The sequence below is a fragment of the Rhyacophila brunnea genome, unplaced genomic scaffold (genome assembly GCF_057557595.1).
Source record: "Rhyacophila brunnea isolate RB1 unplaced genomic scaffold, BYU_Rbru_1.0 scaffold_15, whole genome shotgun sequence".
Classification (NCBI taxonomy): Eukaryota; Metazoa; Arthropoda; class Insecta; order Trichoptera; family Rhyacophilidae; genus Rhyacophila; species Rhyacophila brunnea.
This window is the reverse complement of record NW_028232806.1, coordinates 39281720-39818212: the sequence shown is the minus strand read 5'-3', so window position 1 is coordinate 39818212 and position 536493 is coordinate 39281720. Positions and strand designations below refer to the sequence as shown.

At 34.0% G+C, this 536493-nt stretch overlaps 4 protein-coding genes and 1 long non-coding RNA gene across 5 annotated transcripts; 4 read left to right on the top strand and 1 right to left on the bottom strand.

Annotated features, from left to right (window-relative positions):
- Positions 1–59029: 59029 nt before the first annotated feature.
- Positions 59030–80358, bottom strand: LOC147075319 (uncharacterized). Its single transcript, XM_085942921.1, has 15 exons — positions 80340–80358; positions 79489–79665; positions 78110–78237; positions 75979–76158; positions 74298–74457; positions 73918–74122; positions 73143–73345; positions 69856–69907; positions 69397–69596; positions 67997–68212; positions 65791–65973; positions 65137–65252; positions 63984–64166; positions 62871–63021; positions 59030–59921 (listed from the first exon to the last, which is right to left on the bottom strand). The coding sequence occupies exons 1-15, from the start codon at positions 80356–80358 to the stop codon at positions 59701–59703; spliced, it is 2394 nt and encodes a 797-aa protein (XP_085799047.1). The 3' UTR covers positions 59030–59700.
- A 17398-nt stretch (positions 80359–97756) lies between these two features.
- Positions 97757–101473, top strand: LOC147075318 (uncharacterized). The gene is made up of 4 exons (XR_015070045.1): positions 97757–97907; positions 99992–100152; positions 100594–100645; positions 101408–101473. It is a non-coding gene; the product is annotated as an uncharacterized LOC147075318 (long non-coding RNA).
- A 1829-nt stretch (positions 101474–103302) lies between these two features.
- On the top strand, positions 103303–123729 carry LOC147075317 (uncharacterized). The gene is made up of 13 exons (XM_085942920.1): positions 103303–103383; positions 104981–105157; positions 106757–106893; positions 107419–107598; positions 108820–108979; positions 109143–109341; positions 112884–113086; positions 114308–114362; positions 114954–115150; positions 117389–117604; positions 120925–121107; positions 123542–123663; positions 123718–123729. The coding sequence occupies exons 1-13, from the start codon at positions 103365–103367 to the stop codon at positions 123727–123729; spliced, it is 1860 nt and encodes a 619-aa protein (XP_085799046.1). The 5' UTR covers positions 103303–103364.
- A 3743-nt stretch (positions 123730–127472) lies between these two features.
- On the top strand, positions 127473–131865 carry LOC147075316 (trypsin eta-like). The gene is made up of 3 exons (XM_085942804.1): positions 127473–127636; positions 129475–129634; positions 131533–131865. Exons 1-3 carry the CDS (start codon positions 127565–127567, stop codon positions 131745–131747), a joined length of 447 nt encoding a protein of 148 aa, XP_085798930.1. The 5' UTR covers positions 127473–127564; the 3' UTR covers positions 131748–131865.
- A 22740-nt stretch (positions 131866–154605) lies between these two features.
- On the top strand, positions 154606–535048 carry LOC147075315 (cell adhesion molecule Dscam2-like). Its single transcript, XM_085942919.1, is given in 29 exon segments — positions 154606–154651; positions 310456–310612; positions 437064–437209; positions 481426–481713; positions 483155–483245; positions 501168–501924; positions 502572–502707; positions 503309–503428; positions 503588–503764; positions 506074–506218; positions 507317–507465; positions 508683–508857; positions 509964–510103; positions 510244–510396; positions 511733–511918; positions 513277–513411; positions 514934–515086; positions 515170–515299; positions 515833–516074; positions 516827–517006; positions 517792–517995; positions 519201–519392; positions 520279–520439; positions 521577–521709; positions 524031–524148; positions 524623–524780; positions 525547–525634; positions 527181–527292; positions 534992–535048. Coding segments are annotated over 29 exon segments (4929 nt in total).
- The last annotated feature ends 1445 nt before the right edge of the window (positions 535049–536493 follow it).

Sequence of the window (536493 nt, the reverse complement as noted above, 5' to 3'; positions counted from 1 at the left end):
TAACCTAACCTAACCTAACCTAACCTAACCTAACCTAACCTAACCTAACCTAACCTAACCTAACCTAACCTAACCTAACCTAACCTAACCTAACCTAACCTAACCTAACCTAACCTAACCTAACCTAACCTAACCTAACCTAACCTAACCTAACCTAACCTAACCTAACCTAACCTAACCTAACCTAACCTAACCTAACCTAACCTAACCTATACCTAACCTAACCTAACCTAACCTAACCTAACCTAACCTAACCTAACCTAACCTAACCTAACCTAACCTAACCTAACCTAACCTAACCTAACCTAACCTAACCTAACCTAACCTAACCTAACCTAACCTAACCTAACCTAACCTAACCTAACCTAACCTAACCTAACCTAACCTAACCTAACCTAACCTAACCTAACCTAACCTAACCTAACCTAACCTAACCTAACCTAACCTAACCTAACCTAACCTAACCTAACCTAACCTAACCTAACCTAACCTAACCTAACCTAACCTAACCTAACCTAACCTAACCTAACCTAACCTAACCTAACCTAACCTAACCTAACCTAACCTAACCTAACCTAACCTAACCTAACCTAACCTAACCTAACCTAACCTAACCTAACCTAACCTAACCTAACCTAACCTAACCTAACCTAACCTAACCTAACCTAACCTAACCTAACCTAACCTAACCTAACCTAACCTAACCTAACCTAACCTAACCTAACCTAACCTAACCTAACCTAACCTAACCTAACCTAACCTAACCTAACCTAACCTAACCTAACCTAACCTAACCTAACCTAACCTAACCTAACCTAACCTAACCTAACCTAACCTAACCTAACCTAACCTAACCTAACCTAACCTAACCTAACCTAACCTAACCTAACCTAACCTAACCTAACCTAACCTAACCTAACCTAACCTAACCTAACCTAACCTAACCTAACCTAACCTAACCTAACCTAACCTAACCTAACCTAACCTAACCTAACCTAACCTAACCTAACCTAACCTAACCTAACCTAACCTAACCTAACCTAACCTAACCTAACCTAACCTAACCTAACCTAACCTAACCTAACCTAACCTAACCTAACCTAACCTAACCTAACCTAACCTAACCTAACCTAACCTAACCTAACCTAACCTAACCTAACCTAACCTAACCTAACCTAACCTAACCTAACCTAACCTAACCTAACCTAACCTAACCTAACCTAACCTAACCTAACCTAACCTAACCTAACCTAACCTAACCTAACCTAACCTAACCTAACCTAACCTAACCTAACCTAACCTAACCTAACCTAACCTAACCTAACCTAACCTAACCTAACCTAACCTAACCTAACCTAACCTAACCTAACCTAACCTAACCTAACCTAACCTAACCTAACCTAACCTAACCTAACCTAACCTAACCTAACCTAACCTAACCTAACCTAACCTAACCTAACCTAACCTAACCTAACCTAACCTAACCTAACCTAACCTAACCTAACCTAACCTAACCTAACCTAACCTAACCTAACCTAACCTAACCTAACCTAACCTAACCTAACCTAACCTAACCTAACCTAACCTAACCTAACCTAACCTAACCTAACCTAACCTAACCTAACCTAACCTAACCTAACCTAACCTAACCTAACCTAACCTAACCTAACCTAACCTAACCTAACCTAACCTAACCTAACCTAACCTAACCTAACCTAACCTAACCTAACCTAACCTAACCTAACCTAACCTAACCTAACCTAACCTAACCTAACCTAACCTAACCTAACCTAACCTAACCTAACCTAACCTAACCTAACCTAACCTAACCTAACCTAACCTAACCTAACCTAACCTAACCTAACCTAACCTAACCTAACCTAACCTAACCTAACCTAACCTAACCTAACCTAACCTAACCTAACCTAACCTAACCTAACCTAACCTAACCTAACCTAACCTAACCTAACCTAACCTAACCTAACCTAACCTAACCTAACCTAACCTAACCTAACCTAACCTAACCTAACCTAACCTAACCTAACCTAACCTAACCTAACCTAACCTAACCTAACCTAACCTAACCTAACCTAACCTAACCTAACCTAACCTAACCTAACCTAACCTAACCTAACCTAACCTAACCTAACCTAACCTAACCTAACCTAACCTAACCTAACCTAACCTAACCTAACCTAACCTAACCTAACCTAACCTAACCTAACCTAACCTAACCTAACCTAACCTAACCTAACCTAACCTAACCTAACCTAACCTAACCTAACCTAACCTAACCTAACCTAACCTAACCTAACCTAACCTAACCTAACCTAACCTAACCTAACCTAACCTAACCTAACCTAACCTAACCTAACCTAACCTAACCTAACCTAACCTAACCTAACCTAACCTAACCTAACCTAACCTAACCTAACCTAACCTAACCTAACCTAACCTAACCTAACCTAACCTAACCTAACCTAACCTAACCTAACCTAACCTAACCTAACCTAACCTAACCTAACCTAACCTAACCTAACCTAACCTAACCTAACCTAACCTAACCTAACCTAACCTAACCTAACCTAACCTAACCTAACCTAACCTAACCTAACCTAACCTAACCTAACCTAACCTAACCTAACCTAACCTAACCTAACCTAACCTAACCTAACCTAACCTAACCTAACCTAACCTAACCTAACCTAACCTAACCTAACCTAACCTAACCTAACCTAACCTAACCTAACCTAACCTAACCTAACCTAACCTAACCTAACCTAACCTAACCTAACCTAACCTAACCTAACCTAACCTAACCTAACCTAACCTAACCTAACCTAACCTAACCTAACCTAACCTAACCTAACCTAACCTAACCTAACCTAACCTAACCTAACCTAACCTAACCTAACCTAACCTAACCTAACCTAACCTAACCTAACCTAACCTAACCTAACCTAACCTAACCTAACCTAACCTAACCTAACCTAACCTAACCTAACCTAACCTAACCTAACCTAACCTAACCTAACCTAACCTAACCTAACCTAACCTAACCTAACCTAACCTAACCTAACCTAACCTAACCTAACCTAACCTAACCTAACCTAACCTAACCTAACCTAACCTAACCTAACCTAACCTAACCTAACCTAACCTAACCTAACCTAACCTAACCTAACCTAACCTAACCTAACCTAACCTAACCTAACCTAACCTAACCTAACCTAACCTAACCTAACCTAACCTAACCTAACCTAACCTAACCTAACCTAACCTAACCTAACCTAACCTAACCTAACCTAACCTAACCTAACCTAACCTAACCTAACCTAACCTAACCTAACCTAACCTAACCTAACCTAACCTAACCTAACCTAACCTAACCTAACCTAACCTAACCTAACCTAACCTAACCTAACCTAACCTAACCTAACCTAACCTAACCTAACCTAACCTAACCTAACCTAACCTAACCTAACCTAACCTAACCTAACCTAACCTAACCTAACCTAACCTAACCTAACCTAACCTAACCTAACCTAACCTAACCTAACCTAACCTAACCTAACCTAACCTAACCTAACCTAACCTAACCTAACCTAACCTAACCTAACCTAACCTAACCTAACCTAACCTAACCTAACCTAACCTAACCTAACCTAACCTAACCTAACCTAACCTAACCTAACCTAACCTAACCTAACCTAACCTAACCTAACCTAACCTAACCTAACCTAACCTAACCTAACCTAACCTAACCTAACCTAACCTAACCTAACCTAACCTAACCTAACCTAACCTAACCTAACCTAACCTAACCTAACCTAACCTAACCTAACCTAACCTAACCTAACCTAACCTAACCTAACCTAACCTAACCTAACCTAACCTAACCTAACCTAACCTAACCTAACCTAACCTAACCTAACCTAACCTAACCTAACCTAACCTAACCTAACCTAACCTAACCTAACCTAACCTAACCTAACCTAACCTAACCTAACCTAACCTAACCTAACCTAACCTAACCTAACCTAACCTAACCTAACCTAACCTAACCTAACCTAACCTAACCTAACCTAACCTAACCTAACCTAACCTAACCTAACCTAACCTAACCTAACCTAACCTAACCTAACCTAACCTAACCTAACCTAACCTAACCTAACCTAACCTAACCTAACCTAACCTAACCTAACCTAACCTAACCTAACCTAACCTAACCTAACCTAACCTAACCTAACCTAACCTAACCTAACCTAACCTAACCTAACCTAACCTAACCTAACCTAACCTAACCTAACCTAACCTAACCTAACCTAACCTAACCTAACCTAACCTAACCTAACCTAACCTAACCTAACCTAACCTAACCTAACCTAACCTAACCTAACCTAACCTAACCTAACCTAACCTAACCTAACCTAACCTAACCTAACCTAACCTAACCTAACCTAACCTAACCTAACCTAACCTAACCTAACCTAACCTAACCTAACCTAACCTAACCTAACCTAACCTAACCTAACCTAACCTAACCTAACCTAACCTAACCTAACCTAACCTAACCTAACCTAACCTAACCTAACCTAACCTAACCTAACCTAACCTAACCTAACCTAACCTAACCTAACCTAACCTAACCTAACCTAACCTAACCTAACCTAACCTAACCTAACCTAACCTAACCTAACCTAACCTAACCTAACCTAACCTAACCTAACCTAACCTAACCTAACCTAACCTAACCTAACCTAACCTAACCTAACCTAACCTAACCTAACCTAACCTAACCTAACCTAACCTAACCTAACCTAACCTAACCTAACCTAACCTAACCTAACCTAACCTAACCTAACCTAACCTAACCTAACCTAACCTAACCTAACCTAACCTAACCTAACCTAACCTAACCTAACCTAACCTAACCTAACCTAACCTAACCTAACCTAACCTAACCTAACCTAACCTAACCTAACCTAACCTAACCTAACCTAACCTAACCTAACCTAACCTAACCTAACCTAACCTAACCTAACCTAACCTAACCTAACCTAACCTAACCTAACCTAACCTAACCTAACCTAACCTAACCTAACCTAACCTAACCTAACCTAACCTAACCTAACCTAACCTAACCTAACCTAACCTAACCTAACCTAACCTAACCTAACCTAACCTAACCTAACCTAACCTAACCTAACCTAACCTAACCTAACCTAACCTAACCTAACCTAACCTAACCTAACCTAACCTAACCTAACCTAACCTAACCTAACCTAACCTAACCTAACCTAACCTAACCTAACCTAACCTAACCTAACCTAACCTAACCTAACCTAACCTAACCTAACCTAACCTAACCTAACCTAACCTAACCTAACCTAACCTAACCTAACCTAACCTAACCTAACCTAACCTAACCTAACCTAACCTAACCTAACCTAACCTAACCTAACCTAACCTAACCTAACCTAACCTAACCTAACCTAACCTAACCTAACCTAACCTAACCTAACCTAACCTAACCTAACCTAACCTAACCTAACCTAACCTAACCTAACCTAACCTAACCTAACCTAACCTAACCTAACCTAACCTAACCTAACCTAACCTAACCTAACCTAACCTAACCTAACCTAACCTAACCTAACCTAACCTAACCTAACCTAACCTAACCTAACCTAACCTAACCTAACCTAACCTAACCTAACCTAACCTAACCTAACCTAACCTAACCTAACCTAACCTAACCTAACCTAACCTAACCTAACCTAACCTAACCTAACCTAACCTAACCTAACCTAACCTAACCTAACCTAACCTAACCTAACCTAACCTAACCTAACCTAACCTAACCTAACCTAACCTAACCTAACCTAACCTAACCTAACCTAACCTAACCTAACCTAACCTAACCTAACCTAACCTAACCTAACCTAACCTAACCTAACCTAACCTAACCTAACCTAACCTAACCTAACCTAACCTAACCTAACCTAACCTAACCTAACCTAACCTAACCTAACCTAACCTAACCTAACCTAACCTAACCTAACCTAACCTAACCTAACCTAACCTAACCTAACCTAACCTAACCTAACCTAACCTAACCTAACCTAACCTAACCTAACCTAACCTAACCTAACCTAACCTAACCTAACCTAACCTAACCTAACCTAACCTAACCTAACCTAACCTAACCTAACCTAACCTAACCTAACCTAACCTAACCTAACCTAACCTAACCTAACCTAACCTAACCTAACCTAACCTAACCTAACCTAACCTAACCTAACCTAACCTAACCTAACCTAACCTAACCTAACCTAACCTAACCTAACCTAACCTAACCTAACCTAACCTAACCTAACCTAACCTAACCTAACCTAACCTAACCTAACCTAACCTAACCTAACCTAACCTAACCTAACCTAACCTAACCTAACCTAACCTAACCTAACCTAACCTAACCTAACCTAACCTAACCTAACCTAACCTAACCTAACCTAACCTAACCTAACCTAACCTAACCTAACCTAACCTAACCTAACCTAACCTAACCTAACCTAACCTAACCTAACCTAACCTAACCTAACCTAACCTAACCTAACCTAACCTAACCTAACCTAACCTAACCTAACCTAACCTAACCTAACCTAACCTAACCTAACCTAACCTAACCTAACCTAACCTAACCTAACCTAACCTAACCTAACCTAACCTAACCTAACCTAACCTAACCTAACCTAACCTAACCTAACCTAACCTAACCTAACCTAACCTAACCTAACCTAACCTAACCTAACCTAACCTAACCTAACCTAACCTAACCTAACCTAACCTAACCTAACCTAACCTAACCTAACCTAACCTAACCTAACCTAACCTAACCTAACCTAACCTAACCTAACCTAACCTAACCTAACCTAACCTAACCTAACCTAACCTAACCTAACCTAACCTAACCTAACCTAACCTAACCTAACCTAACCTAACCTAACCTAACCTAACCTAACCTAACCTAACCTAACCTAACCTAACCTAACCTAACCTAACCTAACCTAACCTAACCTAACCTAACCTAACCTAACCTAACCTAACCTAACCTAACCTAACCTAACCTAACCTAACCTAACCTAACCTAACCTAACCTAACCTAACCTAACCTAACCTAACCTAACCTAACCTAACCTAACCTAACCTAACCTAACCTAACCTAACCTAACCTAACCTAACCTAACCTAACCTAACCTAACCTAACCTAACCTAACCTAACCTAACCTAACCTAACCTAACCTAACCTAACCTAACCTAACCTAACCTAACCTAACCTAACCTAACCTAACCTAACCTAACCTAACCTAACCTAACCTAACCTAACCTAACCTAACCTAACCTAACCTAACCTAACCTAACCTAACCTAACCTAACCTAACCTAACCTAACCTAACCTAACCTAACCTAACCTAACCTAACCTAACCTAACCTAACCTAACCTAACCTAACCTAACCTAACCTAACCTAACCTAACCTAACCTAACCTAACCTAACCTAACCTAACCTAACCTAACCTAACCTAACCTAACCTAACCTAACCTAACCTAACCTAACCTAACCTAACCTAACCTAACCTAACCTAACCTAACCTAACCTAACCTAACCTAACCTAACCTAACCTAACCTAACCTAACCTAACCTAACCTAACCTAACCTAACCTAACCTAACCTAACCTAACCTAACCTAACCTAACCTAACCTAACCTAACCTAACCTAACCTAACCTAACCTAACCTAACCTAACCTAACCTAACCTAACCTAACCTAACCTAACCTAACCTAACCTAACCTAACCTAACCTAACCTAACCTAACCTAACCTAACCTAACCTAACCTAACCTAACCTAACCTAACCTAACCTAACCTAACCTAACCTAACCTAACCTAACCTAACCTAACCTAACCTAACCTAACCTAACCTAACCTAACCTAACCTAACCTAACCTAACCTAACCTAACCTAACCTAACCTAACCTAACCTAACCTAACCTAACCTAACCTAACCTAACCTAACCTAACCTAACCTAACCTAACCTAACCTAACCTAACCTAACCTAACCTAACCTAACCTAACCTAACCTAACCTAACCTAACCTAACCTAACCTAACCTAACCTAACCTAACCTAACCTAACCTAACCTAACCTAACCTAACCTAACCTAACCTAACCTAACCTAACCTAACCTAACCTAACCTAACCTAACCTAACCTAACCTAACCTAACCTAACCTAACCTAACCTAACCTAACCTAACCTAACCTAACCTAACCTAACCTAACCTAACCTAACCTAACCTAACCTAACCTAACCTAACCTAACCTAACCTAACCTAACCTAACCTAACCTAACCTAACCTAACCTAACCTAACCTAACCTAACCTAACCTAACCTAACCTAACCTAACCTAACCTAACCTAACCTAACCTAACCTAACCTAACCTAACCTAACCTAACCTAACCTAACCTAACCTAACCTAACCTAACCTAACCTAACCTAACCTAACCTAACCTAACCTAACCTAACCTAACCTAACCTAACCTAACCTAACCTAACCTAACCTAACCTAACCTAACCTAACCTAACCTAACCTAACCTAACCTAACCTAACCTAACCTAACCTAACCTAACCTAACCTAACCTAACCTAACCTAACCTAACCTAACCTAACCTAACCTAACCTAACCTAACCTAACCTAACCTAACCTAACCTAACCTAACCTAACCTAACCTAACCTAACCTAACCTAACCTAACCTAACCTAACCTAACCTAACCTAACCTAACCTAACCTAACCTAACCTAACCTAACCTAACCTAACCTAACCTAACCTAACCTAACCTAACCTAACCTAACCTAACCTAACCTAACCTAACCTAACCTAACCTAACCTAACCTAACCTAACCTAACCTAACCTAACCTAACCTAACCTAACCTAACCTAACCTAACCTAACCTAACCTAACCTAACCTAACCTAACCTAACCTAACCTAACCTAACCTAACCTAACCTAACCTAACCTAACCTAACCTAACCTAACCTAACCTAACCTAACCTAACCTAACCTAACCTAACCTAACCTAACCTAACCTAACCTAACCTAACCTAACCTAACCTAACCTAACCTAACCTAACCTAACCTAACCTAACCTAACCTAACCTAACCTAACCTAACCTAACCTAACCTAACCTAACCTAACCTAACCTAACCTAACCTAACCTAACCTAACCTAACCTAACCTAACCTAACCTAACCTAACCTAACCTAACCTAACCTAACCTAACCTAACCTAACCTAACCTAACCTAACCTAACCTAACCTAACCTAACCTAACCTAACCTAACCTAACCTAACCTAACCTAACCTAACCTAACCTAACCTAACCTAACCTAACCTAACCTAACCTAACCTAACCTAACCTAACCTAACCTAACCTAACCTAACCTAACCTAACCTAACCTAACCTAACCTAACCTAACCTAACCTAACCTAACCTAACCTAACCTAACCTAACCTAACCTAACCTAACCTAACCTAACCTAACCTAACCTAACCTAACCTAACCTAACCTAACCTAACCTAACCTAACCTAACCTAACCTAACCTAACCTAACCTAACCTAACCTAACCTAACCTAACCTAACCTAACCTAACCTAACCTAACCTAACCTAACCTAACCTAACCTAACCTAACCTAACCTAACCTAACCTAACCTAACCTAACCTAACCTAACCTAACCTAACCTAACCTAACCTAACCTAACCTAACCTAACCTAACCTAACCTAACCTAACCTAACCTAACCTAACCTAACCTAACCTAACCTAACCTAACCTAACCTAACCTAACCTAACCTAACCTAACCTAACCTAACCTAACCTAACCTAACCTAACCTAACCTAACCTAACCTAACCTAACCTAACCTAACCTAACCTAACCTAACCTAACCTAACCTAACCTAACCTAACCTAACCTAACCTAACCTAACCTAACCTAACCTAACCTAACCTAACCTAACCTAACCTAACCTAACCTAACCTAACCTAACCTAACCTAACCTAACCTAACCTAACCTAACCTAACCTAACCTAACCTAACCTAACCTAACCTAACCTAACCTAACCTAACCTAACCTAACCTAACCTAACCTAACCTAACCTAACCTAACCTAACCTAACCTAACCTAACCTAACCTAACCTAACCTAACCTAACCTAACCTAACCTAACCTAACCTAACCTAACCTAACCTAACCTAACCTAACCTAACCTAACCTAACCTAACCTAACCTAACCTAACCTAACCTAACCTAACCTAACCTAACCTAACCTAACCTAACCTAACCTAACCTAACCTAACCTAACCTAACCTAACCTAACCTAACCTAACCTAACCTAACCTAACCTAACCTAACCTAACCTAACCTAACCTAACCTAACCTAACCTAACCTAACCTAACCTAACCTAACCTAACCTAACCTAACCTAACCTAACCTAACCTAACCTAACCTAACCTAACCTAACCTAACCTAACCTAACCTAACCTAACCTAACCTAACCTAACCTAACCTAACCTAACCTAACCTAACCTAACCTAACCTAACCTAACCTAACCTAACCTAACCTAACCTAACCTAACCTAACCTAACCTAACCTAACCTAACCTAACCTAACCTAACCTAACCTAACCTAACCTAACCTAACCTAACCTAACCTAACCTAACCTAACCTAACCTAACCTAACCTAACCTAACCTAACCTAACCTAACCTAACCTAACCTAACCTAACCTAACCTAACCTAACCTAACCTAACCTAACCTAACCTAACCTAACCTAACCTAACCTAACCTAACCTAACCTAACCTAACCTAACCTAACCTAACCTAACCTAACCTAACCTAACCTAACCTAACCTAACCTAACCTAACCTAACCTAACCTAACCTAACCTAACCTAACCTAACCTAACCTAACCTAACCTAACCTAACCTAACCTAACCTAACCTAACCTAACCTAACCTAACCTAACCTAACCTAACCTAACCTAACCTAACCTAACCTAACCTAACCTAACCTAACCTAACCTAACCTAACCTAACCTAACCTAACCTAACCTAACCTAACCTAACCTAACCTAACCTAACCTAACCTAACCTAACCTAACCTAACCTAACCTAACCTAACCTAACCTAACCTAACCTAACCTAACCTAACCTAACCTAACCTAACCTAACCTAACCTAACCTAACCTAACCTAACCTAACCTAACCTAACCTAACCTAACCTAACCTAACCTAACCTAACCTAACCTAACCTAACCTAACCTAACCTAACCTAACCTAACCTAACCTAACCTAACCTAACCTAACCTAACCTAACCTAACCTAACCTAACCTAACCTAACCTAACCTAACCTAACCTAACCTAACCTAACCTAACCTAACCTAACCTAACCTAACCTAACCTAACCTAACCTAACCTAACCTAACCTAACCTAACCTAACCTAACCTAACCTAACCTAACCTAACCTAACCTAACCTAACCTAACCTAACCTAACCTAACCTAACCTAACCTAACCTAACCTAACCTAACCTAACCTAACCTAACCTAACCTAACCTAACCTAACCTAACCTAACCTAACCTAACCTAACCTAACCTAACCTAACCTAACCTAACCTAACCTAACCTAACCTAACCTAACCTAACCTAACCTAACCTAACCAGTGGGTGCAGCATTTGTACCTTACGATGGCGTGAGAGAGTTGCCGTCGAGAAAGATCAAACTCGACGACGTCTGCTCAGTGTTTCAGGCGGAACTCCTGGCGATCCGAGAAGCTTTGAGCTACGTTCTGAAGAAATCACCAAACAGATGGAAACAAATAACGATCTTGACAGACTGCAAATCAGGCGTCCATGCAATAACGGACCGAAATTCGGTCAATCCTATTGTCATGGACATTAAAACTGATATCCAGGAACTACGATGCAAAAAACAGAACGTACACATCGGCTGGATAAGGGGTCACTGCGGAATCCTAGGAAATGAAAAAGCGGACGAAAAGGCTCGAGAGGCTACTCTAAAAAAGACGGCCCCAGATTTTGCCAAATTTCCGCTCAGTTTTGCCAAGAGGAAAATAAAAAGCAGGACCCTTCAACTCTGGAATGATCGATATTTGAAAGAAACGACAGGAAATATTACTAAAATGTTTTTCCCAACAATTTTCCATGCCTTTGATTTCAGGAGAATGCAGGAAGTTGGCTTTGAACTCACACAATTCCTCACGGGTCACGGTGGGTTCATGAGCTACCTGCATCGATTTAAGCTCTCCGAGATCGACAGCTGCCCGTGTGATGATATGACCCCTCAAGATGTCCCTCATCTTTTTATGCATTGCCCCATTTTCAGCTTCCAAAGACAGCAGCTGGAGGCGCAATGCAGGAGTCTAGATGAGGACCTATGCGACATCGGATCCGTGATAGTTCACAAGGAACTATCACGAAAGGTAGTATCATACATGATTAAAATAGTGCAGGATATTGGCAAAATAAACGAAGCCAGGACACAAAATGCCGAACACTCTTCAAGTGAAACGGAAGGCCTGGTGATTTCTGTCAGCAGTCCGTCTTCTCCTGAAGAGTTTTCTGTGGTTTCCTCTTCACAAGAGCAAATGCGGAGAAGTTCCTGTTAAGACCCACAGTAGAATATCCCTCCTGATCCCAACACTATATAGTTAAAAAATAAAGGCTTATAAATAAAGATAACTCCAATTGAAGATCTACAAACCTTGTACATAATAAGCAAGGTCAATAATAAATGCAACTCCCATATAAAAAAAAAAAAAAAAACCTAACCTAACCTAACCTAACCTAACCTAACCTAACCTAACCTAACCTAACCTAACCGGCGACGATGCCAGGCCCTCAGAGAGATCACGATCGAGCCCGAACCTGACTGAGACTGGGAGAACTTTGCGCGCAGCGATCGTGGGAACGGAGAAGAAGACCGGAACTTTAGACGTCCAACCCAAGCCACCATCCAAACCCGTCACTATTCCCACCTCAACTGGAACAACAAAACCAGCCAAGTCTACAACAAAGATCACTACCAGGCAGACAAGGAAGGCGGTGGAGAAGGATCTCACTTCGGCATCTCCTGAGATGGCTGCTAAGAAGACCGCTCACACCCAGACGACACAACCGATCCAGGACGTTACCCCGACACAGCATGTTTCCCAGCCTGAATCCGCGTCCTTAAAAACTAACACTGTAGACTCTCTTTCTTTACAGGTAATAAATTTATCAACTAAAGGCCTGCGCATGGTAGACCCCTTAAAGGGGAATATCACGAAAGAGACCAGAGAAGGATTGATGTCCATATTCACGGACATCATCGACCTGGCCGCAGAGTTGACAAAAAAATGCCAGTCACAGGAAACCACGTTCCTGAAGGAGAAAATAGCGCTAATTCAAAAGAGCGCTATGATCAACCCTCCCTCAACAGCCGGACCTACGTCATTCAGCTATGCTTCGGTGGCAGCGTCGGGTTCTTCCCATGCTGTAATCGTCAGTGCAGCTGACAAAACCAAAACTACCTCCGACATTAAAGCAGCCTTAAGGCAAGATTTGAGGCCCTCTGAACTGAAAGTTGGAGTCAGCGGACTCATAGCCGCCAAGGACAACAAAGTAATCATCAAATGCCCGACCTCCAACGACGCCGACAGAATCAGAGCCGCTCTTCCAAGGCTGACCAAAGGAAACTTGGTCGCTAAGGAAGGCAAACGGCTAGCGCCAACTGTTGTTCTCAAAGGAATCGAAAAAGAAACCAAAGATGATGAGATTGTGGAATATATTCTCCAGCAGAATGACTCTATTTTTGAAGCCGTCGGCCAGGACAAAGAAGCCATTAAGCTACAAAGGACTTTCCGGAACAGAAACAGCGACCGCCTAAGAAATGCCGTATTAACCGTCAACAGCGACGTCCGAGAAGCCATGATCAGCCAGGGAAGGATAAGCATCGGATACCAGCGAGTGCAGGTAGAGGATAGCTGCCCCATCATGCAATGTTACAAGTGCATGGGATTTGGACATTCATTAGCCAGGTGCATGGAGAGCAAGGATCGTTGTTTACACTGCGCTGGCGAGCACAAATCCATGTCTTGCACGAAGAAGGAGCAAGAAGAGGAACACCACTGCTGGAATTGTATTAAAATGGCCAAAGGTAAGACCGAGGTGTCAAAACACAGAGCCAACGATAAGAATTGTCCTTATCGGATTTAAATGATGATGCGAACCATGGAAAGAGTCAACTATGGCTAACTCCATCGTTCCAAATACCACCGGGACCCAATTAAATACCACAGGCACCACAAAAGTAATTCAGTGGAATTTGGGCCGCTGCAAAGCGGCACAAGAAGAAGCACTGGCCAATAAGAGGGGCGCGGATATATTGCTGCTACAGGAACCTTACACTGGCAATACCGGCAGAATCAATGCTCCGGGGGTCACTGTTTATCAATCAGTGACTTCCAAGGAGCGGGTCTGCAAAGCGTCAATAATTATCTGCAACTCCACGATAAATGGCATAATGCTGAGCAAATTCAGTGACTCAAATACCACACTTGTAAGAATTACCACAGAAGCTGGACCTCTTGTTATTGGATCTATGTACGTGGAGCCAAACGCCGACATTGCCCCGACATTGGGAAAACTGACACTGCTTGGAGATGTTCCAATCCTCATAGGGAGTGACCTTAACGCAAAAAATGTGTGGTGGGGGAGCGCGAAGACCGATAGAAGGGGCGAAGAAGTCGCAGATTTTCTTTCAGAACTCAATCTGAACATTCTCAATGAAGGAAATCGACCCACCTTCGAAACCTATCGTGACAACCGTCACATCACAAGCGTTATAGACATGACATTCTGCTCTTCAAGTTTTCTGGACACTGTTCACAGGTGGAGAGTAGAATCAAATGATAACCAACTCAGCGACCATAATACTATTTTTTTTGAAATTTCCACAAAGATTTGGAATCCCACAGATCCGAAAACTGCCCTTTATAATACAAAAAAAGCGAACTGGGAAAAATTTTCGAAAGATAATAAAAACAAACTGACGGATATACACGCTTCTGAAAACTATTTTTCTGAAGTGAGCAACTCGCTTGTGTTGGAAAAGAAAATAAACACATTGATGGACATCTTGGGAGAATCGTGCAAATCAAGTATACCAATCAGGAAACCTTTCAAAAGACAGCCCTGTCCTTGGTGGAACGATGAACTCGATAAGCTCAAGAAAGACGCAATCAAATGTAAGCACAGACTTCAGAATTCAGGAAGACTCCGAAGAGAGACCAAAACGCTTCCGGAATATCTTGAAGCGAAACAAACTTATAAAGGTGCAATTGCGAAAACCAAAATCGAGTCTTGGAAAAATTACTGCGCATCACAGACGAAAGAAACTGCTTGGTCAGCAATTCACAGAGTTCTGGTAAACCGACAAAAGACCACTCCACCAGCGACGCTCAAAGATGGCGACAAGTATTTAGCTTCGGCTGAAGAATCCGCTCAGCGCCTATTGGATAAGTTTTTCCCGGACGACACCATACAAAATGAAACCAACGAACAGATTAACATCAGACGTATGGCGGAAATTCTACCCTACACCCCAAACGACCCGATATTCACTGAAGAAGAGATCGAGGATATAGTTTTAAACATAAGTCCACATAAGGCACCCGGAGAAGATCACTTCACCGCCGACATTTGCCTTCATTTCTTCAACGTGGATAGGTCATTAGTATTGGGTATGTATAACGCATGTCTCAGAGTGAGCCACTTTCCAGCTCAATGGAAAATAGCGAGGGTTGTTGTCATTCCCAAGCCGGGAAAAGACGGCCTTCAAGACATCAAGTCCTATAGACCGATCGGCCTCATTTCAGTATTTGGAAAAGTACTGGAAAAGCTGATGATAAATCGGATAAACTGGCATTTTCATCGAAAAGGTAAGTTGAGTCAAAAGAAATATGGTTTTACGCCCCAGAAATCAACAGAAAACGCTCTGAACGCTTCAGTCAACGAAATCAGGACTGCGCTGCAAGACAAGAAGATGATCATATCAATCTCGCTCGACATCAGAAGAGCCTTTGACAATGCTTGGTGGCCATTTCTAATGTGCCAGCTGAGAAGCAAGAAGTGCCCTCGGAACTTGTTTACGCTAGTGAAGAGCTATCATCAACAAAGGAAAATCATACTGTCACATTTTGATGCCACGCTCCAGAAGGTTACGACCAAAGGATGCGTTCAGGGATCATCTTGCGGACCGAGCTTTTGGAATTACATCTTAGATGATGTACTTCAGGAGGACTTGGGCCCTGGAGCTGAACTGAGAGCATTTGCGGATGACCTGCTATTGATTGCTACAGCCAACAATACGACAGAGCTTAAAAATATGACTGACAAGGCGTTGAAATTCATCACATCATGGGGCTCTAAAGCCAAACTACACTTTGCAGAAGACAAAACCAACGCGATGTATATTACCAGAAAAAAGGACCGACAGCCAAACATTTACATGAACGGAGTTCAACTTAAATACGTGGATCACTTTAAGGTTCTCGGTCTCACCATAAATCGCCACCTTAACTGGTCCAAACACGTCGACAACATTTGTAAAAAGGCCGCAAGCATCACGAACAAATTGATCAGAGCCGCCAAACCCACATGGGGTGCGTCGCCGGGGGTTATGCAGCAAATATATTTAGGTGCTGTCGAGCCTCTGATAACGTACGCTTCCAGCGTGTGGGCGGACGCGGTAAAGAAAAAAGTCAACCGTAAGAAACTGAACTCCATTCAAAGACAAATTGCCATTAGATCTTGCAAAGGATACAGAACGATCTCTCTAGTTTCTGCTCAGGTCTTGAGCGGCTTCATGCCACTTGACCTGAGGATCAAGCAGCTTGCAGAAGCATATGAGGTAAAGAAGACTCTCACCCTGCAGGACTTGCCGCAAGATAGAGTCTACCAGGGAACCGGAGACTTTTTCTCACTCCCTCATCCCTCGGAACGCAACCGCATTGACCATGGATACTATGATCAGACTCTGCCTGAGGCAACGCAGAATGAGCTGAGAATCTTCACTGATGGCAGTCTCTTGAACGGCAAAGTGGGTGCAGCATTTGTACCTTACGATGGCGTGAGAGAGTTGCCGTCGAGAAAGATCAAACTCGACGACGTCTGCTCAGTGTTTCAGGCGGAACTCCTGGCGATCCGAGAAGCTTTGAGCTACGTTCTGAAGAAATCACCAAACAGATGGAAACAAATAACGATCTTGACAGACTGCAAATCAGGCGTCCATGCAATAACGGACCGAAATTCGGTCAATCCTATTGTCATGGACATTAAAACTGATATCCAGGAACTACGATGCAAAAAACAGAACGTACACATCGGCTGGATAAGGGGTCACTGCGGAATCCTAGGAAATGAAAAAGCGGACGAAAAGGCTCGAGAGGCTACTCTAAAAAAGACGGCCCCAGATTTTGCCAAATTTCCGCTCAGTTTTGCCAAGAGGAAAATAAAAAGCAGGACCCTTCAACTCTGGAATGATCGATATTTGAAAGAAACGACAGGAAATATTACTAAAATGTTTTTCCCAACAATTTTCCATGCCTTTGATTTCAGGAGAATGCAGGAAGTTGGCTTTGAACTCACACAATTCCTCACGGGTCACGGTGGGTTCATGAGCTACCTGCATCGATTTAAGCTCTCCGAGATCGACAGCTGCCCGTGTGATGATATGACCCCTCAAGATGTCCCTCATCTTTTTATGCATTGCCCCATTTTCAGCTTCCAAAGACAGCAGCTGGAGGCGCAATGCAGGAGTCTAGATGAGGACCTATGCGACATCGGATCCGTGATAGTTCACAAGGAACTATCACGAAAGGTAGTATCATACATGATTAAAATAGTGCAGGATATTGGCAAAATAAACGAAGCCAGGACACAAAATGCCGAACACTCTTCAAGTGAAACGGAAGGCCTGGTGATTTCTGTCAGCAGTCCGTCTTCTCCTGAAGAGTTTTCTGTGGTTTCCTCTTCACAAGAGCAAATGCGGAGAAGTTCCTGTTAAGACCCACAGTAGAATATCCCTCCTGATCCCAACACTATATAGTTAAAAAACAAAGGCTTATAAATAAAGAAATCTCCAATTGAAGATCTACAAACCTTGTACATAATAAGCAATGTCAATAATAAATGCAACTCCCATATAAAAAAAAAAAAAAAAAAACCTAACCTAACCTAACCTAACCTTTTTTTTTTTTTTTTTTTTTTTTTTTCTTCGGCGGGGGGAAATCTTCTTAAGACACCACCAGCAGTCAGCGGCGACTGACTGATGGTAGTGTGGGATTCTTACCCACTAAAACCCCCCTCCTCTTCTCAGCTGCCCCCCCGGAATCCGCTTTTATGCTTTACTTCAGGGAGGCAGCTATGTCCTTGCCTTTTGTTAGGCCACTTCTACCTGTTCTCCTCGCCGAGATCTTTCGTCTTCTTCTTTGGTCTTGAGGACGCACGATGCGAATTCTGCCCATGTTGACCATGCAGCTGTGCTTTCCAGCATTGAGGAAACCATGTTCGTCAGCGACATTGCTTTCTCGCTGACAATCCCTTTCAGGGTGTTTCTGGCTTCCTCCCAAGCTTGGCAGTCAAACAGCGTGTGCGCAGGTTTATCGTCATGGCCTCCACAGTGATGGCATTTACGGGTCACTTCTTTCCCTATCCTGTGAAGGTAGTTGGAGAAGCATCCATGACCAGTGAGCATTTGGGTCAGGTGGTAGTTCAGCTCGCCGTGTTTCCTTTCGCACCACGCGTTTAGGTTTCTGACGAGCTGATGTGTCCACCTGCCCTTTGTGGAGGCATCCCACCTTTCTTTCCATTTTTGCATGGTCAGCTCCTTAGCGTCGACTTTTTTCTGACCGTTGTACACTGCTTGCCTTTCTTTGGCAAGCAGGTCTATGGGCGGGGTGGCAGTCAACACGAGGATGGCGTCCTCCGACGAAGCGACTCTGAGTGCACTTCTTCTTTGCACCCTTGCCAGAGTGAGCCTCGTGCTCTCTATTTTCGTGGCATCGGCCCATATTAGGGCGCCGTATAGGAGGATGGAGTGGACCACTTCGGAGTAGAGTTTCCGTCTCTTTTTTTTTGGTCCACCGATGTTGGGCATCAGCCTGGCAAGGTCTTCTGCAATTCTAGTTGCCTTGGACGCCGCCTTTTCTGCGTGCTTTGCAAATCGCAGCTTGTCGTCGATCTATACTCCGAGGTACCGTAATGATCTAGAGAACGGCACTTCGAAGCCGTCGACCTCAAGTTTTGGCGGCGCCAGCTTTCTGCGCCTTGTGAAAAAGACGGCTTCTGTTTTATGGACAGCGAGTTCGAGCCCTCTGCTGTCAAGCCATCTTCTGACTTTTCTTATAGTCTCCTCTGCAGCAAAGCGTAGTAGCTGGGTTGTTTTAGCTGTGACGAGGACGGCCACGTCATCGGCGAAGGCAACCAGAGTCGCTTCTTCGGGCAAGGGGATTTTAAGAAGGCCATCGTACATTACATTCCACAGAGCTGGCCCAAGGACTGAGCCCTGTGGAACACCCGCCGAAACGTTACGTTGGCACTTCTTGCCCGTGCACTCGTACTCGAGTACTCGCTCCGTGAAGTAGCTCTCGACGAGCCTGACGATGTGCACTGGTGCGCCGATTTCGACAAGCGCGTTGAGGGTTTGTTCCCAATTTGCCGTGTTGAAGGCGTTCTTGACGTCTTGTGCAATCAACACGACGTGCTTACTTGCCTTGACACTTCCTTGCCAGGCAAGTCGGATCGTCGCTACTACCTTCGCTATTGCATCGATAGTAGATCGACGAGGACGGAAACCGTGCTGGTTGTGTGACAGTCCTTTGTCTTCATCCTCCAATGACACCTGGAGTCGCTGAAGGATTAGTCTTTCTAGCAGCTTTCCGGCTCCATCGAGCATGCAGAGTGGTCGGTACGAAGATGGGCCAGGTGGCGTCACCTTGCCCTTTGGTATAAGAACTAGTTTTTGCCTCTTCCAGGGCGAAGCGAAAGTTCCTTCCCGCAGACATGTGTTAAAAACCGCCAGCAGCAGCTCAGGGTCAGTCAATGCGATTCGTTTGATAACCGCGTTTGGAATGCAGTCTGGTCTTGGTGCTTTTGCGGTTTTTATGTGCTTGGCAGCCATGAGCAGTTCTGCTTCGGAGAATGGGCTGATCACCTCGTCCATCGCAGCACAGGAACTTTCTCTGGGCTGGTGCTGTGGAAAAAGGGTGCTTATTACTGACTCCAAATTGCCCGGACCCTGGAAGTAGGGATCTACGACTGCAGTCCGGAGCCTCTTTCTTACAATTTTGTAGGGCATGCCCCAGGGATCTTCATTGACTGAACTGCACAGCTCGGCCCAGCATCTTGCCTTGCTCTCTTTGATGGCTCTCCGTAGCGCCTTCCTGTGGTCTTGGTGATTCCGTTGGAGGTCGTCGTTGCTAGGTCTCCGTTGAGCCCGGCATCTGGAGGAAAGGCATTTGCGGCGGAGCTCAGCAATGTCTTCGTTCCACCAGTAGACTGGCCGTCGCTGGTTTTGGCTGCTACGTCTGGGCATTGAAGCGTCACAACTGTGTTGCAGAAGGTCATTCAGAGCGCTGGTAATTTCCTCAGCACTAGCACTCTGTGATTTGCTTAGCACCGCACTCCTTCTTTCAGCAACGGCCTCATCAAGTGCCGTCAGGCTGAGCTTTCGGACCCCCCAACCGGTATTTGCGAGATTCGGTTGGAGTCTGGTGAAGCACGCTTCTAGATCAAAACTGATATAGCGGTGATCGCTGTGGGAGTATGCAACCTAACCTAACCTAACCTAACCTAACCCAGTTGTGCCTGCACTATTGTACCGATCGCACGCGTCTACGAAGTGTCTTATAAAACAATTTTTTTAAGTGGGAAAAAAGTCTTCACTGAGCACGCAAAGTTTAATAATTATAATAAACCTACACAAAACGTTCGTGGTAGTGAAATTTTTTGCCACCGGGGTGTAACAACACAATTACAGTGCTGTAAAGTTTCAAACGTTGACACTATATTTCTAAAATGGCACTTCAAAACGTCAAACGAGTATACGTACGCCCGATTGCCTAGTATTTTTATATTAGGCGCAAACCAAATATTAGGGGGAAAAACATATTATGACGTCCGCGAGCCCTTTCGATCGTTCACTGCGCACACAGGGTTCGCCAAATAAAAACGCAGGTAAAGAGACCTTGCCGATTTCGCCATTGAATTCAGAGGACAAAGATGATCATAATGAATCACGTGAGGAAAAAATAATACGAATATGTCAGTTTATATAATAAAAAAACTAAATCACCAGAAATCATAAAAGCGATCACTGAAATTTCGGAGGCAATTTTGAGTTCGGATACACAAACTGCTGGTGACAAACAAAAAATCAAACAAGACCCCGTCATCGTTGCTACGCTACAAATAATTGAAAGTCAAATTGCTAAAATAAACGAACGTATAGACAAAATAAATTCTGAACCTAAGTCTCTTCCTAAATACTCCGACATAATCAAAAAAGTACCGAACCACATTCCACCTACCACCAACAATCGCACGTTTGCTGTAATCGTCAAATCAGTAAATGGGAAGGACTGCTCTGAAACCATCAAAGGATCAATTAAGAAAAACATTAATCCATCCAATCTCAAAATCTCAGTAAGTAACATGTACGCAACCAAAAACAGTAGCGTTGTTATCAACTGCGAAACCAGGAAAGATGCAGAAAAACTACTCAAAACAATCCCAGACGCTACCAACGGATTACTCAAGGCAAGCGAGGGTCAAAAATTGTCTCCGGTCATCGTACTCAAGGGAGTAAATAAAGATATTGAAGACAGCGAAATAATCAAGACAATGCTTTTACAAAACGAAGCACTGTCCGAGGTTATAGGTGACAAGAAACCAGAAGACCAAATCAAACTGATAAAAACGACACGAAATTACAAAAATGACAATTTATTTAAAGAATGTTTTTCTCATGGTGGACCACACCGTCAGACGAGAGGCTCTAAATCAAGGCCGAATAAACATAGGTTTTCAAAGAGTACACGTCGAAGACAATTGCACGCCATTGCAGTGCAACAATTGCCAGGGATATGGCCACAAGGCAGAAAAGTGCTGCGAAAACAAATGCAGGTGCATGCACTGTGCCGGGGAACACAAGTCAAATGAATGCTCAAAGAAAGACGATCTGAACTCACAAAAATGTTGGAACTGCTTTACAAGCAACAAAAAGATCTTCAACCACAAAGCAACGAGCAAAAGCTGTCCACTCCACTATAAAATGACAGAACTTACAAAACAAAAAACCAACTATGGATGATAAGGATAGCCATAACAAGGATAGACATAACAGCAACACCCACCACACAATAGACATAACATTCTGTCAACAAAACCTCCAGAGATGTCGAAATGCCACAGACCATCTACTGAGCAACACATCAGAATATGACATATTACTACTACAAGAACCATATGTTGGTGCAACAGGCATTCTCACAGCTCCAAAAAATTTCAAAATATATCAAACTACAGGTAGCAGTGACAACCCATGCAAAGCTGTTATCGCCACTACCAATTCCAAGCTAAAAGTCATATTCCGAAACGACATCTCTGACACACATCATGCCTTCGTCACATTGGCTACTGAAAAATCCACACTCATTATCGGATCCATCTACATTTCTCCATCAGCCATACTTTCCCTAACGACAAACAAAATAGTCCAACATGCCAGCACTTGAACTGAGGTCATCATTGGAGGCGATGTGAATGCAAAAAGTCACTGGTGGGGCAGCCCAAAAAATAATAAAAGAGGAGAAGAGTTATCAACCTGTCTAGCCAGCTGCGGTTGGGATATAATAAATGAGGGACACACACCTACGTACAACACATGGCGGGGGCAAACCCACATCACTTGATTCATCGACATTACAGTTTCAACACCTAAAACAACCGATAAAATCATTAACTTGACAGTGCAACCACAACACAATCCCATATCTGACCACGAACCCATAATCTTCACTTACACGGAAACGTCCCAGCCATACACACACTCAGAATCAACATACAAATACATTATCAACGAAAACACAAACTGGACTGAAGTGGAAGAAGCATTTCGGTTCCACATGACAGAACTAAACATTAACTTACACTCAATTCACTCCGCCAATTACCCACACGAACTAGACATTATCACAGACAACATGACAGCTGCCATTAAAAACGCATGCAACCAATCACTCCCTCAAAGAACACAACACTCAACAAGGAAGAGACCAATCTGGTGGACCAACCAACTCACAGAGATCAAACGAGCAACACTAACAGCTAAGCGGAAACTACAAAATGCCAGCCACATCACACGTCCGGAAAAACTCAACACGTACATCACACAAAGAGACACATACAAAAGATCCATTGATGAAGCAAAGATCAAAAGCATAAAAACTTTCTACGGCAACCAAACTTCGCAAACAGCATGGTCATCACTACACAAAACCATCAAAATCACCAACCCAAGAGAACCACCTACTACTCTCAGCACAAACGGACACCAACACATCACAGCACGTGACTCGGCTGAAGCCCTCACAAAAAAGTTTTTCCCCGATGACGATCCCAATTCCGACACACAAACACAGAGCATGACTAGAAATTCTTCCGAGCACATCCTTCCTAACACTGAAGACGACCCCCAATTTACACTTCACGAAATCAAAACAATCGTTCACAACATGAGCTCGAAAAAGGCACCAGGACACGATCATTTGACAGCAGACATTTGCACACACTTCGTTAACACGTTTCCAGAAGAAATTCACGCACTCTACAACCAATGCCTCAACATCTCCCACTTTCCAACCACTTGGAAACACGCCATCATAAAGCCAATACCAAAACCTGCAAAAGACACTAAAGACACAAACAGCTACAGACCAATAAGACTACTACCAGTATTTGGAAAAGTTTTAGAAAAACTACTCATACAACGAACTTTTTGGCACCTTACACAAAACAAAGAAATCAGCGAACATCAATACGGCTTCACACCACAGACATCGACAGAACACGCGCTACACACGGCCATCAACACAATCAAAGGTCACTTAAATTCAAAAAAACTAATCGTGGCCATCTCCTTGGACATCCAAGGAGCGTTTGAAAACGCTTGGTGGCCCCACATCAAATACTCTCTCGCACAAAAATCCACACCACTCAACATTTACAAACTCATACAAAGCTACTTACAGGACAGACAAGTCACGCTCAGATACGCAGGAGAGGAGGTCGTTAGGAAACAGACAGCAGGCTGCATACAAGGCTCAACCTGCAAACCAACCCTCTGGAACATTGCCATAAACGATCTTCTCACAATAAACATTCCAAACAACGCACACATACAAGCATTCGCAGACGACGTACTAATCACGATCGCTGCTGATGACATACAAACACTTGAAACAACAACCAATGACATACTAAAAAGGACACTTGAATGGGGAAATAGCACTAAACTCACATTTTCTGACACAAAAACACACATTATGTTCATGTCCAAACGCACCATACAACCACCGAACATTACATGGAAAGGACAAAAGAAAGATCTTGTTGACTCATTCAGATTACTGGGAGTAGTTCTAGACAGACACCTTAACTGGTCAAAACACACCGAATACACATGTAAAAAAGCTACACAAATTGGCAAGCGATTCATGAGGGCTGCACGAGCAACGTGGGGAGCCTCCCCAGAGGTCCTAAGAAGCATATACATGGGAGCAATCGAACCCACAATCACTTACGCAGCATCCATCTGGAGCAACGCCACACACAAAAAATCCATACAAAAAAAACTAAACACAACTCAACGTCCCTTTGCAATTTCGATCTGCAAAGGGTACAGGACCATATCACTCACATCCGCCCAAGTACTGGCAAACACCACCCCTCTAGACCTAAAAATACAACAACTCGCCGAACTATACCGCATAAAAACGCAAGATACTTTACCCAAACATCTTCCAACTGACAGAACATATGAAAACAAAATACACTACACAGAACTACCCCACCCAGGCACCAGACACCTTGAAAACATAGAACACACAGAAACCACAGACCACAGCGCACTCACTGAACACAACGCAACGGGTTTGGAGATCTACACAGACGGCAGCCGCATCGATGAAAAAGTAGGGGCAGCCTTTGTCGTTTACAAAGGTGGAGCATTTATTACAAAACGAAAGTAAAGGCTTGAAAGCTACTGCTCTGTTTTTCAGGCAGAAATGCTAGCCATCAGAGAATCCCTCGATTAGACACTGGTTAATTCCAGCAAACATCACCCCACCGAGGTGATCATATACTCTGACAGCCAATCCAGTCTTGTAGCTCTCCAAAACCCTTCATCGACATACCCACTCGTAAGAGCCAGCCTGACATAATGCTCACTCCTGAGAAACATAAACATCACCCCCAGGTTCATCTGGATAAGGAGTCACATTGGCATAGCCGGAAACGAAGAGGCAGACAAATACGCAAAACAAGCCACCACAGACAAAAGACCCACCACTTACACGAAATTCCCTCTCACGTTCGCAAAGAGGAAATTAGAAGATGACACCACATATCTATGGAACAAAAGATACACTGAATCCACCACTGGATCGACAACAAAAATATTCATACCAGACATAAACTCAGGAAAACACTTCACACACAACACCACACTCAATCATGAACTCACACAAATGCTGACGAGCCACGGGGCAATGAGAGCCAACCTGAAAAGGTTTAAACTGAGAACCGACGATCACTGTCCATGCGATGGAGTCGTGTCTCAGACAGTCAAACACATATTGGCCGATTGTCCTATACTTGAGAAAGAAAGGTGGACTCTCGGGGTACAGTGCCACCAGCAAAACATCACAATAGACTTATCAAAACCAGACAAAATACTCAACAACAAAACAACACGAAAACTATTCACTGAATACCTAACAAAAGCGATCAAAAAATTAAAGACAGTAAACGGAGGGACATAAACACAAACACAACACAACACAGAAGGCACACACCCTCACAGTCTCATATCAATATAATGTATACTATTATTTTACTCTGTTATAATAACTAAAATTATTTCTGTGCTTTTTATATCATTAATTAACACACATCTTTATTATTATTAATATTTTATATATCTCTGTATTTTTATCTCATTACTTTAACACAAATTTTTATATATGCTTTTCTTTTCTTTTATATTTTATACTTTAATATGTTATATATCTCTGTACTTTTTTTCTTTAACTTTTTACTTTAACACATATTTTAATATTCTTTATATTTTATATTTTCTTTATGTTTACAATACTGTGCTTAACTGTAAATTATGTAAATGAAATATGAACAATGTAATACTTAAGTAATAACCCTTGTACGAAAAAGCAAGGAATTCAATAAACGAATTTTAAAAAAAAAAAAACCTAACCTAACCTAACCTAACCTAACATGTCCAAATCAAACATATTTTCAGTTCAATCAAACCTAAACCAATCAAATCATACGTAACATAATGAAATCAACCCTAACCTGACCAAATCAAACCTAACCCGATAAAATCGAACATAACATAACATAAACTAACCAAATCAAACCTAAACCAATCGAATCAAACGTAACATAATGAAATCAAACCTAACTTGACCAAATCAAATGAAACCTAACATATCCAAATCAAACATATTTTCAGTTCAGTTCAGAAATGTATAAAATAAATTGTGTTTCACCTCCTCCCTTCTACGCACGCATTATTACTGCGATACTATACGAATGCAAACGGGGACCGTGAAAAGGTCCGTTTGTATGTGAGTAGATAGTCAAAATCAAACATCACCTGACCAAATCACACCTACCCTGACAAAATCGAACATAACATAAACTAGTCAAATCAAACCTAAACCAATCAAATCAAACGTAACATAATGAAATCAAACCTATCCTGACCAAATCAAACCTAACCTGACAATATCGAACATAACATAAACTAGTCAAATCAAACCTAAACTAATCAAATCAAACGTAACATAATGAAATCAACCCTAACCTGACCAAATCAAACCTAACCCGATAAAATCGAACATTACATAACATAAACTAATCAAATCAAACCTAAAACAATCGAATCAAATGTAACTAAATGAAATGTAAATGTCATGTCCGGCTTTTTCCTATCTTTTTATATACTTATTATTAACTATTAGTTATTAAATCTATATTACAACGACAAGTATCGGAACTTTTACGCGTTGACATAATTTCTTAATCATAATTATAAACGGTTCTCTTGATAATTGATGAAGACCTAAATTTAGAGTAGGGGATTCTTGCATCCCCCTCTGGGAGGCCCTCTCTGAAGGGTATAAAAATCCGTGTTTTTCTATACAAATTCAGTCGTCGTACTCCAACATTAGAGATTTAAGTCTTCAGAGTTTGTGCAGCTCTCCGAGGAGAATTACAGATATTCGCGTTGTTTTGAAAATTCGTTCGAAAATTTTCCACGCGAGAAATAAGCATGTCATATTAAGGTGACGCATCAGTGAAACGCCAAATAATTTTCAACTGTACGCGCGACGAAATTTTGGCCTCGCTGCCATTCAGTGAGAGAATGTTGACCCAGGAACACGTCACTTTGCTGCGTGATGGCGACGGGTCAATTAATTCTAAGATGACTAAAAACGTTACCCATTTACTTTAAAAAGAAAACATGTCAATGAATATATTATTATTGTTACTAATAGAACAATAAACAGAACATAAAATGGACGTTTGTTGGATTTATATGACAAATAATATTTCGTTTGACAGGCGTCATTTTCACCCGCCACCCGCAATCCGCGCATCGCCTAGCAACGATCTTTTTAGACCGTGCCTCAACTAATGCATGGCCTTAAGTGACGTCATCGAAAATTGCGACGTAGATATAAAACGCGTCGACGGAAATCATTCGTACTGTTATGTCCTATCGATAAGTACTTTCAGGAAACAGGTGATCTGGGCTGGCAGGTATCCTGTATGATTTGATTGTTAAGTTTCTTACCAGAATTGGGAAGTTATAAACTTTTTTTTAGTGATTACCATCGTGTTTATCTCTAATTTTATAGCAATTAGCTGACACATGCCCTGGTCTTCCACAAAAATGACAATTAGGTTTACTGTGAATTGATAGTTTACTCGTCTTAGCAAGGAGTTTAACCAATTTTTCCTCTTCTAAAGCGATCGTAAAAGCTTCGCTTGGTGAAGGTGTTCAGATATTTTAGAATCTACTTCTATTATAAACTGTTGTAATGCCTGGTCTTTGGTACTAGCGAGTCTACATTCCAATTCACTGTTCTTAGTGGTAGAGTAATTTATTGCTGTTTTTAATTCTTAAACACTAGTTTCTAGTCTTAGCATGTATGAAGATATATACTCTGTTGTGAAAACTGTTTGCACTGTTGCAATTCTAAATATAAATACGTTTGTGTTTTGATATCTCCCAAATTTAATTTTAAATAAGATTAAAGCTATTCATAGTTATCAAAAAGTTTAATAGAGCAAGCGCTTTGGGCTTTATCAGAGAGTTGCAATAAAATATAAGATAACAAAAACCCTTTATGAGCTTTCTTTGTATATTGGAACGCTTTTTCGCAGTTTAAAAGAAATGGTACGAGTTTATCTCGATTTCCGTCAAAAGGATGAATGAATTTGATAGATTGACTAATAGGTATTTCCATTATATTATTATTTACGGCTATCTCAGTGGAACTAGAGGGTGTGTTGTCAAATTAAAAAAATTGGAAAGAGTGTAAAATGTAAATAGTATCGTTAGAATGATAATAGTAAAAGAAGTTTAATAATTGTAATGCACAATTGTTAAACATGGAGTGCCAACTAATTTAATCAATAAAACATGAAATATTTAGTACTATTAATCTCACAGCGTATGAGATTCGGCTTTCTGCCAACTTAACCTTCTGTAAAGAATGCTTTATAAATCATTTATCTACCTCAAATAAAATGTCATTTGTAAACTCGTTGAAATATTAAATTATAATTTTTGGGCGCCTTAAAAGTTGTGTATTTACAAATTAAATATAACAGTATAAAAATAAGAACACAGCTAATCGTTAAAAGTGTTATTTAATTACACACAACCAATTTACATTGAAATTTAAAATGATACGAAAATAAATACAAATTTGAGAAGCGTTCCTTGGTACTGTACATTAGAGTATTATTTCTTTTAAGATGGTAATAATTACTTAGCTTTATGTTTAAAGTGTGATGGCTGGAACTTCATCTTGGCTGGAATCTGCCGCCTTGTTTTCTACCTTCCCGTCCGAAAGGAAGTAACTACAAATGGCGTTGAAACTGTATCTAATTGTTAATCGAAGACGTCCGATCCGCACTGAAACTAAACCCGGAGTGAAATCTTTTGGGCGGAAATAAGTTATTTGTTGATATGACGCTTTCAAAAAGGCGGGAAGAAACCTCATTGGCCTATTTTTTTAACGATCATTGTTTTAGAAACAAAGTTGACACATACTTTTAACAAGGTTGTGCCAAATTTATTGTTAATTAAATTAACATTATTTATTTAAGTCTGCGTTTGAAATGTAGACATGTCACGTGAAATGTAACATGACAATACCCTCGTTCCGCAATAGATGAAAAAATCTGGAACTCCTCCCCAGGGTGTCCAATGTCAGTCGATAGTAGTCGCAGGCACCTCATGTGGAAGCAGTATCCAACAGATTGTTAGAATAATGTAGTGACTCAGCATAGTTTTGTCCATCAAAGGAAGGTAGTGTTGTCCTTCAAAAGAAGATCATTTTGTACATCGGAGAAGATTGTGTCGTACATCGGAGAAGATCGTGTCATCCTTCAGGTCTTCGCTTTTCATTCTTGTTTAGAACTAGCTAAGGTTTCACTTTCTTTCCTTCAATAGGAACTATCTACACTTGCACTGAACTTGAAATTATATTTATTCTTCTCGTCGTCGAAAAAGTTGTTTAAAAATTATATATTATACTCTATGTACCATACCAATCGAAGAAAACAGATATACAATTATAATAATAATCACATATAAATCAGGTAATAAAAATGTACATGCAAGTACACACAAAATTCTTAAAATAGGGTAAAATTTAGAGAAAATTGTAAATATAGTTAATTATGCAATTAATAATTGTTTATAAAGAAAAGGTTGTTCTCTATGAACGCCAAAAAATTTGAAAAAGAAACAATCTTAAACATTTTTCTTTTATAACAAAAGCGGAATACTTATTGTTAATCAGTCATTTTAGGTGATAACATATCATAGTAAACATAATATTATATTATAATAAAGAATTGTGGAAAGTTACGGTAGTACTTTTGGAAAGTACGCCAACAAATTTGAACAAGAAATCCACAATCTTTTACTTAAATTACAGAAATTTATTTATATATAAATAGTGATAACATTTTTTGGATAATTAAAATTACATTAACATTAATAATATTTAGTTGTTATAACAAAATTGTGGCGATTTACGGTAGTTCTATGAAAAGAACGCCTAAAAATTGAAAAAAGCGCCACAATCTTATCAAACAATACCTTTTTGAGTTATAATTATAATTACCACGATATTCCATTTAAATATCGGTAATAAAATCAAGAAATAATAGTTATTTAATACTATTTGTACATTGGTAATAAAATATAGAAATACTATTTAAAACCATTTGAATATCATCATTTAAATACTGGTAATAAAATTCAAAAGACAATAGTTGCTTCCATTTAGATCATTCAAATAATGGAAACAAATTAAGAGATATTTCCATACTATATCATCATAATAATGGAAATAAAGTTAAAAGATTTAGAGATTAAGTTGCTTCCATTTAAATATCATTCAAATAATGGTAACAAAATTAAGAGATATTTCCATACTATATCATCATAATAATGGAAATAAAGTTAAAAGATTTAGAGATTAAGTTGCTTCCATGATATACCATTATAATATATATTATTGACAATAAGAACAAAAAATTTACAATAACTTTATACAATCCAAGTTATATTGGACGAAAAGAAAATTTTAATTTATAGAATTATACTATAAATTATTTTTAAAGAGACATTTAAGTTTTACAATCATTCTTGTTGCATTGTAATTTAATTTATTAAGAAATAATTTTTACTGTTAACTATATTAATTTACTGGTTAAATGTCATCATATCACAATTTGTAAGAAGAAAAATTATACAATAATTAATTATTATGCACAATTAAGAGAAATCAATATGTTTATATTCATATTGATTAAGTATTTATTTGAAAACAACTGCGAATCAACGTGTAAAATATGACTATTCATTATGAATATACATTTATTAGAGAAAAAAGCACGATAAAATTCAACAGGGTTAATTCAATAGAAATTCTGAGAAAGGTACCAAACATATGGGTCTGAGAAGATTAAGCAAGTACTAAACTGATATTCCCCTCGCTCCAGGTCCCAGAAGGCAATTACAGGCTACAAAAAGAACACAATCCAGTACTAACTTGTAATTTATAAACATTTACGCTGTTACATTATTAACGCTGAAATTTCCTGAATATTTATTCGGGACAAAACATCAGGTACAATATTTAACTTACCGGGTCTATGTTTAATGTCAAAATCTAATTGTAAGAGCGTCGTAGACCATCTAGCCAATCTACCAGAAGCATTTTTTAATGAAATTAACCATTTTAAACTTGAATGGTCAGTATGAATAGTAAAGTGACAGCCATCTATGTATTGTCTGAAATGATGGACTGATTCTAAAATAGCCAAAAGCTCTCTCTCCGTCACTGTGTAATTACGCTGTGATTTGGATAGAGTTCTTGAGAAGAACGCAAATGGGTATTCGCCATCCTCAAACTCTTGAGTTAAGACCGCACCTATGCCGTAATTACTTGCATCAGTATGTAAAAAAAACTCCAATTCAAAATTTGGACAAGCAAGAACAGGTGCTGTTATAAGTGCCTGTTTTAGTGACTCAAATGCTAATTGTGTATCTGGTGACCATTTAAAATTAGAAATACCACCTTTTATACCAGTTAGTTTAGTTAAAGGTGCAGAAATAGTAGAAAAGTTATTTATAAATCTTCGATAATAACTACATAAACCAACAAATGATTTAATATCTTTCGAAGACTTGGGTATTGGAAAATTCTTAACACAATCTAATTTAATAGGATTGCACTGCAAACCTTTTTCATTTACAATATAATCCAAAAATTTTAATTCTGATTTACAAAATTCGGATTTCTTAAAATTAATTGTTAAGCCAGAATTTTTTAATTTAGTATACACTCGCTCAAGCAAAACCAAATGCTCCTTAAAATTATTAGGAATTATTAAAATATCATCCAAATAACAAAATACTCTGTTTTCGAATTCCGGACCAAATAATTGATCGGCTAAACGTTGCATTACGTTAGCAGAATTACGAAGGCCAAAAGGGGTGGTTATAAATTCGAATAAACCACGTCTTGGTACTACAAATGCTGTCTTCTCACATGAATCAGAAGAGAGCGGCAGTTGCCAAAACGCTTTTGATAAATCTATAGAAGAAATAAATTTAGCATCACGAAGGTGATCTAATATTTGAGATATATAAGGAAGTGGATAGTTATCAGATTTAGTTACACAGTTCAATTTTCTAGAATCTAAACAATGACGACCAGAACCATCTTTCTTTGAAACAATTAAAATAGGATTAGACCAACTAGACGAAGAATGTCTCACGACTCCCATCGCCAACATTTCATCTAATTGTTTTTCAACGAGTTGCTGTTTCACAGGTGATAAAGGATAATAACGTTGTTGAATTGGAGGACCAGTTGTAATAATTTCATGTGAAACAAGGTGAGTTCTACCCAATCCAATCCTTTCAAATGAAATAGAATGAAATTTGTTTTTAATAGCTTCTAATTCAAGTAGTTGTTCATTTGAAATTTTTATGTTATTTAAAGTACATACTGAATTTAATATATTTATTTTGGTTATTTGAAGAATATCAGGTCCAATGTTAAACGTGTGCCAAAAATCAATACCTAGAATTAATTCTGGATAAATATTTGGCATTACTATGAATTTAAAGTTATGAGTATTATTTTTATATGTAATAGGTAACGTGATTTCTCCTTTAGCACGCTGAGAACGGCCATTAACTGCTTTAATGTGCATTCGAGAAGGTAAAATCTTTTGCCGAAAAGCATCTAATTTTGACAAAATACTTTCACTAATACAACTTATGGTGGCACCGGAATCCAATAATCCAACCAAAGTTGCAATATTCAAGGTAATTTCTACAAAAGGTCGAGGATCAACCTCTTTTTCAGGAAAGAATGTTGCAATAAAATTTGTATCATAAAAATTAGTGACTTGTTTTAACCAAGACGTCCACTCTAATTTTTGTTGCGCTAAGGTTGGTTTGAACCTGTTGCACGCTGATCGTTTTTTGAATTAGTTTGAATTTTTGTTATACCCTTTGCTAAGCAATCTGGGCAATTTTTAGATGTTGTATGCGTTTTCCTGCATACAAAACAAATTGGATACTTAATTTTATTACAGCTAGTTAAATGGTGTCCTTCTTCAAGGCACTTTAAACATTTAATAATATAGTTAGCTCTGCCAGAACCATTCGCAACCTCTTGATTATTTACTACGGCAATATTGCTTTTGAATTCATTGCTGTTTTTAGATGTGTTTGGTGTCACTTTTGGACCAATTATCAAATCAACTTTTCTACAACTATCAATTAGCTGCGAATATTCTTGTACATTGCTTGTCATCACAAAGTTTTGATATCTAGGTAATAATCCCTGCTGAATTATTATCAGTGCCTCTTCAATTGTCATGCGATTACCTAAGCGACTTGCCATCGCTCTAATTTTTAGAATGTAATCAGAGACTAGCTCATCACTACCCTGTTTGGTTAATTGGATAGTATTCATTAGTTCACTAATAACGTGAACACTCTCAAATTGAAAATAAACCGCTTTCTTTAACTGAGCCTAATCTTTGAACTCGTCATTCGCTAACCTGAACCAGACGGAAGCGTTATCTTTCAAAAGGTCAGGAAAACAGGACACTAATATATGCTCCGGAGTTTTTCTACTTTAAAGTAGCTCCTCGACACATTGAATGAAATTATGTACGCTTGTTTTTCCATCATATGAAACGTTATAATTTTTAAGTAAATATTTTTCGTGATTAATGGAAGTTTCATTTTTCACTACTTTATTAGATAATAAAGAATTGTTCCAAGACTCAGCTTGTTCCTGCATTAAAGCTAATTTTTCATTTGGTACTAGACCTCTATTTATTAAAGCTAATTTTAAAATTGGAGCCTTCCAGGTTTGATTCATTGGAATGGCCAACTGTTGGTTCTCCATATTGATTTAAGATTAGTTTTATTTAAAAAAAAAAGATTTAAAAAATAATTATTTCAAATATTCTAAAGGCAAGAAAAAAGATTAAATTGGCAGCACTGAACAATAATCAACGTAATATAATATTAAATAATAATTGTCGATAATGAAAAATATAGACAATTATAATTTATGCTTAAAATTAAGACTTAGCATTGGTTAAGCGAGCGTATACAGTATTATTTATTGTACTGAATATATGTACAATATTATAAAATATAGCTCTGAAACACTTCGTTTCACAACAGCTTGGACAAACCTATTCAAAAATATTGAATAAAATTGGTTCGTACACAAAAATTTAAAATATTTCGCTGGTTGTCAATTATTAAGTAGGTATATACGCTGAAAATTACAATTTCTATACTAGATTAAAAAAATTTGTTGAAATTGTTTAAATGACCAAATGGACGATAAATGAATTTCAATATAGAATTAAAATCACAACGCTTAAAAATTTCAAATGTGAATTATAAGAAAAGATAGATTGTAAAACTATCAATAATTAAACAAACAAATATTGTTCTGCTTGGTAATTTTATTAATTTATTTTAAATATGAGTAAGTACTTTTAATGTTGAGAAGAAGAAGAAAAAAATTTATTATAGCATTACCAAAAGTTCAATAAAAACAATTCCAATCAATTCTATTTCAATTTACTTAGCTTTTTCAGTTATTTTTCATCCAGTTGTGCTGAGAAATGTAGATTTTCTCTTCAAGATCGAAGATCCAATCAGTGCAGAGAAGTGAAGAAGTGAAGTGAAGTAAAGAAGTAGTTGTAGTATCGATGTCGATGATCTCGTTGTCTCATCAATCACAATACGAACAGTTGAAAAACCCTGAAAACATTTTTTGGCATAGCTTTTTTTAGTGATTTGTAAAAAATAACGAGTTTTAAATCATTAATTTCAAAAACACTAAAAAAATATAAATTTACAAAAAAAAAATTATTAAGAAGTTAACTTTAAATAATTTGAATTTGTTTAGATAGGCATTTTTTTTTTTGCTTTAAAAAACACATAAATACTCCATTATCTTGAAACAAGATTATTAATCATTCCCATATCTTGAATGATATGAAAAGAAAACAATCCACAAAAATAAAAAATATTATTTCTCAAACACTCACTTATTTGTGTGTTTGGAATAGCAACAAGACATTCTATGTACTTGTTATATATCGATTCAGCCGGGTTTACTATTTACTATTTATTATATACTAGCTTACTAACCATATTATAAGCATACAGCTAAAAAAAGTACGTACAAATGCAAGATTCTAATTTCGAATTTAATTATCATAGGATAATTTAGAAGGAGACAACAAAATTTATGACTTCTCTTTCTAAAATGTTTTATAATTTATGTAGGTATATAGGTACTATGGAACAAAATTTGGCAACATTGTAAATTGGTAATTTTCCATTAAAATAACGGCATTTTTAACAAATTTTTAAGGTTTGCAAATGGCGGAGTTAATTTCTCTTTTATGAAAATATTTTAACAAAATTAATAATGAATTTTTATATTTCGACTGATTTGAAATTGAAAAAAATATGACTCTAATTAACCGGATTACTATGAAATTATATCTGTTTGATCATTTCCCCAAAACACAAAGATAAGATTTAATGGTTTTTCTTCATTTATATCTTTTTCCAAACAAAAAACTTGGAAGACAAATCGAGTAGGTACAACATTTTAGCGGGAATTTATGTAAGTAGGTATACCTATAAATGCTTCTACAATTAACTCAACAATATCATTTGTATAAAATAATATTGTTTACAAGAAAGGATTATGTTTATGTATAATACACTCGCGTGATTTGAAAAGTCAATGCATTATTTTGACACGGGTATTGAAACAACAAAAAAAATACGTTTGAAACAATTTGAAACACAACGATTTTTATTGTGGCGCGTCAGACAAAAAATGCGTAAATATGAACGAAGCCGTCCGTCAACAAAATATTTATTACATTCAAGTTTAGTCTCGGCGTTTTTATCGCGTGAGAAGCAATGGCTAGATAATAATAAGAATACTTTTGTAACAGAAAGAACTATAGTCCATAAAATTATTGAATATTATGAAATACAATATAGATTTATTTAATTATAGTACTCACCGTGAAATTTCTTGAATAAAACAACAAAATTGACTATGCAAATTGACGTGTTTTGTAGGAAGGCACAAACTGAAATGGATTCATAACTAAAATGGCGTATCCTTTTATAATTATATTACTAATCATAGTAATTTTAGTTCAGAAAATGGCTACCTCTTTATTAATGGAAATAGCTTTAAAATTTTAATGGCAGCTATGAAATTTAGTAATTATATCATATTTAATAATAGTACTAAAATAGTTAAAAATTAACTAATTCTTATCGAATTTGACAAATTTGAATCAATTTAACAACCAGCTAAACATTTAAATCGATTTACTTCATACTTTTCATGTTTTAATGAAAAGTATGTAGCAAAATAAACTTTAGAATAAGTTTTTATAAAGTAGGTAGTATCACTTCCTTCCATTTTGGTAAGAGATTTTCTCAACTGTCACTTTGTGTTTTGGTTTCTTTTTTATCGTCTGTATTTGGGATGAAGGTGGATAATTAAGGCACCGGAATTGTGATGGAAAACGGCGAGTTTATTTACGTTTAATATACTATATGGTTACATTTTTTAATAATTGAATTCTACGGAGGGCAAAATGTACGCGTTCGCGATTTTGCTGCTTGTCGCGATCTGCGCGCCATCTTGTGATTTTTTCCAACGAAACCGTCGTCGAAAAAAAGCGACGTTGCAAATCGTCAACGGTTATATTATGGCATTGTTGCCATTCAACATATTATAATCTACTCTAAGGCATTGCCGGCTCGGCTCTGTTATTATTATTTATTTTCGTAATCAGCGCTTTATTATTTGTTGGCTTCGATACCGATTCGGGCCTCTTCAGATACACAAAGACATCCCCAAATGGGGACCATACGGGGGTGTCACAGTAGGTATGCATTGAATGTCAAAAAACGTAAAAGAAATACGAATCACATAAAATTCATGCAATAGGTAATATACAATAATAAGCAAATTGTCAACATAAATGAAATATAGCATGGAATATAATATAAAATATAATACAATATAATAGGTAATAATTAATTTAAAAGAATTGTACCAAGCAACACATCTCAAAGTTTAAAAGTCGAAACGATTTTACCGTGACATTTTATGAAATGAAAAAAACTTTCCCTATACAAGATTAAGTCAACAAAAACACAATATTTCTTAGTTAATTTTATTACATCATAAACTAAAAAAATTGCACCACGCATTGGTAGCGTCAATTGTCAAATTAAAAAAAAACGGGAAATAGTGTGTAGAATAGTAATAGTATCGTTAGAATGATAATAGTAAAAAAAGTTTAATAATTGTAATGCACAATTGTTAAACATGGAGTGCCAACTAATTCAATCAATAAAACATGAAATATTTAGTACTATTAATCTCACAGCGTATGAGATTCGGCTTTCTGCCAACTTAACCTTCTGTAAAGAATGCTTTATAAATCATTTATCTACCTCAAATAAAATGTCATTTGTAAACTCGTTGAAATATTAAATTATAATTTTTGGGCGCCTTAAAAGTTGTGTATTTACAAATAAAATATAACAGTATAAAAATAAGAACACAGCTAATCGTTAAAAGTGTTATTTAATTACACACAACCAATTTACATTGACATTTAAAATGATACGAAAATAAATACCAATTTGAGAAGCGTTCCTTGGTACTGTACATTAGAGTATTATTTCTTTTAAGATGGTAATAATTACTTAGCTTTATGATTAAAGTGTGATGGCTGGAACTTCATCTTGGCTGGAATCTGCCGCCTTGTCTTCTACCTTCCCGTCCGAAATGAAGTAACTACAAATGGCGTTGAAACTGTATCTAATTGTTAATCGAAGACGTCCGATCCGCACTGAAACTAAACCCGGAGTGAAATCTTCTGGGCGGAAATAAGTTATTTGTTGATATGACGCTTTCAAAAAGGCGGGAAGAACCTCATTGGCCTATTTTTTTAACGATCATTGTTTTAGAAACAAGGTTGACACATACTTTTAACAAGGTTGTGCCAAATTTATTGTTAATTAAATTAACATTATTTATTTAAGTCTGCGTTTGAAATGTAGACATGTCACGTGAAATGTAACATGACAGTGTCTCCAAATGAATTTGTATCCGTCATTTTTTTTTGTTTATTATGTTACACTCGGTAATCACACAAAAGATATTTATGGAAACAGGTGATCTGGGCTGGCAGGTATCCTGTATGGTTTGATGTTATTAACCTTCCTTAAGTTTCTTACAAGAATTGGGACACTCTGTGAGACTCCTTGATGTTATTCTTCACAGTTTTACGTTTATAGACCGTATTGTCTTGAAGGTAAATTTGTCAGGAGAATTACTTTCTAGGATGCTGGAGCGGTGGACGTTGATAATGGATTGTGAACACGGTGAAGGAATAGAGTTTTACGTAAAGTAAAACTATACTGTTTATTTCAGTTGTAATTTTAGTACAAAATATTTAACAGTCAGAGCTACGTATTAGGTGAATGGTTTCGAGGCAATAAACATCAGGGATGACATTTCCTGATATTATATACGATTCACTTTAATGGGTTTTTTGACTTGAACAAAGTCCATTTCATCTGCACGTGTTCATTATGATATCTGCTTTACAGTAACGAGAAATAACATTTACAACATTTAATGGGAACTTTGGCTCAGTCCAAAGTCCAATTTGACTATGCAAGTATCCATAAGTGTCTGTTTACAGTAACGAAAAATAACAGTGATAACGGTTAATGAGTTTTCTAGCTCGGATCAAAGGTTAAAAGAGGGTGAGAATGCAGGTGTCTAACCCAAAGATGTAGATAACAGATTGCATTTCTCGTAAATAATATTGATAATAACCAGTTAAGTGCATTTCTTGGCTCATGTCAATGTTTAAAAGAGGGTGGAAGTCTGTATAAGATTATGCACGTGTTCGAATCAACATAGATAAGAGATTGTTTTAGTTTAATTATTACTTGCATAACAAATACATATATCATATTTTATTACTGCACGTGTGCTTTGGTTTAAAAAAGTTATCTCAGTTAATTTACTGTTTTTAGATAAAGAACTGAATGTTGTGAGACTTTTTGAACATTTCTTAGATTGACACAGTCAGGTAGGTACATAAATGTTTATATTATATTGTTTATTTTAAACTTTTCCTTACCATGGCAAAAAAATTACGCGCGTTCCTATGCTTTCCACTCAGTGGACCGATATAAATTTGGCATTTTAATGCATTTTAAAAGCTAATTGATTGCTTCAAAAGGTAAAGTATGTTTTTAAATACTGTTTAGTCATCGTTTATCATTTAATTATAGGGTAAGAGGTACAATGATGGGCCAGTTAAGCGAATGGCTTGCTTTGATCGGTCAGAACAAGCTTATTAATGCGGTTTTATTGAAATGCATTTTTTTTTCGTGTTTACAAAGCATGTATATTGATATATATGTGTACATATTTTATAATACCAAACATGGTTATTACAAAAAATATAAATGAAAAAAAAATCGCAAAAAGTACAGTGATGGGCCACACTCAGATAGTGATCGGCCACTTTTCAGACAGTGATGGGCCACCCGTCTTTTTCTGAATAAATTAAACAACTAAGGCTTACTTTTCAATAAAATATTGAATCAACGTGTCTAATCTCATGATATAATCAACAAACATACTCCTTTATCTCACCGTTGATGTAATAAAAGAGGATAGAGTGACAGAGAGTGTATTCTAAGGTCTTAGAAAATTATCGACCTATCTGTTGAATACTTCATCACCTGAGTCACTAAATAAAACATCAATCTCAATTGAGACATGGACCTGCTGAGATTTCGGAACGCAATTTGAATGGAAGCTATCTTTATACACTGAACATTCTAATTAATTAAGATGTTTTATTATTATTTCACAAACCGCACAACGATTTTGGCCGCCGTTTTTTAAACTTTATTATTTTTGATTGCCTCTACTTTCAATTGCCTCATTAAAGTGTGTGGTTTTTGCCTTTATTCTTTTTATCTTCCTCCACACTTTTCTTGTTTTCCATTTTTTGATCTTAAATATCTCTATATTTTTGCGAAGTGATGGCGAATGGAACTCTTTGTAAAACATGTTTATCGTTTATTCTGAGGCCATGATAATGTTTGAATTAGAACTGTAGATATATTTACCATATGTTCATTTATTTCTTCCATGCGATCAGTATATTTTTCCATGTTGCATTCTCTGGCGGCACTGACACATTAGATACATTTAATTGGGTTATATTTTCTATGTTCTTGCTGTTGTCAGATAATGAATTAATTTGATTAAGTTTTTCCGCAATCGGTAGGTATGGCATAAAAATGTTTTATCTATTTACCTCAGCTAGTATTTTGAATATTTTTAAGCTTTTCTTCTGTTTAATTGCCCACTACATTCGTTAAATCTGTAAGGATGAAAACAGCATTTTGCGATATTTTGCAGCTTTAACTGGAGGGAAAACAGTTATATCTATAGGCTGAAGAATCCTAGATGCATTAGGATTATAGTGCTATAAGATGTATTTTAAATAAAATTTTAGACAAAGCTCACTAACTTGGTAGATAAGATGTGACTTATGCCTTTCGACAGCGCTCGAAATGGAAAATTTTACGAACCGGAGCGCTCGATAATTTTATGAAAATATTAACGTTGTTATCTAATTGTATACATGTATTTTATAAAAATAAGTCTGTTAGATTTTTTATTATATGACATACATAGCTCAGGTGGTCAAATTAATATTTCCACGAGACGGAGCGATAATTTTGGAGATTTTATGAACCGGAACGGCGCTCCGGTGCGTTCCGGTCCATTTCGAGCCCTGCCTTTCGATATATAAAATGGGAAACTCTATACCCACAGTAACCAGATTCGGATAGAAAATATTTCCAACGTATTGATATCGATCGTGGCACTCCGATCTTTTTTTTGCAACTTCACATAGTGATCCCCCATTTTTATTAAAGTATTCAATAGCATCATCTATAGTTTTAACATCATATTTCAAACTTAAATTATTCAGTATTTTGATATTCTGAAAGAAATGGGAAGTTAAATGTTTCTAAATACAGTGATCGGCTAGTACAAATTCAGTGATCGGCCACGTGGCCAACGACTGTCTAAAATTAAAATAACATAAAAATAAAAACGGCAGGTACCATAGTGCATTATAAATATTGTATTTAGCATAAAAAAGTTAACTAAAAGTAAAAAACCATTTTTTCAGTCATGGGCCAGCCCGGCCCATCATACAACTGCTACATATATTTAGTGCAGTAAATGGCCACCCAGCTAGATGTGTCATTTTAATTTAAAATAGTCGTAGACTTAACATAACTATATGTTTGAATATCCAGCATAACGATTATTAAATAAAAAGTATAATTAGTAATATAGTTAAAGAGATCTTACCTTCCAAAGTATGTTATTTCCTTAACAAAAAGTTAAGCAATTGTCAGACAAAATGCAAAACGTGTGACTTGGTTTACAAAATGGTCACTTATAGGGTCAGTCCTGCTACCTATACAGGAAATAATGTGCTAGAACCGAAGTATATGATGTTGTGAGTCACATATAGGAACAAATACCCATAACTTAGGTTTTTAAATACCTATTTTTTGTGTTTAACTGCTAAGTGGCCCATCACTGGAGGGTGGCCTACGATTGTACCTCTTACCCTATGTATATCACATGCAATTATCTTATAATCGTGTATAATAATCGGACATCGATAAATGTACGTCATAACCAAACCACGGTGTGTCTCGATCTATTTTAAATGGAACAACGAACACACGCTGTCATTTCACGGATAGTGGGGATGGCTAATTCATTCGAAGCGAACGAGGGTGTTGTAAGGTAGAATAACACGTGTGCAGGCGTTCGTTATTACGTTCGCCACATAAAATAATAGATACCTAGCATATTATGAAATAATATTGGCTTCGATATATTTTAATGAACACATAAAGTTTTATTGCTTACATAGTAGGTACCTAAAATATTAAGTAAACATATTATAAACGTGAAATAACAACTTAAATAATAAAAACTACCTACTTATATAAGAATCCCAATCAATCTCAGAAATGAAAAATATTAAGAAAAAATATGACATATTATTATAATAATAAATACATTAAAACATTTTATGCAGATTAAGGTTTTTTTGCTATTTACATTTAGTCAATACCATTATGTGCGGACGATGTCCATTTAAAATGGTAAACCTACATAACATGAACTAATTTTTCGGACATGGGTACAGAGAAATATTAGAATGGCGAAGGGTGGAGATAAGCTGTTGAGGTCCGAAATAAATAGTGCACACTAAACTTCGTCAGTCATGCATATTTGTTTTCATTGAACAAAACCACAATTATTTACAGATGGTAGGTACTGGTCAGTTGTAAAAATTCAATTATACACCGCGAAAAAAGCACTGCTCTATTTATATAATATCTAAAATACTCCATGAAATTATACATCATTTTTGATATTTTATAGATGGAATAATATTTTGTATCAGATTATTGTTTGGTTTAGGCAGGACTTGAAGCGTCTAGTTTCAAAAGCCCCTAAAACGATTTTTGACAGTTATGAGAAAAATGAGAAAAAGTCATATCTATTGAATGCGTGAACTTTATGTATTTATTATTTGAATTATACACTATAAAGAGTATAATATTTAGTATCCTTTACTCACTTTTTGCATATTTTACTGAGAGAATATATTAAAAATCAAATGATTTTCATTTTAGGGGACTTTGAAACTAAACTATCGTTTTAGGGGCTTTTGAAATTAACATGTATGATTTTAGGGGGTAATACATGGAGGAGCGCATGAGGAAATTGAAAAAGGTGTCATGTGGTTATATTTCCTGGAGAAAAAATAAATATGTTTTGTACAAATTAAAAAAATATTTATTTAAAGTAGGTAACTAAAATTAACAATATAAATTATGTTAACGATATAGAATTTACTATTGTATACATACATATTATAAAATTAAAAATATTACAAATAATAATGAAATATAACAGTAGTCTATACTTATATATAAAAATGAATGTTTGTTTGTCCCGCATACGTTCATATACTATTCATCCGATTGCAATAAAACTGTGGTGAGTTATTATGTGCATACCCGCAAAGGTTTTTGAATTGGAAAAACTATATTTTTCTTCTTATTCTTCTATTCCATCTTCTTCTATTCATATGCGTTGCTATACCATTCATCCGATTGCAATGAAACTTTCGTCAGTTGTTGTGCTTACACCTGCGAAGGTTTATGAATTAGTACAACCATTTTCTTCTTATTCTATTCTATCTTCTTCTATTCTTATGATTCCTATAACATTCATCTGATTGCGATGAAACTGTCGTCAGTTGTTGTGCGCACACCCGCAAAGGTTTCTAAATTAGAAAAATTATCATCATCTTCTTCTTCTTCATCATTCTATCTTCTTTTATTCGTATGGTTCCTATACCATTCATCCGATTGTGATGAAACTTTCGTCGGTTATTGTGCGCACACTCACAAAGGTGTTTCAATTAGAAAAACAATATTCTTCTTCTTCTATTCTATATTCTTCTATTCGTATGCGTTCTGATACCGTTCATCCGATTGCGATGAAACTTTCGTCAGTTGGTGTGGTAACACCCGTAAAGGTTTCTGAATTAGTGCAACCATTTTCTACTCCTTCTTCATTCTATCTTTATTTATTCATATAGTTCCTATACCATTCATCAGATTGCAATGAAACTTTCGTCAGTTGTTATTCCCACGCCCACAAAGGTTTCTGAATAAGTACAATCATCATCTTCTTCTTCGTTCTATCTTCTTTTACTCATATGGCTCCTATGAAATCCATCCGATTGCGATGATACTTTCGTCAGTTGCTGTGCGCACACCCGCAAAGGTTTCTGAATTAGTACAACTATCTTCTTTTTATTCTTCTTCTTTTATTATATCTTCTTCTATTAGTATGCGTTTCTAAACCATTCATCCGATTTCAGTGAAACTTTGGTAACTTGTTGTGCGGACGCCCGCAAAGGTTTCTAAATTAGTACAACCATCATTCAGAAACCTTTGCGGGTGTGAGCACAGCAACTGACGAAAGTTTCATCGCAATCGGATTAATGGTATAGCAATGCATACGAATAGAAGAAGAATAAGAAAAATATGGTTGTACTAATTTATAAACCTTTGTGGGTGTGAGCACAACAACTGACGAAAGTTTCATTGCAATTGAATGAGTGGTATAGGAACCATACGAATAAAAGAAAATAGAATGAAGAAGAAGAAGAAGATGATTTTTCTAATTCAGAAACCTTGGCAGATGTGCACACAATAACGCACTAAAGTTTTATCGTAATCGGATGAATGGTATAGGTATAGTGTAAATATAATTATTTATATTCTAGTTAGTGGCTGTCCCTACTTTATATTTTGTTATTATGCATTTTTAAATATTTGTATAGAAAATAATAAGTTGGTAAAACCGGTCCTGATAATTAATAAAATATGTGAAAAAAGTATCTAGTCAATAGGTACATATTTAAAGTTTTCAATGGTAAACTCTAATTATTTTAAATCAAGTAATTTTATAATCCACAATAGGGACAGTATGATGAGACACCACTGTATTTTTGGACAAAATAACACGCAGAAATTGTCAATATTCACTTGCCGTTTTTGGCGTTCGATATTGATTTCCCTTATTTATTTGCTTTATAAACGCTTCCTTGACTCATTGGGCTTACGTTTCAACACATTTATCAGTTCAACATTCATTATAAATATCGAAAAATACTATTAACCTACAGAGCGATTAACACGAAGTCACTTTAATTTTATTCAGGCAGACATATTGAAATCCGTATCACATGACCATCAGAGCAGCAGCTGATTGGCTTATTCATTTTAGGGGGATTTGAAATTCACACAAAAACTGTTTGAACTAAAAACACTTTGATAATAAATATTGAGGGTTTTAGGCCTTTTTTGAAACTATAACTTTGTCCAACATATAGTGGACAAAAACATATATCTAAATATATATCTAACTCAAAATTTTATGAAAACCGTTTTAGGGGCTTCTGAAACTAGGCGCTTCACTTGATATTCAACGAAAAGAAATAAGTATCAATGAAAAAGTGTGCACAAAATTGTCGGATTGCCCAAAGCGTACCAAAACTACTTATTATTGTTTTATTTTGGCTGGGTTTATCTGATTTTTAAAAACTTTCCAACACCATTATTATGTAAATTATTGTAGTACTCGTTCAAGAAAAACAAATAGGTACGTATGACTCACAATGCACTATTTATGTCGGATCTTAACAGCCTACCTCCACACTTCACCACTAAGAAATAATATGATAGTATATTATTATGTATATACCTACATCAGATTGAGTATGATAATATTTATTTATATAATAATATTATTTGGTAAGTACTTATGAAATTAGAATGATTCAGTAATCTTAAAATGAATTTCTTGTACCTACCTACAATCCACTGATCTTATGGACATATTATTATATATAGTTAATAATATATAATATTATAACACAATATCATGTAAACACAACAGGTTCACTATGATTATTTATTTACATATTAGGTATGTAAGTAGCTACCTACCTTATAATTTTATTATTGGTACTTATAAAATTAAAAGATAAAAATGTAAAAAAATAAAAGTAAATATTCATTGTACCTACTAAAAGATATTATACCGATTTGTCCAACGGGAAAGCTTGAACATAGGTAACTGCAAACACTATAAAATATTTTTTGCAACTGTGTGTCTACTTCATAAACAGAAGAAACTCTACGTGTACTACCTAGTTGCACTTGAATTGCACATTTATAATCTTTTATAATTAAAAAAAAACTAATATAGTGACATGACCCGGCTCGCGGCTAGCTCTTAAATGTGGCCGGGCTGTCACTAATGATGCAGAGGATGAACTGGGGAGGTGTGGATCTCCCTTGTAGTAATACAACTTTTGATTCCCCAAATAAAACTCTCAGTTGGTGTGGTACCGAATTTATTCAGGTTCTAGTTCACGGTTTCACAATTAAGTTATCTGTCATTGTTCTCGCAATTAAATCTCATTAAAGTGTCAGTAAACTATTTATTTGTTCGCTATAGAATCTCTGTGAAATCTTTCACGAGTTTCGAAAAGTCACACCTAACTCAGGGAATGTATACACTGATGTTCTTTGAATGTTTTTATTTCCTGAAATGTTTTCTCGTAAGAAAAATTATAATTTGTTCTTTAGTGACATAGTATTGGGTTTATAAAAAAATAGAATTTATTTTATTGTTGTTTACAAATTTGTTTACAAAATTTATTTATGTTTACGAACTTGTTTACAGAAGGTTTGTTTATATTTACAAACTTATTCACTATTGTCTATTTATGTTGACAAATTTATTTACTAAAATTTGTTTTTATGATTATTTTTTACTTAATAAAGTTTCAAAAATTTATTTTATAATCCCGAAATAATTTCTAAAATTTATTATTACAAACTGAATTTATTAATTTGTTTTTATTAAACACATTCGATCGCGTAATTTATTCCGATTGTGTCACCTCGTACGATGCGTAATGAAAGAACAATTACTCCGCGGCACACGTCACTAGTGACAGATACGTGGTATTCGCGTTACGTTTCGCCCGCCGATGGGGTCTTACTATACGTAGATTTCACGAATGCTAATGAGAACCATGTCTCGCAACTGCAGAAAGGACTGCTGCTCTGTTGAAGATCGCTGGTGAGTAATGTAAAAAAACTAATAATTATATGGGAAAAAGTGTCACCTTTTATACCCTCAGGATAGAGGTTTAATAGGAAACAGTCTGTAAAAGATGGCAGATCTGTCCCTTTCTCTCATGAGATAAATTTACGTATATCTCCCGTTCCTGACAACTTTCTAATAGAGATAACTTCCACTTTAGTCGGGTTGAATTTACTCTACGTTATTTTTGCAAAATTAGGTTTCAATAGGGGTGTTTTTAACACCCTCTAGAACATGTTTCTTAAATGCGCAGTTACGATGACGTAACCAAAATAGTCGATTTTGTATAATTTTACGTATTCAAACGAAGGGGAAAGTTTTTAGCTTTCCAACGAGGTATCAGAATAGGTATTTGCGTACTAGATAAGGGGATGGCAGTTTTTAATTTTAAAATGACAGAACGAAAGGGCTACACCCACGTCCTGGTCTTTTCCACCACTCTAGGTTATTTTAGGCCAATAGAATTTTACTAAGTTTTAATAAAACTGTTTGGTCCCGCAGAGACTTTCTCATTCGATAATTACCTTTCGGGCAAATATTATTACGTAAAAATACTATAATGTCACACTTAACATTTACACGTAAGTATATAAATGTTTGATTTTAACAAGATGTTAATTACTTTGTCGTGAGGTTGTCGCACGGCTATTGAGAAGTAGAATTGACTATAAGGCTAGATTTGTATAGTTATGTCGTTAAACCATACTCTGCCACAAACACTAACTGAAGGTCGGCGTTTTTATTCGTGTCAATAGGTAGGTATTAGTAATATCGTCAAAAAAAGGATATTTTAGAATATCGTATTAACCGCACCACACCGCAATTTACAAAGCTACAGTTAACGATAATTAATAGATACAAATATATTATTATTGATGCCAGTCATTAGAACATACCTACATTTTCTGTAGCTGTCTGATTTCAATGCAGGGTATTTATTTAAACGGGTTTAATATTTGGGTTTGAATACAACATTTTGAATGGGTAGGTACAACAATATTATGAAATTTATCGCATTGTATTATTTTCCTAAAATTCTAAAACAGAATGAAATAATATTACCCTTGCCAATATTTAACATAATGCATTGCCTAATATGATAATAGTATAAACGTGTAGAACATGTGAATACGCCACGCACACATGCTGTGCTGTTTTTATTTAGCCAGCTCGAGAATTTTTTTCAATTGCTTATGTCCCACAAACTGATGTAATCTTTACAAACCTTGTAGCAAGGGTCTGTATTCTAAATCAGGGGAAAAAGGTTTTATGACTTGACTAGACAATGGTCAATAGCATTGGATCCTTTTCGTCAATTGTTTATGAATAAACGCCACATGTAGCGAAGTTAACACGGTTAAATGAACACTAATTACATTGCGTTAAGGGTTGCTTTGGCGTTTATCGTCAGATGTATTTGAAAAATGTATACTTCAAGGTTCGATATATTATTATGGGAGGCTATAACTAAATGCATCCTTCACAGAATTATGTTGAACATAGATATACATTTCTATCTCTGACTAACAAATGACATTTTAAAATAGTGTCTCATGTTTACATTACTATTATGCGCGTTTCTCTAACGTATATTATCTTTCTAGATAGCCCTATCACTGTCTTATCAAAATATTGATTAGACTTTCGAAAAATGATTAATTTTATATATAAAACATTCAATTCAACCACCTATATATTTTTCTTTTTATGCCTAAATATTTTATCTACAAATAGCTAAAAGTAGACGTTTATATACATAATAATAAGTGGGGTATCTATGATTAAAGGTCATTTCTCTACTGCGAGACCATCGTGGCAACGGGAGTGTTAAAAGCTTAAAGTTTGTATGATGCAATAATCAAATGCTATTGTAAACTTGATAGGTGTAATGCCCTATTAGTGTACACAACAGTACGTAAACGAATACGTCACTAGGTACTACGTAATAAATACCTCGCGAATTATCTATAATTGAAACATGGTTTCCCAAACTTTATAGTCGGTACCTTGATAATATAATAAGTGTGCAGCCATATCTATAAAATAAAAATAAAAATAAATACGAATAGTTTTTGTATAATAAATTAATTAAAATAAGTTTATATAATAATTATAGTAATTGTTTAGAAATAAAATATAGTGTTAAATTGTTTATAAATATTAACTATGTATAATAAATTCGCCTATGAGAAAACAATTTAATAAATATATAAAGCAGTATTGTCTAAGATTTTTTATTTTTGAAATAATTCCTCGATCTATTTCACGGGGAAATAATCCGGTATAGAAACTGGGTGACAGCTGAACAGCTGTTCTTGACGTTTCGTGCATGTGGGTACGAAACAAAATTAAATTGAAGGTTAATAAAGTATTTGAAGGATCCTGACGTCATCCTATTACTAGGTGGCGATTCTTTTTGGACAATTAATATAATAATATTGTTACGGTGTGTTCGATAGTGTCGAAAAGAACTTTAGTTGACTACCCCCTTCGACTTAGAGCTGAACTAGCCCAAAGCGAGGGTTCTCAACCTGGTATAAGAGCAGGGCCGGTTGAGGGTATAACGCCCTTGTGGTTATACCTGGACCGGAGTAACTTCACTAAACTAGCCCAACCAAACCTAACCTAATGACACGAACAAAAACGCCGACCTTCAGTTAGTGTTTGTGGCAGAGTATGGTTTAACGACATAACTATACAAATCTAGCCTTATAGTAAATTCTACTTCTCAATAGCCGTGCGACAACCTCACGACGAAGTACAAACAGGATATATAAGTCCCATGGTTCTAAACTATGGAAGGAGCAGAAATGAAATTGGTCGAAAAAGACCATGAACAGGTAACAAGTAGCGTAATCATTTAGTAGTAGAAAGTAAATGTATATTGTTAACCTTTTTTTTTTGTAAATGTAATAAAAATTTTACGTAAAAGTTTCGCTTCAGAAAATCGAGACTGCTCGAGTGTAATTGTAACACTGTGATCACAGGCCTCAAAATATACGCGTCAAATATTTTGACCGCGATCTATTTGAAATATAGATTACCGGATAATGTTCATTAAACTTAGAAAATAAATTATGAGAAAAATTGTTTACGTAAAATTTGACAAGTACATGTTTGAATAATTTTTATATGAGTAATAGAAATGTATGGAAATTGAAAAAGAAAATTTAACATTTATAAATTTATGTACTGTATAATTATGAGCAACGAATTTTAACACTAATTTTATTGAAACAAGATAGAGGCGAGTGGTTATACCAGGACCTTGGTAACTTCACTAAACTAGCCCAACCAAACCTAACCTAATGACACGAACAAAAACGCCGACCTTCAGTTAGTGTTTATGGCAGAGTATGGTTTAACGACATAACTATACAAATCTAGCCTTATAGTCAATTCTACTTCTCAATAGCCGTGCGACAACCTCACGACGAAGTACAAACAGGATATATAAAACCCATGGTTCTAAACTATGGAAGGAGCAGAAATGAAATTGGTCGAAAAAGACCATGAACAGGTAACAAGTAGCGTAATCATTTAGTAGTAGAAAGTAAATGTATATTCTTAACCTTTTTTTTTGTAAATGTAATAAAAATTTTACGTAAAAGTTTCGCTTCAGAAAATCGAGACTGCTCGAGTGTAATTGTAACACTGTGATCACAGGCCTCGAAATATACGCGTCAAATATTTTGACCGCGATCTATTTGAAATATAGATTACCGGATAATGTTCATTAAACTTAGAAAATAAATTATGAGAAAAATTGTTTACCTAAAATTTGACAAGTACATGTTTGAATAATTTTTATATGAGGAATAGAAATGTATGGAAATTGAAAAAGAAAATTTAACATTTATAAATTTATGTACTGTATAATTATGAGCAACGAATTTTAACACTAAATTTATTGAAACAAGATAGAGGCGAGCTATCATAATAAAAGTATTGTAAACGCGTACCTATGTTATAGACGGGTAATTATTAATTATAGACATTAGTAATACTATAACTCGCTAACTATAATAAATATTATAAAAGTAACTATTAGAAAAACTTGAGACCATAGTATAAATGGGTTTCTGCCCATAAACAATAATAAATCTCAATTGCGTCCTAGGTAAATAAAAGGATAAAGTATCGCAGCGTAAAACACAAAACAACGCGCGACCTTGAACTTTGAAGAAAATCTATTCCGGTCATATGTTTGGCTCGGCTGTTTTACGTTGCGAGATAAAAATAGATTAAAGATTGCATTTAAATTACTATGTAAAAGCTACTATGAAAGATTGAATAAATTGGTAGTTGCTCATAATTAACATCTTGTTAAAATCAAACATTTATATACTTACGTGTAAATGTTAAGTGTGACATTATAGTATTTTTACGTAATAATATTTGCCCGAAAGGTAATTATCGAATGAGAAAGTCTCTGCGGGACCAAACAGTTTTATTAAAACTTAGTAAAATTCTATTGGCCTAAAATAACCTAGAGTGGTGGAAAAGACCAGGACGTGGGTGTAGCCCTTTCGTTCTGTCATTTTAAAATTAAAGACTGCCATTCCCTTATCTAGTACGCAAATACCTATTCCGATACCTCGTTAGAAAGCTAAAAACTTTCCCCTTCGTTTGGGCACGTAAAATTATACAAAATCAACTATTTTGGTTACGTCATCGTAACTGCGCAATTAAGAAACATGTTCTAGAGGGTGTTAAAAACAGCCCAATTGAAACCTGATTTTACAAAAATAAAGTAGAGTAAATTCAACCCGACTAAAGTGGAAGTTATCTCTATTAGAAAGTTGTCAGGAACGGGAGATATACGAGAATTTATCTCATGAGAGAAAGGGATAGATCTGCCATCCTTTACGGACTGTTTCCTATTAAACCTCTATCCTGAGGGTATAAAAGGTGACACTTTTTTCCGTATAATCATTAGTTTTCTACACTATTCACCAGCGATCTTCAACGGAGCAGCAGTCCTTTCTGCAGTTGCGAGACATGGTTCTCATTAGCATTCGTGAAATCTACGTATAGTAAGACCCCATCGGCGGGCGAAACGTAACGCGAATACCACGTATCTGTCGGTAGTGACGTGTGCCGCGGAGTAATTTTCTTTTTCATTACGCATCGTACGAGGTGACGCAATCGGAATAAATTACGCGATCGAATTTGTTTAATAAAAACAAATTAATAAATTCAGTTTGTAATAATAAATTTTAGAAATTATTTCGGGATTATAAAATAAATTTTTGAAACTTTATTAAGTAAACAATAATTATAAAAACAAATTTTAGTAAATAAATTGTCAATATAAATAAACAATTGTGAACAAGTTTGTAAACATAAACAAACCTTCTGTAAACAAGTTCGTAAACACAAATAAATATTTGTAAACAAGTTGTAAACATAAATAAATTTTGTAAACAAATTTGTAAACAACAATAAAATATTTTTTTTTTTTTTATAAACCCAATACTATGTGACTAAAGAACAAATTATAATTTTTCTTAGGAGAAAACATTTTATGAAATAAAAATATTCAAAGAACATCTATGTATACATTCCCTGAGTTAGGTGTGACTTTTCGAAACTCGTGAAAGATTTCACAGAGATTCTATAGCGAACAAATAAATAGTTTACTGACACTTTAATGAGATTTAATTGCGAGAACAATGACAGATAACTTAATTGTGAAACCATGAACTAGAACCTGAATAAATTCGGTACCACACCAACTGAGAGTTTTATTTGGGGAATCAAAAGTTGTATTACTACAAGGGAGGTCCACACCTCCCCAGTTCATCCTCTGCATCCTTAGTGACAACCCGGCCACATTTAAGAGCTAGCCGCGAGCCGGGTCATGTCACTAACCTCACCTACGTATATTTATGAGGTAACCTTGTAAATTTATTTATTTATTGCAGATAACCTCACCGAGGACTGTGTTTAATTTTTTTTTTGGTTGTGTTAGTGAGGCACCTCCAAATTCCTCAGCTAGCTCTGAGGTTTGGAAGTGGAGGTGCATCATTGTGGAGAAGCAGGCCATGGTCTCATGGATGGGAGTATCAATATAGGTCTTCAAATAAAACTCTTCGAAAATTTAATTAGGTCCATAATATATTGTTCACGTTTACACTTAGTTCACGAATTTAGTTTATTTATAGTCAGATAGGATGTTTATTGTTCACAAAATTGATTATTATTTAATTACACAAAGACAAGTCAAGTTCCCGAAATTCATAATAGTTCACAATTAATTAATATTCACGTAATTCAACTAAATTGTCATTGAAAATACACAATTATTCTTAAAGAGCGCACGGAGCCACCAAAGAGCTTTAGAAACCGATGATCGATAAAAATATAAGTTCGAAAAATTTCAGGGCCTCCGTTGAAGAACCGCTGTACAAAACTACACACTTTCACATCTCCCAAATGATTAAGTACTGAAGAGGTATTTATTAAGTCAAGTTTAGGTATTTATAATTATTTTTCGAGTGAAATTCTTCTAAGTCCCATTTAGGTATTTAACCAAAGGGGGTGGTTTGGGAGATGGGTATTCTACTCAGCCCGCCACAAGAATTAAAGAGCAATTTTGAATGGGAAAATTCTTACTTCGACAGTCGTGGATTCGACGTCGGATTACTTAAGAGAACTGATATAAAAATATAAAATTTTCAAGACTGACAAGCAGAAGAACCTTGATCAACACCGAAGACCAGGACTGAAACCAACGAGCGCCAACATGAAGAAAGAAGGAAGAATAAATAAATCTACCCTTTTTTCTAACCCAACACGCCAATTTTTAACCCTACACGCCAATATGAAGACAAAACAGAAAACCCGCAAGGGAGTAGACTTCCATCAGACGCCAACAATACAGATGAAAGGGATAAGGGGCTAAGCCCCGGTACCCTACACGCCAATTATATCAAAAATAAAGTAGTTTTTATTAATTTTTGATGATTTCCGACTATGGGATCAGCGTTAGGGGTCGTAAAAATCTCCATAACGGTTTTGCTATAATTTTAGCATTAATCAAACCGCCACGCAAAAATCACTGGTCGTAACACTATCAAAACTACAGTATACGGCGCGCAAAGGCGCGGCCTATGTATGGGACAATATTTCTCGTCTGTGCATATGAATTATTGGGTACTTGCTCAAGCGACAAGTGCGATTTGTAAATTGCTTATTATTTTGTATTTCGCAGAACCACGCGAAAACTCTGCATACGGAGGTGTATAAGGTATCAAACTCTTTTTCTCTAAGAGATCTTGTATATGAATTCACCCCTCGTATTGTAGGTCTTGTCATGGCTGAGCGGCACGAGTCCTAAGGTTGTACCTGTTCGAGGGCTGTATCCGCACACCATACTCCGCAGTGGTACGAAATAAAGTTATTAAATTACAGACTTACCCTAACTAAGCATGTGGATATACATTATATCTAATTGTCGTATAATTACGGAGTGAAAATTAATCCAAGCCCAAGGCCATGTATGGTTAAATATCTTGCAAACGTCTCTACTTACGAGACCAACAACCTAACTTCTTCATCCACGACCTGACTGCAATTAGTTCTTACTAAATTTCAGCTCGATCGAATGCGCGGTTCATGAATTATAGGTGTTGAATTGAATGTATGAAAATCCGCGGAAATCTGCGAGTGCCGTGAGCGTGATGGGGCAGTACGTGCGAGTGAGATAGCGTCCGCAATACCGATCTGGAAACGCTGTACGCGGAACGTCCCACCCCTTTTAACCGCCCACTTCTATGCAGATTTTGAGCTCTCCGGTGAGAGTCTTGATTTTTCAAACACTTTATTTTTTTGTATGGGGGAAAAAAAAAGAAGTTTAGATTTTACATGAAAATTTTGTATGGGGCCCGAACTTATCTAGTCTAATCTTAGTAATACAAAAATTACATAATCTATATCTAGGTCTCTCGGGAGATTTTCTTCGTACCCAGTACGAACGAATACGTCACCACGATAGACGTCATCATCACATACGTCATCGATATATAACGTCACCGATATTGTTCATCTGGTAAATGAATACGTCACCCGAGTACCTACGTAGTTACTACCCACCTAAGGGTACGTCTAAAAAAGGAACAGCGGTTCCCAATCTTTCATAGTCGGTGCCTCATTAATTTAATAATCACTTAGCCGTACAAATAAGATAAATACATATAAAAATAAATAGATATATAAAATAATATTAAGCGATGGAATAAGTTTTATACAAATAAATATCCTCGTATTATTTGTAAATAAAAAAATGTTCGTGATAATTTCCTAATAATAAAATTAATTGTAAAGATTGTTTTATTAAAGAAAGATTAAATAAATAATTAAATTATAATTAAAAAAGAGCTTTTGATTAAATACAGATCCCCGATTCGCATAACTAGTGTTACAATACGACACGTGAGCACGATTTAAATCACCAGCTGATTTTGGCATTTCACACAGTGGCCGTGAATCTATTTCAAATTAAAATAAATAATATACCTTTTGAATTCTGACGTCATCCTAATATCGGGTGGCGTCTTTAAGTTATTATAACACAGTGTTGCTATGCTGTGTTCATAGATATCGTTAAGAACTCTTATTAAATTTGACCACCCTCTCTACCCCTTTCCTGAGCTAGCCCAAAGCTCAAAGTAAGTAAAGTTCTCAATCTGGTTTAGGGACAGGGCCGGTTGAAAATTCAATGCCTTTGCATCTTTACCAGGACCGGGGTTACGTCACTAGCCTAGCCTAACTTTACCATATTCAATTCTAATTTTATTTTATTGTATTTTATTTTATATAATCATACGGTAAACCGTATAATAAGTACGTCCGGTTGCCTATATGTGATATACTAGCCGTTGTCCCATCAAATAATATGGAAAACCCATGTCTGACGTCCGCTCGCTCAACAATGTGCATAATCATGCGTCAAACTGTATAATAAGTACGACCGGTTGCCTATACCAGATACACTGGGCGCTGTCCTATCAAATAATATGGAAAAACCAACGCCGACGTCCGCTAGCTCAACAATGGGCATAATCAAAGAGTAAACCGTATAATAAGTACACTTGGTTGCCTATACAGCATAATATAGTAGTCGCTTTCTTATAAAATAATTTGGAAAAACAAGCTCCGACGTCCGCTAGCTCAACAATGGGCATAATCAAACTTCAAACCATATAATAAGTACGCCAGGTTTCCTATACCTGATATACTTGGCGCTGTCCAATCAAATAATATAGAAAAACGAACTTCGACGTCTGCTAGCTCAACAATGGGCATAATCAAACGGTATACCGTATAATAAGTACGCCCGGTTGCCTATACGAGATATACTATGCGCTGTCCTTTCAAATAATATGGGAAAATAAATTACTCCAATATCCGCTGGCTCAACAATGGGCATAATCAAACGTCCAATCTTATAATAAGTACGACTGGTTGCCTATACGGCATATACTAGGTTCTGTTCCATCAAATAATATGGAAATACCAACTCCGACGTCCTCTAGCTTAACAATGGGCATAATCAAACGGTAAACCGTATAATAAGTACACCCGGTTGTCTATACAGCATATACTAGGCACTGTCCCATAAAATAATATGGAAAAACCAACTCCGACGTCCGCTAGCTAAAATACAAAAACTCTGCAGAATCCAAATATCTAAAAACATGAAAATACCTAAATACGTCAGTTACGGCCTCTGTGCTTAGTACGGCACTGTACACTTGGCCAAAAAACAATATTGGTTTTTTATTTGTAGAATACTAAGCGGGATTGTTACAAAAATGTTTATAATAAAGTGGTCATTATTTGTAATGGATTAAACATTTTATCACTGTCTTATTTTGGTGCCGTCTTCCATCAAAGGTTGGTGACTTCCCTATTATGAGTCAGTCATATCAAAATCCTCAACTCCTTGAAAAATTACCAACTTATGAAGGTTGCGTAGCCAATATAATCTCCTTCTATTTACGCTTCTGCTGCCCTCTACTTTCTCCTACATTATACGCTCGAGTAAAGCATACGTAAGTATTATAAGCATACGTAAATCCTATATTAGCTTTAGAATAATGAAACACAATAATAATTTTTCTACAATAAATCATTATTTAATGAAGTCATCGAAATGACCAGAACGTTTTTTAAAACGTACGAATAATTCTTTTTAATGTTTTCCAAAACGTTCACTATTATTTTAAGCAACTACGACGATAATATAGAGTATGCACGTATAATTTAATTAATATCTGTTTTTAGAGCGTAATACAAATGGGGGACTTAAAAACAAAACGACAAAGTTCACAATATTTAAATCCTCTTTTAATAGATTTTTATTGATAAAAATGACAGGGCATTCTTATGACAAAATATTTGCTTAGTGGGTAAATGCTGAGTACCTCCGCTATATGGAAGTACATTGGAACGTGGATATGTGTCTTCAATCGCTCTCAGACATATACATGTTACAATATACTTCCGTATAGCGGAGGTACTCAGCATTAGGCATTGATGCATTTTAAAGTATTTGTTTTATGTGTTTATTGTTACAAGAGATGTTAAGGTTCTTCAGTTGAGGCATAAAGATCGTGGCTAGGTGATGCGCGGATTCTGCAAATGACGCGAGCCGAACGAAATATAATTTGTCATAAAAATCCAACATACGGCCATTTAATGTTATGTTTATTGTTATATTACTAATAATAATAGTATATTCATTGTCATATTTTTTTTAAGTACATACGTAAAGTTTTTTAGTAATCTTTACACGATACAAGAATATTTTCATCCGACGCCATGACAAAACAAATCGACGTGCGGACACCTCGACTGTCGGTCTACGATTGGCGACTAGTGAGAAATTTCGTCGCACCTACTGTTGAAAATTATTTGCCGTTTCACTGAAGTACGCTTTTAATGAAAAAAATAGTCGGTCTTAGTGTATTTTCGAGATTTGCAAGCGTTGGTACAAACTTTACATTTTCTCAAGAATAAACATGAGAAAGTGCATTTCACATTCTGCATGCAGCATTAATAGACTCTTCCAGTAAAAGAAAAACAAGAGTTGATTAAATACATACTAAAACAGAACACATTTTATACGAAAGAGAATAGTCCTATTGTGGAAATATTGCCGTGAATATAGAAAGGTAAAGTGGGAAAGTATAACATATAAATATCTCTTTACTGTAAGATAAAGGGCATGTTTAGACCTTTCTCAATTACCCAAAAGGTACTTCCGCTATAAGACCAGAAGTGTGGGGTGGTGTCAGTAGGTATTTTTTTTAAATCCGATAGAACTTGAAATTTAAAAAAACAGCTGAACAAAATATACTTTTAATTACTTATGTTTTTTTATTAGAAAGATCAATATTGTACATGGCGTTAACATTTGAAAATGATTTTGGACATAATTATAGCCACCGCAGTTGTTCTTGACGAAGCGCATTTTGGACGCCCAATTTTCCAATGTTCACTTTACATTTTCTCCTCGTCTGTAAGCCAACCGATAAAATCAAGTATTTTTAAACGAATTTTTTATTCCTCCCTATACTATATACCCACGATGGCCGCGTGGCTTAAGCGCCGATCTATAATGTTGAGGGTCCTAGGTTCAAATCCTGGGTCTGGCAAGTACACATATTGTTTATCAATTTGTGTATGAGTCAGAGTATGAATGGACCTAATAGGTTGAGCAAGTGGCTGACATCCATTTCTCGTAAAAATAAAATCTGTTAATACAAACCTCCACTCCGTGGAGGCCAATATGTTTATATTAGTATCGCACATGGTCGAAAGAAAAAGAAAAAGAATACTCCATTTTGGTTTTGAAAATGAGGTTGACAAAATTTGGTAAAACAAGAAAGCAATCATTTAGTGTTTACTTGACTGTATTGAATTATTTTGCGAATGGCTTAAAAATCATATTATGAATAATTTAAGTAAGTAGATAACAGATTTAAAAGTACTACAAATAGGCTAATTAGCGAATTAGCTAATCTAAAACAGGTGCGTTTAAAACACTCTCAATGAAATATTTATGTTGTAACGGTCCCGTAAACACAGTAAATGGCTTTAAATTACACATAGATTCTACTTTAAAATTTGATGCATCTAAAATGGCTACACCTATTAAATACCACACATTTGTGTTATTTTCGTTATTACTCCTGGCAAGACCACTTCCACTGTCACTGAAGCATAAATTAGTAGTTCCTGAAACAAACAAAATAAATTAAATCAGACTAGATTTTTTTTAACATAATGGATATTACAAATTGCCAACCGAAACGAATGCTGCAGCAGAGTATTCTATAATATACCCATAATAAATAGTAGGATCGCCCACGATGGTCGAGCGGCTAACCGTCCTATTTTAATGTCGTGATTTCCAGGTTCGAATCTTGGGTCTGGCTAAATACACACACCTACTATTTTACAATTTGTTTTTATAGTCAGAGTATGGACGTAATAAGTTAATAATTACAAGCTTTGTAGTTTCATTATTTTACCGCAGTTTTGAATATTTTTTACAATACAGCGTTGTGGTATATGTCTTCAACCACAATTTTAGTATTAATTAAACAGACATCGTATATTGGAAAAAAATATACGATTTGAGAAATTCCATTACGTTATGTTAATGTAGGCCTCTTTCTGTGGCTTCACTTGAAGTTTGCTGTTTGTTGTGACTAAACTTGAGTATTCTGAGTACATGTTCAACTGCAATTTTCAATTTTCAATAAAAAAAAATCGGTGTGTGTACCTATTTATGTACGCGCGTTAGAAGTAATACTTCTTAGGCGTAACAAAACAAAAACAAAACTTGTGATAAGCTAGATTCTTTGACTAGCTCTTAATTATCTTGTTAAATTACACACTCAAGAAAAAGGACCGCTTATTGGAACGCCGTTGGTTTATTTCTATACACTTAAACTTATATTACTAAATTTTATAATGGTTTCTCGTTGTTTTTGTTTGTAAAGTACCAAATGTCAATCTGAAGTTTGATCGTTGGTTTACGTAAGGAATTGCAAATGGCCGACAATGATAAATTTGCTGCCTAGGCAACGAAACAATGCTAAACTATAATATTATACTGTATAATCATCACGATTGCAGTATCATACTGTGGCGTAAAGGTAGGGCGTTTGACTGATAACCGAACAATCGGTGGTTCGAATCCAATCGAGTGCGTTTTTTTCGTGTGAAAAAATAAATTATGTGTTACATGTCACACGCCAAAAATACACTCTGATCTGATTTCCCAAACGCGCCAAAAGAAGTATAACTTTAAAAATAACCATTAATACCTACGGATAACGGCGGGTGTATGAAGTCCTTTGTTTCTGGTACTTTGGAGAGATGTGAGAGAGGCATTTCATGAATTGATATCACGTTATAACAGGCAAAAGTGTAAAATTAAAAATACAAAACTTAATTCGATAACTCCGCGCAGAAGAGTTAAATTGTATTACAAGTGTTTTCAAGGTCGAATGTTATTTGCTCCCTCGGGGCGAGCAGGTACCCGAAGATAGCTCTTCGCCAATACTGTTTTCGAAATATTATTTGTAAGGCAGGGCCGGTCAATTTTTACTGGATGGGGTTGTGCCTATTTTACATTATCTTTTTGATGTGCATTGGAGACATTCTTTCGGGAAGGGTTTATTTGGTATTACTATTCATTATAAAATTTTACACGGTTTTAATAACATTTAACGGAAAAAAACAAAAAAGTTACAAAACTCACGAAGCTGCCTTGTAAGGGTTAAGCAAGTGGCTTATAAATATTTCTTGGAAAAACAAAAAATCTGTTAAGTACCTAATAAAAACCTCTACTCTGTGGAGACCTATAATATAATCCTATTATGATCAGAGATGGTCAAAAGGAAATAGTAGGATTTAGTTCCATGAATATGCACCGATACAGTTTCTTCTAGTTCTTCTTCAGACATACACCCTGAGATCCAAACACCGGAAAAGAAAACGGCGATGAAGACATCAGTTCATCACCCAGAGGCTTGTCCTCTGGTGGCGCCCAGCAAACCTTCAATAGTTTAAGAAACCTCCAGCAGTAGAAAAGGGATGCTACCAAGCCAAAACAGCGAAGAAACGAGCAGAAACACCCGGATTGCGAAGTCAGAATTTATTATTTTGCAAAATGCTCCTATCATCATTTTATGGTTACCTAACAAATTCTGAAAAGAAAGAATTTCTTCGGCAATACTATTTTTAATTTAACTTTCGTAAGTAAATATGCATATTATTATGTTACATTGTACAACTCGGAAGAAAATTAGTGCAATCCTTATGCTTCGTGTGAGGTGCAAAGAGTTTTTATGTGAGGTACTAATTTGGTACAATTTTAATCATAAATGTTGTAAAAGCCACGCCATTGTATTTCTTTATATTAAATAGTGTTTTAAAAGATTCATCATTTTGCAATTCTAAGAGTTCTTCTTGATCCTGCATGGTTGAGTTATCCAAGGTGGGAAAGCAATTTCTTTTGAATCTGGAAATCTGTCATATAAGTCATTAGCCATTTTTAATGATTTGCGCAATGCCCCCCAAAACATTGAAATTGCCTCCCGATGGGGCGTACGCCCGACGTCGGGAATCACTGCTTTAATGGTAAACTTTAAAGGCAACGTTTTAGGCATTAATAAAACTAAAAAAATATTTTAAAACTAGAAAGAAACCAAAAAATATATACAGTCGAAAAAAATGGTAGGTAGGTACTTTTTTATTATTACTAAAAATACCAGATGTTTAGCTCTCGCATAGATATATAACACCTTCCCCAAAAAAAGTTTTTACTGTAATCGGTAGTAAAAATAAAATCTGGTTAGGTTAGGTTAGGTTAGGTTAGGTTAGGTACTTTTGATAAACGAAAAATATGTCACAAAAGATGTCGATATTTTAAATGCATATTATTATAATAGTATATTACATATTATATTATATTATATTATATAGAGCAAAATAAGTGAAATATATTATTAAAAGCCTTTGTTACGAAAGCATTATACTTGAGTTCTACCACGTAAACGCCAGTTAAATTAATAAGTAGATTATCATACTAAATTATTAATACCCGTTACATGTTATATATTATAAATAATAATACAATGATATAGTGAAATACATATTTTTATATAAACATACCAAATTTAGTTCCCGCGCAAACTTTATCGATCGACAGGATATCATTCAATGTATTGTTTTCGTCATTAATTGTGCACCAACGATGTTCTAGTATTGGCATGGTCATTGATTTCAGTCGTATTACGGCCCCACCATAACCAAGTACTGCAAGCTATAGCAATGTAGAAAGTAGACATTTATTCTGATAGGTATAGATAGATCTTCTTTTAAATTTCCTCTAAACTTTTCATCAATATACTCATACTCCTCATACAATTTCGTACTCATATAAAGAATATTAGACTAATAATTTTATTATCGGTGGCCGGCGGGTCGATACATTTATCTTTCAGGAAAAAAAAACACTCACTCGGACAATGAAATATAAGGATCCAAATCCTGGTCGGCTTAAAAAAACTAGGATTTTCTTAATATTATATTGAGAGGAATCCATCCCGACATCGTCCGAGTAAAAAATAAGGGAACTCGTAAGTGATTTTTTTTTATTGTTTTGATTGAATTTAACATATTTATTTAATTGAGAAAGAGTTCACATGGTAGAATTTTATTTTACTATAATACGTGTAGGTATTATTATTTTTTCCATTTCGTTTGTGACACCATTTTCAAATCATTCTCATAATAAAAAATAATAATAGAAACCGAATTAGATAATACATTTTTTTATAAGATATCCCATATCTCCATAATATTATGTACCTATCACAATAATTAGTCCGGCAGCATAGCTAAACAATAAATTAATTTCATGCTTTTATATAAATAAATTTATATAAAAGCATGAAATTTGGCATGACGAACAGCGACACCACCAAAAGAGTTATGGCTCAAAGAACGCCCCTTCTACATCTCAGATCGACCAAACCATCGCTATACAATGATTCTGCAAGTAGAATTAATCCAAACTACCATTAATAGTATTAATTGCATACAAAATATATTATACTTAAGAAGAAAACTATATAGAAGTAATAATTTTATAGTATATTGCTAAATCCAATAACATATTGTGAAAACAATAGAAAAGCGGCAAATATTATATTATTTATTTAACAGTTGAACGCTATTTTTTCAAACACTACTTTAATACATTATTTAACAATCGGTTCATACCTTTGCTGGAGTTCCATATTCTGAGTGCAACATTTCAATTTTTGATTTTTGAAGATTTAAACAAATTGGCATTACGTATTCAGAAAAATTTATCACCGTTTCTAAGACAAGAATCGCTAAGTCGGTCGAATGTAATTCTTCAGGCTTCCCACTAAAGACGGCTGGAATTTCACATTTTTTAATCTGCAATGATAAAATGATATTACAATAATTATTCTCTTCTACTCATTTAATCAACACATAATTGTACGCTGATCTGCATTGCACTCGGTTTCAAATAAGCTATGGGAACAATTCTGTTTCACTTGTAATTCTACTTTTTAGCGCCGAGTGTTTTAGATTACCTAGTTTAGATTGAATGTGAAAATGTTTAACATTTTGAACGTCAAATAATTTAAGAATTTGACATTGCCTTCTTTTTATAATAATAATATTGATTATAATACTAAAATGTGAAAAACAACTTATTATTATACATTTTTGCGAATATCTTTCGTTTATCTACAGAGTAGAGGTTTTGTATTAACAGATTTTTGTTTTTACGGGAAACGAATGTTAGTCAATTTCTCAAACGTTAGAGGTCCATACTTTGACACCAAATACACATTGACAAACAATATGTGTATTTGCCAGATCCAGAATTCGAACCTGGGACCTACGACACTATAAACCGACGCATTAGCCGCTCGGCAATCGTGGAGTATGTAGACCGTTTAAACGTCTTCATACTGCATTAAGGTTTGGAAAGTGATAATATGATAGTAAAAACAGATAAGTAAGTCTGATTAAAACAAAAATACAAAAACATGGGAACCGACGAGACAAAAAAATAACTTTTGGTCTTCTTCGTACTCGCCGTAAATCAGAAATAAAGACGTGCCACTCCAAGATCATACTTCAAATAGACAGCAATATAAAGCATAATCCTAAGCCTTTCTGGTCGTATGTCAAAAGCAAAAAAAATACTCATCTGCCCTACCAGCTCCCTCCCTAGCTCTTTTCTGATGTGGGTGTATGCACCCAGTAGCTCGAACATCTACTACCCCAGTGACAGTATCTACCATCGCCACCCTTCAGGTTAAAGTTAACGCATTCTAAAGTAGTAATCATTAAATTAAGTATTCATAAAATTAATTATTTGTGTACGTGTTACCTCAATTTTTTGAATGTATTGATTCTTTATTTCTTCTCTGTGGTAAAATTCGCTGAACATTTTCCCCGCTGCAACAACCATTTCACTGAGTTTATGAGTATTGCAACACTGTGCAGCTGAAAATGTTAACAAGAATGAAACAGTAATGCTCCGCAAGGGTAGGCAGGTCGGACACTGCTGGGGGCGACATATTCCACCTACAACTTTTGAGAGTAAGTTTCATGCAAATGAGAACTTTTTTGCCTGCAGTGCCACAGTATGCCAATTCTAACCGTCAGCAGATACCTATAAATTGTTAAATACAGCCGGCATACCATGCCCGCTTAGTAAAAGGATAGGTTCCGACTGACTTGTGATCTGTAATCCTAGGTGAGCGGCAAGTGATGGCTGTTTATGTATTTAGCACGCCTTCTCACTCATCGATGGCTTTGTCTTTACTTGAAGTCGTCGTCGACTCTGACGCCTATGTGACCTTCTCGGTAATGGATCACTGGCATAAAATTCAAGTAAAACTAAGGTACTATCTTACAACTAACCAATTTTTCACATAAACATAAAATACAACGAAAATCTTGGCATTTTCAATTTAAGCCAACATCTAGTTATAAGACGAGTGAAAGCGCCAAGCAGCCAAAAGCGTGGATAGGTACGTACCGGTAACAATATGCAGTCTGCTTATGATGCTTCCACCGCATACGTACTCGTAGTGGATTTCATTTTCCGATTCCGTTCGCATATTATAAATCGCCGCATGCCAAGGGAATTCCCCTTTCTTTGCATATTGATCATTCTGCTTCATCACATTAGGTGATGAATATAATACTGGTTTTCCACATGCTATAAACACGTAATCAGGTATAAAAATATCATCGTATTGTAATGTGGACAAAAATGTTTAATCTTATAAAATCATAATTTATTCTATAGCTGTTATATAACAGTTTTTAGCACAGAACAGATTAATAAGATAGAAATTTGAACAGCAGTCGCCATATTAGATCAAGACTTTGACAGCACTTTTGGTTATTGATGTATTGAGATACAATTCAATAAACGCAATACATACAAAGCCTTGGAATGTTTTTACATATCACCAATACTATTACGAGTTGCGTTTACGGGAGACGTCAATATTTCAAATAACATATTCTTTAACACGTATTTAAGTTTACCATAATATATTTCTACACACTCTACTCTCCTCCTTTCTTACAACTTCATTTAGAAGGTAACACACTTCACATTATTTATATGTCTCTTGGTTTTTAGGTATATTATACATATAAAAAAGATACTTTAAATAAAAATAATGAATACAGGTACCTAACAATTGATTCCACTTTCACCATCATTCAATTCACTGTTAATTATTTTGTATTGTAGCACAGACGGTAGCCAATGTGTGTTACGACGTAAAGACAAAGACGCCATTTTCCATTTCAAAAAAATAAACATTGGCTGGATTTAATCATAACTGAGAGCGGGAAAGACCTCCGTATCGCGCGAGTAATATTGGATTTGGCCCAACCAGTAGCGTAGAGTGGCCAATGGGGCATGGGATCACTAGCACTCGACCTAAAACAATCTTGATTCTTCTCGATGCCATCTCGTCCCATGACGATCTTTCTAATGATGATACGATCCTTTCCATCTCGCAGTGTGGCAGCGATCCCATACAAAGCCACCTCTTCGCCATTGTCATCTGAGCAGGAGATCTTTTTTACTTGCTGGCGCTTAAGATCATTCAGGTCCATGGCGACATGCACAGACGTCTTCCAGAAACCTCTATCCCGAGATCTTCTCTTCAATAGATCACACTCAGTCTCTCTGCGTCCCTCACGATTTTGGTCGCGGCCGGCTTTGTTATTACACTCATGGTTATTTTAGTCCATTTATAAGGTTTTAATTATGCATATGTTACGCCGAATGTGCGAAATTGACTATTACATGAAATGGGCAAAATTTTGCCTAATTCATGTATTAATCAAGCCCGTTGCCTTATTCATGAACTAGGTAAATTATCTGCCGAGTGCGTGAATTTACCAGGGTATGGAATTCTTCACCTGTCAACATGACAGTAGAAAAAGCAAATTTAATACGGATGGTTTTATTAGTTATAATTGGACATAATATGATATTATTATTATTAGGCTAGGTTAGGTTAGGTTGTGTAATTCTGAATTCAACTGAATGTCCATTTTGAGGTTAGCTAACAAGTGTCAACAAACTATCAAATCATACTATCATAAACAAACAATCGACCATTGAACGATTGATACCCAAGCACGAATCAAATCGCGAAAATACCTTTTAATAAAATTCTTCCTATAGTTCTAGATTTTTTTGGGCATAGTAAATGGATATGAACGTCATTGTAGTTATTGATTGGTACTTATATTTTTATAGGTATAATCAATGACATTTGACACATTTGGTTAGTTTGAAAAAACACTACCGGAGCGCGACCATCTATTTTGACCAATGCATGAGCATTTGACACATTTGGTTTAGTTGGAAAAAACACCACCGTAGCCCTACTATCTAATTTGCCCAATGCATGAACTAGGCAGAAAAATTACTGCCGAATTCACGCACTTGGCAGATATTTTGCCTAATTCATGAATAAGGCAACGGGCTTGCATTTTTCATGATTTAGGCAAAATTTTGCCCATTTCATGTAATAGTCAATTTCGTACATTCGGCGTAACACATATAAAAACACAGATTCAGAAATATATAAACACGTAGGAGTTATCATTCAACTATATATGCCGGGGCTCTACAAGTATAATACCTATATTTGTATGTATTTTTAATTGATTTTATACTTATTTTGTTAATTTAATTGACGTGTTCGTACTTGCATTGCACTTCGGAATACTTGGGTCCCAAGACCCATCTTTGCAAACCAAAGTTGGTAATCTTTCATTGGAGTAGTGTCCCGCTTCACACGTCACTGAGGCTAATGATCCAGAAGGAACAGGTGTATCGCAGCCAATTGCTTGATCATTTTGTTTGGAGAACCGGTAAGAACAATTGAACTTGACAGTTAAACTCCGTAGAGAGTCGCACAATTCTGAAACAAAATCACGAAAGTGAAGCTGCCTTCTTCAGATAATTAGATACCTTCTTAACATAAATTTTCAAAAAGATTGTTATTGTATTATTTATAATATAGGTATGCCTAGTATAAAATTTATGTCTTCCTAAGAGTAAACACTAGGTATAAAGAAAATTTATTGCACTTCAAGACAGTAAAACACATAAATGTGCATATTTCGCGATTTAGAGTCAGTAGAGCTATTAGATACCCCAATTGGTAAGATTAGTTTTCCGTGTCCAGTGCACTGTCAAATCAAAAATTGGAACCGCTATTCCGAGGCTTATGGGCCGTCGAATGCTGTTTATTACCGGTCATCGCTTTTATGAAATTTTGGGCGTTGTAGATTAGTTTCATCTACGAAAGCAACGTTTAGTATAATTAAATAAAGCAGCAATGATTGAATAAAATGTAACACCAATTATAGGATCAATTATAAAATAGATAATACCATTAGACGATAATCAAAAGACTTGACTCAATTATAATGAAACACGGAAGAAAATAGGTATGGCAATAATTAACATCAAACGTGGCCTGTCAGTTGTCAGTTATCAATCAAATCAAAGCAATTCAAATTTGGCAATCGGTTTGTTCAAATTACGTTAGAAAACAGGGCCATCTTTAAGAGTCGGCTATGTAGAGAGGCATTTGGTGCATGGTTAGGGCCAGATGCTTCATATTTACAAAATCTCGATGAACTAAAATCAAACGTTACGTATGCCGTTGGATGAAGAGGGTCTTATTTACGGTTTATTAAAGCCTAGCTAGCTAATTACAAGTGTATTTTAATTTCAAAATTTGTAAATTTATTGATACCAATATTAAATTAATAATTAATAATTAAATATTTTGCAAAAGTGTATTTTATTGATACCAATATTAAATTAATATCAATAAAAAACTTATGAGGGAAAAACAGCTGTTTCTACCATAACATCGTAATAAATAAGATATTTTCAAATGCCAATAATTAACATTCTCCAGTATCAGAAAACAAATATAGGTAATTTAAACATAAATCTAGACCTTTTTAGTTTATATATAGGTACAGCCATTTTGGAAGTGTGTCATATCTATAATAACATATTATTGGATACACAGGAAATAGCTAATATACGAGTATCATTCTCATTACATATTATGGCAAAATCACTTACTCAAACAAGTTCCGAGTTCCGACTTCCAGTTGTTTGTATCGCCATCGCAAGTGTTTATATCAGAACCAGAACTGTACCCGGATGAACATTCTAAAGAGATGGCTGATAAAGGTGGCACGACTTCTCCTGGCTTTTTATTGTCCATACTTAATACAGAAAATCTACCGTTTGGTGGATGATTCGGCATCACGCATCCCTCGCTAAAAATATTATTAAAATGTGCACAATTATGAATGTGTTCCATATATGCATATATTATCTACCACCATTTGGAGTGTGGTCACAACTTAAGTATGTAGTGAAGGGCCTAATATATCCCCTCACGGCCAAAACACACTGGAAGCGGCACGAGGGGTTTATTTTGGTCGTCCTCTGGGCACACCACTATACGCAAAGCAACTGACATAATGAACCCTTCGCACCGCCTGCGATGCCAATGTTACATGAATAGACACTTACGTTCTGGTTGGTGGCTGCGTATCGAAAGTGGGCGCTTGCGTCGTAGCACTTACTGAAGAAAGAAAATAAAGACATGTCATGGCAGAATATGATCATGTTGTTATAATTCAATCAGTGGCAAATAAGCCCCAGATATACATCATACGAGTGATGGATGCTCGATGGTCTGTATGCACACATTAGCTTTTTGCGTTCTTCTAGCCACAAATGAGGGGTATAGAAGCAAAGGTAGCTTTCTACCAAAACAGTGTTTTTGAGAAAAAGCTAAAAAACTAATGTAAGACAGATAACTTTAATGCAGAACTTTTTTTTTTTTAAATGTAGCAATAAGGTTAAAAAGATAATTCGTATAATAAAAATGAGTAATTTCGCTACACTTATTAAAATATTTAAATTATAAAAGTCAATATTGCTACATTTGCTTCCAAATTTATAAAATTGCTGGTTTTGCGACTAATTAATTGAAAGTTTGCTATGTTCGCTCCTAAATTGTACCGAGCGGCCATTTTGTTATGTGACTTTTTTGTATGGGAATAATATTGAATATAGAAGAATGCAGCCTTTGCTTCTAATGTGAATTTTTAAAGTAATTACGAAATAATGCAAGGTTTGCGCCTCGAATATTGTTTTACCATGTGCATAATGAGCAGCTCTATATTTCTGCATTCATAGGTTATTTTGCCAATTTTTCCAAGATTGCTGCCTTTGCTTCTATACCCCGTCTTTATATAGACTCGCGCCGCGCACGTGGAGCACCCCCACTATCTTCATTGACTCTTCTCTGTCTACATTCGGGCATTTTTTCGTTCGCTAGATGATCGCATCGCAGTGCGTGCGAAGCCTGCACATTGCCTGGCGTAACGTGACTAGTATGACACTTTTATATTCGACTAAGAAAAACAAAAAATAAATAAAAAGATTTGGGAGAGAAATAATTATTATATTATTAGACATCTAAACTAGGTAAAAGGTATGTAGAATCCAAATATTTATTTAAAAAACTGCGACAAGAAGATCCAAACGGCTTTAAAAATAATGTTTAAATGTAATTATTAAAATTACCTCATATTAAACCATACTCAGGTACTATTTCTGCCTACGCCTTAGCCCACGGTGGTCGAACGGTTACGCATCAAGTCTGTAATGTCGTGGGTCCCGGGTTCGAATCCCGGGTCTGGTAAATTTACATGTTATTTTTCAATGTATGTTTGGTCCCAGAAATGGACCTAATATGCCATGCGATTAGTTCGGGTTTGAACTGCTCGAATTTAAGCTGCTCGCAGGCCGCAGCGACATTATACACGTCATGCTTACCGGTCGGCTACTCGAATGTTTTTTGCGAGCTGGGTCTATATGGCCAGAACACATTACCATCACACCACGTGCTGTCACATGACGGTGATATGTTCTGGCTATATTACATACGTAGGAGATATCCCCCTGAATAAACTGGAAATAAATTCACCTAAAATTCTTAAATAAATATGAACTTGCGATAATCTGACGACACTAACAAGAATGGTAAGTGACTCATAGAACTTTCCAACAAGAATGAGCGCACTATCTTTCAGACACCCACAAAATACGTAGCCATCTTCTGATAGATGCACAAGGATGCAGATATGTCACTTTTTGTACAGTGCGAATCAAGGGAATGAACTTCTCGACGTTCGCGTCCGCGCATATTCTGTTGGAGCAACAGCATTACCTCCAGTATGCAAAAAAATGACGTTGCAAAGTTAGGAAACTCTAGTATATGGATACTTTTTGACACTGCTGTCAAGGCAGACTGGCGCCTCGTAATACTGACATCGCGTCGTCCGCTTGTGACCAGTGGCGGCCGGTGGTCTTCAGAATAGCATTTTCTGGTAATGCGCAATGGTTTACCTTATATACCCAGCATTGGAGCATAGGGCAAGCACAAGTTCACGCCACTTCCCTCGGTTCAACGCCAACTCTTGCGCCTCCCGCCATGTCAGACCTGCAGCACGTAGGTCGCTTTTGTAGCACCGCTGCAGGGTGAGGGAGGGCCGGCCATGGAAATGGAACCCTTGAGGCTGTGCCATAAGGGCACGCAGTGTCACACTCTTTGGCGGCATCAGGAACACTTATCCTAGCCACGTAAAGGTCGTAAAGCGTCTCTCCATGATTACCTTAATCACCGAAGGCTGCCGTGTCAATAAACTAAGATATATCTTAGTGTAAAAAAACCGAAACGTTGAACTTCTCAGAAGGTAAATTAAATATGACTTTGTTTATTTATTATATTTTTTAAAAAGAGTTTTTGAACAGTTCAAATGATTAAATATCAATAAAGAAAAATAAATGTCACTGTTTACGACTTTACACTCTGGGCAAACAATGCTTCAGCCAAATAAATAACCGCTGATGTGTTTTTTTGTTTATTGAATGTATTTGAGTGGTTTAGAAATAAATGCGGTAGTTTGTATTTTCGTAAAAGTTTGGCGATTCTTTAAATCTTTAATGTGAAATTGTTAAAAATTAACTCGCCAACATTGTTATAAAACAGAAACTGGCGTTTTTGTTTCTAGAGTCCTAATTTCGTGCGCTGATCTAAAAGTGTGTAAAAAAATCTACACAAACGTCATTACGGGAATATTCGACCACGGTTTAAGAAGTATATAATGACCTCATTGTAATCCTGTGCAAACTGAAAATCTGTTTGGATCGTAATCGCTTTGCGCACGAACGGAGTATTGTTCATAGTTCGCGAAGTGAGTGATACACGTATGAATAACAATGAAAAGTTGAGCGATGTCTTCAAAGATGCAGGCGGTGCGTAGCACTTGGATGGTATTAGAAGAGCCGCCGCTGCTTGTGATGTCGTCGAGTCCAGAATGATTGTGCATTCCGACGGTGTTGTTTTATGGCAGTGAGGCATGACATTTACACAGAAACCACAGGTATACTGAGCTTTGCAAAAAAAAATCTTGCGGCGTATTAATACTGGTTTATTACCAGGGGATAAGACAACGGACTATGCAGAAGTTAACGATGTCATATTGATCCTGGTTTAGATATTTCCTAAAGATTCGTAATAACGTATTTTTATAGCTATTTATACATAAAATGTATCCGTACACGATGAAAATCCCTTTGTTGAATAAAAAAATTGTGACCACTTTGTAAATTCAGTTTTTAAATACATTTAACCTCCCCAAAACATACACTCCTTCCCGTTCATCTGTCACGCTACAACGATAACTTAAAATATTATAGGTTATAATACGTATCCATTATACGAGTACTTATAATAAGGTCATTACCATTGCATATTGAAAATTCATTAATCCAGTCGTCGACAAATTCATCGCAGATATTATTCTCAACGGTTGAAGGAGTGAAACCTTTGTCACATCTCAAACTTAACTGTGAGTAGTGCGCCACATCTTCTCCTGGTGCCGCAGTCTGCAATCCTATGAGCATAAATTTTCCATTCCCGGGATTATTTGGCATCGTACAGCCTTGCCTAAAAATATCGATAATATTATTATGCTGAGAAAATTTTGCCTCAAATTCTTACGATGATTGCCAAGGAAGGAACGAATAATAAACGTCCGTCCACGCTAAAATTTGCCAGTTGACTTGAATTTGATTGTGCGCCGCTTTGAAGACGTAGAAGTCAACTACCATTGATTCCTATAAATTGTAGACATTTGAACTTTTCTGTGAGCCTAACGTCATCCAATTCATCAAAACCCTCAAGGTAGAAGATGGCAAAACTACGTGATGCGTATGTATGATATAGCATCGAGTGGAAACAAAACTTAAAACGTCATACTGGTAGACCACAACTTCGGTAGCTCTTCGTAGACGGTTTCCAGAGAGTCTGGAGCGATAGCTGGAAAACTGAGTGGAAGACCGAGCAGAAGGTAGCTGACTCTGCTCTATAGTAGGTTTCACGAAAGAAGAAAACCCTAATTTGTAGCAGAAGCAGATATCGGTTTACCTGACTTAAAAAAATAGAATAATTAACTCTATAATAACTCTGTATTTGTTAAGTAAAAAAAAACGATAAATATTTTACACGCGAATACATACTTGTTTATGATGTCTTCTATAAATTGTTTATATACAAAGGGCCTCGTAAAACTTGAATATGTATTTGTAGTGCATATACTGTCACTGTCACTGTCACTTACAGGAGCAGTGCTCACAATTCCCCTCAAATACCAAGTCAGAGCGGTTTTCTCAAAACTGCTGACAACCAGACCACCCCCATTATCGCCACTGCACAATCCAATGCCTGTAAAAACGTAATATTATTTGTTATTATAAAATGTATCGATTAAACTAGGGGTTTCGGAAAAATTAAACATAAAATGAAAAAATTGTTCTTAATAATTTTAATAAATTTAATACTGTACTTAACCAAACATTTTCATTAAAGTTATAATAATTAGTATTCTAAATGAATTTACCGTCGGTGGATCCTGCACAGAGTTTGTCGTAATCGACGTATTTAAAGAATTCCGGTGTGGACTCTGACTTGCACTGTTTTTTTGAGACGATAGGCATTAAAACTGTTTGTAAAATGTTGGGCACATCCCCATTTACCTGCACAAGTCCAAACCCTGCAACCTGAAACAGTTACGCAACAACAGACTGTCACTTCCAGGGAACACAGAAATAAGGGAAGCGGGTTACTTTTTGGGGGCGGATGTAAGAAGGTATAATTATCGAGCGTGGAGAAATATAAGATAAAGAATAATAATATGTAGTTATGTAAACACGGTTAACATGTAAATAATGCGGTTAATAATAATGTGTATTTTTTTGTCACATTAACGAAACGCACATTCGTTATTAGTGATAAGTACACGTATCGAGCTACGCATTCCCTTCGTTTTATGGCCTAACCATTATTGAGTAATAAACCAAATCTGGTGTCAAACCCTAGATCTATAGCAACTGATGTTTGTATTTCTACTTTTTTAATTTTGTTCTGTGGTCAATAAATACCTACTTTAACATTTATGGGGAAAAATACGTTTTCGATCAAAATGGTTGACACGACGCAGGGCCTTTACCAGCGGAAAACGCGTAGAATTCTTGATTTACTCCATATTCATTGAATGTGCATTTACGTGGTAGAACTTTATTAAGACGATTTAAAGGAAATTTTTATTTGCTAATTCCAGCGTCCCAGAAAGCCGCTAAATTATATCTATAGAGTGTATACAGTAGAGCTACGAGATGCTGGTTTCACCTGGAACGATTTAAGAAGACTGGCGAGCAACGGGGATTCTCGGAGGCGCCTTGTCGTATCCATATGCTCCAACTAAGGGGCGGATATGGCCGAGGAAGAGAAAATAATAATTTTGCTGTACAACTTAATTAAAGAAAAACTTTTTTTATAAAATCAACAAATTAAATGCCCTAAAACAAACATTTTTTTCAGAATTTCCTAATTTGCTCATATCAATGTTAATATTGAAAATTTCCACTCTCCCTTCTCAATTGCAATTAGAAAATTTATTAACTGTTTCCTATATTCTGCTCTTTTTCTATCCCTACTTTCTTGTAATTTTGTTCTGAAGTGAGTCATCCATGGCCCCCACACCCTGAAGCGGGCCCCCAGGCCACGATATTTGTCGCCCCCCCCCCCAACCTATCGCTAAGGTTAAGGGCAGTGTAATGTTTTGTAGTAGTGTTTCCCAAATGATATTCCACGGAATTCCGTGTATTTTTTTAATGTGAAAATATAGGATATTGCGTGTATTTTTTAGCGATTTTTGGTATTTTAAATAAATCAGCTTGAATATATTGTCGGCACTCAGCATCATATTATGAAGCAGTGATCGCGACCTTTTTTTGTGATAGCCAAGTTACATGTGACGTTTCGCCATGTTGGATAAATAATCATATTTATTAGTCAGGAAACGCACTAAAAGTAATTATAAAAAAAATCTATCAGTCTTATAGCGCCGTAGGTGACTTTTTTACTATTAGAGCTTATACATTTACGGTGTGTTTATCTCACTTAACTGGTTGAACTGCTACGCCAGGCCCCTTCTAAGCCCGGGCCCCCAGGCTAGAGCCCTGTCAGCCTCCCCTTTGTGGGGGCCATGGAGTCATCAATTTATATACATTAATACAGACCTTTGCTTTCACGTCGGGTTCAGACTGATCTTCATCGAATTCTTTATCGACCAAATCAAGACAAACTGGCATTATGATATCGGAATAATTTAGAGGAGTTTTCAATATTAGAATAGCCAAATCATGTCTGTAACTAGAATCCTCTCCCCCGTATTCGCCATGAATCTCAATTCGTTTTACCTAAAACAGTCACAAATATAAACTTCTTATTGAGTATAGTTATGAACACAATTGGTCGTCAGGCGAAAGTGGTTTGACAGAGGACGCTGGGTAACTTTCGACAACTAATCAGCGTTGCTGGTACCCAAAATTTTCAATTCAAAAGTTCAATTTTTACTAGCATTATTAATAGCAACACCTTTATTTAAACGTCAATTTTCCAAGCAAACATGAAAATCCTATCGAGAATTATTTGCTCGTCGTCGACAAATTCATATAAATTTAATTGTCCTATTCATTTATTATAAACGCATAAATAATGTTTCATAAATAGGTACCGATCTAGTTCATCTGCCAGATAAAAGTTTTTAGTTAATACCCTTTCCAAATCGCCCAATTTTTCTATAATTCTTACGACAATATAATATTAATGTGACTTAGAGGATAATCGAACATAAATTTCTTAAGGAAAATCGATAGGTCGTATTTAAACTTAGTTGGTTTCCGTTTCCGTTTCCTGATAAATGTAATGCAATACATAGTTGGACATGGTTATGCAGAAAGTAGCCAGTCCACAAAAAATGAAAAAAATTATATATGATATAGATCAGATGCTAGAAGGTTTTCTCTACGTTCTGCTGAAAATAGCCAACCCGCAAAAAAATTCTTGAAAAAAATACTATTTACAATTTAAAATTTTACGTTTTACATACATTTTTAATATCACGTTGTTGCTAAAGTGCCATTATCTCAGCTCGACAATATTGTGGACTAACTACATTATGCATAACTACGTTCAGCTTAGAATCCATTAAAAGATAATAAAATGAAAATGAGTTGTTGATCTTAAGCATGACATTATTATGAGATTACATCTAACTTTGCACATAGAGATTAAGGCTGGAATTATGGGATAGTAGGAACAAAAGCTGCATACGATTTCTAAGCAATACATAATTACCTAATTCAATTGAGTCGCTACTGTCTAGATATCTAGAATGCTTTTACGACCACCTCACAATTCATAAATTCCGAAGATTATGAATGAATCCTACAAAGTATAATAATTTTCATTTGGTAATGCAATATTTCGAAAAATTGTCTTCGGTAATTTATAGTTTTAGATGGTTAACCATGTTATAGACGAAGTCTCATATTAAATAAAGAATTAGTTTGTATTACAATTACAAAATAAATGGCATCTTGCATTGTTAAATATCGAATGAGGCTTAGTAAGTATATTCAAACATATTGATAATGATACAAAGAATCAAATAGGATCGTTTGCTTTATTTTAGAAATGTATTATAGAAGTCGAAAAAACTAGAGAATATCTAAATAATGCTAACATTAATTTCTCAAATTGTGCTAACTAACACCGCTTACCAAAAACATATGTTACAAACTTTTTGTTTAGGATTTAACTATGTTTATTTTATAATAGAATAAAAGTTCTGTAGAGATAACAATGGTTGATGAAAAATTATCCAAAAACTGTTTTGGCCGCCATTTTATCTAAATGGCGTCGTTTGCCTAGGGGTACCAGAGTGGCAACTGGAAGATTTGTAATCAATGGTAAAACTAAGTCATAATCACTCATAAACCTTTTTTCCTCGACAATAATTATTACCAGGTGCCCCCTCTGGCGACCAGACTATAAAGTCATTATTGGTATGATTGAGTCTAGTTTCCAACTCTTATTCATACACTTTTCTGGTATCACAAGAGCTGTTCCTGCTCTATTCTCATATTTTGTCATATCCATATACAGATGGAGCCATCCTATATACATGTCGCTTAGCATTATTTCTAATTTTTGTTGATATTGAACTTTTTCTAATTTGGTTCCCGGTTCGACACATCGATCGCATCACTCACCGGCTGCCAGTGTCTATAAAATCACAGATAGTAGATACGCAATTATATAAAGAAGGATTTCGATAATAATATAAAATAAAAAAAATATATTTACTCCGGTTTTTTGTGATGACTTAGTTTCCTCCGGATGAATGAAATCTCTGTAGACTTTCCCAACAGCGACCGTATATAAATCCGCATCTAACGCTTGTCTGGTCTGCGGGTTGTAAAAGCAATGCGCAGCTGAAAAGGGACCACCAGATTGGCATGAAATAAAAATCTTCTCCTTTCCGGTTTCTGACCGCCCACGGTTGAGCGGCTGCTGCTGTTGCTATGAATTCATATCTTAATAGCGTACCTACTGCGGTACTTTAAAAAAAAAATCGTCTCGCGGCACCTGTTTTCTAAAAGTTTTTTCACGGTAAGTACCCTATGAAATCAGTGAAATCAGTGGGATAAGTGATCCTGCGGTAGTCCATCAAACTAGACAGCTATCCAGTGACAGGAGTGACTAGGCGAAATGCCGCTATATATTATTTTTAGTGTCAAGTTTTATCTTAAGTCATAAAATGCCTACCTACTTTGACTACATTATTTAGCCCTTTTAAACGGGTTCACGCGCAAATTCAATATATATTTATATATTTATATATATATATATATTAATACATACATAAATAGCTCGTTAGTGCCGCAGGCATAAACATTGTCGACTCCATTAAATCTACTCTCAAATGTTCTATTTTTTACTTTCAGCTTCCAAGCAACACATGACCTCTTAGCCATGCACAACATGTCGATGAAGCTAGCTTCATTTAATTTCTCTTTGATCTTGAATTCATCTGTACCTTTCTATATTTTCATCCTGGAGATTATTTTTAAACCGGTTGCTAAGTTGAGATAGGTGGTGTTAAAATAAAAATGTATGTAGCTTATCATCTTAAGGCAGTATTGATGGTTACAAATGGATGCACCAATGTGATGTATCATTGTTATCACTATAACATCAGCATTCAGCGCATTGTACTCGTATCATAATAGGTATTGATATTGTTAAACCGCGTGCGGCGCACGAGTTAACTCAACTCCGTAGTACTTATATCAAAATGTGTGAAGATTTATTGTTCACACAACTTGTAGTTATTATTTGTTTGGACGCGCATCTTCACATGTTCTTTATCATTTCTCCTCCATAAATAATTACTTAAGCCGTAGAGATAACAATCTGTATTGGTAATCAACATTTCTCCTGACTCGCTGTAAAAGTGTTAATCGTTTTTACTACAAGGATCCAAAATACGTTTCCGCATTTAACGTTCACGTGGATTACACCTTCACTTTGTGTGGTCAATAAGCTGTTACTTCATGACGTTCCTATATAAAAAGGCTCGCCTATAAATAGCGCTAGTTAAAAAAAACTAGTATCAAATTAGTTTTAATACATGAGTCATATCACACTATCTGATAATATTATGGTTTAACATTATATCGTACCACTTATGACGAGAGACCTACTGATGATACTTCCTCCACACCAGTATACGGGGACGGGATTCTCTTCTTGTTGCCCATATGTAGAATATATTGCAACATGCCATGGGAATTCTCCTTTTTCCGCATTCATTCCACCGATGACATTCTTTGTTCCGCGGGGCGTTGTTTTCCCGCATTCTGTGGAATAAATAATTATATTTCAAATAAATACATTTTTTTAGGGGTAATATCCGGAAATTGTCGGTGATTAAAGAGCTGGATCGCCAGAAACTATATTTAATTTAAGATACGAGTAAAATAATAAAAAAAAATAGCTTGACGCGGAAGAGATGGGATCCGGCTTCCAAATTCCATGATGCTAATAGCTTGCGCATCGTGAGTTATTCCTTCTAACATTCCAGCCGGTCGATCCGGGTCTTAATTAATTCTGGAGATAAGCAGTCGATCTCATCAAGATATTTCGATACATAAATTTTTCCATGGTTGCATTGTGGGTATCGAACGACGTGTTCAATTTTAACTCCAGAAATCGTTGACAGGAGTAATCTTTTTTTTTCTTGTATCACAATATATTAAAATTTTGATTTTTCATACAAGGTTTGGCTGTGTGTTTAATTTTAATAAAAATGTTTAATTTGTAGTATTTAAATGTTTTCTTGCGTGCTACGATTATGAAATACGATCGAGTTCTTTGTCTCGTTTCTGTTAGCTGGCAAAACAGTACTGTATTGTGTTTTGTATTATCAAAAAGCGACCCTTCACATTGCCATGTGTACTGACATCTCTAACACTGCAAATTTTAATCGTCAGGTTAGGTCCCATGGAGTCAAAACTCTCGCACTAAGTATTACCTGCCTTACAAGTCGGCATACTGAGACCCCATCGACCGTCGTTGCAGAAGATTTTGGCGGTACTGGTAATCGAATGATGACCTGGGAGACAAATCGACGTAGCAGTTGTTCCAGAGGGCAAGATTGCATCACAACTCCCTCTGATGAAGTTTCCTTTTTTAGAAGGAATCGTACAAGTGAATTTAACCGTTGATGATTTCGGAGGCTTGCATATTTCTGGAAATAAAAATCAATATTAAAGCTGAGCCGAACGATGTCAATGATATCTACCAGAAAATCAATGCACCAGGCGATCCATCGCTTCTGCCGTTGCCGGACCCCTAAAATATAAACTGGAATATATTTTAGCAATTACTACAACTAGTTCAAACGGATTGTCAACTCTGATAATATTGTCGTCTGCGCATATAAAATCATAATTATATAGTATTATAATATTATATAATATCTCATCCTATAACGATGACTTAAGAGGATTGCTCTACGTTTTTTACCAAAAAAAAAATGAAACGCAATTCAAACAAATTAAATCTATGGGTGAAAGTGGGTGAAAAATAAAAATGGCACGTTGTTTTTTGATATTGTGCTTGATCCAAAACAAAAATCAAATGGCTTGAAGCTCAACTAATCATTACATGTGGACAAATTATATTAGTAGATACGATTATCACTCTGTGAATGCCTATAGGTCTTATGCGAAATCAAAAACTTTATAACTAAATCGACTTTTCCCAATGTACGGACAACAGTCGTAGCTATTTTCCGATTTGGGCATTTTTTTCAAAACTAAATTGTAGCTTTACATTCTGTAGGTATTTATGTTTTAAATTATATTATTACGGCGTTAGAATATTTTTTAGGTTTAGCAATTAAAGATTTTAATTTTATCAGTTTTGAAATTTAATTTCTTTGTTATTTCTACGATATTTTAGAAAATTATTGTTATTGTACATAATATATGCCAATTCAATAAAAACATAATATATTTTAGGTGTATTAACAAACCTTTTCAGGAGATTCAGCGTTTACTTGGTTAACGTAAGTTTATAATTCATTTTAATTTATAAAATACTTTACATGGTTACAGTAGTAGACTGTACAAAATTATCAAATACAGTTTAGTTAAGTGGCTCTAAACTTATTTATTTTAAAATATCTCATATTCAGTATATATTATTTATCAGACGTCTATTATTATACCAGTGTGATGTGTATGTATTTTTTTTATTTCACCTCTACCTAATACTTATGCAGTTGTGGAGTGGTGTAGTGAAGATACAATTTCTTTTATTATAATATCATATTAACGAAACAAAATATAATTTATTATAATATTTTGTCTTACGTGATGATTCTTCAATATGTAGATATATCCAAAGTGTGGGTTAACATACAATATTGACAGTCTTTGGCAATATAAAGTCCTCGGGCCAGGTTAGGTTAATGATAATGTTACTTGAGGTATAAGATAAGGTTAACATTACAACTTAATTAAAATATCTCTTTGAGTTAATACCATTTTGCAAAATATCTTAAATATTCACTAAATTACTCACTCTTACACGTTGCCAACTCTTCGGACCAATTGTTGATAGTATCATCACAAATAATAAATTCATTACTGGAAGCCATAAATCCCGGTTGACAGGTCAATGTTAGTATAGAATAAAAAGGCGCCAGTTGTCCTCCTTTGACCACGCGTGAGCCACGTAGGCTGTACGTGCCATTTTCCATACTGTGGGGCATAATACATCCAGCCCCACCTCTGTAAAATAACAATTATTATTTTTATTTAGCAGGTACTTTCATTACTCGATTTCTTCTCACGAGCAAAGTTATTTAAGATCTACTTTTACTAATTTTTTCGTGCGCATGCCAAATTCTAACCCATTTGTAAAATACGAGGGTGGGTCAATAAGTCCTTAGAAAAGCCGACAGGTGGCGCGACTAGTACTGTAAGCGGTTTGTTTTCATGCAGCGGCACTACCGATTCAGTATGCTGCGAAGTTTCAATCAGATTGGTCGGGTTGTTGTGTGTTTCTCGTACATTTAAAAAAAAAATTTGCTTGTGGAAAATGGAAAAATGGAAAATGGAGAAAATTGAGTTTAGAGCTGTTATTAAACATTTTAATATAAAAGGGTTAACAGCAAAGGAAATAAAAAATGAGTTGGATTTAGTTCACGGCATATCTGCTCCTTCACTTGCAACTATTTATAACTGGTTAAATGAATTTAAACGTGGTCGTACATCAACAAAGGATGAACCACGCTCAGGACGTCCTGTAGAGGTGACTACACCAGAAATGATCAATAAAATCCACGATATGGTGTTAAGTGACCGAAGATTAAAGTTGAGTGAGATAATTGAGGTTACAGGGATCTCAAAAGGTAGCGTCATTTCTATTTTACATGACAAATTGGGCATGAAAAAAATTTCTGCAAGATGGGTGCCGCGTTTGCTCACAGTCGACAATAAACGCAATAGGGTGGTGGCCTCTAAAGCCCTGTTGTCGCTCATGCAACGCAATCCGGATGAATTTTTTCGTCGCTTTGTGACTGTAGATGAAACATGGATACACCACTATACTCCCGAGACGAAAGAACAGTCAAAGCAGTGGATTGCGAAAGGCGAACCATGTCCAAAGAAGGCGAAAACCGTAAAATCAGCTGGTAAGGTTATGGCTACTGTATTTTGGGATGCACGTGGAATTATTTTCGTTGACTATTTGGAAAAAGGAAAAACAATAACAGGGGATTATTATGCATCTTTATTGGACCAGCTAAAAAACAAAATTGAAGAAAAACGGCCTCATTTAAACAGGAAAAAAATCCTCTTTCATCAGGACAATGCCCGTGTTCACACATGTTTACGATCAATGGCTAAAATTGAAGAATTGAAGTTCGAATTGGTCGACCACCCACCGTATTCGCCAGATTTAGCCCCCAGTGACTTTTTCCTTTTCCCAAACTTAAAACAATGGCTAAGTGGACAACGTTTTTTTTCAAATGAAGAAGTCATCGATCGGACAAATGCTTATTTTGAGGACCTTCCGAAAACTTATTTTTCTGACGGCTTAAAAAAAATTGAGAAACGTCTAACCAAGTGTATTGAGCTCCAAGGAGATTATGTTGAGAAATAAAAAAAAAATACAAAAATAAAAACTGTTTTAATGCTTTTTTCTAAGGAATTATTGACCCACCCTCGTACCACAGGAACAAGACAAGACAAGTATCCATCACTACTAAGTTTACTGTATGAAGTGTCACTTTGGCCGACATTTTAAGCTGGAAGCAGTTCAATATGTCAAACATGATCTGATCGTTTCGCAACCATTTTGAATTACGTTTGGCTTGAGGAACAGATTTCAAACCGGAAATGCGTACTGCACGCACTCTTCGTAGGCAATCCATCCTTACTGATTTTGGAAAAAACATTGTAATCCAACTTCTTATAAACGTGCTGCCAGACCAGAGTAAATATGATTAATTAAAATGAAAAAGTTTTTTTTGATGTGGGGCATATTTTCTACTAAAACAATTATTGTGAATATAATAAAATTTAAAAAACTCACTCGTCATTTTGTCTCCGAAGTCGTTCGACACTCTTAAGGTAATCATTCTGCAGAGATCTTGGTTCGTCAATCCTAAACAAGAATATTGATAAATTAGCCATAGTCTCTTCAATCTCAATTAAAATAATTACAATGGGCCTTTGTCGAGTTTACAAAGATAGATGTAATGAATTTAAAAAAATTGATGCAGTTCAGTTATAAGAAAACTTAGAAGCTCCGACATTAACATCTTTTGATTAATCACCTAACAAATCTCATATTACATTAGAAACCAGTCCATTAAAATATTGAGCGATGGGTGCGTGTATCAAAATAAGAACAATATTCTTGCAAATTTAATGCACTCCTCGAATTGACAGTAAAATATCAATTCGAGATTAGGTAGGCACCTTTTCAAAAATACTTGGTGTTGGGCACGCGTAAATGGAGGGAGATTCTGTACATGCTGCAATCGCAAGAAAATTGAAAAACAAGGAAACTCATCTGCCATCTGATTATGCAGTGGCTACATGAAAAGCCATAAATATGTCATTTCCTTACAGAGCACACTATGCAACTCATGATGTTTTACTTAACTATAATGTACTAGTGACTTCGGTATACGTTAGTAAGATCCAGAAACAAAAAAAGGGATCCAATTGTTAACGATGTGTGTCACTTGGCTTACCTTTTAAATGGGAAAATATAAGTACATAATTAATTATAGTCATGATCTTAAAGAGATACCGAGACGACCGAAGATCATAACAGTTCCAATTGTTTCTACTTGGGGGTCGTTCTGGACGAGAAGCATACCTTTTTGAAGCATGCTAAAGTAATTGTGGCTAAGACCAACTCAGCCTATTAGAAGGTTGCTCGCCTGGCGGGCAACAATTGGGGACCTAAAGCCTCGGGCCCTAAGAATCGCCTACGGGGCTATATTTATGGGCATCGCTAGCTATGCCTCCAGCGTGTGGCACACCAAAGCCTCGCTGACAATTGTGAAGAGGACTCTGCTTAGCGGACAGAGGGCTGCTCTGATTGGCCTTACTAATACCTATAGGACCACATCTACGTATGCCCTGGCGGTCCTTGCGGGGGTCTTTCCCCTCGACTTGCACGTTCAAATTAGAGGATCGATCACTCTCCTTATGATGAGGATCAATACAACTCTCGCCGGCGTCCTTCTGACACCGCCCATCGAGAGTGGAGGGCGTGAGCTACAGAAAGACTGTATCTACAAGACCGCATATGCGGCATGGCAGGCGAGGTGGGTGGCTTCCCCTAAGGGCCGCCAGACTTTTCTATACTTTCCAGATGCGTCAGTGAGACACATGACGAGGAAACTGATGCCAACCCACTGGACCAGTCAATTCATGACTGGCCATAGAAACTTTGCGGCCAAACTGCAGGAGTTTGGTTTGACAAGACATGGGTCGGGTTGCTCATGTGGACACGACCAGCAGGACGCAGAGCACGTCCTGTGGGACTGTCCACTTATGGGCCCCGAACGAGCGGAGTTGTTTGCCCGGGTCCGACCCCATTCGGGCCCAATATGACACGCGGACATGGTGACAACTGAGGCCAATTTTGCGGCCTTTACTAAATACGCCAGAGCGTACGGGGAGCGGGACACTCTCGACTCCCATTGCGACTCTTCAAATTAAAGTCACTCTGATAGTTGCCATATAAATTAACATCATGCATTCGCACTTCGGTGCAAGGTTGCATCACCAGTCCCGTGCGGCTCTGCTCGGGACAAAATGAGGGCTTAAATTCTTTGATCTGGCACACGTAAAGGTTATGTTAGCCGGCCGCGTATGACGTGGCTGCATATACATAACGGGTGCGGAGGTGGGAGTTTTACACACATTATAGTTACAATTGTTTATTCAAGATTGCACGGATCAAGAAAAAATAACGGCCAACAAGTTGAAACACTTTCAGGAACTAAAATGTGTTATTCCAAGTGACTGTCGCCATTTTTATGACTCTTTACCACATTTATAATTTAAATATGTTACAATTAAAAAAAAAAGCTTTCTACATATACATGTAAATATGTACATTAGTTAAATATACATTGATTGTTATTCATTAATTAATTACGCAGCCATTAAATATTTCACTCGTATGTCACGCAAACGGTTTAATTATTTTTTAAATAAAATTTATTTACTTTTTTCATAAAATGTAATGTAAAGGAAAACCTCATATGTCAAATATTTCAACAAATCTGAGTGCGCAATACTTATATGCCATGATAAATGTAATACAGTTTATATTGGTTACAAATAAAGTTACACAATCTTTAAAAAATACAAAAACGTTAGACTTTGGATTTTTTTTGTGATCTGCACCATCAATATGTATATTATTATGTAGGTATGTACTTATGAATCATAATTTAAAGCTTTAGTATTTACCTGTATATTACAGCTTCAGATGTATTTGCAGAGAATGCCTGCGAAATCAACCCTAAAAATATATAATATACTATATTAGGTATCACATTAGCTATAAACGTATTATTAGCACATACCAAATAAATAAAATAATTTATTGAATAATTTATCAACTCAGATGATAATGTCCCCTTGAAGAGGACGAAACCGGTACAAAAAATAATAATTAAAAAGTGGAATAAGTACTAAAAAAATGTGTTTTATTTAATTACAAATAATTAATCAAATAATACAATGCAGTTCCACCATGACTTATTGACAGTTAACACTATAAAAGAAAAAAAGTTATGCCATCTTCAACGTCAATTTTTCAAAATCTATAATACGAGGGTAGCCATTTATATTTCGGGAATAACAAACAAAAACGATTTTTTTATAAATGAAAACAGTTTTATTGTTTTTAAAAATATTCTTCACGATAATTTATACACTTTTCCATGCGTTTGAACCAATCTCGAAAGCATTTTTGACACTTTGCAGAAGGTAACTCCAAAGCATGGTTTTTGAATGCATCAACCGCCTCTTCTAGTGTAGAAAATTGTTGACCACGCAATTTATCTTTGACTGTCGGGAATAAAAAGAAATCATTCGGTGCCAAATCGGGGCTGTACGGCGGATGAACCATCAATTTAATGTTTTGAGTGCTCAAATATGCGCTTGTTTGAGCCGATGTGTGAGAGCTCGCATTGTCATGATGGAGAATAATTTGACGCCGACGGTTGCTTTTCCTTATTTCACCAAAAACTTCTGGCAAACAAATGGTTTTGTCCTATTAAAAATTGACTGTTCTACAATTTTTTAAAGGCACAGTTGCGATATGGCCCGTTTTTCCGAAAAAACAGGCGACCATTTGCTTCGAAGTGCTTCGAGCGCAAGCAACTTTTGTTGGTTTAAGCTCAATTTGGAAGACCCATATGGTCAACTGCTGTTTACTTTCGGGCTCATACGTATAGATCCAAGATTCGTCATATATAATAATCTTATAAACGTTTTTTGAAGCACCTCGATCGTATTTTTTGAGCATTTCCTTGCAGCAATCGACACGCGCCTTTTTTGTGCGATTGTCAAGTTATGCGGGATCCAAATCGAACATAGCTTCTTCACGTCTAAATGTTTATGCAAGATCGTATACACGCTAGTATTACTAATGCACAGGGATGCCTCAATCTCACTGTATATCACATGATGATCTTGCATTATCAGTTCACGCACAGCATCGATGTTTTCTGGAGAAACGACCAATTTTGGACGACCTTCACGCGGCTCGTCTGTGAGCAAACGACGGCCACGATAAAATTCGTTAAACCAGCAATATACCGTAGTTTTTGATGGTGCTTTATCGCCATATAAAGCACTTAGTTCAACAATGCACTGTTCTTGCGATAATTCACATCGAAAGTTGTGAAAAATAAGCACACGAAAACTGTCACGAGTTAATTCCATTTTTTGGTCGAGATAATTTTTTCAAATGAATTTAAAGAAAACAAAAAGCGTCCGTTTGTTAAAACTTTCTGAGTACTTTTGCCGTTAAAAATGTCAAACTTCAAAATACAGAAGTCAAATTGCACCTAGCAATACCAGTGTTGCCAATTCCCGAAATATAAACGGCTACCAATGTATAATAATTTATTTTGAGGAAGCTACAATGGAATAACCACCGTTTGCATATATCTATTTCGTACATAATTTTATTCAGTACTGTGAGTAGGAGAGTGAGCGACTTCATATAAATCGGATTAATCCTCAATGAATCCGATGGCTGCGTGAAAGAAGTTCTTTCTTTCGACCATGTCCGATCCTGATAGGATCATATTATGCGCCTCCACATAGTAGAGGTTTGTATTAAAAGATTTTGTTTTTTTACGAGAAATGGATGTCAGCCACTTGCTCAACCTATTAGGTCCATACCATGACAGACACACATTGAAAAACAATATGTGCACTTGCCAGACCCAGGGATTCGAACCTGGGACCCACTGCGTGATAGTCCAACGCTTAAGCCGCACGGCCACCGGCCCGGTGTAAGCTAGGCGGTGGAAAGAAGTTAGGCGAAGAATTTTTTTAAGAACGCTATGAGTCATCTAACCGAGATATGAAAAATATGTTTTATCTTCTTATAAAATAAATACGGTGTTGAAACCTGGACTTTCAGAGAATCTGATAGGGTCATAGACATAGACATGCCGTGTTGACGGAGGATGATCCGCATTCCATAACTGACAAGATAAACATTTATGTCTCGACACTGGAAGAGCTTGACATCACAGAACATCTCTTGGTTAACTAAAAGAGACGCCGTCTCCAAATCCGAGCAGCCAAGAGAGAAGAAAGATCTCCAAGAAGAACTAAGGAAAGGGGATATGGAAAAGTCACAACAATTCCGAAAAATCCGGTAAATGCCTAAAAAAACCAAGATATCCACTATTTCTGCCTAAAAAATTTGGCCACCATAAATATATAAACACAGAGGGTTGCATGTAAGTTGTACGTATGCAGTTCATCGTGGGACACTTAATCGTGCGCCGTAGTACGTGAAACATGAGTTCGTATAACATTTTATTAAATGACGAGTTCTCCGTTGAACATTTCACCGTGGAATACATTTGCACGTATCTTACAAAATGCGGCGATAGTAGTGTTCCAATTAGATTAACCCTAACCTAACCTAGTAAAGACATCTCCACATGTTGTAGCATACGTACAAATGTATTCCACGGTGAAACGTTCAACGAAGAACTCATTTGATTAAATGTTACACGAACTCATGTTTCACGTACTGCGGCGCACGAATATACAAATCTTGCGGTGAACTGTTTACGTAAAAATTTCCGGATACGAATACAGAGTTGGTGAACCTGTAATACTGGGCCCATAATAAATAATGGTTCAGTTCTAAGATATTGTTGAATTTTCAAGTAGACGCGATGGACCTAGAGGGCGCAGGGGCAATTAGGAAGAGGGAGGAATGGTTAATGGTGGGGGTACTGACTATTAATTCTTAAGACGGTACTTCAGTGAAACGGCAAATAATTTTCAACTATAGGTGCGACGAAATTTCGGATTGTCTGGCAGTCGGAGAGCGAAAGTCGAGCTGCAAACAAGTCAATTTGTTTTGTGATGGCGTCGGGGGAATTAATTCTTTAATCGTGTAAAGATGACTAAAAAACGTTACCCATTTACTTGAAAAAGAAAACATATCAATGAATATATTATTATTCTTAGTAATAGAACAATAAACATAACATTAAATGGACGCATGTTGACTTTTTATGACAAATTATGTTTTGTTTTGCACGCGTCATTTGCACAATCTTTGCGTCGCGTAGTCACGAGCGTTTTAGACCGTGCCCCAGCTGAAGTATGGCCTTAGGCGTAAAACCCACTTAACGGAGCGAGTGGGGCTCTCGCGCAAAATTTCACAAGTGGAGTGTAAATCATCGAAAATACAACGTAATCAAATACGCCAACGCACACTTTAATAACAGAGAACTCATTGTTTAGTTATTGCGTAATTACAAGCCCCGAGAAATAATATAATATTTTTATTGCTTTGTTATGAGAGACGCTGATAATAATAATTATTTTGTGCTTCTTGGGCCCCTTATTACATTGGTGAAGGGTAATGCGCGGGTGGGAGGGGGCCTACTCAGTAGTGAGCGCACCGAACGCTTTTTTGGTGGGCTTTATGCCTTAATGTTGTGTGCTGTAAACAGACGCAACCGGTTATTCATTGACATGCTAACTACATATTAATTATATTATGTTTAAAACGAAGGCACAATTACTTTAGTATCAGATTCTAAATTGGTTTCGCAAAATTTTACAAACGCAAATTACATACCTATTTATAGTATTGTTAATATTACTTAATCGTTTGTGAGTTTTGGTCACCAGGAATCGTCTAAATTCTCCTGAAACTCTATTCATAATTTACATAGATACTTGACAGGTATACGAGTTGGTTTTTAAATAGTCCGTCAAAATAAAAGAATAAAAAATTGATGAAGTTTATTGAGGGGGTAGGTTGTTGTATATAGTGTCAATTACCCCGCTAATATATTATGTTCAGGCAAGTTGCGTACGATGTGTAGATATGATATTTTACGGGTTTTTGTGAAAGGAAATACTCGTGGACATTTTAGAGAGTTTGCATTTTGTATATCGCAAATGTTACTTTACACTTCTGGTGATAATAAAATTACACGGGAGTAGATAAAGATTTTAATGGGTACATTCGTACATATTTTTTTTACTTTTCCACTTAAGAACGGGCGTCTGTCTCGTCAGTATATTATGTAAAAGTCGACAAATTTTCTACGTTTCAGTCTGGTTTTTATTCATGCCTATTTTTAGAGCATATACATGTAAGTTTTATGGAGTTAGCTAAAACCTCTATAAGTTGATGTGCTTATGTAGGTTAAATTTAATGCGAAACGCATGAATAATTTCAAAATAATTACATTACATTATACCTATTAGATAAAAAGAACTTTTTATATACCTAGTTTTTAAATTTTCTGTTGAATCATATAAACTTGGCAATTCTATGTATTAATAATTTAGGACAAATAAGGCAATTGTCAACAAATCATTTTTTTTGTTTTTTGCAACAAACAAACAAACAAATATAGAATACTGAAATGTCATTTTGATTTTCATAGTAACGCACGTATATATTAATAATTTAGTTGCTAGGACCACCCACTTAGCAACCAATAATATTGGATTGGATTACGGATTTCTTCCGAAATAACTTTTCATGCAAAACAGAATTAACTGAAAATGAATTCAATTCACTTAAAGATGGCTGAAAGTATTGAAAGAATGCATTGGCATCGTGTTCTGATATTATATTCTAGTCGGGAAGTTAGTTAAAAATCGATTGCAAGATTTATACTGGATAAACAACCACCGGACAAACAAGAATACGAGCTAAGAAAAACGTGGTAATAAAATACCATTTTATTTAATTTATTTTTATTATTTAAAGAATTAATAAATGAATCATTACCAATAAAGATAGTCGTAGAAATCAGCTGTGTCCAACCTCTAAGTGATGACGTCATCGTGGCCAATAGCCAATTTAAAATTTCAACTGAAACATAAGCAATCACAATAATCAGGCAACCATCACACACCAACTGCTTTCCAGGAAAATACATATCGAAGAGACACGGATTATCTATCTAGCATTAGGTATTGTGATCTCACTGGAAATCGAACCCGGAAACGTCTCGCCAAACACTATTTATCGGAAAGCAAGGCAAAATAAAAATTTTGCACCTACATATATGTAGCTTTCGGCGACCGCATTTAAGCACTGCCTGTACGAACTACACATCCAAACCCTACTTATCGGAAATCAGTAGCTCGCAGTAGCCTTTGGCGCAAACGTTCCTACCCGCCAAGAGTAGGTATTCATAAGTTAGTAAATTTTAATTATGTTATACTGTAACTACGTCAATGTTCTATCTTTAAATATGCCATCTGAAGATTATTTTAATAGGTAATGTATTTATAATTATAATGGAGTTAAATAATTATGACTATGACAAAAAATTAAAACTGTGTCGGTGATATAATTATATTCCTAAAATTATTATAATATTAATTAATATGAATAATGTAGTTTAAAATATCTCGAATTGAATGTTGTAAATATTAACAATATTAAAAATTTCGACCGATTAAACAAAAACCATTGAAAACCTAGAGGGTATAAAGAAAACCTTGTTTAATACAAAGAGACCCTAAAAACATGACCAATTTGTATTATAAACCGTTATACAAATTATACTAGGTGAGTCACTTATTTTTTAAGATAGAACATAGAAAATGGTGAAATGTGAAAATGCCTTTTATCAGGTTGGCTATCGACTTTTGTATTTTAAATCAAAGTGGGTATTACAAGCCGACGTCACATATTACTCCAAGATATTAATTACCTACTAATTTCAAATTTTTTTTTCAATCATATTATTTGAAGTAAAAATACATAATTATACGGAAATTAGCGAAGGTTTAATAATTTTATTAATGATACCATTATATATTTTTTTTATATAGAGTTTTAATCACCTGTACCTAGAATGTGGTATATTATTATTATATGTGAGACACTTAAAAATATTCAAACATCGCTGAACTTTTCTTACACATAACACGACACAACAGGCCAACTTACGTTGGAAATATAACAATAAAACAATTAAGTTGTCTATTCTAAATAAACTGGTTACAATGTCTCCACTCCACTTCACCTGTTGGCCTTACTGCTAGCATTGCATATTTTATGCCATACAAGGTACATTATTATAAAACGGCGTTGTCAATATTTTATTAAATGACCAGCGAATACTTTTACTTATTTGTCAGATGGTTTTTGATCTTCGTCACCATCCAGTATGCTTATATTATTAGTTTTATTCAATGTTATATTATATTATTTTAACATGTACGTATATTATGTTTTACCGCTTTCCACGATAATATGAATTATTGTGTGCACAAATTCAAGTGTAACATAAAAATGTTACTGTTACTATTTTATCACAATTTTTCACATCATCGCGACGAGCACGTTGGCGTTGCGGTCTACGGCCCGTTTTAGACGGGACACCGGTGTCGCGCCCGATATAATATAGGAGACCTTTGTATTCGAATAAAAGGGTCTTTGTGTTATGTTTATGGCCGCCCCAGAGCTAATGAGTCAACGCGTGGCCGGTACACTTTTCCGTCAGCCGCTACATTTTCAAGCCGCCAATAGACTTGTTTTTATTACCGCAGCCTGTTTTATGTTCTAATTTATAACGCAAAATTATGCGCTGATTCATTAGCTCTGGGGCATTCATAAACATAATACAAAGACCCCTTTATTCGAAATCAAAGGCCTCCTATATTATATACGAGCGCGACACCGGTGTCCCGTCTGAAACGGCTCTAAGACTGCAGTAATCGCATAAAAATTCTCTAGGCGTGGGTTCGAATCCAACTTTCGACAAATATTGTTTTATATTTTTTTTATTTTATTACTAATATGTATTTCTTAAATTATTAATTTATATTTTTAACCTTAGTAAGACAAATATACGTTAAAATGGGAAAGGTTGTACCTACAGAGGCACCTAGCGGAAAAATACGAAGCTTGCAATTTGAGATTTTTTTTTTTGATAATTTACAATTTCAACTGTATTAATTAATAAATATGTATCTGAAAACATTAAAAAGATTATTTTTTTTAAGTCAAAGATAAACTTACAACTGTAAAAAAATGCGAATTTGTCGCATATTTGGCACATAGGTTACGTTATTATTACATTATTTTTATGGATATATTTCATTTTAAAATTTAGTTTATAAAGTTTTCAAATTTTCAGCGCTTAGATTTTTGACTAATTTTTTTAAATATTTTTTTAATCTATATTCAAAAACATCAATTTTTATAAAAAAAATATAAATGTGTATAACATGAAATCATTTTTATTTAAATAAATAATACTTAAATAAATAATAATAATAATACTTCATATTATGACATTTCTTCTGCAACTCAAAACCTGAGACGAATAGGCATATTCCACTTCATCTAGAAAAATCAATTTTAACAAAACTGTCACACAAGACAGTGTCATTTTAATCAAGTCAATATTGTGGTAAAAAAGCCAATGTCCTCTATTGAAAATAATCAAAAACATCGCATCCAATAATAATATTATGCTAAGACCATTGATTACAATGTTCACCTTGTCGGTTACGAAGACGAAGATGCAACACGTGTCCCATCCGTGTGTACTGTACCTATTTTCATTTCCGTAATCGACGAGGATAAAATGATCGTCGTTAATTAGAAATAGTCAATAATCATACTGCAACCGGTTGTGGTAATATTTTTTTAACTTATTCTTGATTGCGGTCGAGCGCATTTGATTGGCTCACACCGTAATATTCAATTGACTATATAATTATAATTATGTAATATCTGAAGATTGTCGTTTTAATCGACTTTTTAATTTGAAGCAAAATAATGTCTATTCTAGATGAGTTGCAGAAGAAACAATATGACAAAAAAAGCTTGTAGTTAGTTGTAAACTTAATATGACAATATATTATTATGTTGAAGAAAACCTTCTATATATGTACTCAATAGGTAGGTGAATATTATACAAGTCAAGTTAAGTTCGCCTGCCATTGATTTCGCATTGGATGCTCATTATTTGTCGCATCTAGATATCTGGAATTTGTTTGGAATACGTGAGGAAGCAACCAAAGCAAGACGTCAAAAGCTGACAGCATTTTTTGTCCTTATTAATGAACTATTGATTTTCTGATTTCCATAGCCAATTACCTAATTTACTGGTTCCCAATCTTTTTTAATGTGTCGACCCCATTTCGTAATAGTCAAGAACCCTATACCCCCTCGCCATATCAGCATTAAAATAATCTGTAATATAGTGAGACAACACATATTAAAAACTTTTCGCATGGATGAGTATTTAATTATTGATCATCGTAAACAATCTTCTCTCACTTTGCCTTCGTTCGTTGAGTTCGTATGTCAATTTATTAACAATTACATTTTCTATCATTTGGCTTTTTCATCAATAATTATTGCTTAGAAACAAAGTTGTTAATAATTATACAATATTGACAAATTTACATTGATCGCTCTTAAGGACTATGAACCCATTATTACAGATAATTAAATGCTAGATAATGTGTAAAACATACTCGTATCATTTCAAATTCTCTATCAATGGTAAGATAGACGCAGATCGAGTCGTTAAATAATGAAGGCCTCTCAGTGACGTCCCTAGACAAAATACCGCCCCTAGGCAGCGTCAAAATGCCACCCCATTACACAGTATTTTTTATTATCCTTTCATGACTTCAATATCTAAGAAATACATTATTAACAAAATATATACCACAAAATTTAATTTAAATGTCATCTCTACTTCAATAGACAATATTGCGAGTCCACGGTTTCAGATACGTTTAAAAATACACCTGACACCTTTCAAAACTCGCGAATGACTTGCAAAAATATTTGCATAAATTAATTAGGTATCTAAGTATGTACCTACCTATAATTAAAATATAATTCGCAAATCTGCACGTGTCATTGCTGGTCACCAAGAAGTGATGTCCAAAGATAACGGAAGTAACCTAGACATCGCGAACCCGACGAAAAAAAATACAGTCCTCTTAAACCGTTTATGCTAATTAAAAGTACATTTTGTTTCCAACCAGTGAGCTGAATTTTTAAATGGAAAGATATTTCCGTTATTACTAAGTTTAGCTTTTAGTTTATACCGAATTTGTTACTATTCTTGAAACGAAATTAACGAATGGTAAAAAAATGTATTTTTTTTTTTAAATATTATTTCAATAGTTAGGAATGATGAATAAAAACAATAATTAGAATATTAAATGATGATAATAATCAAATACCATATTATATACACAATACTATGTGAAAAGGCGGCTTTCGTGGTGCAGTGGGTAAGGCGCTGGCCATCTACCCGAGAGTTCTGGATTCGTTTCCCGGTCATGACAAAAACATTTGTGTTTTTCTCAAAGGCTGGGTGTTTGTGATTGTTCAACATTACTAAGAACCAGCTTGTACGAAAAGGCAAGAACATGGTTATTAATATTCTTAATAATAATGATAATAATAATAATATGTGAACATTTTCCAATGCCAATTATTGACAATCGCTTTTATAGCAATGACGTAGGTATCTAGATACTACAATGCATTGACGTCCCCAGATATAATACCGCACATAATTAAGTAGGCTTAAAATGTCACCACAAAGCATAAAGTTTAAAATTATGGGTATGGGTATAAATTCAATTAACTCATCTGACAACGCGACTAGCGCGTTTGCATTACCTGGCCATTATATATAATTAACGTGATATTTAAATGTGGTAATAAAATATTAATTAACAGGGCAGCAGTGATTGTGTTTTTAAGTTAATATTTCTTCTCATTTATCATAAATATACAATGGCAATAAAAATATTTTAAATTTTAACATATTGGGTATTTATACATCTAGAGACAGCATATTATTATTTTATCAATGCGGTACAAAAAACATCATCTCCACGCAATCTGCTCTAATTTTTCCTATAAAAATGTTCAAATCTCCTTCTACAGAGAAGAAGCCCAAATACATGAATTTGAAGCAAAAAACATAACCACTGGTCCACTGATTAAGTTATTCACGACTAACTTTGCATTGCAGGTTCATTTGCAAATATCTTTATACTACATCATACTGCTATGACATTTATTTGGCAATTTGCAGGGCATATAAAAAGACAATCCGTCACGATGAGAAGTTAAACAACACAAACATTGACGGTCCAAACCAACCCGCCCCGCACCACCCTTAAACTTAATCGAGAGTATCACGAGGCCTTAGGTTTGAGTGTGAGGCATCAGCAGTTGTTTACGCCCGGGAATGTCTCAGGGGTAGATACCCAAGTCGCCAGGCCCTCAAGTGAGCTTTGACTGAGTTTATTGAAAAACGTAATTTAATAAAAAGTGCCATGGGAGAGAAAGGCATGGAGATTAAACAGATATAAATGAATGTATTGTTTTATGAGATACAAAAAACAAAACTACAATAATACGGACAAACACAACTATGTTAAGAGATCTTCACGTCCGCAATAAGACGCCGCATTTTTTTTTTAAATGCAATATTATTGGTTTTTGTGGCGGCCAGGTCGACAGCCCGTTGGTCCCAACAGCTGGTTGGACCAACCTAAGCATCTCTTCCCTCTCGGAGCACATTCTCGGGCATTTCCAGAGGATGCGATTTGCATCCTGTAGTTCTCCGCCACATGGACATGTTGGCCGGGTAACAAGCGAATCCACAGTGGACTGTCAAAAACTGACTGGTGTCAATTTGGTTATCTTCAATCCTGTATGTGCAGTTCAAGAGGAAGGATTCCGGCAAAGAGCGCATCCGTGGAAGTCACTTTCCTTATGGCGTCTTCCGTTGATTTACCCTTCTGAAATCAAATTGATTTTCCAAAAGATAAACAGCCTAATATTACACTTCGGCATTCGTATGTAGTTGAAAAAATATATTATTGGAGTAAGTGATCACAATGTCCGCCAAAATGGCCGCTATATTACGTGAATAAGAATATCGGAATAGCAACTGAGCGATGCTATTATTTATGAAGTTTACGAACTTAACCATACTTGACGCGTTTGGTAAAAAATTCAAATGTCTTGCGTCCACTTTGTCCCACTTGCATGCCCGTTTGTACAGGACGTCACTGATATAATGTGAGCAGTAAGGTCAACAAGTCTAAGTACTAAGAACTGAGATCTTATATACTCATTTTATTTATAATAAAATTGTTAAATTACCAACGTAAGTCAGGCGTGCAGTGTAGTGTAGTGTAGTGTAGTGAAATGTTATGCGCAAAAAAAAATCAATAAAATTTTGATTTATATGATATTTAATTGAAATTACCAACGGAAATTAATTATATTGTTCAATCAATAGGATGACTGGCACTTAGATGTAAGAAATAAAAACTTTGTAAAATTATTAACCCTTTCATAGTCAGTTGTCTTATTTATAGTCTTTTGTAACCCTATATATTGTATATTTTTACTGTGAGCAATATGGAAATTAACCGAACTTAACCGAATTTTTTTTAAACGTTACATGTTCAAACACGCGCGTTAACGTGATCTTTCTCCCTACTTCATTTATCGTTTGTCAATTTATGGCTACGGTCGTATGTTGTAGCTTAACCATTCTTGAAATGCCAATAGAAATGGCTTATTTCAATAAAATACTACATTATTCTTAGATCAATAATTATTATAATATGTGATTAATCGTAGGATGTTTATCACATTTGAATGGTCAAAGACATTGCTTATAATCATTATCTTTAGAATTAACTTCAAATCTGTTAATTGTGCCCATTTTTTGAATAATAAAATGCCTAATTATTGTCAAATTTGAGATCATAGAGATTATAAAATAGAATTTTTTGTCGTAAATATTTCACTATATAATGTTAACATTAATTTTATTAATGGTTTTATAAATGCGTTTAAAAATTAATAAATCTAAAAAATGTTAACACCACTGCACATGGATGTACTGAAATATTACTATATTCTAAAACATTAGACCTAGAGGTTTAAAATAATACTATTTTATGTAATAAAAATACTTTATGCAGTCATCAAATATTTTAAATAAATATAAAGAATAATAAGGCTTCAAAATTATATAAATAGATTATCTATGACGTTTAAGAAATGTCCAGGATTATGCTATGAAAATACCATAAAATGTCCATTTTGACCTACGTGTCCCACGTGGGCCCTTATATATTATTAAGGTTGAAGCTCCGAGGTGTTGCAATCCAGTCTCAGTGGTGCAAAACCCATTTGAAAGAAGGGCGATAATTTATCTATTTTCTAATTTTTCACGGGCGGCAGTGGATAAAAATATTGAAAAATAATGATATATTGTACTAGACGAGATATACATTTTACTATTTGAAATTTTATAGGATTGTTGATGAAGTTCTTTTTTTGCCCACGGACCCCGGTTTGTGCATCACTGTATTACACCGATTCGGTACCGTGCTCGCATATAATACAATAATTTTCATGCCGACTACCACTCGACCACTGACGTAGTCGGTTAGCATGGAAAATAACTAAATTGTTACTTTAGCACGGACGCAAACCGACATTTTCATGAAAACTATGCGTCGAAAGTGAAAACATTACGTGGGTCTATTCTATACTTATCGACCGCTAAAGTGATAAAGTGATAAATATTATCAAACTTAGGGTAGGTTTATATCAAAATATTAGCACTTATTGTAACAATTACACGAAGCTGGTTTTTATTGTTGCAATAAGTGCTATATTTTAACAGCACCTATCTTGCTGCTGTTAAAATATCGCACTTATTGCAACAATAAAAACCAAGTTCGTGTAATTGTTACAATAAATGCTAATATTTTGATACAAACCTACCCTAAGTTTGATACTATTTATCACTTTAGTGTTCGATAAGTATAGAATAGACCCAATGGTATCAGAAAATCGATTCGACAACAAAATCCTATTTAATAAGAAAAAAACATATTGCCATTTTCCTTCCTAAATGGAGTACTTATAATAATTATTAAGTCCAGTAAGTGAATGCTGACAGATGGAAAAAAATCCTTTATTCTCGGTACATATTATATAATTATTTACATGAAGTATTTTGACATCAGCTCGTAATATTATGAATTATATTGTAGTGTGTCGGAGTGCTATACATGCAATATTGCAAGTATGTAGTTAGCACTAGTAAGTGATGCACGATATTATGACGTGCTCTGGTATAATGTGACGCTAAAGACGAGACAATAATAGGAAAATGTTTTTCTCTCGACTGTTTCATTTGCTGTGCTGTTTAAAAGAACACAATATTGTAATAATTACATATTTTTTCGAATAGAGATGTAGTCGGCCAATATATTCTTTTTTGTTACTATTTAATACCAAGGTGAGGTACTGACAAAAGTAATCATTCCAATTTATAGCTTCTGTAATAGTTTCTCTTCAATTTCCATTTTCTTACAGCACGGTTGATGTTGATGTTGATTTGCGGCGAAGGGGCGACTGATCTTCGTGAATAATTTTATTTCAGTTGAAATATCAAATATTTGATTTGCTTAATTGGACCACGATGATGCCATCGATTAAAAGTTTGACACCGTTGATTGCTACAACTATCTATATCGGTAATAATTATTGATGTAATAACTATTTTACTATAAAAATATTAATCTTTGTCATTATAAGTATTACAATTATTCAATCACGTCGCACTTAAAGTAATCAGCCTTATCAAGTAGTTAAAATTTAACATTTTGATGCATATACCCATTTTTATAACTACTCGTATAAGTGGGTACCTAAAATCGTAAAAACAACTTTAAAGTTTGTAGTATTAAATGTCTATTGTAGATTGAACTATTTAAACAATATTATTGCATCCTGCATTATTTGATAATTTCACTATTATGTAGATAACTTATAAAACGAAGAAATATTTTAACTGGGCTTAGACAATATTTATTGTGCGAAACTAGAATCTTAGTTCTTTGCAAATTATCAATTATTTATTTGGTTTGTGCTATAATATTTATCTTGTGTGATTTAATATGCATTATATATTTTAGGGTTGATTTCGCAGGCATTCTCTACGACTGTGTCTGAATCAGCAATATATAGGTAAGTAGGTGCTTCAAAAATTTGATCAAAGTATTATTTTATTATCAATACTTGATTCATAAGTGCATATTATATACATAATAATATATTATACTTCCCCACGAAAGTAATATCGTGAATTTGTAGAGACTAATATTATAAGGTAGGACTCGATTTAAAATAAAGTTTGCCCTGACAAAAACGTATATACATACCTACCAACACAGATAATAATTTAATAGTTACAATACAACAGGCCATGTCAGTAGTGTAGTAAAACAGTGTTTTAGTAGTAGAAATGATACAATCAAACATCCAGATTTTGAGAAAATCGCTTAAATATATTGTGAGATCAAATAGAATTTAATCCGGGGCCCACGGATGTCAGCGCATTGTCTTACGCACTGGACTAAAGGAGCCACCAGGCTATGTGAAAGTCAATGAACTGAATGTTTGCGCTGGTGAATGGTGGTCAATATTCACAAATGGAGCACATGTTTTTGTTAAAATGATGTCAATTTAAATTACTTTGATACTCTGTTCCAGAATAATTTAAAACTAGCGATATCCAGCAACGATTTTTTTTTTTGAAACAATTGTGATTAATACTATTGTTGCCTGTACCCCAGCTCACCACTAACATGTATAAAAATATAATTCACAAATAATACTTGTCCAATAGCGGTACACGTGAATTAATTTTAATTGGGAATACATTTGAATATTGTAAAGTGTAAAAATATTGCTAAATAATCAATTATTGTTTCGTATTGACGATCCTAGAGGCGCAACTTCTCTGCAGAATGATTTCCCCACGAGTGTGTTACGAATTCGAAGACAAAATCTCGAGTGAGTTTGTATTTAATTTTATTTTACCTAACCTAACTGTCGATGTTTACTAAAATCGGCTAGCATAGTTCACTACTTATATGAGAGTTTCATATACTTTTGCATTTTAATAGGTAATCATATTACCGGGGTCTTATATCAACAATGTTAAACTGGATTACAGTTTTGTTCCGGAAAGCAGTCAGGATGGTTTACTGGCAATGGGCGCGTGTGAAGTGCACATTTATGGTTTAAATTCTGTTTCCACAAGCTAAACGTAAACTGAAATGAAGTGATCAGAAGCTCGCGGTTGACAGATTAAATATCTTCCTGCTTAGAATGTCGGCCAAAGTGACAGTTAATAAAGTAAATTTAATAGTCAAGTGTAGGCGCTATTCAGTCAAATAAACTCTTATTATATTATACATTTATTTATAATTAAAGAGTAGACATCCATAAATTACAAGTCATAGTGGCATTTTATAAACTGTACACGCAAGTAGTTGGAGATTAATTGCAAGTGGGAACATACATTATTTTTAAGTGAGTGACCTTCGGTGCTCTGTAAGAACGTACGATTATCGAGTATGGAGAAATATGTAGTTAACTTAAACATGTGTTAAATAATGTATCATTTTTTTAAATTTACGTCTGCATTAAAGTTTGTCACGTAAACGAAATAAATAGGTATGTAATATTGATAATATTTGAGAACATTCAACTTTGATTGTTTTATGGCCTGGCCGTCATTAACTCCCAAAACAAAACTGACTTCAAATGCTTGATCTACGGCTACTGGCTTGGTCTGTAATAATAATTATTATTATTTTCCAGGGGTGGGTGTGTCATGCCACAAAATACGAAAAATAGCATGTACAGTTTATATGGCGCACCTGTAGTCAAGGGAATGATGGCGCCTTTTGACTCTATCCTCAAATTGACCTGTTCACCAGGATTTATTGCTTCCAGTAGTGTACACAATATTTGTGATAGTACTACTAACGATTGGTCTGAAGATGTAGCAACATGTAAGAGTAAGTTGTTAAAACTATACGTAAACAGTAAACGTGTTCAAAAATGGTATTAACTCAAAAAAAACTAATAACGGAATCGTTTTTAATTTGTTTCTTACAACATTTGTTAGCAATATCAAGAACGTTTTTATTATGGATGGATTGGTAGCAATATACTATTCTTTGCGTTGGTAGGATTGAGTGCATTGGTTTAAAATGGCGGCCTGCTGTTGACGTATCAGTTTCAATTCGGATTTACATTATTGTTAATCCATATCATTTTATAAATACATATTTTAGATGTGTAGCACTAATTTCATTTATTTTTAGTTTACTTCGACATTGAAAAATAAACCACAAAGCACACGCATGAAATTTTCTGAAGTTACTCTTTTTCACATTCACGTCTATGGCATACAATAATCAATGCTGTACATATCTATAAGACAATGTCTTTCTTCATTAGCTTTTTATGATACCCAATCGAATACGATAATCATAGGTAGTTGATACAGTTATACTGTTCGAGAATATATTGTATATTTTAATATGTACGTCAAAATGGATTTTTCAGATAAGTAGACATAAAAGTAAAAATAGTAAAAATCGGAGTGGATCGCTTTCATCTTACCTATCTATTGATTTGTTGTTAAATATTATCGACATCATTTTACTCGGGTTTTTTATTGTTTTTATTTACAGAAGTATGCAAGCCGCCAAAATCATCAACGGTTAAATTCACTTGTACGATTCCTTCTAAAAAAGGAAAGTCCATCAGAGGTAGTTGCGACACAATATTGCCCTCTGGAACAACTGCTTCGTCAATTTGTCTCCCAGGTCATCATTCGATTACCAGTACCAATAAAATATTCTGCAACGACGGAGTATGGGGATTAAAGATGCCGAGCTGCATCGCAGGTGATAATAAATTAGTTCCGGAGGTCAAGCCTCCGTAATGTGATACTTCTGATAGAAATATCTGGAAATTTAATAAGTTTTAATTATTAATAATTTACTTTAATGTTGTGGATCATATCCTGATACAATATTGTATCGTCGTAGGTGTGTTATTTACATTTTTCATAATACATTTATAAATTTACTTGTTTTTTTGCTTGTATACATGCATCATTGAAGAAGCATTATATTCTCCGGACTGATGCAAATCAGCCATCGGTTTTAAAAAAAAGTCTAAATCTTGTCAGATTTGTGTTAGATTTAGCTCCACAGAGATTGCAAATATAATTTTCTACAGTAAATACTTTACTATATAATGTTAAACAATAGCAGTTTTATGTATGCGTTGAAAAAGTATTGAATAAAAAAGTGAAAAAACCATGGCACTGGTTGTACTGATACATGACTATTCTAAACTAATCTAAACCATTCGATCGAGAGGTTTAAAAGATTACTATTTTACGCAATAACAATACTTTATGCAATCATAGAATGTTTAATATAAATAATCTAAATAAATAATAGGGCTTCAAATAATATGCATAATATTATGTAAATAGCTTTTTCTACGACATTTAAGGAATGGCCAGGCTTATACTCTGAAACTACTATAAATTCTCTATTTTGATTCACGTAGCACATGTAGGCCCTTAAAAATAGTTACAGGTAAATGCCGGTTTGTCCAATTTTATTTAGATTATTTTTATTGAAATTATTGATTTATTCGCTAATAAAAATTGGCATATTATTCTTAATCGGAAATTCAATGGAGTGGAAATAATAAACTATCAAGAATAGGTACTAATCATTTAAGCACGCCATTTCGGCTTTTACTTTTAAACGCCTCAATAAGTGTTGTATTATCTACCCATGCATCTAGAAATGGTTATATGAACTGCATACGTACAACTTACCTATTATGTAAGTTGTACGTATGCAGTTCATCGTGGGACACTTATTCGTGCGGCGCAGTACGTGAAACATGAGTTCGTATAGCATTTAATAAAATGACGAGTTCTTCGTTGAACATTTCACCGTGGAATACATTTGTACGTATCTTACAAAATGCGGCGATAATTTGCAAGTAGTATTGTTCCAATTAAATTAGCTCCAACCTAACCTAACCTTACCTAATCTAGTAAAGACATCTCATAAAATTCGCCACATGTTGTAGCATACGTACAAATATACTCCACGGCGAAATGTTCAACGATGAACTCGTCATTTGATTAAATGATACACGAACTAGAACTAGGCACACTAATAAGTGTCTTGGCGTGAACTGTTTACGTAGAAATTTCCGGATACGTCTAGAAATGCATTCATGGAAAAAATATACCTAGATGCATACGAACAATTTAGCTCACTGTTATTATGTACTAAATATTGTGACGAAGCTCGAGGATTTTACGAGACAGCTCGCTGTCTTCGAGGATTCCACGAGAAAGAACGATATCCTGAACCGGAGCTGCACTTCAATATGTTCCGCTATACTCTGAATGCTGCAAACCGTGTAAAAGTAAAACATTTGAAATACAACTAGGTATTTATTCCACAGAATGCGGGAAAACAACACCCCACGGTACACCAAAAGTCATAAATGGAACCAATGCGAACAGAGGGGATTTCCCTTGGCATGTCGCAATATATACTACCAAAGGACAAGCGACAGAGGATCCCGTCCCATCATACCATTGTGGAGGAAGTATCATCAGTAGGTCTCTCGTCATTAGTGGTACGTTAAAATATTCAACCATAAAAACAATATAATGGAGAAAGACGACGTGTCTTTGAATTAAAATTAATTTCACAGTTAGTAGTTCATATTTGAAGTTATACTTCTTTAGGCGCGTTTAGGAAAACAGATCAGAGTGTATTTTTGGCGTGGGATGAAGTTGCGCGCGCAAATGTAACGTATTAATTTGCCATGGAACGGAAGTTTTGCCCGCCGATGCAACATAATTTATTTTGCGCGGCGACGTTCGGGTGTTCTAAATGCTGGAGTCTGTAATTTTCAGCTGTGATATTGAGGGTTGTGGCTTTGGCCGGTTGGGTAAAGAGTGAATGTTACAACTATTATTTATGAGTACAATTATATATCAATAAATAAATAAATTTTGTGAATGTTGACTTGGTAAATAATTCAAACAATGGTATATTGTAAATTTATAATATTTAGACACTTCATACACAAAAATATATATTTTTACAGTTTAGGATAATATTTATCGTATACCCCATGTCAATTTATTTGTTAGCGGTTTATGATAATTGAAGACAATAACAATTATTATGTTTCATCACAAAAACCAATATCACGATTCAGTTAAACTAATAAATAGGCTATGTTTTACTTTTGAATTGTAATAAATTATTATTGTTAACAAAAATAGTTGTACAGTCATCTGTTTTAGCAAAGATGGTGGAAATAGCGATTTTCTAAATTTTTCAAACACAGGTTTTGAAATTTTTTTCTTCTAAAGTAGGTACATTCTGCAATAATATTTTGTTTTGTTATTTTTTGTTATGTTACGCCAAAGTATAATTACTAAAGCGCGTACATAATTACACACACCGATTTTTTTATATATTATACTTACTCACCTGCTCTAAATGTCCCTGCAGGCGACTTTTTCTATATATTTTCCATATCCAGTGAAGGTTTTAAAATACTTGAGAGGCGTAAATTTAATGTAGTTAGGGTCATCATCATGGCCCCCACAAGGGGAGGCTGACATGGCTCTAGCGGTGAGTCGACCAGATAAATGAGATAAACATAGATCAGAACTTTGCTCTAATAGTAAAAAAAGTCGCCTACGGCGCTGTTTAACTTCAATGTTGTAATGATATTTGGTTGTACGATGCAATTTTAAGCTGTCTGCCAATACTCCAACTCCACAATTCAAATAGATATAAGGACATATTAAAAATACAAAAAAATCGCTAAAAATACAACTTAATTTTACCGCATACACCATTTTTGAAAACGCTACTGCAGCGATTCACACTGCATTCACCCTTAGCGATAGGTAGGGGGGCCGCCAAACATCCTAGCCTAGGGACCTGCTTCAGGATGTGGGAGCCATGGTCATCATAGTAAGAAATGATTCGATTCTTATGGGTATAATATGCTTGATGCGAATCATCCCGCAAGTAAACGGTAGATCTCAATCGACGCAATGAAATTTGAATCCGTGAGCTTCGCTAATAAATTTCTATTATTTTGCTTTTTGAAATGTGTCTTGCCGTAAAACACCGACAGCCATTTAACCATGGCCGGTCTATTATGAAGGAGAATTATTTTATTTTTTGTTAATCTTTGGAGCTTTTTCAGCTGCCCATTGTTTTTACGACGAGACGAAAGAACAAGCATTTGATGTGGATTTGTTTCGGATAGCTGTTGGGAAAGTGTACAGCGATTACAATCATTTAGAGGAAACCATGGATTCCTTCATCATACAAAAAACCGGAGTAATAATGTTTATTGATAATTATTATAACCTCAATCTCTTTAATTGTGTACCTTTTGTTATTTTATTGAATTTATCACGTAAGTACCTACCTATCGTTTAATTTTAAAATGTAATACAAGTGTCTACATATTGGATTCTGACAATTTTGAAAATTCTACAAAGTAGTTACATATTAGTAAAAAGTTGAACCGAATGGACTGAGTCTGACATATTTCACTTTCCGGATGACTTCCTTATCCTTTCAGTGTTTGACTCACCTATGATACTTGAAATTCCGTCGATTGAAGTCAAGCAGTTGTGTAAAATTAAGGTTTATACTAATTAAGCGATCTCTGGCGCTGGTCAATTTTTAATCTTAGCGTTCGTGTACTTGTGAATAATTAAATTATTATGTCTATATTGTGTATATTCGCTATTAATCGATAATTCTAACTCTTATTATATCGATACTGGTAAAAGTGTGAAAATGACAGAATGATATAAATAGATAAATGTAGGTATAGTTTGTATTTGACTGTTTCAGGTAAAACGAATTGAAATTCCTGCTGATTACAGAGGGGAGGCGTCTAGTTACGGTCATGATTTGGCGATTTTACTTTTGGAAACTCCTCTAAACTATTCTGATCTCATAATGCCAGTTTGCTTTAATTTGGATGACCTCGAATTTGATAACGATCAGACTTCACCTGATGTACAAGCAGTGGTTTGTATATATGTATTTTGATGATAGCCTAAAATAAAATTATTTTACTCTAGGCGTGTCCTTCGTATATTAAGCTTTATCAAGTATGAGCACCAACGGTGTGAATAAAGAGGCTACATAGGATGACAAATGGACAGCGGGTAAATTTCTTATTGAAACTAAGTTTAGGGAGATGAAGATTTTAAATGTAAAATCGATAAAAGTAGGCATTATTAGAATTTTAATCTATGCTGTTATTGCCATAAAAACATTAATGTGATTTCAAGGATGATTAGCCCAGTGCTGCCGAGACCTGAGCCAAGAGAGTTCTGAAGGTTGGCTCAACTAGGTTTTCTAACGGGGGTTTCCTTCCCTTAGCCAGGAGGACGTTCTCATTTACCGCTCACTCTCCCCTTGCCGTTAGCAACAGTTGCATGTTGCATTTCCCGGCAGTTGCCGCAGGGAGGCCAGAAGATGGCAATGTCTGATTTTTTTTTGCTATGGGCACATCAGTACTGGCATCAGTATGCCCACTCGGGCTCAACCAGCCATTGACCACCGATTCGTCCCCCGTCAGTTTAAAAATCAACGCGAAGAAGACCAACATTTTTTGAAATAATATCAATCGCAAACCAAGAGATAAGAATAAAATTTTGACCATACTGTCTCTTTTATCACTTTAAAAGTGAAGAAGTGACGTTGTATCTAGTTCGGTTTAAAGAGAATATCAAGATCTCGTTTCGGCATCCCGTAAGGCCGCTAAACACTATTCATATAATGTAATTTAGTATGTGGATGAGTTCTAAATGCTGGTATGACCTGGGAATACGCAAGATGACTGGCGAGAGACGAGGATTCCTATAGGCGCAGCATGGTCTCCATATGCTTCAATTAAGGCGTAAATATCATTCTAGATGAAAGAAGAAAAGCTGTTAATTAAATGTTTATTTATTTTTAGAGATTTTTAACATGCTATTATTAATCCAAAAATATAGAGCTTAGAGTTCATCTATTGGGTTGAGGATAATAGACACCAAGCCACACATTTAATAATCTACTCTTCTTGTGCCAGTCTTAAAGCGTTTTCCTAGGGCATACCATAATAATATTACTGACAGGTACTCTCAGTAATAACCGAATCGGATAGATATAAGATATAACGATAAACATCCAGTGAAAACAAATTGCCTGCCCACAGCTTTCTCGAAGCCATTACTGACGGTTGTTATGTAACTTTTTCAGGTTGCAGGGTTCGGACTCGTACAAGTAGATGGAGATGTATCCAAAGTATTGAAGACAGCTATTATGCCCATCATTTCAAAAACACGATGCAAATCAGAGTCACCATCGGGATTCTATAAATATATCGGTTGGGACAAACTTTGTGCAGGATCTACCACTGGTAAATGTTGATATTGATTTTTGAGGTTTGAAGCTTATGTATAAGTTTGATATAATAATAAAATAAATTATGGTAAAAAAATAATGACAATGTGTCGCCTAAGTATTGTGAATCCTAGTTGTATATACATTTTAGAATAAGTAATTAATGATCGTTTTACCAGGAATTGGTGTCTGTCAAGGAGATAGTGGAGGTGGTCTAGTTGTGAGCAGTCTCGAACGAAAGACTGACACATGGTATTTGAGAGGAATTGTCAGCACTGGCCCTGCCAGTGAGAAAGGTGATAAATGCAGTACGAACACATATTCGGCGTTCACGAAGCCTTTTTTACATAAAGACTTTATAGAAAATATAATAAGCAAGTAAGTGTCTTATGTTTCATTCACTTGAATAATATTATCAGTGAGTTGTTAAACAAAACTCGCATACGATAATTTTCAATCTTATTTTATTTATTTATTTAAAAAAGACACGTTGAGCACATAACAAATTATTAATTCAAGACGTTCACAACATGACATTTAGAATAAAAAGTACAAGTAAATCAACTAGAGAAAAATCAAATCAAAAAATAATTTTATAGAAATGAAATAATTTAATAATTCAAAAATCATTATGGTCTGAGTCTAAAATTAATTAGCCCAGTAGGTTTATAAGCAATTCTCAGACAGACAGATATCTAATGTCAAAATTAAGTTTGATTTTTCCTTTCGTTGCGTTGTAGCTTATTGTGTACCTATCGTTGCCAAGCTACTCAAAATATGGACAAAAATAAAATATGATTGATAAACTTTAATGTCCCATTGTGATTGACGTTTTTTAGTAGAGCCAGCTATCTCGCTAAGACTCGCAGACAACTTGGCATCCTAATAAAAATATGGTGATAGATTTTAATAAAATTGTGAAGTAAATCTCATAAAAAATACTTGCCTTGACGGCGCCGGAGTTTTTACTTGTTTCCATTGACAACTATTTCTTCAAAAAGGTTTTATGAAAACTTCCTGTGTGCTTCGAAATTCTCCGCTAAGGAGTGAAAATAATAATTTATTTGAATGTCTAATAGACCTACTGTTTCTTTAGTAGGCAAGGTAATGGAAATAGATAATTTTTTCACCACATTTATCAATTGTGGAAAGAGAACTGACGTTAGAAGTAATATGAAGAAGTAAATGATATTTATATTATATTATTACCAATTATTATTATTGAATGGCTTTTAAATATTTTTGGGTTATAATATTAGGTTATTAAATTTTAACATCTATATTTGGTTCCAATAAAAAAATACTTACAGTATTATTGTGAACAAAAAAATGGAACATTATTTATATAGATAGGTATGTCATAAATATTGTGGTGAAATGTTAGTTTGAATTTGGACACGTGAATGGGATGCGTAAAAATGTCGACATTAAAACAAAAAAAAATATATAAATGTTATTTCGTTTTATAATGTGTTCGATTTAACCGACATACATTTTTGAATTTATTGTATAAACAATAATGAAAGTGTTAAAAGTCAACAAAGTTAAGTTTAGATAGGTTTTAAATATTTGGTGTGCTATGCGTTTCTTAATGTGTTCGATTTAACCGGGATACGTTTTTAGAATATATAAACGATGTGAAAGTGTTAAAAGTCAACAAAGTTGGGTTTAGATGAGTTTTAAATTACTGTGATAACCAATATAGAAGCATTACCTTTTAATTTAAAGACCAATTAAAAATGACGACCAAAACTTTTGTTCAGTTAAAGGAGCATTAAAAATATAATATTCATTAAGTAAGTTATTAATGTAATAAACGTAAAAATGTACAAAACAATGAATAAAGATTGTCATATAAGTATAGTAAGCGCGCAGAGGGGCTTAAAGTTTGATACGCTATTGTCAATCAATTAGCGATTACAATCTCACAAGAACAATAATAAATAAAATAAAGTATGTGCCAGTTGATCGGGCTTAGAATAGTTTCTCAGAAATGTTTTTATATTAGTGAAAGTGCATTTTAAAATCTAAATATGGACGATTGCAGGGTCGCCATGTTGGAAATTATCAACCATGTCATAAAAAAAATATGTTCGCAAATAAATGCGTGGTAAAAAATAGTCGCGCGTCGAATGGTAAATTATTATGGATCAATCAAATACTCAGCAGTAATCGGGGTCGAGATTTCTCAAATTCACACTTTTGTTTTTCAATAAAGAAGATGAGAGGAAGATTTTTTTAATGATAAACAAGGCACACAATCGCTCGCCAAAATTGAAATAGCTCTAGAATAACTATATACCTAATAGGTATATTATATTATAGGTACATATTAATTATGTACACCAGCAGATCCAGCAACCTCGCTAGACTTGCAGATCGCTTGTGCCCTTATCAAATAGTCGACAATTTTCATTTTTCTGTCGAATTATTATGCTCAGTATGTTCAAACTTGTGCTTGTAAGTGATGAAGTAAAAAACTTGTATGAAGTAAATAAAAAAACAAACAAATATAGAATACTGAAATGTCATTTTGACATTTCATTTTGATTTCCATAGTAACGCACGTATATATCAATAATTCAGTTGCTAGGACCACCCCCTTAGCAACCAATAATAGTCTTTTACTTTTTACGGATTTTTCTTGAATAACATTCCATAAAAAACAGAATTAACTGAAATTGAATTCAATTCTGCTTAAAGATGGCTAAAAGTATTAAAAAAATGCATTGGCATCGTGTTCTGATATACCTATTCTAAAAGTTTCAAATGTCTAGCTAGTCGGGAAGTTAGTTAAAACTCGATTGCAAGATTTGTACTGGACAAACAACCACCGGACAAACAAGAATACGAGCTAATAAAAACGTTTTAATAATAGGTTTTGTTTATTAAACGGAGAAAGGTCATTGAAAAAAATGATTTCTCGCAAAAGGTCTTGTTAGTTACTCATTTAGGCTTTGATAAGCAAGGAACATAAAAGAAGAAGAAATATATTGTATAATATTAATACTAATAAAATAATATTTTATATGTAATGTATTAATTATTACGTATACAAAACGTCATAAATGAATTTCATTTACCTACCTACATACAATATGTTTACGTTATACATGAATTATTCTGACAGTTCAAATGATTCGATATTTGAAAGTGAAAATATTACGCCTGATAAACAAACGAAACCGATATAGTCTGTCAACTGATGCATTGCATCCTGTGAAGTATCATTTTATGGTGAAGGATTTGATTAATCAATGCATTTTGATGTGGAGTTTTAATCATTTTTACGATATAATAATCATTGAACTCCAATGTGGAGTGACCCTATTAGATTTAATTAAATTACATAATGTATGTATTGAAATAAGTCACGTGAAAGTAATCATATAATAAATGTTGACAGCGCAGATTTTAAATGTCGAGAAAATCAGCGAAATGTATAGGAAACGCGTTTTTAAAAGTAGTAGGTATATCTGTGATTATGTTAAGTTTTATAAGATTGTGCTGGATTTGAATTGAAGTATGTTGGGGACTCTAAAAATCTAAGTGAAATCGCTTAAAAATCAACAAAATGGCATTAAAATAATAAATTGGTGTGTTTTCCAATTTTTTTAGGATAATTACATAATAATAATAACTAGATAGATATTATGTAGATTATTAAATAATGTGAAATAAGTACTATATTATTATAGTCAGTGTGTTGTATTTTAATTATTAAATCTCTTGACATCAGAGTATCACCACATTTCTGAATTAACAGTTACAGAGTAGATGGTTCTTGACAAAGTTTTTTTACTGGTGGGCTGCCGCGTACACTGACAAACCTAGCGTAATGATTTGAGGTGCCTTCAAATTGTTTTGTTTTTATTAAGTACCTAGCCTAATATTAATAATAATATGGTCGATATTTGTAGGCAAGGCTGCACGATGCCAAATAATCCTCCGAACGGAAAATTCGAGCTTATTGGATCGCGCGAAGCGGCGCCGGGAGAAGATGTTCCACACAGGTCGCAGATGAATTTGAGATGTGAAAAAGGTTTTATTCCTTCAAACAGAGAGAACAATGTCTGCAACGAGTTTATCGATGATTGGATCAACGAATTTCCAACGTGCAATGGTAATTTACAACATGTAATTAGTACCCAACTTACTGTATTAGACCCAGCCTGTCCGCCTATTAACGTCATTATTTAGTGGTTACGTTTTTTTTCTCTATCCCCCAAGCAGTTATACCGCGCCCACTTGCTTCTATATTTACCCTACGTTCATGGTTATTTCTTGGCGGACAGCCCTATGTGTTGCGAGCCAAAATTGGATCGTCCAGCATATAAGTAAGTTGCGAAATGTTTTTAACAATAAGAAAAAATATCTGTTTTTGGAAGAAGAAAAAAACGCAAAAATGAGTCGTCAAAAACACAAATAAAAACCACTTATCTTCTTTTTCTTCTGTAAAAATATAAAAAAATATAAAATGACAATTACGAAATAATAGAAAAATAATATTTGTTCACAAGCAAAAGGCGTCATAAATAATTTTTTATGAATGAATTATAATATAATATATTATTTTATGTATTTGCCTCAAATAAACGACAAACGGCCATGCATGTGGTTGGATTTGGCTAAAAAGCCTGTTATGTAGAAAATATTTTAGATTTATGACTACTACACCTACTTATTTCACACGTATGCATGAAGAATTAATTAATATGAAAAACATACATTTATAATTGTATCTAATAACAATTTTTTTTTTCAATTTTGTAAAAAATGGAGATTTCATATGAACCTTTTACAGTCCTCTAATAATCGAATTCCCATTTTTATTCTTGTACGTTCGGACGGTTACGTTTGATTTGAAAGCGCTCTCTTACGCATCTACTCTTGCTTGACTACCAAGGCTAGAGTAGAGCCATCGATGTTTACATTGCAATTAATGGTCATAAAGACAATAATATTGTCAGAGACTTTCTAAATCTCATTGCGGAGTGTCCACTTTGTGATAACCCATATAAGAAAGCGGGTGCGGTAAGGAGTCGTCCATGTATTACGTTACACTTTATTAGGTTTTTTTTTTTTTTGTTTACCTATATTATATTATAATATTCACCAATTTTTTTAGACCAGTTTAGAAGGTACCTATCTAAAAATGTTACGTAATTTAGCCAGGGATTTGAAATATTTCGGGATGGTGGGATGACAAACGTAATCTATGGAGCCCTCTTTTTGGGTGATTTTTTTTCCGCTTCACTGCGGCTGACGCGTACTGCGCGTGTGGGAAACTTTACCTGAAATTATTATAAGATGACCTATTCATTTGTTTTGTATTCTCTTTCAGCAGTAATTACTGCGAAAGAATCTCCCACTTCAGGTGCGCAGCCGCCAGCCAGAGCGTAAGTGTTCAATCATGTAAAACATTACGGGGATCCCACCCACATAATTAATATCAAGTACATAGTTACAAAACTTTAAAATGCCGAAGGGTAAAATTTAATGTTCAGTAAAACTAATATTTTTTAATGAAAAATACAAATGTTTACATAAAACCACTTTTCATCAAGTAAATCTCTATCAAAACTTTAAATTGTTGTGATGTTCATTATTTCTGAAAAACTAAATTATAATGAACTTAATTTTCACAGTAATTACACATTATTTAATTATTTAATAAAAGTCATATAATTTTAATTTGTAAATTCATTCTCGAAGTAAGCTCAGATTAAAACAGAGTTTATTATCAATTTGTATTTTTTTAAATATACCTACATCTGTATACCATGTTCGATACTAAGAAGATCATCACAGAATGGAAGGTATATCAAAATATTTTTGTTTTTTTACGAGATTTTATTAGGTTCATACTATGGGTTCAATCACACAAAATGTGAATTTTTCCAGACCTGAGATTCGAACCCGAGACCTTCGACATTGGATCGACTCCGGATGATGATATGCGCATTATACCACAAACATTATTTTTTCAGTGATGGCTGCATATTACCGAATCATCCGTCAAACGGTATATTTTCTGTATTAAATATGGAAGACAAGAACCCAGGAGACGTTGTGCCGCCTTTGTCAGTTATCTCTTTAAATTGTTCAGATGGGTTCAGTCCTTCTTCTGAAATAAACGTTTGCAGTGACACTAACAACTGGAAGTCGGACCTCGGAACTTGTTTGAGTGAGTGATTTCGCCATAATATAATGTATACCTAGTCACTATAATGTGACTAGTTTATTAAATGATCTACGTGCATGAAAAATACGTCACTTGACTTTCTTTTGACCACCCATTTAACTCCTTTGTTTTATATCTAATATCATAATCTCATAACGCAACGTGGCATAGAAAGTTGCATGTTGGACATAATGCGGCCTATTACAAAAGGGTAACTGGACAAAACAGAACATGACAAAACCGAACAGCCAGGGGAAAAATGAAACATTAATTTTTGTGGAATCTATTTAGATTAGGTTAGGTTAGGTCATTATTATATTGATTAAGATGAGACATCCTAAGCTTGCCGGCAAAGTCCCGTTTAGTTGAGGCTTTCTAGCAATTCGGAATGCAGAAATTAGGTACATAGTTTGATTTATTATGGCGTATTGAAAATCTGTGCTATTAAAAATCTATCAACATAATAGAGATAGGACAATTTCAATATAAAATCCTTTTTTCAATATAAAATTTTCCTGAAAGGTCATAGTAATATTTATCATTGTTCTGTTTTATCACTGGTCTGTTTTGTCATAGAACCCACAAAAGAAAGCGATGAATATGGAACCAGACAAGAGTGCGCGATATGATAGAGGTCGCTAACCAGATAAAATGGCAACGGACCGGACATGTCACTCGGTGAGTCAAGTGGACAACCGCCAGACAGTGCTTATCAATGGGATATGCCCACAGTGACACTCTAAAACCCGCTGGATAGACGAACTCATAAATGCATATAGCAGCAAAACACTAGGGATCGAGAAGAGTGGTGATACCTATGGGGAGGCCTTCATCTAGCAGTGGATCATTATATCATCATCATCATCAGCTTGAATCTATCCACTGATGGATGAAGGCCTCTTCAAGCTGCTTCCACTTTTCTCGGTCCTGTGCATTGCGTTGCCACGTACTTCCGCAGAACTTTATCATTTAATCGATCCAGCGGCCTCTAGGTCTACCTTTTTTTTTTTTTTGAATTATTAATAACCATGTCCTTGCTTTTTCGTACAAGGTGGTTGTTAGTAATTTTGAACAATCACAAACACCCAGGCTTTGAGACAAACACATAAATATTGTGTGTCCTGACCGGGTATCGAACCCAGGAACTCTCGGGTGGAAGGCAAGCGCCTTACGCACTACGCCTTACTACCTTGCGGACGTTTTGTATTTCTTGGATACCACTAGATGACTAGATTTGTCCAATGATTGTCTCTTCTTCGAGCTATGTGTCCAGCCTATCTCCATTTAAGGATTTTAATAAACTCTATTACGTCGCAAACCCTTGTCTTCTTCCTTATCCACTCATTCCTCTTTTTGTCTTTTCACGTTATGCCCAGCATGCATCTCGCCATACCACGTTGTGCTACTCTAAGTTTCCGGATTTCTCTTTTACTTATGGTCCATGTTTCATACGCATATGTGATCACGGGAAGCACACACTGATTGAACACTTTGCGCTTTAGGCACAGTGGAAGGTCACTTTTGAAGACATTATTTAGGTGGCCAAAAGCACTCTAGCAATTTCATCAAATATACATCCATCTATAGACACTTGTTGTCCCAGATAGATGTAGCTTTTCACCTGTTCGAGCTGGGTGACATTGATGAGGATCTCTTTTTGGCCCGCATTAGATATCATTATATATCTGATAATAATATTATTGGATTTAAATCGTTATGTTAAGAGGTCTTTTGGTCCACAACAAAACGTAGCTTATTATTGAAAAATAATTTTATGTCCACATATATTTAAATACCTAACTAAAAACAAAAATTCATAATTAGATTTTATTCTTTGTTACTTACTTAATATTAAAATTTTGAGACTTTATTGAACTTTTGGTTGACCTCATATTCTTTTCTTTACTTATCTAAGCATGAGTTTGATTCATAAAACATTTTTTTGGATTTGATATACCTAATTTTGTTTATCTCTTGGTTACACTTTTGATTTACTATATAATATTAAGTTTCAAAAAAATATTCGTTTGACAATATGGTTATACATATAATTATTATATCTAACATGTCAAATGGAGAATATTGTAGAAAAAATAGAGGTGACAATTAATTGTCATGGGGTGGCATTTACTTTGAGGGTGATGTCTCATAATAGGAGGTTGCTGGTAATAAACAAATCGAACAATATGTGCATTAATGCAATAATCTGCTGATAGCTTAATGTTCTTGTTTTTATTTCAGAATTGTGCGACTCTCTCCAAAGTTTAACAGTCAAGTTCAATTGTTCCAACCGACTCTCCAAACAAAAGAATCAGACAATCGGCTGCGACGCACCTGTTCCCTCTGGGACATTAGCCATAGCATCGTGCGAAGTGGGTCACTACTCCGATGAACGATTACCGAACTTGGTTTGCCAAGATGGCTCTTGGGACCACACTATTCCAAAGTGCATTGCAAGTACGAAAATACTACATAATTAAATTGGAAAGCTATAGCATCAATACTAATAAACTAATAACAAATATAATAGTTTTAATATTATATTATAACAGTTATTAATGTCAAATTGACTAAATACTAAACACATTTCTATTGATCTGAACCCTTATTTTATCAATGCACTGTAATATTTTTTTTGTGCAATGCAACATTTCAGTAGGTAAATAATATATATATATATATATATATATATATAATATTATTTTAGGTTTTAAAATATAAATTCAATAACAATAATATGTATTATATTTATAATCCAGCCATATCATTGGCGGCTCTATGCTCGATGGTTTGGTAGGTCAGTTTTATATTATTTTAATTTGCATTTTCGTTGTACACTTAAAAGACGTATGGCAAATTGGCTTTTTATACATTATAAAAGAAGTGCTATAAATTGTTAGTTAAAAATATAGATACCTACTTAACCTTCAAAAAAAATGTCTATTTTAACATCAAACAATCAAAAATATTTAATAAAAACTCCGTAGCTTATTAGCTTAATTTTTCATTAAACTGTCACTACCAGAAAAAGTGTTGTGTACTATTATGAAATGGCGGGATCATGTATTTATATAAACACTTTTTATATTTCCACTGATGTTATTAGAAGGTAACTTTTACGATTAATATAGCAGATTACATTTTAAAGGGTAACTTTTATACAATGTTTTAACTGTTTAACACAATGAATGCAGTCGATGCGTTTTAGTCAAAGGTTGTATTTAAACTAAACTAAAAAGCTATTTTTGGTTGAGTACTATAATATTACAAAACAAACAATGACATTGCATAATATGAAACTTTCAGACAACAATAGGAAGTTTGAAATAATAAAAATATAAAAAATAATACGGTTGAAACCATGCTTGGTAGGTAATTTAATACATGCTCGATGAAATCGCGAGGCAATAATAAATAATAACGGAACTACGTTTTATACCTGTTTCCTTTAACACACTGAAAAATGTATTGTTATCTCTTTCTGGGACAATGAAGAAAATCTTGCCTATGCTGTCTCAAAACAAATTAAAAAAAAGACTGGCGAAATGTGTGTTTTCTCCGTTTCACATATGGAAAATGAGAGAGAAAGAGAAATATGTAGAAATATTTTATCCCGGCATATTCCCAAATGCCCAAGGTATAGCGACCGAGCGGATTCCTTTTGTTTGAATTTTATACACACAGTTCGTCCGTCCGTGTGCATCTCGCCTTGACGTCGTGTTAGCCGATAATTATTATAAAACATTGTACCTACATCTTAGATTATAACCTACATAGATTGTAAGATGTTTATTTTTGGAGGGTCATTGACCAATTGACCTAATGGACCAGCCGCTATTGAGCCATATTATCTAAACTACTTGGATGTTTCAAAATTGAATGTATAATATGTTTTTTTACGCTTTTCTCAGGATGTACTATATACATTTAATAATTTATATGCACTTACATAAACGATGACCAGCACCAGATGACAAGATCTTAATTACATAACCGGCTTTCTCATTATAATGTGATTTCATATTATATTAAATTTATAAAATAAAACGTTGTTTTGTTTAGCATTGAAATTTAAAAATAAAATTTGATTGCACGATAGGTACCTAAGGCGTATTTTTTTATTACGTTTTGATAGTTGACCACTTTCAATTACGTTAATTTTTTTATGCTGGAAAATGCCGTAATTCTTTGGGTAATTTTCAACTACCGTTTAAAAACAATCTAAACCTGAAATTTGAAGTCTTATCTGACAGAACTGGTTTGAAGACATATTATATTACATAATCTTTTTATAAACCTGTAGCATTTTTCATCGATTACTTATATGGTCAGGTCTTTCCACGTTATATTTACCACTTAAATTCACTGGATCATTAAACTCATTATGTTCACCAAAAATAATAAACAGCCTAGATACCAGTCAGCCAATGGATCCATCTCTGATGGATAATATATGAAATAATTTGACCAATAATTTACCGATGATAAATAATTGAAAGCAATACGAGTATGTCGTATTTCTTGTATTTTTTATTTTATCTTCTCGTAGTCTGAGGATGGGTTCATAACCCGAAATTTGGGACAATATTCATATCTCAAAGTTGTAGAATTTAAAAAAAATCTTTCCTGTCCATAGCCATACTACTATGACGTGAAAGAAAATATGATTCCTAATTTACATGCCAACAGATAAAAAGTGACTCGCTTAATTAAAAAATACCTTTTTATCCTATTTTGGCAGGATGGGAGCATGCGGGAAAATATATTTTGAAACATTATAATTTAAATTTTACGTCTCATTTGGGGAATATGACATATTAAGAGTTATTCAAATAACACCTGTTATCAATGTTGCATTGAACTTTTTTTTCCGCTGGACATCGAAAAAAACATGAAATTTGACCTATTTTATAGTTTAGTAAACTATTTCTTTTATTCAACGAATAAGACACAAGATTTCAGAATGTAAAATTCTATACATATAGGTACTGAATATACATAATTTGAAAACATCTCATGCATATACACACTAGAATTACCTAAGGCGTCCGTAGTTTAATTGGTAAAACAAAATAGCGCGAATCCAGCAGATACAGGTTCGAGCCCCGTCGGGTGTCATATTTTTTTTTCTACAAAACGATTTTTTCTAGTGTGTAGGTATATGCATGATATGTTTTCAAATTATGTATATTCATTATTGTTTAGTGTTAACATTTTTTGACACTCTTCTTGGGACCCAGGATTTCATTCAAGCATCAACCACTGAAATCAGTTCAACTGTTCATGCAAAAAAAATGTAGCGCGCGGAAATTGTTAAATTGCATAGATTATAATATCCGAAGTATTGATAACAATATATTTTGCTGTACGTCCCATTCCCATTTTCATTCCATTTCTTGCACAGCATTTCTTAACTTTAATATCTACTCGGTAAAATACAGTTGAAAATAAATATTTTGCTCTATCTCATCTCTATTATACTCGTACATTACAATACAACAATATTAATGGTGAAATAAACCTTAGTAGATATGTTGATGTTACTTTTTTAATTATCAGGTTTTGATGTATATTTAAACCTAAATTTTATGTGTAATGATCCTACAGAAAAAAAATGTTTTTTTAAGAGCTCTAAAACTGTTAATCAACAAATGGGTAATAATTAATTTTAGTTGAAAAAATCTATTTACTTTAAACCCAACGAACCCAACAATAAACAATTGTGTCCGGAATAATAATGATAGTTAAGTTTAATACTTATAAATGCGTTTTTATAGCATGCGGAAGAGCAGTACCGCACACATCTTCTAATGCGACAGAAAATATTGATAAATATGCAAAGAAAGGAGAATTCCCTTGGCACGCAGGCATTATAGAGATTACAGGCGTATATGACATTAATATTGGCTATCACTACTCCTGCGGTGGAAGTATCATTAGCAGACTGCATATTATTACGGGTGAGTAGATGCAAAATATACCTATTATATTATTATATAGATACTAGTGGCTTCATGAGATAATACACTCTATCTTATCTTGATACCTAACCTAACCTAACCCAATATGTATGTGAATTCTTATTTATTTTAATTTTTTACTATTTCATTTGAGTATTTTTCTGCAACCCGGGTTTCGCCTTTAGGCATTTTCAAGCACTATGCACACTCATCAATGCTAAATACATGTTGACAACGAATAGATACAGTTAATTCTTGCTTATATATAATAAATAATTACAACATAGAAGGTTAAAATCTAATAACCCACTAAATAAAGCTTCAGGTTGACACCTACGATGACCGAGCGGCTTACGCGTCGGCTTATAATATCGTGGGTCCTAGGTTCGAATCCTAGGTCTGGAAAATATATCTACATATCGTTTTTCAATTTGTGTTTGGAGTTAGAGTATGTACCAGATAGATTGAGCAAGTGGCTAACATCCATTTCTAGTTAAAAACCTGTTAATACAAACATCCACCTTGTGGAGGTCCATAATGATATGAATCTATTAGGATCGGACATGCTCAAAAGAAAAAAAAATAGGAAAGCATGAATTACTAAAAAAAAAAAAAATCTAATTGTTTAACACGAATATTCGATGCTTTCCTTACTCATTGGGAAATATGGGTTTTATCTTGTATTACTTTATTTCATTCTATATTATATGGGAATTAACTGTAGGTACCTGTAACCCGGGACGCAAAAAACGATTCAAATGGAATGGTACACAACCCAAAACTTAAATCAATTAGAATATAATAATATGCTTAATACGATCTTTAAACCGTTTTTTGAAAAACATTTTCATAATAACTTTGGGACCCAGAGAGCAGATACGCAATATTATACTTTTTGTCGTTTAAATTTGTATGTTCACTTTATGTACTTAAGGGGGGACATGCTCGTCGAAGGTCAAAATTGAGTTTTTATTGTATTTTCAAACCATGATCCTGGACACTCCTTAAATGTTGTAGATAATCTATTTATATAATTTTGAAGCCTTATTGTCCTTTATAGTTATTTTAAACATTTGATGACTGCATAAAGTATTTTTGTTACATAAAATAGTATTCTTTTAAACCTCTCGCTCTAATGTTTTAGAATATAGTCATATTTCGGTACATAACTATGCAATGGTGTTAAGATTTTTTACGTTTATTAATTTTTAAACGCATTTATGAAACCATTGGTATAATTTATTACGAGATAATTTTTGTAAAATATTCACGATAAAAAATTATATTGATAATCTCTGTGATCCCAAATTTGACAAGAATTACGCATTTTATTATTCAAAAAATCGGCAAAATTAACACATTTGAAGATGATTCTAAAGATATTTATTATAAGCTATGTCTTTGACCATTCAAGTATGATAAACATCTTATGAATAATGATTGCTTTATAATAATTATTGACATAAGAATAAGGTAGTGTTTTTTTGAAATACGCCATTTCTTTTGTCATTCCCCAGTAGTTAAGCTACAACATGCGGCCGTAGCCATAAATTGACAAACTATAATTGAAGTAGGGAGTAAAATGATATTGACGCGCGTGTTTGAACATGTACCGTTTAAAAAAAAATAAAAAAAAATTCGGTTAGGTACATGTTCAAACACGCGCATTAACATAATTTTACTCCCTACTTTAATTATAGTTTGTCAATTTATGGCTACGGCCGTATGTTGTAGCTTAACCACTGGGGAATGACAAAAGAAATGGCGTATTTCAAAAAAACACTACCTTATTCTTAGGTCAATAATTATTATAAAGCAATCATTATTCATAAGATGTTTATCACACTTAAATGGTCAAAGACATAGCTTATAATAAGTATCTTTAGAATCATCTTCAAATTTGTAAATCTTGCCGATTTTTTGAATAATAAAATGCCTAATTCTTGTCAAATTTGGGATCACAGAGATTATCAATTTAATTTTTTATCGTGAATATTTTACAAAAAATATTTCGTAATAAATTATACTAATGGTTTCATAAATGCGTTAAAAAATTAATAAACGTAAAAAATCTTAACACTACTGCACAGTTATGTACCGAAATATGACTATATTCTAAAACATTAGAGCGAGAGGTTTAAAAGAATACTATTTTATGTAACAAAAATACTTTATGCAGTCATCAAATGTTTAAAATAACTATAAAGGATAATAAGGCTTCAAAATTATATCAATAAATTATCTACAACGTTTAAGGAGTGTCCAGGATCGTGGTTTGAAAATACAATAAAAACTCAATTTTGACCTTCGACGAGCATGTCCCCCCTTGAATTATTGAAATTAACCTTTTATATTATATGTATCGTTTCCATACTAATAGGTATTACTATAACACATATTTATATATTATAATAATTATTGTGAATATTTTCAGCTGCACGTTGTTGCTATTTTAATAACGTTGACTTGAGTAGAGTACGCATATTAGTAGGGAAATTGTACAGTGATTTGGGACACCCGGAAGAATCACAGGATACATACATCCAAGCGTTTAAGGTACAAGCACCTACAACTAAATCTTATCATGAATCGTATTTTTTTTAATCCCAGATGTTTCTATAAGATATCTACATTATGAACATGATAATACTTACTGTAGAATGCACATTTTTATTTGCTTTTGCATCCAGAGTGGTTCTCTTTTTTTACATTTTGTGAGATAACACGTACATAATACATGTAGAGCGAAAAAATCTTGTTGGCAATATTCCGATTTGCTTTGATACAATCGTGAAGAAGAAATCAAATCAAAATGCTTTTAATTATAATAGATAAATTTAACAATAATTACCTAACCTAACTTTACAATAAACGTTTTTTGGATGACAAAACAACTTTTTCCGAGAAATTTAGGACGGCGGAGACATTTTTTTTTATTCGACATTCTATTAAAATAATTAATATATTTTTTATTATGTAATAGCTTAGTCATGTTATAGATCATTTTTTTTAAATTTAATTGTCTACAAATTAATGAAGCATTTATTGTTATATACTATGATGATTAAAATTCAAGCCAGAGAAGATTACGTAATCACCAAAATATGAAACAATAAAAATACATTTAGCATTTTTTTGTAATATAGGTGACTACAAACTACAGACGTACTAAATTTCAGCTTTATATCTCGAATATGATTTGTTATTGAACAATTACACCCAAACCTATAATATGCGGTAATGGCAAAGATGAAATACGTGACGTTACTGATAAACCGTTAAAAATATCGCTATTTTAATAAAATATAACATTTTAAAAAGTGCCTCCATTTGTCACAACCGGTCAGACAGGGTTGCGTCCCTATATTCCCTACTCTCTTCTCTGTTTCTCTTCATTTTTAATTTGACCATTTTCATACTATACAATTTAAAATCACCTCACCGAGGCATAGTTACCACCCCCACGGCAAACTTGTACGACCCATTCGCCCATGATGCTATCCTATTTGACAACAATTACTCAGTCGAGGACATTTCTTTGTCTACATCCGCGTCTCATGTAAGGTATACGCTTTTCACGCTACAGACTCCAGAAATCTCTATCGCTCTGTTATACGGCCTCCCAACTTTCAGAGTATGCTATACTTACCAAACTTTGCAAGTTAATAAACAATAGCCATGTAATATGATGCAATACCTACAGAGTTATTATAACTTGATAAAATCAAGTGTGGGGCATCAGACGGTCATAGCACTCTGGTCACACGACGGATATCACACACAAGACGCAATAAACTAATTAAAATGTTATCACCAAAAAATGCATAAAAAGGGATACGCAGTTGGCGCCTTTCGTCTATTTTTTTTTTGTAACACTTATACATTGTCCGCTGTATATGTACTTGCATTTCCGTTAATTAAAGTTTAATGTTTAAACTTACTTTCCTATAAGCTTATTGTTTCCCATCATCTTTTCGTCATCTAGTCTAAATACATCCTTGAAGGTAAATCACCTGAAAATTACCTTCAAGAAGATGGCCTCTAAACTTAACAGCTGTTAATACTACTCAGGAGTACAGTTGGGTATTTCCCGAGAATATCTCAATCTCAAGATTCGAAATTTTGAATTCTCGAGATTCGGGATTTCCAAAAAAAAATATCTCGAGATATCGAGAAAATTTAAAAAAAAAACCTATAAAAAATCCTAAAATCAGGGTAAAAATAGACAGATTCCAAAAAAATATGATTTTGTTTTATTTAAGTAAGAAGCCAAACAAATAGAACTATGAAAACAAAAATAATTAAAAACATTACATATTAAAATATGACACTGACAATACGACTATAGACTTAGATCTTCAGAGAAATGGAAAATCGGAAGATCATACTCCCGAAATCACATCCTAGGAAGTAACCCATGCTTTGAATTACATGAAAAGTGGGAAAGCCCCCGGGGAAGACGGTTCAACGATAGATATCCTCAAAAAAGCGGGAAAGGATGCAAATGAAGTACTTGCACAATTGTTCACAGCCTGCATATGCAAAGAGGATGTCCCAGAGCTATGGAAAAATTCCAGCATTGTCATTCTTCACAAAAAAGGTGACAGAGAAGACCTAGCAAATTATCGTACAATAAGTCTACTCCCTATTCTCTACAAGACGTTCACAAAAATTCTCTCAAACATTCTGCAAAATGTACTAGACAAGAACCAACCGAGAGAACGGAGGATACAGCACTATGGACCATATCCAAGTCGTCACAGAAATCATAGAGCGGTGCCAGGAATACAAACTGCCACTATGCATGGGTTTTATAGACTATGAGAAGGCGTTTGATTCGATAAAAAATGTTCAATACTCGACGCACTCAGAAAACAAGGAATCCCTGGGCGATATATAAATATTTTCAATAATATATACAGTAGCGCAACAGCATCTGTAAATCTCCATAAACCATCGCGCAGATTTCCTATCAGCAAAGGAGTCCGACAAGGTGATATAATCTCCCCTAAACTATTTACAGCTACCCTTGAAGACTTATTCAGGCAACTTGACTGGAATGACAAAGGGATCCCCATAAATGGAGAATACCTGAGTCATCTGTGCTTTGCCGATGACATAGTAATTTTCTTGCAAGACTCAGAAGACCTCCAAAGCAGAATGCAGGAACTCGCTGAAGTAAGCAACAAAGTAGGTTTGAAAATAAATGTAACAAAGACGAAAGTCATGTTCAACTGCTTTTCAGGCCAAAAAGAGATCCACATCAATGGCACTCAGCTCGAACAGGTGAAAAGCTACATCTATCTGGGACAACAATTGTCTATAGATGGATGTATATTTGATGAAATTGTTCGCAGAGTAAAGCTAGGCTGGAGTGTTTTTGGCCGCCTGAATAATATCTTTAAAAGTGACCTTCCACTGTGCCTAAAGCGCAAAGTGTTCAACCAGTGTGTGCTTTCCGTGATGACATGTGCGTGTAAAACATGGACCCTAAGTAAAAGAGAGATCCAGATACTCAGAGTAGCACAACGTGGTATGGAGAGGTGCATGCTGGGCATAACGCGAAAGGACAAAAAGAGGAATGAGTGGATAAGGAAGCAGACAAGGGTTTGCGATGTAATAGAGTTTATTAAAAGCCTTAAATGGAGATGGGCTGGACACATAGCTCGAAGAAGAGACAATCGTTGGACAAATCTAGTCATCCAGTGGTATCCAAGAAGTACAAAACGTCCACAAGGTAGACCTAGAGGCCGCTGGATCGATGAAATGATAAAGTTCTGCGGAAGTACGTGGCAACGCAATGCACAGGACCGAGAGAAGTGGAAGCGACTTGAAGAGGCCTTCATCCAGCAGTGGATAGATTCAGGCTGATGATGATGATGATGATGAATAAAGAAATCCCGAATCTCGAGAAAAGATTTTCGAGATCCGGGAATTCCGAAATGTTAAAAATTTAAATTCTCGAGATTTGCGATGGAAAATCTCGAACATTTCTCGAGAATTCCAGTCGGAAAATTCCCGAAACCGAACTCTACTCAGGAGTTGCATAGAAGTCCAGTCTTTGGTAAGGAGACGAACGAAGGATAACACTATCACATCACATGGGTGGCGGCAATTTTCGTGAAACCTCACCAATAACGAGAGACTCGTCAATACCTGGATGACTCTGGAGAACTCTCACCAGAACATAAGCTACCTTTTGATTTCTTATCGGTTATACAATTAAGTGAACCTACAAAAAAGGCGAATGAAAAGACCATATCCACTACAATGTTTTAAAGAGAAATAACATAATTCAGAATACAGTATGTAGTTAAGTAAGTATAATTTAATGAATTTATGATTTCAGCCCAAAACATGTGAAATTCCAGAAGTCTTTGGAATATTTGGCGAATATGCAGCAAATAATTTGGCGATTCTTGTCTTAGAAACGCCAATAATCTTTTCTGAATACGTTATGCCGATATGTTTAGATCTTCAAAAATCAGAAATTAGTGAAATGCACTCCAAAGAAGGAACTCCAGGAAGGGTATGTGCACACTGATAAAATAATCAAAGGATCATTATCATTATTTAAATAAGTGGAACTATATTTTATTTAGCTAAATAAGGGAGCCGCTTGTAAAAAAAATATTATACAGAAAAAAGAGTATCTTGTTGAATTATTTTATAACGCATCTGTCTTTAAAACTATACATATATCTACATACCAATGTGAACATGAGTATTTTGAAGCCGGGATATTGATAATACGATATAATTACTTCAAAATGGCCATCATCCAATCCAACATGGCCCCTGTAGGAGACGATTCATATCAAAATTGAAAACTAGCCCCTAAGTAGCATGTAAAAAAAAAATTTGGTGCTTTTGTCCGTTGTTGTCTCCACATTTTCATGGTAAGCTGCCCAGCTATTACAAGATAAATCTAATATTTTTGGAGTACATAATCCACATCTTTTATTTATAATTGTATTTTTAGACATGAGTAGTTTGTGCGCTATGATGATGAACATTTTCAGTGACGTTGCGTGGATGTAGGCAGGCTATGTGTTGCTTAGGGGCGGCAAATAATAAAGAACGGCAAATTAAGGAATAAATACTATCATTATCATTACAACTTTTAGCAGAGGTTTTTTTAAAATAAATGGACTTGTGACCATTGTGTTACAAAGTACCGACAACTTAGTTTAAATAAATCACAGTGGGCCTGCAAACTTGTCAGTGCCTCAGACCCCCACGATCCTAAAACCATCGCTTTTTGTGAGTAGGTTTCGTAGAAATGCTCTAATCCTCAGTAGATAATTTATGAACCTACTTATTTTCAGAATTTTGTTTCATTATTTGTCAGTTTAAGATATTTAAATAGGTAGGAATGCACGTTACAACTTTGCATATAATTTAAGAGTAAAAATAAAGAAGGATTTGCCTAAAGACGTCACTGAAAACTTTGATGGAAACTCAAGAGATTAAACGAGTGTCTAGCGGTGGCGCACCCAGGATTTATTATTGGGGGGGCCCACGGAGGAGAATGTAAATTAGTCCCATAGGCTCTTTTTCTTCTTCACAGCCTAATTTCTTGTTTATCGGTATTTTGTCTATTGCACTCGGTGTACCTACACCATGGTCCCCACATCCTTAAACGGGCCGTCAGGCTAGGATATTTGGCGGCTCCGCTACCTACCGCTAAGATTAAAGGCAGTGTGAAACACTACATTAATGTTTTTCAAATTGTGTTTTAGTTCAAATTAAGGGTACTTATACAGTGAATTGATGGCGATTTTTAATACATCCACTTTATTAATGGACCTGTCGAGTATCGACATATAATAATCAAAAAATATATTGCACAATTATATAAGTAATTGAAAATGTTCAAGGTCATGAAGTGTAATAGCGCCGCAGGCGACTTTTTTTACTATTGAAGCTAATTTATGATGTGTGTTTATCTCACTTATCTGGTCAACCCGACACGCCGGGCCCCACACAGCCCGGGCCCCCAGGCTAGAGCCCTGTCAGCCCTCCCTAGCCATGACCTACACCACTCCGGAATTCGGGTGGACACCGAGAAGACAGTTCCATTAGGGATTGGGTTTCTAAAAAAACCTGATATTAGTGTTTCGAAATTTTTGTGTTAGAAATTAAAATCTAAGAAATTGTTCTAAAAAGGGTGCTGGAGAATTACCAATCATTTTTTTGCCAGTGATTTTATTTGTCTAAGCCCAAAGGTATAGTTTATTGGCTTTCAATTTCAATGTTTAAAATCATTCTAATTTGGTGGCTCCAGGGCCCCTTGCCCCCCCCCCCCCCCCTAGGTGCGCCACTGGTGTCTAGTATGCCAGAATTAACACTTGCTAATTTCCACAGGTTGCAGGATTTGGCATTGAGAATAAAGAAGGCCAGGACTCACCGCTGCTGAAAGCATTGACCATGCCAATAATACCTATTCCAAAATGCAGAAAGTCTATACACAAAATATTTTCGAGTATTATATCGATCGATAAAGTTTGTGCTGGTGTTATCAATGGTATTATTAAATCAACATATTAATTTCCTTAACATTATGTATAGGTACCTAGAATATCTGTCTCATATCCAATTATATAATTAAAGTTTGCCTAACACTGTTATACTGGTAGGTACTGTTTCCTGATTAACCTGCAATTCTTCGGTTATCAACCTCATAATGAATCGTCTGCCTGACCGTATCGTATGCAGCGTTGCCAATTTAGCGTTTCTCTTACCGGATCTAGCAGGTTTCGACAGGCATCTAGCTTGCAAATACACATCTGGCTTGTGGCGTTTTAACTAGCGTTTTTTGGTGCCTTCAATAGTTCTAATGCTAATATGCTAAAAATAGGCTAGATACTTAGTTTATTTATTTTCATTCGCATCAAAATTTCTGACTATCAGATACTTAATGCAGGTAGGTCGGTGCCTATTTAGTAGCGTGATAAAACTGATAAATAAACAACTCGATGAAATAATAGGAGCATTCAAGGCCCTATAGTGAATGGTACTATATAATTTAATGTGTGCTTTGGTATGTGACATCAGTTGGACGATTCTACTCTTCTGATATTACCTACTTAATTATTATTATTGTGCGTTATAAAATACATAAATTATTTGTTTGATATTTCACACACATGTCTTCTTTTAGTTCTTATGACATGATTAGTTATTGTTATTACTTATAATTATTGTTGGTTCATAAAAATATTATGCAATTTTATGTATAAATATTTGAGGAGTATAGAAGCAAAGGCAGCTTTCTACCAAAACAGTGTTTTGGAGAAAAAGCTAAAAAACTAATTTAAATGTCAAAATGAAAAATGAAATGTCAAGGTATTCTATATTTGTTTGTTTGTTTGTTTTTTATTTACTTCATATCAAGTACAAGTTTGAGCATATTGAGCATAATAATTCAACAGAAAATTTAAAAACGTTGTATATAAAAAGTTCTTTTTATCTTGTAATTATTTACGCATTGTTTGATATTCGCCCATTTTTATTCATGCACATCATTTATTATATTATATGAGTATACATGCACCTTTCCAAATACCTAACAGTTTTGACATATTATTGAACGTGTTTAAACACATCATCTCGATACAAATTTCACGGAAACTACGTAAATATTTCAGTGAATAAATTGTAATTAATAATAAAATGTAAACAAGTGTACTATGACACCGTATGTAGGTACTCGTACCTACAGGGTTTTTTGTAACGGTATATTAAGAATTAAGAGTAACTTTCCACGTATCCCTGTTTCTTTCTTCTGCTTATTGATCAAGATAACATTTCAATTTTCGACAAAAAATGAATGCTGTTAATTTATAGTCAGCGACCATAGATAGGGATTTTTACTAGTAATTTGACATAATATTCGTGTTGTCTTAAAATGCAAATAATTGAAATTCACACATCAGAATCACTTCTTTCAAGCAAGTTACTAGGTTCCATCATGATTGAGACAATCTAATTCATTAAAGAATCCAAATATCTTACGTACACTCTACTTACGTATTCTTAAAAATGTGCCCATTAGCTGGAGTCCTTGCGGGACGGGACTGCCTATACGAAACGTGTATAAATTAATATGTACATAAGAAATTTCTTCGACATCATAATTAACTAATTTCCTTTAGATTATTTTCTGACTATCTATTATTCATAACATGGTCGTTTATCACTCTCGTAAAGTTCACAGATCACTGCTGCTCCTAAAGTATGGTCTTCAATCCTGATGTTCTGGAAAATTTGAGTGTACGCGCATGGTCACAGCCATGAACTTTTTTCAAACAAAACTATTTCCTCGTGTCAGACTATATTAAATTTAGTGATGCGCTGTATACCTATGTTGTGTACTCAATATGTTTATGTTTAATAAATAATCGAAAATATTACCTTTTTCAGGAACCACTAACTTATGCAGAGGTGACACTGGAGGGGGACTCGCCATGAGTAATATCGAAAACGGGACGATTGTGTGGTACTTAAGAGGCGTAGCCATTGCGACTCTGGCAGAAGGTTACGAGACATGTAATTTAAATACGTTTACGGTGTTTTCGAGACCATTCCAACAAAAGTATTTCATCGAGAGTGTATTAAATGCAACCTTTTCTAATTAGCGTATATGTGTGCACTGTTTATAGGTTACATGTAAGTCGTACATATATGCAGTTCATCGTGGGACACTTATTCGTGCGCCGCAGTACGTGAAACATGAGTTCGTATAACATTTTATCAAATGACGAGTTCTTCGTTGAAGATTTCATCGTGGAATTCATTTGTACGTATCTTACAAAATGCGGCGATAGTTTGCAAATAGTACTGTTCCAATTAGATTAATCATAACCTAGTCTAACCTAACCTAGTAAAGACATCTCATAAAACTCGCCACATGTTGTAGCATACGTACAAATATTCTCCACGGTGAAATGTTCAACGAAGAACTGGTCATTTGATTAAATGTTACACGAACTCATGTTTCACGTACTGCGGCGCACGAATAAGTGTCCTGCGGTAAACTGTTTACGTACAAATTTTAGGATACGCTGTTTATATTATAAAAACTACAGTATAAATGAAACTGAAAATCGATTGTATTTCTGATTTACCACACCGTTACAATCCTATGTTCAAAACTTAGGTATGGTTTTGATATTCTGTTTTTTGCCTTAATATAATAATACTTTATATTATTATAATGATAAATATAAAAATTAAATCATTGCTTTCTGCATAGCAATAAGAGAATAAATAAACTTATACGATAATAATCCGAATACAATATGTTAATTATTTAATCAGCTAATCTAATCCAATATAATATTAATAATCACCAAACTCTACAGAAAAAAATATTTTTCTCGATTTATAAAGCAAAACTAAACTATTTATGTCCAATCGCTGAACACATTCTTAGTAATTTGACAAATTTTGTCAATAGAATTAATAATTAAACACTACGTTTTACTTGTATTCCACTTGGCTGGACACCGGTTTCGTCCGCTTCAAAAAAACATCGTGAACCGGTACAGAAAATCTGTTTTCTATGTATATGGTAAGTATGATATTATGAGGTACCTACCAAGCCCAAACGAATTTTTATCCTCGTACCAGCAATAACCTAATAAAGAAGACGTCAAACCACTTCGTCGTTCGTCAGAGATTTGGTACCTAATAAGGTTTTACGGCGAATATACGTCAGATGTACCAATGAGAGTGGGTTGTGGAGAATCAGGTAGGTATACTGATAACTTATACTGTACCTACCAGAATTTGAAATATTTCACTTTCATAAAACGCTTGAGACTGAAATGGGCAAGTCATGTCCAGCGCACAACGGCGCGTCTATTCAAGATAGTCAGTCCTCACTAGGAACCTATTAAATAAATCAAGATTTTTTCTCAACATCAGACTGGAAATGGGCCACAGACGATCGCGCCAGCTCGGGAGGCCATCTTATAGATCGAGTTGATCTATAGCCTGGTAAAAAGAAGAAGAAGACGATATGCTTAATGTGACATAATCTCGGGCCAATGTATTTATTCAATTGACAGCATGGATATTTAATAATGTAATATAAATGTACTTTGTCTCTTTATGTAATGGACATGTCTGGTAGATAAGATACTATTATTATCTACCAGACATGTCCAACGCGTCGATTGCGATCAACCGGTCGTAATCAGTTGTAATATAATATGATTTCATTGAGATTTTGAAGGGAATCTATTAACCATCCCTATATGTTTCCTTAACCAGCTTACGTGAAAGTCGTTTCGTACGAAAGTACCGCATCACTCACAGTTTACTGCAGGAATGAGAGAAAAATAGGATGTAAATACTAACGCTATAAACTGAGATGTAATTTCCCTTCACCGTCGCGGAGTATGCTATTTGTATAGTTGTTAATAGTTTGACGGTGAGTGCAATGAGCGCCTAAGAGATGACCAACATTGGTACTTATCTAATTGAGTATTTCCTTGTGATGGTGAAAGACAATAATTGTTTAAAACGGCCTACGTGCGCCACGTAGGTGAAAATGAAGATTTTAAGGTATTTTCAGAGCATATTCCTGGACATTCCTTAAACGTTGTAATTAATCTATTTATATGATTTTTAAGCTTTATTATCCTTTATATTTATTTTAAACATTTGATGACTGCATAAAGTATTTTTATTATATAAAATAGTATTCTTTTAAACCTCTCGCTCTAACGTTTTAGAATATAGTCATATCTCGGTACATCCATGTGCAGTGGTGTTAATATTTTTTAGATTTATTAATTTTTAAACGCATTTACAAAACCATTAGTAAAATTAATGTTAGCATTATTTATAGTGACATATTTACGATAAAAAAATATATTTTATAATCTCTGAGATCCTAAATTTGACAAGAATTAGGCATTTCATTATTCAAAAAATGACCACAATTAACACATTTGAAGATAATTCTAAACATACTGATTATAAGCTATATTTTTGATCATTCAAATGTGATAAACATCCTACGAATAATGATTGGTTTATAATAATTATTGACCTGATAATAAGGTAGTAATTTTTTGAAATACGCCATTTCTATTGGCATTTCCCAGTGGTTAAGCTACAACATACGGCCGTAGCCATAAAACCAGAAAAAAATGTTTTTTTTCGGTTAGGTACATGATCAAACACGCGCGTTAACATGATCTTACTTCCTACTTCATTTGTCGTTTGTCAATGTATGGCTACGGCCGTATGTTGTAGCTTATCTATTTACTCTTTACTACATTACTTACTTATACTCTATTTTTTAGCGAAATAAAGCAATATTATATACCTACCTATTATCACTTTAAAACTTGTATGAAAACTTAGGTTTCAAGTAGCGTAACTTATAATAATATAATTATTCTATCTAAACACTTTCACATCAAAAATAATCGAGAATGATTTAGTTTTTTCTATTCCACGCGATCAGTAACCATCTGTGGATCTGGATACAAATAAATGTATAATGTAAGGAAAAATAATTTATGAAGAAAACTTTTACAAATGAATCACAGAGCTCACTAGTATACACAACCGTTTGTGGAACCGTTGCAATATTAATATAAATTACATTTCTTAGAAAAAAGGCTACATTAATTTAATGGCAAACCTAAATAATATTTAAATACTAGGTAGTATATACATAATATTATTAATATACCCTTCAATGAACGGACATTTTGTAACGTTTAAACACGCAAGAACATCAACGAGCTTCGGTATTATTATAGATAGCACTATACCTTAATTCGATATGAATATAAATGTTTCCAAATACCTAATACAAAAATTTATTTTCCAGAAAAATCGATCTTTTTTTTTAAATTAAAAAAATACATTAAAACTGTCAATACTTAAGATATCTTCCAGCAACGTTCAAAAGAACTTTGGTGCGACCAATCATTACAAATAAAAAAGGTTTTAATACACACAAATATATTATCTCGGAATGTTGTTTTTAAAATACATTTAAAGAACAAATTAATCGAAATCGTCCTACAGTATTCGCGAGAAACTACACTCAACATATAAAATAATAAATCTAATAAGACAAGATCATTCAACTAAAAAGATCTATTTTTATTTTAATTGTCTATATTTTTCGATGTTTTATAATACGCATTGACTATTAAAAATGAAAGTTATCTTAAAAGGATTATCCTAGAAGGATTGTATTACGTTCATCGTATTATTACATTTTTTTGATAATTTGTATCACTCGCATGTTATTTTAAGATGTCTCTTATGTATTGGAGACATTTTTGAATGATATCAATTCATATTAAAATTGTATTTCATATTTTAATAAAAATAAACATAAATTTATCAAGAGTATAATGTTTATGTAAAGATCGATTTGAAACTGATGTATTAAGTAGCTGTATCTATACCTAAGTTACTTTATTTTTCATGGTTTGGTTCTAGTGTAATTATGTCCTTTCATGTTCTTATTTTATTTTTTAATTCAATTGATACTCACTATATTATATTTTTATATTATTTATTACATACATTATACAGCATAAATAAAAGAAATATCACGCAGTAATTCTATGTTAGGTATGTAGTCAACTTAACATACTTGTCAAATGTAGTTTTGCACAATAGATTCTTCACGTCATCATCCCTGATCCCATATAAATATATAATAATATTTTCTGGTCAGCCGATTCGATATTCTCCCTTCACTCTCAAAAAAGACCTTCTTGGCCTTTATAAAGCATAAATTTATACTAGGAAAGTCAATACCACCTGACCAAGGCATATCTGTTACCCCCACGGTGAAGCTATGCGACCTGGAATACGCCCATGATGCTGTTTTATTCGACAACTCAATCGAGGTCATACAAGAGACAATCGACAGGTTGCTGGTTTGAAAATCAACGCGAAGAAAACCAACGTTTTGTGTAATAGCACCTGTCCTGATTCAGATTTCCCTCTGATTACCGACGGGCAAAACATCGAAAGCGTCGACAGCTTCAAGTACCCGGGGGTACCCATCCCGGGAGATGGCATTTTGCAGAGAGAGTATAGGAAGCTAGCCGAATGGGAATGGCTGGAGCAACATTCAACTATGTGTCTGGAACTCACGATTGTATTTGGTCAAAAACAAATAACGGTGCTGCTTAACGGTAGCGAATCATAGCATCTTACGCTTCGAAAACAGATGTTTGCGACGAATACTGGGTGTGCTGTGGTATGACTTTAGGAACAACGGGGAGATAAGGAAACTCACCAGGCAGCCTCTCATTACGCTGATAGTGAAGACGCGACGTCGGACCTGGCTCGGCCACGTGCTGCGGATGCCAGAAGAAAATCTCAACCTGGCTTGCCTGTTCTTCAAGCCGACCGGATTCCGACGTCCTGGAAGGTCGCTAAATACTATCTAAAGAGTGTATACAACGGAGCTACGGGATGCTGGTTTGACCTGGAACGAAGCAAAAAAACTGTGCGAGGGACAGGAATTCTTGGAGGCGCCGCGTGGTGCCCATATGCTCCGACTAAAGGGTGGATATGGCCGAAGAAGAAGAAGAAGAAACTGTAAATTGAATATAATATTAATTTAATAATATTAACATTTTAAAACTTCGTTGCTTAGCTTTTCTGAAGAGTGTCGGTTGGTGATTGACCATTTGGAAGTGAAATTATATCATACGTCGTATCTAAAGATATAATTTATGCAATAAGATAAGCAGTTTAAACTTTGTAATCGACTGAATAAAATAGCCACAGTGTTCCTAATCATATTTATATTTTTTCGAACACCTTACGGCAGCACTGGGAGTACGATACCCACAATTATTCAGGATACGAACCTGCATCTCACGGTTTCGTATTTATACAGAGAGTATATATTTATACGAGGTGTGGTTGCATGCCATGTAGAAATTTGGTATAATTAGAAAAGAATAATAGTTTTCTAAATTATGACTTTAAATTATAATTTTTTTTTTTAAAAAAGAAAACTTTAAATTGGCTACAAATGACTACCTACAAATAAGAGATTTTTTTCTTCCTTCTCTTTTGCTTTCCTTTAAAAAAGACATTTTTCCAAAAAAAATAATATATTTGTCGGTGCCCTTTTAAATCCCGGAATATTTTGTGTGGTACTTCTCAAGGTTCTACATTTTTTTTTCATACTAGCAGAATATTCACGCGTGCCAAAGATTTGCCACTGCTGCTATCTAAACTATATTTGGTATGGGAGCCTGGAAACAGTCATCTCAACAGCAGTTTATTTTTTTTTGCCCAGACAGTAGTTTAGAGTGTTTAAGGGCCCAAACGCCCCACATAGGTCAAAATCGACTGCATTATATAAAATAGTATTTTTATAATATAAAATAGTATTCTTTTAAACCTCTTGATCTAATGTTATAGAATATAGTCATATTTCAGTACTTCCATGTGAAGTGGTGTTAAGATTTTTTAATTTTTAAATGCATTTAAAATTAATTTTAACATTACACGGTGAAATATTTACGATAAAAAATTATATTGATAATCTCTGTGAACCCAAATTTGACAAGAATTAGGCATTTTATTATTCAAAAAATAAACACGATTAACACATTTGAAGATACTGATTATAAGCTATGTCTTTGACCATTCAAATGTCATAAAACATCCTACAAATAATGATTGTTTTATAATAATCATTGACCTAAGAGTAAGGTAGTATTTTTCTGAAATACGCCATTTCTATTGGCATTTCCCAGTGGTAAAGCTACAACATACGGCCGTAGCTATACATTGACAAACGATAAATGAAGTAAGGAGTAAGATCATGTTAACGCGCGTTAACATGATCTTACTCCTTAATTTATCTATTTAATTTGAACATATTGTACCTATCCGAAAAAAAAACGTTTTTTTAAACCTAACCTAACCTAACCAAGTAAACATATATGCCTAAAAAATTGGATCTAATCTGACCATCTAATCTGACCTGATCCACCTTGGAAGAAACCTTTTCATGTAGTCATATAATAGATAAAAGTTTGTAACTTCTGATTCTTCAATATGTGGCCAGGTAATTGTGTATAACTCGACACTTAATCTTTAGGCTCAAGACCATTTATATATCTAATTCTAATTCAAAAAAATGTTAAAAAATAGTTTAATAACTTAATATTAATATTAATACTATCGACTGAAGGTACTTGATGGAATTTGAATTCAAATTCTAATGGATTAAAGCTCTGTACTATTCCATTTAAGTCGTTTTTTGCGACCCGGGTTTCGCCTTTTGGCATCTTCAGGCGCCGTGTACACTCACCAAAGGTAAACAGACACTGACAAAAGTAAAAACACACACGTCAGTGTGTGTTTACATTTGGCGAGTGTACACGGCGCCTGAAGATGCCGAAAGGCGAAACCCGGGTCGCAAAAAACGACTTAAATAGAATAGTTTGAAGAGCTTAACAGAGCTTGAATCCATAAGAACTTAATATTATATTAAGTTGTGTATTATTCCTAATATAAAGTCCTCATTATGAACTATGAATTATTTACAATGAAAAAAAATGTTATATTTCAAGTTAAAATTAAAATAAATATAGAATACACATTAAATCTGGATAGAATTGATACTGTTGACAAAATGTTTCAATAAATATTCAAATTAAAATATTTGCAATTAATTATCAGTTACCTGTTTAATTTTTGATTTCGGCACAGAAACGTTTGCAAATTAATTAATCCAATAGTATTATTGAAGATAGCAAGCAGTCAAATTTAATGTGGTACGGAACGCCGGAATACATCGTTACGGGGTGAGAATTTTATCAGACAACAAAAATTTGCGAATTCGGTCGAGATAGATACGCGAATGCGGCGGCCGTTCAGTCGGAAAATTCAATTAACATAACGCGATAAGCGATAAGGTGTACCCGCCCAACGCCCCCTGCCACCCCCTGCCGCCGCGCACCACCCCCCCGACAGCCAGCCGAATATATTTGCGGCGTCAGCTCTGCTTCCGATCATAAACAAAGCACTGATATTCTGCGATGAGGTAGAATAGCCCTTCGGCAAAGTGGGAAAAGTTATCCTCGAATACTAGAAATTTGAGCAAAAATTATCAACATGGATTTAAAAGTGTGAAATATTCTGCTTCCGATGTAAGTATCAAAACAAATCACAGTTTACACTAAATGAAAGATAATATTATTATTAGGTATAGTGTATATCTAATAAAAATATAATGTGAGTTTCCTCCATACAGTAACGAATTCTAAGAGGATCCCATGAGATAAAATATATGAGTATGATTATTTTTCCCGATCGTATTTACTAATACCTACACATACAAGAGAGATTGATGACAATCACTCGACCATGTCCCCCACAAAGGGGGGCTGACATGGCTCTAGCCTGGGGGCCCGGGCTCACGAAGGGTCCAGCGAGTCGAGTCGACCAGATAAGTGATATAAACATACATCACAAATTCTCTGTAATAGTAAAAAAGAGGCGCTATTTTTCTTCAATAATGTTATTATTTAAAATTATGTGGTTATATAATACAATTTTTATTAGATACCTATGTATTAAAATATACAAAAAAAACAAAATATACACATTAATTTTAACGAGTACCTACACCATTTTTGGAAAACGTTACTGTAGAGCATCATACTGCCTTTATCTTTAGCAATACGTAGGGGGGCCCGCCAAAGATCCTAGCTTGGGGGCCCGCTTCAGGATGTGCGGGCCATGCACATGACAGTACAGGATCGCACAGCGCTGCAAAACACTTGGACTGAAAGAAGAAGGGTTCAGGTGTTGCCTCCATCTTCTTTCTTTCTTTTGACCATGTCCGATACTAATAAGATCATATGGAGGTTTGCCCCTTTCATGTATGGTTAATTAATTTTACATCACCCCTTTACCGCCTTTTTTCCGTTTGTGGAGGGTCATCGAAAATGAGCAAAGAGGGAGCACAAGATCACACCATACGCCATTCTTCTCGGTGAGAATATAGACCGAAGATGTTGAAAACCTCCGTCTGTAGAGGTGGAACCTAAATTAATAATGTATGAACTGGTCGTTGGTCAACTAATCATCTGATCATCTGATTAAGTTGGTTACAAGTAACTTCGCATTGGAGAGTCATTTACGGATAACTTCACACTACTCGTATAACATTTATTATGACACCAATTTTCAGGGTATATTAAAAGATAATCATCCATCACGATGATAAGCATCCAGTAATCGGCATTATTATTTAGTTAAGAAACCTGTAAAGTTTTTGCAAAACCATTTATAACTGCACTCGAGTAATTTACACAATGAACACAAAAATTGCCGCCATATCACGTGAATAATAAAATTGGAATGTCAACTGAGCGATGTTCATATTTGTGGAGTTTACCATCTTAACCATGTTTCACGCGCATGCTTAATATTTTTAATGCCATAACAGAATTAATAACGTTGGTTTAAGGTTCCTTCTACATAGAACAAATTCTTCAGCCTTGAACCCTTTATACTATTAATATATTTTCACGATCGTGACCAGGATTATTTGGAAATCTGACAGCCTTGTCCACGACTTGGCTCCATTCATCTCAACATTTGGCGGCACGTTAAATTTATATTAGTAGAAACTCCGTGGCATTCTTTGCCTCCACCGCCACACTTCAAATATTTCAGTGTACCTTTCTCTCACCTTTACCCGTAAACACAAATTGGGGAGACAAATGATTTTACTAGACGCATTTTCATCGCTTTGATATTGTTTGTATTCTATCAAATAGGTTTAAGTTTAGATATAGCTTTTTCGACTATATATAATAATATTTTGATATCTGCCTCGTATTCACGTCTGTCAGAGATGATTGACCGGGGATAAGCAATGTCGCTGACTACCTATCTGACTGATATGTGTCTATCTTTCAGCAACCGCCGAATAGTACAAAAAACTAAATTCGACTGAATAGTTAACATACGTGATAGATTATGTTGGGACAGTAAGTAGTGAGTAGTAAAGTTATCGTCTACGGCGTGTGATGTAGCAACGTAGCAAAGCTCCTCTGCAGTCCTCTACGGGGTCCGTCAATTTCACAGTGGAGCTTTCAATTCAGTTTGCCGGTCGCCTCTGCGCGGGGATGATGTGTTGCCGGCAGCGGGCTTGCGCAATCCCGAGCGAGAAAAGTTTTTCGCATTTTTGAACGGAAACTCAGAGAGTGACAACCGGAAGTTTACAGCCGTGCAGCGGAAGTGTTTGTAGCATTTTTGGGGATGTTTTTTGTGTTCACTCTGCCACATTTCACAATCAATTCTCAGTAAGTACTACTAATGCAACCAAATTTATTGCAGTTATATTTATTTTTATTATCCATGACGACAATATGTCAGATATATTTCCTATTCATCATAATATAGTCCTTATAATATCACTATAATAGGTATACAACATACGTAAGTATATAGTCATTAATTGAGTCCCGATTTACTCAGTTAATTACATTTTAAAATAAAACACACCATATTTGACCGACATAATTTAATTCATAACTCTACTCAAATGGAAATAATTGTCAACTAATGCAACAGTTAATTATAATAATATAAATTAATTATTTATGGAAAAATGATGCTGTTTAAAAGACTTACTCGCCCATAAATAACTGATTCACTATTTTGAAAAGAAAACATAATATTAGGTAGATTGTTTTTCAATAATAGATATCAAAAAAAAATACCATGTATAACAAGCATACATGTACCTATTACCTACCTATTGACTGTTATTATTTTGAATAATTGAATCAAACTCTTCATTAATTTAGTGCATGCAGTTACATATCTGAATAAGTTTATGACGTCATCAAGCATCATAGCCATTAATCGTGGTCGATCGATTACTTTATGAAGGTCTCCCCTATTTCTTTTTACTTTTATTAACCCTTATTTATTCGCTGTCACATCTCCATCGCACTTCTCAAACTGAATTCGTCGATCCGACGTATTTTATGGCGCCTATATTATTGTTAAACGCTTTTTGGGTACCACTGTATAACTTTAGGTATTATTCTAGTGGTTGTCCACTTACCGAGAAATCTGTCATGATTATTATCATTTCATCAGATCCGTAACTTATATTACATGCGTACTCTTGTATATTATTCATTGGTATCTTTTGTAGCCGCGTTATGCCCAATGTTCACCTGTCCGTGCCAAGCCCAACTACATTTCCTACGTGTAGTTTTCGGATTTCTCTTCCATCGAGGGTCCATGTTTCACATACGTACATGAGCTCTGGCAGTACACATCGGTTGAACACTATAAGCTTCTTGCACAATGGATGATCAGTTTCAAAGATATCGTTAGCGCTTAAATGCATTACACACCACTGCAAGCAATGTCATCACACACGCCCCCGTCAATTTGTTAATTGTTACCGAGGACCGAGATAAACGTAGATAGATATTGACCCACTCACTTAGAATGCAATAAATTGATGAAGTTTACTTTTGCATTAGCAAAGTATTGTACCGTATCGTATCTCTTATCGCCGGCTTGATCAGAATTATATTTTATTTATCAAAGATTAATTTATTGAGTCCGCATTTACTTTGTAGAATTTCATTTTCCAAACAATAATTTGAATTATTTTAAATTCTGCAGGGTGTTCTTAAGTCGATAGCTATTTCGGTAGAAACACCATTATCAGAGCTAGATTACTTGAAACTAACAAGGCCTCCGTGTAAGTGGTTATCATCCTTCACAGGGCAAGAGAGAGAGAGATCATTTCGTCTCATTCTATGAGATTTTTACTTAAGCGTAGATTTTTGTAATCTTGATAATGATGATATAACTGAAATATACATATATAGACCTAAAAACACCCTGTAGAATTCAATATAAGTAATTTATATTATCATTTTTTGTAATATCGAAAAAGTATTTACAAAAAATCGAAAACTTTTTCCTATTATGTTATGTACCTACTTAGGTATTTATTTTCTTATATAGTTACCCTTACCCATTCACCCATACTAAGAATAAATGTAATAAAAAAGTTTATAATATGAGGTAGGTACTTAGTATATGGTCTAAACGCGCAAAATAATATAGGTAAACTGATGGAAATGTAGATGTGATTTTCATACAATTTCATGAAAATCTCTGAAATAAGAAATCGGTATATATTACTGCCGCAATAAACTACGTTTTTTTTATTTTTCATATATTATGATTTATATTATTACTAATAGTCTTAGTTGTATATTATTTCAAAAAATGATTCATTTCTACCATTTATTTCCAAACTTTCACTTGATTGCGCAAAAATAGTTGAACGAGAGTTATAAAAAGTAAAAGTAAGTCTAGAATTTAGTGGCTTCACCGGAGCGCTGTGTATATTTGCTTCAACGACCTAAATCCTAGATAGGCTTTTGTTTGATGGCTGTTTCGGCTTATCATGTCATCTCTATAAACCACAAATAGCATGTTCATTTATATGAATCTACCAAAAATATATTTTAGTTCAACAAGATCATTAGTTTCCTGGAAAGTCGGTGAGAACTGTTCGTATGAAGAGAAACACAAGCTTATTATAAATAGCTATTATGTGCATTTTACTTAGGTATAATCTTTTTAACATTACAACAGGCAATGAGGCTAAATGACTGTTATAGTGCAGTGTATATTTTTGAAAACTTATATTTAACGGAGCGGGACGCCAACCTGCGTCCGTCGGATTCTAGTTTCTTTCTTCTTTCGACCATGTCCGATCCTAATAGGATCATATGGGCCTCCACAGAGTCAAGGTTTGTATTAACAGATTTTGTTTTTTATGAGAAATGGATGTCAGCCAATTGCTCAACCTATTAGGTCCATACCCTGACAGACACAAATTGAAAAACAATATGTGTACTTGCCAGACCCAGGATTCGAACCTGGAACCCACGGCGTGATAGTCCAACGCTTAAGCCGCGCGGCCACCGTAGGTGTTCAATAAATACGTCACAATATTTTAGAGTGATGCATTCAATAATGAATATTCATAATTTGGAATAGGTACATAATTATTATGTAAAGTGGATTGGGAAAAATAATTTTACATTTAAAAAAATTGTGTTTTCGATAAAAAAAATAATTTATTGCGAATTTAAATAATGTAATAATATTATTTCTATCGAAAAAGTATTTACTTACTTAAGGCTATACTTCAGCTGGGGCACGGTCTAAACTAAAATGATCGTGACTACGCGACGCGAAGATTGTGCAAACGACGCATGCAGAACAAAACATAATTTGTCATAAAAATTCATTATGCGTCCATTTAATGTTCTGTTTATTATTTTATTAGTAACAATAATAATATATTTATTGACATGTTTTCTTTTTCAAGTAAATGGGTAACGTCTTTTAGTCATCTTTACACGATTTAAGAATTAATACCCCAGTTGCCATCACGAAACAAATTGACGTGTTCACAGCTCGACTTTCGCTCTCCGATTGCCAGCCAGTCCAAAATTTCGTCGCGCCTATAGTTGAAAATTATTTTCCGTTTCACTTATGTACGCTCTTAAGCTTGTTAAGCAGGTACTTTACTTAAAAATTCAACAAACGATTTTCTGCATTATTTTTCAAAAGTCTACACTCTTAACGCAAAAGGGATGTTAACACTATTTTCATACCTCTAATGCTTTCTAATCTTAAAGACGAAGCGTTTAGAATTCTAGAGAAGATTGCGGGTGAAAGCGTAAGTTAGCAGAGTGGGTCGGTGGAGTTAGTTGATAAAGTTTTGTTATTGTGCAAGAAGTAGACGGGATTGTTTAAACTGGTTCGTTTGATTGAAACTGCGTACTTACTCATAACTAATATTGAGGAGAGATGAATCAAAATGGTTCGGGAGAAACAGCTCCGGGCTATCGTCAAACTACAACCTGAATTATTATTATGCTTACATATTATTATGAGAAACGTGCCCACAGTGGGCTAACCGCCTGTTTGGGACCGAAATTCAAAGGTGGTATGATGACTATAATCCTCATTTTTTAAAACCGTTGCTTCTAAACATATTCCTGCTAATATTATGAATCTATGTCGTTTTAACATTTTCCCATAAAAAGTAATAAGTAAAATAATATACTTAATGAAGTAGTGCACACAATTTTTCATCGAAAGGCCACTTGTCCTTATCAAGAGAATTTTTTATCTAAAACCGCACTCAGGGATGTTAGATTTATAATTAGGTACTCGTACCTATCTCATTAATGTGATAAAATATATTTTTTCGCGCAGAGATTTCACGTTTTTTCAAAATTATTACCTTAATTATTCCAACACTACCTACGACTTGGAAATAACTTAATCTTCAATATTTTTTTATATTTACTGTCATAATGTATCTAAATATCGTTATTTTCAACATATTATTATTGTTAGTACCTAAAAACAGACAAGACATAATATATCGGGTTCCCATTTTTTCCAAAAGTAAAATAAAAAAATCTTCATATTCAAAATTTACACTACGTTTCACAGTTTCACTCTAACGAAGTTTATTTTGAGTTAAACATTTTTGGTAAATTAGATTAGAAAAATCACAAAAAACCAATAGTTTTGACTAATTTATTTACACGATGCCCGGTCTGAAAGGCTCTCCAAGGTAGAACGAGGTCGATTTATCGCAGCGGTTTTGAAAGAAAATCTAACACTTAAGTTTTGTTTTTTAATGCAAAATGTCATATACATTGAATACACGGCAAAATGAATCAGCCATAATAAGTTAGAAGCGAATTTTGTTATGATTTTATTAAAATTCGAAGCTGTCAATGAATTTAAGTTGGAAAATTATTCCTTTTGCAATTCTTGAAAAGCCTATAGCCCCGCGGCCAACGGCCACTTGTGGCCCTAGGCCTAGGAGAACGCAGTGCATTATACATATTATTGGTGAAAACGTAACTGCACCGCGATTTCAGGTGATTTCATACCTATTATACATACAGGCACAATATGCGATAAAACTAACGCCATTTAAAATTGCTTTGCGATGGCAGTTCGGCGATTGCCAAAATTAATATGTCGTGTAAAATAGGTACATAATATGTTTAAAAAAAAATTAAAGAACATATAATTAAAAATAATGTACAGCACAAAGTCTAAATGCTATCAACCTATCATAGTTTTTAGTATTACATGTTTTCTTCATCGGTGCCGAACTTACAACTATCCATTTACCACTCACCAAGATGTCTTCGCCAGAACGGCAGCGTTAAATTATCTTTTCATTCCATAATATTATAAAAGCAGCATCAGCAGACCCACGGAAATACTGGCAACAAATAATTGCAAAGATAACCCAATCCTTGGGCGGCTTGCCGCATCACCGCATCACGTGGTCCATGGCTTAGGATTAGAATTTGCAATTTCCGGGTTAGCATAATATTCATTCGTTCGGCTCGTCAGCACCGTACAACAGCGAAGTTATTATTTCTATCCCGTGATCCGCACTCCGCACTCCGCACATCTAGCCTACCTACTTAACTGTCAACAAAGATAATATTCGGAGTCAAACTAATAGTGACATCTCGTTCGATGATTTGTAACCTTTCGTGTTATCTACAATTTTTATCAAAAGTTTATTGCAGAGCGTCGGAGAGGAGCTCGGAGCAGGAGCACAGTGCAGTGGAGCAATGGGATTTTACCCGGAGCAGGAGCGAAGCTGGAGTACCGAAAATTTTTAGAGCTTCACTGCACCGGATGTTTTTATTATTATTAAATTTTTGCCCTAAAATTAATTCCATGTGAGAAGAGGCAGATAATTATTAAAGACGATTTGCTTTCAGAAATTTTGTAAACAGGATTAACTTGGTTTGCGATGTAATAGAATTCGCTAAAAACCTCAAATAGAAATGGGCTGGGCACATATCCCGAAGAAGGGATAATCGCTGGACAAATCTAGTCATCCAGTGGTACCCAAAACGTCCGCAAGGTAGACCTAGGGGCCGCTAAAACGATGAAATGCTTAAGTCCTGCGGACGTATGTGGCAGCGCAAGGCACAGAACCGAGAGAAGTGGAATCAACTTGGAGAGGCCTTCATCCAGCAGTGGATAGATTCAGGCTGATGATGAATAATGAAAAGGACGAATAATAAAACTTTATTTTAAAACTACCTATTTTTATTTTTTTAGAACATTTACTTACATAATTACAAAACATAATAATGTAATAATAATTTTACAACTTTTTACCCGGAGTGGAGCAAGTTTTAGGTCCCGGAGCGGAGCTGGAGTGGAGCAACTCAAGAAAGGGTCCGCTCCAAAACTCTGGTTTAATAGGCTTGCCACCGTCAAAAATAGTCCATAAAGCTAAAGCATCAGAAAAGATGTACCTACTTTCAAATTGAATTCAATGTCATGTAAATAAATAAAACCGAGATTATATTTAACGTTTTGTTATTCTACTTAATTAGGTAATGTTTTATTAAACTGCCAAAATTATTATACAAATGCCATGTTGGAAGTCACCGAATTTCTTTACGAACCCTGAAACAGAAATAATTTCGAGCACATTCTTCTCTGCATGAGATGTTTTTAACATTTAGATTTTTTGATGCGATCGACGCGATAGATAATAAATGCCTGAATTCTATTGAATAGAAACGTAGGCATCACTAGTATTGATGTACCTATGTGAGATCTCCATGTATGTAAAGCAATTTACTTGTCACTAGTAAGGCCTGCTTCAGACGGGACACCGGTGTCAACGCGTACGGCATATATTCGCGTTATAAATTAGAACATAAAACTAGCTACGGTAATAAAAACAAGTATATCGGCGGCTTGAGAATGTAGCGGTCGACGGAAAAGTGTACCGGACACTCGTCGACTCATTAGCTCTGGGGTGTTCATAAATATAATACAAAGGCCCATTTATTCGAATACAAAGGCCTCCTTATTATATACAAGCGCGACACCGGTGTCCCGTCTGAAACGGCCCTAAGTGATGTAATGGCTGCCTAATTTTGTGGCTAATAATAAAAGCACGACACCCGAGCGCAATCTCAAGAATCTGCGTTAAAAATATGATAATTTCCCAACCAAAAAGAGGCATAAAGAATTTGTTTTTATTTTACTCTTCTCGCAAATGAAAAATTTATTATTCAGCAACACATTTGAAATAAAATTGCAAAGTTTGATTATTGCCGGAGGAGTGAGCTACTTTGTTAAAGATATTTATGGGCAGCTTCGCACTTGAAATATTTTACGACGCATTTTTACGATTCTCCCGCCATTTTATGAACGAGCATTAATTCAAAAAGCGGGACGCCATATTATTATTACTGTATCAAGTAATTTTGTCGCAATTTCAAAGATGAACTTTTGCGCCTACTAACTGGCTTCTGTAAAATAATACTATCATCATCACCCGGAGTCAATCAACTATTAGACGAATCCTTCACTTGGCTCCATCCACGTTTTCTCGATCCCTACTTTTTATTAGATCCCGAATTTTATGAGATGTCTTTACTAGGTTATGTTAGGTTAGGTTAGGGTTAATCTAATGGGAACAGTACTATTTGCAAACTATCGCCGCATTTTGTAAGATACGTTCAAATGTATTCCACGGTGAAATGTTCAACGAAGAACTCGTCATTTGATAAAATGATTTACAAACTCATGTTTCACGTACTTCGGCGCACGAATAAGTGTCCCACGATGAACTGCATACGTACAACGTACATGTAACCAGTTTTTAACTCCTCCTCTTTTCCTCCATCACTATTTTATCAGTTTGGGAAAATATATAATAATCTCATCTCATCGCGTATTTTTGTCTGCATCCTTATACGTTGGCTTCTTTTCTAGTCTTTCTACGGTATGGCCGAGATGCATGGTTCCTTGCAACATTGCGCCAAATCCTCGTTATCTCCCTCACACAAAGAGACTATGTTTTAAATGTTATGATATCACTCTTAAAAATACACTTCATACCGCTTAGTTCTGCAAGAAATCTAATCGTACACTTGGGTGTATAGACATATTATTATGTTTTCCAAGACAGATCTTGATTGCTTGTTGATCCGCTCGATTCGCATGCAATTGATGAGAATTGGTCATGGGTTGATTAGGCAGTCGTTAGCTGTTGTGTTAGTTATAGTTCTACATAAAACATAGTATTATGTAGTGTTGATTATTGTTTTTAATACTACCAAATATATAGGATATGAGTTTATCACGCAGTAATAATAATATACGCCCACGATGGCTGAGCAGCTTCTGCTTCGGCTTATAATGTCGCGGGCCCCTGGGTCGAGTCCCAGGTCTGGCAAATACACATATAGTTTTTCAATCTGTGTTTAGAGCCAGAGTAGGAATGGACCTATTAGGTTGAGCGAGTGGCTAACACCAAATTCTCGTAAAAACAAAAAAAAAACTACCTCGAGTGGAGGTTTGTATTAAGAGTTGGTCTTATTAGGATCGCACATACTAATTTTATAAATTACTAGCTGAAGTACCCGGCTTCACACAGGGTCGCTTCGTCGTTATATTTATCTTAGATATTTAAAAAATAATAAGAAGTAATTATTTTTTTAATATTAAAATATCTGTGTTATACAATATGGCAATATCAAAATAATTCTAATAGAAGTAAAGGTCAAACAAAAGACCACTAAATTGAAATCGAATCCAAAATATGCAAACGTTATTAATATTATTAATATGTAGTAAAAAAAATCAAAATTGCATGGAACAAACAAACAATAAACGTTGTATTTTATATAATACTAATTTAGAAACCTTTGCAGGTGTGCGCACAACAACTGACAAAAGTTTCATCGCAATCGGATGAATGTTATAGGAACGCATACGAATAGAAGAAAAAGATGATTTTCTAATTCAGAAATCTTCGTGGGCATGCTCACGACAACTCACCAAAGTTTCATAGCGAATAGAAGAAGAAGGAGATGATTATTCTAATTCAGAAACCTTTGCGGATTTTGGTACAATTATTGACGAAAGTTTTATTGCAATCGGATGAATGGAATAGAAACGCATACGAATAGAATAATATAAAATAAAAGAAGAAGATGGTTGTATTAATTCAGAAACCTTTGCGGGTGTTACCACAACAACTGACGAAGGTTTCATCGCAATCGGATGATTAGTGTAGGAACCATACGAATAAAAGATGATATAATGAAGAAGAAGAAGATGGTTGTACTAATTCAGAAACCTTCGCAGGTGTTGGCACAACCACTAACGAAAGTTTCATCGCAATCGGATGAATGGTATAGGGACCATACAAATAAAAGAAGATATAATGATGAAGAAGAAGAAGAAGGAGATGGTTGTACTCATTCAGAATACTGTGCGGGTGTTATAACAACAACTGACGAAGGTTTCATTGCAATCGGATGAATGGTATAGGAACCATACGAATAATGTATAAAGTATAAAGAATAATGTATAAATATAGGAACCATAAGATATAATGAAGAAGAAGAAGAAAAAGATTGTACTAATTCAGAAACCTTCACAGGTGTTGGCACAACCACTAACGAAAGTTTCATCGCAATCGGATGAATAGTATAGAGACCATACAAATAAAAGAAGATAGAATGATTAAGAAGAAGAAGAAGAAGAAGAAGAAGAAGAAGAAGATGGTTTTACTTATTTAGAAACCTTTGCGGGTGTTACCACAACAACTGACGAAGGTTTCATTGCAATCGGATGAATGGTATAGGAACCATACGAATAAAAGAAGATATAATTAAGAAGAAGAAGAAGATGGTTGTACTAATTCAGAAACCTTCGCAGGTGTTGGCACAACCACTAACGAAAGTTCCATTGCGATCGGATGAATGGTATAGGGACCATACAAATAAAAGAAGAAAGAATGATGAAGAAGAAGAAGATAGTTGTACTTATTCAGAAACCTTTGCGGGTGTGTGTACAATAACTGACGAAAGTTTCGTCGCAATCGGATGAATGGTATAGGAACCATACGAATAAAAGACAATAGAATGATGAAGAAGAAGAAGAAGATGATGATTTTTCAAATTCAGAAACCATTGCGGGTGTGCATACAACCACTTACCAAAATTTCATCGCAATCGGATGAATGGTATAGGAACGCATACGGGACAGACAGAAAGACAGACAGACAGACAGGCATACAGACAGATAGACATTCATTTTTATATATATAGGATATAGCCTATACTCTTCACGGAAGTGCAAGCAATATAAGTTAACAATTTTTTATCGCAATCGGATGAACGGTATGGCAGTGCATTCAATACGAACAAAAACAAACAAGCAAATATTAATTTTTATATATTAGATAATGAATTGTCAGGGAGGAACCGCTGAATCTCGAGAAAATATATAGATGGTCATTAATTCATTAATAACAAGTTGTCTATTTTTACATGGGATTTTTGTTTGATCTATCTGAAGGATACAATCTGAAGGATATATTACTTTTAGAACTACCCATGAATAGGCGTAAAAGATTGTTTTTCTTCTAAATAGTTCCTTCTCATTTTTATATCGAAGGTGTTTCCGAAATGTAGACACGATATCATGAAATTGATCACAAGCCTTTCTTAATATCATTTTTTAATAATATAAATTTACAACTTAAATTTGGTTTCAATCTACTGAATAAAACATTAACTAATATTTTTTAAATTTAAAAACTTTCGTTATCATTCCTCTTTTTTGCGAGACGATCATTTTGTCAAATTTAAGAAACATTCATAATAAAGATTTAACTACGTCATAATCAAATCGATATCAAATCCACGACGAAATAACAAGACACGTTTAACATAATGGAATGTAAAATGAATACGTCAATTATTATCAATTCATATATCATCTCTATATATATAAAAATCTCGTGTCACGATGTTTGTGGTCGAACTCCTCCGAAATGGCTCGACCGATTTTTATGAATTTTTTAATATATATTTGTTAGGTATGAGAATAGGTCAACAAGTATATTTCATACCGTTAGGTGATTAAGGTAACCAGAAAATTTTTTTGAAAATTTCTTTTTGTATTTTTTTTATTATTTTCCATAAAAAATTACCTATAACCCCAAATTTTCACCCTCTTACTCTTACCCTCCCATTTTTTAATCGCGATTTTATTATTTTTGTATGATCAAATTTAACCGTCGTTCGTATTTCAAACAGAACGAAATTATTTATGTTGTTGAATGACAGATGGCGCTACGTCCGAGAAGAATTCAAGAAAAGCGTCGCGTCATTTTGACATTTCATTCGGCATATCACAACGCAGTGCGTGCAAAATTTTGTACGATTTATTTTAATTTATCTATTTTTATGTGCGTGTATTACAGTGCATAATGCCATCAAGACGCAAGGGGGGCAATTTGGGCCGTCGAACGAATAAAGCAACGAGCAGAAAGAACAGACGAACAAATCCAACAAGATAACAAAAACGTGCGTGTAAGCATGTCGCAATTGCGTGCATCCTAATCACAAGCACGAGCTGAACGAAATCAACAACGACAATTGGAACGGAGCCAAGCGCGCCGGTTCGTAGTTAACACACGCAGAACAAATGACCAACAACGCCAACAAATACATCGAACGTTTATATCCGCTTCGTTCCTTCGTCTCGCATTCGAGTACGAGCCAGATATTGAATATTCCGCTCATCCGAAAGTGCTGATTGGTGCTATGGACAAAGAATGTCTCCATTGTCATGCGCTCTAATTCAAACATGAGTCAGCCGGGATGTGTTGCGCATCAGGAAAAGTGCAACTACCAGAAATTGAGATACCACCAGAATCATTGAACGGCTTGCTCATCGGCACGGTTCCAGATTCAAACCTGTTCCTGAAGTCCATTCGCACATTCAATTCATGCTTCCAAAAGACTTTGTTCTGAGCAACAGAAATAGTTCACAATACTGCGGAAAATGGTCAACCATTCCATTCTACGTTAAAAATCAAAAGCCAAGTATACCACAAAGTAGGCTCATTGCTGCCAATGCCAAACGAACCACATAAATTTTTACAAATCTACTTCATGGGCGGTGAGGACATCAATCATGTGGATGCACGTTGCGGCTACAATAGCCTCAATTCGCCTAATGCCAGGCGCATCGTCGGCGAACTGGACGCCCTGTTGAATGAGCACAATGAATTATTGAAATTCTTCAAAGCACAAATGCACGAATTGCAAAGTGACAATCACGCTATTGTCATCAATCCTGATAAAACACCAGCTGAAGAGCACGTGCTTCGATTCAATGCGCCTGTTGTTGACGACATTGCTGGAATCATGGTTGGCGACCGCACATCGACGCGAGAAATCGTGATTCGAAGAAGAAACAATAATCTGGAGTTCATCGCTGACACACACCGTTCATACGACGCTCTCCAATATCCGCTAATTTTCTGGAAGGGACAAGACGGATATTGCATAAACATTAAACAACGAGATCCTGTCACAGGTAATTCATTCGTTATGAACATCATTACTCATTTTGAATTGAGAAAATGAATGGTTGATGTTTTTTTGTTTTTATCGGCGGTCGTTGTCTACAGCGTTCTATTCCTCTTTCTGTCATATATCTCATCCACACACACTTACGATACATTCGTTATTTTTTATTCAACAACCAAAATATTCACTAGAAATAATTTATATGGCAGAACAACGTTTGCCGGGTCAGCTAGTAATTAATAATAATTTTTCAAAAAAGATTTTTTTCTATTGGTTATTATATATTCTCTCAGAAGCGTTTTTCAAAATTATGTATGTTCAATAATTTTAGAATGGTACATTCTTAAATCTTGTGAATTGTTCATCGAATAAAAGAAATAGTTAATTAAAAATTATTAGCAAGTTCAAGTAAGTTACACCATAAAAATATTGGTGAAAGTCGTGACGTCGGTTAGTAATTAAAGAATTAGGTACCTACTTTGATTTAATAAACAAAAACCGATTGCCAAAGTAGCTTGATTTCGAAGAGCGCTGATGAGCAGGTATTACAAAAAGGCCAATAGTTAAAAATTGTCGCTATTAGTACGTCGCCTTGTAGCATAGAGGATAATGCGCGGACGGGGCGTAAACCCAAAGATGCAGGGTTCGATTCCCTGCTGGGGTGGCTTACTTTTTTCAAAAAAGATTTTTTCTATTGGTTATAATATATTCTCTCAGAAGCGTTCTTCAAAATTATTGATGTTTAATAATACTCCGTCAAATTTGCAATGTTAATCTGATTAAAATTATTGTATCATTGACGATTTTGTAGGGGTAAAATATTTACGAAATCTACATTAGTAATAACAATCAAGTTGTATTTAATTGTGTGTCTTACAATTCCATCCTCTAAATACCTATTACGATACATCAATAGGTATTTTATATAAAATTTATTGCTACATTGGATACATTGCAAAAATTATTTCCTGATAACGTTTGTACCTATGTTGCAGGTGAAAAAATGGCGGGCTGTTTTCTCGTTTCGTGTTGGATGGGTGCGATCGCCGGTAAGTGAATGTTTATCTAAGAACTTACTTTTACTATATGTAGTTACTTATTGCCATAATAGAGTATTATGTAATATTAAAAAAATAATAAATTCTTAATCAACTCACAATTGTTTAAAATAAAATTCAGTGTTTCTGTGGAATATTATTAAATAACCGATAACCCTTATTTGGCAACGCTGTCTATTATAATTATTGTGATTAGTGATTACCGTATATGCTGCGCAATATTATGTTCGTTGAACAATTTCAAAAAAACATTAAACACAGCATATTAACATACGTACGTCATGAGTGTCATGACATTACGTCAAAACTTCTCAGAGATAACGATCATAGTAGCCATGTTTTAATAAGTCTACTTACAAAAATCTTGATTTGGTTATTGTATTAAGACCATACATAAGTGAAAAGGTAAATAATTTTCAACAGTAGGTAGGACGACATTTCGCACTCGTCGCCAATCGGAGACCGACAGTAGATGTGTGAGCACGTCAATTTGTTTTGTGATGGCGTCGGAGAAACGTATTCTTAAATCTAGTAAAGATGACTAAAAAACGTTACGCATGTACTTGAAAAAGAAAACATGCCAATGAATATACTAATATAGTAATAAACATGACATTAAATGGACGCATGTTGAATTTCTATGACAAATTATATTTCGTTCGGCTCGCGTCATTTGCACAATTCGCGCATCGCCTAGTCACGCTCTTTTTAGACCACGCCTCAGCTGAAGTTATAGCCTTAACGGCCCACATGCTCAGCGTACTGTTGTGTACACTAATAAGGCATCACATCTATTTAATTTACAATACTATTTGATTATAGCATCATACAAACTTTAAGCTTCTGAAGTAAACAATATAATATAATATAAATATTTATCTACCTACTTGACTGTGTCAATCTAAGAAATGTTCAAAAAGTCTCACAACATTCAGTTCCTTATCTAAACAATAAATTAACGCGATAACGTTTTTAAACTAAAGCACACGTGCCCAGTAATAAAATATGAAATATGTATTTATGCAGTCAAAGTAATATTTTATCACTGTTAATTTGAGCACGTGCATATTCTTATATCGACTTTTACTCTCTTTTAAACTTTGACCTCAGCTAAGAAATACACTTAACTGTTTATCATCAATATTATTTACGAGCTCATGCAATCTGTTATCTACGTTTTTGGGGTAGACACCTGCATTCGCACCCTCTTTTAAACTTTGACCTCAGCCAAGAAATGCATTTGACTATTCATTATCAATATTATTTACCAGCAAAGCAATCTGTTATTTACATTGATTGCACACGTGTGTACCTTTTTGGGTTAGATATTATCTGCATTCTACACCATCTTTAGACACTTATGGACACCTGCAGAGTCAAAACGGACTTTGGACTGAGCCAAAGATCCCATTAAACTTATCTATATTATTTATCGTTGATGTAAACAGTCACCATGTTGAACACCTGCAAAATGAACTTTGTTCAAGTCAAAGAACTCATTAAATTGAATCGTATATAACCCCAGGAAATCTCATCCCTGTATGTCTTTTGTTTCCAACCATTGTACAGTACGTAATCTCTGTCTGTCAAACACTTTGTACTAAAATTATTACTGAAATAAATAGTAATGTTTTACTTTACGTAAAACCCTATTATTTCCCCGTGTTCACAATCAATTATAAACTTCCACCGCTCAAGCATCCTAGAAGGTAAATCTCATGACAAACTACCTTCAAGACGTACAGTCTATAACCGTACAAGAAAACTGTGAAGAATTACATCAAGGAGTTTCACAGAGTGTCCCAATTCTGGTAAGAAACATAAGGAAGGTTAATACCATCAAACCATACAGAATACCTGCCAACCCAGATCATGCTGCTTTCTTAAAGTACTCATCACTAGGACATAACAGTACGTCAAAATGGAGCTTTTATGCTATTTTCAAAGCATGATCCTGGACATTCCTTAAACGTTGTAGATAATCGATTTACACAATTTTGAAGCCTTATTATCATTTATATTTATTTTAAACATTTGATGACTGCATAAAGTATTTTTATTACATAGAATAGTATTCTTTTAAACCTCTCGCTCTAATGTTTTAGAATATAGTCATATGTCCATGTGAAGTGGTGTTAAGATTTTTTATATTTATTAATTTTTAAAAGTATTTATAAAACCATTAGTAAAATTTATGTCAACATTATTATAGTGAAATATTTACAATAAAAAAATATATTGATAATCTCTGTGATCCCGAATTTGACAAGAATTAGGCATTTTATTATCCAAAAAATGGGCAAGATTTAGACATTTACAGATAATGTTAAAGATACTGATTATAAGCTATGTCTTTGACCATTCAAATGTGATAAACATTCTACGAATAATGTTGGCTTTATAATAATTATTGACCTAAGAATAAAGTAGTATTTTTTTGAAATACTACTACTTTGGTTAATTTCACTTTTGTACATACCTTGCGAATTATAGTTAGTATGAAATTGATTAATTTATGGATATGTGTACTGGTCTACACAATTAAGTCTAATTAAGTAATAAAGTAAAATTATTCCATATTACACGAGAAAAATATGCATTTATTGGTATAAAGAATGTAGGTAGCAGATATTCTATAATTTATTATCTTACATAAAATTTGACACGCTAGCGGAAAAACTCTAGAGCACAGAAAAATCGTGTATTAGCCAATTATTTTTTTCGCACGTTTATATTTGGCATATTAACTATTTATATACTATGCATATGAGCCCCTGTTGGAACAGAAGTGTTAAAAATTATCTCTAGCGGGCAGGCGTAATAAATATTTTTTTATAGTCGGTAGGTAGGACTTGTCCTGAACATCCATTCCGTTGAAGCCCACAAACTTTAGGAATGAAAATGGTTTACTTTTTTAATTCTAATTATATTAATGGTTTCTTATTCTGACTATGAGTGATATTATATGTCAATTTACTAATTATTTAACTATTTCTTATTCATCGACATCGATAATTGAACAATAATATGAACTAGAAAATAATATATTAGGTAGGTAAATGTAATATTAACAAATGGTAATAGCCAGCATCAAAGATTATACTTACAGTAGAGTTGTATTAGAGCACATCGTCTCTGACTCTGGGGATCTGAACTTGTATCCCGAATCTGGTAAAAATTACACGTGGTTTTTTCAAAGTTTTAATTTCGATCAATGATCCGAGGATTTGGTCGAACCTATTGGAGTGAAAATTCTATTTATTTAACTTCTAATCTGCAAACACCGGTCGAATATGCCCCGCTTAGGAGAGAGAATCGTAATATACCAAAGACCTTGAAGAATAAAATATCTATTAGTCGAAATCTCTGCAACTAAATACATAATATTATTATATTAAATTAATACAAGTGGAGCTGAAAAAAAATATAATTAACATTCATCTTACATGAAAGCTATCCTGCATTACAGTTTTATTTGCAGCTAACTTCAACGTAATAATATGTTTATGATTCACTCACACAGTTAATTATAGAAATAATTATTAAATATAATTATGATGAATAAATAACCCCTAAAACTCGCATTTGTCATGGATACATGGTATTGTTTTGTTATTTAATTCAAACTTCACCATTTCGGTCGTACCAGATTAAAGCATTCATATTACAATTCAAACTGTAGCTTAAAACTTCATAACCGCATCAATTGTTAGACATAATAAATATAGGAAATTAAATACACCGATAAATAGTTTAAATTTATATTTTTTATGGCGCTACAAATTCAATTAATTTTCGTTGTTTAGCTGTAAGAGGTCGTCACACCCTAATGTCATACATTGTGACGAATGGAATTATAATAAAAAATGTGACGTTACAGAACCAAAGAAATTCGTGAGAATATTCTACTGAAATCGATCATTTCGAACGAATTTGTTTTTTAATGAACGGGCCAATTTAAAAAAAAATGGTATGTGTACTTATGTACGCGCGTTAGAAGTTCTACTTCTTTTGCGTAACAAAACAAAAACAAAACTTATATGATAACCTAGATTCTTCGACTAGCTCTTAATTATCTTGTTAAATTACACACTCAAGAAAAAAGGCCGTTTATTGGAGCACCGTTTATTTATTTCTATACACTTTACTTATATTACTAAATGATATAAGTAATTATTTCTCGTTGTTTTTATTTTTAAAGTAACAACTGTCACTTTGACGTTTAATCGTTTGTTTACGTAAGGAATTGCAAATTACCGACAATAGTAAATTCGTTGCCTAGGCAACGGAATAATTAAACTTGCGTTTGTAGCTGATTCGCAGCTAACTTCGTACTGTCGCGCACTTTCGTAACGGTGTGCGCGCGCAGCTCTCAATTCCACTCTCTACCAAACGCCCCAAAAGAAGTATAACTTCAAAATGTTTAGTATTTAATTTTAGGGTTAAATATTTTATGACGAAGTGTGATTATGAGAGAGGGGGGCTAAAATAAGTAACGACAATCATGTGACGTTATTTATGAATGCTCCCCGAGGTCTTAAGTTTTCCTCGAGAGTTTCGTGATGAAGCGTCATAATAATGAGAGAGTGTGAACTCTTTTCAAGATTGAAAGTACTCGTAGGTAGTCTGTGCGCTGCGCTGCGTTCAGCTGTTTACATTTTTTGTGTCGAAGCGTCGCGGAGCTGACTTTGCCGCCCCTTCCACGCCGTTATGAATGCAAATTTTATTGTAATAACTTTATCGGTTTTTGTGATGGCTGCTTCTGCTCCACCCCCACCCCCTACCCCTTAACCCACTCCAAGCGTCCTTGCAAAAATGACATAATACTTGCGAAAAACACCGACAAAAATATCAACATCTTCCCGCGTAAACATCGTAATGACAATGTTTTCATTTTTTCACTTCGACCAGTTTATTTTTACAAATTTAGAATATATTTACATTAAATTATCTGCATCAAACCTTCGTAAAGCATATCGATCTGAATCCGATGGATGCGGGTTCGACTCCCGCCTGGCAATAATATATTTAAATATCTTTTATGATAATATTATGTATGTTCCTCTGCTGATTCGAAATATGTACGTCCATTGAACCATTGGCCCCACCAAGCCACATCAGGTCTTAATCAGGCGTATAACAGGACCTTACGTTTGATGAAGCATTTTTTAATTTTGAATGGTTATGCCTCAGATGCAGTTACCAAAGACGAAAGTCACCATGCCCTCGAGTGTGCTTTGACCGAATTTATATGCCTTCAAGTAAGGTTAGTGTCCATATAAAAGAGGAGGGTGTAAAGGCAAAGTTTAAAATAAAGCTGGTAACAAAACTTATTCAAAACTATGTACGTCAAATAAAAACATAGGTCTATAATTCTTAAACCTTGTATATTGTTCTTTGAAAAAGAAATAGTTTATCGGGTTAGATTTCTGCTTGACACTAATATTTATTTCTAATACGTGTGATATTGTATGCATGCATATTATGTATTCATCAAATCTACATAAACTAAGATATTTAGTTTTTTTTTTTTACTTTTTCTGTTGATGTCAGTATTTTCCAGTATTGGAGGTCAGCAACCAAGCTGCAGTGCATCATTCAGATCACCTATGCCTTGGACATTGAACTACTTACGAAGGGTACATACATAATAGAATCGCCTACTTCCCTATATCTATCACCGCATTAAGAGCCGGGTAAATTATAGGTTGATATTTTCCTTTACGAAATCAGTGGGTAACTAAGTATTATTTAAAAACAATGCCAGGCATCTGGATTAATACCCAACGATAGACCTACTCCTCACAAATATAATGTTAGTAGATTTATTCGAATCGTAATAGAGAACGGAGGGAACAACTTCAAAATATTAAACAAACACGTCAGTCACGCAATTTTAGGAGTAAAAATATTTTCAGCACAACTATAATATTACTATATTTTTAACACTGTATGCATATGGCACAAAGGCCGCCAAATTCATAATGAAAACGAATAAATTATTAATACGTTTGTTCACAAAATAGGTACGCCATCTAAATCTGTTTGAGCCTCTTTCCATTAACAGCCGCTGGCATGAATCCTCAGGCTGCGTGAGGATGGATAAATTTCAAAACACTGAGCAGACTATTGAAAGCTGTATCATAAGAAGCCTGCACGTATATTTAAATGAACACAAATAAAGAATTATGAGGTACGAAAAAAAAGATTCTACGCAAACATACCTAGTATAATATTTTGACTATGTCATCAAAAATAACGACTGTTCTTATTTACTTTGGTTAGTTCTGCATTTTGATTATTATTTTTCTAAGCTTTTAAAATAATTAATAAATAATGACAAGATATAAAGAACTTTTTATATACTTACCACGTTTTTAAATTTTCTGTTGAATCATATAAACTTGTCAATTCTATGTATTAATAAATATAGAATACTGAAATGTCATTTTGACATTTCATATTGATTTCGATAGTAACGCACGTAATAATTACTATATTAATAATTTAGTTGCTAGGACCCACTTAGCAACCAATAATACTGAGTAATAAATATTGCTTTTAATGAATTTTTCCCGAAACATACAAAACAGAATTAACTGAAAATGAATTCAATTCTGCTTAAAGAGAGCCAAAAGTATTAAAAAAATGCATTCCCGCCGTGTTCTGATATATTCTAAAAGTTTCAAATGTCGAGCTAGTCGGGAAGTTAGTTAAAAATCTTGGACAAACAAGAAAATATCTGTGCGGGACAAACAAGAATACGAGCTAATAAAAACATAGTAAAATACATGTGTTTATTGTTGATGCAGCATAATATCGAAAAATAGTTTGAGGTTGCGTTGTTTTAGTGGGTAAATAATTGTATAAGAGAGAAATTGTTCGGTCGGCCGCAGTCACAAGTCACAGCACTCGATTGATTAATGGCTCGACGCAGCTTTTGAATAAAGTCATTTTGGAAAAAATATGCCAATACCGCCCGCCGTCTACTACTCAAATTGCCAAGTAACTAAAAACTGTAATTCATTGACAAAATAACATTGACAGATTTACGATTAATAAAATATAGATCATATTGCTAAGCAAGAATCGACAACTTAATAATATAATGAAAATACCAGTTTAAATAATAAACAGTCAAAATAAATACCCGTGAAAGATGTATTTTCTTTTTCCAGGTGGATGTTTCCAATTGAAAATGTCCATTACGATGAGTAAAGATGAATCACGAAGTAGTCTTGGTATTTAAAATATAATTGTGGTATAAATACGAAAAATAAAATATTTATGGATTAAGATTAAATGGATACTTAGGTACATACTATACAAAATAGTAAATAAATATCCTCGCTCCTAAGCCGAGAATATATTATGCCTCCACAAAGTAGAGATTATAGTAACATTTTTTTACGAGGAATATCATTCGTCCAACTCAATCGGTCCTTTCGTATTGGATCTGGAGCGGACTTGATTCTACCAGTCCGTAACAGGTCTCGGTACTGTCAACAACACAGTCACAAAGGCGGCTCTCGTGGTGGAGTGTGTAAGGCGCTGGCCTTTCATCCAGGAGTACTGGGTTCGATCCGGTGAAGACGCAATATATTTGTGTGATTTTTTCAGATCCTGGGTTTTTGTGATTGTTCAAAAATTACTAACAACCACTTTGTATGAAAAAGCAAGGACATGATTATTTATAAATAAATTAAAAAAAAAAAACACACACACAGTCACAAGTTGTATCGTGTTGCAACCCGAACGTTCAAAAATAATTAACATATAAATAATAATCGACTCACATATCAGAAGTGTTCACACGTGTTTCATTAATCACCCACTTATGTACTAACAACGTTACAACCAATCCCATAATAAGACGTTTTTTTCACGAAAGTTTATGTTATTAAGTTGTAATCTTTGTTATTTATTTATCATGTCGGGGTCACCATTGTGGAAGACCTATGTAAATACTTTTCATATTAGATTTATTTTAGTCGTTTATTTACATGTTAAATAATGAACGCCCACGTTACAACACGGAATAGTTTGTGACTTATTGACAGCCTCAATGCCTGTTACGAACTTGTAGAATCATTGCCACTACAGATCAAATAATACACAATGAAGAAACAATCTGATTTTATGACTAGCCGTCAAACCGACTTGAACCCAGGAATAACCGTTTCGTATCTATACAAAAATGGCTGGTTTACTAACTAAGCCAACGTGGATGTAATATTAAATTTGTTACATTACATATACTATGTATCGCCACCAAGTATAAAATGTAAAAAACCATACAAATATTTTTCAGCTGATCGAATCGAAATATTATCATCGTCTTATTTAAAGAACAGCTGCACTAGGATATCCTCAAGGACAGTTTTTAGGAAAATTATTAAAATTGTAGTATGGGATGATTCCACATTCCACAGCCAACAACTAGCTTAATAATCGATATCTTAATTGCAATAGATATATTTATGAATTTGCGGACTACCTGATTAAGAATAAAATATACACCGTAGTACAGTGGTAGTGACCTATTATAATTCCCGAAATGATTATACAATATGGCACGCGAATGTTTTATTTTTAAGGTAAAAAATACCCAAAATAATAAATGACATATCGCATTGTATAAAATATAGCAAGAAAATACTCAAGAATAAGCATTACGTACAGGTCGATCCTTAAGCCTTGTTCGTCACACATAATATTATCACACTATCCTCATCAGGCGACGGGGGAAGCCGTGCTGCAAACCTCTAATTTTGATCGATTTATAATGCTTGAGACCACTGTCGCGAGAGAATGCCTTATCTGATCGGAGCAATTCTGGTGCCAATTTGAGCTTAACGAACTAAACTATGTAAGTAACAATTTCATTTATACCCTCAAAAATGGCTGTTCCAAATCAATATGAAACAAAAACTTAGTAGAGCTAGTAGTAGTAATTCCGTAAGACAGTTTCAAAATCGGTGGACCAAAATGTATGGCGTAATTTAAAAAAGTGATAAAGTTATTATGTTCTGTGAGTGGTATCTAGAACATCATCATTTTTAAATAGAATTTTATAGAACTACTTTTCTCTCCGTGAAAAATTACTCGGCACGCCGAACAGTTGAAAAATAATATTTGGGAAATTTTGACAAGCGTACGTAAAAGGTTTCGCCAACCCTGCCATAGTACTTACTGTACATACTGTGAACACGAATTGCCTACAAATGAATAGTATAAAGTATTTAAAGTAATATATTATTATAGTGTACATATTGTTAACAATTCGATGCAGTAGCCTTCTACTACTTATTTACTACGATTTTAGTATTTAATTTTCTCTTATGAATTAGTACATTTTTCGAAAAACATACGTACTAAAATCTTTCTTTTTCTAGTTATCTATCACCACAACGCCCAATCATACACAGCGAGAGTGCATGGAATTGAATTCCATGCCAACCCAAAAAAATTACGGGAGAGTATCTCCTATATATTATTATCCTAAGAGATTTTGGAAAATACACCAACAGCTCATTTAAGCGACATTTTATTGTTATTTTTACATCTTCATTTCGAAATGTGCGCTACCGAATTATCTACCGATTGAATTGACCAAATTTGAGAAATATCCGATGATTTGCCAGAAACGTGACGTTTATAACCGATATTTTCTCATATAGCGTATACAATTCGCCATACTTCTTTTAACGTACAACAGAATGACGTCTTCGTCACTTAAGACCTTCTAATCCTTTATTTGACAAACGAATTCGATTATTTTTATTCAAATATCGTAATGTAGGCATTGGCGCACTTTTTTCCGGTGAAAAAACCATAATATTGTTACAATTCACTACGTAAATAAAAATCTGACAGGTGTGTCCGCCACTGTCCGTCATATCATAGATAACGTGATATTCCAAATTTGATTTTTTTTAAATACTTCTTTGTGGCTGTTCACGAACTATTTTTTATATTGAATAATTACCTAGGCTACTAATTTCCACAGATCACAATATAGTTGTTATTGCAAACAATGAAAGAAATTAATACGAATTGTTATAGTTATCAAAATGAGTCATATTGTATAATATCTACCTATTTTTATCGTCCCTATCATCATCAATCTTGACCTATCCACTGCTGGATGAAGGCCTCCTCAGCCTTATTCGACTCCTTACTTACACATGAATTGTTATATTTATCAAAATCAGTGATATTATATTATTATCTACCTATCTATATATAATTCCATTATTATCACGAGCCTCAATAAATCCACTGCTGGATGAAGGCCTCTCTACGTTGATTGTATTCTTGACAGTATTGAATTTCTAATGTTATTTATCTACATATCATATCGTCATCATAATCATCATCATCATCAACCAGGATCAATCCACTGCTGGATGAAGATTCCGCAACTTGATTCTACTACCATTAGTTCAACGAATTTGTGATATTATACATATTTCAATCCATCTTATCATCATCGACTTGAACCAATCCACTGTTGGATAATGGCGTCCCTAGCCCGAATCTACTCCTTTCTGTCATATGAATTGCTGTATTTATCAAAATCGGTGATATTATATTTATCTACATATTCATAATGTCATCATCATCATCATCAACCAGGATCAATCCTCTGCTTAATAAAGACCTCCATAGACTGATTCTACTCCTTTTTGTCATATGAATTTCTGTATTTATCAAAATCGGTTATATTATATTTATCTACGTATTCATATCGTCATCATCATCATCATCAACCTGAACCAATCCACTACTTAAAGACCTCCTTAGCCGGATTCTTCTCCTTTCTGTCATATGAATTGCTGTATTTATCAAAATCGGTGATATTATATTTATTTACATATTCATATCGTCATCATCATCATCATCGACCTGAACCAATCCACTACTAAAAGACCTCCTTAGCCTGATTCTACTCCTTTCTGTCATAATATGAATTGCTGTATTTATCGAAATCGGTGATATTATATTTATCTACATATTTATATCGTCATTATCATTATCATAATCATCGACCTGAACCAATCCACTGCTTAATAAAGACCTCCCTAGCCTGATTCTACTCCTTTCTGTCATATGAATTGCTGTATTTATCAAAATCGGTGATATTATATTTATCTACATATTCATATCGTCATTATCATCATCATCAACCTGAACCAATCCACTACTTAAAGACCTCCTTAGCCGGATTCTTCTCCTTTCTGTCATATGAATTGCTGTATTTATCAAAATCGGTTATATTATATTTATCTACATATTCATAATGTCATCATCATCATCATCAACCAGGATCAATCCTCTGCCTAATAAAGACCTCCATAGACTGATTCTACTCCTTTTTGTCATATGAATTTCTGTATTTATCAAAATCGGTTATATTATATTTATCTACATATTCATATCCTCATTATCATCATCATCAACCTGAACCAATCCACTACTTAAAAACCTCCTTAGCCGGATTCTTCTCCTTTCTGTCATATGAATTGCTGTATTTATCAAAATCGGTGATATTATATTTATTTACATATTCATATCGTCATCATCATCATCATCGACCTGAACCAATCCACTACTAAAAGACCTCCTTAGCCTGATTCTACTCCTTTCTGTCATAATATGAATTGCTGTATTTATCGAAATCGGTGATATTATATTTATCTACATATTTATATCGTCATTATCATTATCATCATCATCGACCTGAACCAATCCACTGCTTAATAAAGACCTCCCTAGCCTGATTCTACTCCTTTCTGTCATATGAATTGCTGTATTTATCAAAATCGGTGATATTATGTTTATCTACATATTCATATCGTCATTATCATCATCATCAACCTGAACCAATCCACTACTTAAAGACCTCCTTAGCCGGATTCTTCTCCTTTCTGTCATATGAATTGCTGTATTTATCAAAATCGGTTATATTATATTTATCTACATATTCATAATGTCATCATCATCATCATCAACCAGGATCAATCCTCTGCCTAATAAAGACCTCCATAGACTGATTCTACTCCTTTTTGTCATATGAATTTCTGTATTTATCAAAATCGGTTATATTATATTTATCTACATATTCATATCCTCATTATCATCATCATCAACCTGAACCAATCCACTACTTAAAGACCTCCTTAGCCGGATTCTTCTCCTTTCTGTCATATGAATTGCTGTATTTATCAAAATCGGTGATATTATAATTATTTACATATTCATATCGTCATCATCATCATCATCGACCTGAACCAATCCACTACTAAAAGACCTCCTTAGCCTGATTCTACTCCTTTCTGTCATAATATGAATTGCTGTATTTATCGAAATCGGTGATATTATATTTATCTACATATTTATATCGTCATTATCATTATCATCATCATCGACCTGAACCAATCCACTGCTTAATAAAGACCTCCCTAGCCTGATTCTACTCCTTTCTGTCATATGAATTGCTGTATTTATCAAAATCGGTGATATTATATTTATCTACATATTCATATCGTCATTATCATCATCATCAACCTGAACCAATCCACTACTTAAAGACCTCCTTAGCCTGATTCTACTACTTTCTGTCATATGAATTGCCGTATTTATCAAAATCGGTGATATTATATTTATTTACATATTCATATCGTCATCATCATCATCATCATCGACCTGAACCAATCCACTGCTTAATAAAGACCTCCCTAGCCTGATTCTACTCCTTTCTGTGATATGAATTTCTGTATTTATCAAAGTCGGTGATATTACATTTATCTACATATTCATATCGTCATCATCATCAACCAGGATCAATTCACTGCTGGATGAAGAGTTCCGCAACCTGATTCTACTACTATATTATACCTATTTCTATCGTCCTTATCATCATTGAGCTGAACCCATCTACTGCTGGATAAAGGCCTCCCATGCCTGATTCTACTCCTTTCTGTCATTTGAATTGCTGTATTTATCAAAATCGGTGATAATATATTATATCTATTTATATTTCCGATATCATTATGAGCCTGAATCAATCCACCGGTGGATGAAGGCCTCTCTAAGTTGTTTGAATTTCTGTCGGTCATATGAATTGCTATATTTATCAAAATTGCTGATATTATATTTACCTATTCATAATATCGTCATTATCATCATCAACCAAGATTAATCCACTGCTGGATGAAGGTTATCCCAACCTAATTCTACTCTTCTTGGTCATATAAACTGCAATATTTTTTTAAATTTGTGATTTTATATACCTACCCATTTATATCGTCATTATCGTCATCAACCTGTATCAATCCATTGCTGGATGAAGACCTCTTTAAGCTGATTCCACATCTTTAGGTGTTATAAATTCCTATTCTTATCAGATATAATATGTATTGCTTCATTATTTATCAACATTTGTCTCGATATGAATGTCCCGCACCGGGAAACTATATTGTTTAAGGTTAATTTTTTAAATTTTAATTTTAAAATATTATTCTATGGCTCCAAGCAAGACAATGAAACAAAATATTGTTTAAATTTATTTTTTATGCTGCTAACCTTTTTCTATTATGTAAATGGGACCCGAAAGAGATTAAAATTCGCGTTATATTGGATCGCTATTTATGATAATCACGATTGAGATGTATAAATATTTATAATATTTAAATGCACATACATACACATATATTGTATTAAAATTAAAATGATAGTGGTAGTAATCGGCGATTGCCAGCTGTTCTGCTAGGCTTAGCAGCCAGAAATGGTGTCAGATGAAATTGAGAAGGCCAGACTCCAGAATAGACTACGCAGACTACGACTCCAAATTTGTATTGGCAGTGACGACATGCAGATCGTAAAACTGACAAATCAGATAAATTTTCAATTGTCTGACGTGAATGAAAATGCATCCCGAAGGGAACACTATGGCGCCGTCTATACACACTTTACAATTATTATATTAAAATCCAACACCAAGTCACTATGACGAAAAGCTGTCTGCAAGACCTAGCGAGACAGACTGGCGAGAGCCAGCTGGCTCAGCTAGTAATATATTATTATGATGGACTACACTTAAGAGCGTACTTCAGTGAAACGGCAAATAATTGTCAACAGTAGGTGCGACGAAATTTCGCACTGGTCGCCAATCGGAGACCGAGAGTCGATGTGTGCGCACGTCGATTTGTTTTCTCATGGCGTCGGATGAAAGTATTCTTAAATCATGTAAAGATAACTAAAAAACTTTACTTATGTACTTAAAAAAGAAAACATGTCAATGAATATACTAATATTATTAGTTTTTTTTATATCCGATCCTAATAGGATCATAATATGGGCCTCCACTGAGTAGAGGTTTGTATTAAGAGATTTTGTTTTTATGAGAAATGGATGTCAGCCACTTGCTCAACTTATTAGGTCCATACCCTGACTCACACACAAATTGAAAAACAATATGTGTACTTGCCAGTCCCAGGATTCGAACCTGGGACCCACGGCGTGATAGTCCAACGCTTAAGCCGCGCGGCCACCGTGGATGTTATTATCAGTAATATAACAATAAACATAACATTAAATGGACGCATGTTGGATTTTTATCACAGATTATATTTCGTTCGGCACGCGTCATTTGTACAATCCGCGCATCGCCTAGCCACGATCTTTTTAGACCATGCCTCAACTGAAGTATAGCCTTAAGGCGGTACTTCAGTGAAACGGCAAATAATTTACAACTATAGGTGCGACGAAATTTTGGACTGGCTGGCAATCGAAGAGCGAAAGTCGAGCTGTGAACACGTTTTGTGATGGCGAGGTGGAATTAATTCTGAAATCATGTAAAGATGACTAAAAAACGTTAGCCATTTACTTGAAAAAGAAAACATGTCAATGAATATATTATTATTATTAGCAATAGAACAATAAACATAGCATTAAATGGACGCATTTTGACTTTTTATGACAAATTATGTTTTTTTCTGCACGCGACATTTGCACAATCTTCGCGTCGCGTAGTCACGATCGTTTCTTGAACAAAACACTCGCTGTCAGGAGAGCAACTTGCTCGCGCGAAAATGATCTGAGAAGAATGATACGATACCATGTATGAATACTACGACTGCTTTGAATCTGTCTTTATGATTATTATAAAAATATGATTTATATAACAGAGTTATTATATTAGGTGCATTAAAAAACTTAATTATTAACCAAAATAACACACATTGATGCTATCACGCGCCTGCAAAGGCCGACAGATAATGTCCCGGCTTATAGGCAAGCGGATGTTGGATTCGAATCCTGGTAAATGTACGTGTTGTTTTTTCAATGTGTGCTTGGATCTAGAGCATGAACCTACTATGTTAAGCAAGTGGCTAAAATCAACTTCTCAAAAACAAATCTGATAAGAAACATCTTTTTGAGGCGGCCAAGATTCACGTCAAATCGTATGTACCTATTTCAGTATTTTGCATTTTTTATATATTTAAAAATATTAGTAAGTATATTATTTAATAATTTTTAATATATCTTCGAAAAGTGGTTCACATAGCCTATATCTTTTTAAAACATTCAAGTAGACAAATTCTTTTATGTTATCCGTCTGTAAATACCTACCTAATCATTAAAAATGAGAGTTTTATATCTGAAAAGTACCGTCAAAATTATTTATCTGCTAAAATGTTGAATGATAAATATTTGAAACTGTTCGTTTGTCAGTTGACATTAATTACATTAAATTGGATCATTTCCAATTTCATATTTCCGAAAAGTGTAGACGTGATCAAAAATAATCAGCCTAAAATGGACATAATTAAAAGTCTCCCTGTTTCCTTTATCCGCATGTTAATTAATCCAGAGGGAAAGAGAAGGTTCTACTTCGGGGAACTCTTGAGGGATGACACTCCATAATAATATTAATAAAACATTTTAAAATTAATTTATGATACACAGTGGATGTCGTGACTGCATTAGTACGCTAGTAGAGTACAATAATTAGTACTCTCGTTGTCATACCTATATAAACATCGACTGTGTGCGTGTGTTATGATTATACATGTATTGTAAAATTATTATCATATAAACATAATAAATTAATATGAAAATTCACAATGAATTTTCTAACACTTATTAGTATAGACAGCAACCTAGATATCACAACGTAGATACACTAAACGGATAAACTACATCATCTCGTTCCTAGCCTAGATAATGCGTGTACCGTATATCCGTTAGATTCCTCGTTACATTGTCCGAGTTTACTGCAGTACGAAGTTTTTGAGAATAATTAATAAATTTGGATGGTAACTAATGGGTGTAGTAAAATATTATAATATCCAATGTTATTATAATATTATAATACAGCCATCATCCATTCCGCTTCACACTAATTTGTTATCTTGATCAGGATCATCCTTATATGCCAAAATGATGACAAGCATAGACATTTGCAATTTTAAGTCTGAAGTCTGAGTCATCGACAGCAACCACTATAAACTTTGCCGTATAAATGGATATTCTGGATATATTTTTTGATTTGTGATAGCTGATGGGCATTACTCTGGACGATATAACGCCTCATCAATAACGCACTGAAGTTCACATTACAAATTACATAAGGAGACAAAAGAAAACTTTTGTGTTCTGAAAAAAAATTTATGCAATAAATAGAAATGTAATAAAATAGAAACCTACTACAAAAAATATTACATATGAGATATACGCAATACTACAGTTTTATCTAATTGAGTCAATTGTGTTCGGCACTGTTGATCATAGACAGAAGGCAATTGGAAGACCTTTTTTTATAAAAACTGAATCTTATCTAAAGAAACAAAATCTGCATGCCCAATTGGACCACAACAACTGGATCTGCAAGCGTCAAATAATGGTGAGCCTCTGTCGGTATCCAGTTTCACATGTGTGCTTCGAATCTTAATTATTATTATAATCGCAGGGTATATAATATAATACAAATACTATCCAACCTCATTAAAGACCAACTAACAAAAAAAAATAATTTACGATAAAATTATTTAAATTTGGGAAAATACCAAAAGCGAGCTACAACAAACAATACAGAAATACCATAGCCGTATGATGCCACATAGTTATTTAAATAACGTTACAACTTAGCTCCTACCTCTGAAGCCATTGGTTTCGCGTCCAATCCCCCATGGGGAAAAGTCAGTGTTATTTCCAATGGCTGCCTGTTATTCAGTGCAGGGCTTCAGGATTATTTGAATGGCTAACTACTATTTCTCGCAGAAAACTGTTAATATAAAACTTGCTTTGTTGACATTTATATTAGGTTCTGCTTAGGCTTTTGATTTTGTATAGTGTTTAATTAAATAAAATAGCCCAAACCACGCATTACACATTAATTATCATAGTTGTTTTTTAATTTATCTTGTTTGCATTCATCTTTCTGACCAACATAATATTATCAATATCAGGTTTGTTACTCTCCTATAAATGAAAGGAAACGATATCATTATACTATAAACACTAGATGATGAAATGCTTTCCCTCCATGATACATTAGGCCTCCATAATTTCTAAGTCTATTCAGTGTCGCAACTAACGATACATGCCCTTCAAAGAGCGTTTAAAGAATAATTTTAGGGATTATGAAAATCGTTCCTTGATTCTGTGTGTAAATGACATGCTTTAGAATCCGCAGAGAATCAAGTTTGATGTGTATTATTACTACTACGGTCTAGCCTAGATGTCAAGAAACCTTCTTATCCTCATGACTATAAATTTACTAATTGATAAACAGTTTTTATCGCAGAAACCAGGTCACAACATCAGATTGGAAAGCGCCATCTTTAGATTAATAAAGCTTGAGCATATCTTATTGCATGAACAACGAGTGTTCCACTGTTCAGCTGTCAACATCAGATCCCAGATTGCTTGACATATTGATTCGCCCTTTCTCGTTTCAAATTGAATTATAAAAAATTCTCAAATCAAATATATTATTAACTAAGTATCAGTGTTATTAATAAATAATATACATTCCTGTTATTAATTAGCTGTCAAAGTCAGACTAGTCCTTCACACGAAAACCGGTGGTAATATGGATTTCCAAAAAATATGTAGCATTGATCTATGCATTACATTTGTAGAAGGTGTGTTAATGCTACTGTATTATTTATCGTGTAACTAATCTATCCAAATCAAACCATTCCCTGTGTGAACATGACAGACGCGTCAGTATGAGCACTCTATAGAACAATGACAGGCAATGACAGTTCATACATAGACAACAACAAGAGGGGCGGAAAAAATAGGACCAGTTGTTGTGAATGTATCGGCTTTCTACTTGAGTCGGCAATGGATTGGCTATGATATGGTATGGTGATACTCTCATAGGATGTGATTCATCACGTAAGCGAGAATAGGATTATTTTTTGACCGGTTAAGATAATATGAGAATGATATCGAATGGTGAAACTGTAGCATTGTAACGTGTCATGTTTATTATATAAAAAGAAAATATTAATTAATGTATCTCCCTATCGAACGCCAGGTCGCTAGAGCCGGTATCGCAGCCTGGTGTTTGGGGTGGGTAGGGGGTTGCGACACGATTCTCACCCCCTGAACCTTTGACACTAATTTGCCCAATATCGCCGTTTTCATTAGAGAAAATTTACTTTAAGCCCTCCCTCTATTCGGATACTGTCAAAGAAGTGTGGAGAGTTTATTAAACAAAAATATTATAGGTACCTACAAATACATCTACTTAACAAATTAGTTTTTAAGCAATTTTCAAAAGCTGTCCATCACTGAAAAGTAGTCACTTTTATCGGATAATATTTAAAACTATAATATTATTAGCTATTTTACAAAGTAGGTATCTACTTTTCGTCTTATTGTTTTGTTTTGTTTTCTTTAGTCTTTGATATATTTGAATTTGGTAAATAATTAATAATTAAAATAATTACAAGATAAAAAGAACTTTTTATATACAACGTTTTTAAATTTTCTGTTGAATTATTATGCTCAATATTATACTTGATATGAAGTAAATAAAAAACAAACAAACAAACAAATACAGAATACTGAAATGTCATTTTGACATTTCATTTTGATTTCCATAGTAACGCACGTATATATTAATAATTAAGTTGCTAGGACCACCCCCTTAGCAACCAATAATAGTCTTTTACTTTTTACGGATTATTCTGAAATAACTTTCCATGTAAAACATAATTAACTGAAAATTAATTCAATTCTGCTTAAAGATGGCTAAAAGTATTAAAATAATGTATTGGCATCGTGTTCTGATATATTCTAAAGTTTCAAATGTCTAGCTAGCGGGAAGTTAGTTAAACATCGATTGCAAGATTTGTACTGGACAAACAACCACTAGACAAACAAGAATACGAGCTAATAAAAACGTTGTAAAATATAGTCTTAATATCACTGCCTCTCTGTATCTATTCTGAACAATAAAGAATCCGTTCGGTAGTATAAATTATAAATTAATTGCTCGCATCCCCTATGATATTGTAATAATAAAATATATTGTATAAAAACCAATTTTATTGTACATTGTAATATTGGTTATACAATCCGATTTAGATCTTAGTAGATCTCTCAACGAATATTTTTTTTTTACAAGAAATGGATATTAGCCTCCTGCTCAACCTTTGAGTCGAATCATAAATTGAAAAAAGACAAGTGAATTTTTCAGAACCGGGATTTGAACGAATGGTATGGTCTAAGAATAGCTCACTTTAGGTGGACGGACCAAATCAAGTGTGTCAAGAACAGTCAAATCATCCATGTGAACACCTCAATGAAAAAGAAAAAGATACCATAAAACCGTTTGATTTCATTCCTACTAACAAATACGTCGATACACTGTCGTGATTCCAACTATGTATAGGTACAGTATCATAGCGTCACAGAAACAAAAAATATGCGACATGAATCTTTTCGATGTCCGCTGACAGTATAAGTTGGGTTTTGTGGAAGATTTCATGAAAATAGGTTTGGTTTTAACGACCTGACGGAGTTAAGAGTAACATTAAATTTAGCGTTTACCCTTTTTTGCGAGCGCGCGCCCACCGAAATGGCACACAAGAAAAGTTGGACATTCTCTGCTAATGGCTTGCCCGCACAAAAGAACATCCACTTCAAGAATAAATTTGAATACTTATTTATGACAGGCATCCGCAACCTTTTTTCTGGCAAGCGTTCGAATCCTATTTGTAACACTTCATCTAATTCTACCCTTCTTTGTTAGCGATGAGACACGCCGGAAAGAAAGTTTTGTGAGGGCGCAGGCTGTCGATTTCAGGCAGGCTTTTTCACAATATATATGCTTTCGCATATATAACTACAATATTTGTTGTCGATTGTTTTGAATTATCAAATCGATTTTTTTTAAATAATTAATTAACGCCCACCTGCATGTGAATAATAATTGATGGCCATGCTGAACAAACCAGTGGCAGTTAACACTATTAACATTCAATAATTATTGCTTATGTGTGAAAAAAAAGCGCCTGAAGAAGTCGCCTTTTGAATATATAATATATTTATATTAATAATAATTTCTATTCTTCTTCTTCTTTCACTCTGTCACGACCCAGCATTGGGGCATAGGGCAAGCACAAGTTCACGCCACTTCCCTCGATCCATCGCCAACTCTTGCGCCTTCCGCCATTCCACACCTGCAGCGCATAGATCGCTTTTGTAGTAAAGGGAGGACGGCATCCGGAACACATGCCTAGCCACGTAAAACGTTTCTTCGTGATTACCTCAATCATCGACGGCTTCTGTGTCTGCTCACGAACTCGGGAGTTTGTAACGTGGTCGGACCAGTGTACCCCTAAAATTCGGCGGTGACATCGATTCTCAAAGCTCAAAGCCGAGACCTTTGTAGCTTAGTAAGATGGCATGTCTCACAGCCATACAGGAGCACAGATAGCACGCAGGCGTTGAACAAACGACATTTGGTCCTCACAGAATACAGCATTGACCTCCATGCGACTCCAAGTTGGCTGAATGGAACCCCGCCATACCCATGCGGATTCCATGCTATTTCAATTCATTATTCAATTATAAATTTTTATTAGTAAATTATTATCCGACTCATTCAAAAATTAAAACTGTAAAACGATTCGATGATTTAAAAAAATAGCTGTTAAGTCGTAACGTTAATAAATTATACCTACTCCTCGCTTAAAGAAAATCATCCATATATTTCTCTCTCTGGGAAATCCACGTGTTATTTTTTCAATGTGTATTCAGATCAAAGAGATTGAACTAATATAATACAGAAAAAGGTTTCTTTTTTTTATGTTACAACACTTTTGACGGTGATGTTAAAACTTTTGTACTCGTAGTGTATAAATCAGACTGTGATGTACTTTTCTTTGGTTACTTACTAACTTGCTTACAAATTAGTTGAGAATAATTCTTATTAGATTGTTTGATCGTCCAAATATTACAAACTGACAATGACGCATTGTACAAAAAATATTTAACACTGACATATTCTGTAAAGCGGTTTTATTCAATTTTAATGTAGGCCGCGAAAATAATCTTACTGCAGGCAATTGTGAATTACAGTATAATTTAATCTGACATGTGAAATAATTTGCTTTAGTTTTTTTATGATAGAAAATTACAGTTACTAAGCAGTGATAGCCACAGAAAATAAATTCTGAGTTCCCTGGTGATAGCTATTATTTTGTGTATTGAATGAATGAATGGTTTACAATGTAGGCTCAACTAATTTAGTCCCAACCGGTTGAGATCTTACGGAACTATCCTTAAAATGGCCGCCAGTACATATGATACTCCTACCCATTTCGCTGACCATCAGAATTCGACTGATTTTATTTACCGTTAGCGGACGCCTTTATATTAGTACCTATATGTTTTGTTTCGCTAGGTGTGTTTATTATTTTTTTACGTTTTAAGCAGGTAATTTTAATATGACAATGTTTTTGGGCATAATTAGCCAGCAGTTTGCGATCTACCTAACTGTCTTAGGCAGACATATTCATTTAAGCAGTCAATAAATGGGTACCTACTTCTAGTTTTTAAAAACGAAAACAAAAATCATTTTTTTCCATGAGATTTTTTTTCAGATAGAGGACATTTTTTGCGGTTTTTCAAATTATGAAAGTTCGATTTATAGACCATTAGGTCTATTAAGACTAAGAGGGGAGCTCAACCACGTACACTCAGGGTCTCATCCTTTGCACTATGCAACTCGGTGGCCGAGTAGGTGTGCCTGTCCGGTATGGCACAAGAGGAAATTGTGAAAGTGTGAAAATATATTTCCATGAACAGAAATCATAAGTTTAGAATGGCGTACGATTACGGCATACGGATTCAGTCTATGAATGGCCTCTAAGCAAATGGGAAGCAACCATTTACCGTGTAAAAAAATGTTACATAATCTGTTTATAGTGCAAATGATGATCTTGGTTACTAAGAACAAGCACCTACATAAAACTCTACAAGCAAACAATTCTTTGAAAACTATTCGAGCGTATTGTAAAAATTTACGTCATTTCGTTAACCATTTACAATACAGTTTTTTGTACACAATATAATATTTCGTAAATCCCTTAACAGTTCGGGGAAGAGTAAAACATATTATGTGTAGGTTAGTCTGCCTGACTGTATGACGAAGGTACACATATTGTGTAGAAGACGCTCATTTATGAGTTTTTTCTGAGAAAGAAAGTGAGAAGTGTCTTCATTCGCTGTCTGACTTTTACAAAATTGAAAATACTTTACGCTTTTTAAAAGATTCAATTTCATAGTATTTATTATAATATTTTTATAATAAATACTATTTATTATAAGTGTCAGAATTATGTAGTGGTGCCCACGATGTGGAAGTCGAATAATACACAATATAGAGACCACTAAATCGAAATAATAGTTATGTTCTACGGAAATACGTAGTAATGCAATGAAATAAATATAATCACCTTAGAGATGTAATCATCTACCAGTAGATCAAGGATCGAGCAATACTGGCGGTAATAATGATGCCATACCCACACATGGCCCCATAAGGGGGGGCTGACAGGGCTCTTGCCTGAAGGCCCGGGCTCGTGGGCGAAGGGCGGGCGTGGGGCGAATTGCATCACAAATTTGCTCTAATAATAAAAAAAAAAATGTCGCATTTCACTTGAAGATTAATAACATTTACAAATATGTGTCTATGTGATGCAATTCGTTGTGATAATAATGCTGATTGATATAATTAAATGATGTAGAAAATAATTTTAATTATATTTAGTGTTTCCAGATTTATAATAATTGCAAGATAAAAAGAACTTTTTATGTACCACGTTTTTAAATTTTCTGTTGAATCATATAAACTTGACAATTCGTTTTTTTCTTGACAATTTTTAGTGTAGAACATCACGCTGCCTTTAACTTTAGTGGTATGTATGGGGGCCTGCCTCAGGATGTGGACGCCATGCCCACGGTGGTCGAGTGGCTTAATATCCACATCCCGCGTCTGAAAAAAGCACTTGTTTTTTTATATTATGTAGATAAATAACACAATTTTTTTATTGAACAAATTGCTAATAATCGTGTTTTTTTACTATAGGTATATCCGTTATCAAACGTTGGTGTTGATTTTGCCTACTTTTCCCTGCCTGTCACTGCTTTAAATAAGTATGGAATGTTGATCTCAAGCCGGTCTTCCAGGTCTCGCTTGCCGGAGATTTTCCCTTGAATGATAAAAAACAGAAGTTTTTAATATTTTTCCTTAAAATAAGTAATCATGCGTAGGTAAATACTAACTTTCATATTGTATTTAGTAGGTACATTTGAATGGATGTAAACAATTGTGGAGTACTGAGTTCAAACATTTTCTTCTCTTAGTCTTTGAAATTCTTTTTTCTTCTCCCGGGGCCTCGCATGCCGTTGAACTATAAAAGTTGATATCTATTGGGATGCCGCGTGATGTTGTTAAAGTGTGCTATCTTACTGTTACTTCGATAATTATTATTGTTTGGTCTTTTTTTATCTTCGATATCAGATTGACATTCGAAACTTTGTCTTTTCAACTTGATACCTACATAACAAGTTTTCTGCTACTTCTTCCACACTCCTACTCCAATAAAAGAGACAACATATTACCATTGTCATTTTCAGTAACAAGTTTTTGTCGTGAATACATAGTGTTTTTTCAGATGTAATGAATGTCTTGAATTAATAATGCCAATAAATTTAATTGAATTGAATACTCCCAAACGGTAACTAAAGGATTATCAAATTAGTACTATGGATTTTTAAAACGACATAGCAGCCACTGATTCCCACCAAATTGAAATGTATGTTAATGTATACCTATATTCGACTTTGTTTTGATCATTTATGGCCGAAATAATCGACCTACACAGCTTACTATTCGTAATTTAATTAAAAAATTCGAGTCAAATTGTAATGTTTGTGGTGTTAAGAATCTAACCCGACAAAAATGTTAACGTACTGCTGAAAATTTCAATGTTGTGAATCAAAGTGTGGATGAAAATCTATAACAATCACACGTCATTCTTAAGAACTTGGACTTTCTTATGAATATTCTTCACAAATATTTGAATTCGAAGACGTATAAATAACTAAAATCTAATGACCATTTTATGTGTTGAAATTTTACTGATTGGGCTAAAGACTTTAGATCAACTTGAAACAGACCCATTATATCATGAAAAAATCACGTTCAGCGATGACTCTCATTTTTGGTTAAATGGCTTCGTAAATAAGCACAAATTGTCACATTGGGAGTAATCAAAATCCAGATGCTATACTTGAAATACCCTTAAATCTACATAGATTAAAAGTTTGATGTAGTTTATGATCTGGAAGTGTGATTGGACCGTTTTTTTTAACGAGAATGTTAATGCAGTTACTGTGAATGGACTACTCTACCGAAATATTATTACTGTTTTTATCTGGTACGAATTAGATGATTTTGATCTGGACGATATGTGGTTTCAACAAGATGGTGCAACATGCCATACAGCTCATGACACAATCAACTTATTGAGAGAAAAGTTCAGTATATATATCTCCTATTTGATAACCCTTTAGAAAATCAGAAATTATCCTAGTTGAAAAAGTTTTAGGTTATAAGCCTTGTTAATATGGTTACTAATTACCATAATATATACTTTCAGCTATCGATATATTCAATTTACTTGAGTGTATGTTAAATTGCATACAATAGCATAAAAATACATCAATGTAAAAATGAGAGTTCCGTTAATGGTTGAAAGAAAATAATAATAATAATTGTGGTTTGGCTGATTGAATAGATTTGTTAATCAGGTTGGAGCGCGGACGTCTGCATAAATATTCATGAAGAAGTGGGGGCGGGGGTGTCACGGTGGGGGTGGGGGCAGCGTTCATTAAAAAAAACTTTTCCGCCCTCAGCAGAAACGTGACAAATTTGCAATCGGCTTCTCAATCCTCGCGCTGCGTCAATTTTACGTGAGTGATAACATAGTATTGACAAGCTACATAGTGATGCATCAGTCAGAGATATCAACTGGTGTATTATTATAATTATTACATTTTAACTTGACAGCACTTTATCGATTTTTAAAACTTCATATTCCAAATATATAATTAAATAATTACAAGATAAAAATAACTTTTTATATTACAACGTTTTTAAATTTTCTGTTGAATTATTATGCTCAAATTTGTACTCGATAATATGAAGTAAATAAAAAACAAACAAATATAGAATACTGAAATGTCATTTTGACATTTCATTTTGATTTCCATAGTAATCCACGTATATATTAATAATTTAGTTGCTAGGACCACCCCCTTAGCAACTAATAATAGCCTTTTACTTTTTACGGATTATTCTGAAATCGCTTTCCATACAAAACAGAATTAACTGAAAATTAATTCAATTCTGCTTAAAGATGGCTAAAAGTATTGAAAGAATGCACTGGCATCGTGTTCTGATTAAGGAATCCAATCCCGAGCCAAAATTCTGATCCCGGGATTTCGGGATTACAATTTGACAATCCCGGGATCCCGGGACTGGTCCCGGGATTGGGATTTTTTTTCCATTGTTAATATAAAATTTATATATTTACAAATAACATTGATAAAATCGGTCAAAAATAAATCTAGTATAATTTACACTATTTAAGACATTTATTGTTAATATTGTATACGTTAAATCTTGGAAATACACAAGTTTAATGGAGTAAATAATATTTTTTATGAGAATTTAATATGAGATTGCTATTTCTGATAGTAAAGACATAATGAATAGATCAGCGAGATTTAAAATAGTAAAGCAAATAATCACGGCGTACTTATGGCCTTTCCGCTTCATAAATCTAATTAGTCAGCCAAATATGAAACTGCCGTAAAACGTATGATATCATGGTGGAATTACTTTGTTAAAAGTGCGAAGCATTGTTTTTTTACCAATCTTTCTCATTTTTAATAATCTATGTGAAAAAATAAAATAAATCGGCAACCTACACATCAAACTTCATTCAAACTCAGTTTATTTTTTATGTAGTTATTTTGTATTAAAAGTATTTTTTCTGTTATATTTTCCATAAAAATTGATAAAAAAATCAATCTCGAAATCCCGGGATTATGTTTATCAATCCCGGGATTCATAGGTATCGAAAATAGCTCGGGATCCCGGGATTGGATTCCCTAGTTCTGATATATTCTAAAAGTTTGAAATGTCTAACTAGTCGGGAAGTTAGTTAAAAATCGATTGCAAGGTTTGTACTGGACAAACAACCACCAGACAAACAATAATACGAGCTAATAAAAACGTTGTAAAAAATGATGGCTTGTTTAGATGATATTTTCTTTTTAATACTATAACAGGCTATAATACCTAATGAGAGTAATGTAGTATGAGCAGTGGTATATTTAGACTTTCATTGACACATTGACCTGATGCCGCAGGATGTGAAGCTAGTGGAGCATTGGACTACAAGTGACTACTACAATTAATATAGTAGGTACTCAGTAATAGCGAATACGAATAATTTGATTATTTAACTTGCAACTCATCGCTCGTGATAAAAGTTTGACAAGCACGATCCAAAGTGAGGGCAACTTGTTCGAATGGAAAGTAACAAGTAAGTAAGTACGTGAACCGGCTCGTGAAATAAAAAGGAACCGACTGAGTGGCCGAAGGGAGAGTAGTGCGAGGGAGAAAGAGGAAAATCAGGAGAACGAACAAATCGAAGTGAGCGCCGAAGAAACCCAGTGACAAAAAACACTCGCTTCGTTAACTATTCAAATTAAGAAACCGAGCACACTTTTCGTCACTTTCTTTCTAGTACGAATCGCAAAGAGTGCGAGCGCCACGGGGATACGATCGAATGGAAATGCTTACAGCAAACGGAACCTCAGTCGCTCTTCATCAGAATAAGAAATTAATTACAGTTAAACAAATTATCTGAAAAATAACTTTAACACAAAAAAAAAAAATCTTTCATTTATTCGTACTGTACTAATCACAAACACACAATCGCGTTATCAAGATACACTACTAGAGAGGTACCGATAAAACACCAAATCTTGCTAGCGTGTTTTCATCAGCTTGGTGGATATTAGAGAGTCCCCCAGTAGGTTAGGTTAGGTTTGTTTGCGTAGATATTCATTGAAATATTGAGTCGATTGAATTGTTGAAATCACAAACGGAAGTATGTTCAATATCACAGTAAGTTTTTGTGAATAATCTCCAATATTATTATTATTAAACTGGCGCTAGGGGCCGTTCAGGTCCATGGCCGACTGCACAACGTTTCTCCAGGCATCTCTGTCCAGCGCTCTCTCTTCCCAGTTGACTATCCCCAGCCTTTCCGCATCCCTTTGAATGTTGTCCGCCCATCTCCGTCGAGGGCGGCCAAGAGGTCGAGTGCCAGCTGGTGTGCCTTTGTAAATCCTATAGAGCGTTCTAGATCTTTCAGATCGTACAACGTGGCCCGCCCATCTGAGCGTTCTTGACCTCAGAATATTAGTGATTCTAGGTTGGTATCGGTCGAAGAGCTCAGCGTTTGTGCGGATGCGCCACCGGTGGTTCTCATTGACGGGTCCAAGTATTCTCCGGAGGATTCTGTTTTCAAACACTTGGAGCGCCTTTTCTTGTTTTTCTGTTAAACCCCACGTTTCACATCCATACATGACGATTGGCTTGATGACCACGTTATACACCCGGAATTTCGTTTTGATGGACAGCATTTTGGACCTGAACAGACGACTCAGCGCGAAGTACGCTGCATTTCCACTTCTCAGTCGGTCAGAGAGCTCTAGGGACATTTCATTTTTAGAGGTAATGTTGGAGCCCAAGTACTTGAAGAGAGAGGTTCTCTCGAACGAGGAGTTTCTTATTCCAATGTTTCCAGAGGGTTCAATGCCTCTTGTCATTTTCAAATACTTGGTCTTTCCCACATTTACTCGTAGGTTCAACCTTTTCGCTGTGTCCTCCAGAGGAGTGAAAATATCTCTGACTTCTTCTTCAGATTCTCCGAGCACCACCAAATCATCTGCGTAGCCCAATATTTTATGGGACCCATTCAGGGTAACTCCACCTTCTGCTTTCAGAGCTTCTCTAACGGCTTTCTCTAAAGCTAAGTTGAACAGCATGGGTGATCAATCTCCAATAGATTCTTTTAATTCCGCGACAATGTCGAGTGGAGGACGGGGATCGGTGACGCAGTCCCAAGGACGATCCTCGATTCGCCACACTCGACTCAGAGAGCTTGAGAAAACCATTCAGTGCCTTCCACAATATAATGGCATCCTCTTTTACCCACAAATCTACCTAATTGCATAAAATGATATTGTTCAAAAATTATTACCTACTTGAAAAAGGGTCACCTAAAGTTTTTTGTATTGATATTTAATTGATGCAATATAATAGTTTTTATTTGTTGACAATATTTTTCTTAGTTTCGTATTTTCTATTGAAATTTCGCCGTCGTTAGAATATAATATTACTTATATGAGATTTAGATAAAATATTTTACATTATGGTCACTTAACTTCTTTGTTATAACGACATATTCTTTCGTTTCTTACGATATGCCGGTTTTTTTACACTTTTTCAATTACTTACTGTTTTTTAAATAATTTATTGACATAAAACAAAAGCTTCGAATTATAAATTAAAGACCTAAACTTAGAAGCTACCTAAACTTAGGTAGTAATAAAGAAAATATCTTTCCATTAAAAAAATCAGCTCACTGGTTTTATCGGGTTCGCGATATCTAGTTTACTTCCGTTGCCCTTCGACGTCCTTGATGACCAGAAACGACACGTACAGATTTGCGAATAATTAATCCGATATTTTTGTTAGTAATGTATACACAGTGACGTCCCGTAGGGGTAGGCAGATTGAGTGTTGCTTGGGGGCGGCAGTTACTCGAAAGGCGGCAAATCGAGGAGAATCATTCGGTATAATATATATAGAAATAGCTACAAAACTTAGTAAAAATGAAAATATATCTCCATTTAAAAAATCAGCTCACTGGTTAGAAACAAAATGTAGGACTGTAATTTTTTTGTCGAGTTCGCGATGTCTAGTTCACTTCCGTTGCCCTTCGACGTCCATGGTGACCAGAAACGACACGTGCATGGATGATAAAAAATATTGTATAAAAATGGAGCGGCATTTTGGCGCTGCCCAGGGGCGTCATATTGTCTAGGGACGTCTCTGTCCATACTACACATTTCTTAGGTATTGGAGAAAGGATGATAAAAATACTGTGTAAAAAAAAATGAGGCGGCATTTTGGTGCTGGCTAGGGGCGGCATTTTATCTAGGGACGTCACTGCCTTGTTCACACATCTGTTGTTCAATGCGTGCATTGTACTTTGATCTACTATTACTCCCTGTCATATCATAAATTCTTAATGAATAATTTTAGTTCAGCGAAACCCCGATTCTACGATTTTCAAGGGACCCTAAAGAAAAAACGATAAATGCGGGAAACGATAAATGCATAAAAAACATTTTTTTTTTTTTAAATAAACTCGTTTTTCTCCTGGAATTTTTTCTACGACTTATTTTCAATTTCTCAGCTAGAGTTCTAGTTTTCTTCGTGGGGGGAATTTTAGTTGCGACTTATACAAATTTGTGATACGAGATGCGAGGCAAGCCTGTCATATGTATGTATCATAAACAATTCTACGAAAGCGAAATGAAAAATATTCAACAAAAACGGTCAAACGGGATAGTATTTGTGACGGGACCATAATATTTAGACGATAAATCGAGGAAAACGATAAATCGGGGAACGGTTATTGCGGGATTAATTAACATTGTTCTAATGAGTGTTTGGCGAGACTTTCAAAAATGGACGATCCGTGCGGAAAAACGATTTATGCGAGAACAATTGATCGGGGTTCCACTGTACTTGTATTTAGAGTACGTCCGAAGTATTTTGTTAAATTTGACTTTGACTGTGTTATATCCAAAATACGGCTGTTATTTAGTACCTGCTACCATAAAATAAAATTATGTTATGGACCTCTGCCAATCAATAACATATACCTACCCTTGCTCCCCTGGCATTTTTTCCGATGTTGAAAGCGCCCTTAATCACAAAAATGGTGTAGAAATGTCCCTCTGTAGCAATTTTATATCAGATTTAAACATCTGATTTATTATCTTACGAAAGAGAGTGGTACTTTCACTTTAGGTGGGTGACTAATAACTAATAATAAAAATATACTTCTCAATTCTTTTACTCCGTAGACACGCTATTAGGTTCATAAAAATATATATTTGAAGAATAATAAGGTAATTTAAGCGAGGCTTACATTGAATTTGTAAGTCTATAAACATATTATATAATACTAGCTGAAGTACCCGGCTTCACACAGGGTCGCTTCGTGGTTATATTTATCTTAGATATTTAAAAAATTATAAGAGGTAATTATTTTTTTAATAATAACATATCTGTGTTATACAATATGGCAATATGAAAATAATTCTAATAGGAGTAAAGGTCAAACAAAAGACCACTAAATTAAAATCGAATCCAAAATATGCAAACGTTATTAATGTTATTAATATGTAGTAAAAAAAATCAAAATTGCATGAAACAAACAAACAACAAACCTTGTATTTTATATAATACTAATTTAGAAACCTTCGCAGGTGTGCACACAGCAACTGACAAAAGTTTCATCGCAATCGGATGAATGTTATAGGAACGCATACGAATAGAAGAAGAAGATGATTTTCTAATTCAGAAATCTTCGTGGGCATGCGCACGACAACTCACCAAAGTTTCATCGCGAATAGAAGAAGATAAAATAGAAGAAGAAGGAGATGGTTATTCTAATTCAGAAACCTTTGCGGGTTTTGGCACAATTATTGACGAAAGTTTTATTGCAATCGGATGAATGGAATAGAAACGCATACGAATAGAAGAATATAAAATAAAAGAAGAAGATGGTAGTACTAATTCAGAAACCTTTGCAGGTGTTACCACAACAACTAACGAAGGTTTCATCGCAATCGGATGATTAGTGTAGGAACCATACGAATAAAAGAAGATATAACGAAGAAGACGAAGAAGATGGTTGTACTGATTCAGAAACCTTCGCAGGTGTTGGCACAACCTCTAACGAAAGTTTCATCGCAATCGGATGAATGGTATAGGCACCATACAAATAAAAGGAGATATAATGATGAAGAAGAAGAATAAGAAGATGATTGTACTTATTCAGAAACCTTTGCGGGTGTTACCACAACAACTGACGAAGGTTTCATCGCAATCGGATGAATGGTATAGGAACCATACGAATAAAAGAAGATATAATGAAGAAAAAGAAGAAGATGGTTGTACTAATTCAGAAACCTTCGCAGGTGTTGGCACAACCCCTAACGAAAGTTTCATCGCAATCGGATGAATGGTATAGGAATGCATACGGGACAGACAGAAAGACAGACAGACATTCATTTTTATATATAAGATATAACCTATACTCTTCACGGAAGTGCAAGCAATAAGTTAACAAAGTTTTATCGCAATCGGATGAACGGTATGGCAGTGCATACAATACGAACAAACAAACAAACAAATATTAATTTTTATATATTAGATTATGTTCTGATTTGTTTTTTTTTTGGTTATTATTATTATTTTCTATAATATTCTCTTCTTCTCTCTTGTGAGGGTAATATTTGTTATAATTTAAATCTCATGTCGTGTACGTCTTGAATATAGATTTGTTATGTCCATAATTTTTTGTTTTCTTAAATAAATAAAAATAAAATAAACAACGTTAATAATTTGTAAACAAGAATAAGAGACATAATGTTATAGAAATGAGTCACGTGTGTGCAGTTTTCATAAGACATAATGCGTGCAACATGATTCTATAATGTTATTATTTTGTACATAAAGAAGTAGGTATTGATTTCCCAATAGGTATTTTTTTAAAGAATTATTAATAACCTTGTCCTCGCTTTTTCGTACAATGTGGATGTTAGTAATTTTCAACGACCACAAACACCCAGGCTTTGAGAAAAACCAGAGCGTTGGAGCGGAGCTCGGAGCAGGAGCACGTAGCAGGAGCACGGAGCAGGAGCACGGAGCAGAAGCACGGAGCACTGGAGCAATGGGATTTTACCCGGAGCAGGTGCGGAGCCAAAGCACCGAAAATTTTTAGTCTTCCACTGCTCCGGATGTTTTTTTATTATTAAATTTTCGTCCTAAAATCCAATGAAAATAGTATATCTTGACACTTTGCAATACTGGAATTATTTGAAATATGGCACTATGAAACACTGCTGAGTGATAAAAATAACCTCACTTTTTTGACAGAAGAGGTAAATAATGAGAGACGATTTGCTGCCAGAATTTTGGTTAGTGGAATTAATAATGAAAATGACGATTATTTTAAAACTACTTATTTTTTTACATTTCTATACATATACTTATTATTTTTTTGTACAGTTCGGTTATGAGGAATACAGCGGAAAACACAGTTTGAAAATAGCCGATATACTGTACTCCGGATATACTATGATATACTACGGAGCGGATTCGGAGCAAGTATTAGGTCCCGGGGCGGAGCTGGAGCGGAGCAACTCAAAAAAGGGTCCGCTCCAACGCTCTGAGAAAAACACATAAATATTGTGTCCTGACCGGGAATAGAACCGAGAACTCTCGGGTGGAAGGCAAGCGCCTTACGCACTGCACCACGATAGTCGCCTCCCAATAGGTATTGTAATATATTCCATGAAAATGGTCTATAAAATATCGTTATTATGCTTATAACAACTAATCTCTTTGTAAGTTGAATGTTTTTGATTGTCCTTCAAAAACTAAAAACATTGAAAAAATATAAATAAGTATCAAGTTCTTTCTAAGTATAAGTCAATAGTAATAATAATGAATTGTTTAAGAAGTGGGCCTCATGTATAGAATGTTGAATACGGTTATGAAGAATTTACAATCATTTAACTTTAAAATATATTATTGTTCAACTTATTCACCGGTGCACTTATATTCGTTATATTCTTATCATCTCAATTTCTCTCCTCTTTCTTGTTACAATTTAATTCAAAGATTTGAAATAGCTTTAATGTGATTAAATACACTACGGTATAGTCATATGAAATTATAAATTATGATAAAAAATCCTTTTTGTCTATATCTATTTTGACAATTATTCGATTACAATAACTAATGTTGACTAAATGGTGTAGTTATTAATTTTATGTATTGATAATAATTGGAATTCACATAAAGGTGTTTTTGATTCGATTTTCATTGAGGTACATAATATCAAAAATGACATATATGTGATTTTCTCAAGCCCGGGACTTTCTGTTTTTGAATTACAACTAAAATGATTGATGCCATCGTGACCTATTGTAGAAATTTACTAGAGAGGTAGTTTAAAAAAATCGTTACAGGATGAACGCCTACCTTTGCTTCTTCTAATAGTCTTCTAAAGGTCCCATTCATTGTTGGTTTATCAAATACTATTTTGTGTACACAAATCCACGTTAATATTAAAATTAAATGAACAAAAACTATACTACCATTGCAACATTTTAACGGATGCTGCATCCAAAGGAAGTAGGTACATATTGCACAGATGTGCAAAGTTGATTAGGAAACCCTTTGCGAGATGTTATCAGAAATGGACATTCTGATTATGTTTTATAACTTTTTATATTACAGTACCTAATACCACGAATATTGTAAATATAATATTTTTATACTAATTTTTAACGATTTGTTTAGTAGGTACGTTAAATTATATTTTTGAGTTAATTTATTTTGCGCGGCGACGTTCGGTGTTCTAAATGCTGGAGGTTTGTAATTTTCAGCTGTGTTATTGAGGGCTGTGGCTTGGGCCGGTTGGGTAAAGACTGAATGTTGCAACTTTTATTTACGACTTATGAGTAAAATTATATTTATCAATAAATAAATTAATTTTGTGAATGTTGAGTTGCTAAATAATTCAAACAATGGTATGTTGTAAATTCACAATATTTAAACACTTCATACACAAAAATAGATATTTTTACAGTTTAAGATAATATTTTACGTATATCCCATGTCAATTTATTTATTAGCGGTTTATAATAATTGAAGACAATAATAATTATTATGTTTCATCAGAAAAACCAATATCACGTTTCAGTTAAATCATTAAATAGCCTATGTTTTACTTTTGATTTGTAAGTTTTGTTACGTCAAAGAAGTATAACTTCTAACGCGCGTACATAAGTATACACACCCATTTTTTTAAAATTTATTTATATTATATATGTAAGTATTTTGATTCTTTTGTGATATTGAAAATTAAAATATTAAGTATTTTGAGGTATTGAATAATAAAATGTTTAAACCCAATTTATTATCTTATTAATATTAGGTATACCAGTAACCCAACCATGAGGAATCTTTCGGCAAAGGTGTAATATTAGAAGTATAATTTAACAAATAAGTAAGTTTTTTTAGAACCCACCTTGTGAGCTGAGTTTTTTAGAATATTATAATCGATCAAACAGTGATGGAAAGATAGACGGACAATCCGATAATTGTAATATTTATAGTAACGATAGTTAAGGCAATATAAAAATAGATATTATAGATAGAAAGAGAAGAATACTATTATTATTATTTTTATTTTTCTCTATAATCCGCTTGGCCGTCTCACGGAGAGGTTTCGTTACATTTTTTTTACGAGAAATGAATGTTAGCCACTTGCTCAACCTATAAATTCCATGCTCTGGATTCAAACACATTTTAAAACAATATGTGAATTTTGCCAGACCTGCAATCAATTACTTTGTGCAAATATATATTGATATATTGTGTAGTTTAAATATTAAATAAAAATAGCAAAAAAATAAATAGTCGAAGATTTCGTATTGGAAAAGAACGCTGGAAAGATTACCAGAAGATGAAAATGTGCCATTTGTTTTGTTTTATATTTTTATGGCCGAAAACTTCCTTATTGTTTTGAGGTTCTCAGAAATCGCTTTGCTCGGCTGACGTGAGTCGTAACGTTTTATATCGCTGAGATTTGCTGACGGTCGCAAACCTTTGCATCGCGTGCCGTTTTTTAATAATGCTAACATATAAAATCTAACGCCGATCAATCGATTCGCTTCCGTGTCACGTCTTTATTTACCACTTTGGCTAAAATCTCACTGTATTACTTACTCGCTCTATCATTATATTGTAAATACGAGGTTGTGCCATTTCCTCCTGTCTATCAACTTTCAGTCCGTATACTTTCAGTGCACTTCCGTACAGCATCCGGCCACACGTCATATTATTGTGTGCTCACAAATTCGAGTATGTCTTACGTGGTTATACCACTTTACGACTAAAGTTCTGATCAAATTGAGTGCATGCCGCCTTCTATCACGTGACGTCACAGTAAGCTGCCGCTACGGAAAAAAATGTGTGTAATGTCGTTTTTCTTGGTGTTTAAAACGTACGTAGCACATTTGAACCTACGAATATTGTCAGTTAGCAAAATCTGCCGAAATCACCAGAACAAAAATGAGGTCACCTCACGTTGAACTGTACTGCATCGACATCTGCATGACTCGATGAACGTTTTTATCATCTTCTACATACCTACACTTTTCGAATGTCATGTAAAAATCACGATTTTTTGTTTTTAGCGGTTGGCACTATGTATTTTCTATGAGACTATTGTATATTATCAGCTATGGTCTGCAGGTTGGGTTCTATTCAAAATATTCTTTATCAAGTCAAAAATAATTTTAACGTACGCACACGTAGAAACTGTTAAAATTAATTGAAATTAGCATGAATAATTAATAATAATTTAAATTTCGCATACATTATAGTTGCCACTCTTCATCAGTCTTCATCTCACCAAAAAAATATTGGAGAATATGAAAAATTCCGAGATCTCTTTTTATTTAGGTAGTGTACATACCTCTTCCGACCAAAAACGCTTCTCGACGAATTCAAGAAATTTCATTTTAAGCCAAAGTCAAGATTTTTTTACGTTTTGCGAGCATTCGGGGTTCTCCAAATTTTCTTATGCTTATTACGAAATTATAGTTCTTTACACCAAAAAATGCCAGCATTGTCATTCTTCACAAAAAAGGTGACAGAGAAGACCTAGCAAATTATCGTCCAATAAGTCTACTCCCTATTCTCTACAAGACGTTCACAAAAATTCTCTCAAACCGTCTGCAAAATGTACTAGACGAGAACCAACCGAGAGAACAAGCCGGATTTAGAGGAGGATACAGCACTATGGACCATATCCAAGTCGTCAGAGAAATCATAGAGCGGTACCAGGAATACAAACTGCCACTATGCATGGGTTTTATAGACTATGAGAAGGCGTTTGATTCGATAAAGAAATGTTCAATACTCGACGCACTCAGAAAACAAGGAATCCCTGGACGCTATATAAATATTTTCAATAATATATACAGTAGCGCAACAGCATCTGTAAATCTCCATAAACCATCGCGCAGATTTCCTATCAGCAAAGGAGTCCGAAAAGGTGATACAATCTCACCTAAACTATTTACAGCTACCCTTGAAGACTTATTCAGGCAACTTGACTGGAATGACAAAGGGATCCCCATAAATGGAGAATACCTGAGTCATCTGCGCTTTGCCGATGACATAGTAATTTTCTCGCAAGACTCAGAAGACCTCCAAAGCAGAATGCAGGAACTCGCTGAAGTAAGCAACAAAGTAGGTTTGAAAATAAATGTAACAAAGACGAAAGTCATGTTCAACTGCTTTGCAGGCCAAAAAGAGATCCTCATCAATGGCACTCAGCTCGAACAGGTGAAAAGCTACATCTATCTGGGACAACAAGTATCTATAGATGGATGTATATTTGATGAAATTGTTCGCAGAGTAAAGCTAGGCTGGAGTGCTTTTGGCCGCCTGAATAATGTCTTCAAAAGTGACCTTCCACTGTGCCTAAAGCGCAAAGTGTTCAACCAGTGTGTGCTTCCCGTGATGACATATGCGTGTGAAACATGGACCCTAAGTAAAAGAGAGATCCAGAAACTTAGAGTAGCACAACGTGGTATGGAGAGGTGCATGCTGGGCATAACGCGAAAGGACAAAAAGAGGAATGAGTGGATAAGGAAGCAGACAAGGGTTTGCGATGTAATAGAGTTTATTAAAAGCCTTAAATGGAGATGGGCTGGACACATAGCTCGAAGAAGAGACAATCGTTGGACAAATCTAGTCATCCAGTGGTATCCAAGAAGTACAAAACGTCCACAAGGTAGACCTAGAGGCCGCTGGATCGATGAAATGATAAAGTTCTGCGGAAGTACGTGGCAACGCAATGCACAGGACCGAGAGAAGTGGAAGCAACTTGAAGAGGCCTTCATCCAGCAGTGGATAGATTCAGGCTGATGATGATGATGATGATGACACCAATTTATCGTATAGAAATATCGAAATTTCAGTACTTTTTGCGTATTTTTGAGTATTCAAAATTATGGTATTTTGAGTGTAGGTACTATAACCTATTTTATATCTTACATAGTACGCAGATGAAAATTATAGTACGCATATTGTGATATAGTACGGTTGATAACACCGTGCATAGTCGTCATAACGATTAGGTTACTAGGATATTTTAGTAGATATCCAGTTCAGTTACCAAGGTATGTTGAATATTCGGTACATTACATAATATTATAATACTTTGTTTTGCAAGACAGTAACAGAGAAATGCGAATTTCTATGAATACATATAAACACTTGACATAAAAAGAAATATGGAATAGGCACCATTCGCAGTTACGCATATAGTTGTAGCGCAAGTCTCGAGATATTATTTGTTATTTAGTAGAAATTTATGGTAATATGAAAAATATTTTACGATATCATAGCATCTGGCAACACAATTCGTGGAAGAAAAGAGAAGGTTCACATTCATGACGCAGGTGCGAAAGAGTGCGGAAGTATCTAGTATTGTTGTACACTAAAAGTCGGCGCGAGATGGCATCGCGACAACTTTTGGCCAGCGTTTTTGACAATTTATTTCCAAGCAAAATGTCTTCAGGAATTCAGAGGTGAAAAGTGATATTACGTTAAAATTGTATCCAAACGTAATGAATAAATTATTTTTTTTAATCTATCATTACGATAGGTAATCTTGCACGAGAAAAAAAGTTGATCCCTTGTAATTAATATTTAAGAGGAAACGTCACGAATAAAACACAAAAATTTCAGGATCCGAGATAGGTAGGTACTATGTATAATAAATAAACTAAACAAAATATGATTTTTTTCGAAATCTATACTGTTACATTTATATATATATATAATATGGTATCCATGAGTTTGGATCATGATCTCGAAAGCAAAGATCCTAAAAGCTGCTCGCATGAATTCGTATAACTCCAATGTCTAACATCTCAAAAACCAAACCATCGAAGTGGAAACAGAATCGAAGTCGATTACAGAAATTTTTCTATCTCTGTATTTATTGCTGATGACATTATTGTATAGGAATCATATTTCTGTGACCTATATGTAGTATTATTTATTATTATAATATTTATACACAAAAATAAAATAAATATTTGATTTGAAGTGCTACTTTTCAGGAGATCAAAAATTAGATTAAGTTTTGATTAACTTTGTATATGAATTTAGTAATTTATTCGACTTTAAAATTTTTCAAACTTCACTCTTTTTTATTCCGCATACAGATTGCTATGCAATATACAGTGTGGGGAGGAAAGATATCTCATTGGTTGGGATGATTATTTTGCTTGTATTTTAGTGGAAAAGAAATGATGTTTCTATTGTTACCCTTTGGGCCTTAGTTTACTTTTTAAAATATAAATACATGTTAATCCATAAACTGAAATTTTAGAAGATTGAAAATCAGAGACCATAATCTCCACAAAAAAACTTAGTCTCATTGTTTTATATGACAATTGTTACAACAGTCGTGTACGTATCAAAGCGTGGTAAACAGCGACTGACTGACAAAAGGTTCGACCATGTAGGTACAGACCTACAAACTTATCTGTAGAATGGCCAAAAATGGAACTTCGAACTACCATAGGACGCCATTTTGAAAATGTCATTCGAATGTCAGATTTTGTCCAGTTACAAGTCTTGGTTGGGTAGTTTTCGAGAGTGGCTCCCCCATCCCATTCTTCAGATAAATTTGTAGGTCTGTACCCATGGCCCCCACATCCTGAAGCGGGCCCCCAGTCTAGGATCTTAGCCCCCTACCTATCGCTAAAGATAAAGGCAGTGTGACACAACAGCGTTTTCCAAATGGTGTTCGCGGTAAAATTAATGTGTATATTTAGTGGCTTTTTTTTTGCATATTTTAATACATCAATTTGAATAATGGAGTTGGCGAGTATCGACACCACAAAATTTTAAATAATAACATTACTGAAGGAAAATAGCCGCGCAGGCGCCTTTTTTACAATTAGAGAGAATTTGTGATGTGTGTTTATATCACTTGTCTGGTCGACTCTCCACGCCGGGCTATTCCTGAGCTCGGGTCCCCAGGCTAAAGCCCTGTCAGCCCCCCTTTTGTGGGGGCCATGTCTGTACCTGCCGCAAGCCAAGATTCCTGAGTGTTCGCGTTCCTGATCGGACGCCTCTCTCTATGTGTATATTTCGTGTAGGTAGGTACTATGTGCAAATAGCGGGGCATTTGATATTTATACAATTTAACCCAGCATGTCTAAGTCAAACAATTATTACCCCAACCATAATAATTCATCGGTTTACAAGTCTCATCGACGCATTATTATTCATAATGCGAATATAATCACATAATTATTATTATTCTGTTTCTACGAATTCTCTATATTGTTTTTTGTTTTAAAGTGAACTGATAATAATATTTTCTTTAAGTTTAGTCTTCAGTGTTTTATTGTTACAGTCGCAGCTTTGCTTTGCTTTGCAAAAGTTTGTGATACTCTTGAGGAGCATGAGACTGTATCAAGCAAAGCGCTTGTCTTGGCAGCTTTTTATCTCCTGTTTTTCAGTTTCTTTGTAAGGTGTCTTTCTATAAATCTTGGTTTACATACGTACATATAATGCATTTATTTATGAGAAGTAACAACAGTTCCCTCTCCACCTCCCACTCCTTGCGGCGTCTTTGGTATTCAGAGAGGCGTCCCAAAATAAATTTATGAAGTCGCAAAATATTATTATTTGTTGAGTTTTGCGAGCGAGAAAACTGGAACGCTGGAAAACGCAGCTCCTTATCGCGATTTCATTTGCAAAGTAACCAACAAACAAATTCAGTGAGCGAGTCTCCGATAAGGGGTGAAGGTGAAAACGGGTCGGCCGACATTTTACTTTGTACGACTTCTAAGCTACTGTACCCGTTTGATTTAGTTTACTTTTGTTTAACCATCTTTATAACATTATTATCTACTAGCGACAGATCGCGACTTCATCCGCGTAAAATACGGAAATATAAAGATAAATGAGTTGCCTAGAGTCATAACGCACATATTCCAAAAATCGATTCTTGAGATAATCTCAAAAAACCATCAGAGCACTATTCTTTTTGTAATTAGAAGAAAGTATTGAACTCCCTTGAATATTATTGAATTGATTTACGTTATTGTTTTAAAATATATATTATAATACTCCTAAGGCTGCAGACACACAGCAGACTTTGAGAAATAGAGCTCCCTAATTGGTTAGAAAGGCCTTGGTGACAGACGTCACATTATTCATTGAAAAATGTGAGTTATGACAGTCAACTTTGTCAACGATTTTCACATGGTTTAAAATGACTTTTGATACCAAACTATTTTTCTTTATTTAGATTAATGCTTCTAGAATCATTTGGTATATTTAACTGAAAAATGATAAAATTTTAAAATGTGAGTTATGACTCTAGGCGACACATATATATTATATAATGAAGGATTATTCTGATTTGATTTGATGAGATATAAACGGTTGGATGTAGGCGCATATTTCCATGAATATGATTTAAAACACGTACATCAGTGTCACATTTGATTGTGAACTTGATTGAACCCGCATGATAGATAATGATTGGAAACATGGTCCCCATATCTTGAAGCATCCCGCAGACTACGATCTTTGGTGGACCCCCCTACCTATCGCTAAGCTTAAAGGCAGTGTGAAAGGATATTCAGTGTGTTTTTAGCGATTTTTTGTGTTTTAATACTGCCACTTTAATTATGGAGTTGTTAAGTTTAGTATCGACACACAATTAATAATCAAAACTTTTATTGCACAACCACATATTTTACAATGTTATAGTCAAATAGCGCCGCAGGCGACTTTTCTTGCTATCAAAAGAAGTTTGTGATATGTGTTTATCTCACTTATCTGGTCGACTCACCACGTCGGGCCCCAGGCTAGAGTCCTGTCATCCCCCCTATGATTGGATGTAGTCACGCGAACCTCTACTCGTACGTCACATTACTACTCCAACGTCGATATCTGACCAATATATTCACATATAAATGTTATCTTGCAACCTCAGAACTTTTTGAGATATCAAGATGAAATTACTCTATAAACTGTATAAATATTAGGTATTATTTTGGTTTATTAATATCGGTTTAATAATTATTTTTGAGTGATAACGGAATAAATTGACAATTATTAGTAGGTAATAGCGATAACCCACGAAATCGTGTAAAATGGATAATAAAAAGGAAGAATGCCAAAATGTGCAAGCAGAATGAAAGCAACGCAAGGGGGTCGTAAAATAAGCTCGGAAGCAAGAAAACAAAACAACATATTTGATAGATGTCACCAAATGAGATATCATAACTCAATTGCAAGACCCCTTTAGGTCCCATCGACTTTTTTATGCCGGGTAGGATTCTATAGCATAAAAGTCTCCACCAACGAACTTAAAATTTTCTTTTACGACTTATCGCAGATCTCACATATCTATTCACACTCGGCATTTTGAATTATACGACTTCCGGGTTACTAATTTATCATCATCTCATTAATCTGTACGGCGCCCAGTTGTGCGTCGTCCAATTGTGCCAGCATCCATTTCCCCTGGCGTCCAGTCAATATAATGTATTCTTCGACAATTTTCCATAATAGTCTCCTGTGAATAAATAAATAATATTTTAACATAACATTTGCCAATATAGTACACCTGGTCGCTGTGAGCTTTTGTGTATTTGTTTACTTTAATGACTTTAGTCGGGTTCATTTGGTAAATTTTGTGAAAAGCTATCGTAGGTACGAGAATAAATATTGTACTTTCAGTCAAAAGGTAATGTCGACCCCGGGATAATTCTCCCGATTTATAATAATTATTTTGCCGGTACATGTTTAAGGCGCACAGGTAGCCTGGTTGCCATTTTACGCTCCTACTTCGTCATCTTGGGAATACCTCCATCACGGTTGACAAAACCTTACAATATTGTATTAAGAGACAAAATCCTATACATATATAATTGAACAAATAAGAGAAATATGAAAAAAAATGAAGATTTATCAGAGTTTTTAATTTCAGATAAGTAAAAGATAATTAAGTAACTACTTAGTTGATTGGTTAGCTTATTAAATTATTAGCAATTGCAAGTCGTAAAATTTAAAGAGATTCGATACCGATTAGTTAATTCAAAGGAATACTTTGATTTAAAATACAAAACTCGACTACTAAAATTAACGCAATTTTTGAAGCGCTTTAGAGACATAGTAGGTATATAGAACTGCTAGTCAAGTTCGTCACAATTAGATGAGACGCACGTAGCTTAGTTGGTAGAGCCCCTTGGCACGAATCCCGCTGGGCATCGTATTTTTTTTCAAAAAGATTTTTTCTAGTGGTAATATATTTCTCAGAGGTCTTTTTAAATTATGTATGTTTAATAAAATAGAGTTTTTTTATCTACCCTGCTTTTAAGGAAAAAAAATACACTCTTCAGTACTAAATTCATTAATTATGTAGTCCCAGCCCAATATGGTTATTGGCCTCCTCCAAGAAACGTCTCTACCTTTATCTGTCTGCTGCAAGCATCCCCAGTGTTTTAGCCTCGGGAATGTTGTGTCTTTCTACAGAATCAAATCACCACGTTATAAGTCTTCTGACCCTTTTTTCCTTTCAGGTCTTTTTAAGTGCTTCTTGAGTAGTTAAGTGTCTATCATTCTTGAGACATGGCCTACCCGACGGGTTGTCCCTACGTTCACGCGTTAGTCACAGGAAAGTCTCGTCGCGTTCCATCTTGCATACCACTCCGAAAATCCTTCGTAATCCTCTCAAAGATATTCGACGTCCTATATTTTTTTTACTGTGGCCCAGCAGCGGAGTGCTGGGCCACAATCGGATTCATATGTCAATATGGGCATTATGAAGGGTTTGTAAACATGTGATGAATTATATTAAATTATGAATTTCTTACTCTTTGGTTATAGTAATAATACTACATTATCAAATATCAAGTTGGAAACAACATCACAATAGCAAGTTACCAATATTTTTATATAATATTACTAGAGAACGTTTCGTTATATTATGTATTTTTATGAATGGGGGGGGGGTTTGGTGACATTAACAAACGACAGTTTGCGACGGAAAGCTATTTATGTAAAAATAACGGCTATGTAAATTTATAAATACAGCTGGCACAGGCTGCGCTACCCTGCTAAAAGAACAAGGTCTGACTGCCCAGGTAAGTGGTAAAGGACGACAATTTCTCGCTCTCCCTTTTACTTGTAGCCATAGCGTTACAGAGTGTGCCTCTCTCAGAATGGCTCACTGCCAGAACATTTTGTTTCAGCAGATTGTCTAACATTTTTCCAGATAAAACACAACTTAAGGTAATAAACTTAAGGTAACTAACTCCTAATAATTATTATAAGAACACCAAAGGTCGATTTTGACCTAATCTCCGAAGGAAAGTCATTTATTTTCGCGTAAGTTAATACTAACACAGGGAAGCATTTTTTGTAAATTATACAAAAAATACCATAGAATGGTTGTAAAGGGATCCCTAGTTTAAATTGCTATTTTTCATCAAATAACTTTCTCTATTACCTACAAAACCATTCAATTACTAATAAATTTATATTTGTATTAAAATTATGAAATAAAACTGAGCAAGTTTTTTTCTATCCTGCGGATATTAGGTACTCTGTGTTTTTTATCATCTTCCTGAAATATTACGCAAATATTGACGAGAAACATTAATTTTCTTTTAGTCAATATTTTAAATTAAAAAAATTAAAATATTATAAAAACTAATTATTATATTTTCAATATTTTTTCTCAACGCTTACAAAATATCTCCCGCGGAGATCGTGAACCACTCACGCATCCCTAGTTTATGGTTAATAAAGATTTTTTTTTATAGTAGATATTTAAAATCATAATGCACAATATAAACCGGGTAAGAGTGAAAAGCTTATGGTCGGGAAAATTCATTAACGAATTGATTGGGAATAATAACGTCATAACATAACCTGTATGACTTTAACAACCTGAGATATTAATTTAAATTGCGCTGTATTTATAATAAATTGTAAATACTTTTCAAGCTGTACCTAATAGTCGACAATGAACGTGTTTTTCGTTTGAAAACAAAACGAGGTAGCATATCAAATACCTAACGAATTTTCACAAAAAATGATTCTTAATATAATGAAATAACACTGAAGTCGGAAAATATTAATTGCGAATGCTGTAAAGTAGGCGTCCTGAAATTCTAGCTTCGATTCGTTACCTTGCCATACAACACGATTACATTTGTCTTTTTAATAAATTGACTTGACTGTATCTAGTCAAATCTCTTCTCTTCGTCTCAGGTTTCCTACCACTAAGTAGATTAATAAAATTATAAATTGTCAGTTGTATTGGTTTGAAAAAAATGTACTTTTAGAATCAAACCAAACACACATCATGATATTTACTATAACTTATTATAAAACACATTCACGAGCTGACACAAGGCTGTAGGAGAATTTATTTTTGCACTAAAACATGTTGGACTAAATTTGCATGATTATAATATTGCACTTAATAAAAATACAAGCGGTCAGCGGAACGTTTTGTTTGTATGAAAATGAAACCGTGGTTAACGATAACGGGCATTTTGAATATACCCGGTGTTTACATACACATTAATAAACATCTAACTCCGTCGCAATAATATTACGCTCATTCAAGTCTTGCTCTTATATTATTATGTGAGTAAAAATATTTGGTAGTTTGCAACCAAACACTGAACACTAATTTCTCGTAACAGCTTGTAGAAATTCTATTCCACCTACTTTTTTGAATTAGCTAATGGTAATATATTATTTATCTTACGTTTTCCTACTCTACTGTTTCCTACTCTAAGTATATTAAATTCTACTAAATAATTGGGCTCGCTGATGCTCAAAAGGGTTTAAAATACAAGTAAATACCTCAATTATTATGTTAAATTATTAGATTGCTACCAAGACACTAACTGTAATCTACCATGATGGTAACTACTGTAACTATTGGTAGGTACCCTCATAGTTTTTTGTAGTGTTAACTAAAAAACATTTCCCGAGTGTGATATATTCGTCCGCGACATTTTTGAGTACCTACCTGGTTTTCTGAATATACCTACACCATTAAGTGTTTTTTTTGCTGCATAAATAAAATAAATTGAAATCTAATTTGAAATTGGAAAGTTAGTGAATTAATTAAAATGCAAGGAAATAATACGCACAGTTTACCAGTTTAATTGCAACTCGACTGTGGTCGATGGCTAAATGTAGGCGCGATTACTTGTCCGGTCGGTTTGTTGGCAACCTTCTCAACTCTGGGCGGAGTATTCCCTGCAGAGGGTACCAAATTCAATTCCGATGATAAATTATACATACACCACCACCCCGTCCCCGCCCTTGCCGCCTTCCCGGTCATCTTCAGTTAAACCCTTAATTTGAAGTAACCCTGCTCCGTGTAGACACAACCCTGTCCTCTCTTCTACGTGATCTCGTACCCTTCACGCGGGGACACTCGCCTCGGTAACACGATGACAGATTTTTTGCGGGTCCGGCTTGGTCGCGAAGCCTACTAGGGTTTGCGATCCCGGGATTTTACTTGATTTATTGACCACCAAACCCTGGGATTGAAAATGCTGAAGTTCATTAATGTTTATAGTGCTAAATAGAATAATTACAAGATAAAAAGAACTTTTTATATACAACGTTTTTAAATTTTCTGTTGAATCATTATAAACTTGGCTTGACTAGCACGATCAAAAAATTTGTACTTGATAGAAATAATACTGAAATGTTATTTTGACATGTCATATTGATTTCCATAGTAACGCACGTATATATTAATAATTTAGTTGCTAGGACCCCAGACCCCTAGCAATCAATAATGGTGTCGAAATAAATTTTCATACAAAACAGAATTAACTGAAAATGAATTCAATTCTGCTTTAAAGATGGCTAAAAGTATTAAAAGAATGCATTTTCATCGTGTTCTGATTTATTCTAAAAGTTTCAAATGTCTATCTAGTCGGGAAGTTAGTTAAAAATCGATTGCAAGATTTGGACAAACAAGAAAAAATTTGTACTGGGCAAACAAGAATACGAGCTAATAAAAACGTGGTAAAATATACAGAATGTGTAGAATAATTATTTATATATTTTTATATCATTATTCATAGGAAAGTTCATCCGACTTTTCATACTTTGTTATGATTGTTTTAATTATTTTCCGTAATTTCACCGAGTAAATGCTAACTAAAAAATACCTACTCTCTTTTTTGTTAAATAAAAATCCGCATTGTAAGAGATATTACATCGCCATATTTGATCGTAAGAAAATCATATGGGCCTCCACCAGGTGGATGTTGTATTGATGAATGTATGTTGGTTATGAAAAATGAGTATTAGCATTTCTCGACCTATTTTGGTCCATCCTCTGGGTCCAAACCCAAATTGAATTCATAGTGTGAATTTTCCAGGCATAATATTTGTTTGTGATTCTTTCAGAATAGAGAAAAATTATTATACATTACATATTCGTAGGTTTGCGATGTAATAGAGGTCGCTTAAAATCTCGAATGGAAATGGGCTGGAAATATAGCTCGAAAAAGGGACAATCACTGGACAAATCTAGTCATCCATTGGTACCCAATAGGTACAAACCGTCCGCAAGGTAGACCTAGAGACCGCTGGATCGATGAAATGATAAGTTCCGCGGAAGTACGTGGCCACGCAACGTACAGGACCGACATAAGTGTAATCAGCTTGGAGACGCCTTCATCCAGCAGTGAATAGATTCAGGCTGATGATGATGACGATGACATATTCGTGATAACACATCGAAATATTTATGATTTTGAAGTATTTGTTAAAGTATTATCTTTCTCAGGCTATTACCATTATACCTAAGCATAAAATAAAGTTTTTTTTAATATACTTATTTCTATTTATCAGTGTTTCCTTTAAAAATTAAAAAAAACTACTAGACCAATTTCAATGAACCTAATACAACTTATAGAATATACAATAATACCATTTTGATATCTCAACTGGTTCAGAAGTTAAAGATAAAACTTTTCAAAAATAACGCACTTACAACAATTAATCATGAGTAGGTAAAATTGTCAGATAGTAGCAGTGGAGTGATGAGGTGCGTACGGATAGAGGAGCAAGTGCCTTCATCCAACCGCTATCAATCACGCGGGCACAACTCGAGCATTCAGTCGACTCTGATACTAACATTGTGTTTATTGTATTGACTGGATTTTCACGGAGATGAAACAGCTAGGCAGATGCGTATATATTATTATTTATATTAATATAATTATTTTATTTTAAATAGTCGAATATTACGATAATGGTTTGATATATTAAATAAATTTTGAAAGAGTTATTGAGAAATGGTGACTTTTTAATTACTCTAAAAACCAATTAAAAGCACCGCTCGAAAGTAATTCCTTATTTGGCTAATTGAGCACCAAAATGATTTGTATGCGCGTAATTTTCTAATTGATTTTAGCCGATCGACATCGCCCTCACATTTTGGCTTCGCCAGTGGAGTGGAGTGATTCTCACACCTTACTCAATATAATATTATTATTTCGTACAATCTGAATCAGTCGGGTCTGTGGCCAGGCTATAGACTTAGCATCATAGTAGCGTTCGGATAGCTAACTCGTTAATAATAGGAAACATTACAAAGTTTAAGTTCAAACCGTTCACAACATGATACCTATGAAAGGATGTAATAAAAAGAAAACTAAATACATACAAAGAACAATAAAAAATTAGTTAAAATAATAAAAATAAATATAAATAACAGTGTGATTCAAAATGTATACAAAGTTGGTGGCGTTTTTAGCAGTGTACTGTAATATGAAAGTGATTGGTAGATTTCGGATCTAGAGGGGCGGGTTTACACAGGATGCCAGACATAGGTAATTTTAGTAGGTGGGGAATAAGGATGACGGCCACCACAATCGGCCCAACCAAACGTTATATTATGAGTATTATGAGTACAATACAATATATAAATTGTTGTTTTAATTTAATAAAACGCATTTTTTTGTAGTACTTATTTAACTTTTAAAAGTTGCATGAAAGCAATCGCAAAATGATGCGCAAAAAGAACAATGACATACTTTACCAAAATATGGAAAAGTAGTGGTATAAAAAACAACAAATTTGTAGTTTGCCTGATCAACAGTTTGCCTGATCAAAATTCTGGTCGTTTATATAGTAGATATTATAATATTGTGGTTGCAATACTATACAGATTTATATCTTTGAGATGTGTTATTAGATGCGCATGATACGGTTTCTAAATAAGAAAAACATCTACGTTTTGAAGAAGGTAAATAAATGTGAAAGACCGGCTCATTAATAATTATATTTACAAAGAGTTCTGCAGTCCTTTGATGATAGAAACGATCATAATAATTTGTAAATATAACTCATTGCTCTTTATCAGTGGAAAAATCGAATATTAACGTACAAGAAAGAGGTTACCTTCACGATGGTAAGACCAGGTAAAGGACGCTGCAGGTTTGAGTTATGCGGACGGCGGAATTCAAGGACCACTGTTACGTCGTAGGGGTACCTATAACTAATTAATAAATTCTCGATTCTGGAAGTGAGGAACACAAAGATATAGAAACATGAGAGCATTTTCAATGGATCCCATCGCACATGGGTATTGAGGGCAATGAAAGAGCGGATGACCTGGCAAAGGAGGGTAGCCAATCAGGGATGCCATATCAGAAAACCTGGACTGGAATGAGGCCGTAAAGAAAATGTGCCATAGCATGTGGATAGATTTTTACCATAAGGCATCCCTAGAAAAGGGGAAATGGAGTAAGTCCACTCTACCAGATGGTAGTTCTCTGGCTTGTAGAGTCTCCTTTGAAGAGAAATGAGCTTAAGCTGAAACTGAGACTAAGAACAGGTCACACAATAGGTAAAATATTTGATGTCCTCATGGGAAGAAGCGATTCACAGTTCTGCGATGAATGTGATGTTTTGGAGGACATTGTACATTGTATATAAAGCAGTACAATGCCCTAAATATGAACGATACAGAGTACAGCTGCGAATTGCGGATATCTTTGAGAATGTTGAAAGTTGTCCTGGTGGTGGGTAAGACGGAAGACCTTAGCAAAATTATAAACAGAATTGGAGTGAGGACCTGATCGGCGAATTCCCTTCTAGAAGAGAAGAGGCGATCTGACAGCGAGTAGCAGAAAAAGCCTCGGTAAAATCATAAAAAATGAGAGCATTATGTAATTTACATATAAATCTGAAAATGTATGATCAGATTTATACTTCATTAGACATTCATATTTATTTGTCTTTGTGCAAAAATCATTAGACGGTTCAATAAATATTATGGTAAACAAATTAGATTCGTTACGACCCCACTCAGAAAAGTAATTGCGTACGCTCCGTTTGAATTGGGGCTTTAATTTTCTTCAGTATCTACTGCGCTGTGCTGCGGCGCTGAATCTCTCGGGAGTAAGTGCCCTTTGATTTAGTTAACACTTTACTAAATAACAATATTTCGTAGGTATCAAAGGAAAATATATACGTCAATTTTCTTACTAATACCATTTAAAGAGTATTAACTATTATAATAACTGAGTAGAACAATTTCTAGTTTGTATGAGTTGATTTAAGATAGTATCTATGTAAGTTACCATTGATTTTTGTTCCTAGAGATAGATATTTGAGAGATTCATACTGGGAATAACACGAAAGAACTAAATAATGAAATAATTTGAGAACATACAAAAGTAGGTGCACTATGTAATATAATTTTACTAAAAATATTAAATGGAATTGGGCAGACCTCCTACTGGTACCAAAGTGGTAAAAACACTTCTGACAGGTAGACATAAACAAGGCGAGATAATAATTGAGTAGTACTGAAGTACCTGGCAACATAGCGGATAGGACAGAGGGGAGTGGAATAAGTTTGGAGAGGGTTTCAAAATTCAGACGGATGATTACACAACTTTATTAATACCGTTAAAAAACGGTCAGCTTTATAGAAATGAATCTTTTTAAAATTGTCACACTTGATTAGGGTAATCTTTATTTGATGATAATGTTGTAATTTCGCGTAAATGAAAATTGTTGTTTTTCCAGCCCACTCACAGGCTGACAATTAGGATATTTTCTTCATCGAGCTTTCTATAAACAGCTTTCATTTTAATGAGTAGCGAGTAGAATGTCGCTTTTGATTGATTGCTGTTTTCTTTTGATATCAAAATATCACTTGGAAAGCTTTCATTGTTTATCATTTAAATTTGGTAATTAGTAAAAAAATAAATAAAAGATAATTTCATTCGAACCAAGAAGGTACCTATATCAAAATATCTCAAAAGCACGATTCATGATATTCGCCATGTACGGAAAACAGTTTTTTTTAATGATCACTGCAACAGGTCACGAGGCCCAATTACAGTAATGAAGTACTGCATGATTCAACAACGATGGCCGATTATCAGTAATCATCATTAACAACTAGGGTCGATCCATTACTAGAGATATTTTCTTGGTTATTCTGCCCCCTCTTTATTTCGGTCTTCTGGTCATTTAGCGTTCCTTGGATACCACTGTATGATTGCATTTTTTACCATGTTTAGATCATATGGGTCTTCGCAGAGTGGAAGCTATTTTAACATTTTTGTTGTGTTTACAAGAAATGGATGTTTGCCACTCACTCAGACAGTCATGTAGTACCTAATAGAAGTGAAACAATCACAATCACCCAGGCTTTAAGAAAATCACATAAATATATTGTGGATTCATCGGAAATCAAAGCAAGAGCTCCCGTACGAAAGGCCAGCGCCTTACGCACCGGACTATGAGGGCCACCCGGCCCGTAACCGCTCGACTACGTTGTGAGCAAGCTTGCATTTATCTAGTGGTTATCCATTTATCGAGCAACATGTTCAACCTATTGACATGTCATCAGCTTAGTATCGCGTGCTTTTGTCTCCATTCTTTCTTTTACCTATATTCTACGTAATGCTCAACATTCACTTTTCTATACAGTGCTCTCCATCTCTTAGCGTTTAGTTTTCTCTAACTTGTCCCATACATGAAATTAGAGCGACTCCGTTGGAGAAGCCATATCTTAGCGATGGAAGATACCAACACTCTCAAAAATCTCCTTTGCAAGAATTGTCCGGAAAGGATGCGATGTTTGAGGTGTTAAAGAGAGACACAGAATCGTTTGGGTTAAGGCAATGAAGGAAGTTCGCGGCAAACAGTTGAGTAAGGAGAGGAGAAGATTCCTGTAGCTGACAAAGACCCATTTGATGTGTCCTGCAGATAATGATGATATTTTCCATGCATATGTTACGCAGAATGTGCGAAATTGACTATTACATGAAATGGGAAAAATTTTGGCTAATTCATGTAATAGTCAAGCTCGTTGCCTTATTCATGAATTAGGTAAATTATATGCCGAGTACGTGAATTCGCCAGGGTATGGAATTCTTAAACTGTCAACATGGCAGTAGAAAAAGTAAATTTAATACGGATGGTTTTGTCAGTTATATTTGGACGTAATATAATATTATTAGGTTAGGTAAGGTTATGTTAGGTTTGGTTAGGTTAGGTTAGGTTTTGTAATTCTGAATTCAACTGAATGTCCATTTTGAGGTTAGCAAACAAGAGTGTCAACAAACTATCAAATCATACTATCACAAACATACAATCGACCATTGCACGATTGATACCAAAGCACGAATCAAATCGCGAAAATACCTTTTAATAAAATTCTTCCGTTATCATATTATTATAGTTCTAGATTTTTTTGCGCATAGTAAATGGATATGAACGTCATTGTAGTCATTGATTGGTACATTTTTATATTATAATCAATGACATTTAACACATTTGGTTAGTTTGATTAGTTGCAAAAAACACCACCGGAGCGCGACCATCTATTTTGACCATAGATAATATACGTAAATTTTGACCAATGCATGAGCATTTGACACATTTAGTTTAGTTGCAAAAAACACTTACTATCTAATTTGTCCAATGCATGAACTAGGCAGAAAAATTACTGCTGAATTCACGCACTCGGTAGATATTTTGTCTAATTCATGAATAAGGCAATGAACTTGCATTTTTCATGATTTAGGCAATATTTTGCCCATTTCATGTAATAGTCAATTTCGCACGTTCGGGGTAACACATACATAAGCACGCTTTTTCTTGTAATAAGTCACAGTAAATTGAATATTAAATTTCTTGAGAAACTCAAGTGTTTTGAATGCTTTGGATCTATCCACATCTATCGTAACTTTAATATATGATGAATTTTGTGTACCTACACAAATTGTTGTGTTATAGGATCGCGGTCGCTCCAACGTTGATAATAATGATCGCGCAAGTAAAGGTGAGTTCGCGTAGGTACGAGGTTTATGACCTGCAAGTTGCATGGCGGGTCTGAACCCTCCCGGCAGAAGCGACGGAAGCCACTGGGATTTGTGAAGCCACGACGTTCTTCATTTACTTAGATATTAAACGCAAATTCGATACCCACAACGAATAATGTCGACAGAAAATAAGAAATATTGCATCAACCTGCGTTGTTTTGCCATATTTCCATATTTTATATTAGGTAATTCTGCTTGGGATCAATTTGCATATATCGACGGCCCCAGGAAAAACCATGATAAGTCTAAAATCATAAATGTTCAGGAGAGCGAAAAAACTAAAATATTTACGCTATTAAATTCATCATATAAAATGAGTAAGTTTTTTCTTATCTTATTTAAGTAAATCAGATAGACCATTTTATGGTCTATATTCCTATCAAAATTTAATGGTGATTCATTAATTAACAGCTGAGATAATGTCCAAAAATCGTTTTTATTTGGAATAATATTACGCATTCGACTCGATTCAACATGCTTTTGCGCGGACGAAATAGATTACTGACTCCGCATAACACATTCATATTCTGAGATAGAAACCTTATTTTACGTCGCATTTTTCTTACTCCATACGATTTTATTAATTACAACTATAGTTATAACGCTCTTATACGGACAAATTGACATTGCGCAATATTTAACTCGAAATATTACAGCGTGTCTATAAAATCTTAACAAGGGATATAGGGACATATTGATATATATATATATTTTTATACGGAGTTTTTATAATTTAAATGTATTTAAGTATGACTTTTTAAGTATTTTTGCAAATTATTATTGATATTTTTATAAATAATCAGAATATGTACATTACGAAATAATAAACATTCAAGAAAAATGTTTATAATGGAATAATAAAGAAGTTATGAGGAAATTAGTACATAACACTACTTACTACACCATCAATAAAATATCTATTTTTTATACCTACTTCGTAACAAATTTTTCATTAAAAATATAGAATAGATAGAAAAAAACAATGTAATGTTAATGGTCATGTATAATATCGCTAGAACAATTTTAATTTAATTAATATGCAGTACAATTATCGAAACCAGAGAGATAATATATTTCATTAAATAAATCATTATAAGTTCGTTAATGGTTTACATAAAGGATATACTGAGTGAATTAAATTAGTAATTATCACTTTAGAACACATATAATTATTATTGTTCAATACAAAAATACAAAAATATTAAATAACTAGTGGAATATAATATTATACATAACAATTTGGCACAAATGTACCTACCAAAGCATCGAAATGTTGAAAAAAATATATTTAAGTAGGTTTATTAGTTTCAAAAATTTTAATACTAATAAACCTAAAGAAAGTGTTATTTATAACCTAATAATTATTATTTAAAGACAGCTGAATTCACTTTCATTATCAAATGAGATCGCATTATTAAAATGTTCATCAGCAGAAGTTAAATTCATATAAAATTTATACTAGGCTTGTATTACATACACATTCTATAATCACGATTAGGTAATTACCTATCTAAAATAACTTTGATACAGCATTATGTAGTTCTGCTGTAGCAAGAGTGATAACCTTTTCAGTACCTACCTTCTATTCACTTTTTTCAATTCAATTTTTGCAACATAATATCTTTCTGTAATTGATCTTGTAAAATTGTAATTAAAAGCTTATAAATACTGATACAGTGATCATATTAACTTTCGTTTTGTTTTTCTAATGTTTATTGTTGATATGAGTTTAATTATCGATTAATAAACATAGTTGAATTATATTTAATTGTCAACATAAATCATGAAACATCAGTATAAGTACGTCTTAATTGAACTCAGTTATGTTAATTAATACGAGGTGTCATGATTGCAATAATTTATTTGGAAAGATAAAATAAATATGTACCTCCCCAACATTGTAATATTTAGTTTAAAATTTAAATAATCGTGGTACGAATCTGCATTTTACTAAACGGTTTGCTTTTAACTAGTATTTTCTTTAAATGATACATTATATTGTTATCTAATCTAATCAATTACGTAGAGTTTTATTAAATACTTTCACAAAAAAACATAGTTTAATATCAATTATCATTCATAGCACGTTATTTAACTTACTATTTTGATCGATCTATATAACTCCGACCGATTTAACTTAGATAAAAAATAGTAATTACTATTTATGCTAGTTTTAATATTTTAAAACAATCATATTCAATAAATTAATACGAGGTATGTATATATGAGAGTAGGTACTAGATTTTTCAAAACCAATTGATATTTTGTTTGATATTATACCTACCGGGGATACCACAATATGTTAATCCCATCTCATACATATTATTTACCTAGATTTTAGACAACAATAAATGATTCATAAACTGACTATTATACACGTTTTTCGGTAAAATTCTATTGAAAATAATAGATAAAATAAGTTTTCAAAAAACCCGGCTAATCTTTTCTTTTAGGTGACCGACATGTTATAATAATTTATAATCCACAGAGCTCGTTTTCGAGAAACATTCAATGTACAAATTAATAATAATATATACCCTTTTATATTATTGCAAACAAAAAATTAACACGTCGGACATATTTAAGTTTTACAATGAGCTTAAGTTGGTCCCAATGTGTACAAATCAATTAGTAAGCCTTTCGGAAATTCTCACCATTTGAAAGAGTAATAAAAATGATTTTTTTCACTTTCTTAAGTCATAAATATTATTCCGTATTAAGTAAGAATTTTACTAAGAGAATAATAAAATAAACTCTCTTGTATTTGCTAGCTAGATAAGTCCTTCCTTTTAAGTAATAAAATATTTTGTAATTTAAACATGAAAATACTGCCTAGTTGTTATTATCGATGTACAAGACTAATTTAATCAAAATGTGTCATACTGTACCGAAAATAAAATAATGTTTTGAAGTTAAAACATAATATTATAGGTATAAGCATCGGCCTATAACATCGTGGGTTCCGAGTTTGAATCATGGGTCTGAAAAATAGATACAAATTGTTTTTCAATTTGTGGTCGGAGTCAGAGTACGTACCTAATAGGTTGAGCAAGTGGCTGACATCCATTTCTCGTAAAAACAAAACCTGTTCTCCAATCTGTGGGGGGCCTCATTATGATCGGACATGATCGGATATTTTGGGTGGGTACATTTTTAATTGCAAAACAATTTGTTTTCTAGTGATAGGTAATAATATTTAATTAAAATATGTCGTTTTCTGCTGGGTATTTATTTAAATTAAGTTTATTTATAATTACATAAGTACTTTTTTTACTCATCTAAATAATTGAAACAGTGAATTATTATAATGATATATCCATATCGTTTTCTATTGGATATTTGTTTAATATCAAATAATATAACAATTTCAAACTTAAACATTACCTACAACATTGTTTTTTGGGTATCTAAGTAGAAGAGTAATTAACCGAAAATAGTCGAAGAAAGCTTGTGGAGGTCTTTATTTTGCGGTGGATTGAAATTGACTGATGAATCAATATAATGAATAATCAATATTTAAACATTATTACTGTGTCCTAGTATAGTAAAAGTACCTACCTATATTAGTACAAAATAATTCTTTTCTATTTTGTTTGTTTTATATTCAATAATATAATATTTTGATAATAAAACACTAGTACTAGTGACTAGTGAGTAGCTTTTTAACTAAAACTGCATTTACCTACTGCAAATTCCAATATTTTCCGAAGATAAACCAATATATTTTTCAAAACTAATGTGATACGTCAATATAAACCATGCCGTATATTAGGATCTCCGTTAAAGACTGTTATTGCAAGTATAACAACCTTCTTACTCGTAAAATAAAACGCAGTACACTTTTTTTATTGATATATGACTATACTCCTCGGATATTTATGTGAACACAAATTTGGTCGATGCGATATGTAGATATAGAGCACCATTGTCGAAAACCTAACTTTGTCAATTTTTATGCTAGAGACCTGAAATTTTTACAGGACATGCACAAAAAATATAATATTATAAAAAAGCTAATAAAACTTAAAACGCTATTTTCAGACTTATCATGGTTTTTATAGGGCACGTCGATATGTAATAATAATATATCTGTAGACGTAGAGTGTAGATGGGCAGTATATCTCATGTCCGATTTCACCAAAAATGAGGATTTTGGAAATAAATTAAGTATCGTGTTTCCGAGTCAATGTAAATCTTCAATCAATTCATAAACCTGAATGTAATGTTATGAAAATTATAAAATTGTTTTTTTTTTATATAATAATATGCTATTTTTGGACTTTAAATACACTGGCTCTCAAAAAACATACATACATATTATATGTCTATGCTTTAAGCATGCAAGGGCTTTTCATCTATTTTACGTACATATACCAAAGACTTGAAATTTAGCACACATGTGCTAATACGGGGAAAAATGTTTATCTTAAAATTAAAAAACGTGTGATCTCCATCAAAAGAACTTTTTGGTAAATTCAAAATAAAGTATAAGTGCCACAATTTTATATATTATTTAGTCGATACTGGAGCAATCAGTAAAGAATTGCCATCATCTATGATGATGACGTATTTACGATGCACAATCACTCTAATAAATCTAGCGTACTGTTATGTCCCGTCGATGAGTACTTTCCGGAAATAGGTGATATGGCTGGCAAGTATCCTATATGGTTTGATGGTGTTATTGCGAGGAGGTGTGAAGGATGAGGTAGGTAGGTGGACTTCAATGGATCGAAGGTAGATGCGTGTTTGAGTAAATCTCAGTTTATTCTCCTCAACAATACTTGAACAATTCTTACAGACAATATATTTAGAATTACAGTTAAATTGATAAGGTTAAATTATAAAGGCGTGTTGCTATGAGAAAAGTTGAACCGAGACCGACGAGCAGAGATTCGACTATGTGTTTCAAAGATTTGACGACGTATGTTATCAGATTCGCCCCGCTTTGAGCTTTTATAGAAATTATAACAAAGAAAGGTTATCTGAGGTCAGGGCGTTGACCGGTGACCACATGTCACTTGTTTACTGTGAGTTTACTAAGTACGAGCAAATCTGATAAGTTGGCACATTTCCTGATTACCTTATAAGGCCGCGGAAATGCTGCTAACGCATATTTGTTACAATGTTGCTCAATAATTATTGTGAATAATTATAATTTATCAAGAAAGCAAATGTGTTTACGATGAAATTTGATGTCTTGCAAACTGCTGCGAAAGTTGACTGACCTGCCAGTGTGTGCAGTCAGTCAGATTATGAATCATGCCAACACGCTTTTCTTATCAACTAGTTTACATAGTAACAAATATTATTAGATACTTAAATATATTATGATAATTTATATGTAATGGTGAGTTTCCATGCTAGTCCCGACAGACCCCCTCCCTAGCGATCTGGTGTGGCAGGTCGTGATGCAGGAAGATAGACGGTGTGTAGCATGGTGACTCTTGCGTTAAAGTTGTCTTGGTGGTGCTCGGGATCCTGGGACGTCTGTCCTGATGTCCTTGAGGATCCTTTTTGTGAGGTGTTTCTTGCAAAGCTTCCACAACAGGAAACTGGTTGCTGCTGCAATGATGATGATGACGATTGCAAAAGTTGTCCAAGAAAGCTGGTTGGCTGCTGATGTGTCATTTATGATGGTGCCACCCGCGGCGGCTTGTGACAGCACGATTTCCTCTTTTGTCTGCTGGGAACCCATGTTATCGGATGTTGGCGTTAGTAACTTGATTTGTTACTGCTCTCGTATTTCACACTGGTTATTCCAGCTGTGTGGTCCAATATATATTGTTATTTTCTTGCTTGCGAAGCGTTTTGTCGTTGTGCAAAAACATACTGACCTGTATTTCGGTCACTAGTATGGTTTTTTTTGCTTGCACTGGTTTTGTAATAACAATGAAACTCGTGTCGTTGTTTTGCAATTTGACGCTTGAACATTCTGGCGGCGCGTGCCGTGTGCGATATTTATGGTTTATTGTTCCTTTGCATATTGTTGACCTAGTCTCTCCGGGAAACGGACACGACGGCCTGTTCGGGTTACATATTGTGTTTGTCCGAGGTCAGTTCCCTTTGTCGGCGTTGTTTGCGTATGCAAGTTATTCTCGTTAAATAAATATGCCGGTTTTAAACGATCGATTGAAACCGTGATATTTTTTCCATGTTTGCAAATGACATAAGTACGCGTGTTGCGTGTTATGACTTCATATGGTCCATTGAACGGGGATTGAAGTGGAGTCCTTACTGTGTCATCACGTACAAACACGTGTGTTGATTTGCTGAGGTCCTTGAAAATAAATACACGCTTTTCGCCGTGTTGTTGAATTTTCACAGGTTGTAGCTGTTGGAAGTGCCTTTTTAGTCTCGTGACAAAGTTACTAGGATCTTCGTCTGAGTCGACCTGTTTGCACAGAAATTCTCCTGGTAGTCGTAAAGGTTCACCGTAAACCAGGTCGGCTGCTGTTGTTTTCAGGTCTTCTTTCCAGGCTGCTCGAATACCCATTAACACGGTTGGGAGTGTTTCCGTCCATTTATTGTTTTCATGGCATTTGATTGCGGCTTTGAGCTGTCGATGCAGGCGTTCGACCATCCCGTTTGCTGCGGGATGATACGCTGTTGTGTGAATTCTTTTCGTACCAGTCAGACGGTTTAATTGCCTGAACAGGTTCGATTCGAATTGTTTCCTTTGGTCTGTAGTGATTCTCAAGGGTGTGCCAAATCTTGTGATCCATCCGTTGTAAAACGTACGAGCGATTGTTTCTGCCTCTTGATTTATTATCGGGAATGCCTCTGGCCAACGCGTGAATCGGTCGACGCAGGTAAGGCAGTATCTACATCCTTCAGACATGGGGAGAATGACGATGTCAATATGGACATGTTCAAACCGGCCTGAAGGTGCGAATTTTCCGAGCGGTGCTGAGACGTGACGGGTGATTTTGTTTTTCTGGCACTGTACACAATTGCGGGCCCAGGTTCTGCAGTCTTTTTTAATGGACGGCCACACGTATCTTTGTGTGACAAGTTTGACTGTCGCATTAATCCCTGGGTGGGCAAGACGATGAATGTGGTTGAACGCTGCCTGGCGGTGTTGTTTGGTGACGAATGGTCTAGCTAGCGGTGTCGATAAGTCACAATATACGTTTACGCTTGAGTCCGGAATTTGCACGCGTTTTAACTGCAGTGCTGTTCCTTCACGTAGGTACGTATGTAACTCTTCGTCGTTTTCTTAATCGGCTGCTAGGGATGTATAGTCCAGTGGGTTGTCAATTTCTTCGATTCTTGACAAGGCGTCAGCGACAACATTGTCTTTTCCAGCTACCTACCTCATCCTCACTCACACACCTCCTCGCAATAGTGCGCAGGATTTCGTCTGACATGGCTGTGCCTGCGAGGGTTCGCAAGTGACGCAGGAATTGTGATGGTTTCCTGTCGCCAATTTCTTCGTGTTCCAGGAGTCGCCTCGTCTTTTGTTTTTGGGTGGAGCTCAGTCTTCGTGTCAGCTCCGTCCTTAAAAGCTGGTATGCTCCTTCCTCTGGTGGATTGAGGATGATCTCTCGTACTTCCGCGGCGTAGCGTGGCTCCAGTGCTCCCAGGATGTATCCGAATTTGGTTGCGTCGGTCTTGATCCCAGATGCCTCGAAGCTCCTTTCTGCCATGCAGAACCACATTTCAGGGTCCTCCGGGCAGAATGGTGGAATCCTCACCGCCACGCGGCTGATCTGTGCTGCTGCTTGCTGGGCCGGTGCTGTGGTGTTTTCTCCGGCAGTGTTGCCACCCCCGGTGGAATATTGTCCATAGGACATCTTGAAAAGCAAGTGATTTTAATTGAAAAGAAATACGCGGGAAAACGGATGTTGAAAAACTTCGCGGGAAAAACGAGATCGACGATTCAGTTAACTTTCTCAAAGAACACGCAGTGTAAATTTATAAAAAATTAAATATGCAAGTAAAGTCTGTAAAAATTGATCAGCTGAATTGATTGATTTACTTTTGAGGGGTCACCACTATTGCGAGGAGGTGTGAAGGATGAGGTAGGTAGGTGGACTTCAATGGATCGAAGGTAGATGCGTGTTTGAGTAAATCTCAGTTTATTCTCCTCAACAATACTTGAACAATTCTTACAGGCAATATATTTAGAATTACAGTTAAATTGATAAGGTTAAATTATAAAGGCGTGTTGCTATGAGAAAAGTTGAACCGAGACCGACGAGCAGAGATTCGACTATGTGTTTCAAAGATTTGACGACGTATGTTATCAGATTCGCCCCGCTTTGAGCTTTTATAGAAATTATAACAAAGAAAGGTTATCTGAGGTCAGGGCGTTGACCGGTGACCACATGTCACTTGTTTACTGTGAGTTTACTAAGTACGAGCAAATCTGATAAGTTGGCACATTTCCTGATTACCTTATAAGGCCGCGGAAATGCTGCTAACGCATATTTGTTACAATGTTGCTCAATAATTATTGTGAATAATTATAATTTATCAAGAAAGCAAATGTGTTTACGATGAAATTTGATGTCTTGCAAACTGCTGCGAAAGTTGACTGACCTGCCAGTGTGTGCAGTCAGTCAGATTATGAATCATGCCAACACGCTTTTCTTATCAACTAGTTTACATAGTAACAAATATTATTAGATACTTAAATATATTATGATAATTTATATGTAATGGTGAGTTTCCATGCTAGTCCCGACAGTGTTAACCTTCCTTAAGTTTCTTACCGGAGCTGGGACAATCTGTGAGACTCCTTGGTGTTATTCTTCACGGTTTTACGTTTATAGACCGTATTGTCTTGAAGGTAAATTTGTCAGGAGGATTACCTTCTAGAATGCTGGAGCGGTGGACGTTGATAATTGATTGTGAACACGGTGAATTAAATAGAGTTTTACGTAAAGTAAAACTATACTGTTTATTTCAGTTGTAATTTTAGTACAAAATATTTAACAGACAGAGCTACGTATTAGGTGAACGGTTTCAAGGCAATAGACAATAGGGATGATATTTCCTGAGATTATATACTATTCACTTTAATGGGTTTTTGACTTGAACAGACTGCACGTGTCCGTTATGATTTATGCTTTACATTAACAAGGAGTAACATTTATGACATTATTCGACTGTGCAGGTGTTCATTATCACATCTACTTACATCAATAATAAATAACACTAATAATGGTTAGTGAGTTTTCTAGTTCGGGTCACAAAGGTTAAAGAGTGTGTAAGATCTGAATGTCTAACCCAAAAAGATGCACATTTTGTGCAATTAATGTAGATAACAAATTGCTTTACTTCAAGTATTGAACAGAAGCTCGTAAATAATATTTGATGTTTACCAGTTAAGTGCTTTTTCTGGTTTATCTCTAAGCTTGCAAAAGCGTGAGAGCCATTTCATAATTATGCATCTGTTTAAATCAACATAGTTGGGCGCATGTGTTTACCCCAAAAGGCGGGAACGGATTGCACGGCCTCGTAAATAATATTAGTAATTATTACTTAAATACATTTCTTAACTCGTGTCAGTATTTTGAAAGAGGGTGAGAAAGGTGTATCTGTCAGGAGATTTTCTTAATAGCACTTTGAAGTGCTATTTGCATAGAGAGATACATATTTCATCTTATTTATTACTGCAAGTGTGCGTTTTGATGCAAGACGTTATTTTAGTTAATTTACTGCTTTTAGATGGTGACTTGAATGCTGTGAGATCACTTTGAATATTATTTCTTAAGTTGACATAGTCAAGTGGGTACATAAATGTTTATGTTATATTATATTGTTTACTTTAAAAGCTTTAAATTTATGTGATGCTAAAATAGTATTGTAAATCAAACAGATGTGATGTCTCATTATAACAGTACGACAAAAACCATGCATCGGTCAAAATAGAATAACAGGTGCCAAAATTTTAATTAACAAAGCAAAGTTGCTTTCCAAGATCTAAATTGTTATATTTAAAATTTTAGTGGCCAGATGATTATTAAAATATTTTTCAATTGATATAGAATGGTAAAGTTAAAGTATGAAAACATCACATTATAAATTGTATAATAAATTCTTAATAATCATCGGTTGATATTGTAAACTTTAAATAAATTAATGGTTGTTTTATCGGTGGTTAGTCTCATCAGTCATCATCATTCGTAGTGTATTATTTTTATTAATATGGAAACAAAATTTTGTTTACTATTACAACGTTTTTATTAGCTCGTATTCTTGTTTGTCCGGTGTTTGTTTGTCCAGTACAAATCTTGCAATCGATTTTTAACTAACTTCCCGACTAGCTAGACATTTGAAACTTTTAGAATATACCAGAACACGATGCCAATGCATTCTTTTAATACTTTTAGCCAACTTTAAGCAGAATTGAATTCATTTTCAGTTAATTCTGTTTTGTATGGAAAGTTATTTCAGAAAAATCCGTAAAAGTAAAAGACTATTATTGGTTGCTAAGGGGGTGGTCCTAGCAACTAAATTATTAATATATACGTGCGTTACTATGGAAATCAAAATTACATTTCAGTATTCTATATTTGTTTGTTTTTTATTTACTTCATACCAAGTACAAGTTTGAGCATATTGAGCATAATAATTCAACAGAAAATTTAAAAACGTTATATATAAAAAGTTCTTTTTATCTTGTAATTATTTTTTAAATGGTGTCAGCACCTCTCGATAGTTTGAACAATAATAATATAATAAAACTTATACTTGTACAGCCGGACTCTCGTGTTCACGTCAATATTCTTCTCCTTCGGAAACAAGTAAACAACATCAAAAACTATTTTTAATATTATGATTTCTGATTCAAATACTTACTTCATTTTAGTGTCAGATTTCTGTCACTTTTTCGCTGCTATGTTGATGCTACTTGTGTGCATACACTCGTTGTACACTAATTATTAATCAAGTTACGATAATAATTATGACGACACAGATCAATAGTATCATCATTCATCATCATTCATCATCATTCATCATCATGAAGATATGGATAAATCTGTATAGGTACCGTGTTCTGATTTATATTAATGAACACCAACAAAAATGCGTAAAATTATCTCGTCACCCGTAAAACAATATTATGTTGATACCTACCTATATTATTTTAGTTTTTATGTGGTATACCTACATAATATTCTATTCTCGTGGGCTTTTGTTAAAATCATCATGTTTTCCAATTATAAACAACTTTGTACAATTACTACTCGCGTCAAAATAGGTACTCGCACATGTATATTGTGTGTGTGTGTGTGTGTTGCTTGTTTATGGCAATAATAACCTCCCATATTTTGCGACTAACTAACTGAGCACAGACTCTTATTCACGTCTATACACGTATCATCATATATACGGATAATATCAGTAAAACAAAGGAAACCTGAATTGATTGCATCATATTGCTGCGATGAAACGATATCGAAATCAAATAATTATTGCAATTACTTTGTCGTTACGAACAATGGACTGATTTATTATATTTAGTTACCTTTCTACTCCGAAACAAAATTATCTTATTAATAATATTGATCATCATTTTGAATTTACCTCTTGACATTATATTTTCAGTCCAAGCATTGTAAATCCTTTGACTGCACGATGATATCCGTTCAATTAAGATCATTCTCTTCATTACAACCCATTCAATATTTTACCTACATTTGCATACATCATTCGTATACTAGAAGCATAGCTAACTATGATATTACATATTTTTGCCAGGAGAACACACAAGAGATAAAAAAACTTCCAAAATACAAACAATAATTGTAAGAAAGGTATTTTAATTATAAGGTACCAGGTGTCATTTAGGCATGTCGATAATAATATGCGTTAGCTTTGTAGCAAGAAAATATCGCATCCCCACACAAATAAAGAATCTACCTGAGTACTTGTAGATAGGCAATAAAAGTTTATCAAAATCAGTATTCATCGTCCAACTCAAGATTGAGAAGGTTTTTGCTGTCACTAAATCTGACAGCAAAATACATAAGGTATTCATAATGGCCAGGAAAGTTACCTAGATAATGACTTTAGGAGCAAAGAGGAGATAGGAGAACGCACAAAACAGCTTCTCATCACACTGATAGTGAAGAAGCGACGTTGGACCTGGCTCGGCCACGTGCTGCGGATGCCAGATGAGAATTTCAACGTGGCTTGCGTGTTCTTCAAGCCAACAGGATTCTGGCGTCCCGTGAAGGCCGCTAAATACTACCTATAGAGTGTATACGGCGGAGCCACGGGATGCTGGTTTGACGTTGAACGATGCAAGAAGACTGGCGAGCGACAGGGATTCTTGGAGGCTCTTGTGGTGTCCATATGACCCAACTAAGGGACAGATATGGCCGAAGAAGAGAGGGAATAATTATTAGGTAGTTAGATGATACAATTTCGAAGTCTAGTTGTAAATTCAGGCAGTGTTACTGATGCATGATATAGTATTATGTTATATTATCGAGATTTCATAATATTGACAATAAGCATGTCTATTAGTATTTACTTATTAATACTAGATATACAATATACGTCATGATAAAATCCCCATTCAAATATTTTTTATAGAAGAATAATACTTAATATATTTCCATGCTTACGACCAGGGAACTCAGAAGTAATGGGAACTAAAATACACAACGGGTAAGGCGATAGCAGGTAACCGACTCGAGTAAGGAAGAATCCGGGTTAAACTTTCACACGTGTTAAGAATACGTTTTACGTCGAATACTAAAAACTGCTCTGAACTTAATTGGTAAAGAATATTACCGGAAATATGATGGATACTTTATGGATACCTATGTACATAATTATTTTATTCTAATATCTTATACATTTTGAAGTATTTCAAAATATTTACGTTGAAACATCTATTCGAACATGCCGTGTGAAGTCCAAAGTAACAGCAACGCAGCACCCATCCCATGCAAAGCTACGTCACACCAAAAATAATGTTGTGTCAAATATCACGCATGCATTTTTGTGTTGCTTCCTGTCTAACTTTCTATCAAACGTCGGTCAAAAGAATGAATAAATTGTATTTTTATCAATTGAACTGGCGTTTACGTGAAATAACTCCATTATAGTTCAATTAAAACAAGGTTACTTTTGTTATTTCTACTTTAATTGAGTTATTTACGTTTAGAGTTGGATATTTCCCGAGAATCTCAATCTCGAGATTCGGGATTTCCAGAAAAGAATTCACGAGATATCGGGAAATTTTAAAAAAACCTGTAAAAATCCTAAAATCAGTGTAAAAACAGACGAATTCCAAAAAATATATTTTTTTTTATTTATGTAAGAAGACAAACAAAATAGAAGTAGGAAAACAAAAATAGTTCAAAACATTACTTATTAAAATAGAGTTTCAAGACTGTCAATCGCTGTGTCTGACAATCGCGTACGCTTTTGAGATACAAAATTCCATGATGTTGCAAAAATTGCGCTCATTTTGATTCGATGTTGGTTTAATAATTGTGTTAAATGCCCCGATCAGTCTTTGAACGTTTTGTGTTTTGTGTTTTATGTCCACTTTTTTCATACAGAAAATCGTTTTTTCAATTAATATTTAATAATAAAGAAATCCCGAATCCCGAAAAAAGATTCTCGAGATCCGGGATTTCCCGAAATGTTAAAAATTTCAGTTTTTGAGATTCGGGTTGGAAAATCTTGAAAAATTCTCGAGAATTCCCGAAACCCAACTCTATTTACGTTGACAGGCTTGTTGTTTCGGACAATAAATCCATCTTCGGAAATTTGAAAACCAGTTTTCATTTAGTTTGGGCACTCACTACGGTGTCATACTTGCAATTAATCACTGATGAATGATAGGTACTAATACATCTTAGTTACTTATATAAACAACGACAACATTAATTAAATAACTCAATTGTTGCACAATTACAAAAAACTGTGTTATAAAACCATCATTAAAAGATTACTTCCTATAATATCTTTGACATATCTATACGATTAGGGCCGTCAAAAAAGTATCGAGTCACTTTAATCAGTTTAAATATTTTAATACTGATTGACGATGACAATGCATTGGAATATTTACAATATTTTTGCCGATATTTTGAGTAAAAAGTATTTTGTTTCAATAATTGTTTGTATATTGTACGCCAATAAATATAATCATCAGCCTGAATCTATCCACTGCTGGATGAAAGCCTCTTCAAGCTGTTTCCACTTATCTCGGTTCTGTGCATTGCGTTTCCACGTACTTCCGCAGAACTTTATTATTTCATCGATCCAGCGGCTCTAGGTTGAATTTCTTGAATAATAAATATATTAATAACCCAAATAAGAGGCAAATGAAATAAATATGTACCTAATGTGAAATGGGGTGAAATTAGACCAATGCTATTTTGAAAACTTTTTGCGGCTAATTGCACTATAAAAATTTGATTTTTTTCCGACCACGTCCAATCCTAATATGATCATTATGGACCTCCACAGAAAGGGGGTTTGTATTGACAGATTATGTTTTTACGAGAAATGGATGTCAGCCACTCGCTCAACCTATCAGGTCCATACTCTGGCTCATACCCAAATTAAAAAAAAAACAATATGTGTACATACTTGCCAGACCCAGGATTTGAATCTGAGACCCACGACGCCATAGGCCAACGTGGGTGTTTTTCAATAAAATATTATTTATAATATCAAAAACTATAGATACTTTCTTGCCTATACGATAAATTTACCCATAGTAGTAACGTAGAATTTATATTATTATTATATTGAAGAGAAATTATAGAATTTCTACGAGTTTTCTGTATTCAGACCTACAAGTGTTACATAATATTTACATGTTAATGCTTAATTATATTTACCTACATGATGATAATATATTTGGGACAACATTAAATTTAATTCAGAGGTAAGTAAGTAAAGTTTTATAAATATTCAGTGGCTGGATATAATACAGGTGTAATTTCGCAGGCAGCGGTAGTTATTATTCGGGCCATACAGAGAGCGTTGACTAAATTATGAAATTGAGTGTGGAGCGTGTTGCGGGGCGGCGGGCGGCGTCGTGTGTCGCGTTAATTACTGCGACGCAGCGCCTCATCGCTGGGACGCTCTGTCCGCCAGATTGCTTTTTAAAACACCTTGTTAAAAGTTTACAATTATTATTTTGGCCTCCCTGTCTATGAATATTTTAATTTCGATTTGCGCAACGCCCCTGCGATATTGTATACACCATTAATAACAATTAATTTATTATATTATGTAGTGCTTGCAAATTTAACGAAATATAATATTACAATTTGATCACACTACTGCGGGTCTATTCTATAGACAAGCCTGCTTTCGGCCCGCTACGGCAACTAAATAGGGTAGGAAAGTATCGAATTATTAACACTTATTATTACAATATTACAATAAGTTAACCGTCTGAACTGTCAAAACTGTCTATCTCGGTCTAAAATTTATCACAGCCACGAGAGGTACTGTTAAAACATAGTACCTACTTATTGTAACAATTATAACTAAATCATTGTAATTGTTGCAATAAGTGTTAATAATTCAATACTTTCCTACCCTATTTAGCTGCCGTAGCGGACCGAAAGCAGGCTTGTGTATAGAATGGACGCGCTGATACAATTGAAAGTAATTACAAATTCTCTATCTTGTAAAAACAATTCGGAAATACTAAACCATGTTAACAGATCTTCACGTCCGCAATAAGACGCCGCATTTTTTTAAGCATTATAGTAAGCCTTTTTGGCGACCAGGTCGGACGGTCCGATTGGCCCAACATCTATTAGGCATTACATCCTGTAGCTCTTCGTCATACGGACATGTTGGTAGGGTGACAGGTCTCTAGCTCAAAGAGTTTGGCGGCGAATCCACCTTGGCCAGTCAAGAATTGACTAGTGTGATGGTCAGGAGTCAAACTAGATATCTTAAATCGCCATTGGACATTAAGAAAGAAAAAAAATTGTGTTCCTGCCCTTAGTGGTGGAATCTCACTTTTGCTGCCAGATCTACGACGCCGCAACCAGTGGCATTTTAAGTACACTTTCTCAGTGATTCTTTTTCAGCATCACGGTTTGCAGGTGAGAAAGGTGAAAGTCACCAATAAGATGCCTTTCATCGATCTAGAAAACATATGCATACCACTGATAATAAAACAGTGCATTTCCAGCATGATTTGACATTTAATACCATAAAAGAATAGTTTATCCTATTTATCAATAATCTCCCTGAACACTAGCCGCTTCTTTATGTAGTAGTCTCAGTATTCGTTGATAAAGGAATAAGATTTTTATAAGTAATAGACAATATTTCTAGCTTTGAGCGTTATTTTTTCCAACCCTTGCATCAACCTGTGGTTTTTGTATATTTATTGCTAGTGATATTATTAGCTATATATATATATATATATTTATATATATATATATATTATTATATATTTGCTAGTGTATTATTAGTTGTCTATGACGACTCTTTTTGATAATTTCATAATTTAATACAAATGCCGCAATCCTGTATACTTATTATATTATGTAGATTCCCATTATTTAGTAGTTATTACATTACCCAGTAGATTGTATTATCGTATAATTTCATTAAAATATTCACTTTTCTATGTTAAAATTATCACCAATAAGTTATAAAAATATAAAACGATATAACAAAGTTATACAAAGCCTACCATTACCAAGCAATCTCCGATAGACCGCGGGTGATGAAGAAGGTCGAGCCTTCCACAAGGCTACAGAGTCATTCGTCATCATCTGTAGAGCTCAGCCCGTCGCAAGCAGGAAGCGATGGCTCCCAACAAATATCTTCTAGGGACATTAGTGATGATGATATATTTCAAGTTACTTGCTGACAGAAAGCAGACTTGGAAATCCAAAGATAATAAAAAGAAATTGTTGTGCAGATTTATGAGGGTGGGAGAGATTCGGCGTTCCACAAAAAAGGGTTATTCCCACTCGTCCGCTGTGCTTGGTGTGAGGGGGTGGGAGGTGGGGGAAACGTGGAGTTATGATGAAGGCGGTAATAGGATGCCCGCCGGTAATAAATTACCCTTAATAATCCTCATCTGGTATGTGATGTGTGTGCTGGCCTGCCACCATATTCACCACCACCCTGTGAAACCACCCTGCGTTACAACCCACCGCGGTGGCCGATAAATTCAGCGCGGCATCGCGACTTCACGCCAGCAACCGAAGATGCGCGGGGAGGTCATCTAGTTCTAGGAATCTAAAATCGAATAAAAATACCACCTATATACTAAAAGACTTATATTATACCATATATTTATTATCTAGGCATCCACGTTGGTCTAGTTTGTATAGATGCCATCTTTTGTATGATTTTGAAGCCACGGACAGCAAGTTCGGAACCAGCAGTTGGTCAAAAAATACCTGTTTTTTTTCAATTTATTGGATTCAAGTCTCAATGGATTGGGAAAATGACTAACAACAGTTCCTCGTAATTTTTTTTACATAATCTGTGAAATATATTATATACTTATCCCATATGCACTGCTTAAGAACAAACATTGTACCTATTTTTATATTATATAGGTACTGTAAATACTAAAGATCAAAGAAACCAATGGATAAGGAAACAAACGATTCGCGATGTGATAGGGGTCATAATACAGATGAAATGGTGATAGCCCAGACATGTCACTCAGCGAATGAACAATCGCAGGAAAAATGCCACCATATAGAGTAGAGTCCGTATTCTTTATGCTGGCGTACGGTTCCCCTCCCCCCACCCTCTTCAGCATCTTAACAGTGCATTTTCTCTCGTTCCCTGCCATTGAAAACTTGAAACAGTCGAACGCGATGACACAATGCTTTTCGTCCGCGAGCACTGTGACGTGAACGCCAGCATAAAGAATACGGACTCTAGTACCCAGGGGGCACTAAACGACTACAAGAAACCCTTAAAAGCCGCTGAATAAACGAACTCATAAAGTTCGGTGGATGTACATGGCAGCAAAGAACTAATGACTGAGATGAGTGGGGAAAGCTAATAGACACCTTTATCTAGCAGTGGATCGGTTCCAGCTGATGGTGATGATAAAATTATATTATCGATGGTTTATATTATTATTTTTCGACATTTGAGCTAAAAATTCGATGTCGCCTCCAAACTGTACCTAACACATTTTTCAATAATCAGAATGACGAGACCTTCTATCTCCTTACTACTGAACAAAATTTAATTTATCGTGAGTTGCAATTCCGCGAACTTTATGACAAGCTCCAGCTGTCGAGCTCAGTGTCGACTTCGGGACAAAATTTATTTGGCGATAGATTACGACATTCTGGAGTCACTGCACTATAATGGTAAATAAATTAAGACACTCGCGAGTATCCCTTTGAATTACGCAACACAATTAAGACAAAATTAAGAAGAATATTAATTACAGTATATCATGCAGTAATTGCTTCAATTTATTTCTGATACTAACGAGTCATTTTAATTAATAGGTTTTTTGGATGTATATTAACAATTGAGAGTGGTTATGATGTAAAATATGTACAACACTTTAGATTTTTCAATGCCCAAGTAATTTTTTACTTAGTAATAGTGTTATTTAGATTTTGAGGGGAAGCATTAACCATTTTACCACGTTTTTCTTAGCTCGTATTCTTGTTTGACCAGTGGTTGTTTATCCAGTACAAATCTTGCAATCGATTTTTAACTAACTTCCCAACTAGCTAGACATTTAAAACTTTTAGAATATATCAGAACACGATGCCAATGCATTCTTTTAATACTTTTAGTCATCTTTAAGTAGAATTGAATTCATTTTCAGTTAATTCTGTTTTGTATAAAAAGTTATTTAATCCGTTATTTTAAAGAAATCCGAAATCCAATCAACTATTATTGGTTGCTAAGGGGGTGGTCCTAGCAACTAAATTATTATTATATACGTGCGTTACTATGGAAATCAAAATGACATTTCAGTATACTATATTTGTTTGTTTGTTGCATAGCAAAAAATGATTTTTTGACAATTGCCTTATTTGTCCTAAATTATTATTACATAGGATTCTCAAGTTTATATGATTCAACAGAAAATTTAAAAACGTGGTATATAAAAAGTTCTTTTTATCTTGTAAATATTTATTGTTATTTATCTAAGCAGCTTACGGAAAAGCCGTTTTAAAATTCACCATAAGGAAACCTATGCATCACTTAATTTGTATGAATCGTAGTAGACGTATGTTCTTCACACCCTTTCCTAAAATGGGAGGTTTTCAGAAAGTTTAATAACCAAATCTGTACGCTCTCATGTACGCCGTGCTAGAAAGTCACATCAACTTTTTTGTACGGATATAATTAATATAAATCACAGACGAAAACGGCAGCGTAGCTATCTTAAACCTATAGTGGCTTTCATGGTGCAGTGTGTAAGGCGTTAGCCTTTCATCCGGGATATCTGGGATTGATTCCCCGTGAGGACACATTAATATAATATATATGTGATTTTCTCAAAGCCTGGGTGCTTGTGATTGTTTCGCTTATATTACTAAATACACTACTGTAATTCGGCCTCTCGTTATGTTATAGGTATATAGATTGTAGGTATATGTATACTTTTTATATAAAGTAAATACAAATAAATTATCTTATCATAAAAGTGTGCAAAATATTGGTGGCCTGCCGGTCAAAGACCTCTGAGTCTCAGCTCGATAGTTGCGAATGAATTTTCTAGTTTATAATATTATATCGCTCATAAAAAATGAAAATTATGAATAAATCACACAAGCTAAAAAGCTCTCCACGTTAATTTTGGAGGAAAATTAGCCGGAAATCCCGAATGGATCGGATATGGGAAGTATTGGGAGAATGAAATAAAAAAATCTTTTCATTTTAATTTGAAGCGGATTTCGTGATTGTAAAGAAGTATTAAAGATAACTATATTTTAATTTAAAACGGATTCTTTTTTAGAAATTGTAGCTACGCCACTGGGCGAAGAGTGTGTGTTACAAGAAAAGAATTAATAGTGCACAAGTACAGCTATACTAACAACTATTATTTACACAGAAACTGAAATTTATTCTAACAATTTGCAGCTACTCCGATTGGTTGGCCGCAAAACGTTGGTTGTTGTCTATTTTTTTTCTTAGGTGAGTTTATAAGTATATTAAAAAAAATAATGTTACAAAACTAGGTACCATTAAGAGTATTATTGATTAGTGGTATTTAACTAATGACCATTGTTCCTAGAATTGACGATCTACACCTCTTAAGTGTAGTATTTTTATTGTTTATAAAGAATAATGATCTATTATTAGGCTTTGAAGATTTATTATAATATGCTATCGATTGTATTGTTAATAATAAGATAGGGGTTTTGACTAATTAGTTTTTTACACTTTCATCATCATCAGGGGCGCGACAACCCGGTGTGGGTCCTGGCCTCCTCCAACAGCTCTCTCCACCTGTCTCTATCCAGTGTGGCCGCTTTCCAATTTGGTACCCCCTGAATACGGCAGTCACTGGCAGCTCCATCTAACCAGCGCATCTTTGGCCTCCCTCTTCTTCTACGTCCTATTGGATTGCTGGACATCACTCTCTTTGCCGGTTCATTGTCATTCATACGGTGCACGTGACCTAGCCATCGCAGTCTCCCAATCTTAATTAATTGAACTGCGCTGCAATATTCGTACAGTCCGTAGAGCTCAGCATTATATCTTCTCCTCCAATTGGTGCCATCCCTGATCGGTACATATATACGGCGGAGAATTTTTCTTTCAAAGATGTTCAAGGCTCGTTCATTTGGCAGAGTTAATGCCCAGGTTTCCGATGCGTAGGTGAGCACTGGCTTTACAAGTGTCTTGTAAAGAGTGCTTTTAGTTCGACGAGATAGTAAGCGGGACTTAAAATGTCTTAACAGACCAAAGTAGCATTTATTCGCAGACATGATTCTCTTGTTGATTTCTTCTGTAATATCATTATGTCGAGTTACAAGAGATCCAAGGTATATGAAACTGTCGACCGTATCAAACTTGTATGCACCAATATCTAAATTTGGTGCGACTTCTCGTGGTGTGACATAAACAGGCATGTATTTAGTTTTTGCCTCGTTTATTTGTAAACCCATTCTTTTGGCAGAGGCTTCTAATGCTGTGAATGCATTTTTCAGCACCAATTCTGATATGGCAATGATGTCGATATCATCGGCATACGCCAGCAGCTGCACAGGCTTAGTAAATATCGTGCCGCTGCCACGGGCATCAATCTTTGCATCCCGTATCGCCTTTTCTAGCGCAATATTGAAAAGAAGGCATGCCAGAGCGTCACCTTGCCTTAGGCCATTCAGTGATACAAATGGCTCGGATATTTCCGCTTGAAGCTTTACCCGGCATTGTACTGGTGTCATTGTCATCTCTACAAGTATAATTATTTTCGTCGGAATTTCAAATTCTCGCATTGCTTCGTATAGCTGGTATCGATTAATGCTATCATAAGCTGCCTTAAAATCGATTAACAGGTGATACGTGTTAATTTTTTTACACTTTAACTATTTATAATTTGTTTGTTGCACTTGTGTTGACCTTTGACTTGATAGGTAGGTAATGGAGTGTTTACCTACTTTATTGTATTGATTTATTATATAAGCTAGAGTTAAGGGTGTTCGTCGTCAGTGTGTGTTTGCCTTTAGTGAGTGTACACTGCGCCTGAAGATGCCGAAAGGCGAAACCCGGGTCGCAAAAAACGACTCTAATGGAATAGTACAAAACACAAATCCATTTGAATTTAAATTAAAATTCCATCAAGTGCCTTCGGTCGATAGTATTAATATTATTTCAAAGAGTTTTAAAATTGTTTATCACATTAAGTATTATGTTAAATGACCGTATTTATAAAAAAATACTCATCATTAAATGAGTTTAGTTGAGTACCGAACTGATTTACATAAATGATAAATTGATACAAATGAATCTAGGTTCTTACTATAAGACACTCTGGCTTAGGCCTTAGAGCAAGCTGATTATATGCGACAACATAAGCTCGCTTCTCTTTTATCGAAAAGTTTTTCGTTAGTTATGTATATTAAAATAATATATTATTGGATGAGAAAGTCGTGGGACGTAGCGACATTTCCTTTTCCCATGTCTTACGCCAACCAATTCCCATTATTTAAGATTATCAACTTACTTCCCGCACCGGAAAATCTAACGCATTGCTTTTCAAAGTGTGTTCAGCACTAAACTAAAACATCGCTGAATTGATTTTCTAAATTACGATTTTTTTTCGAATCCTCATTATATCAATTTCACGTCATTTTCAGAGGTAACTGACAAACCTGATTTAATTTAAAAAGCAAAATGGCCGCTGTTAATTAATGATAGTAACTCATCTTTCTACATCTATCTAATATATAAAAATCAATATTTGTTTGTTTGTTCGTATTTTATGCGCTGCCATACCGTTCATCCGATTGCGATAAAACTTTGGTAAGTGGTTTTATGCACACCAGTGATGGTTTCTGAATTATAAAAATCATCATCTTCTTCTTCTACTTCATTCTATTTTCTTTTATTCGTATGGTTCCTATACCATTCATCCGATTGCGACGAAACTTTCGTCAGTTATTGTACGCATACCCGCAAAGGTTTCTAAATTAGAAAAAACCATCTTCTTCTTTTTATCCTGAAAAAATTGATTTCTAATTTAATTACAACGTTAACGAACTTATTAACAGACTAAACCTTTGGAGTTCAACTAAATAATTTCTTTCGCCTTATAAAACAAAGGCAATGACTTGGCCTCGATTTTTTTATAGGTACATTCTTTCTGTTATTGTAATAAATGGCGTACAGTGGACTGAATTCTGATGATCACAATATTGCAAATGCATTGGCTTATAAACCAAGTCGATGCATTATAACAATGGTAACAATAGCAGAGTTATATTTTACACATTTCATGATATTATTTTAGAGAAAAAAAAGTTTTTTTAACCTATTATAATGTAAGTGGTTATTACTGGTCAAAACTTTTGAGCGACGCTGTTAAAAATCAAAGTAAGTAGATTGTTAAGTTTTGTGAGTCAGAGAAAATTTATTAGCTGCAGAAAGTGCTAGAAGTTTTTTTTCTTTTTTTCGGGTAAGTTAATCGTAGTTGGCTGCCATTGTGGAGGTTTTTGATGGTGCATTAGTTTTTAAGCTCTGTAAAAGTTTGTCGAAAACTTTGAATAATCAAAGCACAAAAAAACAGAACTTTGAAGCTGTGATTAACGAGAGAATGGTAAATTAACGCCCTTTACATTGCGACCCCAAGGTCTTCAAGAAAATTGAATTTCATCATAGATTTTTGCATTAGTTTCTGTGACTAGGTACTTAAGAAAATTGCTCTCATTTGTTCATTGACTTTCCAAAATTGAATATCTTTAAGTATAATTAATTATACCTCACATTTATCCACGATCGTATTTTGAATTGGAATTGAGTTTTCAGATGACTAACTATTATCATAGCTGTTTTCGGATTTGGAACAAAATTCTCTTATTAAAGAAATAGAACTGAATGTTATGAATAAAAGGGAAATGCATTATAAAATAATTACAAGATAAGAAAAACTTTTTATATACTACGTTTTTCAATTTTCTGTTCAATTACTGTGCTCAATATGCTCAAACTTGTACTTGATATGAAGTAAATAAAAAACAAATAAACAAACAAATATAGAATACTGAAATGTCATTTTGATTTCCATAGTAACGCACGTATATATTATTAATTTAGTTGCTAGGACCACCCACTTAGCAACCAATAATAGTGGATTGGATTATGGATTTCTTCCAAAATAAATTTTCATACAAAACATAATTCACTGAAAATTAATTCAATTCTACTTAAAGATGGCTAAAAGTATTAAAAGAATGCATTGACATCGTGTTCCGATATATTCTAAAAGTTTCAAATGTTTAGCTGGTCGGGAAGTTAGTAAAAAATCGATTGCAAGATTTGTACTGGATTAACAACCACCGGACAAATAAGAATACGAGCTAATAAAAACGTTGTAAAATACAAAATTGATAAAGATATTTACGTCAATTGATTTAGTGTACAATGGTAAGTATTTATGTTTTCATAATAATTATTACAGTATGATATACTTATATATATATTTTTATTGTAAATATTATTTAGATATACCATGTTCGATCCTGGGAGGTTGAGGTCGTATTAACAGATTTTTTTACAAGAAATGGATGTTACCCACATCTTCAACATATTGGATACATACTCTGAGTCTAAACACACATTTAAAAACAACATGTGAATTTTCGTCAAACATAGGATTCGAGCCCGGCACCCACGACATTATGGGCCGACACCCCGATCAATTATATAAGATAGTCTTTTGTTAGTACAAAAAAAAAATAATAATTTTATGAAAAGCCCCGTAAATTCAGTGAAATTATAATATTACTAGGTACTTAGGAGTTGGGAGACACATTTTGGCAATTAAATTTTATCATGATATTGAAAACAGGGCATTTTATCGATTTATTAATGCAATATTTATTTTTTTAGAAAAGGGTCTGAAAAACATAAATATTATATGGTCAAATAAGTTCTTCTAGATATTTTTACTAAAAATACGTATCTTCAAAATATATTCTAAATTGTGTTCTCAATAACAACTCGTCAGTGCCGTGAAATATTATGTTTTTTGTAATAAAAAGTTGCTTTTTAAAAAAAAAATTATTCATTAATTTCTTTCGTGTTATAATAAAACTTTAGTAAGTAATAATACATCAAATTAATATGGTGTGGTATGTATTATTTTACTAGAAAAAATCCTTCAAAATATGTCAATTTACAGTAAAATTTAATTACTTTTTTTGTTTGAAGTACCTATTATTATCTTAATACATCATAAATCATTAATAGTACCCGCATCTCGATTATAAACCACTATTAAATTTCTAAATATTTTTAGCGTAAATAAAAATTACCTATGTGACAAAAACTCATCGTAATACCGTACTGGACGGGTTATGTGGTGATTTTCATTACGCTCTATGTCTATGTCCAAAATTATGCAGGCAAGTACATAATAATTATATGCTTGTCCCGAAAAAAATCGCTAGAGCAATAGAGTTGCCACCGACTGACAGGTTTACCACACAGGTGACAAGAGGCTAGTCTGAAATGCTATCGGTCCTGTTTCAGGGACACCACGACCCTCCAGCTAGCCCTGTAACGGCAATCTCTAATAACATATGTGTCACTATTGTGTTAAATGTGTCAGATATCACCATCCTGCATGTAACTCACATGTCCGGGACGACGTGAACACGCTTCTCTCTTGCTTCGCTGGAAAACAATTCAACTTTCTGCTGATACTTCAGCGGCCTCACGTTTCTTTACTTCTGGCGAAACGCTCCTACTAAAACTTTGAAGAGTGCTTATCTCCCGTAAAGCCAGTTTATCAATATGACCGAAAAGGCGTAGATTTATAATAGTAGATACGAGTAGCATGTATTAACATCCAGTACTCGTAATTTATTATGTAGGTATATAGGTATATTTATATAATCAATATAATAAAACAACATCATCATTAACATTACAATCAAATGAAATGTCCCTCCCCCCCCCCCTCCCCCTACTTCTCCACCTCGCTCTTATCCTCAAGCACTCTCTACCACCTTAACCTCATGAATTGTGTGTTTTCCTCATAGTCCAACCGCGCAGCCTAGGTTACTTGACCCTACTTTCCCTTCCGGCTTATTAAAGTAGAGCCCTTTCAAGAGATTCGGCGTCTGACACCCTTGATAATAAATGCCCTCGCTAGCGGAGTCACCTCGATTTCACGGGTAATGCAACAATACGATTACTGCACAACGCGTACATCTCCTGACTGTATCTTTACAAAGTCGAATCACTGTTATTTCTGTATCAATCTTCCATGCAACACTGTGTTTGCGGTCTTAGTATCATCCATCTCTTCCACGGGTGGATTCTAGTATTGCCGTCGTTTTATTTACCATTTTACTACATTATTATCAATATTGAAGTATTCTCGGTTCTGTTAATTTTTATATTAATTCTGGAAAGTTTTCCTGCAAAGCATCTGAATTTTCTTAGCTCTTTCTAGGCATCGCAACATTCACTTGGTTTTGCATCAGCCACGATCCCGTATGACATACAAATTGTTCTTAGACACATTTTGTAATAGTAATTATAAGAAAAACACTTTGACAAGTAGGTACGTTATAATATATTTTTTTGTAATTTGTAATTTTACACCTATCAGCCACGATCCCGTATGACATACAAATTGTTCTTAGACACATTTTGTTATAGTAATTATAAGAAAAACACTTTGACAAGTAGGTACGTTATAATATATTTTTTTGTAATTTGTAATTTTACACAATTGTTAATTTATCAAAACACCATTTTTATCCAAGCAGATAATAGGTAGGTATTATTATGTTGTTTACCAATTATTGAAAATATCCGTTTGGGTAAAACCGGCAAAAATAAATACATATTAAAGAATTTGTTTTTTATAAGTAATAAATTTTATAAATTTATTAACTATGTAACAAAATTTACAATTAATTTAAATATTTTCACCAACGATTTTTTTTACTATTATCGTCTTTTGCGACAGCAAATATTACAATCAAATTACATTCTACAAGAAGAAACAATATAATGTAAGCAAAAAAAAAACTTTTGTAATAAAACTTTTTTATTAGTTTGGAAAATAAAAATCAGCTCGACGCTTTATTAGGGCTTCAGCCGTTACACGTTAGAAGCGGAGCAGACTCACCCCTAGCTGGGCACGGCACACAACGGGGTGGTTTCTCTGGAAACACCTAACAGGAAGGTGAATATTTAACAGGACTACCTGGGTCTTCTTTTAGACTGGAATCTTTGGGTCTTTGCTTAAACTTTACACGTCCCATATCAATTATAGTATAAACGTTGTAAATAAAACTATATAAATATACTTTCCAAATCTTACATCGCAGTAGACTAGGGATTGCAATACCAGTATTTAAAAACCGCTATTCAATTATTTAATGATACCGGTTTTAAAAAATCCAAAATACCGGTATTTTCGGGTATTAAAAAAATATACACGTTTATGTTTTTTGAAAATGAATTTAATGCTATTTTTAATTACTTACTACTATATTGTATATTAAATTTAGTGTATAAGATTAATGCTGCCAAAACGCAAATATGTTGGCTGTCACTAACAAAAGTTAAATAATAATAAAACAAAAACCCCTTAAATGTACTTATACAATTATCGCAATGATTTAATATATTTCGAAAAAGAAAACATTCGTGGCAAATATTTCCAATTACAAACGTTGAATTTGAGAGAAATTTTCCTGTACCTGGACTTAATAGTATTTATTTTGTAAAAATTAGCAGTTCTAAAATATTATGATCTATACTTACATATTTATAAAGTTCAACATAATAAATGAAGGTAGGTTCTTTAGGTTGCCGTGAAATAATGTTTTCAATAGATTTTAATTCTTCTTCTTCTTTCACCCTGTCACGTCCCAACATTGGGGCATAGGGCAAGCACAAGTTGGCGCCACTTACCTCGGTCCATCGCCAACTCCTGTGCCTCCCGCCATGTCAGACCTGCAGCACGTAGGTCGCTTTTGTAGCATCGCTGCAGGGTGAGGGAGGGCCGGCCACGGCGACGGAACCCTTGAGGCTGTGCCACAAGGGTACGAAGTACCGCACTCTTTGGCGGCATCCGGAATACATGTCCCAGCCACGTGAATCGTCTCTTCGTGATAACTTCAATCACCGAAGGCTGTTGTGTCTGCTCACGAACTCGGATATTTGTAACGCGGTCGTACCAATGTACCCCTAAGATTCTGCGGAGACATCGATTCTCAAAGCTCAAAAGCCGTGACTCTTGAAGCTTAGTAAGATGCCATGTCTCACAGCCATACAGGAGCACAGGTAGCACGCACGCGTTAAACAAACGACATTTGGTCCTCACAGAATACAGCCTTGACCTCCATGCGACTCCAAGTTTGTTGAACGCAGAGCCCGCCACACCCATGCGGATTCCAAGCTCACTAGAAATACCACCATCATCGGCAACCGTTTAATTACTATATTAATATTATTAATCGATAGATTTTTTTTTACTATAATAGGTTTTGACGAATACCGGTATTAATACCGATATTCAATAAGAAATACCGAAATACCGGTATTGATATATTCATTCGGTATTGCAATCCCTAGTGTAGACGATGCCCTTTATGATGGTAAGAAGCAATCACAAACCATAAGATTGTAACAGTCTAACCACACCTTTCGTACACAATTCAAACACTAAGTTACTAGACATGGTAATATGAAGGCATCGTTATGGGTGTTTATAATTTTACATAGTCTACAAGTTTCGACGTTCTCGAACATATCTGCAATTTTCAGCTCCTTTATTTTCATCAAAATATTGGGTCTTATACCGTTATGTGTTCAATGTTTTCTGGATCAGCACAATAATCGCAGAGCTGCAAATTGCTCCATTTCATGGGAACATTAAATCATTTACCCATGGTATGGCTGTAGTAAATTCCAAAAAAACATAAAATGTTGTATCCAAATTTTAATAAAATGGATTGTCATCGCATTATCATATATTTACCGAATTTTAAATCTCAGGGAAAACTAGAAAATTGGACATGACAGAAGAGCTACTGTTGTTACTCGTCTTCTTGTATCAAAAAATATAATATAATATATTGGTTTTTTATTAAACAGTAATTGAAGTAGAAATTCAGCCCGTAAAGTTTAGAATAATCATAATATGTATGTAATTATAGCAAGTGTTGTCAATATTATAATATAGTAAAAATCGGCAGTATTATTCTAATAAAAAGTAGTGCTGTGTGGCAGCTGGTATTGAGCAAGCAACTTTAAATGTAAGGGCGATGGTAATTTAGCAATTTATGAAAACGTTTTTTGATTCTTTTACTTTCGCCTCCTTCTTTCCATACGAAACAAAATTTTGTTTCCTTTAAAACATTTATATATTCTAACCAATAAATTTTAATGGTGTCGTTCGCATTTTATCGCCGCGAAGCTTCTTTTTTATGACTATTATGTATTTTTTTATTTTACTACCTAGCTATATTTCAAAAATAATAAAATATAATTGCGTGTTTTATTAATGGAAGTGGAGTGATGCCGGAAATCTGCTCTACGCCAGCGATCGTTTTAACTCAAAGCAACTCTTATACAGTTACAGCAACCGTTGCATTATAATATAAATATTGGCAGGTGACTGTAACTAAACAACGGCAACCTTACTAGCTATTTTACATACTCACCTTTATAATATGACCGAGACCTAGTACCTATACAACAATTATTTATAGAATATGTCAGATTAAAGTAAATCTAAGCACATTATTAGGGCTTGTTTACATGAGGTTAGTACTGATCAATAGTACTCGCTGCTCGCACTAATAAATTAGCACTAAGACAGTGATACACCCACGGTGGCCGCGCGGCTAAGCGTTGGACTATCACGCCGTGGGTCCCAGGTTCGAATCCTGGGTCTGGCAAGTACACATATTGTTTTTCAATTTGTGTATAGGGTATGGACCTAATAGGTTGAGCAAGTGGCTGACATCCATTTCTCGTAAAAAACAAAATTTGTTAATACAAACCTCTACTCTGTGGAGGCCCATATGATCCTATTTGGATCGGACATGGTCGGAAAAAAACTAATAATATTAGTATATTCATTGACATGTTGTGTGTAGTGTAAACAAGCCGTAACATAGATGAAATAAATACTCCTAAATACATGGGTATTGAGGGCAATGAAAGGGCGGATGATCTGGCAAAGGAAACTGGTCATTCAGGGGCGTCATATCAGTGGATACGATAAAACCTGGACTGGAATGAGGCTATAAAGAAAATGTGCCAAAGTATGTGGATAGATTTTCACTATAGGGCACCATTAGACAAGGGGGAATGGAGTAAGTCTATTCTACCATCACCACGGTTGGTGCCCTGGTTTGTAGAGTCTCGAGGAACGAGCTTATGTTAATACTGAGGCTAAGAACAGGGCACACAATGGGCAAAAGATTTGATATCCTCATGGTTTTAGAGGACATTGTACATATAGCAATACAACGCCCTAAATATTATGAACTTCACAGAGTACAGCTGCACATTGCGGATATCTATGAGAATGCCGACGAATTGAAAGGTGCCCTGGCGGTGGGTAAGCCGGACGAGCTTGGCAAAATTGTAAAGTTCTTTAACATAATAGGAGTGTGGACCTGATCGGCGGATCCCCTTCTAGAAGAGAAGAGGCGATATGACAGCAAGTCGCAGTCAAAGCCTCGGTAAAATCACAAAAAAAATACTCCTAACACCTCCTAACGCGATCTTAATTTAATCTGATATCATAAATCAAACAAAATTGCTTCCCAATTGTGCATACATTCAAATCGCATACGCAACAGTATTGGCTCAACTGTTAATTTTATTAATAGTCAAACTGGCTAATTTTTTTTTCTTAATAAAAAGTATGTGGTAATATTTAGTGCATTCGTTATTTTGAGACAATTTGCTTCAAAAAAACATGTGAAATACATACTCATCCGGCGAGTTAATCGGGCTACTATTTAATTCAAATGTATTTATTTGCAATAGTGAACTTAACAAATTATAAATTCATGACATTCACAATATAGCATTTAAAAACAGACAAACATTATAAAGAGTAAATAAAAACATTATTAAGTATATACATTACACATGGAAGTACGCCGAATGAGCTAAGCAGACCAAATGTTAACAATTTATAAAATAACGCCTATAATTGAATACTTGGGAATACCACTCGGAAATGCCAATAGAAATGCGCATTTCAAAAAAATACTACCTTATTTTTAAGTCAATATTTATTATAAAACAATCATTATTCGTAGCATGTTTTATCACATTTGAATTATCAAAGACATAGCTTATAATCAGTATCTTTAGAATTATCTTCAAATGTGGAAATCTTGCCCATTTTTTGAATAATAAAATGTCTAATTCTTGTCAAATTTGGGATCACAAAGATTATAAATATATATTTTTTATAGTAAATATTTCACTATAATAATATCAACATAAATTTTACTAATGGTTTTATAAATCCGTTTAAAAATTAATACATTCAAAAAATCTTAACACCACTGCACATGGATGTACTGAAATATGACTATATTCTAAAACATTAGATCGAGAGGTTTAAAAGAATACAATTTTTTGTAATAAAAATACTTTATGCAGTCATCACATGTTTAAAATAAATATTAAGGATAATAAGACTTCAAAATTATATAAATAGATTATCTACAACGGTTTAGGAATGTTCAGGCTAATGCTTTGAAAATACCATAAAATACTCCATTTTGACCTTCGTTGGGCATGTGGGCCTTAAGAGTCAAGCCTTATTTACTGCCAGGGGATTTATTTGTTAATACCATAGTATATTTTTTGTATACTTATATAATATTATATTAATCTATTTAACATTTACAAGCGTTTTCGATGTTATAGATTTACCGAGCGGTTGGCGTTTTACCTTGTCAAATAAAAATACGTAGTGTCACTTCAAAAGATGATACTACAATCATCTGGAATTATCATATTATGGATAAACTTGACAACTTAAATTAATATGAAGTCGCTTCAGCCTAAAACAAGCATGCCACGTCGCAACCGATTTATTTGCAATTTTAAAAATCTTAATCAATAATGTTGACTCAACTCTGTATGCATAATATTGTTCTAAGTTATACAATATATAAGTGTGAATAACAATATTATAGTATTATTTTGAGATTCAATTAAATTGCACAATAATAAATTTGATGAGTTGCGATCACGTCGAGGTTTTATGAGAGAGCTCGCTAATAGTCGTAGATTCAATCAATCACAGACAATGGAAAGCACAAAGTATTGTATTTTGTTACTACTTTTACATAATACAATACAAGAACATAAGCACATTTATTTGATTCGAATTGTTTTTATATGTGATATAGATATTGTATATGTATCTATATGACTGTCTGTCTTATAAACTACAAGTCCAAAATAACCTTTTTCACGACACAGTGAAAATCTTATAATTTTGTAGGACAGTACAAATGTTAACACACACTTAATGCGGTCAAATTTTGTGGGTTGCGTGACCTCAGTTGATTATCGTAATCTTGTATTATTATTAAAATAATTAAAAAAAAAACAATATGCACCTAATACTTTTATTCCTCGTGTCAAGCTCAGTATGCACCAATAGCGAGGCCTGTGCGGCTGGTCAATGCACTTCCTAGAGATGTAGACATTTTTAGCAATGCATTATTTACCTATTGCGTTTTGAAAATTCTATTTAATTGTTTAATTTGTATTTTTTTTTAATTCAAAGTTTTTTATTTTATTTCTTTTCTATAAAATTACTTTTTGCTTTGTTTTTTTTCTCTACTAAGTTGATTTATCTGTACTTTTTATTCTAAATATCATCTCGTGAACGTCTTGAATTAATAATGCTCAATGTGTCTTTTTTAATAAATAAATAATCATCGGGACCTATTTAGTCCCCATCAACAGGCAATTATATAGAATCTAGTTTACTTTCAAATATTACAATTTCCTTCCACGAAAGAACCTTTAAAGATAACATTATTGAAATAAGTTTTAGCCTTAAATCGTCTGATTTTCAGATATTATATAAAACTATCATAAAACATAAATATTTCAAGGCGAATATGATACGGAACGCAAAATGTTGCAATGTTCCAAATCGATTATAAACTCCATTGAACAATAAATAAATAAAATAAAATCAATATCGTCATCATCATCAGCCTGAATCTATCCACTGCTGGATGAAGGCCTCTTAAAGCTGCTTCCGCTTCTCTCGGTACTGTGCATTGCGTTGCCGCGTACTTCCGCAGAACTTATCATTTCATAGATCCAGTGGCCTCTAGGTCTACCTTGCGGACATTTTGTACTTCGTGGATACCACTTGATGACTCGATTTGTCCAACGATTTTCTCTTCTTAATGGCACTCAGCTCGAACTGGTGAAAAGCTACATCTATCTGGGACAACAAATGTCTATAGATGGATGTATATTTGATGAAATTGGTCGCAGAGTAAAGCTAGGCTGGAGTGCTTTTGGCCGCCTGAATAATGTCTTCAAAAGTGACCTTCCACTGTGCCTAAAGCCCAAAGTGTTCAACCAGTTTGTGCTTCCCGTGATCACATATGCGTGTGAAACATGGACCCTAAGTAAAAGAGAGATCCAGAAACTTAGAGTAGCACAACGTGGTATGTAGAGGTGCATGCTGGGCATAACGCGAAAGGACCAAAAGAGGAATGAGTGGATGAGGAAGCAGACAAAGGTTTGAGATGTAATAGAGTTTATTAAAAGCTTTAAATGGAGATGGGCTGGACACATAACAGAATATATTTGACTATAATTTGTTAAATTTGATGAAAATTGAAGGACAGATTCTTCCAGCATTGCGGCCACGATGAAATCACTTTACAATGGAGTTGTTATCATTTGAAAGTAACGATACCAACACCTAAATGATTCGCCAACACTGCTAGAAGAATCTGACACCATTCTATTAAATATGGCTTTATTCTCAATTTTAATACGATGACGTTTAGAACAATACTATTTTATGGTATTAATTATAATTTATGTTGTCAATAATAAATTGTTGTTTATGAAAATGAAAAAGACAACTTATCACAATATACATTAATATACAATGTCATATACGTTTTTCCTACAAAGTCATCAGTTGTTTGTTCTTCTAAGGTGTGGAACCGACATGTTATTGGTAATGCCAATTGGGAGGGCCATAACCCTATTCAACCAAATCGCTCCGGATATTGACATATTCCACCTACGTGAGGATGAGAATAGTTGGTAATTTTTATATAAATTCTTAAAATATGGTATAATTAGCTCATTCTGTGTACTTCCTTCTATGTAATTTATAATTTTTGTATTTACACTTTCTACTACTTAATACCGATCAATTTCTTTTTTTATATCCTGTACCTACTGTTTAAATAATAAGTGTTTGTTTTTAAATATCATGTTGTGAACGTCTTAAATTAATAATTTGTAATGTAAAAATAAATAAAATTTGATTTGATTTGGTCAATGAAATTATTACAAAATATTTTTTTCTATATTTTTATTAAAATATAATATACCTACTATTTTTTTATTCAACGAATAAGACACAAGTTTTGAAGAGGAACATTATAACGCAATTCCATGAGCATGTAACAACTACTAGTTAATATCGTCGTAATTAACTAAGATGCCCGCAGCTTAATTGGAAAAGCATACTGGCGTGAATCCAACAGATACAGATTGAAGTCCCATCGAGTATCGTATTTTATTCTACAAAATAATTGTTTCTAGTATGTATATGCCTGAAATGTTTTCGAAGTATGTACCTATATTAAAATATATACGTTTTATTTACCTTTCTGTTATTCGTACTTTGCACTTTGTGAAGCAAGATCGCCATGCTGAAATCTAGCCAGACAAATTAATATCCTGACATAAAAGGTTGTGATCTCACTGTAATTGTTACATAATTTTATTATTCTTTGTTGAATTTTACTTTTGCCATGCATGGTGGTCAAGCACACTTTTTTTATTCGACTTCAATATAGTTATTGGCTACTTTTTTACGTTTTGCCACTGGATGACCACGTCAAAATGTATGAAATCGCTGACGCCTATTGTTCGGCCGATGGACTATGCACAGGCGTATATGATATTATATATTATGAAGTACATATCCTTTGAGAATTTTTCGTTCCATAATCATAAAAAAGCATTATCCGAGGGCGGTTTTACTGCCCTCCGAAACGTTTCATCGCTTTTGATCGCGCTTGATCGTGCTTGATCGTGCTCGATCGCGGCGGTCGGCAGTTTGATGCTGCCATAAAAAACACATTTGAGAATAATGCGCGGCGGCCGGGCTGGGATTTCAACCCGACCTCGATATTTCAACGCAAACTTTCCTGCGAAGGGCGTAAGCAACCACGAATGTTTTCACTGACAACATCCAACTGGGAATGCGAGTGTCCAAAATTTTGGTTGAAAGCCAAGAGATACTCAGTATGCCTATTAATATTTAGATGAACCAATCGGATATTGCGTCCAACGTATATTTACGAGGGATTACTTAGCTTATATGTAGTAATTTGCGGCATCATCTTAAATCGAAGTAGTAGCTAATTTTATGTTCCCCATTTCCACCCGCCATATATAGAGTCCTGGATATGCAGGGTTGCCTTTCATACCGGTTAAAATCTGTCTGAAAGATAAGATTTTACGTGTTCGCTCTGCTATCCCGATACGGAACCGCACAGAACTGATGTAATAACACTGAACCGTGTTGCTTAATGAAAGAATAATTTAAAGAGAAAAGACAAGGGTTAGATTGGCTCAGTTAGTCTCGGTGAGATTAAGTTTCCTCTGTATTCGCATACTCAATAGCAATATATTTTGAATGCAATGATATGGAAGAATCGGGATCAACCCGATTAACCTGCTCTTTATAAGACGCTGAAAATGTCTCAATTGCTTCAAAATGGACCTCGGTTGATATCAAGTCTGCGTAGTCAATTGGGCTCGTGTGTGTGTGGACCCTGGCAAACAGCTCCGTGTGCTCAGAATTCATAAGCAAGCAATCCCATATAACGTTTTTAACGAATTGGTGATCATGCCCGCAGGTGCAATCCAGTCCATCCTCTATCAAGCGAAACCCGTGGAGTTTCGTATCGCAATTGCAATGCCGGTCTCTGGAGAATCTGGCTAGTCCAGTGTGTGGATCGAAGTCTCTCTGTCTGATGCCTGCAGAATATTTATGTATTAGTAGTAATAATAATAGAACCCACGTTATACAAGCGGAAATATCGGAAAGGTCTTCCTGGCCGCTGCTAGTACAACTTTGAAGGTCGCCTTTCTTTCTTTACGCCACCGTATACGCCATAAATGGAATTTAAAAGTGGCGAGTGATGGAGAGATATCGAGCCATCTAACAGAGCATGAGAAGCGATACACAGATATAATGTTAACATATAAAAACCGATTCATACGCTCTACGCGTGGTTGAAGTGAATCTTTATATTATTCATGAGTTTGATGATACACAGTCTAAATAGAAAGAACAGTCTAAAAATTTTACGTTTAAATACACGATTTTCAACAACCTAACCGATTTTTTTAAACGGTACATGTTCAAACACGCGCGTTAACATCATTTTACTTCTTGCTTCAATTATAGTTTGTCAATTTATGGCTACGGCCGTATGTTGTAGCTTAACCACTGGGGAATGCCAAAAGAAATGGCGTATTTCAAAAAAACACTACCTTATTCTTAGATCAATAATTATTATAAAGCAATCATTATTCGTAGGCTGTTCATCACACTTGAATGGTCAAAGACATAGCTTATAATCAATATCTTTAGAATTATCTTCAAATGTGTTAATCTTGCCCATTTTTTGAATAATAAAATGCCTAATTCTTGTCAAATTTGGAATCACAGAGATTATCAATATAATTTTTTATCGTAAATATTTCACTATAATAATGTCGATATAAATTATACTGATGGTTTTATAAATGCGTTTAAAAATTAATAAATGTAAAAATTTTTAACACCACTGCACATTTATGTACTGAAATATGACTATATTCTAAAACGTTAGAGCGAGAGGTTTAAAAGAATACTATTTTATGTAATAAAAATACTTTATGCAGTCATCAAATGTTTAAAATAAATATAAAGGATAATAAGGGTTCAAAACTATATAAATAGATTATCTATAACATATAAGGTATGTCCAGGATCATGCTTTTAAAATAGAACAAAAGCTACATTTTGACCTACGCTGAGCATGTCCCCCCTCAATACTTTTAGACATCTTTAAGCTGAATTGAATTCATTTTCAGTTAGTTCCGTTTTGTATGAAAAGTTATTTCGACACCAATATTGTTGCTAGGGGTCTGGGGTCCTAGCAACTAAATTATTAATATACACGTGCGTTACTATGGAAATCAATATGACATGTCAGTATTATTTCTATCAAGTAGAAATTTTTTTGATCGTTTAAGCTAGTCAAGCCAAGTTTATATTATGATTCAACAGAAAATTTAAAAACGTTGTATATAAAAAGTTCTTTTTATCTTGTTATTATTTCATGTTTGTTTACCACCTTCTCATTATTTTTTTGTAAAGTTATATTTGAATCTAATCTTTGCACATCATGCATGCTATCTAGATACTTTATGGTATGTATATTGTGACGTAGTATACAGGTGACACATGTTTCCTTCGGGCGATGTTACGTTACCGTGATGGAAGATTTTTTTATTTAAAAAGTAAACAATAACGTGTCCTTCTGTAGGTGGCCGTTGGTCGATATTTGGAAAGCTAAGAAAGGCTCGTACGCACATCATAATCGCATTACGGTGTGGAAAGGGAAGGCAACGTGTTTCCGCGCTCGCCGCCTGAAATATTGTGGCCGTTTGTGGACGCCGCGCCGAATAAAGTTGATGTATGGTCATAAATACACACTTCACGGCTTTATCAAATGCCAGGGCTACCAAAATGTCTACATTATATTATGTAAGAGCACGTACCAGTTGCAATGTCAGTTACTTCCATAAACTTATATTTTTTCGAGATATTCACAAGGAACAACTGAAGAGAATACATTGTTTTTAAAATAATAACAAAAAAATATAATGACTACCGACATAAGAATGTTTATATAGGCACATTTGGACTTGAAGGGTGACTTTTGAATTAACGCCAAAAAGCTGAGTATCAGGCTTTTACGAGTAGACCGGGTGATAAATTATAACACAGAATTTACTTTAAATCTATTTTTGAAGTTATACTTCTTTTGGCGCGTTTAGTAGAGGGTGACATTGAGAGTTACGAAACACCTTTACGAAAGTGTGACACCACAACAAGGATTAAACGTCGGAGTGACATTTGTTACTTTAAAAATAAAAGCAACGAGAAATAATTATATTATTTAGTAATACATTTAAAGTGTATATAAATAAACCATCGGCGCTCCAATAAGCGGCCCTTGTGTGTTGAGTGTGTAATTTAACAAGATAATTAAAGTAGTAATATTAAATAATATTAATAATTACGGAATGAAGCAATAAAATAGTTTTAAACTAGCGGCGCTCTAATAAGCGGCCCTTTTTCTGAGTGTGTAATTTAACAAGATATTTAAAATAGTAATAGTATATAGATCGCCTTGATGGTGGCCGACCTCCGCTAGGGGATGGCACAATTAGAAGAAGAATAGTATATAATATTAATAAATACGGAATGAAGCAATAAGATAATTTTAAATCAGCGGCACTCCAATTAATAGGTGGCCTGTTTTCTCGAATGTTTAATTGAACGATATTTAAAACCTTCATAGTAAATAAATTAAAATTTAAGAAGATATAAGCCAAAGAAGTATAATTTCTAACGCGCGTACATAAGTACACGCACCGATTTTTTTATTACGACACATAATATCTAATTGCAAATGGTGGCATTTCTATATTAATAGTAAAATAAACTAATGGATATTGACGTTGTTGTATTTTTAAAGTATCTAACTGTCACGCGAACGAGAACATGCCAAATCGGAGACTGATTTTCTCAAAAAGGTCAAGCTAGATATTATCTGAGACAAAGCCAGACATCGGAAATTGATTTTTTTCTCAAACTGTCTCGTGATAAATCCGCACGGGATTTGAAATGTATTAAAATTACCCGCTAGTTGTCCAAGTCGACAGAATTTATGCTAACAATTTTCCAAAAACCGTTTTTCATATTTTGTATACAGTTCCTATTATATCAATGATTGTCCGCTAACTATATGCAATATAGAACGGACTATTTATGTGTTCTTTGATGTACATGTATAATAATTTAATTGGGGACAAATGACAGCAATACTACATTGATTTGTTTTGAATATACGTTATCGGATATTAGGCAAACACAATTTATTTGGTGTGACCAAAAATGACACATTTATGTACATATCTCAATATGGGTATTTTTATTGTACCTATATGACTAGTTTATAAAGAAAGGTGATTTTGTTTTCAGTAACGTCAATTGATAACAATGCTTATTTAAATTATATCTTGTTGATTATAAAATCATAGTTATTTAATGTAGTTTTGAATGAATACCTTTTTGTTGACCGCCACTGCCTTGATTATATGTGGCAAGTAAGAAAAACTCGATAAAAGCGCGTAAATCTAACCCCAGAAAGTTGAGTAAATCTATCCCATACTCCCCAAATTGCCAAAGTACAAATACATAGCTCAACAATAGTGATCAGACTTTAAATAGCTAAATTATGTAAAAATGTTTATATGAGAAGGGAGAGCTTTATTTAGAGTGTATCATTTTAAATCGTTCGTGAAGTATCAGAAAAAGTTTGATCAGACTGAAATCTAAAAAACGGTTTTTGTGAAGAGTGCATGCTACAAGTCTAGTATAGGTACATATTATACATAGGAAATGGTTTCGGTGTGATAAGATAACATATTTTTGTAGTATAATAACGACACTGTTAATGAGCTTTACTATAAAAGTACCAGTACTACACTATACAATAATTGTAAGCATATTATAAACTAAGTAGGTACCTACTTATATATTAAAAAATAATAATAGTGTATAAATTATATATATAAGTATATATAAATTTTAACAACACGATAGGCCATGACGCCCGATGATAGTGGTGTAGTGAAATCATGGCCCCCACAAGGGAGGGGGGGCTGACAGCGCCCTAGCCTGGGGGCCCGGGCTCAGGAAGGGCCCGGCGAGGCGAGTCGACCAGATAAGTGAGATAAACACACATCACAAATTTGCTTGCAGCTTGCTTTGCTGGTAAAAAAGTCACCTGCGGCGCTATTTTCCTTCACTACTATTATTATTATTTAAAATTATGTGGTTGTGATATAATTTTTAATTGTGTGTCAATACTCGACAACTCCGTTATTCGAATGAATGTACAAAAAAAAAAACACTAAATATACACATTAATTTTACCGCGTACACCATTTGGAAAACGCTACTGTCTCACTGCCTTTATCCTTGTAGATAGGTATGGGGGCCCGCCAAAGATCTTAGCCTGGGGGCCCGCATCAGAATGTGGGCGCCATGAGTGAAATAGCAGTGAAACGATCACGTCGACTGCTCGAAGGAACACAGAAGTAAGTCAAAATTTGGCATTTTGCAGGTTAAATTTAATTTTTTAAAAAATATTCTTATTCTCGTGTAAGTGTTATACTTATTGATTTAGTATTTTGCTTCTATTGACATCTCTTTCCTAGTACATTATTATGACTTACTGGCATTCTTTGGAAAAAAATACCAAAGTCAGTAGGTATGTTGATTTCTGTATTCCATATTAATTTTTAAATAAATTTATGCAACTGTTTGAGAAAACTTATATTTTTATTAAAGAAAACATGAATATATTGACACAATAAAATTTAAAAAAAAATATATGAAAAAACCATCAAGGCGAATAATGTAATATATCCATACAAAAACAAAAAGTCCAGAATAACATGAACAATACGATATTTCTCCACATTAGTTTCCATAATATTTAGCAAACGAAACAATAAAAATGACAAAAAAATAATGGTGAAGAACAATATTGGTCGCAGCTGTTTCGTCTAACCATCCCATCCTCAGAACAGACCACCGTAGAATTGGATATCAATACAAAATTGTAGGTAATTAATTGGAATGTAGATAGGTAATTTCAATACTAAGTTGTAGAATTAACATTAGTTTTTTATGATTGAGTTCTATCATTATTATCATAATAAAATTATAATAATTACCATCATTGTCATTATGAAGACGTCAGTGATCGATAGAAATTATGGTAAGCTTTCGGAATGAGTGTTATCGCATAACGATAAACAAATCTTTCAATTTAAACTTATCAATGTTTAGTTTATCATTATAATTAAGCTGCAAAAGGTAAAACAATTTTCTCAACATGTCTTCCTCTTGTTCGTCTTTGAAGTAAGACGGTCAATGGATCCTGATCCTGATCCTCCGCGTATGTGTATTCAATTTAATACACACTTCCGAACGTTTCTTATATCGCACCGACACCTCGCGTACTTTATTCCATTTCACTGTAGAATTACCACTTTCCAATTTTTTGCTGATACTAATAGCTTAAAGTCCAGGATGTCTTCATAAGTAATTTCATTTTTTTTGTATGGATGACCTTTAACTTTCGCACAGCGAATTGAAATGACCCATTGCTCTGGGACATAGATTATTTTGTATTTTCTCGCGTTTTCTATTGTTGCACACATCGAGTCCCGCTTATTCTGGGTAGGTATGTCCTTTCTCAAGGAAGCGTTGGGTGATGTCAATTTTTAAGGTGTTTGCTGCATATTCTAAAATAGAGAATACAAAGGGTTTCGATTTTACCCGCCGCACTTATCAGAGTACAGTTTTATTAATTGAATATAATTAATATAATTATATATGATATATATAATATAATTGAATAGAGAATATTTTTCTACATACGAAAATAGAAATAACTCAAAAATTCAAAAAAGAGAGTTACCTACTTCCGTGTTCCTTAGAGCATTCGACGCTATCACCCAGTTTTGAGAAAATTACATAAATATATTGTGACTTCACCGCGAATCGAATCCGGAACCTCCGAATGAAAACCTTATATACTGGACTATAAGGGTACTTAATTCAGTTCATATGAGATGGCGCCACAATGTAACAACAAATTAAAATCATCGCTGGCAAGTATCATTGTTCAAATAACTTAAGACAAATTTTAAGTAAGAGTCAGCCATCTGCATCATAATATTGCCGAGTAATTGAGAAAAAATAAGTGTCGTGCATCATAAAATAACACTAATAGCTAGGTATGTACCTAATAAAATTATATTATTTATATACACTTTTCATCTTTCTTTGAGTAAGCCCGTTTTCGTCAAAACACCGACCAAAATAAGATTAATAAATTGGCCTTTGATAATAAATTAAGAAGTCAGATCCATTGCCGATCGGTACTTAAAATAATAATCTTTCTAGTACAATGTTAGATACAAGTCGGATATGGGAAAGCCAGCGGCAAACGCATTTCGAAAATAGCCGATATACTTTATTATTTGTTAGGTTTGGTTAGTTTACGTTAGATTAGGTTAGGTTTTCATTATAGAATTCATTAATTTTGCCCACAATCGGCTATGACAATTAGCGCGGTTCCCGCCTGGCTTCCCTATAACCGACTTGTACCCAATATTAGTTAGTGGGTATGTTAAAAGTAAAAACAAAACACAATATATTCAATGTAGGCAACCTCACCCCGCGTAAGAAACATATTGTTCACCGGATGGTATAGGTAGGTTTCGTTTCGAGCACATTTTTCAAATACTCATTATTGAGTTGTGAAGAGAAAAGAGGTTGTGAGTAGGGGGAAGGGGAGGTTTTCGAAGTGAAGTGAAGTGTGGCGACGTTCGGTTTTATTTTATTTTTGAATAGGCAAAACAAAACGGCAGCGCCATCAATTAGGAAAATGCGAGCTTCAAAGCACTCAAACTGTACACACTCACTACGTCACTGCTTGTCTTAGTTTAATAATTCTACCTTTATTCTATCTATTAATTCTAAAATTTCTTTGGATGAAACCCAAAGATGTTGATGAAAACATTCTTCTATAGAGATGGATCCTAAACGTATAAACGTGATGACAAAAAAGAATTACTATGATTTAGTTAGCTAGAAAGAGGTCAATCTCGCAAAATAATTTTGAAATATATTGTTAATCATTTCAAAAGATTCATATTTGATAATTCTTATTATGTGAACAAAACACGTGACGTAAAACGATCTTTATTTATTATTTATTAAATTATGGTAAACTCGTTTTAGAAATAAGATACGTATCTACTTTTCGACCGTGTTTAGGAAAAAGGGCGTAAAACCCACACAGAACAAATTTTACAGGAGAGGCAAAAAACGTTTTTTGATTGATTTAGGTTTAATATTAATAAAAAAATAGACATATACATTGGGCGCATGATGATTGATGATTTGGTGTAATATCTTTTCGATCCACTAATAAGAAGTTATTACAGAAAATCATTAACATTGAGGGTAAATGCTTTTTTCCTTAAATTAAAACTTAATTAAAGCTTAATTAAAACCAGAATTTAGATAATAAATCGGCATTTGTGGCTTACTTCCCTTTTACAGAACGTGTATTTAGTTGTATACACTGTAATATCTAATAAAAACATTTTTCGAAAAATCGAGGGTTACGCCCTTTTTCCTAAACACAGTAGTTTTATAAATACTCACTATCCGGGAAATTCTTTTGAATCTCAAATTAAACAACAGACCTCACTGCCTTACTCTCGAATGATTCATAATAATCAAGGCAATTACTTACTTGATTTATGGATAGCGTGAGGTGTTATAATTTTTCTGATAGGTCTATTTTGAAGGATTTATCAAAATATGTACATATTATATGTACAGTACCCTCGATGGCCGCGCGGCTTAAGCGTCGGCCTATAGCGTCGTGGGTCCCGGCTTCAAATCTTGTTTCTGGCAAATACACAAATTGTTTTTCAAATTGTATACGATCAGAGTATGGACCTAATAGGTTGTGCAAGTGGCTGACATGCATTTCTCGTAAAAACAAAATCTGTTAATACAAAACTCTACTCTGTGGAGGCCCATATGATCCTATTAGGATCGGACATGGTCGGAATGAAAAAAAATGAATGAAATGGTGTCATCAAATTTCAAACAAATGTCATTCTCAATTATTAACTTTCGATAGCTTTTGTACGCAAACACAATGTCCAACCGGTGACAATTAATAATGATAGTGTATTCAGTATTCATGTAGCTAGTATTAAGTTAAGGTGATTCAAAATAAAGATTAATATCGTATGAAAATCAAACAAAATAATTGAAATCTGCACTAATATGATGTAATCAAACAATATTTTTCATATTGTCTTCGTCACTTTTTCATAGGGAAATTCTAACATAATAATAAATAACATTGGTTTAGAAAGATCGCTGTAATACCGTACACCTGGTGAAAACGACTAAGGTACGAGATGACCTAGTATTACCTGAAAATAAGCAGCGGGAATTCTTGGAGGCACCGCATGATGTCCACTTAATGTTATATAAAAAGAAGCAGACATGCACTGTAAGTATACGAAGTAATTGATGGAAGGCCCATATGATCCTATCAGGATCGGACAAGATCAAAATAAAAAAGAAAAAAATGTTACATTGTTCAATCTTGTCTTTACGCATGTCTTTGTAACAATAATTAAATCACGTATGTACATCCTAAAAAACAATCTGCTGATTGATAATAATTTTTAATTTAAGAAAATATTATAATATTTCAAGTTTTATGTTTGAGAAGTATTGGCAAAACACTCCACAAGTTAGTATTATGAGAAAGAGAGGTCTCTGCAAGTTTCTGAAGAAACTTTTTAATTAATCGTCGGAGAAACACATCGCACATTTTCATTCGACGACTCACTTCACTTCACTTCACTGTTGCGTGTTTAACACCATCACCCCCCTCAAATTTTATCGCGCGCTGCCTTTGCTTTCTATCGATTTCGATAAATTTGCACTTTTCTTCAAAACCATTGGCGTCCATTCAACATTATATTAAAATTTGGAGACTGTCCGGTACTCCAAAAATGATAATATCTCGATAAAAAATATCTTGCTATGAGTTATCCTATCGGTTTAAAAATGGGTTTGATTAATTTACTTTTCGATATTACTGAACTTTAACATTTTACTAGTGCGCGTGGTCATTATGCCACCTAATGGGGATAGAGTCAGTTATATGCAATATTTAGTACATTTTTGTTGCACAGTATACTATCATATTTTTAATTCAACTATTTATTGTTTTGTACTCTTTTTGGTCGTACACTTATGGCTGAGGATCGTGACCACTTTTTAATTTTGCCATCCTTTGAGTGACCAAGACTTTCTATCCTTCTCGATCTTCCGCTTCTCTCAGGGCAGAATGAATGGTGCCCCCATATATATAATATGTTTTCAATATATTTTTTCTAATAAGTATGTTTCTAATTGTTATGTGATTTCATGTATAATGTATAAAATATACAAATATTTTAGTAAAGTTTCTCATAATGGAATGATTTTAGTTTCATACCTACAACAAAATAACTAAAATACAATACACTATTACACAATATAATATTACTTGCTAATTAACTATTTTTTTATTCTACGAATAATTCACAAGATTTATAATGTAATATTCTATGTATTGAACATATATAATTTTGAAAACACTTCTGAGAAAATGTATAACAACCAATAAAAAAAATCTTTTTGAAAGAATCGAACCTGCCATCTCTTGGGTTTCGCGCTCGTGCACATCGACCACAATGCTAAAGGCGCCGTACTTAATTGCCACAAATTTTAACTAATGGCTCTTTAAATTCACTACTCAAGAGATGCAGGTTCGATTCCTGCGGGGTGTCTTACTTTTTTCAAAAAGATTTTTTCTATTGGTTACAATACATTTTCTCAGAAGTGTATTCAAAACTATGTATGTTTAATATTACTTGTATCACATAAACAAAAATTCTCTCGATCCAATCAAACCCAAAATCTTGATTTTTCAGTAAGAATGCGTATAGAAGAATTAATAATTACACTTATTGGGTATTCCATACACAAGCGTTTTACACTTGAAACAATAATGCAACTTCGAGTTGAAAACTTTTGAAGGACGGCCGCGAGCTTTTTCTCCGACCCAGCGCAGCGCGGGCGTCGTTGCGCTTTGGCGAGTCAATCAACGGCCTCATTCCCCACAAAGGATTCTTATTTATTTACTTGAAACTTCACACTTAGCCGTGTTGCCAAGCGAATGTATATATTCTGCCACCCTACGAAACTTTTTATTTTATTTATGCGATCGAGCTGTGGGGAACCGATCGATCGATAGTTTGACGAGGAATCTATCATCTGGCAAGGCGGTCGGTGCGGGTAAACTTCGCTTTCAACTTGGCTTTAACTCTAGCGAAAAACCATATGATTTATATACACACAACTTTATCAGATATAAACCGAAGCTTTGAAAATATTTGATAGAGTTGTAATGGCAGTGGTATGAAAGATATAGAAAGTTAATGCTCGATGGGAAAGATTCTGAAAAGGATTAGTGATAATAATAGTCGGATCTTATATACTTTATATGTTGCCATCTTGATGACTGGCTATTTTTGTGTGCTGACGATGGCTCGTGTAAATAAATAAAATGAATGGTGGTTCACAATGATATAATCTAATATATAAAAATTAATATTTGTGTGTTTGTTTGTTCGTATTTAATGCGCAGCCATACCGTTCATCCGATTGCGATAAAACTTTGTCAACTTATTGCTTGCACTTGCGCAAAGAGTAAAGGCTATACTAATATATAAAAATGAATGTCTGTCTGTATGTCTGTCTGTCTGTCTGTCTGTCCCGTATGCGTTCCTATACCATTCATCCGATTGCGATGAAATTTTGGTAAGTGGTTGTACGCACACCCATGAAGGTTTCTGAATTATAAAAATCATCATCTTCTTCTTCTTCTTCATTCTATTTTTTTTTTATTCGTATGGTTCCTATACCATTCATCCGATTGCAATTAAATTTTGGTAAGTGGTTGTATGCACACCCATAAAGTTTCTGAATTAGAAAAATCATCATCTTCTTCTTCTTCTTCATTCTATCTTCTTTTATTCGTATGGTTCCTATACTATTCGTCCGATTGCAATGAAATTTTGGTAAGTGGTTGTATGCACACCCATGAAGGTTTCTGAATTAGAAAAATTATCATTTTCTTCTTCTTCTTCATTCTATCTTCTTTTATTCGTATGGTTCCTATACCATTCATCCGATTGCGATGAAATCTTTGTCAGTTATTGTGTTAACACCCGCAAAGGTTTCTGAAATAGTACAACCATCTTATTCTGCTTCTTCATTCTATCTTCTTTTATTCGTATGGTCCCTATACCATTCATCCGATTGCGATGAAACCTTCGTCAGTTGTTGTGGTAACGCCCGCAAAGGTTTTTGAATTAGTACAACCATCTCTTCTTTTTCTTCTATTCTATATTCTTCTATTCGTATGCGTTCCTATTCCATTCATCCGATTGCAATAAAATTTTCGTCAGTAATTGTGCCAATACCCGCGAAGGTTTCTGAATTAGTACAACCATCTTTTTCTTCTTCTTCTTCATTCTATCTTCTTTTATTCGTATGGTCCCTATACCATTCATCCGATTGCGATGAAACCTTCGTCAGTTGTTGTGGTAACACCCGCAATGGTTTTTGAATTAGTACAACTATCTTCTTCTTCTTCTATTCTATATTCTTCTATTCGTATGCGTTTATATTCCATTCATCCGATTGCAATAAAATTTTCGTCAGTAATTGTGCCATGAATTAGTACAACCATCTTCTTTTTCTATTCTATCTTCTATTCGTATGCGTTCCTATACCATTCATCCGATTGCAATGAAATTTTGATCAAGTGTTGTGCTCACGCCGCAAAGGAATCTGAATTGTTACAACTATTTTTTTTTCTTCTATTCTATCTTCTTCTATTTGTATGCGTTCTTATACCATTCATCCGATTGCGATGAAATTTTGACCAGTTGTTGTGAGCACGCCCGCAAAGAGCTTTGAATTAGTACAACCATCTTCTTCTTCTTCTATTCGTATGCGTTACTATACCATTCATCCGATTGCAATGAAAATTTGATTAAGTGTTGTGTTCACGCCCGCAAAGGTTTCTGAATTGATACAACCATTTCCTTCTTCTTTTTTTTCTATTCAATCTTCTTCTATTCGTATGCGTTCTTATACCATTCATCCAATTGCGATGAAATTTTGACCAGTTGTTGTGCGCAAGCCTGCGAAGGTTTTTGAATTAGTACAACCATCTTCTTCTTCTTCAATTCGTATGCGTACCTACACCATTCATCCGATTGCAATGAAACTTTGGTGAGTTGTCGTGCGCATACCCACAAAGATTTCTGAATTAGAAAATCATCTTCTACTTCTATTCGTATGCGTTCCTATACCATTCATCCGATTGCAATGACATTTTGATGAAGTGTTGTGCCCTTGCCCGCAAAGGTTTCTGAATTAGTACAATCATCTTTTTCTTCTTCTATTTGTATGCGTTCTTATGCCATTCATCCGATTGTGATGAAATTTTGACCAGTTGTTGTGCGCACGCCCGCAAAGGTTTCTGAATTAGTACGACCATCATTTCCTTCTTCTATTCGTATGCGTACCTACACCATTCATCCGATTGCAATGAAACTTTGGTGAGTTGTCGTGCGCATACCCACAAAGATTTCTGAATTAGAAAATCATCTTCTTCTTCTATTCGTATGCGTTCCTATACCATTCATCCGATTGCAATGACATTTTGATGAAGTGTTGTGCCCTTGCCCGCAAAGGTTTCTGAATTAGTACAATCATCTTTTTCTTCTTCTATTTGTATGCGTTCTTATGCCATTCATCCGATTGTGATGAAATTTTGACCAGTTGTTGTGCGCACGCCCGCAAAGGTTTCTGAATTAGTACGACCATCATTTCCTTCTTCTATTCGTATGCGTACCTACACCATTCATCCGATTGCAATGAAACTTTGGTGAGTTGTCGTGCGCATACCCACAAAGATTTCTGAATTAGAAAATCATCTTCTTCTTCTATTCGTATGCGTTCCTATACCATTCATCCGATTGCAATGACATTTTGATCAAGTGTTGTGCCCTTGCCCGCAAAGGTTTCTGAATTAGTACAATCATCTTTTTCTTCTTCGATTTGTATGCATTCTTATGCCATTCATCCGATTGTGATGAAATTTTGACCAGTTGTTGTGCGCACGCCCGCAAAGGTTTCTGAATTAGTATAACCATATTTTTCTTCTTCTATTTGTATGCGTTCTTATGCCATTCATCCGATTGTGATGAAATTTTGACCAGTTGTTGTGCGCACGCCCGCAAAGGTTTTTGAATTAGTACGACCATCTTCTTCTTCTTCTATTCGTATGCGTTCCTATACCATTAATCCGATTGCAATGAAACTTTGGTGAGTTGTCATGCGCATGCTCACGAAGATTTCTGAATTAGAAGATCATCTTCTTCTACTATTCGTATGCGTTCCTATACCATTCATCCGATTGCGATGAAACTTTTATCAGTTGTGTGCGCACACCTGCGAAGGTTTCTAAATTATTATTATATAACATACAAAGTTTGTTGTTTGTTTGTTCCATCCAATTTTGATTTTTTTATATTAATAACATTAATAACGTTTTCATATTTTGGATTCGATTTTAATTTAGTGTTCTTATGTTTGACCTTTACTCCTATTAGAATTATTTTCATATTGCCATATTGTATTACACAGATATTTTAATATTAACAAAATAATTACCTCTTATTACTTTTCAAATATCTAAGATAAATATAACCACGAAGCGACCCTGTGCGAAGCCGGGTACTTCAGCTAGTTCTCTAAATTCTCGAACGTATTCTTTACCTATTACCAATTATTCAATCTCTTTCGAAAAATGTGTCTATTGTAATGCTCAGCACTTTAATACTTCCATTTGGGTGCTCAAGCAGTGTATCAAATGATCATTTTTTGTTGTATTTTCAAATTCTTAATCTCTATATATATAAAAATCTCGTGTCACGATGTTTGTGGTCGAACTCCTCCGAAATGGCTCGACCGATTTTTATGAATTTTTTATGTATATTTGTTAGGTATGAGAATAGGTCAACAAGTATATTTCATACCGTAAGGTTATTAGGGTATCTCTATCCAGAAAAATTTTCTTTTATTTTTTTGACATTTTTTTTTTGTATTTTTTTTATTATTTGGCATAAAAAATACCTATAACCCCAAATTTTCACCAGCCTACCCTCACCCTCCCATTTTTTAATCGCTCTTTAATTATTTTTGTATGAACAAATTTAACCGTCGTTCGTATTTCAAACAGAACGAAATTATTTATGTTGTTAAATGACAGATGGCGCTACGTCCGAGAAGAATTCAAGAGAAGCGTCGCGTCATTTTGACATTTCATTCGGCATATCACATCGCAGTGCGTGCAAAATTTTGTACGATTTATTTTCATTTATCTATTTTTATGTGCGTGTATTACAGTGCACAATGCCAGCAAGACGCAAGGGGGGCCATTTGGGCAGTCGAACGAATAAAGCAACAAACATGCGAAATAGTAGAGAAGAAAGAACAGACGAACAAATCCAACAAAATAACAAAAACGTGCGTGTAAGTATGTCGCAATTGCGTGCATCTCAATCACAAGAGGCACGAGCTGAACGAAATCAACAACGACAATTGGAACGGAGCCAAGCGCGCCGGTTTGTAGTTAACACAAGCAGAGCAAATGACCGACAACGCCAACAAGTACATCGAACATTTACATCCGCTTCGTTCCTTCGTCTCGCATTCGAGTACGAGCCAGATATTGAATATTCCGCTCATCCGAAAGTGCTGATTGGTGCTATGGACAAAGAATGTCCCCATTGTCATGCGCTCAAATTCAAACATGAGTCAGCCGGGATGTGTTGCGCATCAGGAAAAGTGCAACTACCAAAAATTGAGATACCATCAGAACCATTGAACGGCTTGCTCATCGGCACGGTTCCAAATTCAAACCTGTTCCTGAAGTCCATTCGCACATTCAATTTATGCTTCCAAATGACTTCGTCCGGAGCAAGAAAAATAGTTCACAATACTGCGGCAAATGGTCAACAATTCCATTCTACGTTCAAAATCAAAGCCCAAGTATATCACAAAGTAGGCTCATTGTTGCCAATGCCGAACGAACCACATACATTTTTACATCCATCAGGGCATCATGAGGACATCAATCATGTGGATGCACGTTGCGGCTACAATAGCCTCAATTTGCCTAATACCAGGTGCATCGTCGGCGATATGGACGCCCTGTTGAATGAGCACAATGAATTATTGAAATTCTTCAAAGCACACATGCACGAATTGCAAAGTGACAATCACGCTATTGTCATCAATCCTGATAAAACACCAGCTGGAGAGCTCGTACGTCGATTCAATGCGACTGTTGTTGACGACATTGCTGGAATCATGGTTGGCGACCGCACATTGACGCGAGAAATCGTGATTCGAAGTAGAAACAATAATCTGGAGTTCATCGCTGACACACACCGTTCATAGGACGCTCTCCAATATCCGCTAATTTTCTGGAAGGGACAAGACAGTTATTGCATAAACATTAAACAACGAGATCCTGTCACAGGTAATTCATTCATTATGAACATCATTACTCATTTTGAATTGAGAAAATGAATGGTAAATGTTTTTTTTGTTTTTATCGGCGGTCATCGTCTACAGCGCTCTATTCCTCTTTCTGTCATAGATCCCATCCCCACACACTTACGATACATTCGTTATTTTTTATTTAACAACCAAAATATTCACTAGAAATAATTTATATGGCAGAACAACGTTTGCTGGGTCAGCTAGTAATTTTATAATATACTCGTTTTAATTTACTACACTTATGTTTTTTTCAACTGTTATTGATTTTTTATAATGATTATAACATTATAAATACACATATATATATATATATATAAATTACAAACTGTTTTTTTTTTTGAGTTGATGGAAACACGTTATTCTTACTTTTGGTAAACATTTCATTCTAAGATACATGTGCTATTAACTCATTCGCCGCTGACTAGATAATGATTTTTTATTTACCACCTTTAAAATGCACGTTAATTACATCGATCGGCTATCTGGTCATTACGCGCCAGGTGCGTCTTCAGCGTCCAAAGTATTAATAAATAAATAAAGATGTCTCGAACTTTGTTTTCATATATCTTCGTACATCGTAGATTTAAATTCTTTGTTTATATTTTATTATAATATCACCAAATGAAGATGTGATGGTGCCATGGGAATACGATTTTAATTTTACGCAGTGAAATAGTAATATTTTTGTAATATAATATTTAAACATGCCTACAATAAATGGTATTCAGTAATGTGTTATTTACCTATGACGTGCTTTCTCATTGTATAATAATACTCTATCCTTATCCTTCCAGGGAGCTAGGAGCTTTGTGTGTTGTGTGTAGAAGAGACTGACTTTTATCTTCAGGTATTCAGAAATCCCTTGTTTCATAAATAAATTGATCGTAATCTGTTTATATATTTTATTGTGTCAGTAACTAAGGCTGCGCTGCCAAATATCGGGTTTTCATTTTATAGAGACCCGTATCCTCAAAACTTTAATAATCTTGGCAATGAGGTACTACTACTCCGCCCTATCCCGCCCTCTTTTGGAGTGCCGGGTCTACAAATTATCAATCACTACATCCACCTTGCAAGGGCCTGAGTGAATGGTGAAATCATCACAATTCACAAAAATGGTGACCCTCGTAGCTGCGACAATTGCCATTGAATTTTGCTACTCAGCGTTCTGGGAAAGGTTTTGGCAAATATCCTCTTGATGAGAATAAGGGACCCGATAATGCACGTCCTCAGGAAAACCCAGACCGGGTTTCTATATACTGAGCTTCGAAAACAGATATTTGCGACGAATACTGATTGTGTAGTGGTGTGACTTTAAAAGTAACGAGGAGATTAGAGAACGACCAAGCAGCTGAGAATGAATAGGCAACATTGGACCTGGCTCGGCCACGTGTTGCGTATTCCAGAAGAGAACCTCAATATGGCTTGCCTGTTATTCAAGCCAATCGGATTGCGGCGTCCTGGAAGGCTGCTAAATACTATATATATTGCATGCTGGTTTAACCTAGAACGATGTAAGAAGACTGGCGAGTGACAAGGATTCTTGTAGGAGCTGCGTGGCAGTAGTGAAGGGTGGAGGTAGGCTGTTAAGAATCACCATAAATAGTGGACATTACACTTTGTTAGTCATACGTATTTGACGAACTGTTGAATTTGATTTGAACTAATACTACAATTTACAGATGGTATTCGTTAGTTTTTAATGAAATAATCCCTGCCTAAACTAAACCATAACAACTTTGGTATATATTGGGCAATACAACAAAATTGTGCACACTTTTTCATCCACACTTATTTGTTTTCGTTGGATTAAGAATACATATTGTTGGTTCATTTTTTTAAATTCATTCAAGCCCTGCCTAAACCAAACTATAATAGATAAAAATATTATTCTATCTATAAAATATACAATGTTATGTATGATTTAATTTAATTGCATAATTTCAAATATTTTATAATATATATACGAGTATCTTTTGACTTCATCTATTATGGCTTGGTTTCCGCAATATTTAATTTAATTTTATAAACTAACCACCATCTATAAATTGTAGTATTTTTTCAATAAAAACAAATACGTGCAAATACACCGATGAAGTTTGCATGCACCATTTATGGCGAATCTTAACAGCATACATCCACCCTTCGCCACTGCTGCGTGATGTCCATATACTCCAACTAAGGGGTGTATATGGCCGAAGAAGAAGAAGATTATTTAAAATGAATGGAAAAACATATTAAAAATATTGCTTTTCAGTATAGAACATGAGTAAAGTTAGAATGCAAGCTTATTAGTATGATTGTGTAAGAAAAAGTAAAGTAGGTGAACAAGTTAGTCCATTTCAGTAGCAGAATCTTGTTGAGTGTTCAGTGGCTAGTCTAAGCTACCTACTGCTAACTGAATGAAACGGAGTGAAAGGCGAGCGAGCGAGAAAGTTTGGCGCGCGAATATTTTATGAAGTTAAGCAGAGCAAAAAGTTCGTCGAATACCGACGCCGACGCTCGGTTCCGCTTCATTTAAAGTTTAAAACTTCCGTTACCCTACGAGGAAAGCGGCGGAGATGGGGGACCCACTTCCGAAAGGACGGGCCTCTTCTTACGGAGCGAGAAAGGTTGTACATTATTACTTCCTGCTAGTTAGTGCACTATGTTATTATTTCTATATACTTAGTAATCCAAATGTACTACTGTTAGGGCTGAATAAATGAATTTCTAAATTGTATGCCTTGCCATATAAACAATACTTAGATACACTCACCCGTACCTTTTACATATCGATTTACAAGACGTGTTTCTCTAACTAACAATATGGGTGGACCTCTTTGTTTCCGAAAAAACAATTTGATAGAGTGGAATCTATTCGAATATAATATTGTAGAACTACTGAATCACTTGAAAATAAGACCTCGTTAACTGATAATTAATATCTCTTTTATGGTGTTAACTGTCAATTCATGGTGGAACTTCATTGTATCATTTGTTTAGTTAATCAAATAATAATGATAATTAACAATTAAGTATATTGAATAAAGTAAATTTGTTAAACTAGATTACCTATACAGTTGGATGATTTTAACCCTCTTATTCTTGTAATGTCCAAGAGAATCTTTTTTTACCTATGCCTCTGCTGCCCTTTACCTTTACCTGCATTACGACCATCATTTTGAACACAACAAATATAGATAATATAGTATGCAGTCCAAAGAGATTGAAAGACTGATGCAGTCTTTATGCGTTTCATAGCACGAGCGGTTAAACGTTGCGTTGGCTTATTGATTGGCTCATCTTTAACATAAAACTATATAATATTTTTAATATATTATACCTACATTCTTTTTAACACGACAGCAGGCCATGAGGCCTAATGAGAGTAGTGTAACGGAATAGTAATGCAGTAGTAGAAGGAAAACGATTGCATTATCACCCACTTAAAACCACATAAATATATTGTGACCTCAACGGGAATCAAACTCGGAGCCCTCGGATGACAGCTCAGTGCTTTATACACTGGTCACGAGGGTCCTAAACCCTCATCATTGATCAGTATTGATCTGTTTGTGAAATCTTGATCATTCGCCAATACAGACACATTTAGAAAATATCCAATCTTCTAATGGTTCTTGCTTTTACTTCGTAGACTAGTATGGCTAACACTAAGCTCCATACTAAGTATATCAGTATAAATGATCAAGTATTTTCGGTTACCTATACGACTGTTTACATTCTGAATCAATATAAGTCGACAATACATCTTTTTGAAACTCCGCTAAAATATTAATACGGAATTAAAAGTAATATAATGTGTGAGAGCTTTTTCTGAAAAAAGCGGCAGAGAGCTTACATTATTTTGTATGTGTGTGGGGTAAGCAAGGGAATGAGTGGTGGGATTTGTCGATACCGAACAGCGACATCCGTAAACATTAATCTACCCGATGGATCAAAATGTATTGCAGTGCTACGTCACTCGAGGCATAAAATCAAATTGACTACTTTTTGAAGACATTTCCTTCTAACATACTTCCATACTATGTTAGATTTCAAATTATTGTCATCAAGTCTTTTAAAAATGTATGTTTTTTCTGATTGATTTAAGTTTGGTACTATTCCATTTGAGTCTGTTTACGTTTGACTCCGTTTGACTCAAATGGAATAGTATAAAACTTAAATCCATTAGAATTTTAATTCAAATTCCATCAAGTACCTTCGGTATTAATATTTTTCTATTCTATTCAAAATAGGATAGAAGAGTTTTGAGTCTAGTTTTCATTTTGATTTTCTGATTTCACAAACTCTTTGATTAAATGTCTACAAAGATTGCTTTTTAATATTATACGATCACCCACGGTGGCCGCGCGGCTTAAGCGTTGGACTATAACGCCGTGGGTCCCAGGTTCGAATCCTGGGTCTGGCAAGTACACATATTGTTTTTCAATTTGTGTCTGTCAGAGTATGAACCTAATAGGTTGAGCAAGTGGGTGACATCCATTTCTCGTAAAAACAAAATCTGTTAATACAAACCTCTACTCTGTGGAGGCCCATTGAAGTTAATCCCTCCAAACCAAAACCCGCCACGCACCACGCCCGGTCTTAATCTGGCGTATCATGTGGCCCATATGATCCTATTAGGATCGGACATGGTCTAAGAAGAAGAATGTTAGTAAACGCATTCGCTGATTGAATATAATACGCTATAACGCCTGTACACGTGCATGGTATTACTGTCGGCAATAATGCTTATTTTAAATTATCGTGACAATAACTGTTTACACGTAAAAGTGCTGACTGTCTCTCCAATCTCATTCTTCCAGAGTAAGCGAGACGCGATGTTGTCATTTTATACTACTATTTGACAGGACGTATTGAAAATCGGTTAACGTCAAAATGAGTGGTTCGTTTTTTACCGACAGGCTCGCCATTATCGTTCTACTGCGCATAAAACATCAGTACAATTCAGAAGCCTCCAAACTTCCATGTTCATGATAAACAAAATCCATGCATGTGTAAATGGGGTATTAGTTACGAGCATGACAATATGAAAGAGTTAAAAATAAGTTTAATATTGTCTTCTTTAATCGTGTTAAATTAACACTTAATGTTATTTGATCGTAAAGAAATGAATATGCAATATAAATTCAACAAAACGATGATTAATACAGACAAAATTTTTATGTTTCCTGTAATTCTTTAACATTAACCTTTTCCAGGGTTGATAACCATAGTCACGTAAGTGAGAGCCGCCCCTGGTCTGAAATGGTTTCATTCGCTTCAATGGAACATTGTCAACTGATGAAGTTGCTAAATTGAAACTGTCAATAATTTATAATAATATGCAGATGAAACTGCCCCAGGTAAATATTACACGATATAGCATAAGTACCAAATTTTGTGTTTTAGTAACTGATTTGATAGGAAACTGCATTATAGGTATATAAATAAATAAATTATTAAGCAAAACTTGAACGATGCAACCCTATTTTATGATTTTATAATACAACACCACCTAAACTCACTCTAAAGTAAATGGAATATACCAATTTCTGCATTTAACGACAAAAACAAAACATTAATACTCGTAATTCATTTACGCTTCCGATTTTTAATTTGCTTACCTGGAGCACACGAGTCAATACCACCAAAAGAAAAAAACACAGTCAAATAAAGCTGATATTATCTTCTAACTTTCGAACTACAGTAGGTACTATGTAAGTATACATAGTATAAAAATTCTTCCCAATAAAGCCACAGATAGTATCCTTACAAACTCAGGTAAATGAAACTTAAAAATTCTTTTTTAATCCTCTGCACCATACAATTATACTAAAACCAAAGAAGTGTGTAACTTGACTCTTTTACCAATCAGAAATATTTATTTTTTCTTCGAATAGTCAAATATTTTTAGCGTTTATAAATAATTAATTTATAAAATAATATATGTGTTAAAACTAAAGCAGTGTACGGACTGCATATACATATTATTCAAAGACCTTTCGAGATGATTCAAAAGCAATGTACAGCACCCTAAACTGGTAGATAATTATTTTTGTTATTAGAATGGTTTAGCATGACTGTAGCGTAGCGCGGGCGCGGGCATGATTCCAGTTTACGGGAGAAGCAAAGGCACAAGGGAGCGCAGTAGCTCGGCAACCTCTACTCACTTGATTTCCCATAAGCTGCAATAATGTGCTTGTCGAAAACAGACATGAATTCGAAAGCGTAGCCATGTTATACCCAGCATCCACCGTCAGCCAAACGTCATTTCGAGCCATCACATTTTGTATGGAGCCCGATTGCAAATTAATGAGATGCTCTGCAGTTGAAAGCATCTGTTGCTTTGGATGAGCTAGTTAATAACGCAAACATAATTACACGCCATGTTTGCTTAGTATAATCGCTCATTCTAATATTGATTGTTGGTTATGAACAATAATATTATATAAAATAAATTGTTTATTTATATTTGACATCTTATGCGGATAAATCTCATTTCTCTTTCCACAAATTAACCACTAGATTTTTTGTCTCAGAATATCTGGTATCTTGAAAATTGGTACACTGGTACTATATAATAACATACTACATAGGTAACTGTAAAATTTGACAATTTTAACAGGCAATATGACGTAGTTGGAGTGATAGTGTGCGAGCACAATCCACAGAAACCCTGAAAATATCAATAGGGATGATGGATTACGGTTAAAAACGTCATGGCTTCCGGCACTATCAGCAAAATCTAATATTCGAGCGAGTATCCCCGGTCGTAATGATCGACAGATTACTCTGAGCAACGTTTGCTCTTAGATAATCGGATTCAATTTGACATTCTTAGAGCAACGTTTACATTCACATACATACACTACATTTCATCATAAAACATATCTCTTGATAATGGCCTCTGCAACGAGCCCGAAACGTCGAGTAAAGAAGGAAGAAGGAGACACGGTGAAAACCCAAGAATATACTACGCCGAATACCCACATGGTTTTAAAAATATGTTGAATTCATATTAGCGAAAGTACATTTTATAATCAACGAGTTGTGTCAGTAATATCATTGTTTTGGTGGCTTCAAGTTAGTAAAGTTTTGGAATGGTTAAGATTACACAGATATTAGATTTAATTTTCATGAATCATAGGCAAGCCGCTAGCTCAATTGGATAAAAGCACTCACAGGGTTAGTGAAAATTATGCGAATTATGGACATCTGCTACAATTAATTTACCTTAATTGATCACAAAGTGATTAGTGTAATTTGAATAACCCCAGTTAAACGTAAGTTAAAATAAATAATTCGTATGAATCATAGACGAATCAATAGCTTAGAGGTGAAAGCACTCACTCAGAATGTGAAAGACGTGAGTTCGAGTCCCATTCGATACATCTTTTTTCTATTACCTATTTGTATTTCTGATATTTTTCAAAATTATATTTGTTTCCATAATAAAGAATCAAACATTGTAAAAACCTTGTGTATTCAAAATCAGATAATAAACAAATAATAACCACGTAAGTATTTAAGATAAATTTATACCCACTCATTATCTATATACAATACATCATTTTATAAATACCTGAAAACATACCTGTTAGAAAAAACCTTTAAAATAACACACGTTAACGTTCGCTATAGATCTATTAGTATTTTTTTTTTAATTTTACAAATTTATCTTTTTTTATCAAAATTATGAGCTTTTAATATAATTTTAACATAAATGCTATCCATGCTAAATTTACGATGCTTAAAAATTGGTTCATATTAACCAAAATATCGACGCATCCTCATTACATTAATGTATTAACTTAATAATTCAGAACTTTATTAATGCTTTTTTGATATCCATTCGTGTGGTAGAGTGACAATTATTCTGATGAGTCGTAGAAAATTTTAGCGTACTTCGAAATGAAATTTTCAAAAATGAAAAAACCGATACCAGAAATTGTAAAAAATGTAGGTATATTTCAAAGAGGATTACGGGTATTTGATTTTTATAATCCATCAATTACTTCGTATACTTACAGTGCATGTCTGCTTCTTTTTATATAACATTAAGTGGACATCATGCGGTGCCTCCAAGAATTCCCGCTGCTTATTTTCAGGTAATACTAGGTCATCTCGTACCTTAGTCGTTTTCACCAGGTGTACGGTATTACAGCGATCTTTCTAAACCAATGTTATTTATTATTATGTTAGAATTTCCCTATGAAAAAGTGACGAAGACAATATGAAAAATATTGTTTGATTACATCATATTAGTGCAGATTTCAATTATTTTGTTTGATTTTCATACGATATTAATCTTTATTTTGAATCACCTTAACTTAATACTAGCTACATGAATACTGAATACACTATCATAATTAATTGTCACCGGTTGGACATTGTGTTTGCGTACAAAAGCTATCGAAAGTTAATAATTGAGAATGACATTTGTTTGAAATTTGATGACACCATTTCATTCATTTTTTTTCATTCCGACCATGTCCGATCCTAATAGGATCATATGGGCCTCCACAGAGTAGAGTTTTGTATTAACAGATGTTGTTTTTACGAGAAATGGATGTCAACCACTTGCTCAACCTATTAGGTCCATACCCTGACACACACAAATTGAAAAACATGTGTACTTGCCAGACCCAGTATTCGAACCTGGGAACCACGGCGTTATAATCCAACGCTTAAGCCGCGCGGCCACCGCCATCTACCGGACAATTAATTATCAAAGCAGTTGCGTTGTATAGTCAGAATTGAATGATAATATCACCAAGCGACATCGAATAATTAGCAATTTAAAAAAATATTTATTAGCAACATCAATTTATTCGATGGTTTATAGTACATTTCAATTATAAAATATAGTCATCGATGGCGTTTATTATTTCAGCCACTTTTACCGTTACGTTATTACCTTTTACCAATCGTTACATAATATTCTTTTTAAACTCACAATTTAAACTAATAAAATACAAAAAAATGTGCACTTCCAGTATGCACTTTGGCATAATGAATAAGCATATAATAATCATAAGGGTAATTTATAAGATATAGCCGCTTCACATTTTTCCCAGGTTAAATTTTATATATTTTACTGTTTGATTTGTTTGAATTAAATTTTTTGAGGTATATGATAGTGCTTAATACTATTTAAAGTTAAACTTGATATTTCGTAATTGGCATCCATTCAATTATCAGTGAAAAAAACATGCGTCTCGTAAGTATGACTATTTTCAGTTAAATATTATTTACAGGCTCTGGTCACCGCTGGTATCTGGTATGGCTAGCACATTAAATGATAAATTTTAAGTCGTAAAATCAGTATTTTTTTCAAATAACGAAATATATATTATTGAAATATTAAATCTGTAAAATTATAAGGCGCGATGTGGTGTCGAGATTTAGCTTCCACTTCCTCCAACCCTCGTAGCGACTGGAGTAAACTCGTGCGGTGAAATAATCCACCAGCCGCGCGGTGTTATCACTGGTTTACGTCATAAGCCGCTTAACCCTCGCGAGCCGCGCCCTCCGAAGCGAAACGGGGACTGATTATCTTAAATATAATATCACGGATTATTATATCTAATCGTCTAATCTTGCTTGATGATGTTTGCGGTTCCCATTATCTAAAGCAGCGTTTCCGAAACTTGATATATCTACGACGCAGCGTATTTCAGTATAATTTTTCCACAGAACGGTATGGGCGGTATCTTAGAAATCGAGAGCATCAGCTGCTTGTCTTTTCAAGGTGCAGAACAAACGTTCCCATGGTAATGCTAATTGGGAGTGCAATAATGGTGTTAAATCGAATTGCTTTGGATATTGATATACACCACATTCGTGAAGGAGAGTTTAGGTGGACGTTGCTTTATAATATTTTAAGATAAAAAGTTCAACCGATATGCTTCCATTTTTAACTTAGGCCTGTTTCACACGAGATACCGGTGTTTCAAGATGCTGCATTTACCCATAAATGAATGGGCGCGTCCAGACGGAGACAGTGGTGTCTCGCGCCATGGACCCGCGTCTCGTCGGCGGCTCACTCCTCGAGCCGCCGAGACACTTTTTACTACTACAGACAGTTTTTATGTCTCCATTATTTGTATTTCTAATTTTGGACGCGAAAATATACGTTGACGAATTCATTACTGAGGAATTTATATACATAATACAAGAAAGGTATCATATATTTAGTGATAACGGACATTCCTTACCTACCAGTTATCAACTTCAGTTGAATTGGGAGCATTCAGACGGATCACAAATTTCCAATAATTATTATTTCTCCATTGCTTGTTTTATTTTTACAATAAGGATATACAAAAATGGGGCTCATGCAAAAACATAGACATGACATGTGGCTTGGCTCTGACATGATAGACACATTAGCTATTCAGTAGCCACAGCCACTGCAGTGTCATTTCGGTATCTAGATACCGGTGTCTCGTGTGAAACGGTCTGTATTGTACTCTTTTGTAATTTGCCAAGTTTATCATATTATTTAAATAAATTAATTTGATTTGAATTTACATATTGAAAATTTTCAATTATTTTTTACAGCACACGCCATATTATATCCTATTTATTTTTCGATTTTACTTTTTATGATATGAGTGTTGTTTTTTTTTTCGACCATGTCCAATCCTAATAGGATCCTTTGGGCCTCCACAGAGTAAAGGTTTGTATCAACAGATTTTTTTTACGGGAAATGGATGTCAGCCACTTGCTCAAGCTATTAGGTCCATACCTCCATACCCTGACACCCACAAATTGAAAAACAATATGTGTACTTGCCAGACCCAGGATTCGAACCTGAGACTCACGGCGTGATAGTCCAACGCTTAAACCGCGCGGCCACCGTGGGTTGGTTTACTTTAATAATAATGTTGTTAATTTTTAAACATATTTTGGAATCGAGGAAGGGGACTGTATAGGATAGTGTGTAATTTTGACCATATGAAATAGGTGGTATGGGGAGTATGGAATAACTGGTAGATGATGGTCTACCAATGCCTGACTATGAAGTGAATGCTTCGTGGACGATTAGAATGCCCAAAATATACTTTTGAACTTGAACTTGTTACGTGAACTAGTATTACGGTACATTTATCAAATGTCATACTTATTCTTAGGTTTGTTTCACACTTGAACAGGATTTGTTTAGTTAACGAAATGTTTTACGCTGATTCACCAGTGCCTATGATTTTCTGCTGTATGCTGGTGAGAGTTAGCTTACCACTTAAATTTAAGTAACCTTTTTTATTTTTTAAATATACATAATATTGCAATATTACAAAACGCGTTGCTTGTGAAAGGGTTGGTTAACAACGCTAGAGGCAGATAATAAATGTACATGCGAAACATACAGCCAGCCACCCACCGATGGAATATAATCCATCCATACATACATTTTGATGGAGGGAGAATTTTATTTCGACGAATCGGATATTGAGATTAGGATAAATTGAAAAGTTGTCAGTTTCGAAAGGAACTTTTTATGATATCATCAATAACATTATGTGTGACGTTTCTTATATCAATCATTGTTAGCAAAAAAAAACATTCACTTACTTGGAGGCGGAGCGGTAAAAAGTCTTTTTTTTTTTACTACAGGTTACTTTTCGTTTTCAATTTATATGGCGGTTGTATTCTTCTTTTCATATTTTTTCCTACTCTATATAAGTGCTTTGCAACCATTTTCGTTTTTTTAAATATTTTTTTTTAATTGATAAATACTCACATCACACTGAAGAATACTGCGCAGTACCTTTTTCGTTGTTTTCACATGAAAATATGTTGCGTATTTTCTAGACACAATTATTATGCTATAAAAGGAAAGAGCTTCACATCTAATTTATGTTATGACATTTAAAACTATTTTGAAAACGCATGAAGCATGGTTAAATTGGTAAACTCCACAAATATTAACATCGGTCAGTTGCCATTCCGGTTTAGTTACTTACCCAAAATGGCTTCCATTTTTATATTCATGGTGATACTGATAACTTACTTATACGAGTGTTATTTTAAACGATTATTCACACATTTTTTAAATAAATATTAATGCCGATGTAGTAGGTAGTATTGATTGCTTATCTTATCACCGTGGTCTTTTTATACTTCCTGAAAATTAGTAAGTAAATGTGGTAAATACTCTGCAAATTAACTTGCAATACAAACTCATTTGTAGATAACTTAATCAGTGGACCAGTTGTCTTTATTCGCTTAAATTTCATAAATTTAAGTTCCATCTCTCCAGAAAAAAGCTTTTTTCAACATATTTGGATGTAATAGTGTATATAATCGGAAATCCAATTAAACTAATGTTTCATAATATCTACCTGAAATATACATGTCACTAAAATTCACCATACAATAATCAAATATTTTTAATTACTTAACCAAGCAAACCTTATTCAGTTAACATAATATTGTTTTCGCAACACATTACTTCCGTACTTATTAATAATGTCCTTACAATAAAGTACCTGGATGAAATAATAAATAAAAATTCATTATACTCAAAAAATATGTAATATGAAATACATCTTTTCAAATATGTTTCATCATTTTTAATCCGGTATCAATTTTACAGAACTGAGCTGCATGTTTTGTGTAATAATGCTCTAGCAAAAACAAGGCAAGTGCACTCTGGAAGCATGTTTTTGGTTCTCTGTGAATGCGGGTGGCGGCACTCTCCGAACTTGTTTCTAGCGTAGTACCGGCATATTATGATGAAAAATTGATTTTAGCGAAACGTTCATTTATAGTACATTTTGATAATATTTTACAATTCATTTTTTCTTTCAATGCCGGACGAGTACTTTAATCATTTAGGCTACCTTCTCAAGTACCTACCGTCTTTGCAGATAATATTAATAACAACGATATCCACGATGTTTTCTTTTAATTCAACTCTCTTTGTAACTTAAATCGAGATAATAATATTACCAACGTTGATTCATAAATGGTGCCATTTCAGTTTTTGGCATCCTGTAATAATATTTATATTTTCAAGGGTAAATAATATACAAGATTTAAGAATATACGTCATAGATAAATAGAATTATTCACAAAAATTCCATGACTTAGAAAATCCAACTAAAATTCAAACACACATTTTTCGCTACCATCTATTCAACTCCAATGTGTTTTTTTAAATGAACCATGCTATAATAATGCATCAATTGCATGTGTGGTCACAGCCATGACATATTCTGCTAATAGCATAAAGCTGTTTCCTCATGTCAGGCTCACCAGGCACCAATAACGAAGACTGTACAGCTGGTCAATGCACTCCTTAGGCATGTAGATATTTTAAGCGATGCATTATGTATTTTGTTTTTAAAATTCTATTTTATTGTTTAAGTTGTATTTTTCTTTACTAAGTTGATTTACCTGCACTTTTTATTCTAAATGTCATGCTGTGAACGTCTTGAGTTAATAATTTGTTTTGTTAAATGTTTCTTTTTTTTTAATAAATAAATCTTGTTATTATTACTCCGGAACTTATTGGCCGAGCGGTGACGTGTTGGCTTACATAATCTTAGGTCCTGAGTTCAAATCCCGTGTCTGGTAAAATCACATGTTGTTTTTCAATCTGTGTTCGGGCCAAGAATATGTACATAATATGTTAAGCAAGTAGTAAACATCAATTTCTCTAATACAACATTCACAATATAGAGGTCGAATTAAATAATAACAAAAAAATAGTATTGTATAATAACAAGACGTCAATAACTGAATTGTGCAGCAATGCGGACGCTATCTACGAATATAATGCAAGATTATGTATTACCTTGAAAAAAATTACAAAGTTGGTAACATTGGATATAAAAAAAACTCATATAGTTATTATGAAATATCTGCTAGATTGTTATTCGACCGATAGCCTAAAGCTTGAAACGGATTAAACAAAAACCGTCCATAATATGTTCGAATCCCCATTTGGCTCAATTTTTTATAATAAGTATAGTTGATTCTGAGCCATTTCCTCGATATATCAAATCTCAATCATTTTATTAATTATCACTTTTTATATTTATTATTTTGGAACAACAAACAGCTGTGGTCCGATCGATAATGTACCGACAAACGATTTATTAGGGTTCAATATTTTCCTCATAAAACATCATTCTATCTACCGTCGTACGAATAAACTTATATACAATATCTTTCCTGCCTTGATTTCTTTCCGATGTTCTCATATTGACAAAAAGGGTAAGTACCTAAGTAGATATTATGCTAATCTGAGTTTACATCCCTACAAGATAAGGTTCATTTTATCATTTTCATTGTTTACAGTACCGTACCATATTAGTACTTTTTATTTATCTAGGACTAGGTGCATTAAAATATTTTTTGAATTAACTAGCAATACACAAAATAATACACAGAACGAATAAATATTCTTATATACATTTATTTTTCAATCGGTGAAATATATAACGTTTTTATCTAGGTGCTTCCATTTCTATGAATATCCAGTCTATACTTTTTGACATTTGGTTATCACACATAAATAAGAGCTTAAGTGTGCCCTACCAGTGGACAATGGTTGGATATACGCGCGCGCAACTTTACTCGCACCTCACAGTTATCTGACCATTTTACCTATTCTTGGTGAATTTTGTAAGTGCGTTCTTTTGTAAGTATTTTGGAAATTGAGGTACCTAATGTAATCTATAAGCCTATCCATTCAACAGAACGTTTTAGCCAATAAAACATACTTATCTCCGAAGCACAGTTTCAGCTTCTCTCGTGGTGCAGTGCGTAAGGCGCTGACCTTTCATCTAGAATATTGTTTCACTGCACTTCTGTCATTGGGTCGCTTGGCCTGTTATAGTGTTATTATTAAAGAATATGATATTATTATGTAGGTATAAATAGATATTAATATATCATTTTAGATTATAAAAAATAACGATATAAATAAGCACGCCACTATTGATTATAATTGAAATCGAACAGTGTATTGCTATAATCTAAGTACAGAGCGTAGGGATTAATATATCCGGAACATTAGGGGTGTTAAAATAAATATTAAACGGGGTACCAGCAGTTCCCAGTCGCGCCGATTAATTATTAACTTTCCTAACTTCATAGCACATTTTTGATGCAGCACGTGCAAGCGTCCCTTACAAATAGTATGGAAAATGTACTCCATGACGTGTGGTTTCCACCGGTTGCTACACCACGTATCCACTGCGTTCGCAAAGTTGTAGCGTTCCGTGCTCCGAGTGTGTACAGTTCACCAGAACCACAGAATGCGTTTCGAACGCTGTCGATTTTATCGCTGACACAAAGGCAAGCAGAGTGCGTTCGTGGACGCCAATAAACCTGGACATATAGTATGTACGTCGCGTTTGTGTAATAGATTGTAACAATAATTGGTAATGGAATGGTGGGAAGAAAAATGTTTAGCTCTCATCGAACTATATCGAAACAATACAGTATTTTGAAATCCTCTATCGAATTGGCCTGGGATACTACGGCCCGCCAAGTATTTTTGTGGGTCCCGAGAGCTTTAATCGAATTTCATAAAAGTTTACTATTTTCTACGTTTTAACGCCGATCAAGCATCACCGATAAACATCCATCCATTCATTCAAAAATATTGCCCAGACCTGCTCTAGATGCTAATATATACCTGCATAGTTATTGTCTTTCAATGGAAAGATGGCCTTTCAAGCGTCGGATAAAAATTTTAAACAAAATATTGCAGACTGGTAAAACTATCACCGGTGGCTGAAAATCTTAAAGTGGAAGCCAGCTTATCTTGAGCCGATATTTTTTTTTTTGAATTGATGTGCTACCAAACTGAGCAGATGTTCAAATTTTTACGAAGACATTCGCTTACAATTTCTGTAATGCAAACTTAATTCTTGAGATTTCAGATCCAATAGTAGTATATCATTATCCTTGTTTTTTTAGAAATCGGCTTGCTAAAAACGAGGAGACCTTTTATAATCTTCTATTAAATAATGGATGAATGTGAAAGAATCACTTGCCACTAATTCAAATGACATGTTCGCTTAACGTTCAGATAAAGATTGCGGAGCGACCGTGTTTGCTAAGCACATCTACATTAGAGCGATTACAACTTCGCGTAATGCTACTGGTCGTGTTTGCAGTATAAATATTGAGATTTTGTGTGAGTATAATTCCCATAACCTACAAATCTTTGAGTACTGAATCTTACAAAAGATCTAAATGAGCTCTACAAGTATTTCCATGAGGTTTACATCATAAGATTTATTAAAATTTAAGGTCTACGAGCCACGTGACACATATTAATAAACAAACACTACGAATCAAAGCAATCATCACGCTGCATGTTACATTACATGTATGATTAACTGGAAAAAACACTAGATGACCAAGGAAAAAAGTAGACCTGAGTACCCGAGAAGAAGACGAAGAACTAGTATCAAGCCCAAATAAATAGGTGATGACATAATGAAGTGCATAATCTATGAAATTTTTTGATAGTAGATTGACTGACTACACTTGTCAATTTATTACTACACACCTTTAATAAACTATCCCTGACTGCCGTACTCAATGATATTAATATGGACGAAGCATCTGGAAAAATAAATGACACTCACTTATTTGTCGGGTCTGCCGAATGGCATAATCTGTTCTAACACCATTACAATAAATGTGATATTGCTATAAATTCCCGATGTTTTTTGTCCGGTCTGCCGAATGGTTCGGTTCGAACAGGTTCGCTCAAATGAACATTGACACTAGAAACACTGTTCTAACGACATTACAATAAAGGTGATATTGCTATACATTCCTGATGCGTGATATCGCATGATGGAAATTGCGTGACGTCTACCTATACATGTGCGAATTTACTTGTTAGCTACTGTATTGAGTGCGTTGTCCATTAATAATGTCATTGGCCGTACTACGTAGACTAATGAATAATGTGTTCACTAAAGTTGTAATATGCTGTCTTCCGAGAACTCGCCATCTCCCGCCGATCCGAGTGAACTGAGCAACTTTGATACCCTCTCCGCCAGAGCAGAAGGGATGTGCCGGGTTCATCATTAGACGCGATTGTTCTGAAGTTGCGGCCGCGAGTGAGATTTAAGCAACTTTACTTTCTCCTTTCATTGGCAAACCTCCGAAGCAGCGCCGAGTCGGAGACAATATCTCTAATTAAGCACGTACAACAAGAAGGGAACACCAAAACTTTCTTCGCATTTTTGTTTTAAGTACATACTCGTACGTACTTAAACCTATCCTCTGTACAACCGTGCAGTATTCGTAATATTAAATTCCACAAAATATTTTTTTAGATAATTATTTTTGAACATTCATAATTATTCTGAAAAAATCTTTTTTGAAAAAAGTAAGACCACCGGCAGGAATCGAACCTGCTTCTCTTGAGTATCGCGCTATGCTACGACTTCCATGGTTAATTGAGACAAATTTTAACTATTGGTCTTTTTACAACGTTTTTCTTAGCTCGTATTCTTATTTGTCCGGTGGTTCTTTGTCCGGTACAAATCTTGTAATCGATTTTTAACTAACTTCCCGATTAGCTAGACATTTGAAACTTTTAGAATATATCAGAACAAGATGCCAATGCATTTTTTAAATACTTTTAGCCATCTTTAAGTAGAATTGAATTCATTTTCAGTTGAATTCTGTTTTGTTTGAAAAGTTATTTCGATACCATCATTGGTTGCTAAGCGGATGGTCCTAGCAACTAAATTATTGATATTGATAATATATACGTGCGTTACATGGAAATAAATATGAAGTGTCAAAATGACATTTTAGTATATTTATTCAGTATTTCTATCAAGTACAAATTTTTTTGATCGTTTAAGCTAGTCAAGTCAAGTTTATATGAATTAACAGAAAATTAAAAACGTTGTATATAAAAAGCTATTTTTACCTTGTAATTATTATACGTTCTCATAAGCGCTCTCCAAATATAAAAAAGGTCAATAGTTAGAAGATTCCTAAAAAGATTTTTTCTATTGGCTATATTTTCTCATGAGTATGTATGTTCAATAATTAGAATGGTACATTCTTAAAATCTGGTGAATTATTCGTTGAATAAAAGAAATAGTTTTTTAGTTGTTATTTTTTTCAAGCGCAGTCTACTCTAGGAAGGCTGACAATCACCAGCCTCGTCTAGCACATTATATTATACAATACAATCTCCATATTTCATCAAGTACCCTCAGTAAATACTCAGCAGTAATAAACATTTAACTGTTTTATTTTGCAACAATATATCTCATGAACACGGTATAAAATACTTTTAATATTTTCATAGCAACCGTTTTTGATTTGTTTTTGCTTGACTTGGATAAATATTACTATTTTTTCATTGAATAGTAATAAAGGGTCATTTGAGAACAACACGTCGTTTATATAGTTTTCGAATTGACAATAGTATAATATTTTACTTTATATTGGTATCAGGTACGTTTCTACGAGTATTTATTCAATCGTCACCATAATACTTTAAATATTTTAAAAATATTATATTTGTCTTAATTCATATGTATATCTGTGTACCGCAACTAGTGTTTCCAACCGTACTATAATTATAGTATTTGTACTATAATTTTGGTCCGCGTACTATGTACGATATAAAACAGGTAGGTACGCCCAAAATACTATAATTTTGAATATCGGAAAAAATAGATAAAAAGTAGTAAAAATTCCTTATTTCCGTTCGATAAATTGGCGTAAAGTACTATAATTTCGCAATATAAGAAGATTTGAAGAACTTGGAAAAAAATTGCTTGAAAAACGTAAAAAAATCCCTTGACTTTGGTTTAAAATGAAATTTCTTGAATTCTTCCATAAGCACGTTTGGTTGGAAGACGTACCTACCTAAATATAAAGGGGTTTTTGAGTTTCTCAAATTCTTCGTTATTTTTTTCTGAGAAAAAAAAACCTATACATTTTCAATAGAATGACAACGCTTACTATATTTTTCCCCCAAATACTATAATTTTAGAGGCTCTGTACTATAATTACACTCTGAAAAGAATGGCAACACTGACCGCAACACAGAACAAATATACACTCTCTGTCTGTACAGATAATAATAATTAGCTGTCTCCTTTACGCACGTAAATTTTGCCTCTTTGTTGTGCGATCGGTTGGTCGCGTATGTGTATTTTAAGTCAATACTATTGAAAATCCCCCCCCCCCCCCCGACGTTGTCCGATCCTAATAGGATAATATGGACCTCCACGGAATGGAGGTTTGTATTGACAGATTTTGTTTTTACTATAAATGGATGTCAGCCACTTGCTCAACCTATTAGGTCCATAGCCTGACTCATACACAAATTGAAAAACAATATGTGTACATGCCAGACCCAGGTTCGAACCTGGAACCCACGGCGTAATAGGCCAACTCTTAAGCCGCGCGGCCACCGTGGGTGTTATCATTAGTAATATAACAATAAACATAACATTAAATGGGCGCATGTTGGATTTTTATGACAAATTATAATTGAAATTCACGTAATATACAGTGGCTTTATCGAAATAGATGCCTACCAAACCATATTGGTATTCAAAATGATGCGTTCTTTAGTTATAAATATTTGTACTATGTTATATTGCTTTGTTTATGATATTAAACACATATTAATAGTTAAGTATTATAATTAAGCGCATCGACAAGAATGTTAATAGGTAGCACTGTCACTTAGTAATTTATATATTTTTGATAATAATTATAATAATACTTAGTACAGTGATGTTACAACCTGAATAGCTATCGACTAAAATATGCTGGTTACTTGAAATTTCTGATTAAGTTATTACCATCTGGACAACATTGTACACAGGGAACTCAGCAATAATGGGAACTGAAATACCTAACGAGTAAGCAGAAGCAGGCAACCGATCTCGAGTAAGGAAGAATACGGAATAAATTTAAACACGTGTCAAAAATACGTAACACGTCGAATACTGAAAATTGCTCTCGGTTTATGCATTTACGCTCATTTAATATTAGTGTATTACACACATTATTGCATGTGCATAATGCGTATTTCATTTTCGTAGGACACACACATTCAAAACTCTGCATCAACATGTGGCGTATTGAACATAGCCTATCGGTATTATATTTATTATCTGTTCTGTGGTCGTATACTATTTCATAACAATATATGCTCTCGCATTTCAAGTTAGTGCGCTTTGAACATAAATTGCGCTTTGGATATACTTGAGAATTATTTCTACGAATATCTGAAACTCTGTTTGATAGTCGGTCCATGTACTCGTATATTAGTAGCTTCGGGTTTATTTTAATCATCTATTAACTTATTCATAATCTGAAACAATATGAAAGCGAAAGGATCTGGTGGCGTCGCGCTCTGCCAAAACATCGGAAGTCAGATGTGCTTATGAAAACACAAAAGCTCTCTTCACATTATTATTTCCCGGATGCAGCCGGCACGGGTTTCGTTCAAAGCTCTCCCCGCAGACAAAAATATGGCAAGTTTCAACTTCCGACACTGATTTTCTCTACCACCCTGCTTCGTAATTATTGTACTACACGTACGTCAAGTCGCATTTTAGAAACATACCCTACGAAGCCTTAAAACTCATGTGATAACACTATCAGCAAAAACCGTTTTTCCAAATGACACCATGCTTGTTTACAATCGATTCAGTATTTTAACGTAATGCGATTATAACAAAATATTTCAAATTAATTTATTTTTACATACCGTGAACATTACATTTGAATGACATGACATTTAAAAACAAAGAACAAATAAACAGTGTAAAGAAGAAATAAATATATTATGCAGTATCACAAAAACACTATGAAAATTAAAGTAAAAGGTTAAAAAATATAAAATATATAAATTATAAATTACTAAGGATGGAAGGACATCGAATGAGCTAAGTAGAGCATATTTTAAGAACTTAGGTGGAATAAATCAACATCCGAAGCGATTTGGTTGAACAGAGTTATTGCCCTCCCAACTGGCATCACCAACGGCAGGTTACTTCTGCTCCTTGGGAGAAGAAACAACTGATGCTACCGATTTCTAAGATACTTATCAGGGGCATACAAGTCAATATTACCAAGAATGGCAGAGTTCTCATTTACACCACGTATAAGTCGAAAAAAATACGTGGCCAAATATTGATTTTTTCTAGTATTTAAACTACAGTATGTGATCATACCTAAAAGAAAGTCAGTTAGATAAAGCCACGGGTAGTATCCATATAACCTCAAATAAAGGAGTATGTATCTAAATATGAGATTTATGTATTTCACATATAAGTATAGAATATGAATCAAAGAGAAGATACTTCAATGGTCTGCTTGAAATAAACAGAATATGAATAAGATAAAATTGCTAGAGCCAATTAGGTATCTCTAGTTAACATGGCAAAGGATAAATAATAAGTTCAATATTATAAAATAAAAGAATGTGTAATGGTCCCGATAGCAGGCGGACACAAAAATCATAATAAAATCCAATAATACACACAGTGAAATATAATGTATTTGAGAAAGCTATTAAAAATTAATAATAGAGAAAAATATTGTTGTTTTAATTTAATAAAACGACAGTGGACGAAACCGGTCCTAATTTATTGATTAAAAGTGGAATAAGCACTACAAAAAAAGTGCGTTTTATTAAATTAATACAATACCTACAGTTCCACCATGAATTGACAGTTAAAAAAAATAAAAGAAAATAGAGAAAAGCACAAAAATAGTAATGTTGACAGAAGAAAAAATACTGAAAAACATATAAAAGTACCTACCTATAATATAATATTATAACGAGATAGCAAGCAATATAAGAAGAAAAACCAATAAAAAAGAAGACGTCCAGTTACAATGAGTAGTAAATTTGGAGCACTTTAATTTAAAAGAGGCAAGAGAACAGTTCTACTCGATCACCATTAATATTCATATTTCTGCAGAGTCAAGCTACCGGACAATTAATAAAAACCTAGTTTGAGTTTATATAATATGTTTCAATGTGTAGAAGTGAAAAAATCTGAAGACGAATATTGACTCTAGTTATATAAAACTTAACATTTGACAGAAATTATTGAGGGTGATCTGAATGATTAACAATTAATTTTTAGATAAAAAAACAAGGTCAGAATCAGAATTTTTTATATAATATAGAAATAGGTACCCAAACTTAGTAATAACGAAAATATCTTTCCATTAAAAAATTCAGCTCACTGCATGGAAACAAAATGTATTAATTAACATATAAGGTTTAACAGGACTGTATTTTTTTGTCGAGTTTGCGATGTCTAGTTTACTTCCGTTGTCCTTGGTGCAGATTTTCGAATTATATTTGAATTATAGGTAGGTACATACTTACATAAATAATTTATTCAAATATTTCTGCCGGTCACTCGCGAGTTTTGGAAGTTGTCAGGTGTATTTTTAAATGTGTCTGAAACCGTGGACTCACAATACTGTCTAATAAAGTTGATACGGCATTTAAATTAAATTTGGTGGTATATATTTTGTTAGTAATGTATCCATACAACATATTTTTTAGATATTGGAGTCATGAAAGGATGATAAAAATACTGTATAAAAAATGGGGCGGCATTTTGTCTAGGGACGTCACTGCTAGCTTTACATTTCTTTTAATCTGTTCTGCGGTTGCAGTATTTAAGTTAAGCAGTAAGGTAAGCACTTTGATATACTTATGGCGAATACCTAACCAATTTTTATTTATACAATTTAAATTGTGACTCGATCATAGCTCATATTTAGTGCTCTATCTTGTGCGCACATGGATGTTATGTGTGTATTTGTGTGCATTGTTCAGAGGGCGGGAAGCAATATTTCAGTTCCCTTTCCGACTTTTTCATTTCTATCTCTTTTTTTGATGCGCTGTGTTTATGAAGCGAGAGTGTGCACCTAAATTACAGTCTAGCGAAAGAATTTTAAAATGAAGAAACATTTCCCACCCTTTTTACCATTCAATCTCTTTAACACCACACAAAGAATTGTTTTAAATATTGCAATATTTCAAAAACAATTTTGTTCAGTTGAAAATGTCCCACTGAGGCGGACGAAACTGGTCCTAATCTATTGATTAAAAAAGTAACTAAAAGTAAAAATTACTACAAAAAAATGCGTTTTATTAAATAAAAACGACAATACAATGCAGTTCCACCATGAATTGACAGTTAACAAAATAAAAGAAAATTGAAAGTATTAAACGTGCTCATTGTCTACTGAGTCGCAAATATTATGTTATCAACTGCTGGATGAAAGCCTCCTCTTGCTCCATTTTTCTTGGACCCGGTTCTTCGCTGCCACGTATATCCAACTTGTTGAGTTCGTCGATCCAACAGATGCTCCCCTGTTGTCGTTTACGACGTATATTTCCCCTTGATTACTACCATATGACTGCATTTGTCCATCGGTTTCTCGATTGATTGTCATTTCATTAGCTTAGCGATCTCTATCACATTTCGTACTATAATATTATTATCTGCCACCTTATTCAAAATATGTTTGTATTGTGATCTTTCTGTAATATGCCCAAAATTCATACTTACATTAAGGCTATACTTTAGTTGGGGCATGGTCTAAAAAGATCGTGACTAGGCGATGCGCGGATTGTGCAAATGACACGTGCCGAACGAAATATAATTTGTCATAAAAATTCAACCTGCGTTTATGTTTATTGTTATATTAGTAATAAATAGTATATTCATTGACATATTTTCTTTTTTAAGTACATTCGTAAAGTTTTTTAGTCATCTTTACACGATTTAAGAATATATTCCTCCGACGCCATGACTAAACAAATTGACGTGCTCACACCTCGACTGTCGGTCTCCGATTGGCGACGAGTGCGAAATTTCGTCGCACCTACTATTGAAAATTATTTGCCGTTTCACTTGTGTATGCTCTTAATATATACATAGTTGTTGAGCCGCTCGATTTCATTCCATTTGATAAGGATCGCTTTTGGGTGAGCAAAGTAGTTTATCATAATTATATTGACGCAAACAATTTATCGTATCATTGACATATTTATCTTGAAACCTGCTAAACTATTGCATCATGTCCTTGAAGCCTTTTGGGTCTTCCATAAGATGACTTTTGCATAGCGCAGATAACTATAGTATTCATATTTCCATCTCTTCAGTATTGAATAAATTTATACCGTACTTTTATAGCCGTAAAAATGTAATATTGTACTGGTTGCCAATTTTTAGTTGAGTATAAAATCACAATATTTGGTAATTATTTATGTCTTGGTTTTAGTACATTTCAAAATTATTCTTTTTGTTATCTTAATTTTTTTAATAAATAAAATTATGCAATAAAATACATTCAGTAAATTTTCGAATCGACTATTTTTTATTGTGTTTTTACTATGATTTTAGGTTTGTAGTATATAATATTTAGTATCTATTGAATGGAAAATTTTGAATCTTATGTATTTATGACGATTGAATATTATAATTATTATTGATTATCATTTATTTTATTGGATGAGAATTTCATCCTGATAACTTATTATGGAATTTCACATTTCTAATTTGTAATTACTAATTAAGGCATTTAAAAATTAATAAAATGGAGATATAATTTCTCTGATAGCGTCCATCTGAAATAGTTTTTGTGTGTTTTAGCGTCAGCTTGCTTCAGCGAGTCATTTGATAATTTACGAGTAAGCTTTATTCACGCGCGAAAAATCTCCTAAATTCGGAAGCATTTTTTGCGTAGCATTCGTGATAATATGTAATGTTTGAGACTTTTTTTATTCAACGAATAATTTCTTAAGATTTGAGAATGTAACATTCTCTATTGAATATACATAATTTAAAAACACATTAATTAATATCTAGTGGATGCGGGTTTGAGTCCCATGAGCACATGAGCAGAATTTTTGATTTTAAATGCCTTAAAATTAACTGGTGACTGGTAAAATGATTTTTTTAGATAATTTCGTAAATTGAAAAATCCATACATTTGTGTCGGCTGAGGATTACGGATATTTTTGCAAATGTTGGACAGCCTTAAGATTTAAGGGTACAGCTGCACTACCCGGCTCATTTTAATTTTAATTAAAACGAGATTCTGACATTCAATCATCACTCGGTTCATTAATAATGTTTGAAATGTTATACCGGCGCCTGAGGAAATGGCCAGGAGGCTAAAAAACGGAGCGCGAGGCGAGGCTTCACTTAACTGTACGCGCCAAAGTTTTCATTAACTTGTGGATTAAGTACGATTTAACTTACCCGGGGGATGTTTTTCAAAATTAAATTCTCACATCGTGAAAACATATACTATTCCAGAATTGAGAATATCTATATTGTTTACATTCATATAAAGCTATTGGTTTCAGAGTTGGCTACTTCGAGATAATCACAAAAAAACTATCGAGCACATTGGAACTGAAATCACAATATTTTTCCAGACAAGGGTTAGAAAATGAAAATAGCGAATTAAAACGATCTCAAACATATTAATATTATTGAAAAACTCCTTTTAAAATTGTTGAAATAATTACAAGATAAAAAGAACTTTTTATATACAACGTTTTTAAATTTTCTGTTTAATCATATAAACTTGACTTGACTAGCTTAAACGATCAAAAAAAAATTTACTTGATAGAAATAATACTGAAATGTCATATTGATGAAAAGAATTCCATAGTAAAGCACGTATATATTAATGTTAATAATTTAGTTGCTAGTAGAACCCACTTAGCAACCAATAATAGTTTTACTTTTTACGGATTTTTTCTGAAATAACTTTTCATACAAAATAGAATTAACTGAAAATGAAATCAATTCTACTTAAAGATGGCTAAAAGTATTTTAAAAAAAGCATTGGCATCGTGTTCTGATAATATATTCTAAAAGTTTCAAATGTCTTGCTAGTCGTGAAGTCAGTTGAAAATCGATTGCAAGATTTGTACCGGACAAACAACCACCGGACAAATAAGAATACGAGCTAAGAAAAATGTTGTAATAAAATAATAAAATGCTGCTGAGGAATAGAAATTTATAACCATTCGGTTTTATACCATTTTTCAAACAAAATGAGTTAAATTTGATACTTCTTTTGACAAACGTATTGCCCACAGTTGAGAAAAACACAATGATACATAATATGCAATGTTCGAGAAATTTCAATTGTGATGAAAATTATGTTCTGCATATAATTTGAATTTCGAAACGAAATGAAATCGCCTCTCGATGGCCCCGCGGTTTAAGCGTCGGCCTATAGTATCGAGGGTCCCAGGTTCGATTCCTGAGTCTGGCAAAGTACACATATTGTTTTTCAATTTGTGTATGAGTCAGACTATGGACCTAATAGGTTGAGCAAGTGGATGATATCCATTTCTCGTAAAAACAAATTCTGTTAACATAAACCTCCGCTCTGTGGAGGCCCATATTATGATCTTATTAGGATCGGACATGATCGGAATATATCTATATATTATATTATATTTGCCTTTGCCCTTATATCTGTATATAAGGGCAAAGAAATGAAATAAAATTAATGCCACTAAAATGTGGTCTTCACGCCAAATACTTCGTATTTCTTGGACAAAGCACAGGACAAACCAGTCAAATATAAAACTCCAAATAAAGGAACGGTTCTCGGCAACAATGTCCGAGACGCATTCTCTAGTTTTTGGACATATTATTTGACGCGGATCGGATGACTTGGAGAAACTTATAGTTTTGGGTGGCATTCTAGAAAATCGTAGCAGAGGAATAATATTTACGCATTGGAGCAACAAATTGAAGAAGTTCACTCTTTCGCTCAGAAGAAACTTGATTTCAGGCTGGTCACGATACTCAGCTAAGAGAGAACGACCAAGAAACATACATACTGTGGAAAAGTACTTAAAGAACTAGAATCATAAAAAATAAACAACACACAAAAAATGGTGGTCACCTAATTTGAAACCAATAGCCTCAATTCATCCATTTATATACTGCATGATAAAAATGTTACATTGCCTAACCTTCAACACATACAAATTTATTTATTTTTCATCATCATCAGCTGAGGCCACGCGTAAATCGAGTAAGCACTTTTTTATTTTATTTATTTGAGGTTTTTTCAAATTGAGTACTTATTCAAAGAATGTTACATTCTCAAATCTTTTTTGTTGAAAATAATTAGCAAGTAGGTACAAGTTAGTTTTAACTAAAATTTGGAGTGATCTGGGTGTCGGTTAGTAATTAATTAGAGCACCTACTTAATTATTATATTGCCACTTTTATTTACAACACAAAAACTGATAAAAGCTAGAATGAACATGAGCAATTGATAAAATTTTTAAGTAAAAACTACTAGTTAATTTTATCGTAATTAGATAGGATGCTCGTAACTTAATTGAACAAGCACGTTGGCGCGAATCTTGTGGTTACAAGTCCTGTCGTGCGTCATATTTAAGGATGTTTTTCCATTAAGTTAGTATATTATATATAATATTGTAATAATATAAAGTTAAGTTAATAAAGTAAGTATATTATATATAGTACTAGCTGACCCGGCAAACTTCGTACCGCCTCAGAATCAATAATCTTGTGTTAACTTATGAGCTGAATTAAATTCAGTTTTTTATTAAGTTAAAATGAATACTCAAAATGAATAAGTTCAATAAATGTGCAAAAATCAAATCAAAATGAAAAGTATGTTAATTATATTGAACTGTACACACTGTACACACACGATGACCGCGTGGATTAAGCGCCGGTCTATAGTGTCGAGGGTCCCATGTTCGAATCCTGGGTCTGGTAAGTTCACATATTGTAATTCAATTTCAATTCAATGATGACTACCGAGCCAACCTTTAGTCGTAAATTGTGCGGTGGCAAGCCAGCCAGATCCAATGAGTTTAAAAATTTAGTTGGATAGTTGGTTGCTTCGTCTTCGTTTGTTACACAGTCGATAGATTTGAAGGAATGCAGTGGACCAACGATTTCATTTTGAATTGTGAAGCTTAAGTGATCCACATCTTTGTTCTTTACCGCAAGAATGCTCGTTCACTCAACCAATTGTCATGTTTGTGATTAGCAATGATGTTCAGTAACACTTTATTGATGAATTCGTCCTTAGTTGAGACGAAATTGGAAAAATTCAGCGGAAACGAAATCAATCTGCTCGATTCATCGACAGGAACACGGCCGTTACCGATAGTCAGCAATTTCTTGGAGAAATCTTCGGCAGATGGATCGTTTAGCAATGCAACTCGCATGTTTGTCGTCAGCTGAAGTGTCTTCACATAGCGCCACAGAGTCAATGATTTGAGGCAAGCGTTTATTTCATCGGCAGCGGTCGATCTTGGAATGACTGGTAGTGTTTGGCGGAAATCGCCAGATAGTAGAATCATTGCGCCTCCAAAACATCTCTCACAATGCGCGTTTGTGCGCCATTCTACATTCATTCCAGGTGATGATTTTACTTACTACCAACACTTTGGCCATTGCTGAATGTTTCGCAATATTGCATGTCGGTTTTTCAGTCGTTTGAAGGTTTACCGGGAATTTCAACGCTGAATGAGCCGTTCGGCATCCTTCTAGCAACGTGACCGCTATCCCAGAAGAAGCAACTGCTACAGCAATTTCGGATCTCGCACGAACAGTGGCCAAAATCAATGACATGAGGAATGTCTTTCCAGTTCCACTGGGCGTATCGAGGAAAAATAAGCCACCATTTCCATCAACAATTGCCTTCATTAACGTATCGTCCACTACCTTCTGTTGGGGGTTCAACATTGGTACATTAGTTCGAACTAATTAGTTCGATGCATCTCGATAATATTCACGTTCACGTTCCAATTCTAGATTGGAAGCGTAATTCACTCCACGATGTGGCATTGGCATTCCTGACTTGACTAACAAACTGCCGCACATGAGGTAACACATGTCTTCGATCAAAAGGAAAACCTGGTTATGTATCTCCTTATTCACCTCGAGATCGGGATTCCCTGAAATGCACGAATTCGATGTAAAATGTCTTCTGACATGTCATCCTTGTAGTTGTTCTACAGTTCAGGTGGATTCGATGGGAAGCATGTCGAAATAATGATAGCAAATAATGTGCGTATCTGACTTGGAGATGCAGAAACAAATGCTTTAGCGATTGTCATGTCCCAATGAGTATCATTTTCAAGCAAATTGAGCTTTTGACATGCAGCACGAAATGTTGGGCACACTACACTTGACAGTTCGAAGTGATTCAAATGATGTCGGCCCGCGAACATTTACCAGCAACAACCGCAAGTTGAATCATTTGCCATTCTTCGGATAAACTGTGTAAATACGACCAAAAGCATCAGTAGAATGCATATCCGGATGATCAGGAACCGCATCGCCTTGCTTCCGACGTTGACATTTCTTCGATGAAGCGTTCCAAGTGTAATAACGTGACATCTCAGAGTAGAACAACGTTCGTGCAAACGGATCGCTTTGGGAAATCGAAAAGAAACTGGTCAATGTTGTCTGTTGTACTGTGGAAGAAGTAAAAAAGATTCAGACAGGACAACTTCCTCCAAAATTCGCCGGAGTCTACAACAAAGTCTTTTGGGATCTGAGCAGGGGGATGAAAGTTCCATACAGCGAACGTGACCACCTAATACTCAGTTTTCAGAATAGATGGTAGCACGGTCACACACGAAGTCGCATGATATAAGGCCATTTCAATGACCAATCAGAGCTCACCCATGGTCCAGCCAATCATCATTCGAGCTTTCGATCAGTCTTTTCAAATTTCATGTCAATTCTACATGATATTTTCAAAACAAAAGCAGTCGTCTAATATTTTTCGAGTTGACATAATGTCAAGTTTCAGAATAATATTGCTGTTCGGCGTTTTTAAACCATATTGATAAAAAAGGTTTTGCAATCCGATGGCTGATAAAATAAGTTAATGGGTAAGTCTACTTTTATTATATTAGTTTATAGGTATTATACGCTTGTATGCCCCTTGAAATTTCTCTGCAGTCGTCGCATTGAAATAATGATAGTACCTACCTATGTAATTTTCACGTTTGCAAATCTACCAACGCAAACATAAAAAATAGATACCTAGGTATATAAAGAAGATTATGTTTCAGTAAATTACGTACCTACCTATATGAAATATCTATATTATATTTGCGCATTCTTACAAAAGTGTAAATGGCGACCATTGTCATTTTATATTTATGTACATTTTAAAATTATTGTTTCAGAATCTACATCAATATATCGTTGAGGTTTTGACTGCGAGAATAACAGCAAGCGATGAAAATTTATAATGAAACACAAAATGAAATAATTAATGAAGTCATCAATCTGACAGGAAGTGCTGACAAATAATTTCCATGGTGGGAGAGAGTTACTATTATTATTATTACATAATTATGTCCTCATAAATTTATGTTATTATTCATAATTTTGTCAATATGATTATCATTGCAATAAAATGTACCTATCCGAATTGAAATATCGATTTTTATTCATTGTTGTCACAATTTCGTTTATATAATTATAAAATCTACAATTATATAAACGAAATTGTATGAAATTTTCGGATCTATGGTTCTGTCATAGTCAAAACTTCTAGTCACGCCAATAGATGGTGTCAATTATAGGGGGCATCTTCTTGTATGGAACTTACGAATCTATATATATATATGCGTCTGTTATCTATGGATCTGAGGCTGAACTGAATCAACTGTCAAAGGATAGATAATGCACACAACGCCTTTCATTTGTTTGTTTGTTTCTTGTTTATTCTTTCTGTCATGTATCAGAGATGGCGTTGTATATGGATTTAAATTTTTTGTGATTATCTTTTATTTTCGAATGCGCGAAATTCATTGTTCAAAATGTCAAAATGTATGAGAAAATGAATTGTCTTCATAATTTTTTTCCCTTGATTTATCCGATATTTTAATAGTTATTCTGCTATTCTGGGCGGAGACAAATACAACAAATCAAAGATTATAAAAATCGGTCCAGCCGTTCTTGAGTTATAAATGGTGTAACTAACCCGACTTTGTTTTATATATATAGATAAGTAATATAGTATATAAGTAATTATATTCTCATGTGTTTTCAAATTATGCTTCTTCTTATTGTGCCATCCCCTAGCGGAGGTCGGCCACCATCGAGGCGATCTTATCTTTATCGTCTGCTACCCGGAATAGTTCAGTGGAGCTGCACTCATACCAATCACGGAGGTTCTTAAGCCACGAAATGCGGCGCCGTCCTCTGCTACGCTTCCCATTGATCTTTCCTTGAATGACAAGTTGGGGAATGCTGTATTTTTGTCCTCTCATAATGTGGCCGAGGTACTGTAGTTTCCTGGTTTTGATACTACGTAGAACTTCTCGGTCCTTCCCCATTCGATTGAGAACTTCAACATTTGTCACACGGTCAGTCCAAGGAATTTTGAAGATGCGCCTATACAGCCACATCTCGAAAGTTTCAAGTCTCCGTGACATCTCTTGGTTTAGCGTCCATACTTCCATACCATAGAAGTATTAAATTAAAAGAGGGGCAAGGAATCGGCTTTTTCATACAGCTGAATGAAGCAGGCCAACAATAGCCGACAACTTACAAGAAATAGCGACGCGATAAAAAAAAATCTGGGCATCACAGAGGATTTACTTTGGTCATTATAACGTACTCATATAATATAATGTTAACGTTCAAATTTTGCCACAAATTGATTACCAGCCCGCCCCACCATACTTTTTCACCATACTACCCTGCTTCACCATACTTTCATATAACCTGCCGCCCCTAGTTCCATACCATAGAAAAGAATTGAGAGAACATAACAACGTACCATACGCAGTCTCAGACCTAAGTTAAGATCTCGATTGCTAAGGAGGCATCTCATTTCGAGAAAGGCGCTCCTTGCGATCTTAATTCTAGTTTTTATTTCCTGAGATTGGTCCCATTTCTCATTGACCCATGTACCTAAATAATCTCAAATTATGCATTATAAATAAAAATAGAAAAATATTTTCATTGCGATCCACGCGCTGTGCTTTACCGAGAAATCTACCGAGTTCTAACTAACTAATCTGTGTATCTGAGAAACCAGATGAATTTGTATTTCATAATCTTCAATATTATTTTATTTAAATTAGGCAGGTATAGGTATACTTACGTACTTAACATTAAAAATTAAAATATTTTGAAATTAAAAATTCCGGTACAATCCACCGTTAACTGTAGGTACTGTACCAGGTTAACAGTAATCTACGTCAAATCCTTGGAGAGTTCCAGGAACAGGGATAGGTAGATACACGGTATTCTTAATTGTGAAATATTTTTCACTCTACCTTTAATTTTCGCCAAGTGAGCGTCCTTGCAAAATAACCAGAAAACTTTTAAACAGCAGTTTAAATGCAAAGAGAATAAGCAGCCTTCTATTAGTGTTAAAATCCGTCAGTCGTGTTTTTACGGCGCCATCCTAAATAAAACAAAGTGTCAAGTGCCCGTCAGTCATCTGAGAACTAATCCCAACAATTTCATTACCGAATTAATTAATTTTGGTGATTAGAGTAAAGTTTGGAGAACGCAAAAAGTGCTGCAGTCGACTCATAAATAAATATATTCCTCTGAAAGGACATAAAAAACGCAAAGCCTGATTAAATGGAGAGTCTCCTTATTTAGGGGATTTTCTTTTAATTCGCCGGCGGCAATTTGCCTCAAACTTTCCGCTCCATTTTTAAATTTTATCTGTTTTAAGGAAAACTGCTAAACTTTTGCCATCCCCTTACACACCCCTCTTCGCTTCTCCGCGCGACTCATTCCCTTACTCACGCGGCAGACCCGAATTCACGGATGAACGAAGTTTCAATTGTTTTCTTAAAACATGTTTTATTAGACAACACGTAAGTTATTTTCAAACTAATTCAGTTGTAATAAAAAATACATTTACAAAGGAAAATTTTGAGTGGGCAATGATCCATTTATTTATGCTTTTTCTAGACAATATTCTATTAAACTTTTACTTTAATGGATAAACATCAGCTGGAGTCTATCCACTCCGAGATAAAGATTTTCCCTATCTTCACTCTTATTACTAGTATTTAGTTATTATTTGCTGGTACCTACTGCTGAACTTAACGCGTTTGTTGATCCACCGTGATTTAGGCCCGTTTTAGACGAGACACCGGTGTCGCGCTCGATATAATATAAGAGGCCTTTGTATTCGAATAAAGGTGCCTTTTTATTATGTTTATGAACGCCCCAGAGCTAATGAGTCAACGCATAATTTCGCTTTATAAATTAGAACATAAAACTGGCTGCGGTAATAAAAACAAGTGTATCGGCGGCTTGAGAATGTAGCGGCCGACGGAAAATTGTACCGGACACGCGTTGACTCATTAGTCTTGGGCGGTCATAAACATAATACAAAGTCCCCTTTATTTGAATACAAAGGTCTCCTTATTATATACGACCGCGACACCGGTGTCCCGTCTGAAACGGGCCTTAAGGTAGATCTGTGGATGACAGGCCACTCCAATTGACACTTCTTCAGTTATATGACCTTGATTGCACTGAGGAATTATAATTTTTACAATAAGTTAACCTTCTAAACTGTCAAAACTATCTATCATATGTCTATCTATAAAAGTTAACACAGCCAAGAGAAGAACTGTTGAAACAACATAGCACATTTTGACAATCTAGGTGGTTAACTTATTGTAAAAATTAATCGCCTCAATACAAAAATATGATAAATTACCGTTGATAGCCGCCGATGGCTGACTTGTGTATAGAATAGCTTCGCTGGTAACTCATACTGAAAAGATACTAGTAAAAGTAAATTGCTAGTTGCTAGGACCACCTCCTTAAGCGTCAATTACATTGAGCTTCTTTACGAGCTGTTTGTTGGCGAATTTAAAAGCGGGCGATTCAGCTACTGCGATTTGATGATTACGCACAAAACTTTCCATTCGCTGAGAAGCCACAAGCCAGCGACTATTTTGACAGAACGTAGTTTGTTTTTTTTACCGGGAGGTTACTACTGCGCTCTACTGCGCAGACGCAGTGGGCCCACAAGCAGGCGTGTAGCGTGTAAAGTTGATCGGCTTTCAACTTTTCTAGGTAGAGTGTTTACAACCTGCTTGTTAGCTTGTTCGATGATTACACTGGGCGACTTTACAGGCAGATTATAAAATCGCCAACAAATAGCTCGTAAAGAAGCTCAATGTAATTGACGCTTTAGCAACCAATAAAAGTCTTTTACTTTTTACGGATTTTTCTGAAATAACTTTCCATACAAAACAGAATTAACTGAAAATGAATTCATTTCTACTTAAAGATGGCTAAAAGCATTAAAAGAATGCATTGGTATCGTGTTCCGATATATTCTAAAAGTTTCAAATGTCTAGCTAGTCGGGAAGTTAGTTAAAAATCGATTGCAAGATTTTTACTGGATAAACAACCACCGGACAAACAAGAATACGAGCTAATAAAAATCGATGTTGAAATCGATGATGAAAATTGGATTGATCCATAATTAGTATTGTGAGCCACCCATGTATCTAGTATAAGTAGCCGTGTTTGTTGATGATAAAAGAATTCCATCTCAAATTTGATTGTATGATAATATTGTAATAATTAAAGCTTGTATAATCCACTACTGTGTTTGGAGCAGCACTGAAGCAGTAGAGAGACAGTTTGGCAAAGTGTAGTAAATTACGCACGTAATCTGTGGACCAGACTGATGTTAAAAAAGTGAACAAGTCCGGAAAACTTCCCGCTGTATAAGACTGAAACATTCATTTTTAATGCGAATTAAAAAAAACTTTCTCCCATCAAGACACGGCTCAGTTTTAATGAGCGGTTTACATACGTAACGTATCGCGAGCCTAAAAACGAAAAACGACTTCTGTATAAAGACGTACCTAACGCTCAAAATTCAATCTTCTTGTTGCTTGTAGAGTTTTTCAGAGAGTATTTTCATTATAATTTTGAATGGGTATATTGCGAGTTAATTAGGTAAATTCTTCTTTCTTCTTCTTAATCCATTTCCTCTTCTTAGATGAAGCATAATTATTATGGATACTATATTATGTACTACAACGATACATATTCTACATTCTAAAATATTCTTCGGTAAACCACCATTTTTATCATGTTTTTATTAGCTCGTATTCTTGTTTGTCCCGTACAGATATTTTCTTGTTTTCCCAAGATTTTCAACTAACTCCCGACTACGAGTACCTAGACATTTGAAACTTTTAAAATATATCAGAACACGACGGGAATCCATTTTTAATACTTTTGGCCATCTTTAAGCAGAATTGAATTCATTTTCAGTTAATTCTGTTTTGTATGTTTCGGAAAAAAATCGTTGAAAGTAATATTTACTACTCACTATTATTGATTGCTAGGTGGGTCCTAGCAACCAAATTATTAATATATACGTGCGTTACTATGGAAATCAATATGAAATGTCAAAATGACATTTCAGTATTCTAAATTTATTAATACACATAATTGTCAAGTTTATATGATTCAACAGAAAATTTAAAAACGTGGTATATAAAAAGTTTTTTTATCTTGTAATTATTTTCTTACTTATCACTTGAGTGAAAGTACATAACTATACTTTACAATAAAATGGAGTGGACAGGCGCATTTCACCAACCGTATAACCGCACAAGTACATGTTAAATCACGATTGTATAGAATTTTGTCCAAAATTTCTTGAATGCTTAAACTAGGGATTGCAATACCGAATGAGAATGTAAATACCGGTTTTTCGGTATTTCTTATTGTATACCGGTATTCGTTAAAACATTAAAAACCAGAAGTACTTATCAATGAATAGGTAAAGCTATTAAAATCTCATTAAAACATTATTTTAGCCAAAACTCACCTACCTACATTTATTATTCCGGTATTTAAAATTTTTGAAACCGGTATTTTATTGATAAATACTGCAATACCGGTTTTGAAATACCGGTATTGCAATCCCTAGCTCTAACCAGTAAAGTACCCATCTTATTTTTATGTTTTGGTTCAGTGTTAACATGTTGAATAGTTATTTAGTTTTAATATTAATACTATCGACCGAAAGCACTTGATGGAATTTGAATTTAAATTCAAATGGATTTAAGTTTTGTACTATTCCATTTGAGTCGTTGTTTGTTATATTCTTATTTTGACCCTTGGCTTGATAGGTAGGTAATGGAACTTTATTGTATTGATTTACTATATAAGTTAAAGTTAAGGGTGTTCACTGTCAGTGTGTGTGTTACATTTGGTGAGTATACACAGCGCCTGAAGATGCCGAAAGGCAAAAACCGGGTCGCAAAAAAACGACTCAAATGGAATAGTACAAAACTTAAATTTGTTAGAATAATTTATTTAGTTTTGATAGATGTAATGGAATAAGTGTATACTTAAGGCTATAAGGTTGATGCATGGTCTAAAAAGATCGTGGCTAGGCGATGCACGGATTGTGCAAATGACGCGTGCCGAACGAAATATAATTTGTCATAAAAATCCAACATGCGTCCATTTAATGTTATGTTTATTGTTTTAAATTTCTAATAGTAATAGTATATTCATTGACATGTTTTCTTTTTTTAAGTACATACGTAAAGTTTTTTAGTTATCTTCACACGATTTAAGAATATCTTCATCCGACGTCATGGAAAAACAAATCGACGTGTGCACACCTCGACTGTCGCTCTCCGATTGGCATACAGTGCGAAATTTCGTTGCACCTACTGTTGAAAATTATTTGCCGTTTCACTGAAGTACGCTCTTAACTGATTTGAACAGTTTCGATAACCCCTTTAAAATCTACAAGTCGATTGCGTATTTTTCATTGTATAGGTTGAAGAGAGAAGTAGAGTAGGTAATACTCATTAAATAATTTAAATGTTTTAATAATAATTATATGAAATATAAACCACTTTTAATAAATTTTTGAAATATGTTGACAATATTAATTTTAAACAAACGTTAATGTGTTTCCGGTGGTTCACTAATATACCTTCTCATATTACATTACGAATATTTTGAAAAGGAAATAAGATGGCTCCTCGCGTGGGAATATTCAGCTGCTTTTCGAACACGATTACTCGACCTCATTATTAGTAGACTCAACAGGATTGCAGCCAATACAGAATTACTACCTTCTCATATATTTAAATAGATTTCCATTAAATTTGTGGTAATTTGTGCCCAATTTATCATATTAGTTTAACACCACTCTACATAATAACGTATATATATATATATATATATATATATATATATAATAACATATTTATATAAACGTGCTATAATTTTACGATGGCTGCTTTGTTTAATTCATTGCCAATATTTTGAAAATTTACTACAACACGTGTTGAAAATATTAAAAACATAATATATAATAATTATTTTAACATTAAAAACCGCATATCGATAGACTCGGGGAAGGTATTAAAAACTTCTAAAACAGTCTCACGATGGCCGCGCGGCTTAAGCGTCGGCATATAGCGTCGTAGGTCCCAGGATCGAATCCTGGGTCTGACAAATACATATATTGTTTTTCAATTTGTGTTTGAGTCAGAGTATGGACCTAATAGGTTGACCAAATGGCTGACATCCATTTCTCATAAAAAATGATCTGTTAATAAATAAATCCACTCTATGAATGCCTATATGATCTTATTGGGATCGGACATGGTCAATAATAAGATAATAGGCAGTGATACGTCATTTTCTATGTGGTACTCCAATTCGCAATTTCATTATTTTCACAAGGTGCAGAGCTATCTTACCATTGGTAATGATTTTGATTATTCCACCTGGATGAAGATTATTTTGCTGGATGCTGTTTTAACTCATTCAGTGTACCTAAATTACCACATACTTTACAATTTTTAAATTTGCTCTCTATAGTATACTCTTTTTTAATACTATTATTTCTTATGTTTCATACCATGTTGTGAACGTCTTGAATTTCTAAAATATACATTTTAATTTGAATAATCCAAGGAAATATAGAATGCAGCATAGGCGTATGCAGAAATAATAATGGTCTTGGGTACATAACCTCCGTAAGTGGCTCAATGTCCAAGGCCCTGGTGATCTTATACGGCTGGCCCAGTGCATCTATTATATACACAAGACTGCTATCCCCAGCTATCGAGGGTAGTTTTTCATATGTTTGTATTGACGTATTATAATTGTTACAATAAGTTAGCCGTCTAAACAGTCAAAACTGTCTATCTCGCTATAAAATTTAGCTAGTTAAAACATTGCACTTATTGTAGCAATTACAACTAACTTATTGTAACAATTACAACTAACTTATTGTAATTATTACAATAAGTGCTAATACTTCGATTAAAAACTACCCTCGATAACTGCCGATAGCAGTATTGTGTATAGAATAGATGCGCTGGACTGGCCTAGGTACCTGTATCTGTTTGGACTGATACTTTCAGTAGACTGGTACGGTACCAAAAGAGAAAACATATAAAATTAATATAATAATGTTTTAGATTTTATACTTAGTCGTACCTATACACAAAAAAAATCCTTTTTTGTTATTTAGAAGATTTTCGGACACATAACTTTTTTAGTTCCAAACTTTTTGTCGAAATTCACTCGTGTTAAATAAATTGTAAACATAATTCAAATAAATATAGTATTAAATTATTCATTTCAGATAAATCAAAATTGTATTGAGTTCCGATTATCTATACAAACACCATCGTCGATTACACTCAACCTATCTCATCCCACTTAACGTTTTTTAACCATCTACTTTAAATTCAATCGTGTGTTCGTGTGACTATGGGTACTTTCATAAATATAATAGAAAACTCCATAGACATACAGCTAACAGCGTGATGATCCCATCTGAGTCTTCGCACCCTTCAGATATCAACTATATCAGACTTAAATTGCTGGAAGAGTTCTTGGGACTCACTACCTCTGGTTTTCTGTAAACTGTTCAAGGTTTCTTCGAAAGAATTTATTTACCGATGCTACTTACTGTCTTTACATTTAACACTTTTATTGGCAGAACTTCAAAGTTAAAAAAAAATGTAACCCGAAGAAGTCACGAAAGTATTAAATAAAAGTACTTATCACATTTAGGTATTTGTCAACGTTTAATTTATAAACGATATATTTTTATTAATTCTTAGGTAACGGCGAAAACAAAATACCGTATTATTTTAATACCTACTAGCGTAGATATAAATAAAAATATGTATGTAACAAGAAGTGTTTTTCAAAATTATGTATGTTCAATAATTAGAATGATACATTCTTAAATGTTGTGAATTATTCGTTGAATAAAAGAAATAGTTAATTAAAAATTATTAGCAAGTACATCATAAAATATTGGAGAGATCCGTGACGTCGGTTAGTAATTAAAATGGTAGGTACCTACTTTGATTTTATAAACAAAAACCGATTGCCAATAGTAGGTTGATTTGGAAGAGCGCTGATGAGCAGGTATTATATAAAAAAGGCCAATAGTTAAAATGTGTCATAATTAGTATGTCACCTATTGGCATAGTGGACAATGCGCGTAGTAAATTGTAAACCCAAGAGATGCAGGTTCGATTCCTGCCGGGTGTCTTACTTTTTTCAAAAAGACTTTTTCTATAGCTCAGAAGTGTTTTTCAAAATTATGTATGCTCAATAAATCTATACATTTATTCTACGCATGCTATTTTTGTGAAATATTTTACTTATTTATTCAACGAATAATACACACAATTTAAGAATGAAACATTTTTCATTGAACATTATACAAAATTATCAAAAAGGGAAAGAACAATTCTAATATCTACTCCATCTATAAGCAAAAAGGATCAAATTAATATTCTTAAGCATTGAAATAATCGCGTCATCACCATTAAAATAATTAGGAGTATTTTTTAAATCCCGGAAATAGCGACTCAGAGTTATGACGTCACGACAATTAATTTCATTAAAAATGGCAATATCCCTCCCTTCGCCCCCCCCTCTCTTCGAACTCAGCTTCGCAAAACTTCGGCAATAACCGTAAATTTTGCGAATTTTAAAATATGAATCCGCTCAATTCCGATGGGAGCATTCAGATAGGCAAGTATGACATTCGATTTCCGGTTTAAAATTGAAATCCGAGCTCCGACTTCCGGAATTTATTTTATTTCTGTAACGCTACCTTCCACCCGAGGATTCTTTAAAGACGGCTTACATTCATTAATGGGCAGTCTCTAACTCCATTATGCTTTCATAATATCATTTAAGAGGACAATTAAAAATGTAAATTATGAATTTCACTTGTTGAAAAAAATTGTATCCGCCAGAGATCAATCGAATTAAGAGATTATAATTATACAGTTGACTCCTAGTTGACTAGTAATAATTTACTATAGTTGTTAAAATCTATTCCGCAGATAAAAGAATCATCATCATCATCAGTTGCGCGACGACCCGCTGTGTAAGTAATCATTATTACATGCTTTAACTTGCTGTAAATCTGCTTTATAAATTTTATAAAGTAAAGTTAATCCCTTACTTTATAAATCACCATCACTGTGGAACCGGTAGGCGGTAGGTACAAAAAGCTTGACTACCCCTGGTTAAATAGATGATGGAAGGAGGCGACTAGCAGAGTTACTATCCCACGCTCACCGTGCTATCTTACTCTGCCAATCACGTTATCACACATAGAGTTAAAATGACAGTAATTACTTGCCAAATAAAATTATTATATTGCCAATTCTACCAATGAAAACGAGGCTTAATCAATTTTGCGGTTCAAAAAACTGTTACGCAAAAAAAATCCCCAATCTCTCTGTTCATAATAACTATTTAAAGATAATAATCACGCCGACAACACAAACAAACTTAAAAGGTAAATAGGTACCCATTGTGGGTCAACATATTTGATAGATTTCTACAGTATATGTAAAAATCAAGTTAGATTGCTAAGCTCAGTATGGTAACCACAAACAAATAATTTAGTTAAAATCCGTTAAAGTATTTTGTATGAAAACGTAATTATTGTGATACCACTCATTATTTTTCCCGTCAATCGGCCGCCTGGTTAACACAACCTTGATAAATCGAATGTATTGTATTTGTGTACATACTTTCCACCTAATAACATTATTTGAATTAATATTATAACTAATTACATAATGGGAACTATATTAACAAGTCTATACAAAAGTTTGTAAAATATCTCCTCCAGTTCCCGGAATATTTCAATAGTACCAAAAACTATGATTGCATTACGTATTTGGATCTATATAATTATTCGCTATCCCAGATACTCAGTTGAGCATCACTCACCTGTTCTGTCAGCCAAACGATGACCGACCTCTGTCACCGTCCTCAAATTTGTGAGTCCCCATCATAGAACAGTATTTTACCATTGATCAATAATCTAAAAGTCATTATATACTTTTTAATTAATTTTTTTTTTACTCAACGAATAATTCACAACATTTAAGAATGTAAACAGTTTTTTCGCTGACACTATTTGAGTTATAGATACATGTATTCAATCCATTACATATTTTCACAATCACAATCACTGAATTACCCATAAAGTTTCTTCCGAAATACTTGGGTTTCACTGTTTTAGACAATATGACGCGTTACACGAATTATTAACAACCTTGTCATGTCTATCGTAGTAACTGATTTACAGCAATTGTCGAAAAACGAAATAAGATATACCTAAGTACCTCGTTATTGTATTCTCGAATTCAAGATATTAAGTCCATTATAATATTTTACTTTTACAATAAACATTCACTAATAACGCAAGTTTAAATGGCTTCCAGCTAAGTTTTAATCGTAAACTTTGCAAAATGTGAGATTTACGACGCGGGACGCACGTAACAGTTGGTGGCCATTGTTGGCCGCCATTTTTCTTCGATGTAAAATTTTTGGCGGGAAAAGCGTGCCACTTTTAATTAAACGGAACTCATTACGAGTCCGACATGTAACAATAAACATTCCAATGAAACGACGGAAGTTTCGGCGGGGCGCCACGAAATTCATTCCCAGCAACTCGAAGAATCTGAATGGCATCAAGATTGGACTCATCTAACATAGAGCCTACATGGGTTAGTATGTTAATAGAAATTTATAATTTAAGCTATCTTTGTTAAATATCTGATCAAGTTTGCTAACCTAATCAAAAATTGGGTCAATATTTATGGTTAGGTATTTAGGGAAAACGATACCCACTCCATAATTCACATTGTTTAGCATGATTTAAAATTAATTAACATAACGAAATAACTCAGAGTAACGTCCCATGAATGCTTTATGTAATATGATTGTTTGTAGGGTGAGCTAATAATATTAACTAAGCATTTTTTTAGAAGTGCGATGATTCGAAAAGTTGTAAACCGTCATATTATAGTTATGACTTCAAGGGGACCTTTGTTTAGATATTATAGAAGAATGTAGATTCAGTATAATACAATGTTGAAAACCATGAAATTTTCCCATAGGCGTGAGAATTTATTGCACAACTTTGAACATAATATGAAACATATCGTTTGCAATCAAGATGTAATTTTTTTAATGGTCACTCAATGGGGGGCGACAAGGTGTTACATTATATTCATATTATTAGTCTACTAAGTCAACGGCTGGTTATTAAAGGAACGTACCATCAGAAGAATAAGGAGTTTTGAGACTTCGCTGTATTGGCGTACGACATAAACTTCCTGGGCTGATCACATTACCAATGAGAAAGGTTTTAGATGAACCAATAAGCCAAGAGAACCAACAGATACTAACAGGCACAGAAACGTTGCATAGTTCAGTTATATTTTCCGCAATGAAAAATATGATAGGGTGTAAGTTTTTTCAGTAGAAATCAAAGTGAAATTTAAGCCGATGATCATGCTATGGTAAAAACAGCTCATTATCCTTTCTCTGTCACACTCGTACTATCAGTCTGTCAATTGATTGGCTAACGCACGCACTAGTTATTTGCTACGGTTCAAATGAGGTGGATTATTATAGACGTACTATTTTCTAGATATTTTATAACAATTATAATCGATCCCTTAATTATCACATTTAAGTTAACATGAACTGATAATTTTATTTTTAAATTATCAGCAAATGGGTATTTTTTAATAAAATTTCATTTTTAAATTATTTTTTATAACACGTATTGGCATATTTACAACTATATTATGTATGCGTTGCGATTTTATAGTATTAGAAAGTCGTGATACTTTAACACGTGGTTTTCAAAATCTTCTATCAACCAGCCACCACATTGTAATATTATGTGAATTATCAATGCCTAAATCAAGTAAATAACGATTTAAAAATAGCGTACTCGGGTTCGTCTATTTTATTAATTTTATTGTACAATAATTGAGTTATTTATATTGACGGAATATGACCCCATCTTCGGGAAAGTAGCCCTAAACATATTTAAATATTGTAGAATTAACAACAATAAAAAGTTTGTTTTGAAACAATTATAATGAAGCTCTACTATGTAAACGCCAGTTCAATTAATAATATCATTAAAATAATAATTACAAGATAAAAAGAACTTTTTATATACAGCGTTTTTAAAGTTTCTGTTGAATCATATAAACTTGACTTGACTAGCTTAAACGATCAAAAAAAATGTACTTGATAGAAATAATACTGAAATGTCATATTGATTTCCATAGTAACGCACGTATGTATTAATAATTTAGTTGCTAGGACCCCAGACCCCTAGCAACTAGTAATGGGGTCAAAATAACTTATCATACAAAATAGAATTAACGGAAAATGAATTCAATTCTACTTAAAGATGGCTAAAAGTATTTAAAAAATGCATTGACATCGTGTTCTGATATATTGTAAAAGTTTCAAATGTCTAGCTAGTCGGAAAGTTAGTTAAAAATCGATTGCAAGATTTGTGCCGGACAAAGAACCACCGGACAAATCTTCTTCTTATCGTGTCCGGGATCACACCGCTACTTTCCAAAACGTTGCAGCGGAGACCGCCCTGTCATTGGCCTTCAACAGGTCCTCCTCAACATATTCAATCCCAATTCGAGGGCAAACCAACATATGCTTCGCATCCTGCACCTCCCCACACTCGCATGAGACATCCTCGCCGGTTAAGACACCCCACTTCTTGAGGTTTGTCTTGCACCTTGTGACACCGACTCTTAGTCTGTTCAGTGCCTTCCAGACATCGAAGGGAAGTTCGTGTCCCGGCGAGGGTTCCTCTATTGGCTCTATCCAAGGATTCTTTCCATTTCTGGATACGACTCTCTTCTGGGAGGCAATCCACTTCCGTTGTCCTTTTAAGGAAGCTTTTTCTGGACTTGAGCCTTGAGGTTTCTGCTTGATGTCCATGGAATGGGTGTCTGGGATCATGCGTCTGCTTCCTTCTTTCGACATTCGCCGCTACTTTTCTTCGTATATTGGGAGGAGCTATGCCTATGATGGGGTATATTTTATCAACGAGGGTCGGTCGCAGGCATCCCGATATGATGCGACCTGTCTCGTTGATTGATACATCCACATGTTTGGCATGCACAGATGCGCTCCATACTGGTGCCGCATATTCTGCGGTTGAGAAGCACAGGTATCTCGGCGTTGGGCAGTGGTCGAGTTCATCGCCTCTCCACGTAACACGTAGTTCTCTTTTGGCCTCTTTGTTCCGAAGATGAAATGCACATACTTGTGTTTTCCGTGGGTTCGTTTTGAGGTGGTTGCTCTCGTAGTACACATAGAGTTTCTCCAGCGTGCTTTAACATCTTCGAAAGTCTTGCCTTCAGCTGCTACGGCCGTATCATCCGCGTAAATAAACTGCCTTGTACTCGATGGTGTTGGCTGGTCGTTTGTGGGGGATTCGTGGGGGGGGTCGTATGTGGGGGACATGAAAGGAGCCTCCACGAAGATTGCCACTGTACCTAACCAAAAACATACTCACCGCAATCGGGCGTCCCCTGAAAACGGCAGCCGGCTAATCCTTTCAACACCAGAATCACAAAAAACCGGACAAATAAAATTACGTTGTAAAAATAAAAAATATTTACTCAGCAAGAAAAATATTTATTGAATAAGCCGCTGGTTCTCCACCTCTGCTGTAGGCTATGCCTAAGGTCCTATTATATAAGTATAAAATATTACTAAACAATAATTTCATGATACAGTGATCAATAATTCCCTGGGAATGACAATTTTCCTCTTCAAGTCTTTCCTTTTTGCCGCAGGAAGCAAATTAAAGTTTACTTTATGTTTAAAAGTGCCCTAATTTATTCCCCACGAAGAATAATAAAAGTTTCTTTTTTGTTTGAAATTTATGTAGTAATCATAAGTTTTAGTAGAATCACTTGGGATTTCGGGGATTTATAATACAAGTAGGCGAGTGGAGATTTACAGTCGAGTTTAACAAATTTCCAATTACCATACAATATACTCGTACCATAAATATTATAAGTACTTAATAGTAACTTAATATTTAAACGACAATAATTATGAGTTTAGATAATAGAGTAATATTTATTTTCATTGCTAGCATTAACTTATTTTATAATAATATTATCATCACATCACCATTTTCATAAATTTTATAACATAAATAAATACCGTCTAATATTACTACAATTTGGTGACCAATTTTCGATTGAAGACCACACTGAGGAAAGAATATGATAATGTGTTTATGTGATACATAATATTTAGGAATTAAGCATTTTTAATAGAATATAATAATTATTATTGGTACTGTTCGGTTATACCGGAGCCAGCGGAAAAAGCATTTTGAAAATAGCCGATAAACTGGATTATTTGTTAGTTTGGGTTAGTTTAGGTTCGGTTAGGTTGGGTTAGGTTAGGTTAGGTTAGGTTAGGTTAGGTTTGGTTAGGTTAACCTAACAAATAATCCAGTTTATCGGCTATTTTCAAAATGCGTTTTCCGCTGGCTCCGGTAAAACGCATTTTGAAAATAGCCGATAAACTGGATTATTTGTTAGTTTGGGTTAGTTTAGGTTCGGTTAGGTTGGGTTAGGTTAGGTTAGGTTAGGTTAGGTTAGGTTTGGTTAGGTTAACCTAACAAATAATCCAGTTTATCGGCTATTTTCAAAATGCGTTTTCCGCTGGCTCCGGTATAACCGAACAGTACCTAATTTTGTATTAAGACTGTATGCCCGACCCTTCCATAGTCTATACAGGTGCTACAGGAGCAATATATAATAGGTATGCTGTAGTGTTGATGTACTTAGAGGCATAGTTGCGACGACCCTATGGAATTGATGTGATGTCCATAAATCTCATTCGATCTAAGATTTTTAATATGTACATAATATTATATACAACCCACGGTGGCCGCACGGCTTAAGCGTTGGACTATCACGCCGTGGGTCCCAGGTTAGAATCCTGGGGCTGGCAAGTACACATATTGTTTTTCAATTTGTGTGTCAGAGTATGGACCTAATAGGTTGAGCAAGTGGCTGACATCCATTTTTCGTAAAAAACAAAATCTGTTAATACAAACTTCGGTACTGTTCGGTTATACCGGAGCCAGCGGAAAACGCATTTTGAAAATAGCCGATAAACTGGATTATTTGTTAGTTTGGGTTAGTTTAGGTTCGGTTAGGTTGGGTTAGGTTAGGTTAGGTTAGGTTAGGTTAGGTTAGGTTTGGTTAGGTTAACCTAACAAATAATCCAGTTTATCTTTTTTTTTCAAAATGCGTTTTCCGCTGGCTCCGGTATAACCGAACAGTACCCAAAATTATTTATAATTCTGTATCAGTTAAAATACGTCCTTGTATTCAGAAAAAAATTAAAACTTATTTACTTAGACAATATTATATTATATTATTATCCATGTCTTTCAGACAGACTTTCTGTTAAGTATGCATACATCTCTATTCTCTTCTTGATCGCACACTCATGGCTGAGGATCATGACCATACTTGTATTTCGCCATCCTTTGAGCGGTCAAGACTTTCCATCCTTCTCGATCTTCCGCTTCTCTCAGGGCAGAATGGATGGTGCCCCCAGTAAGCTCTTTCACTTGGTCGCTCCAGAGCGCAGACGTTCTTCCTCTGTCCCCTTTCCTGGAGGCCACCCAAAACTACCAGTCTCTCCAGGTTGTTCGGTTCGCGCCTGACAATATGTCCAAAAAAATGCAGAATTCGTCTCATCCATATTGTCGAGAGCCGTTCCTTTATCTTCAGTCTCTGGATGATTGACTGGTTCGTCCTGTGCTCCATACAAGAAATATGAAGCATTCGGCGCCAACACCACATCTCAAAGGCATCAGACATCGGGTATCAATCACCAGTGGAAAGGGAGAACGTGAAGCGGAAATAAGAAGGCGCACACATATTGCAAAAAATGCGATGATACGCCTAACGGAAGGATCGGGGAATTTCGATTGCCACAAAAACGATCCTTGTGCAAACATTAGTGTTCTCGATATTTCTATACGGAGTCGAGTCGCGGACCCTGAAGGCAAGGGAACGGAAGGCAATTGGTGCATACATATTATTGTCGAAAAAAAAATAGTTACCTGTGGATTACTGACAACTTACTATCATAATATAACACAATTTTAAGAACTACTCACTTATTATTGGTTATGCCAATTGGACGGATAATATTTGCGTTCAACCGATTCCCGTCAGATATTTATATGATACACTTACGTAAAAACAAGGTTGGGCGTCCGTTGTTTTATAATTTCTTTGAAGTGGGTTTATTTAGCTGATTTTTTCTTATGAAATATTTTTCTTATTACGAAGTTAATTTTTAAAAAAATTTCTCGTTAATATATTTTTGTATGATATTTATTTCCATTTTCCATATTGTGGACGTCTTAAAAATGGCATTTGTAATGTTCGTTTCGTCTAAATGTAAATGCATTAATGAATTAAATATGTCGTGAAAGTAATTAAAATCAACAAATTTTGTTACTCATCCTGCTATCAGTAATACATTTCGGGTGCGAACTTTATCTTTTCAAATCTGTTATTGTCTTTAGTAAGCAAAAACATTCAGGTAATATTATGTTCCTACATTTTTTTCTCCGTGAATATTTTTTTAATCGGCCAACTAGTTGCTTTTCTGTTAAGCCTACGTTTTCCTATAAAATATCTTAACGCACCAGTGTTTCTATTGACCTTTTTATATCGTACTATAGAGTAGCTAAGGGTGCCAGTTCAAAAGCGGTAAACAATAAATGCCTAAACTTAAATAAATACGATGTAAATTGAATTTTAAATTGAAAGTTCAATAAATTAAGCAAATTCAATATTTTTTTTTCTGAAAAAGTAAAGTGTTATTTTATATGTTTATGCAGGACACATCCATGTAGGTATATCTCTTCAATAGTGAAAAATACCTTAACTTATGATATTATTTCCATAATTTTAATGGACTTGATCAAAACGAAATGCACGAACCAAACAAAAGTATAAAGTACTAAGGCGTCCACGGCACGTGGCCGAGCCAGGTCCAATGACGCTTCTTTCAGCGTGATTAGACACTGCTTGGTCCGCTCTCGTATCTCTTCGTTACTCCTAAAGCTATATCACTGCATATCCAGTACTCTCTGCAAATAGTTTTTCTCAAAGCTCAGTATGCAGTTGCTCTTAGTCTCCGTAAGGCTATCGTAAAGTAGCAGTCAGATTGCAATCGTCAAATAGGCGATATTTGTTTTTAACCGAGTACAGTCGTGAGTGTCAGACAGCCTTCATCGAGTTGAATGTTTTTTTTAAATACTACGGAGGCCCAATGACAGGAGTGTAGTGAAATAGTAGCTATTTAGTAATATAAGTGAAACATTAACAAACACCCAAAATCACATAAACCTATTGTGACCTCACGAGAATCAAACCTGGAGCTCCCAGATGAAAGGCCAGCGCTTTACGCACCTCACCACGAGAGTCGCCATTCTGACAGCGAGCTATCAGCAGTCGTCGCATTTAATGTGCACCAAGTTTTTAAAGGTGTTGACACTCTCGATGTTTTTCCCGTCGCTAATCAAGGAAAAATTTGGATCTGGACCCGCACTATTGCACAAAACGTTGGCTTACTTCGCGTTTATTTTCAAACCGACGCAAGATGAACTTTTCTGCAGCTTGTCGATTGTCTATTGAATGCTCTCGATTGATCTGTTGTCGAACCCACGTGTCATAACACGTGTTCTTTTTACAATTAGTATTTAGATCTGTATTCTTCTAAGTTAATTTTTTAAGAAACCTCTTTGACCAAAATCCTCATAGAGTAATTATAATATTTTTAATTATAACTAACAATTTATTATTATTATTAGGTATATAGATAATTGTATTTATGGTTAAAAACAGTTTTTATTTTTAAAATCTGTTTTATTTTTAAAATAAGAGAATAGTTTAATACCTATTGTCTCTTCGGATTATTTATAAATTTTGACAATCGAAAAATAAAAGTAAAGACTATTTTCATAAAATCTCAAGGTGAGTTGTCATGACGATGAATAATTTTATTAATTGTACTTGTAGTGAATTGGACGTAGTGAACCGGCTACTGTGTATTTTCTGGACCCGAGAATTGATAGCGACTTTTTTAAAAAATAATATTATGTAATATATCTGAATAACTTTACTAATATTTTAATTTCAGTGACACTAATTCAATGTCCTTCAAGAAATAACAAAACAAAAATAAAATAAACCTTATGTTTGTGGTTAGATCATAATAATAATTCAATCAGTGGCGCCGCAGGAGAAAAATATGTTTCGCTTCCATTTTTAGCCGGTTTGTAATACCCGTGTTACTTGTAATTGAATAAACACACAAGACCGGACTAAAATATGGCTTTGCTACGAAGTTATGAATATAAAAACAACGCGGGAAGCGAACACGGAAAAACATATTACTACAGGTAACTTCTTGTGAGAATATAGCAAGCGAGATGCTCAGCTAAAAAACTACAGTGCACATACAAAATAATATTACCCAAGTTTAAAATTTTTGAAAATTTGGTTTTGATTAAAAACACACACCGTATATACTTTGGTGAATCCTGACTGCATCACCACTCTTTCTCCACCAGCTGTCATTTACTATCCAGAATGGTTGTTTTCTTAATCATTTCGTACACCAAACATACAGTAGTCATCGATCTCTATCCAACCAACAATTTTGTTGGCCTGACTCTTCTTCCAAACTTATTTAGAGTTTTTAAAGTTCTCTTTTTTACGTGCTTTCTTCTGCATATGCTACACATTTTACATACTCGACGCTATTTTGTAATTTTAATTATTATTGATTAAGTATTTATAATAGTCGTAAAGTTCAGCATTGCAATTCTCATCGAATTGGCCCATAGATACAATAGAAAGGTTTTATTTCAAAATATTTGGGGCTTGTTTATTTTACATAGTTAATGTCAAGGCATTATCTGTAAGAAGATTCGATATCCTTGGTAACTTTAATCATCATCATCATCAGCCTGAATCTATCCACTGCTGGATGTAGGCCTCTTCAAGCTGCTTCCACTTCTCTCGGTCCTGTGCGTTGCGCTGCCAAGTACTTCCGCAGAACTTTATAATTTCATCGATCCAGTGGCTTCTAAATCTACCTTGCGAACGTTTTGTACCTCTTGGATACCACTAGATGACTAAATGTGTCCAACCATTGTCTCTTCTTTGAGCTATGTTCCAGCCCACCTTCATTTGAGGCTTTTAATGAACTCTATTACATCGCAAACCCTTGTCTACTTCCTTATCCACTCATTCCTCTTTCTCTTTTTCTTAACTTTAATATTATATTTAATTAACTAGAAAGATTCACAACGCTATACTAACCTCCATGCACCATTGGCTATTTGAATAAACAGAAATCATAATGTCGCACTTAATATTATTATTCATCTTAAATTGTTTCAGTGATGATCTCCCCATCGTCGGGACAGGAAGCGAAGTGGCTAGACTCTGCTCAGATCACTCTGCAAAGCTGGGTGGGTGGCAGCGTTGACTGCGACTCCAGGGGGCTCTGGTTTCAGTCGCCAGGAAAGACAATCGTTACCAACATCACTGGCTTGAGGTAAGTTATCTAGCCTTATTATTAGCGCACTGTAAAAATACAAGATTTCTCTAAAGGTGACACCGGTCGTGTTTTAATGTCTGCTTTTACTAAACTGACAGTGCTCCACCCATTACGTTAGACTTGATAAATGGTCACTAAACTAAAAGCTTTGTCTAGCTTCAACAGTCTTTAGCATGACCAACAAAACAACGTAACATAATAATATGTTAATAACTTACTGTTATTGAGACTTAATAACAGAGGATCACAACCGAATGACAGCCTTCTCCGCAGCTTATTCTGTCCCTTTCAACCTGTGTCGAAAAGCCGGTGGCATTCTTGATTTTAACTACCCATCCAAAAAAGGAGTTCTTCTTTTGTCTCTCCAGCGTCGGATCTGACCAAATACCACGAACATCTTTTTTTTTAATTCAAACAATTGGAGAGTCCATCGAAGGTCCAAATCAGGATTTCGCTGATAAAATAGAAGTCAGCATTCAATACCAGGATTATATTATTTTAAATACGCCTAGTCTCCATCTCTCTATTTTTGATAATCATACCTGAACAAAATGATTTTTTTGACGATGAAGCAGTTCCATCGTGAAATAAAATTTTGTACAAATCATATAATTGTGTTCGCCGCAACGAACTATATGAGAAAAAGTATCATAATATAGTATCAAGTATAATAATAGTAGGATAAATGTAGCATACTGTGTCATCACAAATAGCTATGGTTAGTGAATGTGTCTTAGACTGGCTTCAACAAAATGAGTTAACTATCGAACATACATAATTTTGAAAACACTTCTGAAAAAATGTATTATAACCAATAGAAAAAATCTTTTTGAACAAGGTAAGACACTCCGCAGGAATCGAACCTGCATCTCTCGGGTATCGCGCCCGCTGCGCATAGACAACTATGCTAAAGCTGTCATACTAATTACGACAAATTTTAACTATTGGCTCTTATAATACTCTCTGAAGCGCTTCCCAAATTGAGCTACGATTGGCAATCTACTCTTATATTTTAAATCAAAGTAGGTATTACTTTAATTATTAGCCGACGTCACGGATTACTCCAAGATATTTTTGTGCTGTGACTTACTTAAACTTGCTAATAATTTAATACACTATTTTTTTTTATTCAACAATTAATAATTCACAAGATTTTTGAATGTTATATTATATAAGTATTGAATATACATCATTTTGAAAACACTTCTGAAAAAATGTATTGTAACCAATAGAAAAAATCTTTTAAAGTAAGTAAGACACCCCCGCAGGAATCAGGATGGTGACGTTGGCTAGTAATTAAAGTAATACCGACTTTGATTTAAAATAAAAAAGCCGATCGCCAATAGTAGCTCAATTTGGAAAGCGCTTTTGTGAATATTAAAAGCAATTAATAAAAATTTGTCGCAATTAGTATGGCTTCTTTCGCATAACGGTCTATATGCGTGAGCGTGATACCCGAAAGATGCAGGTTCGATTCCTGTGGGGTGTCTTACTTTTTTCAAAAAGATTTTTTCTTTTGGATATACCTAATATATTTTCTCAGAAGTGTTTTCAAAATTATTTAAGTAGGTTAAAAAATTAAGATAAGTCACACGTGTTCGACACAACGAATACGGTGTCTAAAAAGTACCATAATATATAAAAGCAACCACAGATATCTGTGACTAGTGGTTGTGTTTCAGGGACCTCAACAGAATGATTTTACTACAGGTCAATGAATTTAATTGCGAAAATAAAGTTTGGAATGGGACTTTCCCGAAAACACCTAAAACTACTGACCAAACATACCGATACGTAGGTTTGCTAAAGTCCTCTAAATTTGGGGAATTAAAGGGTGTATGGATTTATATGACCGATCAAAACTTTGTGAATTATGTCGACGAGCGAGTAAATCTAAACATACATACTTTAAATATTATTTTCAACAGGTATGCTAAAAATACATTAGAATATGCACTGATTGCTTGTTATTATTTCTCGCTTGAATTCCGCGCGTTTATTTTATTTCTATTGTTGAAGGTGAATAATTGTTTTCCGCGAGATATCAGCGCACAAAATAAATAAATAAAATATGTTTTCACTCGAAAACAAAACACAGTACAAAACGGAAGGTTTTTTTCGAAACACTGGGTGGGATTCGTGGAGAGGGAGGGCGCAATATAAATATTTGTTCGCGAAAAAACATTTTGCATTAACCCCGCGTGAACAAATAGGATATTCAGAATGTCCAACTAATACACTGTGCGTATGCAAGGGCTTTGTGGGAACTTAGCAAATTGAAATAAATGTTCTCAATTTACCTATAATAACTAAGTGAGTGTTCTCTTATCTCTCTTTATAAAGAAACTAGAAAAGTATGAAAATGATCACTAATAAACGCGGAAGACGTAAGAACCTACGTGTAAAGACCAGTTGACCGTATAGGCCGACCAGTGGCGAAGGGTGGAGGTAGGCTGTTAAGATCCGCCATAAATAGTGTACACTAAACTATGTCAGTCATACGTATTTGTTTTCATTGAAATAAGACTACAATTATTTACAGATGATATTGGTTAGTTTTTTTTAAATTCAATTAAATCCTGCGAACAACCAAGACATAAAAGATAATTATCAAAAAAATACTCGGCTATCTATAAAATATCTAAAGTTATGCAATTAAATCATACATAACATTGAATATTTTATAGATAAAATAATATTTTTAACTATTATGGTTTGGTTTAGGCAAGGTTTAATGAATTTAAAAAAAATGATCCAACAATATGTGTAATATGTATTCATAATCCAACGAAAACAAATAACTATGAATGAAAAAGTGTGCAAAATTTTGTCGTAGCGCCCAAAATATACCAAAACTTATATGGTTTGGTTTAGGCAGGGTGTAATTGATTTTTAAAAACTAACCAACACCATCTGTAAACTGTAGTCTTAGTTAAAAAAACAAAAAAAAAGTATAACTAACAAAGTTTAATTTGCACTATTTATGGCGGATTTCAACAGCCTACCTCCACCCTTCGCAACTGAGGTCGACATGAATTAAGCTGCTAGAGAAGTGTCAGGAGACATAGTCGCCATTCCGTCAGCAATGATTTGACCTGCCGCTTGCTTACCTACCGGTTACGTAGGCATGAGATATTATGTTTATAAATTGCGTTAACAGGAAATTATACCAAACCCATTTTAGACTTTTTGTTAATGCTTTTTGCCAATGATATTCATATTTTGGTATTAGCTTTATGTCCACTTTCATCAAAAATACCGGATATGTGATAAAAATATTGCTTACCACATCTACGTTTTTCAGCAGTAGATTGTGTTGTTTCATAGTATTATATTATGATATATAAACATTCATCTTCAGTATTGGTTGTAAATTTGAGTAGACGTATAGATTATGTTGTGTAGGAGCGGCATGAGTATGGGCTCACGAACACTAACCTCAATGTTGTATGTGGATGATAACAGATGAGAATTTTACAATGAGGAGTTACTTGTTGACTTATTTTACAAACACGTTTTGTTTCGCGCCATCGACGGCGGACCAATAGCTAAATTTTAAATTGGACGGTAAATACAAGAGATTGACTGAGACTGAAGAACATTTAAAATGTTAAGAGTATCGAGAAGACGACTGAATAGACAAACAATCCATCATCAGCGAAATCACAATCAAGAAAGACTCTTTTTTCCATAAAGAGTGCCACTGGTTATTCACTGACAGCGTCTGCTTCGTGCCGCTTAATGATGAGAAGTAGGGAACCAAGCGGTGGAAAAGGCTGCCCGTCGGTCAAATATCTATTCATGATTCAAACCCATGATAATCCGATGAATAAGTCTGATTAACTAGTTAGCTTGACGTCACACGTTGAGGTTAGATATAAAATTTAAAAAATTATCTGACAACTCTTCAAAATATCTTGGCTGTCTAAGATGTGATATTATAGAATATTATCTAAACTCTAAAGCAAATAAAAATTGACTAAGTATGAATTAACTGGGTACTCTTAATTTGGAGAGAAATTGCAAGTAAAAATTGCACATAATGTGATGTGAAAATATTCTGTCGGTAGATTATATTATAAATGGGGAAATTTAAAATCCTCTTTCCTCGATTTAAAAGTTCCGGCCGACACATCTGCTTACTACATCTTGAGATAATTTCGTAAACTTTTATTAAGACGAGATTGAAATAGGCCATTAAATTTAACGGTTATTGAAATTTCCCGTACAATAAATAATAATTTCTAAAAAAGAATATTCTATCAGCTCGCATCGGTCCGCTGATCGACGCAATTAATCGTGACCAAATATAACTTATTTCATTTCACTTACACAAAGGAAATCTCTATTGTCAATCTCGATTTTGATCAACTTGAATTTTATATAGATTTTTAATTTTATTTTATTATTTTTGCCTCATCGGTATTTCAAGACTGAAGAAGGTCACTTGATGATTAATTGGCCATCGGACGGCCTTCTCTACGGCTTGCTTCACTCCTCTCGGAATTCAATGGCGCGCATGCCCTGTCTCAGTAGAAAATCCGTGGCATTCTTGAAATGTTTCGTCCATCCTGGATAAAGCTTTTCTTCTTCCTTGGCAAACATGATGAATTATTCCAGATTGTTATTCCGACTGCAATGGAGTGGCAGGCGTAAGATAATCGGGGAGACCTGTCTCGAATGTGGAGTTTTCTGATAGCGTACTTGATGGCTCGTTCTGGCTATACAAGCAATTCTCGGCGTCTGCTTCCAGCACCACAATTCTAATGCGTTGCCTTTGTTGTGGTTTATCTCGGTATGCAGACGTAATTTTTTCAAATGTAAATATCAGAAATATTGCGTCTTCTTTTGTAGAAATTGCTTAACTTCCGTTAATTTATTTGCGAGGTTCATGACGGCCTATTAAGCTAACCAAAAAAACTACGTTTTCTGAGATTTTCAAATGTTACGAAAAAATAACGTTTCCAATTCATTTTTATAAGATTTTTTAAATACACAGTAGGTATTTTTCTGAAATATTTCAAAACTATTATTTTCCAAGCCATCATTTCATGGATAATGGTACGCTTCTCGGGCTTTAGTCTGTCTTTTACGTGTACTTTTGCTAAACTTGATTATTGCATCGATCTAGCGGATTCTTGTTCGTTCTTTAGGTTTTTAAATAATATAATATTTCACACGATATAAGTATACTGATATCTATATTATAGTTATATATGTTATATATTCTTCTTCTACACTACATCAGTCCATGAGCCCCAGTGACATTAGTGTAGTTAGTAATAGAAGTGGAACAATTACAAACACCCCGGCTTTGAGAAAATCTCATACATATATTGTTACATCATCGGGAATCGAACCCGGAGCACTCAGATGAAAGGCCAGCGCCTTAACCACAGGACTACAAGGGCCACTTTAATATCATTCATTGTATGGTGATATTCAAGCTTACTGTATGTTCCCTTATCCATTTATTTCATTTTCGATATCAACACGCATTTTACTTCATTTCACCTTCTGTCTATATTTGTCAACACGTTGAAATTGGAATGTATTTTCGAAGTCTATAATAATTAACAATCATTTGAAATACTTGTAGAAATTGTTTGGAAAATTAATTTAATTTAATTAGGTATATACAATAACAATATATTATCTGTAAAAACAATTTTAATTATTGGACGGAAATCGAAGAATAATGGACAAATAAAATAATTAATTAATGAATCAATTATTGCCAGCTCTTCTAAACAATGAACGAAATGAAATTTGCAAACTAATTGAAAAACAAGTAAGGCTTTCTCTCACCAGACCAAGTTTTGTACAACACTGTATCTTCAGAATGGTACCCAAATAGCATTTTGGAGTTTCTCTATCAAAAACAATGAAGGGTATTTATTTTTTTTATAAACGCACGTTACGAAATCAACATAAAATAGCATTCTGACATTAAATTTTCCATTTTATAAATTAGCTAGATAGGTAATTAAAGGTTACTAACAAAGCATGTCTAATCTTTGATTCGACTGATTGGCAATTGCCGATGAAGACCTGGTTTCCACGAGGTACCACCATTTAGTTTTCAGTGAATTGCGATGCTATACGACGAGTGGAAAAGTCTTTTCTCAATTTGGTTCTAACGTAGATAATAAAATTACTAATCAAAATATACATCCTTAAAACTCTCGTACATATCATTCATACCCACGGTTTTTGAGAATTTTTTGGTCTGCTCCAATACTAGAAAGAGTGTGAAGACAAAACTGGTATATTTTATAATTCAACCCCATGTTGTACAGTATAGATCTTTTGAAGAGATTTGCCGTTTACTTGATAGTAATTCATAGTAGTTTATCACTTAGTATTCGCCATAATAGAGGTCGACAAGATGGTCCAATAGAAATGCCATTCAGCCAATTCCGGGCAATTATATTTATATTGACAAGCACTGGACACAAACAGTGGTACCAAAGAGACACTTAATGTCCATTAGGACGTTCTAAATACCTGCGTATCGACGACCTCGACCTCATAAAGTATTACTGACGGATGTACGTGACCGTAAATAACTAGGAACAAATGGAAGGAGCTAAGGGAGGCTTTCATCTAGCAGTGGATTGACCCCGGCTGATGACGATGATGATTCTTCAACAAAAAGTAGTACATATTGCTTTACGATACTTGTTTCTTTGTACGACATTTACGTGAGAAAAACACGTCCTATCGTAAAACAATAATTATGTGGTCTATATTTTGTAAATTATTTTTTATAATTTATATAATAAGTATGTTTTTGAAGTTCTTCTAAATCAAATATTTTCCATAATCGATGCAGAACAAAGCTCGCGCGTAAATACAAGTGCGATAATCATTTATGGAGTTTTTAGGAAAAAAAACAAAAAAACTACTCAGGTATATAAAATATATTATATAATATTATGTACGATCGCAGGTTTTTTGTTGATTTTTCATGTATAATAAAAAAGTCCACTTTAGTTGATCAGATTGTTAAAATATGCATATGTGGGATAAATTTTTCCTCATGAAAAGTGGCTTCACATAAAACACGAGCATATTTTTTTATCAAACATATTTTGCGTGTCACGTTATTTTCGGCGAGGGCCTACGTGAAAAACAATGAATTTAGAGATTTTTTTATCATAATATTGCTTGGGAATATATACATTTGTGTAATATTTTAACACAAACATACTATCGCCCCTAACCAGCGATGCTTATAATAGGTATGAATATTCTTATGTGTCGCTATCATCTGCAGCCGGGGTCGATTTACTGCTGGATAAAGGTCTACCCTAACTCCTTTTACATATGCACCTTCGTGCAAAAAAGCAGCACCACCCACGAAATATCTGAACCGTCAAATGTGTGTTCACCTATCTATACTAAACTTCTACTTCTTGCAAATTAATGTAACGGGCGATGAACCTTAAGAATAATATATCAACAATTATGTGGTGCTAGTCCTAGGGGGTTGACAGGGCTATAGCCTAGGGTCCCAGGTTCAGGGGGGCCCGGCGTGGCTCGTCAACCAGATAAATGAGATAAACACACATCTTAAAGGTGCTCTAATAGTAGAAAAAATGTCGCCTGCGCCGTATTTCTCTTCGGAGTTCTTACCATTTTCAAATATATGGTTGTGCGATGCAATTGTTGGTTGTTGTGTGTGAACATAGTTAGTTAATTTTATATTTATTTTTTAAAAAAAAGTGTGCTCGATTTTTTGTTATATGGCCTATCTAGCTCAGACGATTAAATAAATTGTTCCACGAGACAGAGCGATAGTTTTGAGGATTATATGAACAGAAATGGAGCTTCGGTGCGCTTCGGTCCATTTCGAGCCCTGAGAACACCATTTTTGGAAAACGCCGCTGTAGATCGTCAGACAGCCTTTAACCTTAGCGATAGGTAAGGCGGCCGCCAAAAATCCTAGCCTGGGGTTCGCTTCAGGATGTGGGGCCATGGTAATGGTATATGTATATTCTTCTTCTTATTGTGACATCCCCTAGCGGAGGTCGGCCACCGTCAAAGCGATCTTAGATTTGTCATCTGCTACCCGGAACAGTTCAGTGGCGCTGCACTCGTACCAATCACGGAGGTTCTTAAGCAACGAAATGCGGCGCAGTGCTCTGCTACGCTTACCATTGACCTTGCCTTGAATGACAAGTTGGGGAATGCTGTACTGTTGTCCTCTCATATTGTGGTCGAGGTACTGTAGTTTCCTGGTTTTGATACTACATAGAACTTCTCGATCCTTCCCCATTCGATTAAGAACTTCAACATTTGTCACCCGGTCAGTCCAAGGAATTTTGAGGATGCGTCTATACAGCCACATCTCGAAAGCTTCAAGTCTCCGTGACATCTCTTGGTTTAGCGTCCATACTTCCATACCATAGAAAATAATTGAGAGAACATAACAACGTACCATTCGCAGTCTCAGACCTAGGTTAAGGTCTCGATTGCTAAGGAGGCGTCTCATTTTGAGAAAGGCACTCCTTGCGATCTCAATTCTAGTTTATATAATATGTTTATTACAATAATAAATTCTCGATTATATCCATTATCTCAGAATATCGTAAACAATATTTTGAAACGGAGATATTCATCTTGTTATTGAAGTGATGCGTAATAAAGTCACTTGTGATATTATAAATTGAAAAATAATATATGATGGATGGATAGGTAGGCGGATGGGTCTAATATGCGGATTGTGCATCCAATTTCATGGGTTCAAAACTACACTAGGTCGGAATTTTTATTTAGATAATAATTTGGAAAACAGCTGATTTCTACAGCCATCCTATTGCATATATATACATATTATTATATCAAATTACAAGCTGATATGTTTATATCGCAATATATTAATATGTATCATCATCACCCTGAATCTATCTACTGCTAGATGAAGGCCTCTCCAAGTTGATTCCACTTCTTTTGGTCCAGTGCGTTGCGTTGCCGCAAAACTTTACCATTTCATCAATCTAGCGGCCTCTAGGTCTACCTTGCGGACGATTTGTACCTCTTGGATACCACTGGATGACTGAATTTGTCCAACGATTGTCCTTTCTTCGACCTACGTGTTCAACCACTGTGTGCTTCCCGTAATCACATATACGTGTCAAACATGCACCCTAAGTAAAAGAGAGGTCCAGAGGTCGTATTCGTAAGATGTTTATCACACTTGAATGTTCAAAGACATAGCTTATAATAAGTATCTTTAGATCTTCAAATGTGTTAATCTTGCCCATTTTTTTATTAATAAAATGCCTAATTCTTGTCAAATTTGGGATCACAGAGATTATCAATATAATTTTTTATCGTAAATATTTTACTAAAATTATCTCGTCATAAATTATTATACTAATGGTTTTATAAATGCGTTTAAAAATTGATAAATGTAAAAAATCTTAACATTACTGCACAGTTATTTACCGAAATATGACTATATTCTAAAACATTAGAGCGAGAGGTTTAAAAGAATACTATTTTATGTAATAAAAATAATTTATGCAGTCATCAAATGTTTAAAATAAATATAAAGGATAATAAGGCTTCAAAATTTTACAAATAGATTATCTACAACCTTTAAGGTATGTCCAGGATCATGCTTTGAAAATAGAAAAAAGCTCCATTTTTACCCACGCTGAGCACGTCTGCCCTTAAGTCTTTACTTAACTCTTCTCGGAGACTCTTTAGTCTCCGCCACTGATATTACGTACTCACAAAATCTCCATCGCTTTTGTCGTTAAAAGTCTGTCGCTAGAATAGTTGTCGATGAGCGACATGGAATTTACCCTCCAAACTAAATCGGTTTTATTCTCCCGATGAACGATTGAACGATTGAACATGCACGCTACCAGCTACCAGCTACCAGCAAATAGTAATGGGTATTGGACAAACCATTTCCATCGAAATAGTGCTGTTCAAGTTTTTAGACATACAAATACTCCCCGAAATGAGTTTTGCCGGAACAATGCGGTCTGATTTTAGACTTGATTATAGTACGTAGCGTTTCAGCTCGAATGATCCAAAATTGTTAATTAAAATAAAACAAAATATAGAAAGGATATCTTATATTTTATTTCATTTTCATTAACTTTTATATGTCAATTCTAATACTTACTCTTATTTATTTATTTAAGAAAACAAAACATTACGGCCATTACAAATCTTAATTCAAGACGTACCTACACAACATGAAATTTACATTATAACAAATATTACCCTCATAAGAGAGAAGAAGAGAATATAGAAAATAATAATTTTAATAATAATAATAAAATAAAAACATACTTCAGTACAATTTTATACAGAAAAAATAAATTTCGCATACAAAATACACAGCACGTCACCGAAAATATGTACGTCTTTGGGGAGCGCATTGACTAGTCTTGCACCCCTCGCTTATGGTGCCTGATAGGCTTGACATGTGGAAACGGTTCCGATCCAGAATAAATCATGGCTGCGACCACGTAGGCAATTGACAGGCGCATGTAAATTCATATATATTAGATAATATTCAAATAGATCAGATAACCTGCAAAAGCGTTTCAACAAAAGAAGAGACCTACGAGATTCAAGAGAGTGAAAAATAAGCATACCTTGTAGAAAGGCAGTCGGATCATTTATGTAATCGTGTCGTAATCATTTGATGAATTGTTTGAATTGATTTGATTTGAAATGAATTGATGGATGTCATGTCAATCATTTATAAGGTACATCTTAATTCAAACAATAAGTAACTGTAGTAATATTATGTAATAGCAGAATATAATTAATATAGAAAACGCATACTTAATACATATTACAAAAAATCTATAAAAAAAAATTGTGGGGGCCGGAACCCGCACATTTTACTTTCTGGGTTAGTGCTCTAGCCTTTAATCTTTTGATCCGTCTATAATTGATACGAATTATTTCTAATAACTACGATTAATCTGATGTTCTTCAAATTCCATTAATCGAAAGGCGGCCGACGTTGTAATCAATCAAGATAAATGACATTAGTAACTTAATTATTGATTTTCTTTTCTTATGTTGTTTTTTTCTTATTCAACGAAGATTTTTTTTTGTCATGTTTCAATTGTGAATGTCATACAATAATTATAATTTGTAATGTCTCTAGTACATCTAGGGATGGATCTTAGCTGCCTCAAGTAGACCCATTCACTCTGCCCGGTCCCCCGCTCTCTTTATATAGCCTTCCTAGCGCTCGCAACTTTTTTGTAGATCATCAATCTACCGAAGTCACGGTATTTCCATTCTTCGTTTTCCTTCTGGACCATTAGACGTGACCAGACCATCAGTTAGATTTTGATAAATCCGACGACATCAGGCTTATCAAAGAGCTTGTCGAAATCATGATTATAAATACGTCACCATATTTGTAATGCGATAAGAAGAAACTCACACTCACACTCATCGGCTGAATAGCTTCACAACTAACCATGGCCCCTACAAGGGGAGGGGAAGGGGGCTGACAAGTCTCTAGCCTATGGCCCCAGGCTCAAGGGGTGCTCGACGTAGCGGGTCGACCAGGTAAATGAGATAAATACACGTCTTCCATTTGCTCTAATAATAAAAAAGTCGCCTGCGGCGCTATTTCATTTCAGGGTTATTACTGTTATTCACTATTGACCTACTAATTACGAATTAATTACCACATTTAAATATCATGTTAATTATATCTAATGGCCAACTAAGCAAACGCGCCAGTCGCGGTGTCAGCTCTAAATGAGTAGCATAGCAATAGATAGCACTTAAAATATAAGGTTACGCGATGTTTTTTTGTTGTTGTGTGTTGATGTTAAAATCGCTAAAAATACACTGAATTTTATTTGACTTCGAACACCATTTGGAAAACGTCACTGTAGAGCATCAGACTGCCTTAAACTTACTTAGCGATAGGTAGGGGGGCGCCAAAAATTCTGGCCTTAAGGCCCGCTTCAGGATGTGTGGTCGATGCAACCAACAATTAACTTTCTATGATTTTCATTATTTTTATTCTCATTAAATACCAAGCACGACTATCTATTTTTCTCTGTGAGCCAAAAGTAAATTCAAATAATTACAAGCTAAAAAGAACTTTTTACATACAACGTTTTTAAATTTTCTGTTAAATCATATAAACTTCACTTAAACGATCAAAAAAATTTGTACTTGACATGTCATATTGATTTCCATAGTAACGCACGTATATATTATTAATAATTTAGTTGCTACAACCTCAGACCCCTAGCAACCAATAATGGCGTCGAAATAACTTTTCATACAAAACAGAATTAACTGAAAATGAATTCAATTCTACTTGAAGATGGCTAAAAGTATTAAAAAATGCATTGGCATCGTGTTCTGATATATTCTAAAAGTTTCAAATGTCTAGCTAGTCGGTAAGTTAGTTAAAAATCGATTGCTAGATTTGTACCGGACAAAGAACCACCGGACAAATAAGAATACTAACTAAGAAAAACGTTGTAAAAAGTACAAAATTACTCTAATTCTAATGTATTAATAATGCATTGTAATTTATTCCATGCCATGAAAAAGTATTTTGAAGGCTTTATTCTAAGCGAAAATGATTTTATTGTATTTTTAATAATGTATTTAGCATATTTTACAATAAGATGTTTAACATTATAAATAAAATATCGCTTAAGTTGTAATCTGAATCCGAAAATGGCGACAGCGAAGTAATCTTCGAGCGGCGTTTTAAATTATTATTCGCAGTCGATTGCCTTCAAATAAAAACTTATTCTTCCACAACTTGCATGGTTGACACTCACTTAACTGATATAATATATATAGTTAGCTTACATCTAGAGTTGAATTTCGGAAATTCTGGAGAAATTTTCGAGATTTTCAATCCCGAATCTCCAGAATTGAAATTTTTAACATTTCGGGAAATCCCGGATCTCGAGAATCTTTTCTCGGGAATCGGAATTTCTTTGTTATCAAATATTGATTGAAAAACGATTTTTCTATATAAAAAAAATTGACAGAAAACATAAAACGTTCACAGACTGATCGGGGCATTTAACACAATTAAGCCGACTCAAAATGAGCGGAATTTTGTGTCTCAAAAACGTACGCGATTGTCCGACGCAGCGATTGACAGTTTTGTGTTTTTTGAAATTCTATTTTAATAAGTAATGTTTTGAATAATTTTTGTTTTCCTCCTTCTATTATTCTTCCATACACTCTTACATACGTCTGTTTTTACACTGATTTTAGGATTTATTACAGGTTTTTTTTTAAATTCACGATATCTCGAGAAATCAAAATTACATCATTTTGGGAAATACCCAACTCTACTTACATCTAATTATGTTATTGAATATGTTGATAAATTAATATACCAGTATAATATTGACACCCCGGAAGTCCGGGTAGGGAGGGGAGTCGGGGCCGCACAGCCCGATCCGACCTCCGCACTCAACTCTCCGGTCGACCTGACGTGAATGACGCCCTCGGTAGCGTGCCGTCGATCGGTACGTGTGAGTCACACGACCAGCTTCCACCCTTCGACTAGCTCAGTGATGTAAATTGTTCAGGGCGGTCTACCATAGCTGGCTTTTGGGTTAGTAGGAGCACGTTCAGCGTAAGGTTAGGTCTTGACAGTTGATTATGGTGGATATTCACAATGAAACACACGTTGTTCGTAGCACAAAGTTTTATTTTTAACAGTTTAGGTTCACAAAAAAAAGGTTACTCGCTATACACACAGATACACAATATCAATACACATGATACAATTATTAAGTTTTACACAGGTTATAATTTTGTTAATTAATATCTATAATATTTATATCTTCAAAAGTTAAATTCAATTGTCATGTAATACTTTTTAAACATGATTATCGAGCATTTGAAAAAATACAAAGACGTAGTTCTACGTCAAGAGAGACCTCTGGGTGGACTAATTTTCAAACTCTAAAATAAGATATTCGTCTATATTTTTTGCATACACAAATGATACTTCAAAGATTTTAGTAGGTAAACCACAGAAGAGCACTAACACATTTTATTATCTTTTGTTGTTTTATAATAATTAATAATCGTGAATATTCTAAGATGAAGTCATATTTTAAGCGAGCATAACCCCTCGTAGTCTTATATGTCTCATATGACAGTAATATTTGCGTCTAGTACCTAAGCTCTTATAATAATTAGCAGTTTAAGCGTACAGAGACAAACGATCATTCTCTTCTCCACGCTCTCTGAAAGGTATCAAAAACCTCAGGTTCTCTAAATTCTCCGGTCCACGACAGGCCATATATATTCAAAAAATCGTAGAATATACCTTATACATTTTATTCACAGCCGTTCCTTTATTTGGAGTTTTCAGGTGACCAATTAGCTCATCTATATTGACGTAATTTATACCTTACAGTATTTACATTAATTCAAAAATATTTGTTGGTTGGCAATCTCTTGCCTTAAAATTTTATGACTTAATCAATACAAAACTATGGAGAGCAATAATTTTTTGATAAACTTCATTTTCGTATAAAAGCATATCTGTAATCATTTAGTAAAAGTATCAACCGTTCTCAATCAAGTTGGCCCAATTCCGATAGATGCATGTTCAAGCTCTGCTCTGTATAAATTTGTTTATTATATAAAGAGTGGTCCAATAAGAGCACTGAATTTAAATTTAAAACTCATTATAAAAATGTGGAAAGCTTTGCTAAGAAAATCAATTTCAGTGATGAGGCACATTTTCAACTCATGTAAATAAACAAATTGTCAAAATTAAGATACAGAGAACCCAAGTTTCATTCAAAAGAAGCCAATGTATTCACGATTCGACACTGTTTTTGGACTTTTTTGAAATGTTGATAATATCATAGCGTACATATACAAATTTAAAATCACAGGCTTATAATAGCACAATATCACAAAATCCGATGGTTAGCCTATCACTAATGTCCTTCTATTCGTTTCCAATTTCATACAGTATATTAAATTGTATCATATTGGGTAAATAATAACTAACCACAGATGACAAATGTTCAAAGGTTCGATCCTCATCTTCGACCAAAGGCGATTAATCTATATTCATCAAAAGCTGTGTAAATACATACATAGTCTACGTTTAAATTAATGGATCTGTTATGACAGAAGTTTTCAAACTATTTCGTTTTATGGCACCCTAAAATACATCAGTGGGTATAATTGTTATGTCCTTAGGCAAAGTGGCGTCCTTAAGGTGTTTTCATATTTTTATCACTGCCATTTTCCATTTTACCACGTCTTTCTTAGCTCGTATTCTTGTTTGTCCGGTGGTTGTTTATCCAGTATAAATCTTGCAATCGATTTTTAACTAACTTTCCGACTAGCTAGACATTTGAAACTTTAAGAATATACCAGAACACGATGCCAATGCATTCTTTTAGTACTTTTAGCCACCTTTAAGTAGAATTGAATTCATTTTCAGTTAATTCTGTTTTGTATGAAAGGTTATTTCGGAATAAATCCGTAATCCAATCCACTATTATTGGTTGCTAAGGGGATGGTCCTAGCAACTAAACTATTAATATATACATGCGTTACTATGGAAAACGAAATGACATTTCAGTATTCTACATTTTGTTTGTTTGTTGCAAAATAGCAAAAAAATGATTTGTTGACAATTGCCTTATTTGTCCTAAATTATTAATACATAGAATTGTCAAGTTTATATGATTCAACAGAAAATTTAAAAACGTAGTATATAAAAAGTTTTTTTTATCTTGTAATTATTTATAATTAATAGAATATTTACTGATATATCTACATTGCTATCATTTCAATTAGGTATCGAATCCAAGTGAACTAATCTCTATTATCTTCTTGAAAGTACATATATTTTTTAAATCAGCTGAGCTGTATTTTTCAAAAAGAATTTTATATGTTATCACTGTTATCAGAATACAACTCCATACTTCAACTTCACCGCGGCATATAGTTTGAATACCACTGCGTTGCGACATATCAATCTTAGTTTAATAACTGATGATCATTGTCATATTTAAGTGCACTAATATGTCATCAGTGAACCATGAATGGTCTTAAGTAATTTATATATTAATCTTATATCACTATTATCTTACAAATTATATTAGATTTTGTATGCGACAGGGATTGCAATTCTGCACTGAATTTCCATATCAGAGATTTCGAGATTAGTATTACTCCCGGCCCACAAATATTAGCAAAAAGATGAAACAGCTATTAACTTTTTTTGTGTTTTTAATAATTACCTATATGAATCTGACTGATTTAAAAAAATATATCAATAATTTCACATTCGGTGACGTGGTTTGATTGTAATTTATCATGTTAAAGGTCGTCCTTAAATGATTCACTATTATCTCCCCTCCTCTAATTCCATTATTACTCTTCGTCACAAATCTTTCACCCCCTGTCTTAATTACGTCACATTTGCCTCACTATGGTTAACAGAAAATACATAAAATAATCTAACCATTGTTATTCAGATTTCTTTATGAAGGTCACTGTAATGAGATAAATCATAATACAAATTGACTCTAGTATACCTAAGTGTGATTTGTATAACCGCCATATGAATAGATAAAAAAGTATAACGAAATCTGTGTATAAACACCCGGCTTGTAAAATTATTATGAAATGTAAGAGTAATTTTTTTATAAATCTTATGAAATGAATGCAGAATTAATAATTATTTGTTATGTGCTAAATGTGTTTTTTTTAAGAAATAAATAAAAATAAGTAGGCACGATATTATAATATTTATAGAGTTTTTGTTTTGTTTTATTTTTAACAATGAGGCCCAATGACAGTAGTATAGTAAAAACGGTAGTTACCTAGTGTAGGTGAAAAACATAAACAAAACAAATGATTTATTAAGATACTTTTATGTACTTTAAACCGCATAAATTGGTAATATCGTATTGTGAATACTATAAAGTAATTTCCCGGTTTTCCGGCATTTTAAATACCGGGATTCAGGATTCCGAGAATTTAAAACCCCATTCCGCGTAAGACACTTTCCTGAGTGAACCCTGTTTCTCGATAAATCGGCAGTTACTTATCAAGGAAAACATTTCGTAGAACCAAAATGTCTTAAAACGGGATATTGAGTATTATTATTTGAAATTAGTTTTTAGATGGGGAGACAGTCCACTAAACCGACAAATCCCAAATTCTCCGCCAAACTTTCACTCGGTCTCACAATATTACTTACATAATATTATTATGATTCCTATTTCGTGAAAACTAAATACCAATTTATCTAAAGAGTTATTTTCCGATATAGTTAATTTAAGGGGATTTTTCTCGTTCTGTCACCGTCTTGACAAAATGGTATATCTTCGGCATTATTAAAGTGAACTGATACATATTAGACACCTACTTTATTTTCCAATAGCTTTCCGTACACACGATGGCCGCGCGGCTTATGCGTCAACCCATAGCGTCGTGGGTCGCAGGTTCGAATCATGGGTCTGGCAAGTACACATATTGTATTTCAATTTGTGAATGAGTCAGAGTATGGACGGAATAGGTTGAGCAAGTCGCTGACATCTATTTCTCGTAAGGACAAAATCTTTTAATACAATCCTCCACTCTGTGGAGACCCATATGATCTTATTAGGATGGACATGGTCGAAAAATGGTACCGTTCCATACTCATATTGTAGTTATTTAAAATTCGTTCTTCTTATAATAAACACAATAAACGGCCAATAGTCATATGCTGGTATATTTGACCAAAAATGCGTGTAACAAATTTTAAATGATAAAAAATGGCATATAAGAGTCTCATTTATAAGGGAATTACTTATACGTATCAGTTATTACCACGTTTTTCTTAGCTCGTATTATTCTTCGTTGTTTATCCAGTACAAATCTTGCAATAGATTGTTAACTAACTTCCCGACTAGCTAGACATTTTAAACTTTTAGAATATATCAGAACACAATGCCAATGCATTCTTTTAAAACTTTTAACCATCTTTAAGTAGAATTGAATTCATTTTCAGTAATTTCTGTAATGTTGTATGAAAAGGTATTTCGGAAGAAATCCGTTAAAAGTAAAACTATTATTGGTTGCTAAATGGGTACATAAAAAGTTCTTTTTTATATTGTAATTTTATTTATAATAAAATTATAAAGACAGATTCAAATTAGACGTAGTCTTTATACATGATACCAATCATTCTTCTCGGATCATTTTCGCGTGAGCAAGTTGCTCTCCTGGCAGCGAGTGTTTTGTTAAGTGTCATTTTTTGGGTTGGCATTGAATTCAATTCGCTGTGTATGATTGGGCGTTGTGGTGCAAGATAACTAGAAAAAGAAAGATTTTACTACGTATGTTTTTAAAAAAATGTACTAATTCACGAGAGAAAATTAATTAATTTTCAGTTAATTCTATTTTCTACGAATAGTTATTTCGGAAGAAATCCGTAATCCTATCCACTATTATTGGTTGCTAAAGGGGTGGTCCTAGCAACTAAATTATTAATATATACGTGCGTTATTATGGAAATCAAAATGACATTTCAGTATTCTATATTTGTTTGTTTGTTGCAAAATAGCAAAAAAATGATTTGCTTAAAATTGCCTCATTTGTCCTAAATTATTAATACATAGAATTATCCAGCTTATATGATTCAACAGAAAATTTTAAAAAGTGAAATATAAAAAGTTCTTTTTATCTTGTAATTATTTTTGATCATGTTTAAAACATATACATTTTTTTCAAGACAGTGAATAAAAATCAGAAAATTATTTTTGAATCATCGAATATGAATCCGACATAAATTCTCTAAACTTATAAATCTCTATTAAATTATTGTTTTCAAAGTCTAAAACTTGTAGGTAGGTAGCGATCGTCAGAAATGCAGAAGTCCCGTCCGTAACCGGGGAGTGGTTTGGCGTATTTGGACGCAGCGGAAACGAACCGATTTTCTCGTTTCCGCAATTCCGCTCAGTCTGGTCGAGCCCGCAGGCAACTTTCCTATTCTATTCATTTTTATATAAAAAAATATGTAAAAAAAACTTTCAATCTCTGGATTAGACTACTAAAATTACGTATATTTTATAATATCTATTACTGACATGCCTTATATGAAGGTTCAATAACAAAATACAAATATAGTTGACACACCTACATAATTCGGAACAGCTCACAAACAATATTACATATTAGAAGAATTCAAACCTCCATAAGTACATTGAATTCCGGCTAACATGTTTTACTTATTACGCAGCCTGTACCAAACACAATCAGACCGGAAGTAATAATTTTACTATTAACTATGCTTCCAAAGTATTAGTTCAAAGTTCTTCAATATGAACGACCACATTTTGTATTTATTCATAGACGGTGATAGGATTTATGTAAAATTGTGTATGTATTTGAAAACTTTTATTAAGTGCGTTAAAACTGCCGTCTAAAAATATGTGTCTAATGCATGGTCCCCACATCCTGAAGCGGGTCCCCCTAAGGTTAAATTCAGTTTTAAGTTAAACATTAACATTTTCCGAATGATATTTGAGGTACTGAATATATTTTAGCGTTTTTTTATTAATATGTACATCTACTTGAATTATAGAATATCAACACAAAACAATCAAAAAATATTGAATCGAACAAAAACATATATTTTATTTTTCATCCTCGAAGTAAAATAGTGTTTTATTTATACATCACTTTTACATTTCACTTCTGTACTCGATTCAAAAGTAAAAACGTACAATTTTGTAATATTCAACAAGTATTATATTAAATATAAAAAAGGCAGTTTACTTTTATTGTGGACCTAGCATGTAAAGTAACATTATAATATATACATACGTGAGCGTTATATATGGGCATTGGGCGAGCATATAAAATATAAATAAGTAGGTAGGAGTGTCACTTTGTCATCGGAGAGCGAACAACAGATTTTTCTTCGTTAGCGCCGTGGAGCGCCGCGACGCCCGCCGTCGTGATGAAACGAAACTAACGAATGTGCCCTCTCCACCCCTTCTCTCCACCCCTCCTCGCCACCCTGCACACAGTGATGTACTTACTTTAGAAACACCATCATTAAACGCGACAAATTGTAGCACTCTATTTTTATATATTGCATTTTGTACATACGTGTATATAATAATAAATACAAACATTCCTCTACATATTTCGTAAAACCAGTTAATATTATAAAGATTGTAACCTCCCTTTTTTGAAAAGAGCCATTAAACGCAATTTCATTTTGAGGCTAGTTGCATAATATAATATCAACAAAAGTTTTCACGTAGTCAGCCACTCATAGCTATTTATTTTATGTATATTATTTGACCATGTCCGATCCTATAGATCAGCGATTTCTAAAGTGGGAAGCGCGTAGTGTTGCTAAAGGAGGCGCGAAAAGTTTAATACAATTCACTTAAAACCAAAATCCATATTTTTATACAGTGAAAGTGACGTGACAAATATTTATTTGAATATGTAGATGTTGAATTTATTTAAAATTGAAGAAAAAATTAATGTAGCCACAGGTTTGCAGTTTGCAAATGAATAGTTTATAAAACGGCCGCTAGTTATAAACACAAATAAACAACTATACAAAAAACAGTCCTTTAAAAGAATGAATGCATTCATAAAAATTTGGAGCTTTGGAAATCAAAATTACAAAAAAAAATAAGTTCGCCACGTATCCACATTTAAATTATTTCTCTGCCAGATATATATTGAAATAAACAAAAATCTATTTACTGAGTTCTTGGTTAGTTTGATAATGCACTTTTAACATTATTTTATTAATAGTAAAAAAGTAGCCTGCGGCGCTGTTCTGTTTCAGGGCTATTTTAAATATGTGATTGAAAGATCCTGGGGCCCGCTTCAGGTTGTGGGGCCCATGATAGAATCCATTTGTCAATGAACGATGATAAATTTGGATTGACTACTATTGAAATTGATTGTGCTAATAAACAAGCACATTAATCGCATGAAAAACAAATAAATTTAAAAATGAATATAGGTATAAGTACTTAGTAAAACCTTGTTTATTTTTTTTCATTTTTGTATTAGTACATTGTTAACTATGTAAAAAGGTGTCTGTATTATTTAATGAAATAAAGGGGGGGGGGAGGCGCCAAGATTAGTTTTTTTTTTAAAGGGAGGCGTAGTAACATAATGTTTGGAAACCACTGCTATAGATCATATGGGCCTCCACATAGTTTAAGTTTGCATGTACTCGTATTAACAGATTTTGTTTTTAGGAGAAATAGATGTTAGCCACTTGCTCAACCTATTATGAATTGATAAACAATATCTGTACTTTCCAGACCCAGGATTCGAACCCGTGACCCACGACTTTACAGACCGACGCTTAAGCCGCGCGGCCATCGTGGGTGTAAAATCTAATCTGGTGTCTAATTTTTATTTGATAATAATTATTACATAAGATTTTGACAATAACGGACGCGGGCTAAGGAAATGGAATTCCTTGCCCCAGAAATATATCGGAATGAATTGACATAATAAAACATATTAAAACACGTTATGTTATGTCAATCTTTTCAACATAATTATAGCGACAAATATAACAAATTACATCACTGTATTATCATATTACCTCACTCGTATTTTCTTAAACATGAAAAAGATTGGTCCATAATCATTATTTTTCTTCTTGCGACACCAAGGTGATCATGTATTCGCGATTTGTGTATGGCCTATCATCCGAAACAGTTTTTTGGTCCTATTATCAAATTATGTATAAAGAATGTTCTTAAATCACGAAATTCGATGCTTTTATCTGCTACGTAAGCTTTTAATCGAAGCTTAAATATTGAACTACGGAAAACTTCTCTTCATATAATGTGGTTGAAGTAATGAAGTTTTTTTTTGTTTTGTGCTAGGCTGAACTTCTCGGTTCTTTCTCAATCATTTGATGACGTTAACCTGGTATTCTAAGAAATTTTTACGAGTACGTCCACCTCACAAAGACCTAAACTCTACGAAATGTGACATAGTATACATCAATACATTAGCTGAGTGTATTTATTATAATTAAACACAAACATTAACAATCTATAATGATATTTTATAAAATTAGTTCGCACTGGCTTAAACTCAATCAAGCGTGCATCACCCGATCGAGTGCTCATTATCGCTGGATTGAGTCACTTGTCCTCCATTTCGAATGTGGTTTTGGAGTTATAGCAATTTACAATCGAACAAGTTTTAGTTACATACTGACCACTAACATGTACCCTTACAGTGACATCTATTAATAGAGGTCATCACTCAACATGGATTACTAAACATAGGTGGTAACTGGACAAAACAGAACAGTGACAAAACAGAACAGGGGAAAAATGAAACACTATTTTTTGTGGAATCTATTTAGGTTAGGTTAGGTCATTATTTCGTTATACCTAGTCACCTAACCATTTTGAACATATTATATTGATTAAGATGATAATATCATAGGGTATATTATACCCTAAGCTTGCTGGCAACACCGAGTTAGGTCCCGTTTATTTGAGGCTTTATAGCGATTAGGAATGCAGAAATTAGATATATAATTTGATTTATTATGGCGTATTGAAAATATGTGCTATTAAAAATCTATCAACATAATAGACATAGGATAATTTCAATATCTAATTTATATTTTTTCTGAAAGGTCATAGTTATATTTTATCGTTTTTTGTCATGTTCTGTTTTGTCATTTTTTGTTTTATCATGTTCTGTTTTGTCACTGTTCTGTTTTGTCATGGAACCGACGCAAAAAATAATACGACCAGTGATAGGTATAACTTGACTACGATTTATCATGCAAACAATTTATAAGTTTAATGATTTAGTTATACGTCAAAATAATGATTCGGGCCTGCATAGTATGTATGTATATCTGATGTACGCTGGGTTCTATGAGAAGGGGAGGGGGTGTAAGGTATCTCGTTACCCGTTGTCGGGCAGCAACTTTGAAAAATGTGAAATTTCCGTATTGCGAAACACGAAATATGCCGTCATTAAAATTTTGTTAGGAAACCACTCACCCGCCCACCCCCACACTCCTGACTTGTGAAAGTTGGCAGCACCGCTGCAGACCGTCTGGAGCAAGTTGAAGGCATTATTACGCACCAATCAAAAATGAGTGATGACTTTTAATGGGTCACTTCTGAAAGGGCACATTGTATCCTACAATGACGTCACTATTATTAATTAACCTCTTCCCAGTTACTGAAAAAGTTTCACTCAAAGTTACCCCTCATGCTAATTTATGTTGGCTACCAGCGCATCTATTCTATAGACAAGACTGCTATCGGCAGCTATCGAGGGTAGTTTTTCATGTTTGTATCGAAGAATTATTATAATTATTGGTTACAATAACTTAGCCGTCTAAACAGTCAAAACGGCCTATCTCGCTCTAAAATTTAGCACAGTCAAGATAGGTGCTGTTAAAACTTAGCACTTATTATAACAATTACAACTAACTTTTTGTAATTGTTACAATAAGTCCCAATACTTCGATACAAAAATATGAAAAACTACCTTCGAGAGTTACCGATAGCAGTCTTGCGTATAGAATAGATTTAATACTTGGAATGAAAAAAAATGTTATGGATGTACTTACTTCAAAGAGGTACTCAATACCAATCTTAAGTGAATCATATCAATTAACCTTTGCTCGCCGGCAAGCAGCAGTCAATTTTTTTTGTTCATATCACACTATCGACTTTTGTCAGAATGAAGTGATTAAGATAATCTAGATCTTTATCGAAAATTCTTTTCAAAATCAGACAATATATAGATCTGCCCAAACCTGCGTCACTATTGTGTTGGATGTAGCCTCGGCAACTGTGTTATTGCATTCTAACTTCTTTGTTTTCACTTATAAAAGTAGCGAGTGATTATTTTGTTACATTAATAATAATAATATAATATATGAACTTTGAAGAAAGAATTTTACCACATCCAAATGGCCGCACTAGATATTGGCTTAAGAGTAAATGAAAACAAAACTAAAGTCACGGTACAAAGCCAACAAAATCAGAGTGGGCTGGGCCAAAGTTCCAGTTTTGGAAACCATCAATTTGAGGTTGTCAACCGGTTCAAATACCTGGGTTCCAATATTACAAGAGAGAACAAGGATCTGGAAGAAATAATATAACCCGAATAACCGCTGAAAATAAATCGTACTTCTCATTGCTGCCTATATTCAAATCCAGAAATGTCCACAGAAAAACTAAGACCCGGCTCTATAAAACCGTCATACGCACAGTCGTTGCATACGGGTGTGAGTCGTGGACGCTAAATATGAAAGCAGCTGAAATGGTGGACTGCTTTGAGAGAAAGATGCCAACCAGCTGCTAAAAATCAGGAACTGGAAAAGACGTGCGGAGGACCGTTCCAGCTGGAGGATGGCGGTGAAGGAGACCAGGGCTCGACTTGAGCTATAGCGCCATCGAAGAAGAAGAATATATGAACTTTATTATCCATAACAAGTATTTCGATAATTACTTTTTGAAGTGAAACATATTTATCCATGGTAGCGTCATTAAGTATCAGACGAGCATAATATACGAGGAGGTGTTCGATTCGTTTCGAATTCGTCATAACACATTCAAAACTACTACCTAAAATGAATTGATTGAAAAATTCTCATATTTACGTAAATCTTTATTCGCTGTGAGAATTAAACAATCTCCTTGCATGATATAAATATAGGTAGGTACTTACTTAAATAAAATTATCAGTAGGTTCTTACTTAAGACCAATAAGTTTTATTGATACCATCTATTTGGGATGACTTCATCCCATTGATGCGTGTTCGAATCACAGCCAGTTCCAAGACTTTTTCTAATATGTATATTTCTGAGATATATCTAGATTATGTAGGTTATTGATATTTATCAATGTTTTAGTGTTTAACAAGTCCATGAAATGTAATCGAATTCGAATAATTATTAATTACTATTCACACAAAACAGTTACGTGTTTTACGTGTAAATTGGTATGAGTTGTTTTTTAAAGCTATTATAATATATCACATGTACTGATTTAATCATCATCTTTCCAATAATGTCATAAATTTTCATTAAAGTATTGTTACAATCCAAAAATGTGTATGATCATTGTAAAGGCAAGTGGACGATACCAATAAACTTCAACTTAACGGATAACGGTGTTTATTTAAAAAGGCATGTTAGAGCATAATTTAGAATACATGCCGATACATGATGTCGATCTTCTGAGAGGTAAGACCCTAATGAACCACATGAGACTCCTATTCATCGACGGCTTTCTCTTTATCCTCTCTGGCAGACGATCCAGTACGACCTTCTTTGAACTTTAGTCAGGTACCATTTTTCTGAGCAGGTATTTAGATATAATTTACAATTCCTAAATCTAATCAAATCTACATGTAAGCATAAAATAGAACTTAATACTAGTATTACTAAATTGTTGCCAACCCCAAGACTATCAGAAGCCTCTTCCGGTCTAATCTCCGAAAAGGGATCAATTTAATGGGTGTTACCATAATATACTTCACTTTGGTGGAAAACACGTGTTTTACCTTTCACAATTATAATCCTCCCTGTTACATATACATTTAGATAAAATTATGTATATAATATAATATGATTTTATATAGTTGTTACTTACGTATTGCCCAACACTAAATAAACACCTGCCTCATCAATTTTTCAATAATTGATACTAACGATTGATTAGAAAAAACATTTTTTTTAGCTTCAACAGCCAAAGAAATTCGTTACAAGAATGAATTAAATTTCGGTATGTACGATATTTTTCACGGCTATTAAAAAATATTCTCCATGTATGTTTAATACTGATCTAATAATATCATGTGGACATATCCCCGAGCGTTCATTAAGTACAGCCAGCTAGGACGCTGTTCCGCGTAATAGGGCGTCCGGTTTCAAAAAGCTACATCTCCGTGGATAATGAAGAATTTTATTTTGTCAAAGCTCTTTCAATTTTTTCTCGCAGCTTTTACGCTATACTTTTACCCGACAGAATAAAACCATCTATTTTCATCCTTGCTATAATTTGTACACTATCTCGCTTACAATATTCTTAGTTTGACCCATATTAATTGCTTACAGATGGAGCATAAAGACTACTAAAATTTTAAATACCTGTTCATTTATTTTGTGCCATTGGTAAAAATATCCATCACTGAAATTACAGACGTAACCATCAAGCTCTTTTCATCTAGAGTAATTTTGCACTGATGTTATTATCGTTGTTAATTCAATCGCTTTCTTGACGATGTTGGTACATAATATGGAGGCGCACACCCTTGTACCTATTGTTGTGCATATCCTTTTCTTCAATACCACTAGTGATCTCCTTAGTAATATTGTCTAAGCATAGAAGGATGCGTCTCTTACATAGGCAAGAAATATTCTTTGATGCCCCAATATAGAGACATTTGTGTATTATGCGTCAATGACATTGAGCTACTTCATGAGCTGCTTGTTGGCGAATTTACAATCTGCCCGTAAAGTCGCCCAGTGTCATCATCGAACAAACTAACAAGCAGATTGTAAACAATCTACTGAGAAAAGTTGAAAGCCGGTCAACTTTGCACGCTATACGCCGGCGTGTGGGCCTACTGCGTCTGCGCAGTAGAGCGTAGTAGCAACCTCGAGGTAAAAAACGAACTACGTTCTGTCAAAATAGTCGCTAGCTTGTTGGCTTCTCAGCGAATTGAAAGTTTTGTGTGTCATCATCACAATCGCAGTAGGCTGAATCGCCCGCTTGTAAATTTTCCAACAAACAGCTCGTAAAGTAGCTCAATGTAATGGACGCATTAACACATCTCTAACACGTAAATTCTGTTCCTATTGGTGTTTCTAGTAGTCTAGACGTAAACACCATATACTATAATTATGGTGTTTAAGAATATAACATTCTCAATCTTGTGAAGTATTCGTAAAAATAAAAATAAATATTTTATCAAAATATTAGCAAGTGCGAGTACGTTAAAACTATCATTTGGAAAGATTCTGATGTCAGCTAGGAATTATGAGTATCGGTATCTTGATCCAAACTTCAAAATTAGATTTCCAATATTTAATCAGTTGTATGAATATTAGTTAATTTGGTCGTAATTAGGTAAAGAACATTTATCGGAATCCAATAAATGCGGATTCAAGTCACGCCCTGCGTCGTATTTTGTTCAAAGATTTTTTCTAGTTTCTAAGAATTTCAAATTATGTATGTAAATTATATATATTTATTTTTATAAGTAAAATGTCTAATCCAATAATGATAGTAACGGGTAAAGTGTAAGTTTTATCAGTTCATTCCAATCCAAACATTCAAACAACTCATTTGTGCTTCTTTCAGAGCTTATCGATTTGACACTTCCCCGTGACTGTATCATCGTATCATTCATTAATTTAAACTTTTAGTGCTTTAGTTGTCTTTTTGTTCTGTCACTTCTTCTGTATAATATTCTGAAAATTTTATGTGCTGCTCGAAACAATAAAGTTGGTATCTTACTATGTAGTATTTAAATGTACGAGGATCGCATTTGATTTACTGAAGTATACTAAAACGTATAGGTCAACATTTTTCTGAAAACTTCTCTTAGAAAACCGTGTTAATGGAGTGGGGAGAGCGTGGTTCTTTATGCGCCCTCCTTCCTTCCGACCGAATGCCATTTCTAATATTTTCTTTACCTGGTTTAGAATGGGGGAAATTATTAACAAAGAATTTTATATTTTCAAATTGACTATTCTTTCACTTATTTTTATAAAGCGATATTAAAATGATTGTTGCAAATTATTAAATTTATTGAATTTAAGTTATCAATCGATCGGATTTCCATCTCGCACTGTATTTCAAAGCAATCTCTATATATGTATTTCAAGTGGCCAGTTTCAAATTTTATTTAGGTATAGTCCCAATATTGAAGCTCGATTTAGTATAAACAAAAAGGATTTCAAGTTATACACATTTATATTTTTATAAAAATCGAAGGTTTTTGAAATAGATATAAAACATATTAAAACTATGAATTTGTCAAAAATCTGCTAGGCGATGCTTAGAAAACTTAATAAACTAAATGTTAATAATAAATATGACCATAAAATATATGTTATAATAAGATGTGGTTCGATTCAACAAATTCACATTATATTACATTTTTTACAATTATTGTAAGTTTATATTTGACTTAAAATAAAAAATATGTTTCTTTTTCATGTTTTCAGATATATATTTATTAATTAATACAGTTGAAATTGTGAATTATCCAAAAAATGTCTCAAATTGCAAGCTTCGTATTTTTCCGTTAGGTGCCTCTTTTAGAAAAGCTGAGTAAAGGCTTCACCTTAAGACGGTACTTCTGTGAAACGGCAAATAATTTTCAACTATAGGTGCGAAATTTTGGACTCGCTGGCAATAGAAGAGCGAACATCGAACTGTGAACACGTCAATTTGTTACGTGATGGCGACGGGGGAATTAATTCTTAAATCGTGTAAATATGACTAAAAAACGTTACCCATTTACTTGAAAAATAAAACATGTCAATGAATATATATTTATTATTGTTACTACTAGAATAATAAACAGAACATTAAATGGACGCATGTTGGATTTATATGACCAATTATATTTCGTTCGGCACACGATCTTTTTAGACCATGCCTAAACTGAAGTATAGCCTTAAGATACCGAATCACAATTATTTGGAATATATAAATTAATAGGTACTCATAAAAAATCGCGTGTGACGTACGTAGGTAGGTATTGGTACCGATGTATGTTGAAGTCCCACTCGATGTAACATTTTTTCTATTCGCTATGTTTCTGGAGTTTTGAAAATGATATTGTCTATAATACAAAATCAAATATTCGTCACTCTTGTATATATGTATATTGTTCAGTATTAATTAAAAGAGATAATGACCAGCAAGTAGTTTTGTAATACAAAAGTTCACTTGACTCTATTCCAAACATTTTGGTACAGGTGTATGTTTAATACGTTTAAACGTAGGTAACAGAATATAATATTAATATGTAAATATGTAAAAAAAAAAAAAAAAAGATTCACCTAGCAGCAGCGTTTCAAATGACTCTTTGTAGAGCATTTAATATAAAGAGGCGAGGTGGTGTAACTAAACGCTATGGACGCAAAATGTAGGGTGTATAGGGAGAGTGACAAGAATGCACTTAAAAAGTGCAGCTCGCAACGGATTTTATTACAGGTCCACTAAAAAGGGAAAACCACAACAGAGCACAGTGCACCTCATGTCACAATTTTATCAGCATGCATGGAAACTATGAGTACCTATCTTATATTTTGAAGGAAATTAATTCACTGCAAATAACGTAAAAATGCAATTAGTTTATATTATGAAAATAATATACTTACAGTAAATCACAGTAGTTATAAATGTTAATTGAATTCACTAATGTTGCACACATTGCGGATAAACGTCAAAGACATTCGTACACGTATTATTGAGATGGCGTTTGTTTACATAATATATATCAACAGTGTGAATAATACAATAAGTCTTATTTAATACTGCTAAGTTCGAAATATATTATGGTGCATGATGCGTACTATTACATGACGTCACAGAAAGCTGTCGCTACGGGAATTGTCAGTTAGCAAAATCTGCCGAAATCACCAAAACAACAATGAGGTCACCTCACGTTGAACTGCACTGCATGACGTTTTGAACGTTTTTATCATTTTCTATATGCCTACACATTTTCGAATCATGTCAAAATCACGTGTGTTTTATTTTTAGCACTATGTATTTTCTATAAGAATGTTGTCTGTTATCTAAATTGGGTTCTGTTCAAAATATTATTGAATTTACAAAAACTCGTTACTAGGTTACTCCATCATTGAATTTACAGAGATCGTGTTTTTCTAAATATTCTGCGAAATGACGAAACCATAGACTATATTTGTCGCCGTGACAGCGTGATAGTACACGACATACATCTCAATATAATCACAATTTTAGTTTTTTTTTCTATTTACGTATATAATCGGTATTCAAAATAATTGTCATTTTAAGCCCTAAGTGAAATAAGTGAAACGGCAAATAATTTTCAACTGTATGTTGAACGAAATTATGGCCGCGTTGCCATTCGGAGAGCGTTAGTCGAGGCGTCTGCACGTCGATTCGATTTGTCATGGCGTCGGATGAAAATATTCTTAAATCGTGTAAAGATGACTAAAAAACTTTACGTATGTACTTAAAAAAGAAAAAATGTCAATGAATATACTATTATTATTACGAATATAATAATAAACATAACATAAAAAGGACGCATGTTGAACTTTTATGACAAGTTATATTTCGCTCGGCTTCCGTCATTTGCACCCGCGACCCGCATTCCGCACATCGCCTAGTCACGATCTTTTTAGACCATGCCTCAGCTGAGGTATAGCCTTAAGGAAACGAGTTAAGTTCATTAAAAATGGTTTTGATTTCATTTCTGGCTGAAATATGATAGATGTCAAAATGTATTATTTGTGTCGCTACATTTCAAAAGCAGCCAAGTCCACCTTTAGGTATTTTTGACTTTTTTGTGAATTGCTGAAGAACTAATGCTTGCTAACATTTCTGTATTATCAAAACCATCCAAATCCGCCTGTATAATAAGTAAATGGAAGTCAAAGATGAACAGTTTTTTCAAACTCACCCATATCCACTGAAGTAATTATATCACACTCAGCCATGTCCATTCAGGCCAATCACTGAAGGCGATTACAACAACATGGCTGTCAGTTGTTTACGAACTGTTGAGTGAGTGAGTGTCAATAGTGTCTTTTTCAACATTTTTTAATAGAAATAATTAATAAAAATAAGGTTTCAAATATCAGAAGTGACCCCCGATAAGGCAAGAAAACGAATAATTAAGGCAGAATCGACAAAACGCGCCAAAGATAAGGAAAATCAGTAAGTTTTATTCTGCTTAACCTGCATCCTAAAAAGCATCCGGTGTCAAGCAGGGTCGCATTTGACATTTTAGTCATAGTACTGCGAATATAAATTTGGTTTTACACAATTCTAATTTACGAGACTTATAGAACCCTTTGCAGTTCTTAAAAAAACACATACCGTACCTACTCCTTAATTAATTTACAAATTTTAATAATAATTATTCGTACATGCTTTACTGAATTAAATAGGTAATATACATCCCATTAAGAATATATTTTATAATTATTTTATGATTGCCAAGTTGTAGGTATCAAATAGAAAAATGTGTACCACTATTTAAAATATTTCAAATTGTGATAGTGACTGACTAAACTGAACAAAATAAAATTGTCAGAATTATTGAATATCCATATCCTGAGATATAATTGGCATTTAATTATTATTAAAACCAACGCATTTCCTAGAATTGCATCCAGCTGAGGGCTTTAACCCAGGGGGGGGCAAACTTTTTGGATGGAGGGCCAAATTCAAGAATTCAAAATGAGTGGCGGGCCGCAAGTAAAATACCATTTTTAGATATACACTATTTATTATCACGAAAAATAAACATTTCAAAAAAATTAATGAGAAGAATGAAACTGTTGTACATTTTTTTAAATTCAGGTGTTAATTTTGTAGTTGATATTCTCAAAACTGCTTGTAAATGGCCATCGGAGATATTTGATCGTAAAGAATTTTTATTGAGGTTCATGATCGAAAATGTTTGTTCGCATATATAAATTGATCCAAAATAACGAAAAATTTTCTTGCATAATCTTTAAGTTGGTCGAATTTGTCTGAATTAAGGACATTGTAAAATTTGGAGATTTCTTCACGACAATGCAATTCTCTTAAATCAGTATCACACTGCAGATCAATAATCTCAAGTTGTAGCTCTGTCGGTACACTATCAATATAGACATACTGAGACAATACATTTAGGAAACAACAAATTCTTCAAATTTTAATCTATCGTCAATATTTTTTTAAAAATTATAAAAAAAGTTATTCATAATCATAAATACAATTAATGATGGCGGGCCGCAAAAAAATACCCGGCGGGCCACATGCGGCCCGCGGGCCGGAGTTTGCCCTCCCCTGCTTTAACCATTTATATTAATACATTTGGACCATCTGTAAAATTTAATTTTGAATACAAATCTATAATTATAACAATTCCTGAAGGATTTTTTTAGGTTTTTGTGTTGCCGAGCATGAAGTCACTTTTATATCGATTTTTTATGTTTTAAAATTAGAAACCATATGTTTTCCGTCGTAATCATATTTTCCTAATTGTTTGTCTAAATTAATAATATATTGAGAAAAAATTTTGAAAATAAATTTATGTTATCAACATTTATTTATTATTTCGCCATTTTCCATTTCCTAAGTCCAGCCCAGAAGAATGACACCATTATATCTAATAAAATGGCTGCCACGGAAATATCAAAATAAGCCAAGTCCGCATGGACATGGTTGATTTTGTGACAAACTAAGCCATGTCCATATAAAAAATCAATTTTTTGAAAAATCTATGAAAATTACACGAAAACTAATAATGTGGAACTTATTAGTTTTAAACATTCTATAATCGCAATAATATAAACTTTCATCTTTATGACCGTGTACACAAGGAAACAAAAAAGCTGTTTTTCTCCTTTTCATCCATTATGGACATGGCTGGTTTTGAAATGTAGCGACACATTTGTTGCACGCGTGCGCACATTTGTTCTCTATTAAACACTAATAATTATTACTATTCGAATAACGGTTCATTAGTGTTTAGTGATTAGTAACATTATCTGTATATTAGTCATTTTCTGCGTTATTGTTAATATTATCGCATACTTTCCCGATTGACATCTAAATATACGATGCTGGATCTCAGAGATCAAAAATAATCATTTTACCGTTCGGTCCAAAACCTCGCTGATGGCGTTCGTGGATTTTCCTACAATGTTAATTAAATTCTGCTTATACGATTATTTGTAAATCATTATTGAATAAATAAACAATAAAATTAGAATGTCCATTATATAACAATAACGGTAGGTACACTGTTATGCGACAATTTGATTTATTTATAATATAAATTTTGATTGCAAATACATTTTATCGGTTTAAAATTTTCCATCGCAAAACGGTAATTGGAAGTATTTGAGGTGCGACCACGCGCACAATCAATATGGATTTATGATGAAGTAGACTCCGGTGTATACCGAATGTACATAATATAGGCGGCTACACTAGGGACGCGTTTGTGACTTGACATGCAGGTATTTGTACAGGATTTCAAATACATGTTTATGATTGCTCGGCGTAAATCACATATTAATGTACATACTATTATAACGCCTGTACTTATCGACTCAGATAATACCGGGTGATTCAAAAGTGCTCTTGGCGCCGTGTTCCATTATATCTGACCCTTCCGATCCCGAGGGAGTACTGCTACTAATAAATTTCTAGGCTTTCACGGTCCCGTGAATTCTTATTATAATACAAGTCGGCGGGTTATCACCGTGGGGCGGTCGGGTCGGTCAAGGTTATTCGTCCGGCAGAGGTTTTCTCATACAGCGGAATAACTATAATGGTCGTGTTAGAAAATAAGTCGTTGAGAAAAAATATTATCAGGCGCCCAGAATATCAAACTGGTATCGTTACCTTACTTCTTTAGACGCGTTTGGAAAATCAGATCAGAGTGTATTTTTGGCGTATGACATGTAACACATAATTTATTTTTTCACACAAAAATAAACGCATACGATTGGGTTCGAACCACCGATTGTTCGGTTATCAGCCAAACGCACTACGTTTACGCCACAGCATTATACTGCAATCGTGACGATTATACAGTATAATATTATAGTTTAGAATTGTTCCGTTGCCTAGGCAGCGAATTTATAATTGTCGGCCATTTGCAATTCCTTACGTAAACAAACTATTAAACGTCATAGTGGCAGTAGTTACTTCAAAAATAAAAACAACGATAAATAATTATATAATTTAGTAATATAAGTTAAAATGAATAGAAATAAACCGACAGCGTTCCAATAAGAGGTCCTTTTTCTTGAGTATGTAATTTAACAAGATAATTAAGAGCTATTCAAGGAATCTAGTTTATCACAAGTTTTGTTTTTGTTTTGTTACGCCAAAAAGTATAACTTCTAACGCGCGTACATAAGTACATATACCGATTTTTTTTCTTATACGACACAAGTATCGATACGTCTTTTTCCGCCATTGGAATATTTAAATGCTGATTGGCAATTATCATGCAATATAATAACTGCAATATTTATTTCTGCGTGGTTTCCTTGTTCTATTTTGCTCCAGATTGAACATAAAAATGTGAAGTAAAAGCGTTTTATTTTAATATTCTTCCTTTATTATTTACCAATAAATATTATAATATATTATATCGTTAATACATTGATAAAAAAAAATATTCATTTGAGGCTAATTATTGGTTATACAGTTTTTTTGAGTCGATATGTAAAAAACATCCCACCAAAGTCATTAATATGACTAATATTACTATACTATTATTTTAACTCAAATTATAGACACTGTAATATATAGCATAATATGAAGGCTATTTACAAAAAATTGTATACCTACGTAATATTTTTAAGCCTAAAAATTTGGTACTTATATATTTGTCTCGCATGACTGTGATAATATATTTCAATTTATTTTTTTAACATATTTTGTACGTTATAAGTTTAAGACGTTCACAACATGACATGAAACATTATTATAAATAAGAAAAGTAATAAAAATAATAAAATTTAAAATTTAAAAAGAGAACATAACATAAACATACAAAAGCAGTGAAAATTCAATAATTATACGTCCATAAAAGTTCAAAGAATTACACCAAGTTTGCTATGGAGACCCTATTTTAAGAATTCATAAAAAAGCGTTCACCTAAACTCACACTCACGCAAGTGGAATATATCAACACCAGAATCAATTTGGTTGAACATAGTTAATGAATATATAGTGCGTTTTTGTAATATTTTAAACGTATCGGCAATTTAATACTTACTTTCATTCGATAGACCCCACCCTTTTATTATAACACTTGGTGCCGATTTGACAACATTTGAGTAGGTGCGTACTAGAAAAAAAATTATTCTATAAGTTGGCGCATTTAAGTATTGATAATTTACTTATCACTAAATGGAAATGTGCTGGACACATAGCTCGAAGAAATGACAATCATTGGACAAATTTAGTCATCCAGTGGTACCCAAGAGGTACAAAATTTCCACAAGGTAGACCTAGAGGGCGCTGGGACGATGAAATGATTAAGTTCTGCGGAAGTACGTGGCAACGCAACGCACGGGACCGAGAGAAGTGGAATCGGCTTGGAGAGGCCTTTGTCCAGCAGTGGATAGATACAGCCTGATGATGACGATCATACAAGCGATTTTGCGGTGGTTTATCTAAATATACCAAGTAATGTTTATTTGGCGTATTTGGATATATTATGTATAAAATATAATATGTCATCATCATCATCAGGGGCGCGACGACCCGGTGTGGGTCTTGGCCTCCTCCAACAGCTTCCTCCACCTGTTCCTATCCAGTGTGGCCGCTTTCCAATTCTGTACCCCCTGAATACGGCAGTCACTGGCAGCTCCATCCAACCAGCGAATCTTTGGCCTGTCTCTTCTTCTACGCCCTATTGGATTGCTGGACATCACTCTCTTTGCCGGTGCATTGTCATTCATACGGTGCACATGACCTAGCCATCGCACTCTCCCAATCTTAATTGATTGAACTGCGCTGCAATCTTCGTACAGCCCGTAGAGCTCAGCATTATATCTTCTCCTCCAATTGGTGCCGTCCCTGATCGGTCCATATATACGGCGAAGAATTTTTCTTTCAAAAATGTTCAGGGCTCGTTCATTTTTCAGAGTTAATGTCCAGGTTTCCGATGCGTAGATGAGCACTGGCTTTACAAGTTAGTGTCTTGTAAAGAGTGCTTTTAGTTCAGGCCAAAGTAGCATTTATTCGCAGACACGATTCTCTTGTTGATTTCTTCTGTAATATCATTATGTCGAGTTACAAGAGAACCAAGGTATACGAAACTGTCGACCGTATCAAACTTGTATGCACAAAAAATATCAAACTTAAAAAATATAATATGTAGTGATTAATAAAACAGTTACATCAATTCATAATACTAATGGATTCAAGCTCTGTACTATTCCATTTAAGTCGTTTTTTGCGACCCGGGTTTCGCCTTTCGGCATCTTCAGGCGTCGTGTACACTCACCAAAGGCAAACACACACTGACAACGAACACCCTTAACTCTACCTTATATAGTAAAACAATACAATAAAGTAGGTAAAAACTCCATTACCTACCTATTTAGTCAGAAATTACAACAAAAAGTACAATAAACAAATTATGAATAGCTGAAGTGTCAGTAAAAAACCCTATCTTATTAATAACAATACACTGGACAGCATATTATTATAATAAATCGTCAAACCTAATAATAGGTCAAAATTCTTTATAACAATAAAAAAAAATACTACACTCAAGAGGTGTAAATAGTCAATTCTAAGAAAAATAATTAATCGAGTTAACTAATGAGATGTCTATAATAATACTACTTACAAGGTACCTACTTTTATTTTTATAACATTATTTTTTAACAAAAACAAAATTATACATATAAACTCGCTTAATATAATATAATATATAACTCTAAGTGTATAACTGTGTAATATGTAACTCTATAAGTGAAACAAATTTTCAAAACGAACTTTCAACGATTAAACAAATTGCTATTAACAACGGTTATGAGGAGTCTCTTATAGACAAACTTTTAATAAAAAAGAAAATAAAATTAGTATCTAAATTATTATATAAAGGTATAGAACCTACCATACCGGTCATTGCTAATCATTGGTGTAGATTAAGTTATATAGGTAAAACCAGTGAAAAAGTTATAAAACATCTGTCCAAAAATAATGTCAAACCGGCATTTTATTGTAATAACACAGTTGGTAGATTATTAATAAATAATAAAGACTCCATAGAGATTAAAAATAAATCCGGTATTTACAAATAAGACTGTAACAACTGTCCTAAATTTTACATTGGGAAAACTACGAGGAGCCTAAATATTAGAATTTCAGAACATTTAGCAGCCCAAAGATTGGAGAAGGATACTTCAACGTTTGCTAACCACTTATTAAATGAAAAACACACGTTTGACATTGAAAAGGGTGCAAAACTACTTCACAGTCATACGGGTGATTATAAATTATTCTACCAAGAAATATTAGAAATAAATAGAGCACAGTTGCAGAGCTTACCTATATTGAACGATCAACTCAGCTTTCCTTATGATGTTTTACATATGAGACTATATTATGGTCAATTGTATTGACACACAATTTATATATGTTTGTATGAGATTATATATATTTGTATGAGAGTCTAGGGATGAGGATTTAGGTATGCATAATTGTATAATATATATATATATATATATATATATATATATATATATATATATATATATTATGTTAGGTGAGTTATATATTATATTATATTAAGCGAGTTTATATGTATAATTTTGTTTTTGTTAAAAAATAATGTTATAAAAATAAAAGTAGGTACCTTGTAAGTAGTATTATTATAGACATCTCATTAGTTAACTCGATTAATTATTTTTCTTAGAATTGACTATTTACACCTCTTGAGTGTAGTATTTTTTTTTATTGTTATAAAGAATTTTGACCTATTATTAGGTTTGACGATTTATTATAATAATATGCTGTCCAGTGTATTGTTATTAATAAGATAGGGTTTTTTACTGACACTTCAGCTATTCATAATTTGTTTATTGTACTTTTTGTTGTAATTTCTGACTAAATAGGTAGGTAATGGAGTTTTTACCTACTTTATTGTATTGTTTTACTATATAAGGTAGAGTTAAGGGTGTTCGTTGTCAGTGTGTGTTTGCCTTTGGTGAGTGTACACGACGCCTGAAGATGCCGAAAGGCGAAACCCGGGTCGCAAAAAACGACTTAAATGGAATAGTACAGAGCTTGAATCCATTAGAATTTAAATTCAAATTCCATCAAGTACCTTCGGTCGAAAGTATTAATATTAATTCATAATACAATATTAAGATTCTAAAGTATGCAGCTGTTTGTCTTTTCAGTCTCATCTTTGGATGTCTTAATTCTTGACGCAAATAGACCGGAAAATCTTGATCGTACGTCGATAAAGCCTCATCTGGAAAGCCATCAGTCTTATCATGGTCTGCTCCCGATCCCGTAATGTCCAGTTAATTGTTCTTTTATTACCTATCCTACAGACACAACTAATACTTAGTATCAAGATACCTTCCTTGATTATAAATTACAGGTTTAAATTACTACGTGAATCGTACCACATACCTATTATGCAATAGAATATAGATATACCTATAATATTTTTGAAGCAAACTTCTTTATACGATGTAGCATTAAATTGCTTAAAGATAAGAATGCGAGGCCATAATTCATCATGAATTAATATAATAATTATAATATAAAAAGACATTTTGACATTTTATTTTGATTTCTATAGTATCGCACGTATATATTATAATTTAGTTGCTAGGACCACCCTCTTAGCAACCAATAATAGTCTTTTACTTTATACGGATTTTTCTGAAATAACTTTCCATACAAAACAGAATTAACTGAAAATGAATTCAATTCTGTTTAAAGATGGCTAAAAGTATTAAAAGAATGCATTGGCATCGTGTTCTGATATATTCTAAAAGTTTCAAATGTCTAGCTAGTCGGGAAGTTAGTTAAAAATCGATTGCAAGATTTGTACTGGACAAACAACCACCGGAACAAGAATACGAGCTAATAAAAACGTTGTAAAAATAAGAGGATTTTTCAGTACTCTAAAACTACCAAAAAAATATAATATTCTTAAAACTATAGTAACTTAATATATTAAAACTATATTAAGTTTGGTACCTTTAGTAATTTTTATCATTTTCCATTTTTACACGTCCCAAGTGTTAATTTTGGTTATTATTTAGTTATATTCCTACTCATGGCCACCACAAGGGGGGGGGATGGCAGGGCTCTAGCCTGGGGGCCACGGCTTAGGAAGGGCCCGGCAAGATGAGGCAATCAGATAAATGAGATAAACACAGATAACAAATTTGCTCTAATAGTAAAAAATAAGTCGCCTGCGGCGCTACTTTACTTCAATGATATTAATAATTAAAAATATTTGGTTGTTAATCGTGTGCCGATACTCGACAACTCCATAATTGAAATAGATGTAAAACTACAAAAAATCGCTAAAAATACACCATAATTTTACAGCGTACACTATTTGAAAAACACTACTGCAGCGTGTCACACTGCCTTTACCCTTAGCGATAGGTAGGTGGCACGCCAAACATCATAGCCTGGGGGCCCGCTTCAGGATGTGGGGGCAATGTTTCTACTGCATATAGACACAGCGTACAATTTATTTATCGCAATTTCACATGTACTATTTTACTACTTATCGGGTATTATTATAATCCTCCCCTTTCATTTGTTTCAAAACAGAGTTTAAATCCCCACTCCATTTTTTACAGTGGTGAAATAATAAAATTCGTGTTATTGTATTTGCCCTTAGTTTACAGTACACACGTTTGGGAAAGTTGTACAACTTTTTCAAGTACTTTGCAGGCATCGTGTAGATTTGTTAACACGGTAGGTAGACAGCGCATTTGAAATGATTACATTGAACATCCATAACTCGTAATTTAGCGAATATTCAAACCAGAAATTAGGTTATCCACATTAGCGCCATCTATCATCATCAGGCCGCATTATCAGGATTTCCCTAACCCCCATAGGTTGCGCATACACCAACAGACCGCAACCTCTACTAAAAGTGTGCCACATTTTTAACATCATAGATATATTATTATTATCTTTAAAAAAATCCTCAAAAACCACACAGTGGAGCATTTGGTAAAGTGTCTTTTCTTTAAACCATGGGTTGTGTTGCCCATTCTCACCTGCAAAGATAATACATACAGGAGATAAATAAAAAAATACGAAAACTGTTGTTTTTATAAAAATGACATGTTTTTTCCTATATATTTTGGCACAGATCGGAATGCGCTACCGACAGACAAATGAAAATTAACATAAAATTTACTCTTTCACTGAAAGTAGTGAGACATGACCCCGTGGAATGTCATTTTGCTTAAAGCGAGTAAATTTGTACGATGTATAGTATCCAAACTTCGTTTAATTTTATAACAATATTTTATGGTATGAACATATCGCTGAGTATAAAATAAGTTTTGGGTATAAAATGTGCAAGGTATATTATGCAGGCCTGTATTAAGCTTTGGAGAATATGTTAGGTTCTTATTGAAATGATCAACCAGTTAAGCTTCCTAAAGTCTATTTTCAATAGGAAAATCCCTTATCCATATTCAAACCATCTTTTCGTGTATTGAAAACTACCAAATTGTGATGTAAATTCCATTTTCATTTTATATTTTCAAGAAAAATCAAGAAACTACGAACAGTTGCAAATCCTCCCTTTTTGGTAGAGCCATCATTTAAGGACGTATTCAAAGTTCTCTTACACTTTATTTCATGGTGGAAAATAATAATTCTATACTCTATCTACGCAAAAACTTTAAACCTATATTAATTTTTTGTGTAAAATTATTTTTTTCTGCAATCACCTCAATATCAATGGCATTAAAACTAAATATATTTTAATATTTCACGAATCTTTAGTTTCTTATGCCATCATGTAAAACATTATTATAAAACAACAGCTGTCAAATAAACCAAACAGAAATGGCGTGTATCCACAAATGCTCATTCAGTTTAGCTTCAGAAAATTTGGCGGAATGATCCCCTCGCTAGAATTGTCCGGTGTGTAGTACTCCGGGCAATCACGACCGCTTGTGAATTATTCAAACCGACTGAGATCATATTAACTTGTATGTACATGTGTGCTTAGCTCTGCTACTACAGAAGTTTACAACATTTTATATGAATTACGAATATAAGATACAAATAATATAACAGAGAAAACTTTTTCGCCTTAACCTCAAAGGGATGTGCTATTTCCAAACATTCTTTTCATATTGAATCATCGTCATGCTCGTCAGATTCATAGTCTTAACGACGTCAGTCGAATAATGTTCAAGGACCATTTCTTATGTACAAAAGTCTAAGGATTTTCAATAATCACTTAGAGCGGAATGCAGAAACATTTTGTCATAACTAAAATTTCCTTAGTACTAAACACTATGCAGAAGCATCGTCCTTAGTTAAGATCATGTTGTCTATGGTTCACTTCGTCTTAAAAGCTTCGTTCGTTTTTTTTATTTAAAATAATACTATATTTAAAATTTCTCTTTCCTATATTATAGGTAAATTATTTTGTAATAGTTAAACGATGACAAAAATATGACAACTGCACTTTATAAATGCTATAACTATAAATACACAATTAATATTTAATTTATAATTTATAATAATTTATTTATTATACGTGATTTCACAGGCACCGCAAGATTTTTTTTAACATGGTAACACTAGTGTTAAGTGTCATTCTATCTATCATCTTGTATTTCTACGGACTGGCGTATAAAAAGTATAATACTATTCTGCATGTAGGTACATGCCAAACGAATTAACACTATTAATATCCATATTGAGATAAGTTGTAAAATGATTTTGAGTGTATGGACTGTTTTATAGATACGCGAATTTATTTTGACAGCCGCTGTCAGTGGTAAATGGTAAATACAGAAGGGGGCGTGTCCATAACAAAAGTAGTCTATGGTTAAGGATTCCTTAACTCTATAGTCAGTATAGTCTATAGTTAAGTCATCCTTTTCGGCAACTTATCCTTAAGATCGAAATATTGGATTCTGCATTCCGCTCTTAAATTATAACATTGTGTGCTTTCCTTTGTAACCTCCCCCGATGCTTCGAAATAATATGACCAGATTCAATATCCGGTACAACAAATCAGGTATATTATAATATTATGTAATATGTATGTAGAAATCAATCAGAATCTTGGCGGCGTAGAATCGTCTCATTTTTCTTATCTGAAATGACTTATCATTTGATCATATTTACATATATACATCTCAACGGGCAACAATATTGTATGCACATCTAATATCAATTTCATTTTACACTCTAGGCGAGGTGAGGGTGCGATTAGAGTTGGGTATTTCCCGAGAAAATCTCAATCTCGAGATTCGGGATATCCAGAAAGAATTCTCGAGATATCGGGAAATTTAAAAAAAACTGTAAAAATTCTAAAATCAGTGTAAAAACAGAAAAATTCCAAAAAAATATATTTTTTTTATTTATGCAATGAGACAAAAATTTTATGCAAAATAGAAGTAGGAAAATAAAATAAATTCAAAACATTACTTATTAAAATGGAATTTCAAAATGACACAGACTATCAATCACTGAGTCTGACAAACGCGTACGTACGCTTTTGAGACACAAAATTCCCTGATGTTGCAAAAATTGCGCACATTTTGAGTTGACGTTGGCATAATTGTGTTGAATGCTCCGATCAGTCTTTGAACGTTTTGTGTTTTCTGTCCACTTTTTTAATATAGAAAATCGTTTTTTCAATTAATATTTGATAATAAAGAAATCCCGAATCCCGAGAAAAAATTCTCGATTTCCCGGGGATTTCCCGAAATGTTAAAAATTTCAATTCTCGTGATTCGGGATGGAAAATCTCGAAAAATTCTCGAGAATTCCCGCCGGGAAATTCCCGAAACCCAACTCTAGGTGCTACTCTTTTCACTTTTGATATTGTGGAAGGTGTCACTAGATACTGATAAAAATAACCTGCGATACGGCGGTTTAGAGAACTCTCTTCTTAGTCGTACACTCATGGCTGAGGATCGAGACCACTTTTTAATTTTGCTACCCTTTGAACGACCAAGACTTTCCATCTTTTTTGGTCTTCCGCGTCTCTCAGGGCAGAATGAATGGTGCCCCCAGTCAGCTCTTTCACTTCTCAAAGTTCCAGCGCGCAGATGCTCTTCCTCTGCTTCGCCTTCCCTGGAGTCTACCGAAAACCACTAGTCTCTTCAGGTGGTTCGGTTTGCGCCTGACAATATGTCCAAAAAACTTCAGAATGCGTCTCAGACATATTGTTGAGAGCCGTTCCTGTATCTGCAGTATAAAATAATTTAATAAATCTAATAATAAAAAACAGTGTAAGTAATTTTTAAATTGTCCATTCCTGACGTTAATGAAGTTCGTACGTACCTACCAAAAATCACCGTTAGGATGTTAGTATCGTGAATTATTATAGTATGCAGTCATGTACACGCACACACACACTTATGCAAACCCTGATAGCACACCATTTTGAAAGTAGGGTTACAATACATTTTCATGGAAATCAAAGAGTCAAAGGGTATCAGCCACAGCATTCGCATACATACACACACACCCCTACATACAAATTACATACTTACATAACATTAGATCTACTTATAGTATAGATTGTATTATAGGTACCCATAGTAGACATGTAACAGTGGTATTCACATAATGCATATTAAAATAGTAGGTACATGGAAACAGTAGCGTTATAAGTTATAAGTAACACTCGATTATTATGTAAAATGCAACTACTGAACAAAAAATTACTTCAAGTAAAACTTAATACATGCCATTTCTATAATAATATGTATGTAAATACTTAATAATAATTACTGGTACCGAGATTCCCTTGCAAAAATGTGGACCTGAATATCAATGAGATAAAAACAAAGTATATGCCCGTTGTCATCAACCAACCACATAATCCCCCTGATCTCCAAAATCGACAACTACCACTTCAAGTGACGATGGAAAGCGGAGTCCTTAGGAAAAGCACTGAAAAAATCCACATAGTATCAAAACTGTGTTATTACAGTTCCTCGGCCACATTCTGTGAGAGTGAAAAAATACAGTATCTACCTATTCCACAATTCCTTTTCCAAAAAAAGATCAATAGTAAACTACGTAATTAGTATGAGTGCATTTCCACCGAACCATTAGATCGAAGATAACCCAGACGGTGGCCGACTTTCCATAGGGCTTTCACGAAAAAACCAAGGTAGATAATTCATTTATCAAATAATGTTGTGCTCCAAATTAAAACGTTTATAATTAATTATGTCACATTATGGAAAATGGAGCCTCCTGTAGTCCTTATTTCAGATTCATCTTCATACATCTGTTCAACATCTCTAGAGAAAAACGGCTTTAGGTAAAATACATTTTTTCGTTTGGCTCAGTTGTCATATTATAACAATCGAAAATAAAGAATTTGGGGCATTTTTGTGAACTAAATATGACAACAAGAAATGAAAATATAATTAATATTAAATTCTACATGTTTATTTTACATTTTCTATTTCTACAGGCATTTAATATTAATTATATTTTCATTTCTTGTAAAATGGAATTCTACCAAGTAAATGCTAACTCAATTAATAAATATGACAAATAATTAAACTTGTAGACTCTGTAAGAAAGGCGTAAATGGCATTAAATTTTATTTTTTTCTTATAATATAAATTAACATTTCATTATTACAGAGGTAATATAAATTATATAAAATGTCACGCAACAGTATTTTTGTAAAGTATCATTTTAAAATGGAGAATAAAGCCATATTTTGGTGCATATTGTGATGTCCATAGGTATAGCACGTTTAAAAAAAATTGTGAAGCTACGTGCAATATAATATTATGTAGGTACATTCAATTGTTTTTTTTTTTTATTTAACATGAAATATATATTCGGTAAACAATTTACTTTGAAGTATGCAATCGACAATATTTCGGGACTGCCATTATAGGAAACTAAATCGAATTATGGAACCAATGAAAATATATATTATAATTGCTATTTTTTAAATAAAATATGAATTATTACTAATAATAATCTCAAAAATTATTTCAAATTCGGTATTACCGATGGATATCTACGCCTTTATTCAAAATATGGCTTTAATCTCAATTCTAAAACAACAACGTTTATACTAATGCTCTTGTCTGATATTATTATTAGTAAGATTTCTGGGATGATAATAATAATTATTACATACATACCTAGTAATTACTAAGCTTAAATTTGGTATAGACTTAGCTCACTAAATATAGTATAATTACTAGATACTTATTAGAGATAACAAATAATTTTTTAAAATGTCGGGTTTTAAGTTTACTAATAATTGTTACTAAATAATAATTAATTATTAATTTACACCCACAGTGGCGCGCGGCTTAAGCGTTGGACTATAACGCCGTGGGTTCCAGGTTCGAATCCTGGGTCTGGCAAGTACACAAATTGTTTTTCAATTTGTGTCTGTCAGGGTATGGACCTAATAGGTTGAGCAAATGGCTGACATTTCTCGTAAAAACAAAAATCTGTTAATACAAACCCTACGATATAACCATACGAGGCCCATATGATACTATTAGGATCGGACATGGTCGAAAGAAAAAAAGAAAGAAGAATAATTGTATTCTTACCACGAATTCTTCATTTTTAGCTTTGTAAGGAATGATGGTTCTTAAGATATTATATTATCAACAATATGGTAGGAATGCCTACATTTATTATAATTCATCCTCAGCGAAGAAACACTCCATAATTAATTTTAATCATTATTATACAAACCATGTTATGCTGGTTTCTCATCAAAATATTATAGAATACACAATAATTTATTACCTAGTACATAATATGTCAGTGAATATGGTTCTTGTATAGGTACATCTATCTATGTTATAACCTGTAAAGGAATATAGAACAATGGACTAGAAAACAATAATTCCTTTATCAGTGGGTATATTTAGCCTTTATATTAATGTTCTGTTATAATTCTATGGACACGCCACTGCCAATACATACACACACACCACACACATACATTCGCGCACGCACGAACACTATTGTGAATTCGGTCTCTAATTAGCCCGCAAATTTCATCGAAAAATCAACTCCATTGTTGTTCGGTTTAACTATTAGATATGCCGACACCACACGATTTGCTTGTATCGATGAACGTACGTTAAAGGACGCACATGAAATCGTGTTTTGTTCTCAAAACAGACGATATAATATTTTAGTGTTCTTCACCAGGTTTCCGCGGATGGCCTGCCTCACCTTAGAATCACTGTTCTTTGGGAATAATATCTCATCAATCCAACGGCATTTCCACTATTCCTCGGATAATATTAAATAATGGTGATATTCATAATATAGTGACCACCTCTAGCAGCTAAAAAATATGAAAACTGCAACTTAGTATATGTTACGGATAATTTTGATTGTAGATAATTTAATAGGTACTACCTAAATACTTAATTAATGAAAAACATTAAAAACTTTTTATTAATTGAATAGGTTAAAATCTTCTCTTCGTCACATACACATTGAGATAATATCCGCATAAAATAGTGACACGATTTTGAGGGGGTTTTAGGTTACCTACCTATATTATAAGTTGCAGGTACCTATTATAATATTATCATATTATAATGTACTAACTAAATAGCTACTTTTACCTTGGTTTAAATTAAAATAATAATTAAAATAATAAATAAAGTTTTTCGGTCTAATTTGAGGATTTCAACACGTGACTGTATGCATTTTAAAAATGAGAGAAGCCCTTTTACTTTTAACGTACTCAATTTCAAAATATTTGATTATATCGTTTTATGAGTTCACCTTCATTTTTTTTTTCATTTCATTTACACAATTATTTTTTGATTATTTTTATATTTAAACATATGTAGTTCAATACAAGACAGTTCTATCGAACACTGCAGAAAGTTTTAATTTTCAAAAAATATTTTGTATGTACCTAATACAAATGTCTATTGCTTGAGATCATTTTTATTTTCATCGATTCGAGCTTTAGTACCTATTGTGACCCGTACCATATTTTTTTATTATATAATATTCATAACAATTTATAATATTGCTAATTAATTACTTTTTTCATTCAACGAATAATTCACAAGATTTAAGAATGTAACATTCTAATAATTGAACATATTATATAATTTAGAAAAAACTTTTGAGAAAATATATTACCTATAATCAATCGAAAAAATCTTTTTGAAAAAAGTAAAAAACCCCGCAGGAATCGAGCCTGCATCTCACACACATAGACCACTATGCTAAAAGGCCCATACTTAATTACGACAAATTAATGGCTCGTTTATCTGAAACGATTTCTAAATTGAGCTATTATTGGCTATCGGCTTTAGATTTTTTCTATCAGTTACAATATATATTACATTACAACATTTTTATTAGCTCGTATTCTTGTTTGTCCGGTGGTTGTTTGTCCAGTACAAATCTTGCAATCAATTTTTAACTAACTTCCCGACTAGCTAGACATTTGAAACTTTTAGAATATATCAGAACACGATGCCAATGCATTCTTTTAATACTTTTAGCCATCTTTAAGCAGAATAGAATTCATTTTCAGTTAATTCTGTTTGGTATGGAAAGTTATTTCAGAAAAATCCGTAAAAAGTAAAAGACTATTATTGGTTGCTAAGGGGGTGGTCCTAGCAACTAAATTATTATTATACGTGCGTTACTATCGAAATCAAAATGATATTTCAGTATTCTATATTTGTTTGTTTGTTTGTTTGTTTTTATTTACTTCATATCAAGTACAAGTTTGAGCATATTGAGCAAAAAAATTCAACAGAGAATTTAAAAACGTTGTATATAAAAATTTCTTTTTATCTTGTAATTATTTATATTTAAAAATATGTATTTCAATAGAAGTTCTATCGAACGCTGCTGGAAGTTTCAATTTTTTTCAAAAAATAATTTTGTGTATAATACAAAAAATGTGTATAGCTTGAGATCATTTTTACTTTCATCTATTCAAGCATTAGTATTGTGAGTATTTAGACCCGTACCATTGTTTTTCTACTAACAATTTATAATATTGCATTCGAAGTGCAATCAATAACTAGTAATACGATCGAAATTCGCAATTTCGTTCCGCGGCCTGAATATGGTGAGCCTTGTTCCACATCGCGGTATAAACCAACACATCGTCTGCATCCGGCACAGAGGACTATTCTCTCCGCAATGGTCTGCCATGTCATAATTACAATGATGATTATGCGCTGCAAATCTGCGGCATGGATTCTCGTATTGATCGCGCGGTGCATTGTGCGCAATATTGACAATAACGCACTCATAAAATAATAAAAGGAAATTGAAAACAATTAATATCTCGCTCATTCGTTTATTTGTTAGGATAAAACGCTTTGTGAGATATTCTATTGACGTCAAGATAACTAATTGGCGTTTTTTCTACACATTGCTTCGTTAAAATAAAAGTTAAAAAAATGACCCCACTTAGTACGCTAAGCTAAGCTAGTGTTTCACAAACGTTCGACATCTGTGTACCCCTCGTCAAAAAAATCTACTTATATAGTTTAATACTTTGGACGCTGAAGACGCGCATGCACGTAATGGCCAGGCGGCCGATCGATGTAATTAACGTGCATTTTAAAGGGTGCAATTAAAATCTCATTATATAGTTAGCAGCGAATGCGTTAATAACCATCAAAATATTTTTTTTTCCTTTTTTAGTACATAAACAAAATAATAATAAACGAAAAATAAAATTCATTCATAATAAAATATAAATAAAAGTTATATTATAAATAACATTCATTATCATCAATGAGAAGAGTGAAATTGTTCATGTTGACACAGTTCATCATAATTTGGTTCCCTGTTTGTTAATTTTAATCTAAGATGCGGTTCCACAACCAAAAGCCTGTTCCTTTTTTTTGACTTAATGTCTACAAATGCTGAAAAAGCATCATCATATAGATATGAAGATGCAAAAGGCAAGATGTATTTCAGGACTTTCTCTGTTGTACACATGTTGCATTTGCAACTCCACTTACTGAAAGTCACTCCATATATTTATTTTTCAAGAATCCGTCTGAAGATAATTCCAACAATAACTGCTCTTCTTCCGCATGCGATAAACCTTCTAGCATGGATGTTATATTGATGTCGTATTAATGGTTGTTGCACCAGGCGCAGCCAAAGCGCGGTGCAGCGCGTACTCCCACCAAACTCTTCCTGTACCCCAGTACGCGTACCACACTTTGGGTAAGCTGTGTATGGAAGCCTAAACCATGTACGGATGACACTATATTTAAAAAATATTATCAATAATCACACAACACCTCTTAGATTAGCACATCATTAATAAATATAAGTGATATAACTAACATAACTAATATTATTTATAATCTATAACATGACACATAAAAAAGTAAAGCAGACATAATAGTATGTAGCCACAAGTAACGTAAAAAATATTAACTAGAGAATACGCGACTCGCTGATAAATTTTCCTCACGCGGTAAAATCATCTACCAAATTAAGATGATCAATAAATACACGAGACTAGACTTTTTTTAATTTTAGAGACTCGAAAATTCTCGAATTCAAGAATATTTGTTTTATCGGGAATTCTAAGTTGGTTCATTTTGAATTGTTGTAATTGATTTCTTCGGAATTCTCGAGATTTTTGAGAAATTAACATTATAGGATGATCAAATTACCCCTTCTTGCTCGGCTAAAAGAAAATCGTGGAATATTAAAAAAATGCGGTCAGAATCAAATTGAAGGGGTTTTTTTAATCTTTTCATAATATAAACCAATATTTTGTTTTAACTGGCGAATTTTTCAATTTCCGGTGACGGGGGTACCTTAGCTTACTAACAATTTCTCGAATTCTCGAGAATCTAATTAAAAGAAATGAGAATTTTTGAAATATTGGAAAATTAATTTCTCAAGAATTTGGATACACGTTGACTAATTATTGTTTTTCGAGTAATATCTATGATAATCTCTACGCAGGATTGATAAATATAGATAATTTTATCGTCTTTAAGTTGACAATGTTTAGGCTGAAGACAATTTTACGACGTCTTATAATGACTTATTTTTGTTTTTGTAAATGTAGGCGGAGTAAATATTCATTCATTCAATTTGATATTGATAGTATTTTCTATTTAGAATAACATCTGTAATAAATCTACACGATTATTACAATAATTATTGATCCGTATAGACAAAAAAACAATAAAATATGGGCTGGATAACCCTATTTGAGGTACTCTTGTTGGAAAATATAAAATAATAATAATTTCTTATACTCAAACGGTTTTCAATATAAAGCTATATATTAGAAATTTAATATGATCACTGGCTAGATAACGTATAGGTAATGTTAACTACTGCAGACATTATATTTTTCGTAAACATTTTTTTTTGCGAATCCTCCGTTACGTGTGAGATAAACGATTATTGATGGGTAGACATCTTAGCTTGAGCCTTTTTTCTCACCTTTTTCGTGCCTCGATACACCATTGAAATCATGGCACACTGAAGAATAATAATTATCTATCTAAGGATAACTTTATCAAACTCTTAAATTGGTATCATATTTTGCGTATTTTAATTAGGTGATTGAGTTCTTTGAGAAAACAACTTTTTATACCTGGGTCGATGCTTGAAAGAGCTATTCGTAATTCCTAATCAAGAATTAGTTTTAATGGTGACTGACGGAAAAAATGCCCATGTACGTGTCATTGCAAATAAAAGAAAAAAAATGTATCGCCTTGAGCCAAAATATATAGGTGCGGTAACTCTTACTTTACATTCAACACTTTTGGTATATTTTGGAATATTGACAACTTTCAATCCTACCGCCATTTTTCCAATTTTGCCCTTTTTCATAGTGTTGACCTGTGTATCCCTGAAAATTATCCTATAAAATGAGAGTAACCTTCCATAGTAATGCCGATTAAGAGGGCAATGATTGCGTTCAATCAAATAGCGATGGATATTGATATATTCCACTTGCGTGAGAATAAATTTAAATAGCTGTTGTTTATTATTTTCTTAAATAGGGTTTACTTAACTAATTCGGTGAACTTCCGAATTATTTTTATGATACTTCTGCGTAATCTTTTAAACTTTTTGTTTTTGTATAAATAATGTTGTTAAAGTTTTTTCTATTACATCGCCAGTCATGTTATGAACGTCTTGAACTTATAATTTTAAATGTATAAATACACAATTTTGATGACACTATCTCTTAAGCATGATGTTACCTTACTAGTTCTTTGTGATGGCTAAAATTAAAACACTAACTAAATTTTAGTTAATTTAGTATAATAAGTTTGGCGGTGAAACCAAAGTAACTGTCAAGCCCAAGAATTTGGATTAAGCTCTATGCATCACCTAATATTTATAGGAACTAACATATTTAGACTATTTCATTAGTGAACATTTTACCATCAGTAACTAAGAAATTCAATTTAAGAAATAAAATTTCTTAGTTACTGTTTCATTCCTTCAATGCATATATCCTTATATATATATATATATATATATATATATCTTCTCATACCTATATGTAGCTCCGTTGAGTGAATATTCCTATCAATCATATTTAGTTGCTTTCCAGTATAATGAAACCCATCCAGTATAGAAGATAGGCAAGGCTAAATTGTATGAATGAATCTAAGCAAGTCCCTTTAGGTGGTAAAACTTAATGCAGTGCCCATAGAGAGAGGATACTCAAATAGGTACATAGTATAATAAAATCTGAGTCCATACCATTAGTTCGAAGTTAGATTATTCTTTAAACATTATACCAGGCCATGAGACCCAAGGATTGTAGTGCAGTAAAACAGTTATATTTATTTACCAATAGAAGAGAAAGAATCACACACACCCAGGCTTTGATAAAATCACATAAATATATTGTGATCGCACCGAGTCGAATTCGGAGCCCCGGGATTAAAGGCCAACGCTTTACGCACTAGACTACGAGGACGCGCCGAGATGTTGAGTCGAAAAATCCTGGGCGACTTTTACACAACTGAGAAAAAATACTATAATATAGTCATGACTTAAACATGGAAATCAGAATGAGAACGGTGTTATGGTTTTTTTTGTCATACTATATGTAGTTTAGGTGTGTAACAATACCCATATGTGTACTTCCTAGACACAGGGTTCAAACGTGGGATCCACAACTTTATAAGCCGACGCGTAAGCCGCTCGGCCATCTCGGGCGTATTATACTTTGATCAAATCAAGCGATATCCCGAGATGTTTTGACTTCTCTATTTTATCATTCAAGAGAAGATTTTCGTCAAGCGAGAGCCGTCAGAAAAGTACGTCCTGGCTAAATAACCTCAAAGACTGTATAGAGCTCAATACTCTATCCATATATTTTTTCTTGACTGTGTCGAGCGGTAACGTATCGGCTTATGGTGCCATGGGTCCCGTGCTCAAATCTCGGCTCTAACAAATTCACATATTGTGTGTTTTCAATGTTTGTTTGAAGTCAGAGTATGGACCATGGCCCCCATAAGGAGAGGGCGACAGGGCTCTAGCCTAGGGGCCCGGGCTCAGGAGGGTCCCGGCCTGGCGGGTCTATCAGATATGTGAGATAAACACACATCACATTTTACTCTTATTAGTTTGGGGGTTGTTAACATTTAAAATATGTGGTTGTATGATGCAATTTTGGATTTTTTTGTGTTGATACTCGACAACCCCATAATTCAAGTAAATGTATTAAAACTACAAGAAATCGCTAAAAGTAAACTGAAGGTTTTTACTTCTACATCTAACACAATTTTGAAAACGCTTCTGTTGTGCGTCACACATGTCATCAAACTTGGTGATAGGTATGGAGGCCCGACGAAGATCCTAGGCTTAGGGCCTGCTTCAGGATGTGGGGGCCATGGCAGTAACAAAGGGTGGGGGTAGGCTGTTAAGATCCACCATACATAGTGCATATTTAAATTTGTTAGTCATATATCATCAATAGCTATCCTCCACCCTTCGCTACTGGGCCATGTTATGTACGAGCAAGTGGCCTGCATCCTATTTTCTTAGGATCGAAAATTGTAATGTAATTGTTGGCAAGATTGGAGATAACTCTTGGTTATGAAACTGCCAGAAGCTGCTTCTGGCTTAATCACCGAAGTGGGGTCAATTTATTTGTTGTCGAAAAATACATTTTATAAATTCCCTGAATTGCTTATACCTACAACCCTCTTTCTAAAAATACAGAAACAATTCCAGTGTTATTTTTACATTAATCCAGTACACCGACAGCAGACAAATAAATCATTCGCGGATTAGTACTTACTCACCTACAAACTGGCAAATATATTTTTTGTCGGTAACGCAGAATATAAATAATATTTCGGTGAACGGACGAGGGAGGGGGAGGGGGAGCGGCGATTGTTACAAATTCGATTTGACATTGTGTCGGGAGCACGCGTGGTCGAAAAATTTTGACATGCCTGTTTCTGACACTTTTTCATATAAATTATTATTATCAACTCACTAATGTACCCTCATGGGTAAAGTAACCCCTGGTTTTGCATATCATATGAAATCTGTAATGCGAATAACATATTTCATATTATGACAGTATTAACCCAGCCAATTTTATAATATCATTACTTTTGTGACTATTTTCGTAGATCTCTATATTATTGGCTAGCATCAGAGAGGCTTATCAATACGTTTAATCAGAGGTTTTGTTTTTGTAGAAGGGTTAGAAAATACATAAAATTTATACGTGCTCTTGCCTTAGATATCTCAAGAAAAGTAAGAAAGGGTGGAATAGAATTGGGGGAAGATTACGTTAAATCAATTATAATAACAATTATAAATGTTTTGTAATTAATGTGATCGATTTCATCTAAAGTTTTCCATTCGAATAGTTAGATGTAAAAAAGAATAATTACGAGATAAAAAAAACTTTTTAAATACAGTGCTTTTAAATTTTCTGTTTAATTATTATGCAATATGCTCAAATTTGTACATGCTATGAAGTAAATAAAAAACAAACAAACAAACATATATATAATACTGAAATGTCATTTTGATTTCCATAGTAACGCACGTATATATTAATAATTTACTTGCTAGGACCACCCACTTAGCAGCCAACAATAGTGGATTAGATTACGGATTTGTTCCGAAATAACTTTTTATACACAACAGAATTAACTGAAAATGAATTCAATTCTACTTTAAGATGGCTAAAAGTATTAAAAGAATACATTGGCATCGTGTTCTGATATATTCTAAAAGTTTCAAATGTCCAGCTAGTCGGGAAGTTAGTTAAAAATTGATTGCAAGATTTGTACTGGATAAATGACCACCGGACAAATAAGAATACGAGCTAATAAAAACGTTGTAAAATACTATATAGTTTTCATGCAAATATCATTTTTCGCTTTTAACAATACCACAATACAAACATGCAAATTGTTGTGTTCTATAATTATCACAAGATATTAATTCTTAGTTTCAAGAAAACGAAAGAATCTCTGTTGCAATTAATCACCATAAGTAATAACGTGTCATCATACCAATAATAGTGAACACCCTCCGTTGAAAATTGGAAAGGAAAGTTAACCATATTTTGAAAATGTTAAACATCAAGCTAAGCGAATTCTTTTGAAGTTATACTTATTTTGGCACGTTTGGGAAATCAGATCAGAGTGTATTTTTGGCGTGTGACATGTAACACAATTTATTTTTTCACACGAAAAAAAACGCACTCGATTGGATTCGAACCAGCGATTGTTCGGTTATCAGCCGAACGCACTATCTTTACGTCACAGTATAATACTGCAATCGTGACGATTATACAGTATAATATTATAGTTTACAATTGTTCCGTTGCCTAATTTATTATTGTCGGAATTTTCAATTCCTTAAGTAAACAAACGATTAAACGTCAGTTAGTAATAAGTTAAAATGTATAGAAATAAACCAACGGCGTTCCAACAAGCGGTCCTTTTTCTTGAGTGTGCAATTTAACAAGATAATTAAGAGCTAGTCAAAGAATCTAGTTTATCAAAAGTTTTGTTTTTGTTTTGTTACGCCAAAGAAGTATAACTCCCAACGCGCGTACATAAGTACACACACACCGATTTTTTTAAAATTTAATAGGCTTTTGCCTACGTGTCATGTAGAGATTTAAAAGTTGTAGGTATATAATCGGAATGCAAAGCGAGGGATTACCTGCCTGACATTTTTGCTACATAATATTATGGCAATAAACGAAACGATCATAAAGTAAAAGTTTGATTTCCATTTACCTTCTGTATTTTTAGTACCAGTGAGCAAACACATGAAGCGATTACACAATTATTTTGGTTTGCTTTTCCTGTCGTGAACTGAAATGTATGTTCAGATAAACTTATCCAGTAAACAAATAAAATAAAGCAAAAAGGTAAACAGGCAAATCGGGGGCTCGATAATAAATTCCAATGATATCCTTTGATCCATAAAGTGTGGTAGTCTGCCTGATGTAACGATAGCTACGCAAAGTAAACTTTACATTCCTCTAACTAAGGGAAATGTCGATGATGGATTTACGAATAAACCAAAATGTGGCTTAAAACCAGTAGGTATGTTATTTCCCAAATTGTAAACATATGTGTCATATAAACCTTTCTGCCGATGTCGCTGATTTGCGTAAGAACATGTTGAAACTATTAAAAGGTGTAATAATATGTTAAACGTATTTGAAAGATATTGTAAATAGAAACCGCTGATTATTATTTATAGCTTCTATTAGAGTCAAGTTAATTAAGTTAAAAGCCCACATGCTCAGCATAGGTAAAAATGGAGCTGTTGTGGTATTTTCAGAGCATATCCCTAGACATTCATCATTCTAGACAACATGTACCGTTTTTAAAAAATATTTTTTTTCGGTTAGATACATGTTCAAAAACACGCGTGTTAACATGATCTTACTCCCTACTTCATTTATCATTTGTGAATTTATGGCTACGGCCTATGTTATAGCTTCACCAATAGGAAATGCCAATAAAAATGGCGTATTTCACAAAAATACTACGAGTACCTTATTCTTAGGTCAATAATTATTATAAAGCAAACATTATTCGTAGAATGTTTATCACATTTTAATGGTCAGAAGACATAGCTTATAATCAGTATCTTTAGAGTTATCTTCAAATGTGTTAATTGTGCCCATTTTTGAATAATAAAATGCCTAATTCTTGTCAAATTTGGGATCAAAAAGATTATAAAATATAATTTTTTACCATAAAAATGTCACTATATAATGTTAACATTAATTTTACTAATGGTTTTGTAAATGCGTTTAAAAATTAATAAACCTAAAAAATCTTAACACCACTTCACATGGACGTACTAAAATATGACTATATTCTAAAACATTAGAGCGAGAGGTTTAAAAGAATACTATTTTATGTAATAAATATACTTTATGCAGTCATCAAATGTTTAAAATAAATATAAAGGATAATAAGGCTTCGAAATGATATAAATAGATTATCTACAACGTTTAAGGAATGTCCAGGGTTATGCTCTGAAAATACCATAAAAGCTCAATTTTGACCTACCCTGAGCATGTGGGCCGTTAATGCGTTTTCCAAAATACTTCTGAAGTGAAAGAGAGGGATGATCTTGTCTCTATTCGTGGATTAAATACTTTAGAAGAGACTAATCGTTTATCCTTGTACCTAGTATTGATAATAGTAGGACAACTAAAATAGCTACCGACTAATATTATTATACCATCTTGTATAATTTATATAATCATCGTATGAATACATTTTTATGTGAGTTTGATTTGAATTTTATTTGATGTGTTTTAAAATCCATATAAAAAATATCACATTTTCCAAATACGTTTGTTCAGTTATAACCAGAGCGTTGGATTGGAGCTCGGAGCAGGAGCACGGAGTACTGGAGCAATGGGGTTTTACCCGGAGCAGGAGCGGAGCCGGAGCATCAAAAATTCGTAGTGCTCCACTGCTCCGGATGTTTTTTTTATTATAAAATTTTCGTCCTATAATCCGATGAAAACATTATAATTGACACTTTGCAACACTGGAATTATTTGAAATACGGCAACACTGCCAAGTGATAAATAACCTCACTTTTTTGACAGAAGAGGCAGATAATGTAATTGTTTAATATAACAATAATGAAAATTACGAATAATAAAGCTTATTTCAAAACTACTAATTTAAAAAAAATAGCATTTGTATACATATAAAACCTATTAAAACTTTTAAGCCGGAGCGAATCAGACCCTGGAGCGGAGCTGGAGCAAGTATTAGGTCCCGGAGCGGTGCTGGAGCGGAGCAACTCATAAAAGGGTCTGCTTCAACGCTCTGGTTATAACATAAAAACCCCTAGACTAAAATTTATATTTACACAACTTATAGACTATATTAATTTTCGTTGATTTTCATTCACGATATTTCTTTTATTGTGTTAACTGTCAATTCATGTTGAAACTGCATTGTATTATTGATTAATTTAATAAAACGCAAAAATTTTCTAGTACTTATTCCACTTTTATTAAATAAATCTGGACTGGTTTCGTTCGTGTCAGAGGAAGATTTGAATAAATTAATCAATAATAATCATCTCGATATCTCAAAAGATTCCAAAGAAACAAGACAAAACTTCTAGAAAATAAAGCACTAATTAAAATGAGCAGATATCAGCGGTGGAGTGATGAGGTGAGGTGCGGGTGTGCGCCTAGATTCAACCGTTGCCCATCTCATTGAAAAACCAATTATCACGATTTTAGAATGTACCTACACAGCTGGACGCGAAATAAAATGGTTTATGAAAAGTTTCAATTCTGTCCCATGCTCACCACACAGATAATTTTTATACCGTCATGTATTATTTTTTAATTGATTTTTGACTGAACAAGGACTTTTCCTACTGGTGTAACAATGGACCGTACCAATTAGTGGAATACTCAATTCACATATCTCTTGTGGTTTATTGACTGCGCTGCATATTTACTTGTATACGCGTTTCAGCTTTGAATATCTATATTCTATAGTTGTTTACAATAGTGTATTATGTATGTCGGATTGCCTTATTATTGAACACCTATTTACAGCGAAGGCATTGTATATGAAATATATAATTGGACACATCTTTAACGAATCACGTGGAATTGAGAATTTTGTTGACGTAATTAAGAAGGAATAGAGTCCTCTAGCGATATAATACGCAATTTAATATATATTTTAAATAATAAAACTATATCTAAAAAAACAAAAAGAAAAAATCAAGTATAAACCTACACTTAAAATACTGTCCGTTAAAATGTACGTTCTTTGAACAAATTATGCCTATATACATTATTTAATGGATGTCAATATAAATAAAATGTAGTTAAATCAGTTCTTATAATATATAGACTGTTATAGAAAGATTTTTTTTTACAATTGATTGTTTCAATATATATTTTTTTACACATCAATTTTAATCTCCACCAGAGAACATAAAACTGTCTTTAGCTTGAAATCCTTTTTGTTTATAGTGAATCAATTTTATTGTTATTGTGATCACATCTTTTTCTAATTGGTATTTTTCAAAAAAAAATATTTTTAATAAAAAAAATGTTGCATTCTTACGTCTTACGTATTGTTCATTACAAAAAATATTCCAATTGAAACGAGTAGTTATGTTCATTTTTGAAACTATAGTGATGAACTATTTTAATGAGAATAAGCATTTACTCAGTGATTTTTTTTAAATATACTTATTCGTCATTTAGTATTCACCATCAACATCATCATCAGCCGGGGTCAATCCACTGCTGGATGAAGGTCTCCCCAAGCTTCTTCCAACTCTCTCTGTCCTGAGTCATTCACTGCCACGTATTTCCGCCGAACTTTACCAGTTTGTCAATCCTGTGGCTTTTAGGGCGACCCTGTGGCCGTTTCGTGCCCCTTGGGTACCACTGGATGACGGAATTTGTCCAGCGGCCGTCCTTTCGGCGAGCAATGTGACCCGCCGATCTCCATTTCAGCTGTTTGGCAACGTCTATTACATCGCGTACTCACCGTATTCACACAGTATTCACTATAATATACATAAATTATTTTAGGATACACTGTGTTTAGCTTACATGGTGAGCGTCGTGAAATAAGATGATTTATCAAAAATTGAACATTTATTATTCCTAATATATTATGTTACAATATATTTGTTGATCATATTAGGGCTAAATTAATGTGTAATGTGAGCCATTGCTACGAAAGTAGATAAAATTTAAAATTCTGTAGAGAGGGTGGGAATATGTATGGGAAATTCAAGATCAATTATTAGTTTTTAAAATGTGATTAATTAATATTTTATTGATGTTATTATTAAAATTTATTTGTACGTATTCTAAACTATTTAAAGCCTGGCCATGCAACATGCGAATTTTGATACTCATCAGCGAAACACGTGTTGTAAAATATTTTTCGTATGGTTATCATGAATTATCTACTATCAATATTTGCGTCAGTTTGGCGCCCCTATATAATCCGGCGCCCGCGGTGGCAGCTTCGTTTGAAACCAGTCCTTTTGAGGTACGAGTCGATACTAAATCATAATTTGAAGTTTTCTACTTTCTACTGTGTATACATTATCCGCGGTTGCCTCGAAAAGGGAATATTTTCCTGTCATAGTGAACGTTACAAATAGTGATTGATTGTCAGTTATATACGAATAGCAATGAATATAAGGAATATCTGAACTCCTATAGTATCAAGCTCGAATGATGTATCCACATTTCACATTTTTTCTTGACAGATTATAAAAAATACACGGAGTCTAAAATAATACAATAGAAAAGTCATTTTGTAGATCAACCTACCAACGCATATCTACGTTATATACATTTAAAAAAAAACAGAACCTACTATAATGCATCTAATTGTACGTACATCATAGGATACTTCGTAAAGACAGTTCGCTTCATCTTTATCGTGTCCATACTAGAGATGCGCTTAAACTCTTCCCAACCACGCCTAGGCCACTGCGATATTGTATTTAAATATATCACGGATGATGCAGTTGGATGCAATGACCGGAAAAACAATCATGCAGTTGCGCAGTGTCAGATTCGCAGTTTGGCGGATCGTTGGAGTAGAGTATACCAACTTCTTCATATTATTTTTAGTTCTTGTTATTCCGGTTAATATCAAATTAATCGTCCCTCAAACTGCATTGTCATGCGTACTTGATAGCTTCCCCTTCGAATATCACCGGTAACACTGACAGTTTACCATCTAACTAGGGTAACAATAAACTTAAAGCATAATATCTGGAATTCATAACTAAAACTCTACTTTATGTTAGCAAATCATGGTACGTTATGAAGACTCCGAGACTTCGGGAATAGGTACTTACAACAGATATCCTGGATATACAGTGGTATGACTTCTATGATATTCAAGAGCTAACCATGCAGCCTCTCATTGTATCCAAGGTAAAGAAACGACATTGAAACTGGCGTTCGTCACGTGCTACGGATATCTCAAAATAATCTCAATCCTGCTTGACATTTCTTCGAGATGATCGGAATCAGGCTTCCTGGAAGACCATTAAGTACCATGCCGGTACGGGGTGCCAGCATGACTTGGAAAGAGGCAATAAGACAAGAAATATGTCGCGTGGTATCCATATCGTTTAGTTTACTGCATAGATACCGCAGTTTTGCTAAAATCGAGTCAATATACACTAAACACCTGTCTGTTCACTATTCTATGTGTGAAAATATTGTATCATTCAAATACATCGTCGTATGTTTATTTCACCTTCGATTTTCAGTTGATTCAAATCTGTCGAATTCGATTTTCTCAAAACATACTAAACTGGTTATACAAAATGTATACCTACACTTAATTGATTAAATCATTAAATATGTATGCCTTGAAGGTGGAGATCGGCTGTTTATATCTGTCATAAATTATAATAGTGCACACAAAATTTTGTAAGTTATACTTATTTATTTTCATTAAACTAAGAATACAAATTGTAGATGGTGCTGGTTAGTTTTTAAAATGCAATTAAAACGTACCCAAACCAACCCATCATAGTTGGTGTGGTGTGGGGATCCGACAAAAATAGTGTACACTTCTTCAGTCATACATAATATTTGTTTTCGTTGAATTAAGAGAACAAATTTCAGATGGCAATGGTTAGTTTTTTTTAATTCATGTTACCCCTGTCTAAGCCAAACCATAATATATAAAAAATATTCTCTCTACAAATTATCTAAAATTACGCCATTAAATCATAGATAATAATTTCTGATGGATGAATATTTTTTAATTAATATCTTTTTTTGGCTTGGTTACGCAGGGTTTAATTGAATTTTATAAACTAACCAACAAAACCTGCAATTTTTGTAGTATCAGTTCAATGAAAATAATTACGTATGCCTGTCAAAGTTTAGTGTGCACCATTTATGTCGAATCTTAACAGCCTATCTACACCGTTCGCAGCTGCTTCACATAATATTATTGTCACACAGATGTCGAAAAATAAGAAACATAATTTCATTTGCTTAAGGGGGGACATGCTCGTCGAAGGTCAAAATTGAGTTTTTATTGTATATTCAAACCATGAGCCTGGACACTCCTTAAACGTTGTAGATGATCTATTTATATAATTTTGAAGCCTTATTATCCTTTATAGTTATTTTAAACATTTGATGACTGCATGAAGTATTTTTGTTACATAAAATAGTATTCTTTTAAACCTCTCGCTCTAATGTTTTAGAATATAGTCATATTTCGGTACATAACTGTGCAGTGGTGTTAAGATTTTTTACATTTATGAATTTTAAGCTATGTTTTTGACCATTTAAGTGTGATAAACATCTTATGAATAATGATTGCTTTATAATAATTATTGACCTAAGAATAAGGTAGTGTTTTTTTGAAATACGCCATTTCTTTTGTCATTCCCCAGTGGTTAAGCTACAACATACGGCCGTAGCCATAAATTTACAAACTATAATTGAAGTAGGGAGTAAAATGATATTGACGCGCGTGTTTGAACATGTACCGTTTAAAAAAAAATAAAAAAAAATTCGGTTAAGTACATGTTCAAACACGCGCGTTAACATAATTTTACTCCCTACTTTAATTATAGTTTGTCATTTTATGGCTACGGCCGTATGTTGTAGCTTAATTACTAGGGAATGACAAAAGAAATGGCGTATTTCAAAAAAACACTACCTTATTCTTAGGTCAATAATTATTATAAAGCAATCATTATTCATAAGATTTTTATCACATTTGAATGGTCAAAGACATAGCTTATAATAAAAATCTTTAGATTCATCTTCAAATGTGTTAATCTTGCCGATTTTTTGAATAATAAAATGCCTAATTCTTGTCAAATTTGGGATCACAGAGATTATCAAAATAATTTTTTATGGTGAATATTTTACAAAAATTATCTCGTAATAAATTATACTAATGGTTTTATAAATGCGTTTAAAAATTAATAAATGTAAAAAATCTTAACACCACTGCACAGTTCTGTACCGAAATATGACTATATTCTAAAACATTAGAGCGAGAGGTTTAAAAGAATACTATTTTATGTAACAAAAATACTTCATGCAGTCATCAAATGTTTAAAATAACTATAAAGGATAATAAGGCTTCAAAATTATATAAATAGATTATCTACAACGTTTAAGGAGTGTCCAGGATCATGGTTTGAAAATACAATAAAAACTCAATTTTGACCTTCGACGAGCATGTCCCCCCTTAAGTTTAGCTATATATTTTGAAACAATTACTGCTTTATCTCATGAACAAAGATATTGTGTGAATAATAATTATATAAGATATGCATTTATAATATGAATATCTACGTTCACAATTTTGCAAATAATTATTGCAACCACTAGGTCTAGAGTGTGATCTAGTAGTGTATGTGAGCTGGTAATTGTAGGTATAGTCAGCAAACCTTCGCAAGAGTACTGCCACGCACCTTGTAATAATCACCCAATTTAATTGCGATGTCTCGTTTTGACCCACTCTCCCCTTTCCTCTTCATTTAATTTGGACGAAGCATCACCAAAGTTGGGCACGCGCACTCATTCAATTTAAATTATTTTTTATCAGATCGGGACTCATTTAATACATTCCACTACCTTGTACCTATTTTTTGTTATTATTATAAGTCGTCATCAGCCAGGTAGATCCACTGCAGGATCAATGCCACTATTGTCTCATAGGTGTGTGGACATATTTATATTATTAGCATGCCATACTGGACAGATTGAATTTAATGATATACATAGAAAGGGTTACAATATGTAAGTTGTACGTATGCAGTTCATCGTGGGACACTTATTCTTGCACCGCAGTACATGAAACATTAGTTAATAAGCATAACATTTTATCAAATGACGAGTTCTTCGTTGAACATTTTCACCGTGGATTACATTTTTACGTATCTTACAAAATGCGACGATAGTTTGCAAATAGTACTGTTCCAATTAGATTAACCATAACCTAACCTAACCTAACCTAGTGAAGACATCTCCACATGTTGTAACATACGTACAAATATACTCCACGGTGAAGTGTTCAACGAAGAACTCATCATTTGATTAAATGTTACACGAACTCATGTTTCACGTACTGCGGCGCACGAATAAGTGTCCTGCGGTGAACTGTTTACGTACAAATTTCCGGATACGCATAGAAAAGTACGTATCAAAATATAGATGTTTTTGAAGTTATAGGTACTTCTTTTGGGCCGAGAGTGAAATTGAGAGCTGCGCGCGCACACCGTTACGACAGTATGAAAATAGCTGCGAATCAGTCAACTGTATACAAACGCAAGTTTGATAGTAGATTTTTTCCGTTGCCTAGGCAACGAATTTATTATTGTCGACCATTTGCAATTCCTTGCGTAAACAATCGATTAAGAGCATACATAAGTGAAACAGCAAATAATTTTCAACAGTATGTGGAACGAAATTTCGCAGTCGTCGCCAATCGGAGACTGACAATCGAGGTGTGAGCACGTCAATTTGTTTTGTGATGGCGTCGGAGGAATATATTTTTAAATCGTGTAAGGTGACTAAGAAACGTTCCGCATGTACTTGAAAACGAAAACATGTCAATGAATATACTATTATTATTACGAATATAATAATAAACATAGCATTAAAATGGCGCATGTTGAATTTTTATGACAAATTATATTTCGTTCGGCTCGCGTCATTTGCACAATCTGCGCATAGCATAGTCACGATCTTTTTAGACCATGCTTCAGCTGAAGTATACCCTTAAACGTCAGAGTGACAGTTGTTACTTTAAAAATAAAAACAACGAGAAATAAAAAGATAATTAATTAAGAGCTAGTCGAAGAATCTAGGTTATCACATTTTTTTTTGTTACGCCAAATAAGTATAACTTCTAACGCGCGTATGTAAGTACACGTACTTACGCATGATTGAAAAGTACATAGTGAACCAGAATTATGAAAAAAATCAATAACAAAAAATAAATTTAACGTAGGCAACTTTACTGACTTTGGAACCAATTATTGCCTCAAGCTTGCGAAATTAACGATTTCCTTTAAATATTTGATTAACCGGTTTATAAACAGAATTTTTCGAATATTGAGAATCTCGAAAAGGTTTTTTCCAAATTATGTATAATCAAAAAGGGACGCTGCATCCTTAAATCTTGAATGTCATTCAGTCATGAACAATAAAATATTTATTCATTAGTATTTTGTTTATTCGAGGTGGTTTAAATTTACAAAAATTAAACAATATCACAGAAATTTAACAATATGAAATGAGTGATTTTGAATTTTAATAATTGTAATTGATTTAAGTTTTATATTGTTCCATTTGAGTCAGTTTTTGAAATAAAATATCACAAATTTACTATATTCTGCTTCGGTAGGCAAAATTCGGATCGCATACATATCAGTGGTTATTTTTCAAAACTGGACATGTCCACTATTCACTCCTCGGAGATAAATGAACTTTTCAAATAAAAACACAGAGCGAAAACACGCACGCGACAAAAACCAAACTGTCAGATTATATGACTAATACTTGGTCAGGTGACTCAATACAGTCCCTCCATTAGCTGAAAGTGACATGTCTCATTTCATCAACAACGTTGGACGTGTCCCTATTTGAATGTCAACCTACTTTTTGAAACCTCTTTTCAATATGAAATTGGTGTTTTGTGGCTATTTTTGAACGTCAACAAAGTGTGTATAAGGTTATAGAATGATATTCCGATAATAACTCATTTTCGGCATATATGGACATGTCCAGTTTTGAAAGTTAACCACTGATAGAGTTTTTACGACATAAAGAGTGACGAAAGGCCCACTGGATCAGATAACCATTTTTTAAGATCTTCATCCAGTAGTGGGTTGAGAGTGGCCGAGACGATGTTAATGATGACATAACAAGCAGAGGTACCGAGATTCGCAAAATGTTGCATGCGTAGCAGCGCGTCGGCTTGTGGACACGCGAGTCGGTCCCTTCACTTCTATTTGCTCTCGAAAGGGTTCGGACCCCACATCCGCTCCTTGTCTTGCCGGTTCGTCACCGAAAAACTACCCTTCGCCTCCACCCCCACACTTCTACACTTCTCATGCGCACTGATACACTTATGTTACTACAGGTAGTTGCTGGTTATGCATAACTATTTAGGAATAGTTTCCTGAAACTATCAGCACTGTTTACATACACTGAGTGACACAACATCTCCTTCCGGTCCCGCACTGTTATCTATTTCACCACATTCAGAAACTGTATTATATCATGAATTCAATTTTGATTGAAGTTCAGTAGAGAGTTAGAAACACTAAATATCAAAAAAATATTTAATTCAACTTTTCCCTTTGTTTTATCACGTCGTGTTAAAGCTCTTTCAATTTTTATTACAACGTTTTTATTAGCTCGTATTCTTGTTTGTCCGGTGGTTGTTTGTCCAGTACAAATCTTGCGATCGATTTTTAAATAACTTCTCGACTAGCTAGACATTTGAAACTTTTAGAATATATCAGAACACGATGCCAATGCATTATTTTAATACTTTTAGCCATCTTTAAGCAGAATTGAATTCATTCTCAGTTAATTTTGTTTGGTATGGAAAGTTATTTCAGAAAAATCCGTAAAAAGTAAAAGACTATTATTGGTTGCTAAGGGGGTGGTCCTAGCAACTAAATTATTAATATATACGTGCGTTACTATGGAAATAAACATGAAATGTTAAAATGACATTTCAGTATTCTATATAATATGTTTGTTTGTTTGTTTTGTATTTACTTCATATCAAGTACAAGTTTAAGCATATTGAGCATAATAATTCAACAGAAAATTTAAAAACCTTGTATATAAAAAGTTATTTTTATCCTGTGATTATTATTGATAAATATTCCTAATATCTCCTTATAATTCTTTTTTTGATAATTTCTGCATGGCTGAGGATCATGGCAACTCTTAAATGCAGCCATCTTTTGACCAATCACGTCTCTTCCGCTCATGATCTTTTGCTTCTCACAGAGCACATTGACAGCCGTCATTAATATACTCCCTCAATTTATCATCCCAGCACGCTGACAACGTTCTTCAACTCACGGTTACTCAAAATCACTAATTTCTTAATATATTATAGATTCTTCACTTATTCACGATTGGTAATATATTGGGGAATAGTTGAACACTGAGTTTTCTAAAAAATGGGAATCTAGTAGGTGTAACTTAACAAAATGTACGGAGAACGACAAAGCAGCGAGTAGCGACAACAGTTTTTGGAGCCCCTTTGTCGTATTTATATGCTTCATCTAAGGAACATGGACTCAGAAGAAACAAACGAGATTTGTGACTTTTCATAATAGGTATGTTATAAAACGCAATTTTTTTTTGGTACTTATCCCACTTTTAATCAATAAATTAGGACCGGTTTCGTCCTCCTCAGAGGGACATTTTGTTGAAAATGTCCCTCTACGATACAATGCAGTTCCACCATGAATTGACAGTGAACAAAATAAATGAAATATGTATTATAGTGTTATGGCTAATGCAGAATCATCTTCCAATATATAATTTGCGAACAGGAGGTAATATCCACTTTTAAATATTCATTTATTCATTGCCTTTATGCATTTTATATACGTTTTTTTCTTCTTTCGGTATCAGCTTCTTTTAAAGAATAGGAACCAATTCACCATACATCTTTCTATCCTCGGCCAGACTTTTCCCGTATCCGGAAATTTGTACGTAAACAGTTCACCGCACGACACTTATTCGTACGCCGCAGTACGTGAAACATGAGTTCGTGTAACATTTAATCAAATGACGAGTTCTTAGTTGAACGTTTCACCGAGGAGTATAAACTGCATACGTACAACTTACATGTAACCAACTTTTCCTGTGTGTCCTGGGCTTATTTTCTAATTCATCATAATCATTAGCCAAATTCGGTCCACTGCTGGTTAAAGACCTCTCCCACTCTTTTCGGTTCCTAATTCTATGCTGTCATATACATCCATCAAACTTTATAAATGCGTCTATCCAATCCTCGGATGCCACTCTATTACGGGATTTGTCCAGCGATTGCCCACTCACGAAGCGACAATCCATCCCATTGCCGTTCTATCTGATTAGCGACCTCTATTACATCGCGTTCTCTTGTCTTTTTCTTAATTCATTGGTTTTCATTCATTCATTTGTGGTCTTTTGGCGTAATGGAAAGGTGCATGTACCTTACCCTTAATCGCAAAAATCTTAAATGCAATTTTTCTTTAAAATTCCGATGTACACATCCATGGCCCTCACATCCTGAAGCGGGCCTCCAGGCAAGGATATTTGGCGGGGCCCCATACATATCGCTAAGGTTAAAGGCAGTGTGATATTCTACACTAGTGTTCTCTACATGGTAGTCCCCTATGGAACCCCAGGTTGCAAGGTAAAATTAAGGGCGTTCCGTGTATTTTTAGCGATTTTTATCGTTTTTAAATACATCCATTTGAATTATTGAGCATTCTACTATGAAGAACTGATCACAACCCCTTTTTTGTGGTAGTCAAGTAACATGCGACCTTTCAATATATTTGACAAATATTCCTTTTTATTAGTCTGACAACACACTAAAAATACTTAAAATAAGTTTCTACACGTGAATTATCATTTTATTATATCAATCATCATATTACATTGAAAACATTACATAAACACATATTTGTAAATGTTAATATAATTGAAGGAGAATAGCGCCGCAGGCGGCTTTTTTACTATTGGAGAAAATTTGTGATGTGTGTTTATTTCACTTAACTGATCGACCTGCCACGCCGGGCCCTCCCTAAGCCCGGGCCCCCAGGCTAGAGCCCTCTCAGCCTCCCCTTGTGGGGGCCATTTACACATCTACTGGGTACTGGGTACTGATTATCAACTTGAATAATGATGCAGGCAAAAAACAAGCATCTCTGCGACACCTCGAAACCTACTTTCAAAAATAATGTTTCTGCATGTGTGCCTTAATTTGGCTCATCTTGGAATATACCGCCCCCTCTCTCATTCGAGTTATTGTCGCAAAGAAATCCCCTTTAATAATTACACTCTGTTATTTACTGCAAACACTTAGCGATATGCACTTAGGCGGTCCAAGACATCGCAATATAGACATAGCCATGCGAAATTATTATGAAAGTAAGTTGAGAGTGGAGTACGCCGGCCTACATTAAGGTATGCAAAGTTAATGAAGAGGATCGGGCAGTGTTAAATTTTTGCGGGCGGCCATTTGCATAACTCAATTAAAGCGAAACTGTTTAGTAATAAAGTCCGGCCCTGGCTGTGTATGTGTATATGTGTGCGTGAGTGTATGTGTGAATACGTCGTCAGGGGACAGTGGGTTGTTTTAGGCATAGTGGAAAATCCATGTCAACTTTAAAAAGACTCTATCTCTAATTAAAAATAATCAAATAAGTATGTAATCAACCCACTGCTGGATGAAGGCCTGCTTGTCCAAGTTCTCAGTCTCGTGCTTTACATATTATTATGTTACCACGCAATTCCAAAGAACATGGCTATTGCGTTGAATCAGCAGCCCCTGGAACCTTTTGAACAATTTGTTCACCTCAACACTGGATTTATTCAGCGATTGTCTCTTATTCGTGTTATTAAATTTATCTCTTATGTTTGTTCTCTTATCTTAGTATTTCATCTTTTGTCCTAACACGTTAAATTTCAAGATCTTGTGTGATGACGGTAAATAACACTTTCGTTTATTACTTAATGGAAGGTCACTTTTGATATTATTATTTAGGTAGCCAAACTAATCCAATAATCATGATTTTTTTTTTGGTCACCTAATCACTTAAATACGTTACGTTTGTTGTTTGTGTTCGTGTTGACTGAGTTTCTGCATTCTGCTATGGGGGTCCTCTTGCAGCAAGACTACTATATCCAAGCAAAATGTAAATGACTCAGATACTCCCCACTCACCCCAGTTATCACTTTGTCTTTCCACTGGTGTTACATAAATAAGTATTCAATGGTACCTGCAAATAGTTTGGATCTAAATATTTTTTCATACAGTTCCGTTCAAATAATTCTAACTAGTATTAAACCAGAAAAGTGACGAATCCAGTATACAATCATTCGAACTAGAACGAAAAACGTTTTATATATTTTACATATCAAGGCAGACAGTTTACAATGTTTCTCTATAGATTATTGATCTTAATTTTATAGAATTAAAATCAAACGGCTAGTCCCGAAAAAAACGAGGTCTGAGTGCATCTGAGGCTTGATTTTTTGAAATATGGGGCCAGGTAAAATGTTTGTCACATACCTAATAGCCATTTTATAGTAGTATAATACTTTTATTTATAATACTTTTTTTACCGTATCCGATCCTAATAGGATCATAATATGGGCCTCTACTGAGTCGAGGTTTGTATTAAGGGTATACTTCAGCTGGGGTACGGTCTAAAACGATCGTGACTACGCGACGCAATGATTGTGCAAATTACGCGTTCAGAATAAAACATAATTTGTCATAAAAAGTCAACATGCGTCCATGTAATGTTATGTTTATTATTCAATTGCTAATAATAATAATAATTCATTGACATGTTTTCTTTTTCAAGTAAATGGGTAACGTTTTTTAGTCATCTTTACACGATTTAAAAATTAATTCCCCCGTCGCCATCACAAAACAAATTGACGTGTTCACAGCTCGACTTTCGCTCTCATATTGGCAGCCAGTCCGAAATTTCGTCGCACCTATAGTTGAAAATTATTTGCCGTTTCCCTGTAGTACTTAGAAGTATTAGGCCCATACTCTGACTCATACACAAATTGAAAAACAATATGACGTGTACTTGCCAGACGCAGGATTCGAACCTGGGACCCACGATGCTATAGGATATTTGCCCGTATCGCAGCTGACTCCTTATTTCCTTATACGAAACCTGTTTCATCTTAATCCCCAAAGGGGGGGGTCAATTTAATAAATGTTACTAGGTGTCTTATGTTTTGGTGAGACTCTACCAGTTGTATAACGACTTTCTTGTTAAGGCTATACTTCAGTAGAGGCATGATCTAAAAAGATCGTGGCTAGGCGATCCGCCGATTGTGAAAATGACGCGTGCCGAACGAAATATAATTTGTCATAAAAATCCAACATGTGTCCATTTAATGATATGTTTATTGTTATATTACTAATAATAATAGTATATTCATTGATTTATTTTCTTTTTTAAGTACATACGTAAAGTTTTTTAGTCATCTTTACACGATTTAAGAATATTTTCATCCGACGCCATGACAAAACAAATCGACGTGCGGACACCTCGAATGTCTGTCTATTTCGTCGAACCTACTGTTGAAAATTATTTGCCGTTTCACTGAAGTACGCTCTTTAATTATATTGTTTGAGCGAATTCTGTCCTTACTGTCCTCCTAACCCCGGCTACTTTGCACAAAAAACTTAAAATACCCCCCACCCTACTTGCAAATACAGTCCACTGTTTTCCTCATATATATTGCAAACAAACATAATATTATCATAACTGCTTATAATTATTGTTGAAAATGTGGCGTTGGAAACCTTTGATACGAAGGCTTGTTGAAACATTCGAGCGCCTGACTCGGTAATGAACATTAGAGGGTCACTAACATTCAGCGGAATGCTCCAAATATAATATCACTTTTATTTTATTTTATGTACTCTCTGCCTGCCCTGCCGGCCCAGCCCCAATTTAATGAAAAACATATTCACTTTTATTGCGAGAGGCTGAGTTTTATTTGCCTACCGATATGTGATTACTCGTATACTTTCCATTTAGCATGCAAATGAAAATAGAAACGGTTTATGAATATCAAATAGATACGTGCAGGTGCATAAATATTTTATCGGTATTAGTTATAAGTTCTCACATGGTACGAGACCGTGGAAATTGTCGGACAATTAATTGTACGCGCTGACAGATTCACAAACAAATATAATGAATAATCAAATGGATAAGTAACTACTCAGTGTGATACCGAAGACGATTAATAAAGCACTACAATCTGTGATGTTCCTAGACAAAATACCGCCCCTAAGCAGCGCCAAAATGCCGCCCCATTTTTATACAGTATTTTTTATCATCCTTTCATGACTCCAATCTCTAAGAAAATGTGTTGTATGGATACATTACTAATAAAATATATCACTCAAACATATCAACATAAATTTATAAATATTTTTTCCCCAAAAGTAGGAAATTTCTTGACGTTGGTAATGCAGTGACTTCTAACATGTCATTATTTGTTCGATACATTAATTTGCTCTGTCTTGAGGAATTAAGGGCGATCGCTTGTCTTCTTCACAAAACTTAGAAACATATTTTGTAATGATATTTTTAGCCTGAGATCGCAAAGGTTTGGGCATTTAATCGATATAATGACGGCGCGACGCTTCGATACAGACAAAAATCGTGGACCAGGAGCGGTAGGTGGGACGCGCTGTAAGAGAGTGGTACATCTTTAGTTTCGACGGCCAACTCAACAACCGTGCGCACTAGTAAATAAGTCAGACTGTAATTATTCGCAAATCTGCACGTGTCGTTATTGGTAACCAAGGACGTTGAAAGGTAATGGAAGTAAACTAGACATCGCGAACCCGACAAAAAAATTACAGACCTATTGAGTGTTGCAAAGGGAGGCGCGAAAAGTTTAACACAATTAATGTAGCCACAAGTTTGCAGTTTTCAAATGCATAGTTTATAAAACGGCCGCTAGTTATAAACTACACAAAAAACAGTCCTATAAAAGGTTGTTTACAAACCTGTCTGAAAATATGAAAACTAATTTTATAATACCTCACTTCTATAGTATATTATGAAGCGCGCTGGCTATCTCATGAAAAAATTAAATAAAAGGGTCAAATCATAATGTTGAAATTTTAGTCAAATTTGTTTAGGAACAATAATTGTGTGGTTAAACTTGTCTATTTGGTTGAAATTAAAAAAAAACTGAGTGAATAAATCAATGCCATGACCACTGATGCAGTCAATGATTTAAAAAGGCAAAGTAAAGACATTCATTAAAAATTGGAGCTTTGGAAATCAAAATTACAAAAAAAATAAGTTCGCCATGTCTCCACTTTTAAATGATTTCTACGCCCGATATGTTGAAGCAAACAAAAATCTATTTCCTGAGATCTTGGTTAGTTTGCTAATGCAATTTTCATATTATTTTATTATTAGTAAAAAAAACTCGCCTGCTTTGTTTCAGGGCTATTAAATATTTTAAATATGTGGTTGAAAGATCCTGGCCTGGGGGCCCACTTCAGAATGTGGAGCCCATGATAGAATCCATTTGTCAATGAACGATGATGATTGGTGACGATTGTTGATTTGGTTGCCCACTATTAAAATTGATTATGCTAATAAACAAGCAAATTCGTCGCATGCAAACAAATTAATTAAAAAATGAATTTAATGTAAGTAGTAAAAACTTGTTTTTATGTCATTTTTGTATTAGTACATTGTTGACTATTTAAAAAAGTGTCTGTATTATTTAATAAAATAAAGGGGGAGGAGGCGCCAAGATTAGATTTTTTTAAAGGGAGGCGTAGTGACATAAAGTTTGGAAACCACTGAATTAAGGTATGCAACGTGCCGTGTGGCTAGAATATCAAATTTTCCAATTCAAATTCCATTTTTTTTACATGTAGTGAACGTTATAAATTATTAATTTTAGATGTTCACTACATGACATTTAGAAACAAAGAAATATTATTAAAACAGTATTATATGAAAAATAAATAGATCAGTATTAAGTAGAAAAGTATAAATACAAGAAAATATAAATAAGATACAAGGAAGTACACTAAATGAGCTAGGCAGACCCTATTTTAAGAATTTATAAAACAACGCCCACCTACACTCATCCTCACGTAGGTGGAATATATCAACATCCGAAGAGATTTCATGTCATTGTTTGACTCCGAAAAATTAAAGAAAAAAGTGTAAATAATACAACTTTGGAGACTATATTTTCTAGAATCGATATGTTTTGTATATGTATATGTGTACCTATATTATCTTTTAAAAATCTGTTTGACCGTTTAAAATAGCAAAATAATTTAGTGCATCGAAGTGAAACTTCACGTAACATTTGAGACTAACAATAATATAAATGGCAATTCTGTTACAAGTAAGGGCTGCCATTGTATATTATATTCTATATCGCTGGATAGCTATGTCTATTCTGATGCACCCATCAAACTAATTAGAATATTTTTGGATTACGTAAAAACTCTTTAGACACAAAGGGCGTGGCTAGACAAAAAATTTTAAAACCACTACTGTAAACAAAGAAAACCGACCATTTTCCGTGGTGCGAAAAATTTGAATCTATGCATTTAGATAATTAATCCAACATTACGTAATAATTAATAATATATTATGAGTTTCACTTTACATTTTAAGAATATTAATCATAAATTAACAGAAACAAGCTGTTGATGTCACTTGCATATTCTCTACACCAGGGTTTCCCAAACTATGTGTTCCCAAACCCAGCGTTCACACTGGTTTGTTGTAACACCAGTGTTCCGCCGAACCTTAATAGGTGTTCCGCGACAATTTGGAAAGGTTTTATACACTTTTGCAATATTTTCTGACAACTAGTAAGGACGATTCCTGGGTTCGGAATTCATTTTCCGTGACAGCTAAACCAGTAGGCTTAAGCGCAAGTGACTATGAACATATTATTGATTTAATTAGTGACTCTGATTTGAAGATAAGCATTTAAATGATTTCTGGGCGAGTTTGTCAGAAGAGTACCCCAATTTTTCAAAACAAGCTATTATTGTTTTCATGGCATCCACAAGGGTGGCTGACAGGGCTTTAGCCTGGGGGCACGGGCTCTGGGTGGGCCCGGCGTAGCGGGTTGATCAGATAAGTAAGATAAACACACATCACAAATTTGCTTTAATAGTTAAAAAAAAATCGCATGCGGTGCTATTATACTTCGTAACTATTAATATTTGTTAATTTTAAATAATATAATTGAACGATGTAATTTTTGATTATTGCGTATTGATACTCGACAACTCCAAGATGAAAGTAGATGTATTAAAAATAGAAAAGAATAGTTAATAATACACTGAATAACGGTCCTTAATTTGAGCTGTAACATAATTTGAAAAATGTTAATGTGATGTGTCACACTGCCTTTAACATTAGAGATAGGTAGCGGGCCCGCCAAATCTCCTAGCATGAGGGACCGCTTCAGGATGTGGGGACCATGATTGTTTTACTTCCGTTTTCTACTACCAATTTATCCGAAGCGGGATTTTCTATTTATGCTGCAACGAAGTCAAAGTGCAGGAACAGGCTCGACGCCACACCACATATTAGAATGCAACTTACTAATAGTGTGCCTAATATCAATAAGATATGCAATTTAAGGACTCAAAATTATCAGTCATTATTTTTTTTTTAAATTTTAACCAGTAGGAATCAATCTAAAAAATAAGCTTAGGGTTCCGTTAAAATTTCCGGGTTTGCGAAGTGTTCCATTGCAGAAAAAGTTTGGGAAACCCTGCTCTACACTACGTCACTTACCCTAGTTCGGTCCGTTGCCGAATATATGCCCCAGTCTGGATAAGCATCAACCAAGTAGAGTGTAGTGTGGACAATAACGTAGACACACAGTCAAATTCAACCATTGGAAGATATGATTTATTGTGTTATTTGCGCTATATCATACTTAGGCCTTTGATCATTGCATGGATTGACGGGTTAGAATTTTATTGCCCTATTCCATGTTATCTGGATGTATGCTTTGCAGGCAGCACAGAATACGTATGACTTCAGTGTAATAATTTATCAGTAACTGAAGGAATTAACATGGTAGGCGAAAGAAAAATCAACCTTTATTTAGCTAGTCTTGAAGGATTTGTTGACTTCAATTAAATATTTTTTTATTAAATAAATAATTCACACAATTTAAAAATGCATCACTTTTTATTAAATATTCATGGTTTTATAGAACAGAGTTCACCAAACTATGTTCCGCGGAGCGTAAATAGGTGATCAGCAAATTTATCTGAAAGTACCCAAGTGTGTCAAAACAGGATATTATTGTTTTACTTCCGTTAAATACTACATATTTATGTGAATCAAGATTTTCTTAGCATGGTGTAATGAAGAAACGAGCTCTACGCCACACCAGATATAAGAATTCAACTTTCTAATATTGTGCCTGGTATCAAGAAGATTTGAAATTTAAGGACCCTAAATCATCGAAGTCATTAAGAACTTCATTAAATTATTTATTATATTTGTATGTGTTATATTTTTTAAATAATTACTTACTAAAGGAATAATTATTGTTTATTCTCATTTTTAAATTTTTTGATTATCTATTTTTTCCTACCCTACAAAATAAACACGGTGTTCGGTTAAAATTTCAGGATTTGCAAAGTATTCCATCGCAGGAAAACTTTGCTATATTATGCCATGACAACATCAGAAGTATAGGTACTTACATATAAGAAAAAATCCTTGAAAATTGTTTAAATAGACTTCCGTCGAAATCTGATGAGATTTACTGATTAAGCTTTGAATAGAATTACTACTGACACAATAAAATCGCATATTGTGATGTGTTATTTCAAAGTCTGTTAATGTTTGCGACCATTTGCAATGCAGGTATAAATAATACAAGCGTTGATTACTTGATGATGTCCAGATTTCTCTAAATTTTAGTTTTGATGTACTTACCTACTTTCATTTGCTAATAAGACGTATGTTTTTAAAATCAAATTAGTTTTTATGCATGAACCTATGTGTAATATGGTATACGAATTGAGCTGATGTAGGGGTGTTGGAAGGCACACTGGATATTTTGCACATCTACGATGCATTCTGCCTGTTTCTGGTGTAATTTGAAATTATACCAAAGCAGAAGCCTCTTGGAATATATCGACAACATGAGAAACGGTCCAATGTTCTTGTTGAGAGAGGAGAGAATGATGAATGTTTTGGTATACTACTGTGTACTGAATACCATGAATAAATCAGTTAAGTCGTCGAGTTCAGCAACTCTAACGACTCCAACAAAGCTAGAAAATAATATGCCTGTCAGCAGATAATATCATTTGTCCACTGATTTCGAGACATTGATACTACCATAGTGACCCTCTGTTTTGAAGACGGTAGCAGAGATCGGTCGTAAGTTAGCTAACAAGGAGATATTTTATATACTAATGGACACCTATAATACGTATTTAGATTTTTATAAATTTATTGAAGTTATACTTCTTTTCGGGCGTTTGGTAGAGAGTGAAATTGAGAGTTACGAAAGTGCGCGACAATATGAAGTTACCTGTGAATTAGTCAGCTGTATATAAACGCAAGTTTGATAGTAGAATTGTTCCGTTGCCTAGGCAACAAATCTATTACTGTCGGCCACATTTGTAATTTTGCAACCACTAACAATTACCAACCATCCAACCACCAACAATTAACCAACGGCGCTCCAATAAGCGGTCCTTTTTCTTGAGTGAGTAATTTAACAATATAATTAATAGCTAATCGTAGAATCAAAGGTTATCACAAGTTTTGTTTTTTGTTTTGTTACGCCAAAGAAATATAACTTCTATCGCACGTATATAAGTACACGCACCGATTTTTTTATATATTACAATTTTCCAATGTTAAAAAGTATTAAATTTACTTTTCCTTCTTTGTGTGTTTCATTTGAAACTTCATTAAAATCTGTTACATCTCTCAACATTGCGACTTACAAAGCGGCCGGGGTAGATAGAGGAGAGACGTCCAGAACTTAGGCATGATAATTATTTTAGTAATCAGTTGACGTCTTGAGAAACTAAATCTGTCAGTGAAAACTATTTAACGCGCGGTTCCGGAAGGGTCGATCGGTCGGAGTAGAGGTTTGCGGCCGCAGACCGGATGCGAACAGGTTTTGCGAACGGAAACTGTTATCTCTGATTTTGCATAGATGTCTATGGAAGATAATGAGAGACGCTCCTGACAGCTAGTTGGGAATTGAAAGGATATTGCCAGCCGAGCTTGCTCAGAAATCAATTTCGGAATTCGCGAGCGGGAATTGGATAGTGAATTAAGATAAACATGATTTATTTTATGCCAACGTATCTAGGCAGATAGTTGCAAATCTTTTTGAATAAAATCCTGTTTATTTGAATACTTTTAATAATTTTATCTTCGTCCAATATTTACTTTTGGTATCTGCCGATAATAAAAGTTTTCTTGGCAATTATGCGGTAACAGTGGCTAAAACCCATTGCCCAGGTGTCGTACAACGGTGAAAAATTAATGAAATCGAATTATACAGCTAAACAATCTGTATAATTTGTAAAAAAGATATTGCTATAAATGTCAATGAATGTCATTATGAAGCCAATGACTTTTCTTGCCAAAGAAATCAATATTTCAGGATCACATGATCATGAAAAAAACCATGAGCATAAATGAGTAGGTGGCTACTTAAAACTTGTAAGTATACAATTTTGTTTTAAAATTGAGTAATAGTTTGATTTATAACATGTCCGTGGTAACAGTTCCGTAACAGTTTTTTTTAAATATTTTGTTTTTATTAAGAGCATTACTTGCATACAAATAATTTTCAACTATAGGTGCGACGAAATTTCGGACTCGCCGGCAATCGAAGAGCGAAAGTCGAGCTGTGAACACGTCAATTTGTTTTGTGATGGTGACGGGGGAATTAATTCTTAAATCGTGTAAAAATTACCAAAAAACGTTACCCATTTACTTGAAAAAGAAAACATGTCAATGAATATATCATTATTATTATTACTAATAGAACAATAAACATAACATTACATGGACGTATGTTGCATTTTTATGACAAATTATGTTTTGTTCTGCACGCGTCGTTTGCACAATTTTCGCGTCGCGTAGTCACGATCGTTTTAGACCGTGCCCCAACTGAAGTATAGCCTTAAGTGCATTAAGCATACATTTAACTTAAATTATTATCTAACATGGTCCAGTAAAATCTAACCGTATTTTCCCGTAATTTTTGGAGATATTGCAACATTTTGATATAATAATATGTATTTGCCAAAAACTAACTATATTATAATGACAGTTGAATACAGAGATGGGAAATCTTTTCATGTTGTTTGGTCTCGTTTAAAAAAATTATGCACTTCAAAATAAACATTTAGTTTTAAAAATGCATAATTGGGATTATGACCGTAAAAGATACAAGTATTAATGCGTACGTTTGGGCAATTTATTACATATTAGTTGGGCCGATTGTGGTGGCCGTCATTCTCATTCCACACTTACTCAAATCCCCTTATTTATTATTGTTGCAAGACCAAGTGACTGACAGTTTCGGGTCATGAATCGACCGTAATTGCGAAGAACATTCAGTCAGCTCAAGATAACGAACAGGTGCGTGTTTCTGCACTGCGTTATACAGAGATATTCAAAAGTTACTTTTAAGGTAAATTTGTTAAAAACTTTACCGTCACTACCTACAGCGTGACTCATACAAAACGTATCTGTTCGACCTTTGTTACCGTTAGTAGTATTAGTCTGTTACGGTTCGAGTGAACGTCGGGTCCATCATTCATACAACCTATCATCAACATTCATCAATATCATATATTATCATCCATCAAAGTGAACCGTCCGTTTACCAGTGCGTGAGTGCGTGAACACCAAACCAGCTCCAGCGCGCGCTTGCCCTCTCAACGTAAAGGTCAGCGTATGGCATCCTGTGTAAACCCCCCGCCCTAGATCCGTAATCCGCCAACCATCCACCATCCACCATCACCTTCAAATTTACAGTCCACTGCTAAAAGCGCCACCACATAATAACATCTTAAGAAATGACGAACAAAATTATATTAATTTAAATAATAGGATTTGTTTTACAAAAATTTTGATTCTGGCTCAAGGAATAGATTTCAAAAATATAGCAAATTCTTTGGTTCGTCTTCAGGTGTAATCATGACAAAAACCGTATTTACCTTCAACAATATTTTTTTAATTAAGTACTAACATTTTCTATAATAATACATAAGTAATTAATAAGTATGTACATCTAAAAAAACTAAATATAATATTCCAGTTGTCGTTTAATGTGTATATGCATGAGATATTTTTAAAATATGTATATTTAATATATAGAATATTACATTCTGAAATCTTATTCGTTGAATAAAATAAATAGTTTATTACGTATTTTTTCTTAACAATGTTTACATTTACCTCAACAGTGTATTCAGTAGTGCGCTTTTTCGATTATCGGAATCGACTATGACGGTTTTTCATCGCACATCAGCCGAAATTCGGCAACCCGAGTAAAAAAGTTTCATTTAAAAATAGTAGGAGTTTTAGTTGTGGGTAGGTGCATAACGGTGGATCCCTTTTCCGGTTAAATTTAAATATATCCCCCCTTTTGGGTAGGTAACGGAATTGAATCGAAGTGACCTTAATACATTGGCGAAGGGCAGCGAAGGTTATCTTAAATAAATCTAAGACAGACCTCTTTTGAATAAATCTTAGAGGAAAACGCATGCTAACAAAATGTAGAACCCCATACCCACAGAACTTAGTTCATAGTTCAATCTTATTTTCAAGAAAAAAATAAATTGAATCTTGATAAAACAAAGTCTTTAAACTTTTCCAATGCGTATTGACTCGATGTATGCCAGTGATAGTCAAACTTTTTTTACGGGCGTTTCAAAATATGTATTTTTTTAATTTTTTCAAGTTGCAGCTTGGTATTATACTGTTATGTTTGTATTTAGCAGTTCGTTAAAAAATGTGACTAGTGGCACTTTTTGCAGTGGACTGTACATTTTTAAGGTGATGGTAGATTCCGGATCTAGGGAGGGTTTAACAAAATGCCAGACACTAACCTTTTATGATGTTGATGATGGCTCCGTGGTCTGGTATACTATCACTCGCGCGGTATGGTTTGTTGGGTTACCCGGTGCACGGCACTTGACGGTACACTGTTAATGGATGATATGAGGTTAGTGAATGGTTATGATTGGTTGTATGAATAATGAGGGCGGGTATCACGGCTTGCCAGGTATTCAGAAATATCGCTGGGACAACGATCACACTATATCAAGCTGACCCGGCTGTGGCCCACGAACAACTTCTGAATCAGTCTGTATAATGATTGAATTAATCAATAAAATGTAGTTTAGCGGTAACAGGCTAACACGCACACCAGTTGTCTTGAGCTAACTCTCGAATCACTCTGTATAACGCCGTGCGGCAACACGACCCGTTCACATTCTTGAGCTGTGAAATGTTATTTTCATGACGGTCGATCATGACCCGTGAATGGTGTTAGCCTGGTTTTGTAACAATAATAAATAAGGGGATTTGTGGTTGATGGAAAGAAAGGATGTATGCAACTATAAATGGCCTAACCTGTGACCATAGAATTTTTTTAATGTCGAAAAGTAAATATCACGTTGTCATTCCTTGACTCACGGTATTTCCAACTGGTGATCCATATTAAATGTGAAGAAATGGTGGAGAATGATATTGGACCCAGACAGGATTACCCATTATTGCAAATACCTTTAATAATAATATCATTTAGATTTTCAAACAGTATGACATTTTTTTTGAACCATAAGAAGATTAGTCTTAAAATTGCAATGTTGAGCACTATCATTTCACTAAAAGCATCAATATATGAAAAATGTTTTTTCAACACCTTTAATTCTAATTTTCCTCGAGTATCCACCAAAATTGTTTTGACTGCCTTTGGTTAGCCATACTTTCATAGTTGCTTATCTATTATACCTGACCCTTTTTATCATACTCGTATAAGTATAACATGTTTAAATAAGGATATATACCGATTAAGATAAGGATTATATTATGACAATCGATATTTATTCTGAAAATAATAATAGGTGTTTAATCAATGATTAAACTTTCAAATACAGATAACTTGTTTTGATAGTACCTAAGTATAAATTTTTAAATTTCTGACTATTCAAATATGCAAATAAATTTCATTTTTAAATTCAATAATCAATGTGTATATTTTTTTATAAATATTTATGTAAGTTAAATAAAGAGACTGATTGCGAATTCGTCATTAAATGATTTTGTTTCCACAATATTATTATTTTATACTCTAAACCGGTTTCGTGTTTTTCAGACATTTTCGATTCGTGAAAAACAGTTTTACAACAAATTATTAACACACAAACTTTAACCAAGATGAACCAATTAATTCAAAAGTCTCCACACTTGGCATCATTACTAAAATTAAGTTGCTATTACAATTATTATTATGATAATATCTGTTTCTCAGAGTCAGACGGATGCAAGTGCCAAATACCCAATTGTTCAGGAGAGCCAATTTTTTTTTTATTTTAAACTAATACTCCAATAATAGAAATAACTTCCAAGAAAATATACATAGAATGATCATTATTTTTTGTATTCTAATTCAATTAAAGTACTTCTGGAATATGTAAGAAAGGAATAAATATAATACAATTTTATATCTAAAAAAATAAAATAAAAAACGTAGTGTGGATTTACATCCTTCTGACTCTAAAGATATTTTGTTAATGTAGTAGTGATGTAGTCTTATTTACCGCCAAAATAAAACAATTTTTAAGTAAAAAAAAATATAGGTATAAATATAACAAAGCAAAATACATTTTTTTTTAAATTTTATTATGTCATCATCATCATCATCAGCCTGAATCTATTCGCTGCTGGATGAAGGCCTCGCTAATCTCCAAGCTGATTCCATTTCTCTCGTTCGTGTGCGTTGCGTTGCCAAGTACTTCCGCAGAACTTTATCATTTCATCGATCCAGCGGCTTCTAGGTCTACCTTGCGGACGTTTTTTACCTCTTGGATACCACCGGATGAGTAAATTTGTCCAACAATTGTCTCTTCTTCGAGCTATGTGTCCACCCCATCTCCATTTGAGACTTTTAATGAACTCTATTACATCGCAAACCCTTGTCTGCTTCCTTATTCACTCACTCCTCTTTTTTCCTTTTTTCCTTTCGCTTTATGCCCAGCATGCACCTCTCCAACCACGTTGTGCTTCTCTAAGTTTCTGGATCTCTCTTTTACTTAGGGTCAATGTTTCATACGCATGTGATTACGGGAAGCACACACTGGTTGAACACTTTGCGCTTTAGGCACAGCGGGAGGTCATTTTTGAAGAAATTATTCGGGCGGCCAAAAGCACTCCAGCCTAGCTTTACTCTGCGAACAATTTCATCAAATATACATCCATCTATAGACACTTGTTGTGCCAGATATATGTAGTTTTTCACCTGTTCGAGCTGAATGCCATTGATGAGGATCTCTTTTTAGCCCGCAAAGCAGTTGAACATGACTTTCTTCTTTGATACATTTATTTTCAAGCCTACTTTGTTTCTTACTTCAGCGAGTTCCTGTATTCTGCTTTGGAGGTAGGTATTCTGAGTCTTCTAGCAGTCTGAGCAAACTACTATGTATTGTCATCGACAAAGCGCAGATGACTCACGTATTCTCCATTTATGGGGACCCTTGTCATTCCAGTCAAGTTGCCTGAATAAGTCTCCAATGGTAGCTGTAAATAGTTTAGGTGAGATTGTATCACCTTGTCGGACTCCTTTGCTGATAGAAAATGCGCGATGGTTTATGGAGATGTTGTTGCGCTACTTTATATATTATTGAAAATATTTATATAGCGCCCGGGGATTCCTTTCATTCATCATTGATCATTTTTTCATTTTTTTGCTATTTTACAACAAACAAAGAAACATAGAATACTGAAATGTCATTTTGATTTCCATAGTAACGCACGTATATATTATTAATTTAGTTGCTAGGACCACCCTCTTAGCAACCAATAATAGTCTTTTACTTTTTACGGATTTTTCTGAAATAACTTTTCATATAAAACAGAATTAACTGAAAATTAATTCAATTCTACTTGAAAATGGCTAAAAGTATTAAAAAAATGCATTGGCATCGCGTTCTGATATATTCTAAAAGTTTAAAATGTCTAGCTAGTCGGGAAGTTAGTTAAAAATTGATTGCAAGATTTGTACTGGACAAACAAGAATACGCGCTAATAAAAACGTTGTAATAAAATAACAATGTTACATAATATATCTTATAAACAGCAAAGTAGGCTAATGTAATATTTTTCAATTCCAATATTTGAAAAATTACAACGATGACATAATGTGACATACACACTTATAATATTCAAAGCCGTCCATGAGGAATCTATTAATGATGATTTCAGATCTAGAGCGTCTCAATATATAGATGTCATCTAATAAGCATCTCTGTATCTACCAAAATTTTAAATCTCTGAGTGCCTAAGTAGATGAAATTTTAGCATAAATGAATAGAAAAACGATGAAAGTTTTAGCTTTTCTTTTTTATTGGTAGCAGTAAATAAAATTGAATCTATAATTCTTACGATGGGATTAATATTATTATTATTCAATTAATAATAAGGTGAACCGGAAACGAAAAGGACCGATATGTAATCAAAATACATAAAAGCATTTTTCTAAGAATAGCGGAAAAATTATCTTTACCATGAATGCGAAAATCACGATTCGTAAATAATTTTCATGTTTGAATGGCGTCCATTCTATCTGCTCTGTCGATCTGCGGGTTTCAACAAAATAATATTGCGGACGAAGCAAAACAAAACTTTTAAATTACTTTGAGCCTTTGAATAGATATCTTAGGAAAGTAACAGATTATAAACGGCTTCACAGGATTCATGTCAGTCGGAAGACAAATTTAAATATTTAACCTACCCACTACTGGACAAGATAAGTATATTTCTGTTGCAAGTTATCTTACATTACAAATTATTATTTGTTTTAAAAAAACAATGTATCTATTATGGGGCTCACAGACGTTTTGTCGAAGAACTAAATCTTTTACTAGTAGGGATGCGATTGGAGTATTGAATGATACTACAAGCAATCACATCTGATGATTGAAGTAATTCCAAATTGGTTATAGCTGTAATGCCCGACATTGATGACCTCTGTGATATATTTCGCTATTAATGCAAGCGGCATCTATCGCGGGTTATCGATGATGCTGATGTAGCCCCGATGTTAAGATTATCTTATTCAGGTGGTTGTGTTGAATGTGCGTGATATGGTTAATTCGGGTAGTGAGGAATAATACACAGTGGTGGTATTTTCTTGGTTTTATATTGTAGATATAACGTTTATATAAACGTAAAAAGTAAATTGAATATACTGTTGAAAGGCCAAAATGCAACTGATTTATTGACAGTGATTTCCTGTTCGTATTATTTTCTATGTTATATAAATGAGCATAGATAATAATGCGTCAGTTTTAGGGTTAAATAAACCTCTACACATCCTTCTTGTATTTCTGTCTATAAAGTCTAATAAGTTCTGTTGCTGTAAGTGGCACCTTTTTACGTTATTTTGAGTCATTCCTGTACACAAGACACGTTTTCTTTGATAATGGTAGTATTTTTGTCTAATATAATATATTATGGCGGCATTTTCTCCAATATTTTTTGTAATGAACATCAAGGTTTAAAATTTGTTTTAATATTATTTACACAAACGGTTAAAACTCATCAAGATGAGTTGTTTGCCGTCTCACTTGTTGTCCTGTTATTCACGTATCCTCCACGTAACCTTGCCATTTGGAATAGATTTTTTAAAATTAAAACGTGCAAATGGCCTACAATAATAAATTCGCTGCTTAGGCAACGGAACAATTCTAAACTATACTATTAACTGTATAATAAGTTCGCTGCCTAGGCAACGGAGCAATTCTAAACTATAATATTATAATGTGTAATCGTCACGATTTCAGTATCATACTGTGGCGTAAAGGTAGTGCGTTCGGCTGATAACCGAACAATCGGTGGTTCGAATCCAATCGAGTGCGTTTTTTTTGTGTGAAAAAAAAAATATGTGTTACATGTCACACGCCAAAAATACACTCTGATCTGATTTCACAAACGCGCCAAAAGAAGTGTTACTAAACAAAAAAAACTTTTACCATTTACAGAAATATATCTATATACTATGTTGATTTCGATGTTTTATGACGTTTTTTATGCAAAATAACGAGATGAAACCCTACAATCTTTTGTGTTTCACTTATTAGGCGTTATCAACAAAGCCTACTATGGCCACGGTCATCAGGAATATAAGCAAACATTGCTTATTTAGGAATGTATGAAGACTATCCGTAATTTATCCTGCTGACTTTCCCTACGGTATGCTTACACACTGGAGTTACAAGAGAAGAATTACAGGAGGTCCACATTTATTTTGGCTACGTATTTTTTCTACTTGTATGTGGTGTAAATTAAAACTTTGCAACATACGCAAGTGTGAACGTGTACCTACCCAATAACTATTAAATTAATGAACATACATAATTTTGAAAAACACTTTCTGAGAAAATATATTATAACCAATAGAAAAAATATTTTTTAATAAAGTAAGCCACCCCGGCAGGGAATCGACCCCTGCATCTCCCGGGTTTACACCCCATCCGCGCATTACCTCTATGCTATGCGGTGACATACTATTTGCGACAAATTTTAACTATTGGCCACTTTTAATACCCACTCACCAGTGCTCTTCTAAATGAAGCTACTTTGGCAATCGATTTTTGTTTAAAGATTTTTTCTATTGATTATAATATATTTTCTCAGAAAGTGTTTTTCAAAATTATGTATGTTCAATAATTAGAATGGTACATTCTTAAATCTTGTGAATTATTCGTTGAATAAAAGAAATAGTTAACTATCAACTATTAAATTAGTCAGTGAAAAAACTTAGTTTAACCAAATCGTTTCAAATTTTGATATACCTGAATTCCACTTGCTCATTTATATTCCCTACTAAGCTCAATTAGCATTACCTACTTCTTTGAATTACGTAGCATCAACTATATTGTCCCCTTCGAGGTAACCTTTAATGGCCGGAACCGACCTTAGGTATTCTTATTACTAGGATAATTTTTTTTAGAATTATTAATAACTATGTCCTTGATTTTTTGTACAAGGTGGTTGTTAGTAATTTTGGACAAACAAATTTTCTAACTCATTTTGTTTATATTAGGTATTCCTAAAATAACTTGACATCACCTCAGAGGTGAGAAATATGTAGGTACCTGTTACTAGTAAATAAGGGATGGGTAACTGGGGGGAAGGTATGGGTAACTGACGATGACTTGGAAGACCAGTTTTCACCTCACACCATAAGTGATGCATGATAACATGCCCGTAGTTATTTCATTTAGAAGGCCGTCGTAGTCCAATGCGTAAAAGGCTAACTTCCATTCCGGAAACTGATATAAGATGCATTTCTCAAAGCCTGCGTATTTCGTGATTATTTTAATGCTACCACTACATTTATATTTCACTGCATCACCGTTATTGGACAGCGTGGTATGTTTTAGTGTTACAAATTTAAAAAAAATATATCTTTAGACCTTGTTGCATACTAATGAATGGATGAATGAAAGTAGATGACACAAAAGGCGATATTTTTCGCGAATTCAATAAAAAAATATATTCGCTGAATTAGCCAATCGCAAAAATCCGGCAAATGGCGTAAGGTTGTTGCTCATTAGGAAATATATTGATAGGCAAAAGTGTAGTGAGTCGAAATCAATAATTGGGCAGGGTGGTGAGAGGGTGGAAGCGGGGATTTCGCTTTGTACTCTTATTATATCGTATTAAGTTACTTCCCCGTCATAACAGGGGCCATTTTGCTTTCCGGAAGTCCAGTGACCATAATTATTATCACCCCCATAGAACAAATATATTTATTATTTGTATTCGATTGAGCTGCCAGGCTAGATATATCGCTCGGCGAGTGGACAACCGCTTGACAAAATCTCTCATACAGTAGTACTCAAGGGCACTAAACGCCCACAGGGACGTCGTAAAACCTGCTGGATAGACAAACTCATAAAGTTTGGTGGATGTACGTGGTAGCGAAAAATTAGAGACCAAAAATAGTGGAGGGAGCTAGGATAGACCTCCATCCAGCAGTAAATTGACCCCGGCTGATGATCATAATGATGATGATTCGATTAAACAAAGGCAGTGGATAGCATCAAATCAGCATTGGGTAGAATGAAGAGAAAAACAGCCAATATTCTTCAGATCAGTGGTGGGTAAACTTTCCTACGTGAAGCTTTTTGTAGTCGCACACGTTGAATGTAAGAACTTATAAGATTATCCCGTGTTAAAAATAATTTAATTTTCATAGGCTAGATATCTGAATGCATTAATATAACTCAGATAATAAACATTCTTGCGCTCTAGGTACCAATTTATCTAATTATTAGCTATGTGAGTAATTTTTTTGGGCAGTTTCTCAAATCCTGAAATCAAACTCGACACAGCTACCCTCATCTCGTTTTTAATACGTATTAGATATTTAGTTTTTGATACTAATACTGCTAAACGCCTAGCTTCATATTATGTTTATAAGTCGTTTGAATCGGATGGATAGAAGCATCGTTTATTTATAAATACAACTCAACCAGTGCCATATCTGTTGTTAATGTAGGTAATGATATAAGCCAGCTTTAAGTTACAACCGTTAAAGTTGCATGGGTTTCGACTCCAGAATCAATACCGATTTCGCGAAATTATTTTCTTGTAAGTATTTTTGAACTATTTTATATTGATATACTTTCTTCTCAAAAAGGGAACACCTTCTCAATATCGTACACTGGCAGTCCCCCATTATGTTATTGTCAAGATTAAATTTAAGTTGCTATTATTACTGAATTTATTATTGATATGTATTAATTGTACACTGCGAAAAATGTATAATGAGTGTAATCACATATTCTAAGAAATCGTAAAGTAATTTCAGTTCGAGTTACCTAAGGTTACATATCTGAATAAGTTCATAAATGTTAAAATGAATTATTTCAGATTAAAGAATTGTTTTATAGATTCGATTTCGCAATTGTTTTAGGCTTGATAAGTGGTAGTTTGTTACATTACATTACTTTATAATTACAGACGTCACTGCAGGTGTACGCTTTGAATAGATTTGAACTACATGCTAACATATATATATGTACATAATTCTGAAAACACAGCAGGTATTAAAAAGGCCAATAATTAAAATTTGTCACAATTAAGCATGGCAGTCGTAGCATAGTGGTAATGCAAAGGTCGCGATACCCAAGAGACGCAGGCTCGATCCTTCCAGCTGTCTTACTTTTTTCAAAAAAGATTTTTTCTATTGGGTATATTTTCTCATCAGTGTTTTCAGAATTATGTATGTTCAATAATTCGAATGGTATATTCTTAAAATCTTCTGAATTATTTATTTAATAAAAGAAATAGTTGATTTAATATATATTTGTCTAAAATATCCATCTATCTTACAATAATAAAAAACTATCCACATAATGTGCTTGTTTTAAAATAAGCCGTGAAAAGCATGGTCACTATATGCATGTTACAGCTGTAGCATAGTTACCAAGTTTTTCGTGGAAATTCTGATAATTGGTAAACGCGTAGGCTCAACGTAAATTGGCATTCATGTTGTACAACATCCCAACTGAGTAGGTACATTCATACCAAATAAGTAATTCCTTTTAACAATGCTTAAGCGTATTACTGTCAATGAATAATACACGCACCTCCGAATTATTATAATAGAATAATTTGGAGAATATCACAACCTCAATTTATATGCAAGACCCTCATAGTAATATTAGACGATTCGTAGTATTTTTGGAATCTACACTCGTACAAACGAATAGAGATCGCTCGATCGCGTTTACTTATTCTAAATAGACACTGTCATCAATATTATATAATGTTATTTTTGGTGAAGTCAAGTGATCTATTCTTAATTATATAACCTGGCACTACATACCATTGAGGTCTCCACAATCTTCCTCCATGAATCTCTATTCCAAGCTCTCTCTCTATATTAATTAACCAAAAAAATATTTCATAGTCATTGTGGCAAACTGCGATGGCGCAGTAATAACAAGTTGACTTATAAAATTGTGGGTTTCGGGATTGAATCCCGGGTCTGGTAAATCCACATATCTTGTTTTCAGTGTGTTTAAATTCAGAGAACGAAAATATGAGTTTGGGAAAATAGATGACATCCATTTATCGTGACTTATATACTTATATAAGTATAGAAAAACTTTCTCGCAAAGGTAAATCATATGTTGTTGCAAAAGATAGCAGCATGTTTGTTGCTTCTACCATACGTATTTTTAAAAGACTTAAACATTTCATTAGGTTGTCGCTACAGTCCTTTCAGGTACATTGATTGCAAAACCGTCATCCAGGATCTCTAGCCCGATCTTTCTCTCTCCAATCTGCACAGTCAGCCTCTCTACGCCCCTCTTGACGTTATACACTTATATCTTCCAGAAGTGGCCCCGGAGACGTATAAGGGATGTTGTTGTTATTTTCTTTGTTTCAACTACATCCGTTATTAGTTTGATATCAGATAGGTTGCTCGTGTGAATGTGACATGCATTCGGGTAGATATTATGAATAATACACGAGATGATGTTTTATATAGTGTATATTATGGCACACATTAACTTGTTTATTACACGATAAATAACACGATGTTTAATTATTTATTATATTATTATCACTAAGGCTTAATATGAATCTTTTAACTTGATAATTCAGCGAAGGACTGGAGCATCCTTGTAGCCTCTAAACAGATACGAGGTTTCTAGACAACTGTCAAATTGGTTTTTCCGCTTCACAACTGTCTATGCCCCAAACATGAGCATAGACAATGGTGTGGCAGTTGTGGAGTTGGGTAAAACCTCTACAGACGACTGCCTACAGACGTTCTTTCATAAACTTTATAGAGAACTCTAGATCCATCGAATCTAATAACGTGACCGGCCGCGCCCAATACATTTACCATTACAGTTGTTTGTCCAGTTACATTTACAGTTGTTGTCCGGTAAAAATCTTGCAATCGATTTTTAACTAACTTCCCGACTAGCTAGATATTTTAAACTTTAGAATATATCAGAACACGATGCCAATGCATTTTTTAATACTTTTAGCCATCTTTAAGTAGAATTGAATTCATTTCTAATTAATTCCTTTTTGTATGCAAAGTTATTTCGATACCATTATTGGTTGCTAGGGGGTCCTAGCAACTAAATTATTAAATAATATATACGAGCGTCACTATGGAAATCAATATAATATGAAATGACATTTCATTATTCAGTATTTCTATCAAGTACATTTTTTTTGATCGTTTAAACTAGTCAAGTTAAGTTTATATGATTCAACAGAAAATTTAAAAACGTTGTATATAAAAACTTATTTTTATCTTGTAATTTATTAAGTATGTTTTGTGTTTCGTTGATGACGAATGGACGACGTTATAAATAAAACTATATCTTTTAAGTACTTATTTCTACAATTATATTTATAACAATACAAGTTTTGTGAACCAATTTATTGAGAATATTCCAAGGATGAAACCGGTCTAGATATAAATATAATTCTTTAGATAAGTATGAAAAATAAAAATAAATGTAACCTTACTAACATAATTAAGTGTTTGTTATTTTTAATACAATGTCTTTCCATGAAGTAACAACAGTGGAGAAAAATAATTGGATGAGTCATTGTTTACATTTAACAAAAAGTTTCTTTTTCCACTATTTGTCAATTATTTACCTCTTGCGTACATTCAATCTTGTGATTTTATTTAGTCATTAATTTATAATAGCGTAAAAATATTTATCTGTTTGATGGAGCGTTCCCGCATCGCTATCTTCTTACGCCCGCCACAAAATACAGGCAAATATAAAAACGGAATCTAGATATTAAAATAACTATTTTTAAGTTTCGTTAACAAATAGATAGTATATATAAATTTATGTAGGTACGTGTGATATTTTATCATCGGTGTATGAGTAAGTGTCCAAGATAGCGTGTACCATAAAAGGCGCCGCATTGCCATGAATTTATTTTCTTCATTGAGCACCCCTTGATTCGTTGACCTGATTCACCCATACGTCTTGATGTGGTAATACATTATAATATTATATTTGTCTATATTTGTACAACAACAAAAAAATCCAGGGTTTTTTCAAGGCGGTTTCATAGGCCATGGCCAGTAATTCAAAACACGCGCGTTAACATCATTTTACTCCTTACTTCAATAAAATCATAGTTTGTCAAATTATGGCTACAGCCGTATGTTGTAGCTTAACCACTGGGGATGCCAAAAGAAATGGCGTATTTCAAAAAAACACTACTTTATTCTTAGGTCAATAATTATTATAAAGGAATCATTATTCGTAAGATGTTTATCACACTTGAATGGTCAAAGACATAGCTTATAATGAGTATCTTTAGAATTATCTTCAAGCCCATTTTTTGAATAATAAAATGCCTAATTCTTGTCAAATTTGGAATCACAGAGATTATCAATATAATTTTGTATCGTAAATATTTCACTATAATAATGTCGCTATAAATTATGCTGATGGTTTTATAAATGCGTTTAAAAATTAATAAATGTAAAAAATCCCAACACCACTGCACATTTGTGTACTGAAATATGACAATATTCTTAAACATTAGAGCGAGAGGTTTAAAAGAATACTATTTTATGTAATAAAAATACTTTATGCAGTCATCAAATGTTTAAAATAAATTTAAAGAATAATAAGGCTTCAAAATTATATAAATAGATTATCTACAACGTTTAAGGCATTTCCAGGATCATGCTTTGAAAATAGAAAAAAGCTCCATTTTGACCCACGCTGAACACGTCCGCCCTTACATATAAATATTTTACGCGCAATCACTGAAATAGTTGAATGAATTTTCAAAACTTCATGCATCAAAAGCGTAAGATGATGAACTGTACATATTGGAAATTGAATTCGGACAAAACAGAACATGAAATTAAACATTAATTTTTTTGGAATCTATTTAGGTTAGGTTAGGTAAAGTTAGGTTCGGTAAGGTTAGGTTAGGTTAGGTTAGGTTAGGTCATTATTTCGTTGTACCTAGTCACCCAATCATTTTGAACATATTATATTGATTAAGATGAGATATCCTAAGCTTGCCGGCAACACCAAGTTAAGTCCCGTTTATTTGAGGCTTTCTAGCGATGAGGAATGCAGAAATTAGGTATATAATTTGATTTATTATGGCGTATTGAAAATCTGTGCTATTAAAAATCTATCAACATAATAGAGATAGGACAATTTCAATATTAAATTTATATTTTTCCTGAAAGGTCATAGTTATATTAATTATCGTTGTTCTATTTTGTCACTGTTCTGTTTTGTCATGGAACCCAAAATAGTATACTGCTGAAATTATTTCAAGCTTCTTTTGAAACCGGGTAGATATTATTATATCAGGTGAATAATTGATAATGTAAAACAAACAGTCCACCATTCTCTTCTTGGTTTTTTTTTCGACCATGTCCGATCCTAATAAGTTCATATGGGCCTCTACAGCGTGGACGTTTTGTATAAACAGGTTTTTACGAGTAAAGGATGTCAGCCACTTGCTCAACCTATAAGGTCCATACTTTGACTCATACACAAATTGAAAAACAATATGTGTACTTCCTAGACTCAGGATTTAAATCTGGGACCCATGACGTCACAGTCTGGCGCTTATGCCGCGCAGCCATCGGTAATAAATTAATATACAACTGTAAAAAATAAATTTTTAACTCCTGAAATATAGCACCGGATCGATTTCATTTTGAAATTAATCTTCCAGGTTATTATTAAACCTTGATAAAGGTATTAAATTGAAAAGTGTCAGTTACACCATTAATTTAATAATAATAAATTGTCAACTCATTATTACCTGTAATAATTCACCTAAGAGGGAAATTTGTTCGATGAAATCCGCGCAAGCTTGAAAGGCAATTCGCGGATGGGAAGAGCTCATATTCATTTTAATTCGAACGTCAGTCAGGTCGAGAGCGTGAATAATATGTGAAAACCGATATCCAGAATGTGTACGCAAATTGGCTGTCAGTTTTCAACAGGTAAAAACTTCGGTGGATTTATCCGTGCCGCGCCGCGCCGCGCCAGCGAGTAAGACCGATCGCTCTTCGAGTTTAGCGAACGAATATATCTAGACATATACTGACAGTTTTTCCAATGTTCTTAACCAGAAACATGATCCTCTAAATCAGTACTACGTAATATACTAAATGACACAGGTAGTGATGTTGTTACGTCGTTTTTATCGATAGGCAAGCTAACCAGTAGTTTTTCATTATTAACTCTTCAGTAGTTTAGTCCAGCCACCCAAATTTCGGTTATCCAGCTCTTCTCTTACCCTCAGAAGAAGCTAACATAGTCAGCCTTGCTGTTAACTCCTTCAGTATTCAAAGTACGTGGGTGATATAGTGATGATAAACCAAATTAGTATCCGCTATCAATCCGCTTATAAATTCTAATACCCAGGCTATCGGTTTTTTTTTTCAATTTTCTTCCAAAAAGGTAACTATGAAATTATTGGATCGCAGTTCAAAGGATATGTCGATTCTAACTGACAACAAAAACTACATATTTTAAGTTATAAGAATCCAACATTTTCAAATCCTACATATTATTATATTATAATTACGTATTATATAAAATATAATAAATTAATTAATATTTATTTATTATTTATTTATTGAGAAAAGAGTATTATGTCATTACAGCGATTGGCCAATGCGCCATTATACAAATTATATAATTACAAGATAAAAAGAACTTTTTATATACAACGTTTTTAAATTTTCTGTTGAATCATATAAAATTGACTTGACTAGCTTAAACGATCAAAAAAATTGTATTTGATAGAAATAATACTGAAATGTCATTTTGACACTCATATTGATTTCCATAGTAACGCACGTATTTATTAATAATTTCCTAGCAAGCAATAATAGTGGATTGGATTACGGATTTCTTCCGAAATAGCTTTTCATACAAAACAGAATTAGCTAAAAATGAATTTAATTCTACTTAAAGATAGCTAAAAGTATTTAAAAAATGCATTGGTATCGTGTTCTGATATATTCTAAAAGTTTCAAATATCTAGCTAGTCGGGAAATTAATTAAAAATCGATTGCAAAATTTTTACCGGACAAACAACCACTGGACAAGAATACGAGCTAAGAAAAACGTTGTAATTGTAAAAAATGACTTAATTATATATAATAAGAAAGTATGTGCTTATGTAAATATTAAAGTAAAATTATAAATTTAACCTATTTAGCACGTCCAAAAATATGATATAGTTAATAAAAAAATAAATCAACCTTTATGGTGCCATCATATAAGTTAATCGGACGATACACAGCATCAAGAAACATCACATCCGTCCTGCGACGGGGTATCATGAAGACCGTAGAGTTACGAGTGATATTGGTGGGATCATAAAAATAATTAATATTTTCCAGTATATGCGGATTGTAAATGAAGCCACGAAGAAGTAAAAATAAATGCTTTAAAAGAGCAATCACTTTTCGGGTGGACAAGGATTGTATTGATAGCATACCCAGAAGAAAACTACTCGGAAAATTCATTTTATTATCATTATCATAAGGAAAGTATCCCTGTGTTCTTATTTAAGAAATCTTAGAAGTCTATTGCGGACTCGATCCAACTTAATTGCGTGGACGGACCTGTTAGGACTCCAAATAATGCTGGCATATTCATGAATACTCAACACAAATGCTACGTAATGTACGTAGCACGTTGTCAAGTGTTCTTCAAACCCTCATAACAAAAGCAAGCATTTTGCTAGATCTAGTATTATTCACATGTGCACGACGTCAATGATAAATTTAATATATTATAAATCATGTAAGTATTATCATTGCTTTGATTTAACACCAAATCTGGTTGGAAATATTTGAAACACATCGATCAATATCTCAAAGGATAAGAACATTCCCTTCAACAGTGAGAGATGTAAAATAGGATCCAATTCGGTCCAACTTTTTTTTAATATTGTGTATATTCCTAATTTTGTAACAAATATATATTTTCAATATTTTATCCGTCATGAACATTCTAAAATCTTGTGTAAAGTGTATATTTACTACTAAACAAAAAAAAACGAAAAAATCGGTGCATGTACTTATGTACGCGCGTTAGAAGTTATACTTCTTTGGCGTAACAAAACAAAAACAAAAGTTGTGATAACCTATATTCTTCGACTAGCTCTTAATTATCTTGTTAAATTGCACACTCAAGAAAAGGGCAGCTTATTAAAGCGCAGTCGGTTTATTTTTATACACTTTGACTAATATTACTAAATTATATAATTATTTCTAGTTGTTTATATTTTTAAAGTAACAACTGTCACTCTAGCGTTTAATCGTTTTTTTACGTAAGGAATTACAAATGGCCGACAATAATAAATTCGTTCTTAATAAATTTTTATACAGCTGACTGATTCGCAGCTAACTTCATACTGTCACACAATCAAAACATTCAATTTCACTCTCTACCAAACGCCCCAAAAGAAGTATAACTTCAAAAATGTATGTCAACAATAATGATGGGTCAAACGATTGTCACGATCAGTAAAATTGATATTTAGATTGTGCAAACCAATCTACAGTTGAAACTGTGAATGTATGGCAAAGGCAGGCAGGTAAATATTCGGAATCTCCTGCGAGCGAGTTAATTGGCAGCCGACTTGATAGATTATCGCCTCCTTGCCGCGCCCCGCGCCGCGCATATCTCTCGGGATAGCAGATTCGTCGGGATTTCGTTTGCTTAGGACCTGTCCGATATTTATTCATCCAACCTTCACGTATCCACCGCTGATGCTGTGACTCGGTGAGTCTTAAAATCAAATCGTACACCGGTTACGTTAGTATTTACTGAGGTATTAGAATTAGATAATGCTTTGGTCGTCATTGCGAAAAGCTATATAAGTATACGTAAGTCGATAAACAGTACGATGGGTGTACTGTTTTTTTTCTAGTGTATGTATTGTGTTAATGAAGATAAATCTTCTTGCGCCTTTTGTCAGAAGGGTATTCTGTAGAGACCATAAATAATTTAGCCATAAGCCTCGTTTTCTACCTGTACATCTTCACGGTTTAAACTGCCTTGGTTTATAAACTTATATAATATTTTATCTTTAATGAGTGTTAGAATATTCGCTAATGCAGGGATATTCTAAATAGTTAACACGGTAATATTTATTACACCGTTATTTTTATTTCTCCAAAATAACACGGATATTACTCGGAGCGACTCCATAAGGCGGTTATCTACAATAATAACTGCTAGCACAGTTAACACGTCTGATTTAATTCCAAATGTATCCCATTAGAATCTCCAATTGGATTTTAAAATTTATTTAGAATTCAGTGAAGCGTGTTAACTGTGTTACTATCGACATTTGACTAGCATGGGTATTCGTGTTAAAAAAATCACGTCTGACAGTTAACTTCCTGGGATAATTAAGTGACAAATACGACATATTACCATATTTATCACTTTTAAATTGCTTTTCGAGTTAAGTGATATGTTAGAAATTGCCTCACCCAGCTGAAGCCATGGTTAACTTATTTGGTAAATTCACATAATTATTATTGATTCGAATGTATTGTTGAATTGAATAGGTTGAGCGAGGGGCTAATAACCATTACTAAAGATTTGATAAGAAACTTATTCGAGTGGAGGCCAATATACACATCGAATTATAGAGTAATGTGTATGATTAAAAAAATATCTATTATAGTAACATTTAAAATCCATGTATGATAACTTGAGATTTACATTGTACATCATTGGTTTTCAAAGTTTGCGACTCGATACCTTGAATTTGGTGATTAATTTCCAGGGAGGCAAGATATTATAAAATTTCTTTTTTTCCAAACCATCATACTTCAATACGCTAATAGGTACACGGCGATAATAATAAATTCATATACTTCAGTGATCATTTTCTTCAGTCAATAACATTCAATCAATAAAGAGTATAATATATCCTAAATAAATACTCTATATTTATAGTCTAGTGAATCTTAGTTTCACGACATATATTTTCTAATATAATACTTTATTGTCACCTCATTATATATCTCCAGCTGTCTCAGGAGTCCGCCATCCAAATGGCTGAAGATATCAAGAACCACATAGCATCATTCACTTGTTGGCACAGACGATCACCTTCTTAAGATGTGCATTATATTTTTAGGCTATGTGACCAAAGAACAACAGATTCTACCTTAATTTTATGTGATATAAAACACTCATCGTGTTGTCGTCCACGACATTCTGAAAGAAATCACCTACAGTATGAACCTACCTATTACATTTTTAAAATACACAAATCAATTCTCAACACCATACATACATACGGATATCTATAAGAGCTAAGTTTTGGTCTATGTGACTGATTTTTCCATAATATTTTGTTCAATCCTGTCATTAGTCCTTCTGCAACGCCTATTCCACAATGTGTTTCTTTTTCCTAATCATGTGTTACAGTAATTCACGAGGTAATAAGAATAAAATCACCAAAATATTCTACATAATATTTCAGTTAAAATAGTTATAATTTTACTAATGAAACTTTCAAAACTTCTCGTAATTTTAAAACCGTTGAAGATTTATTGCATTTTATGGGCGTGTTCATAAAAGTTCTCTTGCACAAAAAGCAATATATGAGTAGATAATAAACGAACACGCGTTTTTATAACGTGGAGGTATTAGTGGAGGTAGGGGCGTTCGGAAACGCTGCACAATCAGCGCTATTGTATCTCCTCGTCTTTGCATTGCTTCTGTAAATTTCTCAAATTGAATTTCAACAAGACGGAGTCAAAATTTATTTTTCCTGAAATAATTCCACTCCGGTGACGACATCGTAACGAAAACGAACATGGTAGTACACTTATGCTAACTGAATTGTAGCAAAAATTGTATAATGTTACATATTGTTATGAATAATGATAATAGCCTTGGCTTTAACTCTCTCTAAGAGACTCTAACCATTTATCAGAATGAGCTACCACCTCTAACTTCACAGCAAACGTCAATAACTTCACGTAGAAGTAAATGCAGAAAATGCTACCCCTATGTTCTACTAGATTCCTGGACATAACACTCCCTATCTAACCTAACTAAACTTGTTTAATTTACTCAACATTTTTTTTAAATTCAATTAAATTCAAGAATTATAGGCATAATTATACGACTAAGAAGTAATAAAGTATTAGTCTTCATTAATACATGATGAAAATTTAAATTCTCAATAATTAAATCTTATGACATAAAAATGAATATCAAGAAAACTCAGGAAAGTCTCAGGAAATAAAAACTATAATTGAGATCACAAGAAGTACCTTTCTCAAAATGAAATGCCTCCTTAGCAATCGAGACTTTAACCTAGGTCTGAGACTGCGTATGGTTTGTTATTATGTTCTCCCAATTCTTTTCTATTGTATTAAGGTATTTACGCTAAACCAAGATATGTCATGGAGAGTTAGAGCTTTCACAGATACATCCTCAAAATTCCTTGGAATGACCGGAAGACAAATGTTGAAGTTCTCAACCAAATAGGAAATTATCTACGTATTCTGCGTAGTATCAGAACCAGAAAACTACAGTACCTCGGCCACATTATGAGAGGACAAAAGTACAGCATTCCCCAACTTGTCAATTTGTTTATGTGTATTTTATAAATTCCGCTTTTCTCCAGTTTGTTGATTTTATCTTTCATTTATGATTTATCTAAAAGATAAAATCAACAAACTGGAGAAAAGCGGAGTTTATAAAATAACATGTGGCACATGTAGTCTATGCTACATTGGTCAATCTGGCAGGCCAATAAAAACTCGTTTCGAAGAACATCTCCGGTCTTTCCGGAATGGTAAAACAGATTCTCAGTTTGCTAAACATTTGATATCAAATTCGCATAGCATCAGTAATAATATAACGCCAGAATGTTTGCATATATGTAATAAAGGTCTAATATTAAATTTACTCGAACAGTTGGAAATTAATCGCGAATTATCCAAAAGTAATAAAGTAATTCGTCGCCACTATTAAATATAATTTAAACACACGATTAAGACAATTATACTAATAATATTTTAATTGATTAATAATGTCAATAAATAACCAAAGTACTCGAACACTGTAATTTTGATAAATTTTGTAAATTTTGATATCCATTTAAAAAAACCCACGTAGGGTTTTCAATGTATTAATAATATTACAATTAATAATAAGTGTACAAATTCATAATATTGCTGGAACGAATAAGAAAATGTATTCTGTCTCTATCTATACACGTATAGTATTTAAGCAAAGGCAAACGGCCTATCTGAATAGTCTTGATAATGGTATTACAACCGAAATAGCTATCGACAAACCTTTTTTAAAAACCTGTAGAATTTAATATTAATTATATTTTCATTTTAGAATTGTTGAACTAATATAAAATACAAGATAAATCATTTTCGATGTACCTAAATACGTTATAATTTTATATTCAATTCGTATTAATGAATTCTAACCAAACTATTTACAGCTCACCCATCGAGGAATAAAGTTCGCTTCACTTATTTCTCCATCAAAAAGTAGTAATGCAAAATCTAAAGAGTGTGTAGCCCTAAAATTTGCATAATTTTCTCTTCCCTAACTGGTGTTTGAAATTTCAACATGGAATTTTACTTATTCTCGCAGTTTTTATAGCCAATTACGAGATGTTACACAACCAACCAAATGCTATTATTTTCAGTGTACTATAAAAACCGCATCACATTATTACATTGTTACATTTTAATTAATAATAAAGCGAGGCTGTAACTCATAATGTAACGTGATGTAACAAACAATGGAGGGAAGCATAGTTTACTTTACGATATTATTTAGATAGCATCGCGATAAAAGGTGGGTATCTTTATACTTTGGTCCCGAACAATAGCTTCCCTATGAAGGCATACAAGTGAAGTCGTTTTGATTGTCCTTTCAGGGTATTTGAGAGCGTTCTCAATACCGACTCTGTTTTATAGAGGCTATAAAATACCAATAATTATTATTTGATTCTTAAGCTTTGCCATAGGCATAGGGAAAGTCACTGTCAACATCGGTAACAAAGATACGATTATTTATTGTCTTCTTTGACTCGATACCTTATTACTCCATCTGTAAGTGATTACTGATTAAATTATACTACAGAATTCTGATATTCGCGATACCTTATTATAATACTTTAAATTATTGGATTTGTAATCGTTACTATTATTATAATATGTATGAACATGATTAGTACCACTAGTTATAAGAAAAAATGGTACTGTTCGGTTATCAGGAATACAGGGGAAAACACATTTTGAAAATACCCGATATACTTAATTATTTGTTAGTTTAGGTTGGGTTAGGTTAGATAAGGTTAAGTTAACCTAAAAAATAATCCAATTTATCGGCTATTTTCAAAATGTGTTTTCCGCTGTATTCCTGATAACCGAACAGTACTGAAAAAATCACTTCTCTGCACAAATAGTATAATTATTAGCGACGAATAGGCATTCTAGTACAGTTTCTTTTATTATGTTAACTGTCAATTCTTGGTGCAAATGCATTGTTTTATTGATTTAATTTAATAAAACACAATTTTTATTTAGTACTTATTCCACTTTTGATAAAGAAATCTGGACAGGTTTCGTCGCCTCAGAGGGACATTCAGTTGAAAATGTTCTAGCATAGTAATAAAATCGAGGTTTTTCTAGTTTATCATTAGAATAGCTTAAAAACAAGGAAGGTATAGCGACAAAAAATATGCTTGTATCACTAATTTAAGACTTCATATCCTAGTGCGATCTTAGAAAATAACTATTGGAGACCAAATAAGAACATTTCTGAAAAATAATAAGCAATGCGAAATGACTTTCATTTTATTTATTGACTATGTCTATATCACATTGACTACTGACTAGATAATTACTAATTAATTACCAAATTTAAATAGAATGCTAATTATATCTAATGGCCACCTAATCGTAACGCGCTAAGCGCGTCTTTAGCGTCCAATGTATTAATCATTAGCTTTACTAACATTTTTACATGTGCATAGATTATTTTTTATGCTCTATTTTCATACAAAACTATTATCAGCTTTATATGGATGACACACGGCAAAATAGTATTTTACATAATATTATACGAGTGCAGTAGGTATACCAAAAACCTTGTGAAATGTGAAACTTGTAAAAATATCATAAAGTATCAGAGCAACATGACATGCTAAGTAGGAAGTATTCGATTGTGACGTAAACAGACCTGAAAAAATAATAACAAATTTAAATATAGAACTTTCGTAACAAGAAAAATGTATTTTCCTGACAGATCAATGAATTTGATTTTAACATAAATGCTCGTATTTATTTTATATATCTTTCTTCAGTATAAATATAATAAGTTTATTGGTAGGTACCTTTAACTTGTCATGGATAAAAATAATTATTTGAATATAATAATTTTGAAAAAATAATTCTCAACAGATTTCAATAATATAAATTTTCTATTTATCCTAAAATGGGTGTATTAAAAGTAACATTTTTTCTGTTTTTCTAATTTTTTTTTTAAGTTGTTTGTTGTGTTTTTATTTTTTTGCTGGAGGTTAATGCCCCGTGTTTTAAGCAGTTAGTTAATGTCCAGGTGATAAGTATTACCCTAGAATTTCTGTAACAGATTTATTTTAGACAGTTTGATTTTAATGGCGATTATTAAGTTTTCCTTCTGTTCCGCGTGGAGGTTGTACACTTTTTTTTATCCAAGAAAATCAATTATAAGACACTTCCCTATTTTTCGGAGTACACAGTATTTCCAGGCGATGAACAATTTCTCGGATCATTTAAAGTTCCGAATGTCAATAGCAGTGACATCTCGTGGGGGTAGGCAAATTGAGCGTCGCTTGGGGGCGGCAGTTACTCGAGGGGCGGCAAATCGAGAAGAATTATTAGGTATATATAGAAATAGGTACCTAAACTTAGTAATCGCGGAAATATCTCTCCAATAAAAAAATCAGCTCACTGGTTGGAAACAAAATGTATTAATAAACATAAAATGTTTAACTGGGGTGTTTCTTTGTCGGGTTTGCGATATCTAGTTTATTTCCGTTGTCCTTGGACGTCACATCCTTTATGACCAGCAATGACACGTGCAGATTTGAGAATTATATTTAAATTATCGGTAGGTACATACTTACCTAATTAATTTATCCAAATATTTTTGCCTGACACTCGCGAGTTTTGAAAGTTGTCAGGTGTATATTTAAATGTATCTGAAAATCGTGGACTCGCAATATTGTCTATTGAAGTAGAGATGGCATTTAAATTAGATTTAGTGGTATATATTTTGTTAGTAATGTATCAATACAACACATTATTTCTTAGATATTGGAGTCATGGAAGGATGATAAAAAAATACTGTATAAAAAAATGGGGTGGCATTTTGGCTAGAGACGTCACTGGTCAATAGAAAGGCATCCCTTGAATTGAATTCTCTATGGACTAATCCTTCATTACCCAATGACCGTTGGACTACAACTACAGAATTCAAGCTGTAGTACAGAACTCTACTCCTTTGATTCGTTGGTCATCTTGAACCCTCTAGGTACACCATAAATTTTTATTTAATGGCAATTATTCTGTAAAACCATAGAACAGATAATAAATAGAATACCGATAGGCTATATTCAATACGCCGCATGTTGATGCAGGGTTTTTGAATGTGTGAGTGTCCTACGAAAATGAAGCACGCATTATGCACGTGCAACAGTGTGTGTAATACACCAACATTAAATGAGCGTAAATGCACAAGCCGAGAGCAGTTTTCAGTATTCGACGTACAACGTATTCTTGACACGTGTGCAAGTTTAACCCGGATTCTTCCTTACTCGAGTCGGTTACCTACTATCGCATTACCCGTTAAGTATTTCAGTTCCCATTATTTCTGAGTTCCCTGTGTAAAACGTATATTTAAAAAAATTAACAACGGAGATATTTAGTTTTTGTTGTGCCAAGCAGGATTGGTGCTTTTTTATGTAGTGAGTGTTTTCTTCGATGTCTCTGGTTGACTATGAAATTGAACCGGAAAGTGACGTGAATAAATAACATCTGGTGTACGATATTTCGACGTGAGGTGAAAGCAATCCAGCGGCGCAATAAAATTATTTAACTTGTCCAAACAAATTAAATTCTCCATCTTGATTTCTGGTAAGTCATAAATCTGCGGGCTGCGAGATTTCGTAAATTTTATTTCAATCTACACCCCTCAAGTATATTTTTATCCCAGTGTACTCTCATCACAGCCCCCTTACCCCACACTACCCTTCACGATCCCCCTTTCTTCCGTTAAATCTAACTAGACGAACGCGCCTCAACGTGTGGTGCGGATGATTCATCAGTAGAAGATTATTTGGGGGTTTATGATTAAAGCAGTACAAGTTACATATTCGTATTAAATTATTATAAGTAGTCTTCCCAACACCGCCAACCTATTTGTAACTCATTCTACCTGCATGAAAGCAAGTTTATATGTTGTTTTGTAAATAAAAACATAAATTAAAATATATCACACTGTGTAGGTACTTACTTCGTGTACGTTCTTATGATTGCGCTATTTTTGTTGAAATATTGTTAATACTGATGCTTATTTCCTTTGTTTTTTTAATAGCATGTTTTAGCAATTATAATGTGAATCACGTTAAATTAAAACACAATCACTGCTGACCTTTGAATTACCACATTTAAATAACACGTCAATTATATCTAATGGCCAACGACTCCAAACGTGTCAGTCGCGGTGTTAGTACTAAATGAGTCAAGAAAAACGGTCATCTACACAAGGCTTTGGGTTGCCCGTTTAAACCCACGGCTTATCAAAAAATCATGTTTTTTAATGTGTATTTGTTGAAGTGCAAGAATTTAGTTGGTCTAATGGCTAACAACTTTTTCTCGTTAAAAGTCTAATAATACAACTTCCACCGTATGAAAGCACAATTCCTCCGCTTATGGTCGAACATGACAATTTGAATGAAGATAGTTACATTCTTAAAAAGTATTTAATATGTAGTAAATAAAAATCAATGTCATTAAAAAAAATGTGTGTTAAATACTATACATTATGTTATATTATTGTAATCAAAACAATAATTAATAATTAATATAGATATATATTATTTACTCCATCATTGAACAATGTTGAGAGTCCTTATTTTAAAGGCTTCGTTATAACATCCTCGTCCGTTTCGATACGCCCCCTGCCCCCCGCACCTTTGCATCGCCGCCCACCCCCACTCGACAGATGCTCTGAATATCAGCATTAATTGTCAGCGCCTCTCCAGCGCAGGCTCCAATATTCCAACCACCTCCACGTCCCACTTCCTATCTGCGAATACACTCCCTGGAATATGCACTGATTTTTTTCAACAGCATTCATTATTATGCAATATCGAAGAGTATTACTTATATTCTATATTCGGGTTGTATACATTTCTTATATCGAAGCAAGCTTGAAAGTGGGTCCATTACTTGGGCACCAGGTCCATTGAATTACGATTGACGAGACTTCAAAAGATATACTTGAAACTCCTTTACTTGAGGTTGTGTGAATACTATCCGGAGCTTTATCGAACTGACTCTATCCTAGGTATGCTTACATATTATCAGAAGAGATATAATTTTATCTACATACCTTTTCCGACGTATACAATCTCTGCAGTTTTTGGTAGTGTTGTCCTGTGTCCTGTTAACTATTTTATAAATCCGGATCATCAGTGATTTTTTTCAACCTAGGTTCAGAACCTGTCATTATTAATTCCAATTGGGTGGACCAATAATTGTGTTCTGCCAAATCGTTTCAGATGTTCACCCACACGAGGATAAGTTTAGTTGGACGTTTTTTTTATATATTCTTAAAATAGTGTCTACATAGCTTATTCAGCGTACCTAATATATCCTGTATTTAATCTTTATACACTTTTAATACTGTTTCTTTTTTTTCCGTGTCATTTTGTGATAGTCTTGAATTTGTAATGTGCATTATATTATGTAAATAAATAAATTTGAATAGTGAATATTGTAGAATTAAACTTTATTACATTAGCGTTAAATTTTGTTAAGGAAAGTATCGTCATATCATAATTTCGGTACTAAATATAATAAAAAGTGTATATGAGGACTGAGGAGGTGTAAAAAATAAATGTATGTTTAAATAATATATAACATACGAGTAAGATATAAACGAAATAGATTTTGATGTCAAACTTGTTAATTATTATAACATAAATGCTCATATTTATAATATCTTACTGTTTTCATTAATCTTTTTTCTTAGAAGAAGGAAGAACTAAAAAGAGGTTTGATAGCTATGATAGATATGATAGCTTTTAACGGTGCAATAAAGTTATGAATAGTTTTGTATTCATATTTCAAACGGTTAACTTCTATTACCATTGACATTTTACTTCTATTGTGCATACATCATTTTTTTTAAATTTATGTAGTATTTCAAAACTGATACCACTTGGATTTCGAAAATCTTCTTCCTTGTTTCCATATTTTGTTGAGGACGGTGAATTTCTTCAAAATCCTCGTTATATCTTCTCCCTGCGAACTTCTCTTCCACGTTGATCCTCAACGTGTTTCTTATACGAAGAGCCTATACGAATTATCGGTTTTCTTTCTGACTGTATTGCCAATGAAATACAGATTTCTATTGAAACAGATTTTTGATAGGATGTAAGAAGTATAGAAAATTATTAGAACGTTTAGGTCAATAGTGATATATAATATATTAATAAAATTAAAATGATAAAGCTATATTGTATTAGGTTTGAAACAAAGTTTTTGCTAATGTCCAAAATTATTAGAATCAACATAAACTTTGTTCCAAAATCAAAAGTTATAAATAAAAATATACAATTTGTTCTTCAACATAATTTTAATTTTATTTATAGGTGACACGTGTTATTTCATTAAAAGTTAAAACATTATACTCAATCAAGTATGATTATTACAAATTAACTTGTAGATTTTTGTACTTATATTTGATTTTAATAACTTATTTTTTCATAGTAAGTACCTATTCACTTTTTTCAGATATATTGTCATGTCAAAAAATGGAATGAAAGTACTACAAAAAAATGCATTTTATTAAATCAAACAACAATGTCTTACATACATACGCTCAAGTGTTAACACTATTGAGCTTGTCGTACATACCTATCTAATTAACTTTATTTATTTTATCACGTTTTTATTAGCTCGTATCCCTGTTTGTCCGGTACAGATTTTTTCTTGTGCAGTACAATTTTTTTCTTGTTTGTCCAAGATTTTTAACTAACTTCCCGACTAGCTAGACATTTGAAACTTTTAGAATATATCATAACACGACGACAATGCATTTTTTAAATACTTTTGGCCATCTAAGGGGGTACATGCTCAGCATAGGTCAAAATGGAGCTTTTGTTCTATTTTCAAAGCATGATCCTGGACATACCTTAAACGTTGTAGATAATCTATTTATATAATTTTGAAGCCTTATTATCCTTTATATTTATTTTAAACATTTGGTGACCGCATAAAATATTTTTATTACATAAAATAGTATTTTTTTAAACCTCTCGCTCTAATGTTTCAGAATATAGTCATATTTTAGTACATAAATGTGCAGTGGTGTTAAGATTTTTTACATTTATTAATTTTTAAACGCATTTATAAAACCATCAGTATAATTTATATCGACATTATTATAGAGAAATATTTACGATAAAAAATGATATTGAAAATCTCTGTGATCCCAAATTTGACAAGAATTGGGCATTTTATTATTCAAAAAATGGGCAAGATTAACAAATTTGAAGATAATTCTAAAGATAGGTACTCATTAAAAGTTATGTTTTTGACCATTCAAGTGTGATAAACATCCTACGAATAATGATTTCTTTATAATAATTATTGACCTAAGAATAAGGTAGTGTTTTTTTTTTAAATACGCCATTTCTTTTGGAATTCCTTAGTGGTTAAGCTACAACATACGGCGGTAGCCATAAATTGACAAACTATAATTTAAGTAGGGAGTAAAATATTAATATAAGTAAAATAATAATAATAAAATGAAACGACCGATATTATACTATTAAATTTTCATATTATTTTGAAACACCATTTATATACGATTTATATAAGTAAATAAATGTATCAAATACCAAAATAATATAACATATTACCTTTTAAAATATAATGTTTACAAAATTAACGCAAAATACGTTAAACATATTCAAATTAGTATGATAATAAAAAATATACCCACAGAAAAAATACTATAACACTCTAAATATTCTGCGGCTTGTCATATTGTAGCATCATTAGTTTATTCGTGGAATAATAATAATTACAAAAATTTGGACTTTTTGCCTCCAAAAATTATAATGGACAATTATTTATAATTCACTCGCGAGAAAATATTAATTATTTAGTCTTGTAATCAACGTCGCTCTGTACAGCAAAAAGGATTATGTTTCAATCGAAAATAATTAATGGAGGGAAACTTAATAACGTTGCAGGGCTCTCGCCTAACGAGCTATCCATTGATGTCGCATGGCATGCTCGTGCACACAGTCACAATCACAATCACACTACATATGCACAGTCACAGTATATAATTATTATACTGTCATAGTAGTTACGTCCTCTGCTTGATTTTGGTGGCCGACATTTTCGGTTCCAGTTACTACAATATATTGGAGCTACGTATATTTACAGTAGATATTTCAAAACAATTATTCATCTTTATACATTTGCTGCCTCTATATCAACAGTGGACCGTGAGGACTCGTGTCTTGGTCACTTCGAAGATGACTACATTTCAGGGTGGTCACGATCCTTATCCATGAAAAAAACTATGAGAGATATCTCATTTACAACACGTATATTATGTCGAAAGAAAATTGGACATTTTTGGTGATATTATAATTAACCCCGACGGCTAAAATTATTAAACATGGAACATGCTTTGCCTACTGATTCTCTGATTGCTGGTTGTCCAAATTCGAAAGAAAATTTATTTGTCAAAGTAACCGAATCCAAAGGATTCAAACAATTTTACTTCTTTCTGAAAATTATGTAATTACAATAACAAAACTAAAGAAGTAATATTGACAGACAAACAATACGTTGCACTGAATGTAGGCTACTGAACGTAAAATGAAAGTAGTCAGCGCGCGTAAGTAAGCGGGCTGCGCGGTCGAACTGCGCGTCTATAGTTATTCTACGTCTATTTTTCGTAACGCTTTTGCGCCGGAGATCATTAGTAAAACATGTTAAATGTTTAAAAAATGACTGAGAAGATAAAGCAATCAAAAAAATGCGTAACCCTGAGTTTTTCATCATTCGTCATTTTTATCCGCGGTTTTTCACAAATTAAACATAAATGTAGAGTAAGGCAGGGTCGGGTTAAAATCTTGGTTAACCTAAATATACCTAATTGGCATTGAATAGTTTTATTTAAAAGAAAAGTATAATAATAATTATCAACGAATTATAAGGCAGGTAAAAAAACACTCTTCTGTAAAAACCCTCAGTTTATGGACTGTAATTGGAGCAACTCTATCGGCTGTAATTATACCAGCTACATTATGAGAAATATTTTGATGTCTAATGGCTGTGAGTGTCCATGTAGAATTAATATGAGAAGTTGGGAAATAAGACGAAAATAAATCTTCAGCTAAATACATGAGACTTTTGTAAATCATTTGCCTATCAAAATTATTAGTCAAACTTATTTAAAAATCGTGCTACGCCTCTACGCTGAACGCTACGCCACACTCTCTACTCAAAATCAGCATTACATAAATACGATATTAATTTAAAACTATTATTTTTATGTTTATGATGATAAATCTTTTTCATATATGTTTTAGAGTTTTTCAAGCGGTAAATATAAAATAACTAACAATAAAAGCTCTACGGCAAAGTGCTACGCCATAAGTATACAAACTAAAGACAATACTATTTTTTATTACTCTTAAACTAAAGTATTTGAAATTATATTTTTATATTTGAAGAAACAGTTTACAGCTAAGATGGTGCAGGGAATCATATTAATTATTTTGTCTGTTTTTATAATATCTTACGATATTGTATGAGGGTCTACGTCCATTATTAATTTCCATTACATCCAGTCATGTACTTTCGACATCCAACAAATACCACTCATAATTATTATATTAACCATCTAGTAAGGGATAGTGGCAAAGATTTTTGTGGTATATTTTTCGACTTATATAATAATTGTCGTAAATGAGAACTCTACCATTCTTGGTTAAATTTACCTGTGTGCCCTGAAAACAATCATATAAAATGAGAGCATTAGTATTTTGTTGTCTAAGATGTAGAACTCACTCACAATTGGAAGAGCAATAGCTATGTTCAAAAAAATCGATATTTTCCACTTGAGTGTGTCGAGTTTAAGAAAACCTTGTTTCATCAATAAAATACGGCTTACTTGACTATTCAGTATACTTTCTTGTTATAATTTTTATTTTTCCTATTTTTTTGTTTTATTTTTCATGACATATTGTGAAAGTTTTGAATCTTTAATTTTAAATACAATAAATTTAAATATCAATGTTAAACACTCTTTATATAACGATTATTTCACATTTACTTATTAAATTATTGATTAAATACTGTAAAACTGTAATTAATAACTGTAATCAATAATACAGCCACAGTAATACTGGCCTAATAATAGTGCCTTTTTACTTATTCATAAAACATTATTTTCACTCAATTATTTACTATACAGTTACATAAACTTTCAGGTTATTTAATTTTATATAAAGTTTAAATATTTTTCATGAGGATCGATAAATAATCCATGATTTTAAGATTCTTTACAATGTTGCTAGCCAGGTCTACGCTTTTCTACGCAAATCGCTACGCACAACTTAATTTACATAAGTTTATATAATAATATTTATATTATTTTATTGAAAGTCATAGAATTGTTATACCACAATTTATTATTTACTGTAAAAATCTTAACTCACCCCTCCCCCTGCCCTTCCCAAGTCGTACAGTGTTTATATGACGAAAAATAAGAGATGAATTTCGTCATGCTTGATTATAGGTTTCACATTGTTGCTTATCGACTGTGGGTGTGGCTGTGATTTATCATAATAAGTGGAATGAAAATTTAATCTGAATTTATGTCTGAAACGATTATGACACACGCGCGATGTTTACATAAATTTTGAGAGTACTAATTGCACCATTTTTTGTATATTTTTATATCTTATTCTTTATATTTTTGTATTTATTTTTTTGAATTAGTTTAAATGAATTTGATTTTCACTTTATAGTAACAGTTGAAAATCTTCCTAGATCTATGCATATGTAAATTTCATTAAAAACGGATTAGTTTCAATACTAATTTAACAGCCTAACCTAACCTGACAATAACTACATTTTACCATGTTATCTCTTGAGAATAGCTTCTGTGATATATTTTAAATGGCAAAGAAGAAATGAGAATTACCCAACTGCTCAAAAACAAAATAAGATAGTATCTTTTTCCTTCTTCCCTACATTACTAAATTAATGGCATGATTTGACCTACCCCGTAACTTTTCTTCATAGACAGCATACACATCGTCTTTGGTGTTTAATTGTTTCGAATTACCTCGATATGCGACACCCCTCTGTTCACTTAATGTTGTATTATTACCACGTTTTCATTAACTCGTATTCTTGTTTGGCCAGTACACATTTTTTCTTGTGTGTCCAGTCCTAGCAACTAAATTATTAATATATACGTGCGTTACTATGAAAATCAATATGAAATGTCAAAATGTCATTTTTTCAGTATTCTATATTTATTCAGTATTTCTATCAAGTACAAAAAAAAGTATTTATTAATACATATAATTGTCAAGTTTATATGATTCAATTGAAAATTTATTAACGTGGTATATAAAAAGTTCTTTTTATCTTGTAATTTTAAATTCAAATTTAAAACTTTACGAAACTTACATTATTTTCAAATGTAGGCCTTAAGGTTTTTTATTTTATTATTTAACCTTTATTAGTTGAATTTAACATCGTTGACTGTAAACCTTGCCCTAATATTTGATTTCCTACAATATTACATATACATATAGCATTGGTGTTCTCCAAAATCACGTGCTATCGGTTGAACATCGCAGGCGCAAAGTGAATTGCAGGGCCTAAAACTCCCTTTCTCTCACCCCCTTATATTGGAGTTTTGTTTTGTGTATATACACTGGTTTCTACTAGTTCCAATTGTGAAGGAAGTCGCTGCATGTCGGAATCTGATTAGCTTACCTAAACCGCTTAGAAATCCAATCATCAGTTTGCTTATTGCCGATACCGTGCAGCTTTGGAATTTGATAGATAATACGTATAGATATTTTCGTACTTCAGGTACTAATATACTGAATTGACCCACGTTTGGGGATTATGCCAAAACCAGCCTCTGATGGTCTTATACGAAAATGTTGGCTGCGACATACATACAAATAATATTATTATGTCAAAACTTGGCATAAAATAGTAACTAACCTTGTACCTGAATGTTCTACCAGTGACCCTCCCTATAAAATATGCTGGAGCAATTTCGTGGGACATTTCTGGCCTCATAATTAGTAAAGATGCTTTGAAAACCAAGTGGACAATAATAAATCATATTCAACCTGATATTGACAATATAAACTCAATATTACCTACAAATATTTTAATTAGGATACTGATCATATTATTATCATTAATATAAATGAGTAATTATTGTGTTTATGTATAATTTTATCTCTATTATTTCATTTTAATAACGAGTTGGATAATTTCTGTTCTAAGTTATTTCCTTTTTTTATTTTAAAAATAATTTTATACACAGTTACATAAATATTTTGATGAAATTAAAAAAATGTTTTTTTTATGATTCTTTATTACAACGTTTTTCTTATGAGAATATGAGTTCTTATTTGTCCGGTACAAATCTTGCAATCGATTTTTAACTAACTTCCCGACTAGCTAGATATTTAAAACTTTTAGAATATATCAGAACACGATGGCAATGCATTTTTTAATACTTTTAGCCATCTCTAAGTAGAATTGAATTCATTTTCAGTTAATTCTGTTCTTCATTTTAAGTTATTTCGACACTATTATTGGTTGCTAGGGGTCTGGGGTACTAGCAACTAAATTATCAATATATACGTGCGTTACTATAGAAATCAATATGATATGTCAAAATGACATTTCAGTATTATTTCTATCAAGTACAAATTTTTTTTGATCGTTTAAGCTAGTCAAGTCAAGTTTATTTGATTCAACAGAAAATTTAAAAACGTTGTATTTAAAAAGTTCTTTTTATCTTGTAATTATTTTTTAAAACTAAAGATAGAACGGATAGAATGATTACTTATATAATTAACGTATATTTTATACATTAAAAATATTATATTAACGTATATTATATACACAAAATAACAAGATTATTAATTGAGAGAGAGAGATAGAATTACTTCAAGGTAAGCAGGGAAAAAATGGGAATATAAGGTTGAAATCAACCCTTCTTCTAAAGCCGCTCTGAACCTTTGTTGAACACGATTTTTCTATGGGGACATTTTTCGAAACTTCATAATAATGTACAATAATATATCTTTTAGAATCGTTATGATCGCTTAAAAGATGAATGAATTTCAAGATGGTCACGATCCTCAGCCATGAAGGAACGACCAAAAAGAGATTCATGTTTTATCATCTTGGTCGTTCATAGAATTCTTAACATGTGCCTCCAAACCTAAATCTGAAATTCATTAATCTCAATCGATTTGCGAAATATGGAATCATACCAGTGGTGAAGGGTAGGCTGTTAAGATCCGCCATAAATGGTGCATACTAAACTTTGTCAGTAATACGTATTTGTTTTCATCGAAATAAGACTACCATTTACAGATGGTATGTCTGGTTGTATATGTATGCCAGTCTAGGTGATGGTTTGTTTTTAAAAGTCAACGAAAACCAAGCCATAATAGATAATAGTCAAAAAATACTCGTCTATCTACAAAATATGTAAAATTATGCAATTAAATAATACATAACTTGAATATTTTTTTATTTTTTATCAATTATAGTAGTGTGGTTAGGTAGGGCTTAATGAATTTAAAAAAATAAACCAACAATATATTGTATAAAATGACGTATTCTTAATCTAATGATAGCAAATAAGCTTGATTAAAAAAGTGTGCACAATTTTTCTGTAAATAAAATTGTAGTCTTACTTCGATAAAAACAAATACCTATGACTAACAAAGTTTAATGTGCATTATTTGTGGTGAATCTAAAATGCCTACCTCCACCCTTCGCCACTGAATTATACAATATTATATATGTATGGCCCAGAGGTGGAGGGTGGAAGTAGGCTGTGGATATTTGACGTAAATAGTGAACACTTAGCTTTGTCAGTCATATTTATTTATTTTCATTGAACTAAGATGGTTTTGTTTGGTTTTTATGATTCAAATAAACCTAAAAAAATATATGAATGTACTATAATAGTAATAATTCACTAATTTTGTTCACTGTTAATTCGAAATGGAAGAAATAATTATCATTTAGAAAGACCTTTTCCCAGAGCAGTTCAGATATTAAAAGTATTTTGCAAAAGTAAGCAGTTTGTAAAATCAATACTTTAAATCAACATAATACTGTTAATGCTTTGTGCTTTCCGCTGATTTCGACACTTACCCGTCTTCCGTGAGATTTTTTGATATTTTTCCAGTGAGCAGTATTATAATACATGATGCTCGACGGGTGGATGTTTTTTTAGGTTCAGGAAGCTGCAAAAATTTGCAAATTACGGACTTCCCCGCTCCATTGTATCCTTCCTTTACGTGAAGCTTTTTTATATGGAAATATTTCAGTACGCCGTGCGCCAAAAATATTTCTCTACTCATAGATCTGTCAATTTTATTTCACAAATTCAATAGTTTCACAGTTTTTAATCAAGCTTGGTTTTATCTACCATACTAAATATCACTATTTTTTTTTCGTTTTTGCCGATAGCTTTTTAATTCATAAAAAATATAAATCATTTGGAATCACTCCAGAAATGAGTGGTTCACAATAATTATGGATCAAGTCCATCAAATGGGTCCTGAGATATTTGGACGTAAAGTTAAAACTCGATTTTTTTAAATTCAGGAATGTTTTCACTATATAATACTTAGATACCATATTTAATAGTATATGGATCAATTTAAATAAATAGTCGAAACATAAAGTATATTCAGGCTGTATTAATATTAGCAAATTAATGTTAGCAAATACCTCTTTTTACTGCTGAAGAAACTGTCAAAATAGACATGATTCACATTCAATTTGTTGTCTTATCAATACTAGTATTGCCATTATTTAAGCGGAAGATTGTAGAGTTACGATTATGATATTAACACACAATATAGAAATCTATTTAATGTAGCCACTGAAACAAAAAAAATGATTTTTATGAAAATTAGACTTGATCCATAATAATTATTGTGAGCCACCCAAATATGCTTATTAGAAAAAATATGACAGGCAGGACTCAAACCTTTATTCATCGGATTCCGGCTATTGTGCTTTACCAATTTAGCTACCTGCGGTATACCTAATTACAACGAAATTAACCAATAATCATCCAACCGAAGCGATTTTACTTGATATGAAGTAAATAAAAAACAAACAAATATAGAATACGGAAATGTCATTTTGACATTTGATTTTGATTTCCATAGTAACGCACGTATATATATTTATAATTTAGTTGCTAGGACTACCCCTTAGCAACCAATAATAGTGGATTGGATTACGGATTTTCCTGAAATAACTTTCCATACAAAACAGAATTAACTGAAAATGAATTCAATTCTGCTTAAATATGGCAAAAAGTATTAATAGAATGCATTGACATCGTGTTCTGATATATTGTAAAAGTTTAAAATGTCTAGCTAGTCGGGATGTTAGTTATTAATCGATTGCAAAATTTGTACTGGATAAACAACCACCGGACAAACAAGAATACGACCTAAGAAAAACGTGGTAAAATCTATTCCAAATTGCAAGGTTACGTGGGGGGTAGCATTATAGGGAGCATTATACGCAAGAAGGTATTTTATTCGATTTAATTTGAACATAGAACATTTAAATTTATAGTACATTCGAAACAAATTTTCAAATCAATTTAATTAATTCATTATGATACAATTTGTGCAGTTCTATTTGAATTACAGTAAAATTAGCTATTCATACAACTTTATGTGAAAATATTAGAGATATTTTAAATTTCAGGCGTGGTTTTAAAAAACTTATATATTATGTTGTGACATAGTTTTAGTACTTACTGTGAATTTATCCCTGTGTTAGAAGGGTAAAGGAAATGTGAAGTCAGTGGAGAGGAGGAGTTGGGCAGGTGGGGCGGGTGGGGCGGGTGTCGTGTCGTATGTTTACATACACTTAAAGGCATTCTTTGACTCGAACTGCCACCTATAATGTATATGTGTCATATAATATGCGAACTCTCACTATTTGACAGCGGGTAGCTGCTCCACTTCGTAACATATTATATCTCTCAGATCAAATCGACGCTAGCCCTTAGGGATGGTAGAAAAGATATTTTTACAAAAATGAAATACACACTTACATAATATAGATTCCAAGAAAATCAATTTAAGTACTCTTTTATGAAATCTATTTCAATAAAATATTCAGTTATAGCCATTTACTTTTTCATATTTTTGCATTTTCAGGAATTGGTTTTATATTACAGATGCGACATTAGTAAATATATAACAGTGGCGAAGGGTGGAGGTAGGCTGCTAAGATCCGACGTAAATATTGCACACTACGCTTTGTCAGTCGTACGTATTTGTTTTCATTAAAATAAGACGGTGTAGGTTAGTTTTTAAAATTCAATTAAACCCTGCGAAAACCAAGCCATAATCAATAATAGTCAAAAAATACTCTATAAAATATCTAAACTTATGCAATTAAATCATACATAACTTTGGATATAATAATATGTTTTATCTATTATAGTTTGGTTTAGGCAGGGTTTAATGAATTTTAAAAAATTAACCAACAATATGTGAAGTATGACTAATATGTATTCTTAATTCAACGAAAACAAATAATTATGAATGAAAAAGTGTGCACAATTTTGTCGTATCGCCCAAAGTATGCCAAAACTATTATGGTTTGGATTAGCCAGGGTTTAATTGATTTAAAAAAACTTAGCAACACCATCGGGAAATTGTAGTCTTAGTTCAATAAAAACAAATACGTATGACTAACAAAATTTAATGTGCACTATTTATGGCAGATCTTAACAACCTACCTCCACGCTTCGCTACTGGTATATAATATACTCGTTTATTATATACTAATGCGTCAATAACATTGAGCTTCTTTACAAGCTGCTTTACAAGGCGATTCAGCTACTGCGATTGTTATGACGACACACAAAACTTTCCATTCACTGAGAAGCCAACAAGCTAGGGACTATTTTGACAGAACGTAGTTCGTTTTTTTACCGGGAGGTCGCTACTACGCTCTACTGTTACTGTTGTACCAAAGTTGACCGGCTTTCAACTTTTCTCGGTAGATTGTTTACAATCTGTTTGTTAGCTTGTTCGATGATGACACTGAGCGACGTTACAGGCAGATTGTAAATTCGCCAACAAGCAGCTCGTAAAGTAGTTCAATGTCATTGACGCTTTACTAATAATAAAATCGAAATCAATCAGTAAAATTAAAATACTATAACATGCTTCTGTTTCACATATAAAAATGCAGCAAATACAATCTTTAGTCACAACTCTCAGTTAGTTATCTTTAAAAGTAGTAATTTTTTAGTAGATGTTCAATCCTTTAGTTGCAGTTGAAGATGGAGATAAAAGGTTGTCATCGTTTGATTGTTTGGAGATGAGAGTTAATTGATTGTTACAAGAATACACTGAATTACTTTATACAGATGATAACGTGAGATGATAATCGCGGGTAATGATGTACTGGTGAGATCGATATGGTCAAGAGATTGATTATAAGAATGCACTGGGAGACTTGATTTGAGTAGAATAACGTTGACTATTCCGAGTGAAGGACTCGTGACAATAGTAGTGAGTCTCGTGATGGACGCGATTAGTTTATTGAGGATTCCTGTATTTTACTTCCAATTTATATAAATGCAGTCCATATATTACAAGAAATATTTTCGCAATTAACAAGTCAATGCTGACAATTATTATCGCTCTATTGTTTTGTTTCGACAACAAAACATACATATTAAAGTGGTTGAGCTTTTTAAGTGGACTGTAATTGTTTTTGGGGAAGATGAGGAGGTCGGATCTAGGGGTGGGGGCGATGGAACAGAATGCCAGACACTGACATTTGTGATTATGTATGATGGCTCCGTGGTCTGGTTTCAACTTTCACTCGCGCGGTATTATGTTTTGGGTCATCCGGTTCGTACACTCACGCACTTTGTGACACAGTTTTATGGATTATATGTGAGGGTGTATGAATGATGATCATAGATTCTGAACGAGTCTGTATCTATTGAGTCAATTACTTAAGCGACGGAAAGCTATTAGAAGCCCGCTATCGAGATGCAACTCCATGTTCTTTGTAACACCGTCTCTCATGAACCGTAATTGCTTATTGATTGTACCTATGGTGACAATAACACTGGAAAGTGTGTCACTCATTTAATGCTGTGGTATGATTGCTAAAATCCTAATAAGATCATATTAAGGGCCTCCACAAAATGAAGTTTTTTTTTATGAGACATAATATATGTTATCTATTTGATCAACATATTAAATCGATACTGTGCGTCCAAATACAGCTCGAAAAATAACATGTGAATTTTTTCTGACCCGTGATTCTAACCCAGGATCCGCGACACTATAAAAATAACCGCTAAGCCATCGTGAATTACGCATCTACCTTTCTCATAATGTATATGCAGATATCAGTATTGCTATCTTTTTATATGCTGTATAGTGTATATAGTACAAAGATATACAAATTTGAAATTAGAGTATTTCTGAAAAAATATACTACAGGAATTATAATATTTTTGGCATATTTGACTAAAATTAAAGAATTTTAGATTGTTATTTAAATGAAAATTAGAGTATTGTACTATAATTATAGTTAGATTGGCACCACTGATATACCGTAATATAATAATTATTACCAATACCACGCAATTCTCTACTGACCCCAAATCAATGACAATGTATTGTATTAAGTCAGGGGTCGGCAAACCGCGGCTCGCGAGCCGCATGTGGCTCTTTGGGTATTGGCGTGCGGCTCTTTGCCAAATTCCCAATTTTTACAAAAACTTATGCAAAATTCAAAATTTTTATTTTTTGTCATTTTGTCAATATATAATGACTTTATCGCGAGCCTAATTTTTCCTCCGTGATGGTCGATGCCAAAAGGTATGATTGTTGTTGTTTTAATATGGCTCTCGAAATTTTTTTAACCGTCGTGCTACTGATATTTGGCTCTTTTGGTTCAAGAGTTTGCCGACCCCTGTATTAAGTTATGCAATGACAACTTGTTAAAAATCTATAACCTCGTAATATTATATAAGTTACTAATACAAGGCACATAATTATATCGTATTCAAAATACGTTAATTATAAATAAAGTATTCATATTTAAAATAAGTATGTTTAATTATAATCGTATATTTTAATGAGCTTTTGTTTATATGCTATAAAACTTTATAAACCATACTTTTTAATAGGTTGCTTACTATTTAACTAAGTACTTATATAAGTTTTAAAAAATATTTTTTTATTATAAAATCAACATAAATAATATAATATACTACAATAAAGATAAACATGAATATCATCATCATCATCAGCCTTAATCTATCCACTGATGGATGAAGGCCTCTCCAAGCTGATTCCACTTCTCTTGGTCATGTACGTTGCGTTGCCACGTAATTCTGCAGAACTTTATCATTTCATCAATCCAGCGGCCTCTAGGTCTACCTTGCGGACGTTTTGTGCTTCTTGGATACCACTGGATGACTAAATTTGTCCAAAGATTGCCGTTTCTTTGAGCTATGTGTCCAGCCCATTTCCATTTGAGGTTTTTAGCAAACTCTATTACATTGCAAACCCTTGTCTGTTCCCTTATCCACTCATTCTCCTTTTTGTCCCTTTTTTATTATAAAATCAACATACATATAATATATTACAATAAATAAAAACGTGAATATAATAATTAATAATCTAATATATAAAAAATAATATTTGTTTGTGTGTTTGTTTGTTTGTTTGTTTGTTCGTATTGAATGCACTGCCATACCGTTCATCCGATTGCGATAAAACTTTGTTAACTTATTGCTTGCACTTTCGTGAAGAGTATAGGCTATATCTTATATATAAAAATAAATGTCTGTCTGTCTGTATGCCTGTTTGTCTGTCTGTCTTTCTGTCTGTCCCGTATGCGTTCCTATACCATTCATCGGATTACGATGAAATTTTGGTAAGTGGTTGTATGTACACCCGCAAAGGTTTCTGAATTAGAAAAACCATCTTCTTCTACTTCTTCTTCATTATATCTTCTTTTATTCGTATGGTTCCTGTACCATTCATCCGATTGCGATGAAACCTTCGTCAGTTGTTGTGGTGCCGCCCGCAAAGGTTTCTCAATAAGTACCTACAACTATCTTCTTCTTCTTCATCATTCTATCTTCTTTTATTTGTATGGTCCCTATACCATTCATCCGATTGCGATGAAACTTTCGTTAGTGGTTGTGCCAACACCTGCAAAGGTTTCTGAATTAGTACAACCATCTTCTTCTTCTTCTTCATTATATCTTATGGTTCCTATACCATTCATCCGATTGCGATGAAACCTTCGTCAGTTGTTGTGGTAACATCCCCAAAGGTTTCTGAATAAGTACAACCATCTTCTTCTTCTTCTTCATTATATCTTATGGTTCCTATACTTTATACATTATTCTTTATACTTTATACATTATTCGTATGGTTCCTATACCATTCATCCGATTGCGATGAAACATTCGTCAGTTGTTGTGGTAACACCCGCAAAGGTTTCTGAATAAGTACAATCATCTCTTCCTTCTTCTTCTTCTTCATCATTCTATCTTCTTTTATTTGTATATTCCCTATACAATTCTTTCGATTGCGATGAAACTTTCGTTAGTGGTTGTGCCAACACCTGCAAAGGTTTCTGAATTAGTACAATCATCTTCTTCTTCTTCTTCATTATATCTTCTTTTATTCGTATGGTTCCTACACTAATCATCCGATTGCGATGAAACCTTCGTCAGTTGTTGTGGTAACACCCGCAAAGGTTTCTGAATTAATACAACCATCTTCTTCTTTTATTTTATATTCTTCCATTCATCCGATTGCAATAAAACTTTCGTCAATAATTGTGCCAAAACCTGCAAAGGTTTCTGAATTAGAATAACCATCTCTTTCTTCTTCTATTCGCAATGAAACTTTTGTGAGTTGTCGCGCGCATGCCCACGAAGATTTCTGGATTAGAAAATCATCTACTTCTTCTATTCGTATGCGTTCCTATAACATTCAACCGATTGCGATGAAACTTTTGTGAGTTGTTGTGCGTACACCTGCAAAGGTTTCTAAATTAGTATTATATAAAATACAACGTTTATTGTTTGTTTGTTCCATGCAATTTTGATTTTTTTTTACTACATATTAATAACGTTTGCATCATAGACTATAGATACATCTAGACACCACCCGTTGCATTGCTAAATGAAGCTGCGTGCCATGCGTTTGGTTTGTGAGCGAGCGAACGCATTTGTCTACAAATGTTCGAGACCATAGACCATTTCGGTAGTGCTCGCCCAAAGTGCTCGCACTAGACGCTCAGAATTAAAATATAATTTTCTATTTTTTTTACGTTATATAGTATTTTTAAGCGGTCAAAATGCAACCATTAGGTAAAGATATCCAAAATTTAAGTTATTTTAAAGAAACACTAGGTCACTGATAATATATATAATAATATACAAATAAATTATCATGAACATGTATCAACTTACCTATGAAACGTAATACCATATTCTTGCTTATCAGTACGGCTACCATATTTTAATACAACACACAGAACCATCTTTCCTACTTAATTAACAAAAAATATTTACCATTGACTTTATGTCTAACACAAAAAATAGCAATTTAGCAACACGAGCTACGATGCTACGTGAAGCGATTCTCCACGATTTGTTGGCGATACTTTTGGAAACTAACGAAAACATATGTAGACCTTTTATCTTACTCTAGCGCGTGTCGCAGAGATTATAAGGGTGCCGAATACTTTCTCACTCGCACTCATGCATCGTTTTTGTTCAGGCCTTGATTTGCATACTTTGGATTCGATTTTAATTTAGTGGTCTTTTGTTTGACCTATACTCCTATTAGAATTATTTTCATATTGCCATATTGTATAACACAGATATTTTAATATTAAAAAAAAATTACCTCTTATTATTTTTTAAATATCTAAGATAAATATAACCACGAAGCAACCCTGTGCGAAGCCGGGTACTTCAGCTAGTGTAATATAAAAAAATCGGTGTGTGTGCTTATGTACGCGCGTTAGAAATTACACTTCTTTGGCGTAACAAAACAAAACTTGTGATAAACTAGATTCTTTGACTAGCTCTTAATTATCTTGTTAAATTACACGCTCAAGAAAAAGAACCGCGTATTGGAACGCCGTTCGTTTATTTTTATACACTTTAACTTATATTACTAAATTATAAAATGGTTTCTCGTTGTGTATATTTTTAAAATACCAACTGTCACTCTGGCGTTTAATTATTTGTTTACGTAAGGAATTTCAAATGGCTGACAATAATAATTTCGCAGCCTAGGCAACGGAACTATTCTAATTTAAAATATTATACTGTGTAATCGTCACGATTGCAGTATCGTACTGTGGCTTAAAGGTAGTGCATTCCACTTTCGGACGTTTCGGTAGTGCTGTAATGGCAATTGGGATGGCGATAACTATGTTCAACGAAATTGCTTCGGGTGTTGATATATTCCACCTACGTGAGGATGAGTATAGTTGGACGTTGTTTTATAAATTCTTAAAATAGGGTCTGCTTAACTCATCCGGTGTACTTATCTAAATTATATTTTTTATATGTACACATTTCTACTGTTTAATAACTTACTATCTATCTCTATACTGATTTATCTCTTTTTTTATGTAATACTGTTTTATATTTCTTTGTTTCTAAATGTTATGTTGTGAACGTCTTAAACTTATAATTTGTAATGTCCACAATATGTTAAAAATAAATAAATTGAATTGACTGATAAGTGATAACTGAACTTTTTTCGTGTGAAAAAATATATGTCACACGCCAAAAATACACTCTGATCTGATTTCCCAAACGCGCCAAAAGAAGTATAACTTTAAAAATGTAAAATCCATTTTTTTTTCATTTCTCCACGTGTGCAGATTTTACACTTAACTTCACAGATTCTCTTTTCTCCTTAGTATTCTTAAGCTAAGCATATTTGTGTTGATATGCGATTTTATGCCTTATATACTTTTTTATATACTTACATTTAAACATGCAAAAATTTGTACTTTCACGAGCTTTCCTTATATTATCGGATCATTTTTCACGATTGGATACAGCCAAAGATATCGCATTTTGAAAATCAGATTCTCTTTGAGACGCAGTAGGTACACCCCGCGTCGCTTTTTGGCTACTTCCGAAAACACGATTCATGCCATTACAGCCTCTGGAGAATCACATCACTAAGATACGAGGGTGGGTCAATAATTCCTTAGAAAAAGCATTAAAACAGTTTTTATTTTTGTATTTTTTTTTATTTCTCAACATAATCTCCTTGGAGCTCAATACACTTGGTTAGACGTTTCTCAATTTTTTTTAAACCGTCAGAAAAATAAGTTTTCAGAAGGTCCTCAAAATAAGCATTTGTCCGATCGATGACTTCTTCATTTGAAAAAAAACGTTGTCCACTTAGCCATTTTTTTAAGTTTGGGAAAAGGAAAAAGTCACTGGGGGCTAAATCTGGCGAATACGGTGGGTGGTCGACCAATTCGAACTTCAATTCTTCAATTTTAGCCATTGATCGTAAACATGTGTGAACACGGGCATTGTCCTGATGAAAGAGGATTTTTTTCCTGTTTAAATGAGGCCGTTTTTCTTCAATTTCGTTTTTTAGCTGGTCCAATAAAGATGCATAATAACCCCTGTTATTGTTTTTCCTTTTTCCAAATAGTCAACGAAAATAATTTCACGTGCATCCCAAAATACAGTAGCCATAACCTTACCAGCTGATTTTACGGTTTTCGCCTTCTTTGGACATGGTTTGTCTTCGCAATCCACTGCTTTGACTGTTCTTTCGTCTCGGGAGTATAGTGGTGTATCCATGTTTCATCTACAGTCACAAAGCGACGAAAAAATTCATCCGGATTGCGTTGCATGAGCGACAACAGGGCTTTAGAGGCCACCACCCTATTGCGTTTATTGTTGACTGTGAGCAAACGCGGCACCCATCTTGCAGAAATATTTTTATGTCCAATTTGTCATGTAAAATAGAAATGACGCTACCTTTTGAGATCCCTGTAACCTCAATTATCTCACTCAACTTTAATCTTCGGTCACTTAACACCATATCGTGGATTTTATTGATAATTTCTGGTGTAGTCACCTCTACAGGACGTCCTGAGCGTGGTTCATCCTTTGTTGATGTACGACCACGTTTAAATTCATTTAACCAGTTATAAATAGTTGCAAGTGAAGGAGCAGATATGCCGTGAACTAAATCCAACTCATTTTTTATTTCCTTTGCTGTTAACCCTTTTATATTAAAATGTTTAATAACAGCTCTAAACTAAATTTTCTCCATTTTCCATTTTTCCATTTTCCACAAGCAATTTTTTTTTTAAATGTACGAGAAACACACAACAACCCGACCAATCTGATTGAAACTTCGCAGCATACTGAATCGGTAGTGCCGCTGCATGAAAACAAACCGCTTACAGTACTAGTCGCGCCACCTGTCGGCTTTTCTAAGGACTTATTGACCCACCCTCGTATATGTTTTCAATTAATAAAAAAATGTATGGGATTCAAGAAAAACTCTTTTTAAGCGCTATAGAAAAATATGTAGGTATTGGCGTTTATTTCAAACGTAATTGATAATATTAAACTAGTGTTGATGTATACATTTTTAGCGATGCATTTAACTAACTATTCTGTTTTTAAAATTCCATTTTATTGTTTATTTGTATTGTTGTTATAGTTATTGTTGTTTTTTTAGTTTATTTCTTTTCTATAAAATTATTTTTTGCTTTGTTTTTTCTAGTTGATTTACTTGTACTTTTTATTATAAATGTCATGTTGTGAATGTCTTGAATTAATAATTTGTTATGTGCTAAACTTGTCTTTTTTTAAATAAATAAGTAAAAAGTGCCAAAAAGTTATACTTATAGATAGTTTATAAAAATATTTATTTTGTATATTTCTACAACTATTATAAATTTGAGATAAGTACATTTTAAAATGAATACTAATAAAAATGATTTACTTGTATAATTTTGGTTTTTTAATTATGATACAAACATTTTATGTGTTGTAAAATACGGAGCTTTCTGTGGTACTCGTACCTACATCAAATTCTATTTCTGGTGACGTTATTAATACATTAGACGCTAAAGACGCACCTAGAGCGTAACGATTAGGTGGCCAATTAATATAATTATATGATATAATTAGCATGCTATTTAAATGTGGTAATTAAGAAGTAATTATCTAGTCTTAAATAGATTGACACACATATTTATATTATTGGGTCATTTTCTACAACTTGTCTACTTATTTAGTTACAAAGTAAGCATGAATAAATTTAATCATTAGAAACATTTGCCATGAAGTTTTAATAGTCTTCAAAGTACAGTAATAATTTAAAAATATATTATAAGATACCTTTTGTACATCGTACCCAAATCAATCTCTTTGATCGTACCTGCTTATGTTACAAAATATATGATTATTTAAGTATCTTGCCAAAAATATACAAATTAACATAGAATTTAATAAAATACCAGAAAAACATTGAATCATTTTTTACCATCATCAGTTTAAATCTGTGATGCACAAACCGCGGCTTTAAATGGCATTTTGTTACGGCCCAACCTAGCAAGTACTTCATCACCAAATTTTTCATTGAATACGACAAAATTCTAATTACCTACATACTAAGTTATATCACGCAAATACATGTAAGTACGTAATGCAGAGTGGAGAGTGATTGAAGTAGCTGATATGTAACTATTACATTTAAAATAATAAAATGTATGCCTCGTGTAGTATAATATGACATTATTTTTAATACTTTTATCCACTGCGGCCCGTGAAAAATTAGAAAACGGATAATTTGTCCCTTCTTTCAAATAGGTTGTATACCACTGGTCTAAATCAAAAATCTGTTAGATGAAGACCGCTCCAAGCTTATTCTATTTCTCACGGATATTATGTTTTGCATTATCACGTATTTTCGTAGAATTAAACTATTTCGTCGATCTAGTGACCCATCAAACGTTGTCTACCTCTTGAGTAGGACTGGGTGACTAGATTTGACTGTGCGATTGTATTCTTATTGCCAATGTATCCTATTCATTCCCATTTTAGACGTTTACCAAACTCAATTACATCACATGTTGCTGGATGTGTTAGTATTATAAAAAAACTAAATTCCAAAAATCTACTACGATAAAAAACAACCGTGAAAGCCTCAAACATTATATAAATTCCAATGAGTTTTTCATGACGTGTTGACGAATATTTTTTTTATTTCTTTTTAGATACGTATTCCAAAATGGAACGCTGCATTTTCCGGCGTTTGATTGGTCGAACTACAGGCGGGAAATTCACACGACATCCTATCACTGCTCGCTGCAAAACATGGCGGGCGGACATCAGCTGTTGAAGGACGTCGTTGTCAATGCAGGTAAGAGTTACAATTATTATAAATGTAATATTATTAGTTATGGGAATTTATCTATTAAACATATTCACATGTTTTCAAACAATGGTATTTTTTATGTTCAATCAGTGTTCGCGGGCAATATTTGCAGTCATAGTGCCAAAAATCGTGCATTGTCAACGTAAACGTGTTTATTTTACCGATCTTTTAAAATATTCCTGCATGAATACTTCAGTTTCTGTGATATTTTCTCAATTGTTGAGGACATGGTTCCACTAGCAATTCCATCATGCCATCGTTTTTGAATATTGTCTTGACTTAGAACCTTTCATTATATCCTTATTCCCCGATGGAAACAATCGTTGATAATAATCGTTGACTATTAACACTTCCTTGTATCATTTTTTATGGTGTTAGTGGCCTTACTAGCATTCAATTCCGGCGGAAAAAACCAACATTTATAATGCGTGATGTGTCCTTCATCAGTTTCGTGATTTGACATTATTTGATATCTAACAATAAAAAATGCACAAAGAACAAATGAATCTCTCAGTAGGTATTACAAAAACAATCTTACAAATAATATGTCTACTCATGTAGTGCACGTGTGGTCACAAATTGAACTCAAATTACAATATTTAAAAATAAATAATTTCTTTTCAGTCCCCTTATTATAATGATTATTTAGTTTTTACTTTCAAAAATATATTTTTATAAATAATAAGTACGGCTATTTAAAATAAATACTACGCACCACTTATATCTGTCATTTGATCTCATAGTAGTCGCTAATAGACCATTGTTTTTGTTGTAGATATAGGATTATTAAAAGATAATTGAGAATATATTTTGTATTTTAAGTCAACAATACTATCTATTGGAGAAAAACTAAAGCAGTTCTTGATCACATAAAGCCCAAAGATGAACGATCATAATGGTCCACTATGCAAAATTAACAAACATATGAGTTATCATCATCTTAATTATGGTCCATTGAATATCGGTATATGTAGCACATTTGGACAATACTATCCTATAATAATTAATTTGTTGAGGCAATATTTTCGTATATATAGTAAGCTAAATGTATAATTATTATTAAATTCTTTTATGGTTATGTGTAGACATTGCGTGTACAATTCACTGAAAAGGTAGGAAGGATTTTTATGCAAATCTTCTATCTAGTTGGATAATATATAATGTATTTTCATAGTGATGAGTAAAATTATATTGTATTAACAGTTTATCTCCATATTTGCAGACATAGCCAAGATTACAATATTAATATAGTTAACACAGTGTAGATTTTGAGATGCTTGCAGAGCAACGGCATGCAAAACACAGTGTAGCCAGATCCGGCTTATGCATTATGTTGCGCGCCAAACGGAAATGACGTCACACAACCAAACTCCATCTATACCATCCCCTCCTACCAATACCGTACTGAAAAATCATGAATCAACCGGTTCGCTAAAACATATTATGATTATATATTCGTTTTACTGAAGTAAAAGCTCTTTATCTGCAGCAGCGTAAAATCAACTGAAGAAAATGAACAAAAATTCGTCACAAAATATTATAAAGCAACAAGGTATTTTTTGATGTAAAAGAAAAAAGGACAAATTCAAAATATAGAACATTCGAATCGACTTTTCCTATCAATTGATAATAACACTAATGTAATTATTTTAATTATATAATATGTTTATAAGTTAGCTTAATTTCAACTATATTTTTTTTAAATTTAGTTGAATTTTAACCGTTTATTTGATTTAAATGTCATAAAGCACTCTATACGTGCGTGATCATTAGGCCGCCCTTAGAAAAATACCACGTTTATGCGCTCAAGATTAAACTCAGATTACCAGCAAACCTCCAAGTGTTTTTGAAGATCTGTAATATTGATCATATAGAGAAAAAAAAATGAAACGATGATGATATAATACGCAATGAGTAATGGGGAACATTACCGGCATTCAAGGATTTAAATAAAAACTTGATAGACGTTTAACATAATATTATATGCCGTGTATAATAACAAAGTCACTATATTAAAACCTTGCGGCATAGTCAATTTGCACCTCCATGGTAATTATTGTTGAATTTCACTTCTGCCGCGTGTAGAGGCCACGTACAATATTTTTCAATATAATATTTGAACCGACGTTTCCGTCGCTTGAAGCAAAGTTTTGATTAACTCTACAACGTTTCAGTTATTGATGTTGACAGTAGTTTCGAGATGTAAATTCATCCTCAGAACTATCAAACTGTAACTATATCTCCTTATGTAAGTATATAACTAAAATTCTTTGATTTAATATTGTGCCATAATGTAGAGGTGTGTTCTCGGAATCATAATTGTTTCATCCCATGTACATAGTGAGGTATTATTTTATTTATTTATTAATGTTATATAGAATTCTAAATCTGGTGGGTTTAATGATTAATTGTATGGAAGGTATAAATTAGAATACTAAAATATTTTATTTTTACGCATTTATATTAGGTACATAGTAATTAACTTGAAGTAGAGACATAGAGAAAGAGAGAATTATTAAAAATGCTGACGTCTGTAATAAATAGCTGTAATTATTGTTTCGCCCCATGTACATAGCGACGGCCCCAGGAAAAACCATGATAAGTCTAAAATCATAAATGTTCAGGAGAGCGAAAAAACTAAAATATTTACGCTATTAAATTCATCATATAAAATGAGTAAGTTTTTTCTTATCTTATTTAAGTAAATCAGATAGACCATTTTATGGTGTATATTCCTATCAAAATTTAATGATGATTCATTAATTAACAGCTGAGATAATGTCCAAAAATCGTTTTTATTTGGAATAATATTACGCACTTTATATTTTAACTCGATTCAACATGCTTTTGCGCGGACGAAATAGATTACTGACTCCGCATAACACATTCATATTCTGAGATAGAAACCTTATTTTACGTCGCATTTTTCTTACTCCATACGATTTTATTAATTACAACTATAGTTATAACGCTCTTTTACGGAAAAATTGACATTGCGCAATATTTAACTCGAAATAGTACAGCGTGTCTATAAAATCTTAAAAAGGGATATAGGGACATATTGATATATATATATTTTTATACGGAGTTTTTATAATTTAAATGTATTTAAGTATGACTTTTTATGTTTTTTTGCAGATTATTATTGATATTTTTATAAATAATCAGAATATGTAAATTACGAAATAATAAACATTCAGGAAAAATGTTTATAATGGAATAATAAAGAAGTTATGAGGAAATTAGTATATAACACTACTTACTACACCATCAATAAAATATCTATTTTTTTAACCTACTTCGTAACAAATTTTTCATTAAAAATATAGAATAGATAGAAAAAAACAATGTAATGTTAATGGTCATGTATATCGCTAGAAAAATTTTAATTTAATTAATATTCAGTACGATTATCGAAACCAGAGAGATAATATATTTCATTAAATAAATCATTATAAGTTCGTTAATGGTTTACATAAAGGATATACTGAGTGAATTAAATTAGTAATTATCACTTTAGAACACACATAATTATTATTGTTCAATACAAAAATACAAAAATATTAAATAACTAGTAGAATATAATATTATACATAACAATTTGGCACAAATGTACCTACCAAAGCATCGAAATGTTGGAAAAAATATATTTAAGTAGGTTTGTTAGTTTCAAAAATTTTAATACTAATAAACCTAAGGAAAGTGTTATTTATAACCTAATAATTATTATTTAAAGACAGCTGAATTCACTTTCGTTATCAAATGAGATCGCATTATTAAAATTTTCATCAGCAGAAGTTAAATTCATATAAAATGTATACTAGGCTTGTATTACATACACATTCTATAATCACGATTAGGTAATTACCTATCTAAAATAACATTGATACAACATTATGTAGTTCTGCTGTAGCAAGAGTGATAACCTTTTCAGTACCTACCTTCTATTCACTTTTTTCAATTCAATTTTTGCAACATAATATCTTTCTGTAATTGATCTTGTAAAATTGTAATTAAAAGCTTATAAATACTGATACAGTGATCATATTAACTTTCGTTTTGTTTTTCTAATGTTTATTGTTGATATGAGTTTAATTATCGATTAGTAAACATAGTTGAATTATATTTAATTGTCAACATAAATCATGAAACATCAGTATATGTACGTCTTAATTGAACTCAGTTATGTTAATTAATACGAGGTGTCATGATTGCAATAATTTTTTTGGAAAGATAAAATAAATATGTACCTCCCCAACATTGTAATATTTGGTTTAAAATTTAAATAATCGTGGTACGAATCTGCATTTTTCTAAACGGTTGGCTTTTAACTAGTATTTTCTTTAAATGATACATTATATTGTTATCTAATCTAATCAATTACGTAGAGTTTTATTAAATACTTTCTCAAAAAAACATAGTTTAATATCAATTATCATTCATAGCACTTTATTTAACTTACTATTTTGATCGATCTATATAACTCCGACCGATTTAACTTAGATAAAAAATAGTAATTATTACTATTTACGCTAGTTTTCATATTTTAAAACAATCATATTCAATAAATTAATACGAGATAAGTATATATGAAAGTAGGTACTAGATTTTTCAAAACCAATTGATATTTTGTTTGATATTATACCTACCGGGGATACCACAATATGTTAATCCCATCTCATACATATTATTTACCTAGATTCTAGACAACAATAAATGATTCATAAACTGACTATTATACACGTTTTTCGGTAAAATTCTATTGAAAATAATAGATAAAATAAGTTTTCAAAAAACCCGGCTAATCTTTTCTTTTAGGTGACCAACATGTAATAATAATTTATAATCCACAGAGCTCGTTTTCGAGAAACATTCAATGTACAAAGTAATAATAATATATACCCTTTTATATTATTGCAAACATAAAATTAACACGTCGGACGTATTTAAGTTTTACAATGAGCTTAAGTTGGTCCCAATGTGTACAAATCAATTAGTAAGCCTTTCGGAAATTCTCACCATTTGAAAGAGTAATAAAAATGATTTTTTTCACTTTCTTAAGTCATAAATATTATTCCGTAATTAGTAAGAATTTTACTAAGAGAATAATAAAATAAACTCTCTTATATTTGCTAGCTAGATAAGTCCTTCCTTTTAAATAATAAAATATTTTGTAATTTAAACATGAAAATACTGCCTAGTTGTTATTATCCATGTACAAGACTAATTTAATCAAAATGTGTCATACTGTACCGAAAATAAAATAATTTTTTGAAGTTAAAACATAATATTATAGGTATAAGCATCGGCCTATAACATCGTGGGTTCCGAGTTTGAATCATGGGTCTGAAAAATAGATACAAATTGTTTTTCAATTTGTGGTCGGAGTCAGCGTACGTACCTAATAGGTTGATCAAGTGGCTGACATCCATTTCTCGTAAAAACAAAACCTGTTCTCCAATCTATGGGGGGCCTCATTATAATCGGACATGATCGGATATTTTAGGTGGGTACATTTTTAATTGCAAAACAATTTGTTTTCTAGTGATAGGTAATAATATTTAATTAAAATATGTCGTTTTCTGCTGGGTATTTATTTAAATTAAGTTTATTTATAATTACATAAGTACTTTTTTTACTCATCTAAATAATTGAAACAGTGAATTATTATAATGATATATCCATATCGTTTTCTATTGGATATTTGTTTAATATCAAATAATATAACAATTTCAAACTTAAACATTACCTACAACATTGTTTTTTGGGTATCTAAGTAGAAGAGTAATTAACCGAAAATAGTCGAAGAAAGCTTGTGGAGGTCTTTATTTTGCGGTGGATTGAAATTGGCTGATGAATCAATATAATGAATAATCAATATTTAAACATTATTACTGTGTCCTAGTATAGTAAAAGTACCTACCTATATTAGTACAAAATAATTCTTTTCTATTTTGTTTGTTTTATATTCAATAATATAATATTTTGATAATAAAACACTAGTACTAGTGACTAGTGAGTAGCTTTTTAACTAAAACTGCATTTACCTACTGCAAATTCCAATATTTTCCGAAGATAAACCAATATATTTTTCAAAACTAATGTGATACGTCAATATAAACCATGCCGTATATTAGGATCTCCGTTAAAGACTGTTATTGCAAGTATAACAACCTTCTTACTCGTAAAATAAAACGCAGTACACTTTTTTTATTGATATATGACTATACTCCTCGGATATTTATGTGAACACAAATTTGGTCGATGCGATATGTAGATATAGAGCACCATTGTCGAAAACCTAACTTTGTCAATTTTTATGCTAGAGACCTGAAATTTTTACAGGACATGCACAAAAAATATGATATTATAAAAAGCTAATAAAACTTAAAACGCTATTTTCAGACTTATCATGGTTTTTCTAGGGCACGTCGATAGTAAGGTAATATTTTATTTATTTATTAATGTTGTATAAAATTCTTTTACTTAGGGTCCATGTTTCACACGCATATTATTTGTTTACGGGAAGCATACACTGGTTGAACACTTGGCGCTTTAGGCACAGTGGAAGATCACTTTGTAGACATTATTCAGGCGGCCAAAAGCCCCAAAGCCTAAGTAAAAGAGAGATCCAGAAACTTAGAGTAGCACAACGTGGTATGGAGAGGTGCATACTGGGCATAACGCGAAAGGACAAAACAAGGAATGAGTGGATAAGGAAGCAGACAAGGGTTTGCGATGTAATAGAGTTTATTAAAAGCCTTAAATGGAGATGGGCTGGACACATAGCTCGAAGGAGAGACAATGTTGGACAAATCTAGTCATCCAGTGGTATCCAAGAAGTACAAAACGTCCGTACGGAAAACCTAAAGGTCGCTGGATCGATGAAATGATAAAGTTCTGCGGAAGTACGTGGCAACGCAACGCACAGGACCGAGAGAAGTGGAAGAAGTGGAAGCTTGAAGAAGCCTTCATCCAGCAGTAGATAGATTCAGGCTGATGATGATGATATAAAATTCTAAGTCTAAGGGGTTCAATGATTTGTATGGGGGTGTTAATTAGGGTACTAAAATATTTTATTTATACGCATTTATATTACAGATTAATTAACTTGAAGGAGATATTAACATAGATATAAGAGAGTATTATTAAAGATGCTGAGGTCTGTAATAAATAGGTTTACTCAAAACTTTTTTGCAAAGTATTTATTTGTGTCTTTCTGGTGCACGAGGGTGGTTGATGACGCTTGTGACAAATGCAAGACCATGAGTTTTAGATCCAACTCATGATATTTTATCTTTGATAACACCATCGCACAATCTCACGCCTGGCTTTTAACTACAAAACATAACATTGGAAACAAATTAGTAGACTAATTGTGACAATACCATAAATAAACAATGATCCGTTTTGTGCGAACCGGTTGAAACCCGAAGTAGTGCTGCACTAGTTCGGACGATGTGGTTCCAAACATAATCTCCTGTAGGGTTGTACCGCTTCCAAGTTTCCAAACTTTGTCATCGTTGTTCATATCGCAACGCACATCATAATACGATATGAATATAAGTAATAGATTATGTACCCACTTATCGAAATATTTCGCAAATCCTTCTCATTGAAGTGTACGCATGATGCCAAATTTTAAAAGTGGGAAGTAACTTGTTAGTATTAGTATATTTTAACATGTATTATATATAATATACGAGCATATACATTAGATTCAAATATGCTGACAGATAAGACCAAAAGTAACTACCTAATTTAATAGAACGTAGAGCGTTTTCATTATAAACCTGTAATGCATTACCGCTCCTTCGGTAACTCTATTGTCTCCAGGAATTTTTGGCATGGAGTATCATTGAACGGCATCAGTCGCCATTAATAATCAGTGCAGCACCTCATCTTATGATATGATATGGCAAAACTAAACTACTCATCAAGATGATGACAAATAATTATTTCAGTACGTTCTTCAACTGTTCCATCACACCATATTAATAAATGGTGAATACCGATGAATACAGCTATTAGAAAATGACTACTACAAAACTCATCATCATCATCAGGGGCGCGACAACCCAGTGTAGGTCTTGGCCTCCTCCAACAGCTCCTTCCACCTGTCCTTATCCAGTGTGGCCGCTTTCCAATTCGGTACCCCCAGAATACGGCAGTCAGTGGCAACTCCATCCAACCAGCGAATCTTTGACCTGCGTCTTCTTTGCTGGACATCACTCTCTTTGCCGGTGCATTGTCATTCAAATGGTGCACATGACCTAGCCATCGCAGTCTCCCAATCTTAATTGATTGAACTGCGTTGCAATCTTCGTACAGCTCGTAGATCTCAGCATTATATCTTCTCCTCCAATTGGTGCCGTCCCTGATCGGTCCATACATACGGCGGAGAATTTTTCTTTCAAAAATGTTCAGGGCTCGTTCATTTCGCAGAGTTAATGTCCAGGTTTCCGATGCGTATGTGAGCACTGGCTTTACAAGTGTCATGTAAAGAGTGCTTTTAGTTCGGCGAGATACTACAAAACTACTCGGTGTTAAAAAGCAGAATTGAAAGTTGAAGTAAACTAAAATATGAAGTGAATAGTTAGTGTAGATATAGGTGTAAATTGGTGAATAGTTTTCCGTCTTTCTATTTGAAACGAAATCGTCATTCTGTCGTCAAGATTAGTCATCAGACTTTTAATTCTATGCCTATAGAATTAAAACAAAAATTTCAGAACACAGCCTTTATTAAAACAGACACCCGAGTTGCTTATATCTTAATTATGTGGCTGGCAAAGCAACCCTACATCACAAATGTCATCGCATCGCATCGCATCCCACAGGGCTGGCGTATGTAGACACTGTAATGACGTCGCATGTAATTATAACAGCAATAACAAGTTTAATTACTCGCCTGCAGACTGCACCCCTCTCCTACCCAACCCCCAGAATCCCTGCATGCCATAGACAATTTCCCGCGGCGGGAGATCTCTACCCCACGCCGGTCTTAGTCTATGAAAAGGACATGTGGGTGTTTATTTTGCTCACGCCTGACATAGATAATATACATTTATAGCATTGAAATTTATCTGAATTTAATAAACTACTATCTTGATCGTTTTCTTTGTGAAAGGTTTTGTCTTCTAGCATATTTAAATTTATATATACGGTGTGTATCCATAGTCCATACACAGTGGCCTAGATGGTATAACGCGTGTTTCTGAAGCCGTGGATCGCAGGTTTAACATCTCACCTGGCAAAAACCATTTCGCTGTGTTTGATCAAGTGTAAGAACTTAAACAGTTGGGGAATGACTGGGGGGTCATCCATAAATGACGTCACATAACTTTAAGTATTTTACCCCCCCCCCCCATTCGTCATTACACTAGTGTGTCACTTACCCTCTCTCCGAATTTTTCAATGTATGTTGTCAGTATGCAACTTCTCTGCCGTCACTTAGCAGCATTCAAAAGGTAAACAGAGATGCAGTGATGTTGTGTATTAAGTCAAGCGCAGATACAACCACTCGTGGCTGCAGTAGCAACCGCACTCTACAAACTACATTTTACATACTTTATGTATGGTACCCGTGTTGCGTACGCTACGTCGATGACTCTGCAGTTTGTGGGTGCATATAGGTACGATCTCACCCCGCGTAGATACTTCGTACTCAGATACTTGCCGATCTGGTGCAAGCGATGAACACCTGTAGTGCAGCTACGATCTGTTGTTCCTACTGGTGGTTACGCTCACCTACCAGTGACACTGTCTTTAATTGTGTGAAATGTTAGATACGTATGACTGATAATAGAAAAAAAATATCGGTGTGTGTACTTATGTACGCGCGATAGAAGGTATACTTCTTTGGCGTAACAAAACAAAAACAAAACTTGTGATAACCTAGATTCTTCGACTAGCTCTTAATTATCTTGTTAAATTATACGCTCAAGAAAAAGGACTGCTTATTGGAACGCCGTTGGTTTATTTCTATACACTTTAACTTATATTACTTATATAAATATTTATCGTTGTTTTTTATTGTTAAAGTAACAACTGCCACTATGATGTTTAATAGTTTGTTTACGTAAGGAATTGCAAATGGCCTACAATAATAAAACTTTGCGCATTTTACGTTGGCTAGTTATCATTAATAATTACGAAACCATATATTTGATCGATATAATGTAATATGCAAAATAATATAGTGTAAAAAAATTAATTAAAAGTTAAATATGTAAAATTTGTCAGAAGTTTAGACAGAGGACGACCACGTTACATAATATTTACACACATACATGCTCGTATTCATCCGCCATGTTGTTATGACGTCAGCGGACATGATATTAATTAATCTCGTTGCAGATGCGCGAGACATCAAATAACTTCATTATTATTCGGAAAACATAATTTGATAGAAATCCAACAAGCAATTACTAGCTTTTAATTTCCCCTGTTGTCCTTTTTGATAGGCCTCCGCTCGATTTTCCGAATACATGTTATGTACTTTACGATGGAAAATTATCCTAAACTATCCGGGCAATTGCACAGGTGGCAGGAAAGTTTTTAAACCAAACGGAATTTTGATAAATCAAACGAATTCAAATTCAAACATATCCTCACCATTTTTACACAGTCGACATGTGCACAACTAAGGGTTACCTATAGGGATTTTATATATATATAATTGGCTAGTTTGGTATTAAATTTGATTGAATTGTAGACTAAATCATTCCCTGAAACTATATACCTATTTTTCTCAAATACGAGTAGGCACAATATTAATCAAATATATTATAATTTCGAAAACACTTTTGAGAAAATATATTATAACCGGTAGAAAAAATATTTTTGAAAAAAGTAAGACACCCTACAGGATCGAACCTGCGTCTCTCGCGTTTCGCGCCCACGCATATATACCACTATACTAAATGTACCATACTCAAATACGACAAATTTTAACTACTGGCTCTCATAGTATTCTCTGAAACGTTTTCTAAATTGAGCTACTATTGGCTATCGGCTTTTGTATTTTAAATCAAAGTAGGTATTACTTGAATAACTAACCGACGTCACGGATCACTCCAAGATATACTGTTGTAGCTTCCTTGAACTTGCTAATAATTTTTAAATTAAATACTTTTTTATTCAACGGATAATTTACAAGATTTAAGAATGTAACATTCTAATTCGTTTCAAAATTATATATGTTGAATAATTAGAATGTTACATTCTTAAATCTTGTGAATTATTCGTTGAATAAAAAAGTCCTTAATTAAAAAAATATACAGTATAATGTACAGTATCACTTGGATTTATTTTAATAAAAAAATATCATATTTATTTACTAAGGGGGTGCATGCTTTATATTGTTTTTTTCCGTAATTCCTTATTTATTTCGAACAGTTCTTTTCAGCCCTTTTGGGAAATGCGTAGGCTTTCCAGTGATGGATTAGCCGCCATGTTATTAATATAATCTCAATTATAGTGAAAATATAAATAAACTATGTAATATTTAACATCTCACTGTTTAATCATTTACTATATACTACGGCTACCGGTATTTAATTCTAAATAAAAAATCGCAAAAAAACAAAACACAAGAGCTTTAAAGACCATAGTAGGTATATAAATAGCTAACTGAGCTTTATCCACAAAACTCTTACTTCAAGCCATTGTAAAGTTTCAAGAAATACTTTCAACATTAAAGTAAGTCGGAGTAGGTATATTGTCACCTCGATCCTATTATAACTAGATACTACTTTAACATTGTTGGTTGATATAATAAATTTTAAACTTGGAGTAGTGAATATTTGCAAGTATTTAGTCTGTAAACTTATTGTGGTAATATTTAGTTATCTTGTAAATATCAAAAGGAAAGCAACAACTGCATACTTATCGCAATATATTAAAATTTTTCTCAGCTATCATTAGTGAATAGGTATATTTCGGCATGGCCCGCACATCCTGAAGCGGGCCTCCCACGCCAGGATTTTTTCCGGGTCCCCTACCTATCGCTAAGGTTAAAGGCAGTCTGAGACTCTACATTGTCGTTTTCTAAATTATGTTCGAGGTAAAATAAAATAAAATTCATTGTATTTTTTAGCGATAACACATCGTACAAAGGAGTTGTCAAGTATCAAAATACATCAACCAAAAATTGCATCGCACAACCATATATTGTAATAATTACAGGATAAAAAGAACTTTTTATGTACAACGTTTTTAAATTTTTTGTTGAATCATATAAACTTGACTTGACTAGCTTAAACGATCAAAAAAAATGTATTTGATAGAAATAATACTGAAATGTCATTTTAACAATCATATTGATTTCCATAGTAACGCACATAATATATATTAGTAATTTAGTTGCTAGGACCCCAGACTAGCAATCAATAATAGTGGATTGGATTACGGATTTCTTCCGAAATAACTTTTCATACAAAACAGAATTAACTGAACATGAATTCAATTCTACTTAAAGATGGCTAAAAGTATTTTTAAAAAAAATGCATTGGTATCGTGTTCTGATATATTCTAAAAGTTTCAAATGTCTAGCTAGTCGGGAAGATAGTTAAAAATCGATTGCAAGATTTGTACCGGACAAATAAGAATACGAGCTAAGAAAAACGTTATAAAAAGGTAACTTTTTTTACTATTAGAGCAAATTTTAGATGTGTGTTTATCTCATTTATCTGGTCGATCCGCCACGCCGCCCCCCCCCCCCCCCCCCTGAGCCCGGGCCCCTAGGCTAGAGCCCTATCCTATGGTGACCATGATACTCAGACACATTAAATTTGTCAATTTTAGGAAGTGAGACATATGGATATACCTATAAATATATCATCATCAGCCGGGGTCAATCCACTGCTGGATGAAGGCCTCCCCAAGGTCTCTCCAACTCTCTCGGAGAGTCCAAGTCTTGCCATACGTAGATATAATATGAAGTTGGGATTTGATATTGGATATAAATTAAAACCAAGAATCCATTAATTATTAATTTATTGCATTCCAGGAGTAATGTAAAAACGTGTAATAATTAAAGTCGTATGTATGTAGAAAAATTGTACGCGTTTCGAGAATTCAAATAAAATTCATTCTTACCTTCTATCGTAAATCTATACAGTGCTACTATAACTAAGAATAAATAAAAAATATTTTTAATTTTTTTTAAATGATCCTACCTATTCCCTTGATAAATGTCAAAGACCTCTGTACAATTAACCTAAAAATATATAACAGTTATCATGGGGTGATTGGCTGATTGTTGCATCCAAACATCGCTACATATCAACTTATTTAAAAGCCGTATATAAACGGCATTCAGGTGATTTATATTAGTTTATTTAATGTATTTATGTGTTTCTCGGACCCTGCGATTATCCGTATTAATGGCACCCAACTCGAACAAGTCAGCAGCTACGACTATCTCGGACAGCAGGTGCCCATAAACGGAAGCATGCACGATTAAATTGCTCGAAGAACAAAGCTGGGATGGAGTGCTTTCGGGCGTATGAATAGTATCTTCAAGAGTGACCTACCATTATGTCTTAAGCGTAGGGTGTTCAACCAATGTGTGCTATCCGTGCTCACGTATGGCTGCGAGACGTGGACCCTCAACACGAGAGATGTCCAAAGGCTAAGAGTCGCACAGCGAGGCATGGAGAGGTGAATGTTGGACATCACGCGAAAGGACCGTAAGAGAAACGAATGGGTTAGGAAGCAGACAGGAGTACGCGATGTAATAGACGTTGCCAAACAGCTGAAATGGAGATGGGCGGTTCACATTGCTCGCCGAAAGGACGACCGCTGGACAAATGCCGTCATCCAGTGGTACCCACGGGCCACGAAACGGCCACAGGGTCGCCCTTAAAGCCGCTGGATTGACGAACTGGTAAAGCTCGGCGGAAATACGTGGCAGCAAACGACACAGAACCGAGAGAGTTGGAAGAAGCTTGGGGAGGCCTTCATCCAGCAGTGGATTGACCCCGGCTGATGATGATGATTTAATGTATTATATAGAAAAGGAAATAATGTATCAGTTATAGATATTTTAATGACGTAGAAGTATTAAAATACTTGTCTCGCAAGCCGTGGGTGTCAAAAATTACAAATATTGTTTTGTCAACCTATGTTGTTTGATCCATAACAAGAACCTAATGATTTTGGAAAAAATGCCCACCAAACATTCGTTGAAAAACATGTAATAAAATATGGGTACCGGACGAAATCCCGAATGCTGAAATCCCGAATGGCTGAAATCCCGAAAACCTATTCGCCATTCGGGATTTCGGTCTTCGGGACTTCGACCCAAACCTATAAAATATTACTATACAGACGACTGAAGCACAATTATTATTATATATTCGTCAAATTTATTATTGTACCTGATTGGAATTACGTATTATATTCTAAATATAACAAACGTTTAGAAATTGGGCACAATATATTCAGTAGATAAAATTTGAACAATAATATATTTTCACCCTAACAGTGGCAGCGAGTGGGTATCCCATGAAATATAACACAATCACTGAAACGAAACCCTTTCCGTTCACAAAACTTCTGCATAGGTTGCAATTTCCCAACAATGGAAGTCCCTCCATAGACAAGAAAGGCGGGAAACCTCGCATTACTTTGCGACACCGAAAGTGTCCCATTGTTGTCTATGGATGTGTATCATAAAGGCTCTCAACATATAAATCTGAAATAGAGATACTTCCCTTCCCTTAAAACTCGCTTTAATTCAAGACTACAGATGAATATAGAAAATTTATAACGCCTCTTATATAAACGACACACATAATTATGTAATATATTCATTAGACAATTTGCATATAACATCATACTGCGTCTAGATAAAAACCTTATTTTATATTAACTAATATTTACAGGGGTTCTCAAACCTTTTACAATAGTGACGCAGCACATACATAGCGTTTAAGAATGCAACACATCCATGTAATATCCTAATATATAATAAAAAAAAAACTACAAAAATATGATAACTATGGCTTTGTCCAACTAGTTTCCTCTTATGTATGCTTACATAGTGTAGCTTAAACTGTAGACGATATTTGGCCACGTATTTTTTCCGACTTATACACGGGGTGAAAATGACAACTCTGCCATTCTTAGTAGTATTCATCTCTGTGTCCCTGATAACTATCTTAGAAATCGGAAGGATCAGCTGTTTGTTCTCCCAAGGTGCAGAACTAACCTTCCATTGGTAATACCAATTGGGAGGGTAACAACTCTTTTCAACCCAATCACTTCGGATATTGACATATTCCACCTGCGTGAGGATGAGTATAGGTGGTTTTTGTTTTATAAAATCTTAAAATAGGGTCTGCTTAGCTCATTCGGTGTACTTCCTTGTATCTAATTTATATTTTTATTTTTTCTTGTATTTACACTTTTTTACTGTTTAATAACTTTCATATAATAGGTACTGTTTAAATAATATTTCTTTGTTTCTAAATGTCAAGCATGATAAAATATACAGATAAAATGATGTTGTGTATCAACAGATCGAGAGTTTGGATCTAAGACTTTCCAGCAACGGACTGGGTCCAAAGAACAGTGTATTTTTGGAATGTATTAACTTTATAGCGACGAATGGTGTTATACCACCAGCATTCTCTAAATTGAACAAAGACTAAGTAAGTAATGTAATGTAATATAACTTCAACCTCGGGAGAATTTTGATCCATATATGGAAAATGGAAAAACTGTGTTGATCAAGAGGGTTGAAAAAGTGGTAAACTTTACACTGTGTGTATAGTCCAATCATATTCATATTACTGGGGTGTATGGTGATTTTCTTAAAGTGTATCACCAAAAGAAAGATTCTTCACTGCAAGTAGAAGTCGAAGTATTTGTAAACTACCTACTACATATCAGTGGCGAAGGGTGTAGGTGGGCTTTTCAGATCTGACATTAATAGTGCATACTAAATTTTGTCAGTTATACGTATTTGTTTTCATTGAACTAATACTACAATTTACAGACGGTGTTGGTTAGTTTTTAAAATTCAATTAAACCTTGCGAAAACCAAGCCATAATAGAGAATAGTCAAAAATACTCGTCTATCCATAATATGTAATTTATTATATACATTAAATCATACATAACTTTGGATATTTTATAGATATAATAATATTTTTATATATTATGCCATGGTTTAAGCAGGGCTTAAGAAATTTAAAAAAACTAACCAACGTAATATATATTCTAAATTCAACGAAAAGTATGAATTAAAAAGTGTGCACAATTTTTTTGGATCGCCCAAACTATACCAAAACTATTATGGTTTGGTTTAGGCAGGGTTTAATTTTTTTTTTAATTAACCAACTCCATCTGTAAATTGTGGTCTTTCTTCAATAAAAACAAATACGTATGACTGACAAAGTATAATGTGCACTATTTATGTCGGATCTTAGCAGTCTACCTCCACCTTTCGCCACTTCTTGATAATATAGAGGTAGCATAAAATAGCTACCAATTTAAGTTAAAAGTGGAAGATAGAGTACCGGATGTAATATAGAGATAAGAGACTCTTATTCAAGCAGTAAAATCTGAAGGCTTATGAAGGAAAAATAGGTAATACAAGTTTAAATAGGATTAATAAAATACCGAGAAATATCTGTTAAACTTTAGAATACCTAATATTATATTGATGGCAAACGAATAGGATCACAAATGTTAAGAAGGGTTTATATTCATAGCTGTGAGATGAGTGAGGTGAGACGAAGTGAGGTGAGGTGAGTCGGCGCCCAACGTGGAGCCGGAAATTGAATTCGCATCGCGGAAGTCTGACTTTACGCATTTTAAAACACGTTTTACATTTCCGCTTCAATTTCGTAACTATTCTCCCTTTATCCTTCTCGCTTGCTCTTATGCTTTTCTATGGGAATCCGTACTTGGAGATTGATTTTCATCTCATTCACTTTTTATTTGAAATATATGTGTATGGGTTTATTGTACTACTGTCTACTATGACGTATTTGATGTTAAGTTGATTTAAAAAGGGAGTAAATTTTCACAGTAACGCAACACCTTACTACGTCAATCATATCTGGGAGGAGGTACATTGTAATCGATGAAATTGGAAAGACTTTTATTCATACTATTGACTTATCATACGTAAGTTTTATTTTTGATATGCTTAATTAAAAAAATATCGATTACCACAATATGAAAATGACATCATTATCTTTTGGTTATTATGTCGTGTGACGTTATGTCAACTACCCTGTTATTGTCATTTTTTAAATTAAATCTAATATTAAATACAATATCATAAAACCTTTTTTTATTCAACAAATAATTCACAAAATTTGAGAATGAATCATTCTTTATTGGATATAGATAATTCGAAGACACCTCAAAAACGTACATATTTTTAAAAAATCATATAAAAATATAGGTTCTGGATGGGACTCGAGCCCGCATTCATCGGATTCCGACCAATGTACATTACCAAATTAGCCACGAATGAATTAAGCAATAACTATGCGTATGAGATGTTGACCGATTTCGTCATTATCAGTGATTTTGATTAAAAGTATTAAAAATAGTTATTCACTTTAAGTCATTATCTATTTTATTTCAACATGGCATCAGAATCTCTCAAAATTTATATTTTATCGCACTTGCACTAGCACTATCTAATACTTTATTCACTAAAATATAATATTTAATTGAATTAAAGGTTAATAACACTCAGTATAAAGATATCAAAACTACATTTGAAGAAATCCTGACGCCATCTTTGAATCAAATAAGCAATATTAAAGCCTTGATTTAAATATCAAAAAAGGTATAAAGCTAAATAAATTCTGTCAATAGACAGGATTTTAAAAATTCTGCAGAGAGATAGCGTAGTTGGTAGTGTTTGCACTGTTGAGTAATTTTATTGAATGTTAAGATACCTTGCCTGAAACTGAAAGACAACCTATCATGAGCAATAATAAAATGCTATAAATGTTTTAAAAATCGTTTGTTTTAGTTTCTTCATTATTTAAATTTAACTACATAGGTATAAGCAACCTAATCGTACTCTATAACCAAAAATGTTAGATAATAATAATATGTTTAGGAAACAAGAAAAAGTGGAAGAGGCGACAAGGTGAGACAAGGCAATACAACAGGTGCGATTTTAACAAAACTCGCAATGTCTGAACCATAAACAATGCACATAAGCTTTCTTTTCACGGGAAGAAATCGTAAATTTGGATATTAGTGATAAAACAGTTCAATTACACAAGCATATTTTAAAACTTTGGCAACCAATTTTCATTCCTATATTGTTACTATAATTTATTTTATTTTGATACATTTCAACCAATGATAGTGGATTGGATTACGGATTTCTTCCAAAATGACTTTTCATACAAAACAGAATTAACTGAAAATTAATTCAATGCTACTTAAAGATGGTTTGAAGTATTAAAAGAATGCATTGGCTATTCTAAAAGTTTCAAATGTCTAGCTAGTCGGGAAGTTAGTTAAAAATCTATTGCAAGATTTGTACCGGACAAACAACCACCGGACAAATAAGAATACGGGTTAATAAAAACGTTGTAATTATTGTATATTTAAAAGATTTATTACGAGTTCGTCATCGCACCAATCAGATCAATTTGATTACTTAACTCCCATAATATAAAGCTATTTTTTCGATAAATAATTTAAAAAACGACGTGTAAAGTGTCAATTTGGGACATTGGACAAATCTTATGTTTTTACTTATTACTGTGAATGTTTACCATTACTTTATAGATAGGTACTTTAGAAGTATGCGTGTAAGTGGATTCGCTTCAGTTCCGAAATTGGTTCGCAAAAGTTAGTCCACAATTCAAAAAATAGTCTCCATCAGCAGTATTCGTTTCCAGCGCGATAAAAGCCTGCCTCCGTACAATATCACAGAAGATATGAATTTTAAATATCCAGTCTCGTGTGTGTCGTTTTCGCAGATAGTTCTCATACTAATAATAAATAATAATATGAAAAAATCCGCTTTCCCAGCGAAACCCCACATTATTCGCTGACGGCTGACGAATGCCGCCTTCTCGCTCGCACCCGCCCTCCTGGCGATGCGATCAAAAGAGAGAACTGCTGTCACCCGTTTCCCATAATCCGGGACTCCGTAAATAACGGTTGGGGATTTATTCTTCTGCCGGCAGTGATTTTCCAGGGCTGCGCTTTCTCAGTGGCCGAGTTATTGTGTCAAATCTTTTCGAGCTCACTGTGATGTGATAGATGCCTAGTAAGAATATTTGAATAAAATGTAAGCTTTTTATGAAAAAAAATACAAACATTAAAAAACAATTAGAAAATAACTTGACTTGTATGGTTATGTGTGCTTTTGACTAAATGTGTATCTTTTTAATGCTGCCATATATAAATATATATGAAGTTTTACTAAGTTTTGTGAGCGGTTTCATTTTATTCATCCAGATTAATTAAAAATTGTTTTTTCTGCTGTTTATAATAAAATTAATAGAATGATAATAGTAGGATTGAGTGTATACCATTATTAACAGTGGGTTATGTAATTTATGGTAGCTATGCCACTGTTGTTTTAGGACACAAGTTACAGGACAACTTTAATGCAACAGTGACATTTTTTTCCTTTAAATGGGGTACCTACCTACTTATTACAATTTAAAAAATACTTAAACCCTGACGGCTTAAAAACATGGAACATGCTTTGTCTACTGATTCTCTGAATGCTGGTTGTCCAAATTCGAAAGAAAATAAAATAAATTGCGGTGCTGCGGGTTTACACGTCATTCCTAAAGTGCCGTTCACAGCCGACTGGAGTCCAGTGTTGCCAAGTTCAAAATAAAAATTTCAGTAGATTTTAACAAAAAAATCAGTATATTCCATAAAATATCAGTAGATTTTGGAAAAAATAGTATATTCGAGATAATTTAAGACTATTAAGAATAACAATAACTAATATTATTCATTTATTATAAACAATGTTGATGTTAGTGGGTAAAATGGCGCTCTTGGGTAGAGTTACAATGCTTTTTTTGTCAATTTAAAAGTGTCACACATCAAAAAAGGGCGTGCGTAAATCATGTCAAGTTTATTATTAAAATAATCATCAGTTTACTTATAATTATGGAAAAACACAAATATCAGTAGATTTCATGAATTTAGAAAAAAATCAAAAATTCAGTATATTGGCAAAAAATATCAGTAGATCTACTGAAATTTCAGTAGACATGGCAACACTGCTGGAGTCTTTCGCGGCCGCGCTACTTTTGTGACTTTATTTTTCGTTACGCCTGTACGATTTTTCGTAACGAATCTGCCCGGGAGGTCTAGACAAAAGCAAGTATCCATGCTAAAATAATCAGTTCTTGCTATAAACTATTATGTTTATATTTCACTAAATAAGCATTTATTTGCTTCTTAAAAACGTCATTTGATTTCTTTCTGCAAAGTTTATTACAACGTATCTATGTACGTTTTAATTGGTATATTTTATTGGTACCTACTAGAAAAAACATATCACGATGAAGGGAAGCAACATTGTCTATACCAATAGTAAATTTGATGTGTTTATTTTTGATTTAAAAACATTTACCATTTGATCATGTTGACAATTTCCATGAAACCTAATGGAAAGATTTTACTGACTTGATCCCAACCGAATTAAATGTTTGTATTCAAAATTCAAGGATTTTACTTGTGCGATCATCGCACTGAACGCCTTGAATGCGATCATCGCAATCAACGCTTTGAATGCGATCATCGCGTCCGCAAAATCAACATTTAAAAACAATATAATATGATTTTTTTTTAAATTATTGTCTGCTAGTGTGTTCCATAATAACTCAAAAACTACTGGTCCGATATTGAGCGACCCTCGTAGTCTACTGCACAAAGCACTGGTTTCTCATTCAGGGGCTTCAGATTCGATCCTGGTGTGGTCACAATACATGCAGGGGCGGCTTTACCTTAAGGGTTCGTAGGGACCAACCCCACATCATTATCATGTCAAAAATACACGTCCGATATTTTTATCATTGTCATAGTATAACTACTTAATTACATGATTAAATGAACTATTTAATATATTTTATCCATCTAAACCCATCGCAATTTTATAGAGATATTTATTATTATCATATAAATAAATAAAGCAATAATTGTCAATTTTGTAAAAACATAATAATGATTACGCTGTATTAAAATAGTTAATTAACATTAATGGCGTCTATTTTTCGCTGACTAGGCTTACTCAGTTCCATCCCGTCGCCGCAGTACAAATCTTATGCTACAAATAATGTGAATATATTAGCGTTAGTATCCGCATACTGGGGAGCTAATCAAATAACCCCGAGGCGAGTAAAAACACTCACTGTATGTCTTGTTCAAAACTGATAATGGTGAGTCTATAAGAATTATTATTATTAATTTAGTTAATATTTTAAGCACGCTTTTTAGATGACGTGATTAAGTAACGACTCAGATTCATATTATATATTCTGAAAAATTACTCATTTCTTCATTAATAAAATTATAATAATATAAGTAGCTTGGGCTTGGTACATAATGTATAATATGATAAAGTAGGTAGGTATGTATATTTAATAAATAATGGCTAAACCCCACCACATAGAAAGTCGTCGAGCCGCCTCTGAATGCATGTATGTGATGTTCTCATTGCCTTTGTATTATTTATGTAATAGTTATACTATTTCACTACATTACTGTCATTAGGCCGCATAGCATGTTGTAGTGTTCAAAATAATGTATAGAATATAATAGTATGAAATTGAAACAAAAAAGGACCACAGGACCACAGGACCATATATGAAATTAACTACAAGTGACTTCGCATTGCAAGCTCATTTGAAGAGAACTGCCTTGCCAATATACATGGCATATAAAACGACAATCCACCAAGATGAGTAGAAAACCAATTAACACTATCTACTACATATCGACATTTTTATTTAGTTGAAAAATACTGTAAAATTTGTGTAAAACCGTTATATTTTTACTGAAATAATCACAGTGTACATAAAAATGGAAGCCATTACGTGTGTCAGAAAATCGGAATACCAACTTAATAGTGTTAATATTAATTTGTGAAGTTTACCCACATAACCATGCCTCACGAGTTTGCTAAATACTTTCAAACAGAAATAACGTATATAATTATGACTGCTATTCATAGTCCAAATTTTTAGGCCATAACTTTTTTTGTATTCTTGGTTACATCCCTGTTTTTAAGATAGGGGTGTATGTAGAGTAGTAGAACAGAATATTGAAGGCAGTCAGTTTCTGGCTGACGCGGTGAATGGTGATTATCCACAGCTGACACTCGGTTTTGTTCAGATCCCCCCCTGCCCCATACCGCGCCGCACTTTTTGCCAAGATTACTCACATTTTTCATAATAACAAATGTCCCCGCCGACAAATTTGGTCACACGAGTCATATTTCAGCGCCGACTCCTCATTATATTATTACTACACAACTCACATTCACAAAAAGATTTTATCACTTTAATAAACGAGCCTTTACGCTTTGCTTTGCTTTACTCTGCTCTGTGACTAGGGATTCCAATCCCGGGATCCCGAGCTTTTTTCGATACCTATGAATCCCGGGATTGATAAACATAATCCCGAAACTTTTGGGATTGATTTTTTATCAATTTTTATGGAAAATAAAATAAAAACGAAAATATAACAGAAAAAATACTTTTAATAACAAATAACTACATTAGAAATAAACTGAGTTTGAATGAAGTTTGATTTATACCCATGTGTAAGTTGCCGATTCGTTTTATTTTTTCACATAAATTAATAAAAATAAGAAAAATTAGAAAAAAACAATGCTTCGCACTATTAACAAAGTAATTTCACCATTATCTCATACGTTTTACGGCAGTTTCATATTTGGCTGACTAATTAGATTTATGAAGCGGAAAGGCCATAAGTACATCATGATTTGCTTTATTATTTTAAATCTCGCTAACCCATTCATTACGTCTTTACTATCAGAAACAGTAATCTTATATTAAATTCACATTATTATTTATATTACAATATTATTTACTCCATTAAACTTATGTATTTGCAAGATTGAACGTATACAATATTAACAATAAATGTCTTAAATAGTATAAATTATACTAGATTTATTTTTGACTAATTTTATCAATGTTATTTGATAAAAAAAATATATTAACAATGGAAAAAAATGCCAATCCCGGGATCAGAATTTTTGCTCGGGATTGGATTCCCTATCTGTGACAATACCCCGATGAAAATAATGTGTCCGATTAATAGAATGACACGCGTCGCTGATATAAAAACTTAATGGTCAGGAACGTAGAACATTTTTTTATTATCATAAACCATTATAATACATACTTAATAATGTAATGGTTGTTTTGGCTGACCAATGAGCGAACTGGTGTAACTTTACCCGTATTGATTTTATCGCGGTCATAAAATATGTAAAGAAAGATGGCGGAATATTATCGCAGAACGGTTTCCACAGAAAATAATTATCTACACACCTTCCAACAATTTTAAAATATTAGAAAATTAATAATATTCAATATTGGCACATCGTGAAACTAGATTTTAGGATTTTCACCTGGGCTCGTTGCAGAGGTCTCAAGAGATATGTTATGATGAACTGATAAAGTGTTGCTTTGAAGTATGTGGGGGTCGATGCGAGTTACCACCGTGGGAGTCGTCGACGTGTCGTAGGTCATGGTGTTAAGGATGATGATGAAGAAGTCAAAGATGGATGCGGGAGCGAGTTTTATTAGCGGCATAACGGTCGGTATAATAGTATATTACAGTAGTTATGTTACAATACTTATGATAATGTTCCGAGGTCTGAATCTCGGTACAATGAGATGTAGTGCGGGACGATACGGAGATTGAGATAGTAATGGACCAGGTACTTAGATTCGAGTGACATTTCCGATGAATTATTATTTATACATCAAAATAATATCTACTCATTATAATTTAGGAAATAACTAGGTATATTAATCGAGTCAGCTACTTACTCTCATTTGACTATTGTAAAAAAATAGATATTGCGGAAATAACTATTGTACTATACTTTGACACAACGGAAATGCATATTAAAGAATTTTTAATTCCTGTAATATATTTAATATCGCTGATCAATATGCTGACACGAATTGAGTTGGTATCACCATAATGATTTTTTTTACAATTCCAATTTCTACATATTTATTTTATTATTTTCCTGACCTTGTGATAGCCTTCTCTGGAGCATGGATACACTAGTCCAAATAATACGAGATTTTCCAAGTTGTCGGCACCTTCGCGAAAAAACTATAAAGAATGTTATTAGCTACTTAGTTTTAAGTACAACTATTATCTAAATTTATGACAATCTCACCCCTACCTATGATTTAAAAAAAGACTTCCTACTTTAGTGGTCAAGTGGTCAGAGTTCTTGCATGCGTAGCAAAGGCCGTGTGCTCGAATGCCATTCGATTTAAGTTTAAGTTATATCACTTTTAACCAAAGTAGCGTAAACTCATTTGAAGGAAAGGAATGTACAAGACATAAATTTATCTTATTATTTAGTGTCAGGGCAACATGATAAACGAGGAGGAGTCAAATTCTGAGGTAAACAAACCAGAAAACAATAATGCAATACTTAAATAGAAAAATTCTAAACAATTGAAATGAATTGTCCAATCAGATCAATAAATTAATTGGCATGCTGAGGATAAAACGACATATTATATAGGTATATATACCAAACTAGTTAACAGTAGTTGTCATATTATTACCACATAACCATTTATGCGAGACTGCGCTATCATATAATAATATGTAACTACTTTGTAAGAAAAGATATAATCAATTAAATCAATAAGTATATCAGATATATATTTATGTCAGCATATTCCTGGTAAAATATGGACAAATCTAGTCATCCAGTGGTACCCAATAGGTACAAAACTTTCGCAAGATAGACCGATAGGCCGCTGAATCGATGAAATGGTTAAGTTCTACGGAATTCCATGGCAACGCAGCGCACAGGACCGAGAGACGTGGAATCAGCTTGGAGAGTCTTTCATCCAGCAGTGGATAGATTCAGGCTGATATGTTGTTTATGATTCCTCATAGAGATCTTGTGTAAAGTGGCCTCATTATTTTCATAATAACTGTATATATTTGAATGATTTAGGTTGACTCGTGGTCCTTCCAATAGTAAAATAATAATAAAGGTTCTCACTAACCCCCATTTATCTACATAAAAATAGTTAAATACCTTATATAATATATAGATACAATTTACAATCGCATAGGTATTTAAGTTTGATATCCATTAACTTAACTTAGTTATAATATAATATATTGTATGCGTTTAATCTCCAGCACCTTAATTATATCACAAAATATTCACAACTTTGATATATAAAAAATGTTTCTTCGCTGTAAAAAGAATACGATTTTTTTGTCATATACACAAGTAACTACATAAATCTATAATTACCTTGAAATTAATAAATTTTATCTATGTCTTTAATTTATGATTTTTCTCTAATTTCAACACAGTTTAAATGGTTAATTATAATTTTAATTATATAAACGGATCATTATTGAATTTTATGTATGTTACAAGAGTAAACCACATATTTGAGAGGCTTTTCAACTTATTTGTATTAAAAAAATGGTTTGAATTCTGTATTGTATACACGTAAACAAATAATAAAAAAATCTTTACTTACGAGTAGATAATATATTTATTTCAAAGGAGATACTTTACAAAGTGAATTTTCAGTTTCAATTAAAACTGAATTTTCGCTATGCATCTTATGTTAGCCGCAGTTGGCTATGACAAAAAATATATTTCTATGCTCCGTGTTGTTTTATCAAAAATAATTCGGCAGCGAATCTGGAAAGAACTTCAATTCATCCCTTTTGTCTGTGGAAAGTTTGAAAAGCTCCACGCCATTTGATGCTCAGCTCTTGGCCGTTGCACATTATCTCATTAGCCTAGAAACAGTCGGGACGGAGTAAGTTGGTCGGATGAATCAGAATCAGGATGAGGGGAAGGCGTAAGCAAGTCTACCTCCGCGCGTCTGCCTGCCTGAGAATGGCGAAGGACTTCCTTACAAATAACCTCTTTCATCTTTGCAACATTTGCGATAATTTACTTTTCACAACACCAGTGCTGTGCGGACATTTACATCTGATAAATTAAGATATTCTTGCTTTTAAAATACATACGTCCACACCAAGGTTCATACAAGCCGTTTTCAGTAAATTTCATCAAAAAATCCAATATAGAAAGATTTTTGGGTACAGTTCGGTTATGAAGAATACAGCGGAAAAAAACATTTGGAAAATACCCGATATACTGGATTATTTGTTAGTTTGGGTAAGTTTAGGTTGGGTTAGGTTAGGTTAGGTTAGGTTAGGTTTAGTTAGGTTAACCTAACAAATAATCCACTATGTCGGCTATTTTCAAAATGTGTTTGCCGCTGTATTCCACATACTGTACCGATTTTTTATGTCCAACCAGTTTTTCCATTAGAAATCTTTTCTTTTTGATAAAATACGTACCTACGTATCTAGTAAGCGCTTCAGTGAGTAATAAAATCCATTAGTTAAAATTTGTCGTAATTAAGTATGACTCCTTTAGCATTGTGGTTAATGTGTGTGGGTGCGATACCCGAGAGATGTTGGCTCGATCCTGCGGAGTGAATTACTTTTTCAAAATATATCTCAATATATATCAATAATATATTTTCTCAGAAGTGTTTTCAAAGTGATGTATGTTCAAGTACTTATAACTTACCAATTAACTTCTTCTTATCGTGGCATACCCTATCAAAGCTGGAGCTGTACTCGTACCGATCACACAGGTTCTTACGCCAAAAATGCGGCGATGTGCTCTGCTTCTTTTTCCATTGATTTTGTCTTCGATAACAAAATGGAGAATGATGTAAGTACCTACTTTTTTCTTCTCAGTGTGGCCGAGATACTATAGTTTTGATATTACGCAAACAAATCGGTCCTCCCCATTCGTTTGAGAACAAATGATTTTTTTACCAGGTCAGTCCAAGGAATTTCGATGATTCATCTGTACAGCCACATCTTGAGACTGACAAAACTAAAATACATATTGAAAAATAAAATAATGTGATATGTTTAATTGAATAAAATATAAATACCTACCTAACTAATATTTTTTTATTGTCTACTACACTACTAAACACTAATTTATTTTGACGTAAAAAAAATTGTCTATGGTGTGACTGCTCTTTACTAATATACCTACTTTTACTTTTTGATATTTTAAATATGTTCATTTTACATTAAAAATACTAGAAGATGAATAAAATCATTTTAATGGAAAAAATTATTCCGGAAAATTATTAATATTCATTCAAAACGTCGCACTAATTGGGCTACAAGGACGATTTGAAGTGGTTCAGTGCGTTAGCTTGGTGATAAAATTAAATGAAAAAAATAATATTCAATGCCATGAAATATTGATACGTGCGGCATAAACAAAATGCCCGCCCGTTTTGACGTTAGGTTTAGGGATTGCAATACCGGTATTCAATTATTTATCGATATCGAAATACCGGTTTCGAAAATCCGAAATACCGGTATTTTCGGTATTGAAAGCATACACGTTTTTATGTTTTCGAAAATGAATTAATGTTATTTTTTCATAATTTACTACAATATTGTATAAATATATTATAGTGTATAAATTGTATGCTGCCAAAACCTAAATATCGACACCTCCTACGTATAGTATTGTAACTTCATAATCGCAACTTTACAGGAGAGCGGTTTAAAGATACAAAAGCTTGGTGTAAGTCGACCTTTTGAATGTTTTGCACCAAATTTGGGATGTCTATTGTCAATTATAAATAGATTTGTTTTGCATTTAAGGATATCTAATATTTTTTGTGGTTTATCAGAAAATGCTGTTACAACATTATACTGCGGAAAAGAATTTGTTCGAAATATTGTATCAAGCACATACAATAGTTTACGGCGGAACCTCTTACATGCATTTAGTTGTATGTGATACTTATCATAATTTACGTCGTCCTAGTTTTGTTGAAATATATTGTATATACTAAAAACATTTTGTTACCTAGGATTTTTTGCGTATTTTAAATCATAATTCGGTAATAACAATAATTAAAAATTATGGTATGGGTCGTCAGACAGGTAGGTTGGAAAAAATACTCTCTAAATAAAATTACTTAATAAAACATAAAATAAATTTAAGTCTTTCATGACGTGATAAAAATTAAACATTCAGACAAAAATAAAGAAGAAACAATTTCAATCAAAAATCCAATTCAAGGAAGTATGTAAATATTGAAATAAAATGAAAAGCAAAAAATAAAAATTACAATCACTTCAAACCAACGTTCTTACGAATTCTTGGTAAATTAATATATCAATAATATCAAAGTAAAATCAGACAAGGGAATAACAATGGGTGATTAGATGGAAGGGCGCACTGCAGGTTAAAATATACGTGAAACTGAAAAAAAATCATTATGCAACTATATTTTTAGTTTGGAATGAATTTTCAATTATATGATGTGACAAAAGAACCATGCAAAATTTAAAACATACAACCAAAAAGAAATTGTTTACACTGGCATATTATTAATTATTAAGCTGATTTTATTTTCATCCTACGAGAACACAATTTGGTATAGGTTTTCGTATTCACAAATAATAAAATCAATCTTCCTCAGAATCTGCTGGTGGAATTTCAGTGGTAGGTATTGACATGTATGAAATTACTGAAAAACTCGATATAACTCCAGGAATGATTCCACTGTTGCACATATTCAGTAAATCATCTGTCATAGCTTTTGGAATTGGCAATATTTGTGATTAAAGACAATGAAGTTTGTCGTTGCGTGGGCTAGGTGTTACTTTTTACGACCATGGTCGAGTAGACAGTGCTAGACAAGTCGCACTTGTAATTAATCTTAAACGGATCATTGTGATTTATAGTAATTTGCATTAGTCCATAATATATGATATTTTAATAGAGCTCTGAAATCAAACATGTCTACGTGATTGATCCCTACCACATCCTCGGGTTTTCTCTCTTGTTTTGCCCATCTAACTAGACAGTACCGTTCTGGAGGTGCAAACATTTTTTTGTTTTTTGAACATCTTTCAATCAGGGCTTGAGCGCAGTCCTCTTTATTTTGCGTATGTCCCCATTCCAAAAATGTGTACTTTACATTAACATTATATTTATGGACCGCATACAGTCATATTAAAGTCATAATTAATGCGATTTCTGTTTGTTAGACCAAAACCTGAAGTCTTTTGCTCATTGGGCACAATATTTGGTTACAAAATTAAGTAAGCAGCTTGAGTCCTCATTTGCACCTCGTTTGCCTTCAGCCTTCTGCTACATGTATAATGTAGCAACCATTTGTGTGAATTGAAAAACAGTGAAATTGAAAACCGATAATTTACGTTTATAATAAAATATACTCAAATTCCCGTGAAGGGCATTCTGCCATTTGATGATTGAACATCATGTTTATCAAATAATTTGAACTGACGATTAAGGTTCTTGCCATAAACTGGGAGTTGCTCAGTGGATGCTACTCTTACTTGTAAGTTTTTGAAAATGTGACATTGGTCACATTGGTCCTTTTTAGGGACATAGTTACACAACACAGTTTAAAATTTTCATTGATTATGAATAATTGATACTGCCTTTCTGTTTGAGCTTTATGTGTGTATATTGTGGGTTCATACCATTCATTATATAGTTTAAACAGAGGGATAAAATCCAGGTCGCCATCCAAGTAAAATTTGCTTGATCGCTGTCGAACATAATATGATTCGTCCGGTTGGATGGACTTAACATGGTCGGAAACACTGATTTTCATATCATAAGTTAATACAACATTATAATGTTTGTGTCGACTTCGTTGATCAGGTATTAAAACGCAAGTTTCATTATCCACCTTGTCCAAAGCTGTGCATACGAATTGGTTACAAATAGAGAATGTAGCTAGAAACTTTTTTTGCAGACTTTTACCAATTCTATATTATTTTCATTTCGTCAGATGACATTTAATGGTAAAACTTTGCCACGACTGAGTTTCAGTAAAAACTCTGCATTGCTTTTCATTTATCGCTAATTTAGCTACATATTTCCACTTTATTTCGATCACCCAAAACCTTAACCATTAAAAATGGGGGGTTTTTTTTTAAGGATTATAAATCTCATGCCTTATGGTAACAGTACCTCTTCAGGTGATTTTTCACAATAATAGCTCTATATAATTTATCTAATTACTTTTACTATTAATCTTTTCGAGAGAATGTAGTCTGTTTGTATCAGCAACGCTGGCACTAGTCTCATCATCGTCACAAATAATGTCTAAAAGTTCCATTATCATATTTTAATTAGCACCTGGAGGCAGTGGTGACTCTGTAAAAAGCAAAACAACTAAATAAACATGAATTTATAAAAGTTATCACACGTATACTATTGCAACTAAAATTGTATGTCGCCGTATAATATGATAAGTACTACATACAATTTATTTTACTAAAATAAGCACGACGTAAATTACCATAAGTGATAGATACAATATTTTTTTTCAGTTTTTTCCGACGTAAAATATGGTAAATATTACATACAATAATAGTTACAAGCAAAGAAACGACGAAAACAATGGTAAGTATTACTTACGATACTTTTTGTTGTCGTACGAGAAAAAAATTAAAAATATTAACTTACCTTGAATTCTAAAGTCACAGTTTCCCTGGGTAGAATTTATTTCGTCCATTGTTGTTTTACTATTATTATCCGTTTCTATAATATTATACGCTGTACTATTAATTGTCCCATCTGGCCTAATCACACATTTTTGTGAACGCATAGATTTTCTATCAATTTTTGTATTCTTGACACTAAAGTGCTGTAGAGGCGGGCATATTGCGCAATTTTTATTGGCATTGTCTAGATCTCTTCATTATGGTATTTAATATTTACCAAATCATACAACAAAATACAATATAACCAAAAGTTCACACTGGTAGCGGTGTGTCACCTCCCGTCCGAAGTGAAGTATCGTAATTAGCAGTAACAATACACCCGCGCGGCAAGATCTCCGTGTGTTTCCCGCGTATAGTATTGCTAAATACTTTACCATACTTCACGTCGGAAAAAATTCAAGATATTTGAGATACAATAATGTGCAATGTTTGAAAATCGCACTTATAATACAAATTTTGAAATTCTGTAAATGGCATCATATGTAATACATACTATGGATACGAAAAATGAAAAAAAGTGAAAAACGCCATTTTGTTAGTTACAATAGTATACGTAGGAGGTGTCGATATATTGACTGAAACCAACGAAAGTTACATAATATTAAAACAAAATCCCTTAAATATACTTATAGAATTTTCGCGATGAATTAACATATTTCGAAAAAGAAGATATTCGTGGCAAAGGTCTCCAATTATTCTATAACTATTAATTGATCCAACGTTGATAGTACATCCAACATACGTTGTATTTCAGAGAGATTTTTCTGTACCCGGACTAGTATTTTGTAAAAATTGACAGTTCTAAAATATTATCATCTATTTATAAAGGTCAACATAATAAAAATGTAGGTAGATTGCAAAAGAATAGTATTTCAAATATATTTTAATAGTTCTATAGGTACTTTTTTTCTATAATGAGTTTTGACGAATACCGGTATTCAATAATAAATACCGAAATACCGCTATTGATATATTCATTCGGTATTGCAATCCCTAGTTAGGTTATGCTGCACGTATGTTGTACCACAGGGATTCTTAACCTTTTTGCGGTAGCGGGCGCATTTGAGATTTGTGATAATAGCGGCGGGCGCACATCGGATTTCTAAAAAATCGTCAAAAGAATATGTTAAAATCCTTCGGTTTTAAGATAATGACATTTTGAATATCTAAAATTTCTTCTTCAATTTTTGGTATCCTCTTGCAGAATTTCCGCTATAGAATTAGCAATTTTAGTAATGTTTATGTCTGTATTGCAAGATTTTTTTTAAATGTACCCATCGGTTCAAATTTCATTTTTCAAATTGCTCAAAGCGTGTTCAGATGAGTAATAAATAATTTTACGTCAAAAATATTTTCACTAATCACTTTTTTCATCGTTGGAAAATGTAGGTACAAGAGAATTTTTCGAAAAAATATTTATCCAAAACTGTATTTTAACTTTGGAGGCTTTTTAGAACTAATCATTTCTGCTATATCTATATTTCATCCCTGAAGTTCGCGATCTAAGTTGTTTAATTTTTCACAAATATCAGTAATCATCTAATAAATTGACCTTTTGAAATTTACCTTCTTGTTGCGATTTCAATAAATAATTTTATTAAAAAATATATTTTTTCTTTCATTATTTAATACTTTACGGGAGCGCACGAAAATTGCTCCGCGGGCGCATATACGCCCGCGAGTACGCGGTTAAGAACCCCTGTTGTACCATTATTTCAGCAAAATATGAATATTTATCAAAATTTTCCATACACTGACAGTGGCTGTAACATGGTTAATATTATGGTGAAATTTATCCTTTTTCGGATGATGACAGCGCCTACATTATGCACGCCACTGTACACGTTATGCTTGTTGTTCCCCTTTCGTTACCCTGTTAGTTATTTTATTATGTCAACTCCCCCTCCCGGTCCTTAGACCTCCCACTCCACTGTGTTGCAATTATAATTTGTCATTCATTTTGCAATCTCGCAGTTCGCGAGTTCTTATTAATTTGATTCCCGCAGTCGTTAAGTATCTCTCTTAATTAATTAAATAATTAATTAATACGCATTAATTAGAGGAGACGGGTTATTATTTTTTGTTGACATAATTTATTTGTTTGTGAGAGAAATTTATTAAATTTAATGTCAGGTGAGACATTTTCAGAATTAATAATAATCTTCCCGACAATAATGGAGGCGGGGAACAATTGCGTAAATAATATTAGGAATAATAAATTAATCCTGATAGCCTTTTCGTGCTAAAGAAGTACTAACAAACATCCTTCTGCTTTCTGAACGAATTAAAGGAGTAAAGAGTAGAATTAATGTCGGTGGTAAAGACGCGGTATCGAGGTTTTTAAATTTTATTTTATTTATGAAACAACACTTATAATAAATACAACAGAAACCATAGAGGTATTAAATAAAAATTGGGTCAAGTAATCGGCTTTCTCATCAGTGTTGCCATCTTTTCAAAGTGTAATAATTATAGTACAGAGCCTCTAAAATTATAGTATTTGGGGAAAAAATATAGTACGCGTTGTCATTCAATTGAAAATGTATAGGTTTTTTGTTTCTCAGAAAAAAATAACGAAGAATTTGAGAATCTCGAAAACCCCTTTTTATTTAGGTACGTCTTCCGACTCGAAGTGCTTACGGAAGAATTCAAGAAGTCAAGGGATTTTTTTCGTTTTTCAAGCAATTTTTTCCAAGTTCTCCAAATCTTCTTATATTGCGAAATTTTAGTACTTTACGCCAAATTATCGAAAGGAAATAAGGAAATTTTACTACTTTTTACCTATTTTTTCCGATATTCAAAATTATAGTATTTTGGGCGTACTATACCTGTTTTATATCGTACATAGTACGCGGACCAAAATTATAGTACAAACACTATAATTATAGTACGGTTGGCAACACTGTTTCTTATATAACTGAATGAAGCAGGTCAACAATAGCCGACAATTTACGAGAAATAGCGACGCGATAAAAAAAAATGGAGGGCATCACGGAGGATTTAATTTGGTCATTATAACGTACCCATATAATTAATAATGTTAACCTTAATTTTGCAGCAAATTGATTACCAGCCTGCCTCACCATACTTTTTTTATATAACCTGCCTGCTTCACCATACTTTCATATAATCTGCCGCCCCTCGGTAGAAACTGAGGAATATATCGAGTGAATTAAACATATTACCAAATTGTAAGTAATTACAATATAATATCCATGTAAATTCAGCCTCACGTAAGTAAAATATACTAATAACTGAAGCAATCTACTTGAATATAGATATCGCTCTCCCAATCGGGATAACCACAATAGGTTTCTTGAACATCTAAAGAGAACAGACAATTTCTTAGATTCGTATCAGGGAAACATATAGTAAAGATCGCAGAGTTCCTATTTACACATCGGCTCATAATTTCGTGCATCCCAGGATCGAATTCTGGATCTGGAAAATACACTGCATTGTGTTTGTAATCAGAGCATGGCCCCCACATCCTGAAGCGGCTAGGCCCCCAGGCTAAAATTTTTGGGGTGCCCCCTATCTATCTAAGGTTAAAGGCAGTGTGACGTGCTACATTAACGTTTTCCATGGTGTATGCGGTAAAATTATGGTGTATTTTTAGCGATTTTTTATATTTTTCCATCCATTTACATCTATTTGAATTATGGAGTTGTCGAGTATCGGCATATAGTTAAAAATTGCATCGTACAATCAAACATTTTAATTATTAATAATTATTGAAGCAAAATAGAGCCGTAGGCGACTTTTTTTACTATTAGAGCAAGTTTGTGGTCTGTGTTTATCTCACTCACCTGGTCGACTCGTCACGCCGGGTCCTTCCTGAGCCCGGGCCCCTAGGCTAGAGCCCTGTCAGCCCCCCCCCCCCTTGTGGGGGCCATGAATCAGAGTATGAACCTAATAGGTTTAGCAAGTGGTTAACATCCATTTCTCGTAAAAACAAATCTATTAATACAACCTCCACTCAGTGTAGGCCCATATGATCCTCTAAGGATCGAACATGATGAAGTAGTATAATATTCAACAATAATTGTCATTGGCCTGCTTCACAGCAGGTTTTCGGCGATAAAATAAACAGGGAAACACTGCTTTATAATCTTGTGACTATGATCCCTAAATCGTTTAGTGTATTAGTACACGTCGGTATATTCCTTATATATAATTATAATTTGATTATTAATGACGATTTAAATATTCGATTATTATCAGCGAATCAGGAGCGGGGAATCAAAAAAGGGGATGAAATAATAGTAATGAAATTGTATGAAATTCAAATTAGTTTCATCCCGTTCGAATCGTTCGCTAATCCGCCGCAAACAAGCGACGGCAGCGCCAAATCCCGGCCGGAGATAATAAAATAAACTCAACTGAAATGAAATAAAAGACAAAAAACAGAGAATAAAGTGTGGAGCGCGCGAAAAAATTCACCGGCGGGCGTTTTTGAAAAAAGAACGGCGCGAAAAGTGCTGACGGCAAAGCGCGGACGGTGGGTGAGGGGCGGGTAAATCCCCGATTAGTGCTTGCAGTGCCACCTCGTCGCGATCAATGCAAGTTTCGTATCTCTTCTGGGAATAAATCACGAATGGAAAAGAATTAAATAAAAATACATTCCAGGGACATGGGGGCGTGCTAAATGAGCGCAAAAGGAGACTACTCTCGGACTAGAATATTTAATCTATCTTAAGGGCCCACATGCTCAGCGTAGGTCAAAATGAAGCTTTTATGGTATTTTCAGAGCATAACCCTGGACATTCCTTAAACGTTGTAGATAATCTATGTATATAATTTTGAAGCCTTATTATCCTTTATGTTTATTTTAAACATTTGATGACTGCATAAAGTATTTTTATTACATAAAATAGTATTCTTTTAAACCTCTCGCTCTAATGTTTTAGAATATATATATATTTCAGTACGTCCATGTGAAGTGGTGTTAAGATTTTTTAGATTTATTAATTTTTGAACGCATTTACAAAACCATTAGTAAAATTAGTTAAATTTTAATTTATTGTGCATTTTGTGCTAGAGTGCAAAAATTATAACATGAAGTGTCATGGCGGCCGTCATGACGCTGCGATATATTATGAAAGGATTGCTAGTATTAGGATTTAGGAGACGTTTTTCCCCCTACTTTGGTTTAGATTACCTACCTAGAATATCTAGCTGTCATTGCAGCGACTCTATCATCGACCTTATTTATAGGCCCGTTGAGCTCATTTTGTTTGTTTTCTTATTCGCAGTAGACGACTTATAATCGCAAATAACGAACGTCAAATGATTGTACAGCGAGGAAAGGAAGAGAAAGAGGATAGAGAGAATTGTACTCTATGACAACATCTTCTTGTCTACGTGTTAAAACTGTGAACTAACATGCTCCTACCATTTTTATCCACACTCCCATTATAAACTAATAAGCCCCTCCTATTTAGTCGACAACAGCGCCCTCCTTAACGTAGCCAAGAAGATGTTGTCATACAATAGTTCTCAATATGGCCACGCTACACGTTATACTTGCCGCAGTCTACTAATTTTAGTCATTTTTCCAACATTTTCCAACATTTTTCCAACACGAGTTTCGCCTTTTGTCATCTTCAGGCACCATGAGCTCTCACAAATACTAAATATACACTGATAATGAATACAGTTATTCCTCGTTTATATAAAATAAAATAGAAAAATCAATAAAAGATGAGAAATAACTTATGATCTTCAAAGCAAAGCAGTATAAAATATTTTTTTTTTTAATCTGAAGTGTTATAAAAACCTATAGTGGATAATTAAACAGTATCAATGCAATCAGTGTGTGCATTAAATGGTCATTACTCGTGTCACTACACTAACGTGTGGTGATTTTAATAAAATCAGCACGGTGCTTGAAGATGCCATAATCTGAAACCCAGATCGCGCTAAAATGACTCAAATGGAATAGTACAAAACTTCATTTAATTATAATATATCCATTAACTCAGTGCTGACACCGCGACTAGCGCGTTTACGTTACCTGGCCATTAGAAACGTGAAAGAGACTGTCGAAACTGAAAGAAACTGAAAGAAATACGCGGCCGACGCAAATGAAGAGCTGTTTAACTATTTAAGTAAAATTATTTGAGTAATTTATTTGTCAATGTCTTGAGGACGCGAAAATTCAAATGGGCTGGTCAAGTTGTTAGATGCGATTGATGTAAATTTCTCCATGCAATTTATAAATGAACACCTATAGGTTCTCGTCTCCTGGGCCAATAATGTCAAGAGAGACGCAGAGACGCTGAATGTGACCGACTGGATAGCTCGACTAGCTCGGGATAGAGATTCCTGTAGGATGATTGTGTAGGCGGTCATGAATATGAAAGTACTGTAATGCCAGCTTAGTGTAATATTTAAGTCTTTTGAAATTGCAACAACATAATTATTTATCTTTGTGAAAAAGCTTTTCTATATCACGAGTATTGGATCTTCTTTGGGTCTAAGCACACATGGATTTGCCAGACCCGGGATTCAATCCTAAAACCCACAATTGTATAGCCTGATACATTAACGCTCTGCAATTGCGGTTTACCATAATAGCATTGTAATTAAGTTTTCGTTAATTCCACGGTGCGTATGGTACGTTGTTATGTTCTCTCAATTCTTTTCTATTGTATGGAAGTATGGACGCTAAACCAAGAGATGTCACGGAGACTTGAAGCTTTCGAGATGTGGCTGTATAGGCGCATCCTCAAAATTCCTTGGACTGACCGGGTGACAAATGTTGAAGTTCTCAATCGAATGGGGAAGGACCGAGAAGTTCTACGTAGTATCAAAACCAGGAAACTACAGTACCTCGGCCACATTATGAGAGGACAAACATACAGCATTCCCCAACTTGTCATTCAAGGAAAGATCAATGGGAAACGTAGCAGAGGACGGTGCCGCAATTCGTGGCTTAAGAACCTCCGTGATTGGTACGAGTGCAGCTCCACTGAACTGTTCCGGTTAGCAGACGACAAATATAAGATCGCCTTGATAGTGGCCGACCTCCGCTAGGGGATGGCACAATAAGAAGAAGAATTTCACGATACGTGAGTGATTTATATTGTCAACTGTTTGGGCTATATACCTATAAATGCATTTCAAAAAAATATTTTGAACCCTCTCCGCCATTATACCGCACTTCAAATGATGCGGAGCCCAAACAATAGACCCACTCTAAAGCCTGCTTTGGACTAATTAATTATAAAGACGTTTTAATACAGTAACATCCGAAAATACGCGGGAAGTACGCAAAACGAAGCCCAAAATCTGTAGTGTCTTGTTAAATGGTAACTATTATGACCGTTAAATAGGTATCAGTTACCTATCAAACATAATTCCAAAATCCGTTACAGATGATATTTTCAATATAACTCTTCCGTGCGGGCTGTATATTATATATAATATGTATTGCAGTCTCCGCTATATCGATATTAGAACATAATTTAAATAAAATCAAAGAATATGTAGGTACAATGTTAATAGAATTTTGTACGACAGACCTCGATAAAAAGAAATTATTTAACGTAGGTGTACCTTAGCATTAAAATAAGATAATTTTCTAAACATTGATAATAAAATATAAAAATCAATTTCCAAGAATGGAGGTAACTGGTTGATCATTAGCTACGAGTATTTGAACTAGCGACGCCTATATTTTTTTTATTTATAATATTATTACCTATACTATTTTTTGTCATACTGCGAGTGTCGCCGCACTAATAATAACGGAACATAGCAAAAATCATGTATTCAAAGATAATACTCGTATTACAATTAAACCGTGCATACACAATATGTAATACTAGGTTAATTTGAAATTGTCGAGTGAAGTCAAATATAATGAAAGACATTTCCACGCATTACTTTGCATACTCCGTCATTTTTTACCATGTTTTTCTTAGCTCGTATTCTTGTTTGTCCGGTGATTGTTTATCCAGTACAAATCTTGCAATAGATTTTTAACTAACTTCCCGACTAGCTAGACATTTGAAACTTTTAGAATATGTCCTGTTATTATCAGAACACGATGTCAATGCATTCTTTTAATACTTTTAGCCATCTTTAAGCAGAGTTGAATTCATTTTCAGTTAATTCTGCTTTGTATGAAAATTTATTTCGGAAGAAATCCGTAAAAAGTAAAATACTATTATTGGTTGCTAAGGGGGTGGTCATAGCAACTAAATTATTAATATATACGTGAGTTACCATGGAAATCAAAATGACATTTCAGTATTCTATAATATTTATTCAGTAGGTACCTATTTAGTAAGTAAGAATTGTCAAGTTTATATGATTCAACAGAAAATTTAAAAACGTGGTATATAAAAAGTTCTTTTGTCATGTAATTATTTTTATTTATAATATTATATTATTATATTTATATTATTATATATAAATATTATTAATACTGTCATACTGTGAGTGTCGCCGAGCTTTGGGTAAATACCAAAAATCATGTATTCAAAAATAATAATATTAAAATTAAACCGTATATACACAATATGTAGGTAATACTAGGTTAATTTGAAATTTTTGAGTGAAGTCAAATATAATGAAAGACATTTCCACGCATTATTTTGCATACCTACTCTGTCATTTTTTCGTTTATTAAAATCGTTTACCTCTTTCCAACGGGAAATCTTTGCCACTGATGCACTCAAATGCTAAATTATTATTGTTTAAAAGTAAAATTCTAATGCTACTAAGCACTTATCAAAATCTAGTATTTTTTTTTAAATTTTAATTCATGCATTCTCTGGCCTTGGTACCGTCTTCTACTGAAGGTTTGCGACCAAGTTATAGTGCATCTACATATCATGAGCCAATCAATCAAATCTGATCACTAACATCTTCAACATAGTCACTAATTATTATATACTAAAACAATAATAATATCTACTAATTTACAATAGTATCTATTTGACATCGTGATTTCACCACGTGTACCATCACATTCATTAATAATTCATAGACATAGTGATTGATTAATAAATAATCATTAAGTGCCTACTAATCTAGGATAATGTCATGTAAATGCTGTCAGTAGTTTCAGCTAATTTTAGCACTGATGTTTGCAATCCCGGAAATAGTTTTAAATTCCGAGATTGATAAATACTTATAAAAATAATTATTATAAAGCAATCATTATTCGTAGGATGTTTATCACATTTGAATGGTCAAAGACATAGCTTATAATCAGTATCTTTAGAATTATCTTCAAATGTGTTAATCTTGCCCATTTTTTGAATAATAAAATTCCTAATTCTTGTCAAATTTGGAATCACAGAGATTATCAATATAATTTTTTATCGTAAATATTTCACTATACTAATGTCGACATAAATTATACTAATGGTTTTATAAATGCGTTTAAAAATTAATAAATGTAAAAAATCTTAACACCACTGCACATTTATGTACTGAAATATGACTATATTCTAAAACATTAGAGCGAGAGGTTTAAAAGAATACTATTTTATGTAATAAAAATACTTTATGCAGTCATCAAATGTTTAAAATAAACATAAAGGATAATAAGGCTTCAAAATTATATACATAGATTATCTACAATATTTAAGGAATGTCCAGGATCATGCTTTGAAAATAGAATAAAAGCTCCATATTGACCTACGCTGAGCATGTCCCCCCTTAAGATCCATACAGAATTTGTGCAGACATTTATTGATTACGAGTCTGGATAAATTTCTATTATAAAAATAATGCCGATGTTTTAATCGCGAGAAATAAATACATACCTTTGTACCGATTAAAACGTTTTTTCCTATAAATCCTAAAACCCTATTGAACCAACTATTACCATGGTGAAAAGTCAAATCTAATAATATTTAAATACGAAGAATTTGGGGTATATTTGGGAGCTACATCTGAACAATCTGTAGGCAATCTAGGATATAATGTATAAATCATTATGATGATCTTCTCTCATTATATGAATAAACAATATAATATCAATACCTACAGTAAAAAGGTTTTATTGCAAATTGAGTTATATTTTGGTGCATGATGTCCGTACACTTATCGTTTAGTTAAATATTTTTTAACATTATATAGTAGAATATATCCGGTACATAAAATCCCCATTAATTGAATTGATATTTTTGGTAATACTTATTTTATATACCTACCTAGTATGGCAGATCAATAAATTATTATCTCAAGATTATAAGATTTCAAAACAATCATTAAAATCATTCTGTAGTAATCTCAGCATGGCCCTCACAAGAGGGGGCTCACAGGGCTCGTGCCTGGGAGGCCGGGCACTGGAGGGGCAACTAGATAAGTAAGATAAACACACAAAAAAGTTACTTCAAATAATAATGTTGATTATGGTTTTAAAACTTGGAACGATGCAATTTTCAATACCCGACAATTAAATAATTCAAGTGGATGTATTAAAAATACAAAAAATTGCTAAAAAAATATACTAAATACTAATTTTACCTCGAATACCATTTGGAAAACGTTACTGTAGAGCGCCATACTGCCTTTAATCTTAGTGATAAGTAGAGTGCCTACCAAAAATCCTGTCCTGGGGGCCCGCTTCAGGGTGTGGGGGCCATGAATCTCAGGTAAATATTATGGAAAATCTTAGGAAAATGCGTCATGTATGTACACATATTCACGAGAGTACTAATATTTACACTCGCCATTTTTCTATTTGAAAGCTCTTACAATATTATTATTGAGTGAGAACAGAATGCGGATTAATAATACATATAAAGCTGCATATTTCTGGGAAAATATTAAGAGTGTATATGTTATATACATATTGTTATAATATTATGCTTGATGAAATTGTTCGCAGAACAAAGCTGACTGGGATGCTTTTAATGTCTTCAAAGGTGACCTCACAAGGGTCACACTATGCATAAAACGCAGTAAAGTGCATACTTGAGATAATCACACATGCGAGCGATACATAAACGTTCAGTAAAAATAAATATCATTAACCCCGACATTCCAACATATTCGATTCCATAGTTTCGGGATTTAAGATCCCGGGATTGCAAACCCTGCTAGGCACTCATCTCATAGTCACATTTAATACATTCAGTATTCAGATTCAGTTCAGTTCTTATACCCGCTAATGCGCCGCGCAGAGTCCTGTGGGACTGTCGATAACACTACTCGCCGCCAGACTCGAGAGGGTTAATTTCCTTTTACATTATTTCAATCTATTAGACCCTCCCAGAGAGAGGGTGCGAGGGAAGGCGCAGGTCCATACATTATTATTATGTAGATCGAATGTTTGCATATTAAGACGGGCACGTTTCTCCAAATAACCTTTTTAGGTTACTTACTTTTAATTTGATAATAGATGGAAATGAAACAGTAGAACCGTAAATTATTTCATATTTTTTGCCCACATATTATGCTATAATGACGACCACATAAAATTTTATTTTATTCATATTTATCACATTACACACAAACATTATCTTTTCAATGTTGAAATAAAAAAACATAAAAATCATAAAAAAAGTACGCCTAGTAAGATAAGTAATAATATAATACTCTATTTTAAGAATGTATAAAACAACCTTCAAGTAAACTTTTCCTCGGATAAGAAGAATTATCAATCAACAAAGTGGTTTGGTTTAAAATCGCTATTTATATCCCAAATGACATTACTAATGGCAGGTTAATACTGCGTCTTGGGAAAGAAAACAACTAAAGTGTTCCTGATTTCTAAGAACAATTCAAACTATAAATTATTTTGAGATTACCAATAATTATACAAAAAAAATATGTTCCATCCGAATTTTGTTTCCGCTTTTTTTCAATCGATGTTCTTTTGCTTGACTTTAATGCTGTCAAAATATTTTTTATTTAGACATATTTTATTATATGGTGGTGAATAAACAGTATTAATAAAGGTGATTATAATTGCTTGTAAAGTAATAAAAGGGGTGAAATAGTAAGTATGTATGTCATTAAATAAGATATAATATATTATATTATATAAAAATACAGGATTGGTGGTAAGTTTTAACCTTGTATTAACAATACGCTACTGGATGTGAACCTGTCTGATGAACCTGAATGAATTGTCTTAAGAATGTCCTCTAAATTGCTCTCACCTTTCGAGTAATACGCTATTGTAATCTGTACATACATATTCTCATCTTTTTTTTGATTTGCATCAAAATCGTTTATATTTCTATCTTCTCGGTCGTTCTCTTATGCATGAGGATCGTGATCACTCGCAGACTTGCCGCCCCTCTATATATCATACTTCTCTCAGGACAGGCCAAAAGCTGCCCCCTGTTATTTCTTCACTATGTCACTTCAACGCGCCGACATTCTTTAAGCAACCCAAAGCCATTCCAAAAGCTTTTGTGTACGAACAGCAAATAGTCAAAAAAATGTAGAATGCATCTTGGGCACGTTGTCAACAGCTGATCCATTATTTCGAGTTTCTTGATAATACTGATTTATTTTGTTTTGTCAGTTCTGTGCTTTATCTAAGGAATTCAAAGCAATCATCGCAAATACCACATTTCAAAACCTTATACTACCCCGTTTACACGTGCATGGATTTACTGTTCATCGTGTCCGATCCTAATAAGATCATATGGGCCTCCACAGAGTGGAGGTTTGTGTTAACAGAATTCGTTTTTACGAGAAATGGATGTCATCCACTTGCTCAACCTATTAGGTCCATACTCTGACTCATACACAAATTAAAAAAACAATATGTATACTTGCCAGACCCAGGATTCGAACCTGGGACCCTCGACACTAAAGATACTTTTGACAGTAAGAAAATTTATGGGTAAACATATTATATTATCCTGCAGTTGGCAAGATTGCATGAATGAATCAAAAAAGTTTGGAAACTTCTGAATTTTCATGCGACAGTAGGATTTTTTCGATCTGCGCATGCGCAGTAGAACGGTAGTGGTGAACCTGCTGGCAAAAAACGAACTATGATCGAATTTTCAGGTTGACCGATTTTCACTACCTGCCATATAGTACGAAATATTACCATTAATGACAACATCGCGTCTTGCGTTTTTAGTCATCTTTACACAATTTAAGAATTAATTCCCCGACGTCATCACAAAACAAATTGACGTGTTCACAGCTCGACTTTCGCTCTCCGATTGGCAGCTAGTCGGAAATTTTGTCGCACCTCTAATTGAAAATTATTTGCCGTTTCACTGAAATAATGAATTGGAAAGACACTCAGCACTTGTCTTTTACGTATAAGCAGTTATTGCCACAATAGTTTAAAATACTCACTATTTCTGCCAGTAAATACATGCACGTGTACAGGCTCTATTACGTTATTATGCATTAATTCAATGAATGTTGTTTTTTTTCAGTGGGCGGCGAACACGTGTCTCTGAAAGATCGCTTTGCATCCCAAGTACTGTCACCCAACGCGCAACTTTCGCTCTCCTGCAGCGCTAGAGGAGGGGCGAGAATCGCCTGGCAGAGGGACGGTTCCCTCCTCTCATCACCACCCGCCGTCCTCTCCCCCGGGGGTCTACTGGTGTCCAGTATCAACTTTACAAGGATCTCTCCTGACGAGGCAGGGCTCTACTCTTGCATCGCTTACTCACCAGGGAACACCACAAAGGCTGAGCATAGTGCCAGAGTAGATGTTTATGGTAAGTTATCAATCACACTATTTCCACAACCTTTAGACGTACCACGTACCTACCTATAACATAACGCAACACGCAAGAAGGGAAATAAAATGTATGCTGTGCTTCCCAGGAAGACTTTCCTAATATATATGTATCTTGCTTGTTAATTACATCCTTACTAGACTCTAGTTACTGGAATATGTATAATTCCTGCTTTATCCTTAAGTTTAGTTTACCTTAGGATAGTAAGTGGTAGAGAATACTATTTTTCTCCAGGTGAGTATGGCACTGGTAAATATGGGATGGAGTAAAAGATAATAGAGTTTACTTTAATCGCTACTATCTTTAGTACTCTACTTTCAATATCCCAAAAATTGTATATTATTATGATAGTAATAGGATAGTATGCACTGTATCTCCATATGCTTATTCTTTAGTCTATCAATGTAAACCAGACTTAACTGTTACTTCAGTGTAACCCAGATGACATGAAATCGTATTTATTCGCATATCTGCGTATGTATGTAGTAATACTAGTTCAACAATGTATTGATTAAATCCATATCATGAATCATTAATTGACATATTACCATATTCAGAGTAAGACTCGTCCTCATCATCCTTCAGAATAGATAGAAGTAATCAAGATTTTCCACGTCTTCTGAAGATCTTTAAATTCCCTTCATCATTGACTGCCTTTGATCGTTTTTCAATTTCATCAATATCTTCACTAGTGGGTCTATTCTGTACTTATCGACCACTAAAGTGATAGATATTATCAAGCTTAGGGTAGGTTTGTATCAAAGTATTAGCAGTTATTGTAACAATTACAATACGTTGGTTGTAACTGTTGTAATACGCGTTACATTTTAACAGCGCCTCTCTTGCTGCTGTTAAAATATAGCACTTATTGCAACAATACAACCAACGTATTGTAATTGTTACAATAAGTGCTAATACTTTGATACAAACCTACCCTAAGTTTGATAATAACTATCACTTTATCACTTTAGCGGTCGATAAGTATAGAATAGACCCATAGGTATCAATAAATTCAATAAAAATAGTATTTCAAAACGTTTTTGTGATATCGACACATTTTTATGACATCGAATAATGAAATGTTGAAATTAATTATCTCAAAAAGTTAATCGGCGTCGCCATTCTTTTGCATTTCTACTGAAAGCATAATTAACAAAAAAATGCTTAAATGTTTTCTCTGGAAGAAGGCTATAATTATGAAGACTCACCTTTGGAGCACCAAAGAAAGATAAAACTACTAAATCGGTAACAATAATATTTCTATAAGCTGCATAAGTTTAATCAATACTTGTCCAGTATTTTAAGATACCTATAACCGAACAAATTATGGAAACAGACATACACTCCAATTTTATTTATTACCTAGTATAGATATAGATAAGTAGCATTGTGTGTGATACAAATTTGTTTTGTTTTTCAGGACCTCCATACATTCGCCCCATGGCCTCAGTAAAAGCTCTCGCTGGCTCATATGTGATTGTCAATTGCCCCTACTATGGATATCCTATAAGGTAATAACTTTTGAACAACTTGATTTTTAAATTAACTATTTTTTATTCAATTTAGGATATATACATTTTATGAATGAAGGATTTTATATTCATTATAGAACTTTATATTCATTATAGAACATAAATAATTTTGAATATCAGTGGAAAACCTACTTTCCAGTTTGAAAAAATATTCTAATAGTTCTTAAACCGGATTTCGACAACTGGTGCAATACTAATGATGCTGAAAATTCTCAACAAGTACCTAAACGTCCGAAGGCTTGTTTAAAATTCCATTAATATTAGCGATGATCTGGTCACTGGTGTAATATTTTGAATCAAGGTACGAGTATTATTGCGAGTTAACATTGATTCGGGCACACTCGACCGACTGGTCAATATGCTCTTACAGACATTTTCAGTGGTGCGTTGTATTTAAAATAATTTTGTTTTTAAAAATTGTTTTTTTTTAGTTTAAGACTATTCTTTGCTTTGTAGTTTTATTATAATTCGTTTTATCTATTCTTTTTTTAAATCTATATGTTATATTATTGTGAACGTCTTGAATTAATATCTTGAATTTTATTATTACACGCTTTTTAAATTTAAAAAAATCCCAGATGGCGTCAGAATCTCTCCAATATTCAGTTATTACTAGAGAATAAAAAAAATAATGGGAACTGGCTTACACAACCGGGTGTGATTAAGCAGGGTATAGATCTCGAGTGTGGAGAAATGCTGGTTAAACTTAAACATGTATTAAAGAATATGGTATTTTCAATAGTTACGTCTGCTTCATTATATACATAAAAGTTTGTCACGTAAACGAAATGTACATTGAATATTTTTTGAGAACAGTCGACGCGCTGTGTGTCGCCGCTCGGTTGTATGGTCAAAAACAATAATGTGATTTTCAGCCACTGTGCACACGCACAAATGTGCAAACGTACGCGAAAGGCGATACCCGGGTCGCAAAAAATTACTCAAATTTAATAATAAAAAACTTAAATCAATTCATATTTAAAATCAAATCCCATCAAATACCCTCAGTCGATAGTATTACTAAATAAGGTACTTTCACTTGTTACCAGTTTCGAAGGGTGGAGATAGGCTGTTAAGATCCGACTTAAATAGTGCACATTAAACTTTGTCAGTCATAAGTATTTATTTTTATTGAACTAAGAATATAATTTACATATGGTTTAGTTTTTAAAAATCATATAAACCCTGCCTAAACCAAACCAAAATAGTTTCGATACACTTTGGGCGATCCGACAAAATAGTGCACACTAAACTTTGTTAGGCCTAATACATAAAAAAATATTCTATCTATAAAATATCCAAAATTATGTATGATTTAATGGCATAATTTTGGATATTTTATAGATAGACGAGTATTTTTTGACTATTATCTACTATGGCTTGATTTTCGCATGGTTTAATTGAATTTTAAAAACTAACCAACACCATCTCTAAATTGTAGTCTTAGTTCAATGAAAACAAATACATATGACTGACAAAGTTTAGTGTGAAATATTTATATCGGATCTTAACAGCCTACCTCCACCCTTCGCCACTGCTTGTTACTAATAATTATATTTAATCATTTTTATGCGATTTCTAATATACTCGTATCATTTGTTACTGAAAGGTATTTATACATATTTTAGAATACATAGCTCAAAATATAAATGAATAGGTGTTTACCCATTTTTAGAAAATTAGAACCGTTAAAGCATATTTTGAACAAGGGTCAACAATTATTTCATCAGTGCTGGACACAATAATACTATGTCGAATGAATGACACGAAGAAAGGGTGGCAGTAAATTTATTCATAGAATTGTTGGCAAGATTAATGTGGAATCCACCATTTAGCAGACATGACGACTTTCCATTGCAAGGTTTAATTCGTGCCCAGTTCCGTCCGGTCCTACGGAAACCCTTTGACCTTTTCTTCGCCAAGTACCTAAGGGCGTGTCTTGTCATTTGGAATTCAACATGTCATACTGATTTCATGTCTCTCGACTGGGATCACCAACTACAATGATCAATCAACCAATGTTTATATAACTAAGTTGGCTCACTTTACGGGAAATAGATCAATATATCGTTTTACTTCGTAGAATTCCCATAACACCTATCACCCAGTGGCGAAGACTCCATACTAGGCGATTATTTTAAAGCCTACCTTCTTAAGAAAAATATTTTTTAATTGCATATTGACATATTTATATATTTAATCACTTCATTATTTTATGTTCTATAAAAATAATTTATTTTGCCAACGAGAGATGTCGTATATGTAGGAATTTATTACAGTATTACACAATTTACAAAACAATCTGCAAAGGTATTAAAAAATATACCACAGCGCGCTATCTATCTTGACGTAAATAAATTTCCGATTATGTGTGAAATAATTCTGATTTTTTTTTTTCGTATGGACTTTATATCTCGTAACCTCAGCAAGTCTGTTGATTTGTATGAAATTAGATAAGCTCCTATCGCAGAGCCTAAAACATTCGCGCATAATATTGTTGTCACCACTGCGCACTTTGTCCAAAATCATTAATAATTAGATAATTAAAAAAATAATTTCAGCGGCGTTTAATCGAATATTAATAAATACGTAAGTATAGATTGTTTTTAAAAACAAAAATAAATTTTATCTAATGATTTTTGAAGGGTATTAATGTTTTGAAAAATACGCAATTTAAACACATCGCTCATTTTTATGTCGTCAATAAGTTTTTGAAGTTTCATTGAATTAGTGTGTCGTTGTCATTTATTAGTGTGTACCTATTTATTTGTAGTAAATATCATACTATTCTCGTAAGTATACCTGACAAGTGTGCTCTTTTTATCAGATCTCCACAGCCTACCTCTTTCCAAAAGTCACCCTTCGCCACTGCTATTACCTACTCAACATTCTTCGATTCGGTATTCTATTTAAAATATTGTACATTCTCCTTCTTATGAAAGTGACTAATGCTTGTGTTTTCTTGTATAGGTACTATATTACTAGATGAATAACCTATCCAATATCCAAGGATTTACAAAAAAATATCAAAATTCTTGAATTACGAACTTCATACCGGAATCTGTGTAATTTCGGAACATTTGTTACGTAAAATAGGAAAAGATTGCTTTATCCCCATAGTTGGTACGAAATTCCATCATTGTTTTTCATTCATAAAGTATTTTAGAAGATTAACACTAATAATTAGTAACACAATTGATACTTTGATATTTTTTAATAACTAGTACCTACATATCTTTTTCATTTATTAATATATGTATACTGATAACCAATGATATTACTTGATCAATCTCGATCCAAATGTAGATACGTTTTGTTTTACCACCCTGATATGCCCCAGCATTGAAGCATAGGGCTAGTACATGGTTGCGCCACTTCCCGCGGTCCAACGCCACGTCTCGGTCTTCCCTCTGTGTGAGACCTGCAGCATGCAGATCGCTTATTTGTATCACCGTGTTGCAACGTTAGGGATTATCAACCACGACGATGGAATCCTTGAGACTGTGTCAAGGGTATGAAGTTTCGCAATATCTCGCGGCATCCAGAACAAATGTCCCAGCCTCGTGAAGCATCTTTTCATGACTATTTTAATAACCGCCTGAGATGTCCATTCACGAGCCAATTTTTATACGTGGTCGTACCAATGTACCCTTAAGACTCGGTGGAGACATCGATTGGCAAAGCTTAAAAATCAATACCTTTGGAGCCTGGTAAGATGCCATTTCTTACATCCATACAAAAAATGATATTTTGTCAACACAGAATATAGTGTTGACCAAGGCTTGAACAAAAACGATGCATGAGTGCGAGTGAGAAAGTATTCGGCACCCTTACAATCTCTGCGACACGCGCTAGAGTAAGATAAAAGGTCTACTAGCTACAAGCCAGTTTTCAAAAGTATCGCCATCAAATCGGGGCGAAACGCTTCACATAGCGTCGATAACTTGCGAGCTCGTGTTGCTAAAATTGATATTTTTTGTCTTAAACATAAAGTCAGTGGTAAATATGTTTGGTTAATTAAGTAGAAAAGGTGGTTCTGTGTGTTGTCTTAAAATGTGGTAGCCGTACTGATAAGCAAGAAGATGGTATTACGTTTCATAAGTAAGTTGATACATGTTCGTGATAATTTATTTGTATTTTATTATATATTTTAATATCAGTGACCTAGTGTTTCTTTAAAATAACCTAAATTATGGATATCTTTATCTAATGGTTGCATTTTGACCGCTTAAAAATACTATATAACGTAAAAAAATAGAAAATTATATTTTAATTCTGAGCGTCTAGTGCGAGCACTTTGGGCGAGCACTAGCGAAATGGTCTATGGTCTCGAACATTTTGTAGACGAATGCGTTTGCTCGCTAACAAACCAAACGCAAAGCACGCGGCTTCATTTAGCATTGCAACGGATGGCGTCTAGATGTATCTATAGTCTAAGGTGTTGACCTTCAGGCGACTCATAGTTGGCTAAATGCAGACCCCGCCACGCCCATGCGGAATGCAAGTTCACTGAAAAGACTGCCATCGTCGGCAACTGTGTTATATACATATTTAATCTTCCTACATACTTGTACATTGGATATTTCTAATCTTTGAAATAACTGAGTAAATCGTTACATCCCTGAATTGAGGTTGAAAATAAATAAATTGTTAGATTAGGTACCAACCCGAAATTAAGTATTTTATGTGTAAATATGAGCAGTACATCATACGTTATCTTTAACTTGCCTGCGTTGGAATATACGGATAATATTATATAAAATATGTTTCGTTTTTGTTGGCATAAAATTCTTATATTTCTCGCAATATTTGTTAACATATAACCTAAATAATAACGTTTCGCAGTGTTCTTTTTTATATGAAATCACTACGCCAGTAACTTACAATGAACATTATAAGTTGAAATTCAGTATACAGGTACAACCACTGGCGTAGATAGAAAACTTAAGCCCCAAAAATTTCGTAATGTAGCCCCATTCACTTTTAATGCATCATGTCAGTATAAGCTGTCATAATTTCACTTCCTATGTAGGCATAAACTATTTAGTTTCCATGAAAACGTTAAGTGTAGAATATTTTTTTTTTGTATTTATCAATAAAATATAAATATTATATTATTAAATAGGGTTAGTTTGTACAATTTGAATCAAATCTTCATTTTCGTATATAACCCCAAACTATCCGGAAATTTGTACCTAAACAGTTCACCGCAGGACACTTATTCGTGCGCCGCACGTGAAACATGAGTTCGCGTAACATTTAATCAAATGACGAGTTCTTCGTTGAACATTTCACCGTGGAGTATATTTGTACGTATGCTACAACATGTGGCTAATTTTATGAGATGTCTTTACTAGGTTAGGTTAGGGTTAATCTAATTGGAACAGTACTATTTGCAAACTATCGCCGCATTTTGTAAGATACGTACAAATGTATTCCACGGTGAAATGTTCAACGAAGAACTCGTCATTTGATAAAATGTTATACAAACTCATATGTCACGTACTGCGGTGCACAAATAAGTGTCCCACGATTAACTCCATACGTACAACTTACATGTAACCAACCCCAAATGCTTGAACAATTTCACGTTTGAATCGAGTCACGCATATTATGTAGCTGTTTAAATCTTTGCATTTGTCGTTATATCAGCCACGTGACATTGGAATAACTTGTAAAAAAAGTGTATGAACATAAATTACTTTTCATCCTCATCAGAATCCAATAGTAATCGTCGACCCTCAAGAAATCATCTTGCAACCCTCTGGGGATCGCGAGCTACGTGTGCGGAAACTTGTACGTATACAGTTCGCCGTATCACACTTCACCATGAAACGTTGTATCGGAAATATATGGCCGTATATTAAAGACCGTCCAACCTCTTTGGGTCGTATACTACTGACATAAAATTCATGTCTAAATAAAGCATGGTTCTCGCCGGTTTACACTTTACAGCAGGGGGGGGAAACTGCGGCCCGCCGGGTAATTTTTTGCGGCCCGCCATCAATAATTGTACTTACTTACTAATTACGAATAACTTTTTTAAATATTTTTTTAAAATATTGACAATAGATTAAAATTTGAAGAATTTGTTGTTTCGTAAATGTATTATCTCAGTACGTCTTCCTTGCGTCTCGTCTCACACTATGTAAACACTATTTTCTACGTTGGACATCGTGACACATTTAAATACTTTTAACTCCGCGTTGCAAGGAAAAAAATATATGCCCATGATATGGTAAAAAGTTTGAATGGATTTGAATTAAAACTCAAGTTATTCCTTCGACAAATATCGAATAACAACGTGGACCACTTTCCAACTTTGAAGTTGCTGAATATACCAGAATATAAATTTGAAGAATATGGTAAAATTATTAAAGCTCTGAATGACGATTTTTCACAAAGATTTGGTGACTTCCGAAAAATTGAGACAAGTTTAGCAATAGTACGTGATCCATTTTCGATAGATATTGATTGTACCGACAGAGCTACAACTTGAGATTATTAATCTGCAGTGTGACACTGATTTAAGAGAATTGCATCGTCGTGAAGAAATCTCCAAATTTTACAATGCCCTTAATTCAGACAAATTCGACCGACTTAAAGATTATGCAACCTATATAAATGTGAACAAACATTTTCGATCATGAACCTCAATAAAAATTCTTTACCATCAAATATCTCCGATGTCCATTTACAAGCAGTTTTGAGAATATCAACTACAAAATTAACACCTGAATTTAAAAAAAATGTTAAAAAATGTACAACAGTTTCATTCTTCTCATTAATTTTTTTGTAATGTTTATTTTTCGTGATTATAAATAGTGTATATTACCTAAAATTGGTATTTTACTTGCGGCCCGCCGCTCATTTTGAATTCTTGAATTTGGCCCTCCATCCAAAAAGTTTGCCCCCCCCCCCTGCTTTACAGGAAGCCAGCAGAGAACAAATTTTGAAAATAGCCAGTACACTGGATTATTTGTTAGGTTAGATTAAGTTTTCATTCTTGAATTCATGAATTTTGCCAAAATCAGCTATGAAAATTTAATTAATGTTCATATTGAATCTAATAAATTGGGGACCGTATAGTATACGATCATCTCTTTTGGATAAGAAAGCTCACGGCGAACTGTGCCACGGTGAAATTACCTGTAACCCGTGAGGAAAAATTGGGAAATGCACAATATGTTTGCAAAATTACTATTAATATTACTTAATCCTACATACATTGTATTCAATATATCGTCTTCTTCTTTACATGGCGCTACAGTTCAGTCCAAACCTTAATCTCCTCAATTATCCTCATATTCTCCTCTCTTTCACCAGCAGTCTCCAACCGGTAGCTCATCAATATTTTAACATTATAATAATAAACTACAATGTAAAAGCATACACGTAATTGTATACGATATAATTTAATGCCAGTTACGAGTAATGTATCAAGAATTGAGCCCTTCTGCAGAAAAAGAGCGTTATCGCGATAGCGCATGTTTTCTATAAATTAGTTCAATTAACGGCCCGTACCTAATCAACATAATACTTAAAATACAATATACTTAGCTTAATCTTCTGATTACGCTCTTTTTGTTTAATATTGTTAATCTTCATCAGCCTGAATCTATCCACTGCTTTATGAAGGCCTCTCCAAGCTGACTCCACTTATCTCGGTCATGTGCGTTGAGTCGCCACGTACTTTCCACTTTATCATTTAAGTTGTTCACAAGCATAGTGAACCAAGTCCATTCTGGTTATTTTGAGTAAGCTAGGTACAAACATAATATTTGAGTATTTCTTATTCTGTAACATAATAACTTAAATGTTCTCAAAATAACACTTCATACTGAAAAATTAAGTTTGAACCTAGCTTGCCCAAAAATAATCAGAATGGACTTGGTTCACCACTATGTTTGTGAACTACTCATTTCATAGATCCAGCGACCTTTAGGTCTACTTTGAGAACGTTTTGTACCTCTTGGATACCATTGGATGATTAAATTTGTCCAACGATTGTCCCTTCTTCGAGCTGTCCAGCCCATTTCCATTTTGAGGTTTTTTCGAACTCTATTACATCGCAAACCCTTGTCTGTCTCTTTATCCACTCATGAGTGGATAATATTGTTAATACTTATTCCTTCAATAACCATCTAGATCTTTTTTTTTATTTAAGTTAACAGCATGTATCATATGATTTCTAATCTAACGCGTCATGTTTAAGCAGTAATTTCTCACAGCGAAGATTTCAAGATATCGTTGCTCTTCCTGAGACGGGCTCAATTATTATAGCGCTAGGCATATTTAACCGGTTTCAAATTGCCTTTATTTTGTTATCTATATGTAAATTATTATCCTTATAGGGATATCATTCACTGAAACTTAGGGCCCATTTCTCGACTGGGCCCCAATGCCTCGCATACTTTTACGATGAGATACCTAGCTACGCCACTGGGTACATCGTAGAGCGTGTAACATTATCATAGAGACATTGATGAATTATTCCACAGATAAATTTAATCAGAACAATTCAGTGTATTGGTTGCTTCCTGGCAATGTTCGGAGGATATGTTCGTATATCACATATTAGAATAATATGAATATTTCATTAGTGCCTATTATCCATCAACAATGATACTGAAATGTTATTCCATGAATACCTATTACTACATATTATTACATATTAAGTTCAAATTTTCTACAATCTACAGAATTATTTCGAATAAACATTTCGTTACTGGGTAAAACATCTAATTAGAATAATTAATATAATATAATAATGTACATTTAAAAGTATTTTACTTAATAAATACGTAGGTACTTGACAATAATATTAATTCTTAAAAAAATACAAGATAAAAAGAACTTTTTATATACCTACAACGTTTTTAAATTTTCTGTTGAATGATTATGCTTAATATGCTCAAAATTGTACTTGATATGAAGTAAATAAAAAACAAACAAACAAACAAACAAATATAGAATACTGAAATGTCATTTTGATTTCCATAGTAACGCACGTATATATTAATAATTTAATTTCTAGGACCAACCTCTTAGCAACCAATAATAGTCAATTACGTTTTACGGATTTTTCTGAAATAACTTTCCATACAAAACAGAATTAATTGAAAATTAAATCAATTCTACTTAAAGATGGCTAAAAGTATTAAAATAATGCATTGGCACCGTGTTCTGATATATTCTAAAAGTTTTAAATGTCGAGCTAATCGGGAACTTAGTTAAAAATCGATTCCAAGATTTGTACTGGACAAACAAGAATACGAGGTAATAAAAACGTATATACAATATGCATATATCTTATAACTTATAAGACATAAACTATGTAATTGACCTAGTGAAACTAGAAGCGTAGTCGGTAAATATTGACGTATGTGTATATTGCTGATATATATAAATATAATTTATATTTTATGCGAAATATAAAGTTACATAACAGTTAATTTAGTAGAAAATATAGTTAACTATCATATTGAGATGCAAGATGGTGGTATAACATGTCATAGGTAAGTTAATAATAATAAAATTGAGAGTTTACTACACGTCATAAAAAAGGGTAAAGAAACGGCTTCATTTGCCGGACAACACAATCTCTCTTTAGTATTATTGCTCTGTGACTACTTATAATAATATATAAATTAACATTCGTTGGACCCCGTTTGTTTATTAATGTATACATATTTTTGTGGTGTAACTACTTTAGCTAAGGGTGTAAGTTCGTTCAATACATATGGAAGTTAACAGAAATGGAAATCGAAAAATTACGCATTGCGCTCTCTGTCGTATTTGCAGTATCAGTCAGTGGCTAACGTCTGCATTACGCATCGAGGACCAATGACTTACCAGTTGTTTGCTACGGTTTGAATGATGTGGACTACGATTGAGGCAGTATTTTCGAAATATTTACAATACGTACTTACAATCTACGTATAACATTTTAGTTATCATAAACCGATACTTTAATTTTTAAATGTTACGAAATGAATACTTACGTACATATAGAATTTATTTTCAAATATTCTTTATGTCATGTATTAGTTCATTTACCACTACTTATTACGTACTTATAGTAATTATACTCTCCCATTTATTTTTGTCACACAACAAGTCAATTATCAGTACCTAAATCAATTACATACACAACTGATTGGTTTCGTAAGTTTCACAACTACCGTGAGGGTTCTATATACGCAACATTTTTTTATACCAATACAAAGCAGATTAATTAGTTGTCTTGCCATTACAAGCGAAAATATTTGATAATATTCTTTTTTCAAATTTAAAATAAAACATTGATTTTTGTAGGTAATATAAATACATTTTACTTCAAATTGTATATCACCATTCATCATTGTTTGCTATACAACCCTTAGCACGTCTTGGTCACTTCCTAAAACGTTCTGCATCCCCCACGATTCAGGGGCGTCGGTTTCCAATTAACGCTTTGATCGAATTATTATTAATTAGTTTTTATTAAATTGTATAAGTATCAGTAGCATGCAGGGACTTTTGCTTAACGAGATGCTGTTGAAAAATACATATATTATAGTTATCTAATTTTTGCAATATATTATCAACTTAATGATTTGTAAATAATTGAATGTTGGTGGATTGCTGTGATGGTTTTTTTGTTGTTTGTCGCAGCGTGGTAGGTCATATATTTTTTTATAATTATTAAGGGAGATCCTATATGCCATCAGAGAACTTAGCGGAAAATATGAAGCTTGCAATTTGAGATTTTTTTTGATAATTTACAATTTCAACTGTAAGTATAAATTAATAAATAATATGTACTTATCTGAAAACATTTAAAAGATTTTTTTAAGTCAGAGATAAACTTACAATAATTATAAAAAAAATGTGATTTTGTCACATATTCGGTACAAAGGTTACGTTATTATTACATTATTTTTGTAGTCATATTTATTATTAAAATTTAGCTTATTAAGTTTTCAATTTTTACCGTTTAGATTTTTGACTAATTCATAGTTTTAATATTTTTTTATATCTATTTTAAAAAACATCGATTTTTATAAAAAATATAAATGTGTATAACTTGAAATCTTATTTAGGTATGGTCCCAATATTTAAGCTCATGTGTATAATTAGCAGGCCATAGTTGATGAGTTAGTCAGTCTAAATACCTATTAGTATCAATCATAATCTCCGTCCGATCAGTAAGCTTCGTGTCAGTCGCTCCGCACAGCGTTCTATTCCACCGAGCTCGGACCTCGGAATAATATCATAAGTATTGTAACATAACGCTCTTGCAACACTCTGTACCGACTGTTTACACTGCAAATAAAACTCGCTCCTCACTCCATCGGAGCAACCACCAAATCTTGACTTCTCATCTCTCCTCCTGACGACTCTCCGTCTATACCTCCTGGTTATCCCCAAACACAGCGGTCTCGTCCCTCAACAACGAAACCTGCAAAAGAACCATTAATTTTTAAAAAAGCTTGTGGCACCCCTGTGTATTTGTCACATCACTCTAGAGCGCCCCGCCGTACAGTTTAATAACCCCCCCCCCCCCAAATTATATATTAAACTTTTTATTATTTCGTCGATCCAGCGGCTTTTGTGTCTTTCTTCCAAACGTTTTCTAGTTGTTGGTACCACTGAACGACCATCTGTATAGCGATTGTCACTTCTTCGACCTATGTGTCCTGCCCATTTTACCACGTTTTTATTAGCTCGTATTCTTGTTTGTTCAGTACATTTTTTTTCTTGTTTGTCCAAGATTTGTATTGGACGATTGAAGATTTTTAACTAACATCCCGACTAGCTAGACATTTGAAACTTTTAAAATATATCGGTAATATAATATGATTACAGTGCATTCTTTTAATACTTTTAGCCATCTTTAAGCAGAATTGAATTCATTTTCAGTTAATTCTGTTTTGTATGGAAAGTTATTTTTTCGGAAAAAATTCGTAAAAAGTAAAACACTATTATTGGTTGCTAAGGGGGTCCTATCAACTAAATTATTAATATATACGTGCGTTACTATGGAAATCAATATGAAATGTCAAAATGACATTTTAGTATTCTATATTTATTTTACAAAAAAGTATTTATTAATTGACAATTCTATATTGTCAAATTTATATGATTAAACAGAAATATTAAAAACGTGGTATATAAAAAGTTCTTTTTATCTTGTAATTATATTAAGCTCTGTTACATCGCATATTATATATCTTTGTAAATCTTGAAATCTCCTTATTTACCTTTGTATTAACCGTTTTATCATATTTAAGATATTTTTGAGATGAGAATTTTTGAAAGAGACATACCTATTATTATTAATGCTTTAAAATGTTCAAAGAAATAATAAAAGGGTTTTAAAAAATATGTTTTTAACCCCTATAATGTTAATATTATGCACGTCCTTGTGAAATCTTTTCATGCGCATTAAATTAAAGGTATTGTTGTGACAATCTGTCGGACACGCTACCGACGAACCGGAACGAACCGGAACACAGCGGAGACATGACGGAACGAATAATGTTTGCACTAAACTTGAACTTCGTTAGGACAGGCTAACTTTGTCCGTCACTGCGATTTTAGTTTAGTTAGTGCGAGCACATCAGTAAAAGTTGTGAATATTTTCAAAAGAACTTATTTTTAGGAAAGCATACATAATAAGTTTTATTCTGCCGACGCCGAGGGGTTGTTTTGAGTTATGTTTTAATTCACATTAAATTGTGTACATAATAAAACGGATTATAACTATTGGCGATGTGTCTATGACTTGTTATCGGTTTTAATAGAGAAAGGTTTATATTTCACTTTTTTACCGAAAGAATTACTTAAGTATTTTTATTCGGAAAGATAGGTCGCGAAAAAATCCAAAAAAGTAATACATAAATAAAGTAAAAACATTTATTTTACTAATTTCTTACAGAAACGCCCTTACTGACAAACATAGTTATATGTCCATAAACTCTTTGGCTCACTTCGCTAGTTTTAACGATATAACAGGACATGAGGTAAAATTATTCACGAATTTCATTCATATTTATCGTCACCAAAATGGTGTCACAGAATTGGCTCGCCAAGATGACGGCGTCAAATCGTCCTAGTTCCTGTAGAGCAGTGCTTCCCAAACTCATGATTCGCGGTCTCCTTCGTCTGCAGGGGGTCTCGAAATTTATATGAAGAGCCACGAATATTTAGAGATGGATTCGGTGGATGAAATTTCAAGGATCAAAAATACAATTGGATAAGAAGTCCGTTTGCTAAATCCTTAAAATATGTTCATATTACGTGGGTAGCTCGAGAATAATTGATCGATATAAGGTCAGATAATTCTCTTGAAGTGAAATTTAATGAAATAAATTTTACAGAATTTCGGATAAGGCGACAGCAAGAATATCAGTCCGTTGCAAAAGCAACCCGACGAGAATTCTCGAGAAATTTTCGAGATTTTCGATCCCAAATCTCGAGAATTGAAATTTTTAACATTTCGGGAAATCCCGGATCTCGAGAATCTTTTCTCGGGATTCGGGATTTCTTTATTTTCAAATATTAATTAATTTTCTATATGAAAAAGTGAACAGAAAACACAAAACGTTCAAAGACTGGTCGGGGCATTTAACACAATAAAGCCAACACTCAAAATTAGCGCAATTTTTGCAACATCAGGGGATGTTCTGTCTAAAAAGCGTAATATGTTATTATCAGACGCAGTGATTGGCAATCTGTGTTTTTTGAAGTTCTATTTTAATAAATAATATTTTGAATTATTTTTGTTTTTTTCGTTGTATTTTGTTATCTTACGTAAATAAAAAAAATCATATTTTTTTGGAATTTGTCTGTTTTTACGCTGATTTTAGGATTTTTACTGGTTTTTTTAAATTTCCCGATATCTCGAGAATTCTCAAGATTTTTTTTCTGGAAATCCCGAATCTCAAGAAATCCAAACTTCATCATTTCGGGAAATCCCGAATCTCGAGATTAAGATTTTTTCGGGAAATACCCAACTCTACCCATAATTGCTTTTTCGACAACATGACAAACAGCATTTTCTGAGTTACTGATTGCTTTGTAAAAGCTTTTAATTAAATCAATTAATATATAATAACATTTAATAAAAGATAACTTACAATAATTTAATAAAATCAATTATAATGTGTGTTCTTTGAATGCTTTCATCTTATAAAAACAAATTATTAATTTTGTGTGAGTATTTTATCATTGTTTCAATGTTTGTTTTATTTAATTTAAATAGTATCGATTATGCAAAAGAGTGACATTAATCTTTTTCATTTCTATAGAATCAAACATTGTAGTGTTAACCTACAGTGAGTTACACCCTCCTACACTTTAACCGAGTTGCTAACATGCAATATTTTGTAATTGTAGAAATAACTGAACTTACTGATAAAAAGTTGCCACAAGTAATAGCGTTTACTCCACAGAAAGCATAAATTCTGTTAACATTGTCGAAAAGCTCTCGAAAAATGTATAAACATGAAAAAGTGTGAAAATAAATACTCAGGTTATGAGGGGGTATAATGAAATTGTAACAGCCACCTACTAAAAGGGGGGGTTAATTTTAAGCTCAGTCGTAACAGACACGCGCGCACCCCTTCATAATTTTACACAAAAACATAACATTTTTACTTGTTTATGAGAGCCCTAAAAATAAAAGTTGCTGATACGTCACTGTCACTGTCACTGTCAATGTGTAGGTACGAGTAATATTATCTTGATACGCTTCACACGCAAACAAATTATACAATGATACGATATGATGGGTGTCTTTATAATATGTACCTAATATAAGTTATGCTGTTATTATCAGTTGACAATATTTTGATAATATGGGACAAGTAGGAAGTAGTGAAGATAGAAAAGTATAGAAATAGAGGAACATATTATATTACGTACTAGCACATCTTCATATACTAGGTGCACATATTATAATGAGGAAGTAATATTTGATTCATAGATGTCCGATCCTAAGATCATATGGATAACTAAATAGTTATATACAAATTGAAAAAACGCTACACTCAAAAATATGCTACATACATAACATCATCGCCACTCTCTGTTAGTCTCAGGTAGGGATTCCAATCCCGGGATCCCGAGCTATTTCGATACCTATGAATCCCGGGATTGGTAAACATAATCCCGAAGATTCGGGATTGATTTATTTTTCAATTTTTATGGAAAATAAAATAAAAACGAAAATATAACATAAAAAATACTTTTAATAACAAATAACTAAATTAGAAATAAACCGAGTTTGAATGAAGTTTGATTTATACCCATAATTTAAGTTGCCGATTCATTTTATTTTTTCACATAAATTAATAATAATGAGAAAGATTGGAAAAAAACAATGCTTCGCACTTTTAACAAAGTAATTCCACCATGATCTCATACGTTTTACGGCAGTTTCATATTTGGCTGACTAATTAGATTTATGAAGCGGAAAGGCCATACACCACGATTTGATTTACTATTTTAAATCTCGCTAACCCATTCATTAAGACTTTACTATCAGAAACAGCAATCTCATATTAAATTCACATTATTATTTATATTACAGTATTATTTACTCCATTAAACTTATGTATTTTCAAGATTGAACGTACACAATATTAACAATAAAAATGTCTTAAATGGTATAAATTATATTAGATTTATTTTTGACCAATTTTATCAATGTTATTTGTAAATATAAAAAAAATATATTAACTATGGAAAAAATGCCAATCCCGGGATTATCAAATTTTAATCCCGAAATCCCGGGATCAAAATTTTGGCTCGAGATTGGATTCCCTAGTCTCAGGGATGCTGTGTGTCTTTCTATACAGTCCAATTATTATCGTAGTCTAGTTTTACCGACCCTCCTTTTACCTTTTGATCTAAGAGCTTTTGGGTGGTTGAATGAGCTTCATCCTTGAGACATGGCGTGTTTTACGGAATCGCCCCACTTTGACAACGAGATGGCAGGATGGAATATTGTACACGCGTTTCGTTCGTAGTAGTACCTTCATTGTCACGTGACATCGTCGCATACAGCTCCGAAGACCCTTCTCAATACCATCCTTTCAAATATATCTCACTACCTGGTTGAGCTTTTTAAGTGGACTGTAATTATTTTGCGGAAGATGAGGAGGTCGGGTCTAGTGGCGGGGGCGATGAAACAGAGTGGCAGACACTGATCTTTGTGATGATGTATGATGGCTCCGGGGTCAGGTTTCAAGTTTCGCTCGCGCGGTATAGTTGTTTTGGGTCACCCGGTTCGTACACTCCCGCACTTTATGGACGATTATGATGGTGAATGATATGATGATGATAGATTATGAATGAGTCTGTATCTATTGAGTCAATCACTTAAGCGACGGAAAGCTATTAGAAGCCCGCACGCGTCCGCTGTCGAGATACAACTGAATGTTCTATGTAACACCGTCTCTCATGACGCCTAATTGCTTATTGAATGTCTGGTAACAATAACACTGGGGATTAGGAGGTGGGTGAGGAAATAAGGAGTGGAATGGGAACATAAATGGCCCAACCACTACCTCTCATTATTTTGTTCGTAGGATTCCAACCCATAGGTCAATATTATAATCCAGATTAGGGTTTTGTTTAGCTTTATTCTAGCTTTTTTGAGAGGAGTTGTCTTGAGTTGCAATAGTAATTCTTCCACTAACCTTTTTGCTGATATCGCTTTGAGGACGAATGCGGAATATGAGAAATATGAATTTTACTTCCATTGTATATTAATCAATATGTGACATGAATAACATTCTAGTGCCATATGTTAGCTAATGCGTTTTGTATCTAGCTACAAAGCTTACGGTCATCTTAAGGGCAAAGAGGTTGGCAATAAAAAAAAATGCTTTATAATATTATTATTATACCATTTTTTAATATTAATATTAATTATTCTTTATTCAATATATAAACGTCAGAGATAGTAGCCACTTTTGACGGAATTTGAAAAAATCCCAGGTGTTGTTATTAAAAAGTACCTATTTGTAATGTTAGTAATTAGGTCTAAAGCTTATAGTTAATTAATATACTAGTATATACGTGTTCGAATCCCCTCTGTTATTTTTTTTCTCTAGGATGTTTCTAATAATCTTTTTATTGCTACTGAATGTGTAGTGGCGAAGGATGGATGTAGGCTGTCAAGATGCCATAAATGGTGCACACTAAACTTTGTCAGATATACGTATTTATTTTCATTAGAATAATACTACAATTTATTTACTGATGGTGTTGGTTAGTTTTTAAAATTCAATTAAACCCTGTGAAACCAAACTATAATAGATAATAGTCGATATAATAATATTTTTTTATGTATTACCTATAGTTTGGTTTAGGCGGTGCTTAATGAATTGAAAAAATAAAACAACACTATGTGTAATAATATGTATTATTACAAAAACAAATAAGTATGAATGAAAAGGTGTGAACAATTTTGTCGTATCTCCCAAAACATATCAAAACTATTATGGTTTGGTTTCGGCAAGGTTTAATTGGTTTTTAAAAACTAACCAATACCATCTGTAAATTGTAGTCTTAGTTCAATAAAAACAAATACGTATGACTAACAAAGTGTAATGTGTACTATTTATGGCGGATTTTAACAACCTACCTCCACCCTTCGCTACTGCTGAATGGTAAATAATTGACTTTGAGATAATAACATATTATGAAAATATCATAACAGAATGTAATATATCGTGACAAATTTAATGCATAAACAAAATCTTGCAAACCATTAAAAATTACGAGTTAATTAAAAACTCTAATATAAAGTTTTACCATAATGAGTCAAGGCACCTTAATAACTTGCTATGTGAACATTTTTTAATAACTAAACTAATCTACATAACTAACTATTTCTTTTTTTTTCAGTAAAATTCAATGGGACCACAATGCAAAAAATCCAGCTGCCGACTACGGAACTCTCACAAGATATAAAAGAAATTATAACAACGAAAGTTTTCCCAGTATATTTTACGAAAATACTCAAGAAGCGACGGAAAATTTTAGTGACGTTAATTATAATGATGTAAATAACAGATTGGGAAACTCTTTTAATAATTCTGAAGAAATAGCGAATACGTTAGCATTTAAATCACTTGATCTAAATGATGTGTTGAATGAAAATTTACTATCGGAGAAACAATTACAAATTGATAATGAAAGAATAGAATTATTTAGAAGAGAGACTGAAAACGGACACTCAAAAAAACACGTAAGAGGCAGCACGGAAAAAGAAATGCAAAGATTATTTTTAAATCACCAGAATGACAAAAAACAGTCTGCAACAAAAACTGGCTTCAAGATGAAAAAAGGCAACTACGTGAAGAAGAAGAGAGTAAAAAGAAGTTTCACGACGAACAACGAAGGAATGTTGGTAATAGAAAAGGTGGACTCGGAGAGCAGCAACGGTCTCTACACTTGCTCCGTCTCGAATCCTTCGGGAGAGATGGCGAGGAGAGCCTTCGAGCTGATTGTAATGGAGCCTCCAGTAATCGACGCCATCAGTTTCGGATCCAATCTTCAAGAAGGACAGATAGCTCAGACCACGTGTAGTGTTAGGAGTGGCGACACACCGATATACTTTTCCTGGTTAAAGGACGGTGCGCCAATTCCAGCAAGCTTAAAGGTATCTATCATCGACAAAAATAGTCCATGTAATTTGCAGATTATCTCGGATTGTCAAGCTTAATCTTGACGATCGAACTTGATAATTTAGGCCGGTATGGTATATATCTATTTTACCACTTTTTATTAGCTCGTATTCTTGTTTGTCTGGTACAGATTTTTTCTTGTGTGGTACAAATTTTTTCTTGTTTGTCCAAGATTTTTAAAAAACTTCCCGACTAGCTAGACATTTGAAACTTTTAGAATATATCAGAACACGACGACAATGCATTATATTAATACTTTTCGCCATCTTTAAGCAGAATTGAATTCATTTTCAGTTAATTCTGTTTTGTATGTTTCGGAAAAAAATCGTTAAAAGTAATATTTACTACTCACATTATTGGTTGCTTAGTGGGTCCTAGCAACTAAATTATTAATATATACGTGCGTTACTATGGAAATCAATATGAAATGTCAAAATGACATTTCTGTATTCTATAATATGTATTCAGTATTTCTATCGAGTACAAAAAAGTATTTATTAGTACATAGAATTGTCAAGTTTGAATGATTCAACAGAAAATTTAAAAACGTGGTATATAATAAGTTCTTTTTATCTTGTAATATTATTTGCATATTAAAATAAATAAAATGTTTTTAATATAGGCACAAGAAAGCAGTATGGAACTGTTCAGCGTATTATTGATAAAGAAGGTGAAGCTAGAGCACTGCGGGACGTACGTCTGTGTTGCTTCTAACCGAGCTGCTAGAGTCAACCAGTCTGCAGAACTTTTCATTAAAGGTAAATAATGACATTTCAATAACTTATTTTACAAATTTTTATTTTTATTTAATTTTGACTCATATTTTGGTTGTATTTGTTTTTGTATTCGATCTTACTTCAATTGATTATATTGTTATTTTATTTTTTATTGTAAATTTTGACTAATCATAAATATTTGTTGATATTAATGTTATTGTTAAGTGTTGATTGTTTCATATTTTGTGTTTTGTTAATATTTTTAAATAATTTGTTTAATGCCCCTGATGTAGTATGAAATATTAATGTCCAACCTCATTAATTTTTAATTAAATTGTTATTGGAAAGGTATTATTGGACGGATAATGTATGTACCTATTGTTATATTATTTCTGTCGCTTTGGATTTTGTTTAATAAATATTGTTTTTAAAAAAAATGAATTCAGTTGAAAATGTCCCTCTGAGGCGGACGAAACTGGTCCTAATTTATTGATTAAAAGTGGAATAAGGACTACAAAAAAATTACGTTTTATTAAACTAAACAACAATACCAAAATATGTTAACAATGGAAAATATTTTTTAGCATAGGTACCGATTCTATAGAAACCTTTAAAATAATCGTGCTTCAATGATGGTTTTTAGTGTCACCCAAATGGCTGGAGGAGCCACAAAATAGTTCAGCGGTAATGGGGAGAATGGGTCAAGTGGCTTGCAGTGCTTCTGGATACCCACAGCCGCAGGTTCACTGGATCAAGAAAGACGGTAAGATACCCGTACCACGATTATGTCAGATACTTATTAAGTAGTCATCATTTTTTGACATTTTTGGCATTATCTTCAAAAGATTTATCTTTATAATACTAGATATTATCTTCGTCAGTTGAAACCGTGAAATTTATGAATTGTTTGCTGTTCTTGCAGAATCATTGGGGTCGTGGCGTCCAGTGTTGGAGATGAGAGGTGGAGGTCTCCTGAGCCTCCCAAATGGATCGCTGATAATCGAGGCGGTGTCTCCTGGAGATGAAGGCCTTTACTCATGCCGCGTGGAGAACGGAGTTGGACAGCCGCTGACAAAGAACATTTGGATCACTGTCAATAGTAAAATACCTTTTATAAAATATAATATTGTTCGGTATTATTTCAACATATTTTTGCAAGTCTTCTATGAATGTTTTGTTCATTGTTGAATTGCAATCTCCATAATAATATTACTAAACTTTTCTCATCTTGTAAAACCAGTTATCTTCATAAACTTTTCATCTTAAATATTCACCAAAAACGCATGTCAAACAAGATACTGGTAATAAAATGTTTGCTTTGACAATTTTATTGAAAAACGGGTTATTCTAGAAATTTAAATAAGCACCAAAGATCTTTTTTTTGCAATATTCTATGCTCAAATAATATATGTTCCTGTAACGTCTGTGGATTACTAACACCCGTGTTTCTGAATAATTGCAATATACTAATATCACCTACAGTATAACCCCTATTTTACGTTTTTTAAGGGACTGGAAAAAAAAACCTAATTGGAGGGAAAATGTAAAAGGGGAGTATTGAAAAAAAGAACATTAAAATTTTATGTTTCTAAAAAAATAACGTTTTATTAAAAAACAACATTCAATTTAAATCTTTATTGAAAAAATCATGTACATAATATGTATATTAGTTTGTTGCATTTTTGTTTTTTTGTTATGTGATTCTCTTTCAAGACTATATAAACATTTAAAAGTGTCATCTTGGATATCAGCAAAGCTTGTAAAGTACGTTTTTAAACCCTCGGTGAACCTCATTGCTTCTTTTGGAATATCAACCTCTTCTTCATCAGACAGTTCTTCAGAAGCGCGCGTAACTCGCATATTTTGAATATTTCCGACGTAAATCGCGGGAAAGAAAAACGTAAATGCGGGTATTAAATGTACTGAAATACATCGGGACCGAAAAAATTACACGCAATTGCCGGGAAAACGTGAATACCGGGCACGTAAAAACGAGGTTATACTGTATTTCTTAAACATTAGTATATGAGTACAGTGTATTCTTAGACCTCGGTACTTCATTTCGAGGGTGGTATGATAATTGAAAACAGGTATTTTGTTTACTGTCGGAATCCCATTAAACACATTTATTTTAAACACATTTATTTTAAACCCATTTAAATGTCCGACTCGTTTATATGATAGTTGTGTACGGTTGTGCAATTGATTTGTAACGTTTCGAAAGTGGCTCGTGAGTGCAACATGTCCTCATTTGCCTCAAAAAAGAAAGAATCTGTTAGTTTTATTTTAAATACCTATTACGATTTCCTAAACAATTCTTTATGACGTCTGTCGTCTTAGATTATACTCTCGTCCAACTGATGCATCTTTTGCTCGGACGTCGTCTACGGGGTTTTTGTGTACTTTTTAGCGGCGGCCAAAATGGCACACACTTACCAAGTTATCCCCTGCATAATAAATAATCGACTACTAAGCTTCACCCACCCATTATACCTAATGATGGTAGCGGTAGATATTTCTTAATTATTTCGATGATTTGAGGTACATACTTATATAATATTATAGAAACCATTATTATATAGGACATAATATTGTCGACTATTATGTTTTCGCAGACCATATTATTATTGGCATTTACCTGTGAACCGAAGTACAGCTCCCATTCCTTGATTACTATATAAAACAGTAAACACAGTATATTATCAATTACGATGTAGGTATTTGTTGGTTGTATGCACGTCAAGCTGTATAGTAAATAATTATTGTTTTCATCATAGAAAGAATAAAACTATAAAATAGGAAAGAATATAAAAATGACAAAGATGGTGAAATTATATATTTTTTGAAGTTATACTTCTTTCGGCGCGTTTGGGAAATCAGATCAGAGTGTATTCTTGGCGTGTGACATGCTACACATAATTAATTTTTTCACACGACAAAAAACGCACTCGATTGGATTCGAACCACCGATTGTTCGGTTATCAGCCGAACACACTACCTTTACGCCACAGTTTGATACTGCAATCGTGACGATTATACAGAATAATATTATAGTTTATAATTGTTCCGTTGCCTAGGCAGCGAATTTATTATTGTCGGCCATTTGCAATTCCTTACATAAACAAACTATTAAACTTCAGAGTGAAAGTTGGTGCTTTAAAAATAAAAACAACGGGAAACCATCATTATATAATTTAGTAGATAATATAAGTTAAAGTGTATATAAATAAACCAACGGCGTTCCAATAAGCGGTCATTTTTCTTGCGTGTGTAATTTAACAAGATAATTAAGAGCTAGTCAAAGAATCTAGTTTATCACAAGTTTTGTTTTTGTTTTGTTACGCCAAAGAAGTATAACTTCTAACGCACGTACATAAGTACACATACCGATTTTTTCTGTTATTGTAGGACCCGTAACATTTGAAGCGAATTCAGCAAACATCACAACACGAATAAACCACCCCGTGACGATAATGTGCGAGGCTTTCGGAGACCATCCGATACGAATCACCTGGATCCATAACGGAAGAACTATTGAATTCTTATCCAACAGGTAAAATACAGTGATTTTTTAGCGTAGAGCAACCAGTGACGTCCCTAGATAAAATGCCGCCCCATTTTTTATACAGTATTTTTTATCATCCTTTCGTTACTCCAATATCTAAGAAATGTGTTATATAATATGTACATTACTATCAAAATATATACCACTAAAACATACAAAATTAAATTTACATAATATAAAAGGGGAATAAATATAATATAATCAAGATAGACCAGTCTGAGATCCTATTTGGTTGATATTTCTGACACATTTGTTTTGTACCATTTTTTTTCAGACCATTTTCACTATGCTATTTATTATTGTCAACAAAATATTTTTTCTTGGTATTAATTTAATATACACCTACTTTTAATCATAAACATACTATTTTATTAATAGTCTCAATACTCATCAACGACACTCAACGATTAAAATAAAAAAAGTTTCCTGGCCTTTTTTGTTGCAGTCAGTAAATCAAAAACAGGTTGTCATCCAAATCTAATTTAAATGTCTCTCTGCTTCAATACACCATATAACCAGTAAGCTGATTTTTTTAATGGAAAGATTTTTCCGTTATTACTAAGTTTAGGTAGGTAGCTATTTCTATATTGGGTATATACCAAATGGTTCTCCTCGATTTGCCGCCCTTCGAGTAACTGCCGCCTCCAAGCGACGCTCAATCTGCCTACCCCCACGGGACGTCACTGAGAAGAGCCACTGGTTGTGCTATCATATTATTATTACCTTCTTAAAGCCGCGTTGACACGGTCCATGTACGATCCAAGTACACTTGGACAGAGTGCCATTCAAGTGCACTCGTATGAGACATCTTCATACTAATTATTCCTATCCAAGCTACTTGGACCGCGTCCTACTCATCCAAGTTAGCTTGGATAGGAATAATTAGTATGAAGCTGTCACTTGGATGGCACTCGATCCAAGTTTACTTGGATCGTACTTGGACCGTGTCAACGCGGCTAAAGCCACGCAAGTAATAAATAATGACTACCTATCCATTTTCGGTAATCCATCGTTTCCCTCCTCTACCAAGCACTATTCGTTATTATTAATAATTGTTCATTATTATCATCTTACCTGTTATTAAAGGTTGAAGGTAAGCAGTCACCAGACAGGGCGTGGGGCCATCAGCGAACTCCTCCTTGGGATCAGTTCTCCGGCTGACGCTGGAGAGTATCTCTGCAGAGCGTCCAACCCTCACGGATCAGCCCAGCATACCATCTACATGACTGTACAAGGTATCATTGTTATCGGCCAACTATATCGTAATCATCAGCTTGGATTTATCTACTGCTTGATGAAAGCCTCTGTGTGCTGTTTTTATATTGTACTTCCGGTAAACGTTGTTATATTCTATATAGCTACCTTTAAATCTAACTTTTAAACATGTTGTCCCTTTTGATAACTTATTATGTCAGCAATTATCTATTACCATTTAAATTTAACGTATTTCCATTTAAATAGAAAATATAATATATCAGGCATGTCCAACGCGTCGATCGCACCGTAACCTCATAGGAATTGAGTCATGAAAATATTAAAAAAGCCTGTACATTCAGTTGTAATAATATAAAATGAGTTCATTGTGATTTTTAAGAGGGAGCATTAATCATTCTTATTTTTATTTCCTTAACCAGTTTGCGTGAAAGTCATTTTCAATTAACCATGAGAAAACCCGCGTTACTTTATCGTATTGCATCACTCATGGTCTGGTGCAGGAGTAAGAGAAAAAGAAGATGTCAATCTTCGCGCTATTAACTAAAGCGTATAATTTCTTTTACTGTCGTGCAGTATAAGAATATCATCTCATATCTCATGAGTGTTTTCAAAATTATGTATGTTCAATAATTAGAATGGTACATTCTTAAAATCTCGTGAATTAAAAGAAATAGAGCGCTTATGAGCAGGTATTAAAAAGGCCAACAGTTAAAATTTGTCGCAATTAAGCATGGAAGTCGTAGCATAGTGGTAATGCACAGGGCACGATACCCAAGAGACGCAGGTTCGATTCCTTCCGGGTGTCTTACTTTTTTCGAAAAAGATTTTTTCTATTGGCTATATTTTCTCATGAGTGTTTTCAAAATTATGTACGTTCAGTATGAGAATAGGTTGACAATGAGTGCAATGATGCCGAAAAGACAACCAAAACTTTGAAATTGAGTATTTCTTTCGAATTATGACAGACGTCATGTGTTATTGATTTATATTGTCATCAGTTAAATTATTATAATACGTTTGTTCGAGTTGAATAATCACAGTGAGAGATCGTGGGAGATAAGACGTGTCTATCGTGATACTGGATAATATATCACGGCCTACTTGAAATTGAACATGCTTGTCAAATATTATTATCAAATTTGGATATGCTAATTTTGTTCAAAACCGTTTTATCTCAGATGTCGCCCGTGTGCAGCTATGATGCTAGGAGTTTCTATCAATATGTAAACACTTTCAGAGCCTCCTGGATCCCCACTAGAAGTGTCTGTCGAAAGCGTAAGGGGTCGGTCAGCTCGAGTAGGCTGGCGTGCCCCCGCGGGGCCACCCCCTCCGCGCTACCTCATGCAGTATCAAACGCACCACCACCTCGCACAGCCGCACTGGGAGTCCGCTCTGACAATGAACATCTCCAGGTCGGTTACTTTTCTCTTTGTGTCACTTAAAATTGACCATGACACCTCTCAGATGTCACGCATTATAATGGTCTCATATTTAACTCATACAGGTTTGTTTCCTAGGTTTCTTTAAGGACTTTGGCACGCAAACTACTCTACTTGATGCTAGTCAAATGAAAATTGTGCCGGCTGAGAAATATGCCTTATTGAAAACCATTCGTCTACCCGCATCGGGTATTGCTAATTTGAATTCGGCCAGGGCCTATAAAGCCGCCGCAAAAACCCTGGACAATTCTTTGTAGGCGGTGGTGATTCTGATGAATATTTTGTTCATTGGTACCTATTCATTGGGAACTGAGAACTGCAATTTGTAGCCGAGTTTTTCCCGTGGTAAAATAAATGTCGCATATGACTGATATTCTGAGCATATAAGTACTTATCCTATCTTATATGACTGCAGTCACTGGATCTGAAAGGCATGAATCATCATTACATGTCACCATTTATTAATTTGATTCTTTTTACTACATCAATACAGTTCAATGATAAAATAAAAGTCTTCATCTATAACGATGATATATTTACGATATGTATATATTATTTTACATTTACTTAAAATTCGCTACATATATGCTAATAATATGGTCACAATCCATGTACAGACCTACAAACTTATCTGAAGAATGGGATGGGGGAGCCACTGTCAAAAACTACCCACTCGAGACTCGAAACTGGACAAAATCTGACATTCGAATGACATTTTCAAAATGGCATCCTATGGTAGTTCGTAGTTCCATTTTCGGCCATTCTACAGATAAGGTTGTAGGTCTGTATTCAAATGTGGAGGTATATTATTATATAGTACTCCAAGCGTGGCTTCCAATACAAAGTTCATAAAAAATGCTATATATTATACACCGATAACTTCAACTTTTGGCGTGACCTTGGCGCTAGTATCGCGATCTAAGTTTTGCAGATATATTACAATCTATCAGTTACTCAAAACGCCGCATTTCAAGTTGTAGTTGTCGATCTCTATTGATTGTCAAGCTTCTTTAAATTTTGATTAACTCTCCGGTTGTTTAGTTAATTTTGAAACATTCTTAATAAATTAATCATTTCAGTATAAGCACCCAGCACAGGCAGCATGTGGAGCTGATCGGCCTGAGACCTGCGACTCCTTACGCTGCGAGGCTTTGCTCAGTCGGAGAGGCAGACATCAGCCCTTTCACCAGACCGCTTCTTTTCACCACTCTTGAAGAAGGTTTCGCATTTAATCACAAAACATCACTTAACTTATGATATTATGAAATAATTCAGACGTTACTTCTTCTACTTTATGACTTTTATTGATACATATTTAAAGAATCTTAAAATGTAATTCGGTGGGTATCCTCTTTTCAGTGCCTTCATTGCCTCCGGCCGGAGTCCAGGCAGAGACGGGGCCACGGCCGGGCGAACTGCAAGTCTCCTGGATACCTCCTCCATCAGATTCGCTCAACGGACTGCTTCTCGGATACATCATCAAAGCCGTTCCTCAGATTAATCTTCATGCAGGTTAATCAATACATTATATTACAATAGTGGGAGCAATAGTTATGATCGAAACAGTGGACTGTATTGAGGGTGGGTCAGTTGAACTTACTAATTGTAATTACCTACACAAACTTGTATTTCAGTCGTACCTCCTGTAAATTTGATTTAACACTTTAGTAGATGTTCCCTTTAGCACACCGACAAAACCGCCCGGACATTTCTGCGCAGACATTGCCGCCAAACCAAATCCACCCGTACCAGTGCTCGTCAATAGCGCCCGGACAAATCCGCCTAGACAAAACCGTCCGCAAAAAATACAGAAATATATAAAACTAGTGATTTTTGGTTTTTCGAATTGCGTATCGATAGAAATTTACACACTTACGATAATCGATGTAATTTGAGATTTAATCCGTTGCAACTGTGACTAGAGTAGGTAATAACTTAAAATTATCAGCTTTTAATGCTTAGTACTAAAAACAAAAAAAATGCTGATAATACGAGTTAATCCAATGCAGCTGCATAGCATATACCAGAGTTCCCTAATGGAATACCTACCTGGAATATCTACTATTTCACCATGTTTTTATTATCTCGTATTCTTGTTTGTCCCGTACAGATTTTTTCTTGTTTGTCCAAGGTTTTTAACTAACTTTCCGACTAGCTTGACATTTGAAACTTTTAGAATATTAAGAACACGATGCCAATGCATTCTTTTAATACTTTTAGCTAGGTATCTTTAAGCAGAATTGAATTCATTTTCAGTTAATTCTGTTTTGTATGGAAAGTTATTTCAGAAAAATCCATAAAAAGTAAAAGACTATTGGTTGCTAAGGGGGTGGTCCTAGCAACTAAATTATTAATATATACGTTCGTAACTATGGAAATCAAAATGAAATGTCGAAATGACATTTCAGTATTCTATATTTTGTTTGTTTGTTTGTTTTTTATTTACTTCATATCAAGTACAAGTTTGAGCATATTGAGCTTATCAGAAAATTTAAAAACGTTATAAGTATATAAAAAGTTCTTTTTATCTTGTAATTATTATATCTTTATTCCAATTTTTTTATTTGTATATCTAAGATATAATAATTATTATGTTTTAATATCTCATTCCCAAATTGTTTTGGCGGTTTTGTCGGGACCCCGTTTCGTTTGGTACTGATTCGAAGTTGGATTTAAAAATATTGTTTCATAGAAGGATTGTTACCCTGCGTCTCTGTTTGGTTGATGTTCTTCAATTCAAGAGAAATAACTTGACAATGAGTTGTAATCCGAGCTCGAGTCGTGTGTGTTTTAATCTTGGAAGCACTGAGTCAAATCAAGATAACTAAATCTACCATTGCTGTTCCAGAAGACAATAGCCGAACACTAAAGGTGTCTCTGCACGCCCTGGCGAGTACTGGCAGCGGGAGTACTCTGCAGGCGGTAGTCGGTGGACTGTTGAAGAGTACCCGCTACCTGATCACGGTGAGCGCATATAACGGTGCAGGCAGTGGACCACCTTCCCCGCCACTTTACCAGGATACTGCAGAAGGAGGTCAGTATACACTAACAGGCCTAACTGATAACAAATATGACAGAAGTCACCCTAGGAATCCTGCACGACATTTACAACTGGGCCTTGGAAAGGTTTTCTTGGGACGCTCTTTAATTCGTTACGCATTGGTTGTGAATACAAAACTGATAGTTTTCTTTGTAACTGTATAGTCAATAGTGTATTTACTCATTGGCAGCAACATATGGTAATTCGATTTGCAATACACTTCGAGGCCCATCCAGTCAAATACGAAGCGATTGTCTACCGCCCTTAAATCCTTCATAACTTCTTTGGTATATGCAGTGACGTCCCTAGACAAAATGCCGCCCCAGGGCAGCGCCAGAATGCCGCTCCATTTATTATACAGTATTTTTTATCATCCATGCGCGTGTCGTTTCTGGTCACCAAGGACGTCGAAGGGCAACGGAAGTAAACTAGACATCGCGAACCCGACAAAAAAGAGTGCTATTAAACCTTTTATGTTAATTAATACATTTTGTTTCCAACCAGTGATCTGATTAAATTTATTTAATGGAAAGATATTTTCATTATTACTAAATTTAGGTAGCTATTTCTATTATTACCAAATGATTCTCCTCGATTTGCCGCCCTTCGAGTAACTGCCAAGCGACGCTCAATCTGCCTACCCCCACGGGACGTCACTGATTATATGTTTTGTGAGTCTCGTTGATGAGGGTGAAGACCGCTGTGATTGGGGAAGAAAGACCAGGAGGTGTAAGATGGAGAGTCGTCAGGAGGAGAGGTGAGACGTCAAGATTTGGTGGTGGTCCGATGGATGCAGAAGCGAGTTTTATTTGCAGCGTAAGCAGTTGGTACAAGAGTATTTGTTACAAGAGCGTTATGTTACAATACTTAATATGATAATGTTCCGAGGTCCGAACTCGGTGGAATCGAATGACACGACACGAAGCTTACTGATCGGACTGAGATTATGATTAATAATAATAGGTATTTAGACTGACTAACTCATCAACTGTGACCTGATTATTATATGCATGAATATTCGGTAAATTACGAGTTGATGAAGTTTACAATTGAGAAATCTGCTGGCCTCAGCATTAATGCGCTTCGAACGTTTTGATCCCATCGAATAACACATGTGTAGAATATGCTGACTGTAGATATGACGATTGTGTGATAGTTTAAATAACTTGCTAATATTATTGTTGAAATAATGTTGACAATGCCCGAAGTCATTGGCAACTACATATGCTTATATTGTATGTGTTATGATTTTCTTTATATAGCAGTTCTTAACATTGGATACATCATACAACGATAAAAAAGCACCTAATATTAACCAATCGAATGATAATTTTGATGAAATGCCATTTCAGTACCGGAAGTTTCTCCCGAAGCCCTGGATTGTTCCGCTGTTTCTCCAACGTCTCTCAGAGTGAGCTGGAGCCCACTCCCACCACATTTGCAGGGAGGAGCCATGCTGGGTTACACGGTTCTGTACACGACTATCGGTAATCATAATTAATATCACTAATACTAATGTTTAAATTTAGATCCCCGAACCATCGTTGAAGAAATACAATTTTACTTACATAGTAGGTTAGAATCTTCCTATTTTAATCAAGTATATTTTTTTATTAATATAATTCTTGTAGTAATGCTAGTGGAAGTTCCGTGCTATTATTGGTATATTTGGAGTAGATATATCCATCTTAGACTTAAACTTTTCTTCGTCCACTTCCATCTTCATCCAGATCTGATGGATGGATGGAGGAATTGTCGTCCCTCTTGCGTATATGTTGCCAAAATACGAAGCAAACATGCGTTCGGCGAAAGCAAGAGCCTACCACATCGTGAAAATTTACATTGTATGTTCTACAATTTATATAACCATTCTAATCATTCATTCATATAGCACCAGGGTATAGGAGACATCATAGAAATACTCATAGAAAGCTTATTAAGGTAGGTACGGACAAAAATAGTAAAAAATATTTATCACTAAAGAAGTACTGCTAGACCCCTAATCAATGACTCCATTAGCTTGGTGCATTCCTTCATGGTGGTAAGACTCTCAAGTAAGGTTAACAAAACGCAGGTCTCAGCGACATGCAGAGTAGCTTAAATTTCTCCACCTCAAACTCACTCGAAGGAGACGGATTTTAATGTTTACTTATGCATGCTATACGTTTAACCAGCCGTGGTGAATGCAGTTGAGGCCCATAATATATTTATTAAGGTATCTTGTAGTTCTACCATTGGGTGTATCGTCAGGTGAAAGTTTCTCACTCCAGATACAAGCCATTTACAGCACCAAACTTCCTGAAATAAATGGTTTCTTTGAGTCACTCCTGAGTGAAAAATTTTAATTCAAATTCAAATTTTATTTATTTTTACATATAGTGAACGTTACAAATTATTAATTTAAGACGTTCACAATATGACATTTAGAAACAAAGAAATATTATTTAAACAGTATTATATAAAAGTTATTAAACAGTAGAAAAGTGTAAATACAAAAAAATATATATATAATATATACCTATATAAATTAGATACAAGGAAGTAGGTACACCGAATGAGCTTAGCGGACAATATTTTAAGAATTTATAAAACAATGCCCATACTCATCCTCGCGTAGTTGGAATATGTCAATATCCGAAGTGATATGGTTGAACAGAGTTATTGCGCTCCCAATTGGCATTACCAATGGCAGGTTAGTTCTGCACCTTGGGAGAACAAACAACTGATGCTCCCGATTTCTAAGATAGTTATCAGGGACATATATATGAACACTATTAAGAATGGCAGAGTTATCATTTTCACCGCGTGTAAGTCAGAAAAAATATGTGGCCAATTATAAATATTGTCTAGAGTTTAAGCATACCTAAGATGAAGCCAGTTGGATAAAGCCACGGATAGAGTGATAGTGAAGCCGGAATAAAATACAATCATCAATAAGATTGTAAGGATGTAAGTAATTACCTATGTACAGATCAGTCAAATGAATAATCGTCCTTCTTCCTATTTCAGATGGCGTCCAGCAAAATGTGACGAGCAGTCACAGTGAGGTGTATCTTCAGGGTCTGTCTAAATTCACCAACTACTCCGTGGAGGTAGGAGGCTATTGCGGCAGAGGTCTCGGACCACTCTCGGCCCCGCGGTCATGCACCACACTAGAAGATTGTAAGTGCTATTCTTTGCTGCTTGCATTTAATTTAGGTATCACTTACTAGAATATTTTTGACAGTCACTCCTTATGTTTTCAGTACCGAGTTCCCCTGCTGAAGTGAAAGCTTTGGTGGTGACTTCCACCTCCATCCTGGTGAGCTGGCTCCCCCCTCTGCATCCGAATGGAAGACTACTTCATTATACGCTGTTTGTCAAGCCGGTTGTCGGGTAAACATCATACCTAATATTAATTTCTAATCAAACGTATACCATTGACTACTACTAACAGACTAAATCAGTACTTGATACCTAAGTATCATATAGATAGATTATAGATTCTTGACCTCCACTGTGTGGAAGTACCTACCTATTTGAAATTGATCATAATCCATTTGCTCAATTCGTTGGATCCATGTCCTTAATCGACATTGTATAAGAAAATTTGTGACTTTGATTCCACAGAGGAATCCATCGATTTGGAGTCGAGGGTATTAACCGATGTTCAACCATCAGACAAAAGTCAGATTAATTCCCATATTATCAGATATTCGTATCTGATGGTGTGCTTGTGTACGTATATTACGCTAGAGAAACCTCAACCTCTGAAGTAATTTGGATGTACAGTAAACCAGTGGTTCTGCATCCTGAATACCAGTCGCTTCAGTTGTCAGAGCTAGGCTTACTTCTCCTGAATTAATTTTCTGACATGGTTTCTGTACAGCACTGTAAATTATTTGTAATAATAAATATTTTTATTATAGCGGTGGCACAATGCAAAGCTACCGAGTATCGACTCAGCAACAAGATACTGGTGGTGTGGTGGCAGCTGCAGGAAGTGCCGGTGGTGACGGAGGCGTGTGGGAGTGGGGGGTATCCGGTGGAGTGTCCCACGCCGTCCGCGGCCTCTCACAGGGTCGCCGCTACGAGGCTTGGGTCACGGCCAGCACCAAGGCCGGGGAAGGAGAGCCTTCCAGAAGGGTAGCCGCTGAGCCTACCGACAGAGGTGGGTACCGACATTGAGCTCTGGCTATCGTTGCGTAATTATTTATAATTATTCAAGTAACCTTCGAACCGTATAGATATTTGGATGCGGCGATTGCCGAGCCGGTATAGGAATGACCAATTCGTAGGCGTTCGTATGCATCCTGGCGTCTTCGACTCGCATCCCAAGAAGCATGCTTCTTGTCGATTGCAACAGTACATTTTTTTTTTTACTAAAAAGTCGCATTCAACCAATCTGCGGAGCTCCATTTGGCAACGTGTGTTTTGTGAATAACGATGATGTTACATCGACGTGTTCGACATGTTGCAGGCAAGACGAGTTTTGATGTGAGAGCCGGCTAACATATTGGCTAAATTGTTTAAAAATGACAGATTTGCTTTCATATTGAAACATAAAATATATAGGCAGCCCTCGACTTTCGCACGTAATTGGTTCCAGAAAATGCGTTCGAATCTTGAATGTAAAAAAAACATCAAAAAGTGTACTTTAAAATATTTATTTATCAATGGGTGTAATATAGTTAACGAGGCGTATTAGCAATCAGGTGTTTTCTTTATAAACTTGTAAAGAGATTGTTGAATACCACCCTTTTACGTATTTGAGAAGGTGGTGGGGAGCGGAGGAAAGAGGAGCGACTACATGGAAGCACACAGTTTTTGCATTATCAACAAAAGTCTCTAGTCTAGTAAGTAGCACGCCCAAAAGTCAAGGACCGCCTGTATAATGAATTATGTAATGTATTTTTTTTACAGTGGTGGCAGGAGTATCTTCACTGGGCGGGAGGGTTTGGGCCGTGGCAGGGAGTTCGCCGGTGCTATGGTGTCGTGCGCTAGGCAGCCCACAGCCACGCACCGTCTGGTACCACCAGCGCAAGGTCATCACGCACCATCCTCGATTCACTCTCAATGCTGATGACAGCCTGCTTGTACATAGTCAGTTACATTATTTATTAATTATTTTATACCTTTGCAGGTCAAAACACTCTATTCACTTTTTCTACAACAACATAAATCCTGTTGTTCTGCAACATCTTCATCTTTCTTTGAAAATAATCCGTTTTTAGGATCTCCTTTTGTCTTTATCCATCTTTGACTAGAAATTTTATCATAGAATAGTACTCCAAATTGATCAAATCATTACATAAGTAAATAGTAGATTTTTTTCGCTTGACATATTGTTATTTGAATATCAGAATCGCTCTGATCTGAAACTGTGCATGCATCACAGTTGTGCTTCTCTGTCTATATTATGAGACGGTCGCTTCATGAAAACATAATTATAACAACATCTCTTTTTGAGTATAATAATAGGTATCTGGGTGTAATAAATCATAGTGTGGAAAGTCCTAGCAACATAGGTGCTATATGCGGTAATAGACAGAACTGTGGTGCGTTAGGCCTGCACGTACACATAAAACTGCCATTGATGCATTACCTACCTCAAAACATATTCCAATATTCACTGACTTATTTCAATATGTATATTATTTTCTTTCATCTTACTGACATAGATAAATTATTAATAACTCTCCTCTTAATGCAAATGTCCGGCCATACGATTTGGGCTAATATAGAATTAATGTAGTGGAGATGTCTGCAGTCAGGAGATGAGGGAGGCATTCAGTGGGTTGATGTGGTTGATCAAAGTGTTCATTATACTTTCTTGCACTCCCTCATTAAATGTGTAATCAGTACATCAGATTGTTATCATGTTGCAGACATCGACGCTTCTTTAGAGGGCAACTACACGTGTCTGGCGAAGAACCTGTTCGGGTCGGACTCGGTGACATACGTGATGGGTGTAGTATCTCCGCCCAATTCTCCAGCCATGCGGATCGTTCCTGCTCGGCGAGGTCTTCTGCTCGAATGGACTAAACCCGTGCAAGCATCGCAGACCAGCAATCGCACCTCTGTCATTCTCGGTGAGTGGGCAAAACATTTATTTAAAGTGTTGGAACAAAAATGTTTCATGAATAAGACCTTAGCAACATAGAAAAGATTAGGGCCGAAGGCAAACACAACCATGTATGACTGGGTACATGTTGTACAGTTGCACATATTCGTTCTAACGACGCTGTGTGTGTGAACAGTACCATACGAATAGCATTATAAGTGCGGTCCACTGTATGTGACAATTACATGTATTTCTAGTTTGTAGCGCATGGTCTATTTAGAATCTAATCCATAAAGTCTGAAACATTACTTTAATTAATAAGGGCATTGAATCTAATAAAGCTAATTGCCATTGCTGCCGGAAACGGAAAGAGTACTTGTCCCATTTGAGTGGAGTGTGCTCCGTCGTATTTTGGGCATATTAGTGATGGTAATAATGGTGAAGATGGAGATACAATAACAATATCGAATCCCACACATCGTACGACTTACAGTCTATCAAATTGAGCCGACTTAGATATCTAGGATATATAATATGTACATAGAATTATTAACGATAAATTAACTGACATTCAACCTAGTACACGTCACACGATGGAGGGAGAGATGGATTTAATGACCATGTGTACAGTGACGTCCCTAGACAAAATGCCACCCCTGGGAAGCGCCATAATGCCCCCCCATTTTTTTATACAATATTTTTTATCATCTGTGCTCGTGTTACCAAGGACGTCGAAGGGCAACGCAAGTAAACTAATCAGCGCGAACACGGCAAAAATATTACAGCACTGCTTAACTGTTTATGTTAATTAATACATTTTGTTTCCAGCCATTGAGCTTAATTTTTTAAAGGAAAGATATTTTTGTTATTAAGTACTCAGTTTAGGTAGCTATTTCTATATATACTAAATGATTCACCTCGTTTTCCCGCCCTTCGAGTATCTGCCGCCCCCAAGCGACGCTCAATCTGTCTACCCCCACGGGATGTCACTGCCTGTGTATCAAAAACTAGAAGAAAGCGGCTTTAACGAGACTTGGGTGAACACTAGAAAAGTCCAAGTTCCACACGAGGTTGTAGTGCCAGGAAGAAGTAGCAGATGTGTACAATAATAAATCTACTATTTTGAATTTACCTATGGCTATATCTTACAATATTAAATTCTGGTCTAACAAAATCACACTCAATCGGAAGCTATTATATCTTTAATAATATTGGGATTTATTATATTGGCAGGTTACACAATAACGTGGCGCTCGGTAGAAGCTGGCAGCAGATGGGAGTCGATGGACGTGGCAGGAGGAGGATCAGGCAGCCGCCTCATCGCGGGGCTGTCGTGCGGGGCGCACTATGAGATTCGCTTGGTTGCCAGGGCCACGGCAGGCATCTCCAGCCCCGCCATCGCTCATGCCAAGACCTTAGGTGGAGGTACAGTACTTTAACATTGTAATTTGGAATTTGTACAGAGGTTAAATTACTGTTTTTGGTTAAAGTTAGGCTGATATTTGGTAAAGTAGACCGCCTGTCTACATTTATGTAAGTACTGAATAAAAATAATCTAATAAATTTAAATATTAAAAATTATCTAATAAAATTATAAAACAGGTCTCTTAAGGTGATGTCTTTACCTATGAGGCACCTAGCGGAAAAATACGAAGCTTGCAATTTGAGACATGTTTTTGATAATTTACAATTTCAACTGTTTTAATTAATAAATATGTAAACATTAAAAAGAAAAATATTTTTTTATTTTAAGTCAAAGATAAACTCACAATTGTAAAAAATGTAATAAAATGTGAATTTGTTGAATCGGACCGCACCTTATTATGACAGATTATATTTTATGGTCATATTGATTATTAAAATTTAGTTTATTAAGTTTTCTAAGCATCACCTAAGAGATTTTTGACTAATTCATAGTTTTAATATTTTTTATATGTATTTTAAAAAACATCGATTTTTTTAAAAATATAAATGTGTATAACTTGAAATCCTTTTTATTTATATCAAATCGAGCTTCAGTATTTATTTAGGTATGGTTCCAATACTTTATTTAAATAAGATTGAAGATAAGATTTAAAAATGACACGCTGAGTACCTGATGACTTGAATGAAAGACCTGGGTCCCAAGATAAATGCAAAACTAAAAATATATTACCTACAAAAAAAACCAAAGCCATGTGAGTGAACACATATTATCTTACGAGTATTAAATAGTAATATTCTGTAGGTTTGTGTGATGAATCTTCTTTTCTTAAGAAAATGTGTGATGATGTGTGATATAAAAATAGCGATCACCCTTTTATTGTTTCAGTGATGACAGCTCCGAGCAGTACGGACTGGGCATGGAGCAACTCATCTCACGTGTCGCTGCAGATAGATGCGTGGGAGGATGGAGAGTGCGGTGCTCCTCGTTTCACCGTCGAGTACCGACCGCTCTCCACCAGGCAGTGGCTCAAGGCCAGCTCTCATGATGTACAGCCTATATCTTATTCATTAAATTATCTAGCACAGCCCGTTTATTAATTTAATTACTGCAGCTTATCGACGCATTCCTCTAAATCAGTGGGTTGCCGCGACTACATCAAATTTAATTGTAATTTATTTCTAGCTAACACTCTGTGGACAATAATGTGAATCGTTCAATGAAACAAAGTAGGTACAATAATTATTGTTCTCGACGTGTAAACTTATCAACCTCTGTCAGACATTCAGTCATATTATGTGCTATGCTGGATCTTATATTTTGAACATATTAAATCTTAAATACTACGATAAAGGAAAGTATTCAATCAATGTCTACTTTCTGTAATCACACATTATATTATGTACGAAACAGTAAAAGAGACATACGGTTACATGTTAATTGTACGTAAAACATTTCACCGTAGCACAGTTGTTCCCTGTGAGCTTTCTTATCAGAAAGAGATGACCGTATACTACATCTATATAATGAATATTAATTCAATTTTCATGGCTGATTACGGCAAATTCAAGAATTAAAACCTAACCTAACCTAACAAATAATCCAGTATATCAGCTATTTTCAAAATTTGTTTGCTGCTGGCTTCCTGTAAGCCAACAAGAACCGTGTTTTATTTAGACATGAATGTTATGTCAGTACTATACGACCCAAAGAGTTTCGACATTCTTTATTACGGCCATTTATTTCCGATACAATATTTCGCGGAGAAACGGAGATCCGGCGAAATGCATAATATCTAAAAGTTTCCGGACATGGAAATATACAGAGCAGCGCAGCATAATAACGAGAGGTACATGCTAAGAATAGCGCATAAGGCCAAAAAATGGAATAATTGGATAAGTGAATAAATAATAGTATGGTATGCGATATAATAGAGTTTGCTAAAAACCTAAAATGCAATTTGACAGGACACGAAGCAGAGAAGAAACAATCTGTGGACAAAGAGGTAGAAAATGTTTGAAAGGTAGATTTACATGTTACTTTTACAGTAGGTACTAATAAGAATGAAATCATTTTGGAAAGGCCTTCGTCCGGCAATAGAGTGATCAAGGCCAAGGGTGGTGATGATGTAATGTTAAGATATGCGGTAGATGCTTCCTCATTTAATTGGTATTGATCATTCACAGGAAGAAGGAGGTCGGCGGGTGATGCTAGTGGGTCTGCGTCCAGCGCGCTGGTACCAGCTCCGAGTGACGGCGGTCAACGAAGCCGGCCCGACCGCCACCGTCTTCGCCATCTCTACCAAAACACTCGATGGCGGTAAGACAATTTACTCAAAGATGAATATTTACTACAGAACTAAAAATAATGCCAGGAACCTGGGATATTCACTAATTAATTAATGAGGGGAAAAGTTTTTTTTCTGGTTGCCATGAATAAAAAATCAATCACACAACATTATATTATTATATCACCATCCATAATGCTCACTTTGTTTAATAAATGTCATGAGTTTGACATCTTAAATTAATTAGAAAATGATACTAATTGGTGGAGTTATGATTTTTATCTTCTTCTTCTTCTTCCACGGTGCTACATCCCGGGGTGGGATTTGGCCTCCTCCGCAACCGCTCTCCACTCACTCCGGTCTCTCGCCACACTTCTCCAGTTACCGGGTCATCCTACACGAAGCCAGTCCACTTCTACGGCGTCAGTCCATCTCCTTCTTGGACGACCTCTGGGTCTCTTCCGTTGAGGTAGCCACTTCGTCATGATCCTTGGCGCTCTAACTTCAGGCATTCTCTCCACATGTCTAGCCCATCGTAGTCTTTGGGACTTACAGTATCTTATGATTGTTTGCTGTTCAATCAGCTCTTCCAACTCGTGGTTCATTTTTATTCTGTAGTTCCCATTTTCCAACGTGGGTCCAAAGATTTTGCGGAGTATTTTGCGCTCGAAGACAGCTAATTTGTTTTCCTCGTTTTAAGTTAAGCACCAAGTCTCACAGCCATAAGCGACCACTGGCCTTATAATTGTTTTATAAATTAGAAGTTTACTTCTTCGGCCTAGAATTTTCGACCCCACCAGTCGCTTGCAGGCATGCCAGCATTTATTCCCGGAGATAACGCGGATTTTTATCTCCTCAGCTGTCTTATTTTGGGTATTTAGGCTGGATCCGAGATACGTGAACTTGTCCACCCCTTCATATGCATACTGTCCTATGTCTATATTCTGCAGCGGTACCTGATCACGTGTGCTGACCATATACTTAGTTTTTGACTGGTTTATTTGCAGCCCACCGTTTTCTGCTTTTATTTTCATAGTGCCACCATGGTCGATCATCCTCTGTTTGGATCTGCTTGTAATTACTATGTCGTCAGCATAAGCGCACATCTGCGTTGTACTGTTATCTACCCATCCTCTTATGTTGGTTTCACGAGCTATGGATTCCACCACAAGGTTAAATACCATAGTGGATAGCGCATCCCCTTGTCTCACACCTGATTCGATTTTGAAGCTTTCAGTTTGCTCATTTTGTACAGTGACAACTGCTTGAGTATCCGTCAGTGTGGACTTTATTAGCCTTACTAGTTTTAAGGGAATTCCTAGTATTTTTAGGCTTTGCAGCATCTTATCCCTATTCACGCTGTCGAAAGCTTGTTTAAAATCAATAAGCAGGTGGTGGAGTGTAAGGTTGTATTCTTGCGCTTTCTCCATAGTTTGCCTCATGAGATGGATCTATGGTGGATCTATTTGGTCGGAAGCCGCATTGGTATTCTCCCAGGATTTCCTCACCATAGATCATTAACCTGCTATACAGTACAGATGAGAAAACTTTATAAGCTGTGTTTAGAATTGTGATCCCTCTGTAATTATCGCACATTGTTTTGTCTCCCTTTTTCAGAATAGGCACGATTATACCCATCTTCCACATCTGATTTTTATCAGGAAACACAAAATTAATGGAAACTGGCTTATCCTAATGGGTGTGGTACCTATAACAGGTTACGGATCTTGAGTGTGGAATAATATGGGATAAACTTAAACACCTATTAAAGAATCTTCTTCTTGTTGTGCCGTCCCCTAGCGGAGATCGGCCACCATCAAGGCGATCTCAGCTTTGTCGTCTGCTACCCGGAACAGTTCAGTGGAGCTGCACTCGTACCAATCACGGAGGTTCTTAAGCCACGAAATGCGGCGCCGTCCTCTGCTACGCTTACCATTGATCTTTCCTTGAATGACAAGTTGAGGAATACTGTACTTTTGTCCTCTCATAATGTGGCCGAGGTACTGCAGTTTCCTGGTTTTGATACTACGTAGAACTTCTCGGTCCTTCCCCATTCGATTGAGAACTTTAACGTTGGAATAATAAGAATATGTTTTTTTCAATAGAAACATTTGTATCATTTGGGTTTTATGGCCTGACTGTCATATGACCTTGATTCAAAATCTTAGTCAATGGTGATGGCATTTACATTACTCACTTATTAATCTATACTGTGATTTTGGTGTTGAATAATCAACGTCATCTCTTGGGCACACAGTGTAACAGCACAAAGTAAATATTATTACAAATCATATCAACAACTCTACTGTTTCATTGTTTTCATTTAGTAAATCTTGACATGTTTATGTTACAGAGGAGATAGGTCCTCTGAGCGAGCCTTTGGACACGAGCGTGCTCGTCATGGTGTGCAGTTGTGTCCTTCTTGTGGTCTGCATGCTCATCTGTGTGTTCGCTGCTGTACAGAAACACAGGTCAACCGAGTCATAATATATTACAATATTATTCAGTGACGATGATTACATTTAGCGCTTACAGTATTAAATACCAGTGGCCAAGACGCAATAGTATCTGTCGTTAATTATTCTGTATGCATGACTAATGATTCACAAATGAAAAAGAGAAAAGTCTAAAAACACAGGAAAGCAGCAGAATAAGTTTTGACCTGAAATAACTGTCACCTATATGCGTTTATATGCCGTAATAAAATTAATTGCATTAATTAGTCTATAATATCAAACATAAATTCGTTTTTTCTACATTGATAATTTAGTGTAAACGACATCTACATAACATTAACACTAATAAATTCCCAGCAGTTTTATTTTGGTTTAGAACTTGCATAATATTTTAATTTTCACAGAGATGGCAGTGTATAAATTTAATGGAGATGAAAACATAAAGTGTAATAATAATATATTTTATTAGTAATCTTATGAATGTTTCAGACACAAAATCCTTTGCGGGTCGATACCGGGTGGGGTGTTAAGCGGAGGCAGCTGCAAAGGAGGGGGAGGGCTGCCGCCCATCCCTGATAGCGCTCCTCCGCCCCCCTGCCAGAGAATCTACAGCTCGCCAGTCTGCGGAAGAAAGAGTAGCAAAGCTAGCACAGGTACAGCACTAACCGTTCCCGGACGATACTATTTACATTGTCGGCTCATATTTAGAATATCAGAGTAAATCAGTCATAACTATAATCCCTCACAAATCAGCAGATTAGAGGGCAAAGTAAAAACTGTCAGCGATATCGACCATAGGCAATTTCCTCTGTATTGAGCTTCAATCTCATGAAGATAGATTTTTTCTGTATTTTCATGTTGTACAAATAAACATGTTCTCTCACTTTTTCGGTAGATAACTCCGTTTCTTCCGCCATTGCAGAGATCGGTGCCCGCTGCGACAGATCGCGTTCTCTGTGCTTTTCACTAATATTATTCTGCAATTTTTATTTTATTCTTATCTCCCATGGGTACCTGTAACTTTTATTTGAAGGACTCTACGTATTGTCGTGGTACCATTTCTCTCAATATAGATATCGTTCTTTCATCCGGTTCTAAAGACCCTGTAACAACCAATGTTTTGAAAGCTATTTAAACACTTACACATTGCGGGGTTCCATGTACCATCTGAAGTGGATACTACTACTGTTTAGCCCTTCAGTACCCCGATCAGAGGTCAACCACAAAGTCGTGTCATTTGAGACCGATAGCATCTTGCATCTCTATAGGGTAAGATAGGATCGGCCACATTGTCGAAATCCATGCCACAAGGTCACAGAATTAAAAGGATAGAATAAAGCAAGTTTCTGGAAGTTCTTGAAAATATTTTTGGGATATATATTAACTGGTTTGTTTTATTCTGTTAATTTTCAGAAATGTTTGAGATCAGTCCATACGCGCAGTTTACGATGGGATTTCAGACATTCGGTCATGCGGAAAATCAAGACAGACCCGGCTATGTCAAAGCTAAACAAGGAATATACAGTACTGGAGGTAATAATATTCTCTTCTTCATGAAATACTGTGTAGCAAAATTGTATTTCTTTTACTGAATTTCACGAGCATGATTAAGATCAATGTTTTTACTTGTGATGGATTTATTAGTTTAAGCCAGTTTTAAAATCTACAAGTTAGTCTCGTTCATTGATATGTAGTAGATACTTGAGGTAATTTCGTTTAGGTTTTGCATACAGTATGATGGATTTTGATATTTCCGAGGCTATCAGAGTCGCTCATTGGTTGAGACAGCGTGCGTCTAATGAAGCTTTATTTGGCTATTATACAGCAAACTTCATGATTAACAAAACTACCCATGGTCAATGTACAAGTGAAGGGGTATTGCAAGACAATGATATGCCACAGAAACATAGTTTGGAAATATGAGCAATTTAATGTTCTTGTTCGTTCACTATTGTAACAGGAAAAATTACTATCCTCATTAAAATGTTCGATATATCTCACATCTAATTATTCTGTTTGGAGCAGAAGGCGTGGATAACTGACCGATGTCAATTTTGACTGGCATGGCATATCATATTATTGCTATAACCATTTTTATAGCAAAATTTGAATTTGTCAGAACTACACATTGATCATAATTATTGAGACATCGGTGTATTTTTTTTAAAAGTGTCTTAGGTAAAACGCGAGTGTATGCCCTGGGAATTGGTTTTATTCAAAATCAACAAATTCATAATTATGTGGCAGTGGCGAAGGGTGGAGGTAGGCTGTTAAGATTCGCTATAAATAATGCACACTAAACTTTTTTAGTCATATGTATTTGTTTTTATTGAACTAAGACTACAATTTACAGATGGTGTTAGTTAGTTTTTTAAAATCAATTAAACCCGGTCTAAACGAAACCATAATAGTTTTGGTCTAACTTGGGCAATACGACAAAATTGTGCACACTTTTTCATTCATAGTTATTTGTTTTCATTGTATTACAAATACATATTACACATATTGTTGGTTAATTTTTTTAAATTCATTAAGCCCTGCCTAAACCAAACTATAATAAATAAAAAATATTATTCTATTTATAAAATATTCAAAGTTATGTATGATTTAATTGCATAATTTTAGATATTTTATAGATAGACATGTATTTTTTGACTATTATCTATTATGGCTTGGTTTCTCAGGGTTTAATTGAATTTTAAAAACTAACCAACACTATCTGTAAATTGTAGTCTTATTTCAATGAAAACAAATATGTATGTGTGAAAAAGTTTAATGTGCACTGTTTATGGCGGATCTTAACAGCCTACCTCCACCCTTCGCCACTGTTATGTGGCATATCATTGTCTTGCGATAACCCCTTCAATTTTGATCTTTATTGTTTAAATTAATAATATGCTGTAAAGTGGATAAAGAAAATACATTTTATTCTTACAATAAGGGGTAATAATTCCTTTTCTCATTTGAAAATAGAAGCTGCGTGAAATTTCACCCCTTGTCACCATCAATCTCTTCCTACCTATTGCCATTTCTTTCCTATCCTAATGCCATATTAACAGTAATAATTGATGAATGTTTACCAATTTTATTTCAGACACTAGCTTCCAAGTGTGTTCAGATTCGGATGAAAGTGACAGCTTACCAAAACCTGCCACCATCGTCAAAAACCCTAACAGTGCGTATCGGCCATGTCATTATAATATTATAACATAAGGACCCGCAAATCTCTTTCAATGCAATATCCAATGATTGCAATCAGATCTATATCGGACAGACAGCTAGAATTTTTCAAAATTTATTACAATCTACAATACCTTCTCAGTGATTACGTTGTCATTAGAATCGAATATTTTTGATTCTTCATAATATTTTATACCTATAAGAATTAATTAAAATTCCAGAAATGTGTCGAGTGCAGTACCACAGATAGCATGATGAATACTTCACCGACAAACCTTCGCATCATGAAGACTTTAGCAAACATTAATTGGGTTTAAAAATATTATATTCTTTGATTAACGGTTATTCTTAAATTTATTTTGTTTCAACATCAATTTGGTGCTTAAAAAAATGGATTGATTAATTATTAATTTATTTATTTATGGAGGTGCTGAGGATTAAACAAGTAGGTGCAACTAGTTAATATATGAATTAGGAGCAATTATCACGAACCTATTTGTGCGTGAAACTGGATCCAAACATAAAGCTTATTTGTATCAAAAATTAATATTATCATTTTAATATGTACCATATAAATATAAATTGGGACACATCAGGACTAGAGCGGCCAGGAGATTAATAACTTTTAAAATAAAATAATAAGTAGGTAGAACCAATATTACTTGAAAGTTTTCACATTACGTTACGTCACACACGCGTGGCGTTGCAGCGGTATCTGAATATGGTACAGAAATGGTAAACTCCTACATGCCTAATACATGACGCGACAGTAAACATTGTGTATATTGTAACTCACACGATGGCCGCGCAGATTAAGCGTCGGCCTATAGTGTCGTGGGTCCCAGGTTCGAATCCTGGGTCTGGCAAGTACACATATAGTTTTTCAATTTGTGTATAAATCAGAGTATAGACCTAATAGGTTGAGCAAGTGGTTGACATCCATTTCTCGTAAAAACAAAAATCTGCTAATACAAACCTACACTCTGTGGAGGCCCATATGATCCTATTAGGATCGGACACGATCGAAAGAAGAAAAAATATTGTAATCATAAATTTACCCTCTTAATTAAGCGGAATGTCGTCCCAATTAAGTGACGTAAATTACTGTCAGTTCCTTGGTTTGGTCTCTGTTTCTTGAGATTTGGCCCAAATAAGTGGCTCCCCCAATTAATTGGTGGCCCAATTAAGTGGAATCATCTGTATATTATAATTTAAATGTTTTGTATAATTTAGTATCGCATATTTAACTTTGAACTCGATTCACTTAACTTGATCGGGTGCAGTTATATTTGTTCAATTGGCAGCACCTCAATTATGGAATATTATTTTGAAAGTAGGTGTTTGAACTTTGAAATGATTGTTAAGCCAAATATTTTTCGGTTAGTTATGAATAGTATAAGAAATATCATTGTATAAAAAGAACAATGTTGACCAGTATTATTTCTTTTAATGAAAGGATTTGAATTTTTAGTATTTACTCTATTCAAACTGCATAATTCAATAAATTTCAATATACTTACTGAAAAAATACTTCTAAGATTGATTTGATAACTTAGAGATAAGTAAATTATGGTTGTGTTTATTTCATAATTCACTGTAAAATAGCGATAATCAAGTTGCCAAATTTAAAAACTTCATTAATGTATCTTATTTAGTGTGATATTACTTTAAAACTATTGTGAAAATAAATTATTACAATACATACCTAAGATTCTTTCGGTATACAAGGTATAGAATACATCAAAATTTTGTATTTATTTATAGTTTCTTCTTCTACAAAGCAAATCATAGAATATAGACAAAAAAATACAATCTGTACCTACAACATTCTATAATAATATGTAGACAAAATGTTTGTTTAAATAAAATTTGTATTTAAACATTTTCTTTTGTGTTCAACTTTTGAAAATATTGCACTTCTACTCGGATAGGAAGGATATTTTCTTTTAGTCAAAATAAGACTGAATTATATTATAAGTAATATTTTACCTAAGTTTTTATTCAATTTTAAAATAGATATGTAAGCCTTGATTATTAATAGTATTCAAAATATATTATATAATATCCATTAGTGATAATATAATAATCACACAAATTGTAAAAAGATCAAGACATGAAAATAATTAAAATTTCTTCCGAGTGAATGAACATCTCGATGAATGAAATAATAACAATATGTATATTATGCCGTAACGGCATTATTACTATATAAAATATTTATGGCCTATGTTTATTTTGTGTTGTATTCTATTATCAAGGAAATATATAAATGTTTTTGTAAAATGAGCATTATTTATTTTATTCCTTTCCTCCATTAGTAATTTTATTATATTATCTACTTCTCATTCATTCCCTCATGGCTGAGGATCGTGACCACCTTGGAACTTGGTTATCTTTTGAGCTTCTCTCAGGACAGAGTGTAGGCTGCCCCAGTCGGCTTCTTCCTCTGCTTCGCCTTCCCTGGAGGCTACTCAAAACCGCCAGTCTCCAGGTTATCCGGTCCTCGTCGAACAATATCTCCAAAATACTGCAGAATGCGTCTCGGACATGAACGGTCATTTATCTGTCGTCTGTGGATGACTGACTGATTCATCCTGTGCTGTGTTCGAGAAATACGAAGCCGATTTGCCGCCAACACTATATTATATCGACTGTGTTTAGGAAAAACGGTGTAACCCTCGATTTTTCGAAACATGCTTTTAACAATGTATACAACTAAAATATACACGTTCTGTAAAAAGGAAGTAACCCGCAAATGCCGAATTATTATCTAAAATCAGGTTTTAATTGAGCTGTAATTAAGTTTTAATTTAAGGTGACGCTCTACAGAAATGACCTTGAGAATTGAAAATATGATATTTTTATATGTGGTCCGAAATAGTTGGTCTACTAGTAATATTAAAAATTCGCCGCCGATGCGTGCCTCAAAAGTAATGGTCACTAAATTAAATTTAAAACAAACAAACTCACTCACAACTAAGCGAGTATGGGGTGACCAAAAAATAGTATCTTCTAATATACAATATTACTAAATTCAATATGTTAATCAGCTGTTTGGTGGGAAATATTGCAACCAATATGGTGGATATTGTGACGTTTTTAAACTTAAGAGTTTAGTTTGGTAGTTTAGAAACTTAGAAATAGATTATTAACTTTTTAACCTGAAATTGTACGAGAACTAAACATACGTAGGATGTTGAAAGACATATTATCTACATACATTTTTATTTCATGTGCTATCCAAAAAACATTATTAATGAATAGTATTTATTTTTAATGTGTAAGACCTACATCATTATTAAAAAAAAATAGGTAAGTATTATTTAATTCTAATGCATATTTTTAAAAAACGTAGAATATATCCAGTGATGTACCCGATTAGTTTAAGTTTAGTCTGACACTTTTACAAACTAGTATATACTTTATAATATGTACTAGTGAAACAATATATAGGTACCATTATTGTATTTTGTTGGTTGAGTAAAGCCAATGCACGAAATAATTTATAACGCCTAAAAATAAATATTAGGTATCGTGCAGGCACCCTATATAATTTATTATTTTTCACATTGTTTTACATTCGGCCGGCCGGCGAACAGCGGTGACGGAACCTAATAAATCATTGCAATGAATTGCTTTACTGACAATAATTATTATTATGTTTTTAAAATAAAATCTTCGATGACCAGGGATTTTGTTGTAAATTTGATTTAAAATGACATGGTACTCGCTCTGTGGACTCTCTTCGACTGAAATATGAATCACACTGGCCCCTGTTATACCCACTCTTAAGGAAAAAAGCATTTACCCTCAATTTTAATGATTTTTCTGTAATAACTTCTTTAATTATTATTAGATCAAAAAGATATTACACAAAATCATCAACCATCATGCATCCAATGTCTGTGCCTATTTTTTTATAAATATTGAACCAAAATCATTCAAAAAACGTTTTTTGCCCCTCCTGTAAAATTTATTCTGTGAGGGTTACGCCCTTTTTCCTAAACACGGTCGATACTGTAATGGTTCATAATTCTAATTATTTCTAAGAATTCGGTCAATTCGCAAATTGGGTATTTTTGTAGAAATTCTCCTGTATTACAACTATAGTTGCAAACATGGTATGGTATTTTTAATTCTAGTGGAAAAAATCAATTACATTATAGCAAAGAATGGGTATTCTTTTACTTGTTTATTTCCAAATTTTTCAAAGTTAGATTACACTTTTTCTTACATACATTGAATAAAAAGGGGTTTGTTAAGAATAACATAGGTGAATTAAAGAAACAATGCGTAGTACAGTAGACATTCGTGTTCCCGGAATTCACATTGTCCCGCTATTTACGTGTAAGTTTTTCAGTCCCATTCCACTTTAGTACATTTAATTCCTGGTTTAACATTTTTTTTCTCCCAATTTACGTCTGAAATATTAAAAATTCAATTTACTTGCACACTCAATTCTACGGGTTGCAACCATAGAAATGAAATCCAGATGCATGTGTGCATTCTATTTATAGACATCATGTATGCAGTGCTCAATATCAAAGTAACACAACACGATTGCATAAGTTTGTTTCGTACTGTCACACATTGTCAATTCAAGAAAAAAAGGAAGAATCTCGAAAAGGTGAAAAAACGCGTTGACATAATAAAATGTCCCAAACCAATTTGTACGATTTTCAATAAAAAAAATATTTGTTTAAGAATTTTCGATTTCCCCATTGATGTTTATTTTATCAGTCCCTTCAAAAATGTAAAATCGGGGTCTTATTGTATTTTGGTAAAACTATAGCCTAGATCAGGGGTAGTCAACCTGGCCCTTACCGCCCACTAGTGGGCATTCCAGCTTTCATGGTGGGCGGTAGGGGTTTTAGAAATTAGATATGATGAAGAAAGCAAACATAAATTCGATAGTGGTGGATATGAAAACCTATGGCAAAATAAAATAATGCCTGTCTTGTATCCAAATATGTGGAAAATGATATTCAGTTTATTGATACCTTTCACTAGCACATATCTTGTGGAATCAGGCTTTAGTGCCTGTTAATAATAATATTATGACTAAAGAAAGAAACCACCTGAATATTTCCAAAAGAGGAGACCTTCGTTTGTTCCTCACAAAAATTGTGTCAGATATCCAGTATTTAGTTTCGTAGCATCAGCCTCAGGGTCTCATTAATAATTTTATTAATTAAATCTAATTTCACCAGACTTCATGCTTCTATGTATGCAAAGTATAAATAAAAAGATAGATTTAACTACAGTAAGTTGTTTTATAAAGAATTATTCTGCCAAAAAAAAAAGTCTGACATAAAGTATTTATTATTATACGCTTTAGCTTGCTGTAACTCTGCTTTATAAATTTTATAAAGTAAAGTTACTTCCCTACTTTATAAATCACCATTACTGTGGAACCGGTGGGCGGTTAGAAAATTTTACTACTAACAGAGATACAAAAGTGGGCGGTAAGTGTATAAAGGTTGACTACCCCATGCCTAGATCTTTAATTATTAAATGTCCAGATAGGGCTTATATATTGAAATGAGTGTTTATAAATGTTTCGGGGTCAAAGTTTTTTATAAATTGATTCAGTGGGTACAGCTCTACTGTCTTGAACAGTTTTGTCCTTGTCAGTGTCATGTGTCATTCATTATGCGTGCAGTGGTTTTGCTATATATTTATGTACTGAGATTAACTTTGGATATTTTGTTATGTTATAATCATTTGCCTCCACCTCCGTCCTTCAGATGGTCTTGCCTTAGCCACTGGAAACTACCAAATCTCAGTTATGTATAGCCAGAATAATGTAAATCACATTTAATGTGAAAGAGAATAAAACCAAGTGGTTTTAATATTTTTTTATTTTACATACAATAAAATACATTAAAAAAACATATTTACAGATACGATTACTCTCAAATATAAAGATACTCCTAAAGATTGTGCAACTGGATTTTATAATTTGTAAAAAATATATACCTATTGTCGTAATATAATTATTATTCATTAGACATAAACGAATCTGAGTATAAACATTATCCATTATAGTATTATAAATAAGAGGAAAATAAATACAGAGTAATAATTTATAATTAGTTTGCGACATTCAAAGAGATAAACTTCAAACGAAGCAAACAAATGTATAATCCGAGAATTCGTTGCGTTAAGATATGGCCCGAGTGGATTCTGTGCTGATTTTAAACCGATAATGTCTACATCGAAATATCTTGGCACGTCGACTACATATTTAACAGTCTTCAGATTCAAAATGTTTTCGTCATTTTTTGTGACAAGCCGTCTTCGTACAATCTATCATTTAACACAATGTAACAAAAAATATAAACGTTACATAATTTTCTAAAGACGGTGCTATCAAATTGAGTTGTTATATTAGGCGCCCTGCACGCAGGCATTCAGCACGGCAACACCTATACGATTTTGGTACTTTCTACGAAGTGACCTCATATGCTTTAGGGAAATCCGCCACTGCCTTCAGGGACCGCTCGTGCCGAGTGCCTTCGAACTTCATTGCAAATGTGACTGGCAGTTTTACAAACAAAAGATGTTGCATCGACCCTGTGTAGGTGGGTTGGTATATTAAATTTTATGTTTTATGAATTTCAACTTAATCACATACACCCGACAAGTCAACGAGTGCAGTCCTGCAGAGTTTATTTATGTGTCACATGAGGTCACTTAAAAGCATTAAATGATCAAAAAAAATATACTTAGATACAATTCATTTTACACAATCGTTTCAATAAAAAAAATCTGCAAATTAATGTTAAAAAGACATGTTAATGACTTAGGTACTTATTGATAGCTTTTACTAGTTCCAAGATAGAATAATATTTTTTGTGATAACAATAATTGGCCTAAATGTCAACTTTATAATTTGTCATAATAAAAGTCTATCCGATAACAATATTTTTAATTGATTTGTGTTTTTTTTAATGAATTAATTTATTTTTCTGGTCCATAAGCATTATTCGTAATTCCAGCAGATATTTTTTCTTTAAATACTGCTAAATTAATTAACATTTTTTTATTACTACGTTAAGTGATCTTTTTGTGAATATAAATTACTTATAAAAAAAAAATACAGATGACATGCGCTTCCAGAAATTTCTTTCATTCAGAATCAATTAATTGAATAATTGTCATTTTTTCAACGCAACTTTCAGTAGAGTTTTTATACCCCGGATACCTTACACAAAAATATAAATTAAAACTAATGTAGATGATAAAATGTCACAGGAAAAAATATTACAATCCAGCCATCTAAATGGCGACTGCAAAAAATATAATACAATAACACACAATCACTAAATAAACATTTCACAGAATTGTTCAAAAATCATTTAACAAATATAAAAAAGAATCCAAACAGTAGGCATTTAATGAAAGTTCTAAAAAATAACTAAGTAAATAATAATAAATTTAAAAAAATGTGATGTCTGTCAGAGTATTATAGAGCTTTTTAGTACATAATATTATCTATTAATAAGGTATTTAAAAGATTAACTGTACATACCTACAAAAATGAAAAGCTGTTGTATAAATAAATGTCTCAACTCAGTTTAGCTATAAGAAGTCATCCGTAAATGATGTCACACCTATAAATTTAATATAGGCGAAGCTAAACTGGCGTTGACTGCGGTTATATTGTTCTTTTCAGATCGGTCTGTGTCGTTTGAATGTCCACAAGAAACCTTTAGTCGGCTCTCACATCTAAACTTGTCTCGTGTGCCGCACAGCCATAAATCAAATCCTCCGAGAATGGCGATACAGTGTTACTTGTTAAGACCACGCACATCTACCTAGCGACAGTCGCGCGTAGCCTTCATAACGTATAAATATTTGAATGCGGTGATCGGCGAGCCGGTATAGGAATCACCAATTCGTAGCGACGGTCGTATTCGACCTCGCATTCGACCAATCTGCGAAGCTCCCTTTGGCAAGGTGTTTTGTGAATAACGATGACGTCACATCGACGTATTCGACACGTTGTAGGCGAGACGAGTTTTGATGTGAGAGCTGGCTTACGAATACGTGAACCTTATTTTGACTCCGGTATGGTTATGTAAATAATTAAAAATAAATATATTAGACTTCCAGAGATAAAATGTGTTCAATACGAATGATTTTATTTAATATAGGAAAAATCATTAATATTAAACATTGCGAGACTCTGTACAGTGTTTTACTTATGTATTGACACCTTTTTTGGCATTTGATCATTTTTCTAAAATAATTTGAATGTAGTAAAATATGATCACCTTCCATTCTTGAATTAATAAGATTATTCAAATATTATCTGATATGAACATTATAGTGTATACTCCGGTGAGGTTCACCGTCGTCAAGATAACCTAGGTATAAAAGAATCGGTTGAGGTTGACGCGTGCAATTATGTAACAATAAAAAAATGTGCAACATAGCATTATCACTACACGTCGTACGGTAAGCGTTATAAGTGGTAACAAATCTCCAATCATTATATTAAACTTTCGCATTCACTTGTAGAAAAAAAATTATGTAGTACGTATGAATCTCAGTATTAAAAAATCTACTAAGTGAGTAAATGTTAAAATAAATCATTTAAATAAAAACAGAATTTGTTCTTTAAAAACTAAAATGAAAATATTTTACATATGGCAACAGTTTAAACATAAATTTGTTCGTAATTATCGTATCTCTGAGGTAAATAAATAATCATGTAACACTAAGTAAAATAATTCAGTATATTATATGTTATCGCAGATCTAATTATGGTAAGAACTCTTTTCATTTCAATAGTTGATAGAATTTAAAATAAATAAGGATATGGAGGAATGGGTAAATTCTCCAATTATACGGAAAGATTTCAACAAATCAAAAAATACAAGATGTCTACCATGTTATTTGCAGTAGGAATTTTAAAACATACGTATCCAAATATTTTTAAAAAATCTGTCATCAAACCTGAGTGATCATTTAATTATACTGCATTTATTTAAACACTATATAGTTATATATAATTTTTTGAGCCATATTATATATACTATTATATTAATATTATATTACCTATTATTTAAAAAAGCCTTACTATCAACGAAATATATTGAATCATAAAAACGTATTTGCATAAAATTGTGACTATAATTTGAATACTAACAGAATAATTGAGATGTTGAGGAT

Excerpts from the sequence above, each read along its gene's own strand:
- LOC147075316 (XM_085942804.1), top strand. The coding sequence starts at position 127,565 with ATGCCGATATGTTTAGATCTTCAAAAATCAGAAATTAGTGAAATGCAC. Across the intron at positions 127,637-129,474 it reads AAGAAGGAACTCCAGGAAGG|GTTGCAGGATTTGGCATTGA; the intron begins GTATGTGCACAC and ends TAATTTCCACAG. Across the intron at positions 129,635-131,532 it reads TTGTGCTGGTGTTATCAATG|GAACCACTAACTTATGCAGA; the intron begins GTATTATTAAAT and ends TACCTTTTTCAG.
- LOC147075319 (XM_085942921.1), bottom strand. Across the intron at positions 65,253-65,790 it reads CAGACTGCATATTGTTACCG|CTGCACAGTGTTGCAATACT; the intron begins GTACGTACCTAT and ends TAACATTTTCAG. Across the intron at positions 59,922-62,870 it reads TTGCGCGGGAACTAAATTTG|GAACTACTAATTTATGCTTC; the intron begins GTATGTTTATAT and ends TGTTTGTTTCAG.
- LOC147075317 (XM_085942920.1), top strand. Across the intron at positions 106,894-107,418 it reads TCATCATACAAAAAACCGGA|GTAAAACGAATTGAAATTCC; the intron begins GTAATAATGTTT and ends TGACTGTTTCAG. Across the intron at positions 107,599-108,819 it reads CACCTGATGTACAAGCAGTG|GTTGCAGGGTTCGGACTCGT; the intron begins GTTTGTATATAT and ends TAACTTTTTCAG.